This window comes from Triturus cristatus, chromosome 3_1 (assembly GCF_964204655.1).
Source record: "Triturus cristatus chromosome 3_1, aTriCri1.1, whole genome shotgun sequence".
Classification (NCBI taxonomy): Eukaryota; Metazoa; Chordata; class Amphibia; order Caudata; family Salamandridae; genus Triturus; species Triturus cristatus.
Window position 1 is genome coordinate 309,411,469 of NC_140583.1, and position 576,716 is coordinate 309,988,184.

Genomic DNA, 576,716 nt, shown 5'->3' on the forward strand with positions numbered 1-576,716 from the left:
CTAACATCTGTGAGGACAAAGTAAGAAATGTTTTAAGTTCCTTTCGTGGCAGAACCACTGTTCGTATACCGTAACCATCCACAGGTTCTGCATGTGACTGGGTTACCCCATAGGTATTATCGAGCCACTGTCTTTGAGACAGCACTTTATGTCATCCACTGAGACAGGGTTCGCACACTAGAGGGCTGTTTATTAGTACCTAAAAGCTTCAGTTTTATCAGCATTTGCACTAATAATTTGACACTTGATGCCTTCAAGAGTCACATGTGTATCAGCCGCCTTCTGTTAGCTAAGCCACCTTGCCAATAAGTAGTCTATTTTATTGGCATGTTCATAAAATATACCTAGTAAATATAATTTAGAACTTTTGTCACTCTTTGTGTGGCCAATAGGTCGATCAGAACTTTCAGCAGGATGATCTTACGCTGAGCCTTTAGGGAACCTATGTGTATATGTTGTTCAGTTGCCACTTTAAGCTCAGCTTCCAATGAGCTTTTGTAAGACTTTCCTGTCTCACTCTTCTGGGTCCTTTCCACTATACAGTTGCCCCTACAGACAGCTTTACATGTATCCCATAGCATATTGATGAAGACATTGCTCAGGTCATTATTCTCAAAGTACCTAGTAATTGCATCCCACAATGTCTGCCGGCTTAGTCAATCTTTAAGGAAAGTTCTATCAAATTTCCATCTATTCATTCTACATTTCTCTTGCTGACTTTCTCACTCACAAACAATCATTGTGTGGTCTGAGACCACCATGGTACTGTGCACAATTGAGTTTGTGGTGTCGACCAGTCCTTGGGCTGCCTCATTACGTCTATCTATGAATAGGACCTAGGGACACGTGGGAAGACATTATATTCCTTCTCATCTCTTTATTTTAATGTTCCAAAGATCGATGAGGCCTATACATCAACATCTTCTTTGTCTTCTGGGAAAGCACTCCCTAAGTATACCTGTCATGGGTGTGTCTATACAGGGAAGCATATGGCGCAATGTTGAAGTACCCGACCCACAAAAGTTTTTTGTGGTGCCTAGTTTTTGATCTTAGGTATGATGTTGAGCTTGAATTAGGGATATAGAGATTGAGTTTATACACTGGGAGTCTCTGTTGTCTACCCCCAAAAAATTAATCAAGCGACCATCTGCTGAGTCACGTTGAACCCATAGTACTTTATAATGAAGGTGTTTATGTATCCCAATCATTACCCCCACCCCCCCTTTCTTACTAGCCGTAGCCTCATAGTACTGTGTGGGGTATAATCGGCGTTTCATGAATTTAATGTCAGAGGTTTCTCAAATGGGTCTCTTGAAGACACACAACCTCTGGGAGAGTCTCCTGTATTACCCTCCATATTTTGTGTCACTTAACCAGGGAATTTAATCCCTTTAAGTTCGATGTGATTACTTTAACCATGAAAGGATAGAAGGGTTGAGATATCATGTGTCTGTTGCACTTTTCAAATCTAACTGGATGTCACATTTAATACAACACCATATTTCAAAACATGCTTGTTAAAAATGGGGTTTCTGGTTGGCTCGGGTATGCACCTAAGCCAGGCAGAACCCACCACTCTAGTCAGGGTAAGGGAGCTACACACAGAAGATAACCCTGCTCACCCCCGTGGTAGCTTGGCAAAGCAGTCAGGCTTATCGTAGAGGCAATGTGTAAAGAGTTTGCGCAACACACACACACACACACCAGTGAAACACTGAACACACCACAAGAGACTCCACAAAAGGTTATGTAAAAATATCACTTTGCATTATAGATAAAACATGTTAGACCACAACACGTTAGACCACAATCACATAATTCACTGCTCCACGAGGCGCTTGTCATGACATGACATAGATAATTTACATGAACCACAAATCACCTTTCCAACTAGGCAATTGTCATAACAATAAATTTAGTGCAATAAAGCAAATACTTATAAATTGCACATGTCATGGGAATATCATGAAAGCCATAATTACTGTGTACCCTCCAAAGCTACATCATTACATCAGAATATGACGTGTAGCAGTGTTGTAGGGAGAGAAACACGACTCACAAGATATAGCCTTGGGCACCATGAAATTAATGATGACGTCGAGGTTGTGTTCCTATCACAGGCTATGCATTCATTTGGGAGCTTCGTGCAGATCCAGAAGCACTGCATGACCATTCTGGGGACAACAGTAACTTGGGGCCCTGTCAGCAAGTTCCCACTCAGGAGCCTCCGTCGATTCTAGTTACAGATATGGGGCCTGTCCTGCGCTCACCCCGCAATGGGCACACGTGTCAGGATTGGGTGCTCCCCCAGGTGAGTTCAGACATGAAGTGGGGAATAGACCACATCAGCGGGGACACTCAGCCAGGCCCCCCATACTCATGAGGTGCTCCACAGGCAGCTGCCCGCAAGTGCAGTGCAGCTACACAATGCACATAGGCAAATGGGGCTGCCCGCTACCACGTGGTGCAGCCTTTGTCATCCGATGCCCGTTGGCCCGCGGCGCCTATCGCTTCTGGGGTGGTGAAATCGGAGGCCTCCTCAGGTCTTGCTGCGGCCTCAAGACTCCTCCCTTGTTCTTCACCAGCGGCACCACTGCGAAGCTAACTACCCGTTGGCAGCCGCACCGCTCAATCTCCTCAGTGGTACAGGAGCAACTCGGGCAAGCCCCTAGGGACTCCTTGACTTGGTACAGGCAGCAGCAGATTTCTCCTCTGCTGGAGGCAGCACAATCTCCCGCCGGCCGCAGCACAGCTTTCCTGAGGATGGGTTCTCACAAGAGGGGGCGCTGACCGTGTGGCCTGTGCTTCTCAGGCGCAGCGATCCTCAACAGCTCGGGGCCACAAAGGCAGTGCCCCGGCTGTAAACCTTAAGGAAAGATGGCAGGGAGGAGTGCTGGGCCCATGGCAGGATGAACACAGAGGAAAGGGAAGCACTCACCACGTGCTCCTTAAGGCTTGTTTTGTTTTAGCCTTCCTCAGCCTTTAGTGAAAAGCAAAGCGCTCCACATATAGGCAGAAAGCACTTTGGCCAGGTTTCCTTCTCTTTGGCCCAAAATAAACGAGGGGGGAAGCGCTCTTCAGGCAAATTCACAGCACTCTCAATGCACTTTATGATAACAGGGTGAAGAACAATCCACTCCTTCCCCAGCTCCAAAAAGCCAGTGTCTTACTTGAAGCCTTTTGTTTCCCTGAGACTTCCAACAGGAGGCCAGCACACACAAGCCCTTGGAGAGTCTTCACAAGCAGGATACCACAGCAGGGCAAAAAGAGTGAACCCTTTCCATCCACCACAAACAGAAGCAGCAACTGCAGGCCAACCCACCCCTCACTTAGGAAAAGCATGCTCTCCTCACACAGTCTTTCCGCTCTTGTCTTGGCAGAGTCCTCTTGTTCATTGACGTAATCTAAAGTCCTGGGGTTTTAGGTGTAATACTTATACCCCAAAATGTATTTGTCCTCTTTGTATAGGGTAAAAGTGCCTACAAGGGATTTTTTCAAAAAGGAAAAATATTAATGATTTAAAACAAATTCTGAGAACTCAAACTAATGGCCTCTTACAAATGAATTGCAAAATGAATCAAAATAATTCCTTAAGACCTATCAAAAGAAAGAAGAGGGCAAACATTACAAATACAAAAAACAAATACAGAAAGGGTGTATACTTTTTAAATACAAATTTATGTAAAAATTGAAACAGGGCTATCTCTTTGCTTCCTTGCTATCAAAGGTCCTATCAAGGGGACTTTAGCTGCTTCTTGACGGAACCAAGACTTCCTATGCCTCCTCTACAGTGCGGATCATATCGAACTTAGAGTCCAGATGAAACCACAATATAAAGGAAAATATCTACCTATAGCATATTTGCCTTCGAAGCAGCTCTGCAGTCACTGATGGTATCATGCATTGTCTGTTCATGGTCAAGGTCTTGTGGAATATCCTGGAAGAGATCTTAGAAAATTAGCTGATCTAATTTTACTTTACCCTCGCCATTGGTTGACTGTAGAAGAAATGCATCCACTGTCGGAAGCAGGGGCCTATGCATACTCTTTCCAATACTCAATGCAGGTATGTGCACTTCAGAGTGGTGGAGACTTTTGTGAAGTCAAGAGATAGTACAGCTGTGTGATCTCTCAATCTACTCCGGCAGCTGTAGAGGCGTGTGATGTTCAGCGTAGTTCTCCTGTGAGGCATGAAGCCCAACTGGTCAGGATGACCCAGTTTAGAGATTTTTTTTAAACAGAATTTTATTGGTTCTTAACATTTGAACATATATATCAAGGCATACTTTCAATATGTTGGTTTCATTGCTTCCATATCAATAACTCTCCCAGTGCCCAACTTTCTCTCCCTCTACTGTCCCACCCTCGTCCCTAAGCAGCATCATACAATGTCTGTGCCCCTTCAACCACAGCAGATCCTGGTCTGCAAGACTTGTCTCACCTACATTCATAATCCCACCTCGTTAGGCAGCTTATTTTTACATTTTGTGTTAAGCAGTCATAGGATAATCCTTCGATTAGTTCCCATCCCCTTCAATCTTTCTCTTATTCCCCGGTCATGCCACTGTCGATGAAGGGTCCTGTTCCCTTTTACAGTCCACCAAAGCCTCCCATACTCGTGCTACCTCTAGGGAGCTATGGCTTTGTTTGGCCTCTTGAAACATCACTCCACTTTCATATCCTGCCCATCTCTCAAGCTCACTGTGCCAGCCCTCTACTCTTGGCACCCTAGCTAACTTCTACTTTCGGATAATTTCCCACTTTATTAGTGTAGGAGGTTGGCTTAGTATATGGTGCTTACTTATGTAAGTGTAGCACCCTGCACTAATCCAGACAACCCTTAAGGTGATCTTAGTGGTTTTAGCCAACCTCAGAAAGCTCTCTATGTGGTAGCTGTGGAGATCGGCCTTCAGGCTTAGTCCAGAAGGAGGGTAAAGCAGCTTGTTTTACCAGAACAGAATCTTATTGGTATAGATTAAGTGAAAAAGAACCACACAGTGTAGTTATAAAACTATGTATTTATAATAAGACACTCACCAACATATATAGATATATATCCTATCCTGAGATATAACACAATGCACACAAAACTTTGCAAATAAAACAGGTAAGTAGCACAAATACACAGTGATCGCCAGGGGGGGGGGACCAAATCATATACTAAAATAGTGGGATGCTTACCACAACTCAAGTCAAGACTATACCCAGAAGACGTGGAAGTGCATGGGGACACCTGGGTACCTTAATACCATTTACTAAGGACTTACAAGGGTACATCAGTAGCCAATCTGGGGGGTACCTAAGTACTCACCTTGTCCAATTTAGGGAAGAAGGTCCTGATTAGCAGGATCCCAGTCAGGCTAGTCAGTAAACTATAATAACACCAGCAAAAAGTGGGGGTTACCATGAAAGCAGATCCTACTTTCTTACACTGATGGATTCATTGAAAGTAAGGAGGTAACAGTATAAAGGAAACAGTCCCCACAGATCTCCTTATATTATATTATTAGTAATCACACGCTTATTTAGCTGAATACACCTCTGTCGTGTCTAAGGGCAAAAGGTCTACATGATTTCAGCCTCTCATTCAGTTCAGCAATCCCAAAGTAGGCTGCAATATATCAGCAGTCATTATGTGGTTGTGGACGAGTGCCGGGGAGGAAAGGCTGTTCAGCTAGCCACCCCGGTGGTTCAAACTGTACATTGGGTGCTGTCTGAGACATTCAGCCTGCCATGTCTGGTGGGGGCTGCCTCAGGGAGGGTTTCAGTTCCCCTCAGGCAGATCACATGGGGAGCCCAAGTCCGGAGCTCATCCATCACACATCTTTCATGTCCGAGCACAGGCCGCCTGCCTACAGCTTTCGAAGGAATTCTGGTACGATCCTTTAAGGGATATTTTGGAACGTGTAAAATTGTTTCTACAGGGTTATCCTTTTGAACATTTGGGCCTGGCCTAGTATAGCCAGTGCAGGGCCCTCCTATGCCTATCCTCATTCCTGAAGCTGTTCATAAATGGGGTACAGATTTTTTGATAGGGAGACTTCATTTTTATCCATTACATATACCGCTAAATATTTAAATCCCTCCAGAACTATTGATATGGTTTTTATGTACCTTACCTCCCAGGGTCAACCTGTTAATGGATAGACTAGTGATTTTTCCCAGGTGAAAGTAGATCCTGAGTATGTGCTGAAAAATTGTATGAGTCTGGTCATTAGGGCATGACACGTACAAAAGTATATCATCAGTGTATAGAGAGATTCTGTCCTCACAGTCTTCCTCCCCTCCCAGTCCCAGAACCTGCCGGTCTTCCCGGATCCAGTAGGCCAGAGGTTCCAGCGAAAGCGCAAATAGCATTGGGGAAAGGTGCCATACCCTTCTCGTACCCATCTCCAACCCAAATACGGCACTATATAATACCATTTACTTTTACAGTCGCCATTGGTTGACTATAGAAGAGCTTTATACACTGCCGGAAGCAGGGGCCTATGCATACTCTTTCCAATACTCAATGCAGGTATGTGCACTTCAGAGTGGTAGAGACTTTCGTGGAGTCAAGGGATAGTACAGCTGTGTGATCTCTGTCAATCTACTCCAGTGGCTGTAGAGGCGTGTGATGTTCGGCGCAGTTCTCCTATGAGGCATGAAGCCCAACTGGTCAGTGTGACCCAGTTTGGAGATTTTGTTAAACAGAATTTCATTGGTTCTTAACATTCGTACATATTTATCAAGCCATACTTTCAATATGTTGGTTTCATTACTTCCATATCTATAACTCTCAGAGTGCCCAACTTTCTATCAATCAACTGTCCGACCCTCCACCCCAAGCAGCATCATACAATACCAGTTCCCCTTCAACCACAGCAGATTCTGGTCTGCAAGACTTGTCTCACCTACATTCATAGTCCTACATCGGTAGGTAGTTTTTTTTAACATATTGTGTTAAGCAGTCATAAGCGTTATCCTTTGTTTATTTCCCATCCCCTTCCTGCTTTCTCATATTCCCAGGTGATGCCACTGTCGATGGAGGGTCCGGTTCCCTCATACTGTCCACCAAAGCCTCCCATGCTCGCTTACCTCAAGGGATCTATGGCTTCGTTTGGCCTCTCGAAACAGCACTCCACTTTAATATCCTGCCCATCCCTCAAGCTCATTGCGCCAGTCCTCTACTCTGGGCCCTCTAGCTGGCTTCTAATTCTGGGTAATTTCCTGCTTTGTTAGTATAGGAGGCTAGCTTAGTATATGGTGCTCACTTATGTAAGTGTAGCACACTGCACTAATCCAGAAAATCCTTAAGATTTTAGTGGTCTTAGACAACCTTAGAAAGGTCTCTAAGTGGTAGCTGTGAAGAGCAGCCTTCAGGCTCATACAAGAAGGAGTGTAAAGCATCTTGCTTTGCCAGAACATAATCTTATTGGTATAGATTAAGTGAAAAAGTATTATAAGACACTCACTAAGATATATATATATCTCCTATCCGGAGATATAACACAATGCACACAATACTTCGCAAATAAAACAGGTAAGTAGCACAAATACACAGAGGTCGCCAGGGGTAGACCATACCATATACTAAAATAGTGGGATGCGAACCACGACCCAAGTCAACACTATACCCCGAAGACGTAGATGTACATGGGGACCCAAGGAGCCACCTGAAGTAAGTAACCAGGAACTCCACGTAGGCCGTTTGCAGTGTGGGAACATGACCGCGTGCTCAGTTCAAGTCAATGGGTAAATCGCAGTTGCAATTTTAAAGAAGAAAGGTCCATTCCAGTGGATCCTAAAGAAATCCTATGGAAGACAGAAGGTTGGAGAGCCACCCCACGTGTAGATACCCTATGAACTGGCGTATAGTTCTTAGTAATCCCCAGGACTTCCGTGTTTTAGATGGCCTAAACTGAGGGCCAACCACTTCAGGACACCCCCACAGAATATGTCAGCCGTTAGACCAGCTAGCTCTACAGTGCCACTACCAACTCCCTTTATCTTACAGTGGTGTAGGTAGTTTCTGTTAACCACTGAACAGGACAACCCTGATTCCTCAGGGATCGTGCAAAACAGTACAGTACGTTTTGCTCAGTCACTCGTGCTTACTTATTCACAGAAAATAGTCGGGATGACGATTAGGACGTTTCAATAAGTATTTATTGGTCCATCGTCAGTCTTGTGTAAAACATATTTGCTGAGATAATTAGGATACAGAAGCATGCAAAAGAAATCGCAAGTATTCATATGGTACACAGTATATAGATTTCTTCCATAGCGCTAATAAGATGAACATAAGCAGCTCAGATAAAAACAGTAGCATTTGCATATTCCTAAAATGCACACCCTAAGTATTTTGCTTAAATGTACCTAGCCAAGATATGTAGGTGCAGCCTGTATATGTAGCCAAGAATCCCCTAGGGAAGAACTATCCCCCTCACCTGATGGTAAAGAATGAAGGACCACGTCTCTGCTTCGAGGATAACACCCCGCAAGGGATGTCAGACTGCTCGTGTCGAAGATTCAGCATGCAGGACCCCGTGTCAGCTTGGAAGGAATTCTCCTCTAATTTGCAGTGGGGAATTAGGGTCTTATATACTAGAATTATCACTCCAGGGTTTCTTCTAGAATCAATATGTTTTGAAAACAGTCACAACTGTTTTGAAAACTATCATAAATGCTTTTCCAAACAAATGCGACCATGCACAACTGGCTGTTGGCCAAGGATGAAAAAAGTGGTGACCCATATACTGAATAATTATGCGTTGCCGGAAGGCATGTTTATGTACGCCAGGTACAGGGATTATGATAGAATACAAAGAGCCTGGTGTCAAAGAGATAGGAGCAAGCTACTAGGTAAAAGGTCACCTGTTTCAGAACCGTTATAGTCGTGTGGATGGGACAATGTATGTAAAAAGGGATATACATGACAGGGCTAGCCTAAAATACATGACACCCACTCCTCATCAAAAGGTCAACAGGGTCAGCTAAATGATAATAAAGCTAAAGCCATAAAAAGTGTTCATAACTGGGATCCTAAAAAGCAATTCTTTAAAAAGCTGCTAAAAAATATCCATAAGAAAACTATTTTCTCTAAAATGTGTTCAAAAGGTCCTCTAGACCGATATATATGGTTATTATTATACTGAGCACCTTAAAAGCCACTATGCACAGTTAGCGCAGAGAACGAAAATAAAACAAAGCCAATTTCGACCTTCAAATTTGGTGAATGTTTAAAAGTTGCCAAACGGTTACCAGCACAGGCGAGGCCAGATTGTTTTTGAATCGCAAACTAAAGAGTCAACATCGCTGAACATCGTATCCGCAGGTGGCAATCCCTCCAGAACTTCCAATATCATGTTGAGTGAGCAAAGATGGTCATCTCTGCTACCCACAGCAGCCGCCGGGGAAGAATTAGATGTCTGCATGCCTGGAACGATGCCTGTACCTCTGAAGCAGAGCCGATTTCCCTTCCAAAAGGAGCGCATGCATCCCTTAGAGATACGAGAAATGCCGTCATCAACATGGGAATACCCTGTGGGCAACTATACACGTGGGCCTGCAAAGGCTCCAGGAGCACTTCTATGTCTGGCCGCGCAACCGATGGAAGTTTCAGACACAGGTCCAACACACAGCCAAATCCGCAGAAGAGGCAATGGAACACATGCAGGACACAGTCTATCCAGACTGGTCTAAAAGACAGCAACCAATGCTCACTCAGCTCTCGAAGCCAAGGCATACCCTGGTAGAACACCATACACTCATGAAAATGTCGTTCCAGCAGTGTTCCCTCCATGTCTTGAGGGATTGAGAAGTCCATTGCGAATCAATGGAATTAAAATCAGAATGCCCGCTACTGATGGCAGGACCAAAGGAAGCCCTTCAAAAACGCTTCCAAGTAAGGAGTGTATGAAATCTGGAATTACTCCGAAAATGGTATGAAACGTGGTTAAGAAACCTGATCCCCGATGCTTAAATAGGTGTACAATTCCACTCGTATCAGACATGTTAAAGATACGATGAACCATTTTTCCAAAATGAATCGGGAAGTTTGTACGGACCAGGGCCTCTATCTCTGCTGAAGACCTTGCACCCTGGAGTTCAAAAGTCTCTCGAGCTGAAGTTAAGCCACATTTTGTTGAAACAACATGGCTTTAAGTCTGTTCAGCGAATAAAAACTTATACTGGAAACATTCAATGAAGGCCATAGTGGTGCCTTCCTAACTGTGCAAGTCACAGGAAACAATACTTGCTTACAATAAACAACCCTGAAGTTTACTGTGACTAGATATGCGATGCCTGGTGCCATCCCACAACAGCCTTGATCATTCAGCATTAAATAACTCCCATTCGACAGCAACTCGAAAAAACGATGAACCACTGCAGCTGGGGAGACTTTCAGGTAGCAAGATAAGTTTGCTTTGGACGCATTACACGCTCCATGATGCGAGACCTCTTTGCACACTAAAGACCCACTTAAAGCCTTCTCACTGTCTGTACCACTTAAGAAAACTTCAGTGTCCTTACGTCTGCACCTATATCTATATGGTGACTCCCAGGTTTCCTGTATGTACCCTTCACCCAATGCTTCATACCTGCCTGCTTGGATGTGTCTAAGGCAGTATTGGAACTGGAATGTTGTGATTGGCAGTGGGATATAGCAATGAATTAACCATTTTGTAGATGGTGACTCTGCTACTGTAAAAGGTAACTTCTCTAATTTTTCAATGAGCAGCATGGTGTACTTTGCATCTCTGCGTGCCATGGTCAATTGTCTGTCGGTCAGATTATAAGCCAAAAACTGATTTTTGCTGTTAATGTACCCTCATGGCACGTGGACAGAACGCAATGATTGTATCGTCCAGCTTAAAAGCAAAATGGAGCGCAATTGATATTGCCCATGTTGTAGAATAGACAAATCTTGTTCTATTATGTTGATTGCTTTGGACACAATGTTGCCCAGTGAATAAATACGCATAGAAAGTGTGGTCATACTATTATCTACCATAGCCACGGCCTTTTCTAGGTTAAGTCTATCAATCTCACGGAATCTCTCAGCAGCATCCTGTTGGGAGACTTTCCACAGTTCATTGTAGATGGCATATAAGAAGCGTTTTTTACGTGGTTTCTTAGGACCTAGCAAGAAATCCCTACAGTGCAGGTTGTCAGCTAGAAGGGACTAGTGTTGTTCCACCTGTAATAGTGTTGAAGTTTTTAGCCATTCTAGGCACAACTTCCCAACACTATAAGAAGTAACAACCCCTGGGTCTTCTGTTGTGTGTACATAGCGTGGGTCAGACCTATGGATACTAAGCCCTCCGGTGGTACCCCTAAATCTTGACAGAAACCTATTTGTGTCGATAGGCCAAACCAACCATCCCTTCCAATTGGTTTCTGATGAATTGTATGTACCATTCTGTATTATTGCACCAAGCGTCTCCTCACTTATCAGTGTGTCATTTAATCAACCTTCAATAGGTGTGGGTAAGGGGATGCGTGGTGTTTTCAGGTCTTTTATTTTTTCAAACCTGTAGCAGGTAGTCTGTTGCACTGTTCTGTATAGGAATATTATTTGTAATGGTATGAGGCAATAGTCGAAACATTGTATAGACGGTTGGGAGATAAAAGGAGCTTAACATATGAGCTTGGTGTTTGTCAGCATCATTTTCTTTGCAGTTGCATTCGTCTGTACTACCTTATAGTAATATGACATCGGGTCTGATGTACTGAACCCTGAAAAGTATGCAAATTTCTGTCAGGATGTGGCCGAACTACCTTTTGGTGGTGCCGGGCAATATTCCCATTCCCATTGATGGTAAGTGTTAACAGTGCATGGGACACTAGCTCTGTGCGAAAAGTGATGACCATGATGCTGGTAACAAAACATACTGTTGAAGTCAGGTGTATCTTTGTATAATTCCCTGTAAATCTGAGAGCATAGTACTTACAGTCTCATTGTCTCAATCATCAGAGAGTGTACTCGGGGTAATTAAATCATTCAATGAAATTTTAAATACATACGGAATTTTTAAGTGTTCAGTAGGATCAAATACATCATATAAAACTCTATACCAAACTATACCATTCAGCACTGGAACTGCTGTAACGTTCAATTGGGACAGGTCACTCTGCTCACGGTATGATGACATATATGGTATCAAGACCAAGTTCACAGGTTGTACTGCAGAGCATTGTGGGAGGTAACGTCTATTCAGTAGTAGGAAAAAGACAGTCACAATACCATTCCAAATTAACAGGAACAGGATCACTAATGCAAACCAAAGATGCAACCAAGGGGACACAAAGTAAGTTTTTTTCAGCCAGAGATAGATTTTTGGAAATTTCTCTTTTTTGGAAATGGGTGGCATTTGCTCTGGTTCTCTTGGATCTGAAGAGGAGTCATCGAAGTTGATAAAGTAGCCAGACGCAGTTTGAGCAATCTTTGTTAGCTCAGCAGGGTTTGTAGAACTGGCAGTTGCTTCTTGTGAAGGCACATTGATGTAGATGTCATTATTGGGCCGAATTGCACTTTGTGTTTCAGTTGTATTTGGATGTTGTTCTGTTTCAATAGGTGTAATTCATACTGCGTTATTTGCTACTCCTGCATCTTGCGCAGAGGAGTCTTGAAACGTTATTAGTCTTTCCATCTGAACTTCCTGTTTAGTAGCGAGAGGAGATCCGTAGCTACTCAGGATTCTACATGGCCTGCTGTTGAGAATTGGCCACATAGTGTGGTTTGATCAGATCAATGGAGACAAATCTTTTTTCTTTTTCGCCAGCAAGAGGCAGAAGAAGTACGGTTATTGTTCCTTGAAACACCAGGACAGGTACAGGTGTTCTGTAGGATGGCCCAAACTCCTTCTTGTCCACGATCTTTTCTCTGACCAGGTCCCCAATCTTCAGGACCCAGGCAGGTCTTGCCGGAACCGGTTTCACTTCTCCAGTGGCGGTGTGTTTTACTTGGACGTTGCTTTGTAATGCCCGGAATTCTTTGAGTTCCTGTAAAACAGCCCAACGATCATTCAATTCAAATGGTTTTACATCTGCCACTGTGCTGGCACCATCGAGGTCAGGTACCCACATTCTTGTCCCAAACAGGATCTCATAGGGGGTATGTCCTCCCAAGGAACTTCTTGGCATGTTGTTCATTCCCTCTGGACCCCATATAGGTGATTGACCTAAGTACCGCCGGCGCCTAATACCCTTGCTGTTAAGGATTGCTTTAGGTCCCTGTTTTTCCTCTCCAACACCCAATTTCCCTCGGGATGGTAGGGGGAGGAGTACCACAAGGCCACACCCATATTTTCCATGGCTACCTTGTAAGCCCGTGAGCAAAACGCAGGGCCATGGTCCGAATGTAACGTGTGAATTGTGTATGTCTCAATGAAGGCTCGCAAATCCTTTATAACAGTTCAAGCATCAGCTGAGCGCTGAGGCCAAACCCTAGAAACATAGAGCATGAATCTACTGCCACCAAGATGTACTTGTAAGCCCCGTCTGAATTTAGGGGGCCACAGTGATCCAAATAGTTACATGCGAGATGTCTGTCTGAAATGAGTAATGGTGTTTGTGGTGGGCGTGCTACGGTGGAACCTTTCATCTGCTGGCAGATGTCACACTTTAGGACATAACCCTTGGTTTGTTTAGACAAACCCTGGCCACTAGAATCGGCGCTTCAGTAATGAAATTGTAGCTGTGACTCCTGTGTTTGCTGAGCCCAGACCCTCGTGTGCACCTAGTATTAAACCTAATCGGCGATCCATGTTTGGTATAACTCTATACCCCACTTCTGGAATTTGAGCATAGGTTCTGTAGTGCACATCTAATTTACAGGAATATTTTTTAATTTAAAGCCCTTTGGTACGGCAGAGCTGTTTTTTGAGGCATTGACAGCTATCAGTATGTCTCCGTCTATCCTCGTGCTAGAACAAGTGATTACAGCAATGGCAGCAGTTCACACTGTCGCCTTGGCGGCTTCATCAGCCAGTAAATTCCCTTCAACGTGAACACCAGCACGCTGATGGTTTCAGCTTTGCCACTTGTTCCCATAACAATTTATGCTTAATTGTGCAACCCTTGGAATCTCTAAACCCATTCTGGCCCCAGTAATGAAGATATTCATTATAGGATTGCACACAGTAAAACGAATCGCATACTATCAGTGTGGGTAATTCCCGATCCGTATACTGTAGTGCCAGTATCAGGGCTTTTAGTTCTGCCAGCTGCATGGTACAATCTCCTAGAGATTGCGTAGTTGTATTCCTGGGATGGAATTTACCATCCCGCATACGACCCTTCACTATAGCACATGCTGTGCTATACTATTGTTTACTTCCAAAGGCAGGCTGAGCAGAACCATCAGTGTAAATGATGTAGTCATATTTTCCTTGAGACAAAATTTCATTCGGGAGAGGGTTTTCTTGTTCGTACTGCAGGAACGCTTGTGTTTTCAATGTAGAATCATATTTGTAATCTACGTCTCTTGCAGTGAGAGAATTAGCACATTGGATCCATCGTGGATGTAGTGCTTTCGCATTTGGAATGCTTGCTTTGGTATAATCTCCAAAAGTCGGTACCACGGTTACAACGATTATTCGTTTCTCCTGTGCTAGTGCTCTTTTTCGCACTCTGCAGTCTGTGCTGCTGTCAGTATTTTTTCTGTGGCCAGAAATCGCATGTCAGCATTTGTGTATAAATGTGATATATATTGGGACTGTCTCACCTTCGTTGAAAGTGATGTATTTATATCCTGATAAACCCGGGATCAACCGATTCACCAAGTTCGTAGAATTCACACGTGAGTGCAAATGTTTAGATGCTATCATGTCAGCCTGAACTGAACGTAGTATATCTGTATGTTCCTATGTCCACTGATGTGCTGTGAAATCAGGTCTGATTAAGTCGTAGAAAGCTTTTACTTTCTCTGCATAATCCAGAATGTATGTTCTGTAAACATTTTGAAATCTTAAAATGGATTGCAAACTCTTTAGATTCTTTGGAGGTTGGAGCAGCGCACACTTTTCTAAAAAGTTGGCTGTCAGGCTCTTGCCGTCACTTGATAGCTCATATCCCAAAAATAGGACATTGAGATGGGCAATTTTTGCTTTTTCGAAAAAATTGGCGAATCCCACAATTATGTTGTTTACCCTCCTCAAGAGTTCAAGTAATTCATCCTCCATCAGATAGATGTTATCTACATAGGACACTGCCTCATTGTCTCATGTTTGTAATATTTCTGACACTCTTGCAGAGAATAGCCCCGGGCTGTTCTTATACCCCTGGGGCAAATAACAAAAATTGCGCTGACTGCCGAGGGCAGAAAATGCTGTCAAATATCTGCTTTCTGGAGCTATATTTTGGCAGCAGAATCCATTCAAGCTATCTAATGTTGTTTTGTATTTCTTCCGCACAATGTTATTCATTAATATGGCACTGTGTGCGTTCTGTACTGCAATTGTTTGTGTGCATGTTTAAATGTCTGTAATCTAAAACTAGATGATATGAGTTGTCAGGTTTCATTATGGCAAACAAAGTATTGTTCATCGGGGAGGTGCAAGTCTCAATCACACCTTGGTATTCAAGTTGGTCTACGATTTGACATTTTTGCATCATTTTTAATAGGGGTCTGTCTCTGTGGATTTGGAGTAGATTTTAATGGGATTTCGTGGTGGGTAGACTCCACGTCCCACCCTACATGGTTGTGGTATAATGCAGGAGCCAGCGCCCACTCCTGCGTGTATGAATTTTTTTGAAGATTCTGGAACGAGTTCGGAGTAAGCAGGTGAAATGATGCTTTCTCTTTTTGGGCAATCCATCACAAACTCAGGCGGACAATCTTTTTCTGCTAACAGGACGTCATATGCATAAGTTAAGTTCTCCCAAAAGAGACCTTTAACTTTTCTTGAGATGTCCCACTCTATTTGGAGTGTAATTTTGTACAGTCAATGTGGGACACTAACTCTTGTATCAGGTGTTTCCACCGTGATATGCTCATTCAATACACCTATCACCAGAAAATCCTTCAGGTTCTGGCGAGCTATTGTTACTTCTGCCGCGCTGTCTAGCATCTCAGAGCCCATTCCCCGTTCAGAAGCTGAGTCTTCAGTAACCTGGGCATGTCTAAATTTTAAACCAGCTACTTTCTACTTTTTGAATTGAAGTTTCGTTTTAGCTTGTTCTTCCTGTTTGATAATATAATCTGAAGTACGATGTGTTTCCCTTTTTGTCTTTGGTCGATCTTCAGTCTTTTCTTCTGCTTGCCCGTCCCTCTCAGAGTTTTTGATGAACCCTGAAAGGAATGAAAGGAACGTGTATCAGTGTCCTGATACCTATCAGGTATTCTAATGTTAACACGATTCCTAAGGTTATACCTCTTTTCAGAGGCCTTCCATTGGGGGAGACACACCCCTTGATCGTGAATTCTTTCTGTATTGTTATTTTTGGATTGTTTGTTAACCCACTTCTTTTTATAAGAAGCGGGTGTTTGCTTCAAGTTGTCCTTTTCGGGACTACCCGCCATTTGTGGTTTCCCTGCTTTGGTTCCCAAATTATCTCTGCCAAAGGCAGCATAGGTTTCTTCGATAATATTTGGTATTTCTCGCTCTTTATTTATAGGTGCTATTTCCCTTAGGCAGCTGTGTATTGCCACTGCTGCTGCCTCCCCCTTTATGTTGCTCAGCATGGTTACAGAGATTTGGGCAAAATTACCCATCAGTTTTTTTCCCAAGTCCAGGGCTGGTCCTGACCTGGACTCTTTCTGTATCTGTTTCAATGCCTCTGGAATGACTGCTATGGAAGGGGTACCATTTCTTTTTGATGTAAACAGCATCAAAGATTGTTCCCCCAGTGGTACAATCCTCGATGGAGTGAACCATCCCCATTGGTAAGCAAATGGTCAGCATTCTATGTTTTTCCTGTGGACCCGTATGGGAAAATACTGCTTCCAGCTGTGCTATTTTTTGTGCAATCCAGAACGGAATTTGCTCCCGTTTGGACGGTATTGTCCCTATTACTGATTTCAGTGTCTGTGGGTTAATTGTTGGTGTTGCTTGATGTGGACCAGCTAGAGCATTTTTCACAAGTTGGACTGTCAATGTTTGCATGATAAACTGGACAATATGTCTGTATAGCCTGACTATGTCTTTGTATATTGTACGGACTTCATTCACTGGTAGTGTATCCATCTTGGGATGTGGAGTGTATGTCACTAAGACCGGCCAGGTCGCTCCTTCTATGCTGAGTGGACCGACTCTCATGCCAAATGTTGTGTGTGGGAGGGCACCTTTAAACCAGTTACTGTGTTTCTGGTTGGTTAACAGGACTACAATGTCTTCGTATGGATTTTATTCATCTGGGGGTTCAACTACAATGTGTGTGTGGAGCAATTTAGTCTGTGGATCTGCAGGTGGGAACTGAACTCAAGAATAGAATACCTCTGATCCAAACACCTTGTGTGCCTCAATCGGGAGAGGGTTTTCTTGTTCGTACTGCAGGAACGCTTGTGTTTTCAATGTAGAATCATATTTGTAATCTACGTCTCTTGCAGTGAGAGAATTAGCACATTGGATCCATCGTGGATGTAGTGCTTTCGCATTTGGAATGCTTGCTTTGGTATAATCTCCAAAAGTCGGTACCACGGTTACAACGATTATTCGTTTCTCCTGTGCTAGTGCTCTTTTTCGCACTCTGCAATCTGTGCTGCTGTCAGTATTTTTTCTGTGGCCGCAAATCGCATGTCAGCATTTGTGTATAAATGTGATATGTATTGGGACTGTCTCACCTTCGTTGAAAGTGATGTATTTATATCCTGATAAACCCGGGATCAACCGATTCACCAAGTTCGTAGAATTCACACGTGAGTGCAAATGTTTAGATGCTATCATGTCAGCCTGAACTGAACGTAGTATATCTGTATGTTCCTATGTCCACTGATGTGCTGTGAAATCAGGTCTGATTAAGTCGTAGAAAGCTTTTACTTTCTCTGCATAATCCAGAATGTATGTTCTGTAAACATTTTGAAATCTTAAAATGGATTGCAAACTCTTTAGATTCTTTGGAGGTTGGAGCAGCGCACACTTTTCTAAAAAGTTGGCTGTCAGGCTCTTGCCGTCACTTGATAGCTCATATCCCAAAAATAGGACATTGAGATGGGCAATTTTTGCTTTTTCGAAAAAATTGGCGAATCCCACAATTATGTTGTTTACCCTCCTCAAGAGTTCAAGTAATTCATCCTCCATCAGATAGATGTTATCTACATAGGACACTGCCTCATTGTCTCATGTTTGTAATATTTCTGACACTCTTGCAGAGAATAGCCCCGGGCTGTTCTTATACCCCTGGGGCAAATAACAAAAATTGCGCTGACTGCCGAGGGCAGAAAATGCTGTCAAATATCTGCTTTCTGGAGCTATATTTTGGCAGCAGAATCCATTCAAGCTATCTAATGTTGTTTTGTATTTCTTCCGCACAATGTTATTCATTAATATGGCACTGTGTGCGTTCTGTACTGCAATTGTTTGTGTGCATGTTTAAATGTCTGTAATCTAAAACTAGATGATATGAGTTGTCAGGTTTCATTATGGCAAACAAAGTATTGTTCATCGGGGAGGTGCAAGTCTCAATCACACCTTGGTATTCAAGTTGGTCTACGATTTGACATTTTTGCATCATTTTTAATAGGGGTCTGTCTCTGTGGATTTGGAGTAGATTTTAATGGGATTTCGTGGTGGGTAGACTCCACGTCCCACCCTACATGGTTGTGGTATAATGCAGGAGCCAGCGCCCACTCCTGCGTGTATGAATTTTTTTGAAGATTCTGGAACGAGTTCGGAGTAAGCAGGTGAAATGATGCTTTCTCTTTTTGGGCAATCCATCACAAACTCAGGCGGACAATCTTTTTCTGCTAACAGGACGTCATATGCATAAGTTAAGTTCTCCCAAAAGAGACCTTTAACTTTTCTTGAGATGTCCCACTCTATTTGGAGTGTAATTTTGTACAGTCAATGTGGGACACTAACTCTTGTATCAGGTGTTTCCACCGTGATATGCTCATTCAATACACCTATCACCAGAAAATCCTTCAGGTTCTGGCGAGCTATTGTTACTTCTGCCGCGCTGTCTAGCATCTCAGAGCCCATTCCCCGTTCAGAAGCTGAGTCTTCAGTAACCTGGGCATGTCTAAATTTTAAACCAGCTACTTTCTACTTTTTGAATTGAAGTTTCGTTTTAGCTTGTTCTTCCTGTTTGATAATATAATCTGAAGTACGATGTGTTTCCCTTTTTGTCTTTGGTCGATCTTCAGTCTTTTCTTCTGCTTGCCCGTCCCTCTCAGAGTTTTTGATGAACCCTGAAAGGAATGAAAGGAACGTGTATCAGTGTCCTGATACCTATCAGGTATTCTAATGTTAACACGATTCCTAAGGTTATACCTCTTTTCAGAGGCCTTCCATTGGGGGAGACACACCCCTTGATCGTGAATTCTTTCTGTATTGTTATTTTTGGATTGTTTGTTAACCCACTTCTTTTTATAAGAAGCGGGTGTTTGCTTCAAGTTGTCCTTTTCGGGACTACCCGCCATTTGTGGTTTCCCTGCTTTGGTTCCCAAATTATCTCTGCCAAAGGCAGCATAGGTTTCTTCGATAATATTTGGTATTTCTCGCTCTTTATTTATAGGTGCTATTTCCCTTAGGCAGCTGTGTATTGCCACTGCTGCTGCCTCCCCCTTTATGTTGCTCAGCATGGTTACAGAGATTTGGGCAAAATTACCCATCAGTTTTTTTCCCAAGTCCAGGGCTGGTCCTGACCTGGACTCTTTCTGTATCTGTTTCAATGCCTCTGGAATGACTGCTATGGAAGGGGTACCATTTCTTTTTGATGTAAACAGCATCAAAGATTGTTCCCCCAGTGGTACAATCCTCGATGGAGTGAACCATCCCCATTGGTAAGCAAATGGTCAGCATTCTATGTTTTTCCTGTGGACCCGTATGGGAAAATACTGCTTCCAGCTGTGCTATTTTTTGTGCAATCCAGAACGGAATTTGCTCCCGTTTGGACGGTATTGTCCCTATTACTGATTTCAGTGTCTGTGGGTTAATTGTTGGTGTTGCTTGATGTGGACCAGCTAGAGCATTTTTCACAAGTTGGACTGTCAATGTTTGCATGATAAACTGGACAATATGTCTGTATAGCCTGACTATGTCTTTGTATATTGTACGGACTTCATTCACTGGTAGTGTATCCATCTTGGGATGTGGAGTGTATGTCACTAAGACCGGCCAGGTCGCTCCTTCTATGCTGAGTGGACCGACTCTCATGCCAAATGTTGTGTGTGGGAGGGCACCTTTAAACCAGTTACTGTGTTTCTGGTTGGTTAACAGGACTACAATGTCTTCGTATGGATTTTATTCATCTGGGGGTTCAACTACAATGTGTGTGTGGAGCAATTTAGTCTGTGGATCTGCAGGTGGGAACTGAACTCAAGAATAGAATACCTCTGATCCAAACACCTTGTGTGCCTCAATCGGGAGAGGGTTTTCTTGTTCGTACTGCAGGAACGCTTGTGTTTTCAATGTAGAATCATATTTGTAATCTACGTCTCTTGCAGTGAGAGAATTAGCACATTGGATCCATCGTGGATGTAGTGCTTTCGCATTTGGAATGCTTGCTTTGGTATAATCTCCAAAAGTCGGTACCACGGTTACAACGATTATTCGTTTCTCCTGTGCTAGTGCTCTTTTTCGCACTCTGCAATCTGTGCTGCTGTCAGTATTTTTTCTGTGGCCGCAAATCGCATGTCAGCATTTGTGTATAAATGTGATATGTATTGGGACTGTCTCACCTTCGTTGAAAGTGATGTATTTATATCCTGATAAACCCGGGATCAACCGATTCACCAAGTTCGTAGAATTCACACGTGAGTGCAAATGTTTAGATGCTATCATGTCAGCCTGAACTGAATGTAGTATATCTGTATGTTCCTATGTCCACTGATGTGCTGTGAAATCAGGTCTGATTAAGTCGTAGAAAGCTTTTACTTTCTCTGCATAATCCAGAATGTATGTTCTGTAAACATTTTGAAATCTTAAAATGGATTGCAAACTCTTTAGATTCTTTGGAGGTTGGAGCAGCGCACACTTTTCTAAAAAGTTGGCTGTCAGGCTCTTGCCGTCACTTGATAGCTCATATCCCAAAAATAGGACATTGAGATGGGCAATTTTTGCTTTTTCGAAAAAATTGGCGAATCCCACAATTATGTTGTTTACCCTCCTCAAGAGTTCAAGTAATTCATCCTCCATCAGATAGATGTTATCTACATAGGACACTGCCTCATTGTCTCATGTTTGTAATATTTCTGACACTCTTGCAGAGAATAGCCCCGGGCTGTTCTTATACCCCTGGGGCAAATAACAAAAATTGCGCTGACTGCCGAGGGCAGAAAATGCTGTCAAATATCTGCTTTCTGGAGCTATATTTTGGCAGCAGAATCCATTCAAGCTATCTAATGTTGTTTTGTATTTCTTCCGCACAATGTTATTCATTAATACGGCACTGTGTGCGTTCTGTACTGCAATTGTTTGTGTGCATGTTTAAATGTCTGTAATCTAAAAGTAGATGATATGAGTTGTCAGGTTTCATTATGGCAAACAAAGTATTGTTCATCGGGGAGGTGCAAGTCTCAATCACACCTTGGTATTCAAGTTGGTCTACGATTTCGTTGACATTTTTGCATCATTTTTAATAGGGGTCTGTCTCTGTGGATTTGGAGTAGATTTTAATGGGATTTCGTGGTGGGTAGACTCCACGTCCCACCCTACATGGTTGCGGTATAATGCCGGAGCCAGCGCCCACTCCTGCGTGTATGAATTTTTTTGAAGATTCTGGAACGAGTTCGGAGTAAGCAGGTGAAATGATGCTTTCTCCTTTTGGGCAATCCATCACAAACTCAGGCGGACAATCTTTTTCTGCTAACAGGACGTCATATGCATAAGTTAAGTTCTCCCAAAAGAGACCTTTAACTTTTCTTGAGATGTCCCACTCTATTTGGAGTGTAATTTTGTACAGTCAATGTGGGACACTAACTCTTGTATCAGGTGTTTCCACCGTGATATGCTCATTCAATACACCTATCACCAGAAAATCCTTCAGGTTCTGGCGAGCTATTGTTACTTCTGCCGCGTTGTCTAGCATCTCAGAGCCCATTCCCCGTTCAGAAGCTGAGTCTTCAGTAACCTGGGCATGTCTAAATTTTAAACCAGCTACTTTCTACTTTTTGAATTGAAGTTTCGTTTTAGCTTGTTCTTCCTGTTTGATAATATAATCTGAAGTACGATGTGTTTCCCTTTTTGTCTTTGGTCGATCTTCAGTCTTTTCTTCTGCTTGCCCGTCCCTCTCAGAGTTTTTGATGAACCCTGAAAGGAATGAAAGGAACGTGTATCAGTGTCCTGATACCTATCAGGTATTCTAATGTTAACACGATTCCTAAGGTTATACCTCTTTTCAGAGGCCTTCCATTGGGGGAGACACACCCCTTGATCGTGAATTCTTTCTGTATTGTTATTTTTGGATTGTTTGTTAACCCACTTCTTTTTATAAGAAGCGGGTGTTTGCTTCAAGTTGTCCTTTTCGGGACTACCCGCCATTTGTGGTTTCCCTGCTTTGGTTCCCAAATTATCTCTGCCAAAGGCAGCATAGGTTTCTTCGATAATATTTGGTATTTCTCGCTCTTTATTTATAGGTGCTATTTCCCTTAGGCAGCTGTGTATTGCCACTGCTGCTGCCTCCCCCTTTATGTTGCTCAGCATGGTTACAGAGATTTGGGCAAAATTACCCATCAGTTTCTTTCCCAAGTCCAGGGCTGGTCCTGACCTGGACTCTTTCTGTATCTGTTTCAATGCCTCTGGAATGACTGCTATGGAAGGGGTACCATTTCTTTTTGATGTAAACAGCATCAAAGATTGTTCCCCCAGTGGTACAATCCTCGATGGAGTGAACCATCCCCATTGGTAAGCAAATAGTCAGCATTCTTTGTTTTTCCTGTGGACCCGTATGGGAAAATATTGCTTCCAGCTGTGCTATTTTTTGTGCAATCCAGAACGGAATTTGCTCCCGTTTGGACGGTATTGTCCCTATTACTGATTTCAGTGTCTGTGGGTTAATTGTTGGTGTTGCTTGATGTGGACCAGCTAGAGCATTTTTCACAAGTTGGACTGTCAATGTTTGCATGATAAACTGGACAATATGTCTGTATAGCCTGACTATGTCTTTGTATATTGTACGGACTTCATTCACTGGTAGTGTATCCATCTTGGGATGTGGAGTGTATGTCACTAAGACCGGCCAGGTCGCTCCTTCTATGCTGAGTGGACCGACTCTCATGCCAAATGTTGTGTGTGGGAGGGCACCTTTAAACCAGTTACTGTGTTTCTGGTTGGTTAACAGGACTACAAGGTCTTCGTATGGATTTTATTCATCTGGGGGTTCAACTACAATGTGTGTGTGGAGCAACTTAGTCTGTGGATCTGCAGGTGGGAACTGAACTCAAGAATAGAATACCTCTGATCCAAACACCTTGTGTGCCTCAATCACGAAGGTAACACTGCCACCTGTTGCGGGTACGCCGTGTTCTAACAAATTTATAGTTACTGCATATCTGCAGTTCTCTGTGATGTTAAAAGTATTTGCATATTCGTCTTCCCCGAATTACTAGCAGGGTCAGTAATTTTTTAAAAGAACCTTTTATCCTTATAAGCTTGTTTAAACCTTTAGCCAATACACAGGGTATATCTGCTCAGCTGAGGCGAATTTACCTTCCCACTTCAGACGTCTCTGTGAAGTGTGAGCAGTGCTTTTTGAGAAAGCACGACTGAACTACTCAGATTTTAACTATTAATATAAGAACCAAACCAACGTTGGCGGCGCCATTTCATGTAGTTCCTAGGAATCCCCAGTGTCTGCGCTTTTTGGATGACCTGAGCTGAGGGCTTGGTGTCCCAACTGCTTCAGGACACCCCCACAGGATATATCAACCGTTAGACCAGCTAGCTCTACAGTGCCACTACCAATTACAGTGGTGTAGGTAGTTTCTGGCAACCACTGAACATGACAACCCTGATTTCTCGGGGATCGTGGAAAATAGTACAGTACTTTTTGCTCAGTCACTCGGGCTTACTTATTCTCAGAAAATACACAGGATGGCGATTAGGACATTTCAAAAGTATTTATTGATCCAGTGTCAGTCTTGTGTAAAACATATTTGCTGCGTTAATCAGGAGACAGATGCATATGAAAGAAATCGCAAGTACTAATATGGTAAACACTAGATACATTTCTACCATAGTGGTAATAAGATGAACATAATTAGTTCAGATAAAAACAGTTGCATTAGCATATTCCTAAAATTCACGCCCCAAGTATATTGCCTATATGTACCTACCCTAGATATGTTGGTGCAGCCGGTATATGTGTATGTAGCCAAGAATTCCCTAGGGGAGAACCATCCCCCTCACCTGATGGTAAAGAATGAAGGACCCCCGTCTATGCTTCGAGGATGATACCCCACATGGCATGTCAGACCGTTGCATGTCGAAGATTCAGCATGGAGGACCCCGTGTCAGCTTGGAAGAACTTCTCCTCTAATTTGCAGGGGAGAATAAGGGTCTTTTATACTTGAGTGGTCACTCCAGGGTTTCTTATAGAATCTATATGTTTTGAAAACAGTTACAACTGTTTTGAAAACAATCATAGATGTTTTTCCAAACAAATGCAATCATGCACAGCTGGCTGTTGGCCAAGGATGAAAAAAGTTGTGACCCTTGTACAGAATAATTAAGCGTTGCCTGAGGGCATGTTTATGTACGTCAGGTACAGGGATTATGATAGAAGAGCCTGGTGTCAAAGAGACAGGAGCAAGCTACTACGTAAAAGGTCACCTGTTTCAGAACCGTTATAGTCATGTGGATGGAAAAATGTATGTAAAAAGGGGTACACTTGACAGGACTAGCCTAAAAGACATGACAGAACCAGAGTACCTACACCAGGGAAGCTGGGTGCATAGGTGCGAAGTGGCGTCAGAAACCGCTCTCTGACTCAATGGAGGATTTCAGGAAGATGCTGCTGGCGAAGAAGGTAAAAGTGTCCGGTGGAACCCAAAGGCGTATTCACAATAAGAAGTACCTGCAAGCAGAGGGGACAGAGTCTATTCCACTCAGGAGTGACCAGGAGGCACGGAAGATGAACGCCAACCAATGTCTGGTATTGCAGGAGAATTGAAGGTGACCTTGGTGCTGAAGCTGTGTGGACCAGGTGATGCTGTAGTAGACCAGGAGCTGGTCACAAGCTGTCCCACGTCAGATGTTGAGACTTGAGGGGTCGTTGTCTGCCGGCAGCACCAACAAGCCTTGGCAACTGCAAACAATGTGGCAAATAAAAAAGGTGCAGTGTTGGGACCAGGAAGGTCCAAGTGACTCACCGCAAGTAGGAGTGTCAGAGTCGGCCTCAAGCAATCAGAGTCAAAAAAGACCCTCAAGAGGATCCACAGGTTCGGAGGCACAGGAGTCGCAAAAGGACCTCGAGTAGCTCAACAAAGATGCAGGCCCAAAGTGTAAGTCTTGCGGTGAGGACACAAATCTTGGCTGCAAGAGATGCTTGAGGATGGAGCTTCTTGAAGCCCATAGATCCCTGAGGAAGAGATCCAACAAATATTTGCAAAGACAATTTGATGCGATGCACAGGGGTTCGGTTCTAGGGCTCACGACGAGGGATACTGGCCTCAAACTCGGTGAGAAGACAGTGCAGGCCTAGAGGGAGTTGCAGAACCACCACCTGTGTTGCTGAGCCTTTCGGAGTCCGTGGGAGACCAGGACCAGCAGACCGGTCAGCTGCATTGCGGTGCCTGCAGATGCAGGGAAGTGACTCCTTCACTTCAAGGGAGATTCCTTCAGGTTCCTGGATGTCCACAGACCTTGCTAGAAGCCTATATGGAGCACAGGCACGGATGTTGCAGTAGACGTGCATGATGACGAGACCAGGAGCAGCAGGAGTCTTCCCAGTTGCAGTCTCGCTGCCCAGAGCAAAGTCCAGCTTACTCCAGAGTGCCCAGACATTCAAAGATGAAGTGGTGTCTTGATCTGAATCTTCTCCCACCATGAATCTAGGGACCCACTCACAGGTAAACGCTTAAGTACCCTAAGGGAAGTGTCGGGATGATTCAGGGGTCCATCCCAGAGGAGGGGCTGGACAGTGGGGACGTTACTCTCATGTCCTTTGTCCAGTTTAGAGCCTGAGTGGGAGCCAACGGTTCCCTGGACTGGTCTGAACTGGCGTATGCAAGGAGGGTACCAAGTGTGCCCTTCATACAGTCTAAGTGGCGCTGGCAAGTGCGCCCACCCTGCCCCAATACACTAAACCCTGTCTGGGAGGTGGTCACAGCTCGCTGTGACAGGATATCTATTGTTCTGCCTTCCCCTGCTCAAGCTTGGCTCAGCAGAAGGGCAGAAACATGTCTCTGGTATGCAGCAGCCCTAGCTTGCCATCCGGTTCTGGAAGACTGGTACCGGGAGCACTGAGGGCCTCCCAGAGGAGCTTTACAGTGCATGGAATCATACTACACACACTGTTTACGGTGTGGGGGTATGATTCCAACATGTTTGATACCAAACATGACAGGGTTCGTTACAGCCAGTTTAGAGATGATCATTGCGTAATGACGCATGGCCACTCTATGTACCATAATGGTTGATGCGGTACAACCCGGAAGAATGGATTCTTGGATTATAGGGGTGTCCTTCTCATGCAGTGGCACCCTCACACATTTATAACCGAGCACCCTGCCTTCAGGATTGAAAGGCCTGTCTTCTGTGTGACTTATAGGTTTTAAGTGCAGCGCCCTCAGATATAAGGAAGCTTATATCTGTCATAAGTGGTGCTAGCACTAGTTCACACAGGCTGCAATGGCAGGCCTGTAGTCTCAATTTGAATGATCTCCCATGGGTGGCTCAATACATGCTTCAGCCCATGGGCGACCACTGTACCCATGCCCTGGGTACCTTAGTACCATATACTAGGGACTTACAAGGGTACATCAGTAGCCAATCTGGGGGGTACCTAAGTACTCACCATGTCCAATTTAGGGAAGATGCACAGAGACTTGGGTCCTGATTAACAGGATCCCAGTCAGACCAGTCAGTAAACTGCAATGACACCAGCAAAAAGTTGGGATTATCATGAAAGCAGATCCTACTTTCCTACACTGATGGTGCCATCCCTGCCTTGCTCCCCTCTCCAACCCAAAGAGGGCACTATATAATACCGTTTACTTTTACCCTCACGATTTGTTGACTGTAGAAGTGCTTTGTCCACTGCCGGAAGCAGAGGCCTATGCATAAACTTTCCAATACTCAATGCCGGTATGTGCACTTCAGAGTGGTGGAGAATTACGTGGAGTCAAGGGATAGTACAGCTGTGTGATCTCTGTCAATCACCTCCGGCAGCTGTAGAGGCGTGTAATGTTCAGCGTAGTTCTCCTATGAGGCATGAAGCCAATCTGGTCAGGATGACCCAGTTTAGAGATTGTTTTCAACAGACTTGTATTGGTTCTTAACCTTCATACATATATATCAAGCCATACTTTCAATATGTTGGTTTCATTACTTCCATACTGATAACTCTCCCAGTGCCGAACTTTCTCTGCCTCAACTGTCCCACCCTGCTCCCTGAGCAGCATCTTACAGTACCAGTGCCCCTTCAACCACAGCAGATCATAGTCTGCAAGACTTGACTCACCTACGTTCATGGTCCCCGATCCTTAGGTAGCTTATTTTTACATTTTGTGTTAAGCAGTCATAAGCGTAATCCTTAATTTAGTTCCCATCCCCTTCCTGCGTTCTCATATTCACCCATGATGCCACTGTCGATGGAGGGTCCGGTCCCCTCATACAGTCCACCAAAGCCCCCAATGCTTGTGCAACCTCGATGGAGCTATGGCTTCCTTTGGCCTCTCGAAACAGCACTCCACTTTCACATCTTGTCCATCTCTCAAGCTCAGTGCACCAGTCCTCTACTCTGGGCCCCCTAGCTGGCTTCTAATTCCGGGTAATATCCCACTGTGTTAGTGTAGTATATGATGCTCACTTATGTAAGTGTAGCACCCTGCACTAATCCAGATAACTGATAATGTGATTTTAGTGGTCTTAGACAACCTTAGAAAGCTCTCTAAGTGGTAGATGTGGAGAGCAGCCTTCAGGCTTAGTCCTGAAGGAGAGTAAAGCATCATCTTTTACCAGAACGTGATCATATTGGTATAGATTAAGTGAAAAAAAAACACACAATGTATTTAGAAAAATATGTATTTATTATAAGACACTCACTAACAAATATACATATATATCTCCTATCGGAGATATAACACAAAGAACACAATGCTTTGCAAAAAAAACAGGTAAGTAGCACAAATACACAGTGGCCGCCACGGTGATATCAAACCATTTACTAAAATAGTTTATACCCAGAAAACAGAGAAGTGCATGGGGACCGAAGGAACGACCCGAGGTAAGTACCCAAGAACCCCATGGAAGCAGTTTGCACAGTGGGGAAATGACTGTGTGCTCAATTCAAGTCAAGGAGTAAGTTGCAGTTACAATTTTAAAGAAGGAAGACCCTTCCCAGTGTACCCTGAAGAAATCCTATGGAAGACAGAAGGTTGGAGAGCCGCCACAACTATGGATATTTTAGGAGCCAGGATACCTACACCAGAGAATTCTAGGTAATTTCCCACTGTGTTAGTGTAGGAAGCTGGCTAAGTATGTGGTGCTCACTTATGTAAGTGTAGCACCCTACACTGATCCAAACAACAATTAAGGTGATTTTAGTGGTCTTAGACAACCTTAGAAAGCTCTCTAAGTGGTAACTGTGGAGAGCAGCCTTCAGGTTTAGTCCAGCAGGAGTGTAAATCAGCTTGTTTTACCAGAACAAAATCTTATTGGTATAGTGAAAAAGAACCACACAGTGTATTTATCAAAATATTTATTTATTATAAGACACTCACTAACGCATATGTATAGCTCCTAAACGAAGATAAAACACAATGCACACAATACTTTGCAAATAAAACAGGTAAGTAGCAGAAATACACAGTGGTTGCTAGGGGGGAGACCAAACCATATACTAAAATAGTGGGATGCGAACCACAACTCAAGTCAAAACTATACCCAGAAGACGTAGAAGTGCATGGGTTTAAGGAGGAACCACCCTAGGTAAGTAGCCAGGAACCCCACAGAAGCCGTTTGCAGAGTGGGAACACGACCTTGTGCTCAATTTAAGTCAATGGGTAAGTCGCAGTTGCAATTATAAGGACGAAATACCCTTTTCAGTGGACCCTGAAGAAATCCTGTGGAAGACAAAAGGTTGGAGAGCCACCCCACCTGTGTATAGCCAAGGAACCAGGATACCTAGACCAGGAAATTACGGGTAATTTCCTGCTTTTTTAGTGTAGGAGTCTGGCTCAGTATATGCTCCTCACTTATGTAAGTGTAGCATCCTGCACTAATCCAGACAACTGTTAATGTGATTTAAGTGGTCTTAGACAACCTTAGAAATCTCTCTAAGTGGTAGCTGTGGAGAGCAGACTTCAGGCTTAGTCCTGATGGAATGTACAGCAGCTTGTTTTACCAGAACGTGATCTTATTGGTACATAGATTAAGTGAAAAAGAACCACACAATGTATTTATAAAAATATGTATTTATTATAAGACAATCACTAACATATATATATTTTTTATAGAAATGTGGCATCAAGAGTGTAATTATTACTGAATGGATTACATTTGCCCATACAGGGCTTGATGAAGGCTTGATGCCTACCAATCAATTTTATTAGCATAACATTAAGAGTTTGATTCTCTTTGAATGTTTGGTATCATTCCGTTGCCTCAAACTCGTCATCTGCTAATGTCAATGTTAATTTGAAATGTATCATAATGTTGGCATATTTATGCTATTGCGCGAGATCAGCGCTTTTTCATTTATAATAATGTTTTATTTATGTAAGTCTTTCGTTCATGTTGATCACAAATGAACCAGAAATGCAATCAGTGAACCGGATATAATTGCACCTAACGAACTGCATTCTGTAAACACAGTCGAAAAAGGCGCGAATGCCGAAACGCGTCCTGGCGTTTATCTCGGAATAATAAACAGATAAATCCGAGAACCTTGTGAGTGTGCGGTCCCCTTCATTCTACGAGTGGAGTTTTGGAGCTGAATTTATATATATATATTATATATAAGAACCGGAATGAAGTTTGAGTGAAAATAAACCAAGCAATCTATTTGTACCAGCATACCTGTCTCCGTGTCTTGCAGCAACACCGGCTGGTGTTGCGGAAGGAGGAATTGATATATATATATATATATATATACATATGCACAAAACCAAAGTGTCCCCACTAAGGAAATCACACATGAAGGGGTTGACAGCACTACCACCCCTGGTCGTGGCAGTAAGCAAAGTTCTCAGCTTCCAACTTGCACCAGACGCGTTTCAAGCCGTAGCCCTTCTTCGGTGGCATGCAAGAAAGGGAACAGAGGCATCAGAGCATTTTTGGAGCGTTTTATTAAATTACTCAGTCCCGCCCCAATGGGCGTATGCAGGCTTGGCATTATGGGTGTTGTAGTCCGTATGCCTGCTCCTGACGTTCCATCTACCCAAGTGGGTCTCGATGCCTCAGCAGTACTAAACCCAGTGGTCATATACTTTTAAAATTTAAATCCAAATGGATGAAAGTTGCAGAACAGTGCTGGCCGCTCACTTTGTAACATCCAAAGGCGAGGCCCCCTCCACTCCGAAAGTGCTCGCGGTTGCAAACACACAGATCCGCTAAATAAGCGGCGGGACTTCCTTGCGGCTGGACAAGCCGCTATACAAACAAAACCAAAGTGTCCCCACTAAGGAAATCACACATGAAGGGGTTGACAGCACTACCACCCCTGGTCGTGGCAGTAAGCAAAGTTCTCAGCTTCCAACTTGCACCAGACGTGTTTCAAGCCGTAGCCCTTCTTCGGTGGCATGCAAGAAAGGGAACAGAGGCATCAGAGCATTTTTGGAGCGTTTTATTAAATTACTCAGTCCCGCCCAAATTGGCGTATGCAGGCTTGGCATTATGGGTGTTGTAGTCCGTATGCCTGCTCCTGACGTTCCATCTACCCAAGTGGGTCTCGATGCCTCAGCAGTACTAAACCCAGTGGTCATATACTTTTAAAATTTAAATCCAAATGGATGAAAGTTGCAGAACAGTGCTGGCCGCTCACTTTGTAACATCCAAAGGCGAGGCCCCCTCCACTCCGAAAGTGCTCGCGGTTGTAAACACACAGATCCGCTGAATAAGCAGCGGGACTTCCTTGCGGCTGGACAAGCCGCTATACAAACAAAACCAAAGTGTCCCCACTAAGGAAATCACACATGAAGGGGTTGACAGCACTACCACCCCTGGTCGTGGCAGTAAGCAAAGTTCTCAGCTTCCAACTTGTACCAGACGCGTTTCAAGCCGTAGCCCTTCTTCGGTGGCATGCAAGAAAGGGAACAGAGGCATCAGAGCATTTTTGGAGCGTTTTATTAAATTACTCAGTCCCGCCCCAATGGACGTATGCAGGCTTGGCATTATGGGTGTTGTAGTCCGTATGCCTGCTCCTGACGTTCCGTCTACCCAAGTGGGTCTCGATGCCTCAGCAGTACTAAACCCAGTGGTCATATACTTTTAAAATTTAAATCCAAATGGATGAAAGTTGCAGAACAGTGCTGGCCGCTCACTTTGTAACATCCAAAGGCGAGGCCCCCTCCACTCCGAAAGTGCTCGCGGTTGCAAACACACAGATCCGCTGAATAAGCGGCGGGACTTCCTTGCGGCTGGACAAGCCGCTATACAAACAAAACCAAAGTGTCCCCACTAAGGAAATCACACATGAAGGGGTTGACAGCACTACCACCCCTGGTCGTGGCAGTAAGCAAAGTTCTCAGCTTCCAACTTGCACCAGACGCGTTTCAAGCCGTAGCCCTTCTTCGGTGGCATGCAAGAAAGGGAACAGAGGCATCAGAGCATTTTTGGAGCGTTTTATTAAATTACTCAGTCCCGCCCCAATGGGCGTATGCAGGCTTGGCATTATGGGTGTTGTAGTCCGTATGCCTGCTCCTGACGTTCCATCTACCCAAGTGGGTCTCGATGCCTCAGCAGTACTAAACCCAGTGGTCATATACTTTTAAAATCCAAATGGATGAAAGTTGCAGAACAGTGCTGGCCGCTCACTTAGTAACATCCAAAGGCGAGGCCCCCTCCACTCCGAAAGTGCTCGCGGTTGTAAACACACAGATCCGCTGAATAAGCAGCGGGACTTCCTTGCGGCTGGACAAGCCGCTATACAAACAAAACCAAAGTGTCCCCACTAAGGAAATCACACATGAAGGGGTTGACAGCACTACCACCCCTGGTCGTGGCAGTAAGCAAAGTTCTCAGCTTCCAACTTGTACCAGACGCGTTTCAAGCCGTAGCCCTTCTTCGGTGGCATGCAAGAAAGGGAACAGAGGCATCAGAGCATTTTTGGAGCGTTTTATTAAATTACTCAGTCCCGCCCCAATGGACGTATGCAGGCTTGGCATTATGGGTGTTGTAGTCCGTATGCCTGCTCCTGACGTTCCATCTACCCAAGTGGGTCTCGATGCCTCAGCAGTACTAAACCCAGTGGTCATATACTTTTAAAATTTACATCCAAATGGATGAAAGTTGCAGAACAGTGCTGGCCGCTCACTTTGTAACATCCAAAGGCGAGGCCCCCTCCACTCCGAAAGTGCTCGCGGTTGCAAACACACAGATCCGCTGAATAAGCGGCGGGACTTCCTTGCGGCTGGACAAGCCGCTATACAAACAAAACCAAAGTGTCCCCACTAAGGAAATCACACATGAAGGGGTTGACAGCACTACCACCCCTGGTCGTGGCAGTAAGCAAAGTTCTCAGCTTCCAACTTGCACCAGACGCGTTTCAAGCCGTAGCCCTTCTTCGGTGGCATGCAAGAAAGGGAACAGAGGCATCAGAGCATTTTTGGAGCGTTTTATTAAATTACTCAGTCCCGCCCCAATGGGCGTATGCAGGCTTGGCATTATGGGTGTTGTAGTCCGTATGCCTGCTCCTGACGTTCCATCTACCCAAGTGGGTCTCGATGCCTCAGCAGTACTAAACCCAGTGGTCATATACTTTTAAAATCCAAATGGATGAAAGTTGCAGAACAGTGCTGGCCGCTCACTTTGTAACATCCAAAGGCGAGGCCCCCTCCACTCCGAAAGTGCTCGCGGTTGCAAACACACAGATCCGCTGAATAAGCAGCGGGACTTCCTTGCGGCTGGACAAGCCGCTATACAAACAAAACCAAAGTGTCCCCACTAAGGAAATCACACATGAAGGGGTTGACAGCACTACCACCCCTGGTCGTGGCAGTAAGCAAAGTTCTCAGCTTCCAACTTGCACCAGACGCGTTTCAAGGCGTAGCCCTTCTTCGGTGGCATGCAAGAAAGGGAACAGAGGCATCAGAGCATTTTTGGAGCGTTTTATTAAATTACTCAGTCCCGCCCCAATGGGCGTATGCAGGCTTGGCATTATGGGTGTTGTAGTCCGTATGCCTGCTCCTGACGTTCCATCTACCCAAGTGGGTCTCGATGCCTCAGCAGTACTAAACCCAGTGGTCATATACTTTTAAAATTTAAATCCAAATGGATGAAAGTTGCAGAACAGTGCTGGCCGCTCACTTTGTAACATCCAAAGGCGAGGCCCCCTCCACTCCGAAAGTGCTCGCGGTTGCAAACACACAGATCCGCTGAATAAGCGGCGGGACTTCCTTGCGGCTGGACAAGCCGCTATACAAACAAAACCAAAGTGTCCCCACTAAGGAAATCACACATGAAGGGGTTGACAGCACTACCACCCCTGGTCGTGGCAGTAAGCAAAGTTCTCAGCTTCCAACTTGCACCAGACGCGTTTCAAGCCGTAGCCCTTCTTCGGTGGCATGCAAGAAAGGGAACAGAGGCATCAGAGCATTTTTGGAGCGTTTTATTAAATTTCTCAGTCCCGCCCCAATGGGGCATGCAGGCTTGGCATTATGGGTGTTGTAGTCCGTATGCCTGCTCCTGACGTTCCATCTACCCAAGTGGGTCTCGATGCCTCAGCAGTACTAAACCCAGTGGTCATATACTTTTAAAATTTAAATCCAAATGGATGAAAGTTGCAGAACAGTGCTGGCCGCTCACTTTGTAACATCCAAAGGCGAGGCCCCCTCCACTCCGAAAGTGCTCGCGGTTGCAAACACACAGATCCGCTGAATAAGCAGCGGGACTTCCTTGCGGCTGGACAAGCCGCTATACAAACAAAACCAAAGTGTCCCCACTAAAGAAATCACACATGAAGGGGTTGACAGCACTACCACCCCTGGTCGTGGCAGTAAGCAAAGTTCTCAGCTTCCAACTTGCACCAGACACGTTTCAAGCCGTAGCCCTTCTTCGGTGGCATGCAAGAAAGGGAACAGAGGCATCAGAGCATTTTTGGAGCGTTTTATTAAATTACTCAGTCCCGCCCCAATGGGCGTATGCAGGCTTGGCATTATGGGTGTTGTAGTCCGTATGCCTGCTCCTGACGTTCCATCTACCCAAGTGGGTCTCGATGCCTCAGCAGTACTAAACCCAGTGGTCATATACTTTTAAAATTTAAATCCAAATGGATGAAAGTTGCAGAACAGTGCTGGCCGCTCACTTTGTAACATCCAACGGCGAGGCCCCCTCCACTCCGAAAGTGCTCGCGGTTGCAAACACACAGATCTGCTGAATAAGCGGCGGGACTTCCTTGCGGCTGGACAAGCCGCTATACAAACAAAACCAAAGTGTCCCCACTAAGGAAATCACACATGAAGGGGTTGACAGCACTACCACCCCTGGTCGTGGCAGTAAGCAAAGTTCTCAGCTTCCAACTTGCACCAGACGCGTTTCAAGCCGTAGCCCTTCTTCGGTGGCATGCAAGAAAGGGAACAGAGGCATCAGAGCATTTTTGGAGCGTTTTATTAAATTACTCAGTCCCGCCCCAATGGGCGTATGCAGGCTTGGCATTATGGGTGTTGTAGTCCGTATGCCTGCTCCTGAAGTTCCATCTACCCAAGTGGGTCTCGATGCCTCAGCAGTACTAAACCCAGTGGTCATATACTTTTAAAATTTAAATCCAAATGGATGAAAGTTGCAGAACAGTGCTGGCCGCTCACTTTGTAACATCCAAAGGCGAGGCCCCCTCCACTCCGAAATACAAACAAAACCAAAGTGTCCCCACTAAGGAAATCACACACATATATATATATATATATATATATATATATATCCTATCCAGAGATATAAAACAATGCACAAAATACTTTGCAAATTAAACAGGTAAGTAGCACAAATACACAATAGTCGCCAGGCGGAGACCAAACCATTTACTAAAATAGTGGGATGCGAACCACAACTCAAGTCAAGACTATATTCATAAGACGTAGAAGTGCATGGGGACCAAAAGAACCACCCCAGGTAAGTACCCAGGAACCCCACGGATGCCGTTTACAGAGTGGGAACACGACCACATGCTCAATTCAAGTCAATGAGTAAGTCGCAGTTGCAATTTTAAGGAAGAAAAACCCTTTCCAGTGGACCCTGAAGAAATCCTGTGGAAGACAAAAGGTTAGAAAGCCAGCCCACCTGTGTATACCCTAGGAAACAGGATACCTACACCGAGGAATTCTGGGTAATTTCCCGCGTCGTTAGTATAGGAGGGTGGCTTAGTATATGCTGCTCACTTATGTAAGTGTAGCACCCTGCACTAATCCAGAGAACCGTTAATGTGATTTTAGTTGTCTTAGACAACCTTAGAAAGCTCTCTAAGTGGCAGCTATGGAGAGCATCCTTCAGGCTTATTCTTGAAGGTGACTAAAGCAGGTTGATTTGCCAGCACGTGATTTTATTGGTATAAATCAAGTGAAAAAGAACCACACAATGTATTTATAAAAATATGTATTTATTATAAGACACTCACTAACACATATATATATATATCTTCTATCCAGAGATATAACACACTGCACACAATACTTTGCAAATAAAACAGGTAAGTAGCACAAATACACAGGGGTCGCCTGGGGGAGACCAAACCACATAATAAAATAGTGGGATGCAAGCCACAACTCCAGTCAAAACTATACCCAGAAGATGTAGAAGTGCTTAGGGACCGAAGGAACCACCCTAGGTAAGTACCCAGGAACCCCATGGATGCCGTTTGCAGAATGGGAACACGACTGCGTGCTCAATTCAAGTCAATAGGTAAGTCGCAGTTGCAATTCTAAGGAAGAAAGACCCTTCTCAGTGGACCCTGAAGAAATCCTGTGGAAGACAAAAGGTTGGCGAGCCATCCCACCTGTGTATACTTTAGGAACCAGGATACCTACACTATGGAATTCTGGGTAATTTCACGCTTTGTTAGTGTAGGAGTCTGGCTTAGTATATGCTCCTAACTTATGTAAGTGTAGCACCCTGCACCAATCCAGAGAACCGTTAATGTGATTTTAGTGGTCTTAGACAACCTTAGCAATCTCTCTAAGTTGTAGCTGTGGAGAGCAGCCTTCAGGATTAGTCCAGAAGGAGTGGAAATCAGCTTGTTTTACCAGAATGGAATCTTATTGGTATACATTAAATAAAAAAGAACCACACAGTGTATTTATAAAAATATGTATTTATTATAAGACACTCACTAGCACATATATATAGAGCTCCTATCCGGAGATAGAACACAATGCACACAATACTTTGCATATAAAACAGGTAAGTAGCACAAATACACAGTGGTCACCAGGGGAGACCAAACCATATACTAAAATAGTGGGATGCGAACCACAACTCAAGTCAAGACTATGTACACAAAACGTAGAAGTGCATGGGAACCGAAGGAACCACCCTAGGTAAGTACTGAGGAACCCCACGGATGCCATTTGCAGAGTGGGAACACAACAGCATGCTCAATTCAAGTCAATGGGTAAGTCGCAGTTACAATTTTAAAGAAGAAAGACCCTTCCAAGTGGACCCTGAAGAAATCCCGTGGAAGGCAGGAGGTTAGAGAGCCACCCCACCTAAGGATACCCTAGGAACCAGTATACTTACACCAGAGAATTCCATGTAATTTTCCGCTTTGTTAGTGTAGGAGGCTGGCTTAGTATATGGTGCTCACTTATGTAAGTGTAGCACACTGCACTGATCCAGACAACTGTTAATGGGATTTTAGTGGTCTTACAAAACCTTGGAAAGCTCGCTAAGTGGCAGCTGTGGAGACAGGCCTTCAGGTTTAGTCCTGAAGGTGAGTAAAGTGGATTGATTTACCAGAACGTTTTTAGATTTAGTGAAAAAGAACCACACTATGTATTTATAAATATATGTATTTATATATGACACTCACTAAGATATATATATATCTCCTGTTCGGAGATATAACACGATGCGCAAAATAGTTTTCAAATAAAACAGGTAAGTAGCACAAATACACAGTGGTCGCCAGGGGGAGACCAAACCATTTACTAAAATAGTGGGATGCGAACCACAACTCAAGTCAAGACTATATTCATAAGACGTAGAAGTGCATGGGGACCAAAAGAACCACCCCAGGTAAGTACCCAGGAACTCCACGGATGCCGTTTACAGAGTGGGAACACGACCACATGCTCAATTCAAGTCAATGAGTAAGTCGCAGTTGCAATTTTAAGGAAGAAAAACCCTTTCCAGTGGACCCTGAAGAAATCCTGTGGAAGACAAAGGGTTAGAAAGCCAGCCCACCTGTGTATACCCTAGGAAACAGGATACCTACACCGAGGAATTCTGGGTAATTTCCCGCTTCGTTAGTATAGGAGGGTGGCTTAGTATATGCTGCTCACTTATGTAAGTGTAGCACCCTGCACTAATCCAGAGAACCGTTAATGTGATTTTAGTTGTCTTAGACAACCTTAGAAAGCTCTCTAAGTGGCAGCTATGGATAGCATCCTTCAGGCTTATTCTTGAAGGTGACTAAAGCAGGTTGATTTGCCAGCACGTGATTTTATTGGTATAAATCAAGTGAAAAAGAACCACACAATGTATTTATAAAAATATGTATTTATTATAAGACACTCACTAACATATATATATATATATATATATATATATATATTCACTTAAAAAACCATAGGTTTCACACATGTTATAGTTAGCTGGACATTTCACTCGTAAAAAACCAATGAAATTCCCCCGTTATAGTTAGTTCAGATAACTATAACTCGCGCGCCCGCAATCCACTGCTCATGACGTCACATATTACATCACTCATGACATGGTCAGTGGCATCACTCATGACATCACTGATGACATCATCCTAGTGATAGAGTGGCGGTAGTTATCTGAACTAACTATAACGGGGGAATTTCATTGTTTTTTTACGAGTGAAATGTCCAGCTAAGTATAACATGTGTGAAACCTATGGTTTTTTAAGTGAATTTGCAAGGTTTTTTAAATGCTAATTCCTAACTATAACGTGTGTGAAACCTATGGTTTTTTAAGTGAATTTGTAAGGTTTTTTAAATGCTAAGTTATGTATGTATTATTATATTTTTTATATATTTATTTTACAATAAACTACCTATGTATATAGTTATAGATTGACTGTATCCTGTAATATGGAATGGCTCGTTTAAAATGTTTTTTTGAAAAAAAAAAATGTTTTTTTCACCCTTCGGGGTCCTTCAGGGACCCCCTGACAAAGGCTAAGGGGTCAGGAACTCTCTACCCTGCCCCCTTTTCACGTTCTCCACCTTTCTTTTTCACTGTCACACACCAAACACACAAAATGGCGGCCGACACTTCCTGATTTCGACCGATTCGAATGTTGACTGACATGTAACCACCAATCAGAATTGCGCTCGCGCTCGATAGGGTGCGCGCTTATAGATATTTATGTACTTTTAAATGCAATTTTCTCAGGAACTACTGAACAGATTGACACCATATATGCAAAAGGCACATGCCTGACCTGAGGACTAACTCTTTGCCAAATTTCAAGTAATTCTGTTCAGCCGTTCGGGCTGTACCTTCGACTAAAGGTCCTATGGGAAAATGTATGGGGAAAACGCGTTTAGGGACCCCCCTTTTTTCTCAGCCCCCGCTTGACGAATCACCCCGAGACTTTCAGGGTAGGAGCTGAGCGGAGCGCCCCATTAGTTTTGAAAATTGCGAGAGGATTCGTCAACCGGCGCCAAAGGTATTCAAAATAGAATTTTCAGATTTCCTATGGAAACACGGTCCTAACTATAACTATCTACTGGCGACCGCCAGTAGATATATATATATATATATATATATATTCACTTAAAAAACCATAGGTTTCACACAAGTTATAGTTAGCTGTACATTTCACTCGTAAAAAACCAATGAAATTCCACGTTATAGTTAGATCAGGTAACTATAACTTGCGCGACCGCAATCCACTGCTGATGACGTCACATATTACATCACTCATGACATGGTCAGTGACATCACTCATCACATCAATGATGACATCTCAAATGACACATTGTGGATTGCGGTCGCGCAATTTATAGTTACCTGATCTAACTAAAACGTGGAATTTCATTGTTTTTTTACGAGTGAAATGTACAGCTAACTATAACTTGTGTGAAACCTATGGTTTTTTAAGTGAATTTGCAAGGTTTTTTAAATGCTAATTCCTAACTATAACGTGTGTGAAACCTATGGTTTTTTCAGTGAATTTGTACGGTTTTTTAAATGCTAAGTTATCTATTTATTGTTAATTTTTGCGCGCGCGGTGCGCTTCGCGCACCGTGCGCACGCTGTGGGCACTCGGTGCGCTTCGCGCTCCGAGCGCCCACCTTGCGCATTTCGTACCGTGCACGCCACGCCATTTTTTACAAATTATCAATTGTTTTTTTCTCCCTTGGGGGTCCTTAGATTTATATATTAAATGTGATTATTAATTTTTTTTTTCTTTTTTTTTTACCGTACGCGTACGGTAAGCTTACCGTACGCGCACTCCGCGATTTTTTTTAAAAATTATTAAATTTATTTTTCATACTTTTTGGTCCTTTGTGAACCCCCTGACGAACGCTAGGGGGTCTGCAACTCTCTTCGTTGCCCCCTTTTCATGTTATCAACCTTTGTTTTTCAGTGCGAGAGACAGAAAATGGCGGCCGATACTTCCTGGTTTCGACCGATTCGAATGTTTACTTTGATCTAACAACCAATCAGAATCGCGCTCGCGCACGTCACCGTATGCGTACGGTAAGCTTACCATAAGCGCACGGAGCGTGCTTACAGATATATATATTGATTTAAATGCTATTTTCTCAGAAACTACTGAACAGATTTACACCAGACCTACAAAAGGCACTTCCTTGACCTACGGACTACCTCTCTGCCAAATTACAAGTAATTCTGTTCAGCCGTTCGGGCTGTAGCTGTGTCTAAAGGTCCTATGGAAAAATGCATGGGGAAAACGCGTTTTGGGACCCCCCATTTTTCTCAGCCCCCGCTTGACGAATCACCCCGAGACTTTCAGGGTAGGAGCGGAGCATAGCGCCCCATTCGTTTTGAGAATTTCGCGAGGATTCGTCGACCGGTGCCAAAGTTATTCCAAATAGAATGTTGCGGATTTCCTATGGAAACAGGGTCCTAACTATAACTATCTACTGGCGACCGCCAGTAGATAATATATATATATATATATATATATATATATATATCTTCTATCCAGAGATATAACACACTGCACACAATACTTTGCAAATAAAACAGGTAAGTAGCACAAATACACAGGGGTCGCCTGGGGGAGACCAAACCACATAATAAAATAGTGGGATGCAAGCCACAACTCCAGTCAAAACTATACCCAGAAGATGTAGAAGTGCTTAGGGACCGAAGGAACCACCCTAGGTAAGTACCCAGGAACCCCATGGATGCCGTTTGCAGAATGGGAACACGACTGCGTGCTCAATTCAAGTCAATAGGTAAGTCGCAGTTGCAATTCTAAGGAAGAAAGACCCTTCTCAGTGGACCCTGAAGAAATCCTGTGGAAGACAAAAGGTTGGCGAGACATCCCACCTGTGTATACTCTAGGAACCAGGATACCTACACTATGGAATTCTGGGTAATTTCACGCTTTGTTAGTGTAGGAGTCTGGCTTAGTATATGCTCCTAACTTATGTAAGTGTAGCACCCTGCACCAATCCAGAGAACTGTTAATGTGATTTTAGTGGTCTTAGACAACCTTAGCAATCTCTCTAAGTTGTAGCTGTGGAGAGCAGCCTTCAGGATTAGTCCAGAAGGAGTGGAAATCAGCTTGTTTTACCAGAATGGAATCTTATTGGTATACATTAAATAAAAAAGAACCACACAGTGTATTTATAAAAATATGTATTTATTATAAGACACTCACTAACATATATATATATATATATATATATATATATATATATATATATATATATATATATATATATATTCACTTAAAAAACCATAGGTTTCACACATGTTATAGTTAGCTGGACATTTCACTCGTAAAAAACCAATGAAATTCCCCCGTTATAGTTAGTTCAGATAACTATAACTCGCGCGCCCGCAATCCACTGCTCATGACGTCACATATTACATCACTCATGACATGGTCAGTGGCATCACTCATGACATCACTGATGACATCATCCTAGTGATAGAGTGGCGGTAGTTATCTGAACTAACTATAACGGGGGAATTTCATTGTTTTTTTACGAGTGAAATGTCCAGCTAAGTATAACATGTGTGAAACCTATGGTTTTTTAAGTGAATTTGCAAGGTTTTTTAAATGCTAATTCCTAACTATAACGTGTGTGAAACCTATGGTTTTTTAAGTGAATTTGTAAGGTTTTTTAAATGCTAAGTTATGTATGTATTATTATATTTTTTATATATTTATTTTACAATAAACTACCTATGTATATAGTTATAGATTGACTGTATCCTGTAATATGGAATGGCTCGTTTAAAATGTTTTTTTGAAAAAAAAAATGTTTTTTTCACCCTTCGGGGTCCTTCAGGGACCCCCTGACAAAGGCTAAGGGGTCAGGAACTCTCTACCCTGCCCCCTTTTCACGTTCTCCACCTTTCTTTTTCACTGTCACACACCAAACACACAAAATGGCGGCCGACACTTCCTGATTTCGACCGATTCGAATGTTGACTGACATGTAACCACCAATCAGAATTGCGCTCGCGCTCGATAGGGTGCGCGCTTATAGATATTTATGTACTTTTAAATGCAATTTTCTCAGGAACTACTGAACAGATTGACACCATATATGCAAAAGGCACATGCCTGACCTGAGGACTAACTCTTTGCCAAATTTCAAGTAATTCTGTTCAGCCGTTCGGGCTGTACCTTCGACTAAAGGTCCTATGGGAAAATGTATGGGGAAAACGCGTTTAGGGACCCCCCTTTTTTCTCAGCCCCCGCTTGACGAATCACCCCGAGACTTTCAGGGTAGGAGCTGAGCGGAGCGCCCCATTAGTTTTGAAAATTGCGCGAGGATTCGTCAACCGGCGCCAAAGGTATTCAAAATAGAATTTTCAGATTTCCTATGGAAACACGGTCCTAACTATAACTATCTACTGGCGACCGCCAGTAGATATATATATATATATATTCACTTAAAAAACCATAGGTTTCACACAAGTTATAGTTAGCTGTACATTTCACTCGTAAAAAACCAATGAAATTCCACGTTATAGTTAGATCAGGTAACTATAACTTGCGCGACCGCAATCCACTGCTGATGACGTCACATATTACATCACTCATGACATGGTCAGTGACATCACTCATCACATCAATGATGACATCTCAAATGACACATTGTGTGGATTGCGGTCGCGCAAGTTATAGTTACCTGATCTAACTATAACGTGGAATTTCATTGGTTTTTTACGAGTGAAATGTACAGCTAACTATAACTTGTGTGAAACCTATGGTTTTTTAAGTGAATTTGCAAGGTTTTTTAAATGCTAATTCCTAACTATAACGTGTGTGAAACCTATGGTTTTTTCAGTGAATTTGTACGGTTTTTTAAATGCTAAGTTATCTATTTATTGTTAATTTTTGCGCGCGCGGTGCGCTTCGCGCACCGTGCGCACGCTGTGGGCACTCGGTGTGCTTCGCGCTCCGAGCGCCCACCTTGCGCATTTCGTACCGTGCACGCCACGCCATTTTTTACAAATTATCAATTGTTTTTTTCTCCCTTGGGGGTCCTTAGATTTATATATTAAATGTGATTATTAATTATTTTTTTTTTTTTTTTTTACCGTACGCGTACGGTAAGCTTACCGTACGCGCACTCCGCGATTTTTTTAAAAAATTATGAAATTTATTTTTCATACTTTTTGGTCCTATGTGAACCCCCTGACGAACGCTAGGGGGTCTGCAACTCTCTTCGTTGCCCCCTTTTCATGTTATCAACCTTTGTTTTTCAGTGCGAGAGACAGAAAATGGCGGCCGATACTTCCTGGTTTCGACCGATTCGAATGTTTACTTTGATCTAACAACCAATCAGAATCGCGCTCGCGCACGTCACCGTACGCGTACGGTAAGCTTACCATAAGCGCACGGAGCGCGCTTACAGATATATATATTGATTTAAATGCTATTTTCTCAGAAACTACTGAACAGATTTACACCAGACCTACAAAAGGCACTTCCTTGACCTACGGACTACCTCTCTGCCAAATTACAAGTAATTCTGTTCAGCCGTTCGGGCTGTAGCTGTGTCTAGAGGTCCTATGGAAAAATGCATGGGGAAAACGCGTTTTGGGACCCCCCTTTTTTCTCAGCCCCCGCTTGACGAATCACCCCGAGACTTTCAGGGTAGGAGCGGAGCATAGCGCCCTATTCGTTTTGAAAATTTCGCGAGGATTCGTCGACCGGTGCCAAAGTTATTCCAAATAGAATGTTGCGGATTTCCTATGGAAACAGGGTCCTAACTATAACTATCTACTGGCGACCGCCAGTAGATAATATATATATATATATATATATATCTTCTATCCAGAGATATAACACACTGCACACAATACTTTGCAAATAAAACAGGTAAGTAGCACAAATACACAGGGGTCGCCTGGGGGAGACCAAACCACATAATAAAATAGTGGGATGCAAGCCACAACTCCAGTCAAAACTATACCCAGAAGATGTAGAAGTGCTTAGGGACCGAAGGAACCACCCTACGTAAGTACCCAGGAACCCCATGGATGCCGTTTGCAGAATGGGAACACGACTGCGTGCTCAATTCAAGTCAATAGGTAAGTCGCAGTTGCAATTCTAAGGAAGAAAGACCCTTCTCAGTGGACCCTGAAGAAATCCTGTGGAAGACAAAAGGTTGGCGAGCCATCCCACCTGTGTATACTCTAGGAACCAGGATACCTACACTATGGAATTCTGGGTAATTTCACGCTTTGTTAGTGTAGGAGTCTGGCTTAGTATATGCTCCTAACATATGTAAGTGTAGCACCCTGCACCAATCCAGAGAACTGTTAATGTGATTTTAGTGGTCTTAGACAACCTTAGCAATCTCTCTAAGTTGTAGCTGTGGAGAGCAGCCTTCAGGATTAGTCCAGAAGGAGTGGAAATCAGCTTGTTTTACCAGAATGGAATCTTATTGGTATACATTAAATAAAAAAGAACCACACAGTGTATTTATAAAAATATGTATTTATTATAAGACACTCACTAGCACATATATATAGAGCTCCTATCCGGAGATAGAACACAATGCACACAATACTTTGCATATAAAACAGGTAAGTAGCACAAATACACAGTGGTCACCCGGGGAGACCAAACCATATTCTAAAATAGTGGGATGCGAACCACAACTCAAGTCAAGACTATGTACACAAAACGTAGAAGTGCATGGTAACCGAAGGAACCACCCTTGGTAAGTACTGAGGAACCCCACGGATGCCATTTGCAGAGTGGGAACACAACAGCATGCTCAATTCAAGTCAATGGGTAAGTCGCAGTTACAATTTTAAAGAAGAAAGACCCTTCCAAGTGGACCCTGAAGAAATCCCGTGGAAGGCAGGAGGTTAGAGAGCCACCCCACCTAAGGATACCCTAGGAACCAGTATACTTACACCAGAGAATTCCATGTAATTTTCCGCTTTGTTAGTGTAGGAGGCTGGCTTAGTATATGGTGCTCACTTATGTAAGTGTAGCACACTGCACTGATCCAGACAACTGTTAATGGGATTTTAGTGGTCTTACAAAACCTTGGAAAGCTCGCTAAGTGGCAGCTGTGGAGACAGGCCTTCAGGTTTAGTCCTGAAGGTGAGTAAAGTAGATTGATTTACCAGAACGTTTTTAGATTTCGTGAAAAAGAACCACACTATGTATTTATAAATATATGTATTTATATATGACACTCACTCCGAACAGAAGATATATATATATCTCCTGTTCGGAGATATAACACGATGCGCAAAATAGTTTGCAAATAAAACAGGTAAGTAGCACAAATACACAGTGGTCGCCAGGGGGAGACCAAACCATTTACTAGAATAGTGGCATGCGATCCACAACTCAAGTCAAGACTGTATTCAGAAGACGTAGACGTGCATGGGAACCAAAAGAACCACCCCTGGTAAGTACCCAGTAACCCCACGGATGCCGTTTACAGAGTGGGAACAGGACCACATGCTCAATTCAAGTCAATGAGTAAGTCGCAGTTGCAATTTTAAGGAAGCAAAACCCTTTCCAGTGGACCCTGAAGAAATCCTGTCGAAGACAAAAGGTTAGAAAGCCACCCCACCTCTGTATACCCTAGAAAACAGGATACCTACACCGAGGAATTCCAGGTAATTTCCTGCTTCGTTAGTGTAGGAGCGTGGCTTAGTATATGCTGCTCACTTATGTAAGTGTAGCACCCTGCACTAATCCAGACACCTTTTAATGTGATTTTAGTGGTCTTAGAGAACCTTAGAAAGCTCTCTAAGTGGCAGGTGTAAAGAGCAGCCTTCAGGCTTAGTCCTCAAGGAGAGTGAAGCAGCTTGTTTTACCAGAACATGATCTTATTGGTATAGATTAAGTGAAAAACACAATGTATTTATAAAAATATGTATTTATTATAAGAAACTCACTAACATATATATATATACATATATATATATATATTCACTGAAAAAACCATGGGTTTCACACACGTTATAGTTAGGAATTAGCATTTAAAAAACCTTAGAAATTCAGTGAAAAAACCATAGGTTTCACACAGGTTATAGTTAGCTGGACATTTTACTCGTAAAAAACCAATGAAATTGCCCCGTTATAGTTAGTTCAGCTAACTATAACTCGCGCGTCCGCAATGCACTGCTGATGACGTCACATATTACATCACTCATGACATGGTCAGTGACATCACTCATGACATCACTGATGACATCTCAAATGACATCACTGATGACATCACTGATGACATCATCCAGTGAATGTGTGTTTTTCTGAAAATTAAATATGTTTTATATATGTATATCTCAAGGTCGATGGAAGAATAAATGGGTATATAAGTGTCTAAATGGATGATTTGTTTTTGAAAAATTGATTGTTTAACTGACTGATTAAGTGTATCTTAGTGAATACATGGCTTAGTGAGTAATGTTTAAATATGTATATATCTGTATCAGTCTCTCACTTTGTGTATAAGTGGCTGCATGGGTTGGTGAGTAGCTACATGGGTGACTATATAGGTTATTAGTTGGTTTTTTGAGTATCAGTCTGAGTGTCTGCATGGTTCGGTGGGGGGTATTATGTAGTGCATAGGTGCATGAATGAGTGACTCACTGTTTGTGTGTGTTGAAGACAGCATGTGTGCAGGACTGCATGGGTGGATGAGTGTGTGTATGGGTGTGTTAGTGAGTGAATGACTGTCTCAATAGTGTCTTTATGAGTAACTACATATGTTTAAAACTAGTATATGTGACTATTGGTGTATATATGTGAGTATATGCAAGGGTGAGAGATTGGAAGAGTTCCTGTATGAATAAGTATGTGTTTCTATAAGTGATTGTTTAAAAGACTAAGTATGTGTAAGTTTCCGTAGAAGTAAGTATGGTGGTGTGTGTATAACTGTATATGCAAGTAAATGTATGTTTGATTCTTTATTAGCACGAGTGACTATGTGTGTGAGTAACTCTATGCATGAGTGGCATTGTGTAACAGGATGTATAGGTGTATGAGTACATATGATGAGTGAGTACATGTATGAGTGACTGTATTGGACTGTTGGTGAATGAGTGGATGTGTATGTGGATCTTAGAATTACTGAAGAGGTTGTTGTAACTGGTATTGGTATGTCCATTGTTTTGAAAATTTTAGTCTCTATTTTTGAATGTGTGTGTCAAAGGTTATATTAGGGTGAGAGGAGGTCTACCACTCTATCACAAGGATGATGTCATCAGTGATGTCATCAGTGATGTCATTTGAGATGTCATCAGTGATGTCATGAGTGATGTCACTGACCATGTCATGAGTGATGTAATATGTGACGTCATCAGCAGTGCATTGCGGGCGCGCGAGTTATAGTTAGCTGAACTAACTATAACGGGGCAATTTCATTGGTTTTTTGCGAGTAAAATGTCCAGCTAACTATAACATGTGTGAAACCTATGGTTTTTTCACTGAATTTCTAAGGTTTTTTAAATGCTAATTCCTAACTATAACGTGTGTGAAACCCATGGTTTTTTCAGTGAATTTGCAAACTTTTTTAAATGCTAATTTTTATTTTTTTATTTTTTTTAGTACGCGTACCGTAAGCTCACGGTAAGCGTACGGTTTACGCAACGTCCGTAATTTTCCTACGCTGCTTGCGTATAGTTACGCAATTTGCGTAGCCGCGCGTACTCCGCGTGGGACGCGTACGCGTGTACGCTACACGCGCACGTTACGCGGAAGTGCCGGGAGTGACTGTTATGCGCATGCGCGCAAGCGCGTGTCTTTTTTACGCGCATGCGCACTTTTGCCGTAAGCGTACCGTAAGCGTACGGTAGGTCATGTGATCATGAAACACAACTTTTGATTGGTTGAAACTACTTTCAGTTCTAGAACTCTCCTACACCACACCCATTCCCCTCATTTCTGCTTGTGATCCCTTGGGAGAAGGAGCTGGTTTGTCTTTGGGATATGATGGCAGAACAGCAGAGCTCTTCTGAGAGTGAGGCTAGCACTAGCAGCACTGTCTTGAGGCAGAGATCGAGGAAACAAAAGCCCTCTTATGTATGGGATTATTTTACTTTTCCAGAAGGCCAGCAAAAGGTAAATGCACCCTTAGTGACTTGTAAGCTGTGTAAGCGTGTACTTTCTAGAGGTAATCCTAACAGGAAGTATTCCTTTGGGAATCACACCATGAAGAGACACCTCCAGGATGTACACAGAAGGACACATGGTCATCTTTTTGGAGGTAACTCTTCAGAAAGACAAGCCAGTACATCCACAGCAGCTCAGCCTGGACCATCATCTGCAGGGCTGACTCCTTCTTCTGCAGGTCAGGTGAGCCCTTCATCTGTGGGGGGAGAATCTCCTTTTGCTGGCCCTCTGGAAATCAACCCTCGATTTCGGAAGGTTGATATTCGATGCACATTTTGTCAAGATCTAATTTGCTATAGGGAGACCAGTGTTTCCCTAGTGAACAACAAAATAGATCAGCACATTTGTCGCTTTGAATAATTTTCCCATGCTTCCTTTCCTCTGTCCCTGCATGAACACAACGGTTCTTAAGAGCCAACCTTATCTTTCATCTTTTTTTTACATATGTTTTTAAAAACTTTTTTTTTTTTTTTTACCGTACGCGTACGGTGCGCGTACCTTTTTTTTATTTTTAAAAAAAACCACTAAAAATCAATTATCACATTACAAGGTCCTTGAGAGACTACAATTATTATTATTGACTTACCATACTCACTCAAAAAAATATTTATTCATTTGTTTTTAAAAAAAATAGTTTAAAAAATGGTTCTAGTTTTCGAAAATTTTCTATATCAATCTGAAAAAAAAGAAAAAAGTATTAATATTTTAAAAACAATTTATAATACAGTACACATATTTACATTTTTTTCCAAAAAATATTTTACAGACTGAAACCTGAAAACCCCACTCGCTTGTAAATACTGTGCATGATTATACATGGCAAGCACATGGGTGTGTGCTAAGAGTCTGCTTCTTCCCCCAAAAATTCGCTCCCCCTTTCCATCTAATGCAACTGTGAAATCACCAGAGCAATACGCAATAAATCTCTGCCTATAATTCCTCTCTGCACACAGAGTCATGTTTTCACATTAGTCCCAAAACGAAATTTCTTTGCCAATTTGAAAGCACACTTACTGCTCTTTTTTTTTCGGGGCAAGTGAAAATCACTTTTACAGACTGACACATTATGAAACCACTTTTTTTGATTTTCTTAAATGCACATGTCCAAACTTCTTTTTCAGACCACCTCCATGTGTAACCTGGGTGGCTGCCTACACTCTAGCAAGGGCAACCAGCCTTAGTGATGCTGAATGTATTTGCATTACAGACTGAAACCTGAAAACCCCACTTGCTTGTAAATACTGTGCATGATTATACATGGCAAGCACATGGGTGTGTGCTAAGAGTCTGCTTCTTCCCCCAAAAATTCGCTCCCCCTTTCCATCTAATGCAACTGTGAAATCACCAGAGCAATACGCAATAAATCTCTGCCTATAATTCCTCTCTGCACACAGAGTCATGTTTTCACATTAGTCCCAAAACGAAATTTCTTTGCCAATTTGAAAGCACACTTACTGCTCTTTTTTTTTCGGGGCAAGTGAAAATCACTTTTACAGACTGACACATTATGAAACCACTTTTTTTTTATTTATTTAAATGCACATGTCCAAACTGCTTTTTCAGACCACCACCATGTGTATTCTCGGTGACTGCCTACACTCCAGCAAGGGCAACCAGCCTTAGTGATGCTGAATGTATTTGCATTACAGACTGAAACCTGAAAACCCCACTCGCTTGTAAATACTGTGCATGACTATACATGGCAAGCACATGGGTGTGTGCTAAGACTCTGCTTCTTCCCCCAAAAATTCGCTCCCCCTTTCCATCTAATGCAACTGTGAAATCGCCAGAGCAAGACGCAATAAATCTCTGCCTATAATTCCTCTCTGCACACAGAGTCATGTTTTCACATTAGTCCCAAAACGAAATTTCTTTGCCAATTTGAAAGCACACTTACTGCTCTTTTTTTTTTCGGGGCAAGTGAAAATCACTTTTACAGACTGACACATTATGAAACCACCATGTGTAACTACAACAAAAACAATTTCCATTTCTATTATTCTTTTCTTAAGTTACCACATACATCCCCTCTCAAACTGTAAACTCACCTTTAAAATTAGTTAGTTGTGAAAGAAATGTGACACTCAAACAGCAGATTATCAGAGCCAGGATCTCTGTTGTGTTCACCTCTCTCCTCTCAGCAGAACCAGATAATGGCAAACTTTCCCTCTATTTTTCCACACATATACTTGTAAGTTTCAAATCTCAGTGCTTCCCCCTTTTTTTCAAATGAAATCACACATTTCTATTGGTTGAAAACCAACCCTTTTCCAAAAGTACCCTTCCCCCAACTTGACTTCTGCCTAGTACCCTTCCCCCAACTTGACTTCTGCCTGCTACCATAGCAACAGCTCATGGAACACTGCTGTGTTGAGTTAGGTCAGAAGTTCGCCAAACAATGTTTCAATTCCACAGAGCAAGAGTGCTTGACTTTTCAAACCTAACAGCAAATCCATAGTACTGTTCTTTGGTTACACATTTTTTTTTACCAATACAAAACATGCTTCTATTAATTTACACATACAGCCTAGTTTTTATTCTAGAATGGTATGAAACAGCCAATCAGTTCTTTTTGTTTTGAAAAAAATATGTATGCCTCCATTTCCAAACTGTCTTTCTTTTCATATTGCCATTCTACTGAAAGACACCTCCTGAGTGCATCCAGTTCTCCTTTGAAGATGTTCACAGTGTGGATTGTAGGGCACAGCTATGTCTTCTGGAGTGAAAAGTTTGCAGAGAAAACAGGTATGGTGAGAGACCTTGCTTTGCCAAATGTAGACATTAAATGGATTGGTCAGAGAGGGTTAAAGTGGCACCAATTGATGCCATTGGTGAAATCCTTCATTCAAATCCAACACCCTGACCTCATAATAGTGCACTGTGGTGGCAATGACCTAGGCACTTTGACTGGGGTAGGTCTGGAAATGCTTATGAAGGACACCTTTGCACAACTGTTTACACTTTTCCCTAAAACTGCCTTTGTGTTTTCCAACATATGCCAAAGGCAAAAATGGAACTGGTCCAATCATTTCTGTCCACAGATTGACAAAGCAAGAAAGCACGTCAACAAATCTGTTTCTGCTTTCCTCCGTGACTATGGTATGGGTGCCATTTTCCACAACAACTTGCGTTATGACATGCAAGACATTTATAGAGGAGATGGTGTGCACTTCAATGATGAAGGGAACAGAGTCTTCCTCTTGAACCTTAGACTCTGCATCGGTACTTACTTGTAGGTACCACTTAAAAAATGACTTCATAAACACAACAGCTCTTTTTAGAGCTCCCTAATATCTAAACTCTTAAATCTGCTTTTCATTTATTTATTTTTTTTTTTTTTTACCGTACGCTTACCGTAAGCTTACCGTACGCGTACCCCGTGATTTTTTTTAAAATCAATAAATGGTTTTTTTGTACTTTTCTGTCCTTCTTTGACCCCCTTACAAATGTTTGGGGGTCTGTAACTCTCCTCATTGCCCCCTTTCCTTGTTTTCACTCTTTTTTTTCAGAGTGAAATACACAAAATGGCGGCCGCCGCTTCCTGGTTTCGACCGATTCGAATGTTTACTAAGATCTAAGAGCCAATCAGAATCGCGCTCGCGCACGCCACCGTACGCTTACCGTAAGCGTACGGTAAGCGTACCGTAAGCGGGCTCAGATATATATATTGATTTAAAGGCTATTTTCTCAGAATCTACTGAACAGATTTACACCAAACCTACAAAAGGCACTTCCTTGACCTAGGGACTACCTCTCTGCCAAATTTTGAGTAATTCTGTTCAGCCGTTCGGGCTGTAGCTCGTTCTAAAGGTCCTATGGAAAAATGCATGGGAAAAACGCGTTTTGGGACCCCCCTTTTATCTCAGCCCCCGCTTGACGGATCCCCCCGAGACTTTCAGGGTAGGAGCGGAGCGTAGCGCCCCACCTATTTTGAGAAATTCGCGAGGATTCGTCAACCGGCGCCAAAGTTATTCAAAATAGAATGTTGAGGTTTTCCTATGGAAACGTGGTCCTAACTATAACTACCTACTGGCGACTGCCAGTAGGTAATATATATATATATATATATATATATATATATATATATATATATATATATCTTCTATCCAGAGATATAACACACTGCACACAATACTTTGCAAATAAAACAGGTAAGTAGCACAAATACACAGAGGTCGCCAGGGGGAGACCAAACCATATATTAAAATAGTGGAATGCGAACCACCACGAAAGTCAAGACTATACCCAGAAGACATAGAAGGGCATGGGGACTCAAGGAACCACACAAGGTAAGTAACCAGGAACCACCCGGAGGCCGTTTGCAGTGTGGGAACACGACTGCGTGCTCAATTGAAGTCAATGGGTAAGTTGCAGTTGCAATTTTAAAGAAGAGAGAACCTTCCCAGGGGACGCTGAAGAAATCCCATGAGAGACAGAAGGTTGGAGAGCCACCCCACCTGAGGATACACTAGGATCCAGGGAAGCCGGGTGCATAGGTGCGAAGTGGCATCAGAAACCGCTGCCTGACTCAATGGGGGACTTCAGGAAGATGCTGCTGGTGAATAAGGTGAAAGTGTCCAGTGGAACCAAAAGGTGGATACAAGATGAGAAAAACCTGCAAGCAGAGGGGACAGAGTCTATACCACTCAGGAGTGACCAGGAGGCATGGAAGGCGAATGCCAACCAATGTTGAGTGTTGCAAGAGAATTGAAGGTGAACTTGGAGCTGCAGCTGTGTGGACTAGGCGAAGCTGTGGCAGACCAGGAGCCGTTCAAGAGCTGTCCCACGCCGGATTTCGATAGTTGAGGGGTCGTTTTCCGCCGGGAGCACCAACAAGCCTTGGCAACTTTTAGCAAGCGAAAAAGGTGCAGTTTCTGGACCAGCAAGGTCTAAGAGACTCACCACAAGCAGGGGAGTCAGAGTAGGCCCCAAGCAATCAGGAATCCCACTGGAGTCAAAGAAGACCCTCGAGAGGACCCAACAGCTGGAGGCATATGAGTCGCAAAAGGACATTGAGCAGCTCAACAAAGATGCAGGCCCACGGTGTAAGGTTTGCGGTGAGGATAAAGATAATGGCTGCCAGAGATGCTTGAGATTGGAGCGTCTTGAAACCTGAAGATCTCTGAGGGAGAGAGCCAACAAGCCTTTGCAAAGACAACTTGATGCAGTGCATTGGGGCTCTGTTCCAGGGGTTACGGCAAGGGATACTGGCCTCAATCTCAGGAATAAGACAGTGCAGGCCTCGAGGGAATTGCAGAACCACCACCTGTGTTGTTGAGTATTTTGGAGTCCTTGGGAGCCCAGGATCGGCAGATCTTTCAGAAGCACTGCAGTGCCTGCAAAGGCAGGGAAGTGACTACCTCACTTCAAAGGAGATTTCTTCAGGTATCTTGGATGTCAACAGGACTTGTTAGGCTCCTGTATGGAGCAAATTCACATACTTTGCAGCAGACTTGCAGGACAATGAGACCAGGATCATCAGGAGTCTTCCCTGTTGCCGTCTCGGTGCCCAGAGCAAATTCCAGAGAATTCCAGTGTGCCCAGACGGTTGAAGATGAAGTGGTGTCTGGTTCTGAATCTTGTCCCATGACGATTCTAGGGACCCTCCCACAGGTAAGCACTTATGTACCCTAAGGAAAGGGTTGGGACGATTCAGGGGTCCCTCCAAGTAGAGGAGATGGACAGTGGGGAGGTTACTCTCAGGTCCTTTGTCCAGTTGCGAGCCAGAGCAGTACCCAATGGCTCCCTTTCCTGAACTGGAGTATGCAAGGAGGGCAACAAGTGTGCCCTTCATGCAGTCTAAATTGCGCTGGCAAGCACCCCCACCCTGCTTCAATACACTAAACCCTGTCCGGGAGGTGGTCACACCTCGCTGTGACAGGATATCTATTGTTCTGCCTTTCCCTGCTAATCCTTGGCTCAGCAGGGGAAGGCAGAAACATGTCTCTGGTCATCAGCAACCCTAGCGTGCTGTCCCGTTCTGGAAGACTCGTACCCGGAGCACTGAGTGCCTCCCGGAGGAGATTAACAGTGCATGGAATCATGCCTCCCACACCGTTTATGCTGTGGGAGGTATGATTCCAACATATTTGATACCAATTATGACAGGGTTCATTACAGCCAGTGTAGAAATGGTTATCGCATAATGCTGCCTGGCCACTCTATGTATCGTAATGGCTGATCCAGTTACAACCTGGGAGAATGGACTCCATGGATTGTAGGGGTGCCCTGCTCATGGGGAAACCTCACACATTTATAACCGAGCACCCTGCCTTCTGGATTGAAAGGCGTGCCTTAGGTGTGACTTATAGGTTTTACGTGCCGCAACCTCAGATATAAGGAAACGTATATCTGTCATAAGTGGTGCTAGCACCAGCTTACACAGGCTGCAATGGCAGACCTCTAGTCTCAATTTGAATGGTCTCCCATGGATGGCACAATACATGCTTCATCCCAGAGGGGACCACTGGTGTACCGATGCCCTGGGTACCTCAGTACCATATACTAGGGGCTTACAAGGGTACATCAGTAGCCAATCTGGGGGGTACCTAAGTACTCACCATGTCCGATTTATGGATGAAGTACAGAAACCGGGATCCTGATTAGCAGGATCCCAGTCAGACTAGTTAGTAAACCACAATGACACCAGCAAAAAGTGGGTGTTACCATGAAAGCAAATCCTACTTTCGTACACACATGGATTGGTTGAAAGTTAGGCGGTAACAGTATAAAGGAAACAGTCCCCACAGATCTCCTTATATTATGAGTCTTAGCAGTCATGCCGCTTATTTAGCTGAATACACCTCTGTTGTGTCCAAGGGCAAAAGGTCTGCATGATGTCAGTCTCATGTTCAATTCAGCAATCCCAAAGTAGGCTGCAATATGGCGGCATGTGCTTGGGGAACGAGCGCTGGGGAGGAAAGGCTGTTCAGGAAGCCACTTCGGTGGGTCACATTGTACATTGGGTGCTGTCTGAGACATTCAACCTGCCATGTCTGGCCGATGCTGCCTCAGGGAGTGTTTCAAATCCCCTTAGGCAGATCACATGGGGAGGCCAAGTCCGGAGCTCATCGTTCAGACATCTTTCATGTCCGAGCGCAGGTTGCCTACCTAAAGCTTTCGAAGGAATTTTGTTTGGATCCTATAAGGGATATTTTGGAATGCGTAAAAGAGTGTGGACAGGGTGATCCTTTTGAACATTTCGGCCTGGCCTAGTATAGCCAGTGCAGGGCCCTCCAATGCCTAGACTCACTCCTGAAGCTGTTCATAAATGGGGTACAGATTTTTAATAGTAAGACTTCATTTGTATCCATTATATGTTTCTCTTAATATCTAAATCCCTAAAAAAATATTGATATGGTTTTTCTGTATGTTATCTCCCAGGGTCAACCTGTTAATGGATAGAATAGCCATTTTTCCCAGTTTGAATTTGAATTTGAATTGGGATTTGTAAAGCGCGTAGCTACCCTGGGGTGTCCCAGCGCTGGCCTAGCCTACCGTTCTAGAGGGGGGGGGGAATGGGAGGTGATGGTTTATGGAAAGAGCCAAGTTTTTAGTTGCCTACGGAAGGCCAGAAGATTGTGTTCTCTCCGCATGACAAGTGGAAGGGCGTTCCATAGTTTAGGGGCGTTGTAGGAGAACAAGCGCCCCCCGGATCGGGATTTTTTTATTCTGGGAACGCTGGCAAGGGAGAGGGAGTCTGATCTGAGTTGTTTGCTAGAGATATGGGGTTTGATGAAGGATCTCAGGATCTGGGGGCCTTTACCGTGCATTATCTTGTGAGAGATGCAAAGGGATTTAAAGGTAATCCTTTCTTTGACTGGAAGCCAGTGCAAACTTTTGAGTGCTGGTTTTGCAGAGCATCTCGCTTTGATTCCGGTTAGAAGTCTGGCCGCGGCGTTCTGAGCGCATTGCAGTTTATGAATGACTGATGCTGGTGCCCCCAGGTACAGGACGTTGCCGTAATCCAGTCTGGAGTTCACCAACCCTTGCAGCAGCAATTTCCTCGATTGGAAAGGGACCAGATGGAGGATCTTTCGCGCCGTTCGAATAAGACCAAAACAGGTGCCCGTGGTTTTTCTGGCCTGAGTTTTGAAGTTGAGGTCTTGGTCCAACCAGATCCCAAGGCTTTTGACTTCAGGTTTGGGAGGAGGAGGCGTTCCCATACATGGCGGCCAGGAGAGGGATGGCGGGAGTTTGTGAGGGTTGCCCAGGAGAAGTATCTCGGATTTTTCTCCGTTTAGTTTTAATCGGGAATCACACATCCAGTGGAAAATACTCTCGAGACATCTTGCCAAATTGTCTAGGCTTTTACTCGTCTGGTTGACCGAGACCACCAGCTGGGTGTCATCGGCATACATGACTGTTTTTATGCCAAATGGGGTAATAACATCTTCTAGAGGGGACATGTAGACGTTAAAAAGTGTGGGGCTCAGGGAAGAGCCCTGGGGGACCCCGCACTGAAGGGGCTAGGCTGTAGATACTGTTGAGCCATCCGACACTTGAAAGGTTCTTTCTTCCAAGAAGGATTTGATCCAAGACAGGGCGGATCCAGAGAGTCCTATCGAACGTAGTCGGTGGATAAGGATGGCATGATCCACCGTGTCGAAGGCAGCACTCAGGTCGAGGAGGATCACTGCCACTGATCCTCCTGCGTCTATGATGGTTCTAGCCTCTTCGACCACGGCTAGCAGCGCGGTGTCAGTTCCCTGACCAGGTCTAAACCCTGTCTGAGATTTGCGAAGGAGATTGTTGGTTTCCAGAAAGTTGGAGCCCTAACAGTGGCTTTCTTCCAGTTGGCTGGAACCGAGCCCAGTGAGAGAGAGGCATTAATGAGGTGGGCAAAAGGAGGGGCAACAGTGGGGGCGACTAACTTTAATTTGCTCATGGGGGCTGGGTCTGAAGGAGCACCACTTTTTACGGTTTGTAGAGTGGATAGAAATAGCTCCGTGGTAATCTGGGGAAAACTTTGAAGGCGTGGAGCTTCGAGGCGTTGGGGGGAGATGTCTGGAATTTGAGGGGAGTTAGGGGCTGGAAGTGAAGTCAGAATTTTGTCGATTTTTGAGGAGAAGAACTCAGCAAGCTGGTTACATCTAATGCCCGATGGATCTGGTATGGGTGAGGGGTCTGGAATTTTGGTGAGTGAACGTACAATGCGATAGGTTTCTTTCGCAGAGTTGGAAGCCGCTGCTATTTTTTCCTCAAAGTAGGTTTCTTGGGTGTTTTTTACGCAATTTTTGGAGTGTTTGATGGCGTCCCTGTACTCATTTTTGCTTTCCGTTGTCCAGATCTTTCTCCAAAGTCGCTCTAGTCTTTTGCAGTTTTTCCTGAGGATGCGTAGTTCTTGGGTGTACCACGGTGATTTGGCTGATTTTTTTTTACTGGGAAGGGGTCTGACTGGCAAGGTAATGTCGAGGGATTGGGTGATCCAATCATGTAGTTGGGCGTCTGCTTTGGAGGGGTCTGGGTGCAGTGCTGGTATGGTGGAAGTGAGTGCTTGTGTCCAGGCGTTTATGTCCAGATTTTTCCAAGGGCGGGAGGGTGCTTGAGGTGGGGGGTCTCTGGTGTCGCAGCCGAGAATTGTAGCTTAAAGGAGACTAGGAAGTGGTCTGACCATGGGATGGGGACGGGGGTATTAACAATTATTCTCGTTATGGGTGGGCTGGTTGCTTTGTAGATGGAGATTCAGGGAGGCTAGATCTGCTTTGAGATCGGCAGCTGTTTTGATTGAGGGATCATCGTAGTGGATATTCAAGTCTCCCAATACCGTAAAGTTTGGGGATAGGCAGGCGAGGGAGGAGGTGATATCCATTAGGGAGTCACAAATCGTTGTTGTGGGCCTGGCGGGCGATAGATTAAAATCCCTGAGATGGTAGTGGATGGGGGCTGGTGGATAGAGAAATGTACGTTTTCACAATCCAAAATGGGGCTTTCTTTAAACTGACAAGACAGGTGATCTCGGTAGATAATCGCTATTCCACCTCCAATACCGGACGGTCTGTTTTGGTGCTTTATAAGGTAACCAGGGGGGAGTGATTGGATGACATCTGGCTCCGAGTCTGGAGTCAGCCAGGTCTCTGTGAGGAAGAGGGCCTCGATTTCCGAGTCCTGCAGGAGTATATTGATTTCTACCTGGTGCTTTGGGAGGGATCTGCAGTTCAGCAGAGCTAGCCTGAGCCAACTTTGTTTAGGGGGGGGGTGTGGGGTTAGCCTGTATGCACAGCTTAAACATCGGGAGTGTCCATCCGCTACAATAATGCTACCACGACAGATCGCGGGACGAAGGTCCCTTAGCCCGAGTAGGGTTTCCTGGGTGTATCTTAGTGGGCATGGGATCGGTGTAGCATGGGGCATGGGCTCTGGGCTTGGCCTGGCGCGGACGGGCGCAGACGGGCTTGCCTTTGGCGCGCAGACGGCGCTCCCGCTGCGCTCGTCCGCTGCGCTTCCGGCCGAGGCACATGTTATATGCGGTGGCGAGAGGGGGGGCAATGGGCGTGGCCTGAAATGGGCGTGTCCCGCTTCCTCGCGGTGCTGGCGGCGGGAGGAGAGATCAGGTGAGCTGAAATCCGCTACCCGTGCCAGGTCGTGAATTATCAAGTGCCCTGCTGCGTGGTGAGTTAAAAGCACGCACACAGACAAATGACAGTGATATTTTGTTAAAAAATGCTTAGCTCTGTTTTGCTCTCCCGGCTTCCGCCTCAGGAGGTAGGTTCGGTTGTGAAAGGGGCGCTTATTAGTAGCGTTTTATACTTGTTGTGGTGGGCGTGGCCTAAGATGGGCGTGTCCCGCTTCCTCGCGGTGCTGGCGGCCGGAGGAGAGATCAGGTGAGCTGAAATCCGCTACCCGTGCCAGGTCGTGAATTATCAAGTGCCCTGCTGCCAATGTAGATCCTGTGTATGTGCTGAAAATCTGTCTGAGTCTGGTCATCAGGGCATGACACGTACAAAAGGATATCATCAGTGTATAGAGAGATTCTGTCCTCATAGTCTTCCTCTCCTCCCAGTCCCAGAACCTGCCGATCTTCCTGGATCCAGGAGGCCAGGGGTTCCAGCGAAAGCCCAAACAGCATTGGGGATAGGTGCCATCTCTACCTTGTGCCCCACTCCAACCCAAAGAGGGCACAATATATTACCACTTACTTTTATAGTCGCCATTGGTTGACTATAGAAGAGCTTTATCCACACCTGGAAGCAGGGGACTATGCATACTCTTTCCAATACTCAATGCAGGTGTGTGCACTTCAGAGTGGTGGAGAGTTTCGTGGAGTCAAGGGATAGTACAGCTGTGTGATCTCTCAATCTACTTTCGGTAGCTGTAAGGGCGTTTGATTTTCAGCGTAGTTCTCCTATGAGGAATGTAGCTCACCTGGTCAGGATGACCCAGTTTAGAGATTGTTTTAAACAGACTTTTATTGGTTCTTAACCTTCATACATATATATCAAGCCATACTTTCTATATGTTGGTTTCATTAATTCCATATCAATAACTCTCCCAGTGAGCACCTTTCTCTCCCTCAAATGCCCCACCCTCCACCGCAAGCAGCATCATACAATATCTGTGTCGCTTCAACCACAGCAGATCCTGGTCTGCAAGACTTGTCTCACCTACATTCATAGTCCCACATCGTTAGATAGCTTATTTTTACTTTTTGTGTTAAGCAGTCATAGGCTTCATTTTTCATTTAGTTCCCATGCAATTCCTGCTTTCTCATATTCCCCGGTGATGCCACTGTCGATGGAGGGTCCAGTTCCTTCATACTGTCCACCAAAGTCTCCCATGCTCATGCTACCTCTGGGGAGCTATGGCTTTGTTTGGCCTCTCAAAACACCACTCAATTTTCATATCCTTCCCATCTCTCAAGCTCACTGCTCCAGCCCTCTACTCTGGGCCCCCTCGATGGCTTCTAATTCCGGGTAATTTCCCGCTTTGTTAGTGTAGGAGGCTGGTTTAGTATATGGTGCTCACTTATGTAAGTGTAAAAACAACATTTGATGGACAGAATGCAGAACAATGTCATACATTCACCCCAGTACAGAGATCTGGGCCTAAATCCATCGTTTTTTTGCTCACCATGCCATTCCAGTTTGAACCCAGCCATATGCAAATCAGTCTTGACCCTGTGCCCCATGGGAACAGTCCAGCCCGAACTGCCAAGCCAGGTCCTCCCTGGACTGGAAACAAGCATCCTAGGACCGGTTTCGGGCTTTCAGCCCTCGTCAGCCAGGATAGCTTGATTCCAGTGGCATGGAGAGCAAGGGACTCACGTCTGAGCATACCCTTCCCACTCGGGGTGACAAATGCAAAAACAACATTTGATGGACAGAATGCAGAACAATGTCATACATTCACCCCAGTACAGAGATCTGGGCCTAAATCCATCGTTTTTTTGCTCACCATGCCATTCCAGTTTGAACCCAGCCATATGCAAATCAGTCTTGACCCTGTGCCCCATGGGAACAGTCCAGCCCGAACTGCCAAGCCAGGTCCTCCCTGGACTGGAAACAAGCATCCTAGGACCGGTTTCGGGCTTTCAGCCCTCGTCAGCCAGGATAGCTTGATTCCAGTGGCATGGAGAGCAAGGGACTCACGTCTGAGCATACCCTTCCCACTCGGGGTGACAAATGCAAAAACAACATTTGATGGACAGAATGCAGAACAATGTCATACATTCACCCCAGTACAGAGATCTGGGCCTAAATCCATCGTTTTTTTGCTCACCATGCCATTCCAGTTTGAACCCAGCCATATGCAAATCAGTCTTGACCCTGTGCCCCATGGGAACAGTCCAGCCCGAACTGCCAAGCCAGGTCCTCCCTGGACTGGAAACAAGCATCCTAGGACCGGTTTCGGGCTTTCAGCCCTCGTCAGCCAGGATAGCTTGATTCCAGTGGCATGGAGAGCAAGGGACTCACGTCTGAGCATACCCTTCCCACTCGGGGTGACAAATGCAAAAACAACATTTGATGGACAGAATGCAGAACAATGTCATACATTCACCCCAGTACAGAGATCTGGGCCTAAATCCATCGTTTTTTTGCTCACCATGCCATTCCAGTTTGAACCCAGCCATATGCAAATCAGTCTTGACCCTGTGCCCCATGGGAACAGTCCAGCCCGAACTGCCAAGCCAGGTCCTCCCTGGACTGGAAACAAGCATCCTAGGACCGGTTTCGGGCTTTCAGCCCTCGTCAGCCAGGATAGCTTGATTCCAGTGGCATGGAGAGCAAGGGACTCACGTCTGAGCATACCCTTCCCACTAAGTGGGATGGGTATTCCCAGACGTGGGACCCGTGCTCACTACGCCACTGGAGTCAAGCTATCCTGGCTGATGACGGCTGATAGCCAGAAACCGGTCCTAGGATGCTTGATTCCGGTCCAGGGAAGACATGGCTTGGCAGTTCGGGCTGGACTGTTCCCATGAGGCACAGGGTCAAGACTGATTTGCATATGGCCATGTCTAAACTGGGGTGGCGTAGTGGGCAAAAGAACGATGGATTTAACCCAGATCTCTTGACTGGGGGAGAATGTCTGCATTGTCAGCATTCCGTCCATCATTTGTTTGTTGTAACGCTTTTTGCCCTAAGTGGGATGGGTATTCCCAGACGTGGGACCCGTGCTCACTACGCCACTGGAGTCAAGCTATCCTGGCTGATGACGGCTGATAGCCAGAAACCGGTCCTAGGATGCTTGATTCCGGTCCAGGGAAGACATGGCTTGGCAGTTCGGGCTGGACTGTTCCCATGAGGCACAGGGTCAAGACTGATTTGCATATGGCCATGTCTAAACTGGGGTGGCGTAGTGGGCAAAAGAACGATGGATTTAACCCAGATCTCTTGACTGGGGGAGAATGTCTGCATTGTCAGCATTCCGTCCATCATTTGTTTGTTGTAACGCTTTTTGCCCTAAGTGGGATGGGTATTCCCAGACGTGGGACCCGTGCTCACTACGCCACTGGAGTCAAGCTATCCTGGCTGATGACGGCTGATAGCCAGAAACCGGTCCTAGGATGCTTGATTCCGGTCCAGGGAAGACATGGCTTGGCAGTTCGGGCTGGACTGTTCCCATGAGGCACAGGGTCAAGACTGATTTGCATATGGCCATGTCTAAACTGGGGTGGCGTAGTGGGCAAAAGAACGATGGATTTAACCCAGATCTCTTGACTGGGGGAGAATGTCTGCATTGTCAGCATTCCGTCCATCATTTGTTTGTTGTAACGCTTTTTGCCCTAAGTGGGATGGGTATTCCCAGACGTGGGACCCGTGCTCACTACGCCACTGGAGTCAAGCTATCCTGGCTGATGACGGCTGATAGCCAGAAACCGGTCCTAGGATGCTTGATTCCGGTCCAGGGAAGACATGGCTTGGCAGTTCGGGCTGGACTGTTCCCATGAGGCACAGGGTCAAGACTGATTTGCATATGGCCATGTCTAAACTGGGGTGGCGTAGTGGGCAAAAGAACGATGGATTTAACCCAGATCTCTTGACTGGGGGAGAATGTCTGCATTGTCAGCATTCCGTCCATCATTTGTTTGTTGTAACACTTATGTAAGTGTAGCACCCTGCACTGATCCAGACTACCCTTAAGGTGATTTTAGTGGCTTTAGACAACCTTAGAAAGCTCTCAAAGTTGTAGCTGTGGAAATCAGCCTTCAGGCTTAGTCCAGAAGGCGTGTAAAGCAGCTTGTTTTCCCAGAACGGAATGTTATTGGTATAGATTAAGTGAAAAAGAAACCCACGTATTTATAAAAATATGTATTTTATTATAAGACACTCACTAACACATATATCCGGAGATATAACACAAAGCACACAATACTTTGCAAATAAAACCCAGTAAGGGATGCGAACCACAACTCAAGTCAAAAGTATACCCAGAAGACGTAGAAGCGCTGGCGGCCCAAGAAAACACTCAAGGTATGTAACCAGGTACCCCGCGGAGGCCGTTTGCAGTGTGGGAACAAGACCGTGTGCTCAATTCAACTCAATAGGTAAGTCACAGTAGAAATTTTAAAGAAGAGAGAACCTTCCCAGTGGACCCTGAAGAAATCCCATGGAAGACAGAAGGTTGGAGAGCCACCCCACCTGTGGATACACGAGGAACCAGGATACCTACACCAGGGAAGCCGGGTGCATAGGTGTTAAGTAGTGTAAGAAACCGCTGTCAGACTAAATGGAGGACTTCAGTAAGATGCTGCTGGCGAAGAAGTAAGATGCTGCTGGCGAAGAAGGTGAAAGTGTCCAGTAGAACCTAAAGGTGGATTCAAGATGAGAAAAACCTGCAAGCAGAGGGTAGAGAGTCAATGCCACTCAGGAGTGACCAGGAGGCATGGATGGTGAATGCCAACCAATCTCGAGTGTTGCAGGAGAATTGAAGGTGATCTTAGAGCTGCAGCTGTGTGGACCAGGCGATGCTGTGGAAGACAAGGAGCCATTCACAAGTGGTCCCACATCGAATGTCAAGAGCTGAGGGGTCGGTGTCCGCCGGGAGAACCAACAACCATTGGCAGCTGCAAACAATATGGCAAGCAAAAAAGGTGCAGTGCGGGACCAGCAAGGTCCAAGTGACTCACCACAAGCAGGGGAGTTAAAGTCGGCCACAAGCAATCAGGGAAGTCCACTGGAGTCAACAGAAGACCCTCGAGAGGATCCACAGGCCGGAGGCACAGGAGTCGCTAAAGGACCTCAAGCAGCTCATAAAAGATGCAGGCCCACATTGCAAAGGTTGCTGTGAGGACAAAGATCTTGCTGCAGAGATGCTTGAGGTTGTAGCTTCTTGGAGCCTGAAGATCTCTGACGAAAGGAGCTAACAAGCCTTTGCAACGATATTTCGATGTGGTGCATAGGGGTTCTGTTCCACCAGTTCCGACGAGAGATACTGGCCTCAAACTCGGTGAGAAGATAGTGCAGCCCAGGATCAGCAGATCAGTCATCTGCATTGCAGTGCATACAGATGCAGGGAAGTGACTCCTTGACTTCAAGGGAGATTCCTTCAGGTGTCTTGGATGTCCACAGGCCTTGTGAGGATCCTGTATGGAGGAGAGGCACAGACGTTTCAGCAGACTTGCATGACGACGAGACCAGGAGCAGCAGGAGTCTTCCCAGTTGCAGTCTCGGTGTCCAAAGCAAAGTCCAGAGTGCTCAGACGGTTGAAGATAAGGTGGTGCCTTGATATGAATCTTGTTTCACGACAAATCTAGGGACACACCCACAGGTAAGCCCTTTCGTACCCTAAGGAAAGTGTTGCGACGATTCAGGAGTCCCTCCCAGAGGAGGGGCTGGACGGTGGGGAGGTTACTCCCATGTCCTTTGTCCAATTTCGAGCCTGAGCTGGAGCCAACCGCTTCCTGGACTGGTTTGAACTGGAGTATGCAAGGAGGGGACCAAGTGTGCCCTAAATGCAGTTTAAGTGGCGCTGGCAAGTGCCCCCACCCTGCCCCAATACACTAAACCCTGTCCGGGAGGTGGTCACACCTCCCTGTCACAGGATATCTATTGTTCTGCCTTCTCCTGCTCAAGCTTGGCTCAGCAGGAGGGCAGAAACATGTCTCTGGTCAGCAGCAGCCCTAGCTTGCTGTCCGGATCTGGAAGACTGGTACCGGGAGCATTGAGGGCCACCCGGAGGAGCTTAACAGTGCATGGAATCATACCTCTCACACTGTTTATGGTGTGGGGGTATGATCCAAACTGTTTGATACCAAACATTACAGGGTTCGTTACAACCAGTTTAAAGATGTTCATCGCGTAATGACGAATGGTCACTCTATATATCGTAATGGCGGATGCACTTACAACCTGGGAGAATGACCTCCGAAGGTTGAAGGGGTGTCCCGCTCAAGCAGGGACACACTCACACTTAGAACCGAGCACTATGCCTTCAGGATTGAAAGGTCTGCCTGAGGGGTGACTTTAAGTGCAGTGACCTCAGATATAAGGAAACGTATATCTGTCATAAGTGGTGGTAGCACCAGCTTTCACATGCTGCAATGGCAGGCCTGTGGTCACAGTTTGAGTGGTCTCCCATGGGTGGTATAATACATACATGCTTCAGCCCATGGAGGGCCCCTGGTGCATCTATGCCCTGTGTACTCTGTGTACACTAGTAGCCTATCTGGGATGTACCTAAGTACTCACTATCCAATTTAGGGGAGAAAGCACTGGGATCTTGATTAGCAGGATCCCAGTCAGAGTAGTCACTAAAAGCGTAGCACCAGGCAAAAAATGGGGGTTGCCATAAAAGCAGATCCTATTTCTCTACAGTTAGTATTAAAGCCAGGTCTAGAAACCTACTCGTAACCTTAGTTTCAGATGTATGAGAAAACCATCTTAAAAAGCAGACACCTGGTGAACAAGGGACCTTCATCTGTGTAATATCTGCCACATTAGTCATAACCTCTATCCAGTATTCCTTTAGGGCCAGACAGGGCCACACCATATGATATATCTTTGCTCCCACTGTTCCACATCTGGGGCATGTGGCTCCTACTGCCTGAAAGCATCTGTTCATCTAGCCTGGGGTAAGTATGTCCTGTGTAGGACATAGTAGTTTAAATCAGGCATTGTTGTACACTTTCAGGATTAGCTCTAGTATGTTTTGCCCAGCTGCCCTCAGGGGAGAGGATGTGGCCTAATGGCTAGGGCTGTCCACCTCGAAGCTGGAGAACCGGGTTCCAGTCTTGGTAGAGATGCTCAACATTCTGTGATTCTCAGCAAATCACTTAATCTCCAATGCCGACAAAAAGTGAATGTGTCCGTCGGTAACGCAACTGGTGCTCAAGTAAAGCATTCTGATACCTTCGGGTCTAGTTTGTGCTATATAAAACTCTCCCCCCCCCCCCCAAACAATAAGTGTTTGATAATCCCTCCCCCCCCCCCCAGGACGACCACCTGTCATTCCTGGAGGCAATCCAGGGATTTCAACATATCTGCCCTGATTGTACCATAAAAGCCAAAGGGCATCCATCTCCGATTTGTTGGAGGCTCTGCCATCCCCTCCCCCTAAATTTTCGTTAATCATTGCGGACATGGCTCTATGGAGCAAAAAGTGCCCCTTCAGGAGGTCACATTCTAGTCTCAAGTCTTAGAATGGGAGTAACTCATCTACACAAAATAAATTACTTATTCAAGCAATGGCAACAGCTGTCCCCTGTAACAATTACCGCCAGTATACCCCTTGGGGTAGTTCATCTAGTATGTGTAAGTGTATATCAGGTGAGTACTGGAACTGTGTGTGTGCTTTTTGTAAGCATTTTAGCCAACGGTTCATTACCTGGAGCTCGGCAGAGTCCCCCTTGAGTGGTCATCGCACTGCAAGAAGCAGCCGGAATAGCTGCTGGAGACCGAGAAACAATGGGCACATTTCTCACCCAGGAGTCATTCTGCTGTACAGCCATTGTGTCAACGACTGCATCTGCATGGCATGTAGTAGGTTTTATTGGTTTTCACAAGAAGGCCCCAGGTCAATTCCTCCATTGCCAAAAACATCTAGAGTTTTCCCACCTGCGCTTGCATTATCGGAATAAGATGAGATTTCCATTTATGTTCTAGGAGTTACTTGGCTGTCAGAGTAATGGTCAAAATCAGCCACCGGTCCTATATCCAGTAGTCAGATAATGTTGTACTATTATCGTTGGGTTAGGTTGCAAGAGATATCCAGTCACTCCTGTAATATGACCAAGGACTTCCTTCCAAAAGAGGCTAAGCCTAGGGTAAACCCAACACACATTAAGCATATCCCCCACCTTCCGACATCCCTGCTAGCAGAGCCAATCAGCATTATCATACTTATGTTTCAATTTCACCAGTGTGAGATCGCATCCCATTAGTATCCTTTGCAATATTTCTGTATTCTGCATGCTCTTGAATAATGACGGGATATCCACCCACTGTTTTTGCCATTGAAATGAGGAGATTTGCATTCCCAAGGTCTTGTACCAGGGAGCTTCATATGCAACCACTTTGGTGCTTCACCTACATCTACCAAAATAGCATATATATTAGAAATGAGTCCCATAAGATCATCTCACGTAGTGAAAGCTTTTCTCAGGCACACCCTTCTATCCAGTGTTCAAAGTCTCCCTCAACAGGACCTGGAGTAAAATATTCGTTAACCACCAATGGTGTATAGGGAGATGGAAAGGAATTCAGACTGAAGTTCGGAGTAATAGCAGACTTGTGATCTCACTTTCTTGGGCACCCATGGAACGGCTAATTGAGCACGATTCATCACTGTTGGGTCCACATGGGGTCCACATGAATTCAGTGGTGTTTAATTTAGTAAAGAGGCCACTCAAAAGAAATTCATAGCTGAGGGGAATCATAGTATTTCTCATAGGCCCAATCCACCTGAATGTTTGTGCGCTTTAAATTTGTACTCGAAATGCTTGCTATTTTCCATGCCCATATAACGCCATTGATTGCTCATCGTCTATTCCCTGTATCAGATTCGGGGAGAGTCAGTGGGAGTGCTCGAAAGTCGTAAAGCAATCTCCCAAAAATATTTTGTTTTATTACTGCCACCCTGCCCATCCACAAGATAAAAATATTGTTATACTTGTGTAAATCATTAGTGATAGCATTAAGCAGGTGAGAGTAGTGCACCACATACAATAGGTGGTGTGTTGGAGTAATATAGACCCCTAGGTGAGAGTAGTGCACCACATACAATAGGTGGTGTGTTGGAGTAATATAGACCCCTAGAAATTTAATTTTTTTGCAGTCCACTTCAATGGCGCGAGTTCAAGAAGTCTAATTATTGACCTCTGGCGAAATACTTACAATGAGCATTTTAGATATGCCTAGATTGACCTTGAATCCTCGTTGTTTCGCCTTGGATTCCAAAACTTCCATAACTTTATGGATTGAGCATTCAGGCTCTACCAGTGGTAGTAGGACATAATCCGTGAACAAGTGTGTTTTATTTTTGTCATCTCTAATGGGCATCCCCAAGATGTCCTGATGCTGCTGAACAATGGCAGCTAAGATCTCCATTTCCTATACAAATAAATGAGATAAGAGGGCATCCCTGTCTTGCCCGACTTGAAAGGGGAATGGACCAACATGTCTCATTAAACAGGACATTTGCTGTAGATTTATTATAGCTGCCCCATATCCAGGTGGCCATATTGGGGCCAAACCATATAACGTCTAGCACCTACAAAAGTAATATCTAGCTGACCCCATCAAACGCTTTTTCATTTTCTAAAGAGAGGATTGCTAGGGGGATCTTCCTGAACTTAGCCTTTTCAATCAGTTGAAGAACCCAGCAAATATTATCAGCCGCTTGTCTCCATGGGACAAGACCAGACTGATCAAAGACCATAAGGTAGGGCCAATGAGGCATTAAGGTACCGGACAGCATGTTTGCGAAAATCTTGATATCCGAATTCAAAAGAGCTATTGGCTTGTATTTAGCAGCTGGTTTGCGAGGCCTAGGAATAAGAGTGATAATTGCTATCGACATTAAGGGTGTAACCATTCGCGATCACAGAAACAATGGAATAGTATTACTGAGTAGGGATCAGTTTGGGTGCAAAATGTTTGCTAAAGTGATTGGTGAGACCATTTTCGGCGGACGGGTTACTCCATCACTCAGTGACAGATATCCCGTTCGCCAAAATATAAATCCAATAGGATATAATGTGATTTATATTTCGGCGGATGGATATCCTTCACCATTGTGACAGAGTAATCCATCCTTGAGATCAAAATCGGCCCTTTGTTCATAAATACTTCAGTTTCTTCAGCATTTGCACTAAGAATTTGACCTTCTTTTCACACTGGAGACAGAATTGTGCCAGCCTCCTTCCGCTGTTTAAGCCGCGTTGTCTGTCTTGTTGTTTAGTCGCGGTTTTAAGCTCTGACCCCAATGAGCTTTTGTAAGAGTTTTCTATCTCATGCTGCTGTTGCCTTATCCACTAAGCAGTTGTCCCTAAAGACTGCCATAGCATGTTAGGGGAGGCATTGTTGAGGTAATTCTCCTCAAACTACCTCTTAATTGCTTCCCTCAAAGCCTGCTGGATCAGTCGATCCTTGAGGGGTTTTATCAAATTTTCAACTATTCGTTCTACATTTTTCTTGCTGAATATCCCCCCTCACAAATTATCATTCTGAGGTCCAAGATCACTTTGCTACCATGCTCAATGGAGGTTGTGGTGCCGACCATTCCTATTTAGATTTAGATCATATGGGGTTCATATTTCAGCAGATGGAATATCCGTCCAGTGACAGAGCAACCCGTTTGCCAATATCTAAATCAGGCCCTAAGGCTATTTGTGAATAGGACCTATAGACATATGAGAAGAAAGTGTATTTCTGAACATCTGGAAGTTTAGCTGCCCAAAGATGAACCCGGCCAATGTCTGTCAGTATCTCCTTTGTCTCCTGGGACAGCACTCCCTGAGTATACCTGTCATGGGGGTGTCTATTCAGTAAAGCATCTGGCGCAATGATAAAGTTCCCCACTCACAAAACGTTTTCTGGTGCCAGGTTTTGATCTTAGTTACATGGTTAAGAATATATTGTTCTTGACCTTGATTTGGAATATACACATTGAGTATATCCAGTTCCGGCCCCTGGAGTCTACCCGCCAAATAAATATAGCTACCTTCTGTAGAGTCACGCTAGACCTGTAGTGTTTCATAATGAAAGTGTAAATGTATCCGAATCATTACCCTCCACTTTCTTACAAGCCGTAGCCGCATATGAATGTGTGTGGCATAAGAGGCATTTCATAAGGTGAGTGGCAGACATTCTCAACTGGGACTCTTGAAGACATACCACCTTCAAGAAAACCTTCGGTATTTCCCTCCAAATTTTCTGTTGCAGGCCCAGCTCAGCCTCGTCCGGCCGTAGAAAATAAGCAAAATCAGCACATAAACGAAGTCTCAAATGGTCAACAAATCAATAGAATATGGGAAAACTTCCCTCGAGGTTCAGGAAAAAGTTGGACTCGCCCCCAATTTCAAAGGTAGACGTTATCAAATGGGACACTTGAAGACATACTACCTCTAGGAGAACCTCCTGTATTTCCCTCCAAATTTTCTGTTGCTTAACCAGGGAATTTAATCTCTTTACATTTTAACCAGGGAATTTAATCTCTTCACATTTTATGTGACTTCTTTAACCATTAAATGATAGAAAGGTTGAGATCCCTTTAACTTCTGGGACACTCAGTGCTCTGGACTATGGAAACTTCCTTTATTTGGGAAGTTTCAAGATTGTCACCAAAAGATTACAGGTGATCCAAAATTCCGCCACCAGCATACCTTTTAAAATCCTCAAATTTCACTCTGCCACTGCGGCCCTGGCAAGCCTACACTGGCTACCTGTGACTAAAAGAATACAGTTCAAGGCTCTATGCCCACTGAGCCATTTATAAAAAGGGCCCAATGTTAATCCAGAGGCTCCTCACTCCTTACAACATCGCAAGAAGTCTGCGCTCCACCAACCGGCAGCAATTTGCTGTGCATAGAGTAAAAAGAACCAGAAGTAGAGGAAGCTCTTTTGCATTTATAGCCCCCTAGCCTTGGAACTCACTCCCCCAGCATATTAGGAAAATGGAGTCTGAACTCTAATTCAAGAAATTGCTGCAAACCCATCTTTTCAACTAACTCTATTCATTCAGCCTTATCATCTGTTGCTAGTCTCAGCACCCTTCTGGGTAGCTATGTGCTTTACAATACCTTATGAATAGAATAGAGTAGATAATGTGTGCCTGTTGTGATATTCAAATCTAATTAAAAGGGGCACTGGGCCAGACCTGGTGTCACCTGTGATACAATACCATATTTCAAAACTTGGACTCCCTTCCCTCCCCTTAACCCCAACTCCCCAACACTTTCTTCTCCCTCAAAAGCTCCTGGCTAGATAGGAAGAGTAGCCAGCATATCCCTCTTGCGCAATGTAGCCTGCCATCTCCCATCCCAGGACGCCCCCGGCTGCCTCCAGCCAGAGCTAAACCTACATCTCTCATATTCATACAGTAGCACACCGGGCTGGATGGGACGGGCTCAACAGTTTGGTCCACCGCACTCGGACTGTCCCTCAGATAGAAGCACGTAGAATTGAGGGCTTGGGCTTTGTGCCTCTGCAGTTGGATCATGACATAGATCGTTAGTCTGGTGAGCCTTTCTTGGTCCAGAGGTTGGAGGAAGAATAGTGCATGCCCAGTGAGAGGCAGTTCTGCTCTCTATACACCCGTAACACACCTGTGGCCCTCCTCAAAGTCCCTTTCCTTGTATGTCCAATTTTCGAGCGGTCTGGTGGGTAGCATAAATATTCTTCAACCTGACTTACAATTTCCAGGGGCGATTCACTCCCCCCTTCATACAGGATTGTGGGCTCTCTCTTTGTTCCCTTGGTGGGCTATCATTGGTCCTTTCAATGGTACTTATGCTGCTTCTAGATAGACCCAGCAATTTTTGTACCTCCTCTACTGTGCAGATCATATGGCATTTAGAGTGTAGCTCAAACCACAATGCAAAGGTAAACATCTGCATATCGTATATTTCCCTTCTATGAAGCTCAGGAGTCACTAAGGATAGCATGCATAATTTATTCATGGTCACATGTGAAACATCCTAGGAAAGGTCAAGAGTATATTCTCGAAAAATTAGCAGATCTATTTTTTGACTTCTCACATTAACAATGTCCTTTAGGTGGGAGGACCCTTGCTTAACTATAATGTTGCAGGGGAAGACACCAGGTGCTTCCTGTGGTGCTCTTACTCGATGTGCCTGGATTATGGGAATCTCATGTGGTTGGCCCTCTTTTAGTACAATTTGGAAAAGAGACTTATAGTACAGGATGAGGTCATCACATTCCTCTGTTCCGAAACATTCCGGATCAGCACATTATCTCACTGTGATCCGTCTTCCAAATCTGTACAATTTTCTCAGAGCGCCGTGATTTCTTCAACCTCATTAGCTTGGGAATCCAGTATGTTCTTGACCTCTTTGCTCATAGCAATTATGTCACCGTCGCTGTTTGCCACCAGGTCACCCATGCCTCTATTTCTTTAGCCACTCACAAGAGATCAAAGCCGTCCTTTAGGACTTATGCATTTGTGTCATCATGTTGGAAAGTTTATCATGCAGGTGTCCTAGGCAAATGTTTAGATTCTTCTTTGTTATGGGGGTTCCCAACTCTCCCTTCTTGCTAGCCATCATGGGGCCTTAGTTTAATGCAGCTGAATTGCAATTGTGGGAGGCTGGGCTGCCGCAGGGCCAGAGGATCCTCAGTACTCACCAAGCCACTTCTGTCTCCCGGACTTACTTGGCATTCAACAGATCAGTAGTCTTGCCTTGAAGGGATCATCCAGGTCGAACCCCAAAATGATCTAGCCAAATCTCAGGGGCAGTAGCAGTCAAAGGTATGAAGCCCACAGGACGTCATAGGCAAGCACAAGGAGGCATCCGTGCTATACAGGCCCAATTTAGGGCAAATGCACCTGAGTAAATGCTCACATCTAGTTCGCTAAGTCCTTTAGTTGTGGGAGGTAAGAATATAAAGAAACAAGTTCCCACAGATCTTCTTGTATTCTGTGTGTTAGGGATTGCAAGGCTAATTTAGCTGTATACACCTTTGTCGCGTCTTCGGACAAAAGGTCTACTCGATGCTCTCTCTTTCAGTTAAGCAATCACTCAGTAGGCTGTAAGATGGCCGTTGTCATCATGTGTTCAGGGAATGAGGAGGAAAAGGCAGTAAGGAGGCCTCCCCTGTGGGTTCAACTACACATCGGGTGCTGTATGTGGCTGGGTGCTGCCTCAGGGATGGTTTCAATTCACCTCTGCCAGGCCGCATGGGGAACCTGGGGCTCATTAATCAGACATTTTTCCCATCTGAGTGCAGACTTCTTGTCTGCAGCTTTCTAAAGAATTATGGCAGAATCCTGTCCAGAGGATTTTGGATCGCATTACGAAGTTTGGACAGGATGACCATTTTGAACATTGTGGCCCGGCCTAGTATAAATGTTACACATATCCCTAAATATTTAAATCCCTCCAGAACCAATAGTTTCTCTGGACCTCATCTCCCAGGGACAACCTGTTAATGGATAGAATAGGGATTTCTCCCAGTTTATGGTATATTCTGAGTATGTGTGGAAAATGTGTAGGAGCCTGGGGATGATGTCATTAGCGTAGAGTGAGATTCTCTCCTCCCAGTCCCCAATCCAGCAGGTCTTCCCAGATTGAGCAGGCTAGAGGGTACAGCGATAGCCCGAATAGCAATGGGGATAGCAGACATCTGTGCCTCATACCCCTCTCCAGTCCGGTACAATATAGTAACATTTACTTTTCCCCTTGCCATTGCTTGACGATAGAGGAGCTTTATCCCCTGCCAGAAGATTGACCTTTTACCCACTCTGTACAACACTTCAGGTAGGTATGTCCTCTCCAGAGTGTTGAAGACTTTCGTGGTGTAAAGGTATAGCACGGCTGAGTCTTCTCGGTGATCCCTCAATCTAGTAAGGTTTCTATATAGGTGTTTGAGGTTCAGCCTGGTGCCCCTATGAGGCATGAAGCCCAACTGGTTTGGATGCACCAGTTCAAAGATGACCTGCCTTAGTCGAGTGGCCAGTACTTTCGCTAGGATTAAGCAGTGATATAGGCCTATAGAAAGGCACAACTATCTGCTGGTTTCCTGTCTTTCAGGACTGCCATTATCATGGATAACTACTGGTCATAGGGTATCTGGCTTATTTCATTGGCTTCAAGGAACATCTGTCTTTTGTGTGGCACTAAGCCATGCTTTTATATAGTTCTACTGGAAATATGTTCAGCGCTGGAGTTTTCCCAGATGAATGTCTTTGATGGTCCTAACTATCTCACATTTTACTATGTCATTATCCAGTTAATTTGTTTCCTCTGACATGAGGACTAGGAAGCATATATGTTTGAGGAATCCTCCTGTGTCACTTGATAACTTGCTCATGATTGACTGATATAGGCCTTGATAGTAACTTGCGATTTCTGCCACTATTTCTGTTTGCCCCTTGACGGGTGGCTCCTTCTCCCTCTGTATTTCCTATACCAAATTTCTATCCCTCTCTTGCTCAGCCATACAGGAACCTCCCTGGTTTATTGCCAGCCTTGTTTAGTTGATACTGCGAGGCCACGGCGGTGGTTCTCTCTTTATTATCAGCCAGGTCCCCTTACTCTTGCTGTCGTAGCCTCAGTAATGGTCTACTTTCTTATTTACATACTTTTGAGACCCCTGTTTGAGTAGGATCCCACACCCTATTTTGACAGCTTGTTTCCTCTTCCATTTCCTCAACCCGCGTAATAGGCAGATAGCCTGCCCCTCAGGACCACCATGTAGACTTCCCAATGTTATGAGCTCTGAGGTCACGGTATCCAAGTTTTCTTCAAAGTAGTGGACAGTGCCTTTTGTCAACTCCGAAGTGATGCTTCTATCTTTGAGGTACCATAGGTCTTGAGTCCAGGCCCTGTCTCTATCAACATATGGGTCCTGCAGCTTGGCCCACATCTGTGAGTGATTTGAGATCCCGTTAGCAATCAGTCTAGTGTAGTGAATCTCCCAATATAATAATCGATATTTGATAAACTATTGCATGCTCTGGAGAGAAAAGTCTTTTGTCATGCCCTGGGGTGCTGGTTGTCTAGATGTCAGATAGACCTATGGCCCAAAGGAATCCCACCAAAGAAATCTCCCCTGCCCTTCCCTGTCATTGTGGGTATCTATCCTCCCCATCACTCAATTGATGTTGCCTAAAAATAGTACCCAGTCAGGTAGGCGCAATAGGAGGGTGCCCAGTGTCTTCAAGGTCTATGCAAGGAGTTTAAGTGGGACGTATAGGGAGCAAAGGTTGATTTGCATGCTGTCCTAGCAGCCTGAGTCTTCAACTTATTACCCTTGAACGTCGACACACGTATGATGAGCGTTGACTTCTTAATCAGCAGTCCTACTCCCTTTGAGTCAGATGTGTGTCCCAAATGCGCCAGCACTTTCTATCCTCTTTTTCAGTGCTTCACAGTTGTTTCCCTTCAGGTGTGTTTCATGTAACATTGCCACTTGATGTCACTAGTGTTTTAGATACTGAGCCACTATGCATCTCTTTGTTTTGTTCCCAAGTCCATTCATATTCCAGGACAACTTGTTAATTTGCCCCCTCCGCTGCATGCTTTGTGTAGATACATAGTGAGAAGCTTTGCTTTGCTCTTTGCTCTTGATCTGCCCAGTTGTCTGGCTTCTCATGTCTCCTGGAGTCTCTGAGACACTGGAGTGGACGCTGTCAGTTGAGATCAATGACAGCAGCTATGTGAATAACTCCCCTCTGAACCACCCCATCTCCTTGTCCCTCCCTGCTACCTTGCTGTCTGTGCTTAAAACTACTTTGCCTCCCCAGCTCGCCTGTTGTGTCCTCTCTGGCCACAGAAGCTGTACTGGGAACCTTCTCAGCTTTGTCCTCCCTCCCCCATTCCCTGCAGTCACCATTTGTCCCTCCATCATTTCACTCAGCAGTGCAGATGCAGGTATCTAACCGATAGGCCTCATCGTGTTCAGGTGCATTTACCATAATGATAAAGTCTCAACAAACTATGCCAACACTGTCCTCAGTCCTCACCAGTCCATCAAATAACACTAGCTAAATCTGTGGAAGAGCCGTCTCTTCATATCCCGCACATGGATGTGCCTGACTTGTACATCTCCGAGCTCTCTTGAGATAGGGAGTATCCCAAACCACCAGCAAGATTATCACACTGATAGCACATGACAGGGAAGGTATCTGTGCGAGCACTCAGGCCAAGGAACACCCAATAGGTAGAATAGGAGAATAATCAAAACCATTTCAGCACGTCCACCAGCTGTAACCCAGAGCTTGAGTCTTTTTTTTATTCTATTACAACCACAATACAACTTTAGAGGGAACATGATTACTTGAACAAAGAAATATTTTGAAACTCCTGACATATCACCAGAATGTCCCAATTTGTTTTCTGAAGAATCAATTAAAAAATAGCATTTCTTTCTGCATAGAAAGTAGAAAGTAGAAAAACCAAAACAATGGTAATAAAATACAAGAATGAGTTTGAGTGCATTACAATACAAAAACCAACATTTGCCAAGTGGGGCATTCTAATTTCGCACCTAAAGCCTGATTGCTCTTTAACAATATGCCTACAGTGCATCTAAAAAAAATATATATATATATATATATATATATCGAAACTCTATGAAAATGCCTGGCTTTTAGGGGAAGATTCATCACCCACCTCAACAATGGACTTAATGCCTTTGGCAAATGAATCTGCAAACACAACGACAAAAAAGCAACAATACACAGACAAAAGAAGATGTGGATTTTGCTGCAGCAGAAAATCAAGGAAAGCTGCTGCACAATTATATATAACAAAAAGAAGAACTTAAGCCTTGCATTTAAAAAAAGAACAGCATAAGAGATAAATGACTCAAAAGCAAAGAAATACAAGTTTTATATGAAATCAAACTGCACCCAATTTTAAGTCAAAAACAAAATGTTATTCCCTCCTTTTCATAGGAGATAAAACATTAGAAACTGAACCACAACCCCCTTCATATACTAATCACATTGAAAGCTGTGATCTAACAACTTCAGAAGAGCAGGATATTGAACGGACACATTCCTCATCCAAACTCCAACAGCATCTACGGGTTGATTTTTAAAAAATAAAAAAAGTACTGACATTTGAATAAGACTTTCCACATGAACGCAAGTAACAAGATACAAAATAGGAAGGAACAGACAAATCAACCTTAAAAACAAAGAGTCAATTGGACCTCCTATAACTATGTCCATCGGAAACTATGAGGCTCCGAAGGGCATCCCTATTATAAAGCACAAGAACATTACAGAAATGAGTGCAAAAAACCTTCATCAAAATATTCCATCACAGTCCTCAGTCCTCAACAGTCCATCAAATAAGGCTGGCTGCATCTGGAGAAGAGCCCTCTCTTCATGACCCGCACATGGATACCCGTAACTTGTACAAGTCTCCGCGTTCTTTGAGGGAAGGAGCTCCACAAATCTCCAGCAAGATTAGGACACTGACAGCACAAGACTTGGGTAGCAATCTGTGCGAGCACTTAGGCTCAGAAGCACCCAGTAAAATGGAAGAAAAATCAACACCCTTTCAGCAATTCCACCAGGTGTAACCCTGAGCTTGAGACTTTTGTTATTCTACTAGAACCGCAGTACAGCTTTAGAGGGCACATGATTACTTGAACCAAGGCAAGATTCTGTTAACTCTTGAAGTATCTCTTGAATGCCCAAAAAATGTTTTCTGAGCAATGAATAAACATGTGTCTTTTTTCTGCTCAGAAAAGAGAGAGTAGAAAAATCAAAACAATGGTACTAAAATACAAGGTTGAGATTGGCGGCATTATGAAATCAACATTTGCCATGAAGGGCATTCTAATTTTGCGCCTTGAGCCTCTTCACTATCCAACAATATGCCTACAGAGCACCACAAAAATAAATCCATAAATTAAACCCCCCTGAAAATGCCTGGACCTGTAGGGGTAGATTAATCCCCCACCTCAACAACAGACTTTGGCAAATGAGTCTTCAAATACAAAGAGACAATAGAAGATGGGGATTTTGCTGGAGCAGAAAATTAAGAGAAGCAGCCCCACAATGATAAATTAAAAAAAGATTTAAAGCCCTGAATTAAAAAAAAATTGCAATGACTCAATATCAAAGAAATGCATTTTTATCTGAAATCCAACCACACTCAGCTTTAAGCCTAAAACCAATTGTTATTCCCTCCCGTCAATAGGAACTGAGCCACAACCCCCTTCATTGTCACATTGATAGCTGTGATCTAACAATTTCAGAGAAGCATGATATTGAACTGACACATTCCTCATCCAATCTCCACCAGCCTCTTCAGGATGATTTGGAAAAGGTAAGAAAGTATTGACACTTGAACAAGACTTTGCACATGAGCACAAGCAACAAGATCCCAAAATAGGAAGGACGAGACAACTCAACCATTAAACAAAAGAGTCAAGTGGACCTCCTGTAACTAAGTCCATCACAAACTATAAGGCTCCGCAGGGTATCCCTATTATAAAGCAAAAGGACACCAAAGAAATTACTGCGAAAAACCTTCATCAAAACACACCAGCACTACCTCAGTCCTTATCAGTCCATCCAAAATTCTAGCTAAAGCTGGAGAAGAGCTCTCTCGTCATTCCACGCACATGGAGAGTCTCCGAGCTCCTTGATAGAAAGAGGATTCCAAACTGCCAGCAAGATTAGCACACTGACTGCACAAGACAGGGAAGCAATCTGTGGAAGCACTCAGGCCTTGGAGCACCCAGTAGATGAAATGGAAGAAGAATCAACACCCTTTCAACAAGTCCACCAGCTGAAAGCCCAGAGCTTGAGACTTTTGTTACACTATTAGAACCGTAATAGAACTTTAGAAGTCACATGATTACTTGAACTAAAGCAACATTCTCAGTCTCCTGACGTATCGCCCGAATGTCCAAAAAATGTTTTCTTAAGAATCAATAAAATATAGTTTTTTTCTGCACAGAAATGTAGAAAAATCAAAAAATGTGTATTAAAATACAAACATGAGTTTGACTACATTATGTTACGAAAATCACCATTTGCCAAGTGGGACATTCTAATTTCGTGCCTGGAGCCTGATCGCTATCCAACAGTATGCCTACAGTGCACACCAAAGAGAAAAAAAAAACACAACCTAACCCCCATGAAAGTGCCTGGACCTTTGAGGGACAATCCATAAACCACCTATCCAAAGGACTTTATTGCCTTTGGCAAATTATTCTGCATATATAACAACAACAAGCAGCTATGAACAGACTAACAGGCTAAATACGATGTGGATTTTGCTGCAGTAGAGAATCAAGGAAGTCAGTCACACAATGCTACACTAAAAAGAGGAGTATAAGCCCTGAATTTAAAAAGTAATTGCATAAGACACAATTGAAGATGGATATATGCTGGGTAAATTGGCTTTAAGTATTTAACTATTTTTAAGGCACATATATCTAGAGTATGGTGTGCTAATATGTACATTGATGCTGTAGGTAATACAGTTATGCCTTAAGCCCATGGATAATTACTGCTATCTGAATTCTTCTACACGGATTGAGCTCCGTCACAATGTTGCACATAGAAGTACATGAGGACCTTTGGACTTTTAAAAAGTAAAGTCTGATGTCTCCATTGGTGTGGTGAGGTCTTACAATATTCTCCAGAAATCAGTCGTAAAATGGTGTCAACATGTGCAATTCTACACAAGTAGTGACTTGGAAAGAATTGGAAGTTTGGATGTCTGAGTCAGAGTCTGAAGAAGAGGGCAAAGAGCCATCAGCACCTCAACAAGATGATGACTCAAGAACAGCCCAAGGCCGCATACACCTCACTAATGTAACAAATAATTATTTTACAGGGTAAGTTATAAATGTACCAAATCATTTTAGCATAATAATACAAATGCTTTGTAGTTGGTAAATCCTAGTCTCGCTTTACTTTCAGACATGGTAACATATGTAAGCAAAGTAATGTAACATTATTCAATGACACAAAATGTAAATGATAAGGTACAAAAGGTATAATAGTATAATATGTGTGTTATATAATAATATAAAATAAAAGGTATAACATGTGTTGTTTCCCTAAACACACCAAAAATAACAAATGACAAATAAAATGTCTAGCTTTTCCTTCATGGAAATCTAGGTTCAAGCATGAGTATGTTGAATTTTTTGAAAACCAAATGTAATGATTTTCTTCATGTTTGGCTTTTTATTCCAGGTACTGAACCTTAAGCATTGACGCCTTCAAACCTCCAAAGAGTTACACATTTTCGTCACTATCAGCAGTTCCCAGAATGTGTTAGGATTGTGTGTTGACAACATGGAGAGTGCGAGCACCACATCGACTGGAATTGTCTTAACCTCTCTACAGTTTCCTGGATGACATTCTGTATGTCTCTTCCACACACTTCTTGCACTAAATGTGTATGCTCTGTGGCTCTGTCATTTATATATTCCGCTTAGAGTGCTGTGCCCTGGCTATGAAGATTAATTGGTCCGTTAGATTTCACATGTCCCTCTGCTTCTGACACATCACGTCCATGAGCCTGGATATCTGTTAGAAAATGGAATCGTGATTAATAAATTTGTTGTACTCAAGCTAATGTTTTAATGTGTTTTCACTACATTTATCATGATACACTATGAACAATCACTGCTTTTTTAATGTACACTAATATGCTGATTCCATTCCCTATTTATATATACACAAGAATTAAAAAGATTGTATAATGTATAAGTGTTTTGACACTGCCTAACCACATGTATTTTTGTATGCAACAATGCTATCTTATACTTCCCTAGAGAAGCTCCTGGAATGTCAGGTGCATCAATTTTACTGAATCCATTGACTAATTCTGATTTCAGAGTAGTTTTTACCAGTTCGTCTATTGCAGTTGGTTTGGGGCAGTGGTGGACCTCCTCCAGTAGCTCTAGCCTCAATTAGACAGTTTGCAACCTTCTCGTTTGTCCATGATATGAGATCTTGCCATCGTTTTCTGACTTCCCTCAATGAATCTCTGCATAACACCAACAGAGTTAATTTATTTCTATATTGCTTTCCATATTTAATTCTTTTGTGATTTAGGCACTGTGAGGGATGATTTCCCAAAAGGTTTGTCATGGTGCCCAGCACACTGCTCTGTCAATATTTCCAGTTCTTTTCTTGAATATTTTATTTTGCGTTTCCAGGACCCAGCCTCTTTCACTGTCCTTTCTTGACATTTGATGTCTTTATGGGTGGATGCAACACACACAAAGGTCAATGTTGTTTGGATACTGTCCACAATCTACAGCATGCCCACTCTGCTATTTCCAATTGAGCAGCACTTTTCGGTTGTGTGGTCATCAGGCTATGCCAAAATACGACGACCACTAATTCTGACAGGATTCCCAATTTAGAAAATTGAAGAATGCGATTACCTAAGTAGCGCACCAAACAAATACTGATTCACAAATTGTTGATGCACCTACTATCGTGCATTCCGAATAGCGATTTCCTAATTGCGAGGTGCTATTTATTGCATTTAGGAAATCACTAATCAGATGTTTCATACATCTGTCCCAATATTTATAGAACCCTCACACGCAAAGCTAAACCCTCTGGAGGTGCAAACCTAAAGAAAAATGTAATACACCTCAGGCCCCCATGATACACAGTGACATGGAGCCACTCAAAAGGTCATGATAAATTGAAAGCCACTAGGACTAACAGGTAAATAGATCTCTATACTCACTTTTTAGTATTATTAGCTTATACAGATGATACAAGGCAATGGCTTCCCTTACATGGTCCATTAACAACCAGGATGCCCAGCCCTCGGGATATCAGAGTTGGCGACCAACAAAACCACCCAAACTGTAAATGAAAATGAGTAACGGTCCAAGTAGACTTAAATACTATGGTGCTAACGAAACATCCCCTGTCACTCAACCAGACCACAGAGCCAATCGCTTATCAAATAACAGATGAAGATCTGCTTGAATCAAGTGCATTCAATTTTGTACAAATCTCAGAGGAAATCATCTTCCCAGAAGTAGACCAAATTTAAAATAACCCAACAAATTGGTAAGAACTATCAGCTGTATTGAACATGATGATCCCAGCTCAATTGCGACAAACACACATTGCTGTATAAACGGCCGAACGTTCTTTGGCAATGATCAATACTAAACTGAAAAATCTGAGCTTCTTAATAATCAGGCCTACAAGTGCTCACAAGCATGTCCCTCCTGCCTCCCAGTAATTAATAAATGTTAGCGGCTATTTACCAGGCCTTCAGGTAAATAGTGATTTGTTTCTGCTATTTACTCAACCACTGGCTAAATAGTAGAAATTATTTACTATTTGGCTGGCAACCTTGAAAATAGAAAAGAAACTTCACGATTTACCCGGCCACTGGCTAACTAATAGTCTGACTGTTTTGCAGACGACTGTGCAAATAGCAGAGACACTTCACCATTTACCCAGCCACATGCTAAACAGTTGAGATTATCAACTGTTCGGCACACAGCCATGTAAATAGCAGAAAAAATTCACAATTTAACAGGCAACTGGTTAAAGATTAGAGACTACACTATCTTGCTGGTACAAATAGCATGAAGCCTAAATATTTACATAACTGCTGACTAAATTGTGAAGATTTTGCTCTGTCCCGCTGGCACCATGCAAACAGCTGAAAACTTCACTATTTACTCACCCGCTAGATAAACAGTAGAGATTCTGCACTGTGTGGCTGGCGGCCTTGCACATTGCTGAAAAACATCAGTTCTTACCCTGCAGCTGGTTAAATAGTAGATATTCTGCACTGGGCATTTGGCGGCTGTGCGAAAGGCAGGAAAACTTAAATATTTACCTGCTGCTGGCTGAAAAGTAGAGCTTCTACCTGTTTGTCCAGCACCTGTAAAATAAATAGTAGATATACTGCACAATTGGCCGGCAGTTTTTGGAAAAGCTCTCCATCCATGAGGCATCCTTCCTAAAGGGACGCCTTTCCCTTTGCAAATTAGTTGCCACCCCAACTAGGGGCTATTAGCTCATCAATGGTTTGCAACATTTGCAGTCACAAATTATCAATCAATTCCTTTCTGAATTGAAAAAGGGAGGGAGGAAACCCCTTTCATGAACCCTCGTATTTGCTATTCAGAAACGATCGCAAGCGTCATTTTACTAGTCTAAAAAACATCTCCAACTCATAAAAAAGAGTTTTGAGCATAATGATAAGTATTTGTGCGGTCACAAACCGTGTGATTTTGCAACATGAGCCCCTTAGTGCTAAAACTGACTGAGATGCAGGCACTAACCTTTAAGTTTAAAAGTCTAAAGTTATTTTTGACATGGCAACTTGGGGGGCCCTTCATAGAGCTGTCTAGTGTTCCAAAAATGTTCTTACTTCTTTACATTTACTTTCAGATGCGACTAAAAATGAAGATGATCAGAACCTTTGCAAGACTAGTTAAAACTGTTTACTCTTCTGAAGCTATATACTCGCTTCTACTCACAAAGCCTTAGGAATGTACAGGAGCCAGATATAGGTTTAACAAAAGACATTGTGTTATGAGAACATCTCTTTTTCTGCAGCAAATCTGTGCATTTTGGAATTATTCATTCTGGTTCAGTTCAAGTAAGCACATTAGACTAAAACACTCGAAAACAATGATTTTTAAAAGTAAAAACCAGAAATGGAAAAGTGCTATCGCAGCAACATAGGGGCATCTAATATTTAAGATGATTTTTATCCAAATGTAAACAATTGCATAGGGCTCCTTATGAAGTGACCTACATAGTACATTTAAGAGGCTTCATTCCAATCTCATGACAGAAGTAAAAAAAAACCTATGGGCTTGATTCAGAGTTTCAAAGATGGAGTAAACCCAGTCAGGATGGATGAGGACAATACCACTGACATCCTGAGAGACCTCCACCCACAAAAAATGTAGAGTTGTCCGCTGGCCTGTGGACAGCTCTCTAGATTGACAGGAACTGCTATCATGGCAGTTCCCCCATAAGCACAAATTATTTGAAGGACAGTAGAGTCAGATATGATGGCTGGGTACAAACTTTTAAAAAACATTTTGTTTTTGTTGGAAAGGGGTTTATTAGTAGTGGCAAGTAGTGACTTACCACTAGTAATAAGGCCACAAACAAAATAACAGGTTCAGATAGGGTCTCAATAAATGAATCTCTTGCTGAACCCTTGGTAGCTTGCAACGAGCAGGCAGGATACAGGTGTGTAATACATTTAAAAACATCAATACATTGAACAAATAAGGCACGACATACAATAAAAATTTATAAAAAATAGTTTGTATTTTTATGAAGGAATTGACACCAAAACGACAAAAATCCAATGTAGGGAACTGGAGATATGAATTTTTAAAGAATAAACACTTTTTAGTGCACAAAAACAATAGCGCCAAATTAGGACATCTGCTCGCTCTTGGACGGGAAAAAGTCAAAGTTTGAGACAGACCACAATGGATCCTCGGTCGTATGCACTAAGCGGGAGGCCTCAGCCAAACTATTACCTTCTCACCTAGTCATTTTTCTGGAACTTTTTCTCTCAATGCCAAGCAAGGCTCCTCTTCAGGCCAGATTTGTGTCAATGTCATCGTCTAAGTGTTCTGTGATATCCCTGTGAAATCCTGGAAGTCTCCATCTCCGGAGCTTTCAGCAGAACAAATCTGAAATTCAGGCCTGGTCGCCGGCGTTGAGTTGGTCAACTTATTGAGCTTTACAAAAAGGCTCCCAAACTTCACCAAACTTCTGGATCTTCTTCCAGAAGTTCCCCATGAGAGTTCAAAGTGTCCACAACACCGTTCCAGTGGTATGGAATCTCTGAGATGGTCCTTGGCATGTTGGTACTACAAATCCCACATTGCACCTGGCCAAATCCTTAAAAGTCACTGGACGCATTCCAGGCTAGGGACATCTTGGTGGAGAGGATGCAGGTGGGCTCAGTTAACCTGTAGCTTGCAGAGGGTCCACTCCTTAATCCTTCTTGAAGGAAGGCATAGTACCTAGAGTGCAGACCTAATTTCTTTTCCTTGTAGTTTCAGGAAGCAGATTGGAGTTGTCATGCAGCTTTTCTATATTTATGCAGTGGTCCTGAGTGTCTAGCAGGGAGACCCCTGAACAATAGGATGCACTTCATCCAATGTGTGGCATATTCTTGTCTCAGAAGGCACCAATATTCCAAAATCCAAAATGGAGAAAATCTCTCCATGGAGGTTAGACCAGGCTAAGCCAACCCACTGGTGTGGCTCAGATTTCTTAACACCCCTCTTCCATCCCATTCCCTAATCTAATTAAAGGGGCTCCTGTGTGGCTGGGGTTGCAGGATGTGGGGTTGAGCCTGTGCTGACCTAAAGTATCATTCTCCCTTTGAAGACCAGTCTGGTTACTCCACCCAGTCGTCTCTGTTGCTTCTGCAAGATAGCTTCGCTCAGCCTGGCAAGGCTAGCCAATCAGGCGAAGTGAGCTGGAAGGCTGGATTTTGGCTTAGAGAAAAGAAAATGTAATAACTTATGTTCTGTGATAGTTATCATAAATCTAACAGGGGCAAGTTAGTGGATGTATCATAACTATCATTGTAAGTCCTTGAATGACATCTTGAGCTCCTTCGTATCAATATTTATGCTGAAATAAAATATTCCAATGTTAGCCTATGGAGCTAGTTCTCTACAATGGGGAAAAACAAATTTGGCACTATTTCTCTCCCCAGGACTTGTAAAACACCTTTTATAATGTCCCTGCTTATAGTTACATGGCACCCTACCCCTGCGGCACCTAAACCGTAGGGGTGACTTACATGTATGAATAAGGTAGATCACTCTTTAAGAAGTACCTTTAATTCCAAAGTCGAAGTTGCATATAAATTACTTTTAAAGACAGTCTGCAAAGCAGGGATGCTTTTAAAATAACAGCAGGCAACACAGCAGTGCACACTCTAGTGTGGGAAATCTACTGGTCCTCTAAACCTCATTGCTCCATTATATACTAGTGACTAGGGACTTGTAGGTAGTTTGAATCCTAATTATATACTAGGGACTTACAGAAGTCTCTCATTGCCAATTCTAGTTATACGGAATTACAATATACTTTTAATCAAAGTAGAGGCCCTGGGTCTGGTTAGCAGAGCCCATGGAGCAGTAAGAGTCAGAAAACCAGAATCTAGTAGACAAAATGGGGGCTAAAAGTGGGGGGACGCTGCAAACAGGTCCAGATTTTTCACAGTGCACAATTACTATGTATTTGCCTCTTTACTGCATCTGTAATACAGGGTGGATGCAATGGCAAAAGGTTGCCTCATTTCCATGGTCTTTTACTTGAACCGGACGCCACACTGGTAAACAGATGGAGCAATTGCACTCTAAACTTTTATATACAACAACCAACTTCAATACTCATCGAACTAAGAAGTATAAATGATAACAACATGTGTACTGAGCCCTGAAGAAGTTCTTGGCAGACGAAACACGTTGGCTACTGTTCGATTGATGTGATTTTAAGAAAAAAGAGTTGAATAAAGATTTACTGAAAGAAGAAATTATCTTCACATCTGTTTATTGAGACTAGATGGTGACATTGCTTGAAGTTACAAATTGTGTAAAATAGACTCAAGTTTCACTATATACATTTAACAATTTTGGAATTGAGTGCTGAACCACTGTTTTGTATGCCTGTGCAGGGATGTTGTGACTACTGCTGAAGACCTTAATTTCTACAAATACAGGATACTTGCTGGTAGACTGGGAAAATATCAAAATTAGAAGCTGGCACCCTAGCTGCTCTTCCAGAGAGGGGGTAAAACCATGGAAATTCTGCGTGGGCAACATCCCCGCTTCACCAGTGGTGCAGGATCATAGGCTGGGACCTGCAGGCAGTGTTTATCATTATCCTCTTGGGGGGATAAATAATCTCTCTTAACCACCCTGCTTCATATATGACTACATGGGTTTGCCATGGTCAATAAGACTAGAATTAGGGGCAGTTGCCACTTCCCTGCCACAGGGACTGCTCCTGTTCGCCTCATTGCCATTATAAAATTCATATTCCTGCACGTGCAAAGTTATGTTATATCATGTTGTTATGGTGTGCTTTGTTATGTTATATTGTGCTGTGCTATGTTATGTTATGCTGTGCTGTGCCATGCATAACAGAATGTTATGTTGTTATGTTATGTTGTGTTGTGCTGTGCTGTATTGTGTTATGTTGTGTTGTGCCGTGCATAACTGAATGTTATGTTACGTTGTATTGTGTTAGGTTGTGTTATGCCATGTTATGTTAGTTATGTTATTTGTATTTCTACAGCACGCAAGCAACCATGGAGGGTATCCTGCCACTGAAGATGGAGTTATATGGGTCGAGCCAGGGTCGGGGCTAAGTGAAGAGGCGGGTCTTCAGTTTCTTGGGGAATTCAAGAACTGAGGAGGAGGCTCTGTTGTACAAGGGCACATTGTTCTAGGCTTTATCAGTGAGATAGGAGAAGGCGCAAACTCTGGATCTGGTTCTGTGTATGAAGGAGGAGGGGTGCAATTAGGAGTCTGGCTTAACAGAGATGTCTGGTAGGTGTGTGGAAGTTCATGCTGTTGTTGAGGTACATGAGGCTAATGCTTATTTGCAGATCGGGAGTCAGTGGAGCTCTTTGTGGTGTAACGTGCCATGCATGCAGGCTGGTAGGTTGAGGATGAGACTGGTGGCTGAATTTTGTAAGGTCTGAATTCTTCTGGTCAGTTGAGCGTTGATTCCACCATAGAGTGCATTGCTGTAGGACTGCTTGCTGGTGATGAGGGCTTGGGTGACAGTTCTATGATTGTTGGTGGGGAGCCATTTGAAGATTTTTTTCCCCATTTTTGAATGTGTTGAATTAGGAGATGGAATAGCATTCACTTGGCCGGTCATGGTCAGTTAGCTGTCGATGATGATTGCCGGGAGGGGTGTGCGTCCGAGTTCGGCAGGGCACCAGGTGGAGTTCCAGAGTGAGTTGTCTTTGCTGAAGATTACTATTTGCTGCCAACTTGCCATTATTATTCCTGCACATGCAGAGTCCCAATGTCACATATTCAATAATACTGCAATGGTAGAACCCAGTTGAATCATGTCACTTATTATTCCTGCAGCACTGAATCTTGCTATCACTGCTCCTACCCATCCGTGCATATTCCTACATGTGAGAGCCCTGCTCCTACCTGTCCATGCATATATGTGAGGGCCCTGCTCTTACATATCCGTGCATATTCCTGCATGTGAGAGCCCTACTCCTACCTATCTGTTTATATTCCTGCATACGTGAGCCCTGCTACTACATATCCATGCATATTCCTGCATGCGGGAGTCCTGCTGCTCCCTATACATGCATATTCCTGCATGCGAGAACCCTGCTGCTTCTTGCATGCATGCACATTCCTGCATGCGAGAGCCCTGCTATTACCTATCCATTCACACTACTACACATAGAAGCTTTCTGCTACCTATTAAGTGATATTCTTGCATGTAAGATGCACTGCTGCCACATATCCATTAATATTCAAGTATGCAAGGCCCTGCTGCTACCTAGCCATGCATATTCCTACATACGAGAGTCCTGCTGCCATCTATCTATCCATATTACTGCATGCGAGAGCCCTGCAGACACCTATTCATTCATATTCAAGCATGTGAACCCTGCTGCAACCTATTCATTCATATTGCTGAATGCAAGAGCCCTGCTGCCACGTTTTGTGCTGGAAAAAGTAACCTTTTGTCACGCATAAACCTTACTTTTTAATACTTACAAGTCAAACCTGAGGTAGGTCATAAAAGCTAATAGATTGGTTTGCATGGTATTTAACAAGCATGACAAGTGTATTTATGTTTTACATGTCCTGACAATGAAAAACTCCTAAAATAGTTTTTTACTGTTCTAAGGCTGATCTCTCCCATAGGCTAACACAGGGTTACCTTATTTCAATTAAAGAGAGCTAACTTCAGATTGGGGAGCAGATTGATAAATACTGTTTGCACACAAATGAACTGTAATATAAAATCCCCTTTAATGGTTAAGTCGGTTCTCCCATCAAGAATGTGTATTGGGCACAGACAGTGAGCAATAGGACCTGGGAGAGGATCTTACTAGCAGGATGGCTGGAGGGGAGCTGTGCCCCCCCCCCCCCATTACATTTCAAGGACCGTGCCCACAGCACGCACAGTTTCGGGGACAGGCCAGTTAATTCCCACACAGACTGCCACCATGTATAACAAGCATTGGCAATAGGTCTCGCCTTTGAGACCTTATAAGTATTCTGCCATGTAGCATGCATATATAATTAATATATGAATACTATATATAAATGAAAAAATTAGGGAGCAGAGATTGGAACACGAGCAGGAAATCTAAATAAACATGTGTACTGAGAAACCCACTGCTGCATTTGTGCTTGGAGGTGGGGGGGGGGGGGGGGGGGGGACTGTCACACTTCAAATCCCTCCTCCATGTGTCATATACACCCAAGCAGCATAGACTGTAGTCTTTTAAAATTGCCATTACTTAATTGATGGGCGCCACCAATGCTAAAGCCGACCCTGGACAAGTGCAACGTTTCCAGCCAGTTTAGACTTTTTACCCAGCAGTTGAATGTATTGCTCTTTTGGGGCTGCAAATGAGACGCTGGTAGCCAAACTACAGGTAGTTCAAAATACTGCAGCCAGGCTTGTTCTAAATTTTCCTCTGGGCACCTCTTTGGCCCCGCTGCTGAAGGAATTGCACTGTTTTAAGATCTGCTGTCTTACTTACAATGCCCAAAAAGGCAAAGGGCCGTTATATCTGCAACTAAAAATTAAACTGTACACACCTAATCGAAGTCTAAGATCGCACGATAAAGCCTTATTGTGTGTCCCCCGCATTCGTCTGACACGTTGCGTTCTCTTACCTTGCCCCCTGTTACTGGAACAAGCTTCCACTTCACGTTCGTACTTGTATGAACTATTGTAAATTCAGGAAATTATTGAAAGCCTATCTATTTTAAATTCTTTTCCTTTCCACTGATACTGGTTATCCATTACCCACCGAGATGCCCCTGTGTGAGTCGTACACTATATTAAATTTAAATAACATAACATTCTTTTTCTTGCTCACCCTTTCTATTGACGGCAAACTCTCATAGTGAATAGTTTTTATTTCACTCACTGGTTAATATTTGGGGTCACCTTCGCTGATGTCCTTGCTAATTTGTAAAATGTTCAATAAAAACCATTTTAAAAATAAAAAAAAACTACACTCTCTGCGCCACTCTCTTCTACGCCGCTCTACTGCACACTATGCCAATGCACTGTATGCCACTACACTCTATGCCACTTTAGTCTGCATCGCTCCACCCTACGCCACTGCACTCTACGCCAATCCACGCTACACCACTGCACTCTACGCCAACGCACCCTATACCACTTTACTCAAATCCAATACACTCTATGCCAATCCACTCTACACCACTATACTCCATGCCACTATGCCACTGCACTCCACGCCACTTCACTCTACGTCATTGAACTCTATGCCTCTCTACGCACACTACTCTTCAACACTGCACTCTCCACCACTGAAGTCTACTCCACTCTGCTCTGCCCCACTGCACTCTGTTCTGTACCACTCTACTCTATGCCACTCTACTGCACTCTATGTTAAAACACTCTATGTTAAAACACTCTACGCCACTACACTCCATGCCTCTCTAATCTACTGTTCACCACTGCACTCTACGCCACTTCACTCTACTTTGAAACAATATTTTCTATGCCACTGCACTCTATGCCACTCTACTCTACACCACTTCGCTCTACACCACTTTGCTAAAAACCAATGCACACTACACCACTGCACTCTATGCCAATTACTCTGCACTATTGCTCTCTATGCCACTATACTCTAATATGCAACACTCTATGCCCCTGCTGTCTGTGCCACTGCATGCTATGCCACTCTAAATCATTGTGCGCTGTCACTGCACCCTACACCACTCTATTCTATTCTGCACCGCTGTACCATACGCCACTGCTCTATACAGCAATCTACTCTGCAACACTCTACTCTACCCCACTGCACTCCAAGCCACCACACTCTTCGTCAATGCACTTTATGCCACTACAATCTTCAAGAGTGCTCTCTCCGCCACTGAACTCTATGCTACTCTACATCACTGCAGTATATGCCACTGCACACAATTCTGCACAACTCAACTCTATGCCACTTCAATGCACTCTACGTCACTACACTCTGCGCAATTCTACTGTACATCACTCCGTTCTACGCCACTCTAATCTACTGTGCACCACTCCACTCCATGCCACTGCACTCTACGCCATTGCAATCTACAACACTCTACTCTATATCTCTGCACTCTATCTTGCACCACTCCATTTTACCCTTCATCACTTCACTGTACTCTGAAACAATCTACTCTATGCCTCTCTACTCCACACAGCACCACTCCATTCTGCACCACTCCACTCTATGCTTTTGCACTCTATGCTGCCCCACTCCACTCTACACCGCTCTTTCTTCATCCATTCACTCTAAATCACTTTACTCAAAACCAATGCACTCTACGCCCGTCTACTCTGCACCACTGTACTTTACGCCACTCATCTCCCCTTTACGATACTATACTTCACAATACTCCACTCCATGACACTTCACTTCATTAAACTCCACTTCACTCTGACACTCTACTCCGCTCGATGACACTACACTCTACAATACTTTACTCCACTCTATGCCACTCTAAAGCACTACTACACTCCAAGATGTTCTACGTAACCCCCTATACGCCACTCCATCTGACTTTACTCCACTCAATTCTAAGACAAGCAAATTCACTCTACTCCATGCCACTCTATGCACTCCATAGCACCCTACTCCACTCTATAACACTCCACTCTATGAAAATCGACTCCACTCTATGCCACTCTACTCTACACTCCTCCACTCTGCTCTACACCACTCCACGACACATTATACCACTTCACTCTGCTCCACTGACACTCTACTCCAATCTATGCCACTCCAACTCTATTGCACTCTTTGACACGCTACTCCCTCCACATCATTCTATTCCACTCCACTTTACTTCACTCCACTCCAAGCCTCTGTAGGCCACTCCATTATACTCCATTGTACTCCGCAACACTACTTTACAACACTCCACTCCACCCTACTCTCCTTTACGCCAATAACATTTAGCCATGCTGAACAGTAGCCACACTGGTGTACAACATGGCTTAAACATATTAGCAAAGCCAATAGCTCTTGCATTGGCGTGACCTATTGGCTTTACCAATACTCGTTAATTACTTTATATCAATTTATTCACATTTGCCATGTTTTCTCATATTTCTGCCTTTTTCTTTGAATGTTTCAGCCCTGTCTTCTGTCCTATCTCTCTTGTATCTTCTCTCCAGGCTTTTTTTTTACTTTTTAGTCATCTCGCTCTCTATCATCACACCACTGATCCTATTCAGTCTGCCTCTCTCAAGCACTTGATCCCCTTGCTATGGATATTTATTTATCTGCATCTTTTCCTGTCTGCCTCCTGATATCTCATATTGTTGCTCTTTTGTGCTCTTTCTCCCATTCACTCCTCTTGCTTAATGTGTTCTTGGGTTCTAGTCCCCTCCATCTCTTTACCTTTTATCTGTTTTATTTCTTTTCCTGCCCCTTTTTCCTTTTGTTTGTTCTTTCACTTATGTCTTACAGTTTTTGTTCTCCCTCACCTAATCTGGCTTTCGAACCTCCCTCTCTTTCTAATGCTCTCTTGTTATAGCTCTGTCTCATTACTTTTCCCTCTTTGACTTTAAACCAGTTTCTCTTTATTTATTTCTTTTTTCTATCGTGGTGTCTCTTTCTATTCACCTTCCTATCCTTTACTCTAATTTTTGTTTGCTGTTTTTATTTTTTCTTTCTTGTTCTAGTTCAGTGTAGAATGAGTTTCTCTTTATTCTTTCTCTGTCCCAATTATTTTCTCGATCTCGTTATTCATTACTTCTTTTCCTCTTTACTTATCCTACTGTATCCCTTCCCCCTTTTTACCTTACTGTCCTTCTCGGTCTCTACACCTGTCTTGGTTTTATCGTTTTCAACATCACTGGATGGTATACTCTCCCTAATGTATCTAATGATGGATTAAAGGAAATTGTATAGTGTATTGTTTTCAGCAGGAAACAAAAAAACACAATATAGTGGAGGGTATGAAAGTATTTAACTAGAGAGAATATTAGGTTATTAAGTAACCAGATACAAAAAACTATGGGCCATATGTAGAAAGCAAAATTGCGATCGCAAACGCCGAAATTCGCCGAATTTCGGCGTTTGCGATCGCAATTTTGCTAAGTGGTATGTAGGAAGGCAAATCTGCGTGCAAAATAAGGCATCGCTAAATTTGCGATTCCTTATTTTGCTATTGCATTTAAGGAATCGCAAATTTTGCGATTCCTTAAATGCAATGTAAGAAGCACCAAAAAAGTGCAATTTGGCCTTAAGGAATCGCAAATTACCACCAACTACAGGCTGGTGGTAATTTGCGATTTCTTTCACAAATGCATATTTTTGCATTTGTCAAAGTGGCATGTGGTGCACACACATGTCCTTAGGGCATGTATGTGTGCCACATGTGCACGCATGCTCATTTCAGGGGTGCAACAGGGTGTCCTTTTGACACCCTGGCACACTTGAAATTGCATTCTCAATTTGCGATTCTCTAATTGAGAATCGCAAATTGAGAATGTCTTCCCATTCATTCCTATGGGCCTCTAGGCCCATAGGAATGAATGGGGAGGTATTCCTTAATTGCGAATTGCAATTTGCAATTAAGGAATATGTAGGATTCGCAAAATTATTTGCTAATCCTACCTACATTCCGTTTTGCAATTCTCTAATTGCGATTCCCTAAAAATTGCAATTAGAGAATCGCAAAACACGTTCTACCTACATATGGCCCTATGCCATTAAGTGAAAATACAGTCCTACCTGGGTTTCTACTCGAGGTTGTGAACAAATGTAATTGGTATTTAATTTTTACATAATTTTTACGCTGAACATTTAAAAGTGGTGTTTCACTGTTAAAGGTAACTAATGTTCACATCACCGTGTATACAAGAGGGAACATCAACTGAGAAGAACCCCAAACAATTTGCACTTGTTTATAAGTCATCAATTTTCAAGTAAATTTTGGAAAGGAAGGTGCATACAAATATGTAACTGATAAATTGGCTTTTGATATGAACTTTCTTCCTTATGGAAAATAGTGCTTGCTGCAGCCCTACAATGTGAAAAGAACAAAAGTCCAAACTGAGTTTCAGAAGACACAGCTAAATGGTTGGGACAAAAACAGCAAGTTACTGTAAGAAATTTTCGGACATAATATACTATCTGATGAATGTGAATCTATTTAATTCTTTTAAAAAAACATGTTTTCAAAACCATTGGCAGATGTACATATGTGTGATAAAATGTTGTTGTAGCCGACGCAATCAAACCTGCGATGTAAATGTACTTTCTTTGTACATTATTCCACATAATTAGCCGTTTCACGCCTCAGAACTCCGCCAAGTGCCTAGCCTTATTTGGTATTGGAATTCCAAGTGCACTTCTTGCTTGAAGGCGTCTCTAGAGAATAACTAAATCTTCTTAAAATGTGACACAGTAAGTAGACGGCTTCTCACTGCCTTTTAAACTAACTGGGAGTGTTGGACACGGCACCTGAAATAGAAGTTTCCTAACTGTACGAATCTAGAATTCTTGCTCCTTGTGAATCTGCTTTTCCAGCTAAGCCCGCACCGCACAAATACTGTAAGTAATAAAATAATTAATACGTGTATATGAGCATTTTATAGTATGGATTTAAGACTTGTTGAATTATAAGACGACTGCCTCCACAAATCACAGAGATCCAACAATGTCTTAATTACAGGAAACAAACGTTTGGTCCTTTTTGTTTTCTTTATTTACACCTTAATAAAACATTAAAAAATAAATGTTTTCAAACATAGTTTAATAATGTTACACAGCCACAAATGAATAGCTTTTGTCAATTACTGTCATTTTCTAGCATTAGTGAAAGTGCTGGGGAGGTCACTATCTCACTTTCTGACGAATATTGTGGACAATTTGGAAGCCATAGGATTGTAAGATTCATAACAGATTGGTGTCTTCGGTGGGAGTTAATAACTCAAAAAACAAAAACTGATGAAATGTTGTCTGATTTTACAAACATTATTTACAAACTGTTATCAGCATTAATTTCGGGCTTGAACGCCAGTAGGGTAATTGAAAGAGGAAATAATTTATGTGCGTCTCAGATTTAGAAAAGGGATTGAATCAGTAAGTCTCAGCCAGCAGACAAACTATGAAATGTGAAGAAGTTGATGTTGTCATGTTTAGACGTGGTCAGGTGAGGTAGAATTAAAAGTTTAATTTCAACAGCACATCCCACACCCTCTTCTATACACAAGCATCCGAGCAGGAAGAGAAATACATCTGAATCTTGACAGCAGAAGCATGAGATTGGTTTCAGACACCCTCTTAAGATATACCTTTTTCTGTAAATGTTTTAAATGCCAACATTAGAACTTTTTGCTCTCGTGGGCGGGGGTTGGAGGCAATCCACGAAGAAAGCAGTATATTTCCACCCATAAAGGAACACCTACATATGGGTCCAAATTTACTATTTTTTTCTATTCACATACATTCTCAGCAGTAAGCTAAGAAAGCTTTGCCTTTATTCAGGTTCTCATATGTACTACTAGGAATGCCATGTGACATCTGCCCAGGGATCCTATTCCTGCTGTGCATAAAGCAACATGGCATACTTTAACACTAGGATGGAATGCATCCTGCTCTCTAATGCACACTTTTGTCTTTTATTTCTTCCACATAGATTTTTTTATTTTTTGTTTAGCCCTTGTTCTACACCCACCTCAAATTTGGGGGTGATCCGATTCTTTTCCCATCCTGAAGTAATAGTAATAATAGCCTTTATTGCATGATTACTTAAAACCATTGCAACCCTAAAATCAATGTATCGAAAGAAAAAACAGTTTCAAATGTACAAATATGTTTAAAATGTATGTGGGGTGTTGTGGTAAAATGGGCACAGCCGGGTGATCAAAGGTCAGGGCTTAGTTTGTGGAATAGCATGTGTTATTTCATAAGCCCCCAGGTTTAAAAAGCAATCTGCTAAAACAAAATAAAACAGAAGAGTTCAAAGTTTTGCGTTTATATGATTTCTGATAATGCTGGTTTTCCATGGTTTCTTGCCAAAAGGCAGTGAGTCTTAGGTAAAGCATAAAATGTCTTCGTCTGATTACTCCATACTAGAGTTCAGCTTTTTTCCTGCTTTATCTAGAAATTTGACAGAGTGACAGGCTAGTTAGATATTATTGCCGTAGAAGCATGCTTTAACCACCTGCCTGCATGTTCTTATTCCCATTTCCTTTATGGCAGGTTAATTAATAGGGATCTGCGCTCCTTGTCCAGTTCCTTGCAGATGAAGAATATCCTCTTTTGTATCCCCATATAGGTGACAGTTAGATATTGTTTGAGGGCGTTTCCACGGGGGCAGATGATATAATGATGGAAGGATGCCCAGCCGTAGTCGTAGGAACTTCTTTATAATCCGAGTGAAGCCGTCACCTAGATAGGTTTGGTGGGAGCCACTGGTGTAGCTTTGAATGACAGTCCAGCCATGGGCCCTGTTGGTTAGTGTTGCTTTATCCTCTACTTGCAAGATGATCCTTACTGTTTTGTTTATCAGCTGTTTAAATGTGTTGTGCGATCCAGTGCTTTCCCAAAGATCTCGTAGATCCAGGGTGTCTATTGAATGCTGAAAGTAGATTGTTGCTGCGCTCCCTTTTTTTCTTTCTAACTCCTTCCAGAGATAGTGGTCCATTGTTGTTACTTCGGCTCCCTGTATTTTATGCCAGCATTTGGCGTAGGCTCCCATTTGTGCTATTCTTTGGTTCCTCAGGCCAAATTCAAGCCTTATTTGTGCCTGAAATGTATACTTAAGGAGGTTAAATATCATTCACATTGCCCTGGCTACTGTATTATCCAAGGTCTGCGCATCACCGCCTCGTAAGCATTCACTTCCATTGGTGATGGTCGGTAGGAGTTTAGCTTGGATCACCTGTAGCAGAGGGGTGAAGCTGCGGGCAGCAGTTTTCAATTTGAGATTTTTCAATGCAACCGCTGTTGCGATCCCTCTCCTTGCTGCTGCTTCTTTCTGTAGCTGGAATGTCCCTTTACTATCAACTATTACACCCATATATCTGTATTCGTCCACAATTCCCAGTGATAATCCTCCCAGTAGCCAGAGGAACCTGGTCATAGACCTCTTAAAGTTTATTCCCATCACTTTGGTTTTGGAGTGAATTATTGCAGAGTACTTATATGCTGTATCAATTAGATGTTGTAACCCGATCGGCGTACGGCTTATTAAAACAATGTCATCCGCATACATTAAGTTTGAGAGGTTGAGACCTCCTAGCTTGGGGGCATGAGAGTTGCAGTCGTCTAATTCGGGTGAGAGGTCGGACATGAAGATGTTGAAAAGAGTTGGGGCTAAAACGCACCCTTGTTTAAGGCCCTTGGTAGTCTGTATTCTCCTTGACAAGTAGTCGCCTGATCCGAGCTTGATTTGCACCCTTGTGTCCGTATGTAGTGGCATCAGTTGCGATAGTAAGGCAGATGGAATTTTTCTGTTGGACAGCTTCTCCCATAGTGTATTCCTGTTGATATTATCAAAGGCAGAGGTGAAATCAATAATGCATTCATAGAGTGGATGGTTGGCAGATTTGGCGGCATCTATTAGGAGTGATAAGGCCACGATATTTGTTATTGTTCCCGTATGTTTGCGGAAACCTGTCTGTTTGATGGGGATGACTGCATTTTGCTCTGTTGACATGCCGTGGCCTTTCGCGCTATGAGTTTCGGGTGAAGGGCCTTTTTGCTGTTGAGCTTCAGTTGTTGTTTGGCTCTTTTTTCTTTTTGTATGTGCAGCCCCAAGGTTGTTGGTGAATAGCTCCCAGCGTTTTAAGTTATCAATTTGAATCGCTGTGCTTTTTTTTACATAGGATTTTTGCTTCCTTCTCAAAGCCTTCTAAGTTGCGCGTGTTGCATTTTATTCTTTTATGTATGACTGAGATCGAAGATCGCAGATTTGCTACTGGCAAAGTTGACACTGCCCCTTGAATATTTAACATGATACTTGCGGTAGATGATCGCTGGCGTCCATTGTTCCTATTCGGAAGTCAGAGATTTTACTGAACAGTGAAAATGATGTAAATGTATAGTCTATGGTTGTACTTGCTGTTCAGTTGTGAAAGGTGGCTGCCGGTGGACTATTGTTTGGAAAGCGGCCGTTTAGTGCTGCTCGATTAAGATGTTCTAGGTCCTTTAAGCTTTCCCTCGCTAGTCTACATTGTTTACCCCATTTGCTCGCCTCCTGTTGTCGGATGCCCCATGCTAAAAACCGCTCTTCCAGAAGTGGATCCCTTGTCAGGGCCCCTGCGAGGTGCATATTAAAGTCCCCTGTTATGATGATATTAGATGTTGACTCCTTTGACAGTATTTTTGACAATTCGGCGATCAAGAGTTTCATCCCTGCTTTTTTCTCTCTAGGGTGCAGGTATATATTTAGCATCCTGAAGTAACTCACCAACCATTGTCATAGTGGGAAAGTATCGACATTAGATAATGAGAATGCCCATAAATGTACGAGTTTGTGGGTGTTCCCAAACTTACACGGTTAACCATGGCTTGTTACATCCACTCACACCTCTTGAGTGGGACTTATTTCTCTAGATTTCTTCACACTTATAGTGGAAAAATCCACAGTTATAAACCTTTTTATGTCGGTCAGGAATTCTTTTGTGAATTTCTGTCAGGAAAAGACTTAAGTATTTTCAGCGTTAAACATATGTATACAGCCACCAATACCATAATGAAATGGCACTAATGTACCCTTTTTTAAAGAAGATTCAAAATGAAACTAAAAGGAGTGTGGCTGCCTTTTGTTTTACTTTGAAGTTCTAATGGGAACAAATATAATGTATTTCACAATGAAGGGTGATTTAGAAAGCGAGGTGATGCAATGTCTTATACAGAAGTCAGAATTATACCAGGAAGGTATGGAAAGTCTAACATAGGAAGCTGAGCTTGGATAGGAAGTGATGCAAAATCTTACACAAGTAGCTGGGAGTGAATAGTAAGTGAACAAATGCCTCACACAAGAAGCAAATTTAGAATAGGAGCCCTATATTGCCCACAACCTGTATGAATAAACTGGGATACGATGCAATGTCTTCCTTTGTAAAAATGTCTTAAAATATAAGGTGAGCCTGGGTCTTTCATTTTGGAAGTGTATTTCGTGAATGTAGGAAAGTAGGATCTGCTTCTATGTTTACCCCCACTTTTTGCCTGGTGATCAGCTGTCATTGACTAGTCTGACTGGGATCCTGATAATCAGGACCCCAGTCTATCTGCTTTCTCCCTAAATTGTTATATTCAGTACTTGGGTATATCCCCGATTGGATACTGAGGTACCCTTTTAAGTCCCTAGTATATGATACTAAGGTACCCACGGCATAGGTATCCCAGGGCTGCCCCCATGGGCTGAAGCATGTATTATGCCACCCATGGGAGACCATTCAAAATGGAACTACACGCCTGCCATTGCAGCCTATGTAAGCTGGTGCTAGCACCACTTACCAAAGATATAGGTTTCCTATATCTTGGGTCACTGCACTTTAAACCTATAAGTCACCCCTATAGCAGGCCTTTGCAATCCTGAAGGCAGGGTGCTTGGTTCTAAGTGAGAGGGTGCCCCTGAATGAGCAGGACACCCCTACAGCCTACGGAGTCCATTCTTCCGGGTTGTCAGTAAAGCAGTCACATACCATACAGAGGGCCACTGTGTAATTATGCGATTACCATCTCGAAAACAGCTGCAACAAATCCTTATCATGTGTGGTATCAAACATGTTGGAATCATACCCCCACACCATAAACGGGGTGGGGTTATGATTCAAAGCACTGAAAGAGCCCTCCGTTAGGCTCTCAGTGATCCCGGTGCCAACCTTCTAGACCCGGACAGCACAAAATGGTTGCTGCTGACCAGAGAAACAGTTCTGCCCTCCTGCTGCTGAGCCCAGCTCGAGTGGGGGGAAGGCAGGCATAATGTCGAAAGGGAGGTGTGACCACCTCCCAGACAGGATTTAGTGTAGTGGGACCGGTGGGTGCGCTTCAAAGACACCTGAAGGAATCTCCCTTGAAGTGAAGGAGTCCCTTCTCTACATTCGCAGGCACCGTAACTAAGTAGACCGTTCTGCGGATCCTGAGCTCCTCCGGACTCCAAAAGGTTCTGCAACACAGGTAGTAGTTTTCCCCAGCTCTCAAGGCCTGCCCTGCCCTCTTACCAGGTTTGAGGCCAGTGTTCCTCTTGGGGGCTGCAATAACCGAGCCCCTGTGCACCGCATCAACTTGCAGTTACAAAGGTTTGATGGCTTCCTTCCTCCAAGATCTTCGAGCTCCAAGTAGCCCCAACCTCCAGTGACCAAAGTCTTTGTCCACATCACAACGACTGCACCATGGCCTGCATCTTTTGGTGAGCTGCTCGAGGTCCTCTTGCAACTCCAGTGCCTCCAGCCTGTGGGTCTTGTTGAGTGTCATATTTGTTTCTTTTAGGCTCCCCTGACTTCTCGAGGCCTGCCCTGACTGCCCTGCTAGTGGCGAGTCCCTTGGACCTTGTTGGTCCCGACGTTGCTCCTTCTTCAACTCCTACATTGCTTGTATTTGCGAAGGCTTGTTGGTGCTCCCGCCCGACTCCGACCCGTCTTCCTCAGCATCGCCTGGTACTCACAGCTGCAGAGTTAAGATCACCATCATCGCTCTTGCAACACCTAACATCGGAGGGCATTCGTCTTCCAAGTCTCCTGGTTACTGCTAAGTGACATAGACTCTGTCCCCTCTGCTTGCAGATACCTCTCAACTAGAATCCACCTTCGGATTCCACCGGACACTTTTCTCCTTCTTCATCAGCGGCACTTTCCTGAAGTCCTCCATTGGGTTTGACGGTGGTTTCCGACAGGTAACGTGGGTGCTAGGGTATCCACGGGTGGGGTAGCTCCCCAACCTTCTGTCTTCCACAGGGTTTCTTCAGGGTCCACTGGGAAGGTTCCTTAATCTTTTGAAATCTAACTGCGACATACACGTAGACATGTACGGAGAACGCGGTCATGTTCCCACACTGCACATGAACCCCGCGGCGCTCCTAGTCTCTCACCTTGGGTGGTTCCCTGGGTCCCCGACACTTCTAGGTCCTCTCGACATTGTGCTGACTCAAGTCATGATTCTTATACCACTTTCTTAGTATATGGTTTTGTCCCCGCTTGGGCCACTGTGTATTCTGTGCTATTTACTGCATTTCTTCGCAAAGTATTGTGTGCATTGTGCATATCTCTGGGTAGGAGATATTTGTATGTGTTAGAGAGTAATATACAATAAATACATATTTTTATAAATACCTTGTGTGGTTCTTTTTCACTTAATCTATACATATATTATTGCATTCTGGTAAAACAAGCTGCTTTACACTCCTTCTGGGCTAAGACTGACGGCTGCTCTCCACAGCTACCACTTAGAGAGCTTTCTAAGGTTGTCTAAGACCTCTTAAATCACCATAAGGGTTGACTGGACTGGTGCAAGGTGCCCACTTACATAAGTGGACATCATATACCAGGCCAGCTTATCACAATGATTGAATGAATAAATATGCATTTACAAAGCACATAAATACTCAACAGATGACCTGGTGTGACAGAAGGCTAAAGCAAACTCACAAGAATTGCAAACAGAAACATATGTGAAAGTAGTAAATAACCGAGTTTCAAGCTGTTATTAGCTAACAGATGACTCTAAGTTCACCAAAAGATAACCAGCAGGAAGTTCCACAGTTTTACTCGAACAACAGACGAAGGCCTCCTGTCAATGTGGGAGGTTCAAAATTAAGGGGGTAGAGCAATCCAAACAACAGCTGCACTTTAGGGCCAGAGAACATAATTTTGAAGAGGACTAGGTAATTGTTGGGCCAGGAGAAGGGGGAAAAGAGTGGAAGTAACTGTTAGGAAAGGGGCTGCTAAAAAGAGGTCGAGCAAGTAACCTGCAGAATGGGTGGGGACAATGATTAGCTACTCCAGTCCAAAAACAGCATATGAAAGGTGCATCTGAGAGGGTAGAGCAGTGTCCCCGAAAGTTGAAATCTTCAAGGACAAATGCCCTAGATGCACCGTGCACCAGGAGGACACTGGTGGAGGATTCAACAAAGAAATAGACAGCACCTAGGAGTACAAGACCACAATGCTGAGAATATAGCCACGCTCACCTCCTCAGCATTATCATTCCTATCTAGGTGAAGCTCAGTCAGCTGAAATCAATCACGAGTCACAATTTCCTGCCTTTCATGGGTGGCAAAATAAAATTATTGACATAGGATGGATAACCTGAGGTAATGATTGTTTACAGGTGACTAGTAAAGATATAGTTATCTTACTAGGGCGGGGGGGGGGGCGAGCAATCAATATTTTGGAGGTCCCGCAGCTCATTCGTGAGTTGTCAAGTCCAAGGATGATCTCCTCAAGTGCAGTTGGGTGGCGGGTGATTTGAATAACGCCGACCCTCAATTAAGAATAATGAGCAATTGAGGTAGCACAGGGTGAGGGGGAGGCTACTTTTGTCATGGAACCGAGCGAAGCTGGGAAACGATGAGATAAAACTAAATTTTTTCAAGTTTTTCAATCCTCTAATTGTATGTTTATATGAACATAGTGTATATTTGCGGGCTACTTTGTATTGTCTTGTAACGCAAGGCATTCTGAAAGGCGTCATGTCATTTGGGGGGGAGATGGTGTCAATTTTACTTAAGAACACGGTTAATTAGAACCATGACGTTTTCGTTCACCCCTCGAATTTGTGTCTTTGGTTGAAACTGGCTTCCCAAAATGTGAGAGGCTGTCCACCCTTTTTCCTGCCAGTAAATATGTATATCTCTCCTGGAACACCATCAAATTACCTGGTGAGCTCATTCGTTCATGACATTAGTATTACAGAAGATTGCCCTTTGGTAATAATCATGGGTGATCTAAATACAAAAGTGTTCAATTCTGCCTTCCTGACCGTTGCTATTGCTGAAAAAGAAGACGTATGGTCTATTCCGGAGATTTTGCTCCCAGAATAAATTAGAACAGATACGCGTGGTTTCCAATTACTTGAAACTCTGGGAAAATCGGATTTGGACATTTCAGTCAACTTCCGCACTGAGTCTACTTGATTATGGGCTAGTATCCTTTTCTAAGGTTTAGTGCCTGTGAGAAACTTACTGTATTTTCAACTGAAAGGAGTTATCACAGCTTAGTTGGTACAACTGTGTTCTTTAATCTCCAAGAATTTGTTCCTGGGATCCATCCCTGGGCATGATCGACTTTAGTAAGTCAAATGGTCATACCTCTTAGATAGCTAAGTATATTGCAACCTTAAGTGTGATGGTGAAATTATGGCTAAAGCGGTCTTTTATCTATATTCCTGCAAAGCCTACAATCAGGTTCACAATCAATAATAACATTGTGATTCTCAGCAGTGCTTAACAATTGAGCAAGTATTAGCAAGGGAGCAACATGGCCATCAGAGACTGGGTGAGGGCAGAGAGTAATCCTTTTACCTTGAGCTGTACCCTCATGGAAACACTTTGAACATCACAAAGTTATCACTTTTTAACCTTTTCTTAAAACACTTGAGGAATTTTGTTGTAACTTTCCCCAAAATATTTCAGGATTGGAGTTAGAATATTAAATATGGGGCTGATGTACGATAGGGTTTTAACCATGCGTTGACACATCAGGCCATTAGACTCCTGGACTATGGTAGTTAAAGCTGCACTTTCCCCAAATATTGTAGAAATAGAGTTAGAATAGTAAATTTAACCTCCCTGCTGCCCTGTTGGCACAACTCAAGGCAAGGAACACAGAGGTTGGAGGATGAAAAGGAGGAAGAAGCAGTGGCCACCTGTGTAGTGGCAGGAACTGTAACAGTAAAGGATATGATGGAATATCTTTATGACACAATGTTTAAACTCGAGGAACCAAGCTGTTTCCAGCCTGGAAAGGGGAGTTGGTATGGCAGGTTCTGCAGCATTTCAGCTCGGAAGGTGAATTACAAAGGCACACTGAGTTAAGTACAAGGATGATTTGGATAGTCAGGCAAGTGAAGTGTTACACATAGAAAACTGTTCTGAGCGTAAGACTGCAAATAATGCAGCCTTTCTCACCTGGTAAGTAAGGTAGGTTGCATATGCACACAGATCTGGAAGAGAATGTTAGATTCTGTCTCTCTGTGCTGGAAGGCAAACTTGGAATAGGAAGGGAAGAGATGCCAGCTAGTGTTTGTTGTTTTCTCTATACATCCCTCTCATTTTAGTCCCTTTTATATAATTTGAGTCCTGAAATGAAGATTAAATCTGGAACCAAATTAAGTAAGTAGAACTTTTTTGGGTGCATTATTTATGAGAACACTGCTTTCAATTGGTACTGCTCCACTTCGTAAGGAATGGTCCCACCGGAAGCCTGGTTTCAGAAAATCGAGGGACAGCTGCTCGTCAAGTTCTTTCTGGGCCATGTCCACCATACCTAGGTAAAAAAACACATTCAGTTAACTTTAGAAGCAATGAGCTATTTTTTTGCATCACAGCCTGCTTTACCTAAAATAAACTGTGGGATTTGTCACAGTGCTCATGTGAGAAAGTGATTGGGTTTCCAGTTCTAAAGTTCAATGAGAAATTTTAAGTTGAATACTTATATTGGGCTCTGGATTTGAAGAAATAAGTACAGTCAAATTGATTGACTCAATCTACTTCTTTACTTGATGTCTACCTGTCCTTATCAGTAGTTTTAGCACCAGGAACAACAAATGGCATCCGCTGATTTCATTCACATTTGTCCATTACTCCTATGAGTCTCTGACTCTAGATAAATCCACCCAGAACACATAGATTTTATACATCAAAATTTTTTATTTCGAACTGGGTCACCAAGAGCTTTTTCTCGATACCTTGGGTATTGCAAAAAAAGGATTTAATCTGGGTGAAGCAGGCCTTTGCCAAAAGAGTGGCTGCTGAGAGAGAGAATTCTGCCTTAGCAAAAAGTAGTTTTGAACCTAAGTTCTGGTGAAATCAGTTTCAGATATGAAGCCCTACCTTCTTCTGGATATGTCCAATTATCATTGGCGTCTTAAAATTTCTGAGACTAAATATCTTTCGCCACTTGTTATTTCCAAAGGGTGTTTGGCTTTCACAACCTACTTTGCCCCCTTTTACCTATTTGTACCTCCATGCATATAGTTTTGCCTCGTCCAAAGTTCTCTGCCCTGCGACATACATTTCTAAAACCCATACTAGCCAAGCAGGGTTTTAGGCAAATCAGACCGGCTTATTTATACTCATAGTGTTGTGTAGTTCCTAGCAATCCCAAAGATGTGCCACTACCACCCCCTGTATCTTACAGTGGTGTAGGTAGTTTCTGATAACCACTGACCACAACAACCCCGATTCCTCAAGGATCGTGGAAAACAGTACAGTACATTTGTTCAGTCATTCGTGCTTACTTATTCTCAGAAAATACACAGGATGGCGATTAGGACATTTTCAATAAGTATTTATTGGTCCATCAAGAGTCTTGTGTAAAACATATTTGCTGCGACAATAAGGATACAGTAGCATATGAAAGAAATCGCAAGCACCAATCTGGTGAATAGTAGATACATGTCTACCATAGTGCTAAGAAAAGGAACATATACAGTTCAGATAAGATAGTCTGCTCTGAGGATGACACGCCGCAAGGGATGTCGTACCGCTGCGTGTCAAAGATTCCGCATGTAAGACCCCGTGTCTGCGTAGAAGGAATTCTCCTTTACTTTGTAGGGGGAATGAGGGTCTGATATACAAGAGGGGACACTCCAGGGTTTCTTCTAGAATCGATATATTTTGAAAACAATCATAAATGTTTTGAAAACAATTATAAATGTTTTTCAAAACAAATGTGATCATGCACAGTGGGCTCTTGGCCAAGGAAAAAAAAAGTGGTGACCCTTATACAGAATAATTATGTCGTGCCTGGGGCCATGTTTATGTACGTCAGCTACAGGGATTATGGTAGAATACTAAGAGCCTGGAGTCGAAGAGACAGGAGCAAGCTACTAGGTAAAAGGTCACCTGTTTAGAACCGTTATTGTTGTGTGGATGGGACAACGTATGTAAAAAGGGGGCATACATGGCAGAACTATCCTAAAGGACATGACACCCACTCCTCATCAAAAGGTCAACTGGGTCAGCTAGATAATAATAAAGCTAAGACCATTAAAAAGCATAAGAATCATTTAAAACTAAAATACTAAAAGCACTTTAAAAGCCTGAAATAATGTTCATAAAAGAAAAGCCATTTTCCCTAAAAGCATTCAAAAGATCCTCTAAACTCGTATAAGTGGTTATTATTGTATTGAGCACCTTGAAAGCCACTATGCGCGGTTAGAGCAGAGAAGGAGAAAAATAAAACCAAGTCAGTTTCGACCTTCAATTTGGTAAATGTTTAAAAAATGCCGAATAGTTCCCATCACAAGAAATGCCAGTTTTTTAAGAATCCTGTGCGGAAGACTCAACATCGCTGAACATTGCATCCGCAGGTGGCAATCCCTCCAGTACGTCCAATATAATGTCGAGTGAGATGGTCACCTCGGATTCCCATAGCAGCTGCTGGGGAAGAATTAGATGCATGCATGCCTGGAACCGATGCCTGTACCTCTGAAGCAGAGCCGATTTCCCTTCCAACAGGAGCGGAAGCATCCCTTGGAGGCTCTAGAAATGCCTTCATCAACATTGGAATAGGTTGTGGTCAGCTGTACACGTGGGCCTGCAAAGGCTCCAGGAGCACGTCTATGTCTGGTGACGCAACCGATGGAAGTCTTAGACACAGGTCCAACACGCATCCAAATTCGCAGAAGAGGCAGTGGAACACAGGCAGAAAACAGTCTAGCCAGACTGGTCTGAAAGATTGGAACCAATACTCAATCAGCTCTCAAAGCAGAGGCATACCCAGGTAGAACACCATACGCTCACAACAACGTCATTCCAACAGTGTTCTCGCCATGTCTTGAGGGATTGAGACGTCCATTGCGAATCAACAGTATTAAAATCTGGATACCCGCAACTGATAGCAGGACTAGAGGAAGCCCTCCAAAGACACTTCCAAGTACGGAGTGTATGAAAGCTGGAAATACTCCGAAGATGATCTGCAATGTTGTTAAGAGACCTGATCCAAGATGCTTAAATAAGTGTACGATCCAACTCATATCAGACATGTTAAAGATAACGATTAACCATTTCTCTGAAATGGAACGGGAAGTTCGTACAGACCAGGGCCTGGATCCCTGCAGAAGACCTTGCAACTTGGAGATCAAAAGTCTCTCGGGCTGAAGTTAAGGTCACATTTTGTTGAAACAACATGGCTTTCAGTCTGCTCAGCGAAACAAACCTTATACTAGAAACACTTAATGAAGTCCACAGTGGTGCTTCCCTAACTGTAAGAGCCGGGGGAAACAATACTTGCTTACAACAAACAACTCTGAAGTTTACTGTGACTAGATATGCGATGCCTGGCGCCATCCTACAACAGCCTCGATCATTCAGCAGTAAAGAACTCCCATTTGAGAGCAACTCAAAAATTGGATGAATCACTGCAGTTGGGGAGCCTTTCAGGTAGCAAGGTAGCAAGATAAGTTTGCTATTGAAGCATTACACGCTTCATGAAGTGAGACCTCCTTACATACTAAAGATCCACTTAAAGCCTTCTCAGAGTCGTGATTGGCAGCGTGATAGAGCCATGAAGGAACCATTCCATAGATGGTGTGTCATCTACTGTAAAAGGTAACTTCTCTAATTTTTCAATGAGCAACATGGTGAACTTTGCATCTCTGTGTGCCATGATCAATTGTCTGTCGGTCAGATTATAAGCCGAAAACAAATTTGAGCCGTTAATATACTGCCATGGCACGTGCTAGAACGCAGTAATTGGAGTTTCCAGCTTAAAAGCAAAATGGAGCGCAATTGCGATAGCCCATGTTATAAAATAGACAAATCTTGTTCCATTATGTCAATTGCTGAGGACACAATGTTGCTCAGTGAATAAATACGTGAGTAAAGTGTGGTCATACCATTGTCTACGACAGTAAAAGCTTTTTCTAGGTTAATTCTATCAATCTCACGTAATCTCTCAGCAGCATCCTGTTGGGAGATGGCATATAAGAAGCGTTTTTTACGCGGTTTCTTGGGACCTAGCAAGAAATCCCTAAGATCCATGTTGTCAGAGAGAAGGGACAAGTGTTGTTTCACCTGTAATAGCATTAAGGTTTTTAGTCATTTTAGGCACAACTTCCCAACACTGTAAGAAGTCACTACCCCTGGGTCGTCTGTGCGTATATAGTGTGGATCCGGCCTAAAGGGTACTAAACACTCTTGTGGTACCCTTGAATCTGGACTGACACCTATTCATGTCAATAGGCCAAACCAACCAACCCTTCCAATTGGGAGTTGATGAATTGTATGTACCATTCTGTATCATTGCACCCAGCATCTCCTCACTTATAAGTGTGTCATTTAATATACCTTCAATAGGTGTGGCAAGGGGATGCGTGGTGTTTTCAGTTCTTTTATTTTTGCGAACCCGGAGCAGGTAGTCTGTTGCACTGTTCTGTTCAAGAAGATTATTTGTAATGCATGAGGCAAGCTCTAAATAAAGCCTCCGATCCCTGAACCTGTCATTCTTTTGTCCCCCAGATCTAATTTGTGTCTATCATGTCCCTCCAATAGTCAAAACTTTGTATAGACAGTTCGGAGATAAAGGGTGCTGAATATATAAGCTTGGTGTTTGTCAGCATCGTTTTCTACTCAGTTGCGTTAGTCTGTACTAGCTTATATTAGTACGACGTTGGGTTGGATGTATTGAAAAGTATGCACATTTCTGTGCGAATGTGGCAAAACTACCTTTCAGTGGTGCCGGGCAATGTTCCCATTGATGGTAGGTGTTTACAGTGTGGGAACGCTTGCTTAGTACAAAAAATGATAACCATAATGCTGGTAACAATATGTACTGTCGAGATCAGGTGTGTCGTCATACAATTCCCTGTAAGAAAATGCAGCAGATAGTTCTAAATCTGAGAGCATAGTATTTACAGTCTCAACGTCCCAATCATCAGAGAGTGTACTCGAGGTAATGAAATTATTCAATGAAATTTTAAATACATATAGAGTTTTCTTTTTTTTTTTTTTTTAAAACCTTTATTTTCAAAAGTCTGGACACAGCTATTCAGCCGACAACCCGGAGGTTCGGCAGCTTCGGTAAAGAGGAACAGAGACGCGTCCACAGTACAGTAAAGGAGGAGTGCAAAGATTCCATTTTTTAAATAAACACAAAACACACAACAACCCCCAGCAAGGCAAGAACACTGAATGCCCATGGTGATAGCCCCCCAGGGGAGGCAGGACCCCAATCATCTACCATTTACAGTACCGTGAAAAGAGGAAGAAGGGGGACAGCAGAGGCCAAAGAAGTTCATTAACCATACTGAGCTGGAAAGAAGGCTAGGAGGAAAGCTGTTCCTCGGGGGGATCCAGATCAGGGGCAAGACAAATTCCCCCCCTGTATTGGTTCCACCGCCCCCAGATGGCGTGCCACTTCCGAGGGCGGCCTCTAGCGCAATATACCGTCTTCTCCCTTAGCATACTCCAGTCCATATTTTCTTTCCACGCGGTCAATGTGGGGGGGCCCACGGATCCCCACAATCGCGCTATATCTCTCTTAGCGACCATGTTGCCCAGAGTCACCCATTGGGTCTGCGCCGCATTGTGATCAGTGGGCCCCCAGACATTCAGGAGACAACACCGCGCTTCCGGCTGCATAGCAATGCCCGTCACCTCCCCCATCACTGCATGGACTCTCCGCCAGAATTCCGTGATGACACCACATTCCCAAATGATATGCAGGAAAGTACCCACCATACCACATCCCCTCCTGCATAGGCCGTCCTCCGAGAATCCCATGTGAACCAGCCTTGGCCCCGTCACGTACACTCGATGCAGTATTTTAAGCTGCACCAGCCTCAGACGCGACGGGATCGCAACCTCCTTAGGAGAGGAAACAGCAGACTGCCAATCCTCGTCATCCAACTCGAGGCCATCCCTAGACCACTGGTCGCTCAACCCCAGAAGCATATCCGCCCGGACGTTTATCAGTTTCTTATAGATGAGCGAGATCGTGCTCTCGGGCATATGACCATCAAGGACCCGGTCCTCCAAAGGAGAGGACTCAGGCACCTTCTCACCCTCTATGAGGACTGATCGGAGGGCGTGACGCACCTGAATATAGCGGAAAAACTCAGATGGCCCCAGCTCATACTCCTTCTGCAACTCTTCAAAGGACTTCACCCTCCCCTTAATCAGGACGTCTCCGACCCTGGAGATGCCGATCAAGTCCCATTTGTCAAAGCCTTTTGTGTGCCAAAGCCTACCCAATCTCTCAGATTCAAACAGCGGGGTAGCGAGGGTGAGCCTATCCTTCCAGCCCAGCGAGTCAGTTGCCATCTTCCACACACGCACCGCCACACCAGTGGGCCCCGTGAGGGACGAGTCCAGGGACCGCGAATACAACGCCCTGTAATAGTTTCCACCACGCAGCAACCACCTGTCCATGGCATACCCAGGGCTGAGGGCCGGGCCATAAAACCCATGATTAATCGCACTCAGCTGGGTGGCCCAATAGTACAGTCGGATGTCTGGAAGCGCAATACCCCCGTCGTACCATGGGAGCGGCAACTTTGCAATAGCTATTCGCGGCCGCCCGTCCCACAGCAACGCTCGTTGGAGGCCTTCGACCTCCCGAAAGTAGTTGGCCGGTACCCAATCCAAAGTATTCTGCAGCGCGTAGAGGAACCGGGGAAGAGACATCATTTTGAACAGGGCCGCACGCCCAACGAGAGAGAGCGGCAGCCTCCGCCAGCCCTCCACATCCCGCCTCAGGCGCGCTAGGGGGGGGAGCAGGTTCCTCTCATATCGCACGGCAGAATCCATGGAGATAAAGATCCCCAGATACACGAAGCCCTGCTGAGCAACCTGGATCGAACAAGTTCGAGGGATCGGTGGAACCTCGCCACTAAGAACATATAAATACGATTTACTCCAGTTGATAACGAGACCCGAGTTCCTACCGAAAGATGTGAGTACGTCACAGACCACTATAAGTGATTTCTTGGGTGAGGCAAGATACAACAGGATGTCATCAGCATAGAGCGATATACGGTCCTCGTGCTCAGACGACCATCGAAGTCCCCGTATATCCGGGTGCCAGCGTATCCACGCAGCCAGCGGCTCAAGGGCGAGGGCGAACAGCAATGGCGACAGGGGACAACCTTGCCGAGTACCCCTCCCAAGCTGAAACGGAGTCGACGCCCGGCCATTTACCACCACACTCGCAAGAGGGCCCTCATACAGCAACCTCACCCAGCTCACAAAACCGTGGCCAAAGCCGAACTTGGTCAACACGGCCCACAAATATGCCCATTCCACCGTGTCAAAGGCCATCGTGGCATCGAGAGACGCCACAATAGCTGGTTCACGCAGCGTGCCCGCCCTGGCGATTACACCATGAAGGCGCCGAAGATTTAACGCTGTGTTACGGTGCGGGATGAATCCGGATTGATCCGGATGGACCAAGTCACCGAGTACCCTGATCAACCGGGCCGCCAGGATTTTAGCCAGAATTTTCGGCTCTGCGTTAAGGAGTGAGATAGGCCTATATGAGGCGCACTTATCTCGGGGTTTGCCCTCTTTGTGTATAACCACAATCGTCGCCAGTCGCTGATCCAACGGGAGGGCCCCACTCCCCCGCGCCTCCACGAACATGGCGCGCAGGTGAGGGGCAACCCTATCCGGAAATAGCTTGTACAGGTCGACCGGCAAGCCGTTCGGACCCGAGGCCTTGCCCGAGTTCAACGCGCGGATAGCCCCCGCCACCTCATCGATCGTTATGTCACCATCTAGATCGTCCCTATCTATATCAGAGAGACAGGGCAATGCAATATCACGCAGGAGGTCCTGCGAGTCCTCGGGCGGCTTGTCCGACACTGAGGCATAAACCATACGGAAATAGTCCGAGAAACACTGCACAATCCTCTCAGGTTCCACAATCACCTCTCCCCCCTCTCCCGTCAACTCTGGCACTACTCTATTGACCCGTTCTTTTTTGTCCAGCCAAGCCAGGAGTTTCCCGGCCTTGTCACCAACATCATACAGACGGCCCTGCTGTTCCCTACCGAGGGTCTTAGCGGCATTCGTCACCAGGTCCTTATACTCGGATTGCTTCAAGCACAGCTCATGCAGTGAGGCCTCTGTAACCTCCTCCTCCAGCGCTCCCTCCAAAGCCGCGATCTCCTCCTCAACCAGCAAAACCTCGCCATCTCTCCGCCGCTTGGCAGCCACTACAAGGGAGAGGGCTTCCCCTCGCAGCACGGTCTTAAATGCTTCCCACAGCGACACTGCCGAGTCCACGGATCCCTGATTGTCCTTGAAAAAATTATCTACTGTCTTTACCAGCGCGCTGCGTGTCTTGGGGTCTCGGAAATACCAAGGGTTGATAGGGGCCACCCTTCCCCCTCCCTCTCGACCCAGATCCAGCCTGACCCACACCGGCGAATGGTCAGATATGCCACGCGCCATGTGCCTGGCCTCAGACACCAATGAGGCATGCGCAGCCAGAGTGAGTAAGTAATCAATCCTAGAAAGGCTACCATGCGCCCCGGAGTGGAAAGTGTATTGGCTCTGTGTGGGGTGCCGGAGCCTCCAGCAGTCTATCAGGCCAAGCGTATCTAGAAAGTCTGGAAGCCACTTCTGAGCCCCCCCCCGTGTCTCTGGGCGGGTATCTATCCAGCAGGCCGGAGCCAACAGCGTTGAAATCACCTCCCACTACAAGCATACCCCCCGGGAGATCCAGCAGGGCCCTACCCAGATCTGTGAAAGTGGAGGCCTGCAGGGCCGGCGGGACATAAACCGAAACTAAAACCAAAGTTCTTCCTTCCCACCGCCCCGCCACCGCCACAAACCTCCCCCTATCATCAACAATGGTGGAGTCCACCTCAAATGGTAGAGAGGCTCTGACTAGGATGCCCACACCCCTGGACCCAGAGGAGAATCCCGAATGAGCTATGAATTTATAACCCTTCCTATTCAGGGCATAGCACGTATTACCTATAAGATGCGTCTCCTGCAGCAGGGCGACATCCGGCAATGACTGTTTCAAGAATTGCAAAACAATCCCACGCTTAATGCGATCCCCCAAACCATTCACATTCCAGCTTATAACACTTAAACCCCTACCCCCCATCCCCAAACGTAAAGAGGCCCACCCCACACCCGAAGAGCCCCCATGGAACAGTCCTGGAAATAATCACTATGCCTTGCTGAAACAAACCCCCCAACAACAACCCCAAAATCCCGGAAACCCCCCCCACCCTGCACCCCTGCTGCAGCTTACAAAGCCCCCCCAACTTGCAGTGTGCCTGTCGCCCTACCAAACCCAAAATCTACAAAAAGTACCCTAAGGGAGGAAAGAGCTCCCCTCGTCCTCCCACAACCTCCGTGTTTACTGCAAGTCATTATCTAAAGTCAGTCCGAGTCAGTCCGGTTCCGAATACATCAACCTTGTTCATCCCGGCCACTGTCCCCGTCTACGGCAGTGTCCTCGTCCGTGCGTCGTCGAGGCAGAGCGTCCAGCCATTCATCCGCCATGGCAGGTGACTCAAAGAAGAATGTTCGGTCTTCAAACACCACACGTAGTCTGGCAGGGAAGAGCATGGCGTATTTCAGATCCCTCTCCCGAAGCCTCCTCTTCACCCCCAGGAAGCCCTGCCGCTGCCTCTGTACCTGCTGGGTGAAGTCAGGATAGAAATTCACCGACGCGTTCTGGAAGGGGACCGGGCCCGTTACCCTCGAGGCCTGCAAGATAGCGTCCCGGTCTCGAAAATGAAAGAGCCGGGCGACGATCGGCCTCGGTGTGGCTCCCACCTTGGGCCGCCCACCAGGCACTCTATGGGCCCAATCAACTGCGAAGAACTTCCCTAGACCCTTAGGCTGCAGATGATTGAGCACCAAGTCCTCCACGAGCAGGTCCACTGAAATCTCGTCCGAGGACTCCGGGACCCCGATAATGCGCACGTTGTTGCGCCTGGCCCGGCTCTCGAAGTCCTCCAGCCGACGGGCTGCAAGATCATGCTCGGTCCGCAACTTACGGACCTCGGTCTGCAGGTCCGAGACATCATCGGCGAGGCCCATGGTCTTGATGTCCAGGGATTTGACCCTTTCATTTGTTTTGCCCAAATCCGCGCGGATCAGATTAACATCCACCAAGATGGTATCCACTTTGTGCGCCAGGGCATCAAACTGTCTCCCAATCGAAGTCTGCAGCCCGTCAAGTGCACCCATGACATCCTGCAGTGAGAGCTCCGGGGCCAAGGGTGAAACAGTCTTCCGTGTATCCGGGGACTGGCTCGGTGCACCCGGTGACCCCTTCTGCTGGGCATAGCGGTCCATGTTATTGGCTTGAGTGTAGGCTCCCCGCCTGGTGGCCTTGGGCTTCGGCCGATCCACCTCTGCTTTGCCCGACATGGTGGGCTCGAGCAGGTCGGGTCAAACAGGACTGCCCTCTCTCAGCGAGAGAGAGCAGGAGTGCTCCGTCTTACGATGGGTCGCCAGTGTGGCATGCAGAGCGTCCAAATGATAATAAAGCAGACGCGAGCACTCCCTGGGCTGGGCAGACAAAGGGCGAGAAAGTGAAAGTGAAAGGATAGGGACCTCCGTCCGGCAGTTCACACCTCGCCTGGCCGTTGTTGTTCAATTAGAGATCGGGCATCCTGCCAACTCGAGCCCCTGGCATCCCTTGGAGATGGGCCTCAAACTTCCGCCATGCATAACTCCGGTTCCCGGTGGGCGATTCGACCTCGGGTGGCATCGATCGCCTCCCTGACAAGTCATCTACACGATGCCATGCATACAAACAGGATTATATACAGGATAGACGACGGAGGGCACGAGGGTCTCGGGAGCTCAAAGCTCACGCGGCCATCTTGGTCAAGCGCTAGGCTCCTCCTCCACATATAGAGTTTTCAATTGTTCTGTAGGACCAAATAAATCATCTTAAACCCTATCCCAAACAGTATCCTTCGGTACTGAAACTGCTGTAATGTTCACTAAGGACAGGTCTCTCTGTTCACGATGTAATGAAGTCTGAGGTTTCAGGACCAAGTGCACAGGTAGTATTGCAGAGGGAGGTAATGTCCATTCAGTAGTAGGAGAAAGACAGTTACTATACCAATCCAAACTAAAAAGAACAGGATCCCTAATGCAAACAAAAGATGCAACCACGCGTGCACAAAGTAAGTCTTTTTCAGCCAGAGATATAATTGTCAGAGGTTTTCTGTTTTAGAAATGGGTGCTGTTTGCTCAGGTTCACTTGGATCCGAAGAAAAGTCATTGAAGTTGATGAAGTAGCAAGACGCAGTTAGATCTATTTTTGGTAGCTCAGCTGCATTTGTTGAACTGTCTGTTGCTTCTTGTGAAGGCACGTTGATGTAGATTTCATTGCTGGGCCGAATTACAATTTGTGTTTCAGGTACATTTGGATGTTGTTCAATTTAAACAGTGGTAATTTGTATTCCGCTATTTGTTACTCCTGAATTTTGCGCAGGGGAGTCTTAAAATGTTATAAGTCTTTCCAGCTGACCTTCCTGTAAAGTAGCTAGAGGAGATATGCTGCTACTTAGGATTCCACGTGGCCTACTGTTGAGAATCTGCCACAAAGTGTGGTTTGATCAGATCAATGGAGACAAATCCTCTTTCTTTCTTGCCGGAAAGAGGCGGAAGAAGTACTGTTCTTGTTCCTTGAACCGCCAGGACAGGCACAGGTGTTCTGTAGAACTCCTTCTTGTCCATGATCTTTTCCCTGACAAGGTCCCCAATCTTTGGGATCCAGGCAGGTCTTGCCGGAACCGGTTTCACGTCCCCTGTGGCAGTGCGTTTGATTTGAACGTTGCTTTGTAGTGCCAGTAATTTGTTGAGTTCCTGTAATACAACCAAACGATCATTCAATTCAATTTGTTTTACATCCGCCACTGTGCTGGCACAATCAAGGTCAGGTACCCACATTCTTGTCCCAAAAAGGATCTCATAAGGGGTACAAGGATTTTCTTGGCATGTTGTTTAGTGCCCTCTGGACCCCATTTGCTGATTGACACAACTACCGCCCGCACTTTTCTGTTAAGGATTGCTTTAGGTCCTGGTTTTTCCTCTCCACCACTGAATTTCCCTCTGGATTGTAGGGGGAGGAGTACTGCAAGGCCACGCCTATACTTTCCATGGCTTCCTTGTAAGCCCGCGAGCTAAACATAGGGCCACGGTTGGAATGTAACGTGCCAATTGCATATGTCCCGATGAAGCCTCGCAAATCCTTTATAACAGTTTGGGCGTCAGTTGAGGCCAAACCCACAGGAATCTAGAGCATGAATCCACTGCCACCAAGATGTACTTGTAGGCCCTATCTGAATTTAGGGGGCCGCAGTGGTCCAAATATACACATGCCAGAGGTCTGTCTGAAATTAGTAGTGATGTTTGTGGTGGCCTTTCATCTGCTGTCAGGTGTCGTACTTTAGGACATAACCCTTGGTTTGTTTAGACAAACCTGGCCGCCAGAATCGCCGCTTCAGTAATAAAATTGTAGCAGTGACTCCTGTGTGTGCTGAGCCCAGACCCTTGTGTGCAGCCAGAATCAAACCTAATCTGCGATCCATGTTTGGTATAACTCTATCCCTCACTCCTGGAATTTGAGCATAAGGCGTCTTTTGCGCATCTTATTTATAGGAATACTTGAGTGGAAAGCCCTTTGGCACGGCAGAGCTGTTCTTCATGGCGTTGACAGCTAACAGTATGTCTCTGTCTATCCTCGTGCTAGAACAAGTGATTGCAGCAACACCAGCAGTTTGCACTGTCACCTTAGCAGCTTCATCAGCCAGTGAATTCCCTTCAACGTGTACGCGAACACGCTGATGACTTAATGTGTGAATAACTTGAGCCTGTGGCGTGCATGCTTTCAGTTTTGCCACTTGTTCCCATAACAATTTATGTTTAATTGTGCAACCCTTGGACTCTCTAAACCCATACTGGCCCCAGTAATGAAGATATTCATTATAGGACTGCACACAGTAAAACTAATCGCACACCATTAGTGTGGGGAATTCCCGATCCGTATATTGTAATGCTAGTATCAGGACTTTCAGTTCTGCCAACTGCGCTGTGCAATCTCCTAAAGATTGTATTGTTGTATTGCGGGATGGAACTTACCATTCTGAATACGTCCCTTTACTATAGTACATGATGCGCTATACTGTTGTTTACTTCCAATGGTAGTCTGAGCAGAACCATTAGTGTAAATGATGTATTCATATTTTTCTAGAGGCAAGATTTCATTTGGAAGAGGGTATTCTTGTTCGTAATGCTGGAACGCTTGTGTTTTTAATGTAGGTTCGTATTTGTAATCTACATATGTTGCAGTGAGAGAATCAGCCCATTGTACCCATCGTGTATGAAGTGCTTTCGCATTTGGAATGCTGGCTTTGGTAACAGCTTCTAAAGTTGGTACCGGGGTGACAACGATTATGCGTTGCCCCTGTGCTAATGCTCTTTCTCTCACTACAGCAGTCTGTACTGCTGTCAGTATTTTTTCTGTGGCCACGAATGGCATTTCAGCATTTGTATATAAATGAGATTTGTATGCAATTTGCACCTTTATTAAAAGTGATTTATGTATATCCTGATAAACCTGGGACCCCCCAGATCACCAAGTTGGAAGAATTCAAGTGTGTGTGCATATGTTTTGATACCATAATTTCAGCCTGAACTGAACTGAGAGGATCTGTGTGCTTCTGTGTTCACTGATATGCTGTGAAATTAAGTCTGATTAATTCGTAGAAAGGTTTTACTCTTTCAGCGTAATACAGAATGTATGTTCTGCCAAAATGTAGGAATCCTTAAATGGATTGCAAACCCTTCAGGGTCTTTGGAGGTTGAAGCAGCACACACTTTTCTAAAAACGTTGGCTGCCAGTCTCTTAAAAAAAAAATGTTTTATTGCCATTTTTATGTTACTTTGAGTACAAATCAACATACAGGCATAGCGATTAATTGAAACAATACAATTATACATTGCATTTCATTGGTTCATACACAGGTGCAGAAGTAACTGCCGGGAAGATGCGTTTGGCCTGTGCTTGTCGGGCCTCAAACGTATGATGCCATATTGGGTCTCAATGCTTGCTTACTAGGATGCTATGTTAAGGGGCATAGATCCGGTCCTTTTAACCAACCAGTGTGTGTGCTTAACTGAAAAAGAAACTTGGAATGAGTTTGTTCGGGCGGGCTGGAGCTGCCTCTGCTAGCATTTGGGAATAGGGGTAGATGTGCCGCTGTACGTCTTTATGAACGGTGGGGCGGGGGCATCGCCACAAGCACGGAGTTTGCCGGGAATGTGACTCAGAGTATGGTACGTTGTATATAATTCTATATTTATGGGGAGATTGCGGGATCATGACTCTTGATGCGTCTCATGTATTCTGACATTAGCGCTGGAGGGGAGCTCGGGTTGTGTATTGCAGTTCCGGCAGTCAGGTGCAGTTGATTTCAGGGCTGGCTGTTGAGCGTTAGTTACGTGGTGATGGAATTGGTGTAGCAACATGGCCCATTCTATTGAGATATGTCTTTTGCGTATCCCTTGGCTGCCAGTCTCTTGCCTTCACTTGATAGCTCGTATCCCAAAAACAGGACATTGAGATGGGCTATTTTAGATTTCTTGAAATTAAATTTGTAGCCCAAAATGGCAAATCTCACACTTATGTTCACCCTGCACAAGTGTTCAAGTAATTAATCGTCCGTCAGATAGATGTCAGCTACATAGGAAACCGCCTCCTCGTTGCATGCTTGTAATAATTCTGATGCTCTTGCTGAGAATAGCACTGAGCTGTTCTTATACCCTTGGGGCAAACAACAAAATTGACACTGAGTGCCGAGAACAGAAAATATCTGATATCTGCTTTCTGGAGCTATATTTAGGCAGAAGAATCCATTTGAGGTATCTAATGTCATTTTGTATTTCTTCTGTACAATGTTATTCATTAATGCGGTACTATGTGCGTTTTGAACTGTAAATGCTCGTGTGCTTCAAATGTCGGTAGTCTAAAACTAGACAATATGAATTGTCAGGTTTATTACGGGAAACAAAGGATTGTTCATTGGGGAGGGGCACGTCTCAATCACACCTTGGTATTCAAGTTGATCTAAGATTTCTTTGACCTGCCTTTTGCATAGTTTTTAATAGGGTACTGTCTGTGGATTTGGAGTAGATTTTAACAGGATTTCGTGGTGAGTAGACTCCACATCCCACCCTACATAGTTGCGGTATAAAGCTGGAGCTAACGCTATATGAATGTTTTAAAGACTCTGGAACGAGGTCAGAGAAGGCAGGCAAAATGACGCTTTCCCCTTTTGGGAAATCACAAATTCTGGAAGACAATCTTTTTCTGCTAACAGGATGTCATATCCAAATGTTAAGTTCTCCCAAAAGAGACCTTTACCTTTTCTTGAGATGTCCCCTTCCATTTGGAGTGTAATTTTGTATAGTCAATGTGGGACACTCACTCTTGTATCTGGTGTTTCCACAGTGATGTGTTCATTCAATACTGCTGTCACCAGAAAATCCTTCAGGTTCTGGCGAGCTATTGTTACTTGTGCCACGCTGTCTAGCATCATCAGAGCCCATTACCCATTCAGAAGCAGAGTCCTCAATAACCTGGGCATTTCTAATTTTTAAGCCAGGTACTTTCTTCTTTTTGAATTGAGGTTTTGATTGTTTGATAATGTCATCTGAAATACGATGTGTTTCCCTTTTTGTCTTTAGTCGATCTTATTGCTTTTGTTCTGATCACCCGTCCCTCTCCGAGTTTTTGATGAACCCTGAAAGGAACGAAAGGAATGTGTATCAGTGTCCTGATACCTGTCAGGTTTCCTAATGCTAATGTTATCACAATTTCTAAAGTTATACCTCTTTTCAGAGGACTCCCATTGGGGAGACCCACCCCTTGATCGGGAATTATTTTCTGTATTGTTATTTTTAGATTGTTTTTTTATCCCATTTCTTTTCAGAAGAAAAAGGTGCTTGCTTCGAGTTGTCCGACTACCCGCCACTTGTGGCTTCCTTGGTTTGGCTCCCAAACTATCTATACCTAAAGCGGCAATCTTTTTTGGTAATTCCCACTCCTTGTTTATAGCAGCTAATTTGCTTAGGCAGTGGTGTATGGCCACTGTTACCACCTCCCTTTCTATATTGCTCAGCATGATTGCACAGACTTGGGCAAAAATACCCATCAGTTTCATCCCCAAGTCCAGGGCAGGTCCTGCCCCGTATTCAAACTCTATCTGTTTCAAAACCTGTGGAATAACTGCTATGGAAGGGGTACCGTGTATTCTGATGTATATGACAGCAAAGATTGTCCCCCAAGTGGTACAATCCTCAATCGAGGGAACCATCTGCATCAGTGAGCACATGGTTAGCATTCTATGTTTTTCCTGCGGACCCTCATGGGTTAATACTGCTTCCAGCTGTGCAATTTTTAGTGCTATCTAAAACGGAATTTTCCCCTGTTTTGAGGGGATTGTCCCCATCTCTGATTTTTGTGTCTGTGGGTAATTGTAAGTGTGGTCTGATGTAGACCGCCTGGAGCATGTCTCGCAGGTTAGACTTCTAATGTTCGCATGACGAACTGAACAATGTGTTTGTATAGCCTTTGTATATTGTACGTACTTCATCTACTGGTAGTATATGTATCTCAGGATGTGGAGTACATGTCGCTAAGACCGGCCAGGTCGCTCCTTCTATGCTGAGTGGACCGAGTCTTACGACAGATGTTGTGTGGGAGAGCGCCTTTAAACCAGTTTCTGTGTTGCTGGTAGGTTAACGGGACTTCGATGTCTACGTATGGAATTTATTCATCTGATGGTTCAACTACAATGTATGTGTGGAACAATTTAGTCGGTGGATCTGCAGGTGGGAACTGAACCCAAGAATAGAATACCTTTGATCCGAACACCTCGTGTGCCTCAATCACGAAAGTAACACAGCCACCTTTTGGGGGCACGCCGTGTTCTAACAATTTTATAGTTACTGCATGTCTGCAGTTCTCTGTAATATTGAAAGAGTTTGCTAATTCGTCTTCCCCCAAGCTACTTGTGAGGTCAGTCATTTTTAAAGGAGAAGAAAATATTTTAAGAGCTAGGGTTTTTCACAATGTCGGAACTTTTAACATTACAAGTTTGTTTAAACCTTAAGCCAATAAACAGGGTATATCTGCTCAGCTGAGGCAGATTTCCCTTACCACTGCAGACGTTTCTGAAAAGTGTGAGTAGGGCTTTCTGAGAAAGCATGACTGAACTACTCAGATTGTAACTGTTAATATAAGAATTAGACCAAGGTTGGTGGCACCATGTGATGTAGTTCTTAGAAATCTCCATGACCTGCGTGTTTTGGATGACCTAAACTGAGGGCTTGGTGTCCAAACCAACTACAGACACCCCCACAGGTTATATCAGCTGTTAGACCAGCTAGTTCAACAGTGCCACTACCACCCACTGTATATTACAGTCGTGTAGGTAGTTTCTGGCAACCACTGAACATGACAACCATAATTCCTCAGGGATCATGGAAAACAATACAGTACTTTTTGCTCAGTCACTCATGCTTACTTATTCTCAGAAAATACACAGGATGGCGATTAGGACGTTTTCAATAAGTATTTATTGGTCCAGCGACAGTCTTGTGTAAAACATATTTGCTGCGACAATCAGGAGATAGAAGCATATGAAAGAAATCGCAAGCATCAATATGGTAAATAGTAGAACATTTCGATCATAGTTCTAAGAAGATGAACATTTACAGTTCAGATAAGATAGTAGTACTTGCATACTCCTATAATCTGCGCCCTACATACTTTGCCTAAATGTACCTAGCCTAGATATGTAGGTGTAGCATGTATATGTACATATGTGTGTGTAGCCAAGAATCCCCTAGAGAAGCTCTAACCCCCTTATCAGATGGTAGAGAACAAAGGACCCCGTCTCTGCTCTGAGAATGACACCCTGCAAGGGATGTCAGACTGCTACGTGTCAAAGTTCAGCATGCAGGACCTCATGTCAGCGTGGAAGGAATTCTCCTCTAATTTGTAGTAGGGAATGAAGGTCTTATATACTAGAGTGGACACTCCAGGGTTTCTTCTAGAATTGATAAGTTTTTAAAACAATCATAAATGTTTTGAAAACAATCATAGATGTTTTTCCAAACAAATGCAATCATGCACAGCGGGCTGTTTGCTAAGGATAAAGTAAGTGATGACCCTTATACAGAATAATTATGCCGTGCCTGGGGATATGTTTATGTACCTCAGGTACAGGGATTATTATTGAATACTAGAAGCATGGTGTTGAAGAGACAGGAGCAAGCTACTAGGTAAAAGGTCACCTGTTCAGAACCATTATTGTCCTGTGGATGAGACAATGTATGTAAAAAGGGGGCATACATGACAGGACTATCCTAAAGGACATGACAATAGCTTCTGGCCACTCCCAAATTGTGCTTTTTTGTTTCCCATTTTCTATCTGGGGCTGTATGTGCATCCTGCTAGTACTGTATTCTGTTTAAGGATTTTATGTAGATTTTTGATGCTTGTAAATATTCAGTGTTTGAACATGATTTATGTCTGGACATATTTTATGTGTCGATTTGGCAGCTTATTATCTTAAGCCGGTTTCTTTTAAAATGAACATATTAATTGTACACGTTGCTTTGGAAATCAAATAAAAGTTTATTGAATTGAATTGACATCCTACTTTTAGCCTACCACATATATTTCACTAATATATTATTTTTTCGCAGCATCACAGCTGTGAGTACGGAGAAGCAATTTCTTCTGCCAACAAACTAAGGAGGGAGACAGTCTTGCCAGAAAGCCTTCACGGTCCCCATTCCTCATGCGTACCCTTTTCCAGCTCTGAACTATTCACCATCCATGGTATGCATGGTGTCAAACTCACACTAAGGGCAACAACAGGCCTATACCAGTATCAATGAACTATCCAAGTCACTGAATCCCAAATTCAGCACAATAGTCATGTCTAGATAATATGATGTCCATATGCATTTGATAATGAGATCAGTGGTCTTCCTTTTCTGATGTGGGTGTCTACCTTAAAGTGAAGGCTAAAAAGGTGCTAGGACGGCTTAACATGTACATGTCTCCTACATGCCACAGCTAATATGGCTTCTTGATGACCAAGATGTTGTTTTCTTCCTAGGTATTAAAGATAAAGTGTTTGTCTCTCAGCGCTGTCGTATCCAAATAGTAATGGCTGATGTGTTTATGACCACTAACATGCAGTTTACTCCTATAAAGGAGGCTGGAGTGATTGCCTCCTCCCAGCAATGAGGCACCTTTCTGCACACGATACTGTAACGCTTAACTATGAGTGAGCCGGTTCACCTCTCTAGTCTGTTGGAAGAGGTTCTGGTGTCTGTCTCTTCCAGTTACTGAGATAGCCTACTGATAATGAGGATGTAAGGTGTTTGTCCCATGCTTGAAAGCTAAAGTTGTTGTCTCCTTCAAGCACTGTTGTACAGTCTTACAAGTGAGAAGTAATATTGTTTAGTACTCTGGGTAATTCACTGTAAAGGAAAGGTTTGGAGGCTTTCTAAATCAGAGAGTAGGAGAGATTGTGTGCTCCTAACGCGGTTTGGGGTTTTCTTCATGATAAGTTGTGGGGATCTTCTTTCAATAGAACTGTACTTTTCCATAAATCCTAGCTAATATGGTTAGCACCTTTGAGCACACTAGTTTGAGGAAACAGGCCATTAGTTGTGTGGTCTGCACAAGCAATGGATCCACATCACCCTCCACTGGGAACCAAACCCCCCCTACAGTGCTTGACTCTCTCAGGGTAGCGAAGCAGTGCAGTCCAGGGCCTACTCAAGGGAAGTGGAGTGGGCTAGTAATCACCATTCGCTATTAATAAACGTCCAGTTTGCTTTTCTTTAGAAAAGTAGTAGTACATTTATTACAGATACACTAGTCAATAATTTACAAATATACATAAGGCTTGTGTGAATACCTTTGGCCACATTGCCGTTGACCCCTAAAATGTCATGACCCCAAAATTCATAGTACCTAGTTAGATACGCCCACAGCTGTCGTGCACTGCTTGCAGGCTGGGAACATGACCTGGAAGTTGGGCCTAATTAATAGCCGTTCCCTCTGGAAACATAAAATTGAAATCTGTCTATTGCTGGAGGAGGCCGATCTGGATGTTTTATTTATTACTGAAAGCTGGATTAAAGATAGCTCTTTTCCAGATATGTTAATGGACCTTCCCCCCTGGGTTTCAAATTCTTAAACAGGAACGTATAGGAAAGGTGGGGGGCGGACTTGTCGTTCTGTTAAAAAATTAATATAAGGGTGTCAACAACCCTCTCCCCATCGGAAAGCTCCCATTTTTCTGCCACCCTTTCACCAACATACACTTTCTCAGGGCTAATAATCTATAGACCCCCCCTGGGTCCATATGGAGAATTCTTCGATAATCTGAGTGACATCCTTGCCATCCTCCCGATGAAGAAAGAACATATCACTATCTTAAGAGATCTAAATTTTCATCTCGAGGACCAGAACTGTCCGAATGTTAAGAGGTTGCTGCATTGCTGCATGATCTGGAGGAGTTACAACTAACCCAGGTAGTATTGTCCCCCACACATATTAAGGGTCACATACTTGATACAGTAATTTCTAATGACCCCAAAATTACAGCATCCTCCCCAATTCCTATGCCGTGGTTGGACCATTTCTTTATCCCGGTTTCACTTGGCACAAGGGGAGCCGGAAAGAAATCTTCAATCCTCTGAGTCCACACAGATGAGGAATTGGTCAAAGCTTAACCCATAGGTTTGGGGGGCAAGCTTTAGCCTCCTCAACTCCTAAGATACAGGGAAAGGCTGAAGCAGCATATTCCAGCTGGGAAAGCTGGGTCACTCGTACTGGATCTAAACCAAAAATGCTACCCAAAAAGGCACCATGGTTCAACGCCCAACTTGCATCCATAAGGAAAAATTGTAAAAAACTGGAAAGAGAGTGGATGAAGAACTACGACACCTAACTCAAAACGGCATATAAGGCAGCCATTAGGCTTTATCATAATAAAATTAAAGATGCCCAGACAAAGATTTTTTAGCAAAAAATTAACCAAGCCCAGAATTCATCTAAGGGACTCTTTAAAGTAGTCAAATCTCTAACCTCCCTATCGCATGACAACCACTATATACAGGCATCGGAAGAGAAACAATCTAACCTCTTATTTCTCTAAAAAGGTCATGGATATCTACAGCTCTTTTCAGCAAGGGAATGGAAATACCATAAGCCAGGAATGGGACCTGAGGCAGAGGCCCCCTCTGTTGGCCCTCACTTGCTTCCCAGAAACCAACATAAACGCGGTGAGATCCCTGATGGAGAACACTAATTCAGGCTCGCCTCTAGACCCAGCCCGTCCACATGTGCTTGGTAAGGTCACTGAGACTTTGCTTCCATCTTTGGTTGAAATCATCAATCTTTCAGTAAAGGCAGGCGAGGCCTCAAAAGCCTGGAAACACGCGATAATCAAACCTCTATTGATAAAAAAGATAATCTACATCCAACTCAATTAGGGAACTATCATCCTATATCTCTCTTACCAATAATTGGTAAATTAACAGAGAAACACGTTAAGGCAGTGTTAACAGAGTTCCTGGAAACTAATTGTTGCTTTCACCCCACCCAGGTGGGCTTCCATGCTCAGCACTGTATGGAATCAGCACTGCTGGCAGCATAAGAAGAATTAAAAATGACCCTGGACCGAGGTAGCTCAAAAGCATTGCCAACTTGTCATGTAGAACACTTTTCAATAAATGATTGATCAAACCCTCATGACAACCATGTTTAAATAAAGCATTTTTCACTACATCATGTCTCTAAGTTTTTTTAACTCTCTTTGGGCCACAGAACCTGCAGCCATAAAATCAGCCCCAGGAGGGCGCTGCACTCCCAGCTGTAGAGCACATTCTCCAGCCTTGGGGGTGCTGGAAATAATAAACAAGTTTAGAGGGGTCCTCATTCTGTAGGTCCTCCTGTTTTAGGGTCAGTACCTTTTGTAAATGCTGTTAGGCCTCCTTGGGGGGAGGGAGCTGCGGCGCTCCTGCAGCTTCCACGATCCTTGGCCCACCACAAGCAGGGGAAAAGTGTTTTATCAGTTTCTTAGTCCTGCAAGGCATTATGGGGCGCTCCCTCAGGAGCTTGTGCAGATTCAATTAGCGGCTTGGGCACTTATTGTATTGAGCCGCGTGGCCTCGCACCACATGGTAAGTCCTTTTCCTTTCTGTTTTTTTCATCTCGGAGTGCCTGGTCCCACTCAGACACCCCCACGTCCTCCCAATGCTGGGTGCGGCACAGGGAGTCCACCCCTTGCTGCCCCACTGTCTTCTTGTGTGACAGCGGGAGTCGTCAGGGTTCTGTTTAGAGCGGTGTCCGCCCGCTCACCCAGACACGAGAAGTGGGGCAGGTCCACCTCAGAAGGGGGGAGTACGGTAGCACTCCCTGTCCTCTTCTTTCTCGTTCGAGCCTGGTGTTGGGATTCCAGGCTCCGCCTCCCTCTCTCTCCTTCTTGCGGGCATGACAGTGCACCTCCATTTATTTTGACATTGGGGTCCATAATTGGGGTCCCAGGCCCCTCAAATACATGAACTGGCCTAGGGGTTAGGATTCTCAGAGCTCTAGGGAGGGGCTACATACACGCACCCTCACAGAATTAAAAAGGGAAGATAGTCTTCGCGACGACCACCAGGCCCTGGCCCACACAAGAAGTGTATCCAAGACTTTGCAGCGGAGCTCCATGCTCTTTGTGTCCTCACTTGGGGGGGGGGGGCAAAGGTGAAATCCTTCTCCTGCTCATATCCCAGGCTCCAGGGGCCGTTTCGGTCCATCTTGGGCTCATTTTGCTCCTGGTGGCGAGCCCTAGCCACCTAGAGCACTTTCCATAGGCCTCCTGGCCTCCAATGTGACAAACATTGCAGGAGGCTGGTTCCACTGGCTCCCTGCACTAGCCTCTCCTTCTCTTTTGGTGCTTCTCTCCGCCTTGGCGCAGAAGTCCAGTTCTTTAGTCACCTATTCCTTAGGGGGTGTAAGGGGACCAGCTTACCTGGTCCTGGGGAGAGCCCCACTGGTCCTGGGGTCAACTGTGGTCAGAGTCCTTAGTCCAGATGGATATCAGAAGGTTCCTTTCAGTTGTCCATGGCTTCCCCCTCCAGTCTCAACGTCCAAAAGAAAAACCCAACCAAGAGTGAGCTCCACCCCTTGTGCAAGACTTTTTAAGTGGGTTTAAAAGGTTCTAAAAGCGAGGCACCTCTGGCCTATCCTGGGACCCCACACCACCACTGTCCTAACCCTCCTGCACAGCATGCTGGGACAATTCAAAATGGCATCACCCAGGCGTTAACAGTCACATTTCCTGTGGGGGACATCAGCTTTGCCCCTCACTGACATCACTGCCAGGACCTTTCCCACCAAATCTTCAAAGGGTAGCTCCATTTTGTGTTGGCTCCATAGAGGTCTGGGCTCCCTCCTTTGTTCAGTGGGCTTGGGCTGGCTCATCCCTGGTAAAGTGTGACAGCTGACTGATTGATGCAGAGCCTTTATCCACACCCCTTTCCTCCTCAGGAGCTGAGTTGAGCCCTGTTAACTTCACCCTTTGTGAGAGGAGGCCTTTGTCCCTGCTGTTGGAGAGAAATGTAATTAACTTGGCACAGCAGGGTGACAAAGGCCTGGGCTCTGATCCTGAGGTGAGCCAGAGAAATAAGACAATCCTGGACAACCCATAGGTTGGACTCATATCGTCAAGTTGGGCAACGGAAGAAATTCACCGGAAAATTCTACGTTAAGGTATAAAGTTGGAAGAATGGAGGATAATCATCTAGCAGACAGTACCAATGAAATATCCATATTTCTTAAAAAACTCCCCAAATCAACAAGAGGAACATACAAGACAAACATCTGGAAGTCTTCTAAGAACCAGGTACAACCTCCTTAAATGAAGCCTGCAACCTGGAGGTTACTATTGCAAAGAACCCTCAAAACTCAAGACAGGTTACCCTATCAGGCCAGCCAAATGCAGAAGACAGTCAATCACAATATTCCTGACGACGAAGGGGATTACAAGTTGGCCAGTGAAATCCCCCTGGCAATCTGCTCCTCAAACATTGCAGGATAGGATAGCCAGTGCAATTAAGCAATGAGAACCTGGTCTCTTTCTTTAATGATTATCCAATAATCGGTCTACAGGAAACCTGAAATTACGCAAACATATGTGCCCAATATAGATGCTCCGGCAACTAAAAGTGCAAATGGGAGACTTGGTGGAGGCCTTACAAAACTCATAAAAACAGAAATGGATTAATTAGCTATCCAGTCATTATAAATGGAAGCGATGTACTGAACATCAGGGTAATATACAACATGGGTATACGGATATGTATGATCAATGTTTGCATCCCTCGCCCTTAAACAGAGAGGAACAAGTTAGATGCCTTGTAGTATCAGGTGGGAACCATAATCCATTTAAATAAGAAATTCACACTGTTATTAACAGGTGACTTCAACAATTCACTATTACAGCATGAAGAGGATACAGTAGAAGACCCTACCCCTGACCACATCTTTAAAATTCCAGCTGCAATCTTTGAGAAGAGAAAAAAGAAGCAGTGAGCAAACCTAATCTGTGCTACCATCGCAGATCTAGGGCTGCGACAAACGAACACGACAATCGTTAAGGGTCAACTGGCTCAGGTCACCTTTGACAAGGGGGAGGTAAAATTAATCAACAATTGATGTTACATTGGTAACGTTAGCTGACTTCCAGAAAATAAAAGCCTTCAACATAAAACAGAGACCAGAAAGTCACCATAACCCTCAGCACATATCATTATGCAATCATATAGAAGAGTTCACCTGAATCGTGGGAGAGTTAACAGCAACAAAAGCCAGAAAAAAGATTATATGGCCCTGCTTGCAGGATAAAAATCAACAAGAATTACGGACTTAACCGTTCTTTACTGATCACGTCAAAGAAGCACTTGAGTCGTGCCAGGTATGAGATCTTTAAAAGTGCACTGATCTAATTAGAAACATATTTGACTTTCTATCATCAAAAGCTCAAAATCCTTCCTCCCTAAAGAACCAGCTAAGTCCACTCCTGATGAAAATTTGGAAAGTAAAAAAAAATGGCAAGAAGACAACTAAGAGTCCCATATCAGATGGCGTTGTTGCCGGATAACTCCCAAGCTATAAATCAAGTAAAAAAATGTCAGAAACAAGAAATCTATACTACCAATTTTTGTGTGGGTTGAACTGCACAACGCAATCCACATGTAAAATGAAAATACCTTTTGGGAGGTAGTCGGGTTAGGAACTAAGTCTAGTAGATCAGAGGAAGACTATCATATCCCATAAGCAGTATGGGAAGAACATCTGGCAGGGTTTTGCAGGGGTCCTCCACTGAATACTTTCACGGATAACAACATCACAGGTCAAGATAGATTTGTCATATCGCCTCAGGAGGCTAAACGGCTTATAGCTGCATGCAACAGATTGAGAGTCCCGTGTCTAAACGGCCTCTCCAGGGCAACAAAGAAAGACTCGGCTGCCTGAAGTTTGCTGGTTGCCACAATATTCAATTCAATGCTGCATTTTGCCATCATGGGAGGGTTCCATCATGCATCCACTTTACAAGCGGGGCTCCACACATTTGCAGAAGAGCTACAGACTCGATGTGGAAGGGAACATTTTCACAAAACGTTTATTAACTTTCCTTAAAAAATGAGCCAAGACAGCCAGCAGCCTAACATTTCACGAAGCCGGATTCCAAAGAGATTGCTCTACCATCGACAACATTATGGCATTAGCCATTATTGACAAGAGGGCACAAAGAGACAAAAGGAAAACATATTTGCATGTTCTTTTTTACTTTTCAACAGCTTTTGACAGAGTAACAGGGCCAAATTATGGGCAAAACTGAAGGCTTGGGGAATTGAGAATAGCCAGCTAGAACTTATAATGCATTTACATATGGGTACGTGGGTGAGAGTGAAACTTTCCCATTGTAAAGGCATGACCCCAAAAATCAACACCACCAATGGGCTAAAAGAAGGTTTCATCCAAGCCCCTCTCCTGTTCAATTTATATATCTCTGATCTTATGGAGGTGCTGCCGGATGTCAAGGGAGGTTTACCCAAAGTAGGAAACACCAAAATAGAATATCTGGCTTACGCTAAGGATATTATTATGTTATCAACTACACTGATTCGACTCTAAAACCAGCTGACCAGTTTACATGCATACAATTTAGATCACAATTTAGAGATCAATATAAGCAAAAAAAAATTATAGCATTCTGCTGCAAAATCCATTTACACCTGGTTCAGAGGGCCAGAAAATATTGAGCAGGCGCCCAACTACTCATATTTGGGAATTAAAATTGTTAACAAATTAACCTGGAAAGCCCACATGGAATACATACAACAGAAATTGGTCATTAGATCCGGTTCCATCATATCAGTCGGTATTTGTACAGTGCAGCTTATCACCCCCGGGGGTATCCAAGCGCTGTGGTCTTAGTGAGCCTTAGGTGAAGAGCTAGGTCTTGAGCCCCTTCTGGAGGTCGGCGATTGAAGGGAAGGTGGAGTGGGAGGTCGTTCCAGGACTTGGCGGCGAGGTAGGAGAAGGAGCAACCTCCAATGCGGCGCCGCTGGATGCGTGGGACATGTGCGAGGTATGCAGATCAGAGTCATCTGGTGGGCTGGCGGAACGTCAGGCGGGTCTGGTGTTGTGGAGGGCTTTGTAGGAGTGGGTCAGCAGCTCTTCTAGACAGGGAGCCAGTGTAGGCTTCTGAGGTAGGGTGTGATGCTGGTCCTTATAGGTATGTCAAGGATGAGTCTGGCTGCAGCGCTCTGTATGGTCTGGAAACCTTTGAATAGATGGGTGGTCGCTCCGGCATAGAGCCCAATCGACTGGAGACAAGGGCTAGAGTCACTCTTTCCTTGGTGCTTACTGGGATTCAGCTGAAGACCTTGTGAAGCATGAGGAGGGTGTGGAAGCAGGCGGAGGCTACTGCATTGACCTGGCGTTTCATGGAGAGATCGCTGGCTGAGGTTGCGGGCATGGTTGGTGGGGGTAGGTGAGGGTTTGAGTGTGGTAGGGCCACCATTTGAGGGCGCTTCCTCTGATGCCGATGTGGTGGAGTATTGTGATGAGGATATGGTGGGATACCACCGAAGGCTGCTGAGAGGTCAAGGAGGATCAGGGCTGCTGTTTCGCCACAGTCGAGGATGGAACTGATGTCGTCAGTTGCAGCTATCAGGGCGGCCTCGGTGGTGTGGTTTGAGCAGAAGCCAGACTGCGAACCATCAAGTAGGTTGTTTCCTTCCAGGTGGTCTGTGAGTTGGTGGTTGATGGCTTTCTCCAGGACCTTGACCGAGAAGGGGAGCAGAAAGATGGGGCGGTAGTTCTTGAGCTCGCTGGGGTTGGCGGAGGGCTTCTTCAGATGGGGTTTGACATCTTTGTGTTTCCATGCATCAGAGATGGTGGTGGTGGAAATGGAAGCATCGAGGATGTTGGAGAGGGCACTGCTCCTCTCCAGGTTGATGGGGAGGTGGGGGCAGGGGCAGTCGGTGCTCTGGAGTAAATAGAGCTCATGATGGCTGTGGTGTTTGGCGTGGTGAGCAGTGTCCAATCAGTGACAGTTGTCGGTGTGTGTCAAGAGGTGGTCAAAGTTGGTTGGCTGTGGTTTGAAGTTGCTGTAGGTGTCTGCTATCTTGTTGTTTAAATAGTTTGCCAGGGAGTCGCAGAGGACTTCGGAAGGGCAGATCATGGTCTCGGTGGCAGATGGGAAGGAGAATTCTCTGACGATGCTCAAGAGTTCTTTTGTGTGGTTTGCGCTTGCCTCAAATCGGTGGTTAAGGCGTCCTTTTTGGTTTCTTTGAGGCAGGGGTGGTATTTGCGGAGGGTGGGTTTGAAGGTGGTGAGCTCTGAGGGGTTCCTACTGGAGCGCCATTGTCTCTCTAGTTTCTTACACTCGCATTTGCAGGAACCGGAGTTCGGGAGTGAACCAGCTGGCATGTTTGCTGGCTCTGGTGGTGCTGGTCATTTTCATGAGATTTTCAACTGGTAGCTGAAGGTTGCTGAAGGTGTTGGGTCTGGTGGTGTTGAGGGCGGCCAACCATTGTGTCTCGTTGATTTTTTTCCAAGTGCGGTGTGTAGGGGGGGTGTAGTGGTGAGACATGGTGATCCAGCAATGGTGATGGGGATGATGCTGTGGTCTGTCCAGATGACTGTGAAGATTGGGTCCAGGGTGTGTCCTGCACAGTGAGTGGGGCTGGTGGGGCTGGTGACCAGTTGCGCGAGTTTGATGTTTGCTTATAGTTTTCAGGAAGTTGATGGAGTGGGTGTCATTGGGGTGGTTGAAATGGAAGTTGAGGTCACCGAGGTGAATGTTGTGCTTGGATTTGATTGCCAGGGGGGAGAGAAGTGTGGAAATGGCACAGCAGAAGCCGAGGCAGGGGTCAGGGGGTCTGTATGCAAGGGTTCCTCTGATGCTTGTGTCAGTGTCGATTCGGATTTGGAATTTTAGGTGTTGCATGATTGCTGACATGTTGTTTTCGGTGGTGGTGCATTCAAGGGTATCCTTGTGGATGATGGTGATGCCTCCTCCATGTTTATTGGCATGGTCTCCGTGTATCATCATCTTGTAGCCATGAGGTGTTGCGGTCGCAATGTCAGGGGTTGAGGACGGTGTCAGCCAGATCTCGGTGATGAGCACCACGTCAGGGGTGGAAGTGGTGATGGTGTCCCAGATTTCTGTGATGAGCTTACAGAGGCATCGGATGTTGAGCAGCATGCACTAGAGCTGTGCGGAGGCATTGAAGGTCAGTTGTGTGGGTGCGGAAAAGGTTCTGGTGTTGCAGGTGAGCTGTCAGCTGTGGCAGGTGAAGGGTCCTTCCGTGGATCTCAGTAAGGAGTTGCAGATGTTGTTGTGGTGGTCTCTGGGGGACATGTTAAGTAGCTCAGAGGTAGAGTAGCGGTGGATGGTAGGAGAGCCAAGGGTCCTGGTTCTGGGCACAGTCCAGGCGCAGACGGGCTTGCCTTTGGCGCGTCTGCAGTAATAGCTGCACTGCAGCCTCCATTAAGTAGGTCCTGGGGAGGGAAGGGCCCTGGGGAGGGAAGGGCACTGGGCGGCAGGAGGCTGGGTCATCGAGGGTGCTGAGAAAATGGCAGGAGGGCGCAAGGGGCTAGCTTGTTCCAGGAATTGAAAAGGCTGACTGTCTGATTGGCGCAAAATGTACAAGATAAATTACAACTATTACACAAAATAAATAAAGCCTAGTCTAATACAGGAAATGAAGGCTGACAATGCCAAGCAAAAGGTTAAGGGGCAACCAGTGCCGCAAAAAGCAGACCTTGGTAGTCAGAGGGTGGATCCTGGAGGTGAGAATAGGCTCAGGAGTGGCCCTCAATAGGAGTGGAGTGAGGTGAAAGCAGAGGATAGTGTTGGCAGGCTCAGGCAGCGAAGTTGACGAAGCCTGGCCAAGGCTGTGAGAACTGATGAGAGGCCCTACTCCCATAAAACTCTGTAAGTTGCGCAGATTATGGCGGAAATGCTATTGGGTCCACTGTGACTGTTGTTAATGCCAAACTGGCTCCGGTCTGTACTTATGGAGCAATATACGGGACTACAGAAAATACCAGGAGAACTGAAACAGCATTTATGGGTAGGAAAAGGAAAATACTTAACCTACGGAAAGTGACTGCCCACAGTCTAATCAGGTTAGAATTGGACCTGCTATCAATCATGGCCCGAAGAAATATCATCTGTATTAATTGTTGCATAGACTGTAAAGAGGCATTCAAGAACACAATAAGGTATGTATTAAACAAAGAACTGGCAAACTCAAAAAATTATTCTCCAGTGGCAGATTCCTGTGTTAAGGATCTCCTGGTAAAATGTAATCTGCCACTTCTAAGTGAACTAGCCAAAATGACCAGAGCTGCTCGGAAGATGCTGGTAAAGCAAGAAATTAAAATGGCCAGTGTAGTGTCTTGAGAGTTAGCAATGACGGAACCCTTTTGGCTCCTGATGAACTCCATAGAGCTGTGACATACGTGTTATAGCAGAATGCAATGAAGGCTGATTTCAAATGTGGAGTTCCTAGGTACGTGCAGGAGAAAAAAGACGTGTAATACTAAGCTCAGTGTATGGCGTAATAATTGGTGGGTACCTAGGCTCAGGAAGATGCTACAATTGGCGACAAGATAGGGGATAAGTAACCCAAAGATCGACAGTGCTTTCCCAGAGAGTTTGCTGTGGTCCAAGCAAACTGCTCGTACATGCCATGTGTGCCGTTGTTGAAGTACGGAATCGACCCTTAATGCATGTGGAGTCAAAGTGCTTTTCCATGTGCTGTAAAGCAGTTGAAGACAACAAAAGCATTGCAGAGAATCTACACGTTGTTGGCTGAGAATCTGCTGGTCAAGCCATACATTAAGGTACCGCATTGCAACACACGATAAAGTCATGCGTTATACAGAGCATTAATGTCAAACGCAGATACGCACAGATACAGAACAGAAGCGCTAAAGACTGCAGTAGTCAAATATGAATAAAACACATAAGGCACTGGGTGACAAACCAATTAACAAAAACGTATATGGTCATTGCACTTACCAGAGCTTCTTTTTTTTTCTTTATTGAGCAGAGCATTAAGAGCATGATATACATATTATGATCTAAATCATAAAAACCATACAATACAATAGCTTCATCTTTCCATGACAAATTCTTAAAAGATATGGCTATAGCAGATAATTGATATAAAAAAATCAATAGTAATTAAGAGATAACAATGTGCAAAACGTGTAATAAAGTGCAGTGGCAAGAAAAGTGCTAATGCTTTTTATAACAAACTACATATATTTCTAAATCAGTAACGAGTGATATTATCCCTCCTTTAAGATTTCTAGGTTACTAAAAAACTTCCAATTTTTGTTAAATTTCCTGGTGGCTCCCACCCGTCTTGCATATGCTTCTTCAAAATCTTGTGTCCTTTTCATTTTATTAAACCATTTCAAATGGAAGGGAACATCCCTAGATTTCCAATTCTGAAGAATTAAATAACGGGTTACAGTACAAGAAATAAATAGAAAAACTCATTCGACCTCTGTTAAAAACGTTCTATCACTACATAGTCCGAACAGGGCAGCCTCAGCCTCGAGCGCAACTTTCTTCCCGATTGCCTGATCTAAGTCTGAAACAATTGTCTCCCAGAAGGGTCTCAACCGGGGCATGTAAAAAAAATATATGGTGCCAGCCCCCCTCTCCATCCGCCCAACAGCGGAAGCACCTATTTTCAGCATCCGGATATCTTTTTTCAAGTGCTTCCGGAGTTAAATAAGCCAGCCATCGTGATAGGAAGGCCATCCTTTTGAAGTTAGCTGCACGCAGAGATTTACTTCCTAGGTGGCATAAGGCTTCCCATTCGTTAAAAGAAAGAATGCATTGTGTCTCACGGACTATTCTTTCCAAATGATTCTCTATCAAGGGTAATTGACCCTGGTCATGTAGCAAACGATACCAATTACCTACGCCATTTACCTTGGCCCCATAGAGAGCTACCACAAGTTTATTAGGAGTGTCTAGAATCCGTTCGTGTTTTTTTAAAAATGAACAATTTGTAAATATTCAAAAAAAAGGCAGGTTTCCTTAGACTCCCAATCCTTGCCATTACCTCCTGCCAGGAGATCACCTTATTTTGAATTAAAAAATGTCTTAACTCCCCTAGCCCACAACCTTCCCAATTTTTCATATGGCTTACTCGGATCTGGAGGCCGAGACTAGTACATAAAGCACTGGCTGACAAACCAATTAACAAAAAAGTATACGGTCATTGCACTTACCAGATCCTCGATAAGTTGAGCTTTATGACCTCAGCACCGGGTGAGCAGACCAAAGGAGTAGCACGTGGGTTGTGCTTACTGAGATGTCCAATAACTGAAGTCGCACACCACCAAAGCTGCCAGATGGTGGCTCAGAACAACTCCAGAGGTCTCCAGAAACTGTAGGACTATGATGGAGACCAAGAAGAAGGTCACCGTACCACAGACTGCCCATGACGGTCCAGAAACCAATCCATTGTCAGGCCGCCGGGATGGTGCAGATGATGCTGGCCCTGGTGGAAAGCTGACAATCTCTGAAAGAGCTCCACCCTCAATGTCAGCCACTCCCATAAATAGTTACAAAGCTGCTGCCTTCCTGAAACCACCACAATCTTTCAGTAGCACCAAAAAGCTAAATATTGGTGAAAGATGGATTGTGTGGATAGAGATATTTGAAGATTTCATTGATACACTTTAAGAGACTGACAACAAAAAGATGATCAAATACCTCATAAATGATGGTGTAAAAGAAGTCAGTCAATGCCCAATGTAGATTACAAAAGAAACATTTTCAGTCCAGAATGACAGAAAGTTGGTGAAACCACTGATATATTTGCGTAAAGAACCAAAAACACTCATCGAACACTGTAAGTTCAATTAATTTAATGTCGAATAAAGCTATAGGTCTTAGAGTTATAGATGGATGCTTGTCAGATTCATTCAGACGACAAATGCTGAAAGACACTCTTAGTCTGGCGTGAACGCTAATGTTGCCAGAGCTAAAGAACTTGTTGATACACAAGCTGCTGACATGGCCAAAGTAGGTGACCAGAATGAATCATGATTGTGAAAAGTAAGCCAAAGCAAAAGACTGAAGGACCCAAGGGGATGTCTAAATGTAAAAAGAAGTTGTGTTTTAGATGTAGATTTTGGGTTCCTCACGAAGGCAAATGTCCGCCGTTGGACAGATATGTATAGGCTGTGGGAAGGAGACCCATTTTGCGATAGTTTGCAAAGCTAAGGAAAAATCAAGTGAATCAAGGCACAAAGACAAAATGGCAACCAGAACCTCCAGTAACAACGTTCAACGTGCACCCACAAGGTCAAGCGCAACATCCTTTAAAACAAACAGACACTGAACTAGGTTGGTTGTCATCTAAATCATCGTCAAACAGTTTTTTTTATATAGGCTGCTCTTGGGTTTGCCTAAATTTCAATACATGTCCCCGGAAATCTACAAGTTCCACTGCTTGCCAGTCAGAAGCCGTATTAAATTTAAGGCCCTTTGTATAGCCCACAAGGCTCTACACAATACAAGTCCTGAGTTTCTTAGGCATTTATTTGACTGGAACAAATCCAGTAGACTCCTGCGCTCATTTGGGGCTAAGAAGATGCTTTTTCTAAGATTTCGCAGGATGAACTGGGGTGATAGGAGTTTTTTCACAGAAACAACCAAGTTTTGGAATGACCTTCACACATATATTAGGGCTTTACCCTCCCTGACTCATTTAGAAAGGAGCTTAAGACTTGGCTTTTTAATAACTAAAGAGTCCTTACAGTCTTGTTAGAGTAAGTTTAGAGCCAAGACACATTTGGGTATTTGAGTGCTCTACAAATCCCTTTAACATAACATATCAGTATCAAGTGAAAGTGAAGAAGATGGTTGTGCCATGCCGATGTTTACCTCAGAAAAAAGCATGTGCATGTTGGATTGGCCGCATGTGAAAATAAATGTCAGTAAAGAAAAGTTAACATGCCAAAGCACCAAAGTCATTCAAACACTGTCCGAAGATTACACTGAAAGTAAATGGTTGTTCAATACCTTTCATCATAGACAGTGATGGGTCAATAAACATTATGTCTGAGGAAAAATATGATGAATTGTCTCTATTACCACAACTTACACCATCGAAAACCAAAATGTATACCTGGCTGCATCGATACCCTTAAAAAGTCAAGGTTCATTTGTAGCAATGACTAAACACAAGAAAACAAAGGTGCAAGCAGCCATTTAAATGCTTCAAGGTACAGCGTCAAGTGCATGTCTACTCAGTTTCAGTACAGCTCCTGATACAGGACTGATTTCCGTAAACTACAACATGAATGCTCACCACGAAATAGTAAGTCATTTCCCTTCATGGTTTCATGGTTTAGCAAAGCTTAAGACTATGATAGCAAAACTTCAAATTAATGAGGACATCCTTCCTGTTGCCCAAAGACATAGACAAACTGCTTTTCATTTCCAAGTTGCTGTTAAAAAAGAACTTGAATCATTACTTACGCATCATATTATTGAGCATTCCACTGGTTCCATGCCATGGGTTTCTCCCATCGTGGTAGTGCCCAAAAAGAACAGTGAAGGAGTGGTACACATATGCACTGACATGCGTCAGACAAACAAGGAAATTGAACAAGAACGACATGCATATCCACACATTGCTGACATAATAATGCAATTAAATGGTGCAAAGGTCTTCCCTCGCCTTGATCTGAATAAAGCCTATCATCAGTTGGAACTCGAAGAAAATTGCAGGTACATTACAACTTTTCAACACATGTTGGTCTGTTTCGATACAAAAGACTACATTTTGCTCTGTAATCGGCTGCACAACATTTTCAAGACGTCATTCGATGTATCATACTGCCTGCCGTGAATGCGTTCAATTATAGTGATGACATATTGCTTTTCGGAGCTACACAAAAAGAGCACGATAACGCTCTCACACAAGTATGTCGTTTACTCACTGATGCAGATATAGTTGAGTTCCACAAGACAAAGCCTAAAGTCTTTAGTTGTATCTTTTCTCATAGGGTATGACACCCGATCCTGCTAAAGTACAAGCACTGTCAAATGTTGATCTCCCACAAGATGTTTCAATGGTGTGTTCCTTTCTTGGCATGGAATGCTACTGTTCCAGACATTTGCAAGACTTTGCCACTGTAAGGGCTCCATTGAGAGATTTGACGAAAAACAATGTTTTATTTCATTGGTCACATGAATGTGTGAAAAAGTTTAGGAAAAGCAAACAAGTCATTAAGAATGCTACTGAAATGGCTTCTTTTAATCCGAAGCGTCATACAGAGGTTGCTGTCAACACTAGCCCATTCGGGTTAGGCGCTATCCTTGCACAGCACAGCAGACACTCAAATGTTCAAAGGCATTTAGGGGCATTTTCAAGTAGAAGTTTGTCCCGAACAGAACGTGCTTATTCACAACCTGAAAAAGAAAGTCTAGCTGTGGTATGGGCTTGTGAACATTTCCATGTATTCCTGTATGGTAAGCATTTTACTCTGGTAACTGATCATCAACTTCTTCTAACTATATTTGGCAATCCAAAGGCCAACATGCCTCCTAGCATTAACCATGGGGACTACGATTACAAGAGTACAATTATGACATTGTACATTGTCCAAGGAGGGATCAGAATCCTGCTGACTATATTTACAGAGTGCCTATAGAAGGTCATGGTATTGATATTGGCTGAGCGTAGGAAGCTGGGTTTCTGTTGCAGTTACCCTCCCATATTTTGCCAGACTACTGCTGCACTTTGACTTGATGTACCCTGGGTCCCTGCCAATCAGGTTCCTAGGGCCTGTGTTCTTCCCAAAGGTACCATGGGCATCAAGGACACAATGGCCAGGAAAGGCCTCTAAGGGCTGCCACACTTATTGTGTCACCCTCAGAGGTCCTGTACCTTTACACACACACACTGTCATTGCAGGTGCATGAGCCCTGTACCCCTACAGTGTCTAAGCCAAATCTTAGACATTGTAAGTGTAGTAATTCCATTAAGAGTATATGGTGCTGGGAGTTTCCCATTACGAACTCTACAGCACCATAATGGCTTTCCTGAAAACTGGGAAGTTTGGCATCAAACTGCTCAGCATATTCAACCCACACTGATGCCAGTGTGGGATTTAATGAAAAATGCGCTCAGAGGGCATCTTAGAGATGCCCCCTATAGACCGACCAGCCTCTGGTGGGTTCCTTGACTGATACAAGCCAGCCTGCCACCACGAGACATGTTTCTGGACCCCTGGGGTGGGAGCCTTCGCTCTCTTAGACCAGAAACAAAGCCTTTCCTGGGTAGAGGTGTACACTCCTCCCCAGGCCAGGAAGAGCCATCTGTGGCAGGGTAGCTTCATAGGCCTTGCAGCCTTTGTAATGCGACCCCTAGCCTCTCCTGATATCAGGAGCAGGCCCCCTTCCCGTCTCCCCTTCTTTTCGGCAGGAAGACAGGCTGGAAAAATTAGCCAGCCCAGAAGGTGTGCCCACTTCTGCCAACCCCACCCCTCAGGTGGGGGAGGCGAGGTGAAGCCCACTCTTCAGTGCTAGCCATCTTGCAGATGGCAGGAACTCCCAATCAGGATTAGGGATTGTGCTCACTCCCAAAATGGGGTGAGCACACCAAGGGTGTAGTCATCCTAAGGTCAGTAGCCCATTGGCTACTGACCTCAAGACCCCTAAAACGCCCCATAAATACAGTATTTAGGGGGCAGCCCTGAACCAAGAAGACAGATTTCCGCAATCTACGAAGAAGGAGGATGAAAGAAGATGCCCAGCAGAGGATACTGCAGAGAAAAACTGACTTATCCCCAGCCCTACTAGCCCGTCTGCAGTTTTCAGAGATTCTGCGCCAAAAGGCACCTTGTCCTGCAGCCAGCGACCTCCAGAACCCCTGGGTGAACTGACTGCCTTCAACAAAGACAGGATCGCCAATGAACAGCAGCTCTGTTAAAATAAAATCTCCAAAGCAAGACTTGGAGTCTGCTGAGGACAAAGAAACCAGACGTTTGGAAGTACCACTGCACCCGTCTCCTACAGCCCGAGTTTGAGTGGCCCATCGGTCCCCTAGCACTCCAGAGTCTGAGTCCACAGTGAATTGACCCCTCCAGGACTCCCCGACATCGCCTCTGCACAGAGACCCCTCCCAACCGCGAGTGGCCTAGTAAGGTGAAATCTGACCTGAAAAGACACCCCTCCATCCAGCCGCCCTGTGCCCTGGAGAAAAGAACCTGGGGTGCATCTACGTCCCCGAGTCCTCCAATTTACCTGTCCAGTTGTTGGTTCCTCCCAGAGTTCTTCCTGGACTGAGCCTGCAGCTAAAAACCCCAAACGAAATTCCCTGTTGAAAACAACAGGGCACCAGATGTCAAAACAGCACCCTGCACCCAGCCGACCCCGGAGCGGCTGCACTTTGTGTGCGACACCAGATCCCCCTTTGCCCAGAGCCTAACACCAGGAGATTTGCTCCCACAACCCAGTGGCCTGCTCGTAAGCAGCCACCAACCAGAGGCCCCCTAGCCCCCATTGGATAACATTGGGCCTCAGCACTCTGCATCTGGACTCCCTAGTGCCACTGAGGGTGTTTTGAGAGTGCATCCTCGACCCTAGGGGGAATCCTTGTTCTAACCCCAGAAACTCAACCCCAAAGGCCAAGAACTCACCTGGTAACCGACCGCTTAATTTCTCTCCATAGGAATCCATTGACTGTTTTTCTCTGAAAAATGTTCTAAATATGGAGTTGATTTGTATGGAAACCTGAAACATTACAATTGTGCAAAACTGATTTTACTTCTATTTCTATAGGAAATGTTCCAGTGTGATATCTAGGCATATCACACTGAGTAAAAAACGTAACTTAAAAAGTAATCTGTACAGTAATTTCAATACCTTGATTTACCTGTATTTCAAACAACTGCATTTGAACTTGCAGTAACTTGTAAACACTGCATAATATTTTGCAAAGCATTTATTTAACCCACCTGTGTCAGGCTTAGCTTGGTTCTATAAATAAAATAGCTAAACAATATTCTCTTAAAAAACAAAATTGGTCTGAGTTCAGTCTTTGAGTGTGTGACATCATTTGCTGATTGAGTGTGTACAACCAATGATTAACACTTCCCTTTGATAAAGCCTTACTGCTCACCCACACTACCACAAATAGAGAGTGCAGTGCTCTCTACTTTTACCTCTGCCTACCTTTGGGGTTCCACTGGACTCTGTGCACACTATACCTCATTTTGGTACAGTATATACAGAGCCAGCTTCCTACACTGAGTGCCTGTAGAAGGTCATGGTATTGATATTGGCTGAAGCCTAAATCAATTTCATTGTAAAATAAAACACACCAGCTGCCATTTAATTACCACAGATTATCACTGGGACGAGCCATAATAGTGATATGCTAAAGCTGAAATATATAACTGTCAGTCGTGGAACCAGCACCCTCGACCTCTCACCAGTGATGGTGAATATCAAAAACACAAAAATGTCAAAGATGAACTGTCCATAACTAAGGAGGGAGTTATACTGTGAGGGTCAAATGACAAAATATGTATCTCTAACAATAAGAAGAGGGTAAGGATATTTGCGTTCTATTTAATTTGTAGAACAATAAGTCTTTTTTTCTTTGTGAGGTAAGGTCTTAATTTTCCACGTATTGTATATAGTTTTAAATTACTGAAACAATAAACCTCTCTTACTAAGTACTTAGATAATGTCTTGGAACTCTCAGATTTTAGTTTGGCATACAGGCTCCACCCCATTTTGAGGTCACTGGTTTCCGTAAGCAAAAGAGAAGTGAAACTGCACTCTCTGGCAGTCTTCCCCATAGGTGTCCAATGGAGGGTCACTGCAGACTAGACAGAAAACCACACTGACTTTCTCTATTAGTGTACACTGATATGTTGAGGTCCATGTCAATATCCAAACCTGCAGAGTCCTCTCTATGCCAGGCTACCCCTTCTCAGTTACCGGGCCTCGCACAATAGGCATCTCACACGTGTGCACACATGTTAATGTGTAACCAGCCAAGTGCCCCTTTCCCATGCTGCGTCGGAGTGGCCTTATCTTAAAAGGCAGACAATGGCAGTAAACATGCACAACGAATTTACCATGTGTTTACCCTGGGGAGTCACCAGTTTGGACACTCACCCACAGTAAAAGGGTAAAAAAGCAGGTGATCAAAAAGCGAAAAATACAGGCGGATTTGATGAGCAGAACCCATTGCCTAACAGGTATTTACTTTCATGCAACTGACGGGTGGTGTATGTAGTTCTGCAGAGCTACGGGATATCTTCAGATCAGTAAGAGCATAGAATGACACTGAGGAGTGAGGAGAGAGGACTGATGAGACTGTACTGTGAGTGACAGAATGTACTTCTAAGTGGCGGGCTGGGGTACTTGTCTCCCTGGGTGATGTGATATCCCCAGAGACGTGGTTTCAACATGTTTATTCTCTATGTGCATGGGATCACCTCAGCTTTATAATGGATCCATAAAAGGTGAGTGGAAAGTGACCAAACTGTTCACTTAAGGAAGAGCGAGTCAGGATTGTGTGGTTTTTTAGGTCTCGCCTAGCTATTGCGTAGCAATCGCGATGCGAGACTCTAGTAAGGGGCTCCCAAAAGTGGATTGCATGGCGAGCACGCGCACAATCACGTGCATCGTGCCGCCATGCAATCCACTTTTGGGGAAGCGCTTCAGCCCACTGGCGCGTGCACTGGCGACGGGCGTGCGGTTACGCGCACAATGACGAGCAGAGGCGCCATATGGCTTTCCTCTCTCGTCATGGTGCGCGCACATCGCACACCACTCGCCAGCCAGCCTGCTTTCACTTTTGCGCCTCAGTCTTGTTTATTTAACTAGTACGGAGTTTGAGCCACCCACGGAAACAGGTTGTAAGGATCAATGGTTTTGTTCCGCAGGAGCGCCAGGAATCCTGAAGAGAAGTCCTCTGTCGTCCCTCACGCCCCTTCCGCTCTATCAGACTCTAGAGCCAGGAGGGACGCTAGGGAAAACAGGGAAACAAAACAAGGGTAGGCGGGGGGAAAAAGGCCGATCGTGCAGCACCCAACTTCTAGGTAACAGGCAGAACTTCACAGCTGTAAGACAAAGACACTTCGTTAATGTGCATTGATTTCCCCTCTTTCAGTCTAACCTTGTGTGAGTGAAAATACACATACCATGCTGTTTTTGACTTTGGGGATTCTCAGCATGTATCCTATTGTAGACGTCAAGACCCCTATGTGAATACACAAAGATTACAACCAATGTTCACCACTTTCCTGGACCAACAATCTATAACTGTAATGGTGGCTCTTACCCCTATCTTCTAATGAGTGTGAATCGGCGGAATGCTAGTCTCCTTGTGTGTTCACTGATAATTGGAGATGAATATGACAACGAAGAGCTGCAGGGAATATGGGTGGAAAAGAATGTAAGGGATATGCGTGAACAACTTTCTCCCAAATATACTCATGCAATGACCAATGGTTACCGTGTTTAATGATGAAGTACCACTGTAACCTATGATACACCCCAAGGGTCCACGCCAGTTTCTCCTGCCTAATGGGGAGGGTAATGAAATACGAATGGAACTAAAGAGAAAACAATATTGCTCTGGCCAGAAGAGTCAGAGAGAATCCTTAACCGCAGGATTCGTGTAAAACAAGCACAAGAAGTCCACAACAGCGAAGAGAACCGCCCCGTGAGTAGCACCACGCTACTAACACCGAGGCCTTACTTGACAGAGGCTTCTGGACCGTGGGCGACCTCAGCAGGGCAATTGGACCAGCGTGCGACTACCGTTGATGTCCCCCAACAACTCCGGGAAATACAACCACTGCCGCACAAGGAACAGCGCGGAGCTCGTACGGTCCGCGACACAACGACCTCTGAACCGGAAACAGGAAACGCTACTAAACAGGAAGTCAGGCAACACAATGAAGGGACGGAAACGGGCTAACAGCTAGAACGCTAAGCAGCGTTAGAAGCCCTCGATGCTCCTTAAATACCTTCCGCATCTCCAGGCTTGTCCGCGGGGCATGACACAGGTTGCTTTTTTTTGACAAGTCACTCTGCCTGCGTAATTATCCTTCCGATGATTAAATGGAAAAATAAATTATCTTCAATTTGAAATTTGTAGTCATGACATTTTGCTCTGTATTCTTCGGATTATCAAGGAAATATTACAAGAGGGTTGGAGCGCTGCTTGCACTCTGTCCTGGTATATTAGAGAAAATAGTGGCTGACCGTAGCTGCCTTGCACCAAACACCGATGTTGTATTTCAGTCATGGCCTCACCCGTTTTACAGTTTGCTCAGCAATCGCGGCTGAAGTGCAGGCTTCTGCATTCTTGCAGCCCCGCCTCACTCCGTAGTCTAGTCTACACCCAGTACTCGGGAGTCGCTCACCTCGGAGCAGCGATGCTCCGTTTTCTGCCGTCCTCCAACTGCCTCTATCGGTCCTCCTGCCTTCGGTGCTGGCTCTCTCCCTGTCACGCTGTAATCTGCTGTGCGAGGGCTGACAGGCTGCTTTCTGCTTCATTTCCAGTACAGCTGTGCCAGTCGACCCCTGATCGTGGGTGGTGCCTCTCAATGTGTCTCGCCGCTGACGCCAAACATTTCCTCAGAACCGCCAAAGAATTTACAAAGGTAGGGCACTCAATGCTTCAAAGATTTTATTGTTCGGGTGGGCTTACAACAACGGTCGCTCGGGATGCGTTTCGGCTTCCGCCTTTTTCAACATAAATGTCGCCATTTTGGAAAGATGTATTTATATCCCCATACATGTTCCTGGGCATGACTTCATCATAACAAGCATTTGCAATGCAATAGGTCTCGCATTATTAAAGTTGAGCTATTGGTGTTGCATTATTATTAGCAATGCCAATAGCTCAAACTTTAATAATGCGAGACCTATTGCATTGTAAATGCTTGTTTCATTTGTCATCGTCATTTGTGGTTTTCATTGTCCAACCGCTGTCAGACTAATATTGGAGACTGAACAATACATATAAATGTCTGACATATTTCACAAGCGTTTGGAGCATGTGGAAATAATTAGCGGGTTGAGAAAGGCGCTTTGTAAAATATTCTAAGCAGGGTGTGCACCAGGATACCAAGAGAAGTTTAGATTTACATCCCGCTTACATACATGCACTTTGTGCACACAATAACGAACGGAATAAAAGCAGTAACTTGATGTGGCGTCATTGAGGTAAACAACCGCGGTGGTTCTGGCGCAGAAAAGCAGCGAAAACATAAGGCTAGAATCTGATATGCCAGATGGGAACAAAGAACAAGCATTTGCAATGCAATAGGTTTCGCATTTACGCGAGTTTGAGCTATTGGTATTGTAAATAACAATGCCTTTTATTTTCGTTTTAAAAACATAAATAAAAGGCATTGTCATTTACAATGCCAATAGCTTAAACTCGTGTAAATGCGAGACCTATTGTGTGTGATTTTATGTACCAGTTTGTCTGCCAATATTTGCTAATACATGTGCAAACTGATTGTGTCTTTATGTTTGCCTGTGATCTTTGATCGATGTGTCTGTTCATTATTGCGAGTGCCTACTTCACAGAGTTTTGTGTTTGCCAGTGTTCAACGGCATCTTTGATTGTGCTGTGGAATGGCGTGTCTATCTGTGCCTTCCCATGCACATCAGTCAGTCTGTGTACGCGTCTGCCTCTGGTATGTGATGGTGAACCTAAGTGCCCACTGGATTTAACCATTTCATTAGGGAATATCGAATCCCTTGTTTACACTGGCATGGTACCACTGAGAGCAGTGTTTTAAATGGACAGGTACTGTCCTGAGTACTGGTACTTCCCAGGAGTAAACGGGCACTCTAAATAGCGAGTTCCTGTACGTCTTTATTTCCAGTTAAAGAACTGTCTGACAGGACACCTCTCTAGGGCAACCAACTGGCATGGGTGCGAATTCAGGACAGTGAGTGTAAAAATTCAGGACAGAGGGTCAAAATTCAGGACAAAAAATCAGGACAGAAGTTCAAAATTCAGGACAAAACTTCGGGACAAAAGGTAAGTTTTACAGATAGAGGAAGAGGCGTGATAGTATAAAAGTAAGTAAATAGACAACTACCTACATACAAGTCAAATAAGTTTTGGATTAGGTTGAGACAATCATTTTTCGGTATGTGTGCAGCTGTGAGCAACTGTGCAGGTCTTTTTGTGGTATTTCATTTGATAATATTCTATTTATATGGTTACTGCACTGGGTTGTCCAGACTGATGTTTTGTTTACAACTCATGGTCCTGGCAGGCATGTTTGGTGAGAGATGTGGTCAGGAAGATCTGCTCGGATAGACTTTGTTACTAGCATCTCATATCGGAGTGCCATTGTGAGATATAAAGCGACACTCGTAGGTGAACTAAATGGAGGATTACTGTGATGAACCCATTAAAGGGAACGCATTATGGGTGTTTCAGCAAGTGGAACTTAAAATATGGAATCTTGCTTTGCCAATGGGGGCTTCGTAGAGAGTTGCACTAGCTGATGGAAGTCACAAAGATGCTTTTCCCTGCAGCTTTCTTAAATAATCTACTGTTAATACACTATTACATAGTTTATTTTTGACGCCATGCCTATTGCTACAATTACTATAGACATGTCAAGCACAGCTCATGGCACTATGAGGCTCTCCCTAAAACCTTACACCTAAAACAAAACATGCAAAAATTTACAATTACTAGTGTAACATTCAAGTAGCAGTTGGGTGTCACTCAAAATGCCATATGCATGATGTATAGATCCCGCACGTAAGCACACATCAAATACAGAATAGTAACATATAGGCAAGGGAGTAGTCAGAAAATGTAAACACCTCCCACTTTGAACTAAAGCTCTTATAGCACCAAGAAAGCAAAGTAAGTCATCACAACCCTCCCCAGAAGAGTTCTCTTGTCCAAGGATCTAGCCATTCATCCTTCCATCAAACCCCTGACATCCACCATTTCAAATTTACATTCTGTCATCTATTAATTCTTTCATCCATCATTCAGTCTTTCACAATTCATTCTGGCCTTCCATCTGTGTGCCCATCTATATCCAAACCTTTTCAACCATTTGAAAACATATCCATTGTCTATCCTTCCAGCCATCATTTCACTCATCCATCCCTTCATCCATCGATTCACTCATCCATCCTACCATTTCACCCAATCATCCTTTCACTCAACCATCCATCCACTCACCCATCCATCCAACCATTTACCCATCTGTGAAATGTGCATAATGGGTGCGCGTGTGAACTAGGACGACCCCAGTACATCATTCACTGAAAAAAACATAAACGACATAAAGCGCACATTCATTCCGAAAGGTTAGTTGGCGCTGTATACCAGATGTGTTCTGCTAGACTCTTTACACAAATTAATTATCATAATTGTATCGATCTAGTGAAGATAGAAGGCTGATACAGCAAACATGAGATTAGGGCACCTAACACTTTTACACACGTTCCCTGAAAAACGATTGCATCCTGGTATGTTGAATAAACCAAAGTGCACAAACATGCGTAACACTTCAGACACAAATGAAACATCCGGGGTGTTTGTGGATTCTTACGCAAGAGCTAGGAATCCCAAAAGTTACAGTGGAGTGGGGCATGCTTCTTTACCTTTCCAGGGATGAAGAGGGTGGTTCTTGCCTTTTATGCACAGCCAGTTGCGGAGTGTTTGCCCCTGTGATTTGAGCGAGCAGGCTGGAGAGAAGGGACAGCCTGCAGCCCTTCAACACTAGCGTGCCTCTTTGGGAACTCGACTCACTGATAAACAGCCCTTCAGGAGCCTTCGCTGCTCAGCTTTTTTTATTTTAGACAAAACTGTGTGATAAACCAGCCTTAAAATGATTGAACTTTCATTCGAAACACGTTAAAGCCTCTGTTAATTTTAAAATGTTGCACATGTGTTAGCTTTCAACATGTGCCAAAAGAAGAGAGAGACGGCCTCCGACCCTGTGGCCAGCAACATACTTCTGGTGAGATGTTTTGGGAATCGCTCCCCACTAGCTGTTAATGTTGCCGGCCGCTACTGCGCAGGAGGAGGGCACCACATGCTGTAACACCCCAAGCTACCCATTGTCATTCTGTATGTGGCAATCAGCCGCATACAGAATGACAATGGGCGGTGGGCTGCTGCTGTGCTTCGAGGAATAGTGCCAGGCCGCCAGGGCCGGACTGGGAACCAAAACCGGCCCTGGCAAAGTGCTCGGATGGCCCCCGGGGCTTGGGGGTGCCGCCGAGCTCTTTGCGAGGGCTGGTTTTCGGCCAATTTTGTTACAGGGCCGATTTTGCGGCTATGTTGCAAAAACGGCCCTGTAACAAAAACGGCCCCCAGGGGCCCAAAACCGGCCCCCACCCGTGCGGCGCACTGGGGGATTGCCCGGTGCCCACTACGGCCAGTCCGGCCCTGCAGGCCGCTCCACCTTGGAACTGAGGCCTCGCGCAGGGGAACAGCTCTGCTCCCTGCTAGGGCCGAAATTACGGACAAAAGGCGTCCGTAAAAAGGATCCTCACGGACAACGGACGTGAGGTCCAAATTACGGACAGTCCATGAAATTTACAGACGGTTGGTCACCCTACAGCCCTCCACCCCGTTCCGGGAGAGGGGGCAGCCAACGAATGCAATTAGTGCCCTTTTCCAGACTTGTGTTAGGAGTCGTTGCACCATTTCTGCGCCACTCTCCCGATCATAGTCGTACCCCTTGTGACTGCGCAGAGACGAGCGGCGGGGGCGAGTGTGCTGTGTGTGTTTTAGAGGATGGTATTGTGTGTGTTAGGGCTAGCAGGAAGAAGAATTACATGACAACTAAGAGTCTGGCACTTGGTCATGTTCGTAAAGTGAGAAACTGGCAGGTGCTGTTTTTTTCTGAGGCGCTGACACACTAAAACAAACAGGTCGCCTTTCTGGGGATGGATACCGTGGGCTGTAAATCTAACTGGTGCCGCATTTACTCATATCGAGGACTGTGGGCAAGACGTTGCCCTGTGCTGCTCTCATGCGTGGGCAGACGAATGGCCTCATTCTGTCGCTGGGGGATTTTCACAGTTTTCCATGCAGGGCACGTGCTTTCTAGAAACTCAACCGCCCCTTTCTGGTGCGAGAAAGCACATCTTTGCTGCACTTTATTTAATATTTGCAATTTTACATTGCGGGAAGGTATTGGAGATCTTTACAAGAGAACTGGTTTTACCACACAAGGACACATTCATTTTTGCTGAGGCACAAGGATATAGCAGAGGCCGCCCCCGAAGGGGGCTCGAGGGCCGGCGCCATAATGGCCGCCAGAGCCCGACAAGGAACGGAACTGGTTCTCGCCAGCGGGAAGCGCCGCAGGGCGAAACGCCCTGAGGCCCCCGCCCCCGCCTTCCAAGAACAATAGGAGAAGAGGAAGGGGAGATATAAGACGACGCTCCCCCTGTGGCAGCCATCATGGGAGCTGGGGGAGCGGCGCCAACGATTTTCGACGATTTCAAATCGGCCGTGGGGTCTTAGGAGTAGCTGCGGCCTACACCGTCATGACCCAGGCGATGAAGGATCCAAGCCAGCAGTAGAGAACAGGGAACCCTGCTACCACATGAGGTGCTAGATGTCGGAGGACTACATGCCCGAAGCGTCCCCACCCCCGCCGGGGCACGGAAGGTTGAGATGGAATGGACCGAGGCCGAGACACGCAGGCACGGCCCCCAGCTCCCCAGGCATTATGACGAGTCTTGCAGCGCCGGAAGCAGTGGCAGGGTAAGGGCTCGAGGAGTGGCGGCATCTCTGCCGGTCACCATTGCAATGTTATAATAACTTGCCTGCCCTGCCTTTCTTAGCGCAAGGGCGATGTGCGAGCCATGTAAGAGTAAGCAAATGTAGCGCCAATCGTTAATATGGGCTGGAGGCGCAGCGGGCGGAGGGCTGTTCTGCGCTTCACAACGCCGCCACCGCAGCGGGTGCCCCTTCCTTGCTTTGCTCCTTAGCAGAAATGCCAGAGGTTGGAGTTTGGGCGGCAGATAGCCTTGAAGTGAAGCGTGCAATACATTCCTGCTTTGCCACCCCTTCCCCCTTACCCACCGCTGGCAGGGATCAGTGCAGAGGACACGCTGCTAGGCGCATTCCCACTGCATAGCGGGAGTGGGGCTGGAGTGGGGTCAAAGTGAGGAGAGTTTGTGGCCCGCCGGCAGTGCTGCCGCCGCTAGGAAGGCAGGATCCGAGCCTCGAGGTCGCGTCCTCGCCCTGTGATTCTCGGCAAATCACTTAGTCTCCCCGTGCCTGAATGTGTAACGGGGATGCGGTGCTATGTAAAGCGCTCCAAGGCCTTCAGGTCGAGTTCGTGCTATGTAAATGTGCAAAAATAAAAAGCAGTAACAAGTTACTCGTACTCCAAGAAAATGAACTTGGCGAGTCAGGCCCAACGTATTAATGTCCCGCCGACTCTCCGGCCTTAGGCACTATGTGGAAAAGTCCCGGTTAAACCGCAGTCAGTCCCACATGCAACCCGATCAGGCCCCAAGGCTGGTGCATCCGACCCCCGATCATACTGCAGAGTTCTCAGACTGTCATAGTTGGGGTAGATCACTTAGCCCCCGTGCCTGAGTGTGTAGCGTTGAGTGTGTGGCGTAGCCGGTGCGCATGTAAAGCGCTCCGGTGCCTTCGGGTCGAGTTTGCGCTATATATAAAAAAAAAAGGAAAAGAAAGTTGGGCAGGGTGCTTTGCCACTCCTGGCTCCTCTTGTTCCTTGGAAAGTTCATCGGCATCTCCCCGTTTCGGGTGCACCGAGTGTGGATGTGTCTCGCCCCGAGCGGAGTGCTGTGTGGGGCGCCATTGGTGCGGAGGGCGCTGGAGTCGGGGGGAACGGATGCGGAGAGTCTCTGGGCTGTGGCTTCGACTTTCGGGCCCCTGGGGGGGATTTGCCATGGCCCCCAGGGGGAGCTGCGCACCTTTGCCCATCGGAGCCGTGGTGTATGCGGCTTGCCTTTTAAAATGTGAAAACTCATATTTACATTGTCTAGGTAGGCGAAGATTTGTGGATAAACGGGCCTCCACGAGCGAATTAAAAAGTCATAACCTTAAAAAAAAAAAAAAAAAAAAAACGAACTTGCAATTTAGTCTTTCAGAACCGGTTTATGGAAATCTCTCCTCCCGTTAAACGTCTAGCAGATGGACGTTTGGTACATACATCAACCCACAAGCTCGTTTATATAATAAATCCAGAGTTCAGCCCCTGCCTAGTTAGAAATGTGCGACTCCGTGGTTCCTCGTGTTACGCCACATCAAAGGTGATACGAACTCTGAAGCGGATATAGACCGCTCTGTGCATCAGCTATAAAAAACCGGAGCACAACCCCCACGCCCTTTCCCGGCGCTATCTGTGCAATAAATACATTATTAAACAGGTTAGTGGCGTGAACTAGTCCACAAGTCACTGACTCCACAGGAAGGAGGAGGCAGAATTCCGCTGCTTTATTAAGCAGGCGCGCATTCGGGGGCAGTCTACAGCACCTTTGGGTGAGGATGTTTTGGAATCCCTGCGATGGGCAATGCCGCCAGACCTGTGAAAAGGCACCTCTGGCATGCCGGCACTTTCTGCTAGACCGGTTTTATATTTAAAAATAACAGCAGAGTGTGCCGGTTTTGATATTAAAGGGAGTTAATATGCGGCGCTGGCATTCAGCGCTGATGGAGGTATGCAACGAGTTCCTCTGCGTTGAAGTTGTCACATCTGGGCATGTAAAGTCTGCAGGGCACAGCCTCGGCTGTAACCAGGCTGGCGCCGTGGAATGAGGAACCGGGTTTCAATCTCGACATCCTGTGATTCTGGGCAAATCACTTAACCTCCCCGTGCCGAAATGAATGTGTCCTTAGGTAATGTAACTGGTGCCCATGTAGGCGCGCCAATGCTATATAAAACTGAAAGCAAATGAATTGACATCCTTATAAAAGGGCTCAATCATTAATCCAGTACTGTTCTCCTCAAAACTAGTCTGTCAGAATCAGCGTGCAGAGTAAGGCTAATATCACAGGTGTACATAAAAAAACAAAAAAAAAAAAACATTGAGTTGGGTGACAATGGACACCGGTTATTCAGTGCCTGGGTTGGGTGAACATGCGCTTTACAAATAGGAGGTCATGTTCCATGCGAACCCAGTTGTGCCAACGCGTGATCTCATCCTTTCCAAAGTAAGAAATATGTACAGCCTAGTTGGGTGGTATGTAAACGAGAATGTCCAACAGGGTAGTACTATAAGGTAATGCGCAAAAAAAAAAAAAAAATGGTATACTGGAAACTAAAAGAAACCCGTGCATTTCCAAGCTGTTAACAGATGGAAACAATTTATTGTAATCCACTAGAGAATGGCTAGGACAGCTTTCGGGTAGTGCCGCCCCGTGGACAGGGATAAGAGTGCAAAGTGACATGTCCATAATATCAGAGGGACTTGCTGCCGGGACACTTGCTCCAAGGCGCAGGACGGAAGAGAAAGTGATAATTCGCACCGTCTTGCCAAATGCTCACACTGTAGTTTCACTTGGCACTTGGGAAAAGCGGACATTAATTCCGAGATCTAATGCTGTCCCGCCCTCGAACCCCTAGAATACTGAAGCAATCGGGTCAAACGCCCATGAGGGGTGCCCATCCAGAGGGGCAGGAATAAAGTGACAAGCTGTACATACGCACAGGCATGCGCCCTAAGCAGCGCAATCCCCGGTTTCCCCCCCACCCCCCGAGCGAGAAATAAGGGCTGTGGAGTGGGTACTCCAGCCAGGCGGATACTAATAGAGAGGAAGGTCAAAGTCAGTCTCCCGGGGACAAGGGCTGAGAACGCCCCCTGGGGAGTCCAGGTTACTAGAGGGGCCAGGGCCCGCGACAACTGTGGTATCATGCATACTGTTCAGAGGGCAGGAACAGATCCATCATCGTTACATATACACGGGCATGTGCCCCGCGCCCCCGGCAGCGCTAACCCGGGTTTTCAACCCCCCGGAGCATGAAATAGTACGGCCTGGCAGATACAAAGCAGGGTTACTGGTTGCACGGTGGTACTCACCGGGGGGAGCCTTCCAGGGGCACAGGGGCAGTGGCGAAGTAGAGGATGTTATTTAATGAAGGCATGCTGTATCACGCCTCCACAGGAGGTATCTGACTGTCTCTCAATTTTTGATTGCATGTATAACCATGGCGAGAGGAGACAGTACTGTAAGACACCGAAGAAGGACACAGGTGTGCCAGGGCATGAAGGGCAAAGATGGAGCAGAGCGCATCAATGCGTTTGTGGGAAGATTGCCGTCGGAGCTGACCAGATGTGGGGGGGAGCCGCAGGAAGACGTAAGCCTCCCTGGCGGCGTGGCGGAAACAAAAGTGTATTGGTATTGTATGGAAGCACACCGACAGGACGGTGTGTACAAGGAGGGCCACTCACTTTGGGATGCCGCACGGCAGGGTGAGTGCGCCTAACAAAATCGGGGTAGCAAACGGAGACGGCGCTCGCAGCCCAGCCCCCGCCAGAAGGTGGGGCACAAAAGAGACTAACAAGGTAGCGAGTTGGGGCCTAACTCCAGGGAAAAGGCTACCCCCCACACGCAAAGGGGCGTGGTAAACAACAAAGAACAATCTACGAGCTGTCAGGGTGATTTATGACCCTAGGAGTTGCAAATGAGCAAAAAGACAAACCAGTGATTTATGGCCAGCCGATGATTTATGGCTGATGATTTATGATGCTCATGCAAAATGATTTATGACAACGAAATTATGATGGCTTGTGACAGAATGATTTATGACATACTGATGCTTTATGACCCATGATTTATGGCTGCTGATTTATGGTGATCAGGCAGAGTGATTTATGGCAAAAATGTATGGGCCAATTGCGGCAGAATGGTTTATGACGCACAAGGATTTATGGCCCATGATTTATGATGTCCAGCTGACAATGCGTGACATCACATTTGTAATAATGTGTGACAATGATTTATGACCCCGGCCTCCAAGGCGGTGTCCAGGGGAGTTGTATAAGTATAACTATGTAATAAGTAATAAAAACTGCGGCCAACAATTACCACCACATACGACGATTGTTGGCTGTGTTTAGTAATGCAGATGCACAAGTATGGTACGGTTCCTGGAATGGGCGCACTGCGGCCGTTATTACGCGATTTGCCCAGAATCACAGGATGTTGAACCGACGCCAAGATTTGGTTCCTTCGGTCAAAAGCCGGCATGTCTAGCCCCATCCTCTCCCTCGCAACAAAGCGAGAAAGAAAGTGATTTGCGAAGGGATGTTTCCCCTTCCTGCGGAATCAGCTGTAGGAGGTCAAAGTTAAGCTTCAGAGCAGGACTGCATATATGTGTGGGGGGGAATGTCTGCTGAGTTGAACGTCTAAGGCGTGTCTTTATGGTGTGGTCAATTTGAGCGTTCATGGCTTGTGTGAGTGTTGGTGTCTGCACGTGTGTACGTTTGAACTGTGTTGCATTTGCTATTTACGCATGCAAGTGTGGGGACTCGTTTTCAATTCTGCTTTCCCCGGCTACGAAGAATATGCGACCGCCGGAGCATCACAGCGCCGTTTTGTATAACGCGGGTATTTTATGCAGCGCCTCGTTTCGCAGCTATGCACAAACCCCCTGAAGTTTCCGACCTTTAGCTACCAATGCCAACCACTTAATGAGAATTAGTGGCGAGAGGGCGCGGGATATTCTGCAGCCTTTAGCTGCAAACGTGGGAAGATTCGCGCCACCACATGCCCTAATTGAGCCATTTGGGAGGCACCGTGAGTTATTCTTTTTTATAAAGCGGCTACGACTGCTTCCCATTAAAGAAGCCACCGGAGGAGGCATTGTTTCTGTTCTTGATAGCTAATGGCGCCATAATTACAGGTCTGCCCATCTTCTTATGCTTATGTCCCATGACAGTGTTTTAAATACATATAGCACACAGTAGCACTTTCCTCATAACTAGAGTTAATTTTCCCGATTAAGCAGTGGTCCTGCTCTGTAGGGCTTCATAATTGCTTCCCTAAAAAACTACATTTAGGATTCGGGTGAACAGGAAGTTAAGATGCGGCCCCCTCTCCTCTCAGCCCCCAACTGTCACACTCCACCTACCAGCCATCTCCACCCCATACATGCACATGCGCGTGCTGCCTTACGTACCGAGGAAGATCTGCCGAGGCCGGGAGGGGCTGGGGGATCCAGGGGAAAGCTACAGAGAGAGAGGAGGCAGCAGCGGCAGGGAGATGGGGAGCCGAGGAGGGAGAGATGTATGTGAGAGGGGCTCGAGGCAGCGATGGGTGAGGGCCCCCAGGCACACCAGGGAGAGCAATGAGAAATAGGAATAGAAAGTCTATGCGAGCGGGAGAGTCCGGTAGACTGAAGGAGACTGGACAGGAGTGAGGGGGGTTAGATAAGAGAAAAACAAAGAGAGAGACTGAGACAGATGTGAAAGAGAGAGAGGCGAAAGAAAGAATGAGGAGAGGGAGGGGGAGAAACACAGAGAAAGAGCTGGAGAGATAGTCGTGCAGAGAGAAAGAAGTTAAGTAGAAAGAGCACGAGCAAGATGGACCCATGGGCAAGAGGGAAGGCAGGTGGATCTAATGTTACAAGAAGAGAGAAGGGTAATGGAGAGAAAGCTTGAAAATGTGGTAGAGAGATGAAACAGGAATGACACCACTCAACGTGACAGATGTTCGTATCCCCAGTGAGTTCCAGTTGCCTCCAATGTCGTGACAATGGATGTGCACAGGGCTACGCTCTGAATAGGATGAAGAGTTTCCCACCAAGGAATGTGCTGGCTAGGGGAGGAGTGCGAAGATGGGAGGCGCGGGCGGTTCCCACGCAGAGGTGATCGGTTCTTAGACGTGTGGTTAATGGGCATATTCCGTGTATCGCAACCAAGCCGCGGGTCTCTCTCTCCACTCACTAAGTTTCAGAATGAGCTTTTAATCTGGATTCAAACAATATTTTATAGACTTTTAATTTTGGTTTAAAGCTGTAATCTAATTTCTGAGCTGCTGGTGCTATTACACAATATAGTTTTGTTGCTGAGTTCCATTTTTACGGAATGCCCTTACGAGAATGTGGGACTTTGTACCTAATTTATAGCTCGGATGCAATAAAATGGCTTTTTGTGTCTGCTTCTTAGAGCCCAGATCTGAAAGCCCGATATCCGGGACGGTGACTTCATAAAACAAGCATTTGCAAAGTAATCGGTCCGATTGCATTGCAAATGCTTAAGTTTAAAACTGAGCGCGGCACCGCTTCACGGACACCGCGCTCGGTTTCTTTATAGATTTCTTAACTTTAACACTGAGCGCGGTGTCCTTGAAGCGGGCTCTACGCTCAGTGCTAAAGTTAAGAAATATTTAAATAAACCGAGCACGGTGTCCGTGAAGCGACACCGCGCTCAGTTTCAAAGTTAAAAACAAGCGTTCGCCAGGCCGCCGCGGTTTATTTTTGCATCGCGCTTTCACTTTAAAGTGAAAGCGCGATGCAAAAATAAACACGCGGCGCCATGTCTCCTTTTTTCTCCAGCCCATCTGGACTGGATTGCACGGCTTGTTTACATAACACGCCTCCTTGCGATAACTGCTTCACAACAGCCGTGAAGCAGGTGATCCAGCCCGGATGGGCCGGACAAAAAAGCCAAAAGGAGGCACCCCAGAAAGCTTATTTCCAATGGCAGGCCAACATTTAGCATAGACGGTGACTCCAGCCAATGGAAAAAAGGGGCGAGCCCTTTTCTAAAACTCCTCATTAGCAATAAATCTCGCCTAGCGTTGCTGCGCATGTGCGCAGCAACGCTAGGTGAGACCTAAAAACAAGAAGGAACGCAAACATGCAATGCCAGCTTGGGCCCAGCATTCGAGAAAATAAAGCATTGATCGATTAGGTCATTCATTCTGCTTTGTGGCATCCTTCTGCCTGCACTATAATGTTCTTGTGGTACGGTATCCTGAGTCAGCCAGAGAGCATCTCAAAACACAACATGCCATCGATCAATGCCAGATATGACGGATGCTGTTACTAACTTGAGGCAGGAGCCGACATTCTGGCTTGCGCGAAGCAGGCATTGCGTAGGGACTCTACAGGGGTTCAGGGATGGCACACACACATCTCTAGGGTACACTGCCACTCATCCTGCCCCCATTTGCGTGCAGCATCACAGTTCCCATACTTTTTTTCAATGCACTTCGACCACTGATCAAGGCTTACCATGTCTGGCCACTGGTCACGGCACCTCTCGGTTATTAATGTTGACTGGAGCCACACGCCGAACAGGAAGGAAATTTCTCAAAGAGGGGGCCGCCCCCGAAGTCCTCAATTTGAAACCATTGGAGTATTCAAGGGGATGTGAGATTACACTGTAAAATAATTACAATAGACATTTGTTAACGTGAAGAAAAAATATGTTATCCTCTTATGAACGGTTATTATAAACACACAATTGATTTATTTATTCAGCATGGCAAGAAAGATGACATTTTTTAACAGAGTGGCACTGACGGGTCTCAAATCTGCAACGCATAAGTAATTTGATGGTTCATGCAGTCGCTCATAGCCGTGGGTTTCGGAGAAATTAATGGGCGAGGTGGAGTGCGTTCACAGTGTAGCACGCATTCTGGCAATATGCAAGTAAAGATGAGTTGGACAGAAGATTCTAGAAAGACCAGAAAATTCCATCTGTCAGGCTTGTGGTTTCAAAATCCGCTGGAGAGCCTAGCCTAGGGCCTGCGTTCAGGAGAGACTAACGCAACGCCAAGGACCCAGCAGATGGAATGAGTGCCAGTAAAACTGGCACAGGAGAGTTCTAGGCGCTGTGAGAAGGTGGAGCAGTGTGTAAAGGCGGATGACATTATTAGCAAATACAGACTTTGAAGAACAGTCCCCACTCCCAAGGATCTCCAAGATGTTTCTAACAAATGCACCGGATTTCAATATTTGGGCAGTGGTTTCTGCAACCCTGCCTGGAGACTAGATGGAGACAATTGGGAAATTCTGGTCAGGTTTGGATTCCATAGGAGGTGCAAGAGTGCGGAAGGGGATCATTTGTCACATGAGCTTCCTTGCTCTCTCTTCGTGCCTCACTCTGGAGTAGGCAGCAGCCAGCTAGTGGTGGAGTTGCTGGGTGATCCTAGCTCCTGAGCCACCAGAGGTCTAATGCCTAAACCCAGGGGAGGGAGGCATCACTTCTTTGACCCTGTAGAGGGAGAATGGTGGTGTCCTCTGTATGAATCAAAATGTCTTCTGCCTTGAACCAGCTACACAGATACCCTGCACAGGCGTGGAAAGAAAGTGGCTAAAAATATCTTGATGAGTAAATAGAGCCATAGGTCTGTGTGAGATGTCACAGGGTTTGTTGAAAGCGAATGAGATGATAACAATGGGCATTGATGGAATTCTACATTTTTGAACAAAGGAAGAGGCTAATGAAGAGAAATAAAATGTTAATGGTCTTGCCTGACTAGAATGTGGCATTTCTTACTTAGGACTAAATGTTCTCATACAAGTGAAAGGCTTACTCTTGGTACATGGCATCAATTCACCTACCTCACCCGGCACTCATCAAACAGGTAACGGTTTACATCCATCTCCAGTAGCTTCGGCGTGACAACCATGGCACTGGGCAACGCCTGCTTAACATCTGCTGACCCGTAATCTCTGGTTGCAGATGGTTTGCCGCTCCTGAACATCTTGGTTGCTCCTCTGGCAGGAAAACTGGTGGGCAATGAAATGCCCTGGAGAGTGATACCACAGGAGGTCTTGCCGTTGGCAGGAAGAGGTGGAGGTTCCTAGAAACAAAAATTCAGGGTGGTGAGTTAACTATCTCCCCCATGTGATTTGCAAGTCTAGATTGTATAGCTGCTCCAGCTAACGTATCTTAAAGCTCTGCACACAAATCATAACATTTTCTTTTTGATGTCAGTCTTTCTTAAGTCACCCTTTATTTTGGCAACTTGTTGCGGGGTACAAAGGTATTCTTTGTTATGCCATAGTCACCCCAAGGGGAACTCTAGCAGACTTACACTTTTGAAAGATAATTTTAGTTATGTTTCGCTTGTTGCCATTTTTAAATAACATGTTTATCCCAATTGGACAGACTCATTTTGAGCCTTTTGAATTTTCCATAGTGCAACATTCTCGCTGTAAAAAGCAACGGTAGAGATCAGTACAGACTTCATATTACTTTGATGAGGTGCTCAGGTCTCCCAGGTTTCAAGGATTTCAACTCTGTTTGCTGCACAGAGCCCTAACAGATCTTGGGACAAGCCAAGTGGGGAGTACTCTGGCCCTGTGTTTTTCCAAAACAATTTATAATCCCTTCTCTCAGGCCAGATCAGATCCATTAGTTTGCATACAACACCTTACACTCAAAACCTCCTATTGGGTACTCTCTAGTTTACTCATGATGGCAAGACTTTCAGTTATGTAATGGAAATATGACTATCTCGCTGTACACAGACTAGACGCAGCTGCTGAAGGTAGCACTAATTTGAGGCGTCCTCTACATGTTTTGTAATGACTGATCCATATACAAATTCTTTATGGATTCCTACAATATCGAGCAGAAGTTCTGGTACCCAAGCATGTAGCAGAACTACAAATTCAACATAACATACAAACTCACAAAGTTGCCTACAGCATTCTCAGCCCATGGAATTAAAATAACTTTTTATTACTTTTCTAGTACATTTTTATTTTATTTTCCAACCTTGAATTCTTCCCAGATTGTCTGATGTGGTACCAAAATGGTAAATGGTAAAAACTTTGGACTGACAGAGCATCTTGTTTGTGTTATGTGTTTGTATATGTAAAGCGCCCTATTATCCGCGAGGACAGCATAGTGCTTTTTATCAGAAAAAGATTTAGACATAAAATCAGGATGATTCAATTTTACCATTGACTTGCTTTACAGTGAAAGATTTTCAAGACAAGGAAAAGATAAAATAAATCTGGAATTTTGGGTTCACTGACAGAATATCGATAGTAAAGATATCAAACTCCCTATACTTAAACAGGTACATACAAAAATATTGAATCAAAAATATCAAAGTTAAAAATATAGATGTTAAAAATATAAATAAAGTAAAATAATATATATTAAATATATAAAATATTATTATCTTTAACAAAAATTAAATCCAATATATATTTTAACTAAATATAAAAAATAAACGTAATTAAAAAAATATAAACACACAAACATAATGTTTTACACATATACATATATTTACTTTAAAATCATTTATCACCTATTATCTTTATTTAATTTTTGAACTTTTAATTTATATAAAAATAAAATATATACATATATCAATAATTTAAAATACAAAAATATTCTATAATTATTTAAAATATTAAACTATTAAAACAAAAATAAAACGTACATTTCACAACACAATAAATACAACAGTAGGGAAAGTGTTGGAAAGCGGAGGGGTGAAAATTACTATTCCCACTCCAGTGAGTGCAACGGTAGGGAAAGTATTGGATAGCGGCGGGGTAAAAATAACTATTCCCACTCCAGTGAGTGCAACAGTAAGGAAAGTGCTGGATAGCGAAGGGGTACATTTACTATTCTCACTCCAGTTAGTGCAATAGTAGGGAAAGTGCTGGATAGCGAAGGAGTAAAAATTACTATTCCCACTCCAGTGAGCGCAACAGTAGGGAAAGTGCTGGATAGCGAAGGAGTAAAAATGACTATTCTCACTCCAGTTGGTGCAACAGTAGGGAAAGTATTGGATAGCGGAAGGGTAGACATCACTATTCCCTCTCCAGTGAGTGCAACAGTAGGGAAAGTGCTGGATAGCGGAAGGGTAAAAATTACTATTCCCACTCCAGTCAGTGCAACAGTAGGGAAAGTGCTGGATAGCAGAAAGGTAAAAATTACGATTCCCACTTCAAAGAGTGCAACAGTAGGAAAAGTATTTGAAAGCGGAGGGGTATAACTTATTATTCCCACTCCAGTGAGGGTAACAGTAGGAAAGGTATTGGATTGCAGAGGGGTACAAAATTATAAACTTAAATGTATTAATTTTATTTCCTACCCTGTAACACCAAGCCAATAAAAAAAGACATCAACATTTTTATTAAAATGTATTTCCATAATTAACATAAATAATATTAAATTAAAAATATATTATTATTAAAAAAAGATAATAAACATTCATTGATTACAAATTCTTTAACTCTATAATAGCCACAACACACCTAAAATTAATTACACAATTACAATTAATAATTAATAATTTCATTCATTTAAATTAATTAACAAATAATTAATAATTCATCAATAAAAAATAATTTACTTCACACCCTTCCCACAATTTACACCTATAAACACAACACATACCTAAAACTTATTACACAATTGCCATAATTAATAACCTTGTCCGTCCGACATCGGTCAGGAACCGTGACCGACCGACCGACCCACCGACCCACTGTCGTCGGCCACGGCCATGCAAGTACGATGCGACCGAACCCTGTTCGGTCACAATCGTATCCCACACAATGGAAGCATGCATTCCGGGCAGAATGCATGCCCGCATTGTGCAATGGAGGGGTGCAGTCCAGCCCTGCACACTGTGGCAGGCACCCCAGGGTGCCTGCCACCAGGTGCAGGGATCTACACAGGGGCGCCATAGGTGCCCCCAGGCCGTCATTCGGCGGCCTCGCTCCCATGGGGGCCCTACTGGGGGCCCCCAAAGACAGTTTCCAACTGCCTTTTCGTGCCAGAAAGACCGGCACGAAAAGGCAGTGAGAAACTGCTATTGTACTCCCTCGGTCATAAAGAGGCAGCTGGGGGAGTACTAATGGATTTCCGGATGGCGGACGGGCTCTCCGAGCCTGTCGTCAGCCATCCGGAAATCTGAGTCGGATTCCTTTCTGACCGAGCCCATCGGAATTGCTCGGTCGAAAATGAATGCGGACGGCACATTCCGATCGGAATCAGCCCCTAAGTTTGAAAACTTGAAAACAAAATGCTTCTCGAACAATGTGGACAGACTGAGATGTGTTCAACTCTGGAAACAAAAGTCATTTAAGCATTGACTACAGCCTTCTCAGAAACATTTACTGAACCCCTTCAGATTGGGAAAAAGTGATATTGCAGACAGGTTGTGGTGATGGTACCCCCAGAAGCTGGCACCGTAGGAAACCACCTGTGGTTATAAAGAACCTTGTAAAGTGAAACAACAGGTTTCAAAAACATTTCTAACAATTTATAAACAATTCACTGAAACTTGAGCTAATTTGATCACAATATAAAGAACTATTCTAGATACAGATGAGAGCCCCTGCATGAAATAGCAGCCACTGGAGATGAAAAGGGGACTAATTTGGTGAGGAAAGTGTTGAAGTACATGGGTAGCTTACTTTATCCGGCTTATTTTAAATATCTTTATTTGCATTTTCAATTTTTGCTGAGTTACAGGATAGCAGCAAGTATATTTGTAATGAACGATAATAAAGTACATTATTTATGACAAAATGGAAATGGAAACATATCTACTGAGTAGTATATCTATTCTCTTCCACCATCCGATATTATACGTAAACATCCACGCCTAAGCATAGCAGCAACTCAAGAGGGGGATGAAAAACATTGATATACTTTTATAATATAACAAACTAACAAAATCATTGTCTACTTGTTTCTTCTGGGTCGGTGTGTGTATAGAGCATACTTTTCAAGCACAGTATATCCATACCTCTTTCATCATCTTAGTTGGGTCTCACGGATCTGTCCCGGACTATATCTGTGCCTTCCCACTAGTACCATTGATGTGTTTTATGTCTATGGCCCTTTTCCCCTGGGTAGTCTAGTGCATCATCCTGAACCCATATCAGTGTGTGCCTGTGGTCCCGACCTGTTGTTGAGTATTGAGAACACTGTTTTTCATGTGATTTGTGTAGTAAACTTGGCTCTTGTAATCCGATTATTGCCTCAGATTTTAGATCATTTTAGCAAATTTCCTGTTTGAAAATTGGTGTCAAATAAGAAGATTGAAGCACCAAACAAGTGGAGAGCGACAGAGTGGATAAGATACTTAGCAGAAGCTAAGGTTTACCACTAACTTAAGAGCTCTGGAAATACCCCTGGAGAGGAAGAATGGAGGCCCCATCACCCCAGCATCAGTGAGGCATTCACAGTGTGAAAGCTGTACCAATGATCACACATTCCAGCCATAGGATATGGAAACAATTCATAGGATAGTACTGGTGTACATTGGGGTGCAAGGAAGACCATATAAGAGTGAAGGAACGTATGCCACTTGAATAGAGAACCGGGTAGAATTTAGAGGTTGTGCTGAATATCAGGGTCATATCTAAGGCTGTAATTGTGATCCAGCAGTGCAGTAAATGATCTCTGGTGTTTGTAATCCGAAACTTGATGTTTGAAGTATAAAGCAATGAAGTTAACAGCTACAGCAGGATTCTATCCGTCGCAAGGTTCCTAGGTTTCCACATTATCATTGGTAGGTCGAAATTTTTACACGTTTTGGATCCACTCCCCCCTCACCAGGAGTTAGCTCAGCTGATTGAAATAGCGACATGTCTTATAGGCCATTTAAAGGTGTATAAGCAGCCAAGAGCTACTGAAAGTATAACATTTAGTGCTGAGTGCCAGCATACAGAACCAACCCCTAAAACAGATCACAAACACTAGGCCACCACTGGCAAATACCTGACTTCAAACACGAATCAGCAAAGAAAACCGCACAGAGCAGAATCCTGAAAGTGACAAATAGCACCACTGTAGGTAACAACAACCTTAATCACAGCAAAGCGGGACCAAGACATTGTTGCGGTCTTTTTAACATCAGTGGGGAGAACATTACATCTGTGCCTTCCCAAGCTGTCTCATCTTATTTGTTAACCGGCTTGTCAGTGATGCTGCTACCTCAGTTGTTAGCTTGGGGTTGTCACTTTTAAAGAGCACCATATATATAACACAATGCACTGTATACTAATTCAGTTGTCGATGTAGAACTGAGTACAAAGGTTGTTCTCAATGTTTATTGCACATACTTAGAAATATTGGGAGTTTCACACATGGCCATCTTAAAGGATGCGTCATGATGTTGCCATGGAAACAAGATGCGATATAATCATACAGTTATTTTCAGGATGTGGGAAACGTTGGCCATAGACCAGCTTGACTATCTGCGGGATTTCTTCTGGGGTTTTTGATTTTGCGCAACACTGGACTCCTGTTTCTAGGTGTAGTATAACTTATTAGTGCTGCGCTCTTGGTGACTTTCAAAGGAAGGGTCTTCAGTGGCCACGGTAATCCAACCTTAATTGGTATGGAGTGTTAGCGTTGTTCTTGGGAGCCCTGCACACAGGATAAATAGTAACACTGCCCACTGCCCTACTTGGCTAACCTGGCCGACATAAATTCTGACACAGAACTAAAGCTTTGCTGAAAAACACTACATCCCATGTCTACTGCTGCCTGCAGTCACAGATCAGATGGATCAGGGAGGGAAGCATCCTGCTCTCTTGCAGACCTGGCTCTTTTGCCAGGGATAGTCCCCTGTTGGTCTTGATCCCTACCGGATTTCCGCGCTGTGCCGGGACACCTCGGATTGAGGTAGCTGTCGCGCTTTACAAATGTCACTATTAATATTGCTGCTCACCATGAGGAAGCCTGGACTGCAGCTGCATATGGAGCAGTGGAGGTCTGGCCTTATCATTCAATGTTTCCAATCAAACCTCACCACAGACAATGAAGTGTAGTCACCCATGTATGCATTCTCTTCCTGCCCAATGCTGATAACTCCCCATCTTACAGACCGGGAATCAATTTGAAGAGAAGGGGGATGAATGTTACATCAGGCAGATGGCCCTGTGCAAAAGAAAGCAGGACCCAAATGTGCAAAATGCTGCTCTTCTTTATTCGATCCAAGTTAGATTGATTGCATGAACGCCTCACTAGGAACAAGGACCTTTCTAATGCTGCCTCTTTCAACTACGACCTGCCGCCCACTTTCTCCCTCTCAGTGTATTCCAAGATGCATCACAATATTTCAAGGCTCAGCAGGGAACTCACTGGGACACAGGACACACTATAACACTCCCCACTCCTTACTACACAACAGAGCGACAGCAACAAAACAAAATATGGGAGATCAATAAATAAGAAAATTCCACATCTACCGAAGTGATCCATAGGTTTTGCTCTGCCACAGCACTTGCACGTTTGGAGAATTTCCCACAGAGTTCAGATATTTTGAAATTGTATCACTGATGTAGAAGCAGATGCGAAGCGCTCACATCTGCCATGCACAAGGACATGCATGGATCCGTTGTGGCTTATGAGAAGCAGGCACACATGGACATATATATCCAGCAAATCCAAACACTTGCCAGTTTGAGATTATTTTCACACAAATGGTGAAATGGTTCCTATCTGTGTGAAAAAAGCAGCTTGGTTGAACTTGGGCATATATTTGCCCTGTGTGTAACGTTTTTTGTGTACGGTGCCACCCGCCCCATGATATCCTTCACGCTCCATCGTTACCATGCCACCCTCTTTCTGCTGACCGGCTTTGGGCCGCCCATGGTAACAGAGCTGTCAATCGTGCATAGCATGTAAAAGCATTACCTTGTAGGCTTCCCAGTGTAACAGGGATGCAAATCATGGATCGCTTACAAAAGCAGTGGGAAATGTCCTTTCGGGCGAAGCCGAATCATGCTGTGCCAGCACAGCGCCGGCAATAGAACGAATACGGCATTAGCATGCATTTGCACAGCATGTAAGTCGTAACAATGACTTGCTTTTAGGTGGGCGCATTGGTGGAATGGTGTTGGATTTAAAGTCCAACACCTTCCCTACTGTTGAGCAGCCTGGAGTTGGAATAGTAAATGAAACTATTTCAACATCCAGCACCCCTAAAGCAAGAAGTTAAAACGACTAGCATGCTGAACAAATGCGTCCTAAGACGGAAGTCCATTTGAAGTTTGGTGGGAACAAACCAGTTTGGCAGTGGCAGTTAGTGACAGAGCTTGGAGTTCTCAGAGCAGGTTGTATGATGGAACCGCAAATGCTTTTACAACGCGGGCAATACAACGAACACGTCATTACCCTGCGTTACTTTAGCACGCAAGTCAGAACAAAGACTTGCCTTAGGGAAGCGCTGGACTTTTGAACAGTATTATTTATTATTCCAACTCAAGTCTGTATAACAGTAGGGATTTCAACACCACTCCAACAACACGTTCCCTAAAGCAAGTTGTTGTAACGACTTGCGTGCTTAAGGAACGTGTAATAACCACGCGTTTGTTATAGTGTTCACATTGTACAGGCACTGCGTTGTTGTTGAGTGGCAAAGGGTATTTCCCCTCAGAGCACTATGATCAGTGACCACTTTAGTTTGCCATTTGGAGAAGTCCCAAGATTTTGTGCAGGAGAGAGGGAACAGGGGTGGAGTGGTGATGTGTCAACTGTACTTACCTTTTGTAGCTTCCCACACACATTTAAAATTCCTACACATGAGAGAGACTTTGAGAAGCACTAGACTTTGCAGGTCCTCAAGGACAGATGGACACCTCGTGGATGGACCTCAGTGTGGAGCGGAGAGACACTCTGTAATTGTATAGACGTGGACTCTGTCTCTTCAGGGCCAGTGACCCTGGTTTCCCCATTCTCTCTGGGAGACAGTAGAGGGGGGACCTGCTGGGAGACCCTCGAGGATTAGACTGGTCTTCTAGATGGGTGACTCCCTAAGGGGAGGCACCTGCCCCCTGCTGGCAACACAGGTGCACCATGATTAACGAGGAGGATGAAGTGTGGCTTGGGGAGTGCAGGCAGCGTGGGTAATCTGCCTCGATGACACAGGAGCTTACAGTACAAGTCCTGGGTGTGAGGGTGTAAAAGGCAGGCCTTCAGCTCTTCATCATCAGAGAAAGAGCAGTGAAAATCACTCCCTGGAAATGTGAGAAAAGTTAGTACTAGGAGGCCTAAAGGAACACTCGCAGTGGCTAGAGTGTGCCTACAGGAACAAAATGCAAAACCCTTCAAATGTGGCCCAAAAGGATCACATAAAAACACATTTGTGCTTCTCCCTTTGGTGTAAATGTGCCCAGGGTGCCTTTAGTGCCTCCTGGCTCGCAAATCCGCATGGCCATGAGCAGCGGCAAGCGTGACTCCCACTCCCAGCACTACTAAATATTCCCAAGGAGGACCAAGACTGTGCAGGCAGTTGCAGTCCCAGGTGCCTACTGCTCCTCTCAGCCATCAATCTATCGTGGATTATAAATTGTTTGTAATTCTATACCAATTATGGCCCTCTGCAAGTACAAGCTAAATGCCAATTTACCAGCAAGCCAGGAAATCTGGTGTACTGTAGCCCAGTAGCCACGTAAGCATTACATGAGGATGGTGTGGTCTGGGCAACAATCAGTTATTTGTTGTTATGAGGCTCCAAAACTCTCTTCATCATGAATAGACCCAGTCAAGAGAGCACAGTAAGGATCTGTTTTATGTTGTTGCGATTGGCTACTTGGGCTAAAGGATTGGGTTTATATAAGTAACCTGGTACAGTCTTTTGTGACCTTTATGAGCAAATTAGACTTAGTAACCCATTTTGGAAAGTCTCACATCATGGCATGCGGGCCAGGAAGGAGAAATGCCCTCAAATGTTTGGTTGTCAGTCAATCTTTGAGTTGTGTTAATAGTTTCCCTTATTTGGGAGTTGTTTTTAAATCCACAGGGTCTTGGCAACCGCAGGTCAGAAGCTCTTGCCTAAACCTTAGCAAGTCGGCAGGCTCAATATTTAATCTCCCACAGACTGTAGGAAGAGCGGCCCTCTCACCTCTGTTGACCATGTACAAATCTCAGTGCGTTCAAGCTGTTCGGTATCGAATGGGGGTTTGGGGTATTCTAATGTTTTTCCTCTGCAGTTAGAGGAAAAACTGATTTGTTAAACGGCTCCCTCCAACCAGTTCTCCCTACGTTGCTCACTCAGAGCTAAGTTTACAATTGATCTCAGTCAATCAATCAATCAATCAATCAAAGCATTTATATAGCGCACTACTCACCCAGAGGGTCTCAAGGCTCTGGGGGAGGGGGGTCCGCTACTGCTCGAACAGCCAGGTCTTGAGTTGCTTCCTGAAGGCGAGGCGGTCCTGGGTCAGGCGGAGGTGGGTCGGGAGGGAGTTCCATGTCTTGGCGGCGAGGTAGGAGAAGGACCGTCCCCCTGTGGTGGCTCTTCGGATGCGGGGGACGGCGGCGAGGGCGTGGCCGGTCGATCGAAGCTGGCGTTTGGGAGCGTAGAAGTTGAGGCGGCTGTTGAGGTATCCTGGGCCTTGGTTGTGTAGGGCTTTGTGTGCGTGGGTGAGGAGTCGGAAGGTGATTCTCTTGTTGACCGGGAGCCAGTGCAGGTCTCTCAGGTGTCCGGAGATGTGGCTGCGACGGGGGATGTCCAGGATGAGTCGTGCTGAGGCGTTCTGGATTCGCTGGAGTCAAGTGCAGTGCAAGTGAAACTGGCTCCTCTTTTATTGTGGGTGACCACCTGGGCCAATAAGGAGACTAGTTTGAACAGGAACTTTTTACGTGACCGTCTCATCCTAGAGAAGGGGATAAAGATCCCCTGGTTGAGTTATGTTCAAAATGCCTTTTAAGAACTAGGTCACCTCCACATGTTTGAATCACCCGCCTCCTTAACGAAGGATGATAAGCAGATGGTCAAGCTCTGCTTCTCAGAACTTAGCCAGGCACAAAGACTACACGTAGAATCTAGTAAAAGCTCTAATAGAGATTATGCCGGTTATCAGCCTTGGATGATCCTGTGTTCTACTTAACTCTAGGTTTGACACACTGGGAAAGGTCACTTCTGTTCCGTTTTAGAGGCGGAACGGTGTAGCGCTTTCTGTGTTTCTGAAAAGGTTGCGGTGCCTTTGGTAGCACTGCACTGGCCTATCCATGCGATAGGCTGTCCAATCAAACTCTGATGCATTTATGTGTTTTTTGTAATTTCTATAGTACTTTTTTTATTACCTTTTTAAATCTATTTTAAAGTATTTAAAGTTGCAAAAGTACAGGGAAGCACTTTTCTACTTGCAGCTCTTCGGCAACCCTGATGTTAGTCTTAGAGTGCGCTCCTTCTTAAAAGCGGCAGTGAGGTTGCAGAAAACAATGAGAGGTTGATTTCTAAGCCTCACTAATTGTCTACTCTATTTCACATATCTTTTTCTTTCTAACCCAAAATGTCGTTAAAGTGGTCCTGGTTAAGCTCCAAGGTGCGGTGTACATGCGTGAATTTACGGATTTCTTTGGTTTCTAACTTCTAGAACCATAATGGACCTCAGGAGGTTTTTGATTTCTGTATAGCATGAATCCCTAGGATCTCCTAAGTAAGAACCAATTGCTGTTCTTGAACATGTATTACGCACATTATGTCTGGGAGTGTTGGTTTTTGATATTTGTACTGCTGCTTGTAATGATTGTATGTATTTTATCTTGATAATCTGTTCTTGTGCTGCCATAGATTTTAAAGCAGGTATAATTAGGTGATGTATTGCTCTCCTCTTTTCTGTAGACTCTCCTAAGAACGAACGGATTGTTGTAATGGTTTGGAACATGAATTGTGCACCCTATGTTCAGGAGTGTTGATTTTGCGATCTGAATTGCTGCTTATAAAGCTTGTATGCACTTTATTTTGATATCCGTTCTTGTGCTGCTATGGGTATAGATTTTAAAGCAATTCTATTTATGTGATGTATTGATTGCCTCTTTTATGAATGTATTTAAAATGTTTTATGATTTCATTAAAATCGATTTCCTCTCCTACGTCATAAAATATGTATAGTTGTAAATATAAAAATAAACAAAACAGTGGCAATACATATTATTAATAAAGCAGCATATTAAAAAGAATTTCAACCATATAAGAGCAGTACAATATTCAGAATTCTCTTGCATGAACAGAGAGTCCACCTGTCTCCTCCAATATCTCCATTCATGCCTCTAGCTAAGCTGTCTTAGCACCAAAAGTGAAATGGGCAAGTTTCCAAGTTGGCCTCTGCATATCTTACTGGAATAATAGAAGTGTGATTCTACGTGAAGAAGGTCGTTGTCTATGTGCTTGGTAGCTATGGCGTCCCAGTGAGCCCATAAGGTCAGGCTGGCTCCGAGACGCCCGCATGTGGCCTTCACAAGAAGTATTTACAGTTTCTGCTCACTCCTCCTCAAAGGAAGTTGAAGATTTCCTTTCTGCCTTCTACTTATTTCCACACAAGAATTTACAAATTAATATTGTTGCACCTTATCAAAAAATAATAACGGAAATATTATATGCTATGCATGCGCCAACAATTATAAATGCAAATATACACTCAAATAAAAGAATATATGAAATATAATTGGGGGGTGTAGAAAATGTGAAGTTTATCCCAGGAAAAAGCAGCGCTAAGGGATACGTGAACTGCTGCTGCCCTACAGCTTCATGAGCTCCCACGATGCCCAGATCCCTTGGAGAAGCTACCCGAAGAGGCTCCCTGCTTTGCACTCTTCAGCACAGGAGTGGAAGTGCAGGATACTTAGTGCTATAAAGGGTGTGAGTAGGAGGAGGAGGATGTCAGCTCCACAGAGGTCCACAGAAGCTGTACTGGTCAGCGGGAGCTGACTAGGGCATGCAGACATCACCCGAGAGCTCCATAGGACGGCCAGGGCGCTCCTGTGCGCTATTACAAGAAATAAGAAAAAAATAAAGAAGAAACCAGGTGTCTGGGACAGTGCGTACCTCATATGACTTTGAGGCTGCCTTGGAAACATTCCCATATCTGTTGCGGTGTCGCAGAAAGGGCAGGGGTACCAGAGGGTGTTAAGATTGCTTTTGGACACCAACTGGGATGTACACTGAGCCCACGGATGACCCTGAATGCCATAAGTAAAAGCTTTGGAGGTCACCCGAAGTCTTCCAGGCACAGCAGGGAGTGACCTAGGGAGGCTTTTTCTAATTTTGCAAGCCTCCTAAGGACTTATGGTGTAGGGGTGCAGCAACCTTTTTTTCTAGGTTCTGAGACTGATGTGCATACTCTGCTCAGTACTCACTCAGTATTAACAGCGAATCTTTACTCAATGTAACTGAAACATCATAGCATCCTGCAATTCTTTATTACTGATAGTCTTGTGTTTTGACCTTATCATTCTTCTTTTGATTGTTTTGGTGACACCTCACAAAGTAAGCAGGCCCGTGTATTATTGATTGCCTTTACTATATTGAGTACACGGGGGTGTATTGTGTATGGGGGTACAAGTAACAATTAAGTGAATACATTACCTCTGGGACTGTCTTCACTGTGCCACCCCTGTGTTTCGGAGGCCCTCCGAAGGTGTCAACATAGGTATGTCGACCTGCCATTCTGTAAATATGTGTTTCCTTTTGAAAGAAAAAGCACTGACTCTACAGTGATTTATTAAGTGCTGCTTGTTGCTTTTCTCAGGGATGCCTCTCTAGCTGACAGCAGCTCCCCTCAGTATCATTTATTATTTATTATTATTATTATTTAGCATTTGTGGAGCGCGTAGCTACCCGGAGGCATGCTAGTGATAGCTGCCAAAAAAGTGGAGGGGTTTACAGTGTCAAGGAGGGTACTGGGTTATAGGCAAGGGTGTTGAAAAAGCCATGTCTGGAGGAGTTTTCGGAAGGGCAAAAGGTGGGGTTCCATCCGGAGGTGTAAGGGCATTGTGTTCCAGAGTCTGGCCAAATAGTAAGTAAAGGATCTTCCTCCGCTTCTTGAAAGAACTAAAAACATGCAGTCACAATAGAATAAAATAGAATACAGAAAAAAAACCTCCTGGCCTACACTAATTGTAATACGATAACAGTCAGCGCTCAGGCATTTAATTGTAACTCATACAGGCTGCAAAGTAATTTCCTTATACTGCTCATCACTTCTGCACTCACATAAGATAAAACTGCCATGGGTCATGTCCATCAATTGCCCATTAGATCATCAGCAATACCACATTGAGCGACCTGCCGAGCTGCTCCAATCTTCCATCTTACTAAAAACCATAATCTGTGCGCCGGTTTCTCACAATTCTTCATCCATCACACAGCTAAGTGCTGCGTCCCACAACATGACAACTGCAACTCGGTGAGCATCACGCATGACATGGAAACACTTCCCACACAGGGTAAGAACAAAGACAACATACTTCAAACCATACCTCGCTGCCCTGAGACTCGAGTGCTACAAAGGGCTAACTTGGTTCCCAATAAAGGGCTCCAAGGTTAGTGGATTCAGGAGCACCAGTGGCAAAAGACCCCAGTTGTCACAATTGTGGTCTAGTACCCTGTATCTGCCCTGTGACATTCCTGACAAAGATAAAATCAGATTCTTGAAAGATGAGCTTCATAGTCCAGCTAAAGGGTTACATTTGAGGGCTAAAGAAGAGCAAAAGTCCCATGCTAACCGATGAATGCAAACTGTTTCGATATAATCGAAGTCTAAAAAAAACTTCATGTCTCATTCTGGGACAGCTCCTCCGTGGAGCCACTCAATTTCCAAAACGTGCAAGAACTATCAACAATCAATGTGAAGGTGGTTGGAAGTTGTCATCTGTTTAACCTGAAGGAAAGTGCATTTGATTCCATTCAGAAAACCAGGAGATGTACAAAGGTGTTCTGTCAGGCCAAAGGACCCAAAACCTTTACCAGTCCAGTAAGAATAAGAAAATCCAGCACCTGATTCCAGACAGAGAAATATCCTTATCACCAACATTCTCAAAGAATCAAGGAAATAACCATAGGATGAACATCTTAGCTTGGCTCAGAGAGAGAGTAGCTGGTTGGTGAGATCCTGTAGCCCATGCTTCTGAGCTAATATTTGGGAAAATAGTGAATCTTTGTAGGACTACTGTAACAACACAAAAAGGAAACCATGCTCTGACTTCCTGCTAGAAAGGCTTTGTGCACATGATACCATATTATGGATACATCTGGAAGGTCCTCAGATTGCTACTGTGAATCCCCCTGGTATTAAACACTGAACCATGGTATTTCTCTCTACATCGCAATACGTGAAAGATGTGAGTATATAGATTTGGGGCCGGTCCTGAAACTATGTGTTCCTGATGACTCTGTAAAGGAGTAAGCAGAGAAACATGTTGACATTTAGAAATTAATTTTGTGCGTCTTTTTTACCCACAAATACTTTGCGTACTAAAGTGTACAGCCATACAGCTAATCAAGTTAAACAGGGAATGATCTCAGCAACAATTCTATCATTATAGAGAATGTATCTCTTTAGAGCAGGACCTAGTGTTCACCTCATATACAACAGTGAAAAGCGCAGCTAAGGGCGCTATATAGTAAAAGGTGACAAAACCATTCAGCACAGGTTAGGTAGAGAAAGGTGCCGGAGTCGGGGTGGAGATAAAGGATGGCAATACTTCAGGGCAGATAGGATTGCATCTGTCCTCCACCGGTTTCCTTTCTCACTACACTATACCATGTGGTTTTGCCCAAAAGTGAACAGTGATGATGAGAAACTAGATAGTGGTCAAGATTCACGACCAAAGCCACTTGGTACTGCTCCCGAGAGGTGATCCCTTTTTCGTCACATACATTCTTACAGTATTTTATATTTCATTTGGACCCCTCAGTTAGATTAGTTGGGCAGTCAAACACTACAGATATAAAAAAAAAAAATTGATAACGCTTTCCAGATCTACATGGAGGCGAGATTCCCTTGATGTTCTGTGTATTTACAATAGTGCTGCTATCATTCGTATGGGCTTTGTTATATTATTGAGAGGGGGGATAGGCCATGAGACCTTGAGGCAGCAGGATATCAAAACTTTGAAACGGCCATGATTGGAAATTACAGTGGAAACTGTGAATTGCATTATTGTAGGTAACAGGAAGAACAATCTTCCAAGAACACTGTGGTCCCTTTGGAACAGGATGGGCTTTTACCAGAAATCTTTACTTTTTTATTTTTAGACAGGCACAGGAATAAAGATATGTACTATATCGAGCTCAAAGGGCACTCCTGGACTGGGGACAATCAACTGCCCAACTAACAAACTCAATATGACAGAATAAAATGTACTATAGGCTCTCTGGCTATATTTTGGTCCAACTATAGTACAAACCCTACTATATGCAAAATGAATGGTTTGGTAAACTCTTATTTTCATTCAGGTCATGGCTACAAGTAATTCAGAGCTGAATTTCCATGTGGAATTTTCCTCTGCACTATTGTGAGTGGCACATCCCAGGACACCTATGAAAACGAGCATTTCTAAAACCTGCTTTGGATGTATGAACTACAAAATACAGAATTCTTGAAGGGATAAGATAACTGAAAATCCCAGAATATCTAAATGGGATACACAGAACAACGTTCTAGATATCTCAAATGATCGAACATCCCAGAAAAGTTAAATGTGTAGACAGAAATGAATATCCAAATCCTTCAATGGAGAGTAGAAGGGTAAATCCCAATTACTTCAGAGAACAAAAGAACTGCTTTACAATACTTCCATAGATAACAGAAGCAGAAATCTGAGAAGACTTCAATGGAGTGTAGAGTATCGCCTCTCACAACATGGTAATGGCAGAGCAGACTCTTCTCCCCGAATGCTTGGAGAGAGATAAACACGATACGATTCAGTCAAATAATTTTAGCTATATTACAAATATAGAAAACTGTCAAGGGCAATCAAGGTGGGGGAAGATAATATTTCTGTACAATTTCAAAGCACACAATTATTAAAAAAGTTTTGAATGTTTTTCTGTAAGTTTAGCCCTAAATTTAGGGCGGATTTGGAATTCGCAAAGGATTGGTGAATTTGAGACCCCTACATTCCACATTTTTCTAGGCTGGCATATTCTTACCTGCCCTGCAGCTGCATTTGGTGAAACTATGATGTTCTTCGGCACCACTTTCAAGTAGGCATTGATGCGTGAAGAGGACTTTAATAAAGTTGATCTGAAAAATAAAAAAAAGCACATTTATGTGGAAAAGTCTGCTTAAATCACGCAGATGTTTCCTCTGCCAACCAGAAATTAAAAGTATTCTGATCTAGACCCAGAAAATATGGGACATCAACTCAAATGCAGCTCTATAGATGTGATGGGCCAGCTAGCTTAGGTAGGCCCCTGGTGTCTGCTGGAAAAGCAGGTACTTTGCTATGAACATCAGTGTATTTCCAGGGATCTTGCCATGATCACTATCATTACATTGATAATGCATTCACAGCTGGCCACAAATGAAAGGTACTAACCGCTATGAAAAAGTACAGTGGCATTCAGAGAGCAGGGAGAAGTGTAAATACCATGTGGTAAGGTCATATTGTCCCCTTCTGTTGGAATAATAAACAGACACCATCATTGATTGACTAGAAGACTGCGGCCCACAAAGACTTCATGGTTTCAGTTCTGAGAGCATTCTCAGGATTATAGACTTTATTGATTTGATTTGACTGCAAATACCGGTCTACACTGCTGCTCAAAAGGAAAGACCAGAACTGGAAGCAAAGTGTCCTAGTACAATAGAGCCTTCTGAGCATCCACAGAAGATGCAGAGTAAAGTCAAAGGCAGGCATGTCAGCAAGGGAAGGAACGACAATGGGCCTCAATGTAAAGTTCTACCTCTCCTTTAAAAAATATGTAAAGATGAAATCCAGATTGCTTGGTACCTGCAAAATCTTTGAAGCAGGATCATACTTATACTTCCTTCTTCTCGCCAGTGACAGCATTTGCCTCTTCCTACAACCTCTGGAATAAACCTCTCTTCACTGGATACTCCATCACTATCTGTCTGCCAGGAAATAACTCAGACCCCTGCTAGGATTCCCTCCTCCACTCACCGTATGAGTTACTGATCTTGGGTTGAATGCCACTTTCTCCCCGATCAGTGAATACATAAGTTTGTTTCCGCCTGCACCTATGGGATCTTCTTTAATTTTTATATAATACCAGTTCATGCTCCTGTATCAGGAACCACTTAGGGTATTTTTATGTCCTATGTGGAGTAGCGTGCACAATAATAATACCATCATATTCCAATAAAATAACTAAATTATTATGCTATGTAGATACGGAGTATAAAAATAGCTATTTAAGTTTCCATATTGACTGGAGTCAAGATGGTGGTGCCCATCTTCCCATGATCAGACGCCAGAGGATTGTGCAGGTGAGAGCACACAACCCTCAGTACTGAGCGGAGAGAGAGCTGTAGTTGTGATTTGTGCCTCACTGTGGAACTGGAAGTGTTAAATGGCATGGGCACCAGCGGGGAGCTTCCACTTCCCCTTACAAAGGCTCTCACATCTAGAAACGTGATAACTGGTTAGGTTCCGTTGGAGCACCACGGTAAGCCCAACAGAATGGGTAATGGTGGACAATGGTGCATCAGCCGAAAGAAAAGTGCAGCAGCGTCTAAAGGTTCTTGACTAGGTCTCATACCCCCTTAAGAGAAGTGTCATAACTGACCTTCGTACTCTGGCACTAGGAGGATTGTGAGTGCCTGCACTATACGCAAAACTCACTCAGAGATACAGTCTGGCCATTTGGTCCCTCATCCAAACGAGCTGTGTGCTTTTCAATGGTGCTTGCTGTGGGTGAAGAGGACCTAGCCAGAAGCTCGGAGGGAAGAGGCTCCTGAAAGCCTCCATTGTACACAGTAACCATATATTATAGAGAAAATGATGGATTTTGGGTGACGGATGCTCAGAGGAAGATCGCCTGATTATTAGGGAATATATGAACTACACGGATGGTGTCCTGCCTCATAAACCTGCTTCAAATGAAGAGGCATGCGCCCGAGCCAGCTGAGTCCACCATACAATAAGGCAATAAGGACAACAACAAAGGGCCTACTGATGGCATGAAGGCTAGGGGTATGATTTTGACATTTCTTCAGGAACAACATGCAGGAAATTGCTCAGAGAGCAATGGCTTGGATAGTAAAGAGTTTCTACCAGGCCAGGAGAAGACATCTATTTCAGGACTTTGACGCTATGAAGAAGATGAGGTAGCTAGTGGTAGGACGAGGGCAAAGTCCTCTGTCCTCTGCCCTGCCGGGTTTAGAGTTAAAGTTTCGTGTTCGTCCAGGCAGCAGGTGACTATGTGAAGAGCCTCAGCTAAGAGGGTGAGGATGGAGGATTGGAATAAGTTGCTGCTGTTGGCCCTTCATTCCTTGTTGTTTGCTAGCCTTGTTGTGCACTCTTGCTGTTTGTCCTGATCATCAGTCCCTTATTTTAGGAGTCGATTCTTGAGTTTCCATCAAGGCTATTTTCTTGGTTCCCTGCCTGGCTGCTGGTGTAGGGACAGGAATGGGGGGTGGCGGGGGGAGGTGTTAACCAAGCACACTGCAGGTCCCACAGACAGGAGGTGACGTCACGTCTGGTACCAAGATTCAGCTGTCATGTCAACAGCGTCATAATGGCAAGCTCAAAATAAGACAAAATGAATTTGTGACAGTCCTACATCTTTGAAAGATGTCTGCATTAGTCACATTAGGCCACTCACTCACGTGGAAGACAGCCCGCTGCCAGTCATAATCCTATTAATTGTTTATGAGCCTCTTAAATGTCCTGCCGTGTCAGGGTCCTATCAGGAGATAAGGTATTCCTGTCAGGTCCAAGCAGGGACTAAATCCCCGTGGGTACATTTCACTCTATTTTTAGAAAGGACTGGGATTCGGAGTGCCCCATATATGGTAGCCACATGTTCAGAATTTAATGACATTACAGTTTTCTTTATGACAAGGCTGATTTAAATATTAGAAGTATGATCAAACTGGTATTTTTCCACACTTGAGATGTAAACTTACAGCAATGAACAGAGGACAAATCAATTCAAACGTATTAGAAAAGCATCTAAATTGCTGCCATCTATCTGGGAGGAAGGGTGCCAAATAGCCATGTAATGAACGGGCATATAAGATTTTGTACACATTCATATTCAAGTAGTAGCTCTAGGCACCTTAAAAACATTACTAAATGACACGCATTAGTCCCTGAAAAAAGTGGCAAGCTACTCTCGGCAAGTCAGGGTGGTCTGTGTGTGGCTCAGACTCAAGGCCTCCCTTTGAGACCTGGGCTGTGCCCGGTGGAGCGACAGCCATCAGATGTAAGTGCTAGAACCTGCTGCTGAGATGGCACAGAGTTTCAGCTGACTGCGCTACCTTCATACTTACGGCAGTTTCCCCGTCGGAGTGCAGCAGCGCTCTCTCAGTAGGGTGCTTGCGCTGCGTGCTCCAGTATTTATGTTCATGGGAGATGGTGCTGAGAGCTCTTTAGAGTTTTGGGTCTCTGTTCGGTGCCACTCCCCCTCCTCCAGTTCAAAAGGAGACTGTTGGGATGGAAATGTTCCTTACATGGTGTGCAGGTGTTTCCCTCTGCCTTGAGGGCCAGACTAGGTGTATCTGGAATCCTGACTTGATTTTTGTTGTTGGGTCACACTAATCTAGTCCCTGACAAGAGCATCTCCTGGACTTGCCCTGTTACCAAGAATGCCCTCTTTCACTGGCAGTGGACTATTCTCCCTGTCACAGGTTTAGTACATAGAGGGGTGGTATTGTATGAATCCATATTGTGATCAGGCCTTTTAGTTCTCACCTACCAGACAGCACAGAGGGATTAGAGCTTGCCCATTGCTTACTATTGGTTAGTTTTTTTCTCATTCTCATTTCCTTGCTTCTTCTTCAATGGTTTGTCCTGCTCTTCCTGTGTCATTCCCTCCCTTGCAGCATACCCTCTTTATGATTCATTTGATTGTCTGACCTGTATCCTTCAACTGCTCAAACGTTTTTCTTTCAAATCTAGCTAATAATGTTGCCTTTTCGTGAAGTACCTCCTTTTGAGTAATTTGAATCATAACTAAGCTAGTGGGGCTGGTTGAGGAGGAAGGTGCTGGGCTGCAGATCCCTAACACTGATTGTTTTAATTACAATTGCAAAAGGGGGTGTACTTGGCCAGTTTATGGTAATAGTAGGGTGTACCCCAATGGTTGAGGCCCTGTAACCACTACTTGCCCCTGGTCCCGGAAAGGGGTCTGACAGAGGCAGAGATAAAAGTTCACTAAATATAAATGTAGTATTGTAAGTTTGTAATGCACAACACAGACAAGCAATTCATGAATATATTTACCGGATGACTCCATGTCATTGGGACATCTCATTTCCATTCTGGGAAGTTAAAGCATCAGTGCATTCTGGGACATGCAGTCTTGGTTGACTTTCATTGAATCATTAATTAATCTACGAGAGCAAAGGTTGGAAAAGGTGTGCTCTTATGACATGGAGTCATCTGATAATCCTATCCATGATCATAAACATGAGTTATATCTGCTCTGTGGAATTCTATAGGTCTGGGCCGGAGTGTACAAAAGAGATATGTGCTTTATCTTCGCATTTGATATTCCTGCCTCTGTTGTATCCCTATAGATGGATTATCCGGCCTGGTGTCTGTCATTTCCGATGGAATGCTGTGTGTACCAGTAGGAAAGGGGTTGAGCAGAGTTTCTGCTCTTGGTGGGCAATTCCCTTTCCACAGCGCATTTGCATGTGCAATCAACCTGCCTCTGTACCAGCCTGAGTTTGATCTGGTCACCCTTCTGTATTGCAGAACCCTTAGTTTGAGAACATCCAGAAATCCAAGGTAGTACCACTGAGCTCACCAAATACTTTGCAGAAATCATGAACTGATCAGGAGTGAGCATCCCTTCTTTAATTAATTCCTTAAAGTCCTCTGTGTTCTCTTGAAGTAAAGCTACACTAATTTCTCCGTTTTAATCCCTCAGGGATCTGTTCTATCTTTCCAGGAGACTGGAATTGGCCCCTCTCATGGATGTGGCTGCAGTTGGCACGCTTCCCTGCCCAGGGATTCCATTATACTGCTCTTTTTCTGGTCAAGCATTGCAGAGTTTCTTTGCCAAGAATACCAAGTAGTGTTGTAGCTTTGTGTCCGAGAAAAAGGGTCAGATTCCGTGGCCTTGTACTTTCCCTCTGGTCTTCTTTCCACTGCTTTGATGGAAAAAAGGAGTGAGGATGGTGCGTGTTGTTTACTCCGGCGAACTACCAATGGTCATGTCTCAAAAATTATTAAGGTTTGAACCAGGGAACAATCTCGGCAATGCTACCACCAGAATATCTATTTCTTCATGTCTTGTGTTTGCTCAGTACCCACACTCGGCGCACTGCATTCCCAGGCCCATTTCTTAAGGATCCGTCTCTTCCACATCAGATTCCCGTGCACTGTTTCAGACCCTTTGGGAGACCCCACCCCTTCCATTCCCCTTGTCGGTTCTCCCCTCTCCTTTGGATTGACCTGTGTGAGTCTCTTGTCAGTTGCCGCAGTAACTGTCTTACCCGTGTCTTCCGACTGACTTGCCACCACCTCCTCCCAGGTTCTTGACATAGTCTGTTGTCAGTTTTCTTCACTCCATGTCCCCCCATCTGTTAATCTTCCATTCTACTCCCAGGATTGCCTCAACGCTCCTTGACTCTTTGATTCTTGCTTTTCCTCGTCTGACTCAGAAGGCTTCCATCAGACTCGGTGGATTAAGTCAACCTGTAGGCATGGCAGGGTTGGATTCCTGACTATGTCTGTAGAGTAGTTGACACTCAGGTTCAAAGATTTGACTAGGTCTCAATAGGCCTCCCTGAGTCACAGGGATAGTACAATGGACATGGAAAGGGACTGGCACACAACCCTTGCAGGAAAGGAAAGGAAGATCGTACAGTGACATAGCCGTGACGGCAGAGGGTGCTCTATGGTGCTAACATTACATCCATTTGTTATAGGTTGAGAGAGACACTCTGCTGAGGCAAGTCAATGGCCTTTCTGAAGGGAGATGTGCTTGGAGATTGGTGATGGCTCTAAGGTGAATTCACCTCTATCTTAATCTAAAATAGTATGTTTTTTATACCAGTGTATTAAAAATCCAATTGCTTTTAACTATATGTTACCTGTCAAACGGCTAATTTACTTTTGTTGATGTTGGACTTTTTTTATATGAACAATGATCATTTTAATATGATCGGAACATTTGTGATGTACATAATATTTGATGCATTATCACTGGTTCCTTTTGAGATTAACCACGCTTTTTAAGTCTCAGCTACACAGCGCATGCTCTTGTTCTTCGAGAGATGCTGTGTACTCTTAGTGGGCTTGGAGGCCGCCCGTTCTTACCATTGGATGGCTTCAAAGCCACTCTCAACTGCTTTATTAAGGCTGGTCAGTTCTGCGATGGTCACTTCCCTATTCCTGCATCTGACCCTTTCCCAGAGCATGCACCTAAGTACGTGTGTCCTTACACTGCTCGTGCTTTTAGGAACTATTTTTTTCTTTTTGTTGAGCCACTCTACAGAGTGCATCTTTTGTAGCTGGCTCTGGCTTCTGCTCCCTCCCGTTGTCTGTGTTTGTTTGTTACCCTTCCCTTCCATTGCCTTGCCGCCACACAGCACAATAAATGAGCCCAGATGCCTTTGTACCGTCCTCTGACTTTTGTTTCTGTTAATGCTTTTACATAGCACAAACTTGACCTGAAGGTGTTGAAGCGCTCTATACAAGCACACATTCATTTTCTGTAGGCACAGGAAGATTAAGTGGCGTGCCCAGAATCACAGGATGTTGAGCTGGCGCTGAGACTCAAACCTGGTTCCCTAGTTCCACAGTCTAAAGCACTAACCGTTAGGCCACTGCCTCTACCCATGTCAACTACACGTTTGTTTGGATCATTTCAATCGTCTTTTTACTTGATTTTTATTAAGCTGTGTTTCCTGTGCACTTCTAGAAACACCGGACAATTTGACTGGAAGTACATTTAAGCATACCAATATTGGAATGAAGGTATGAAAGTGTCCCAGGTCTGCCATCCTTTCAGTGATACCAGTCCAACTTGTGACTGACTTTTCCCAATTCTACCAGAATTTCAATAGCTTGTCTGACAAATTAAACATGGCCCATCCAGGAAGTATTTCATAGTCAGCAGTCTGCGATTAAACAATAGTTTCCACTACCAATCTCTCCAGAGAGATCAAGGAGGCGGTGTGGTTACAGAGGGGACATGCATGATGCACAGGGCATCTCAGATTTGCTCTATTCTGTCTGTCCCTCAACAAACCCAGAATTAGACTTGGATGGAGGGAGACAGCTCGGAGGGGCTATGACTCTGCAAAGCTGACGCAGAAGGGCTGGGGCGCAGTAGGGCGCACATCTTACGAAGGGGTGCAGTAAAGGTGTGGGAGGGGCAGAGGCATTGCTGAATTTATCTATTTTTGCACTGGGCAGCTTGCATTTAATTCCATCCCCTCCTGCCCATCCCTCTTTCTTTATCTACCACCCGCCACCCTGACCCTATCCACTCCACACAATGACACTCCACATAATTCAATCCCACTGCATGCCACATAATTACATCCCACATAATTCAACTCCACATAATCCAAGACAATGCCACACAATTCTATACCACATAACCCACTCCACATCATTCCACTCCATGCCACATAATTACAATCCGTTGTAAATAAACCCAAAGGTCAGTAGGGTCCAAGGGTGTAAAACAGTTACTAGAACAATGGGCCCTAAGGGAAAAATAACAAAAAATTCTCTAAAAAAGGGAAAGGTGGAGGTATTGCCATCATTCCTAATGATTCTGTTAAATGGCGTGTTGAGCCCGATCCCATACCAAACTGCGAAAACGTCTTCGCAATTACATTCTCTGCCACTCATACCTTTTTGGGTATCCTAATATTTCATCCTTGGGAGCTTATGGACATTTTTTTTAAATCACTACTCGAAACTGCCGCCAATTTGGCTAGCTCCTACTCTAACTTCACTCTCTTAGGGGATTTTAATTTGCATTTGAATGACTCTTCAAATTCCATAGCCTCTTAGCTTGTTCAAGACCCACTAGCTATTCAGATAATTCAAAAAGTCAACAGCCCTACTCATAGCAAAGGACATCTATTAGACCCTATTTTTACTAACAATGAGCTTCTATTGGGCGATCCGATTCCAGTGCCCTGGTCAGATCATTTTTTGATTCCTTTTTTCTTGGAACACACTTAGACAATCCTCCTCTATTCGAACCACCAGTAGCTGGGAACGTGCCTGGGCTAAATTACCTATAGAACCTTGGATCTCCGCTCTTAAAGATACTAAGCTTATGCTAGACTCTAATCCTACGTCACCCAACGAAAATTTTAATTAGTGGATAGAGTCTTCTTTGGATCTAGTTATTGCTGAGAAACTCAGCTTTGAAAGAGTTAGAGAGAAAACACCTCGTTGGTATTAACCTAAGCTTCGCGAATATAAACAAACGTGCAAAAGATTGGAAAGGAAATGGAGACAGGATTATAATGAATGAAGTAAACCGAAATACAGGGATTCCATAAAACTCTAACAAACGGAAGTAAAAAAAAGCACAAGCACTTTATTATGAAGAAAAAATTAATCTATCTTCTAATTCTCCTCTGGAGATTTTTTGTATTGCGAAGAATCTTCTGGAGCCTCCGCCTCCAGATACACCACTGGATGTCACATCAGCTCACTGCAATGAACTTGCAGAATTCTTTTACAAAAAAATCCAGGATGTATACAATACATTTTCTCACTCTTCTTGCCCCAGTAATCATCTTTCTAGGGACAATTCCCCTCTTCATACTGAGCACTTATTGGAGAAAATTCCAGTCATGAATATGGACATTTTACAAGAAATTTTCTCCCAAGTAAAATTGGGTTCTCCCCTTGAGCCGGCATCTCCTCATTTTTTAAGCAAGGCTGCGGAAGTAGTTCTCCCGGCCATACTCGAGTTGATAAATGTATCTATCTCCACCGGCCAAGTCCAGCCACCCTGGAAACGTGCCATGGTCAAGGCACTGCTACAGAAGCTTAATTTAAACTCTGACATTCTGGGTAATTATTGTCCCATTTCCCTTCTTCCTGGTATAAGCAAGATTCTAGAAAAATATATCAATGTGATTTGTTCAAAGTTTTTAGAATGCCGCAACCTACTGCACTCCTCCCAAACCATATTTCTACCACAATATGGCACAGACACTGCTCTTCTTGCCATGGTCGAAGAGTCTAAGAAAATCCTCGGCCAAGGAGGAACAGTTGCTATTATCCTTCTCGTTCTGAGCTCCATATTCAATACTGTAAACTAGGACATCCTTATGAACAGACTTAGAAATGTTGGAGTCTCAGGTGCTGTCATCACCTGGTTGCAAATGCAAAAAGAACAATTGATGGACAGAATGAAGAACAATGTCATACATTCACTCCAGTACAGAGATCCGGGCCTAAATCCATTGTTTTTTTGCTCACCATGCCATTCCAGTTTGGATCCAGCCATATGCAAATCAGTTTTGACCCTGCGCCCAATGGAAACAGTCCAGTCCGAACTGCCAGGCCAAGTGCTCCCTGGACTGTAAACAAGCATCCTAGGACCGGTTTCGGGCTTTCAGCCCTCATCAGCCAGGATAGCTTGACCCAAGTGTCATGGAGAGCACAGGACCTACCTCTGGGCATACCCGTCCCACTCGCGTTGACAAATGCAAAAAGAACAATTGATGGACAGAATGCAGAACAATGTCATACATTCACCCCAGTACAGAGATCTGAGCCTAAATCTATCGTTTTTTGCTCACCATGCCATTCCTGTTTGGACCCAACCATATGCAAATCAGTCTTGACCCTGCGCCCAATGGGAATAGTCCAGCCCGAACTGCCAGGCCAGGTCCTCCCTGGACTTGAAATAAGCATTGTAGGAATGTTTTCAGGCTTTCAGCCCTCATCAGCCAGGATAGTTTGACTCCAGTGGCATGGAGAGCACGGGACCCACGTCTGGGCATACCCGTCCCACTCGAGGTGACAAATCCCTTGCTCACTGTGCCACTGGATTCAAGCTAGTCTGGCTGATGAAGGGTAATACCCAGAAACCGGTCCCAGAATCCTTGTTTCTGATCCTGGGAGGACCTGGCTTGGCAGTTCGGTCTGGAGTGTTCCGATGAGGCAAAGGGTCAAGACTGATTTGCATATGGCTGGGTCTAAACTGGGGTGGCATGGTAAGCAAAAGAAAAATGGATTTAACCCAGATCTTTTGACTCAGGGTGAATGTATGATTTATTCAGCATTTCGTCCATCATCTGTTTACATAGCGCTTTTCACCCTAAGTGGGATGGGTATGCCCAGACGTGGGCCCCTTGCTCACTGTGCCACTGGATTCAAGCTAGCCTGGCTGATGAAGGGAAATTCCCAGAAACCGGTCCCAGGATGCTTGTTTCCGGTCCAGGGAGAACCTGGCTTGGCAGTTTGGTCTGGAGTGTTCCCATGAGGCAGAGGGTCAAGACTGATTTGCATATGGCTAGGTCTAAACTGGGGTAGCATGGTGAGAAAAGGACGATGGATTTAACCCAGAGCTTTTGACTCGGGGTGCATGTATGATTTATTTAGCATTCCGTCCATCATTTGTTTGCATAGCACTTATCACCTGATTGCAGTCCTTCTTAGAAGGCAGAACTTTCCAGGATTTTGAAGTAGGCAACACCTCCAAGAACTTGTCACTTAGCTGCGGAGTACCTCACGGCTCGTCACTGAGCCCTAAAATTGTTTAATGTAGATATAAGACCCCTTACAGATATTGTTATGCCATATGGAATTAATATAGTCACATATGACTGTGATACTCAACTGGTTGTCGCTCTGAATCACTCACAGAACTCGCCATCCTGCCTGGAATCCTGCCTAGAAAAAGTGGCTAATTGGATGTAATACTCCTGTCTTCTGCTCAATGAAGAGAAAACAAAGCTTATGCTCCTGGGCGATCCTTCAATCTCTGATCTTGGACTGGCATGGCCAAATTGTCTGGTCCCTGCCCCTGTCCCTCAAACTAAGATACGAAGTCTAGGTATGTGGCTGGATAGGTCTTTTAAATTCGACCACAAGAAGTGAAACTGGCAGCAACCTGCTATGGCATTCTCAGGATGGCAGGGAGACTTATGGTCCAGGCTATAATTCTCTCCCGCCTGGACTATAGAAATGCCCTTTGTCTAGGGGCCCTAAGTCAACCACAAGGAAACTACAAGTCATACAGAACTGTGCAGCTTGAATGCTGCTTAAAATCCCTTATATCCACTCTGCCATGCCTGCATTGAATACCTTACATTGGCTGCCAATTACTGAGAGAATAAAGTTTAAATCTCTCTGGGGGAAAGGGCCCCCAATCAATCGTTCTCTCATCTATTTTTATCGTCCTAGTAAATGCCTGCGATCTACCAACCTTTGCCTAGCCTCAGTACCCAGAATAAAAAAGGTAAGATGTGGAAGCTGTTCCTTTTCATACAATATTGCTAGACTGTGAAACGCCGTTCCTACAAATCTTTGCTCAGTGACTCATTGTTTTTCTTTCCGGAAGCTCCTCAAAACCTGGTTGTTTCAAAATCTCTCAAACCAACTAGTATGACTGTCTGTTGATGCTGCGAGCGCTGGGATGCCTTCGGGTAGGTATACGCTCCATAAAAAAAAAACAACAAAAACTAAACTCTGGGAACAAAATAAATAGTGCCCAGGAGTTGTTACAATTAACATAAATGCCATTTTATTTTTAATTTAAACAAGTGAAATAAGGAAAATGACCTCCTGCGGGGTACTCCTCACAAGTGTTAAAACCAAAGAAAACAGGCATATAACAACGAGTTACCAATAATAATATACAATATCTTTGTCACAGATTCATAGGATAAAATACTACTGTACCCATTCAACATACCCAACATTGTCAACGTGTTGGAGTGTCATAGGGTCGATGACGTTTCGATCCATTAAAAATAAAGGGTCATTATCAGGACAACAACAGAATATGCCACATTACATAATGAAGTGGTAATACAAATAGTCAACACCTCTGGGGTTAAAGGGAAACAAAAAAGAGAAAAGAGGGTAGGATCAGAACAGGTCTCGACAGAAAACGAGTTACAGATGAAGGTGGGAATTCAATGGTTAATTCTGAGGCATCTAGTCACGCTCGTGGTGTCTAAACCAGAGTGAGGATGGAGTCTCACAGTAAAAGTACCTGGAGAATTGAAGCCAACTGATTAAGAACAGCGGCGATGTAACCAGATGTAATATCACTACCTAGTTGTGCTACTGAGACGCGGGTGTATTTCACGAACGTAACATTTAGATTCCTGTATCACTACTAGGTAGTGATATTTTTAGTTTCCCTTTACCCCCACAGGTGTTGACTAGTTGTGTTACTTCTTCATTATGTAAGCAGGTATATTCTGTTGCTGTCCTGATGATGATCCTTTATTTCTAATGGATCGAAACATCGTCAACCCTATGACACTCTTACCCGTTGACAATGTTGCGTATGTTCTATGGGTACAGTAGCGTTTTGTCCTATGAATCAGTGACCTTGACATTGTATATTATTATTGGTCACTCGTTGTTATGTTCCTTTTTTCTATGATTTCTTTGGTTTTAACACTTGTGATGATTACCCCAGAGGGGGTAATTTTCCTTATTGTACTTGTTTAAATTGAAAATAAAATACCGTTTACATATTCACTGTAGTAACTCCTGGGCAATAGTTATTTTGCTCCCAGAGTATTGTTTTGTTATTTTTCCCTTAGGGACCATTGTTCTAGTAACATAATTACAATCCAGCAAATTCCACTCCGCATATTTCCACTACACTCCATGTCACATAATTCCACTTCATATAAGACCATTCCACACAACATAATTGCACTCTACTCCAGTCCACATAATTACACAACATGTAACACAATTCAACTCTAGATAATTCCACTACATGCAGGACAATCCCACTACACATAATTCCACTCCGCTCCACATAATTAGACACCACATATATCCATTCAGTTCCAAAACACATTTCCACTCCGCACCATCCCACATAGTTACACTACACATAATTCAACTCCACACCACATACATCCACTATACTCCATAACACATAATTCAGATCCACGAAATTCCACTTCGCTCCATGTCTATAAACCCTAGGCACATAATTACACCCTACAATATTCAACTCCGCCCCATGCCACATAATTCCACTCAACATATTTGCACTGAATACCACACAATTCCATGCGACACAATTCAAATACATACAATTCCACACAACATAATTTCACTCCACAAAATTCCACACGCCACACAAACCTATGCTGCACAATTTCATGCCACATAATCCCACACCACATAATTCCACTACACAACACATTTTCACCCCACAGAAGTCCAGTTTACAACACATAACTTAACCCCACAACACATAATTCAAATCCATGACACTCTACGCCATAATGTCACTCCCCATAATTCCTCTCCATGCACATAATTACAGTCCACATAATTTTAATCCACACCATAAAACATATTTACACTGAACATAATTCCATTCTGCTCCATGCAACACAATTCCACACCACACATTACCATACTACACAGTTACACGAAACACAATTCTACCACACCACTTAATTCGACCCCACACCACATAATTCCACAACACATAATTTCACTCCTCTGGAACATAAGGAAAAGCCAGAGGCAATAGTCACGAAAGCGCGACCTATTAGGTTAGCCAATGCTGGTTTATACTTCTTATTATCATGTTATTCTTTTGTTTTTATCTTTGTCAGAGCCTGTTATAAACAATATTATGTTCTGATTCTGAACGCATCCAGCTAGCCCCTTCGTTCCAGGGGATTGCAGTGATGTTGAGTAACGTGCTGCCCTCTGTGACTGGCTGCAGACCCATCTTCAGGGACCTGCAGCCATCCTCTGCTGGCGGGAGGCCTGGTTGCTGCCAGATGAACTTTAGTGTCACTGTTGCCACCGGAGGGAATTTATCGCACCTTATTCGTTGATCAACAAGTCACAACCATCGCCACAGAAAACACCCTCAGCTCTTAATCATCAATTTGCGCGGAGTAGAGCTGCCTGACAAGGACCCGCGTCTCGGCGCTTTACGTAAACCCCCTCGAAGATTCTGTGGGGCCAAATGCCTGGATCCTACTGTGCCTAGGGAAGTCTCTATTCCTAGCATAACTTGCGTTACAGGTGCTCGTCATAAATGTCTACAATGTATTGACATTGATTTTGCAGGTGTAGTTCCTTTACCTTGCCGGTTTATTTACCGGTTTAGTAATATTTTCCGAGGGCCATGTGTGTGATAACGCTTCTTTCAATTATTAAACGGGCGAAGCTGTGATTATTTCCTTAGCACCAATTTAAAACAGACAATATAAGTGATTCATTTATTTACTTTGGTATTTCTTTCTGGAACTTCAAAACTTAGTACATTTTATTGAATCTTCTGTCTTTTTTTAAAAGATTTATTCTGTGTCTAGATAAAGATGGACGCTAAGTTCCACCGACAGAGAGTACGGTTTCTGAATAATAATCACGATAGGCTATTTTAGTTCATATCAGAAACACAAGTAGGCTGATATCACTCCAGACCATCATCTGGGGTGCTGAGTGCTTCGTCAAAGATGGACGACGAGCCACACGCCATTCCGCCTTGAGGGACTTTGAAACCCAGATGGGTTGTGTCGGATTTTGAAGTTGCGAGACCACCCCTTCCTCATAGTCTTGTGTTGAATTTCTCGATTCGTATTCAACAAAAACAGAAAAGTATTGAAGCAAGTATCACTTACAAATTAAAACACTCTTATATGCTTCAAGAGCAAAGTTGGAAAAGAGCACAAAAGGAGAGAAGACACTTGTGCACCCAGTAAAAAGGGAAGGGAAAAATCCGACATGCAGGTCTTGCGAAGGAAAAAAAGCAAAACGTGAATACCTGCTCCAAAGCATGACAGTCCCCTCTCCTCGTCCAATGACAACCATTTTGCAGGACTGATTAGGGAATTCCCTTGCAATTCAAGTCTGAGAAGAGGAGGAAGACCCCTCCAGGAGAACACCTCCATGGGGCATCCGTACTGTTCCATTAGTTCAGCCAACCCCTAGTCGCTAAGGAGCACCTCTACATCAACCAAGAGACTGCGGAGGTAAAGAAGAAAGGAGTCCAGGAGAACACCTCCGTGGGACATCAGTACGGTTCCATTAGTCTATCCACGCCCTGGTCGCTAAGGAACCAGGGAGCACCTCTCCACCAACCAAGAGACTGCCAATGTAAAGAAGAAAGGGGTCCAGGACAACACCTCCGTGGGACATCAGTACGGTTCCATTAGTCTACCCACGCCCTGGTCGCTAAGGAGCACCTCTACATCAACCAAGAGACTGCGGAGGTAAAGAAGAAAGGGGTCCAGGACAACACCTCCGTGGGACATCAGTAGGTTCCATTAGTCTATCCACGCCCTGGTCGCCAAGGAACCAGGGAGCACCTCTCCACCAACCAAGAGACTGCCAATGTAAAGAAGAAAGGGGTCCAGGACAACACCTCCGTGGGACATCAGTACGGTTCCATTAGTCTATCCATGCCCTAGTCGCTGCGGAACCAGGGAGCACCTCTCCACCAAAAAAGGAGTGCGGAGGTAAAGAAGAAAGGGGTCCAGGACAACACCTCCGTGGGACATCAGTACGGTTCCATTAGTCTATCCACGCCCTATTCGCTGCGGAACCAGGGAGCACCTCTCCACCAAAAAAGGAGTGCGGATGTAAAGAAGAAAGGGGTCCAGGAGAACACCTCTGTGGTGTATCAGTACTGTTCCATTAGTCTAGCCAACCCCGAGTCACTAGGGAGCCAGGGAGCACCTCTACACCAACCAAGAGAGGGTGGTTGTAAAGGAGGAAGGGTGTTCATAATAGCCTTAATGCCAGCAATGGTTCAAGGGTGCATGCAGACCTAGATAAAGTGACATTAGGACTTTGCAGGCCCTATTCCCCAGATGGAAGGCAACATTTGCTGTTTTAGGGGGATCTGGCCCTCCTCTTCCAATGGTGTAATAGATGGCTGCCTTGTATGGCCTTGTTATGGAAAACAAATGTACCAGGCAATTCAATAATCCCTGGAGTGCTGGGGTAACAGTATCAACTGAGGTAAAATGCCTCCCTTCATCCCCTTGTTGGCCCTTTATCTCAGTTGATCTTGCTATAGAATAAGCCCTACTCAACTACATGAGAGTCCATCAATAATGGTATATGTTTTCCTGCTGTCTCCATCTTCCAACTACCTTCCCCACTGCCAAGGCCATGAAAGAGGACTTCTCACTACTGCAGTCTATTTGAGCAATGATGACAGTGGAGCAACCTATCAGAAGGACTGGTTTCTCTCATAGCCCCAGCATACATAGCGTTCACACCTGGAGGTCATAGATACCAATTCACTAAGCTAGTTGCAGATGTAAGTTTGACTTGCATACACAAAAGGCTTCTTTTACTTGTGCATTACGACTTTTCCTATTAAAAAACAAGGATGTACTTGGGTTCACTAAATGTGCCTGTGAGTAAGTCACTGTTGGTAGGTAGAAGTTGGTGTTTGAGGGTGGGAAGGCACACAAACGTTCACCAACTCTCTCCCTTCCTGCTCTAGAAATAGGCAGGAGTAAGGAAGGGCAAGGGCCTCACCCACCCCCAAAATTCATGTACAGTACAAAGATCATTTCAGACCCTTCTCATTAGTTGTAATCTTGAACTTACCCTCCGGCCCATGACATGATGGGCTTAATCAGAAATATCCCAGACTGCACCTCAGCGTTTCGAAGGATTTCATTCAAGGATTCGGACAGCAGGCGTCGACTCTCGGAGCTGTGGCGCCGGTCTTCTCTCCAGTGATGAAGTGACTGTCACAAACAAGGAAAGAACATCATGGACTCCAGATGATGACGATGAACTGGACTTGCCAACTAGCCTTTAAATCTGGGCCTTGTTTCACAAAAAAATTATCAAGAAATGTATGCTAGATTGTAAAAGTGATTTCTCATGATTGTGTTCCACCTTGGTTTGGGTATTTGATGTCCAATACACCCCAACACTACTGTGTGCTGTGAAGACCCATCCATGACAGTTAAAGTGTCCACTCTTGATATCACTTGCCCTCTCACGTGGTTACCCGCTGCCACAGGCACCTTACGATTGTATTGTGGTGATCTACTATACTGCAATTCCCATATTTACAACATTGTGCCCCCTCACTCTGGTGCGAGACTGGGGCCTCTCCCCCAAACAAGTCCCAGTCCAACAGGGTTCCTTCCACAACTTCACTGCTCATTCTTTTTTGACTCCCCAGTCACTGCTGTTGCCTTCACACTCTCAAGTTGCCTGCACCTTTCATCCATATCATACTATCCACTACCATTGATCAGTTTCACTCTTACAAGCCCATGTTGCCCACACACACTAGGCAGCTCCCCACGACTTCACTACATCAGCTGCTGTTCAATCAAGCTGTCTTCTCTGGCTTTCCTCAATCATCGTGCTTAGGGGTGGTGACAATGTCATCATAAACAAATTTTGCCAACCATACACCTAACCTTCTCCGACTCTCACCATCCGCTATAGAATATGAAGGAGTCACACCACCATTCAGAATACATAATGTCAACATCTACCTCTCTCTTTCCTAATCTTCAACAACAATACTACCTTAAACCAATGATATCCCTCTTCTCCCTCCATCATGCTTATAGACATGATTCTGAAACTAAAACATCACACTCAAAATATTCTCTTATACATCAAATTCTTATTTGCATGGAAACCCACTTTAACCTTATTCTCATCTAAAACCAATTCAATCACTCCAAACCAAGGGCCTCATTACAATGACGGGCGGACCACCACCAACAGGCCATTGATTACTGCTTTCAACACATACTGTTGGTGGTGGTCCGCCCGACATCCAGGCCATGGTTCCGACCGCCGGATTATAATACCGGCGGTCAGAGCGCAGAGGTTGAAGGAAAAAGACCATCACCTCCAAAAGGATCCAAGATCCCGTTGGAGATGTGGTTGGACTCCTATCCCTACAATGGAGGCGGTATCTGCACAGGCACCACCATAGGGTACACACAGGTAGTGAAGAATTGTGTGACTTGTACCTACTTCTGCCCAGCTTCTGCTGTTACTGGCTAGGCCATTCAACTTCAGGACATGCCGGTGAACCCATACAAAAATTTGGGCCCATCTCAGCTGAATTGGTTCACCATTAGCCCTGTGATGGGACATCGTAAGAAGCATCAGCCCGGTCACCAAGGCAAACAATGAACAATGCGATGGGTACACTTAAAAAAATTGTGAAGGGACTTCTATGCTAAGGCCTGTCAAAGGTGGACATAGCTAAGTCACTAGAGTAGTATGGATGGCCAATGACAGCACCTTTGAGGTTCCACAATGGCATTTAGATGCCTACGGATGGTACAAAATAAGCCATCTATCATTAGGAAAAAAAAGAGAAGTTAGCCTATTGTAGGTACAAAAAAATGGAGAAATATGATAGTGTTTTTGTCGTTGGTTAGATAAACATTAAAAATGCCGTTTTTATAAGGGGCACTACTGATTTGTGGGGAGAAAGTATGCCCTCTTTGATACGTCATTCCATCAGAACTGCATAATGATTCGGGTTTCAACCAGTCGCCTTCTGTGGACCACAGGATATTTCTCCCACACCTATCTTCAAAAGGGGCCCTTATGCAGAGCTTGCATAGGCATGTATGAGGTAGGTGGGCTCTTCAGAAACACTATTTCAAAATACTGAAATTATTGGGTAAAAATAAAGTATGTGTTGAAAGCAGTAATCAATAGTACATCTCTGTATAAACAAATTCAGTCTTCGAGTGCATTGTGTGAAATCTGTAAAGGTAGCTAGGGGACAGTGACAGACTGATCAGATTAGTCAGCAGTGTGGTTGACTGAGGTGGCAACATCTTGTGGCCTGCTGCGACTACTGATTATCTGAAGAGTGGAAGCTGTGAGGCTTAAAAGGCCTAAACCTAACCAGAAAGTCAATAGTCTAAAATGGAGTGAGAAAGCATGCCTGCACGCCAGAGTTACTGTAGGCGGTCTAATAAATGCACTGTAGATCAATTTCTGGATATCAAGTGCTAACTGGCCAATCCTAAGATTTAATAGGGTTACATAGGCTCACTGACAAAGGGCCTTATTTAGATCTCGGTGGACGGGTTACTCCGTCACAACGGTGACGCATATCCTGTCCGCCGAATTATAAATCCTATTATATCCAATGGGATTTATATTTTAACGGATGGGATATCTGTCACCATTGTGATGGAGTAACCCGTCCACTGAGATCTAAATCATGCTCATAATTCCTAGATAGGAATAATGAACAATCGTTTGCAGCCGAATCATTTATCTATGCTTCTGTCGCGTCATTATTACCTTGGTGGATAGGGACAGTAAATTGAGTATAGTTGTGTGCATGATGTTTGCCTTCCAGTTCTGGTGGCATGGTGGAGCATGTGTCAGTTCACCAAATCACAAATACCTGCTGCTCGAAGTCTCGCAGTAGTTTTAGCGATTTCCCTGATTCCGTCCGGCTGTGGACTTCTCTTTTGATCTTCTTCACCGCCTCTTTCAAACTGCTGCTTCGAATGTAACCATTCACCAGGGTGACCAACCTTTCACGTCGAATCTGGCCATAAGAATCCATGGCAAGGATTGCACTCTGTCAAAAAACTCAAATTAATGGGGTGGGGAGTGTTCTGCAGGTACAGTGAGCAAGAAAACATGCTTCATAAAAGGTCACCTCTGGTTTCTAGAAAACTGCATGTCATCAGGGATACAATACTCCAGGTGAGGCCTAGTTTTCTTGGCAGTGATAACAATTAATGGTCCCAAAGTTTTTCTTTTTCAGAAATAAACTCCTACTTTGAAAAAGAAAAACAAATGCATAATGGGCTGAAAAAACATACAGGGCTCTTGGCATTATCAGTCACAAAAGCGCATCTGCCATACAAGTGCATGATCTTTCATCAAACACATCCCTGCCGGGAATATTGTGTTTCACAAAATTTGGCTAGTAACCCTCTACCAGGGGAACAGACATCAGAGTCTCTGCTGACCTGACGGGCTTCCAGACCACCCGCCAAAGTATAAAGGTTCCCCTAAGCCTTTTGAACAGCAGACCATTGTCTGTTTTTCAGAGTTTGATACTGGGCTAGTATCAGAATGCCCCTTCCTCCATTGATCTTGGCCATATAGGAGCTGTTACTGCAGGACTGGGGGAGTGGAGAGAAAGGCTGCCACCCAAAAACCAGTGGCAAAGTAAACTGGGGAGTGAGCTATGGGAACATATGAGCCAGAACATATGCCTCAGCTAGGTCTGCTACAGGGAGGTAATGCCTGTGCAAATGTATACCATATCTGTACTAAACTCTTGTCTAGGTGCATGAACAGGACAGAGGGACAGCTAGCAAATTTTGGGTGGCTGTGTACAAGAATTTTGGATGGGATTTTTGACCGCCTGATGATTTGTACCTCCTGAGCCCTGACGAAGGAACTGTTGGTCTTTAAGTCCACTCCGAAATGCGCGGCAGCGCTTTTTGTCTGCCATTTCCAGTTTGACATTTTTGAAAATATTGATTTTGTGATATTTTTAATAATGGTTCATCAGATGTATTGTTCTTTTTTCTTTATTTAGGTATGTCTGGTATGCATGATGTGTCTGTGAATAGTGAGGTTGTTATTTTTGTGTCAATTGTGTTTTATGTTCTGGTGCCGCTGTTCTTGTGATTTTATGTAGAGAAATCATTGGATTTGTTATAATTGAATGTCTATAGATATAACTTTTCCCAAAAATTATTTTGATAAAATAAATTAAGATGAAAATATTGTCTGTGGGACAATGATGTTTTATATTATCCTTGGATGTATTTCCTATTAATTAATGAATAGGGGGAGGTCTGTTGTTATTGTCAAGAGGCACTCATACCCATGTATTCTGGTAATGCCTGTAGTTGGAAGAATACTAGGGATCATAAATGGAATTTATGGAATTTCTCTGCCTCAGATCCTACACGATCCTCTTTGGTTGCAAGTTCCAGATTACTTTACACAGAAGTAAAGAAGCTGAAAACTACCCAAGCTCAGCCTGCCCACAGGAGATAAGTAACAACCCATCTGGTTTAGAATGGATCCACAAATTGTGGGAGTTGCTGCGGATAGAGAAACTGAGTATTGCAATTAAAAAGGCGATTCGTCCTTGCAAAGTGAGTAGCGTCAGCCACTGGAGTTCCTAGCCAAAGAATGCTGAAAAATTGCGTGCACCCATTTCTTGAAGTTTCTGAAAATAATTCTCAACAGTAATCTTAACCTCTCTGTTTAAGTTCCCCACAATCACAGAAGTGCTTGTCATGTGGAGGATGTCTTGGGCCATAAATGAATACTGCTGATTCGAATTAACGGGGTTGGTCCTCCCTCGCACCTTTGGGACCGGACCGAAATAATACCGTTTGCACCATGTACAAAGAGTGGCACTGGGTTCGCGATCGAGGAAGGAGTTGGTGGTTAAAATGATTATTTATGCTTTTTGACTTGTACTTGAGTTGTTTGCCAATCTGTTGGGAGTGTTTCAGAGATCTCCTTCCAAAAACCTAAAATCAAAAATGTAAACCTAGATATCTGAAAAAAAATCTGAAATACGCCCAACTACAATACAACAGAAGATGGTCCATCAAGTTCAGATTTCTTCTATTAGCCAGAATCTAGGCTGTTGGTCAGGGCCCAGAATAGATGCCTAGTCCTCCTAACGAGATCAGGTTAGTTAACTAACTTGTGGATGTTGGAAGGGAATGCATAGTGAGCATTTGCCTGTGGTTGACGTCCTCCACACCCAGACCTACCAGCTCATACGGTGCTACCATCCTCATCTGAACTCTTCTTCCAGTCATCCTGTGATTGAACAGCCGATCTTGCACACTGAGCACAGGGTGAGCGGAAAATTCCTACATATAATACATTTGCAGCTCAATTGTGGAAAGTCTCTGTGTGATTGCAGGCCATTACAGGTTTTCCAATCACACCTTAGCACGGGAATTGCCGCCAGAAACCATTAATTGTGTTTTGGGGAATGTACGAGTGGCTGTTGAGACAGTACCTTGCTGACTGGCACAGCCCTTCCAAATCTCCTCCATAGTTCCTAAGGGAACGACAGTCTCAAAGTCCCAGTCCCTGACCATGAGTCACCCTCCTATAAGGCCTCTTCATAGGGAGGTGCAGTCTCAAAGCCTCACCCATGTCGCCAAGACCCTCTCCATCAAAAAACACTGCCTCCTCTCTCCATAGAATCACACAGCGAACATGTTTTTAAGGTTAGTAGGTTGGCACCCAACCTACCTATGGAATTAATAATGTACTTACAAATTTAGACATATGCAGCGGTGTCAGTTATGTCACGCATTGAGGATGGAGGTCCCAAAATAATAGAAATAGCCCTAAAGACTTCATGAATAACAATAAAATGTGGGGTGCATCCAAGTCATTTATGCCACACATGGAGGATGGGGGACCGGGTTGAATCATTGCGACTATTTTCTGTTTGTTACCTGGATGACTTCCTGACGTTCAGCTCATCCAAACCTGCCAATTCGCCCAGTGATACTTTTGGAAATACTTATAAGGTTTTCCACAGAGTGTAATTCTAGTTTAAAGCTGTGAAGGCACTATCACAGCATGTTCATCCTTTATATAAAATCACGCAATCTAAAAACATTTAATGAAATGTAAATTGGCTATACCAAAAATTGCTTTTTTCTGAGGAATTCTTTCTCCACAGAATTGCAGAAAACTTTAAACCTTGGTGCTATAGGGCAGGAGGTATGGAATAGGGTATCTAACACAATTCTAACAGTAGGCTGTTGATGAGTCTTTACGTCACCAGGACCTGCATGGCACTGGGTAACTAACTTCCTAAATAGTAGGGGAACTTGCATCACCCAGATTGGCATGCCAACAATGTAAATTCAAGGTGTGCGGATAAATAAGGATCCATTTGCAATATCGGGTCTTCCACCTCCTGGGTATTTATGAGTCATACCCTTAACGATTTGTTAATTACTTCATTTTTCCCCAGCTATAAAAATAAATCCAAAACATCAAACCTTAATATGTATACAATGTACATGAATTTAGGGATCAGACAGGCAGTCATGCATAAAAATGGCAATAAAAAAAAGAATTAAAAAAAAGACAAAGGATCTCAGTAGAGGAGACGCAGGGCTCCCAAATCGGTACTCCAGCACTGGGACAAACGGATTTATTGGTGGAGTGTGGGGGAAGGGGTGGGGTTGGGACAGAGATCGATACTTACAGAAGGTGTTATTACTGGATCATTGAAACTTCAAGATTAAAAAAATCGGGAATTACCTCAGGAATTGGCGTTCTAGGTAGATTACCTAAGGGGTTTCCTAATAGCGGACCGCTTCCCGAACAAAGATTTCACAAGGTTTTTCAGGGTGAATGGGGAAAGAAAAGGTGAGATTTAAACACACATCTTATAATTCCGATACTTGTGAAAACCTCTGTTTCTACCGACATCAGAATTACAATTGAGCCCGTTGAGGGCTTAAATAGTTATGTTGCTCCTAGTAGAGAGTAGAACATGAAGCCCAATTTACTCACAATTAAACCCCAAGAGCAATAACTACTGCAGATCTTGTTGGTAAGCAAACCCATAACAAGGCATCTTGTCTTACTTGAAGCTATTAATATATGCCTAGATTTAAGACACCCTATCCTGCACGCATGTGTTAGGCAAATGGTTCGTTGTTTCTTGACACACTTTGGAAGAAGTTGCGGAAGGAGACCCCTTTATCTGCCGACCTAACATACCCATCCTCTTCCCCATATTTCCTGGTCTTCTTCTTGGGAGTGTTAGAGTTTTTTTTAACTGAACATAAATATGTCATAGTTACTCACCTGGTACAGGTCTTTAGGAAGCCTTCCACTACTGACCCCTCGATCCAGGGCCCGGCGATTGTGTGCCTCATCAAGATGAGTGAAAAGAACCCCTCCTTGAGTGGTAGGCCTAGAGCTACCAGTCTCAACAGGGTCTTTAAATGTCCCATCCATCCTTATGTCCAGTACTGGGGCTGTCTGGGAAGCAGAGAAAAAGGAAACATTATAGTTTGATGAATAAATTAGTAGGAGACTAATGCAATTGTTCCGTAGAAGTACAGATTGGATGGAAAAGTAGCATCTACCTGACATTACACCAGGTGTCAGGTAGTGGATCCGGGCGATCCATCATATTCAGACCAGTCTTTGATTTACGCAAAGATCTTAATGTATTCTTAGAAATCACACAGGATTAAGCTCATTCGTGGAACCTCCTTTTTAGGTCGAGGACGTCCGGTCTGCCGAAAGGCAGAACCGGAAGTCGGAGATTTAATGACTTGGAGAAGAGGGGCTTGAACCCGCCCCTCTTCTCCCCTGTTCTCCATTGGCTGGCCTCTTGAATGCTGGCCAGCCATTGGAGAAGAGGTCAGTCATTCAAATCATGCCCGTCCTTTTCGGATCGGGGGGCGTGTTTTTTGCAAGAAGTCTCAAGGAGGAGACAACAGCAAAGCACGCCCCCGAATCCGAAAAGGACGCTGCGTTTCTCCGAGGCATTTCTGCTCTGCCTCGGAGAAAGGCGGTGGTGTCTTCTGGTGCCCTCGGCTTGTCTAATGAAATCCGCCGAGTGGGAGATTGTGTTGTAACTTAATGTATACAGCGCTTACTAATCTGACGAGGCCTTTGTGTTTGTGAAAGATTCTGGAAGGGCTCACTACTTTACCACGAATCGGTGCAAATTTTACGTAAGTGCTTGCATTGGCCATTCTGGCTTCTTTCTGTTGTGTTCGGGTACTTTCTTCGCGTTTTCCGCCTTTTCAATATTATGTTTAAAATAGAGGACATTGTTATTTGACCCCATATTACCAACCTTGGCCTAGAAAATCGATGGTTCACCACCATCAATAAAAGCGCAGCAATGTTGTTGTGTTTTTTGTATGGTGCTGCAAGCCGCCAGGCGGGTTCAGTAATTTAGCTACAGCGCTTAGTGGTGTTTAACAAACAGACCGTCAGGTTGTTTTTGAATGGTGGAGGAATAGAAGACAGATCGGTCATTTAAAATAAGCCAAAGTAACAATGAAGGTTCTTGAAAGTGTCGTTTACTGCTATCGAACTTTAAAATTTGCCAAATACTCTTTACCTTGTACATTTATACAGTATTTACATAGCCAGTGGAATTAAGCAGAAATGGACGACGAAATTCTGCGGCAAGAAAAAGCAAATTATGTGGCATACAATGGCGCCACTATTTCGCAATTTTTTCGCTGTCAAGGGACAAGATTCACCTACCATGTTAACGCATGAATGGGGCAACTAACGATGCGTTGCTATGTTTTTAGTCACTTTTGATCTGTTTGAAATTAAACTCGATGTTATTTTTTGTTGTAATCTGCAAATTATGCTGCGGATGGTGGTAACCCCTCTAATTGTGCAGAAAATGTTGCGGCTGTAGAGTAGATCAGGTCCATGTCTCTGAGAGCAGATAGCACAGTCTTATTTCTTGGACACCATCGTGGGAGCCGGTTGGCAACAAGCCGCCTATGCCCCCTCCAGCTGAGGCTGTCATAAGCACATGTACGGCTGTAGGTACATCACAAAAAAGTTTGCCTAAACAAGCTGTCCCTGAATATCATCGAAAACTTAAAGGATTATTTGACACTATTTTACAGGACTGCTTGTATCTGAAGATAGGCAGGCGTGGGACTTTATCTGCAAACCAAGCAAGGTTCAGGCTGAATGACTGGCTCGGGCTTGGCCCTAGTCCCATGGGCACTTGCGAGTCACAATAGAGCTACTTTTGCCCCCTCCCTATTGCAATATTAAAGGATAAAAAGAAAGTTTTAACCACTTGACGGTTGATGGTTCAAAATCTAAAAAGGTGTGTATTTGCTGTGTGAGCTGCAGTTCACAAGCGTCTCGTTGAAGACCTGTGGGGACTGAGAGCCGGTCCTGTTGCTTTGATGATCAGTGTAAATGCTGTCATTGAGGCGGTGACCCTCTTCACTTTTCGTGCAGTGAAGGGAGAGGCGTGCCATTAACTTAAAAATAGCCTCCTCCCTTCTCTTACATTGAGGAAGAAAGTAGTTTTGACATTTTTTACGTGTTTTGAAGCGAATATTAATTGAACACACGTGTGCAAGGACCTTTCTGCCAGTCGACTGACTTGTCTTCCTCCCAGCCTCAAGAAGGAACGCTGCGCTCTGACCCAGGGTCCTTTCAACATTAGGTTTATTGTAACTAGGTGCGATGCTAGGAGTTCATTTCAATGCAATCCAATCCTTTATTCGATTTTTAAAAGAAAAGAAAATCTTTAAACGTCACATAAAAAATACATAATTTATATATATAAAAAACGACAGATCTTTACTGAATACAAGGAAAAAGAGGTAACGGTGCAATATAGTGAGATAGCCATGTTTGCTGCTTACACAACCACATCCTCCAACAGTAAACTCAGTGAGTCCGCCAGGTAACAAAATATGATAATGTACCTTGTACGAATAATAAAACAATGTATTGGAGTACAAAAATAAAAAAAATGCTGTTTTCCCTTTTAGCCTTGAAAAAAGTCTCTCAGATTCATTGTCCAAAAGATCAGTATATAAAATCAACATACAATATTAACAAAAAGAGTCATGAACAAAAATGACCACTTTCATGGGGCATGTGTAGAACGTAGACGTATCACTCGTTGTATAAACATTGCAATCGAGTAACATAACCTCTCAGTAGATAACTTATGCAAAACCTCAATTACAATCCTGCACTGCCTTAAATCTGCCTGCCTCAAACGTGGTAAAATATAAGCAGACCTCAGTGTTGAATAAAATTTGCAGAAGAGGATAAAGTGCAAGGTGCTTTGTGCAGACAGTCCATCGCCGGGACAAACCGGAAGATTCACAGAGAATGTACCCTGACTCACGTAAGCGACAAGAAAGTGAACAACCCTGTTAAGACACAGTCTTCTTAGCAACAAGCATTTACAATGCAATGGTCTCGGCATTGGTAAAGTTAGAGCTATTGGCATTGCTCATGACATTATTTTTGTTTATGTTTTTGTTTTTAAAACATTTAAAGAAACGGCATTGTCATGAGCACTGCCAATAGCTCTAACTTTAACAATGCCGAGACCGTTGCATTGTAAATGCTTGTTCAATAAGTCTATTGTGCAAAACCCTTTACTCTCAAATAAGTGTGATTCATCTTTACTCTTCAGGACATTTAGGGTGCACTTAACTTTTGACCATTTTCGGAATGTTAGATAATAAAACATTAAGTATAACAGAAAACTAAAATACAAGTGTGCAACAATAAGCATATTTATAACAAAATAAACAATGGCTTCGAAAAGTATTAAAACTTAAGAAATTCAGTACGAGAACAAATGTACACTTGCCTTCTATCTGCGCCTGTGCCTCCCACTTTTCATAATAATACTACCACCTCCCTGATAGACCTGCACGTAAAAACAGTCAGATATATTTCCTTGAAAATGCAAAAATGTTTCCAAAATAGTTTTTTTAATATAGCCTTTGCTATTGATAGAGCGTCATGAGATTCAAGTTATCATAAATGTATTCATGTCATGTTCCCTAGCGCCTCTCGCCAGCAGCCTGGAAGCAGGGCAGTCATCCCTCGCAACGAGACTCCTCCCATTTGTTACCCCTGGCAGGTTACAGTCTAGTCTTTCGACGGCGCGTAGCTGACGCCGCCGGCCGGCCGGCCGTCACTTCCGGCTGTATTGGCTTATCACGGCAGAGAACATCAGTCTCGGCCCTTCGGATTCCGCAACAGAGCTTCGCCGGCACGCAGGAGCGTAGCGAAGGCTCTACCAGCGACAGGACAGTCAGTCCGGACCGCGCAAGGGCGCCTAAAGATTCCTCCCGACGACTCGTGCGAATGCACGGAGCCGCCATTACCTTGCTCATTCCCCGCAGCGCAGGAGCGCTTTATCTTTGCTTGGGCAGTTCGTGCGACGGCACGGAGCTGCCATTACTTTGTTTCCTTCGAGTAGCGCAGTGGCGCTTTATCTTTGCCTTGACGGCTCGTGCGATGGCACGAAGTCGCCATTACTTTGTTTCCTTCTCATAGCGCTAGAGCGCCTTATCATTACTTTGACAACTCCTGCGACGGCACGAAGTCGCCGTTACTTTGTTTCCTCCTCATCGCGCTATTGCGCGTTATCCTTGCTTCGACGACTCGTGCGACGGCACGAAGTCGCCATTACTGGTTTCCTTCACGCAGCGCAGGAGCGCTTTATATACTTGTCTTTCCTTTGGTGATCCGCACGACGGCACGGACATCGCGGACGTCCTCTCCAGCGTTTCCACAACACAAGAACACCGTACTAGCAGGTAACCAAGTAGGGATTCCTGCTTCCCAAATCTCTGTATCTATCCCCGGTGATCATTGGATGTGTATGTTCCCGCTAAACCCCAGCGCTTTAGTTACCCCTGTCTCCTCTCTTGCCTTTAGGTAGCGTGGACTTCCACACAACCTCAGGAGCCACGAAGGGTGCCCCATCACGCCATCCACTATCCCGCTTTCACCTCCCTTCCTGGCAACCTCCCCCGGTCCCCTCCTTGCCCTGGCTAGTATATTTGGTCCTTCCAGTAGCAGAAGGGCACAGGCGGGGGTTGCCCATGCCGTCCCTGTGGGATCCCTCCACAAACACGAGGTAAGAATTGTGGGGATCTGACAATTCAGAAAAACGCATAATGATTCGTTTTGTGTTATGCAATGTATTAGGTTAAACGCGTGCCATGTTAAAGTTACACGTGTAGGTTGCTTATTCACGCATATGAGAATAATGAACTAATGCTTAGAGTGTGATTTAATAGTGTGTTTAACTTTGTAGAGGCCTGATCACATATACGTTAGAGGATAAGGGCCTGTTCATTTTCTTATGTTAGCTAATGTGTAGGCCGAAAATGATTCCCTTGGTAAAGGCTTTGGGTTGCAGGGAAATGTGAAATCTTAAAAACGTGAAATAGTTTTCTCGTTCCCATGTTTCTGTTGCAGGTGCAAGGACATTTAGCTTGTTAGTGAGAATAGGTCTTTGTTTTATGAGTTAGGATGCTGTGAGAAGCCAACAGGGGAGTGCATTGGAATGTGGAGAAGATACTTTCAGCGAGGAAGGTGCCTGGGACCCAAGATCAAGCTAACGGACGTTGGACATCATACAAACTCTGATGGAAAACTACCGAAAGAAGACCTGGCCGAAGAGGTGTGCCGAAGGGCGTGTTTTACAATTTGGGGGTTTTGTATTAGGGACAGTGCCCCGTGGGTTGAGCAGATGAGGTTTAGGCGGGAAGCTAGAAGGAGCATCTTAGATCGAGCTCTGAATGTACTTCTTAGGAAGTCTTCACTTCTGACACCTTTTTCTTGATTCTCTTGCCTGGGATGGGAATGCTAAGTAGGGATGTCACCTTAGAGACAGTGTAGGGATAGAAATGTTTTTCCTTTGACTAATGATTCCTAAAATAGACATTAGCTTAACTATCGTTTTTGTGATGATTTTGTAATCTGTAATGCTTTTTGTTTTGAGTCGAATGAGAATCCTGCGTAGGCTTGCCTTTGTCTTAGTGCCCATTTACCTTTTACACCTTGTATTGAGGTGTTTGTATGTTCAGCTGTTTTTGATTGTAATAAAATCTTACAAATTTTAGATTCGGAGTCAGTGGTCCTTTCCAAATGCAGTCTAATTTCGGTAAATATATTTTGATAATTGTTTTCATCCCCTCTACGCTATTTGGCAGATAAAAAGATCCTGGTGACCTGTGAGGATTCTTGGAGATAACCAGGTAGGCAAGAATCCGGTCCCATCAGTTGGTAGCAGAGTAGGATGGTTATCTCCGATAGTGAGGGGAGATCTAGATTAGGATAAGAAATTCTTGAGGCCCATAGAAGTCAAGTGATGGTGACTCATCGGATGGCGAGCAGCGGACGACGGCGGCTGATGGAGATTGATGGAGAGTAGCAGTGCGGCGGAAAGCAGCAGTTCGTGGAGGAGTGAGTATGAATAGGGTGAGATGTTGTAGATTGCGGTGTTGATTTGTTGTGTGATGTCTTGCGGAGTTGGAGTGAGTGTTGAGTGATTGTGAGATCAGGCTGTGAGCGCGCGCAGCCCGGGAAAGTCTTAGTGTCGACGAGTAGCTTAAGCGATTGTGGTGTAGAAGACACCCGAGGTAGATTTTGTTGACCACTGAAAGGAGATCGTGAGACGTCATCGATCACCTGGACCGAGATAGGGGGAACGAATGTGTGAGTGCGTGGGTAACCAACGCTGGACGTGGGTTGTTGTACGTGGAATTTGAGTATTTGTAACCTGTCAGAGGTGATTGTCTGGTCGGTCGTGGACAGACAGTTGCCAACCGAGGTCGACAATTTCGAGAGACTGTGGATGGACAGTCAGAGACGTAACTTGTTTGGGACAAACGGGTATTTCAGCGTATGAATGGGACGAATGCAAGGGTGAGACATGAGTTGTGAAGGAGGGAAACTGCTGCAGGCGGAGGAAGAGTGACGTCAGTAGGTGCCGCGCTGCGATAGGTCGGTTGGTGTGAGTCGCGCTGCTATCGGTGGGTTTAACATCAGGAAGTAGACGAAAACATTGTGTACGATCGAAATTTGTTCATCATGAAATGTTTTAAAGTTTTCAGAGAATTATATAGAGGTGACAAACATGTAGTTACTCGTGGAGGAGAAGAGGCCCCTCCGGAGGATACTCCGGCACATTACATGGCAAGAAATGTGGGGTTGCATACCATAATTTGGCTTGAAAATTGGCAGAAGATGACCCAGAGTGAAGGAGAATTAGCTTTCCCACAATATGGTTCATTCAGGTTGGAAGTGTTGTATCAGTTGAAATCTGTGATGGCGACCTTTGCCGAGACCAACACAGTTTGAGGCGGTGCATGCGTGGATTAGAGCAGCGCATGATAGGAAAAAGAGATCGAAATCAGGAAAGGGTGAAAAAGTCGATTAAGGCATTTCAGGATGCGAGATGGGATGCAGAAGAGAAAAGATGGAGAGTACAAACAATAGAAGGAGACAGGTTGTATCCATTATTGGTAAAGACTGATGGCTCAAAGGTAAAGAGTGCGGATGATGATGACAGCGATACAGATGATAGCCTATTAGAGAGGTTGTTGTCTGAGAGACCACCTCCATACAATCCCGATCCCTATGAAGGAAGGTCGGCTCAGGCAGAAGGGACTAGTGGAGTACCGACTCAGTCAGAAGTGAGAGTAGAAGGGAAGATCTTGGCAGGAGCTGAGAGTACTAGAAATCAGCCTGTAGCTAGCGCAGACGTTGGGAGAGGTGTGAGGTTACCGGATGCACTAAAGGTACCGGTTACCATTGGACCCATTGTTTCTGTTTACGACCCAGATCAAGAGAAGGTTGGGAGTTCAGTGCAGTCAGTTGTAGGAGCGAGGAGTGTGGTCGAGGGAAATGGATCAGTGAGTGGAATGGAGCAAACTCCAAAGCCTATAGAATGGAGTACGCCATTGCCAGCTACAGCAGACTCCTCTAGGGGACAGGGAGAGTCGAGACCAATGAGGCCGAAGTCTTAGGCTGAGTCAAGATCAGATTTGCGGATGTGGGCACCGCCAGTAAGGAATCAGAATCAGAGTGTGAGAACAGCAGAAAGTGAACGAGGTACAATAGTGAATCGTTCCGTTCCTAGGAGTATGTCAGAAGAGAGCAGGTCTCAGGAACGGGAGTGTGACTATGATGAAAGGGATGGTGCAGCTTGTCGGGAAGTACTGAAGGGAGCCCTAAAAGGGAGAATTTTAGATGTTGTAAGGTTAAAATCAGAGGTGGATGAGATAATAAGTGGAAACTTGCCTCTTGAGAGGACATACATGTACAGACAAGATGAGTTACTCTTTGTAGCGAAGGATGTGACTCGCAAAGCACGAACTGCACATGAGAAGTTGTCAGAATTGGCCAAAAAGTATGATGTGGATTTGTCTAAAACAAAATCATTGCAAGGAAGTCATAGATTGCAGTATAGCGATCAGGAATTGGAAGAGAAAAGGGTCATGGGATTGAGAACCCATATCAAAGACTTGATCATAGCAATGCATTCATGGATCATGCTTGATAAGTGGGAAGAAAGATGGTCCAAAAAGAAAAGTTCTAGGAGAACAATAGGAGAGACGCCACCTCCAGGTGGTGGGATGACGGAGGCAGGGAATTTCCCTTTACGAGAGGTACAGAATGGAGGATACGTGCATGTGCCTTGGAGTAGGGGTGACTTGGCTGCATTCACAAATGATTTCCCCCGGTTAAGGAAAAAGCATGTGGAGTGGTACAAGCAAGTTGATCGCTTTGTCAAAATCTCGAAAGTGTTGTGGGTTGATTTGAACACATTGTTTGACATTGTGGTTCTGAGTAACTTGTGGTCGGCATGTAAAATTGCTGTTGAGTGGCCAACCTCAGAGCCTGATAGGGACCCAGTTTCGAATGGTCCGCCGCCCATAGTGATGAAAAAGTTTGAACAGGTGATTATGTGGTTGAAGTCAAAAATCTCACCTCAGGACATTGTTTGGGTGAAGATAGATCGGACAGTGCAAGAGCCAAAGGAGACAGTGCACAAGTTTTATGAGAGACTTTTGCAGGCCTTTAAGCAGTACAGTGGACTAGATGTGTTAGATACAAAAGACATGGGACAGTTTGTTTCGAAGTTCGTGCTGGTATTGAGGCCAGAGGTTAGTCTCGTGATACAGCAGCATTTGATTTGTTGGCAGAACAAGCCTGTGGATGAGATCTTACGGTATGCTAGGTACTGTAGTGATGAGATAGAATCAAAGCACAGGAAGTTGAAAGACAAATTGATGCTTGTTCCGATGCAAACAGCTCAGGGACAGCCTAATGGAGGGACGTTAGGAAAAAACCAGGGAAATAACCAAGGAGGAAATCAGAATACCCAAGGTAAGGGAAGACCAAAATCAATTGATCCTAAGACAGGGATGGATGTGGCGACATTGAAAAAGACCACAGCATGTTATCTTTGTCACCAGGTTGGACACTGGAAACGCGAGTGTCCTTTGAACCCGTTGAATCAGATACAGCAGGAAGGAGAGATAGTTCAGGTTCCTGTGTCTGAAAAGGTTCCTACAGTGACTCGACCTAAGATGGTCAAAGGGGGCCCTAGGGGGGCCTAGTGTTCCGCAGGTGCAGGTTCCTCAACCACCTAGGATACAGAATATGCAACAGGGAGTCCGAACTTACCTACAGATGCCCATGCTTGAAGAGAGTGAGGAATTCAACCCAGATCCGTTGGCAGCACCGTGTCTGAGAGGGGAAGAGGACTGCACGCTTGGAGCAGTCTTAGAGGTAAACCAGAGGGGACCAATTGTGTAAGCAGACATTGATGGTCACCCTACCACCTTTTTGGTTGACACTGGTGCTACCCGGTTTACTGTACGATCTGCAGTAGTCCCTGATATAACCCCTCTCGGGACAATCAATCCAAGTTTTTGGTGTAGCGAATAAGAAACTGACTAGCCCATTGACGGAGCCAATTCCGGTGAGAATAGGAAATTTCAGAGATCGGCACCAGTTTGTGGTGTGCGACTCAAGTCCAGTTTGCCTGTTAGGTAGAGATCTGTTGTGCAAGCTGAACTGCACCATTTATTGTACCCCGAAGGGAGTGGAAGTACAGACGAGGGATGATGACGCGACCTTTAAGGTTGCGAATCAGCGTGTGTGCATAGAGATGTATCCAGCACTGAGAGTGGAGGAACTTCCACTCAATTTGAGGGATTCCGTGTCAATTGACGTGTGGGACCTCAGTGGAGAGGAGATCGGATTGGTCAAAGGTATAGACCCAGGTCAAGCCGAATGTAGAATTTCCTAGGACGCCCCAGTATAATTTGTCACCTGAAACGATTGCAGGGATCAAGCCTGTAATCGAGTCTATGATCAAGCAGGGAATTCTGAAGGAGATTATGGGTAGCCCATGTAATTCACCTATCATGGGACTACAGAAACCAAGTGGGAAATTCAGGATTGTACAAGATCTGCGAAAAATTAATGAGATAGTCGTTCCATGTTGTCCAGTGGTACCGAATCTGCCTGTGATTCTGTTTCAGATCCCTTGTGAAGCCGAGTGGTTCACGGTGATTGACTTGTGTCAAGCATTCTTCTCAATTCCTCTACATGAGGAAAGCCAATTTATTTTTGCTTACCGGCTGGATAATCGTGTGATAACGTGGTGTCGTATCCCACAGGGGTATACGGAGAGCCCGTCTATCTTCAATCAGATCTTGAAGAAGAATCTTGAAGGTCTTGTGTTGCCACAGAACTCTGTTCTGGTGCAATACATTGACGATTTGCTCGTCGCGTCAGTACTGAAGACGCTTGCAGGGTCGATACCATTGCCTTGCTGAATTATCTGGCAGAGAATGGACACAACGTATCACCGAGTAAACTGCAGTACTGTTTGAGCGAGGTGCAGTATTTGGGTCACAGAATTGAGAAGGTCAGGAGAAAGGTGTCACCAGATCGCATTGAGGCTATTATGAATATGCCTGTGCCTACCACTCAAAGAGAAGTCAGAATGTTCTTGGGAATGGTTGGTTACTGTCGCCAATGGATCCCGAACTTCTCCTTTGAAGCGACTGACGCGTAAGGATGTGAGTGATCCGGTACCATGGGACGATCACTGTTTGAGGTCATTTTTGAGGCTGAGAGAAGCCTTGTGTTGCGCTCCGGCCTTGGGAATGCCTGATTACAACAACATTCGCAATATTCTTCTGCAAAAGGGAAGGTTGCACATTGGCAGTCTTGACTCAAAGTCATGGAGGTGTCCGTAGACCAGTTGCCTACTTCTCAGCTACTTTATATCCAGTAGCTTCTGCGTTGCCCGGATGTCTCAAGTCCGTTGCTGCAACAGGTGTCAGTATTGAAATATGTGAGAGCATTGTAATGGGACATCCGCTTACAGTTTATGTACCGCATTCTGTTGAATTGTTGATGACAAGGACTAAAACACAGCACCTCACAAACAACAGGTTGACGCGTTATGAGCAAGTCATTCTTGCTGCAGAGAATGTGTTAAATGGTAGAGGCAGTTTCAATCGATAACCTTTCAAGTATTTGCCCGGCGGTAATCGCCTCTCATACCACTCGATAATTTACCAATGAAAGAGGCAGGCGCCGGAGACTGGAAGGCAGGAAACAAAGTTTTATTCCGTCGGAGCAGAACACATCAGATCAGACAGCAAGGTATCGTCACAAGGTGCTCTAACTGCATCTCTGAGACCTGGTCTCTTATACACAGGTTTATTGCTTTATTACATATGGTACATTCTTGTTGAGGCTTTGATGTTCGGAAAGACATTCCCTGGAACCCCCACTTCAAGCTCGTTCCCACACATATCTACAGTAGAAGTCCCCACCCCACCCACAGTAGGAGATGGCTATCACGCAGCTGGATATTCCGCCAATTCCCGGGGGTGTGTGCAACCGGCCGGGTCTCAGGGGGTAGGGGCTTTGATCCACCGTAATCCCTTTGATGTGGGGTGTTTCCCTTACAGTAGGAGCAATAAACTGCATCCGCAGGGCTAGGTGATGGCCTGGGATCGGTTCGGACAATGGGGCGCAGAGGAAGGGGGTTTATCAAAGAGGGGCATGACCATGTATGGGATGTCGGTCAGGTGTGGGATGTGGTTCCATGGCAGGGTCGCGCTGAATGAGAGGGTTTATGGCCCGTGTATGAGAGAGCGTGGGCGGCCGGCGCGCGGGGGATGCTCGCAGCGCCAGGGGAAAGCGCTGGCGATCGAGAATGAGCGGGGAGAGAGTGGGGTGCCTAAAATGGCGGCCGTGCATTCGCTGTGCGTGGCGCTGGGGAGAGGCAAGATGGCGCAGATAATGTTCAGTTTGCAAGCTAAATTTCCACAATGTGACTTTGAAGAGGTGTACGGTTTTAAATCCTGCCACTTTGCTGCCTATTCCAAATGTAGATGATGAAGATTGTGAGGATCATGACTGTCTCGATATGACTGAATTGTGCACCAAACCGAGACCAGACATTGTTGATGAGCCGCTCCTTGACCCTGATGAAATCTTTTTTGTGGACGGTTCATGTTTAAGTGACAGTGCTGGTCGATTGAGAGCAGCGTTTGCTGTATGTACCATCACAGGAGTGGTTGAAGCTGCTTGTTTAGAAGGAGTACACTCCGCACAGGTGGCTGAAATCATTGCCTTGACCTGTGTCTGTTTGGCTGCTGACCAGATTCGGATAACGATTTATACCGATAGTCAGTACGGGTTTGGTGTCGTTCACGACTTTGGACAGATATGGTCACAGAGAGGGTTCATTACATCTTCTGGTTCACCCATCAGAAATGGGGAATATGCGAGACAGTTGTTGGAAGCATTACAATGTCCAGAGGAAATCGCAGTTGTCAAATGTTCTGCACACAGCAAGGGGAATGATTTTGTGTCGCTGGGAAACAGCTACGCGGATGAAGTTGCCCGGTTTTGTGCAGAACAAGGATGCATATTTACTGAAGGGCATACAAGAGAAAGCCAAGAAAGAACCGATCTCAGCATGATGTTAGCCATGGCCGATACATGGGCGGAACGGAAGCGATTGTAGGATGAAGTCTCTGATCAGGAACAGGATAGTTGGATACGAGCTGGATGTGAGAAGGGAGATTTCTAATGATGGACGAGCTGCGCTGCCAAAATGTCTGTTGAGCCCAATGGCAAGGTTGATACATGGTGCAGTACATCTTGGTAAAGATGCGATGATGCGAGTGTTTCGACAGACATGGTACAATCCGAAGTTTCGTGCAGTAGCTGAAGCTGTATGTCAGAGGTGTGTTACATGTCAGCAGATTAATGCATGGAAGAGAACTGCTGTGACTTTGAGCCACATTGGAAGGTCAGGAGGGCCTTTCAATAGGATGCAGTTGAATTTTATTGAGATGCCAAAGTGCAATGGGTTGAGGTACATCTTAGTTGTGGTATGTGTCTTTTCAAGATGGGTGGAGGCTTACCCAACACGTAGATGTGACACACTCACTGTACCTAAACTGTTACTGAGAGAGCTTATCCCGAGGTTCGGTTTCTCGACCTCTTTGGGGTCGGATAGAGGGACACACTTCCGTAGTGAGATCATGAAATTGCTCTGTGCTGCCTTAAATGTGGATCAGAGGTGGCATTGCAGTTATCGACCAGAGGCTTCTGGGATTGTGGAACAGATTAATGGGACTTTGAAAGCACGAATGGCAAAAGTGTGTTCTTCGACATCCCTGAAATGTCCCGACGCACTACCCTTAGTTCTCATGAGCCTCTGTAGTGTTCCCGATAGGAGAACTGGGTTGTCACCGCATGAGATACTCATGGGAAGAGCGATGCGATTGCCAGCGAGATAACTGCCACTGCTTTGATTAACATCACTGATGACTTGATTCTCGACTACTGTAAGGGCCTGGCTGACGTAGTCCGTTCTGTGTCTCAGCAGGCGCAAGCAGCAGCTGTTCCAGCCACAAGTGACCTGTGCCACGACTTGTGCCCAAGGGATTGGGTACTTGTGCGTAAACACGTGAGGAAGAGTTGCCTGGATGTTCGTTGGCGTGGTCCGTACCAAGTAATACTGGTCACGAACACGGCAGTGAAGTGTGGGGGACTGCCAAACTGGGTGCATGCCTCCCATACCCGCAGAGTTCCAGCACCCTTGGAAGATACAGCCCCTCTCATGAATGAAAATCCAGCTAAGGTGGCAGAGCCATCTGAGAGGGCAAGCCAAGCTGTGAGGGTTGCTGATGCAGTTGGTTGAGCACTAGATCGAGCTGAAAGGGGATGTGCAAATCGAAGCCCCGAATTTGCCTCAGACGGAGAAAATGTTGCTGTCGGTGGAGTAGAGTCAAATTCTGCAGAAGAAGGAAGTAGTGCACAGGGTGTTCGAAGGGAGAGCAGAAGTGCCACGGAAGCAGAAAGAGTTTGGCCTGTAAATCAGAGACGGGTAAACTTGAGATTGGCACCTGGAAGAGACCGTGCCCCAGTTTCTGAAACGTCTGAATCCGAGCAGAGTGACGAAGAGCAAGCTTGAGTCAATCTGAGAAGGTCAAGGAGAGCAAGAGTGCCGTGTCAAAGGTACGCCTCACCAGAGTGGACATACACTGTGACTGATGCCAGGCTTACCGAGCACGGGGAGGCTGAGATCCTTGACACTGGTCAGCAATTCTCCGAACTTGAAAATAGAAGTGTTGCTGAGAGTTCCAGGATTGGAAATCGAAGGAATACTGACCCTCAATATTCTGAATCCACCGCTTCTGAGTAAAGTTTGTGAGTTGATTCTGGAGACGCTGGTTTTTCCGACTTTTGTTGGTGATACTTTGTCTTGAAATTTTGCAAGGGGTCTTAGAGCTTTTGGGAGCGAACATTGTTCTGGACTTGTACATAAAAGTCTAAAGAAGAAGATAACCTACGCCCTGTTAGGGAATAGAAGAATAAAATTAGGGGATTTCCGTCAAGATGATGGAGGGCTAGGGAAGTCTTGTGTAGACTGTGTAAATAAGGAACTGAAAATTGCTAGGGGATTTCCAGATTCAAGGCTTTGTTTGAACTGGTTTGACAAGCAATACCCGGAGGAGAAATAGACTCTTATATGTTGCTGTTGAACTAAATTTTGAGAACGTTACAAAATGGCAGATGCTGGAAATATTCACCATAGGGCTAAATTAGTGATAGGTACACTTTTAGGGGTAGTGATAGTTGCTATAGTTGCGATAGTTGTAGCCTCATATATCGTTTCACATGAGCAGGAGGGGGAGGTACAGGGGACACCTACACCTACCACCTCTAGCCAAAAAGGGGTTACTATAGGAGCTCAAAGAGCTTTGATACTTGAAGAGAGTCGTAGATTTCACATAGATCTGTCTAGAAGTGACTTTAAGCTTACTGCTTATGCAAAGCTGTTGTATGAGTATGTTGATGCAATGGATGCGAAGGATTGTTATGTGTGCATGCAGCTACCTTCTTCCGTAGATGAGGGTATTAGATACCATCATCTTCCACTAACCTATGGGATTTCTTGCAGCTTATTGCTTAGCATCTTTTATGAGAGGAGACAGTTTGAGTATTTCTTTTCCAATTACGATGCAGTACTTCCTGAAGTTCCAGCCTATAAGCATTTAAATAAGTATGACTATTATAAGTCGGAGGATAGACTTCGGAAGTATTTCATACCGACTTTGGAATTGGATACGGCTTATGCTCATCGACATAATTTGACATGTTCATTGTCGGAGACAGAGAAGAAGTTTATAGGTCAAGTAGAGGATAGATATAGAAAACTAACCCAGACACTAAACACAGGGGAGAGTCCAGTAGATTGGACTGATGAGGAGAGATTGCATAGATCTAAGGGAAGTTATGGACCCATAGCGTTAGATCAGACGCAGAAGGGAAGGTTGTGTGTGAGACGACCTCATACCTATTTTGAAAAGGTTTCGGTAGGACAGAGTACGTGTGACCATATCTTTACTATGGAGGACTCTGCTAAGAACTTTTTGCAAGGTCCGGTGCAAGTGATTCCAACTGTGTATAATGTGTGCGGAAGGAATGCCTATGTGAGGTTGCCTGCGAATTGGTATGGTACGTATTACTTGGCTATTATCTTTCCGAAAAGCTATCATGCAGAAGATTTGAATCTTTTGGTGATTGGACATCATTCTAAAGTACGGAGAGCTGCAAGTGCAGGAGCAGTGATTGGTGATATCTTTGGAGCGATGATACCGAGTTTGGGTGTGATTTTGAATGATGTGAAGATAAGAAGGTTGGCGACTGTGGTTGATGAGCGGTCGATGAATACCACGAGATCATTGTTGTTGGTGGATGGAGAGATATTGTCGATAAGTACAATGGTTTTGCAAAATCGTCTTGCTTTAGACGTATTATTGGCAAAGGAGGGCTGAGTCTGTAAATTGTTGAAAGTTCAGGAATGTTGTACGTATATTCCAGATAACAGTAAAGATCTGGAGAAATATATAGACATCATTACCACGATCATCAGGAGATTGAGGATTTGACTGAATAGGGTGTGTGGGAAAAGATTGGTAAAGGACTTGGTCGTGTGGGAAATTGGTTTGCGAATTTGGGAAAGGGATTCCTTGGATTTGTGTTGAAGCCTCTCATCATTGTTGTGGTTTGTGTGATCTGCTTGTGGGGTCTCATTAGAGCCTATAAGTGATACAGAGGGAACAGGATTGAAAGAGCTCTCAGAGCGAGTGAGAGGCAAATGGCTAGACTGCAGGACAGTCAATATCAGAATCTTCAGAGAATGGAGAGGTTCCGACAGGGGAGAATGGCAACAAGCACTGTTTAGGTCGGTTCTTTCTCCAAGGGAGGAAATTGTGTGATGGTGTGATGACATTTGTCATCAAAGGGGGGAACTGATAGAGCGTCATGAGATTCTGAAATTCGCAGGGGTGCATTATATTCACCGTTAGTCAGCACCCGCATATTAATCGATGTAGGTTTAGAAGTGCCATAGAAATGTATTGCTGTAACCGATTAACATAGAAGTGATAGAAATTTAATAATGCTTTGTGAAGATCAATGTTGCAAGTTATCATAAATGTATTCAGTAAAACGCATAATGATTAGTTTTGTGTAATGCAATGTATTAGGTTAAACCCATGCCATGTTAAAGTTACACGTGTAGGTTGCTTATTCACGCATATGAGAATAATGAACTAATGCTTAGAGTGTGATTTAATAGTGTGTTTAATTTTGTAGAGGCCTGATCACATATACGTTAGAGGATAAGGGCCTGTTCATTTTCTTATGTTAGCTAATGTGTAGGCCGAAAATGATTCCCTTGGTAAAGGCTTTGGGTTGCAGGGAAATGTGAAATCTTAAAAACGTGAAATAGTTTTCTCGTTCCCATGTTTCTGTTGCAGGTGCAAGGACATTTAGCTCGTTAGTGAGAATAGGTCTTTGTTTTAGGAGTTAGGATGCTGTGAGAAGCCAACAGGGGAGTGCATTGGAATGTGGAGAAGATACTTTCAGCGAGGAAGGTGCCTGGGGCCCAAGGTCAAGCTAACGGACGTTGGACGCCATACAAACTCTGATGGAAAACTACCGAAAGAAGACCTGGCCGAAGAGGTGTGCCAAAGGGCGTATTTTACGATTTTGGGGTTTTGTATTAGGGACTGTGCCCCGCGGGTTGAGCAGATGAGGTTTAGGCGGGAAGCTAGAAGGAGCATCTTAGATCGAGCTCTGACCAAGTGAATGTACTTCTTAGGAAGTCTTCACTTCTGACACCTTTTTCTTGATTCTCTTGCCTGGGATGGGAATGCTAAGTAGGGATGTCACCTTACAGACAGTGTAGGGATAGAAATGTTTTTCCTTTGACTAATGATTCCTAAAATAGACATTAGCTTAACTATCGTTTTCTTGATGATTTTGGAATCGGTAATTCTTTTTGTTTTGAGTCGAATGAGAATCCTGCGTAGGTTTGCCTTTGTCTTAGTGCCCATTTACCTTTTTACACCTTGTATTGAGGTGTTTGTATGTTCAGCTGTTTTTGATTGTAATAAAATCTTACACATTTTAGATTCAGTGGTCCTTTCCAAATGCAGTCTAATTTCGATAAATATATTTTGATAATTGTTTTCATCCCCTCTAAACTATTTGGCAGATAAAAAGATCCTGGCGACCTGTGAGGATTCTTGGAGATAACCAGGTAGGCAAGAATCCGGCCTTATCACTATTTTTATGGCTATTTGCTTGTACGATGGTGCATGAAGCATGAAAAAGCAGGTTCCACAGGGCGAGGTGACAGATTCCCATCAAAGAAGAGGGTTAATGCGAAAAAAAGGACTTCCGGGTATTTGCCCCCATTAAATAGGCAGGATATTCAACAAGAAAAAGGTGGAGTGCAATGGGAAAGAGATTCCCCACTCACCAAAGCAATTATCTGTTTGTATAGTGGAGAGTTTAAAATAAAGTATTACTTTTTCTGCTTCTAAATTTGTGCATCTAACAGTATTTAAATTGGTATATTTTTTAATATAACTCTGCTCATCTCTCCCTTTTTTTATATTCACCATCCTTCCTGCACAGAACAATCGTCCTGTCTCCAGATTTGCTTATCTCTTCCTCTTCTTGGACTCTCACCAGTATAGATAGCTTGCTGCTCCTCCCTGAGGTGCTGGTCCTTTCTGATGCCATTGACCTGCAATAAAGAAAATGTAAGTTCAGTAAGTCTTTAAAATGTTCTCCCCAGGAGAGAACGCCATCAGAAGCTCAGGTTTAAAAGGTCTTTGGGTGGCGATCTTAGTTCGAAGGATCTAAGCTGAAGATTTACTGTAATCAAAACCTTCAGACTTTAGTTGTCACCTTAAATTAGATATCATTGGTGGGATCTTCGCTTGCGCAATCTACTGGGTTTGGAGCTTGAAAAACGTTGCTGAGTTCATGGCTTGTTGGAATGATAGATAAGGAAAGTTTGTGGGGCTTTTTAATTGGACTCACATTTTCCTCATGATGCCACGGTTCTGTAAATTTTTAAAAGCTTCAGGACTGAGGATAGAGCAACAGATGACCAGGCATGGCCAGGACAGTTAGCACCAAGGAGGGAGCATGAGAATGCCTGACGAGGTCAGGCACTAGTTTCTGAATAGATTGTGTCAGATTTTCAGAATGGGGTTGGGACATTAAGGTATATTTAGAAAGTATGAAATGGAAAGATCCACATGACAATATATCGGGCTCTCGCATGGTTCCTATACCCAGTTTACTACGCTGATGCTCTTTAGACCCTGTTTAGAAAGTGTTTTATTTACGAAAGTCAGTGCTGCTTCTTTGTAAAGAGTTAGTTTTGAAATCAACCTGTGTCTCTCTTTATATTCAGTGTTATACTAGACCTCAAGTCTTACAGCCGTCAAACCAAATACTGTTCAGGAATTAATATTCAATGTTTTCTAAAGGTTACCGGTGTAGGTGCAAGTTCTACTCTCCGAAATAGCCCCTCAGGCAGCTCACAACAGAATATTTCAGAAGGAGTTGAAAAGCAGACTGAATAAATTGGCAAGAAGAGCAGCATATGCAGCAATTTTGCTAAAGCAATATTTTATGTCAACTGAAAAGAGCCTTTTGTGCTCATGCAGGCCCAGCCCATCTTCAAAACCAGCTGCATCATTTACAAAGCCATCACTCATGCCCTAGTCACCAGAAAGTTGGACTATGTAAACAGCCTCTATGCCGGGATCACCAAGAACACTACAAACTATTTAGAACCTTGGCAGCCAGACTCCTCCTCAATCTCCCACACAGAACTCACATCCCACCACACCTCCGGGGACTACACCGGCTCCAGATATACAAAGAAACACGCTCAATTCAAACTCCTCACATATGCATTCAAGGCACCACACAACTCAGGTTCCACCTACCGGAGCAGTCCTATCTCCTTCCACCAACCACCCACACATCTCTGCTCCACAGTACCCCTACTTGAACACACCCCTCGCATACATAGAACCAGATTAGAAGCCCGAGCTTTCTTTTACATCACTCCTAAAACATTGATCGATCTTCCAATCCACATAAGAGTCTCGTCTTCTCTTCTTGAATTCCTCAAGAAGATGGATTTCTGTTTTTTCAATTAACCAACCGACTGCAGGCAGGGCTAGGCGCACACACACACACACACCTGCTCAGTGCCAGGATACCCTCGCGGGTGATAGTGCGCTTAACATTACATAACACGTCCAGCACTCTCAATTATCTCGCAGGCAAACTCACCATCTCTGGTGATTCTCGGCACACCCACAGCCAGGACACCATCAAACTGCATACTAAGAAGCATAAAAAAGAAAAGCAAGGCTGTCAATATTTTCCATTTATGCACCCAGGGTCTGCAATAACATCCTTGTATCCATCAGGACCGCCCCAACGGTGCTCCACTTTAGGAAAGAGTTGAAGACGCACCACTTTAAAGAACACTACATAACAATACATTAACAGTCCGCAAACCAGCTACCTCTCCTAGCACCAGCTGACTTTATGTTTATCTTTAATTCTGTACTGCACTAGGCTGCCTTTTGGCTCGGTTCTTGCTATAAAAATACCACACACAAACATGTTACTGGGCATAGAGGGGCATATGTAGAAATTGTTGCTTATTTAGATTTTGAAACCAGGATGTGACTGATGCTCAAATATATACATTATTCCAATATCAATTGTTTGCAATATCCATATTTTAAAGGTAATCATGATGTGTTCGCTGTACCACCTTTGTTAATGAAAGTTATATTTTGGGTCACAAATGCTTGGAAGTCACTACTAGACTCTGACGGAGCATAGGTCAAAAGAGTAGTGCGCAAATCCTGGGCAGGTCTCGATTTAGACGTGTAATTTTTAGTACATCATATAAATATGCAATAGTATAATTCATTTTTCTTCGAAATTTTATAGTTGATGAATGTGAATTAATTTAACATGAATGTAATTTATTTATATGGTTTCATATATGAAGCGTAACTAAATGGAATAACATTTTTAAAACGAATTACAGAGTATGGCTCTCTGTGATTTAAGTATTCTGATGCTTAGTGAAAAAATCACATTGCCTGAGAAATGTATCACATTGCATGATGAAGATATTGGATTGTCTGATCAAAGTATCAATTTGTTGATTAAGGCCTTCTACAGTCTGATGAATGTATTAAATTGCCCACAGAAGATATGTCATGGCCTGCAGATATCTCTTTGGTTGATGAAGAAAGAACTATTGGGAAGTGAGTGTGAATGTCAAATTACCCAGCAGGCCAGGACAGTAAAATAAGGGCCAAGCAACTGAAGAGTGGAGAAGGTGTAGCACACACAACACCAACCACAAAGAAACATGCACTAACCCCATCTCAGATATTTCGTCATCCTCTTCTTTCACTTCCTGCTCTTCACTTCCTGTGGCCACTTCCTCCTGCATCGAAGGCCCTCCACAGTGATAGCTAATAGTTTCAAGCAAACTGTGGAAGACTGTGGAAAGTAAAGATGAAAACACATGTAACATTATTTTCATTTTTGGCGTGTGACTTCATGTCCTTCAATTAGCAACAGTATAACACACATAAATAGTTCACTATACGAGTGCATAACTGAAACAACGTATTGTAAGAAACCACCAGGAGCTACATAACAAGAATAACATCACAAAGAGAGTAGGCACACAATGCAGGTCAGGTAGAATTGACTGTGCTCAGCTCATTGTGTGATTGCACTGTTTTGGGTCGGAGGTTCTTATCAGCAACATTGAGAGAGTCAGGCTATGTCTATTGCTGTTAAACTTCTATTTTACACAACTCAAAAGTCTTCTAGATTCAGATCAGAGTGGATGCCCTCACAGTACCAACCAAACACCCCGACCAAACCTTCACTGCCCAAACCACTCCAGAGAAGCAAATTCCAAAATATAGGTCACGAAATCCGTCAGAAGGCAACTACTAAACCACAAATTAATTACATTGATCTAACGCTTCCTTAAAAAAACCTCAAACCACTTATACTGTAATTGACTTATAATACTGAACAATCAATAATGGAGTTTAAGCCCTACTCTAAGCCACTTGGTCACAAGCATATTGATTAAATTACTCGGTAAAAAGTTCCTTCTCTGCTGGTGGGGTCTCGTACTGTCCCAGACCGAGGGCAGGGCCAAGGCTCGAAATGACCCAGGTGTCCACAATGAAATAATCCAATGAGCAGATAATGTCCCAGCAGAAATATCGACCGGCAGATATAGCGTGACCATAACATGGACTCCAAAATACTGTTATCGTGGAGGTGATATTAAATCCGCGCCTACCCTGATCCTATTCTGGAAGCTGATATTATAGTGGAGATGCAAATGCACTTCTATATTTCGACCACAATATTGTAACACACAACCAATGCAGCATTACTGCACACGAGTCAGTGGGACACAGGCCCCTCCACTGACTACCCACCCTTTAAAGGTAGAGCGCCAGGTCATTGGAACTGTGCATATTTTTGTTTAAATCTTTTTTATAAACACTTCATTTACCTGAACTCCAAAACAAATGAGGAGCGTTGTGATTTGTACCCGTTGTGTTGCTCATATATTTACAAATCAAAAAATATGCCAAGACTTAAAAAAAAAAAAAAGTAATATGAGGTAGATGGGCAAAAAATAAACATTGTGACTTGAAGTTTGGACACCACTGCCATAGATGCTGTGTGGGACTTTATATTCTTCTATCAACACCTGCTTTCACTAGATTTCAAAGGTTATCTAGGGCTCAAAACAGAACATGAACTATACTTTTATTTATAGCCTGCCCAGGATGCATGCTTAGACTGTCCTCAAATCTGTACCTTCTGTAGCATTCTGCAACAGCTCCAGGCTTTTGGCGAGTTGTGCCTTGTGAGCTTCACCTGGTACATTTATTTCTCCATCCTTCTTGAGGATCCAGCTACCCTCCAGGAGCTGAGCGAGAGAGTGGAGGTCTGCAGCACACACAGGGTATAGAGGGAACAGCAGTCAGATAGTCACACACCTGATCTCACAGGTTAGCCCAGGTCGCCTGCACTCAGTAACTACGACAACATAGTAATAGGTACATCAACACACAGCATAGATGATAAAGGAAACGCAAAAGCGCCGGGCTTGGACTCCAAGGAGACCACAAGAATTGGATAATATGTGCTAATTCAAATAATGTATTCATTCCCCTTCTATTCAACATATAGTTTGTGGCTACCGAGAAGAGCTTATTGGGTTCATACTTCTTAAGACTGCATTGGTAGAGAGGCCACTACAACAAATGGAGCCTTTTATTGTGCCTCTGCCTTCCGACATCCTTTTTTCTGAGCTACGGGAGTGACTGCCAGACCTCCATCTGTGGGGCGCTGTATGGGGGAACGATAGAAGAGGTGCACCGTCATGTGCAAGCCAGCTGCAAACTGACAATTCCACAGCCACCTGTGGCTAGCAGTGGCTGCCATGTCTGTACACTGGGCTAATGAGTGGTTGAAATAAGACCCCATGTAAAGCAAAGACATCTGGGGGGCTCAAGCACCCAGTAGACGCAACCTAACATATTATACACAGAGGAATGACTCTAGAGTCAAGGAAAGGTAACAGATAATGGAGAGTATGCGGTGCTAGAGCAGGCACACAAAAGGGTCCGAAATATGGGACTGTCAGAACCCCTTTCAGAGGGCCACGAGGCACACAGAGGTTACTGGGCCCAACTACAGTGGTTGCAGCCTTTTACTCCTGGATGTCCGGGGCCCGACCTACTATCGATCCTGAGCAACTGGGCCAAGTACCTCTTCTGCACTTGGCTCTCAGTGGTAGCTATGGATGAGCAGTCAAAGGCTCCCTTGGTGGAGGGGGATAGAAGGGTGAGTGTAAATACAGGTTAGTGAACATTGACTCATAACTCAAAGCGCACTCAGTAATGTCAATAAATCAATGTCCAGGCAAATACCTCCTTTTATAATAAAAAAGGACTTTATTTCTAACTGTACACTTTCAAAGAAGTATCATGACATTCATAAACAATAACACAATGCCCTTGAGGGCAGGGCTCTAGTGTTTATCTGGCAAATCCAGTCTCACCCTCTTCCTCGTCTGGGTAATGCCCAATTCACTGGTAACAGCATCCAGGGAATGTTACCCAAGTGTCCACTCTGACTCTTAGGAAATAATCAAAATTGCCTATGATTCATCAGCATCGTAAGCAGCGAGTTCACCGGGGCCCATATCAAGACTTACCTTTTACATGCCCAGCAGCACGGAAGCGGTCAACATTTCAGCAGGTGCCCTGACTGCGGGAACTTGCAATGCTCCAGTCCTGCTAGGTCGAGTCAGGCTGCACACTGGACACATGGTAGCACCCGGCCGGCTGGCTCTCTTCTGAGTGGCATGGCCGGCTTCAACAACAATTGGAGGTGCTCCAGGCTTCCGTTGGCCTGGAAGTTCAGCTTTTCCCCACAGAGGGGAAAGAATTGATCTTTGCACACCTGACCGGGGCCCAGTAATGGAGCCCCGGAAGTCCTCTAAACATCCTCCGGAGTCCATGGGGCAGGTCAGTGGCAGGTCTCGGTGCTCAATTCCGACCCACAGGTTGCAGCTTCAGTTTTCCTGGGCAAAGGCCCAAACTAGGCAATACTTGGTACCAGCAGCGCCTCTTGACATATGGGGTTGCTGCTGTACAGACTAGCAAGGCATCAACCTCTCCTGTACAGCCACATAAACCACAGGGGCGCCTCCTGGCATACGGGGTCACCGCCAAGGTGCACACAGGCCTTGGTGCCTTGTCGGCACAGCCACTTCTACGGTGGCTCTTTCTGGCATATTGGATCATAGTAATGAGGCTGTACTGGCTTCACGCTCCCCACACAGCAATCGATCCATGGCTTAGTCCTAGGCAGCCCTCTCCCGGCATATGGGGTAGGGGGCACTGATTCAATTCTGCACATGGGAACAACCAGTTCAGTGCACAGCCATTTCCTAACACCTCACAACGGGAGTCCTTTCAGCAGGGTTCCCCACTGGGCCTCATTCACCCAAACAATCTTCTCTTCCTCACAGGACACACTGGTCTTGACAAGCATGCAGTCACTGGTGTTCCAAGCTCCAGGGCAGGTGGTCTTGGTTTCCCTGGATGATGCCCCCTAACCAAACAGGGAGACTAGCAGGCCTTGGCCCCCAATGCTGGTAACAGACTAAAGTCTTGCAGCACTTCCTCTCCTCACACAGCCCATGTGGCTGCTTGGCATATGGCAAATTTTGGGGTCTTAACCTCACCCTTCTCATTGTCTATTTCCAGACACCAAACGCAATTTCAGGTTTGGGTCTTCGAAGTTTAATTTTGGGGTTCAGCTTCTTTTGAAGGGTACACTTTTCTCTCTCTTCTTTCTCTTGAAAGATTGTCTGTCACAGCAGGACTCATTCCTGGCACACATGCATCCATGGTAGAATCACCATTCCTGAGCTGTGCTGCACTTTACAACTAATTGCTGTAGGCCAAGGGTGAGTTATGCACACAGCAGCAGAACTTTAAACAAGTGAGTGAGCCTGTAGGCCTCACTCCAGTGACACAGGGTGAAAAGGACCTGTTCACTCCTACTTATCTCTACATGGTATGCTACCATCACTGCGCTCATGCTGCGTAGCTCCTGGTAATGGCAGTAGCCTTCCACCACTATGAGAGTACTGCCTTGGACGCCCCTCATGGACCAACAAGACTGCAATCCGTGAGACAGGCCTATGTCTTGAAGCATATGTGCGATTCATGTTTGCCTATGACATAAAAAAATCATCATTAGGGATCCAGACAACAGTACAGTTTGGCACTCAGGGCACAAGCCCTTTAATATGCAGAGGACTTTTCTGTCCCAACAGTCACCATCTCTGCTAGACAGGATGCGCTACATGGGGCTATCTGGAGTTTGAGACGCCCACAAATAAATACATTCCTTGGTAGTTGGGGCTACGAAGCCTGAGTCGAGTTTGCTATGACTCTGTTGGTTTTTCTTGCCGTCCTCATTTTATTAAGAGAAGGTTTTAACTTGTACATTTTTGAATCAGGAACTTTAAAATATATAGTGACTGATACACAACGAAAGTAGTAAAACTGAACCCTTAGAAGCACTCCTATGAATGGATGCATATTTACTACGTTTTGGAATTCACAAACATTGGCAGTAGTGCGTTTGGAAACATGCGCCACTCTCAGCTTTCCAGGCATATTACTGGCAATGTCATGTAGCATTTTGGTTGTGTGAGATTTTTTCATTTTTCTATTTCCGAAATGCAAATTGTACAAATCACACATTTTGCCATTGTGAAATGTTGATTTACAGTTGTATCTGTTCTTCTTTTCAGGGAAAATATTTTTCTGCATGGAGAAATCTCTTCCTCTGCACCCTACAACCCACCTAAGACGCAGAGTTACTCCAGCACTTTGCTGGAGCAAACCTCTAATAATGTCTAAGGTGGGAAAGGGTGAGAAAGAAATTTGAGAATGCACACAAGCTTACAATTTGGTGGGCAGTCACAAACTCTCAAGTCAAATCATGGTTAATCCTTCCATTCTACACTCCTTGCACAGGGTATTGTACTGCATAAATACATGTAGTTGTGATACACAATTGTGCAGTCGTAAACACTGGGTATCTTTGGTGGATACTTGATGGAAATCCACTTTCAGTCACTCGCTTTATCCCCTGTGCCTGTAGGACGCTAGCGCGGGGACACTTCCGTTGGAAGTAGCTGTCGCGCTTTATAAATATTAATAATAATAATAATAATAATAAGTATGTCTTTTGGAATTGGGGCCACAATGTCAATATATTTTGAGCTGTAGGATCACAATGTAAATATAAATGGCTCTCTTTTCTGTTTTTTTGGGGGGGGGGGAAGGTGGAGAGTTAAATAGAACAACATGTCAAAGTAACACATCAACTCAACTGATATTGTCTTACTTAATATTGCAGAGGTCTAAACGCAGACCTGAAAAATGTTTTACTCCTAGTTATTTATTGCTCTAAGTGCAGGGCACTAGTCTGACCCTCTCCTTGAAGGATTGGGTTATCCCACCAACAAAATCTGAAACAAATTTGGGAGTGAACTATTCATTTAAAGGCAGAATTTCCAGAAATACTTATTGGATACAAAACATGTGTCTATAACAAAAAAATCTGAAAACTTCACCTACAGGTTTTCCGACATCTCATGAGTGTTGTACCCCTTGATCATCTCAGTGATCTCACCACTCCACTCTGCCACCTACTTTTCTTTTAGTTGGTGAGATTGGAGATTCACACCCTTTGAATTTCACTCATTTAGCTACTCCCTTCTAGGTCACCATACACCTAGCATCTCTGGGTATGTACTCCTAAATTAATGGTGTTTTAAATGTCTCAAAAATGTAAACTTAAGGGAAAACACCCCAAAATTAGGTAAAACTTTCAAAGAATCTCATGCACGCCAAGGTTTACACCCATTAATACATAGCAAGGCCTGCTAAGGACTTAGAAGGTGAGCGTGGCCTCCATAGGCATATGACACGCCTACTTTGCGTGGCTTGGGCATGGTCTATCCCTATTTGTCAGTAACTTTATGGGTCTAGAGGACTGCTTAACTACTCTGGATTACATTTTATCTTTATTATTATTTGTCATAGTTCAGTGGCTCTGTGGAGCATTTTGAATACCTTCATTGCGAAGTACAGTCTTTTCCTTCTTGTACACTGGGATCTAGTGGGCTCTTACCTTGGGCCAGCAGGCCCTTCTTGACACTTTCGACCAAGGTCCTGATGCCGTGGTGTAGCCTGTGGATATCATCATCCAATGCAGTGTCCGCTCTCCCAGCTCCTGGAGTGAGTTGTGGGCTCATTGGAGATCCTGCAAATATTAGAGACCCAGAACAAATTTTCCCTCTATACACATGCACAAGAAACATACATTCCAATAACATTCGAAAGGATCTTACAAGCTTAAGGTACTTCATTGCTGATTTCCACTGTGCAGGCCGGGTTAAAGTTTAAGCATGTTTAGATACATTACATCTAATGAACCAACTCAGCATTATTTTTCAGGGCTGTAATGCAGCTGCTGGTTAAATTACAGGGTTGGTGTTGTCTGTATATTACCAGAGGAAAGCGTTTCAGACCTAGCATCAGCTGCATAGATTCTGCCTTGCAGCAACCTATTATTAAAACTGTTATGATAATATGCTTGTCCTTTGCACGGAGTATTGTAAACCAACATGTTTTTATTGCTGACGGTGGATTACTAGGACGCTGATGTGTTGAACTAGAAGGCATACACTTTTCTGTCCAAGGCACAGCCACTGTATGTACATCTTCAATCAGCATAGGCAAGCACCTACTGTAAATGAAAGATTTACAGAGGTATGTGCTCAGTCTACCGAATAGACAACCCCGTCTCAAACCAGATTCTTCCAGAACATGTGGCAATGCCTAGGTACACTCAAAGTTCATTATAAAGTCTTACGCAAGACTTTGGCCAAACGCCCATACCAACAACGCACATTACTTACACTGCCAGGGGATTGGAAATCTTGTAACGATCTGCAAAGGGCATGGAAGAACACCACGAACAGAAATTACACTACGGTGAAAAGTATATGCCAAGTGTGGAACTGGGCACCAAGCACAAGGTCTGTGCCTGCTCCCTTCGGGGAATGACAGAGTTTAGAAGTGGAGTCTAATATTTGCTGCTATTTGACATGTAAAATGCACTACACTTCCCATGATTTTAGATTCTGGGATGCTGGAAAAATTGATGATAACCTATCTGTGCTTTTAGTAGATATCACCTCTTTCCAATCACGCCCTGACCCATTGTCTTCCCAAACCAACACAACCGTTGGTGGTCATTTATTCTGTGCAAGTGCAGGTTCAAATTCTGACCCCTTTGTTTTATGTCCATTATTGTGACTGATCCCCCCCCCCCCCACCCCATTGTGGCTTGCAATTTCCTAAACAATATTGGTGATCTTTCTTTTTGTCTCATTCTAGATCCATGCATTGGAATCTGGTGCCTGGGCCTCTTGTACTCTTTCTGTGCAGTGTCCGCCGCCAGAGGCTGTGCAGTTTTCATCTTCCGTATTGCAGAATCTGTACAGCAAGTTTAAAGGTGTCTTCCTCATGGTTAAATCTTAGAAGAACCCCGGTGGCCATATGGGATTTAATTTCAGAACCTGCCTGCATTTTCCCACTGTCTGCTTTGCAGTTTCAAAGACAGCCCCTTTTCCTTAAATCCACTTTCAGCTCTCGGGTTGAAGGGTGTTTTAATGTTCCTCATACTTATATAATATAATTTATGTAGCACCTTTATTCCAGTAAAGGCTACCTAAGCCATACAATGCCTGAAGTCTTATGCTCACCTTCAGCATCTCAATAAATATTTACTTTTCTTAATTATTAACTTACTGCCTGCATGAAAGACACAGATGATAGCCATGGGATCTCTCAGGCCATAAAGTTATAAATGCATTGCCTTAATGTAGGGTTCCTGTAGTTCAGGACCATAGTATGGTAGACAGTAATGAGGTCACTGAGTGGGCCAAATAAATCAACTATAAGTACTACCACACTTTGTAATACTAAAATTTGAGGTAGCACAAAACTTTTACATTAAAATAATGAGTTTACATCAGTGAACTGTAGCTGTCTTATGTTGAAAGTGCTTGGGATTAGCCAGTAGCCTATTGAGCAAACCATGGGAGGAAGACTTGAGTTTTGGGGTCTTCATTGAGTAAGACGGGTGGTAGGTTATGCATGCAGGCTGTCTAGTACACTCACTTGCTCATTTTTGCACTAACTGGAACACTCAAAATACACCTCATATCCAAACCAATCTCGACATACACGTGCTACAGTAACTTTGATACCACACACCCCATAATTCACTCATCATAATCACATAATTATAACAACTTAGGTAATAATACGTAATTCTTATAGAAAGAGTCCACTAAAACCCAAAAGGAGTCCAAGCAGTTCAGTTTTTATTGTAGTACTCGTTGACGAATTCTGAAGGATATTTCAATACTTCCTGGAGTAGTTTTACTTGCTCGTTTTTCCAAGCATTTATCTTCAATTTTTATTCAATCAGATTTTCTATCAGATTCCTTAATACTATGTCCTTCGTAATCTCTTCGAACAAAGCACATTTTTCATCAGCCACAATATGATTAGATACAGTGATCCTCTTCTGATGACATACCTTATCATTGGCAATAACACTCAGACACTGGGAGGGGAAATGTAGAAACTTTGTTTCGAGAGCCTTCCTCGAGTTAAAACGTCACATTTGCAGTAGACACTCTCCTAGTATGGCCTGCTCAGACACAATCTTGTTTTGGATTTCTTTTGTAGTCTGTGCATGAAATATGTGACCATTACATTAAGTGCGATGTCCTGTGTGTGATGTCACTGGGAATTGTGGCGACAGTTCAAGGAGTGCTGAGACGTGGACAGGATACTGATAACATTTCTTTACTCTCATAGGTTCCTCAATGTTAAACAACTTTATGGTTGTAGGTGGATCTTCATGGTCAACTACAACACATTTGGTTGACACCACTGTCCAATCTTGCCCTCCTCTAACCTCCAAATCGTGTCCCTCCATAACTATCCCATTTGTCCTTTCAAAATGCCCATTTTTTATATGATGATATTATGAAGATGCCATAGTTACAATCCAATTAAAACCAGATTATTTCTTTTAAATGTAATTGTCCCCAACATCAGAGTGTAATATGATGGGATAGCCCTGCCATTGGAACATGTTCTTCCTGAATTTGAATATCTGAGCGTAGTTCTATCCTCAGTTACACATGCCTGAAACTATTTGGAGTAATGATACACTATCACCACCAGAACATATTACAGTTTGCTATCTGAAATGTGGAAAGGTCAACAAATATTTAATCCCACATATCCCCATGGCAAATACGGCTTTGCAGGCAGGTCATGGATGGTGCTGTGATCATTTGTACCTCATCGCTCGTAACACACTCTATGCTGTTTCTGATCTTTCTCACTACAACCCTGTCAAAGCCATCAAAAGTCTGCCCAAATAATCTACTTAGTCATTGACATGCCAAGTTGACACTCATTGCAATAATTATCAAAAGGAGCAATTAACCAGTTGTTTCACTACTTCAGTGTTTATAGACATATCCCCCTCACTATACCAACGATGGCATGTCTGTCCATTCACCCAAGAGAGTAACATAGGGTAGATGTGGGATTCTTGACTAATTCCGAGCTTGATTATGGGAATTATTTATACCTTGGAGACTCTGGGCCTGATTTAGATTTCGGCGGATAGGTTACTCCGTCACAACAGTGACGATATCCTGTCCGCCAAAATATAAATTCTATACAATATAATGGGAATTATATTACGGTGGATGAGATATCTTGCACCATTGTGATGGAGTAACCCACCCGCTGAAATTCAAATCAGGCCCTCTGTCTACTAAATCTAGAGATTGGAGAGCATGGAAAAACAGGCATCACAACATTTCCCATATAGAAAATTTATAACAACCCTCCTTTCTTAAAATAATTGAACTGACTACCAGATAGGATTAATGTTTTTTAAAACATCAATTCTGAATTTCAAATGTGTTCAAGGAATTGTTCCCTTGTATGTGAAAGCATATATTCCAAACACTTTGGTATTTCCTGAGGCCTACTAACTGAGGCTTCCAAAGGAAAATAGGTTAAAGGGTTTCAGTTCAGGTACCCTCCCTCCAAAACAATGGAGCAATAATAGACGTGGATGCTTTCAAATTCAGGAACACTTTCAAATTCCTACCTCTTTACCTAAATACACCGGTTTTTAAGACACTTTATCAGAATGAGTACTAATTTTTTATAAACCAATATAATTTTATTTTGGAATATTCCTTCTTTCTTAGGTGTTGATGTCAAGAGTCAATTTAGCTCACAGTGAACTTCTCAAACATTCTTAAATTCAAATATCGTCCAGAACAACTACTTCCCCCTTGATCACACAGAAACTGTTTGAATGTACAAATTCTTCTTACTCTGGCAATTCTTTCCTAATCTAATTCAATTATCACTTTCCTCTACTCACTTCAGCATGAAATAATGCACCATCATCAACCACCAAGACTTAGGCAGATAGCAATTATACAGAGCTTAGTTATTTTTTATATTTTGCCATTATGTTCATTCTCAACCTTGGCAGTCAATTGTCCTATTATTTGCACTAGGCACAATATTGAACAGAAGAATGAACTTGCAACTTATTGCCTTTTCCTTCAGACACAAATGTATACTGTGTTTGATATGTCATTATGAAATATATGGTATCCAACACAAAAATCCACCACAATTCCTTTCTTTAACATCAGATTCATTCAAATCTTCCTTCTTCAACCCACACAGTTCTTTGCATACTTTTTTCAGGTATGTGGTCATTTATTTAAAGCAGGAACACACAAAAGATATCAACAGCAAGAGTTACCTTTTATTGAACGAACCCTATATAATGCACAGTTGCACCTTTGTGTCCCCTTTGAGAGTCCACTATTAACTTCACGATAGAAAAACTGTAAGTAATACCGGATACATTCATCTGTAGAGGCAATGCCTGTGATAAAAAACATGAATGCAACACCACCAACAGTAAGCTTGTCGTCTGAACCCATCATGTTCCTGTTTGAGATTACGCGTCCCAAACCAAGCTCTCGGTTCCTCTTCCATTATTAAAGTTAATACTTTTAGACTAAGCCACAAAATCAGCACATTTATGTTTGCAAATCTAAAATCCAACCTTCAACACTTCCATCTTCTGTTAACCCTTTCACTGTGTTGGTACATTTCTTTCCAAATTCCTTCCGTAGTTTCACACTATACAGTTTTTTGTCTACAGCTCCTGCAAGCTGCTTTGACCCGCAAAACATTGGTTGGAGTTAGATAGCTGAGACCCACTACCACGGCATTGGCATAAAAACCAAACCATGGGTTCCGGAGCAGCATGCTACTTGCCATAAAGTGCTTCAATGCATCATCATGGGTAAGCACTGTAAACATACAGAAACAATAGAATAAAATAGAATACAATACAATACAAAAAATAAACCTCCTGGCCTACACTAAGTGTAATACGATAACAGTTGGCGCTCAGGCATTTAATTGTAACTCATACAGGCTGCAAAATCATTTCCTTATACCGCTCAACACTTTTGCACTCATATAAGATAAAACTGGCATGGGTCATGTCCATCAATTGCCCAGTAGATCATAAGCAATACCACATTGAGCGACCTGCCGAGCTGCTCCAATCTTCTTCTTACTAAAAAACATAATCTGTACGCCGGTTTCTCACAACATGATAGCTGCAACTCTGTGGTCATCACGCACGACATGGAAACACTTCCAACACATGGTAAGAACAAAGACAAAATACTTCAAACCATATACCTTAAATGGTGTACCATGCAACCCATGTAGGCAAGCGTTCCAGTGCCCCACAGAGGGGTAGTAAGAACTGTATAAATATTACAATTCGATACAGTTCGATACAATATGCTTTCTTCATTCTTCTCTTCCTTTTTGTCAGCTAGAGGCAGACCATACCCAAGTTGTCTATGTGATAGGTCTCATTTACTTCCTGGTTCTCTTTATCATTAACTCGAGACTGTTTGACCACACAAATGATTATGCTACAAGTTATTACAGCTTGGATCCACATACTGCTCTCACATTATAGTTATAATGTCCTACCACTGTCTCAGTTTCATTGTGGGTCCTCCGGGGCAAGCTGAAACAAGGAAGGAAGTTGTGAAATGGTGTGTACATAGGGCTTGTGACATTCAATAGTGACCAGTACTTCCCAAGTACAGATAATGTGTACACGTCAGGTTCTGACACAGGTGATCTTCAACAGAACAGACAGGACAGGTAGCAGGAGTGACAAACACACACACACACCTACCCCTGACACTTCATGCCATGCATGCAAGTATAGTTGTGCATTGGGTAGTAACAGTACATGTTTCTCCCAGTGAATGGGGCAGAAGGCACAAAGAGACAAGGCACAGCCTGCAAAAGAGCAGTGCAAGCGCCCACACAGAACAGGTACAACATGGGGAACCTCAGTGAAACTCCCCTCACACACAGAGCAGGTACAGCATGTGCTGCAGCAGGTCAAGCCACCTTCACACACCACTGTAGGATTAGCCCTCCCTATGCTTCCACCCTGTCGCCACAGGGGCATACTCCGAGTACTCACTCGCCACATGCATACATTGCAGTGATCCGAAGCTGCTGTGCCGAATCAGACTTCTTTGAGTAAGTAGCATGGTCTGTGATGGGGAAAGTCTACCTCCCGCCAATTTCCTGCCCCTGCTCAGCCCTGGTACTAAGAGTGTAGACTGACTCAATCAACAATCTGCTCTGCTCATCACCTGTGCCTGGAACTACAGGTAAGTGCCAACCTCCCGACAGCATGTCTGCCAATACCAGTCCACCTCGCATCATCAGTTCCCCGGTCAACCCATCACTGCAGTGACACGCTAGTGATCCATCTGAAGCGGTACACTTTCATCCTTCTTGGAGCAAGTAAAACAGATTATTTCCCCATAAAGAGCGTGTGTAGTTAATCTTAGGCGTCAGATCTGCAGCTAAGCAGGGAGGCAGCAGGAGTGATATTGGGGTGAGGCTAAGCCGGAGGGAATAGGAGCAGGAAGGCAGTAGATGTCAGGGTAGTGGAAAGGGAGAGAGGGGTAACAGTTAGGGGAGGTCCCATAAGTGCTTGAGGATGGCTCTTTTCCCTATCAACTGTCTCTATAAATTAGACATCACGCGCAGCCGCCCCCTAATCGATGCAGCTACCTGGGTTTGCACGCGCTGCAAGAGAGTAAAATAGAGGGAGGGAGTGCCAGTGCCTCCTAAGGATTGTGGGAGCACATGGGAACCAGGGATAGAACAGTAGCCCTCCACAAGATGCACTAGGCTTTGCCGCTTGCACATATCCAGTGCTCTAGCACTTGCCTAGCGAAGTGTGTCGTGCACTGGCCTTTCAATTCTCAAGACCCCATAAGTGCTTTATGAGCCCCCCAGCAGCTTTGGCCCAGGTTGGAATGTGTTCTCTTTCTCTTTCGTATTCTTAAATTGGATTTAGAGTTGTGGATTCTGGTATTCCAGCTGCAATGATTTATCCTACTTACATGCAAACTAACCATCTCTTTTGCTTGTATTAAAAACACAATTATTCATATGAAGAGTAGTCGGTAAGACTCAAACAAACCTGATCTTGATGGTCCGCCGATGCTCTGACTCTGAGATGTTGGAGATTCCTTAATGGAGACGTCAGGTGCAGGTGACTGAAATGTTAGATTTTATTTTACTATCTCATTCATATTTTATACTAGCTGTTGGCAGAATGTTTTTTCATTTCCATTTCAAAATTGCAAACATTTAAGAATACCTCTGTATAATGCAGTTTTATTAAGTCTTTTTTTTTTTACTATTCAATAAGATTGTTGTCACTCTTTGCTCAACAAGCCCCAGTTCTCTAAAGTACCCCAGAAAGTACTCCACAATGTAGCCCATAAACCTCAGAGAGCGAGATCTGCTCTGGGGAATGAGGTACATCAGTAACTTGCTATGGAGATTCGCCACTGCCATACTGAAAAGACCAGTAGTGACAACACCGCTGGCTTCTCTGTGCAAATGACTGTCGGGAATTTAAAACGTGCAGGTGTCCTCCGGTGATTTGTGGAAATTATGTACCTTCTGGAGATTAAAAAACCCACAAAAAACAGTTACAAATCTAAGGAATTGATAGATTTTAATGCATATTCCTAATGCTAAACTAGCAGATTTTCCACCGTTGGAATGCCTGCTGGTTTACGGCTGCAAATGCGCCTTAACTATTTTTAATTTATTTCAGGAATTGTTTTTCACTGAGGAGAAACCCACTCTCTTGAAGCCCTTGAAAGATGAGTAGTTTGGTTCTAAATAGCAACCATGTAAACACTTAGCCCAGCATTTTCTGGCACTAACTTTAGGTGTTAAAACAATAAGGAGGTTTGTGAATAACTATGGCTGTTCAATGTATTTTTCAATGGCCAACTAGTAGGATCTTAGTGGGCAAAGCCCATCTTTCCGACCCTGTCCCTCATCCTAGTATTGCAGATAATCTGCTGCACTGGCCAGCTGATCGCATATACGTCCGCAGATCCCAACTGTGAATCAGGATCCTGGAATTTGTGGTCATACATTTTTGCACACCTACTTTCAACTTAATTTCTTCAAAACGTTTGTTAATCGGGTCCAGCAAGATAAGTCGCTCCCAAGCTTGAAGGCTCTTTTGTGTAATGTGAAAATGCCCTACAGGAGTCAGATGTTAGAATAGTGCCGTGTAGGCTTTCTTCATCAGGAAGGTAATTGTAATGAAGCTCTACTCATGGTGCGATCACCTACTATTACAAGAGTAAAGCATCTTTACTGATTGCTTTCTTCTGTAATTCTGGATATCAGCCACATATGGCACCTGGTGGAGTTGCTGCCAATAAGTTGATCTTTCAGCACTAAGAAGTGTTCATTCCTACGAGAAAGGCTTAAATTGGTGGAAACTAATATAGCAAAAGCAAAGGAGCAGTATGTATATCAAGCAGATGTCAAGAGGTGAACAGTAGCATTTCCAAGAGGAAGGCTGGTTTCTTTATTCTAAACAGAAATACCATTACGATGGGCTATAAAAGGTCATTGTAGTAGTTCGGTCCATTCCCAGTACATTGCATGATCAAGCCAGAAGCATTTCCAAGCAATCTTGCTTCTTCAATGCAGATCTATCCTTAGTCCTTTTAATCAGCATAGGTGCCACCTACGTTAGAACCCCAACCCTTAACGTCGCATCAGTAAGAAGTAGATAAACCCTTGTCTCTGCAAGCCTTTACATTTTCCTGTAGCTCTTTAATCCTTACCCTCAACTTGGAGTTTGCATATCAGATCCTGGGTGATAAGCAATGCCCAATCCGAAACTAGGGCTTGCAAAAAGGGCTGTGGGTAAGGGCTGGATTGTGCTGTTGTGGGCATAGGAAGATACGATCAGATCCATTCCTATTGCACCTGTGAGCTTTGGATTTCTTGGTCCATTTTAAGATGCTCCTTAAATTAAGTACCAAGAACATGCCCAAAGGTGATGACTGCTTCTGAAAATGGGAAATCAGGAGTGTGGGAATTCCTGGTCTTTGAGCAACTGACAGAAAAAATAGATGTGAATGAACCAAAAGACGTTTATCGTTGTTATACCAACAATGAGAAAAGGGCTAGTGGCAAACGTCCCTTTTGTCGCATAGTGCCAAGATAGGAACAGATAAAACAGGAAGTGAAAAGAAACCACAATCCTAATTGGAAGTCTTTAGTCCTGGGTGTTAAGTTTACAGTGGGAGCCTCAATTGGACCCGGGAGCTATACGTTGGCGGAATACATCGACCTAGAAGGACATCTTCTTTACAACATATGAGGTCTGTCAAGAGAACTCACCACTTCAAAACTAATTCTCAGTTGAAATGGCCGCCTTGTGGGTTTTGTCTAAATATTGATATTCAAGTCTGTCTCTCTAATATGGAAAAAATAAAGGGCCAGAATGCAACACATCAGAAACATGCATGTATCCGAGAAGTAATAGTGGTTTACATCCATGTTCGATAAGGTATGATGTGAGGAGGACCTGGGAGGACTACAGAATGGGAGCTTTTTTCTCGTGAATGCCAAATTACAATTCATTTTTGTTTTTAAGCGTTCCTGTGGGTCTAGAAGGGCAATCCAGGAACGGGTACATAATTACTTAAATGAATGAACAATTAATGAAATAATGAAATGTTGATTTCCACTGAAAGGTGTGGTTGTCAACTGATTACGTCTATGAGGCAAACAGAACTAAACTTACAAAGGATTGGGTGGTACCTAAAGTGTCAGGAAGGATGGCACAAATTACAGACAATGTTGCAGTTGGATTTGTTAATACTCTTAAAACACTAGCGTAAATCGACGTGGGTACACTTCAACACTCAGGCACCAATTCTGAGAAAGATTGATGCTTTTATTTATTGTGCAACAAAGGAAAATCTCGACAAGAAATGCTGTTTAAAGCAAAAGAACAACAGTATATAGGACGTTCAGGTAGTAGATAAAGGGTATTTTTTTAGAGAAGATGTTTGTGAGTGGACAATAAACAGACTAAGCAAATACCAATAATCAAATTAAACAAAATGGTAAATATATATATATGCGCAAACAACAAATGAAGTTTCCGCACTTCCCCAAACTGACAGGCGAACAGAGACGACACGAATCCTCCAGGTATAGGCACTGATGTAATTTATTTAAAGAGCTGAAATCTGACGCGCTTCGGACGGGAATGTATATCACAGATATATAAAAATTTTACATTAAAGGATATTAGGGAGCCAAAAAAATGTAGGGGTTAGTGAATGAGAATTAGTTAAAGCCAGTTTCATGGTTTAGGGGGTGAGATGCTAAGTCCCTTTTGAGCGTAGTTTGGCTGGGCGTCTATTCCATAGGTAAGGTCTGAGCTGGGATGAGCAGAATCACAAGGAACGCTAAGGGGGTTTTGGTCAATTGGGTGAAGGTTCCACAAGGATGCATGTATGTTGCCATCATGCATGAGAGGCAGGTGGCTTTAAATACGAGATAAAGTCGTTTGAATTAAGACATTTTTGCTGATAAGCAGCTACTTTGGTAATGATAGTATGATGCATGAGTGTGCCTCAGAATGCGCACAAATTTGAAATTTCTCATGTAAGGAACAAGTAGTAAGGGAGGCTAACAAGGAGGCTATTGTTGCAGTCTAACTTGCTCTAGAGAAATGTGGCGAGTAGCACTTCAAACTCTTGGAAGTGTATATAAGGATGGGTTTTGAAGACAATGAGAATCACACAGCCGCTGGGTTATCTTTGATGGTGTGCTACATCTATACATGGATGCAAGAGGTTTGAGAGCTGGTATTAACCACCAAAGCCTCCATTTGTAGAGTTAACATTTATTTTCTATGAACCCTGTTGTGTATGGTTCTTTATGCGCTGAGATGCCTAGGGCAGACTATGAAAAATGAGGGATTCATTTAGAGCCTGGTGGGTGATCTGCTGGTTTGCCAGGGGTACGGAGGCCACAGTCTATTTAGAGATGCCCTCTTGCCTGAATAGGATCTTTGTGCTTTATATGGAGCCATGATGGTATTGCAAGTTTGTTAAGCAGGTTCCAATGTTTAAAGTTCCAACAAACTCCTGGACTACATGTTTTTTCTAAGCCAAGATCAAATGGTCCTGCGGTGCAGGGAGTTTTCTACCTGTGCCACCAATCATATTTTCTCTGCCTGTACCTGTCATCTCATGGTCGATATGGTCAGGGTAAATGAAAAGCTTCAGCCACAATAGGTCACGGCAACCTAGCAGCCCTTTGGGGGACTGGCTGTCAGGTCAGTGATTTACAGTGATGGATGCAGTGGAGACTCCACTGGTGTAAACCTAGAGCTTCTCCAACTTTAAGTAGAGTAGGGGAGCCACAGGTTTGGCGTGCCAAAGACACCATCAAATAGACCCTGGTAAGTGCTCCGCAGGTCTACCAGGGGGTGGAGGCAGCAGAGAACCGTCTGTCCTATTTAGAGATGCTCCTGCCTTGCAGAGATCTCATCACTGTGAGGAGTACTGTTCATAAATATTAATAAATTGACACATGTAACGCGACATGAATTGTACACAACATGACATATGGGAGCGTCCAATAGTGGTAGGTAGTACAAGGGTTATCAGGCTTCAGATGTTTCTTTCCACTGAGAGATGTTGAATGGAACATACTTTCTACAAACATTTATAAGACATTTACCCTCTCGTGTTTTAGGAACACATAAAAACCATTTTTGTATTGGATTTGTTTTGAGCTTTTCAGATGCTGTACCTTTGATAATGAACACTACCCTCTCACATCCACCTGAAATTTCATAAGTGAATCAAAAAAGGGTTTTTCTCATTTTGCTACTGATGTTACTGTTTTTTAATTATTCAGACAATGTAGGTAACCAAGTATGTTTTACTGTTCTCTGTCTTTGCATTCGTGAGTGTGATACCCACCCCTGTGTCACACTGATAAATAACTGAAACATATAAAGTACAACACTCAAAGGGTTCTTTGGTAATGGAGCAAAAAACCTTGTGCCCAAATATTACCATTTGTTGGCGTTCACTGGTCAGTCTCTGCAGCTCAGTCAGAGCGAAGGCCGCCTTCCTCTCGGACACCGCCTGGTCCTTTGCCGCCTGCTGGATCTGCAGGAGCATCTCCCGCCTCTCCTAAAATTAAAACAATGGACTTAAGACTTTGGGACAGTAGTGGGGTGACAAAAGAAGCATGAGAAATTGCCATTGTACTCTAGCAAGTCTTTAGCAAGCAAATGAATTGACAACTCTGGAAGAATTAAGCCAGGCTTTGCTGTGTGATCGAGGGTGGAGGACAAGGAAAGCCTTGTCCAAAACATTTCTGTTTTTTAAGGTGTAGTTTTCCCCTGCTGTTACATTCAACTAAAATGAATACCTTCCAGTGTAGTGGACAAAGTACATATTCAGAATGTTATTGGTCATAACTAACATTGAACAAGAATTTGGATGTCTTTCTTTTCCATTGGCCACCCATAGCCTCTCTGTGGAACAACTGACATAGAATTGGCACCAACATGAACACCACTGGACTTGGCCTGCAGGGGGATCTTGACAGAAGACATGAAGGTTAAGATGTTTTCTTGCCTCTTGAGCCTCGCACCTTTCCTTTCAGCATTCTCATAGTAATGAAATACTGCTGATGGCTGGAGGTGCTTGAATCCTCTGAGGTTGGAACTGCCCACTCGCTCACTGGTGAATGCTGAAATGGGCATCTTCTCTGGAAGATAAGGTGTTACTGGAAAGGGATGAAGAAATAATGTCACCTCAATGATATATGTCCCCGCCTAGTGATTCAGTGTTAAAATATTGATAACGCATGGTGTTCATCCTTCTCCATGAGATGAGGTTTCCTACTTGTGGCTTCCGTTTCAGAGTGCAGGTGGAAGCCGTTTCTTTGGGTATTCTTTCTATGCCACACTCTAGCGCTCCTCTTTCTGACTTCCGTATGTTAAGAAGCATCCCTGCCCTATACATATACTTTTGTGCAGGCAGGGCCAGTATCTGCATTTATGCTTCTGCACTGGCACTCAGCCGGCACGCTTGTGTCTTTTTCATGAAGGCTCAGTGGCATGTGTCATTAAGGGCATTAGGATTTTGGCTACTGGCATCTGTGGCAGCGATGGGGATGTGAATGCCCTAACTCAAGATGGTGACCATTTCCTGGGTGTAATTCTTTGTCCCACAGGATGCTGCATTTTGTCCATTTTAACACAGAAGTGCATCTTGCTTTTCCTATCACGTGTACCCCCGGCTCTCCATTAGGGGGCAGCCTTGGAGTTGTAGCTCATAGCATTGCAGTGTCCAGGTTGCTCATCTTTCCTCCAGTGTCTTCATCGCAATCTGTTTTTTTGTAGTCCAGTCCTATTTCTCTATGCTAGACGATCCAGCTCCAATTCATGTACTCTAGTGACCAGCCTGAAAAGCAAGTTCCGTTTACAAGGCTTAAGCCTTATCCATACAAGACTAAAACGAATTTTCCAATTTTGCTATTCCTTTGAAGCTTGAAGTCCACACTTGTATTGAGATTCCATTCCAGAAATCACAAGCTTGAAGATGCAAAGGGACTACACAGGTCACTCCTACGCCCAGGAAAGAACAGGATTGGCTCTTCTGAGTGCGAGACACACATTTGTTTTTTCACTGGGCCTAGTTTTGAAACATTCTGCAATATCCTATGTACTATTTTGCGTTTTGAGGAGGGGTCTTCCCTTCACAATATACTTCTTCTAGTCTCGTTCCAAAAGATAACATTATGTTTTTTGAACATATAACATGATATCATGGCACTAAAACACCTTAAGAGTGAGGAGTGCTGCCATACGCTGGAGATAATTCTATAAAACATGTATTAAAACAACGGTCTGCGGTACAATTCTTTTGCTCTAAATTGTACTGCAGCATTTTAAACACAAGGAAACATGTACCTCTTGTGTACACACTATGCATGAATTTGACTAAGTATATAGATGAATTAGGTTGAATTCATAGTGGCTTCCTTGCTGAATCCTCCTAGCACCCATGCTGAACTAGAAACAGGGCAACTCATCATCTGTAGCTCTCAAATGCCGGGGCGAGCAACCTGTGGCTCACTAGATGAAGCAGGTGGTAAAAGCAGACGTTAAAGTGGGGCAAAGAGGAGAACACAAGTCGTATCTTTCTTTTATGTTTCTCTGTCCCTTTAATCATTTAGATGTGAATGCCATTAGAAGCTGGTCTTGGTCTAACACATGTAATTGCCAATCATTCTTTGCCAATAAGGATCAGAAAGAATGCTGTGCCTAGCAATGTCATCCCTCCTGGCAGAAAGTAGAAACATAACTCACTGTCTCTGCCAATGAGACAGAAACGTCTCACCCTAGACTCCTAAGTTAGATTTTCTCCTTGATCTGTCAGGCCCCAAAGAGATAGTATCACACTGAAAACTCGCTTACATCTCCTCCACTGAGTTCCGTTTGTTTTCCTTCTAGGCAATCATTGGCCTTAGTCCTCGGGAAAACTGCTATAGGTCATAAGAAGTATGGCACAGAAAGTTTGCATCTGCAAGTGTAGCAGGTAGATTTAATGTGTGGAATGTGGGCTTGAATACAGACTGGGTCCAACTGCGCCAAGACATCTCCTTGTATATATTGCATATCACAACAACCTGATGTGTTTAAACGAGTTTCACTGTAGACTCATCAGGATCATCTCGTAAGTGCCACAGGTGTCAATGCACTTACAGTAGATCTTCTCGGTGGAGTGGGCGCCACATGAGATTCTAGAGGAAGCCCTGGTATTTGAAAATAGTGTGTCCGATGGTTCATGAGTAAAATCTCCAGAATGAAGCATTTGTCTCTCTCTGGAGGTGCACAAGATGACCTCCTGAGTGGACATGGTCTGTCTTGAGAAGCAGGGGAATGCTCTTCAGTGTGAAGATTGTGTGTCATGATAGGTCTAAGATCTCTACAGTGCACAGGAGACGCATGAGGAAGATCTCAATAGTGCATGTGCATCAGTTGAACGAGAAAGGCTTGTGGGTGGAGAAGGCATCTGAGCACAGATATTCATAAGGCAGCATGTATCACAGTTTAAGTATGAGGAAACCACTTGTGGAGAGATGGCATCTGAGCACAGTCATTCACTAGGCTACATGTATCTCAGAAGATGTACAAAGAGATCACTTGTGTAGCGATGGCATCTCGGCATAGATATTCACTAGTTCTCAGTATATGTATCATAAAACCACTAGTGCGGAGGTGGCACCTGGGCATAGATATTTACCAGACCAATATATCTCAGTTTATGTATCATAAAACCACTAGTGTGGAAATAGCAATTCAGCATAGATATTCAGTAGACCGCATGTATCTCAGGAGATGCATGAAGAGATCACTTGTGATGAGATGGCACCTCATCAGGTTACTAAGCGTAGCTGGAATCAGATGGAGTGAAAGACCTGTGCTAAATCCCTCTGATCTAGTCTTAAAAACAGATAGAAAGCACATGTGGGGAATTAGGTATGTAAAGCAGATGCATCTGCTGTATGTATTTTGACTGCATATATTTTAATTGATTATGGTCATATCGAATGTGTTATTTGAATTCTGTATTTTTAGTTCAGAGTATGCACTTGATGCTTTAATTCTCTTAAGTACAGTAATACAATGAAATAAACAAGATATGTGCTACAATGCATGTGTTTTAGGAGTCTGAGGAAGGCCATCCGTGTGGAGATTTTATCTCATCACAGGCATGAACCAGAGAGTATTTGTCTCGGAAGATGCATGAGGAAGTTCACGTGTGTAGGTTTCATCTCAGGAGTTGGGAGCTGTATCAGGAAGACGTCCTGCATGAAGATGGCATCTCTGCATAGATATTTACTAGACCACATGCATCTTAGGAGATATATAAGGAACTCCTGTGTAGAGATGGCACCTCAGGCTAGATATCCGCTATTGTGCATGTGTCTCAGATGTAGAAGGAAGATCTCTCCAGAGCTTGCGTGAAGATGTATGAGTAAGGTCTGCTTGTGTCCTTGGAAGATAAGTATTACGAACCAGGTCTCTGGAGATGCATGATTGGGATCTCTTACAGGGAGCATGCATCTTTAAATTCTGAAAGGGATGGAACACTCGTATCTTCCCATGCATCTCTGAGGATGAGTGGTAAGATCTCCAGCTGGGTTTCTTTTCCCTAGTGATACACACCCACCTCTTCCCATTGAGCAGTCAGTTCCTGGAAGCTGGCCTTCAGCTTGGCAGTGGTCTCTTCATGCTGCTTGTTGACTTTGGCTAGTTCTGCTGCCAACTGAAATAAAGATATATTTTAGTAAACAGAACTGGTAAGAAAAGTTATTTCCATATACATTTAAACTGTTACTCCATATTTCACTTGCTTTTCCATGTCTTGTATACAGCAACAGCTCCTCTGCCGTGGCGGAGGAGCGTCGCCCCACTGGCTAAGAGCCAGCCGCTGAAAAATAAAACAATATATTATTATTGTTTTATCTTTCCGCGGCTGGCTCAGCCAGCATGTGTAGAGAGGGGTGGGGCTCGGCCATGGGAGGGAGAAGGAATGATGTGCATGTGCTCTTCTGTGCATGTCTGTTTGTTTGGCTTGCCGTCTTGCACAGCCAGGTTAGAGAAACAGCAGAGGCTCCCTATGCCTGAGCAAGAGTGAAACCAGCCCACTCAGGTTAATCCCGGCGCTGCTCTCAAAGCATTCGTGATTCAACTCACAGGAGACTTATTTCAAGAGGGAACATTAATCTCATGTGATACACTGGTAGAGCAACACAACTTGCACACAGGGCACTTCTTTATTCAGAGGAAGGTTATCACAGCACTTCACTCTCCCTGAAGCACACCCACCTCTCAGCCGCACACTCATCCCCTGATTGAGCCATTCTACACCATTGGCAATAGTATTCTTGCGGCTCGGGCAATTAATTTAGTCTCAAACTGATACTCTGGGACAGCTGAGGATAAGTGGCAGATAGATATGTACAGGGTGGGCCCTGACTCTGAAAGAGTGGGAGAAAGTCGTATCAGATCCCCATAAGTTGTCTCCCAAGCACTGATTCCAGTATATTCAGTGCAACATATTACACGGTGCGTACCTGGCCAGCGAGCAGCTAAGCAGAATACATCCAGGAGCTATGCCATGCTTGCAGGGCAGAGATCAAGTACATGTTTTGGCACTATAAAAATGTGACAGTTCTTAATTTGAGCCGGTAGAGTGCACCGGCACCCATTTTTGGGGACATGTACCTATTTTTCCTCATCAGACATTGGCCACGAGCAAGAGAGATAAAAACATACAAAGGAAGAAAAAGATGGAAAACCGTCAGAAAGGGAGAAAATAGCCATTTGCATGGCTGGCATAGAGGGGTAGAGAGTGTCTGATAGTGAATGGAAGAGCCATTAGGTTGAGCCTAGACTATGCAGTCTTGACAGTCAGTTCGCCGACATTTAAAAGCACTGCCCGCGGGTTTCTGGGCAGACACCGGCACTCATTCTATTACAAAATAAGCACTGGTTTGTTGTACATTACTTGAGGGAAATCGGCATGAGATTAGCATCCATAGCTTGTCGTACTGACCTGTACAGCCTGGAGAGTTGCATACTTGGACTCTTTAGGTGCCCTAGGACAGATCTAGCCCTCTTACAAGCCAGAAGATCCAGTAAAATGACCTGGAAAGCGACATCTCTCTCCAGGATAAACCTATGGTGGTAATACAGCCTTTTTCACCAACCCCACTGCTCGCACAAAACCCCACAACACTATAGTTAAAGTGCTGCATCTACAACAGGCACTGCACAGTCCTAGGGATCGAGTATACCCATGCACAATATGGCCTATTCTATGGGCCGAGTATGTCACAGTTGAACTGTTGGTGCTGTGTTCCTTAAGTTTCGGTTCCACCCACAGATTTGTTGCATGCACATGTGTGTAGTTCTCCCAGCTCGGTGCTGGGCAGATGCTGTGAACAACTGGAGAATGATTCCAACCAGCCAGTCTATTCACAATAATCACTAACAGTTAATTGCTTCTAATGGCCATAGAGTACTGAGAAATAGGACTGTAACTGCTTGAAACCCTATAAAAATCATTAAAAGAAAACAGAAGGCTTCCAACCATTTGAACGGAATGTAATAGATAAATTACACCAAGCCTGGCATGACTTGGGGAAAGCCTTCAAGGTGTGCTTTCACGAAGAGCGGCAATGATGCTGAAGTCAGGCAGAGAGGCCGAGCTGTCTTCAGAAGGGAAGCCCCTGCGAAGAGTTGAAGTGAAGAATATTCTCCTGATAGGTGCTTCTGAAAGCACTCACCATTATGTACAAAGAGAACCTCGCCAATAAATATGCCTGAACTCTCTAAATGTATAGTCGAAATTGGAGCCAAAACAAATAAAAACATGAGGGTTTATCTGGCTTCTGGGTGTCAACGAGTAATCTACATATTAAAAGTTATTTAGTGTTTAATTTGTAAAAAAAAAAAATAAGTAACTGGAGAAGATCAACGTTTTCTTATCTTCCTTCCTTCCCCATTTTCTGCCTTTTTTTCTCTCTGGATTTGGATCAAAGTCTGATGTCCAAAAATTAAAGCAGACACACCACCAGCAATCACCGGCGCAAATGAATCAGGGAAGGAGAACATGTTTCACGCACAAGAGACACTTCAGATCTCACGGGAGCTCCTTGGGGCTGTGATGAACCTCAAGTGCGTCTAATGAGTTTTCCTTCTCAATGCAACCTTGATGGCTTAGAAAAGTTGCCTGTGAAGTGACCGGACTGTTACTCTTTCCATGGACGTGATTGGAGTTGAGTACCTTGGTAGCAGTTGTATCTCTTGAGCTTTACAATGGTAACACCCTGGTACTCTTTTCTTGATTACGCAGGGATGCGTTCAAGAAATATACAGAAGAGGAGTGTGGAGATGTGGAGATGGTTTGGGGTCCAGCACACATTCTGCTGACCCTCAGCCTCTGCAACACCGATGTGCCATGCACCCAGATCAGAACACATTTCTGGAAAATGCACCGTACATGTCACAGGAACCAAAGTCTAAACTTTGATGGTTGAGCGGACATCTAAGTTGCCACTCCTTGGGACAAAATCGTCACTATGCAATCCACTGGTAATTCAAGAGACGTCCCACAGAACTTCTCCTCTTTTGGTCCGCCTGCAACATTTGATTGAGTAGCAACACACTGCCAGGTAATAGCCTTTTCAGTATTTCATATTTTACACTCATTACTTTCCTGTAGAGGAAAAGGTAGGGATCTGCCCATCAGTGCTTACGTCTGCAGTTCCATGCTTCACATACCTGCCTACATACACTTGGCCCTGAATTACCTCATGTGCGGTATAGGCTAGACTGTAGCAGCATGTCATTAGCTGGCAGTTAAGCCCATCTTAAAGGCTTCACACATAGTCCGAAAGCAATTGGTTTTAGATACTATCTTCATCAAGAAGAAGAATCTCTGGTTTGAGATTCTAATGAATCAAAAAAAAAATAAAGAGGTACTGAGAGCGCCCCTATGGTCCAGCATACATGCTCCCTGATAAATGTATAACCTATGCATACTTACTGTTTACTCAGATCCTTACGGGCATATCCCTCACAATGTGTGTACGCCATTGCTGCTATAATCTGCTAGAAAAATATCTGGGCTCCACCTTCTATTAGATTTACTTTGCCAATTATTGAATCAAAGAACTCTCTGCCACAGCAGTATTCAAAAGTCATGAGGGTCTTCTTTGAAGTTTTGATTCCATGACACAATCAGCAGATGTGATCTTGGCTCAAGCTCTTCATTGCTTTAATCTCAGTTTTAACAAAGGTAAATCAGCCCAAGTCCGAATTTGTCCATAATTATCACTGACACGGTTTCACCAGTAAAGAGATGACACGTACGTTTAACCATTGCAAACTCATTCCAATAGTTTTGTGCAAGTCATAACATTTGAGTAGTTTATCATAGTCATCGACAGCCATGTTAGCTACCATAAAGGGGTAGTCTTGTTGGAAAGCAAGCTGAAACCTCAAGAGATATCCCCGCTCTGCCACTTGCAAGGAATTGAAATGCTTCGATCCTCTTGGTATTACCTTATCACTGATATCCTCAGTGGAGATTCCATGGAGATCAGAGTATTGGATTCCAGGCACTGGTGTCCTCTTGACTGAGATGGTTATCTGTTCTGTGGAGTTTGAATCCCCAAATGCACCTGGGCTACTCGGATTGCCTAAAATTAACAAACACAGAAATAGAAAGCTCGAAAATATCCAGGGTTGATGCGACTGAATAAATAAGGGATGGTGTAAGGTTTGTAAACATTAGCTAGCCTCAGCAAGAAAGGAAGGACTCAGGACCCCCAATCTGTGCCTTTCTCAATCAACCCAGGGCAGAATCGTGTGCTTATTAGAGTATTCCTCTATATGTGGAAGAAGCCTGGGTAACTCACAGGTATGATTGTAAGTTTTAAAGTGTTTTAAAGTGTCCATAGCCATATGTGGATCAGTTTATCCTGCCAGAAAAAATGCAGTTAGCCCTTTTTTATCATACAATGTGCAACACTGAGTTTTTTTGTAGTAAACACAGCTTTAAAAAAGTTGCACATTGAACAAAAACAATTTTCATTTGGAGCACTTCTGATAGTGAGCGGCAGCAGAAGCTTTTCAAATCTGGGTTCACACTGTGGATATCCACCTTTTGGTCATCCCGTCTTATATTTTACCAGAATGTTTTTTGTTCATGCAAAGGAAATCAAAAATTGTAATGTATTACTGCCTCCATCCTGGAAGAGCTACTGAAATACCAAGAAAAAATAGCTGAATGACCATCTCTAATGACCTGCCCCAATGTTATACCCAGTAAAAAAAAAAAATCAGTTCTCATCACCTCATCACAATCATATAAACCCTAGGGCATCAAATGGTTTGACATATGGCTGATGATGTAATAAGGTAGTGCATAGCATAAGTGAGTAACTCTCCTTAACATTGCTTTGACTTGACAGAAGACCACAGAATATCTTGCTCTCTTATGCCTGTTGAGATTGATAGTCTTGGGGCAGTAGTGACAAATTGTTTCTCCTATGAGGAAGACTGAAATAACTAAAGGGTTTTGCTCATGTATCCAAAATAACCCCTTTAGATGTAAATGTGAGGTATTATGATGCCCTACTGATTGTTCTTGTTTGAGTTTCGGGGGTACTGTGTAGTATGTTCTGGTACATGGAGCGTCTAAGCACATCAGTGCCCATCAGGCTTCTCTGTAATGGAGAGGAAAGTCTATTGAAACCATGTGACTAGTGAGGGTACAACCTGACTGAGCATCCTTGGATACATTTTAAACTTCAGTCTTGTGAGATGGAGCATCGTGAGAGAAGCTGTGGTTGGGCAACAAACTCCCTATACACAGGTAAAGGCCCTAGGACAGATGTTGTGTTCCTGTATGGATAAGCTAACCTTGTATTTTGGATTGGGGTTGGCTTGTCTGGATACATGTGGAAGCTTGACTTTGTAAGCACTACTGAAAGAATGACAGGACTGCTGAGCATCCAAAAATATGGAGATGCTGGCTATTGAACCCCTCTCCTGGGCATAGCTATCTTAAATCAAACATTTTGAACAGGTCTGAAAGCAGACATATCAGTCACTGGAGTATACACAGTAAAATGTACTCCCAAGTAATTATCTACCATACTTCACAAGGGAAAAAAAGGATTATCAAACTGAACCTCAAATTCTCTGCATCAGGCAAGTTCAACCCATTTACAACCAACTAAGTCTTTGGAATCATCATAAAGAGCCATGATGTCTATGTTTCCTGAAGCAACATTTTGGCATTTTTGATTAAAAAAAATGAGAAAATGGTAAAAAAGTTTAGATTGTGATATGATTTATATTGTACGTTCACTGCACCGGTTTGGCTCCAAAGTACTGTCCACGAATTGTTGGTTGTGCATTAGCCTTGTCTGGAGAGAGTGTAAATTTGTAGTGCGACTTCTGTAGTAAACAATGGGGTGTTGTCCATGGGGAACAGAGGGGTACTCTAGTCGTGCCACTATCCATTTGCGACTGTGTGTAGCCAGTGAGCCAGTAATGCAGAAGAAGCGAGGTTCTGGATTGATCTTGTTGGCATCATGCCTAGTATGCCTCATTGGTAGAGTGAGTGTTCACAGTGTGGTCTATGTGGAAAGCGATGAGTCGTGCCTCAGGTTGGGACAAACGCCCTAGTGATTCAGCTGTAAACTTACAAAACCGTGATGTAGATGAGTTTGAGATAAGTAGAATTACTCGTGTGTACGTTTCACCTCCAGCTAGGCTCTAAATTGGTGCATTAAGTGTCAGATATTGGAAGAATGTATTGCAAGGTCTTCCTGATTGGGTTGGGAGGGAGCTGGGAACAGCCAAGTCTTCACAGTTCTTCATTATTTTATACAGTGGTTCTGACATTTAAAGCTCACATTGTCAAAAGAGTTCTTATTGCTGGATAGCGCAGTCTACTATATCTCTCTAACGGATACCCAGAGGAACCAGTATTTTTGGTTGAAGATTTTGGCGGGATCAAAGTGGTTAGCCAAGAGTGTTCTACAAGTATGAATCTTGTAGTAGAAATATAAAAGGCATTTTTGTGCACCTGAAAGCAGAAGGCACGTGGGCTTACAGGTTTTTAACAAAAATGGTGTCCTGGAAGCAGACTTTTACTTGCAATGGTGTATACACTAAATGTACTTGTAACACATGTGACTCATAGAATGAATAGATGATGCTCATATCCCTAACTTACAATATTTATTCAAGCAGAAATCTAAGAAGACCACTGTCACGGGGCGGGAGTTCTCAGGGAAAGAAGGGGTCAAACAAAAGACTGGTGGGAAGCCTCGGATGTCATCACACCTCTTCTTTTTCCAAGACAGGATGAATTGAGTGACCCGAGCCCCGTAGCTACCACCGAAAGAAGCTCGTGTCTCTTTAACTGGGACCCAGTCATCGAGGGCTCCAGCCCCTTGACGGACGTCACACACCTCGGGCCAACAAGAGACGACGAGACCCGGAAGAAGGGGTGCATCATTACCAGCGGAGAGGATCGAGGAGAGGTGCAGAGCGGAGTACGGAGGACTGCGGAGGAAACATCGAGCCAAGCGAAGGACCGGAGGAATACGGAGGGAGTATCAACCCGAGGGGAAAACCGTAGGAGCACGGAGGACGCACCACGCCAAGGAGAAGCGGAGGAGAGTCGAGAAACAGCGGGAAAGCCAGGAGGCCACCGAGGACACGCTTCGCTTAGCCACGTTCCTGAAGGAGCGTGGCTCAGCCAGGTACGAGCGCGATTTGCGGGCCGGGCAGGGAGGCGGGAGAAGCCTGAGGGGTAGAGACGCCAGCCCTCTTGTGCACTCGTCAAAACGCGGCCCCAAACCCAAGACCGTCACCCCCTTTGTGCCCGGCAGTGACTCACTGGTTTTGGTTGGTGCTCCTTCACCCCCTTCCCCAACACTAATACAGCGAGGCTGTACCACTGACACCCTGTTTCCGTCTTCCTTTTCTTTTTGAGCCCACGAGTTTGGCGTCATCACCGGCTCGCTTCTGGGACGAGCAGAGAAGAGAGGGAGAGAACCAGGGAGAAAGAGAAGAAGACCTAGAGAGCGGGTGAAACACCAAAAGGACATATAGACTATATCATTCTTTTGCCGGTATATACTGGCTGCAAGGAGAAGACGTGTACCTTTCGAAATAAAACCCGCTTTGACCCGCCCTAGAGTCCCTGTCATTACTTCAGAACCGCTACAACCACACAGTTTGTAGAAAATACATTCATGCGCTGGATACGATACAGGAGCTGTTCAACCAGATAGTTAGGCATGATCTCCAAGTAGATTGTGATAACATGAGTTCAAGTCATGAATGTAAACACTTTCCACAAGGTTCTATGTGGAAAATACAGCTGGTAAAGGGCTTAAATGACATTTTTCCAAAGAATGGAGAACACATTTTACATTTTCATTAATATAATAATTTACAAAATCATTAATCATGTTCCTCTAGGTTAGCGGCCTATAGTGGGCAATAATACATTAACAAGGGTAATGCTTGTTTACCAATAACTGTGTATTTTGGAATCTATTGTGAAAAGGAAGACAGAACAAGTAAAAGAATTAAAAATACTTGTTCGTTCAGACTGTTCGCTGTTGTCAAGAGTGGCGGCAGCATATGTGCAAGGCCAGCTTTGACTGGACCTGTACATAGACTTGCCTGACACTCTTCAAACCTCTACAGAGGAAGGTACGTACGCATTTGTACTACACTGTAGGGGAGTGCAGCCTACGACTTGCTAAGTCACTGGAAAGTGGCTAAGTTAATGGAGAAGGAAGTTGTCAACTGTAAGGAAATTGTCAGCTGAATCCGCATCAGGCTTTCGCCATGTTTTCTCCTCACCTGTCTCCTCTCGGTCACACTGTGGGTGCTCCAGCAGTTCTGGGGGCGTCACCGGGCTGCTCCTCTCCTGGATGTCGACCTCCTCTAGAACCTGCGATCCTTCATCTGGAGAGTTTCCTCCAGAGTGAGAGGCGGGAGGCGGAGCAGAGAAGGGGGAGAAAGGTGGAGGAGTAGGGCTGGCAAATATAGTTGGGGACTAAGTGGAGGCACAGAAATGGGGACTCATAGAATTGGGAATGAGGATAGTGGTGGAAAGGAATGAGGAGGCAAGTAGGAAGTAATGGCAGAATGAGACATAAAATACATTACATATCGTTTATAAATTTACAGTTCAATTCAGATTGAAGGCAGACGTTGTGCGTTTCGCTGAGAAGCACTGTAATAGCTAAACTCTAATTGGTTACAGGTGATACCTATAGTTATGTTATGCAGGTTTTTTGTATAGCGTACGGCTACTCGAAAGAGTGTCCCGACGCTTTGAATTGCACACTAATCGCAGACACACAACAGGGAAAATGAACAGAAACAGAAGAAGAGGAAACCTGATAGGACCTGGAACTAAGAAGTGAAAAGCCAAGTTTTAAGCCCCTTCCTAAAGGCCAACAAGTTAGGGGTGCTGCGCAGGGACACAGGCAATTTATTCCACAGCTGAGGCGCTAAACATTTAAAGGAGCGGCCACCGATGCGAGCTCTCTTCGCGCGGGGCACTACAGCAAAAAACAAGGCTTCAGACCTGAGCGATCTGGCAGGACGGTAGAAGGACAGCCTTTCCTGGAGATATTTTGCTCCAGATCTGTACAAGGCTTTGTGTGCCAGGGTGAGAGATTTAAAAACTATCCGCTTCCGGACAGGAAGCCAGTGCAGAGCCTCCAAAAGGCCCGAGGCTCTGGCACGGCGAGGTAGTCCAAAAATAGCACGTGCTGCCGAATTCTGAACGACCTGTAGTCGTTGAAGCAGGTATTCTGGCAGGCCGAGATAGAGAACGTTGGAATAGTCTATTCTCGAGCCTATCATCGCCTGCACCGTGATCTTCCTATGTTCCTCCGATAGCAAGGGAAGGAACTTGCGAAGCATCCGGAGTAAGCCAAAGCAGGTCCCTGTGAGACCGATTACCTGCGAACGTAGTGTGAGGCCATTGTCGATCTTAATCCCAAGGTTTTTCGCTACCTGGGACGAACTTGCTGGTGGAAACATGTTCTCTGGCCACCACACTTTCCAGTCCGGGTCCGAGCTGCACCCAAAGAAGAGGACCTCGGATTTATCCGAGTTGCACTTGAGGCTATTATGATGGAACCACTGAAACACAGCCTCAAGGCAACCCTGGATCCTACCTCCATCGAAGTCCGCACCCCTCTCACGGGTGTCATCGGCATAAGAAACGATCTGGGCCCCGAAAGACTCCGCCAGGGCCGCCAGAGGGGTCATGAAGATGTTAAATAGAGTCGGGCTCAGGACAGAGCCCTGAGGAACTCCGACACCCAATGGCGACATCTCGGCGGAGCAAGCAGAAGCCCAGACCGATTGTCAACGACCTGCCAGGAAAGATCGAAACCACTGGAGCACCGTCCCACGAAGACCAATCTCTGAGAGTCTAGCAAGCAGACCCTCATGGGGGACGGTGTCAAAGGCCGCCGACAGGTCTAACATCACCAGCATCGCTCTCCCACCCGAATCCAGCACCTCCTTTATCGCCTCCGAGACTTCCAGGAGGGCTGTTTCGGTGCTATGATTGGTGCGAAAACCCGACTGGGTAGGGTGCAGTAGATCGTGGGCCTCCAAGTAATCGGCAAGCACCCTATGCACGTGCTTTTCAATGTGACATAGTGACACTGACAGGGAGCTGACATGTCTGGGGTTACATTGTATGTAATTTAAAGGTCAACAAGATTAGGGTGGCTAAAATAGGACATAAGGTCCATGGAGTTTACCATTCCTAAAATGGCCACGATGTGGCCATTCCGTTGAAGCCATCTCTAGAAAGAGCGACATTACGCTCCTTTTGGTCTCAAGTGCCATCACATGAAGGTATATCACACAGCCTATGACCTCAATGATCAGACGTTCTGTGTGTATACCAGTCCAGAGGTTGCAGCATGTGCCCCATATAGGAGCTGTAAACAGGACATAGTATATAACTAGCTGCCACTAAATGACGCCTTAGCATAGTAAGTAAAACAAATAATCAGCAGGCAGAAGGATACTCCGGCAGGACCTCTTCTTGAGCCAATCCACTGTTAAGTAGACCCAAAGTAAGAAATAAGAAATATGCTAAAATCATGCAAGGCCGGTGGACCTCACATTAGGCAACTTTCTCCAATCACCTTCCAGCAGCAGCTAATATAAATTCTTTCTTTTCTGGCACCAACCAACCAGCGCAAGATAGCTTAAATGGTTCACAAGCAATCCTACCTTGAGTTCACATACCAAATCCAACTCTGGTTGATACCTTTGCCAACCAATCACAGCACAGCCACTACCCCACCTCTTAACCAATCACAGCATTTTAGTCAATATCTCAACTACAAGGCTGCCACAGAAACCTAACAACATTCACAGCTGAGTTTCTACTCCCACAGATCTTCCTGATTGCACTTACTAAACAAGCGCCTACGCAAGTTAAATACACCACGAGCAAGACATTTTTTGTGTTAAGATGTGAACCTAATCCTAATTACTTACTTATTTAGCATTTGACAATTTAAACAAATGCAGTTCCTCTTACACTGGTATCTTCATTGTGCTTTGACATTGTAATTCTCATCCCTCCATACACCAGAATCCTACCCCAATCACAGCCACCCCTTTCAATGCATTCCCTCATTTCCTTGTGATGTTAGTGCGCTGTTGTACTTCCTCAGATCCACCCATGTCCTCCATGCCCCCTCGTTTTGACACCCAAAATAGTCTCTCTTTTCCATCATAATTCAACTTGTGCAATTTCAGACAGCAGGCAGAAAACTAATAAATCCTAAATAATACACATTAAGTGTAGTGAACTAAGTAATAGAAAGAACATACATTTCTACAAATACATAAATTGAATGAAGCAAGATAAAAAGAGATGTCCCTCTAATCAATAAACAAGGTAGGCCAGTAGAAACTGTCTGAGGCAGGAAACAGAATCAATATAATTTTCCGTTCCTCATGCAAGTATGCCGGGCATGACAAATTGCTCTAAACTATTACAGAAAGGCGTTGGAGAATTTATAAGGTGTGCACAGATTATATGTCAAAAAAGCATAAGCGGAGATTTGCAGGAAATGGGTTAGTGTTACATAAAAATCAATAAACACATGAAAAGAAAGTAGGTTTAGCCTAAGAATTGGAAAAAAGAAGGTGTGTTGCCCATAATCGAAAAAGATTAAAACGATTGGCTCCAGAAATTAAAGATAAGGTACCGATTCTACCTGTGAGAGTTTCCCATGCAGCTGATCAAGGATCCCTGGCGCTAACTGGAGGCAAAGGCTCATATCTCCCTGTAAGAAAATACTGACAGCCACGAGCATTGGCGGAACAACAACAGGGGTAGACTGTCACAAAAGAGAAGACAGCATCTCCAGCAAGTGGAGCTTAGGTGAGAAAAACAAAAGAACGAAATTCCTGGGAGCGTATCCATGTTCCACTAACATTAGCCCCGTAACCAGGTCTGGAGAAAAGAGGTGAACTGAAGCCATGGAAGAACTATGGACAGGCAGAGGTCCTGCAAACCCTAGAAAGGTCCAATGGATTGCTTGAGTGTGAGGGAAATCAGTGTGAGGAGGAGATGACAGACCAAGGTCCCACAAAAGGTGGAAGATATATAGTGGATGAAGGAAGGTTTTGGAGAATTTGAAATTGTTGAACAACAATTAATAAAGTAAGCATCCAGGGTGTTATGTTTGATGAAATGAAAATGTATGAACTTAAGAGTTACAGCAGAGGCAGACTATTTGGATTCTGTGAATGTATACAAACCATCGGTATCAAGCACTACCCGATAGTAATGCTCAACTGACTGCAAGCAACACTTTATACCCACAAGCTCAAGGACAGGCCTACACTTTAGAGTTGGCTTTCGTATTGGCAAGGTAAGCCTATTCCTCATCGGCCTTCTAGTATTTTTTTTTAATTTATTTTGATGGCTCAGTCTCCTCTCCACTATTTCCAGCAGAGGACTTCCCTATTGGTTACACAACCCAAGTCTGGTGGCTCAGTTGATTGTTGCATCGATTCCGGGAATCTGTGTTTGATCTCATGATCATGGGTTCAAATGCTACCAACCATTTACACTCCTGTGGTAGATAAAATCAGTACCATTGAGCTGGGTATCATTAAACATATGATATTCAGCTCCAAGATCCCTCAAGGGTGCACCCGCACTTTACAAATACACATTATCTTATTCTCCTAGAGCTAGGTCATCCTATTACCAACAAATTCCTTAATATCCCACCACTGTATAGTACCAATTTTCATACCCATATTGCCCATGCACTCTCACTTGTGCCCTTTGCCCTTTAACAGTTCCCTCTGATCAGGTAATTGGTTTGCCACTACCATACCAGAGTATGGTCCTTTAATTAGGTAACATACCTCTGAAATAATCTGTAATTTCATATATTTGGTATTTATTTGGATTATGTACAGCATTGCACACCATTGATATCCACCTCAAAGAGCTCTGGATGTGGGTCGATACATAGGAATTCAGCAGTCACAGCAGGAAATATATTGGATTTAGGTGTCATCAACATGGTGTTGTCCTCCTATGATTGATGTCCCACAGTATTTAACACTTTGGCTAGCTCTTTCCTCACCCCACCCCAAATATTTGGAGGGATTCAGAGATGCATTGTTAGCCCTGTCTGATGATACCCAATTTTAAGTGAATGATTCCGACGAAGACCTGGACTTTGGCTCTTACAGAATTGTATCAAAGCAGTAGATTCTATCTATTTTCACCATATTCTAGTCTATCCCTTCCCTTTGAAATTTAATTGAGTCGGGGGGCAAAAGAGCAAGTGACATGAAATATAATGTTATACAATTCAAAGAAAGAAGTCATCTTGTTTAGCACTAATGGAAGAACTCTGTTTCAAACCGTCTCTTTCCTGTCCCTCAGACTTAAAGCTTCCAACTTTTTAGTTCTCCTTGAAGCCAAGAGTCCCTTCTTCCTCAGACCCGTGCAGAAGACAACAGCTGTTTCATTTAGCTTTGTTGTCTGCAAAAAACCATTCACTTTGTTCCCTTAGACCATTTAGCCATTATTATTGAGACTACTTAAACCATGTTAGACAATGCTAATGAGCACTATATTGGTCTCCATTAGGTCACTATTCACAGGCTGGCATTATGTTAGCTGTCTGATTGGTTGGCTCTGTAGAGATGTGACACAGGAAAGAGAATTGTGTGTAGAAGGAGGATGGAGAATTAAAATAGCTGATTAGCTTCTTGGTGGCAGGTCTTTTGGAAAAGATGGATTTTCAAGCCCTTGGAGAATGTTATGAAACCACATCTTGCCTCAAGTGTAGGAGGCAGCACATTTTAAAGTGATGAATCATGTGCATGTTAAGGTCCCCACACTCAGCATATTTATATTACTCCCAAATATCTGTATGTTCCACTACCTTCTAAACCTGCATTTTCACTCCACCACTAGACCTTGCATACTACACTTCCTCTAAAATCAACCTAAATTCGAACCTATTCCCCAAATTGCCATTTTCCTGTTTTATTCAACAAATTAAATACCTCCACTGATAAATCACGACAGACACCTTCACTAATTTTGCCTGTTGATTCTTGGATATGTTTTAAGACATTTTCTGATGGCGGGTGAGTAAGGTAAGACTCCAATGTGAATGACTAGCAGGGCTGGACTTTTAGGTCAAGAGGTCCCTATTTTTCTTCCAGGTACCTGAATTGACCCAAGATGGCAGGGATACTATTTGTACAGAGATTGAGAACACAACGGGAAAGCCATGGGCTCGCTTAGTATTATAGCTCAAGAGGAGCAACAGCATGTTAAAAGTCATCCTACATAAAGGGCTATCCATCCCATTTGAAATTTAATTGGAGCAGGGGACACAAGAGGAGGTGACATGAGCATACCAGGTAAAAAGTCAACCAAGATCACCATACCGGGTGTATTTAAGTGATCTACCAGCATGACTTCAGAGGGAAAGCTCACCTGATAGAAGATATTGAGGTGATTGCTTAATCTTCTATAGTGTTAATTGTACCAAACAGGTCATGTGATAATAGGAGTAAAAGTGATGAGGTAGGGAGAGGTTAAGTGACCTACTGGCATTGACCTAAAGACTGTAAATGCAGTGTCCATTGTACGAAAAATACTGTAAAAGTGAGGAGACTGAAAAGGAAATTTGATTCCAGGGACAGGAGATTTTCAATCTTGTCAGAGAAAAAAAGAAGAGCAGAAGCAGTGACATGACAATATTGTGTAGAAGAAAGAAGATGAACCTCAGCACAATACACAGTGAGAAACAAGTAGGCTGTTGCAGGGAGGAATAGTCATTGAGGCTACACTGGAGTAGTTTAATATGAGACTGGAGGAATGGTAAGTGCCCGCGACAACTGTCACATCTGATCTAGAAGACCAGAATACAGCAAAAGAACTTAGGGTCTCATACTCAGCTGCGCTTTAAGTCACTGTCTAGTCAGAGGTGTGCTCACATAAAAAGAAGAGAGGAGAGATAAGAAATTGAAAAATAATTAAGGAAAAAATTATTGAATTTCACCTAATGGGACTGTAAAAATCCTCAAAGCTGTTCTTTGATTTTCACTGTTGTCAATTTGAAGGTGAACTTATTTGGGATTACGAATACCCAGCAAATAAAGCTACAGTTTCACATGTTATATGTATATGTCTTATTTTAATAATGTGCACTGTTCCACTAAACATTCAAGTAACGTTTACCATTTCATTCCTACATTGAAAGGAACAGGCTGATTAGGCACACAATTCCACATCAAATATTGTTAATGCAAGACAAAAATGATAATTTCAAGCACAAAAAAGAAATGTCTTTATCAATGCGGCCGCAGTGCTGGCCCGGTTCTAGAGGGTGGGCAATGTGGGCCAGGCAGAGCACAAGCCCAAGATGGCGCCGCCGATCCTTCCTGCGAGGCACCCGGAGTGCATCTAAGTCTCAGCCGCCACTGCGAGACCAGAGACCAGGCGGAGGGGAAGGAATCCGAGCAGCGGGTCCGGTACGAGGAGAATGGTGACTCCGCCGAGAGGCTCCCCCACTGCGATGCAGTGCACAGGCGGCTGAGGGGGCGCACGGCCCCGGGGCAGAGCTTCACGATGTTGTAGCACCTCGCCTGACTCAATGCGCCAAGGAGGTGAGCGGGGCCCGGGAAATGAGGCGGAGCGGACTCCCTGCTCTAAGCAACACCACACCGGGAGCATATGAGTCCTAAGCTGGGTGGAAGGCTGGTAGTGGCGCCTGACCTCAAGATGGCGTCCAGGCGGAGGTCTCGCTCACGATAGGGGAACAACTAAATACATTGGCTACTAGTCTGGGGGACAGACATAGAAAGCCATAGATCTGAAGCATCTTATCCATTAGTGCAAGGTGAAAAGGCTGATGCACACCGCGCTGCCAGAAACAAAGCTATACCACACGCCTGACCCTAAGATGGCCGCCTCAGGCTGAACTTGGCAAGACCACCATTGACTCGGCTCCCGATCGACAGCCAATACTCAGCATCCGCCTACACGAAGGGGCCGCAAAGCGGAGGGGAGCTGCCCGCCCTAGAGAGGAAGGTCTGCAACACAGCCCTTATGCCACCGAAGAAAGTGGCATAAATGGAGTGGTGCCCAAGTGTGGGACTCCTGAGGGCGCAATAGCTCAGTGGCCTGACCTGAACACACACTACTACTTCTGGCTCGGGTGCTTCCAGCCTGGAGACGCGGTGGGGCTCCGCCACGTACTGACCTTGATCCTAGATCTATAGACTAGAGGCCTGAAGGCAAGATTGATGTGTTGTCCCACAATCTACAGACTTAGGCTAGTGGGAGGACGAAGCGAAGGGTGTTTCCCAATTCCACCGGGACCGATGCCTTCGATTAAACTATGATGATGCCCTATGAGCAAAAAACTGAATCTGTTTGTAATTACCGCTGAACTTGAGTACCATCGGCCGTTACCCGGTGGAGCTGTCCCATGCAGTTATAGAGGAGTCTGGCCATGGTTCACCGCCTCGGCCTTCACCTACCCAGCCGGACATCGGACATTGTTTTTAACGGTGCTTCACACTCTTGTCTATCTTTCACTTTGACTGTTTGTTTCCCCTGAAGTCCCTTCCCCCCCTCTGGTCTGCCTGACGCTATCTGCATTCCTTTTCCCCGGTTTACCTTTCCCCCTCTAACTTCCATTCCACATAAGGCGTTTCTGTCTTTGCTATGTAACTCAAAAATAAACTATGTTATCATGTAATCTCATGTTTTTCTACTATCTGTTCTCACCGCGGAGTCCGAACAACCTTGGCCGATGCCCGGTGGAGCTGTCCTATGCAGCTATAGAGGAGTCTGGCTGGGGTTCACTCCCTCAGCCGTCACCTACCCAGCCGGACATCGGACATTGTTCTTAACAGTGTTTCACGGTCTTGTTTATCTTTCACTTTGACTGCTTGTTTCCCCTGAAGTCCCTTCCCCCCTCTGGTCTGCCTGACGCTATCTGCATTCCTTTTTCCCCTGTTTACCTTTCCCACTCTACCTTCCATTCCACATAAGACGTTTTGTCTTTGCTACGTAACGCGTAAATAACGTATGTTATCATGTAATAGCATGTTTTTCGACTGTCTGTTCTCACCGCGGAGTCCGAACAACCTTGGCCGATTCCCAGTGGAGATGTCCTATGCAGCTATAGAGGAGTTTGGCCCTCGGCCGTCACCTACCCAGCCGGACATCTGACATTGTTTTTCCTCGCCTCTACCTTTCTCTTATGTCTATACTTGGAATCTGTAACTGAAGTAATTATGTAATCTTTAACTTGCTGATCCTCATGTAAAGCGCTATACCTACGGGTCTAGCCAGCGCTATATAAAACTTTGCAAATAAATAAAATAAATAAATAATGCTTTGTTTATGCTGCCTTTCGGTACTATTTGGCTGGTGGACAGCGGGGAGCTTGAATTTTTTGGTCTGTTTCTGCGTGCCCAGTTTCTAAAAGTATAACATAAGTCAATATTATTTGGCATCACAGGCGATTGAATTAGCTGAAAATGGGTAAATTCAAAGTTGCTCTATATTGGGCGACCCCAAAATATGTCTTTCCCCAGAGCTCCAGAAATCCTTAAGATAGCACTGTCCAACAACACTCTCCTACCCTTCCAAATTCCGCAAAGTTTTACTGTTAATTGTATCTAAAAGCTTAATCACTTGACTCACTCTTTCCCTCTTCTGCATTAGCTACATTGGCTTCCTATTTTTTAAGGAATAAGTTTAAAATGACTTTGAATAACTTTCAAATCTACCTACGTTCTTGCTTGATACCATCCCTCATGCCCCACCCTCTTAAAATCCCTGCTCCGACTCTCAGTTTCAGGGCCGGCTCTAGGGCGGTGCGACTGGTGCCACCACACCGGGTGCTGACTTCGTGGGGGTGCCGTGTTTGCAAGTTTATTATGTTTTCAAAGCTCCTGTTGCGACGTCCCTTTCCTTCAGCAATTACCAGGCATCACAACAATGTCAAGTTAACTCCTGTGATAAATGATCTTCCTGGAGAGAGATTCGGTTTTGTATAGTTGATGTTTTGACTTATGTAAGGGTAGTGCAGAGGGATAATATGCCTGCTGCAAAGAAGGTGTACCATACAGATTACAGAGTGCATATACTGTAATTAAATCAGCAGGTTCCTGGTTTTAAAAGAGACATACCTTTGTTACTTGCAACTTATAACTTAAAGTCTTAATATAGAATAGTGAGCTATTAACTTTCATCATAGAACTGCATACACACTGCAAAGTATACATACGAGCATAGATTAATGTTGCAAATGGGTTAATTTGGGTAGAAATCAATTTATGTTATTAAAGAAAACTCCCAACTATGCTGTTTCTTTTTCTGCTCCGAGTTTGTGTTTCTCCACACCAAGCACTCCTAAACTATATGCCCACCAGTATGGATGACATGTGACTCCTTACCTTTAGTCCTTTGGCTTATGTAAAATTTCCTATACACTGATTTACACAGGTATGTTTGATTGTCTCTGTGTAATGTGTGTGTGATGCAAAGTGCTCGGACATCCTTTACTGGTCTGAGTGGCGCTATATAACCATTTCAATGCATCTGAGAGAGACTGGTTATGGAGACTTGGTCACTGTTAAAGGGTGCTAGTGAGAGAATCCGTGGTGGAGGTGGTCATTGGGGGCGCCAACTAACATTGTCGCACTGGGCGCCACCAGTGCTAAAGCCGGCCCAGCTCAGTTTCTTCTTTCTCATTCCTCCCCTTGCGTCTCTTTCGTGTCCTACTCCTTTCATCTTCTCAATCCACCAATTAGAAAGCCCCCGCCCTCAACACTCAGTCTTTGCTGAAAACTGAAAACACATCTTTCCTTCTTTCCCATACATCTTGACTCATCCAGGCTCAACATCCAACAACAATATGTAATTTTCCATAATGCGTCGTTGCCCAACCTGCTGTTGTCTTTGTATTTCTGGTGTGTATGGTGCCTTAAATTAAAAGTGCCATAAAACGAATGAATCAGTAAGCAAAATTAAACTTGTGTGTAAATATGGCTCTTGTTGGTGTCACAAGAGGTAACTAGAGTACTCCAGGTTTGTTTGGACAAAAGGTTTTCACATTTCAGTTCCAGTCATTGCTCCCAAACTTCCAATGTCTTCAGCTAGCATAATGACACCTCCCTCCAATATCTACACCCCCCATCGTCAAACCACCTTAAAAGCCAAGAGACCAGGAAACCTACCTTCAAGGTGCCTGAGAACTCTGTTCCATCCAGCTCGTCATGGATCTCGAGTTCCTTGTCTAGTTCTACGTCCCATTCAGAGGCACTCATGCTGGAAGTAGCACGGTCACTCCACTGAGTCAGGAGGGAATAGAGAAGCCTGGGTGATCATCGAATAGAGGCAAGCGTGTGAGTATAACTTTACAAAGATAACAACTTCAAGATTCCTGGATCTGAACAACAGTTGGTGGATAGTTCCAGATTACTGCTCTGGCTCCAAATCAACTTTATCAACAGTGCACTATTCTGCCCACTCAAGATGTGTCCTTACCCCTTTACATGAATTACTAGCTGTGGTACTGTGATGATCCTATCACTTGACCTTGTTTTCAATCAAATGAAATGAATATAAGAGAAATATATATAGAAACCTTTCTGGGTGCTTGCAGAAGCATATATAAAATGATTTAAAAACTAATTGCAGATCACTATTTGATTATATGCTTGTTTGTAAAAATATTCCTTAGGTGCGAGGAAAGGAAATGGATTTGATACATGTGAATTTGGAGACCGGGAATCATTCCAATCGTTTTTTGGCAGCAGAGATGCTGCTGAGTTCCTGAAGATTTATAAATCTGATTTGCTGAAATTTATATCTGTCTCAGCATTTCTTCCACTGTTTTCTGCTGACTTCCACCATTCGTGCACATAAAGGGAGTGCTATGCTCTACTGAAACAGCAGGGAACGTGCCAAGCCTAGGCAGCGGCCATCTTGCCTACTCCATTCCTTGTTTTCTGAACCTATGCATCAAGCAGAAGCTGGCAAAAGTGCATGCTTTGGGAGCGGTGATTTCAGCTTCTAAATAGATACAGCCAATTTTGTTTGTGCTCAATAAACCCTTGACATAGAATTGCATATATAGAAGCACTTGTGCGGCTATATGGATACTAAGGGCCATGATGAAAAGTAAAAATTCCAGTGTGGTCTTTCACCATCCTCAGATTGCCCAAAGGGTAAAAACGGTTGTATGATACAACCAGGCATGCATAAAGCAAGCATGCCTCAACAACGCGGTCTGAACCACGGCCGCGTCTTTACCACGCATGCCTTTACATCAAATTTTGTTGTAAAGGCATAACTGCTAAAGGGATATGTGTGAGAAATTGTACACCCCAGCCCCCTCGCCCTGTGCCCTAACAGCCAAAACCCCAGCCAGTGCTTAATTTGTAAACAAAATAGGTGCCAGGGCTCTAGTCAGGAGGTCTCTGCAGCTTGCGCCATCCATTGCCACTGCCGTTGTTGCCAATGGCAGGGCCTACACAACTACTACTAGCCAGCACACGACAAGTGTAACAATGCAGCCTATTCCAGGCCCCCAAAGCTATGGCAATAGCTTGGGCGGCAGGTGTTAGTTGTTTTTAATGCATACTGAATTAATTATCAATTGCTTTTCTGCTGTCATAAAGTGCCAGGGTAGACAATTGAATACCCATGTCGACAACTAAGTGCTGGTGCCGAGCACCGGAAACCACTAGCTCAAATTAAGCACTGACCCCAGCTCTGCAATCCAACCCACCCCAGCCCTTAAAACTACCCCAACTCCACACCCTGAGCCCTATATCCCCGCCCCCTGATCAAAAAACTACCCCGACCCCTAGCCCCCCCGTCCTGAGACCTACAGCTGACCCCCAGCCCTTAAAATTACCTAATCTCCCCGGCCCGAGCCCTAAAACCTGGCTCCAGCCCTAAAAAGTACCCCATCCACCCCCTCCTCGGGCCCTAAAACCCTGCCCCTGCCAAAAAACGTCCCTGATCGCAGCCCCCCTGCCCCGAGCCCTAAAATTACAACCACTCCTGGAACCTGGCACTTCTCCCCCACACCCAGCACTAAAGCCACCCTGGCCTCAGCTCTATAAACTACCCCGACACCCCCCCCACCCTGAGCCCTAAAACAGGCCCCCAACCCTAAAAACTACTCCCCCCTCCCCACCCCCCGAAAGACTCGGCCCCTACATCACTTACCAGGCCGCCTCCCATCGCTTTCTCATCCGACCCTTCCTGTTCTGCACATCAAGACCGCTGACTGCCTTATCCATGCAAATGCGTGGTTAAGGCATATAGGTGGTTCAGGCAAGCGTTGTTCCACTTGAGCTGAAACAGGATGTGTGGCCCAGCCCCCATTGCAAAGGCGTTTCCTGGTAAAAACCTGACACTTTCAAATTAGGAAATTTACACGTGTTTTTCCCTTTTATTAGTGGCCCGAAGTACACATATTGCTGAGAGTTTTAACATGGAATTGACATATCTACTTAGAATAGCACAAAGTGTTCATTTAAGTTCATTAGTTGATATTTAATCTACCAAACATTCCACTTAGTCTTTGGAGACCACAGTAACTCCAAGCATTGGCAAAGGAAATAAGGCCGGGGTTAGCCGTCAGCCTTGTGGCTTCTTTTTTGTCTTCGCTTTTGTACAGCTTGATGGTTCAGGAATTTGCAAGACATTCACCTATATAAGTAAAACATTGGCTAAATTCAAAAATATTTTTTTAATCTCACAAAGCACACATTTTCAAAGCAACCCAACAACAAACCAATGGATGAAGAGGGCTGGCTGAAAGGTCCTATAAGTAAGTACATCATATTTATAATTTTAGTAAAATCAAAAGGTCTTGGCTAATGTCAGACCACAAAAGCAGTTGCTTAGTGGATATAATGAGCTTCCCACTGTTTTACTCCAATACTCTGCACATAGACCATTCCAGAAAAGAAAGCTTCTACACTGCAATTGGTGTAAAATCCCTCAATTCACAAAGCCAGAAAGGAGGGCATCTCAAGAGTTAGGCTCACTTTTTGGGACACGTGTTGCTATTGATAGTATAAATTTGGTGATTGAGCAGTGCTGGGGGTTACCTTAACATTTATCCTCAATACTTGGGACATTTTCGGCTATTAGTGTTATGTGCTTCGGGGACTGTGAAAGGGTCAGAATGTCTCAAGGTATATACTCTATTTTGGGGTTTGTTGTTTGCTGTTAGTACTGGGAGTCTCAGGAATGTAGAAAGTGTGCCTCAAAATATATCATCCATATTTGGGGCATTTAATCTTTAGTTTGTAGTATAGTTGTGGACCACTTGAAATTTGGTAGAGTCTTTGGCACTATATTGGACTTTAGTACAATTTTTGCTATTGGTGTTACATATCTGTGGGGTAGGGCATAGATAAGTTGGCCCAAAGATTTATCCTTAATTTTTGGATCTTTGCTTGCTGTTTGTAGCATCTTCTGCAGCCCACAGAGCAGGCAGATGAATTACGCCACTCGGGAGCTGTAGTCAAGGTCAAGCATTACTTTATTCTTCAACATACACATCATACTTTCCGTTAACCATGCCCTAACACCTCCTGAAATGAATCGTTCAATTACACCATTGGCTTGGAGCCAGAAGGGTGTACTCTTTTGGTGTTTGACGTTGAGTCAGACAAATTATTTGAACACTTTGCTGTTGAAGGACGGGCCTTGTCAGATTTGAGGATTTGGCGACACCCCACACTGCAAAGATGTAACCAAGACGTTCTATGAGTATGTCATGGGTTGTTGAAGATACGTCTTCCACCAAAGGAAACTGTGAATATTTGTCATTGACTACCATGAGATGGTGTTCATTTCCTAAAGGCCCAAAGATGTAAAATGCAACCCTCTCCAAAGCATGAACAGAAAGGTCAGACATTGTCACTGGGTGCTGCGTTTCGTTGAGGGACAAACAATTGCAAATGTGGCACGCCTTCACTTCCTTCTTGACTCACTCATCTAGCCAAGGGAGCCACACTCGATCTCTTAAGGCTCTTTTGGTGGCTATGATAGCACAGTGTCCTTCATGGGCCAGCTCGATGACCTGCTGTTTTAGGCCCTCAGGTTTGACGATTCTCGAGCCTTGCAGTATTACACCTTCTTGGATCACTGCTAACTCTTCCAGTACATTTTTGAACTTTGGAATTCAACATCATCTCCTCCATTGTGCATGGTAATCAGTTATTTGATTATGGCCATGTCCTTCTCTGCATAGGTGGCAGCAGTGATTTGTTCCACAGACAGAGCCACTAGTGTTCTGGATCTCATAATAAAGTTGAGACATCCTTCAGTCTACAATGTTGGGTGTAATGATGTGCTGACACCTGCTAAAAGTAATCTGCTGGGGTTTGATCCTTCCAAGGTTGATCCACAATCTCATAGTCATACTCTTGTAGTCTTAACCCCCACCTCTCGATGGGTGGGGCATCTTAGCCTTCGGGTTTCCGAAAATTGTAAGTAATGCCTGGTGATCCATGATGACAGTGAATCATTTTCCGTAGAGGCATACATGAAAATGTTCGCAGGCCCACATCAGAGCCAGACCCTCTTTCTCCTGCTGAAAGTAGGTCCATTCTGTTTCAGACAGGTTTCGACTTGCATAGGTCACAATGTGTCCCCGGGCATTCTGATTGCCATTGTGTTGAGCAAAGATTGCCTCTAGCCCTCGTTGGCTTGCATCAACGGTTATTTTGGTAGGTAACTTTAGGTTGAAATAAGCCATTTAAGTTGCATCTTCAATCGCATGTTTAATGACTTTGAAAATCCAGAGACCACTGAAACAGTACATTTCACTTAGTCAAGTCTCTCAATGGGGCTCTCACTATGGCAAAGATGCAAATGTTTCTTGATCAATAACTGGTCATGCCTAGAAAGGATCGCAGCTTGGTAACATCATGCGGGGGGAAAGTGGATGACAGTGCTTGCACCTTGTCTGGGTCTGGACTCATTCTCCCTTCAGGGAATATGTACCCACAAAACTTGAGTTTAGTCTTGTGAAACACACTTTGCAGCGTTCGGACTGAGACCTGCATAAGCAAATTACTGGAACACTTGAGTAAGGGCTTTGTCATGTCTTATATGTGTTCTCCCAAAAACCAGTATGTCATCACTGTAATTGAAAGCATGAGTAACAGGTTGGATTAACCTGCGAATCACATCCTGAAATGTACTCCAAAAACTCATTCTCTTATATCTGAAAAAAACAACATGAGTCACAAATGTAGTAATGTACCTGCACTTTTCCTCCTTCCTGAGTTGATGGTATCTTTATTCAGGTCAAGATGCGAAAACATTTTGGCTCGGCTTATTTGCATGATCATGTCCGCTATATGTTGACTAGGGTGTCTCTCCCTCTCAATGGTTTGGCTTGTCACTAATGTCCTTTTTTGGCACTTGTGGGAAGTTGGCCTGATATATGCTGTCCACTAGTTATAGTCGGCACCTTGTATCAGTCCAAACAACCCCTTATGGCGATAGGTTAAAGACAACCTTTATTCAAAGCTATCCTAGTGGTAGCTATGGTAGCAGCCTTCAGGCCAAGTCTTGAAGGAATGTAAAGCAGCTTGATTTACCAGCCTATAATCTCTTGAATGACCAAATGAAAGGACAACCACACCAGGTATATATTTAAAATATATGTATTTAAGATAAAACACACCCCTCTAGTCTCTTTATGAGGCTGGAGTTCGAAGTACTTAAGTTACAAGTCAGTATTCAACAGTAAAAGCACAAATACACGTTTGGGCCCTAGGGGTGTACTAAACCATATACCAATAAAGTGGTATAAGAACCACGACTGAACTAGACACAAGGCCTAGAGCCTGTAGAAGTGCTTGGACCACAAAGCACTACCCAAGGTAGTGACACAAGGGACCCACGGGGGACGCGTGCAGTGTTAGAACACAGCCGCGAATCGCCGTTAACTTCTATGAGGAAAGTCGCGGTTGGAAATTAAGAGTTTAAGGACACTTAGAGGATGACTACGAGCGAACCCTTTTGGACTTAGAGGTGTCTAGGGCCAACACCCATGGGAGCACCGGAGTACTCTAGTTACCTCACCCAGAAAAGCCAGGTGCATAGGTGTCAAATGGTGTCGGGTCGCGTCGCTGTTTTCAATGGAAGCTGCTCAGGAAGTACTGCTGCCGTGAAGAGAAGTGTCCAGAGAGATACAAGCCTGGATCTAGGATGGAAGGAACCTGAAAGCAGAGGGGACAGAGTCTGGGTCACTTACCAGTGACCAAGGGCACGATAGTCCAATGCCCACAGATGTTGGGTGCTTCAGGTGAGTTGACAGGTGTCTTGACTCTTCCGCCACGAGGTCCAAGAGGCATTGACAATGACCAGGAGCTGGATTCGAGCTGTCCCACAAAGTCTGTCAAGTGCTGCAGTGTCGGTGATCAGGATGGTCCCAACAAGCCTTGGCAACGGCAAGTCACGGAAATAGAAAAAGTACGTCGGTGCAGACCAGCAAGGTCTGGGGGACTCACCCAGCGAAGGTAAGTCGGGGCCTGTCTGGAGCAGCCAGGAAAGCCCAATCAGAAGAGGAGTTGCCTTTGTGGGGACCCACTAGCCAACGGGCTAGCGATCGCGAAGGAGCTTCAAGCGGTCGCACTTAAAACTGGCCCACGGGTCACTCGTGGAGTGGAGGCCAGAGATCTTCAGTGCAGGAAGTGCTCAAGGCTGGGGCTACTGGGAGCATAAAGCACAACTTCGAGGAAGACCAGGAAGATGATGGATCAGCAAAAGATTATGGTGTCCAGGGGTCACGGTTCCACGGCACCCACGATAGCCACGGACCTCAGCTTTGCTGTGGACTCAGGGTAGCCTTGGGGAAGTCTGGAAATCTACCTCTGGGGATGCAGAGACTTCGGCGTCTGGCGGGAGCTTCAGAATTGCAGTCCAGACAGTTGCTTCTTTGGTGCCTGCCAAGCAGGGGAGTCACTCCTTGACCCCAAGGGAGATTTCTTCAGTCTTCTAGTCGAAATAGAACATCGAAGGTCCAGGATATATGTTGCAGAGTTTCGTCCAGGGTAATCCAAAGTCTCAAGGACTGGGTTCCCATACTTATACAAAGTTTGGGGGTTGGACATACTCTAGGGACCCACCTATGGGACGGTTTGGAAAGAGGGGTGGTTACACCCATTTCCTTTGTCCAGTTTCGCACCAGAGATGGGGCAGTGTGCCTCCAGTGTAGGACTTCAAAGCACCAGAGAGTGCTCCCGCCCAGCCCCAATACACATCTGCCTATCTGGGGAGGTGGTCACACCTCCCTGGGACAGGAAACCTATTGTCCAGGCCTCCCCTGCCGGAGTTTCGGTCATCATCAGGAGGCCAGACCCGTGTCTGTGGCAGTGGCATCCATTTTGTGATGCCAGGGCTTTAGAAAGTCTTTACCGGGTAGACCAGTGTGAACAGGTCTCTCCCTCTAGAAGGGTGGAATGCTACACCCGCCGCCAGATCTGGTGGGGTGGTAGTATTCCAAAGCGTTGGACACCAAACACGACATGTTTCCGTGCAGCCAGTCCAAAGTTAGCATTTACCGCGAGGTTATAATGCACTTAAGAGTATATGGACAGGCTGCACCACAAATGGCATCAGAGGAGATACTCCGAATGCTGCAGAGAGGCTCTGCTCATGCAGGGGCCCCCTCTCATATAAAAACCAAGCACTCTGCCTTCAGGATTGTTAAGGCCTGCCATTGGAGTGACTTATAGGTTTTATATATGTGTGCAATGGTAGTGATATAGGTAGCCTACACCACAGTAAGGGTGGCGAGCAACGCCTTACCCAGGCTGCAGTAGCAGACCTGTGGTGTCATTTTGGAGTGCTTCCTAGGGGTGGCATAATACATGCTTCAGCCCCTGGTAGGCCTCTGAGGTACCTATGCCCTAGGTACATAGTATACCATATACTCGGGGCTTATAAGGCACTCCAGAATCCAATTAGAAATGTACCTAATGTACATGGAAACCATTTTAGAGAGGAAGCAGCTAGGCTGGGGTCCTGATTAGCAGGGCCACAGCCAGACTAAGGTAAAAAAAAACAGCGAAACACCAGCAAAAAGTGGGGTTACCCATGTGAAGCAGATCCTACTCTCCTACAGCACTACTACTATGTGGGAAATCAATGGGGTGGGGCCTGTGGAGGGTTCAATGATGGCATGTTGTAGAAGTGCTTCCAACTCAGCTTCTTGTAGATAAACAGCAACTCTGTAGTGCAGCTGAGCAACAGGGCGAATTGATTTGAAGCTGTGCATTCATTTTCTTGAGTTTTCCCAGGCCATGGAATAACAACGGAAATTGGCTTGGGATCTCAGACTGAGCACAGAGGTTGTATTTGAAGCATTGCAACCCCATGTTAGCAGGGATGGCAAAACTGAGCAAATGGGCACCGGACAAAGTCCCTTGAAGAACATGAATAGAGGCTAGCACCAATGTCATTTTGTGTCACATTGTCACTGTAAACGACCCATGGTGTTGCAATGGCTCAGAAGTGGCCCAGGTATATACCGTTGTGGCTGATGGAGTGAGGTGAGGCACAGGGAAGCGGCTGTTAAAATTTTCAACTGGCTTGATATTAATCAATGCACCACTGTCTATGATGAAATTTATTGGGTGATTGTTCACTTTCAATTTGAATTTGGAACAGTGTCCTAATAAAGTTTGTCATTTGTTTAGTGAGCTTTCTTTCAACTGTGTTCTTCTTTACAGGCAGCTAACCCTACATGATGTACCCTGTATGATGAACTTGATGATGATTTTTGTTTGGTTTCTACTCGTCATAGCGGATGTTGCTTTTTAGAGGTGTGGTGAGAATGCTTCTGAAACATTCTTGCGTCCATCTTTTCTTGCCGTTGTGGCACACTTGATTTTCGGCACACAGATATAAAATGGCTCTCTTTCCCACAACCTTTGAAAACTTGTCCTACGGCTGGAAATTGACCTTTATGGGGAAATGAAAATCCACATCAGAAGCATAGGAAGACGTTGACTTACGTGCATCTTGTTTACGCTTGTGCTTACTTTTTAAGGTCAATGCAGATTCAATCACTGTTCCTGCTTCCATGCTCGTTCTTCTGCTCTCACAGCCATCAGAATTTTCTCTGGACTGTTTGTTTCTCTCAGCAAGTGCGTTTAAACAAATCTGAAAGGCAGCTATCTGTCATATTGAAGCAGGGGCGGCTCCTCTACTAGGGCAGAGGAGCATCGCCCAAACTGCTTTCTCGCAGCGTTGTGATTGGCTTAGCGGTTGGGTGCCTGGCTGCCTGCTTCCTGAGGCAGGAGAGCAGGAGCGGAGACGACGCGGGACCCAGCCGGCGGGAAGGTAAGTTTAATTTGTTTATTATTATTAAGTTAAACTCCCTCCCCGCGAGACCTCCCTCTCTGCGTGACCCACCCTCCCCCCACCTGCGAGTCAAGCAAGCGGCGACTGTACTGCTAGGAAGCACATGGCTTGTTCATCAGTGAAGTCATAGAACTTGCAATGTTTAATGTGTGCATCAAGTCTTTCAACAAACTCGCCCATTGTTCCACCAACCTGTTGCCGTGCTTGGTTGAATAAATACCTTTCATAGTCAACATTCTGCACTGAATTGAACTTGGTCTTCAACTCTTCTTTTCCCTTTTGGTCAGGGTCGGTGCGTCCATAGGAGCGCCAGGGCGTGGCCCCCCTTCTGGTCAGCAGTCACACTGGTGCATATAAACTATATATTTCGTTTTTTGCTATTTTAAAGTGAATTTACAAAGGGCCGGCCGTGACTTCTTTAACCGCATCTGGCCCGATGATGTACCGTGGGCTGGCTGGTCCAAGTATAATGATTGGCAGCCCCACCCTGCCCATCGCAATGATTGCAGTGAAATAAAGTACGCATGTCAGTTTGGCCACATCATTTCTGTGGCCAACCTGACATGCGTACTTCAGCTCTTCACCAGTAGAAGAGAGCCGAGGGAACAGTCTCAGATGCAGCCTCCTGGTCTCTAGAGGAGCGTTGTGTCTGCCTGCCCTTTCCAATCCGGGTGCTGCGGTCATGCTACTACAAACATGAAAGCAGCAACCGGATTGGTGTAGTTGGGTGCGACACACCTCTGCGAGACCACATCGCGACGACGTGCGTTCAGCAGGCAGCAGTGGGGCATGACGCCAGATCCTTAGCACTCAGGTCTCCCTGACTATGACTAGTAGGCCAAGACCCAACAGAGAAATAATTAGAGAGTCTCACCAAATATAGACCCTTCTAAAGCTATGTCTCTGACAAGACTGGAAACATAGTTGTCGTGTGGCTTTCCATGAATTGCAGCTCCACTACCTGGGACGTGTGCCACCATAAGAGGAAGACTGAGCCACTGGCAAAACTGACTGCCGCTACACCAGCCCTGGGACCCCAAAACTACAGTAGACTTTGCATGGCCTACGCACGCTGACATGCAAAGCCGCAGATGGCTCCAGCATTCTGTCCTTTGCAGCCTTAAGGAGGACTGCGGTGACAACAGAGACAGCGTTAGCAAGTGAGTACAATCACCCAGAGCACTGGGTGCATACCACCTTCGAGGGCAGAAGCGGGTGCAATCTAGGAAGATGCTCTTGGGCTAGATTGATACTGTTAAAGAGCAACAGCATAGCGCTATATTGCCATAATGCGCCTTATGGTATGGTTGGAGTTCAGCTCCCTTCGCATTCTTGTCTTCGGGACTCCATCATAGGAGTGTGGTGGTAGATTAGGGTCATCAGTGGTGTGCGCGTGGTTAATATGCTTCATTGGCGTGTATGTTTGCTTGTATGTGTGTGTGAATGTGATTGTTCATGTCAGTGTTTCTTCGGAGGTCGGTACCAGTCGGGGTGTGCCATCTGGGAGGATTTGCTTACTTTTCTTTTTTTTGTTTGTTTATTGGTATTTTCATTTGTATACAACAAGCGGCACATGACATGTACAGTGAATCATGATATTTTACAGTTCTTTCAATTGGTACTCATCTTTGGAGGATTTGCTTACTTGTGTCTAAGTGATCAGCGTGGGCCTGGAAGAAACACAATCCTTTTCCAGGCCTTTTTGTTACTGTGTAAAAAGAGCCAAGTGCCACATTTGTCGCTGCGGACTAGTCTGACAGCTTCTGCAAGTTCCATTTCAGAGAGCTGCTGCATGGTCAGTGTGTGCCCAAGCAGGCAGCTTTTGACCACGTAATCAGCAAAATACAAAACATTTAAATTTGCATGTTTGATTTAAGATGCATTCTTATTAGGTCAATTAATGTTGTGTCCTATTTACTGCAATGAATGATTGACTGGTTTAACAAATACCCATTTTACACCCTGTGGCACTACTGCGCAAAAGTGTACTGAGCACAGGATGGATGTTTTTCCATCTCTATGCGGTCGCATTACAGATAGAGACATGTAAGTGAGCAGCAGGTATCAGGATACATTACTCGAGTATGGTTAGGAACAGTTTTAACTTTTTTTACGTTAGTTGGCAGCGGAGGCTCTCTCTTTCAAGGTTGCAAAGAAAATCTCAGCCCTGCCAACCACACTCTCCACCTCGGAGAGTTGATGCAGTTTCAAGGGTGGCAGACACAGAGGCGGCGCGTTCACAGCACTTGTAAATACATGTAAATATGTGTTAGCAGCTTTTCAATCTACATCTGCTACCTTCCTATCCCATTTCTGTGTTTCTGTGCAGTGGCTCACAATGTAAAGGTCTGATTTACTTTAATTCCTGTCGCTCTTATTATTATTTTTTAACCCCTGGGCACTGGGCATTTCCTGGCACCAGCTTACATTGCCACTTGATGAGTGGTATAAGGATTGACAGGTAGTGAAAACTTAGGTTTGGCGGAAGCACAACAGCACTGTTGAGTGCACTAATGATAAAGCGCTTCTTACAATGGGTACTGAATGCTCAGCCACGCTCCATCACATGATGAACACATTTACTCTATATAATATGCCATGCTTTATGTCTTAGATGTGGGAAGCATGGTAGCACAAGAGGTTGTGTAAATAACCAGGGGGGAGTGAACTGTGGTCATCCTAAATAGGCAACTACCTACGTCATTATTATATGAAATCTCATTATTGATGGCATAACTACACTTTCACAATTGCCTTATAAACCTTCTTGCTTTCTCGAATTTGCACCATTTGCCCACTCTTTTTTTCAAACTTTTCTGGGGGGGGGGGGGGGGGAGAACCCCACTGAGCTCCTATTATAGGATTTGGGTTCCCTCACTACCCTCGCTCGCCATAGTTTCAAGTTTATTTTATTTAGCACAGTTACTTAAAACCATTGCTACAAAATGTCTCATTAAATATCATCAATTTTTAAAATATTAAAACCAGTTAAAAATCAATAAAACTAATTGATGTTTGCAATACATTGAAGAAATATGCAGTTATTTAGCAGCGTCCGACCTTTCCTTGTCAGTTGTATTGCTGTTCTGTCTAGGCATTTTCTTCTCCACTTGTTTCAAATATTTTACAAAGCGGCAGTTAAGCTGCGTATACTCGGGTGCAAAACACGCCAGCACAGCCTGTCTCCGTGTGCAAATACCTCTCTGATTAAAAAGTGGTTTTAAAAGCGGTTTCCTTTCCTTTGTTAGTTCTTTGCATGTACAGAGAAGGTGCTGCATATCTTCTTGCGATATACCGCATAAGCGACAGGTGGGATCAGATTGGTTTTTCAGCCAATATGGAAAGTGCTTTGGGCATGGCAGCAAGCTCTAATCTGTATTTTTAAATTTTTATTTTTGTATATTTGGCGAACCCCAAAGCTAGATACTTTTGTGCAGCCAAGGAGGAATAGGAGCTCAAGATCATCCAGCCATGCAACCTTCTTGTTAGGGCTGCCTTGTCTTCAATCCAAGACTGATTCTTTACTATTTTCTTTGTTGATTTTTTAAGGAGGCAATGACTTATAGGAGTTGCCCAAAGTTCGGTAAGACCCAAAGTGGACAGACTAGTTGCTAGGTATTTTGCCGCTGGTGATGCTTCTTTTTGTTGTAACTCAGACCACAAGTGCCAATTTAGGGTACTTGGTTTGGATTTCCTTACTTTATCCCAGAAAATGACTATCGCACCTTTTCTTGCAATGGTCTGTTTTTGAACACCAAACTCGAGCCTGATTTGTGCTGGGGAGACTCGTGTTGGTAAACCAAAAATTATTCTATGCACTTTTGTGACCACAACATTCAAGAGCTTCGAGTCCCTTCCCCTCTGTGCCTCGCTCCCATAGTTTACTGTAGGTAGAAGTTGTGCTCTGATAACTTCAACCAATGGGGCAAGTGAGGGGCCCGTCATTTTGGAATTGAGGTTTCTCATTGAGGCAGCTAGGGCTATATCTTTCCTTTTAATTGTATCTCTTTGGGTTACAAAGTGCCCACCTTTATCGATAATCACCCCCAAATATTTGTACTCTGTAACTGAGTCTATACGAATCTTGTCCCAAAACCAGACAGGTGTTTTCTTAAAGTTCTTTTTTATTGTCATGGTTTTGGTTTTTCCCAGATTAATATTTAAATTGTTAGCCTCAAAGTACTCAAACGTGATATTAAGAAGACGCTGTAGACCCACTTTCGTTTGGATGATCAAAACGAAGTCATCAGCGTAAAGTAAGCATGGTGGTACTAGGTTCCCAATCTTTAGAGAGTGTGAATTACTAGCATTTAATAGCGGAATCAGATCTGCAAGAAACAGATTAAATAGCGTCAGGGCCAATACGCAGCCTTGCTTGAGGCCTTTCGTTGGGATTTTCCTCGATAGAGTTGACCCGTCACCCAGCTTTACTTGAACCCAGGTCTTAGTATGCAGATCAATTAACAGGTTCAGTAAAGCCTGGGGAATGCCCCAGCCTGCCAGTTTCAACCAAAGTCTATGATGATTTACAAGATCAAAAGCTGCCCGATAATCGATGAAGCACAACTATAGTGGCGTTCTTGTAATCTCGGCCTTATCAATTAACAGAGTCATAGTTGTTATGTTTGTTATGGTCCCAACAGATTTGGAGAAGCCAGTTTGATTTAGGGGGATGATCAAGTTGTCTTCCGCCCAGAGTTGCAGTACTTCCAGCAAAGTGCCGGCAAAGTATTTTACCTCATTGTCCAAGAGGGCAACTAACCGATAGCTCTTAGGCTGAGTCTCGTCACCTGATTTGAAGATTGGCGAAATTATCGAAGTCCGCCAGGATGGAGGGAGTAGGCCTGTCGTTCTTATTTCCATAAACAGAGGACTGAGGGCTTTCGCCCAATATTCTGTATCTTGTTTGTAAAGCACAGGTGGAATTCCATTGGGTCCCGGTGCCCCTTCTTGCCTTCCCTTCTTGATGTAACTGTTGATTGATTTCATGTAATCAATTAGAGGTGTGATTTCCGGTAAGTCTCCTTCAAACCATTCCTCTGACATTGAATTTCCCTCGTTGGGTTGATGTTTCAAGGTGATAGGCCTCCTTGTTGAATCATTCTAGTTTTTGTGTGCAATAAAGTTTTTTCTTGGTGAAAATGATTACCAAGATAAGTGGCCCAATCTTCCTTGGATATATTTGAAGACAGACCTTTGTGCATTGGATGGGTGAATCTTTTTATGGTTTCCCAGAATCTCGCACTGTTTTTCAACTTAGAGTCCACATGCAGTTTCGACCATAGAGCCCTCATCAGGAAACTTTACGCCCTACCACTTTCAAATGTCACCAACCGCCACTGCTTTTGGTACTATTTTACATCAGTCTGTAAAATTTTCTTTTACACTTCTTTCACTCCATCACCTGCAAAGTTTTTTGAATATTTGATGATCTTCTTGTCATCTTCTTCCTCTAGCGCATCTATGAAGTCTTCAAATGTTTCTATCCACGCAGCCCACCTGGTACTAATATTCTGCTTCTTAGAAGTGTCGAAAGGTGGTGGCGGCCTTAAGAACACGGTTGTATTGAATTTTGCGTTCCCCTCACCTGCCATTGTGTTGGGATGTGCCGTTCAGGCAATTGCACCTACCGACAACTTCTGCTATGAGAAGGTGCCTGAGAAGCATGTGTTACAGTATGCTTTAATTGAACTTGACAGTGAGTAAGTTCTCTGTTTCTCGCACCTTGTTGACGTTATCATTATTTCTTGCTTTGTATGACAAATGGCTCCGTTTTCGGAGTGCAGAATCTCTGTTGACCACCTCACCGGTGGTTTTGATGGCTGTTCTGAATATGTTCCTATGCAGGGCCTTCGATTGCTTCTGCAGACATGTATGGGCTGGAGCAGGGCTTTGATTTCAAACGTGCCAGTGCAAACTCTCAGGGAGATAAGTCTTGTCTTTTTGGGCCGCATCCGCTACTCGTCGCCAGTTGTAGCATCTTCCCAAGCCCAGAAACATGCCGATAAATTGTGCCACATGGGAGCTGTGGTCAAGCATTCCTTTATTCTTCAGCATACACTCACACACTGTGAATTAGATCATACTTTCCATTAACCACACCCTAACACCCCCGCATATGATGTACTTCCTGTTCAGAGTCCGCGTAGAACTACGAGGGTCCTAGTACACATAATCTCAATATGCAACACTGTTGATGATGCGTGTCTCATGGTACTGGAGAGATCAGTGGTGGCCTAAAATGTATTTTTGGGCGTGTATTGCTATTAGTCATATGTGAGGGGAGAGTAAATGAAGAGAGGGGAAGAAAGTCAAAGAGTTGAGAGTGAGGGAGAGAGGGGTGAGAGAGAGAGAGGGGTGAGAGAGAGGGGTGAGAGAGAGAAACCCGAATAAGTGCCTCTGGTATGCGTTTCACCGTAGTACCTCGCGCTGGGTGAAGGCTGGCCCAAGACTTATTCATAATTTTTAGAACATTTTTTGCTGTGGTATGTGTCAGGGAAGTGGAAGAGTTGGTATTGCTGTAAAATAGAACTTAGATTTCAAGACAATTTTTTCCCCCAAAATATTGACTGTTGGCAACCTCACAATTAGGGCAGATTTGTCAACAGTGTATGTCAGGGAAAACAATATATATATATATATATATATATATATATATATATATATATATATATATATATATATCCTCTCGCTTCTCTCGAGTATTTCTTTGCCACTCCTTAACAAGAGCTGCGTCGCCACAAAGGACCTCTCGGGAGCAGGTCCTGATACTTCAACCCAAGGAAGACGACGCCGTGTGCGGTTTAAAGCTTTATTAAACTGCCGTTATCAAACGCGTTTCAACTGCCAAGTAGCCTTGTTCACTGATAGCGAAATTCAAAACGCCCGGCCATTTTAAAGTGCATACGTGCCTGAAAGCTAATCACATGGTGAACTACAATCGTGACAAACGTGAAAACAGACTCGTAGTTTTTTCAAGTGTTGCACATCAATAGTCAAATACTTTTTCCGAATGAAACTTTCCTATCATGTATAACTGTTTCCATGATTAAATTCATGCTAAATGATTCAATAATTAGACTAAATTAAATAGCACATTCAATTATGGTGCCATCTTATATATATATATATATGGCTTCCACGTTTTCCCACCATGTGCCACTGCCGAACTCCGTAACGGGTGACTCCTTTGCGCGAGGGTAGGACTCGCGTGTTTCTAAAACAACTCCGCCACAATTAAGGAGCACTCACGGGGTGTCCGAAAGTTCATTTTATTTCAAATAAAACCATGAACAGCAAATGCATTTCGGCGCTTCTCGCCTTCCTCAGTGCTCTCGTTCAGGCTCGTGAAATGCAACACAGTCACTCATTCGTTGAAAAATAGTCACCTTCATTCTGATTGGTGAATAGGTGGCCAATGGGAGGGCTGCAATTTCGATGTAATTGGCTCAGCAGTAATGGATGTTTTTTCAGGTGTCGGTTTGAATGTCGTTTTTTCCGCATCCATTTGGAGCTCTGTTAATACAACCCCAGCCGCATTCCATCGTTTCCCAGGTGGGCCTGCCACTTAGAAGATCCTGTGTTGTCGGGCACCCCTCGTTGCAGCCGTAATTCATATTCTCGTAGGCGCCGCATAAATAAACGGGAACCACAAACTTGTATAGTTTGCCACCTCCATAGGTGGACGAAAGAATTCTCAGCTGCGGTTCAGGCAGTATAGGCGACTTTTACAGCTTCCACGTTTTCCCACCATGTGCCACTGCCGAACTCCGTAACGGGTGACTCCTTTGCGCGAGGGTAGGACTCGAGGGTAGGACTCGTGTGTTTCTAAAACAACTCCGCCATATTACATATTATATATATATATATATATATATATATATATATATATATATATATATATATCCCACAAAATGCTCCTTAAACAAAGAGGCACACCGACTCTGGCTGAAAGCTGCATTTCATTTATTCATGGAAAACACGAAGGCAATAGGCATCCTTTTCCCAACGTTTCTGCTTCTGCAAGCCTTGATCACGGGAGGAGTCTCTGACATTTGAATGACCCACGTGGTTCCTTTAAATCACTGCAGGCCGTATTCTTTTGCAGAGCACGCAAGGGGAAAGTTATTTGTCAAAGCGCTTCGTTTAAAATTGACAAATAACTTTCCCCCTGCGTGCTCTGCAAAAGAATACGGCCTGCAGTGATTTAAAGGAACCACGTGGGTCATTCAAATGTCAGAGACTCCTCCCGTGATCAAGGCTTGCAGAAGCAGAAACGTTGGGAAAAGGATGCCTATTGCCTTCGTGTTTTCCATGAATAAATGAAATGCAGCTTTCAGCCAGAGTCGGTGTGCCTCTTTGTTTAAGGAGCATTTTGTGGTATTTAACACTGGAAGCCTCGTACCAGCTACACTGGCCGCCCTTCAAGGTCTGAGTTCATTTTGCGAGGCAATTTATTGTGGGACAATTATTGTTAGAACCGGACCTGCTTGCCCTGCGTGGAAATGTTTTTCAGTTTGTGGCAAGTTGGGAGCTTAAGGAATAATTCCCTGAGGCTGCGAGCTGATGCTGTGTTCAGAGTTAATGGAAACTTTAAAACGAATTGTGCATTTTGGCTGACTGTAATTAGCGCTGGGGGTTTGACAAACAAAGAAGAACACGCATATCAAAGCGCTTCGTTTAAAATTGACAAATAACTTTCCCCCTGCGTGCTCTGCAAAAGAATACGGCCTGCAGTGATTTAAAGGAACCACGTGGGTCATTCAAATGTCAGAGACTCCTCCCGTGATCAAGGCTTGCAGAAGCAGAAACGTTGGGAAAAGGATGCCTATTGCCTTCGTGTTTTCCATGAATAAATGAAATGCAGCTTTCAGCCAGAGTCGGTGTGCCTCTTTGTTTAAGGAGCATTTTGTGGTATTTAACACTGGAAGCCTCGTACCAGCTACACTGGCCGCCCTTCAAGGTCTGAGTTCATTTTGCGAGGCAATTTATTGTGGGACGATATATATATATATATATATATATATATTCATTCAACACAAAAATACATAAAGGTGGTAAATTACCACCAGGACGGCCAATTATATCTGGTATTGGCAGTAGGACAGAACATATATCAGAATATATAGATATGTTCCTAGCACCATTTGTTATAACTCGTGTCGTATATCAAAGACACTAAAGATTTTTTGCGACAAATGAGAAATATTACTTGGGAAAATGGAATGATTCTAGTAACTATGGATGTTAACAGTCTTTATACTAGTATCAAACATGACAAAGGGATTGAAACTGTTAAATACTTTCTGTATACCAAATCAGCAAGCTATCTTCAACACTCTAATATGATACTAGAGCTTCTACACTTGGTTCTTACAAACAACTTCTTTTTTTATAGAGGTGATTTGTTTCATCAAATAACAGGTACAGCAATGGGTGCGTAATTCACACCTTCATATGCTAATTTATTTATGGGACATTATGAAAGAGAACATGCTTGGAGGCGAAGTGAATTTGAGGAAAATATTATCTACTGGGGTAGATTTATAGATGATGTGTTTATGATTTGGAAAGGGCTTTACTGTGATACTTGTATGTAAATCTGAACATAAAGGAAAAAGAAGGCATTACTGTGATTCTTATATGTAAATCTCTACAAAGAAAATAAGAATAAACATCAGAAGATGAATACATAAGAAGACTCCTATATTGTTTCTTTGCTTGTAATATGAAGCTATCTCAGATTCGTTTGTGTTGAATATATAATTGCACTGGTGGGGACCAGTGTCTGAGATTGGTGGCGCCGGGCAATGTTACCTGTAACCCAAGTTGTATTAGAATAGATAGATAGATAGATAGATAGATAGATAGATAGATAGATATAGATATATATACACATAACTATTTGTTCATCTAGAAAGATTAATGAGAAAAGAAATTAACAAAGGTTGGGAAGTAATCACTAAGGAGAAATATACTGAAGTAGATTGAGTGCCCAGAGGCCTAAGAATTTTACATTACTGAACTACCCTAATACAAAACCGGAAATGCTGGAAGAGTGGGGCAGAAACAACATGCAGTGTTCCAGAACAATGATGCAAATCATCTTCAAATTTGCAAAGATAGATCTGGATGCTATACATAAAGTGATAAACAACATAGAAACACCGATCCATTCCCTAGAAGATAATGAAGAAAAAAGAAAATACAGAAAAGAGATGGAAACCAGACTTAACAAGTATGAAAAAGAAATTGAGGAAAGAAGACAACGAAAATTTAGACCGGATAAAGGGGATTATGAATTTGGTAAAATATTCACCTTTGCCAAAAGATTTGCAACTTTAAAACAACAATTGCAAAAAGGAATGAATCTGATTCCACTACCAGCGAATCAGATGCTGATCTAAGTGAGGGAGAAGGCACTGCAACAGCCATGAAGAAAACCACTTTTTTAGAGGAGAGGATACTCCTCTATATAGACCAATGACCAGGGAATGCAGGAGGGCAAGGGAGAGGGCATGGACGAGGATGGGGCAAGGAAAATCAGTCAGCCGGGGAACAAGAAAACACAAGCAAATACCCCCTACGCAACAGACAGAAGAAATAGAATCAGAAGCTGACTCGGACATAGAAAAAGATTTGATAATTAATCTATCACAATACACACTGACTGAAAATCAACAAAAAGTCTCAAACAAAGGATTAACATTCTGTCCGGAAAAGCATTACGACTATGTGGAAAAACGAATTGACCCATATAAATATATATGGAAACTACAATTAGCAAAGTTTTTGGCAAAAGAAAGGTATACAACCGCCCCCTGATCCGAATATAAGAACTCCCAATGTTAAACTATCCATCGATCAAATACATGATTTAAAGAATGTGTATGATCTTGTTTTGAATCCAGATGATGAGGTGATGCCCAATACACAGATACTAAAGGAATTAGAAATAAATACCATAGGACATGAACACACAGACCATAGATCACAATCCAAGTTTTGTCCAATACTAAATACAGGTGACAGAATTCATCTGTATCAAGAATTGGTCATAGCTGACTTGGAAATGCTGAATAATAACATACATCCAAATTGGAAGGAGAATCTAACAAAAGCAGAGAGACAAGCCCTACAAAAATTGATAAATAACCAAGAAATCGAAATTAAACCAGCAGATAAGGGTGGAAACTTTGTAATAATGGACAAAGCTCAGTACAAAAGAGAGGCACTGAGACAATTGAATGTGTCCAGCAACTATAAAAGATTGAAACAAAACCCAATTAATTAACTAATATTAGCTCTAAACAAGAAATCAAATCATGGCAGAAGAAGGGTCTGTTGAAGGAAGAGGAAGCGACATTTTTGAAAAACAAAAGTCCAATCAGTCCCAAAATGTACTTCCTTCCCAAAGTCCACAAGACATTAAATAATCCTCCTGGAAGACCAATAATATCATGTTGTGGAGGATTATATGAATCCATCTCAAAGTATGTAGATCATGTTCTGGCTCCAATGGTAACATCATTAAATTCATACATTAAAGCAACTGGAGACTTTTTATGAATTTTGGAAGATATCCAGTGGCAAGATGGATATCTTTTAGTTACAGTGGACGTAGTATCATTAAACACGTCCATAAGCTATGAAATCGGACTCAATGCTATCAAATATTTTATGTGCCAAAAAGACATAAGATACTTGGAACAGTCAAGAATGATAATGGAAATGGTGGAAATATGTTTGAGGAATGATATATTCCTATTTGATTGTCAAATATAATGTCAAATATGGAACTGCAATGGGAGTTTCCTTCTCTCCAGGCTACGCAAATCTCACAATGGGCTGGTGGGAGAAAACTGTAGCTTGGGGAGAGGGAAAGGATCAGTACATGGAAAAAATCATGCAGTGGTTGAGGTTTATCGATGACCTTTTTAAAATATGGAATGGTACGATAGACGAGTTCATGGAATACTTCAACCTGTTAAATAATAATGATAGAGGTGTGTAGTTCACATGCAATAGTAGCACCAAAATGGTCCAATTCTTAGATGTACAAGTGTACATAGAGCAACATAAGAACTACGGTCTATCGGAAACCAACTGCAACAAATAGCATACTGCATGGATCAAGCTTCCATCCAAAAACTCTAAAAAGAAGTATACAGTATGTAACCCTGGGCCAGTAACTCCTCTCAGCGAGTGGAGTTTGCAGAGATTTGCCTACTCCGCGCTCCATTGCAAATGCGGAGGTAGGCAAAACTCCGCCTCCGTGGTGGAGCGGAGTTAGCCGATCCCTACCCCCTCCCAAATTCTTTAAAAATTAAAAAAGAAGGCACTTACCTGTGTGTCTGCCGCCTCCCCTGCCTGACTGCTCACCTTCCTGCTCCTCTCATGTCCTTCATTTAAAAAAACGCTACTACGTACACCATAGTGTTTTTTTCCAATGAAAAGGACGCGAGGAGCAGGAAAGCGAGCGGCCAGGCAGGGAAGATGGCAGACACGCAGGTAAGTGCCTTTTTTAATTGTTTTTAAAGAATTTGGGAGGGAGCTTAGCAAAGTGTAGCTCCATCGAGTTTTTTTCAAACTACGTGGAGCTACGCGTAGAGGCACTACGCCAGCTCCGCCCACCCTTAACCGTATGGTGAATCTTTAATGATAAAAAGAAATTGCTCAGATGAAAAAAGAACAGATAAGAAATAAGGAGACTGAAAGTAAATTCTTGAAACAAGGATATAAAGGATATTAGCGATCTGATATCGAGGAGGGCAAGAAAAGACCGAAGAGCATCACTCAAGCACAAACCTTAGTAAAGACAAAGAGAAATAAAGCGCAGACAGAAAAAGATATTCAAAAGATCAGGCTAATATTGAGATACAGTAAGGAGAATCAACAAATAATGAAAAATATGAATAAACATTGGGACATTTTAAAAAAAGATCCAGATATTGGATACAAACTAGGAGACAGACTGCATGTGACATACAGAAGAGCCCCCTCTTTGAATGATAAACTGGTACATACTCACTTCACAATGCCGAAAATTGCATCATGGCTACAACACCACCAAGATGGATTTACCAAATGTAAGGAATGTAAAGCGTGCCAAAAAGGTAAAAATGTTAAGGAAATCAAGGATTTTAAAGGAAGAACATTTGGGATTGATGGGAAAATCAATTATGACACAACATATTTGGTTTACATGCTAGAATGTAAATGAGTCCTGAGATATTTAGGCAGCACAATCTGCCCACTTAAAAAAAGAATTTTAGAGCATAATATCGACATGAACTATGCAATGAGGAAATACGTTGACACATCATGGATACCACTGGCAACAAATGACCTATTGGGGGATGGCCACAATACTACCGAATGAAAGAGGTGGAGACAGAACATTAAAATTGAGACAATTGGAATCTAGCTTCATCTAGTTCAGAACCAAACAACCTTCCGGGTTGAATGGGGATGAGGAACTGTATGTGCATCTTTAATCTGAGGTATTGGACATAACAAAATCATATTATCAACATACTATGTAAGGAGCTCTTAAAATAAAAATTAATATGTGGTAATAACAGGTTGAATTATGTCATCAAGAACTAAGTTAATGAGTTTCCATTAACCACTTAGAATATTTGTTATGATACAGTGGGCACTTAGCCGGAAACATGAATTCAGAAGTAAAACACGTCTCGCAATCAATATATCGCGGAGGAGCTTATTACTAGGGTAATAAGGCACTACTAATGATCAAATGATTCAGTTTTTACTGTCCACTAAGGAATTAGAATGTGTGTCTTGTGATAGTGAGTAGAAAATTATGGCACTTAGCCGGGATTGTGAATGAATTGTGGAGACAACAGCAGCACACACCAGTACTTATCTGGGAATGTGTAAAGCAAATAATAGTGCGATAATGGATATATGCACCCATGTATAAAAATTACCTGTCATTCATATACAAATGCATGCTACCATCTAAAATGGAAAATAAGGAATAATTTGAAGAATAAATTCCTCACTATTGTTACTCATGGGAGATGAATCGCCTGTCAACAGTGGGAATGAGTGTACAAATGGAATCTTTTCATAAATCAACGTGTTTGCTGCCAGCAAAGGAGGTGACCTTTTAACATCAGTATCAATAAAGACTGCTGATTCAAAAACGAAATAACTTTATTATACTGCATTTCTACAAGCGTTTGCTGATAACGAGGAATATGCCTTTAATGACAAAACTTACGTAGTGCAAAGCAACACCTGTGGGCAGTATTTAAAAGTTCAAGAGTGCAAATTTAAAATGAGCTTATTCAGGTTGATAAAGGCTGCCAAGACAGCCGAGACGCAAAGAGCATGCGTGGGGCGCTCCTGTCCGCTCCTATCCTGAAGGTTTTGGGGTGATTCGGCAAGCGGGGGCCGAGAAAAAAGGGGGGTCCCAAAACGTGTTTTCCCCATGCAATTTTCCATAGGAAACTTTAGCCACGGCTACAGCCCGAACTGCTGAACGGAATTACCCCAAATTTGGCAAAGAGGTAGCCCTTCTTGTTAAATGGTGTAAATCCGTTCAGTAGTTCATGAGAAATTATAAAAAGAAAAAATATCGATATCTGGATGACACGTCTCATCGTGAGATCTGATTGGCTGTCAGCACTTCATCCTGGAATTGCTGACAGCCATCTAAGGACCAATATACAAGATAGCACCCTATTGAACTGAATTGTAGTGAGTAGAAGGTTTTGAGGGTCACCAAAAGGAGAACTATAAAAAGGTAATTACAGACTTTAGTTACATTAGAATTCATTTGTTCATTGTACCATAATAATTTTAGGAATTGTGGTGTGTTCTACGTTGAATTTACCTTGTGAAAAACCTTCTGCTGGGATATCATGAATCATGTTTGAGAGAAAACTATTTTCTCATGCTTGTCCCATAGAGGTTTGGTAGGTGCTCCAGAAGCTAAAATGAGAGCATATTTTCTGTAAATTCACATTATCTTTCTCAGTCATGTGAGAATGAAGTCTGACATTCTCAGTAAAACATGTACATCCAACAAGGGCAGAGACTGTCAGTTGATTCCTTTGTGTTCTACTGCAGCTTCCCAGAGTGGTCTAAAGAACAACTAGAGTGCTAACAGTCTTACTTATGACAAAATTATGGCACACCTGAAGCCATCTTGATTGGAATAAACTGGTAACACTTAAAACATTTAATTAAAAAAGGAACAAAATGATGGGGTTCATTTTGTCATAGAAATTATGGTTAGTGCTGTAGAAAGAAAAATTAGGACATGTTTTAAGTGAGATCTCAAATATCTTCCTGCTATATTTCAACAGGAGCAGCCTGTCAGTTGATTCCTTTGTGTTCTATTACAGCTTCCCAGAGTGCTCTAAAGAACAACTAGAGCGCTAACAGTCTTACTATGACAAACTTATGGCACACCTGAAGCCATCTTGATTGGAATAAATTGGTAACACTTAAAACTTTTAATTTAAAAAGGAAAAAAATGAGGGGGTAGAAATTATGGTTAGTGCTGTAGAAAGAAAAATTAGGGCATGTTATAAGAGAGATCTCAAATCCTCTTCTATTTAATTAGAAAATTCTGACATGCAGACTGAACAATCCCTTTCAATACAAGCAGTAGACTTCCAGTTAACTCCCTGGCGAGCACTACCCCCTACACTACCCAAACACCACTGCACTACCCTAAACCCTAAAACACTACCCCAGCACGACCCCCACACTACACAACCACCACTGCACTACCCTAAACCCTAAAACACTACCCCCTACAGAACAGAAACACCACTGCGCTTCCCTTAACCCTAAAGCACTATCCCCAGCATGACCCCCTACACTACCCAAACACCACTGCGCTACCCTAAACACTAAAACACTACCTCAGCACGACCCCCTACACTACCCAAACACCACTGTACTAGCCTAAACCCTAGATCTACCCCCAGCACGACCACTACACTACCCAAACACCACTGCACTACCCTAAACCACTACCCCAGCACGACCCCCTACACTACACAAACACCACTGCACTACCCTAAACCCTAAATCTACCCCCAGCACGACCCCCTACACTACCCAAACACCACTGCACCACCCTAAACCCTAAAACACTACCCCCAGCACGACCCCTACACTACCCAAACACCACTGCACTAGCCAAAACCCTAAAACACTACCCCCAGCACGACCCCCTACACTACCCAAACACCACTGCACTACCCTAAACCCTAAAACACTACCCCCAGCACGATCCCCTACACTACATAAACACCAGTGCACTGCCCTAAACCCTAAAACACTACCCCCAGCACTACCCCTACACTACACAAACACCATTGCACTACCCTAAACCCTAATACACTACCCCCGGCACGACCCCCTACACTACCCAAACATCACTGCGCTACCCTAAACCCTAAAACACTACCTCCGGCATGACCCCCTACACTACCCAAACACCACTGCGCTACCCTAAACCCTAAAACACTACCCCCAGCATGACCCCCTACACTACCCAAACACCATTGCTCTACCCTAAACCCTAAAACACTACCCCAGCACGACCCCCTACACTACACAAACACCACTGCACTACCCTAAACCCTAAAACACTAGCCCCAGCACGACCCCTACACTACACAAACACCACTGCACTACCCTAAAACACTACCCCCAGCACGACCCCTACACTACCCAAACACCACTGTGCTACACTAAACCCTAAAACACTACCCCAGCATGACCCCCTATACTACACAAACACCACTGCACTACCCTAAACCCTATATCTACCCCCAGCACGACTCCCTACACTACACAAACACCACTGCACTACCCTAAACCCTAAAACACTAGCCCCAGCACGACCCCTACACTAGAAAAACACCACTGTGCTACACTAAACCCTAAAACACTACCCCAGCACGACCCCCTACACTACACAAACACCACTGCGCTTCCCTAAACCCTAAAACACTACCCCCAGCACGACCCCCTACACTACCCAAACACCACTGCGCTACCCTAAAACACTACCCCCAGCACGACCCCCTACACTACCCAAACACCTCTGTGCTACCCTAAACCCTAAAACACTACCTCAGCATGACCCCCTACACTACCCAAAAACCTCTGCACTACCCTAAACCCTAAAACACTACCCCAGCATGACCCCCTACAGTACCCAAACATCACTGCACTACCCTAAACCCTAAATCTACTCCCAGCACGACCCCCTACACTACACAAACACCACTGCACTACCCTTTACCCTAAAATACTACCCCCAGCATGACCCCCTACACTACACAAACACCACTGCACTACCGTAAACCCTAAAACACTACCCCGTACACTAACCACTGCACTACCCTAAACCCTAAAACACTACCCCAGCATGACCCCCTACACTACAAATATATATATATCCAATCGCGCAGTGCTTTAAATGGGAAAAAAGAAGTGCAGGTACTCATTAAAATGAGCTAGAGGTGTAGTGAGTGGGCGGGGCCAGAGGCGGGGCTAAGGGCAAGACAAAATGATACTCAACGACTTCTATAATAGTTGCAGCACACAACAAAACACATAATTGTGTGTATATATAAACAAAGCAGGTTAACTCATTACACAAAATGAAAGAGAAATGCGATATGTTAACATTTCCTTTTTTTGCAATAGTTGCACCTTCTTAATGCCATACTGTTAAATGCTGTTGTTTGGCACAATACTATATTTTTTTGGGCATGTGAGTAGGAAGAAACTGAAAATAACCCCACTTCGAACCAAAGCTCTTATGGCACCAAGCAAATGAAGCAAATCATCATGACCCTCCCCAGAAGATATCTCTTGTCTCTTCCATCGATCTATCCCTTCATCCTACCATTTACCTGCTGATGTCCACCATTTACTCTTTACATTCTGTTGTCTATTCAGTTTTTCATCCATCATTCAGTTTTTCACCATTCCGTATGTCCAACCTTCATATCCAAATCTATCCATCCATCTTTAGACCTATCCATTCATCATTTCACTCATACATCTCTTTAGCCACCCTTTCGCTCATCCATCAATCCTTTCTCTCATCTATTCATCAACCCTTTCACTCCTTTATACCATCCACCCTTTCATTCCATCCACCCTTTCACCTAATCCATCCTTTCACTCATCCATCATCCACCTTTTCATCCATCCCCCCTCCCTTTCATTCATCCATCCATCCATCCAATCTTTCACTTATCCACCCATATCCGCCCTTTTATCCAATCATCCACCCTCTTTCACCCATCCATCCATTCACTCACTCATCCATCCACTCATCCATCCATTCATACATCCACCCTTGCTTACTCATCTATCCACTCACTCACTCACCCACTAACCCTCTCTACTATGTTATTTATTAACCTTAGTCACCGAGCAGACATGTACACACAAAGTGCCACCCATTTTTCTTACAAAAAACAGGCATACAAATGTAGGCAAATACACAAACATAAGCAGACACACAAAAGACTCCGGTATGTTAAAAGCCATGTTATACTCTTCACCATGGCTTTTTTAATTGCCACTGCCAGGGGACTGCCTTGATTGCTGTGTTTGTGCAAATGCAGAGGATAGTGTGAATGTGGTTGACAGCACAGGGCCTGAATGGACCCAATAGCTGCCAAGGTTTCAGTCTGCTTTGTGACATTTTCATATTTTCATTGTAATTATGAGTGACATTTCAACGACTATGCGTGACACTTTCTCACTAGCAAAATTAAGCAATGAAGGCGAGGGAATCATATAAATACCAGAAAAGACATCCATTTGAGTATAGCTGCTAATGTTTCAGATTGCTTATGTGTGACATTTTCATAGATTCAGTGGATTTACGAGAGTCAGGCAACAACTAGATGTGTAACACTTAAAGTGGCACTTTCTTGCGAGCATAATCATGGTATGAAGTCAATGGAAATAGACAAATATCAGAAATCACACTCATTTAAGCGACAAGGAAGTCAAACTCTGTAGTAGGTTCTTTTGAAGCTATTATTCAATTTCTAAAAAAATCAGCACCCTCCACCCCAACCTTAGCTTCAGGTGCGGCTGAACCACATGTAACGAAGGGCTCTCTGTGACAAAAGCAGCAACCCACTGAGCTATCCACATACAATACAGTACAATACAATATGCTTTTTTGAAGGAGGCATATTAACTCTCTACACTACTTAATGGTCAGAGTGAAAACTGTCAGTAGAGAAGACTCTGACCTCTCTCCAGCTGGAACAATAATCACATGACATCTCTGACTTAGCAAGTCCAACTATGCTGAAAAAAAGGGTGCTGCTTCGTAGTGTCACTGTCAAGCAGGGATGTTAAACACTTGGCACTACTAATAAATCGGCAAAACTGCTAGTTTAGACAAAAGGTAGTGCTGGCGTGGTGAGTCTGGGGCAGAAGTTGGGCTCTGCTAGGCACAGCAATAGCACAGTCCAGGTCAGGAGAAGGTGAGCAGGTGATGGATTCTGGAACAGCGGGCAGGGGAATTCCTGGGTGCCCTGGGCCCCGGCTGGCAGGCAGGAAATGCAACATCCTGCCACAGCCTAGGCGCCGACCCGGACATGGCTCCTCCACAACAGTGTGACAGAGCAAGAAGGGAGCCAGGCGCATCTAAAGGAAAGTGCTAGGAATGTGTGGAAAACACAGGGTTGGCGGCGCTAGTTTTCAGCTTCTTTGGCATAATAAAGCCTTCTATGCACAGACCCGGTAATTGAGGCATGTGGCGTTAGGAAGGTAGGTGCCTCACTGCAGAAAGCTCAGGGCCTCTTCGATCGCATTGTCTGCGCATGAACCCTCTGATCCAGAGAAAGTACGGGAAGTGTGAGAATCCGCCCTTGCCCCTGATAAAATGTTTATGTTTAAAGTATTATCCTGCAGGGACTTTACCCTACCTGAAGTGCTGTGCTTTGAAAATCACACGTGCACGCTAGCAGGTAAAATGAATCTCGACCCTGCTTTGTCAAGCACAGCGTGATGGTGAGCACCGAACATTATGCAACTGCGCCCTGCTGAATAGCTCAGCTGGGGCTCAGATCGGGGACGGGAGACAGAACCGGCGCCTTTGCTGCCAGAGACAAGTTCCACTCCTGCTCACCAGCACTCACAGCCACTAAACCTACCTTGTCATGAGTACCGGTACTCTCCAAGGCAGCAGAGAAGTGCCGGTACTCACAGTGATAAATTTAAGACGTGCCGGTACTCAGTACCGGTGAGTACCGGTCCATTTAAAGCACTGGCGGCAACCGTCCAACAAACGCCAGCTCTGACTCTAACTTCCAGGTCAGTTTTAAAAATGCATATTTATTTGGCTTAAAGAATTGGCATTATAAAGTCCCTCTGTTTACAATCTCGGGCCTACGCATTTCGGCAAATTGCCTTCCACTGGGTCACTGTGGTTCGACATTGCATACCTTTTATTGCCTGTCCCTCTTCCGTGTCAATAACCCTTGGTGGCCACTAGAGCGATACATTTCTTTGTTTTCTTTTGACCAAAATTCCCCGCCATTAGTGATTCACTTCATCACATTGAAAGGAAATCTTATTGCATTTATGTTTTTATATTTCTAAACAACGTAACATTTTTTCTCTTCCTTCTTTTTTCATTTTTTTTCCATTTGTTTCCGTTTTCATTTTTAACATTTTATATACTTCTAGTCTGTTTTCCAAATATATATCTATATATATATATATCTATATAGAATATATATATATATATATATATATATATATATATATATATATATATATATATATATATATATATATATTTTTTCTTTTTAAATAGTAGGAGAACAATTCGAAATAAAGTTTAATTTAATCATTAAAGTAGAAGTTTCCCACTGTCAAGCAACTGTCTTGCAAAGGTGACATTTTATATCATACACTTCTCTTTCTGCTTCACTCGTACTTAGCTATGATACTTTTGAGTCATTTTCACGGTCCTCTCTTTTGCCGACACATTTGTTTTGTATACTTTAGCGTTTTTCTATCTCCAACAGCTGTATAAAAATAGTGAGCTGGATGTGATTTTAGATACACAAATCCAACCACGGTTTTGGTAAAGTGACTGTGGCATGCACAGTCCTAGGAGCGTTATTTTCACAGCACGCATATGGAAAGGTGAGATACGTTTTGACTAATACAGTCTGAGCGCCAGCAGCTTGGTGGAGGCTGCCTACTGGAGATGCTCTCACCCAAGGGAGCTCAGATATAGTTAACATTTACATGAAAAGCTGTTTACCGTCAAGTAAAGCTCCACAGAGACTCCCGGCCCCCAAGTACTTTTACGAGCCCTAAAGGTGCATTTTGCCTCCTCTAATGACATTCGGGAATGCGCCCCTTACTTTCGATGCATAACCCCCCTCTCTCGGAAGAGGTGCGGAAATGAAGGTGCCCTAGAGGACATTCTGGTTTATGTGGAGAATCTTATTGAATGTAATCACACGGCGTCAACAGTGCTGAGCATTCTGAGTGCGTGCATGGAGTTAGGAAAGGTGTACTGTATTCTGAAAGACAGAGTGAGTGCATGGAGTTAGGTAAGGTGTATTCTGAAAGACAGTGAGTGCATGGAGTTGGGAAAGGTGTATTCTGAAAGACAGTGAGTGCATGGAGTTGGGAAAGGTGTATTCTGAAAGACAGAGTGAGTGCATGGAGTTGGGAAAGGTGTATTCTGAAAGACAGAGTGAGTGCATGGAGTTGGGAAAGGTGTATTCTGAAAGACAGAGTGAGTGCATGGAGTTAGGTAAGGTGTATTCTGAAAGACAGAGTGAGTGCATGGAGTTGGGAAAGGTGTATTCTGAAAGACAGTGAGTGCATGGAGTTGGGAAAGGTGTATTCTGAAAGACAGAGTGAGTGCATGGAGTTGGGAAAGGTGTATTCTGAAAGACAGAGTGAGTGCATGGAGTTGGGAAAGGTGTATTCTGAAAGACAGTGAGTGCATGGAGTTGGGAAAGGTGTATTCTGAAAGACAGAGTGAGTGCATGGAGTTGGGAAAGGTGTATTCTGAAAGACAGAGTGAGTGCATGGAGTTAGGTAAGGTGTATTCTGAAAGACAGTGAGTGCATGGAGTTGGGAAAGGTGTATTCTGAAAGACAGAGTGAGTGCATGGAGTTGGGAAAGGTGTATTCTGAAAGACCGACAGAGTGCATTTAGTTTGGAACAGTGAATTCTGCAAGACAGAGTGGGTGCAATAAGTTGGGCAGGGTGTATTGTGATAGAGGGTGCATATGTCACGAAAGGGATATTGTTTAATGAAATAGTTGAGTACTTGGCTCATGTAATAGCTGAGAAAATTGTTAAACCTAAGTCCAGTCTGGTCTCTGCTGTAAGTGATACATCACAAGCCATAGGCAGGTGAGCTTCATTTAAGAGGGCGCTTTGAAAGCTAAGCTAACATTATACCTGAATTTAACACCACATTATGACTTTGGCAGTGTGGGAGCGGGCCGCTACACCAGCGCCCTGTTCCACCAAAGCCATAATTAGATCTGCCGGATTCCTACTGGAATCCAGGTCAAGTGGCCCACAGTGGTGCCTGTTTAAAGGCTCGTAGGAGAGCCGTATCAGACACCACCATGGGAACGCCATTGCACGTTCCTGCAGGGCATGGACTGTCGAGTCCATGCCCTGCGGGTACTGGGGGTGCATGCAGACAGGGGGGCACACCATGTGTTCCACTGCATTAATCCCCTCATGCAGAAGTAACAGGGGGCCCTTTACTTTATTTCCTCTCTGCCACACTTTACATGGCCTGCTCCCCCCCCCCCATGAAAACCGTGGTGGAGAGGAAACTCACAATAAGCTTTGCCGGTCCGCAAGGATATTGCGCCTTCAAGACTGCTGCAAAACCACCAGGGATCTCTCATCCCTGGCAGTTGCGGTGGTGCCAATGTGGTGTGATCGCCCAAGTCGTAATGGGGCAGTCGGCTGCCGGTGCCCGCACTGCCACTGTGGCCTACCATGGTCATAATAAGGCTCTTATCCCTCAGAGAAGTGCTTAACTAGGGAGTGGAGTTTACAAGGTATGAGCAGCAATAAGATAGTTTTGAAAGTGTGCAACAAAAGATTTTTTCAGCTCCATCTCTACAACCATTTAATTCTTCCTTGCCATGCCTTATAACTATAGATGCACGAGCCTGTGGCCTTAGAGATGTTGGAAGACAAATGGTTGGCATGAACAGGCACACCATTGCTTTTGGGTCAGTCTCATCTGAACGGAACTTCTTCATACATGGGCAACAGAGCATTATCATTGTAGACCGCAAACCTCTGCTAGCCATATTGGCATAAGTAGAACGATAAACACATTATATACTTGGAATCTCTAAACTCTTGAATATCGGTTGAAGGCTAATATGAAAAAAAGTTTGTTTATGGATTTTGGAAAGCAAGAAAAGATTTGTCTATTGAGTGTGCTATATTACACAGGAGTGACAAGTTGGTCCTGCCTGGTAACTTCTGTTCAGTATTGACAGCGAGAAAGGTTCTGGTGGCTGGGAATGGATGCAGAAATGGAAATGGTGGTGAGCCATGTGTCTTTGTCACCTGATAGACAAGACTTTAAGTATGAATGTAGAACCACAAACTTCTGTACATCCTCCTGAAGTGCCATGGAATGCATTTGCTAGAGATTTTGTGGCTTCTTCCACATTACTTCGCTAGCCAATGTTCTGCAATTACCATGACTAGTAATTTTCCCAATGGTTGGAAATCTGGTTATATGAAAAACTAAATACAAAAGAGGTGATAACATTTCTAAGAAATGTTCTTAGCTGGAAAAGCTGTTCCTCAAAAATGGTTAGTAACTACTATGAGTCTTCAAATAAGACAAATTCTCAAGATAGCAGGCATCAGACCCTGTCGCACAGAATTGATGATCAACATCACCAGAGATGCTCCTGCTCGTATAACCCATAGCCCCAGCCCTCGAAGCCAGAGAAAATGAGGAGGTTCGACTATTTCTGTGTTTATTTGCACAGCTGGCTGGAGATGAAAAGTATTTAAAAATCTGAAGCGCTTAACTTTACTATTGGAAGTGCTGCATTGATTGATTTGCAACACTGACCCTCTTCACTAACTTTAAAAAACCTATCCTGACGCACGCTTCACTGCATCAAGGTTTATTATTGTACAGTGGTGACCCCCAAACCCTTATTCACAAGGATTCACCATCCCCAGCTAGCAATATGTATTCATCACTGTGCCTTACTATTTTTGCAACACAAGGCACACTTAGGTGGTTCATCACGTCAATCACCGCTTAAGTGAAGCCAATACAGCCACACCACCTCCCACACCTTCAAAAACCTAGACTTTCAACCTCCACTGGTCTGTTGCAGCCCAGAGACACTCATGGTGCCTGGAAAATAAGAGTATAGAGTGCATTTCCTTGTTGAGATCATAACCTCCCATCTGTCAGACCAGCACTGGCCCTACCTATCACACAATTATATATGTGTAATATGAGGGAAAATAAAATGCATTTCTCCTAAACTAGAGGTATTAAGGTTGACAGCTATTACTGCCCAAAAGGGGAAAATAAACACACACTTTCTATTCTACACCATGGATGTTGCATCAAGGATCCAGACTTCCAAAAAGGCTAACTCGACCACCCCTCTGAGCATGATCACCTGTTGTACCAAGCTAGTATCTATTTCACAACGTATATTACAATTCACAAACATCTATAAGAATGGAAAGACAAATGACCCGATGATATATACCTCCAAAGTCAGTATGGCGATTAACCCTACAACATGCTGTAGGCTATGTTAAAGGGTGCAACATCCTAAGACTAATGTCAAACTACTGGAGAGTAGCTTGCTCCAAGCAATTACACAAGCCCAAGCAGAACTGAAAAACAGAGCTTAAACCACCACTAACGTCAACCCAGAGCTTCCAACGACCTAAAATAATAAGATTCTAACCCATCTACACATCAATGAGAGAAAAATAACTTGACCCACCCTCAGGCGCTTTCAAACTCAGCCAGGTCAAAAAGACCAGCCTGCCTTGCAGAAGTCAACCTGCATGCATCCCTTTGACTTCTCACTACCCATCACCTCTTACTGACCAGAGAGCCATGTTTTGAAGGTGTGAATGACTCTGCCTCATCAATTACAGAGATGATGACTGGGATTGAAGTTGATGTCTCCCAATTTCCACGTCTAGATTCTATCATAGGCAAAGTAATCAATGGTTTATCCTTAAAAAGGCAACTAGTATTTCTGACTTAATTATAGACAACTCCACCCATAGGATGACGGTTAAAGCAGTGCTCGCAGCACTGTTATAAGTCTCAAGCAGAAACAGACTGTACTCCACCAGCAGACTGAATACAGGAGTCTGATTGCTGTCTTAAGGTCATCTGATACACAAACATTCTGATCCTCCCATCATCACAACATCCCATAAACCAGCATCCACAACCCACACACCTTCAGCAAGTTTGTTCTAGTCCAAGAATCTAGAATTATCATATTATTGTTTAAGTAATTCTTCCCACCATACAACATGTGTCACACACAAGGCCTAACCTGACCACCCTACTTTTATCACCATGAACACATCACTTCCCACGAATTAAGTCCCTCACAAACACGAATATGCTATCATAATTCTTTTCCTCCAAAAACACTGAACGCTGACTGTAATATTGAGCCTAAATCTGATCTATACATTGGAAATGCAGCTAGAGTTTTCATAGCACAGCAGACTATCCATTTCGAGAAATGTCTTCCAGTCAGTCTTTGGCCTTGTCTGGGGGATAAAATTCATGATTCGGATGGCAGAAGACAGACATCATGCTCATGAGATGAGTTTACCCATCACCTCTTCTTTTCATGTGGCTTATTCCATGGGCCTACCACCATTACCAATCCCAAAAATATAAAACATAGGTGTTCTGTTTTACAATGCCCGCTCCTTCATCCCTTAAGTGAATACATTCACCAAGAACGTTTTCTCAGTTACACTTCACGCAGCTGGTAAATACTATCCTCCTCCTTCCAGTTGTCTCTCCAGAATTGCTTTGGTTCTTGTTGGGGTGCGATCCTTTCTGGACTAATGTTTCAGCATTTACATGGAGCTCCCGAGAAGTCAAATGGCAAATTTCAAAGAATCCAGAACCAGGCGTCCAACTATATGAGATGTGCACAACACTATTTGATCTAAGGTGGAAAGATCATATTACCCCCAACCTATTGGCCAATCCAGCAGCTCATATTTAAAGAGATCTCCCTGGCCATGCGCAAAAGGCTTCTATCACTACCATCAAACAATGAGCATAACGTTGGTATCCATTAACCTATTTGACATCCACTTGCCTAGGCTCAATAGATTCCATGTACAAGGAACAATACTCTGGAATTGCAGCTCAAGGAGCATTTCTTAAAGTTCTGTGAAGGTGTGTGTCATTAAGCTAGGCTAATCAACCTCAGTACCCTTGCATCCTTTATTCCCTTCCACTGTTTTGACCAATGGCTGAAAAAAGCCTGTAGCTGACCCTGGATATTCTGGGCTCCCACACTCAAGACTTTTCCAGCACCAACGAGGCATCCCAGTATTCAGAGTTCAGACAGCAAATCCGTGGGTGGGCAAAATGACAGAAAATTTGTATCTTTAGTTGCCAATTTCATTATTCTTCCCAGCCCCACTTTTGTAACGCCCTGATAAAGGAGATATATGGTATAGAGCACTTAAAAAAATAATGTTCCATTATTTTGCTGGGAAGTATTAGACGTTTCATCATTCAATGCTAAATACACAAAGGAAACAGGAAAGTTCCTAACCAGGTTTATTTACTCTGTTGGAAGAAAGATGAGATTAAAACTGAATGATAGCTGCCCCCGCCTTGTAGTTGGGTCAGTTAGGTGTGGCTCTCAAAGTTTCCAAGGGTTAGCATCTTGCAAGTAGTTTTCCCTGATAACTTACCTGTGATGCAGTCTCCCTCCTGAGCTCCACTTTGGCCCTCAGTTGCTCTTCCAGGTGAGTTACGCTGGCCACCTGCCTCCTCACCTCTGCTTCTAGCAGGGCCTTCTGCATCATGTAGTCCTCTTGGAAATGCTCCAGGTGTATCTGTAATAAAGCGTAAGAAATCTAGGTGAATGGACTGGATTGGGCGTAGCTTGGTCAGTAAGGCTCGGGGGAGTGGGCGTCAGATTTTCATATCATGTTAAGTATTATATCGGAAGCAGTACATGAGGGGGTCTTAAGAGCCAGTGGAAAGAGCAGGGAGTGCAGATTGTGATGGGTACATAAAACACAGTATTCTGTAAGATAACCATGTTTTAACCCCTTCGGTGCTCATGACGGAATGGTTCCGTCATGACCCACGGTTGAGCTGTGCTCATGACGGAACCATTCCGTCATGACCCCGCCCGCGCAAGATTCCGCCAGCACAGCGGCGGAATCTGCGCAGCATCGAAGGGGTTAAGACCTTCAAAACAGAGATGAGCGAGTGTGTGTGTTTTTGTCGGAGTATTTAAAAATCCCATGTGAAATCGAACAGACATCTTAACATACCCAACTGAAACCTCCTGTGCCCAACTATGTATTAAATAATACATTTGATAGGGGGGTGTAACACCCCAAACATCCATCCAGTGGGCGGGTTGGCAGGCTATGGGACTTCAATTCAAATGTCCAGGTTCGAACTTAGCCTCACAGTGCTGACTATGAAGGGACAGAATTGTGAAGATCGTAAGAGGGCTAGTGGAGCTAGAAGCCCTTACCTATGTGAAGCATGCATCATGCAGCTCTCACCACAATATTACATGATGTAAATAACATGGGGCTCTCAGCACAAGGATATATATATCACCTACTGGCTGTCGCCAGTAGGTAGTTATAGTTAGGACCTTGTTTCCATTCAAAAAGCGTTTTTTCTTTTCCCAATAACTTTGGCGCCGGTTGTGACATTTTCAAAACTAGTGGGGTGCTCTGGTCTGCTCCTGTCTTGAAAGTTTTGGGGTGCTTCGTCAAGCGGTGGCTGAAAAAAAGGGGGTCCCAAAAAGCGTTTTCCCCATGTAAATTTCCATAGGAAACTTTAGACAAAGCTACAGCCCGAACTGCTGAACGGAATTACACCAAATTTGGCAAAAATGTAGGTCTTGGTTCAGAAAGAGCCCTTTGTGTTAAATGGTATGAATCCGTTCAGTAGTTCTTGAGATATTAGCAAAAAGAAAAATATTGATATCTGAGCACCGAGGAGGGTTCGCGAACCCTCCTGGGCACGAGCCATCTTGTGACTCACTAGAGGGGGCGCGGCCTGACATAACAAGTGTGCAAATGTGCCCCCTGGCGCGTTGTAAATTGGGGGATTAAGTCCCCTTCAATCCTGAGGGTAAATATACTGGTGCTCACAGCATATAAATAACATACAGCAATGAAGTTCTCATCACAAGGGTAGACAATGTACAAACTGGTGCTCTGAGAACAAGGATATATTATGGACACACGGTAGTGTTATAAGCCAATATTATAAGATGCACACACTCTGAAGCATTTAGTACACGGCTATGAGGTGTACACAATATAGATCTCTCCGCCTTATGGTCAGTGGCGGCTTCTAGCATTTGTTAGTGATGGGATGGGGGAATACAACCAAAATGGAACATAATTAAAATAAATAAAATTGCACTTACCTGCCTCTCCGACGGACGCCGCCTCGCTCCTCTATGATGATCGGCCGACTCCAGCTGCACACTGTGCAGGCTCCCAGATGCCAATACCAGCGCTTCTCTTATGCTGGGAATAGTATTCCCAGCATGAGAGAAGCACTAGGATTAGTCCGAGTGGCCTGATTTGCTGCTCGGACAGTAACTGGGAGTCTGTGGTGTTTCTACAACCCTGCTGTGCAAATCAGCCGGGTTGGAGAAACCTAAGTGAGCATGACTGTTTTGCTGGCCAAACTGACATGCACACTTGTAAGTGCCCACCACCACTACCTCTGCCATGCCTGTCATAGGGGATTGCCTGGTTACACCCACCTCTAACCACTCGCGTCGGCGATCAGGTAGGCAAATAAAATGATAACAAAGGGCTTGTATTATCATTTTATTTGTTATTTTTAGCAGGGGGCGGTGCTCCTCCGCCATTATGGAGGAGCCGCCCCTGCTTACGATGCCCAACATAGACGTCTCTCCCATGATGGTCTACAATAGAATGCAATTTACACACTCTGGTGCTCTCAGCAAATGGATAAGAGATACACACACCATAGAGTGCTTGGCATATGGTTATGGGATAGAAACCTCAATGGGTGGTCTGAAAAAGAGTGTATGATGTGTACTCCTTGGAAATCTCTGAACTTGAGATTGAGATGAATACATTGTACAGCTTTCGGCACAGAGTCAGGTTAGTTGCCACTGTGTACCTCTTAACACATGAGAATGTCAGGTGCACAGCACATACATGAAGGATATATAATGGAGTTCCCTGCACTTGGGTAATACACACACCATTCTGCGATTGGCAAATTAGATGTACACACTGCAGTGTTCTGTGTACAATAGTGCACCCTACAAACACCATGGAGATTGCAGTACATGAATATGAGATGTGCACAACACTGTGGCATAAAATGCATATAGACATAGAGCTCTCATCACATGCATATAAGTGGAGCACATTGTAGAGCTTTCAGTCTCCCTATAAACATGTGAACAACTGCTACCATCTACGCTTGTCAAGGATCTTAACTAAGTTACACCTGGCGAGACGGCTGCTAAAGGACTGAGGTTGATTTTTGTTCTATTGTTTTCTTGCTAGTGGGTCTGACAATGTCAGCTTATTTGGAATTTGTTTGCAGATTTAGTCTGACACTCCTGATGACCATCTCATTAAAGTAACCAGTCAACAAACTTTCAAGAGATTTAAATTGATGACAAGCTTTGCAGATATGAAGAGGGTCTTAAATTCACTAATTCAGTTAGGAGCCAGAAATGTCTCATTTGTGGCGGCAACTTCGTAATGCACCATTTCTGGTCCATGGATTTGTGCACAGTCTCTGCTCACCATCTAGGTTTAGCTTTCTCTGAGCTTTGTTCCTAGGGACTAAGACTGTCATCAAGCCAGCCAATGTAAAGGGGGCTTTAAAATGACCAGCCTGGACCATGAAACATCTCTCTCGTGGTCTGAACCTTACACTGCTCCGGACCAGGGCATTGGGCACGGCCTCTACTCATCATCTGAAATGTGCCATCTCAGTAACCTTGTTTTGGAGTTTGCACAGAGACAAATCTACTCCATCAAGGTGTTTATTCTGCCAGCGCTATACCAGATCCAATCAATGGACCCAACAAGGGCTCAAGTTAGGGCATGGATTAAGTGTTCAGGAGTTCAAAATGCAGCGAATCTACTTTTAAAATATCCCTTCGACCGGTTGCACATCGCACACCAGGTTAAAAATCTACAATGCATCTGTCACCGCCTTTCAAGACTCAAAGGTCAACCCTCAAAGGTGCAGTCCTTTCTCGCTGGGCGATATATAGGGGCATCGACCTACCCTCTATACCACACTCAGACTTGCATGACCCCAAGGGATGACTCACAAGCCCCATTCCGATACCACAGTCTTGTTCTTCTTTTCTTTTTAACAGCCTGCATGTATGTATATTTAGATGGGTTCGGTGTCGTTTGTTGCTCATTCAGCCTGGTGTTCTGAAGGCCAACTTGTTATGGAATGATAACACCGAGCACTGTATTATTCCTGCATCATTTGTAATGTATTTACCAGGCCTAGCCCACTTTGTACCTTCGAAAATGAATACAATTGTTGTGAAAAAAGGTGCAGTCCTTTGTTGGGTCTCCAAATTATTTACCAATTGAAAGCATCTGGCTGGATTAGGCTCTGCTTCTGACCTCATCTCCATCCCCGGTGTGTCCCACGCGGTTCCATTTTAGCCCAGTCTTATAACTTATTTTCAAGGCGGCGGATGCTATTCTCCAATGGGCAGCTGATATCTAGCTACACTTACAAATCTTATCATTTCAAGACATCTGAACACTGAACACCTGCCCACCAAAACCCTAGAAGCAGATGTGCCATCATTTTCGGACAGTGAATCCAGAAAAAAACAGAAGAACATTTCCAGCACAGTTTGAATGACATCCAATGTCATATCTGAATTTCAGTCAATTAGATTCTCACTTTCACCTGCACAGGCTTTTGGCTGAGCACTCACTGAACGAGGTCTTCCCATATTGAACAGATAGTAACTGCTGTCAGATCGATACTGCAGTGAATGACAAGATTAAAGCTCTCCTTGCCATCGGGCTTGCTGTCAGGTGCTTGTTGTATATTGCGGCGAGTAGAGAATGCTACTTTGATTGGAACAAACAAGGCCAACCTTGGGCCCCTGATAACAGTTCTTCAGTCCATGGTCAGGCAAGTCTCTGATGCAAGAAAACTCGAACATATCACCCTAGTGTTCAAGACTTTGGAGGCTACTATCAAGTTTAAACAAAAATGTATTGCGGATTGTTTATGCTCTGGCAGTCGACACATAGGTCCGATGGGAGCAAAGAGTCCCCTCTCTAGAGGACCACCCACTCTGAGTGGACGTACCCGCCTACCTGTGCTGTGAATGGAGCCGCGGTCGCTGCCACCGCGCTGAAGGAAGGTTTGCGGCGCAAGGTCCATGTTTAAAGTGCATAATATGCTAACTTATTCGAATTGAGAAAAGTAACTCCCAAGCTGGGAGTTTTTCTCAATAAATAAAAATGGACCAACACAGAGTTTTCTCTCCATGCCTGGTGCCCTTTGTACATCTTCTCTAGCCATGCCTGCCATGAGTCATTGTAACCTGGTGTGCCGGCAGACCAGAGAAGGCGAAGCCAGTGTACACTCAGAGCTTCCACTGACTGCAAATAAACTGGCGGAACCAAAACTTTGGTGGGGCGGAAGCACTGCCAATTTTTAGAACTTGTCCCCACTCTCATAAACTATAAATAAAGTCCATAGTCTTCAAGGCCCACCACTGACGACAATCAAACTATCTCCACAACTCCCTGAAAAATGTTGGTGGACTCAAAGATGTGAGAACCAAAGGTCCGGGTCTCATTCAGAGTTCGCCAGATGGTATGTACGGTCCACATGGTGGAGTACTTTACTTCCGCTATGCCAAGTGTACACCGCCAGCCAAATTTAGAGATGTCTGCCGGCCGTTGATATCTCTTGCTTTTGCTTTAGCAGGAACAATTGTCACGGCAGTTCCTGTCAATGTATTAAAAGTCTTTTTTTTCAATGTTTTTTAATCTTCTAAAATGAAATCCCAAAGCAGGATTTTGTTTTTGAAATTATAAAAGCAATGACCCAGTCATCATGAGAGTTTATCCCATGGCGTGGGAGGCATTTTCCAGTTTTTACTGCTCCTTACCGCCAGGTTGTACCTAGTGGGGATGGAGAGTGAAAACCTGTTAGTTTGATCGCTCTAAAAATGGCGAGCGGACAAATGGCGAAACCTTTGATGGCCCATACTCTGTTGGACCATGGGATGTGCATTTCGGCAGTCATCCACATACTGAAGGTGCGTCAGTCTGACTCTCAGTGAGGAAGGCGGACCTTCAGTTTGGCAGAGAGGGTACTCCGTTGCCATTTCGACACAGTAACTTCTACTCCAAATTGTAAATTAGGCCCTCTGTCTTGAGTCAACAATATTTAATCAGCTCTGGGCTGCTATTCAGGAAATTTCTGATGCTGCCTCAGCCTTGGCCCTCGGGAACTTGATCGTCTCAGATGTATCGAAAATGTGTTCCAGTTCCGAAAGAAACTCAAAACTTTTCTTATCCAACTTTAACTGGAGGCTAAGGTTTACATGCTTGTGCACTACATTTCCTTCCTCCTGTCATTCACTTTGCCGTTCCTCTTTTTTCCACTGCTCTATGAAATACAGCATCTCTTTCCTTCATCTTTCCTGCTTCTTTTTCCTCTACGTACTCCTGCTCTCCTCCTTGCATTAATCAATGAACCCATTCAGTTACTTCATTCATGGTACATATCTACTGATTACTGCCTTGTTATTTCCCCTCAGTATTATTCAGCTTTTTCTTTCACACAATTTTCTTTCCCTCGTCCCTTCTCATACTCTATCAGCCTTTCACGAAAGCTTTATGTCTCCCGCTCCCCTCTCTACTTTGATACTGCTTACCCTCACGCATCCCCATCCATACTATCGCCTATGTTTGTTACTATCCAGCTCTCTTCGGATTGCCACCCTGTACTACCCTCTCAAGGTCACCCAGTAGAGCTATACCAAGAATTGACTTTGTTCCACTTCTAGATGAGCAGTGGGTTTTGATTAATTTACCAGCTGTTCTCACTATTTCATTAGAATATACATCTATCTCTCAGCTAGTTATCAGTGCAGTGTACTGACACTCTTAATAAAGCTGTGTTATATGAAATAGAAAATAAATAAGTAGATCAAATAAATAATTTACAAGATTGAAGTCTCTAGGTACTTGAGTAGATGATAGGTACACATATGTTAGAGTTCTTATTACATGAAAATCCCAGCATTTGGAAATGAATTATGCACATCAAGGAGCTCTCAGTACAGGATAAGAATATGTATACACTGTGGAGTTATTACCACACAGGTATGAGAGGTATGCACCATCGCCGGGACAAGTTAACACTGCCATAGGTGGCAATGGTTAGCTAGAGGATCCAAATACTTGAAAACCAATAGCATTATTCTTGCTCACGCATGTTAGAATGGAGGATAGTAAGATCCATCTTGTCCCATCCACAGTACCATAGAGAAAAAGCTCATCCTGAAAACAATATCAGCCTCACTTACAGGGGCTAAGGCGAGGTACTATTGCCCAGCTGAGACCTCCTGGCAAGCAAACCTTCAAACACAGATAGGAAGAACACTAGGATTTTCTATAATCCAGACACAATAGTACTTTGTGACACTCCCTAGTATGCCGTGCTTAATTTGAGCCGGTGGTTTCCGGTGCTCAGCACTGGCACTTAATTGCCAACACTGGCAATTATGGCAGTCTGTCTCATGGTGGCGCTGTTTGTTTTATTTAGAGATGAGCACAACAGTTAAAATGACTAATACCTGCCACCCAAGCCATTCTGATAGCTTTGGCGGCCTGGAATGGCCTGAAGCGCCACACTTGATGTTCAAATATGCGTTTGTACTGTCATTGGCAGCGCTGGCCAGGCCAATGGTTGGTGCAAGCTGCAAAAGTCAACTGACGACAGTCCTGGCACTTTTTATTTTATATTTTTTTAAACAAATTATGCACTGCTGGTATGCAACAAGAAAGGATAGGGGTGACTCTGTTAGGCTGCTCGCCTTATGGAAGTGCTGGCCCTGATCATAAATGCCAGACTGCCAATGAGAAACGATAGCGTCAAAAGGACATGGATATGATGAACGTAAGATAGTTTTTTAAATGTGTGACATAACCATATGTGCTCAGTTCGTAAAGGATATCTAGACGGGAACATGATGCACACAAAATGCAGCTCCTATGACACAAGTATGTGGTCTCTCTGGTGCTTTAGAAACATGCTTTTCCTGCTTTGCGAGAAATACACACCTTGGTGCTTTCCAGCTGGGCCTTGAACTGTTGGCACTCCAGTCCTTTCAGCTCATTCTGCTTCAGCAGCTCTTTCAGGCGCGTGTCTTTAGACTGGACGTCTGAGGAGAAACAACAGTGGGTGTCAGCGAGAGAAGTACAGCGTGGGTCCCCCAAATCCACCATCAGTGGGGAAGAGCACTGAGTACAACAAACAACACCAGGGTCTATGCCTGAGCACAACAAATAAACTAAGGGCTATTATTAAATTCACAAAGCTTTGTTCCATGCAAAAGCATGCCTTGGTCCTCGTAAGTAAGGCACACCTAATCAGGAGTAAGACACTTTGTAAATAGGATCCATGTGTTTACATCTTACAGTAGAACAAATCAGTGCATTCTGTTTTACCTCCATTTATTTATTTTTTCAGAAAACACTTACTCCTAAGATAGCGGTGTGGCCAACTTTAATGCCGCAACTAATATCAGTGGTGGTTGGTTATGCACAAAAATGGTGAGTTGACATAAATACAATTAAGAAATATACATACAAATAAACATGAACATTTAAGTATGAAAAAAGAGTTTCAACTCCCTTAGCTACAGCACATCCTCGGTGTTCTCCAGTCCCCGGCTCCACACTCCTCTGGGCATGAGGGGCCACAGCTCCCACAGATCCGCATTCAATCCAGACGCTGCTCTCATGCTGCATGAGTGAAGTGTCTGGAGTGGCTGGAGCAGCTGGAGCAGCAGTGCTTAATTTGAGCCGGTGCTTTCCGGTGCTAAGCACCGGCACTTAATTGGTTCCCGGTGCTCGGCTCCGGCACCTAATTGTCAACACCATACACAGAACAGTCTATCACATGGTGGCGCTGCTCATGTAATTTAGAGATGAGCAGATCAACGGTTATTTAGGAATACAATATACATTATATTTAATAATTACCTGCCTCCCCAGCCATTCCTTTAGCTTTCAGGACCTGGAATAATCTGAACTGTCACATTTACATGTTAGAGAGATGGTTAGTAGTTGTTTGGCAGCGATGACAAGGGTGATGGGTGGTGCAAGCTGCAATGGCCTCCTTTTCAGAGCCCTGGCACTTAATATTTTACAAATTAAGCACTGTGGAGCAGGCTGCCTCAGGCCCTGAAGAGCACTGAAGGCCTGTGCCTGCTCTCCAACCCGGCTGTATAAGACAGGGATAGCAAGGGATCCGGCCAAAACGACATGCGCACTTCAAAATGAAGAGGTTAGCAGTGGCGGCTCCTCGAGGGAGTGCTGTGAGGCGGGGAGGGGCAGGGTGGGGGGTAGTAAACTCCGGCATACGGCCCAACGGAGGTAAGTATGTAAATGAATAAATAAAATGAATTATATTGTGCACGCTGCCTTGCTACTACCCCCCACCCTGCCCCTCCCCCGCCTCGCCGCCCGCAGCACTCCCCCCAGGAGCCGCCACTGCTCGTCATTGCTGCCAATCAGCAGCAATGATTGCACTGGCCCCGCCCTGCCATCTCCGTTCGGCAAAAATAAAATGATAATAAAATCCTTTTATTACCATTTTATTTTTCCAGCTTTCTACGCATCAGCGGGTGTGGGGGGAGGGGAGATGGCGCTCCCCTGCTGACTAATATCGAAACAGGGCCGGAATCTCATGTATAATAACACAGAAGTCAAATAAAGACGCCTCAGAGCCAACCAAGGCTGCCGGCATGTCTATCCCTCACTCGACACTCTCACTTCACTGCTAAACGCTGCGTCCCACAACCTGAGTAACCCACCTCAGTGGTCATCATGTAAAACAGGAACACACTTCTCTTATTAGGTCAGAACTACAGATATCCCAAAATATTCCTGAAGAAAAAGTGTGGCGAATGAACTAAGAGATCTCTTGGATCAAACACCAAAAGGTCAAATAAACACGGGTATTTTTAGCTTTTTCAATGAAAATAAAACTGAAGATATCTCCCCTGAAACTCTTTGGGATGCGATGAAAGCAACAATTAAGGGCGTGCGCACCAGAAACTAGAATACAAACAAAAGGCTGAGTGATCTGGACAGCAAAATGAAACAGCTAGACAATAAACTAATTCGCTCAAGAGATCCTGAGTATTTATTCAAAATGAAGCCAATGAAATACGAAGATAATAAGATAATATGAATCCAAGCCCACACCTGGGTTCAAAAAATATTCCGAAGAAAAAAACTACGGAACAAGCCAAAGCAGGGATAACAATAGCCAAATATCTTAAATACAATGCCACCAACAAGCTCACCACTGCAATTAAAAGCAAATATAGAGACATCGTTTTTGACCCCATTGAGGTTGCCAAAGCATTTCAAGAATACTACTCTAAATTATATAACCCCCAACCAACCATCCCTTTGACTAAATGGCAAAGTTAAATGGACAAAATACGATTACCACAACTTAATGATTGCAGCAACAACGTTTTTAAACAAGGCATTAATTCATCAGAAATCCGGCAAGCGATTAACTCCTTAAAGTCCAGAAAAGCCCCAGGCCTTGATTCTAGATTCAGTCTCACTTAACAATTTAAAAATGAATACATCTGAAGGTGGAGTCAGTCTACTAAACTTCTTTAAATATCAGATAGTTATTTTAAGGAGACAGGCCATATGATGGACCCTCACCAAAGATGATGACAAATCCTTATGGACACACATAGAAGTGCATCTTGTAAAACCAGTTTTCTTATCATCTACACAAACAATGAAAATACTTAAAGATTAACACTCCTATTATATCATCATGGATACATCTCGGCCCTAAAAGCTCTAGGCAAGAATTGTACCAGCTCAGCTGACTGAGTTGCGACTAAGCATGAACGTGTGGGATCGCCTGCCAGAACAGACGGGGGAGGGGGTCACACCTGGATCCTACATGATGAGCTCACACAGGCCCGGCTGGAATGGGGGAAGACGGGTATGGTTTGGGTGTTTTTTGTGTTAATTTGGTGACTGGTTTCGGTATAATCGGATGGTTTGTACTCCCCGACTAGGAACTGCATTGAAGTTTGTAGATCATTTCTTCGTAAGAAATATTGTTGCAAAACGGGGCTCAGCAACAAAATGCAAGGCTTGGATTTTGCTTTCTCTGGGGAATACAAAAATTAAGATAGAAGGTAAATTCCAGTCGCGGTCGAATTGGCTGAATAAAGGCATTTTATATTTTACTAGTTGTCTGACCTCAATCCATACTTTTCGTGTCTAACAATACTAAGCTCATTATCTGAACATCTACTGTTGTGTTAAGTTCTCACTCCCAAAATAAGTAATTATGCCAATTCATTCTGCCATATGTAGGTGTACTCCAAAGACGGTTGTTTTAACGGCTTTGACTCCCAAGACCTTTGCTGAGTTACAAGCACTCACAACTTAAACAACATTCATTTCAAGAGCTCCTTCAAGCTCAAAGTGGCACTGAGCAAACACAAAACAACACACTGCTCGGACCTGATCAATCTGCTAACAAAGCAATCCACACAACCACATCCTGCAGCTAGAATATATAAAATACTAAATTCCCACAATTTTAATGATTTTAACAAAAGGTTAACCCTAATAATCCAAAATAATTAGCAGTTTCTTCCCCTAATGAATCTTCTCAAGTAATATCTGAAAATTTATGGAATTATATTTGAAACATTTACTTGAAAAACAAAATATCTCCCATCTTATCTCACTGCCAACTATGGGCACCTGATAAACTGGTCTCGTTGAAACCAACTTATGTTGCGACTGTCACAACTCTCCAGGTTCCATTGAAAATATGTTATTCAACTGTAAGATAGTGACACCATTCTGGAGAGAAACTGAGAAGACTATAACAAAAGGTTTTCATATGAATAGCTCCTGCAATTCTCATACCGTATCACTAAGACTGTGGTCCTGCTCACCTACCCCCTGATCTAAACACTAGCGACCTCCATCTTCTCGATTCAGTGCTGATTATAGGGATGAAAAGGATATTGTGCGAATGGAAATCATAGCAGAATGTATCTTATCATACCTGGTGGGCTTGGGTCTGCTTAGCTAGAAGTGCAGACAACTCAGCGTTCAACAAGATCTTCCACCCCCACTCATTGTAGTGAGCCACCCGGCCACGTCTATACATTGTATCTACCAGAAACCCTCTGGGCAGGACTCGGGCCAGGGATATAAATAAAGGTGACATCAGCGCTCAGGCTGTCATCATGGAGGGAGCAAATGGTGTAGCTTGTGATTATGTGACTACGCTACAGCACTAGGCCCCAACGAGTCCCCCAATTCCCCTGCAATACCCCCCCAGTCTACAATGCCGATGAGGCGGAGTGGATCTGCAACGTGTCTGAGGCCGTGACACCTACCGGTGGGTCACGAGGTGGAGTGCGATCGAGGCGACCGTGGGAGGCATAAGACCTAGGACTAGAGGATCACGGTAAGGTGACGTCATCTGACTGTGCCACAGCGCTGAGGAGAGCTGGCGTGTGGCTGCTCCACATAGCAAAGACACCCGTGAGGAGTGGGCGAGCACGTGCGGCCGCATGCGAGCAAAGGGGGCGTGGCTGGCTGGAGCAGCAGGCCAGACTGAAGACCAGGCTGCACGGGTCGAAGTGAGGGAGAGCAGCAAGGAGGCCTGCTAATTAGACGCGTGGGAGGCGCGTGCACCTAGAAAGAGGAGCTGGCGGTGTACAGGATTTAAGCAGGTGGCAAGTGAGCGTGGCAGCAGACACCAGGGCCCAGTGAGAGGGTTGGAAGCTCACAAAAAAATAATAATAATAAAGGAAATAAAGAGGAAAAGGAAGTCCTGTGTTAATAGCAGAAGGAAGGAAAGAACTGAGGGGCTGGAGGCAGAGTCAAGGAAAAGTCAGCCACCAAGGGATACTCAGAGAGGAGGACTAGGACCAAGGAACAGGGAAAACAGACTGCGGTGATCAAAGCAAGGCGAACAGGAGAATAGCCTTGTAGCTGGGATACGTCCGAGAAAATGTCAAGGGAGGCAGAAGGAGGAGGAGAAGGGGCTGCAGAGCAAGGTGCTTGCACCACACTAGCGGCACTGCCGCCTTTCAGTCAGCTTGCGGACCCGGCCACAGTGGCCCTAAGATGGGCCAAATAGATCGGCCAACTCTGAAATTATTTTGTGGCATTGCGTGAAACGAATGGGGCAGTCAAGCGATCGACCATTCTACACATGGGAGGAGACGAGCTCCATGAGCTGTTCCAAGATTTTCCAGACACTGGGGATAAGAACGATTAGGAGAAAGCGGTGAGAGCATTGGACCGCTATTTTGACATGCAGGTAAACCCTGATTTTGAACACTTTAAGCTGAGGCAGGTGATCGGATCTGAGGAAGCTAATTTTGCAACAGCCAGGCATTTCGCTGGATGACATCTTGGTGCTGGCAAGATCGCACAAGCTAGCAGATGCACGAGCAGGAGAAATGGAGTCCGAATTAGCAAGAAGGGAGACGGGCACACTGCAGGTGCAACCCTTCACGGTCAAGAAAGAAAGGGTGGAACCCATTCAGACGGGATCTGGCAGAGAAGGTGCGGTAGGAGGTGCACGATCTGGAGGAAGAGGTTGTGGTAGTTGTGGACAAGACAGTCATCAACCGAGGGGTTGCCCCGCCCAAGGAAAGCCGTGCTTGAGGTGCGGCAAGATAGGACATTTTGTCAAAGTGCACAGGAGCGCAGTCAAGACTCCCATCACAAAAGGAACGATGAGGAAGCCGGGACACGATAGACAAATGGTCAAGGCAGCAGAGGATGAAGAAGAGGTGGACAGTCTATGCAGGAAGATGAGGGTCACAAATGAGGAGCATGAGGTGTTTGTGGTAACTTACACTGGAAAAATGAACCACAAGAAACGTCTGCCTCCCATGTGTCAGATAAACATTGGGGAAAGCACAATGACGGTGCTCATAGACACCGGAGCGTCGGTGAACATACTGGATGCTGCACACTACTAGCAACTTAAGCCCTGACCACCTTTGTTAATGACAAAAGCGAGAATCTTCATGTATGACGGAGACACTCCAATCCCTCTTCAAGGAGTCATTGAGGTCAAGGTAACACATGGAGAAATATCGGCGAAGACGAGGTTCCACGTAATGAAAGACAGTGCTGGAACGCTGCTGGGATGTCACTCAGCCAAAGATCTAGGGCTAGTGATATTCGCAAAGCAGGTGCATCAGTAACACACAGATGATATAATGGCTGAATTCCCCACGCTGTTTGAGGGCCTGGGCTGTCTGAAGGGTGTGAAGGTTAAGCTACACATCGATAGAACATTCAAGCCCGTGGAGCTCCGCCACAGGAGGGTGCTGTTCCATCTGAGGCCACTGGTTGAGGCCGAGTTGGAGAAGCTCGAGAAAGCGGGGGTGATAGAGAAGGTGTTGAGACCCACCCTGTGGGTGTCCCCATTAGTAATCGCCCCAAAACCCAAACAGCCTGGGGCGATCTGCCTGTGTGTGGATTTGCGTTTACCCAACAAAGTGATAAGAAGGGAGCATCACATAAGGCCCACGATCAATGAGATAGCCAACATTAATGGAGTGCAATGGTTCTCAAAACTTGATCTGAACTGTGGTTACCACCAACTATTGCTAGATGAGACCAGTCATTACAGAACTACGTTTTCCACTCACGTACGGTTGCGACGGTTCAAGAGGCTCAGTTTCGGCATATCCTCAGCGGCTGAGGTTTTTCAGGATGCACTCCGTGAGGCATTGTCAGGACTAGAAGGCGTAATCAATTTAAGTGACGACGTGCTTATCTTCTCAAAGTCGTTGGAGGAACATCATGACCGTTTAAGAGCAACGTTGAAAAGGCTGGTGGATCAAGGTTTGACACTGCACAAGGAGAAGTGTGCGTTCTACATGAAAGAGGTGGAGTTCTTCGGATACCGATTTTCCAAGACCGATCTGGCTGAGGTAGAGGCGATCAGAGCTGCAACGGTGCCCAGGAACCAAATAGAGATGCAGAGCTTCCTAGGCATGGCAAATTATTGCGGCCGCTTCATTCCTCATCAGGCAACAATTTTGGAGCCATTGAGAATGCTCACTAAGAAGGATGTGAAGGGGCAGTGGACGAGCGTGGAGGTGAAAGTGTTTCAGGAGGTGAAAGGGGCGATTTTGCAAGGGGCGACAGTCTCCTATTTCAAGCCAGGACACGCAACAGAGCTGGTGTTGGATGCTAGCCCGGTGGGGCTAGGAGCGGTGCTCCTTCAGAAAGATGCAAGCGAGGAATGGGTACCCATAGCATACAAAAAAACAATAGAGAGAGTGAGGGTAATGAGGATCCCGAACCCCCGGTCTGGATATGAGTATAAAACAAAGGAGGGAGAGAGATGCAGTCGAAAAAGATTCAATCGAAAAGAAGGGGGAGAGATAGAGAAAGGAATAATTCAAGGTAAAAGAATTTCCTATTTGGAAAAAGACCCATCACTCACCAACCTGGTTGGTGACATGCTTCATCATCTGGGTCCCACCCTGACCGCCGAATGCCGTCAGGGTGTGCTTCGACGCCTGCAATTCCAGCGGAGCGGGTTTTCGTGTGTGTAGGTGAGTGAAAACGTGAATGATGAAAAATAAAAGTGATATATTAAAAGTGTCAGCGGTGTGCTTCCTAATAATTTAATATGAAGCCACTTGACACGATTAAAACCTGTGAATAGATATCGTAACTGGTATTAATGGCCAGTGATATCAGTGTTGGTATGTGTGTATGGTCAACATGTTTCAACCTATCTAGTAATTCTTAGGTTTTCGTCAGGACCAGGAATTTGAGGAACGGGGGGTCTGCACTCGCTAAGGTGCACCCACACCCTGAACCTCTGTGTACTACACCTTTATTAGAGAGTAGTTTGTTGTGCCTTCAAGCGGTTCTTGAAGGATGATTCGGATCTGTAAACGTAAAATCCGAAAAAAGAATCTTTCTATTGGAATTATTCCCATTAACTCTCCACGCTCACTTATTATGGTATGCGACATGCAATGTGAGTTGTTGCATGCAATCTATTGTGGGTTGTTGAGGGTGGTTTTTGCATGTCTCAATCCATGTATAGGGCATGCATTGTTGATTTGGCGAAAAGAATTATTATTAATATTCTCGCATCACGTGCATTAGTTGTGCCTGTCTGTTGGCAATACAAGAAGGGCATACGTGATGATTCACACTGCTATCAAACATTTCTAGTGCAGTGCGCGTATATTTGTAAAAGTTTGGACAGAGACAAACAAATAAAGAGTGCTCAAGGACTCACGTTAAAAAGGCTAAATATAAAGCCTCATTGTTCCCGTGGGGAGCGTGGGCTCTGAACCATTGCTGTGATAGAAAAGGAAACAACATTTTCAGCTTGATTTGTCTTACCTTGATCTTGTGAGGCCCTTCTATAGTTGGAGTAGGGATACACTTACGTTCTCTCACCGGTACGCCCGTTTACACACCTACTTCGGGGTCCCACAGTTACCGAATGCTGGCGCCGTGTCTATCACGGTCGGTATTTAAGAGAAAATGCTTCCGCCCTTGTGACTTGGGGTGTGGTTTAATTGGGTCATAGGGATCAAGGTAAAATTATTTACACGGGTTACTGAATTTTAAGCTGAGCCCTATGACTCAGCAAACATCTGCAAATAAACACCTCTTTAATGCAGAACCCTTATCACTTTTCACAAAATACAGAACCCCGAAGTAGGTGTGTAAACGGGCGTACAGGTGAGAGAACGTAAGTGTATCCCTACACCAACTATAGAAGGGCCTCACAAGATCAAGGTAAGACAAATCAAGCTGAAAATGCTGTTTCCTTTTCTATCACAGCAATGGTTCAGAGCCCACGCTCCCCACGGGAACCATGAGGCTTTATATTTAGCCTTTTTAACGTGAGTCCTTGAGCGCTCTTTATTTGTTTGTCTCTGTCTAAACTTTTACAAATATACGCGCACTGCACTAGAAATGTTTGATAGCAGTGTGAATCATCACGTATGCCCTTCTTGTATTGCCAACAGACAGGCACAACTAATGCACGTGATGCGAGAATATTAATAATAATTCTTTTCGCCAAATCAACAATGCATGCCCTATACATGGATTGAGACATGCAAAAACCACCCTCAACAACCCACAATAGACTGCATGCAACAACTCACATTGCATGTCGCATACCATAATAAGTGAGCGTGGAGAGTTAATGGGAATAATTCCAATAGAAAGTTTCTTTTTTCGGATTTTACTTTTACAGATCCGAATCATCCTTCAAGAACGGCTTGAAGGCACAACAAACTACTCTCTAATAAAGGTGTAGTACACAGAGGTTCAGGGTGTGGGTGCACCTTAGCGAGTGCAGACCCCCCGTTCCTCAAATTCCTGGTCCTGACGAAAACCTAAGAATTACTAGAAAGGTTGAAACATGTTGACCACACACACATACCAACACTGATATCACTGGCCATTAATACCAGTTACGATATCTATTCACAGGTTTTAATCGTGCCAAGTGGCTTCATATTAAATTATTAGGAAGCATACTGCTGACACTTTTAATATATCACTTTTATTTTTCATCATTCACGTTTTCACTCACCTACACACACGAAAACCCGCTCCGCTGGAATTCCAGGCGTCGAAGCACACCCTGACGGCATTCGGCGGTCAGGGTGGGACCCAGATGATGAAGCATGTCACCAACCAGGTTGGTGAGTGATGGGTCTTTTTCCAAATAGTAAATTCTTTTGCCCTGAATTATTCCTTTCTCTATCTCTCCCCCTTCTTTTCGATTGCATCTTTTTCGACTGCATCTCTCTCCCTCCTTTGTTTTATGCCCATAGCATACACCATTAGACCACTGACTGCAGTTGAATCAAGATGTGCTCAGATCAAAAGGGAGGGGGTGGCCATCAGGTGGCCGTGCCAGCACTTTGACATCTATTTCTCTGGGCACAAGTTCCGAGTGATCACAGACCAAAAAAACACTGGTGCCATTGTTTGGAGGATCTGCAAGTAGTGGCTCACCTTGCATTGAGAGGTGGGCAGTACAGCTTCAATACTACAACTTTGACATTGTGTACAGACCTGGGGCCAATAATACGGCTGATTAATTGTCTTGTTATCCTCTAGCAGTGGATCCAAGTCAACAACGAGAGGTGGACATGGGGGCAGAGGTGTTTGTCAAGCAACTCTACGAGGCAGTATGTCCTCGTGCACTGTCGCTGGCAGAGATCGCGGAGGCCACCGGCGCGAACGCATGCCTCACAGCTGTCAGGACGGCACTGAGGGACCACAAGTGGAAGAGTTTTGTGGAAGGGGTGAGTGGAGTAATGGACCAGGAGAAAGAGGCCAGAATGGGCGTCTGGGGATGTTGGGACGAGCAAAGTGAGAGTGGGCAAGGAGTAATCCTAAGAGGTGTGCGGATCATGAAGCCATCGGAGCTGTGGCAGAGGACAGTGGAACTCGCCCACCAAGGTCATCAAGGGATTGAGAAAACAAAGGCAAGATTGAGGGCAAAGTATGGTGCCCGGGAGTGGACAGGATGGTCGAGGAGAAAGTCAGGGGCTGTCATGTCTGCATCATAACCGGAAGTGACATGCCTGCAACGCCTGTGATAACTGAACCACCCAGCAGGAAGCCATGGGTGAATGTAAGCATGGACTCTGGAAGCTTCCCGGATGGGAAGTTTACCTTGGTAATGGTGGACAGCTACTCGAAGTTCCCTGTGATATAAGTGGTGAAGTCTACAGCATTTGAGTCCATCAAGGCAGCCATGGAAAATATATTTGCGCTGCTGGGGACACCGGAGGAAATACGCACTGACAATGGGACCCCTTTCAAGGAGTTTATGCAGCACTACAACATCCGACACCGGAAGGTGACTCCCCAGTGGCTCCTGGCCAATGTGGAATAGCAAGATTTATGAGGACAATCAACAAGGCAGTAAGGATTGGAAAGGATATGAAGGAAGATCTGGAGATGTGTTTACATTGGTTCCTGAGGGCCTATCGGCAAATGCCGCACAGCACAACAGGGTGCTCCCCTATTGGGCTAATAATGAAAAGAGAAGTAAGGGATGTGGTGCCGGCTAGTGAGCAATGGGTTGCCAGCGCATTGGACAGTGACACGGCACAGATAATACGAAAGAAGAACAATAACAAGGCCAGTCAGATGAGAAGAGCGAAGGTGGTGCAACTGTGCCCCGGAGACAGAGTGGTGGTGAAAGATTGACACCCGGGTGGATGTTTTGGACTCCCTTCGAGCATGCGACGTGGGAGGTCGTCGAGGTACAGGGCACCATGGTCACAGTGAGGCAAGGTGATAGGACACTGGCAAGGAATATGTCATGGTTCAAGAGGCTAACAAGAAATGGAGCGAAATTTCATTCCAAGCCGGACGCACTGCACAATCCATATTTCTTAATGAGAATGCCATAATTTTATCCATGTTTATATCCAGTTTATTGAACTTATTTCAAACTATTATAATGCTTATTTCCTTTTGTCATGTTACATGTGAGGCGCTTATGTATCATAAGCTTCAAATGTGGCAGATAAGCCCATCCAGGCCTTTTTCCACAGCATGGCACATACATAATACATCCTTTGTGATTGATCTTGTTTACCCAATGCATTTCGGCTTTTCCATAAGCCTTCGTCAGGGGTTCACTACAAGTTTGAAAAAACCAACGTTAAATTGTGAATTCAAACTTCTACATATACACAATGTACAACAGGTCATCGAAGAAAATCATCAAAAACAGGAAATATGCTGTGTTTTTACAATACATTCCATACCCAACGTTTTCCCTCTAAGTGCGTAAATGCACACTGTCAACAGGTGCCCTAGGTAACCTCTATCGGAAACTTAACCCTTCAGTATTTTACCACATTCTAATCAGGAACTCACCAAAACCATAACCCTTATCCTCATGTTAGACCATATCGCCTGTTAAACGTTCCCCATCAACCAAACGATGTAAACTGTCCCCCATACCTTCATTCTCTTTTAGTATGATCTCCTTCACAGCGCGATACTTCTGCGTTTAAAGCAGTGCTACACCCAATAATGTCATCAGCGTTATTAGCTCATGTGACTGAAACTCCTCCCATCCTGATCGGCCTATCATCTTCATCTAACCATTTGGTTCCGCCTTCATTACTACAAGTCCCATAAGGCGCTATTTCTGTTAACTCGATTTCCTTAATTAAAAGTAACAACTTTAATTCGAGTACAATCACCTGTTCCCCGTTATCGTTAAATTACCTTGAACACCTCAACTGAACACCCCGCCCGCCCGTGAATGATAATTACATACGTCGGTAATGAAAAAATCCATATCAACTTTTACAATTTTCAGCACATTGTGTGTATTAAAAATATACTCGGTTTAAACACTCAGTGTTAATGTATAGTCCAAACTCAACAATCATCCGTATGTTGTCTTCAAAAATGTTTCATAAACTTCCACTTTAAAGGATCGGATGTTGTTGTCGTCGTCTCACATGTAACTTTTTTTGGTTTGTTCACCATTTTTATCTTCATCATCCATGGGTGCAACTTATCCAAGAGCAGACAGTATTCAGAATGGATTCAAGAATGGATTCAAGAGGCTGCCACATCAGGAAGAAGAGGGCAGCCAAAGAGGGGGCCTAGAGAGCGTGCCAATGCGAGCACCAGAAGAAGGAGAGCAGAAGTCGACAAGAGTGGAAGAAGAAAAGGCAGGCTCTGAGATGAAACCAAGGGAAGCGGCGGTCCAGGGCAAAGGATATGCCAAAGTGCCTGAAAGGGGGCATCCATATTGGCTGAGAGCCAATCCGCAACCGAGCCAGAGTTGAGAGACTTTATGTGCTGAGTGCCAGAGGGCACGAAGAGATGGTTGTACAACCTAAGAACTCTATTCTATATTACTTGTTTTAGTTTGTTTTATTTGTTTGTTATTTTAGTTTGTTGTGTTCCTCTTGGTTGGTTGGGAGGGATGTAGTGAGCCACCCGGCCACGTCTACATTGTATCTGCCAGCAACCCTCTCCGCCGGGCGCGGTCCAGGGGTATACACAAAGGTGCCGTCAGTGCTCGGGCTGTCGTCACGGAGAGAGCAAACGGTGTGGCTCGTGATTGTGTGATTACGCTGCAGCACTAGGCCACAACTAGCCCCCAAACCCCCCCAAGTCTACACTCCTCACACACGCTCTGGAACAAGCTAGACCCATACATTCAATAGGTGAAACCCCCATATTGCCATGCTGCTCACATTGCTCAGTCACAAAGCACAAGCATTTCTTCAGCACACCTTCTCTTACATGCATTTAGACTGAGCTTAAATCTTAAACTGAATATTACAAATGTGCACCTAAAACCAACCTAAGGTCAGCCTTGCTTTGCCTCTCCTCCTCTCTCCCTATTGGTGCAATCATCAACAGCGCTTCAGATGTAACCGTGAGGTAGACGTGTTCTAACTATGCTTAAAAAGCCTACACAACTCCTGTTGCAATGTCTGTATGATGAGTTTATGTATTTTCTTTGGAAAATTCATGAAAACATTTGAAATATAAAAAAAATACCAATACAACGATAGAAGAACACGGGCGGCTGCTGCAGAGCAGCGCCCACGTGCACGAGCAGCGGCAGAAATGCAGAATGCATTATCAATTATTGTTGTGGCAAGTAACTGTTTTATTGTTTATTGTTTAGTTGAGTAAGTCTTTGGTAACACTAAAGGCACAGTAATTTGCATCACTGAAACAAACATATAATCAGGTGCGTGCATTTAAAAGTAGAAGTGCTTCCTTCTTGTTATTTTGTCTTATGTAAAGCGGGACAGAAGAATGTGCTTCGGGCCTGTAGTTGGCTTCGCTGTTGCACGTGTCCCAAGGATTCTTCCTACAAATGTTGTGTGAAAACGCTGACACCTAGTGGGCATTAACAGAAAGTGCCTAACAAATGTATTTCAATTTTTGCATTGGGTTTCAAAAGGGAAAATAATCGTCACGACCTCGTTATGTGATGGTCCCACTGATCGTTGCTGCTCCTGCGGGTTTAACAAACAAGCATTAGCAATGCAATAAGACTCGCATTACCGCGAGTTTAAGCTATTCGCATTGTAAATGACAATGCATTTTATGTTTTAAAAACGAAAATAAAAGGCATTGTTATTTTCAATGTCAGTAGCTGAAACTCGCGTAAATGCGAGACCTTTTGCATGCAAATGCGTGTTAGATTAGTGAGTAGAAACGCTCCATTTGGCCCGCACGGCAAATAAATTGAATAAACCAGCACGGCTGCTAAAGTGAAAGTGGACCGCGCTGCAAATAAAAAACAAGCATTTACAATGCAATGGGTCTCGCATTTACGCGAGTTTGAGCTATTCACATTGCAAATAACAATGCCTTTTATTTGTGTTTTCGTTTTTCAATCATAAATAAAAGGCATCGTCATTTACAATGCCAATAGCTTAAACTCGCGTAAAATATGGGGGGTGGGGGGTTGTTTAGAAGCAGAGCAGTAGATAAGGAGGCAAGGCCCTGCGTACTGGTGGAAAGTGAGCGTGTGGCCCAATGGCGGGCAGTGTTGGGACGTGTGCTTTACGTGCAGCCGAGTCCTTTTCCCTGGGCTTGCGGATGCGGTGTTGCTGAGCGTTTGATACACTTGTGCCGTTAATTAGTGCGGCGGCTCGGACTGCGTGAATGAGTTGGAAAACAACAAGAGTTTGCCGGCAGATGGAAGGCACAGTGAGGGAGTAGGCTAGGCTACCAGTGTTTTAGAGGGAGGGGGCTACTTGTTGCAGTGAAGGTTCGCAGTGGATTTCCATGTGCAGGCCTGTCTTATAGCGATATGGAGCATCCTGCAGCTTCAGAGGCAGAAGTGCGGCGAACCGTAGTTGGGGAAATATTGTAAGTATGAGATGTACGTTTTTTAATAGTTTTCAGTAACATATTTAGTGCTTATGGCGCTGTGCATAGGCAGCTGCGGGGTAAAATTATGCAATTATATGGGTGTACGGTAGAGTGGAGAAAAGGGTGGTAAGGGCAAACAGTGGGAAACTTGGATAAATAAGCTGTGATATGAAAGCGTAAAGTAATGGACAATATTTTTTTTATATGTAGTGCGTTTGTGCTGTATGTAAGTTGCTAGCGTACAGTTTCCCTATGTTGAGTCTAGGGTGAGGCGCATGGATAATGGGGCGCGAGGGGGGTATGCAGCCAGGGCTAGGGAGTAAGGAGGAGATGCTGTTAGACCATTGGAGAGGCTCTGCAGGGGTTGATCAGGTTATCGGCAGCGGGTAGCAGGGAGCCTCGGGGGGGTGAGTGGTGGCCCGGGAGTTAGCCTATTGAAGATTTTTTAGAGCCAACATATTCCCGGGGGAGTTGGGTGGTATCTGGCACATCTGATCCACCCGGTGAACTTTGTGGGGCGGCGGTGGACTGAGAGCATTTGGGGGTACACATGTGATATGGCGGTTAGCCTGCACTTTTATAACCGGGGGTGAGGTGAGGAGGGTTGGCGCCTGGAGGAGAGTTAATCTACAGCGGAGCAATAGGTAAGGAGGCAATGCCCAGCGTACTGGTGGAAAATAAGTGGTGCCCCGTGGTGGGTAGAGTTTTAGGAGTTACGCTTAATGTGCAGCCGAGACGTTTTTCTTGTGCTTGCGGAAGTGGTGTTGCTGAGGGTTGGATATACTTGTACTTTTGGTAGGTGCGGTGACTTGGACTGCATAAGTAACTTGCAAAGTAGCAAGAGTTTGCCGGCAGATGGGAGGCCGGTGAAGGAATCAGCTAGGCTACCGCTGTTTGAGAGTGGGTGTGTACGTCTTGCGGCAAAGGTTCACGGCAATTTGCTAGGGGCAGGGCAGTTAACAGTGATACAGAGCATCTTGCAGCCTATGAGGCAGAAGTGTGGCGGACCGGAGTCGGGTAAATATCGTAAGTAAAGATGTACGTATGGTAATACTTATTGCCAACATATTTAGTGCTTATGGCGCTTTGCATAGATAGCTGTGGGGTAAAAGTATGCTATTATATGGGTGCAGGGTAGAGTGGGAGAAGGGGGATAAGGGCAAACAGTGGGAAACTTTCATAAACAAGACAAGCCCGGTGGAGCGTGGCGCGCGCGCGCTTGGGGGCGGGGGAGCGCATTCCAGGCGGGGGAGCGGACCCTTTGAAGTGCTCCTAAAAGGCGGATTGCATGGCGGCACGATGCGCGTGATTGTGCGCGTGCTAGCCATGCAATCCGCTTTTTGGGAGCACTTTTCAAACCCGCTTTCTATAGTCTCGACCTTGCGATCGCTTACGCGATAGCAAGGTCGAGACCTAAAAATAGTGCTTACTGACTTATGAAGGAGGCCGTGTAACGCCACAAGTAAAAGATCCAGTCCTCATGAGAGGTAACAAATGGCGACAGGGCAGTAACAAGAAGGAACTAACGCCTCATTATCAATCAGAAACCAGCATTTACCAAGGACAATGAAACCAGCAAATTTAAAATATGGCCGGGAGAAGGGGAGGCTTCCACAGCATACTATACTACTGCGTGCCTCTCAGAGCGAGCAGCGCATTCGGGCTGCCACTAGGCTCGACCTAAAAAATAAAAAACGCAGATGAATTGTACAAAGGAGTTCGGCAGTGAGAGCTGATAATCACGCTAACCAAAAACAGACTGGCTATGCACAAATGCAGTGTTTGCCAGTGAAGTAACTGGTAAACAACAAAGGGCAGTGGAAGGGGAGACCGCCTCTAGCACCCGCCCATGCAGGCCTAATGGGGGTTCCACAGTCATGAGGGACAATAGTAATAAAAGCTAGAGCATGACGGGCGGAGTTACTCCTACCCGAGCCGGGTGCGCCCAGCGAGTAACCCGTTCTCCATGTGCCGTCTCATCATTTGCTCCCGGGCGCTGCTTTCCACGTGAGCCGAGGGCCCAAAGTCTCTCAGTACTCACTGCCCTAAGAGCCGCCATCACAGCGGCGATAAAGTGGGGGGTGGCCCATATCAGACTCCACTGATATGCAGCAGGCAGTGTGGCCGTGGAAGCCATGCTTGTTGTTCTCCTCATGAATTGTGGCAGCTGACAGGCCTGAAGTATTGCTGGTGGTGCTTGTGCCATGTGCACAGCTGCAGCCCGTGTGTACAGCAACAATGATACGCACCAGATGACGAGGTCAGTGCTCAAGAATTCAATAAAGACAGAACAGCGTAAGACGACTAAAGCGGTATACTGCTCTGTGGGGAAGAGAATGCCTTCATTATAACCGCTCCCCACACCAAAGCAGGCGCACTGGGCACTACAGGTTGTTGTAAACAAGTAAAGGCTGGCCCTCGACCCATGGCAGAGGAGTGCTTCATCCCACACCATAGATTGCTTCATCATTGACGCAGAATGCCTAGAACTGCCAATGAGACACCTGAAGAACGGCAGCGGGCACTCCTCCTCCACCCAGAAGGGAAAGGCATTCACAAACTCTTCAAAACAATCAAAGAGGTGACTCCAGAGACATACGTCACACTTGAGCCGCCCTCATTGCTCATTTTGAATGCATGGCCAACCAAGATTATGAAAACTTCATTTTCAGACAAGCCAGACAAGGCCGAGGAGTCACTAGACACATTTATGCCAGACTAAAAGAGCTCGCCAGCACATGCACATTTGCTGATGAGAGAGACTAAATCTATGGGAAAACATCCTGCAGAAGCCAGGTAAACTGTTAAGAGACATTCTGACTTTAGGACGATTCTAACAGCTATCGAAGGCCCCTACCTCCCACACAGAGGCAGTGCTACAACAGGTAGTAAAAGTAGAGCCTGTCAACACAGTCGCACCCAGACGAGGGCCAGAGAATCCCAAGAAGACACCTTAAACCCCAAGGACATGCAGGTATTGTGAAGGAGTCACCGAATCAAGGATCGCCCGGCAAAAGGGAAAAAATGTGCCGCATGCAGGAAATACAACTACTTTGTGAGGGCCTGCCAGCCAGGCAAGAACCCAAAACCCAATCCGACAGTGAACACCTTACCGGAGACAACGAATCACATGAATTATGACTAGGTCACAGAGCATACACTACACTCCAGGGGATTGGCAAGACGAAAGCTGGTTTCTCCTGATGGACGAGTTAGTAGAAATAACTGTGAGATCCTGTCCTTGGTGCTAAGCGGCTGTGGCCCCAGACCCACTGGCACCTGTCATCACAGAGAGTGGGCACCGGCAACCATGGGTCTGTGTGAGTCTGGATTTTGGGTGTCCAGAAGGCCGATATACCTTTGACGACTACGCAAAGTAACCTGAGGTCGAGATCGTTAATATCCAAGGAGCCAGTGATGTACTTCCCAAACTGGAAAAAATTATGGCCAACCACGGACTCCTCCAAGAACTCTAGAGGGACAATTGCTCGCCATTTCAGAATCAGAAAGTAGTGACACTTAACCTTTGATCACTGAACATTAAACATAAGGTGGTCACCTCAATATGGCCCCAAGCTAAGGGGGACGTTGAGAGATTCATGAGGACGTGAGCAAAGTAATTCAAATAGCCCATGCCAACAAGCAGCCTCTAGAATGGGCTATTTACTCCTTCGTGAGGGAGTAGTAGTAGACTCTCGACACAACAATGTGGCAAGCTCTGGGTCACCTTATTATGGGATGTGTTGTCAATGACTACCCCACACTACCCTCAGTGAAAAGTCCCACAGATGGATGACTGGCAAACCCTACAGCGGTGGAAACAACTAATGTCAGAGCCAGCACATGGAGATGTGCCAAAGCATCAGACATAAAAGTAGGGGACTATGCACTGATCAGAGATAGATTTCTGGGGGGCAAGTTCAGGCTCCTGTTTGAACAACACCAATGGGTGGTCACTCAGAGGTACGGCACCAAGATCACTGCCAGGAGGGGCAATGAAGAGGCTACCTTTAACATATTACATTTTGAGGAACTCCACAGAATGCCAACTCCAGAGGCAGGAGTCGAGGAGCAGGCTGACGAAGAGACGAGGGACAAGAGGAGGAATCGACAGGCCTCGATCCAAGGAGAAGTCAAAGAGAGACATCACCAGCACCCGAGATGACTGTCGGACCAGGGATCAGCCCCATTTCAGACTAACTCACCACACAACCCGAGGTGAGGGTTCTGTGCTCCACCGATAGCTCGAGTAGTTAAGAAGAATGGAGCAGGTATCACCTCCGGTGAAACCCAGCACCGCCAACGTGACAGAGACCATGTCATGTGACTGCATACCTGTGGCAGCTCACAATGAGACAGTCTTGTACCCTATACGACATGAACATTACAACTACCTGTGGGGTAGCCCCGCACAAGGTTTGTTTTTATCCCTCCTATGTCCAGTTGTTAGTTGGTTACGTGTTTTGGTTTGGGTTTTTCTTTTGTAGTGGGTGAGGAATGTAGTGGTTGTCATTGAGGTAACTGGTAAACACCAAAAGATAGTGGGAGAGGAGGTCGCAAATGTCACCCGCCCATGTGGGCATAATGGAGGGTCCAAAAGTGGGAGAAATATAATAAAAGCTAGAGCATGACGTGCTGAGTTAGTCCTACCCAGTTGCGCCCAGCATGTAACAAGTCTCCATCTCCTGTCTCATCATTAAGTCCCGCCTGCTGCCTGCCACAAAGACCAAGGGACCAGAGCCTCATACCTCTCAGTGCTCCTGAGCCACCATCACAACATACATACCAACATTTTAAATGTTTAAAGTGGAGATTTTCAAAAAACATGTTGAGAGAATGTATTTCCCCCATTGACACACTTTGAATCAGAGGCAATTTTAGGTGGGCCAGCTAGCCTAAGGCTATTTTTGGCTAAAAAAAAATCTGGAGTCTCCGCCTGAATGGAGTTTGTTGTCATTTATGTTTGTATGGCCCCCCGCCTATGCATCGCTAGGTCGGGCTCCATAGAGGTAGCTGTTTCGGCCTCAGAGATGAGAGATGAGACCAACTGCCACACTTGCCAACATTCTGTCACCAAAAATAAAATTCAAAACCACAAATGATCTTTCTGCAGACATCATCAGGACTAACGTCATAACCGTTGACCATTGATGAAATCATTGGAAATGTGTGTGAAAAAGAGCTGGAAAGGACGTGCCAGTTTAATGTGTAGGAAGGGGTAAAACTGTGTGCCTGCGTCATCAGGGGCACACCCGAGCCATCTCAGAGGTTTTGTAATTTAAAATGTAGGCAACATTATTGGCTTTCCCAGCTATAGTTTTTCAAATGAATGTATCATGCCTGGTAGAAATGTGTGTTTGTTGCCAAAATAATGTTTCTACAGTTGTTCGTTTTCATAATTATTAACTGAAGTGAAAGTAAGGAGATTCCTTGCAAAATATATGAAAAAGTTCTGATATAGTTTCAAAACAACAATAAAAGGGCCATTTAAAAGGGCAATGGGCGTTAGGAAATTGGCTATTGGCGTATTTGCAGAAAAAGTAGTATAGTCCCAAGCCAGCTTACGTCTTGTGGCTTCATAGAAGGGATTCAGCAGGGTACGGTAATTAATTAATGCTTTGAGACAGTTCCAGATTTCCCTTTGCCCTTTTAGCCTTGCCCCACTGTTGCTGCAGAATAGGATGTTACAATATTTGACATTCAGACAATGTAAGTTGGGTGTGTAAATGTAAGAAATGGGCAATGAGCGCGCAACAAAGGTGATTTCGAGACTTACCTTCGGTTACACAAAAATCAAAACTTTAGCCATTTGAAGGTTGCAAGAGTGCTACTTACTTGGCTTGATTTTGTACAACAGGAGCTGATCAGCTACTACACCTCACCCCCTGCCCGAATTATTTTCATTTTTTTCTTGCTCTTTGCGTGCACAGTTGTGAGCGTGCTGTACCCCTAAAATCTTACATCTGAATAACACTCCCACCGGTTGGGTGGGTCGGGGACAGTGTTAACCTCAATTTCACAATGGCAAAGCGGGGGGGGGGGGAGGGGGAGCAGGTGGAACAGTCTGCTTTGGGTGGCACAAGTTTGGGAGGTGGTGGCCCCCTCACGCTCTCATGTACGGCCGTCACGGGAGAGATCGGTAGCCCCCCACTCTTACATTCGGCCGCTGCGGGCATCAAACGCAGGAGCCTCCACAGGCGGCAAAAGGCCTAGCTACGCCACTGCTATTTCATGAGGCAATGTGTCCCAAGATTAGGTACAAAGCTGCATTAAAAAAAATATAATCGAATAACAAAAGACCGACTCAATAAGTGAGTTCTAGGGCGTACTTAATTTTTTTAAAACTTTATTACAAAAATGTTAAAGGTACAATACAGAAATATTTAAGCATAGATGCAGCAAATCTCATTTAAATGCATAAAGTCTTTGCCATGAAGGCTCTCAGTAATAGGGCAATACCGAATTCTAATCGAAATTTGGCTAGGTCCCAAATATGCAGCAAAACCAGTAAGAAATCATCCACTTTAACATAGGAAAGGTGTCTGACCCACTCCCAAAATAAAGGGTTTATATCGGAAATTTCCTCAAGGAATATCAGAGAAACTGTAGAACCATTGAGGCTTTTGCAAAGAAATACATTTTGTATAAATCAGAATAAGAATGTTAAAATTATCATACAGCCCTACCACCTAAGCACTGACCCAGTAAATTAATACCGAGTCAGCCATTCAGTCCTAATGTCATCCGGAAGTGCCGGAACAAACTACTTATATATACTGCCCCGTCTGGGGCCAGAACCCCTGCCCCTTTCTAGCAAACCCCCAGAACTTACTCCCCTCTGGCCAGACCAACACCCAAGGCCCGATGCCAGGTCTTTGATCCTACTACCTGCCCTATGTACTGCACTAGCTGCCAGTTTGATAGCTCCTCTAGCTCCCAGCAGCGGGCAGGCTCTGACCATCTTACCTGCGCAGAGGCACCATGCCCCCCTGCATATGCCGAAGCTGATTTTCAAATACCGAATGAATTTTGCTGTTTCAGCCTCAACTGCCGCCCCCTTCCCAAACACCAGCTGCATCTATTAAACTTTCCTGCTAATACTGATCCTGATGTGGTTTTCTTTACCGAAACCTGGCTTCATGATGGGTCCATGCCTGCTGTGATCGCTGCACTCCCGGACAACTTTGCGGTGTTCGGTATTAATAGACCCCATTAAATAGGCGGCGGCGGTATCGCCATTGTCTTTAAGAAACTCAACAATTGTCAAATCGAGGAACTCCTGATTCCTAACTGTGAAGTCATACTCTTCTCTATCCCTTTCTCCCTCAAATTCACCTTTTCGGGTGCTCTTATTTTTCGCCCTCAGGACCTTCTAACAATTGAGGTGCATCTCTTGCTGACTCACTGGCCCCCCCATATTCTCCGGGTGGCAAATTTCTCAGTGCATGGTGAGCTCAACTTTCATCTTGAGGACTCCAATAATAAATCGCCATTAGTTCTCATAGAAGACTTGAAGACTCTTAACCTCCAGCTTAATAACTCTTCACCTACTCACTCAGTAGGACACCTCTTGGACCCAATGTTTTCCAATCTGTCTACCTTCTCTGCTGCACTTCCTATTCAACTCAGCTGGTCTGACCACTTTGCTTTTCTTTTTATCATCACCTCTGTCCTGGTCCTTTTTACTCGACCTACTTTAACGCCAAAATCCAGGAATTTGTTCAAATTTGATATGCCAGTGTTAAATGAGCACTCTTAAACACAATCCCTTGCCTTGTATCCCAACCCGACCCTGATCAAATTTCTGTGCATCACTGGCTTTTAGAGGCTATTAAATCTACCTTTCCCCTGTCAGCCAAACCTCAACTAAGAGTACATCCTCCCGCCCCTGGTTCACAGACTCCCTCAAACAAGATAAAAAACATTGCAAAGTTTTAGAAAGGCAATGGAGGGAGCACTACGCGCCAGAGGCTAAGCTAGTTTACCCGACAGCACTGAAAAAATGCATTGCTCTGTGTAGATCAGACTGCGCTACTTTCTTTACGGAACAGATTACGAATTCTCAACACTGGCAAAAATCCCCATTTAAGGTTGTGAAACAACTTTCAGCAGCTAGTATTTCTCTGCCTTCTCCTTCACTCTCACTACATCAGTGCAACAAGCTTGCGTACTTTTTTCTTAATAAAGTAGAGTCTATTCACCGCCAGCTTGATTCCGACTCTTCCCATCAAGGTAACTTTATCTTTCATGCTGCTTCTCATGCTGATCAGGCTGATATACTCCCTAAGGCTACCTCTTCTGACGAGACTCGACAAACCGGGGCCTGGCTCCCTCTAGACTTGGTCACTCTTCAATCTTCGCTGGGAACTATCAAGTCCAGCTCCCCACTTGACCCTCTTCCCCATCCAAGCTCAGACTCCTGGACGAGTCAGTCCTTAATGTGATTCTTAATCTTCTCAACACCGCCTTAAGCTCTGGTCTAGTTCTACAGAACTGGAAAAATGCTTTAGTTGTCGCCCTACTGAAAAAGACCCGTTTTGATCCTCGCTGCTACTTATCATCCTATTTCCCTCCTTTCTGTCTTCTCTAAAGTCCTGGAAAGGCAAATCAACTCCCAACACTCCTCTCACGTGGCTACTCACAATCTATTTCATCCGTCACAATCTGACTTTCGATCTGGTAACAGCACCGAATCAGCTTTGCTTGGGGTCACTGAATATCTCAGACAACAGCTTGATTGTGGTTGCACGGCAGCTCTCATTTTACTGGATCTGAGCGCGGCATTTGAAAAGGAGTCACATTCCATCTTGATTGATTGTCTTGAAGCCTCAGGCATTGTGGGTGTGGCCTTGTGGTGGCTGATCTCTTTTTAAAAGATCGCTCGTTCTAAGTCTTCTCACAAACCACTAAATCAAATCTAGTAGCTCTAACTTCAGGAGTGACGCAGGGCTCGATTTTAAGCCCTCTTCTTTTTAATCTCTACGTTTGCCCTCTGGCAGACATTGCGGAGAAGTCGGGACGGACTAGTTTTTCCTACTCAGATGATACCCAGATCATCTTCTCTCTTTCAGCTGCTCAGCATCAGGACTCTTCCTTGCTCCAGCTCCCACTGAGCAATATCTCTTTGTGGATGTCCAGAAACGCCGTGAAGCTGAACGGTACTAAAACTGAGGTCCTCATTTTGGGAAACAACCCCGAACTTTCTTTGGGAATTACCCATTAGCCTGACACTCTAGGACATTTACCGTCTCCGGTCTCTAAAGTGAAGAACCTCGGTTTTATTATTGACAACAATCTCTCCCTCAGAGCCCAGGTGTCTGTGTCACCGCGACCTGCTTTGTGGTTCTCAAGTGGCTAAAAAAAATCCTCTGAGTAATTCCACCTGCCGCCCAGAGAACAGTAATGCAGGCGTTGGTGATTTCCAGACATGACAATGGCAATGTGTGGTGATGCCTCGGTGTGAGGTCATATAGAGTGTTCATCAGGGCCTTTGGCTATGAGTGTTCTCGGTGCGGCAGTTGCTCCTGGTGCCTTGGGACGCTGCTGACCAAGGCGGCTCTCTGTACCTGTCCAACTTCAAATAAATTGTAGATGGAACTGAACTTTGAGCAATCGAAGTTACAGGTCATTCTAAAAATGCAGCCGCCTGCCTTCTTTTCCAGGTGCCTCGATATGCCTCAGTCTCACCGCTGCTCCATCAAATCCATTGGCTCAAGGTAAACAAATGCGTTGAGTTTAAGGCCGTATGCTACATGTTCTGGGCCAAACATGGACTGGCGCCCCCCTACATACAAAGTCTGGTCAAACCCTACTTGCCCACTTGACAGCTGAGATCAGCAAGCTTCTCTCTATTTTCTGTTTCCAGAGTCTGTCTCACTCGTATGAGAGGCCGCTCTCTCGCCTATCTTTGCCCCAAACTGTGGAACTCTCTTCCGTTGCAATTTAGGTTATCTAATTCGCTTTTAGCCTTCCGTAAGAAATTAAAGACCTTCCTTTACAACTAACCATAACCCGTTCTGTGCTCCTTCTGCAATGTGTGGCTTGCGTATGGCCCTGCTCTGCACCAGAAAACCTTGTTGTGTAGCTGTGCGCCTTATAAATCTATGAATAAATAAATAAATAACAATGAACCCTTGTCAATAAATATAATATTGCATACAAGCGGAAGATTCTTGAAAAAATATTACATTAGTGAGCCCAAGCTAGTGAGAATAGTGTCATTCACAAATAAACAATCATCATTTACTTGACTATGTACTGCAGAAATAAATAACAGTTAATATGACATTCATTTGAAAAAGATAGTGTTGAGATCTAATTGAGGCCTACTTAGCATAAGCCAGGAAAATACACTGTACCAATTCATAATAAAATAGTTTCAAAGGCAATAGTATCATGTCAGTGCACATGTGTGTATTCAAGTGTAGATTACTATTCTGTATATACTATACACTGTTAATAATTACATCTTTTGATTAATACACAAAAGCTTCCTCACAGTAATGGTTCTTTCAGGGCCTAAAAAGTAGTGGACAGTCATTTAATCAGGTATGCTGTAGGGCTGCCTGAAATGTAGTAGCCTACTTCCTAAATTAGTAAGTTTGGCAAGTATGTATTGCATGAATGTCGCATCGGAGGCAGGTAACATGAGTAACTGGTATTTATTGAACAAAGTTACTAAGCAATAGGCAGCTGTCACAGGTAAACATAGCTCCTCCCAACCACCTTGTAATACATTTCTCCCTCTCGCTCTCTTGAGAAGGTTGACATCGCTGAGCCTCAACATCCTACTACCGAACAGAGAAAGTAAGGCTACCCAGGCAGGACACGTATGGCCACACAAGGCACCTCCCCCTTTGCCAACAATAAAGTAAACATAAGAAATGAGAAAAAACAAAAAAAAGTGCAAAACTATGAAAATAAAACACTTAAAAACAATTCACTCTTAATCTCTTCTTAGAGTATGGTAGTGCTATACAATTTCATCTGTAAATAAATCAAACTAGATACATGAAAAGCAGCAACAAGAAATCAACCTACAATGTAATCACTGAATTTGGACGGTACTTTAGAATTTAGTTTTTCACGTTGAATGGTTAACTTAGACTGGTCGATACCCTGATGAGGAGCATGATTTCCAGGGACCGCTACTTCATTATCAACAGTATGAGGGATTGTGTTTCCCAAATCTACACGTACATAGTTCCACCACTGTCCATTAGACAACTTTACAGCAAATAGGGAAATAGCTTGTACAGGGCAGCTGTCCTACTGATTCTGCTTTGATATCTAGTCTAATTGGGTTGATCTTTTCAATAAAAAATGTGGAAAGCTGTTCGCGTAACAGTAAGCGGAGGGTAGTCTCCCCATATGGCAAGATTTTACTATACGTATTAGGAGCGCGTGTAAGTGAAATCAAAAGATATTTTGTTTAGCAAACTTAATTATTTTATAATATTCTGTGGCTTGTATAGTACATTTTTATTTTACTTCCTTTTTAGAAGTTATAGGCCATTGTAGTTCACTTTTCAAAGTTCTAATTTACTTTTTGTGAGTGCCTCAGTGAACCAAAGATTTATTATCCTTCGCATAGATTTGGACACATCTTCATTGGCAGAGTATCAAAAAAGAACTTCAAAATACGGTTGTAAAATGTATCGAGTTATTTGTTAGGGTTGAGGGCATCATTCGCTTGAGGCTGATTATTAATTTTTAGGCAAGCTTTGCTTCCTATATCATGAGGTGGAAATCCTTTCCAGGAATGTGTGCACTTTCGAAGAAGCGACATGAAGGCAAAAAGGCAGGGCAAAACGATCTGTGCAAGACATGGGAATTAAATCCGGACACTAATGTTTCTCAAAATTAGGAAACATAGGGTCAATTAAAAGACCAGCAGAATGAGTGGGGAGTACAGAGGTAAGTTTAAAGTTAGACATTTTATGTGTACTTTAAAATGGAATACATATCCAATTGATGCTTCTAGCCACACATTTAAGTCTCCTAGGACAATTAACCTATACTCGTGAAGACAAAGTGAGCCTAGCTGTTCACAGAACTGGTAAAAATGAAACAGCCATGACTGGCGCAGTCTGTAAATCAAGAGAAAAGTTGCTTGCAACTTGTTGACATCATATATTAGAATAAGACCATTGCTGATCTGTGAAATTGAATTTTCTATTATTGAAAGTCAATCTAGTTTGACTTAAGTGTATGCAAACAATGTTTACATCCTTTTAATAAATTAACATATCTCCACTAAGCAGTAGAGAGGGAGGTGAGGCAGGCATGCTGATGTGCATGCGGACCGGAAAGAAAGTTCTACCACTACCCTCATCTCCCCCCTCCCCCCACCCCCAGCTACCTCCCTGGTGAAAATTATGAAAAAGTTTGCTCCAGTTATTAGTCCAGTTCTCTAAGCTTTGTAATCTTTTTTAGCAATAGTGGAGAAGTGTGGCTCAATGATTAGAGCGGCAGACCCTGATGCAGAGGTCTAGCCCGGTACCAGGGTTCAATTCCCCGCCTCGGTGGGTCTTGGGCCAAAAATTCCATGGACCTGATAATTCTCGCCTCGGTGCCATTCCAATCATGGAGTCCCACTCTGCAACTCTGGGCCATAGCTTGCTTAATCTCCACAACGGCCCCCACAACGCTAAGGATGCCTGGCCTCCACTTTGGGGGTGCCCAGGAGTGGACGCCTCACAGGGAAAGCCAGGATGGGTTCCACAGTGGTATTCGTACAAGCGCCTTGAGACCCTTGCGGGTGAGTAGTGCGCTATACAAGTATCAATTTACATTTAATAGTGATTGAGATTTAGAAGAAATCTCTAGTTATACCACTGCTAAAAAAATCCTGTACTCGCCAATAATAGGGGTATTTCCTTGCTGCCTTCTCTTGCTAAGGTCCTTGAAAGTTTAGTTAAATCACAACTTTCCACTTCCCTGGAGCTTAACTGTTGCCTGGATCTGGAACAATCGATTTTCACCCTTCCTTTGTAAAGGAAACAGTTCGATCTGGAATTTCTAATGAACTATGCATGTAAAAGGGGAGGCTGCCATTATTTTGTTGCCCCTTTCAGCAGCATTGGATATGGTTTCCCCACCCATCCTCCTACATTGATTTTGAGGGACTGGGCTGGGTAGCTTTGACCTCAAGTGACTTGACTCCTGTTTCAAAGATCTGTTCCAAACAGTGTAACTTTCTACATTGCAATCAGATTTTAAAACCATCACTTGTGGGGTTCCTCGGGTCCTTGCCTTGAGTCACACTCTTTTCAAACATGATACAGCCCCATTCGTTTCTCTGATGCAATTCTTCGATCTCAGACGTTTTCCTACGGTGACGATACCAAACTCAATCTGAATCTTTATGTAGATACATTTTCTTTTCAAACTCATTTCAGAGACTGCATACTTGCCATTGCCCTTTGGATGGATGCTGTACCTTTCTTCTGTTTTGGTCTCACCTGTTTGGGGTCCAGATTGGCAGCCTAAAGAGCTGGGCTCTGCCCTTCCTCCTCAGTCAATTGCCCACAACTTATCATTTCCGATTCCCATCCAACCTTCAAGGAACATATTAATATGTTGATATCCACCTACTTTCTTCTCTTAAATGTTCTGAGAAAAGTATTAATTTCCTTCCATCCAATTACCAGAACCTGGTGGTCCAGGCCTTCATTTTTTTTTATATCTGAGACGGACTACTGAAACTCTTTTTTGGAGCGGTTCTGGGATATCTTGCATCATCTCTAGATTGTCTAAGCCTCTGCAGCCAACCTTAGAATGAAATTGAAAAAGCGTGTACACATATATAATTATTTCAAGGCACTTACAATGTCTACCAATTCGGAAACGCAACCTTTTAACATCTTTGAGTACATGTCATCGCCTGTTTAAATCTTTGTGCATGTGTTATCGAGCTGATCCTCAGTAGGTTTTTTACGGCTATTTTGCAAAATCTCTCCATTTAAAGCTCCCCAAGTTCCTAAGTTCAGACGAGCTAAGTGGTGGAACAGTCGACTCTTTTTCACTCCACTCGACAACTTCCCTTCATTATTCTCGCGAGCTACTGAACATATTTCTCTTCTCACTGGCTTAAACACTGGAATGCCTTAAGTCCATTACCATTAGGACCAGGATACCTGGTTCCTGGATAATTGAGATCTCTAGAATTAAAAAATGAATCATCAACCAGAACACATCATGTACTCAGTTTATGGCTCCATCGCTGTCATTAAAGCCAATTTTTCAATTCCTCCTTTTACATATATTTCTAACAGAATTATAATATGTTAGAGCATCCCCAGCCAGACACAAATGAGGGCTGGGAGCACAGGGCCTGCGGCACCTGTCCCTCGTAAGCCCTCTCATGCGTTTGTATGGGCTGCTCATTGGGGACTGCAGGATTTACTAACCCAATCCCAAACTCACTTGCAGGGCCTGTGCCTTTAACGAGGACTCTGGAGGGGTGGAGGGGGCTCATCTCTCTAGTAAGGGCCTTGTTCTCACACTGCCTCTCAAGTCCTAAAACTGAAAAAAGAGCCTGGGTTTGACCTTCTCCTACTAATGACCAATTAGCTAAGATCTTAACTGGCAAATTCTGCAGCAGTGCATTTCTAGAATAACCTTGCCAGGCTTTCACGTGGTTTGTTTGGAAAATCAAACAAAATCATTTATTCCCAAAAAGCGTTTATTAAATATTTTATTTATAGAATCTTTTTACTTTAGAAACGAAGCAACAAAATACAGATAGGGAAATTCAAGGGCAGGGAAACAAATTCATGAAGAGAGGAGTCTACAAGTACTTCACTTCATGGATCCATTGCAGTGCAGCTCCCCCAGAGCACCATCATTGTAGAGACAGTGATAAATGAGCCCTTATGTGTCCACCAATCTCTGAAGTTCTCTGTCCCACATACCTTCCTGCGCCTGCAAGAGTTTGTTGGTCAACCGCATGATGTCATCCCTGGCCTGCTCCATTGATTTCTCCAATTTCTTGCGGCTCCTGTAAGGCAAAGCCCAGAGGTCATTCACTGTACAGCCTCCACATGGATATACTGTGGATCTAAACAGAAGGCGCAGGATGGCCACACTAAAGGAAACAAACAGACATGTGAGTCTTAGGGAGCTAATGTGCTTTATTAGGACCAAATTATCAACCGTGGAACCAGGAGACTTTCACACTGGTATAAAAACATGGGAACATTTAAAAAGCATAAAATGATATGTGCCTTTTAATTTGAAATTTGCATTGTGAGCCTATAACCGTCATGTTTAGGCAGCAGTAGGTTTCTTTTTTTTTCTTTTTATTTTCGCAGCATGTGCTTTAATGGAAAAAAATTAACCGCAGCACCAGCCTGCCAAGGCCAGACCTACTCGCTTTACCAATGCATGATTCTGTCTAGCATTCACCGCAATATCATATGGAGGGTGTTCCAGTAGATGAAATAATATACTCCATGCACATGCATGGAGCTCCATTAGGGGAATGGAGGGGCGGACAAATGGGTGGTGGGTAAAAAAACAACAAAAAAAACTTATCTGCCCGACCCCTTCCTCGCTGTACGTCTTCATCCTGCAGCGTGAGCCTTTGATAAGTGCCTTACCCAATTCTGTCGCTGCTCGCGTGCTGTGAGAGCAGCACCCTGATTGGAGGGAATGGCCTCCCTCGCTGCTCCCAAGGACACTGGAGCCCTGCACTTTTCGAAGTGTGCATGTCTGGCTGGCTATAGCAAGACGGACGGCCAAAAAGACATGTACACTTTGAAAAGTGCCCAGGCAGCCCTCCCTCCTCCCTGCTGCAACTCAGAGTGGCCCGCCCCTGTACTGACAAGAGCATAAGAACGGGGTTATATTGAAAAATAAACTGGTAATAAACCAACTTCATTACCATTTTATTTTTCAATTCCGGGGCATGGAGGGGCATTTCAACCAGTGGGGAGACGCTTCTCCACTCAAACGAAGGACCGCCCCTGCATTATTGCCTGGTCCACCATTAAGCTAAAGAAAAGACCGAAAGCACACAAAGAGGCTTACTACTACAAGAGAAAGGTGAAATACAAAAATGGAATGGCTAGGAAAATTCCACTAGCCAAAATGGACATATTTTAGTCTTCCACTTAGAATCGGTTTGTGGTAAATCTTTTTTGACGCAGGGATGGGAATGGAAACTATGTCTGGTGAACTCAAGACAGCTGATGTGAGCAATAAAGCAGTGGTATTGCTAGCCTTATCCTTCAAGTGATTACCAACCAAAACCACCCACCAAAAAATAATAGAAACACTCATCTCACAACTCTGCACAAGGTATTCTGTGTTTAGTAAGTGGTGTAGAATTCAGGCATGTACTCGGCTATGTAAATTGGGGTTTAAGGATGCTGTGACCTTCGTAAACTCCGGGGGAGTCTGAGAGAAAGCAAACACGGGGGATGGAAAGGTTGTGGATTGAGACACCAGATGCTTCTTGTGCATTGCATTGCACATTCAGGGAGAATGGCATGGTGAGCAAAAAACACGATGGATTTAGGCCCAGATCTCTGTACTGGGGTGAATGTATGACATTGTTCTGCATTCTGTCCATCAACTGTTGTTTTTGCATTTGTCACCCCAAGTGGGACGGGTATGCCCAGACGTGGGTCCGTGCTCTCCATGCCACTGGAATCAAGCTATCCTGGCTGAAGAGGGGTGAAACCCCCAAACTGGTCCTAGGATGCTTGTTTCCAGTTCAGGAAGGACCTGACTTGGCAGTTCGGGCTGGACTGTTCTCATGAGGCACAGGGTCAAGACTGATTTGCATATGGCTGAGTTCAAACTGGAATGGCATGGTGAGCAAAAAAAACAATGAATTTAGGCCCAGATCTCTGTACTGGGGTGAATGTATGACATTGTTCTGCATTCTGTCCATCAACTGTTGTTTTTACATTCAGGGAGAAGCCATTCTTGAGTACTCACATGCATTACTTACTTGTCATCTGCAGACTTCTTGCTGAAAGAAAGCAGAAAAACATGTCATCAGTATCCTCCCATCTGGGGCTTCACTCTGAACAAGACTGTGGGAAATCAGGAGTAAACCATGGCTCGATAGTGGTTGGAGAATTTGATGCTAACAAATTAGGATCCAGCCAAAGTGCTGTGCAATCACTCGTTCAACCTGGCATAGTGGTGAGTATTGTGGGCACAAAAGACCCACCCTCTATTTACAAAAAGAAATGCATGACAGATATTGACAATGTTTCTGTGAGTAGAGTTCTAGATCAATATCTCAGGAAATGACCAGGCCCATTCAGTCATGTGCCTTTATCTGGAACGGTTGTCTTCAGGGTGAGATCAGTTTAAAAGGCGAGGCAAAGCTGATTGAAGGGATCACTTCTAAGAGTGAGAAGACAAGGAAGTCCTAATGTATAGAATAGACCTTTTTCCAGGTGCATCAACTCTAGGGCTGGGATATAATTTACTATCAAATCATCCACATTTCATCTTGACCCTTCATTTGGGTATACAGGCAGGAAAGTGAGATTAGGTTTAATATACATTTCACCAGTGGAGACTGCTACTTAATGGGGGTGGCAGGTCGTTGACTCATAATTGCAGGAAGCAAGAAGCACACAAGCTCCCCTAACCAATCACAAAGCTGCTGTTTCCAGCATGACAGCAGCACTGTGATTGGTCTGAGCACCGCAGTTTGGCGCTCAGACAGGTACTGGAAGCCTGTGCATGTTCTCCACCATGGCTGTGCAATTCAGCCGGGTGGGGAACATGCTAAGTGTGCATGACTGTTTGGCTAGCCCAAGACAGTCATGCACACTTAGAGAGAGCCCACCACTCCTTCCCCTGCTGTGGCCATCCCAGCCCACCTGCACCTACGTCAGTACGGATAAATAAAATGATAATAACAGTGCATTATTAGCATTTTATCTTTCCTTTTTGAATTGCTCACAGAGTAGTGGGATGACGCTCCTCCGCCTGAGCAGAGGAACCGCTGCTGCACATCACCTAAGACCACTTGTCAACAAGGGCCAGCCCTTAGGGCGATATGGGTGCTCACTTGCAATGTTTTCTCTGCAGAGGCATCACTTCTCAGGGTGTGAGGGGAACTCAGCTCATGACCAGTGATTACTTCAGCTCTTTGGGGCAACCTCTAAGAGAGATCTCTCTGAAACCACACTGTGCAAATATACGGTTTGTGATTATATGGCCCTTATTAATAGGTGTCCTCCCTCCTCGTAAACAACATTACTCTGGGTAGAGGTGTTTAACAGGTGTGGCAAATGCCTCTTATTCTGAGTTTTCTACTTGAAATGAGGCAAACATACAGAATACCATACCAAATTTTGCATGTTTTGCATTTTGTCTTGGCCTTTGCTCCTGATGGATGCGAAAGGTCTGACCTGCCAAAGTTTATCAGGGGAAAACTTCAAGGGTGTTATAATTATCACACAACTCGTACTTCCAATCCGTGTGCAAACTTATGTTTGTATAAGGTATACAATATTGCCCTGAACTTGTGATCACAGTCTATGAAGTAATCAGAAGGAAATTGTCAGGAGGTGGTAAACTCAATTCTCTGTTGATATCCCAGGGTTGACAGTTTGATACATAGATTTAATGCACTCTTTTGTAACAATGGAATTTTCAAAGGGCAAAGTAAGTGAAAGCATTTTCTCTCCAGTCGCTTGAGTATAGAACTAGAGTCCCATGTCTTCATTTTGTAAGATTACTTTTATTTAGTTATGCTACATTAAGGGCTGACCTTTTTGGGATGACAGTCGCTGGACGGGATTTGTTCACATAGTCTACCATCTGTTTGTTCAGATCAGCAAGTCGGGCCATGGCCATCTCGGAAGAAGATAACGCCGCCTTCACCTGTTGGGGTAGAGCAGAAGTGATATGACGATGCAATGATCCTCAATAGAAAGCACAGGCAACTATGTGGGTCCCACACATGATCCTTCAATGTGCCAAACCAATGCAACGCCATGTCATATGATCGTTATATAACAGAACATATGCAAAGCCATGTGCATGACCCTACACAACTCAAATCAATTAATTGCCCAAACATTAAGGTAAGCGACCAAAGTCCCCGACCTGGGAGTATTGCTCAAGGTTATCTGTAATCTGCATATGGACCAGATGACCACTGTTTTTATTGCCCACCTTTGGTTAGAAGCCCATGGCTTTCTATAAATTCGATAACAGAACTGACTTTGATGCACAACATCTGCTACATAAATCGTCCCCAGCTTCATGCTTGCTATCTCAGCACTATTTATGTCTTGTGTTTATTCTTCACTTTTAGGGCCAGACTGGGAACCGAAACCGGCCCTGGCAAACTGCTCGGCTTGCACCCCCTGGGTGAGAGAGGTACAGCCGAGCAGTTTGCGAGGGCCGGTTTCAGCCGATTTTGTAACAGGGGGCCGATATTTCCGACCCCTGGTAACAACAAGCATTTACAATGCAATGGTCTCGGCATTGTTAAAGTTAGAGCTATTGGCATTGCTCATGACATTATTTTTGTTTTTAAAACATCTCTGTCTCTCTCTCACAAAAATAAGTCTTATTTTTGTGTGAGAGAGAGAGATGTTTTACAGAAAAATAATGTCATGAGCAATGCCAATAGCTCTAACTTTAACAATGCCGAGACCATTGCATTGTAAATGCTTGTTATATTTAGTTCACGGTTGTGTTTATCTGCGAACCAGGCCCGGTTATTAAACAAATAAGCCAGGCACGACAGTAGCCAATTGATGGAATCACGGATCAGGCACTTCTAGATTTCAAAGACACTTGACCGCAGAGCTTCCGTAATTCAATGGGGCTTCTGGTTAAGGCTTCTATGCGTAAACAGGGGGCAGCACTGCCCTTTGCAGCAGCGTTACTGTACTCAGAACAGGGCAGTGGTGGAATGTTACTGCGGAGCTGATGAGCTTTTGGGACAGTGTCATTCATTCTTAGCAGAGGGGTTGTTGACCTTTTACAATTGCAGTACAGCCTATCTGCAAAGCTGCAGTGCCGCTTTTATTGATTTTCGAGACCCCAAGGCAAGTTATATTTGTGTTGCCCCTGTTCGGCACAACTTTTTGTTTTATTATCAACTCTCTGCCAATACAAGTCCACTAATAGCAAACACTCGTGCATGACAGGTTAAAGGTAGAGCAAGAGAGATAGACAGAGAGATGAACTTCACTTTCCCAGGTCCCCTTGGAAGGTGGGGCTCTGGGCAATTGGACACTTTGTCGTGTCTTATAACGTCTCTGCAAACCGCTGACTTGCTAATGGATCGATATTGCCACTGGTCAGCAGAGCTGATGTTTTATGTTAGTTCAGTACTGACACTTCTCAGTGGGGCTCTTGCACTTTCCATGGGACACTGGTGTCACTTCTTAGCAGCACCGGCACTTCCCAGCGAAATTACAGCACTATTGATGTGCAATAGTGGTACGTCTTATTCACACTTCTGCATCTTCATGGCGTGGCGCCTCAGCACATCCTTGAGTTTCTATGAAAGCAGTTACATTCTTCTTGGCGCTGTTCAGCACAGCTGTAGTAGTACTTTCAGTGGGTGGGACAGCGGTGGTATTTCTCAACAAATGGGGTATTTTAAACAGACCTAAGTAGCAATTCTCGACAATGTTGTAAGGGTAACACGAATGTTGCTTGCTAGCGAGGATGCTACACACGTAATGCTCAAGTTAGCACTTCTCAGTTGAGAGCTATACTTTCATTGGTACAGGACATGCACCTGGCCACCTTTGGCACTTCTCGACTGAGGAGCTCTGCTTGCATCGGTACAGTAGATGTATCTGACCAACTTCGGCACTTTTCCAAGCAGGAGCTATACTTCCAGTGTTACTTTAATAAGCACCTAGTAAACCTCGGCACTTCTCTATTGAGGAGCTATACTTCCTCTGGCACAGTACATACAGCTGGCCATCTTTAGTACTTCTTGACTGAGGAGCTCTGCTTCCAGTGGTACAGTACGTGCACCTGACCAACTTCGGCACTTCTCTGTGACGAGCTATACTTTCAGAGGTACAGTACGTACACCTGATGTTCTTTAAAAAGAGAAGGACTCGCAAACCTGCTAAACATGACGCAGGAAGGGCACATCTACCAGAGCTCCTTTAGTGCAAAATAAGATAGCCGAGCCGGGCACTTCTCGGACATGTACCTACCTTTAATGAGAAGGGCAGCACTGGCTCGGTTCAGTAGGGTAGCTGTACATTTCATGACAGCGGTGCCACTTCTCAATCAACGTCAGTACTTCTGGTGGGATCCTTCCCAGCACTTTAAAACTGCCCTTTAACTATCCCACTTTAGGATGGTGGCGGCTACCACACAGAGCACGGCTACCACACAGAGCACGGCTGCCCCAGCGCTTGTGTTTTTCACACTTTGTAAAAATTCCGGGCTGAGAGAAGGGGGCTGCAGCTCCGGGCACGCTCGGGACAACAGTAGCCGGCACTTCTTAACGAGGTGCTTCGGTGGCTCCTAAGGGTTAAGCCAACAACTTTGGAGGGCGTTAAAGCCGCCGCCGCTGCTGCCTGCCACGCCACACTCTGCAGCGGCCCTGAATTAGCATATCCGACCTCCTGAGAGAGAAGTCAAGTGATATGTGAGTCTGGGGCCGCGCGCGCCCAGGGAGCGAGGGGGAGGCCCCTGAGGCCGCCATTGGTCAGCGGCGGTGGCAGCTCCTTGGCGGAGGGGCCGGAGCTGCCCGTGCACCAGCCTTCCGCTGGAGCTGCGGCTTGCACAGCGCGAGGGGCGGGAGGCAGGGGGACAGGCCGGCAGCAGCAGCAGGAGGAGGAGGCGGTGGCGAGGGGGAGGGAAGAACAGACACTGGGCAAAAGAAACAGGGAGGGCCTTTGACGCGGGGCGCCCGGGGGCAGAGAGAAGCTGCCTGGGCGTTATTCTGTTCATGGCAAGTGCGGGGCGCGCTGCTCGCCGCAGGCTGCTGCCGCTCGCCGCGCCTCCCGCTCCTCCTCCTCGCTCTCCTCCATTGTACGATGCTGCGCGCAGCCCTGCCCAGGGGCGCCGGGGAGGCTTGAGCGGCAGCCGGTGGGCAGCGGCCCCCGAGTCCCATGGAGCTGCCACCCAAGGCGTGAGGGGCCGCCTGTCCGTCTGTCCCTCCCCATGCTCTAGCGCTCAGGTGCAGGCTGCATGCGGTAACTGGGGGGAGATGTCAACATGTTTTATGTCTGTGCGCTCCTGTGCTGCTTGTGACCGACCTGTCTGTAGGCAGCAGGGATCGCGATCCACCGAGCTGTGGAGATACACTGACCCAGGGAGGTAACCCGTTATATTGCGATAACTCAGTCGATCCATTGGGGTTGATCGGTCAGGGTGCTGCAGGTTGGATTGGGGACTTTGGCAGAATCGCCCGAACTTGGTCCTCTTTTATATAGAATCGTCCCCTCTCCTGCAGGACGCTATCACAGGGGCGAGTTAGTCTGCTTCTGGGAAACTTCAGTTTAAAGTGAAATCCTCGGGCGCCAGCGGCCGTGCCTCGCTCTATCACCATGACTTTTTTTTTCTTGAATAGCGCGATACTGTCTGGTGCTGAAGGCGAGGAAACGCAGCGTCCTTTTCGGATTCGGGGGCGTGTTTTGCTGTTGTCTCCTCCTTGAGACTTCTCGCAAAAAACACGCCCCCCGATCCGAAAAGGAAGGGGCCTAATCGGAGTGACTGACCTCTTCTCCAGTGGCTGGCCAGCATTTAAGAGGCCAGCCAATGGAGAACAGGGGAGAAGAGGGGCGGGTTCAAGCCCCTCTTCTCCAAGTCATTAAATCTCCGACTTCCGGTTCTGCCTTTCGGCAGACCGGTAGTCCTCGACCTAAAAATGGCTCCCAGGGACCCCAAACCAGCCCCCACCCTAGCGGCCCACCGGGGAAACACCCGGTGCCCGCTACGGCCAGTCCAGCCCTGTTCACTTTTCTTAAAGAATTTGCTGATTCATTCTTCACTAATTTGGTTGGTAGGTGGTAACAATCGCTCCCATAATATGAGTGTGTATATTACATCTTAAAATTATTACTCCTAATCCTCCCATTTAGCAATTTCAGTATCTCTTTATTAGTCCTTACATACCCTTTCATCTAGCATTTTTAACTTAGTCCGAAATGGATTCTGCTTTAAGTTATGTACATTTAGGGAGCATTTTGTCCCTTAAAGGAAGGATGTGGAACCCGCCCCTCCTCCCCCGATAGTGGACTTGCATTCACCAGCAGCACCAGGAGTGGAGTTACCACCGATAAAAAAGGTGTCTAGATTCCAGTGACTAATCCTAAAAGGACAGCCATGTTGTGTTGCATTGCATTATGTTATTTTTCTCTATTGCCCTTTCCCTTTAAATCCTCCTGTGTACTTTTAACTCTGGCACCTGCCATGCCGTTTGATCTGATTCCATTTGGAATTAGAATCCTTGTTATTCTGCTGCTGGACTTTGACTGAGCAGTACTGTGTCTCATGAAATAAACTTCTTTAACCTTCACTTGGACTTCTTACTTCAATTTTTAAGGATTTTACATGTTGGCTGCCACATCATTTTTCGCTCCTGTCCAGCCCATCTCAGGGATAGTAACCCACCCCTGTTCAAAGGGTAACATTTCAAACTATGAACTAGTTCTAAACCAGGGCCTGATTCACAAAAGTACCTTTCATTTTTGAGTAAGTTTACACATGTTTAGCTATCCACCAAATTAAAGGACCTATGGGCTATACAACTTTGAGTAATTTGCACTCTAGAGCCTTTAATCCGAATGTATCTTAACTTAAATTTTGGGGAGTAAATTTACACTTGGATTTTGTGAATAGCCAGAATGAAGTAAACATACTCAAAGTGTATAGCCCCACGCTCTTCAGTGTGGTGGAGACATGCAAGTTACAGTTTCGGAGTAAATTTACACTCAGATTTTGTGAACAGCCAAAAAGTAGTTAACTTACTCAAAAATGTAAGTTACTCAAAAGTGCAATTTTACCTTTGTGAACCAGGTAAGCATTCTCCAGACCAGCTCCAATCAGTTTCTTCTGGAGATGGGGTACTGAGTGAGGGACAAAAGGCGGGTGTTCGATACTCTGCAGTGATGTATGCAGTGGTAACACAGCTTCGGTTTCTGCAACTTGTAATCTTCCTCCAACGCACCAAACATTCCACCAGCTTTTCCCATTGTACTGGTACACTGATCATCAGATATCCCCTTGGGATCCACATTCTTGTAGGCGGTCTTTAAAACCTCGCTTTCTATCTTGTACTGGTCTTGTAGGTCCATACTTCCTAACTACATGAGGTTGCATTTAGTTCCACTAGGCATCATTTGATCACACTGAGGCTATTCTCTAACTTTTATAAATCATTTTGCTCCCCAAGTTATCACCCTGATTGTATGTCTTCGTTCCACCTGCAAAGATGCACTCATTTCCTTTTCAATGTTACCATGCACTGAAGAACAACAGACTTTGGATGGTCTACTCATGCAAAGATGCACCCATTTCCTTTCATTTCCTCTCTAATGACAGATATGCATTCACTAAAGAACAATAGAGTGATAAATGATCCATAAGATACCCCATAAGATATCCCACTTGTCCCCTACATGTCCTCAGCTCTATTTTCTGCATGTCACACAGCCATATCATATCCACGCTAGCTACAATTGTCCCACACTCCCCCCACGCCAGGATGTCTGATATTACCCAGGCCCCACGCAGTTCCATATTGAATTTTAAATTAAATCTAAATAGACGCCTTCTATCAGCCCCCAATTATGTATTTCCATAAGCGTCCAGTCACAGTGGCATTCTGCCATAAATTTCAGCGTATAAAAATTATGCTCCTGTGGGCATTGTACCATGTGTGTACACTGAGCTCATCAATGTCAGCCACACCTTTGAAAGAGCAGGGCTTTATATTGGGTACTGGGACCTTCACAAATTTGTCTTCAAATATTTCTAGCTCCCTTTATTGCCAGAGACACATCTTACCCATATTTCAATATATATTTTGCAGCTCATAAAACACGCCTCCAGATGTTTGGCTTAGCAATTAGAAAGTATTTGCTGCTGACCTCCTTTTCCCATTTGTTTTTTAATGTGAGGTGATGTCCCCTTATCAGGGGTGACATTTTTAACAATTAACACAGTGATTACAAACACCTAAAGGATGAATGGTAAGTTTATATTATTACGTGAAGCAAATAGTCCTTTTTAGGTCTCGCATGGCGTAGACTGTGCAGACATGCGCAGTCTCGCTGGCGAGATTTAATGATTTAGAGGAGATTTCTCTAGTGGGCTTTAAGCCCCGCCCCTCTTTTCCATTGGCTGGCATCACCGTTTATGCTAAACGGTGGCCAGCCATTGGAAAAGAGCGTTTAGTGACGTACACTTTTCTCTTTTAGAGCCGTCCCAGTTGGACTGGCTCGGTTCCTTTACGTTTGTGGTAAAAGCTTTTCTTATCTTTATGGGGCCATGTGTTTCAAACATATGGCCCCATAAAGACAAGAAAGCTTTCATAAAGGACGAAAGTGAAAGCGGACTGGGGAGCAGTGGGGGCTCTGCAGGCGCCTTTGCGGGAGGGAGGGCGGGTCATCAGAGGGGCAGATCACTTGTTTTCGTCAGTGGGTGGTCTATCTTCTTGTTGAAATATCTTCTGGTTCCCTAACCAGCACAAAGACAACGGAACTCGTACCCATATGACGCTCTGATGTAAAAGACAACCCGGTGACAGAAAATAGGGACACATTGACACTAAAAATGTACTCGTGAAATAGTCGTCCATGACAAAAGCTATTTATTCCTTCTTCATCCTTCGCTGGTTCTCGCGCATAAAAGGGAACAAATGGAAAAGAAGCTTCGCGCCTGTGAGAGGAAGCGCAGGGACGCTGCTGACGCACGCGCCAGGTGGGCTGTCCATCCTCGCCTGCCTCGGTCCTGGATTTGCCTCGTGGGTGTAAAGTGACGCACCGTGTATTTATAGCTCAATGCCAATATTCCAGCTGCGGCCTTTGTGAAACGTGCTTTACTTAGGGGAAATAGTCGCTTCTCTGAATTTTGTTTAAAATGGAGCTTGCTCCCCGGAACACTCGCGTCTACCGTACCTACTCGCAGATTCGCCAAGTAGAAATGCAATAAAAAAATTCCCTTATGAAAGCAATCATTAACAGCAAAGAAAGCATTCACATCATTGAGCACCATGCTAAATCCCAGCCATCGTGGAGTAATTAGCGGACCGGCTTTGACAACGGATGCGTTGGTTTCCATGGAAATAACGAAACCTAGCAGAGGTAAACGTTAATGAAAACAGAAGTGTTTTTCTACAATGAAAAGCAAAGTGAGTTCTGTTGCTCTGATATTACAAGTAAACTGTAAATCAAATGATGATTTGGAACCGGTGCTTAATTTGTGCTCAAAAGGGAGAAAGAAGGGGAAGAAAAAAGTGAAAACTGAAGAAAGAATGGTCAAAAAAGAACCTGCAAGAGGAATGAGATAAAAAGGTAGGAATAGATGGGTGGTAGAATAGAACAAGCATTGGCATAGCCAATAGGTCTCACCTTTGGGAACTTATAAGTGTTTAGCCATGCAACAGTTGATGTTGTTGCACCAAGGGTATTGTGCTGGATAACTAAACACTTATAAGGTCCCAAAGGCGAGATCTATTGGCTATGCCAATGCTTGTTAAGTTTAGACGTGGTTAACCTACCACGATCTTACAGGAGGCTTACATCCCACCCATTGCTTACCATAAGTTACCTTTATTTTCACTCATTTGCTTGCTGCTTTTTCGATGGCTAATCCATTTTGCATTTGTCCCTCCCCTGGAGCACAGCCTCTTTACTTGTGTGCTTCCACTGCTGGGAAACTATTATTTTCTTTTTGCTTAAGCACCCCACGAGAGTGCATGTGTTTTCTTGTGGTGTCCTTCTCTCCCCCTTACCGTGTTGCTCTCTCTCGTCCATCTGTTTTTCACCACCCACACGGCTGTGTCTTGTGCCTCCATGCATGAGCCCTCCAGCGGTGCATGTGTTTTCCAGTGGTGTCTATCATGTGCTTCTCTCCTCCTTCCCGTCCCGTGTTGCGCTCTCTCTCTCTCTCGTCCATTTGTTTTTCACCACCCCACAGTGCCCTGTCTTGTGCCTCCATGCTTGAGCCCTCCATGAGTGCATGCGTTTTACAGATGTATCCCTTTAATCCACACTTTGCAAATCACCAATGGGGTGTTCTGATTTTTTTACAGTATTCTTTTGCTCCAAGTTCTGCACTATGAGTGTCCAGAAATTTTTTTACTGTGCCCATCAGAATTATATGTTCTGTATATTTCACATAACGATTTCAGCTCCTGCAATCAACTGAAATCACGGACACATTCAGAAGTAACCATATGAGAATCAGTGAGGAAACACCGATTCCTGTGTATTATTATGTGTATTATTTCCCCAAATCTGGTTATTCCCTGCCCCAGCATGGACAGGACCCCTGATAACGGAAAGTCTGGGGTACAGAAATAATAGGGATTATAAAGGGTCACTCATTATGGGAGCCCATGTGTAAGACTAAATAATCACTGGAAATCTATTGATCTATGATGAGAAGCATAGTCATGTTTGCTTTAATCTGACTCCTGTGCATATTCCTTGCAGGAACTTTTTAAGTGTTTGTATCAAAACACTCCTGCCCTTCCTTCTGGGTTGGAGCATGGATAGTTATGAATAAAGTGTGGCCTTATTGCCACACTGTTTCATATTGGACATGTTACTGCTACCTTTCTCAGCAGAACCAGTGTCCTAGACATAGTCTTGTATAGTATATGAATGCAGGTACATAACATGCTACAGTACCTCGTCTGCCACGTCGTCCAACTCTGGGTGAAGCTCTTCCGTCACAATGGAGACGTCTTCTTCTGCAAGCTTCGCATAAAAGCTGAAAAACTACATTAACAAAGCAACAGAAGAACAAAGGGGGTTAAAGTGTTTTCATTTTGATCATTTAAAAAGATCCACTAATTGGTCACTTTAGAATACCTAGAGTTTGGTTGTCGTTGACATTTGATGCTTACATGTATGTAAGTCTCTCTGCGAAGACACCAGCTCACTAATGACACTAGCATTGTAGAAGAATAGATGAGACAGCAAAAAGTAAAATAATACAAGAGGAAAAGGGACAGGTAACAAAAAGGATATTATGAGGGACCACTCAAGGGCCACTATTTTTTTCAAACGAAATTGCCCTGTGTGTTGCCTTGAGCTCTGTTGACTGTTCCAGAGTCAGGATGCAGCCTCTTCAAGATGAACTAGTTATAGAGTCCCATGGTTATGCTGTAAAGGATTAATTAAACTCCATGTTCATCAGCGACCAGTACCCCCAAGTACAGTGACTAGATGATGAGAGGCAGTGGGGTGGGTCTACATACTGCTCCAGTAGAAGTACCATGGTCCTATGTATGGTTTAAAGATATGAGCAAATCTGCTGATGGGTGAGACGTTGGACAGAACAGATAGGTGCAAACAATTTATATTTATGACAGCAATTTAGGCCTTCTTGGAACCAGTGGGGAAATATCTGCTCAGGGGATCTCGAAGGGTAGAAGCAAAAACCTGGTGTGAAATAATCTATGCAGAAGCTGTAGGACCAAAATGTATAGCGTGGAATCACCTATGTAGGAGTGGATATAGCAAAAACCATTGGTTTGGGAAAATCTATGTTGGGATCTCGAAGGGTAGAAGCAAAAACCTGGTGTGAAATAATCTATGCAGAAGCTGTAGGACCAAAATGTATAGCGTGGAATCACCTATGTAGGAGTGGATATAGCAAAAACCATTGGTTTGGGAAAATCTATGTTGGGATCTCGAAGGGTAGAAGCAAAAACCTGGTGTGAAATAATCTATGCAGAAGCTGTAGGACCAAAATGTATAGCGTGGAATCACCTATGTAGGAGTGGATATAGCAAAAACCATTGGTTTGGGAAAATCTATGTTGGAGCTGTAGGAGTAAAACTATGGGTGTGGGATTTAGCTAAGCAGGAGCTGTGAGGGTAAAATGATGGGCATGAATAGGGTGAGATGTTTGTAGATTGCGGTGTTGAATTTGTTGTGTGATGTCTTGCGGTGTTGGAGTGTTGAGTGATTGTGAGATCAGGCTGTGAGCGCGCGCAGCCCGGGAAAATCTTAGACTCGTCGAGTAGCTTAAGTGATTCTGGTGTAGAAGACACCCAAGGTAGATTTTTTTGACCACCGAAAGGGGATCGTGAGAAGTCATCGATTACCCGGACCGAGATAGGGAGCGAATGTGTGAGTGCGTGAGGAACCAACGCTGGTCGTGGGTTGTTGTACGTGGAATTTGAGCATTTGAAACCTATCAGAGGCAATTGTCCGGTCGTTCGCGGACAGACAGTTGCCAGTTGAGGTCGACAATTTCGAGAGTCTGTGGACGGACAGTCAGAGAAATAACTTGTTTGGGACAAACGGTTATTTCAGCGTGTGAATGGGACGAATGCAAGCGTGAGACGTGAAGTGTGAAGGAGGGGGAACTGCTGCGAGCGGAAGAAAAGTGACGTCAGAAGGTGCCGCGCTGCGATAGGTCGGTTGGTGTGAGTCGCGTTGCTATTGGTGGATTTCACATCAGGAAGTGAACGAAAACATTGTGCGCAAGCAAAAATCTGTTCATCGTGAAATGTTTTAAGGTTTTCCGAGCATTATGTAGAGGTGACAAACATGTGGTTACTCGTGGGTGAGAAAAAGCCCCTCCCGAGGATACTCCGGCGTATTATATGGCAAGAAATGTGGGGTTGCATACCATAATTTGGCTTGAAAATTGGCATAAAATGACCCAAGGTGAGGGAGAATTGGCTTTCCCACGATATGGTTCCTTCAGGTTGGAAGTGTTGTATCAGTTGAAATCTGTAATGGCGGCACTACAACCTTTGCCGAGACCAACTCAGTTTGAGGCATTGCATGCATGGATTAGAGCAGCACACGACATGCAGAGAGACCGCAGTCAGGGAAGGGTGAAGAAGTCAATTAAGGCATTCCAAGAAGTGAGGTGGGATGCACAAGAGAAGAGGTGGAGAGTACAAACTATAGAAGGGGACAGGTTGTACCCACTACTGGAGAAGATAGACAGTGCTAAGTCAAAGAGTGCGGATGACGATTACAGCGATACAGATGACAGTCTAGTAGAGAGGTTGTTGTCTGAGAGACCACCTCCATACAATCCAGACTCTTATGAAGGGAAGTCGGCTCCAGCAGAAGGGACTAGTGAATTACAGACTCAGTCAGAGGCTAGAGTAGAAGGGAAAATCTCGACAGGAACTGAGGGCATGAAAAATCAGTCTGTATTAAGCACTGAGGTTGGGAGAGGTGTGAGGTTACCGGATGCTCTAAAGGTACCGGTTACCATTGGGCCTATTGTTTCAGTTTACGACCCAGATCAAGAGAAAGTTGGGAGTCTAGCACAGTCAGCTGTAGGAGCGAGGAGTGGGATCGAGGGAAATGAATCAGTGAGTGGAATGGAGCAGACTCCGAAACCCATAGAATGGAGTACGCCATTGCCAGCTACATCAGATTCTTCGAGGGGACAGGCGGATGCGAGATCAGTGAGGCCGAGGTCTTTGGTCGAGTCAAGATCAGATTTGCGGATGTGGGCACCGCCAGTGAGAAATCAGAGTCAGAGTGAGAGAACTGTAGAAAGTGAACGAGGCACTGTAGCAAATCGTTCTGTTCCTATGAGCATGTCAGAAGAGAATAGATCTCAGGAACGGGAATGCGATTATGATGAACGGAATGAAGCAGCTTGTCGAGAAATATTGAATGGAGCTCTGAAAGGAAGAATGTTAGATGTTATAAGGTTGAAAGAAGAAGTAGATGAGATAATAAGTGGAAATTTGCCTCTTGAAAGAATGTACATGTAGGAGCAAGACGAGTTACTGTTTGTAGCGAAGGATGTGAATCGCAAGGCAAGAACTGCACAAGTGAAGTTGTCAGATCTGGCTAAGAAGTATGATGTGGACCGGTCTAAAACGAAATCATTGCAGGGAAGCCATAGATTGCAGTATAGCGACCAAGAATTGGAAGAGAAGAGGGTCATGGGATTGAAGACCCATATCAAAGATTTGATTGTAGCAATGCGTACATGGATTATGCTTGACAAGTGGGAAGAAAGGTGGTCCAAGAAGAAGAGTTCTAGAAGGACGATAGGAGAGACGCCACCTCCATGTGTGGGAATGATGGATGTAGGAAATTTTCCTTTACGAGAGGTACAGAATGGAGGGTATGTGCATGTGCCTAGGAGTAGGGGTGATTTGGCTGCATTTACGAACGATTTTCCCCATTTGAGGGAACAGCCTGTCGAGTGGTACAAGCAGGTTGACCGGTTTGTCAAAATCTCGAAGATGTTGTGGATTGATTTGAGCACATTGTTTGACATTGTGGTTCCGAGTGATTTATGGTCGGCATGTAAGATCGCTGTTGAGTGGCCAACTTCAGAGCCTGACAGGGATCCCATCTCAAATGGTCCGTCACCCATAGTCATTAAGAAGTTTGAACAGGTGATTACGTGGCTGAAGTCGAAAATTTCACCTCAGGATATTGATTGGGTCAAGATAGATCGGATGGTGCAAGAGCCAAAGGAGACGGTACATGAGTTTTATGAAAGACTCTTGCAGGCCTTCAAGCAGTACAGTGGATTAGATGTATTGGATACAAAAGACATGGGACAGTTTGTTTCGAAGTTTGTGTTGGGATTGAGACCAGAGGTTAGTCTCATGATACAGCAGCATTTGATTTGTTGGCAGAATAAGCCGGTGGATGAGATTTTGGGGTATGCTAGGTATTGTAGTGATGAGATAGAATCGAAGCACAGGAAGTTGCAGGACAAATTGATGCTTGTTCAGATGCAAACGGCTCAGGAACAGCCTAATGGAGGAACGTTAGGAAGGAAGCAGGGGAATAACCAAGGAGGAAATCAGAATGTCCAACGTCAGGGAAGACCAAAGTCAGTTTCAAATTTCAAATTTCAAATAATCTTTATTCGGTTATTAAAAATAGCCATAAAAGATACATATTATACAATCGGGCCTTATAAAACACAGTATTCCATACATTAATAAATAATTCATGTTAAAACAAGCAACTTAAAAAGCAGACATTCCCTGTCATCCTTAAGCGGGAGAGCTATACACTTATACTCTACTCCTTTCTTAATTTTAGTTCCTTTATTAATGCTCATTTATAGTGCCGTCGACCCCATTACTCCTCTCCCCTAGTTTTCCTCAGCTTGACTGCCAGGCGCAGAAAATGTACCATGCTAAACAGTGTGAAAGTATCAGCAGCGAGCTTAAGAAATAGGAGGGCCACTTTGGCCTGTTCAATATTTGCACGTTTAAGTAATGTTTTTAAAAACAATGAACGTGGATAAGAATAGTAGGGGCACAATAAAACAAAATGCAGGGTGTCTTGCGGAGATCTAAGATCGCAGCCGCAACACCCTTTTGTGCTTATATCATGTACAAAACCTGCCGGGACAGCCAAAATATGGTGTAGCAAGTCTAATCTAAATCTAGACATTAAATATCTATCATGTCTATTATACATGTTTGCTAAATAAAATTCCATGCCCGGCTGAGTTTTGATGAGCTGGTGTGATCTCACTGTGCTTTTAGACCCCTCTTTTACTTCTCTAGTCCTAGGCAAGTACTGCCTGCAGGCTTTCTTTATGCTGCCCTTATCTTTATTGGCCAGCGTGCTTGGCTCATTAAAGGACTTTTCATAACCCAGCCTGGTCAGAACATCCCTTACATATCTTAGCCATGGTATTTTAGTCCACTTATCCCCTTTCATGCAATCCTGTATAATTAATCTACTCAGGGTGGCCTCTGGATTAGTCCATATTTTTACCCAACAGGAAATTGGGTTAGAGGCAGCATGATCCGTAAGGTAATCCATACCCAGTTCCTCATGGGCAACATACGAGGAGACGCTTATAGGGACCTGCAGAAGCCTTTTTAGGAATGTATCTTCTTCTTTTTGAATGTTCCCCATATCACGAAAGCCCCAGGCCTCGCTTCCATAGAGGATCTTTGAGCAGCAAACAGAACTATATAACTGGGTAATTTCGTGCGGGGACCAGCGACCCAATCTTGTTGCGAAATTCATAATGGATCCCACAGCACTCGGAAATTGACTACATTTCAAGCTTACTAGGGGTTTGAAGCTAAGTTCTTGGTCAAAGACAATCCCCAAGTAATTAAAAGTTTTTACTTTTTCCAATGTATGGGTGTCTATTGAGAAGCTATAGTTCTTAACCGGTTTTTTGCCTACTTCCATAACATACGACTTGGATAAATTGGGCACTAAATCTAGGTCCGCCATAAACCTGACGAACCCATTTATAAGCAACTGCAGACTCCTTCCTGTGCGGGCCAAAAGTACCGCATCATCTGCATAAAGGAGGACTGGTATGCTTCTCCTTCCTATACAAGGGCAGTCTGCGTCCAGCCCCCCCAGTGCTTTATCTAGCCCATTTACATATAATGTGAATAAAAAAGGGGCCAGGATGCAGCCTTGCCGCACCCCTCCCCGGCAGTGGAACTCCTCAGTCAGGTCGCGCTCATCTGTAAATCTCACCTGTGCCGTAGTTTCAAAGTGGAGTGATTGAAGTATTCGTAGCAGACCCTGATCTATGCCCATCTCAGCCAGCATCTCCCACAGCTTCCTTCTGCTAACGCAGTCAAAAGCTGCTGAGAGGTCCATAAATGCTAAGTACACAGTGCCTTCCCTAGCCAGGGTGTATTTGGCCACTAGATGGTAGAGGTTAAGGCACTGGTCTGATGTTGAACGCCCACTCCTGAACCCATACTGGAGATCGGTAATGATGTTATATTCTTTAGCCCATTCCAAAAGACGATTAAGAATGACTCTCCCCATGATTTTCGCCGTGACATCTATGAGGGATATTGGGCGATAACATTGGGGGTCATTTCTATTCCCCTTTTTAAAAATTGGGACGATGACTGCCGTGGACCATGATCTCGGCATGCCCTCCTGACAGGCAGCATTTAATACCCTAACCAGTATTGGTGCCCACAGTTCCACCTGGCTTTTGAACAGGTCTGGTGGGATCCCATCAGGGCCAGGCGCTTTTCTTAACGTCAGGCCTTCTATACCAAGTTTCACTTCTTCCACCGTAAATGGTATACACTCACCCTCGGGTAATTCCAGAGTTTGGGATTGCAACGTCTCTGGATTACCCCGATTGTATAATTTAGAGAAGTGTGCTACCCATTCTTCCGGTAGGATATGGGATACTACCTGGGGCTTATTTGAATCTTGGAAACAAGGGTCATTTATTGTTTTCCAAAAGCTTGTCATGTCACGATGCTCCGCTGCTTCTTTTAGTGACTCCCAAGCTTGAGATTGAAGGCAATGCTTCCTTCTACTAATTGCCTTTTTATATTGGTTCCTGCATTCCATGATTGTGCCTCTGTCCCTTGGGGCTGTCTTGAGCGCCTGCTTCAGATTCCTATGTGCCTTCGAGCATTCTTTATCGAACCATCTTGGGCAAGGGTCTGTCTGCTTATTCATCTTACGCCTTAAGAGGCTATTAATCTGTTGGGCAGTGCCCTCAAATGCTGTAATCAGATCGCTCCCCTCAATGTTACTATCTAGGCATTTCCACATATAACTGTCATTCTCTACCAGGAGCGCTCTATGTAATGCCAGTCCATCAATCTTACACCATTTAATCCTCCTGCCCTGGTCCATTGCCTTGTATTGTCCCCCAGGAAACCTTTTATCTATTTTGGCACACTGATCTAGGGTCTCTATTGTTAATTCCAGAGGATTATGGTCGCTAAAAATGCTAGGGACTATCCCAAAGTGACTGACCCTGCCAGCTAAAGCATGGGAAACAAAAATATAGTCGATGATGGAATCGCAACCCCGCCCCTTAAATGATGGCGTCATTGAAACTGATGCACCATTCATGACTAGGTCCATTGTGTGTGTTAATGCAAATTTACCTAAAATCATGCCTAGTGCCATGCCTTCTCTAGAGTGCTCAACATGCCAGCCTTTTATGGAAGGACAGGCGTCCCATGAACCTCCTTCCTTCCCATTTCAAGTGTGGGCATGGGTGAGTATTAAAATCCCCCACTAAAATTATCCTGACGCTGGGATCTCCCGCATCATTTAGTCCAGAAATTCTCTGCTCTAATTCCGCCAAGTTGGACATAGATTGTCCTGCATTATAAAAATGTATAAAAATAACCTTAAGGCCCTTTGCAATGTATCTTATGCCCTGGAGGAATTCAGAATCCCACCCTAGGTCTTGCCAGCTCCCTTGCAGCGTCAATGCCGCATACAGAATTAGACCTCCCTTGGCTCGACCCATGGGTGATTTGCGTGCCGGGGTATAAAACAGTTTATAGCCCTCCAGGAACAGGCCACTGCAATCCGTTTCCCAAGCTTCCTGTAGGAAAATAATATTATATCCCTTGATAAAACTTTGCCATTCCTGGTTTGCCACTTTGGATGCAAGACCCGCAATGTTCCAAGACAGCAACCTTAACTCAGAGGTTGTGCGAGCCCTACCATCTGTGTCGTCTCTGGTCATCCTTTGTGTTATATTCGTCTCCAGGCTTATTTCTTGCGGGGCTGTATCTCCCACCACCCTTGCCTGCCCGGAAAGTATATCAATGTTAGCATCCTGGTTATTAGGTCCTATTTTACTTATGGTTCCTTGATTTCTTACTGCATCATATACTCTCTCCCCCACTGTATTTCCAACGCTCCCCAGTCAGTCCTGTTCGTCCAGGGCGGAATAATCAGTGAGGGCGGCAAATCTATTTGGGGCTAAGTACATATTGTCCCATCTGTTTTTCATAGGTAGTCTTGGCCCTTGCCGGGTCTGCCCAGGATCACGGGCACTATCCCTATAGAAGTAATGCAAAGGGAGCATCCTTACACACGACCCTCTCTCACTCTCCCCGTGCCGATTATCTAGGAGTTCTCTTACTAATCCCGGTGATCTATAGTTTACAATTATACAGTCGCCGGGGAACTTTTTCTCTCCTCGGCCAATCCAGGCTATCCTCCTGGCCATGAGGATGTGGTCATGTTGGAAACAATTAACTGGTATATTATTTTTAATCCAGTGTGCTGCTTTATTTATCAAGGTGCTAGTCGATTCCTCGGCTCCCTTGCTCAGTCCCGGGAATCCTACTAGCACCACTGCATATGGACTGGAGGCTGGGGGTAAGTCTAACATAGGAAGCCCAGGGGTGGCCTGCATGCAATCTATGCGGTCTGTCCCGCTATGCTTCGTGTGTTCCCTATGTTTCAGGCCAATAACTCTAGTCTCAAGTTGAGTATCTGAGTCATCCCGGGTTTCCCCATTCCAATTCTTGTTCCCCATATTACCAATGTTAGCTCCCTGTGATGCTTTACTACACCCTGCTTGTTCGTCTCCCCTTTTAGTTGGCTCCTTGTTTTTACAGTTCAACACTGTACTACCCTCCTCCCTCTCCTGCCCAGAGTCTCTAGCATGTTGTGGCTGAATTCGGGACGCAAGTTTGTTTATAGTCCCTTCCATATTCGTTATTTTCGCCATTACTGGCTCTAGCAAACGCTGTATGAGCTGTACCATTTTATTTTCTAGCTCTATTATAATTTGTTGGGTCCCACATGGCCCATTTTCATGGCAGCATCTAAGGCACCCTATTTTCTCCAAGTTTTTGATACTGCCTTTAATTGGTTTGGCAGCTCCCTTCCGGCTAGCTGTGTTGGAGCGCGTGCAACATTTTAAGCCACCCACCGCTGAGGGCCCCGTTCCGATTTTTTGAGTTTTAGTGCGTGTAGTTACGTCTTCCCCCAAGCTCTGTTCCAGATCAATCTCAACTTCTACTTGGTGATTGATGGACTCCTCCCTTATGGCTCCCCCATTCGTCGCTCCCTGTGATATAATTAACTGTAGGCTTTCTCTATCCTGTGGGCTGAGTGCGGCGCCTTGGTTGTCATTTGATGGCCCTATCCTGCCTGGACTTGTTATATCACCCTGCGGGTTATGGACTGTGATTAATGGTAAATTGGTAATATCAGCTTGAGTATACTGCTCCAAGGTAGACTCATTTGAATCTGCCGGAGCACCAGGCGTTACACAAGATGCTATATTGCCCAACGAGGATCTTTTTGTTGCTAATTGGGGGTCCAGGGACAATCTGCGCTCAGCCAATTGGATTTCATGTATTAATACGGATTCAGCTCTAGTAATGAAGGCATCCAGTGTCCCTTTAACCCCTCCCCCTACCCTCGTTTTAGCAATCTTATTTTTGACCATGATATCCCGGTCTTATATATCTTCTTCAGTCCCCCTAGTCGTAGGGTTAAACTATAAATCAGGCAAATATTGTGGCTGTAGAGCGCTGAAACCTTCTACATTGGTGTCAGCGTGTAGTCCGGCCGGGTGCTCAATGAACAACAGGCCACAAGTTCAATATATGCCAGAGTTTCTCCCCAGTACCAGTGTCCACTGTCAGATAACAAAATACAAATGTCACAATACACAGGTGGTGCAAAATACCTCTGTAGCAGGCTCAGCCCCCGGTGCTTACTTCGAGATGTATAGGACGTGGCCCAGCCCGGCCTCCGTCGGCCCCGGACGGCCACAGACGGCCCGCACTCTGCCCGGGCTCAGCCCGGCGCCGACCGCGCGCGTCCCGCGACGCGGGGAGAGCCTGGCTTGAAGTAGCGCCTCCGGGCGCGCTTTCCGCCGGATGTGGGCGGGTCGAAGATTGGTTGCTGGGGGCTGTAGTCCACCTCTACAGCGGCCTCGGAGTGACAAGAGGCGGCGAGGGAGACTACCGGCGGCAATGCAAGCAGGTAAGAGGAACTCTGCCCCCGAGCCAGAAGCCAGATAGAAACTGCTGCGTGGCGTGGCGCTGTGTGGCAGATTAGGCTGTGGTGCGATCCCCCCGCTCCACCGGGGGAGCCTGGCTTGAAGTAGCGCCTCCGGGCGCGCTTTCCGCCGGATGTGGGCGGGTCGAAGATTGGATGCTGGGGGCTGTAGTCCACCTCTACAGCGGCCTCGGAGTGACAAGAGGCGGCGAGGGAGACTACCGGCGGCAATACAAGCAGGTAAGAGGAACTCTGCCCCCGAGCCAGAAGCCAGATAGAAACTGCTGCGTGGCGTGGCGCTGTGTGGCAGATTAGGCTGTGGTGCGATCCCCCCGCTCCACCGGGGGAGCCTGGCTTGAAGTAGCGCCTCCGGGCGCGCTTTCCGCCGGATGTGGGCGGGTCGAAGATTGGCTGCTGGGGGCTGTAGTCCACCTCTACAGCGGCCTCGGAGTGACAAGAGGCGGCGAGGGAGACTACCGGCGGCAATACAAGCAGGTAAGAGGAACTCTGCCCCCGAGCCAGAAGCCAGATAGAAACTGCTGCGTGGCGTGGCGCTGTGTGGCAGATTAGGCTGTGGTGCGATCCCCCAAAGTCAGTTGATCCTAGGACAGGAATGGATGTGACGACATTGAAAAAGACCACTGCGTGTCATCTTTGTCACCAGGTGGGACACTGGAAACGCGAGTGCCCCCTGAATCCGATGAATCAGGTGCAGCAGGAAGTAGAGATAGTTCAAGTTCCTGTACCTGACATGGTTCCCACTGTGACTAGACCCAGGATGGTGAAAGGGGGGACTAGTAGTCCGCAGGTACAAGTTCCTCAGCCACCTAGGGTCCAAAATGTTCAGCAAGGAGTTCCAACTTACCAACAAATGCCCTTGTACGAAGGGTGCGAGGAGTTTGGTCCGGACCCGTTGGCATGACGGTGCCTGAGGGGGGGAGGTAGACTGCACGCTTGGAGCAGTCTTGGAGGTAGACCAGAGGGGACCATTTGTAGAAGCAGACATCGATGGTTACCCTATCACCTTTTTGGTTGACACTGGCGCTACCCGGTCTACTGTAAGATCAGCAGTATTCCCTAACCTACCCCTCTCGGGACAAGCTGAATTGCACCATCTATTGCACACCAAAGGGAGTTGAAGTACAGACAAAGGATGATGATGCGACCTTTAAGGTTGCAAATCAGCGCGTGTGTATAGAAATGTTCCGGCGCTGACAGTGGAGGAGCTTCCACTTGATTTGAGGGATTCTGTGTCAATTGACGTGTGGGACCTGAGTGGAGAAGAGATCGGATTGGTCAAAGGTGTAGATCCAGTGAAGATACAGGTCAAGCCGAATGTAGAATTCCCTAGGACGCCCCAGTTCAATTTGTCACCTGAGACAATTGCAGGGATCAAACCTGTAATTGAGTCTATGATCAAGCAGGGAATTCTGAAAGAGATCATGGGTAGCCCATGTAATTCACCTATCATGGGACTACAGAAACTGAGTGGGAAATTCAGGATTGTGCAAGACCTGTGAAAAATCAATGATATAGTTGCTCCCTGTTGTCCGGTGGTACCGAATCCGTCTGTTAACCCGTTTCAAATCCCATGTGAAGCTGAGTGGTTCACAGTGATTGACTTGTGTCAAGCGTTCTTCTCGATCCCACTCCATGAGGAAAGCCAATTCCTTTTTGCTTTCCGGCTGGAGAACGGTGTGTTAACGTGGTGTCGTATCCCACAGGGGTACACAGAGAGTCCATCGATCTTTAATCAGATCCTGAAGAAGAATCTTGAAAGTCTTGTGTTGCCGCAGAACTCTGTTCTGGTGCAATACATTGACGACTTGCTCGTAGCTTCAGAAACTGAAGACGCTTGCAGGATTGATACCATTGCTCTATTGAATCATTTGGCAGAGAATGGACACAAGGTGTCTCCGAATAAATTGCAGTACTGTCTGAGTGAAGTACAGTATTTGGGTCACAGAATTGAGAAGGGCAAGAGAAAGGTGTCACCAGATCGCATTGAGGCAATTATGAACATGCCTGTGCCCACCACTCAAAGAGAAGTCAGAATGTTCTTGGGAATGGTTGGTTACTGTCGCCAATGGATTCCCAACTTCTCCTTTGAAGCGAAGCCTTTGCAACGGCTGACGCACAAGGATGTGAGTGATCCGATACCATGGGACAACGACTGTTTGATGTCATTTTTGAGGCCGAGAGAAGCCCTGTGTCACGCTCCAGCTTTGGGGATGCCTGATTACAACAAGGCATTCACATTGTTCTGTTGCGAGAGAGAAGGTTGTGCATTGTCAGTCCTGACTCATAATCATGGAGGTGTCTGTAGACCAGTTGCCTACTTTTCAGCTACTTTAGATCCAGTAGCTTCTGCGTTGTCCGGATGTCTTAAATCCGTTGCTGCAACAGGTGTCAGTATCGAAAGATGTGAGAGCATTGTAATGGGACATCCACTTACAGTTTATGTGCCACACTCTGTTGGACTGTTGATGACTAGGACTAAAACACAGCACCTCATAAACAGGTTGACACGTTACACTTGCTGCAGAAAATGTAACATTGAAGAGGTGTACTGTTTTAAATCCGGCAACATTGATGCCTATTCCAAATGTGGATGATGAAGATTGTGAGGATCATGATTGTCTCGACGTGACTGAACTATGCACCAAACCGAGACGAGACATTGTTGATGAACCGCTCCTTGACCCTGATGAAATTTTCTTTGTGGACGGTTCATGTCTAAGAGACAATGTTGGTCGATTGAGAGCAGCGTTTGCTGTATGTACCATCACAGGGGTGGTTGAAGCTGCTTGTTTAGAGGGAGTACACTCCGCATAGGTAGCTGAAATCATTGCTTTGACCTGTGCCTGTTTGGCTGCTGATCAGATTCGGATAACGATTTATACCGATAGTCAGCACGGGTTTGGTGTTGTTTATGATTTCGGACAGTTATGGTCACAGAGAGGGTTTATGACATCTTCAGGTTCGCTCATCAGGAATGGGGAATGTGTGAGACAGTTGATGGAAGCATTACAATGCTCGAAAGAGATTGCTGTTGTCAAATGTTCTGCCCATTCCAAGGGAAGTGACTTTGTGTCTATGGGGAACAACTACGCCGACGAAGTTGCCCGATTCTGTGCAGAACAAGGATGCATTTACTGGAGGGTACACTGGAGAAAGTCAAGAAAGAACTGATCTCAGCATGATGTTAGCCATGGCCGATACATGGGAGGAGCTAAAACTATTGCAGGATGAGTTTCCTGATCAAGAAAGGGATGGCTGGATAAGATTGGGATGTGAGAAGGGAGATGTGGATGTGTGGGTTTCGAGTGATGGACGAGCTGTGCTACCGGAATGTCTGTTGAGTCCAATGGCAAGATTGATAAATGGTGCAGTACATCTTGGCAGAGATGCGATGGTGCGAGTTTTCAGACAGACATGGTACAATCCGAAGTTTCGTGGAGGTCAGGAGGGCCTTTCAATAGGATGCAGTTGGACTTTATTGAGATGCCGAAGTGTAATGGGTTGAGGTACATATTAGTTGTGGTATGTGTCTTTTCAAGATGGGTGGAGGCTTACCCAACACGTAGATGTAACACGCTCACTGTAGCTAAGCTGTTGTCGAGAGAGCTTATCCGGAGGTTCGGTTTTACGACCTCTTTGGAGTCAGACAGAGGGACACACTTCCATAGCGGAATCATGAAATTGCTCTGTGCTGCCTTGAATGTGGATCAGAGATTGCATTGCAGTTATCGACCAGAGGCTTCTGGGATTGTGGAACAAGTTAATGGGACTTTGAAAGCACGGATGGCGAAAGTGTGTTTGTCGACATCCCTGAAATGGCCTGACGCACTGCCCTTGGTCCTCATGAGCCTTCATAGTGTTCCTGATAGGAGGACAGGGTTGTCACCACATGAGATCTTAATGGGGAGGGCAATGCGAGTACCAGTGATACCTGCCACTGCTTTGATTAACATCGACTACTGTAAGGGAATGGCTGATGTAGTCCGTTCTGTGTCCCAGCAGGTGCAAGCAGCAACTGTTCCAGCCGCAAGTGACCTGTGCCACAACTTGTGCCCGGGATACTGGGTGCTTATGCGTAAACACATGAGGAAGAGTTGCCTGGATGTTCGTTAGCGTGGTCCGTACCAGGTGATACTGGTCACGAACACGGCAGTGAAGTGTGGGCGACTGCCGAACTGGGTGCATGCCTCCCATACCCGCAGAGTTCCAGCACCCTTGGAAGATACAGCCCCTCTCGTAAACAAAAATCCAGCTGAGATGGCAGGGCCATCTGAGAGGGCAAGCCAAGCTGTGATGGTTGCTGTGACAGTTGGTTGTGCACTAGATCGAGCTGAAAGGGGTTGTTCAAATCGAAGGCCCGAATTTGACTCAGATGGAGAAAGTGTTGCTGTGGGTGGAGTAGAGTCAAATTCAGCTGAAGAAGGAAGAAGTGCACAGGGTACCCGAAGGGAGAGCCGAAGTGCCACAGAAGCAGAAAGAGTTTGGCCCGTGAGTCAGAGGCGGCTGAACTTGAGATTGGCACCTGAAAGAGATCTTGCCCCAGTTTCTGAAACGTCTGAATCTGAACAAAGTGACGAAGAGCAAGCTCGAGCTAATCTGAGAAGGTCAAGGAGAACAAGAGTGCTGTGTCAAAGGTACGCCTCATCAGAGTGGACATACGCTGTGACTGATGCCAGGTGTATTGAGCACGGGGAGGGTTAGGTCCTTGACGCTGGTCAGCAATTCTCCGAACCTGAAAATAGACGTGCTATTACTGGTTCCAGGGGTGGAAATCAAAGGAATATTGACTCTCAATGTTCCGAATACACCACTTCTGAGCAAGATTCGTGAATTGATCTTGGAGACACTGGTTTTTCCGACTTTTGGTATTGTACCACCGCATCAAGAATTAGTGGTACTTCGTCTTGAAATTTTGCAGGGTGTCTTGGAGATTTTGGGAGCTGACCTTATTCTGGACTGAAGGTAAAAACTTTGTTGTACATAAAAGTCCAAAGAAGAAGATAACCTAGGCCCGAGTGGAAGAAGAATGAAGTTAGGGACTTTCTGTCAAGGCGATGAAAGAGGGCTAGGGAAATCTTTTTGTGGACTGTGTAAATAAGGAACTGAAAGTTGCAAGGGGATTTCCAGCTTTTGAAGTGTTGTCTGAACTGGTTAACAAGCAATATCTGGAGGAGAAAGAGACTCTTACTTGTTGCTGTCGAGCCAAGAACTTGGAGAACTTTGCAAAGATGGCAGATTCTGGAAATACTCACCGTAGGGCTAAATTAGTGATACGTACACTCTTAGGGTTGGTGATAGTTTCTATAGTTGTAATAGTTGTAGCCTCATATCGTTTCACATGAGCAGGAGGGGGAAGTACAGGGGACAGCTACACCTACCACCTCTAGCCAGAAGTAGGTTACTATAAGAGCTAAAAGAGCTTTGCCACTTGAAGAGTCGTGGATTTCACATAGATATATCTAGAAGTGATTTTAAGCTTAATGCGTATGCAAAATTGTTGTATGAATATGTGGATGCGAAAGATTGCTATGTGTGCATGCAGTTACCTTCCTCTGTAGATGAGGGTAGTAGATACCATCACCTTCCACTAACATAAGAAATTTCTTGTAGTTTGATGCTTAGTATCTTTTATGAGAGAAAACAGTTTGAGCATTTCTTTTCCAACTACGATGCAGTACTTCCTAAAGTTCCAGGTTATAAGCATTTGAATAAATACGATTATTACAAGTCAGAGGAAAGACTCCGGAAGTATTTCATAACGTCTTTGGAACTGGATACGGCTTATGGTCACCGACATAATTTGACATGTTCATTGTCAGATACAGAGAAGAAGTTTGTAGGTCAGGTAGAGGATAGATATAGAAAACTAACACAGACACGAAACACAGGAGATAGTCCAGTAGATTGGACAGACGAGGAGAGATTACACAGATCTAAGGGGAGTTATGGTCCCATAGCATTGGACCAGGTGTAAAAGGGGAAGTTGTGTGTGAAACATACTCAGACCTACTATGAAAAGGTCTCAGTAGGACAAAGTACGTGTGACCATATCTTTACAAGGGAAGATTCTGCTAAGAACTTTTTGCAAGGTTCGGTGCAAGTGATTCCGACTGTTTATTATGTGTGTGGAAGGAATGCCTATGTGAGGTTGCCTGTGAATTGGTATGGTACGTGTTACTTGGCTATTATTTTTCCGAAAATCTATCATGCGGAAGATCTGGAGCTTTTGGAGACTGGACATCATTCTAAAGTACGGAGAGCTGTGAGTGCGGGAGCAGTGATTGGTGATGTTTTTGGAGCTATGATACCAAGTTTGGGTGTGGTTCTGAATTATGTTAAGATAAGAAGGTTGGCAACTGTGGTTGATGAGTTGTCAATGAACACCGCAAGGTCATTGATACTGGTGGATGGAGAGATGTTATCGATAAGGACGATGGTTTTGCAGAATCGCCTTGCTTTAGACGTACTTTTGGCAAAAGAGGGTAGAGTCTGCAAATTATTGAAAGTTCAGGAATGTTGTACGTATATTCCAGACAATAGCAAGGATCTGGAGAGATATATGGATAACATTACCACGATCCATCAAGAGATTGAGGATCTGACTGAAGAAGGTGTGTGGGAAAAGGTTGGTAAAGGACTTGGTCGTATGGGAAGATGGTTTGCGAATTTGGGAAAAGGTTTCCTTGGATTTGTGCTCAAGCCTCTCATCATTGTCGTGGTTTGTGTGATCTGCTTGTGGGGTCTTATCAGAGCTTACAAGTGGTACAGAGGAAACAGAATTGAAAGAGCTCCAGGAGCGAGTGAAGTGCGAATGGCTAGACTGCAGGACAGTCAATATCAGTCAATATCAGAATATCAAGAATATGGAGAGGTTCCAACGGGGGAGGATGGCAACAAGTACTGTTTAGGTAGGTTCTTTCTCCAAGGAAGTTAATTGTGTGATGGTGTGATGACATTTGTCATCAAAGGGGGGAACTGATAGAGCATCATTTTATTCTGAAATTTGTAGGGGTGCATCATATTCACTGTTAGTCACCACCCGCATATTAATCGATGTAGGCTAAGAGTGTTATAGAAATGTATTATTAGAATCGTTTAACATAGAGGTGATTAGAAATGTAATAATGCTTTTCGTGAAGAGTGACACTGCAGATTACCGTGAATGTACTTTAGTGAATGCATACGGATTAGTTTTATGTAATGCAATATGTTAGGTTAACGTGTGCTATGTTAAAAGTTACACTTGCAAGTTGCTTATTCACGTATACAAGAATAATGAACTAATGCTTAGAGTGTGATTTAGTAATGTGTTTAACAGTGTAAGGGCCCGATCGCATATATGTTTACAGAGAAAGGCCTGTTCATTTTCTTATGTTAGCTAAACGTTGTAGGCCAAAAATGATTTCCCTTGGTAAAGGCTTTGGGTTGTAGGACGAAGAAAATCTTAGAGAAGAGAAAAAGTTTTCGTACCCATGTTTCTGTTGCAGGTGGAAGGACATTTAGCTCGTTAGTGAGACTAGGTCTTTGTTTTAGGATGCTACGAGAAGCCAACAGGGGAGTACGTTGGAATGTGAGGATGATACTTTCAGCGGAGAAGGTGCCTGGGACCCAAGGTCAAGCTAACCGTCGTTGGATGCAAGACAAGCTTCTTTGGAAAAGTACTGGTAGAAGACCTGGCTGAAGAGATGTGCCGAAGGGCGTGTTCTATGTTTTTGGGATTTTGTATTAGGGACAGTGCCCCGAGGGTTGGGCAGTTGAGGTTTAGACAGGGAGCTAGAAAGAGCTTCTTAGAATGAGCTCTGACTAAGTGAATGTACTTCTTAGGAAGTCTTCACTTCTGACACCTTTTATTCTCTTGCCTGGGAAGGTAAATGTTAAGTAGGGATGTCACCTTAGAGGTAGAGTAGGGAAAGACTAACTGATTTTCTTTTAGGCTAATGATTCCTAATATAGATATTGGATTGACCATTGCATTTCTTATGCTTCTTGAGCTTGTTATTCTTTTTGTTGTGAGTCGTATGAGACTCGTGCGCAGACTTGCGTTTGTGTAAGTGCCCATTTATCTTCTACACCTTGTGCTAAGGTGTTTGTATGTGCAGTTATTTTTAGTTGTAATAAAATCTTAAAGATTTGGAGTCAGTGGTTCTTTCTAAATGAGATCTGATTTTGGCGATTATGTTTTAATAATTAGATTTCCTCCCCTCTACACTATTTAGCAGATAAAACGATCCTGGCGACCTGAGAGGATTCTTGGAGAGAAGCAGGTAAACAAGAATCCGGTCCTATCAGTTATAATCTATGCGCGAGACTTGTCCCAGTGGTAATCAGCGACAAGACCCTGAATATGCTCTTCACATACTTGTTAGAGCTGAAAGGGAGGGCAGATAGCACTGGTGGGGAGAGGAGCAGACATGGATTTGGTTCAAAAGCAGTAGCATTGAATGGGGGTCCTGTTTTCTCAGCCATACATTTTTTTTGGTCTTGTATTAGGTTTAGAAATGAAAAACCTGTTTAGCTATTCCCAGAGCTAATTGGGGTGTGAATGCTGGTGGTGGCGAAGGAAAGCAATTGAAAAACAAATCTGGCTTGTCTGTTAGACTCATGCATACTTTCCCTAAGAAGACTTGTTTGCTCTTGTATAGGATGAGAATAGCTTTTAAGGGTATGTTTAAGAATTTCTTTCCATATAGCCTCCACAATGCCTTTTTACTGTTTCGTCATTTTGTGAGACGAAGCATGGAACATGACAGTTTTTTTATTTGTAAATTCTGTTTGTCAGATTTTTGTTGTCTGTTCTATATTTAATAAACTGAGGACCCATGTCCCTGTGATAAGAACTACAGATTGAGACCATTATCCACATTAAAACATGACAGTTGTTTGCTCTAGATCTGTGCATAGGGCCAACAAGAGGCAGAGACAATGGCTTCCAATCTGTGATTGGAGTCTACCAGATAGTGACTGATTTGGTTAGAGAGTATCAAAGCATTTGTGAGATACTGACCATAGTTCATAATTGTGAGTGTTAAATGTTAGGAGTTCTGGGCAGATGATGTGAAACAGTAACGTTATGTGATCCAACCAAATGATAAGTAACGTGCTGATTACAAATTGATGTGTTTTTGTGAAAAGGTAGTTGAGATTTAGAATTCATGAGCTGAAACTGTACCCAATTTTTTGGAAAGGCTTGACACATATTGAAAATCAGAAATCATGGTCTATTTGATCTGCAGGTGGGTAAATCAGAAATGAAGTCTCTAATGAATTATTAAGGCCAGGTGCGGTATTGATAATGAGCATACCACTTAAGACAAATTATCCTTTTAGGTGGAGGAGGTTTGAGGGGATACATTGATAGTGGCTACCATGACCACCCAATAAAGTCTAAGCTCAGAGTTAAAGCAGCATTTGCCTCAATATGTTAGGTGACAAGGAGGTGATCCTGTTCTGCAAGTATTTTCCACTAGGATAAAATAGAACTACTTGATTCTGTTCCCATTATATACTTCAATTAATTTGAAACAAATCAAACTGCCTTTAGCAATTGTGAATAATGAAGGCATCTAGTTTTCACTACACAAGATAAAGCCCAATAAACCTTATTGTTTGCTTCCTCCTTGTGACACTGCAGCAACTCATACAGGATAACAAATCAGTATTTCTGCACTTTCATACATATAAGCAGATCAGATTTTTAGGGGCACATATCCCATCTGTATCCACATCCCTATTCATCCCCATTCTATCCATCTTGGATTTTGTTTTAATCTTCAGCAGTCATTCTGCTTTAAATGTGCTCCTGGCTTTAACAGCAAAGTAACTCCATCATATTAATGATAAATCTAGGAGAAATTCAAACAAGAAGCATCGCCTGTTATGCGGCGATAGAAGCACTTGTTTATCAATCACAACACTTGATTAAGGCCTGATTATAAAGCACAGGTGATGTGTTAGAGGTAGGGCTCAAAGATATTGTGTGAGGACTAGAGACGTCAATACAGGGCACCTTGGTTAGATCCCCAGATTTACCTAATGCATATAAACTGAGGTGCCTTAAGACCATAACTGTAGGAAAGTGGAGTATTATGTGGTATGGCTGGGTAGCCTTACCATGTAATATTATCACAATACCCCAAAGATGGTCCTTGAATTCACACTAATAAATCCTTAGCTCAGTCCTTGTAGAGTGGCAAAGAGCAGTCAGGCTTTACTAGAGGAACATGTGTTAAGCATTTCAGAGTACCAAAGTGGACAATAAGTAATTTACAAAACTCAAGAGAAATCCGACACCAATTTATAAATATAGAATGTATTTTTATCTTAATTTAGACACCAAAATGAACAGAATAGTATACATATAACCATAGTTATAGATTTTTTTAATAAACCAGTGCAGTAAATTGCATAGACAAAATACAATTGCGGTCAATGGCAAAAACCAAAAGTGACAATCGATCATTTTTAGGTCGAGTTATATGGAACCCTTATAGGGTTATGGTCATGCAGGCCCCAGGACCAGGCAACAACAGTCAGATCAATTTTACTTAGCCAGTGGAGTCCAGGTGAAGAGTTTCCCTGGTGCTGAACAGGAGCCATGGGTGGTGCTGTTTTTACCGCTTACATGGTACTGCAAGAAACAAAATGCAAATACACAACAGGTACACAGCTGCTGATGTCAGATGATGATTGCACAGTGTTCTCTGTAGATGCAGAGTTGAATGTGGGGTTTGGTGACCGGATTGGTGACCAACAAGCCTTAGCAGCGGTAAGCACAGTAAAAAGCTTCTGGAACTTCACTGGGTCTGAGGGAGGGATGTAATGGCCGGAAACCTCAGGGCAGGCAAGACTACAACTCCCACAATGCACTGTGCCACCTGGATTTGGGCGATCCTTCGAAGGGCCTGATGACCAGCGGATCTTTGGATACAGCAAGTGTTTTACCTGCAGTTTGCAGGGGACTAGTGCCACTAGTCCAGGGGAGACTGAGGCTGCTTTTGGGGTCCCTCTCTTTGAGATTATCGAGTTTTAGCCAAGGATGAGGGTAGTTCACTCAGTTCCAAGTCTTTTGCCTCTTTTGCTTTGTGCTGTGTGCAAAATTCCTGTTGTCGGCAACACAGGTTTCTTCTTGGGCCTGTGAAGTAAGTTGTTCAGCTCTTAGGTTCTAGTGTCAGGGAGGGTCCTTTAAAACCTTGATTTAAGAGAGTTAGAGGTGTAGGAGCTAGTAGCCAATGGGCTGTTAGTCCATGCAGCTAATCCACCCTTGAGGTGACCATATCCGGTGGTGTAGGTCATCTGTTCTACCCAGAATACAATATATCTGCCCTCCTAAAGATGGCAGAATTTTATTTTAGGTGCACAGAGCAGGCTGCCCACCCTAGAGTTGTGGCCAGCCTTCCTCGAGGTGTACACTTCCTCCATATCTAATTTTCCACCTTGCCTGGTTGCAAGCGTGCTTGGGGTAAGGGGAGGGCTGTGTCCTCCTGAGGGGGACAGCCCAGATGCATATCAGAGGCAGTGCATCCTTTGAAGTTCACCGCCTTAATGTGCCAATTCATGCTTGGGTGGTGTGACCTCCTTCCTTCCCAAGCCTTTCTTCCCGACTCCTGTGAGTGATCACACTGCCTGGCAGGAGGTAAAAATCCTGTCTTGGCTGCCGCAGGCATGGAAAAGCGTGCCCTGATCAGCCAGAGCACAGTGAAGCTGGTACAACTAGGTGGGCAACCTCTATGGTGCCACCTGGGTGCATGCTACGTCACCCAGGGCGCGAATATTGTGTCAGGGGTGAAAAGTCACCTTGTTTGGTACCAAACATGACATATTTTAGTGGTACCGTAATGGAGCTGCCATATTTTAGTGGTACCATAATGGAGCTGCCAAACTCGAGAGTGTCCAGTTGGAAGCCCATGTTGTCTTAGTGTCCACTAATACTTATAGTAGTTTCCAATGGGGAACACCACTATATACGGACACACAGACTTGCATTTATATGTCCACACCTTTAATATAATGCACCCTGCATCCTGAGATGGGGAGGCCTTCCTTAGGGGTGCCTGACATATATTAAAGTGCATTGACTGTGCCATTCATGGTGAGGGCACAGTTGAGTTCAAGCAGTTTGCACTGCTCCTGCAGTCTGCAATGACAGGCCTGCTTTCAGTAGTTTGTTTGGGTCACCCAGGGTGGCACAAAACTATGCTGCAGCCCTGGGGACCCCTTTACTACCTATGCCCTCGGTACCCCTGGTAATATATACTAGAGACTTATAAGGGTGTAAAGTCTTTACCAATTTTGGATTACCAAGTCGAACATAACAGGTTTGGGAGAGAGCACAGGCACTGGGTTTTGGGCAGCAGAATGCAGTCACTATCAGAATCTTAAACATTAGCATTTGGAGCAAAACCTGGGGGGTAACCATACAAAAAGGGCTCTTTCCCACAGTCACATATGTACGTGCCACTTTGAAGTAAAGTCCCTAAGGTCTCGCTCCATCTTGTGTAGGTCCTAATTCCATCTTAGTCCATGGAGGTTGCCATCTTCCTTAACTTAGACAATGGACGTCACCATATTCTCTGATTTATGCAGAATCATTATCATGTCTACCTTTTGATGGATATGCCTCCAGACTTTATCTTTCTAGGACTTGTGATAGCGTTAAGCTCTTCGATTAATGGCATAGATGCCCCATCTAATGAGACATTCACCTGGGTCAAAAGTCTACCCTTCACCATGTCAAGGTTAAATAAGAACACGTATAGACATATAGCCAAAATAATGTAGTCTGAATTGACGTCCTTGTGCCTTATCTGTTCATAAGGAAACTGTTGTACTTGCTGCTCAGCCAGTGTGAATGTGGTGTGGAATGTTGGAGCGTGATGATGCAGTGGAATGTTGGATGAGTGAGGTTGGCAGTTGGTGTATGGGTTGAGCAGCAGGAAGACTACTCCTGGTGGGGCTCCCTGTACTTCTTCTCTTGATCTTACCATCATAATAAATACTACCTAAACTATCCTGGAGTTGATTTGAGTAAGTCACCCTGTTGTTGTAGTGTATGAGATGACTTTTGGTTGTGGGGGTAAGCGAATCCCTCACCGTTGGTGGTGTATGCATGAGAAGACTTTTTGGTGCTAAGCCTCTTTGGTCTACCACTATTTTTGTGGGTGTGGGTTGATTTAGGCAGATCACCCTTTTGGCATTGTGTTAGAGGTGACTGGATAGGAGTCACTCGCGTCTGCTACCTTTTAGTGGTTGGTTGTCGACTTTGGGTATCACTCTTTTGTATTGTAGTTTTTTGTTGAGTGCTGTTTGTGTACCTGTTCATGTATTACTTCCACTTGGGTGGTTTTGGGATGGTCTCACGTTGGTGTACTTGTTTTGCTTTGGGCTGATCTCTACTGCACCATTGAGGTTTGCTTCCCTGCATGTTCACGCTCATTTCAGTCTGGCCAGCTGGTATGTTTGTGGCACAAGAGGTTTGGTTGGTTACGTTTGGGGTAGTAGGATGTGGGCTTGTTTGTTTTTGTGTGGAAAGGGAGAAGATGTGGGTAAGTGTAGTCTTTAAGAAAGCAGAAAGACTGTTTTTATCTTACCCAGTTTGTTGTTTACATTATTGTGAGTACATGGGTGGGCATTGTTTTCCATCATTTTATATCTTTTGTTTACTTTCAAGTAAATTGTTACATTCTTCTGTGCTTGCTTTGCATTTTGGACGTTAACTTGCATGCCCATTGTACTGTGTTTTTTTTGTTTTTGATCTTAACTTGTATGCTCTTTAGCCACCTTCAGGTCTTTGCAATGGGTGCTCATGTCATTACCATTCATGTATATTTTACCAATGTATACTTTTCCTTGGACCATTGCATTGTGTTCTTCTTCACCGTAAAGAAAGGAGATGTGTTGTACTTGCTGCTCAGGCAGTGTGAATGTGATGTGGACTGGTGGAGCGTGATGATGCTGTGAAATGTTGGATGAGTGAAGCTGGCAGTTGGTGTATGGGCTGCAGGAAGGCTGCTCCTGGTGGGGCTCTCAGTACTTCAACTTCTACTCTTGATCTTACCATCATAATAAATACTACCTAAGCTATCCTGTAGTTGGATCTTCGTTTAATTTACAACAAAAACTTCTGGGATGCATACCTTGATGTACATACTCTATGTCAGACATTCCAAAACTTATGTCAGAAATTCCAATTTCTGATAAGATTTAGTATATAAGGAGCGCCACTCGACCACTTGTCAGGAGAGGTCCTTCACCCAGATTATTGCCTGAGATTCTGCTACAGACGGTCTCACCTGCTACTGGCAAACTTTGTACTTCACAGATGCCACATCGTACCTGAAGCCTCAAGCTGATAAAATAAAGCAGAGTCCGGAGGAAGACCGGCCACAGCATGTTTTTGCCCCCACTGATAAAGACAGCTTTGCAAGGTATGCTGTGCGCTTCTTCTCCCTAAGGAACTCTAGACTGCAAGTTGTTTTGGATTCCAAGCTCTCTTAGTATAGCGCATAGTAGTAGACGTTAGGGTGTTAGGTTTTAGATAACTTTTTAACAATGTTAGGAATATATATTTTGTTGTCATTATTAATAACAATTTGGCTTGGGGTTTTTATAATATTCTGTGTAGTTGTTTTAGATGTACTAAGAAACAGATTGTTTCTGTAGTAATAGATACTTTTAACTAAAAGTGTGCATTCTTCTTAGTGCAGTGTGTGATATTGTGAATAATGAAATAGCTCTGTTACCATGGAGCCCCTAATCTCTTTATGGGATTGTTAGTACCCCAAAAACAACACTTCAATGTCAATTACAAATTTAATAGGATACTACGGGGCTACATTTTCCTGTGTTTCACATTCACTATGGTGCATAAACCAAGTTCACCTATGTCACCCGTGGGTGGAAAGCAGCCCTTGTGCAGTTATGCCAGAATCATAACTTACGCAACAACCTAAGACGCTTCCCATGTCTACCCCAATTTACCCCTAACATGATTAAATGTACAAGATTCTAACCTCCTGCAGTTGCGAGAGGAGGTATTTCCGTTGTCCACAGGTCTCCTCGTAGCCCACAATGAAGACTGTGAGCTGCTGCTGGTACTTCTTCTTCAGGACATGGTCCCCCAGGATTGACTCCAGCTTATCCTATAGGGAAGAAAAATATTGAGCTATGAGGAAGAAAAACCATCACATGGGGTATGTTTTATGGCATAAACAGCCTGAATGTGAGAAGTTCCTGTACCTGTACCCCAGGGTTAGAGTGAGTGTTAAAGGATTGTGTTGCCTTCAGGCGAGGAGAAGAGGGACTCCGTGGGGGTTACAGGTGCTTAAAATTAATTTTCAATATTTTCATTACTGACAATTGATCTGCCTGGAGAGTTGCAGGTGATAGACTGTGAGAATACTAGGTTCCTGCTTCACATGAAAGGGAATATGTGGGTCATCAGGGTTTTTCTAATTCAATTGCTGTTACGACGTGACCATGAAGGTGAGATTTCACAGAGAGAAAAACAGTGACATGCAACAACCTACTGTAGACTCCAAATCACTGTGCCTATCTGCTGTGCTTAACAGACATTACATACAGCACTTACCACATCCTCTGCAACCTTCATGCCAATCTGCTCCTATTAGCTTACTGTGTATTCCAAACCCTCCAGGCCTTTTTTCCTGGTCTTCTTTAACCACGTCTTCTCCAGTCTCCATATCATTCTCCTGTCCTTAGCATACCATGTCTCCCCCATCCTTCATGCCACTCTCCTATTGTTATCTTACCACATCGTCCCCAGCCTCCTTACCACTCTCCTATCCATAACTTAGCATGTCTTCTCCAGCCTCCATGCCACTCTCCTATCCTTAGCGTACCGCGTCTTCTCCAGACTCCATGCCAGTCTCCTATACTTCGCTTACCACGTCTTCCCCAGACTCCATGCCACTCTCCTGTCCTTAGCTTAACATGTCTTCTCCAGCTTCCATGCCACTCTCCTGTCCTTAGCTGAACATGTCTTCTCCAGCCTCCATGCCACTCTCCTGTCCTTAGATTACCACGTCTTTTCCAGCCTTCATGCCAGTCTGTCATTAGCTTACCATGTCTTCTACAGCCTCCATTCCAGTCTGTCCTTGGCTTACCACGTCTTCCCCAGCCTCCATGCTACTCTTCTATCCTCAGCTTATCATGTCTCCTCCAGCCCCCGAACGCCTATCCTTAGCATACCTTGTCTTCCCAGCCTCCCTGTCTCCTGTTAGCTTACCATATCTTCTACAGCCTCCATACCTCTATCCTCTCTGTAATTTACCACATCTCTGCAGCCTCTATGCACATCTGCTATCTGTAACTTACCATGTCCTCCACAATCTTCAAACAGGTGTCTTGTCCTTAGCTTATCACATCTTCCCAGTCTCTACATGATCTGTAACTTACCACATCTTCCACAACTTCCATGGTTGTCTGTGGTCCCACGTCTGCCAGGTTACTACGCTCAAAGGATTGGACCATCTAAGAAACACAAAACCAGAAGCAGTGACAATGTCTCCACATTTAGCCCTAAACACAGATTTTTAGGTCTGCTCAACTATGCTTTCTCATCTGATCTGCAAACCCAAGGTGGCTAAACTGAAGACTAAACAGGGGCACACCTTGGGTTCCCCCACTGCACGTTGATACAAATGGGCCATTCTGTTACACTGACTACCCAAAGAGTCATATTGTGCTCTTTGCAAACCATGCAAATCTTATGTGGTCTGTTAATATATTTATGTTCATGATTTATTATTTATATATTGAGAGTTTTATATAGAGCGAACAAGACCCTTTCGGGTAACCGAGCGCTTTACACGAAAACCTACAGAAGGTAAGTTACAAAACAATAGGCAATTTACAAAAGTACTATATAAGTTATGGTTTGTAAACTTTGTAAGTATTACTTAAATAAATGAAAGCCTTAAAGTATATGAAAAGTACAAAACAAAGAGCTTCTACCCTCAGTATGAGATAGATGAGTGAACAGTGACTGCACAAATGGTAAACTAGCATATTTTGCACGCTTCGTGGGCTCTCCGGAGGGTACCGAGGGCCTAACTCTGGAGGCCTTCCTTAAGGATGGATTACCTCCTGGGTGCCCACACTTCAACTCTCTAGCTGCTTCGTGGTGGCAGCAGCACTCAGATGCTTGATGCAAACTCAGGGATCCCCCTCAACCGATTATTGCAAAACTCCCGAACTACAAAGATCATGACAAAATCATTCAGGAAGCCCAGAAAAAAGGGGAAATAACTACCTATCCCAGCATATAATGACATTTCATGACTACACCTGCCATTTTTCATGAGCCCGGAATTCATATGACAGAGTTAAAACGAAACTTTGGGCAATAAAACTACAATAGATACTGATATTCCCGGCAACACTCAAAGTCATTAACAAATCTATGGCCATTTCCTTTGATACTCATCGAGTCGGCATGGGAGTAGACAATGTAACAATGACCCTTACAATGCATTTCAACTTCTGCTTGGGAGTCGTCCTCGGTGCAGGGCTACCTCTGGTACCATACTGAGCCCCTTGTCAGACAATGGAAATTGTGGAGATGTCACTGCTGGGCGTAGGCGGCCGGCTCATACTCGGACTCTGATGACCCACTTTCAGAACCTCTTAGAGGACTTTTCCATCCCAACTCCCCTGCTCAGATCCAATGCCCCTCAATCCATAGGTGCGGCTGGGGCGGCATCACCAACCCAGAACCTGGACCAGGAATCCTCCCTGGACATAACAGACGTAAGTCTCCCGGGACTCCGACAGATACTTATGGACCCTGTATGCTTCGTATATTGAGTGTCACTACGGACCTAAGTTTGGAACACTTCTTATGACTTACAACTACGTTTGTTCTAGTATGCTTTTTAGGGGGTGACCAGATGCTTCTGGGGGAAGCTTGGGGTTGGAGAGATATTGGGGGAAGGGGGGGGAAACTTTCATTCATTAAGTTAGCCCGTTCTGGCTTTATTGGTTTACCATTATTGATGTTTGTCTATTTTGCACACCACAAGACTAAGCACTACACCTACAGAGCTTGCACTTTACTCCTATGGAATTCAATTTCATTGTTAGCTAACCCCAAGTGTGGGACACGCTGTCCACTCAAGACTTTCCTTCCCTACCCGATATGGGCTCCTTCACTTTCATGACATAAAATGTCAACGCCCTTAGAGCCTCCGCCTCCCCATGGGATCACCTTTATTTGGAGAAATTTCAACGATAATATGACCTCCACAGTAGACGCCATGGGCCTTGGAACCCCCTGGTGCAGGGTGTATGGAAAATTGTGGGGCTGGGTTAAGGGTCTGAAGAGATTAAGACACGTATTTGTGGGAAGTTAAACCAATATTCAATTTTATTAGTAGATAAGATACAGAATCACTGAGCCTAGAAGACGACATCCAGTACCCCAACCAACTTCTCTCAGTGTGCCTCCAGTGTTATTTTATAGAGCCTTAGCATGTCATTACAGAACCTTAACATACTACTGGCTACTATTGGATGATGACATATCCATGACATAGACATATAATAAATAGACCTATAACTATACCATAGGATTTGGACCTCTGTGAAGCCTGAAGAGAATGGAACCCCGTGTCGAGGCATGCACCCTCCACTCTGCAGCACGTAAATCACTATCTTGAATTGATCTGATACTACTCCTGCCTCCGATTTTCCATACACAGTGGGCTCCCACATATTGCCCCGTTTATTTCTGATCACACCCCAGTCACTCTGGTCTTTGGTTGTTGGAGGGAGGAACCCCGTCCAATGTGGTAGAACAATGACTGGTCTTAGTCTGCACCAACGTGACTTTAGAGAATTCCTTGCTCAAACAAATAGGGAGCATTTATGAATTTAATCAAGACACTGTAGACTTCCCTGGCATGCTGTAGGTGGTGGGTAAGACCACCTTTTGAGGAATGGCACGATCCCACCTAAAAGGGAAGGAGCGGGCCACACATCAACAAATGACAGTCTGCTACTCAACATCTTAACATTAAAACAAATCGGCTATGCCAATATGACTGATACCGAGTGCAACCTTCTACCACCAGAGAAAGCATCCATTCGACAGCTGGCTCTAGACAAGGCCCACAAATGCTGGTTGGCATCGACGAAAAGGGCTTATGAGTAGGGGAATAAATCAGGCATGCTTCTCTACTGGCTGGCGATGAAGGAAGCGCCTCTTAGATCATCTCGTCAATTACAACTGAGAATGGTACAGCAACATTCACAGCTTACTATGGTGGGCTTTACACACCATGTGAATGACCGTCGAGAAAGTCTTCATCCCCACTAGTGACTGACATCCAGATGGCGAGAGTTAGTGGAAGCGACAGGGTGATCTGGAACTACCCCTCACAACAGAGGAAGTCGCAATGACACTTTGCGACATGAATTTAGGAAAAACACCAGGCCAAGATAGTTTCCCTATGGGGTACTACTAATGCTTTCAAGCCCAGTTTGGCCCTTTCCTCCTCTATATCAGCAATTGATTAGTAAATCATATTAACACTGTTTAATCATTATGATGTAGTAATCTTTATTTTGTCTCTTTAATTAAAGATGGTCTATTGTGGCCTATGGAGGCCTTTGTGAAATGACTGAGAATAATTTGAAGCCTGGCTGAGCTGTGGTGCCGGCAAAATCTGTGATGTGACAAGGGAGACCCCTGCTGGAGTTCAGTTAACAGAAAAACTGACGGTAGTCCTTATATGGAAATTTCCGGGAGGACATCAGCAAGCTTGGAGGTTCTCCAAAAGAAATGATGTGTCCTTGGTGAACAATGAGCCTCAGAAAAACATTGTGCTAAAGCCGGTTTGCCGAGGGAAATGAGCGAGATGGATACTTTAATAGTTTCTAGTTCTTGGTTCCTGTTCCGTGATTTGCGTATTATGACTTTTCCTGAGCGGAGATTTCAAGATGTTGCAAAGTTACATCCCTTCCTTCTCGTTCTGCTCAGTGATACAGTTTTACTTGTCAAATTCATGTGTGTTTTCATTGTATTTTGCATTATAAAATGATAGCTTAGGGAGGGCTCTCCCCATACTTTCTTTCGTCGCCTTGCTGCGTGAACTTGCGTTGCTGAGGACTGATGCTAAGGACCTTATCCTGAAAAGACTTTTCTAAGAGACTGGTCCTGACCCGTTCTGACACTAGTTAGAATAGGTAACTATGAGAAATGATTTATTCTGATTTATTCTGACTAATTTTAGATAAAGCAATATAACTTTTAAACATGGTGTTGGTTGTTTCTTTCCTTGTTGTTTATTGAATACTTTATGATTATTGTTTATAGATTGTTTATATTATGTTAGGCAACCACTAAACTGGTCCTATCGCCTAGATATAGATGCAGGGTGCTTTAGGAGTTTCTTCCCACAGGTTTGCTGCTGGTAGAGTATTGGAGCGTATGTTAGTGAAATGGGCCCTAGCGTATGATGAATGTATGTGCGTGTAACTGTGAAATTACTCTATCTGTGGTAGTGGGCATATTTTAGGTACCCTGATCTGTAACAATTTCTCTGGTAGCAGAGGATGGTTTAGATGGTTGTCTTGATCTGATAAGATAAGATTGCTTGTAAATTAGCTTATTGATTATTGATTTATTTTGATGTTTTTGGTATATGTACTAATACTAAATGTTGGAGTCGTTATGTTGAGTTAAACGTAGTGCTTCTGGAACTTGGAAGCTGTGGAAGCAATTCCGTAGTAGGGCAGAGGAAGGTGTATATGCTGCTCTCGGGAAAGGCGGGATTGTAAGGAATTACGTGTGACAATTGAAGTTGCGCGTTCACATTGTCTGGGTTCGGAATCGGTGACATTGTCGTATGTTACTATTAGACATTTCTAGTATATAAGGAGTGTGAATCGTAGTGAAGGTTATCTGTGAAACTCTGGTCTTAAGTCCCAGGGATCCGTAAGGATTGCCGTTAAAGCTTATTGCGGGAGGAGTAATAGGTATTCTCTGAGCTTGTTTGCAGAACTGGGCGGAGATAAGCTGCTTAGTTGTTGTGAGTTATAATTCTGTACAAAGGCAGATTGTGCGCTGTTCTCAAGAAGCAGGATTCTGTGTGCATGTACTATATTTTTCTCGTATGAATGTGCGTGAATGCATATACATTTATTGATTGTAAGACTCTTTTGGATACGTCCTAGAGGAAACAGTTATGAGATGTATGTAAAATTGTGGACTCTTGAGAAATAGACTCTCTTTTTACTATTCTGTGGTTAGCGAAGCAGACAATGGAGATGTTTTCATGTTGTAACTAATAGATTTTGTAGAAATTTTGACACACGAAGTCTACTGAGAATTTTGTAAAGGAGGGGTAGACGAGTGACAGAGACAGGAGACAGAGACTGCAGCGGTTACTGACGTCAGAAGGTTCGCGCACTGATTGGATAGTGACTCAGAATAGGGTTCGCGCTAGGATTGGTGCGTTAGTGTGAGTCGCGCAGGGATTGGAAGAGTTGCTTAGTGACGTAGACGCTCCAGGACTGGTGCGTTAGCGAGAATTGAGTTTTCAACCTAAAAAAAGTAGAGAGTTTAATAAGTATTAGCTAAGATGTATTATCAGGAAGAGAAAAAGAAAAAGACGTTCTTTGGAAAGGTTAAGAAATGGTTTAGTAAGGATAAAGAGGTTAAGACAAGAGAGGGTGAGTTGCTACCTCCAGCGAAAACACCTGCATCCTTTATGGTTGCGAAATATGGATTACATACCTGTATATGGTTGCAGAATTGGGTTGGCTATACTAAAGAAGATGGTGTTTTAGCATTCCCAGAACATGGTTCATTTAATCTGGCTGTGTTAAGAAATTTACGGGAAAAGATGGCACATCTGGACCCGAAGCCGAGACCTACACAGTTCGAGGCTTTAGTGGAATGGGAAGAAGAAGTATTAAATCGAGAGAGACAGAGAACTGGAGGTCAGTACAGGTACATGTTTGGGAGGAGACATGATCGTGAGACACATCAAGATAGAATGAAAAGATGGCGTGATGCTACCATGTCAGATGGATTATATCCTATGAGAACAGTTGAACCTTCAGCTCCTTCAGAAGAAGGGGTTTCTGAGACAGATAGGAGAAGATATGGAGAGTTTGAAGATGAGGTCTTGAATGATATGATGTACAAGAGACCACCTCCATATAGATCAGAATCGGAAGAGAGTACACCAGTTGTTTCTCCGATAAGAGATACAGTTGAGAAAGAAAAAATGACATCTGAATCAAGAAATAATAGTTCTTTCAGAGAGGAAAATGCCAGGAATGCCAGACAATTAGCAAAGACGACAACAGAACTGACTGAGAAAATTAGAGAGTTAACGATGAATATGGAAGCTGTTACAGTGCCTGTTACTATAGGTCCGGTAATTCCTATGTTTGATGGACAGAGAGTAAGTGAAAATGGGCTGGTAGTTCCATATATTGCAAATAATTCAGCTGGTCCTTCAGGAGATTCAGGTAAAGGAACAGGGAGAAATGACCTGAGACAAACAAGACATGACACAGGTAATGAATTCATGAATGTTAGTGATTCTAGTAGTTTAGGGATGCCAATTTTAGAACCGCAGAGGAAAATAGTTTCAGCGAGGAAAACTGCGGAAATAACAGTTGATGACCTAAATGACTGGATGAAGGTTCTTCAGAGAAAGGATAAAGATTCACAAGTTGTTGATGTGGTTAAATTACGTATAGAATTAGAGGAGCTTGTGACAGGAACGGTTCCGACAGAAATCCTGAAAAGTCATCATGATGGTGAATTATTGTTCATGTGTAAGAGCATAACATGGAGGGCAAGAAGTACACATGATAGACTGAGAGCAATAGCAAATGAGCAAGGAGTTGACATTGATAAAGTAAAGGCTTTACAGAAAACGTACAGGATGGATTTCACAGAGAAGGACATAGAGAATTTGAATAATTCTGGTAGAACAGGACAAATTAAAGAAATGGTGGCATTATTGCGTAGATGGGGTGATGTGGAAAAGTGGAAGGATAGGTGGTATAAGAAAAGGGATGAACCCGAAGATAGAACAACTTACTCAGCATTTCCAGTGAGAGAAAAAGAGAAACCAGTGGAGCAGTTTCCCATGAGAGAAATACCTGGAGGAGGATATGTACATGTTCCATGGACCAGACAGGATATTTTATCATTTACGAATGATTTCCCTCGATTGAGAGAAAAGCCCGTCGAGTGGTATAGGCAGGTAGACAGGTTTGTGAAATTGTCAAAAGTGCTGTGGGTTGACCTGAATAGTCTGTTTGATATAATTGTTCCAGCAGACTTGTGGACTGAGTGTAAAATAGTTGTGAGTTGGCCTAGTGAGGAATATCCAAGAGATCCGAGAACAGGGGCACCAGATCAAGAAGTGATGAGGAAGTACGATCAGGTGATGGTATACCTGAAGAGTAAAGTTCCTCCAAAAGAGACAGACTGGGTTAAAATAGATCGAACACAACAGGAAGCAAAGGAATCAGTTCATGCTTTTTACGAAAGGCTGATACTGGCTTTTAAACAATTCAGTGGAGATGAACACCTGGGTGACAAGGATTTGAGTCATTTTGTATACAGATTTGTATATGGTCTTAGACCTGAAATCGGTGAGAGAATTCGTGAACACACAGTGGATTGGCAGAGTAAGAAAGTAGATGAGATTCTGAGACATGCAAAATATTTCAGTGATGAAATTGAAGCAAAACAAAGAAAGCTGAAGGAAAAAGCAATGTGGGCACAGGTGAAAGTTGCAGAAAGACAGGAAGCACAGTTAGTGGAACAGGCAAATAATCTAGGAAATAATACAGGAAATAGACCAAGATTTGCAGGTAAAGGAAGAGGAAGTCTTGAGGAAGCAAAGAAAAAGTTCCCGTGTCACAACTGTGGCCAACTGGGACACTGGAGATCAGAATGTCCTAATGCACCATTAAATGAGGGTAAATCCTTAAATCAACAGGTGCAGAATGAAGGGAATAACCAACAGCAACAGCAACAACAGCAGAAAGTTGTGAGACAGCAGCAGAGTCAAGAGCCAAAACCACCTTTACCGCAGAATAGAGGGGTACAAAAGTACAGTAAGGATTCGGGATTCTTCAATGATGAGCAGGTAAACAAACCAAGACGTACTAACAAGGTACAACAGTACTTGTTAAAGAGTGAAGGGAGTGAGTCTGAAAGTGATTATTGACGGTGCCGAGGAGAGGAAGAAGAGTGCATACTTGGTGCAACTCTAGAAATAGACCAGGCAGGACCATTTGTGGATGGGAAAATAAATGAAGAGAGTGTTACTTTTTTAGTAGACACAGGTGCGACAAGATCAACTGTCAGGTCAACAGATGTTAGAAATCTTCCTCTCTCGGATGAAGCAATCCAAGTAGTTGGGGTAGCCAATACACAAATCAGAACACGTCTTACTGAACCAGTGAAAGTACAGATAGGGAAATTTTCAGACATGCACAGATTTATTGTCTGTGACACAAGCCCAGTGAACCTGTTAGGTAGGGACTTATTATGCAAGATGAACTGCACAATTTTCTGTACACCAGATGGAATAGCTTTTGAGACACAAGATGATTGATGTTTTCTACCGCATGACTCTAGAAAATAGAGAAAATGAATTAATTGGTACATTTCCAGTGTTCAATCCGGAGGATCTGCCTCAAGTACTGAGAGACACAGTGAAAGGAGCAGTTTGGGATTTTACAGGAGAGGATGTGGGATTGATGAATAATGTAGATCCAGTGAAAATTGCAGTGAAAGAGGGAATTGCATATCCTAACATTCCTCAGTACAAAATGACACCAGAGATAATTGAAGGGATAACTCCTATAATTGAGAAAATGATTCAGCAAGGAGTCCTGAGAGAACTATTGAGTAGTCCGTGTAATTCACCGATAATGGGACTGAAAAAGCCTAATGGCAAGTTCAGGATTGTACAGGATCTGAGAAAAGTTAATCAGATTGTGGTGGCATGTTGTCCCATCGTGCCAAATCCATCAGTGATTCTGTATCAAATTCCACATGATGCTGAATGGTATACAGTGATTGATTTGTGTCATGCATTCTTTTCAATTCCATTGCATCATGACAGCCAGCCAATTTTTGCATTTAGGTTTGGCCAGCGTATTTTAGCATGGTGTCGTATCCCACAGGGGTATACGGAGAGTCCTTCGATATTCAATCAGTTATTGAAAAGATCGTTGGAAAGTCTGATCATGCCTGAAAGCTCAGTGCTAGTGCAATACATTGATGATCTGCTTGTGGCATCAAAGACACGTGAAGCTTGTGAAGTGGATACCATAGCTTTACTGAATCATCTGGCAGATGGAGGGTTAAAGGTATCCCCAGCCAAATTGCAGTTTTGTAAGAAAGAGGTGCATTATCTTGGACATAATATTGAGAAGGGTCTGAGAAAAGTGACTACTGACAGGATCAAAATAATAAGAGAAATGAAAGCTCCAAAAACTCAGAGAGAAGTGAGAATGTTCCTGGGTATGGTGGGATATTGTCGTCAGTGGATAATTAATTTTTCCCTGATAGCAAAGCCATTGATTAAATTGACAAAAAGTGACATGACAGATCCATTGGATCTAGATGCAGAACAATTGGCAGCATTTGAAGAGCTCAAAACAAAAATGTGTGAAGCTCCAGCTTTGGGTATGCCAGACTATGAAAAAGAATTTGAACTATACTGCAGTGAGAGAAATGGATGTGCACTTTCAGTGTTAATCCAGAAACATGGACAATTGAGAAGGCCTATTGCGTACTTCTCATCGACACTTGACCCTGTAGCTGTGGGTTTACCAGGTTGTCTAAAATCTGTGGCTGCAACATGCAGAAGCCTGGAACAGAGTGAGGGGATCATAATGGGGTATCCTGTAAGGGTATTCGTACCTCACAATGTGGCAATTCTTTTGACAAGAAGCAGAACTCAGCATATGTCAAATAGTCGGTTGACTAAGTATGAGAAAGTGATTTTGGGAGCATCAAATGTGACTCTTGAAAGATGTACGAATGTGAATCCAGCGACACTTTTGCCGGATATTGAGAATGTAGGTATAAAGATGGAAGATGATCATGATTGTTTGGATGTGCTTGAGTACTGTACGAAACCAAGACCAGATATCAAGGATGTTCCCTTGCCTGAGAATGATCATGTGCTGTTTGTGGATGGATCATGCCTGAGAGATGATAATGGTGTGCTTTGTGCAGCATATGCAGTGTGCAAAGTTTCAGAGGTTATGGAAGCATCGCCATTGAAAGGAGTAAGATCTGCGCAAGTTGCTGAATTAGTGGCATTGACAAGAGCTTGTGAGATTGGGAAAGATTTGAGAACAACTGTGTTGACTGATAGTCAGTATGGGTTTGGAGTGGTGCATGATTTTGGCCAACTGTGGCTACAAAGGGGTTTCTTGACATCGGGTGGAACTCCGATAAAGAATGCTGAGCTGATTGGAAAATTGCTTGAGGCGATACAGCTGCCTAAGGAGTTAGCAGTTGTAAAATGTGCAGCACATGTTTCAGGAGAAGATTTTATCACTGTTGGCAACAGGTATGCTAACGATGTGGCACAGTATTGTGCAAAACTGAATCAATCAATTTAACAGGGAGAGAGAAAAGAAAGAAATGTCTTTCCCTTCTGTGATGTTTACTAATGTCCTAGAAACGTGGGATGAAGTGAAACAGTTACAGGATGAGGCAGGAGAAGAAGAGAAACGAGATTGGGTTAAGGCAGGATGTGCTCCAAGAGAAACAGACCATGTTTGGGTCTACAGAGATGGCAGACCAGTGATGCCAAACTCAATTTTGTCGTCAATGGCAAGGATGTATCATGGCCAGGGACATCTGGGGAGGGACGCGATGATTAGGTCCTTTAAACAGACCTGGTACAATGCAAAGTTTAGGACAATTGCGGAAAGCATCTGTCAAAGGTGTTTAATTTGTCAGCAGTTTAACACTGGGAAAAAGACAGTGGTGAGTTTAGGGACAATTGGCAGAGAAGGAGGTCCTTTCACAAGGATGCAAATTGATTTCATTGAAATGCCCCAAGTGAACAGACTGAGGTATGTCCTGGTGGTAGTCTGTTTGTTTTCAAGGTGGGTGGAAGCTTACCCGACAAGGAGGAATGATGGATTAACAGTGGCAAAGTTACTGTTGAGGGAGTTGATTCCTAGGTTTGGGTTTCCAGTCACAGTTGAATCTGACAGAGGTAGACACTTTCAAAATGAACTCATTGGTTTGATTTGTGAAGCATTAAAAATACAGCAGAAGCTACATTGTGCATACCGACCAGAGGCTTCTGGTGTGGTTGAGCAGATTAATGGCACAATCAAAAACAGAATTGGAAAAATGTGCTTAGCCACTGGCATGAAATGGCCAGATGTTTTGCCTCTAGTCTTGATGACTATGAGATCTACTCCAGACAGAACTACAGGATTAAGTCCGCATGAAATCATTATGGGACGTGCAATGCGTCATGCATTCGTGCCTGTGAATAAGTTGATGACAATAACTGATGACATGATTTTGGATTACTGTAAAGGCCTGGCTGACGCAGTTCATTCTGTGTTTCACCAGGTTGGAGAAGAAGCTACCACACTTGAGAAGAAGCAAGCCCATGATCTAAGTCCAGGAGATTGGGTGAGGATTAAGGTGCACAGAAGAAGAAATTGCTTGATTCCAAGGTGGGGAAGGCCAAGACAAGTTATTCTGACTACAACGACTGCAGTAAAGTGTGCTGGAGTGAGACACTGGGTACATGCAAGTCATACTCTGAGAATTCCAAGTCCGAGAGAAGGAACTGGTGAAGAGTATTATGAAGAGTCAGATTCCAGTGATGGTGAAGATCCTGAAGATACAGAATCAGTGAGAAAAGAAGCAGAGAAAGCTTCAAGAGATTCACTGCGAGTATCAGAAGGAAGATCAGATTCTGATTCTGTGAAAGAGCCTGAAGTTTCGAGTAGCAGTGGAGGAAAAAGAAAAGAAAAGAGAAAACACATTGAGACTACTCCTGAATCAGAAGAGGAGGAGATTGAAGAGCCACTTGAGATTATTCTTGAAGAAACAGGGTCAGAAGAAGATAGAGAGGGACAGATTGCGGAAGACCCCCGAGGAGGTGTAGGGAACATTGATGAGGAGCTAGGTAAAGGGACAAATAGACAGCAAGAAGATTGCGTGTTGGAGACCCGAGGAGGGACAGAAGTAGGGAAGTCTCAAATAGTGGTGAAAGAATCTGTGAAAGAAAAGAAAACTGCTAAGAAACGAAAGCAAAAGGCAATTGAAACAGAATCGGATGATGAGAATGAACAAACAGAAGGTCGAGTTCTGAGAAAGAGAACTTTGATTGGAGAAAGGAGTGTTAAAGAAAAGCCGAAAAAGGTTGTGAAAGGAGATCGTTGGCCTAACAACAGAGTGAAAAGACTGAGATACAGGATAATAAAAGCAAATACATCGGAAGCTGAACAAGTGAATGAGGTATCCAGTCAAACTTCAAAGGCTGAAGAAGAAGAATCAAAGAGAACAAAAGAACCAGTAGAAATAAAAAGAGTTAAGAGACCCAACCAAAAGTACAGATCACCGGAATGGTCTTATGTGACATTGTCTGAAGAAGGAAAAGAAGAAACAGTGACTCAAGATAATCCGGAAGTGGTCTTGAGAAAAGTGGTTGAGGAAGATACTGGTGAAATTCTGAAAGTACTCTTGACTGACATTGGAGAAGAGTCAAGTACTGAGGATTCCGACGTTGGAGATCTGATACAATTTGATGTTGAAGAAATTGGAGTGAAAAATGATGAGTATCCAAACTGAGTAAAAGAAGGATTCACTTGGACTGAGTGAACAGAAGGATCTTTGAAGAAGCTGAAGAGTTTGGAACAAACGTTGGAGATTTGAAAAGTTCTAATTACTGTAGTGGAGTAGAAGTTAAAGCAGAATGGCTAACATAGAGAATAACCCAAATAGATGTGCCTTCTTTAGAAGGTGGTGCAAGATGTGCTGCTGTTGTACTGGAATATTAATGCTTCTATGGGGTGTTTTAGTTTTATTAGTTACATTTAAGGTTGAATTTGGGATGGACGCAGAAAATATGACTAATATAGAGAAGAATTCACAAAAAGTAGTTCCAATTAAAAATAGTTACATACACAAGGATAGGTCAATTAATAATTTTTCTAGTAATGTTTTTTCTAAACTGTTATATGAATATGTGAAGACAATGGAAGTAAGGGATTGCTATGTCTGCATGCAGTTACCTGCATCCGTTTCAGAGGGTGTTACTTATCATCATTTACCAGCTACATATGGTATTTCTTGTAGTATTTTAAGTATTGTTTTTTATTTGTTAGGGAAAATAGATTATAAGATGTCTAACAGAGATAGTATTTTTGGGCACTTGCCAATGAACAAAGAGCTGAATCCAGCTAAAGAAGCTAACACTTTTGGTGAGATTTTTATTGAAGAAAAAGGACTAACATTAGAGTACATTTTTAAGAATAATTTAACTTGCAGTTTGAAAGAAGAGGAGAAAGCTTTCCTGGATATGGTAGAGGAAAGGAGAGTGAACATGCATGAGAAAGCAGGGAAATATGAAGTGAGTGAGACAATTTGGGACATTGAAATGGGAAAAGAGTTGAGAAATGGGGCTAGTCCAACTTTAGCTCTAGATGCACCGCAGAAGGGTAAACTATGCATTACCAGAAGGAAATCCCAATATGATACATACTTTGTAGGGACTAGTGAGTGCCATGATACATACTTCGTTGCGACTGGTTGGGGTTTCAGAGGTGGAGAAGATACTATTTTTCCAGGAGTGTACTATGTGTGTGGGAACAAGGCTTATTACAGGTTGCCTGACCATTGGTATGGCACATGTTATGTGGGTTTGGTTTTTCCTAAGATTTTTCATACAGATAAAATAAGTGATGTAGAAGATATTAACCTATTAAAACGTTTTAGGAGAGAAACTTGGTCTGAAATTGTGGGTGATATTTTTGGGGTTTTGATTCCAGCAGTGGGAATTTCTTTAAATGCTTATGGAATTCGGAAATTGTCCACAGTGGTTGATCGTTTATCGACAAATACCGCAGGAGGATTTCTTTTGGTAAATACGGAGTTAAGTGCCGTACGTGCCATGTCTATGCAAAATCGACTTGCCCTTGATATTCTTTTGGCTAAGGAGGGTGGAGTTTGTGGAATTTTGAAAGTTCAACATTGTTGCACTTATATTCCTGATGAAAGCAGAGACCTGAAGGTCTATATCAAAAATATTACTGATTTGCATGAAGATTTAGTACCACTTGAAACTGGGAGTTTATGGACTAAACTAGCTAATAAGATGATAGCTGTTAAGGATTTTATTGCAAAAATAGGTAGTACTATCGTAGGTAGAATATTGTTTCCCTTGTCTTGTATAATTGTTGCTTTGCTGATACTGAGATTAGTGTGTGTGTGTTATAAAAACAGGAGAGGGAAAGAGAAAATTTCAAAAAATAAGAATTCGAAAAATTCGAAAAGGGAACCAGAAGAGATTGAATTAGAAGAATTGAGGGAGAGTGTTTATTTAGAGACTAAGAGAGATGATGAAAGAGTGACTGGTGTTTAATGTTGTGTTAGGGGAAAGACATTTCTGATTTCTCCTAAAATGGGACTAAATTTTCACTAATTTTTTTTTTGGGTTTATTTGGTGATAAAATCACCAAAGGGGGGATTGCTGGAGCAGAGTTTTCTGTTAGAAAATTCTGGGGCTTTTGAAGCTCTGGCATGTCTATGCGTTTATTAATTAATTAATAATTGACAACTAATTATTTGTCTTGTGCAAGTGAGTCTTATTAACCAACCTGTTTGTCTTAACATAAGAGAAGGTTACACAAGGGTTAGCTTATTTGTGCTGTATTCGTATTTACAATAACGTGCAAGTTTTTCATGTTTAAACGTTGCTGTGTGCTATTTATTTTGAACACAAAACGCTGTCTGAATTAATGCTTTATATGTCGCAAAGCTAGATAAATGCATACACATAAGGGTGTTAGTGGGGTTAACACTGTTTAATCATTATGATGTAGTAATCTTTATTTTGTCTCTTTAATTAAAGATGGTCTATTGTGGCCTATGGAGGCCTTTGTGAAATGACTGAGAATAATTTGAAGCCTGGCTGAGCTGTGGTGCCGGCAAAATCTGTGATGTGACAAGGGAGACCCCTGCTGGAGTTCAGTTAACAGAAAAACTGACGGTAGTCCTTATATGGAAATTTCCGGGAGGACATCAGCAAGCTTGGAGGTTCTCCAAAAGAAATGATGTGTCCTTGGTGAACAATGAGCCTCAGAAAAACATTGTGCTAAAGCCGGTTTGCCGAGGGAAATGAGCGAGATGGATACTTTAATAGTTTCTAGTTCTTGGTTCCTGTTCCGTGATTTGCGTATTATGACTTTTCCTGAGCGGAGATTTCAAGATGTTGCAAAGTTACATCCCTTCCTTCTCGTTCTGCTCAGTGATACAGTTTTACTTGTCAAATTCATGTGTGTTTTCATTGTATTTTGCATTATAAAATGATAGCTTAGGGAGGGCTCTCCCCATACTTTCTTTCGTCGCCTTGCTGCGTGAACTTGCGTTGCTGAGGACTGATGCTAAGGACCTTATCCTGAAAAGACTTTTCTAAGAGACTGGTCCTGACCCGTTCTGACACTAGTTAGAATAGGTAACTATGAGAAATGATTTATTCTGATTTATTCTGACTAATTTTAGATAAAGCAATATAACTTTTAAACATGGTGTTGGTTGTTTCTTTCCTTGTTGTTTATTGAATACTTTATGATTATTGTTTATAGATTGTTTATATTATGTTAGGCAACCACTAAACTGGTCCTATCGCCTAGATATAGATGCAGGGTGCTTTAGGAGTTTCTTCCCACAGGTTTGCTGCTGGTAGAGTATTGGAGCGTATGTTAGTGAAATGGGCCCTAGCGTATGATGAATGTATGTGCGTGTAACTGTGAAATTACTCTATCTGTGGTAGTGGGCATATTTTAGGTACCCTGATCTGTAACACTTTCAAGCCCAGTTTGGCCCTTTCCTCCTCTATATCAGCAATTGATTAGTAAATCATATTTCCCTCCCGAACATGACTTGGCCACCATAGTGGTGCTGCAGAAATTGGGCAAGCCACTGGATCATTGTGCATCTTATTGCACAATCTCCCTTATCAACTCCTAAAACAAAAATAGATGCCTAAGTACTGGCTAACCAGCCACTTAAAATACTACCACATGTGATTCACCCGATCATTTTTGGTTTATGCCCAACAGGAGTATCAGTCCCCAAGTCTGTGTCAAAGGCACCCTCTCCGCCCCATTCGTAATAAGCCAAGGTACCCATCAGGGCTGTCTTCTATACCCTTTTCTCTTTGTCCTAGCCAAAGAGCCTCTGGCGGCCAGGATTTGCTGCAACACGCAGATATGAGGATTTAACTGGGGATATCAATGGAGGATCGCTTCACCCTATATGCAAATGATGTCTTTCTCTTTATGTCCCAACCTTCCCTTGTGGTCCCACAATTTCTCCAGATGCCCACCCTGTTTGGAGAGGTATCTGGACTGAGTTTTATCTGGCCCAAAATCGGTCCTGGTCTCTCTGAGGACAGATGAGCAAGTGACGACCTGGCAACACACCTCACAATACGTAGCCTGAGCTTTCGCTATTTAGGGATACACATAGTGCTCGAACCTAGCCTAACCTGGAGCCATAACCTGAAGCCCCTCGTGGCTTGGTTCATGGCGGACATAGGCAGGTGGGCATGACTGCCTCTTAATATCTAAGGCTGCATAGCCCTGTTCAAAATGATTGTGCCACTTTACAAAGATACCACATACCTGATTCCGCACTGGCCAAGATACAGGACTTCTTGTGGTTTAACCACCCCTCCTGATGGAGGAATGCGCATGGCAGAATTCTGCCTCGTTTATTGGGCGGCCCACCTGTTGGTGGTCAATGACTGGTTGAATGAAGAATAGAGTGATACAAAGTTCCGACTAGAGGTGGCAACTGTTGGATTGCACAATAGTATATGCATGCTTTATGGGAACCCCATAATCCCCCACCCCCCTGAGCCGACCCAGTTAGTCCTTCTAACATAGCGTTCAAAACTGAAATGGATTGGCTGGGATGAAAGGATCACCCTTGAGACCCCGTTGTGGATGGGATGATGGCTATGTCCTTCGTCCTCCCTCGCTGGGTTTAGAGGATGGGATAAAATCAGGATCTCCTTGGTTGGAGATGTATGGCAGTGATCCCACATTAAATCCTTCCACTCTCTTCAAACAGATTACTTCCTGCACAGATCCCAATTCTTCAGATACCTACAGCTACGCCATACCCTTGAACAACACCATGATTCCCTAGGTGTGGGACAGGAAGTTAGACCCACAGAATCCCAAATCCTCATGGGTCCTATCGAACGGAAGGGCATCTCGTGGATTCACAAAGCCCTCATACTAAACTCCCTAGACCGGTTTACACGATTGCTATCCTGTTGGGAAGGATGACTGGGCCCATTAGACGACTCCGATTAGAGGGATGCATGCATGTCACCTAAGGTGTTGGTCATATCCTCGAGGCTCAGGCTCATTCAACCTAATTTCCTGCACATGACGTACCAAACACCACTGAGACTATGGCACTCAAGCTCACTGCCAGCACCAAAATGCTCGGTCTGCTCAAATCCATGAGCGCAGTTTATTCTGCTTGATATGGTAATGCCCCAAGATCACAGAATACTGGCAGACAATATTTACCACCCCCTTTAGAGTGCTGGGGAGGCTGGTTGACCTATCTGCCAAGGTAGGCCTCGAAGTCCAGGACGAGGTAAGCAACATGACTGAGGACAGAACCCTGGAGGGGATGGGAACCATGTTAGCCAAGAGATACACAGCAAAATTGTGCAAGTCTACTTTTCCTCCCCCTTTGGTCTGCTGGGCACGTGGTGATGAACTGGTATGCCAAACAGAAAGAAACACTTTATATATCACTGGGATGCCCCAGGAAACAGGGAATATGGGAGAAATGGCTGGAATATCGGGCAAAGTTACTGTGAATAGTTTTGTGTGAGGTCTTTGTATTCGTTTCATCATCTATATGTACATATCTAAGTAACATCATGGCATTTGTTCCAAAGCAATAAAATGCAGTTTATTAAATACAACTTCCCAAGTGAATAAATTAGTACCATTGAGTTGGGTAATAATAACACCCATTGCATAAACCCACTTTAATGTGGCTGCAGATGCCAAATGTAGATACATTGGCTGTTATTATGAAAACCTCAAAGAAATAAAAACTGTTGTACTGCACTCTTTGGTATGGGTATGCAACTCTTTGCAGCACTCCTATGCATCACATTCACATGGTCTGATGGCTTCTTCTTCTTCTCTAATAGAGTAATCATGGCGAAGGGTCTATATGTGGATTTTGTGATCCCTCACCTGGTCAACTCTCCTTTGTATCCTCAGCAGCTCTTCCTTGGTCTGCTCAGCTTTCCGTGCCATTCGTGCCATCCTATTGGCTGAGAGTACTGCCTGGGCTGGCCCATCGCCCAAATGGTCTACTTCAGTGGCGAGCTCCATGCCTGACTGCCTAGATGGAAACAAAAATGAAAGAAGAGACAAAGATTGAACAGAAAGTGGCAATACAATGTGTTCTTCTGACTTGTGATAACACAGTATGTTGGTAAGCTACAAATGTATATTCATTAAATATCAATTTATACTGGAGGGCTAGTGCCTAATATGAGCATTCAAGTGTTAAATACATGACATGCAAAGAAATAAAGAAACAATGACCCCTTAAAAAGAGTGATGATTTCATTTTTATGCTATACAACTCAAAAATTGGTTACCAATGTATTGCTCCACAATATTCAGTGTATAGTCAGATAACTGTTTTAACTCCCTTACGATTACAATCAGCTTATCAGTCAACCTATAAAATACCACTGTGGATAACCCAATAAACTTCCTTCCCAAAGCCCTGCTCTCCATGTCATACTTCCTTGCTACCCCATCTCTGTGGTCCTTTGCTACCCACCTCAGGATCAGTATTCCTTTCACTCCCCTCTCTGGGCCCTCTCGCCTCAGCATCTCTGCATCTACCAAGTGTGAGTGCTGGTCCCAGGTTTGTAGCAGTCCAGGTCCAATCAGCCATGGCAAACTCCCCCAGCATTCATTAACGTAGGCTAGTTTTAATGGCCTTTTTGAATACCAACAAGGTACTTCAAACACACAAAAGGTGATGGGATGAATGCTCCCAATAAATCTAACCACTGGCCATTGCTCTGGGTGGCTTTCCAATCTATCTTTCTTTAGCCCATCATGCACCTCAGATTAGACCCAGCCATATGCAAATCAGTCTTGACCCTACTTCTGTAGGAACAGTTCAGCCAGCACTGCCAAGCCAACCCTACGCTGAACTGGAAGACCAGCAACCCAAGACCAGTTTTGCACTGATTGAGGTTCTTTAGTCAGGTGTAGCTTGAGGAAGATGAAGACAAACAACCCAAGACCAGTTTTACACTGATTGAGGCTCTTCAGTCAGGTGTAGCTTGAAGAACCTGAAGACAAACAACCCAAGACCAGTTTTGCACTGATTGAGGATCTTTAGTCGAGTGTAGCTTGAGGAAGATGAAGACAAACAACCCAGGACCAGTTTTGCACTTATTGAGGCTCTTCAGTCGGGTGTATCTTGGTTCCAGTGGCACAGTGAGTACTGGACCCATATCTGAGCATGCCCTTGGCCACTTAGGGTGGTACATCAAACGCAGAAAAGGTGATGGTGGGCACAAGAACGATGGACTGGAATACTACCCTGAGCAATTGTCAGTGGTTAGAGTTATTGATAGCATCCTCCTATCACATTTTGTGTGTTTTTTGTCCCAACAAGTTACACCTGTTAGTTTCTTGGTAAGCAAAAGCTCTACCTCTTGCTCTTCACCTTGGGACAAGTTGTAGTTGATCATTACTGGTTCTCAGCTGTTGTTCTTGGGCATACTTTTATGTTGGTGCAACAGAGATGAGAGTATGCGCTGCTGAGCATCACCGGCACCAGACCTCATTCATGATCATCCACCAAAGCACTGCTGGCAAAGGGACAGAAAAAGCAACCTCCCCATATCAGAGAATTCTCCCCTATGTTTGGTCAACGATAAACAATCTCAGAAAGACAACTGAAACTGGAGAAGGTTAACACGAGGAGGCGGAGAGGAGATGGCAAAACCGAAACATCCATATAATAGCTTGAAGAGAAGATGAACAATAGGAAAGGTCAATCTCAGGGGGAATTATCCCAAAGGAAATGAAAGATCAGGCACTGACAAGAGTAGACAGGAAAAGATAAACTAAGAACTATAATAAAATACAAACGCACTCCCAATTCTAATAAATCCTGTCTCTATTTCGAAATAGAGCTAAACCGACTTTCAAATGTCTTTACAGGCACTCTCACTCTAGCACCTTCTCGTAACCTTGCTCAAGATGTTCAAATTCATCCCAAATCTCTCCCCATGAAAGTTATGAACTGCTTTCAATGTTATCTGATCTGCAGCAATCACGTCTTCTCTTACATTAGTTTGCTTTGTTCGGAGTCTCAGGTAGTTTGATCTGTTTATCCATGGTCAAACTATGACCTCACTGTTATTATGCAGACATGACCACACTAGCCCTAGAAGAATGTGTTCACGGTGTTTACAGTATGTATTGTGACTTGGGCGTCGCTGATCTGTTGTATTTACTCCCTCATTAATGCTTTTGTATTTGCTGCAGCACCGCCAAGCATATTACTAGTTTCTTCACTGCCTGAGTTTTCTTTGCGGTGCGACTGCCATGAAAAGTGTGGCGGTGAGGAAACAAAAAGGGCCCTACGGTGCCCCCTGTTGCCTGTGGGCCAGGGGATGCATGCAGGGGGGCATATTGTGTGCCCCCCTGTCTGCATGCACCCCCAGTTCCTGCAGGGCATTGACTTGACAGTCCATGTTAGGAAAGTACAATGGCGTTCTGTAAAGATTAGATGACAGATGGCTTAGTCTTCAAAGTATTTTATTCATCAGCATCATCCCAGCTGAGCTCCCAGCTCAACAGCCTCTTCAGTTCATCTGTCAACATTCCTTATCAAGCTGACATCATACATTCCATGATGTCAGCTTAGCATATTCTCACATTCCCATTACGGTGCCTTGCTAAGGCTCACATTTGAACCTTAGCACTGCGCCGCCGTGGGCCAGCTGCCACAGGACCGCCCTACCTGGATTCCATGCAAAAACAACAATTGATGGACTTAATGCAGAACAATGTCATACATTCACCCCAGTACAGAGATCTGGGCCTAAATCCATCTTTTTTTGCTCACCATGCCATTCCAGTTTGACCCCAGCCATATGCAAATCAGTCTTGACCCTGTGCCTCATGGGAACAGTCCAGCCCGAACTGCCAAACCAGGTCCTACCTGGACTGGAAACAAGCATCCTCGGACCGGTTTCGGGGTTTCACCCCTCTTCAGCCAGGATAGCTTGATTCCAGTGGCATGGAGAGCACGGGACTCACGTCTGAGCATACCCGTCCCACTCAGGGTGACAAATGCAAAAACAACAATTGATGGACAGAATGCAGAACAATGTCATACATTCACCCCAGTACAGAGATCTGGGCCTAAATCCATCGTTTTTTTGCTCACCATGCCATTCCAGTTTGAACTCAGCCATATGCAAATCAGTCTTGACCCTGTGCCTCATGGGAACAGTCCAGCCCGAACTGCCAAGCCAGGTCCTCCCTGGACTGGAAACAAGCATCCTAGGACCGGTTTCGGGGTTTCACCCCTCTTTAGCCAGGATAGCTTGATTCCAGTGGCATGGAGAGCACGGGACTCACGTCTGAGCATACCCGTCCCACTCAGGGTGACAAATGCAAAAGCAACAATTGATGGACAGAATGCAGAACAATGTCATACATTCACACCCCAGTACAGAGATCTGGGCCTAATATGGCCATGTCTGAACTGGGGTGGCAGAGTGTACTAAAGAACGGTGATGGATCAAACCCAGATCTGTTGACTGGGTGTGAGTGTTTGATCGGTTCTGATGCTCCGTCCATCACCACCCTCTTTTGTACCGCTTTGTTCGCCATAAGTTGGCAGGGTATGCTAAGACGTGAGTCCCTTGCTCACTTTGCCACTGGATTCAAGCAAGCCTGGCTGAAGACGGCTGAAATGCCAGAAACCGGTCCTAGGAAGCTTGTTTCCGGTCCAGGGAAGGCATGGCTTGGCAGTTCGGGCTGGACTGTTCCCATGAGGCACAGGGTCAGACTGATTTGCATATGGCCATGTCTGAACTGGGGTGGCAGAGTGGGCTAAAGAACGGTGATGGATCAAACCCAGATCTGTTGACTGGGTGTGAGTGTTTGATTGGTTCTGATGCTCCGTCCATCACCACCCCCTTTTGTACTACCTGGATTCCAGTCAGAATAAACCACCCGGCTCCCTTGTAATGTTGCTGAATGAAAGGAGATGTACCAAGTAATGTGATTTATGAAATTACTTGAAAGCTTGTTATCTGTATCATTTTTACACAGTTTATGATGAAATAACATCCCAGCCGTTTAGGCGTTTCGTTTGTATGGTCTTTTTAGGATTTATCTGCTATATGTCTTATAAATATGATATATTATATAATAATTTGGTGTTATCCAAAAAAAGAATTATTAAGAATAGGTATAGAAGTCATCAATGACCTGTCTCAATAAAGATATATCTTTAAAAAAGTTGCTTTATCTATGTGTTTAACAGTAAAACTATAATTTTACAACGAAGATATATTTCAAACTTGTAACAACATCCCTAAAAATCATGGCTTTATCCAAAAATCGACAGTACTGTGATGGATTGAGAACAAATTTAGGATATTCCCTTCAGATCTGGGCTTCAAGATTCATTTAAAGGCCCAATAATGTCAAATGCTTTACAGGAATTCTTGGGGGTGGAAAAAGCTGCTCAAAACATGTTATGATGTATCAAATTGCTTGATCATTTTAAAGTGATAACCTCTTGTGGTGTATCCTGTATATAGATCCCTGGTACATTATGTGCCGTTGCGAAATAATCGTCTCTAATCTGCTGTACATTTGCTTCAGCCACCCCAAGAGAAGGAGACCAGCGCTGATGCTAAGGTTGAAGAATGTGTAGCTGCCAACTGTACCAACACAAATGTCTTGATTGGCACTCTACTGTTTGAGGCATCAGTGGGTGCAAGTTTGTTGTGCAAGATCTATGAAAGTCAAGTCATCAGGTAATACTATCATTAAGAAACTGAAGCCTGCTGGTGAATAGAACCTTACAAGTAGGTCCTGGTAATGGTACAGGTTGTGCTTTTATGTGGCTTGTGCAGAAAGGTTTTACTATAAAAGGCATGTTGTAACCTGCAGAAAAAGAAAACGTCTTGGCACTGCATGTTGGTAGTTTGTATTGGGTGTGCGAAGTTACAGAGTTTGGGAATACCGGGGCACTTTTCATAAAAACTACAGAAAAATACATAAAAGTCATGAAGTTCCATCCAAATAAGGCTTTCTAGGTAAAACTGGATCCCCACTGGTATATTGAATGCCTGTGTAATTTGTGGTGAGATACTCGAAAGCAAAAGCTAAGAACATGATGCACTTGTATACAAATGTTTTCCAAGTTAGGTTAGTGACACAATTTGAGCACTTACGAGAAAAAGATAAGCAAGGTATGCACCTATACATAAAATGCTTGTGAACTGCCAGTGTGACGTTGGAACAGTACTGCTGAGAAATCACTGAGCAAGATATGCACTGGGCCACACTGTTTGTGAGTTACCAACCCTAACTATCACTTGCAAGCAAAACCTAAGTGATGGAATGTGGGAAACTGTAAACTACGGGTAGTTCAATAACCAGAACGTCCATGAGACTAAGCTTGTGTAATAAAAACTTTGCACTCTTCATCTGTTGGCACATTCAAAACCAACTTCTTGTCTAGAGCTTACCCATTACTCTCTGTTCTACTTAAGTCGTAGTTTATTATTTGTTTCCATTCCATTCAGGGCCAGCACAAGAACTTTACGCGTATTAGGCCAAGCAACATTTGGCCTCCACCTCCACCAATTAAGTGAAAGGCAATTATAGAACCTTTTGGGGTTTCCCCTTCTGGGGGGGCTTTGGTCTCCCATAATACTGGTTTACTGTAGAGCCATAGAGAATAATTAATTTAACTCAACCTTGAATTCTGCCACTACATAATGGGGTAACCAAGGCTTTAAACTCTCTTTCCCTTTTCAATATCTACCGGACGACTCTGCCATCCAATTTCTGGAAGCCAATTTTCATCCAGCTTGTTATGAAACTGCAGAGGGATCCTGTATGTTCTGTTTGCCTCTGTTTACATATCATCCTGTCCCAGATGAAGGACAGCCAGTTTCCTCTGAATAATTATAAGATTGACATCATTTTTGGGATTCACTTCCTTCCGGTCAACTCCTGTCTACCTTACCCCAAGCCAAGAGCATCCAGCATGATGAGGTATTTGAACAGGGATACTTATGCCGTCATCAACCCAATAAAAGCCATAATTCCCTCCTCTGCCACACCAGGACCAGCACATTTAGCCCCATGAATTACACCACATTATTCAAATGTAGGCTATCCTGTTTTTATGGCTTAAACCTATAATAACTGATAAAAACTCCCTCCAAAAGGCAAACAGCCCTTGTCAGTGTTAACATACAAACACTGATCAACACCTGCACAACCACAAACTAAAATAAATTGTAAAGAAAGGGAAGTGACAGTGACATTGTTATTTTTTCCTGAAGGGGCCAACAAAATGTAACTTGGTTATAAAAGGTAGCAGCAGGAAAGACTGATCTGGCCTGCTTGAGTTTTGTTGTTTAGGGATGTCACTAAAATATTGTTTCTTCTTCCTTTGGTTTCCTCCAGTTTTGTGTGCTTGAAATAAAAGGTGCAAAATACAGAAGCATGTTTAGGTCTGAACAAATTTGTTTATACATGGCAAGAATCTGGAAATATTAAAAGATTTGATCTTTAGACAGTGCTTAATTCTTTCACTGATTGGTACAATGGCTGGCTCATAAGCATCTTGGCCAATACGTGATATCACATTTACCCACAGACACACAATGGGGAAACTCTGTGATACATCAGCCCCTTATTCTAATAAGTTAGTATTGATAGCAAATCAAATGCCAAACACCCCAGGCTTTAAACATCCAATGCAAGGTGTAGTGACAGGTACCTGTGAAAAGGAGTGCTGTCACAATGCACATAAGATGGTAGTAAACACATGACACGACTTTCCACATACCAACAAAATTAACATCTGTTTGTTGTCCTGTATTATTGGTTATTTGTCATACCTTCAACTTATCATAGCTATTTACCCAACTGCATTTTTAAAGCTGGGGATTTTGAGCCCATAGTTACAACGTTAACAGCAACATTTTAAGCCCCAGAAAAAAATGTGATGTCTGTTAAATGGCCAGGTATGACTTAAAGTGAGACATTTGCCAATGGGACATTTGACAGCTATGTATGTCGATACAACACCACCTTAGACGGTTGGTCCTCATACTATAAAGATGGAAGCTCGGATTAAGGCCTCTCACCCACCCGAAAAATAAATCTGTTTTACCTCAAATTAAAGGGTGTTGGAAGGTGGTGATCCAAATGTAGAATCACTGCCGGTTCGATCAGAAACCCCCGGGTCACCAGAGCTGACAGCAGTCAAAATGGCATCAGTGGGGTCATCCAAGTAGGGTAGGCTCCTCCAATACTTTTAACACCAGCATCCTCTCTGTCAGGGGTTGTCATGTAAACCAGGGTTCTCCATTGTCGGTCCTGGAGGGCCGGATCCATGCCAGAATTTTAAGAGAACTACATTTATCTAAATGTGGATATGCTAAAACTCTGGCATGGATCTGGATCTCCCGGACCGACTTTGGAGAACACGTATGTAAACCAAGAAAGTCCAGGAAGAAAGATCCTTCAAATGTTCTGCACAAGCTGGTAGAAAACATATCACATATGGTGCACAATAAATGAGCAGTCTGATTTTGGGGAGGTTTCGTCAAGAATCCTAGGTAACAGAATGTCTGCCTGCCAGCGTACAATCGTAGGATTGCTGACGTGGATCAATCTCCTCCCCTATGCACGAGAGCTTCTGCAGTGGAAAAGGTCTCTAGGATATTTATCTTTTCAGATTTGGCCATCCAGCAGCTACTTCCATTGCAGAGACACACATGTTCTGTAATCTAAATGTGCTTTGTATCCTCATCTATGCTTGCCAAAAAGGTGCTCCAACACCCATCAAACTCTTCCAGATTCCCTATCAATTGCACCAGTTTTCTGGTGTCAGACTTTGTGGTTCCAAAGGCATGACATTAAGTTTGATCCTTATAAATAGAAGGCAAGGCAGTTTCCTAACTTTCTTGAAATAATACATGAGCCAGGCCTATGTTGCCGTGCACACGCATGATCCGTGTTTGCCCAGGACAACAAAAATCAGCTCCAGAGATCCAGATATCACTGCAGCTGAAACACTCAGTGCAGGGGTACACGTCTATCACCATGTGAGGGACATCTCCGTCCCAACAGTATGCAAACCCGTTATTTCCAATGCATAAAATATACTAAGAGTGGGCTTTAAGTCAGCTGACTAGCACACCTGTCTGCTCTTGATTTGATGGCTTTTTCCCTGTTCTTGTCTGGGTCTTTTCCAGGAGCATTTCAGTCTCACACTGCTCTGACTGAATGAGTGATAGCCTTCCACTGCATGCCTTAGCTGACTAATGTTTTATTTAATACTCACCACTTCATGAGAGTGAATTAGTTTCCTTGGTCTGTCCCACTGCTTGTTTGCATCCAACCCCCGTGCCTCCCCGTGTATACACTTTCTCAAAAAGCATTGGCAAATACAATAGATCAGCAATTGAAGCTGAGGCCTATTGGCTTTGCTAGTGCCCGTTTTGATGAACTGATATCCAGATCCCACTGCATGTTGCAAATTGCACAACACATGACTGTTTCGTGCTATCAATACTTTTTTTTTTGTATGTTTTTATTGAGGTCAATGGCAAGTATACACTTGTTATTCAACATCAGATTTTCAAGTTACTCACATCATTGCACTTTCTGTAGGTTACATTGTCAGATATACATCAATCGGCCCCATCTCGGTCCGCATTTCTGCGCAGTTCTAATTCTACCATTGGGGACACACAGATATCTCCACGATACACATTCCATTTGGACCATTTCCTATCCCATTTTCTAGGGCAATCCCTGGCTACAAACTCCTCCGTCTCCGCCACCATGCATCTGTCTAATTCTTTGGCCCATTCGATAGTAGAGGGCGGAGCGGCCCTTCCCCAACCTCTGGCCAGTTCCCGCTTAGCCAGTGTAAATCCTAGTGTCGCTAACTGTTGTTCAATGTCAGTTAGGTCAGTTGCAGCCCAGATATTAAGTAGCCCTAGTTGTGGTGTCAGGACCAGTTCCTTCCCCAAAGATGTCTGCGTGTGGTGCGTGGCTTCGCCCAAAAGGTACGGATGACTGGGCAACTCCAGATAGTATGGTAGAATGTGGCCGGTTGTTGGCATCCTCTCAAGCAAAGATCGTCAGGTCTAAATCCTATTTTTGCCAATAGTGTTCCGGTCATGTATGATCGTGTAAAATCCTCAGTTGTATCAGTCTAAATCTAAGTGTGATGGCTGCTTCCCTAGGGGCCATAAGAGCCAATTGCCAATCTTCGTCGTCAATCGGACCCAGGTCTCTCTGCCACTTCTCCCTAAGTTTGTTAAATGTATCTGGCAGATTATTGCTGAGTTTTTTATATGTCAGGGATATGGCTTTGGAGTGTAGTGGCCCATCCAGCAAGCGGTCTTCCAGTGGTGATGATTCCGGTATGTCTGCGAGGTTCGAAAAGGCCGCTTGTAGTGCTTGTCGTATTTGCAGGTACCTATATGCTTCCCCTTGATTTAGTTGGTATTGAGTCCGGAGATCTCCGAATGCAAGAATAGCACCCTTTTTAACCATGTACTTTACCACTGAAATACCAATTAGGTCCCATTTGTCAAACCCAGGCTGGTAACACAACATGCCCAGCTTCTGTGCATACCACAATGGCATCGCTTTAGTGAGGACACCTGCCCATCCCAATCGAGAGTTCGCTTTGTGTCATATTACCAGTGTGTGTGTGAAGTGGGCCCAACGTAGTTCTTCCCCTTTTTCCTATCCGTGTATCCGTGAGTACAAGGCCCCTAAATAACCCGAGCAGTCTGTTTGGTACCTGTCTAGGGCGTAGGCCGGGTCAGTAGGGGGACGATACAACCAGTGATTAACAGTCACCAGCTGTGCTGCCCAATAATAGAGTTGTAGGTCCGGCAATGCTATGCCTCCATCGTACCAGCCACCCTAGGGTCCCCACCGTCCCATAGTAGTGTTCGTACCTCATTCTCCACTGCTTTGAAATAGGAACCCGGAACTCGATATGGACAGTTATACAGGATATATAGGAAGCGCTGGAGGGCCAGCATTTTAAAAAGGGCAGCCCATCCCACTAGGGACAGAGGCAGAGACCTCCAGTGTTTCACATGCGTTCTTAGCCTATTCAGCGGGGGAACCAGATTGGAGTTCTAGAAAAGATCCTCATCCGGTGTAACGAAGACCCCCAGGTATCGGAAACCTTCCTTTGCCACCGCTATCGTACAGTTTGCTGGAAGACGAGGCATCTGGCCTCGGAGCACAAATAGCACTGACTTATCCCAGTTTATCGCATAGCCCGAATATTTCCCGAAGTTTGTGAATATATTAAGCACTGCGTGGATGGACTTATAGGGGGAGGCAAGGTACAATAGTATATCGTCGGCATACAAGGGTATTCGATCTTCCACATCTGCAGCCCATCGTAGCCCTCTCACCATCACATCTCGTCGCATCCATGCTGCTAGGGGCTCCAGCATGAGGGAGAATAGCAGCGGGGACAAAGGACACCCCTGTCTGGTACCCCGTTTCAACATGAACGCACGGGACGTGTAGTTATTTACTCTTACTTGTCCCTGTATATCGGTATATAATAGTTTTACCCAACCTATAAATTTGGGGCCCAATCCCACCTTTTCAAGGACTGAAAACAAATATGGCCATTCTATCGAATCAAATGCCATAGAGGCATCCAAAGACAACACCACTGCATCCTCCTCCATGAAGTCCCTGCATGCCAGTACATTGTGCAGACGACGTATATTCAGGGCTGTATTTCTCCCCGGCATAAATCCCGATTGGTACGGATGAACCAGGGAGGAAATGACTGCAACAAGCCGATTGGCAAGAATTTGCGCTAGGATTTTAGCTTCCGCGTTAATCAGCAAAATAGGCCTGTATGAGCCACAACTGTGTGCAGGTTTCCCAGGCTTACGGATTACTACAATAGTAGCCAGATGTTGGTCTGCCGGCAGCCGGCCCTCCTCGTAGCTTTCTTCATACATGGCCCGTAAATGTGGCACTATCCAAGAGGCCATGACCTTTAAAAACTCAATGGGGATTCCATTGGGCCCCATCGCTTTCCCGGATTTGATCTGACACATGGTCTTACTGATCTCCTCATCCGAGAGATCTACCTCAAGGGAGTCTCTATCGGAGTCTGAGAGGACCGGCACATCGCTATCTAGAAGGAGCTGGCGCGAGTCTTTTGCCGTGTACAAGGTAGAAGGGGTGTATATCTCTTCTAGGTGACTTGCGAATGCTTCCGCTATGTCCCTAGGGTGGGTAACAGTCACGCCTCCTGGCAGTGTCAGATTGGTCACCCATCTCGCCCCTCGATCTCCCCTTTCCAACCACGCCAATGTTCTTCCTGCCCTATCACCCAATTTGTATATTCTGTGTTGGGTACTACGATACTTGGTTAGGATATGCTCCCTTGTCTTAATTCGGTACTCATCTTGTTTTAGGGTAAGCCTATGGTTGATGTCTTCCAAGGGATTTTGTGCATGCTCCCGTTCTAACCCCTGGAGATCCTCCTCTACCTGGACCAGCAATCTACGCTTCCTCTGAATGTACCCAGTTTTTAAGGACAGAGCCTGCCCTTTCAGGACTACTTTGTATGCTTCCCAAATAGTTTGTGCGGAGTCGACCAAACCCAAATTTTCTGTAAAGTATTGTTCCGATTGCGTACAGAGTTCCTCTCTGATGTCGGGTATGATTAGGAGCCACGGGCCAACGACAATGTTGGTGCGCGTCTGTCTCTCCCAATGAGTAAAATCAACCTTAACCGGGGAATGAATACTTTTAAAAAAAAATATTTGTACAGTTTTGAAGCTAACGGGCAAGATCTCTCTCGTTGACAGCTCGGGCCTGGTTTGATATCACGCTACCCTTCGGTCTTCTCACAGTTCACTTTAGTTAAGTCAAGCATGCAGAATGGTGTACACAGAGCCCCTCACAGAAAGTTTAGTTCCTCCGCTTACATTTTATCCTTTTCTGCTCTTGTTCCCAATCTTGCCTTTACTAGTTTGCAGTTTTAGTTTCTGCCTTCCCTTCCCCTTAGTAGTTCTCCTTCTTACTGTCCTTGTGCTTGGGCAGCTCTTGTGTCTCTGGCAATCTTTGCACACATCACCTGCAAATTAAGAAATATCAAAGCACCTGCGGATGTGCTCCGACAGGCCCATTACCACGCTCCTTACTTCTTTGATATTTGAAGTCTGCATTAGTGATGCCCTATTTTCAAAGGCCTTTTTAGGTCTCGCGCCTAGCGTTGCAGTGCGTAGCACTGCTCGCGCAGCAAGAGACTGCTTGTACGGGGTTTGAAAACGGAGTCAGGAATCGCACACGCTTGTGCGTGTGCTTTTCCTTTTGGCTTCCGCTATTGGGATTTGCGTGCGTGTTTTTAACAAACAGAGCATGCAATAGGCCAAAGGCGAGCGCATTGGTTCACCCATGGCCTATTGGTGTCTGTTACGCGCACCACTGCCATATGGTTTCAATTATCGTGCCCAGACACGGGCGCTATAATTGAAACCACATGGCTCGCTGTAGCGCGTGCGCACCACTCGCGGGTTTCAGTGTACAACACCAGGAAGCTGTCCCTCATCAACATTGGCGCTTTCCCTCCCTGGAGGTGCTGCTGCTCCGCTGCATGTAGACCTGGCCCCATTGTCTACAGAGAAGCGTCGCTTGTGCCCTGGAAGGGTCTTCAGCCCCCGGAAGTAAGGTGGCACACAGCACCAATGATGCCCCAGCCACAGACTGCAAGAGAACGCCCTCCCGGGGCACCCCTTGTAGGTGGAGGTGCTGGATAGAAACCTATTGTCCCCGAGGGAGCTCTGCTCAAATCCCCGCTCGTTCATTAGCGGTGGAGCCCGCGGGGTATCGGGCTGGAAATGAATTCGCTGCGCCCCAGTTGCCTTTTGGAACTGGTTCCTCACTCTCACCATTCATTTGTCTCATCTAGGCTCTTAGCGGTGCACGCTGGATGGGTGGGGGGGGGGTGTCTTCGCCTCTAGAATGCCCCTTGTTTTGGCTTGGCCGCTTGCGATGCCCGAAAACACGCTCGCGCTGCAGCTGGCTCCAGGGGCTCAACTGGTCAAAATGGATTTCTGCTTGGGATAAAACCCCATCGCATGTCCATTACTGAAAGAGGCCTGCGGCTAATGAGGAGTAATCTCCAGCGTCACTCTCTGTTTATTATTCACTGCCATTTTATCTTATTCTCATCTCCGTTGCCAAGCCTTGTGGAAATTCCACTTGGCCAGTAATTCGATGCGTTGACAGGATCCGTTGGGAAATAATGGGTTTCCATACAGACCTCGGCTGCATTGGTACAAGCAAAGGTGGCCAGGGGAGTTCTGCTGGTTAATTAAAAACACAGGCACCGTTAGAGACAAATTATTGGCATCAGGAAGCAGGTAAAAGATGCACCTGAATTCCATTAGACTTTTCATGGGGCTGCCCACGATGAGCCCTGTAGATGATTACGTTGCAATGACATTTCGAATTTACTATTTATAGTGGGAATACCATCATGTTTCTGTACTAAATGTATCTATTTAGTGTATTCTTCTTATTGTAATATAGTCTTTTTGAGAGGTTGATACAATTTTTTTTAAAGAACAGGCTGAATAAACATTCTGTATGGCTAATGGTGGTTTTTAATATCCCTTAAAGCCCATTGTTCCGAGGGGGGCTTGAACGAATGGCCCCGGTGCCCATGCGATGGTGGCAATGAGACCTTATTTGAAAGGAATGAAAATCGGGGCCTCGGAAAACCCTATTGTTATTGCTGGGTTCGGACAATAGGCTTTGCACGCCCAGGTAGTCCTGTGACAGTAACTCGGTGGTTCAGTGGCAGTGCACTTGCTGCGTCGGACCTGCAGGTCAAAGCCAAGGTTCAAGTCGTAGCCTGGTTTCTTTATTGTCAACAAAACGAGGAGCGTAGAGTTCGGTGATAACGACACCTGTTATTTACTGCATTGAGAGACGATTTGTGTCGGTGTGCGCTCACTATAAAATTCTGGCTTTTAATGTACTCCTATAAAAGGTAGGGTAAACGCTTTTGTTGTGCTGAATCACAGCACAGTGGCAGTGAACATGCGCCTGGCCTTGGCGTGGCGTTGTTTCCACATGCCTAGCTGCCTCTGGTGAGGGCAGGCCAACAGTCCTAGCGAGGAATGGTTATTTAATGCGAATATTATTCACGGGGCTCGCCGTCGTTTCTCGAAAGGTGTCTCCCAGAGTCGCTCATATCTGTCCGCCCCTCCCCATTCCGGACAGACATTTGCTGGTATGGTGGACCATCTGTCATTCATGAGGGGGTGAGAAAGCAAAAGACACACAATTGATGGACAGAATGCAGAACAAATCAAAACATTCACCCCCAGTCAAGAGATCTGGGTTAAATCCATCATTCTTTTGCTCACCATGCCACCCCAGTTTAAACCTGGTCATATGCAAATCAGTCTTGACCCTGTGCCTCATGGGAACAGTCCAGCCCGAACTGCCAAGCCAGGTCCTCTCTGGACCGGAAACAAGCATCCTAGGACTGGTTTTGGGGTTTTACCCCTCTTCAGCCAGGATAGCTTGATTCCGGTGGCACAGTGAGCCCAGGACCCACGTCTGGGCATACCTGGTTCACTTAGGGCGAGAAAGCAAAAGAGACACAATTGATGGACGGAATGCAGAACAAATCAAAACATTCACCCCCAGTCAAGAGATCTGGGTTAAATCCATCATTCTTTTGCTCACCATGCCACCCCAGTTTAGACCTGGCCATATGCAAATCAGTCTTGACCCTGTGCCTCATGGGAACAGTCCAGCCCGAACTGCCAAGTCAGGTCCTCCCTGGACCGAAAACAAGCATCCTAGGACCGGTTCCGGGGTTTCACCCCTCTTCAGCCAGGATAGCTTGATTCCAGTGGCTTGAGGGGGTGTCTGTCATTCGGAAGGGGTTCTTCTTCGGGGTATGCTCATCGGCGTTGTTCCGGTGCTTGTGACGTTTCGCTCCCCCTTTCATCAGGGAAGGGTGAGCCTCTGTTGTGAGATGCGAGGCGGTGCTAGGAAGCATACATGCAATGTTGAGTTTAAGGTGTAGTCGCTACTCTTGGGTTTTGAGGCCTGTTTAATTGTATCTTTAGTCCTATGTTTAATGCAACACCAATAGCTCAAACTTTAATAATGCGAGACCTATTGCATTGCAAATGCTTGTTCTATTTTAGGTTCAGTTTAATGCTGTGTGTTCTAAATACCAGGCGCTGCCCATCAACAAGTGCACGAAGACCCCTCGCAGACCATGCAAGAATGGTATTATCTGATCCTGATAAGGTGACCCAACTGATCTCACACAAGACAACAGCCCAGCTAACATCATATTATACATGAGTTGCTGACGTATGCCCATTAATGTAGGGTACTTGAAGATAGGCCACTAGTAATCCTCTGGAGTTGCTGCCACTTCCAAGCACACACATTAGTAGTCTGCAAACTCCTCATGCACATATAGAAAGCCTTACACAACATTGGTCCCACGTACTTGAAAAACTACATAAACTTCCACAAACATATCAGACACCTCCGCTCATCCGGACCCCTACTCGCACCCCATGTACAGAGAACCAGATCCATCAGCAGTACCGTCTCTTACTTCACACCTAAAGCTTGGAATGACCCAACACCGCATATCAGAGCCTCCCCCTCAGTTCTTGAATTTCACAAGAAACTGAGGACACGGCCCTTCATCTAGCCCCAGCGCTGGTTCAAGCCATACAGCTCTTGCTGAAACCACGATACCTGCCCTGGTGAGTTGTGCACTCTACAAATACACATAATATAACATAACAACTCACAGGATATCTGTTTGAGGGAGTTCTTGACCAGAGACCTTTCAGTCTCACATACAATGGCAAAGCTGCCACATGGCCAGCATGAACCAAGCACAGGGTTCTCCCACAGCAACAGCATTCTTATCTAGTACTCAAATTCTGCGTGAATCAAACCCTCTGACTACTTCTTCCTTCCCTGAGCCCAAACACTAAGGTTGCCTGTACGATAGCTGCAATGTGGCAGGGATAATAAGTTTCCTAAATCGACAGTTATTTCCTCGGGTGCTAATGGAATCACAAAATCTGAAAGTATCTACAAGATTTAGGTGGACAGCGCTATTCCTCACCCTTCCAAGAACTGATTGGCTCATTTTGTGCATCACTCAAGGTTCAACCACTGAAAGCCCTCCCTGTTGGCCATAGGACGGGGGCGTGGACCATCTCAAAAGCCCACCCAAGACAATAATCTACATCATGTTGAGCATTCAAATGAATATCCTGTCACAGAAGATACAAAGCAATTCTCTTGACACACTTGTGTTCGTTCGACAAGCACTGTCAAAGGTCCTACGCATGTCTGATGACAGCGTTAATACCCAGAGACCATTCGTGGAGAAACAACACTAAAAGTCCATGAACACTGCACACGGCTGCCAAACCTCCCAAGTCCAGTTTCAAACTCGAACGCTTGATCCTGTTACACAACTAGTTCCAAACTCCAAAACTCTAATACCCGCAACCCTACACCATAATTGGTTGGTCAGTCTACAAAACACTGCTTTGTTCTTCAGGAGAGCTTAAAAACATGCCTCCCGTGGTAATCACGCTTCTAAAGTATTTGTTGTAATGGAAGATATTTTGGCTCAGATCTTTTCAGTGTTAGTTCTAGATTTCATTTGTCTCATTATATAGGCGGCTTAGTTAAACAAGAGAGCGAGAATGTGGCATTAGCAGGCCCTCTGTCTTTTGACTGGTATAGATGTCATTGTTTGTTGCATGGTATTAGCAATGCCATGGCAGGGTGAGGAGCTTAGAGGCACCATCTGTCCAGGGGGCTCTCTACTTTGGGCAGGTTGCTGGAGGAACGTCGGTTGCCTTGGAATACAACATATGGTGTGCATTAATACAAGTGAACTGGTTGGGCTAATGAACAGTATAGAGTTCCAACCCTCCTCCCATTAATCCTATTGTTTGAAGTGGAAGCTGCTAATGTGATATTTCAGGAGTTGAGTATTGCGAACCCCGCCTCAACCACTCAATTCAATGTGAATTTATAAGTTTTGTGCATTTCTTGTGGAGTTCTATTTTTCCTTTTCATAATTTGACGCCTTCTTTACTCATAAGTTTCAAACTGGAAATATAGCATGGATTTGTAAGGCAGTGGGGGGGAGGAGAGGAGAAACACCACAGGCTGGGAATTGCTTGTTGGTGCTCGGTTTAGAATTAAAGACTCAATGGCAGACCACGCTGATGCTCTTGGGAAATGGCATCCATATGAGCATTTCAGGATACATGAGCTACTCTTCATTAAAATAGGGAAGTTAAAATAACATTGCAGGCACACACAGTGTTGGACGTTGTGTGGCTTACCATCCCTTTTTAGGTCTCGCCTGCGCAGCGTGAATGCGCTGCATAGGAGGGGACCTTTTGGAATCGATCAGCATTTTGGCCAAAAACGTGCACGTTGTGCATTGCTTTCTATTGCAACACGTGTGCGTTTCGCGTTTCCCTTGTGGGAGCGAGCAGCAGCGCCATGTGTTAGCAATTATTGCGCTTGCTCCCGCAAGGTAAACGCTGCGTGTCCCTGCTCTCGGCCGCACACACCCCACCCCCCACTGTTTTCTGTACAAGAGAGGGTCTCTTGGGATTCCAGAATCTGGCAGTGGTGCCGTGCGGATATTAAGCAGTCAGCAGAATTCCTCCTGACCACCTGCTGGCAGTAGTACATTGCCAGTCACTATTTGGTTTTTGAAACCATTCTTTAACATGTGCCCTGCATTCCCGCTAATCAGTCTGCAAACATTTTTTACTTGGGTTCGATTCCCCTTATGGGAATTTGCATTGTTCTATTGTCGGTTCTTTGATTTGAAGCCGCGCATCTGCCTTTATGTAATTACATACTTTTTAATGTTGATCAAGGAGGTAGCGAGGCCGCTTTCTTGACCGGGGCAGCGGCAGGAAGCAGAGCGGATTGGCTGGTTGCCAAGCTATAAAGCGGGCGTGCCTCGGTGTACAGTACTATTTATTTTAGCGGGTTTCTATTCCTTTCACACTGCGTTGCAGCTGCTTATAAACAGCAAAGAAAGGATAGTAAACAATGTGCAGTGAAGCCGAAATGTTTGCTATACCCTCGGTTCTAAAAATGTCCTCGTGACTCTAGGTGCCAGCAGGGTAAAAGGATGATGTGAACAAGTAGATTACAGCGTTCCTGGAAAGCTCAATAATTTGTCTTCAAGTCTGCGATCCGGAGGAAGGACGTGCCAATATTTTTTTAGGTGTGACTTTCTGAGGGCTGGTCGTGGCACTGAAGTACATTTTATATCTGCAGAGAAATCATAACTTATTGTTAAGTACGAGAACCAAGTAGAATAAAAATTGTTCTTCTTTGAAAGCAGAAAAATGCAAATTATTTAAACTGTCAACTTTGTGACCAACAAATGTATGTTTTGTGTCTACACCATCATCCTCTTTTTCAGCAATTGTGAACGCGATATTAACTTAAGGTGCACAAATGTTGCCACAAGTCACGATCTCTTGTTTTGAGACAAGTGAGGCAGTTGTGCAGTAGCGCAAGGATTAAGTCTGCTGGCTTTGGAGTCTGCTTTTTTTGGAGTTCGATTCCTCCAACTATGAAGGGGTGCGTGCCTCGGTGTGCACGTCCATGGGGGCTTCGTTTTTATGGTGCAGTTCTTTCTTTTAGCGCATATCAAGTTAGGGCAGCCGGGTCCGTGGCGAGAGACGGTTTGGATTTGGGGGATACTGCGTTATGGTGGAAGCGTGCCCGTCGGTGGTGGGGGCTTGGCTCCAGTGACGGAGCGTCGTCTTCGGCCCGGTCTGGGGGTTAACTGACGTCTGTATGTGACGTGTGTATGAGGATGTACACCCCAACACATAACATGACTGTCTTTTGTTTTAAAACAGAGGAGGCAGTTGTGCAATGGCAATAGCAACAGTCATAGGGTTCAGATTCGTCCACGCTAAGAAGGGGTGTATGCCTCAGTGTGCACATCCACGGGGGCTTTGTTTTCATGGTGCAGTTGATTTTTTTAGCGCACATCAAGTTAGGGCAACCCGGGTCCGTGGCGAGAAGCGGCTTGGATCTGGAGGTTGCCGCGATATGGGGAAAGCGCATAAGTTACAGACTGCAGCAGGGGAGCGGTTTCCCATCGGAACGGGGTTTATAGCCCCTTACGGGAAAGAGCACAGTGGTGTTTACAGGCTCAGGCAGCAGAGCTATCCCTTGTATTACACAGATTGCACAGGCTCCTGCAGCAGATAGATCCCTCGCATTACATGGATTGCACATAACAGGACTGCGGACCTATCCCTCGCATTACATGGATTGCAAAGGCTAAGGCAACAGAGCTATCCGCTCGATTCTAGGGATTGTACAAACTCCGGCAGCAGAGCTATCCCCCGAGTTAGATGGATTGCAAAGGTTTATGCAGCAGAGCTATCCCTCGAATTACATGGATTGCACAGGTTTAGGTAGAACTATCCCTCGCATTACACAGATAGCTCAGGCCGCAGTGCTATCCCTCGCAATTTTTCCATTCTCTGTCGCAATCTCTTTAATTAAAGCCCTTTTTAGGTCGATGTGCTTGCGTATGTAATTATTTGATTTTTTTTTTCAACTGCATATTATATCTCCCGCCATTGATTTACCACAAACTTTGATAGATAATGTAATAGGTAATGTACTGCATAGCTAAACACTTAAAAGGGCTCAAAAGCTAGACCTATTGGCTATGCCAATGCTTGTTCTCATTAGTGGGTGTCTCAAATGGACATTAATTTATCAAAGAGATTCAATTACCTAGTCCGTTATCCCTACAACCCGGTTTGGGTCATCACATGTGCGTTGAGGTATGCACGACTTGAGGACCGAGTGAATGTGGACATGCATGCTCAATGACAAAATGCGTAACATGCTAAGCTAACACCTACCAACACTCCACAGCTAGTCCTGTTTAACAGGCAGACTCTGGCTCCCTACAAGATGTCACCCTTTCAATGACCTCAGACACATACTAAGGACTCAATGCACAAACCGTTCTTCATAGAGGGCACATTCTGAAATCGGTAAAGACCTCAGGCTATACCCACCAAAGAACAATAACCAGTGCTTAATTTGAGCCACTGTTGGCCAGTGGGGACCACAGGCACTCATTTTTAGGGACAGGTACTTATTTTTCCTCATCCGACATTTCCCAAGAGCAAGAAAGGGAAAAGAAAACAAGGGGAAAGAAGGAGAAAGATGGAATACCATCACAAAGGGAGAAAGCAGGAACCAGCAAGAGAGAGATAAAGGGCAGGGAGTGTCTGAGGCACGAGGTTGATTCAAGACTACGCAGCCTTGGTACTGGGCGGGTCAACATGTAATAGGGCCGGCTACGGGCTTCTGAGCAGAGCTTCGGGCACTGGTACTCCTTCTTTTACAAATTAAGCACTGACACGGACCATTGCAATACAGACACCCCGAAAATCCCCACAACCAAATTCACATGAATGATGAGCCAACTTAATCACAAAACATACTCGGGTCTGTAATAGAAACATCACGACCAGAGCAATAAGGTACCTCAACTCAAACTGTGCTCAAACTAATAGCAGTATGTTGTACTGCAGTGCAGATATTAATACCAGTTGCAGTAACAAAAAAACACTGTGTGTAGGTATCTATGTTTGTCTACGAAAAGACACATGGATGGTTTGGCGCACAAACTGCCTGTTGACACCCTCCTCAGGGGTGGAACGGTGTATGTATAATTGTTGGTCCAGACAGTGCAAAAATGATTATGGGGTTACCAAGAACTTACAGGGGCTCAGAGCCCACCCGATGCTTACCACTGGTCACTCATTTGCTTACTTCTTATTTGCAGGCTATGCTAGTCCCTCCCCATGTGCTATCATCAGCACATGGAGGTAACCTTAGGGTGACCAGGTGCCCCGGTGTTCCACCAGCTGTCCCCGGAAGATGTTGGGAAATGTAGCTCATGCCCCAGCTTTTAGAGACGGTCGAATGAAAATTGTTTGAGGTGCGTTTTTATGTTTTCCAAAGCAGGAATAGTTACCAGCTGTGATAAGAAAGCAATTGAATTAACAGGAATGATATTGCTTGTAACATTGCAGTTTGTTTATTTTCTTACTGCCACTTCTCGAATTCCCTGCTGAAGAGCGCTCTCATTCTCTATGGTCGGTTGATGTAAAATTGTAGTGCTTTTATTTTTGCTAAATGTCCCGGTTTTTGGTCTTAAAGATCTGGTCACCCTGGGTAACATCAGCAGCACAGCCCTCCCTAAACAGCACATCCATCACTCAGTGGGGTGTTCCTGAATGAGGCCGATATGTTGGCCCTTCTAGGCTAACCGTGATTCTCATTCACTGATTTCATGCATCATTCTCCCCCCATTCTATGCACCTCTGGCGTTATTGTAACACCCCGTTCACCGGCAGTATCCTTGCTGCCCAACCTCAATCCAAAAGCACACGGGTTATTTGTATTACCGGGCACTTCCACTTCTCCCATGTTTTCAGCATAGCCAAGCCAGGGATCAGCAGGAAGTTCACTCCCAAAACTGCCATCAATTCAGTTTTCACTTTAACCCAGAACATTCCCATCTCAGGGCAACCCTAGACAGTGGGGAAAGATGGTCTATCTTCCCTTTTGGTAACATACGCACGTAGGGAGTCTCAACCCAACCCACGGTGCACAATCCTGATCTATGACACTAAATCCAAATTTTAAACTGGAAAACCCTTAAACTGGATTGTATGATCATCTTCCCGGTGTGGGAAAGAGCTGTGTGCCAGTCTCTGTCCTCAGTCTGACTTACGTGGCTCGTCCACCTCTCTCTCACACCTCTAAGGAGGTCCGACACATTACAGGCGAGCATGGAGGTTGTCATAGGACTTGATCTGCATTACCTCGAACAGCTTGGCCAATTTAGAAATACCAATAACATTTACGCCCAATATCCTGTCACAGCAGAATCTTCCAAAAGTCTGGTTCCAGCCCATAAGGGTGCTTCTTTCATAATTGTATCTTTCCTCCCCTCTAGTTTCATGGTGGTGCGCCACGCCCTATTTACTGAAGGCTTCATATGGGGGTCACTTAACACCATGAAGAAAGCGCATATATGTACGGCTAGCCAGCCTAATCAGACTGATGGTTTGTCTTGTAAAGAAGTGTCCCCAATAACTTCAACCACCAAATGGGCTAGATTTTCTAGAATATGTGGTACACTGATGCACCCATTGGTTAGAGCAAGCAGTCAACTTCTTGGGGTCTTTGATTCATAGAGTTAAGTCCCAATCATAGTATTAGTTTTCTTAAAATATTGACTCTAGGACCCGGTATGAAATATTATGTATCACGTGCAAACACCATTGGAGTGATATCATCTAGAATAGAGCAGTTCTACCAGTTGGGGATGATGAGACGTTATCCCACTATAAAACGTCCTGGTAGAACTTATCCAGAAATGCATTAACATGGCATTCCATCAACTGATTTTTATCTCCATATATAAGTAACAAAACCATTCCTCATTAATATAATAATTATAGTGCCCAAGAGGACAATAGATTGACCAGTTGCATACCAAGAACAGGGTACTCTGCGGCCAGTATGTATTGAATCCGAAGTGTAATTGAACAAATGAAACCGAACGGTAGCCTAGATACTGTCACCATGGATGCACGATAAACAAAAGAATATCCTCAGCACATAGCGATAAGCAATCTTCAATGTCATCCTTCCACTAGACTCATTCAACGAGGGCTCTCCCATTACCCAACAAGCCCAGGCTTTTAGCGTCCAGGCAAGCGGAATCAGGGAACGGGAGCAGCCCTGCTTGTTCTCCACGAGTGAGTCAAAGCTACCATACCGGGTTTTGGTTAACCTAAACACTGCAATAGATGTCATATAAAGAAGAGCGATCAGTGAGATATACTCCGGGCCAAAGACCATCTTTCATTTGACTCCAAAGGGGAATGTCGATTTGATGGATTTGGACACTTGTTCAATGCAGAGGGGACCATTTTGCAAAGGAGCCGTCCACATCCTAGGCCTTGTATTAACACCTCATGACAGCTCATGTTTAGGAACATAGACCTGGGTGGCATTGAGCCTGATTGATTGAGATGTATTAAAGAGCTATTTGGTGGAACAAGTTCATTAGCCAGAACCTCTGCTAGGATCTTGTGTAAATCAGTGTGTGAACTCCGATATTTAAGAAGGAGCCTGCAGCTTTTCCATTACCTCATTCTGTGAGCTTTGCTTAAGTGTGGGTCATTTTTTGGGGGCAACCAAGCATGTCTTACGTTTGTGATTCTGGGCACAAGCTTTGCATTGGTTAGCTTGTATGTTGAAGCACCTGTGGAAACATCTCTGTTTTCAATAAGGAGTCATTTTCAGGCAAAATTACAATATAACATTTCTTATATAACATGGGTAAATGTCAGTGTACCTTATAAACGTAAAAAAAATTAAAGAGCTTGCGGCATACCTTTTACAATAAATTAAAGACCACTTGACTTTTATTAGTGTAATATCCCATATCCAACAGTTGCCCTTCATCTGCAAAGTGGTAGGGATGGGTTCCAAATCCAGGGGGGGAGAAGAGTCCAGCTGAGCTGGTGCTCCCCATAAACACTGGCGATATGTAGACCGAAAAAGTGCTGGAATAAATGTGGGTGGTGATCTGCCTTTGAACAGCCAACAAAATATTATCAAATTGGCATTCGAAAGAAGCCACAGAAGGGGACTAAATGTTACATTTGTTCAAGGCACACCGCCATACAATACGTTCCGTACATCCAGCGCATTGTTATTCATCTGATGAAATAATGTTGTAGATTTATAAATAACATGCAAAAGTATTAGAATCACACCTTGTAATTCGATTTAACTTTCCTATTTGAAAGATTTATATACAACCCTTATATACACTTTGGTGAAAGAATGAAGACTCCTCAGGAAATCAGGTAAAATAGGGGTTCTTAAGAACAATAGTATAAAGACACCACAACACTCTTAGTTATGAGGCATACCGTCAATATCAGATGTTGCACAGCGTCACATTGGAAACAATGTATTTGTAGTTAGTCCCAAGCAACACTGCATCCTATGGAACATACAAGACGGTGTACGCAGTCCTATGGGGTGGGGGATTAGGAATTTGCCAGAGTTTGGTATGAATGGAGGACTGTGGTGAGGCAGTTGGACAATGAAGGTCACGGGTTATGAAAGTAGTAAGAGAAAGTGCGTACGAGTCCGACAGGTCTATGTACCAAACTCGTGTGGATTCTCCGGTTTGAACCATCCAATAAATTGGCCACATACATTTACCAGTGTAGCTGCCAGAAAACCTGTTGCTTAACCAGTGACCCAAACCGTATGGCCTATGTAGGAAGAACCGCTTTTCAAGTAGAGTGGCTAAAGCGAGAGCAATAGCATAGTAACAGAACAAGAAAAGAGGCCAAGAAAGAGAGTGAAACTGTAGCATCTATCTAGGTAGCGCATTCCAAGATGGACGCCAGTATCCTCTGGCATCTATTTATCAAGCAACTAAAACATGGCTGACAAAGGCATCAGCAGCAATGCATTTTGTTGGATTGTTGATGCAGTCCAGTCACATCCTTTTTGACTCAGGAATAAGAAACGTCAATTTACCCATGACAAACAGTTGGCGGAAGACTAGTCTGATCCCCAGAAGAACGTATCTGCACGAAGAAGGAAGACCCACATTCTCTGGTGCGGGACTTGTGCCAGAATTTACCAGGACAACACAAGTAAAAGAACCCCAGATGTAGGTGTGTGCCTTGTAGCAAAGGCAGGGACCAAAACCGGTGAAACGGTTGAGAGGAGCGTGAAGGCTTTGTAGTGTAGGCAGAGACCAAAACCCGTGTAAGGCCCAAGAAAGGGGTGCGGACCAAGACGTGACACTGAGGGTTGACGTCACAAAGAGAGCTAAGAATTGTGACGTTAGATATAGCTATTCGTCATTGCAGTATACTCTGCATGACTGATCTTTTAATGAGTTGTGAAATATTGACATTTTAACGTATTGATCTGTTGAATCCAGTGGGATTTAATGCATAAATTCTAGGTTATGGATTTGGGACAAAAGTGTTCAATAAAACATGTTTTAGGGCATTGTTTATTTAGAGAAACTTTGTGTTCTATATATTAGTAAACAAATCACACCAGAGCTCAATTGTACATAGAAAGCACAGCGTGAATAGACACTGACAGTGTTCCTAAAAAAATGGATCCACAATTTCAATATTCTAGCCACAAAAACAATCCCCCCCCCCCCCCCCGGGGAGTTCTGGTAAGAATTCCCCAAAACACAGCACGGAGGGTCCACTGCATAACATGCAGCAGTCAATAAAGTTTTTGTTTGTGTCAAGACACACAGATCATCCCTCAGACTCCTCTAGGCTTCTCAGAAGGTTCTGAGTGGAGTCAAACAGGCAAAACGCTTGTCTGGCTTTGGCATACTGCTTTTAATTTGACCACTAAACCCATGAAATCTTGCCACCTGCTAGCATCAAAGCTTTTTTTTACACCCACGAGCGTTATTTTTCCAATGAGCAGGTCTGAAACAGAAATGGAAAAAGGAGGAGACGATCAAGGTCTCACATCATCATCTTCCTTCAGAATAGTAATTGCAACGTTTTCTCCTGTCAATCAGATGCCCTCAAAACATCCATTTCCGTGCTCCAAAGAGGGGAATCTTAACATTTAGTATTTGAGGCTAGACGGAAACCTTACATACTGAGCAGTAACTCATTCCTTCCTGCAAATTGAGTTGGTCAAGTAACATCTGTTGCATTATTGACCTGAGGGATTCCACATGAGTTGGTGAAGGAAATCTCAATACGGACAAGTAATACTACCATGAAAATTGTCCACAGTTTTAATCATCCAGTCAAATTTCACCACACTCTGTACCACAGATGTCTTGAAAGAACATAGACCATCCATTGTGTCCCTGACATTCCTTCCCTCAACCTCCAAATTCTATACCCTAGGGGTCAAGCTCTGTTTGGAAAATGTTAGTAGACAAACCTTACATAACATTTAAAGAAGGAAGAAAAACATGTAGGTCCGAGCCACTCGGTTAATGTGTGACCTGCTTGTATTTTGTGGCAAACTGCCTGTGCTAAATGCTAATTTGATAATTGAGAATCCTTTGTATATATCAATAACGATTCCTTATTTGTAGTTCAAAAATTGCTATCTGGAGATTTCTTAATAGGGATTCAGCATTTTAACAAATCAATATTTAAACACTCTTAATAGGCTTTTGTACTTACCAAAAGTCCATTTTAGCTGCCAGTAAAAGTTGCAACTGGTTCAACAGATGTACGAATCTAATCATTCGAACATCTTGGCCCCAGATCCCTAATCCTATCAAAATATGCTTCAATAGGAAATATTCTAAACTGTCGCTGGGTATTAAAATCCTCATCATGTTCACGCTGTATTCTATTTTTCTATTGAGAAGAGCTTTGGTGAGGGATTACATTTCAAATTCTTCCTTTTCAAATGGCTTACCTCCGTAAAAGCAAACAACCTGTTGATTGGGACGTGTCTGGGCAAAGTTTGCATGAAAAGTAAGAGGCTCACTCTTAAATAACAATATAGGATGCAATATTCCAACTAGAAGTAACACACCGGTTTCAAATTCACTTAAACCATATCCTCATCTAGACACATTTTTTTTAACCAGCATGTATGTACAGCAATAAATGTAGTCTTGCTTCATCATGTATGAAAATAGTAATTTATTCTTTCAAAGAAGAGACTGTCCAACAATCCCTCAGTTTTATTTTAGATAGCACAGCAAAGGGCAAGTATGTTTTTGTAGGCCCTTAAACACATTTTAAAAATCCTACATCTTCTTGTATTAAAGTAGCAATTTTATGTTCAGGGGAGACAGTGTATATGCCATAAGGCCTTAGCTCCTAACTCCACACCCCAATATTCAGAACCAATGGAAAGGAGATCTGGACTACTAAAGGTAAGATACCATTGTCTGCATAAAAGAGGAAGTGCTTTGCAACATTACCCTTAAAATTATTGCTTGTTCTGAAACATTAAATAACATTGTAATAAAAATATGTCTACCCATAGACCGAGACAATGACGAAGGACGAAGATCAACTACCCAAGACGCCAGCCAAACACATGTTTTGATGGAACAAAAGTGGCAGAGGAAAGAGTATGCAGAAATTATATTACAAAACAATCTCTTTTAAGGTCAAAATCAGGTACTAATAAATTGCTATTTCAATAGTAAGCATACATTGTTGACAGGATGAGGGACACAAGTAAAGAAGTAGTAAAAAGAAAAATGTTTAACTATCCCGATTTTTCATATATTTTGAAAAAAATTGGAATTTGCTTTCATTTTGTGAAAATAAATGTAGAAAGTATAACTTTTGTTTGTTTCTCGATTTTCTCCTTCTAAAGTTTCCCATTTCTTCTCCACATTACATAGGTTGTTTCAGAGATGCTGCTCATACTTGATGTGCCTTCCCTTTGCGTTGGTTATTTTTGCTTTAGAATTCATAGGAACTGTAGTTGAATAGTAGAAATGTTAGTGTATTCCTTTACTGCTGATGAGTAATAATGATTGGAGAAAGCATAATAGGCCCTTCCGTATATAGCCATAGAATCCATGCCCCTACCCCGCATCATCCACTGACCAAGAGAAGGACATCACCAACCAAAGGAAGGTAAGCATGACCAAACAGAGATTCCATAGACCTCAGCCTGCAAACTTGCTGGGCCAGCCGACATTCATGTAGCTGAAAAGAGGTTGCGGAATGCTGGGAAGAACAAAGCCGCTGCTCGTCCAATACACTGTTCATAGACTGTGCCAGTGACATCATCAGCGGGCTGTTGGGGGAAGAACACGAGCAGAGGCAGATCCCTGGGCACCGTGTTGCAGGCACGAGGAGTTTCAAGACCACCCATATTGCAACATGAGTGGGTTGATCAACTTATTCATAAACCCTAGTTATGCAGCTCTTTTATAATGATGCGGCATATGTGTATGCAGGTTCTATAGGATGTTGGGGGCATAAGTGGTGATCAACACAGGTGTGGTTCCTTGACCTTCTTGGTTGTCAGTGCGTTCACTTGTGTTACTGCGTCACAGTCTGTCAAGCCTGATATATCCAGCAAGGGAAATCAATTCCCTGGTAGAGGAAGGCCTCGAAAATGAATGATCTCGTGGATGTCAGAAATAGATGTGGCATCAGAGCTTTTAGAAAACGCTGCTGTGCTCATGAAGGATTCCTCAGCCCCAGGTCCACTGAGAGCTATAAGACAACTTGAAGTAGATGGTCTGTTTGGAGGTGTTTGGAGTGGGGACTGCATTCTTCTTCAGCACTGAAAGCCTAAGTTCAAAATTTCCTATCCGAACTGGTATAACAAGGTAAGGCCCACAAGATAGAAAATTAGTATAGATCTGTGATTTTGGCAGGACATTCTTATGATGATGGCTGTCCAGTTGAAGTGCACCATTTAATATGAGTACTGTGCAAGGGTGTAAGAGTACAATCTCCTGCACAATCCTGGTAGGATTAATTGTGGCATGTGAACATGATATAGCGCATATTTATTGTTTGGTCAACGACTTACAAGGTAAGCTGGTGATGAAATTAAATTAAATTAAATTAAATGAGGGATTTGTAAAGCGCTACACAGACCCGAGGTTATCTAGGCGCTGGATAGACACGCAGGCAGTGAGGTTGATTAATAAGGTAAAATTAGTAAAGCGAGGTCTTTAAGCGCTTCCTGAACTGTAACAGGTTAGTTTAATTTTTTAAGAGAAGTATGCAGGGAGTTCCAGAGTTTGGCAGTGGTATATGCAAAGCTTTTGCCTCCCCACTTTTAGTTTAATCATCTTGGGAACAATCAGATTGCCACTATCTGAGGATCTCGGTGATCTGGCCGAGGTGTAAGGCTTGAAGAGTTACGACCATTGCATGGGGGTCCTTGCCGCGTGAAGCCTTAAATGCAATACATAAAGCTTTGAACTGAATGCGTTTGCCGATAGGTAACCAGTGAAGCTTAGCAAGAGCCTTAGAAGCAGAGTCAAAGCGGGTAAGCCCAAGCAGGACTCTGGCAGAGGCATTCTGCGTCACCTGAAGTTTATGTATACTGCGCTTGCTCGCACTAGTGAGAAGGGCGTTGCAGTAGTCCAGCCTGGAGCCAATTAGGGCCATGACCACTGTTTTCCTTAGTTCAAATGGGATGAACGGGAGTACTTTTTTTTGGATTTTGAGGATAAAAAACATGCAGCTGTAGTCTGATTGATCTGGGATTCAAAGGAGAGCTTGGAGTCGAAGAAAACACCTAGGTTTTTAACCTTGCTGGCTGGTATTGGAGGAGAACCCATGTCACTTGGCCAACGGCTGTCTGACCATCATCATCATAGGCTTTATTTCGATATAAAAAATATCTTAAAAAGCAGTACATTTAGCACAAAACAATGAGACAATAAAAATAGTCAGTACATTAACATACAATTCATTATACAAAAGACCCCAATAAATTAGATAAAATCATTTAAAAACAAATTAAACAAGATAAGAACGCCTAGATGATCTAATACGCCAGGCCCAACCCAGGAACTTGGCTATGCCGCAGGCATAAAGTGGGCGTGGATCATTTTTTAAGACACGCATAGCCTCCTTAAAATGCCTTGTCCCAAGTTCTCTTCATAGTGGTTTTAACCATCTACTGCGGGGAAGGGCATAGGCCGAACATTCGAAAAACAGGTGCGGGATTGACTCAATCCTGTGTTCACAAAATGGGCACATAGAGGTGGTTTGGGTCGAGTGCTTCCACCTAGAGGTAAGTTCCCCAACGGGAAGAAGGCCTATCCTAAACTGAAAAAACAATGCCCTATCACAGCGCTTAGTGACAATGTCCAAATACGGTTCACAAAGGGGCAAATCTTTTATTAATAGGAAGTCCAAGGAAGTTCTACACAATTTAGAATTACTGGATCTGCTATCAGCTACCCAATTCCAATATAATTTCTTTAGCAGAGATATTGGGGGAGCAGTTCTATTAGCCCAGGCATTGCCAAGACCCATGTTGAGAAGAAGACGCTTGACTTCTCTCAACCAATGGATCTTGGACCAGCCCGGCGACTCCAGCACATCAGTTAAGCCGTCCGCGAAGCAAGACAACTCTGGAACTCTCCAGATTCTTGCCCATAGAAGTAGAGGGCGGAGCCTAACCTGGTCGCTAATTGATCTTAGCCCCATGTCTAATAACAGTGGGAGGGTTGGGGTGCTATAAGGAAGCCCCATTAAATCTTTCAAAAACTTGCTTTCCGAGCGAGACAACTGATCCACCTTGTGTGTCCCCCAAAGTTCGGCCCCATATAAGATTGCACTGACGCCCCTTGCCCTATAAATGTCAAGGATTGGTGCGATAGGTTTTAGGGTTGAGGCACGTTGTTCTTTAAGAAGGACACCCAATACCCTTTTATGAGTCAGCAACATCTTGTGTAAGTGACATTCCCAACTCATCGAATCACAGAGGCGGATACCAAGATAGTCGAACTCAGTAACCCTCTCTAAAGAAACAGCATCTAAAATTGGCGGTTTAATTGTCTTTTTCGGAGGGTTAAGAACTAGATACTTCGTTTTCCCAGTGTTAATGACTAGCCCCCTTTCATCACAAAAAGATTTAAAACTAGATAGCAGGCTCTGCAGGCCTACCGGGGTTTTGGAGATCAGGAGGGTATCATCTGCAAATAGGAGAGTGGGTATTCTTCTGCCGGCCAGGGATGGTGTATCTGATGGAACTTCCGATAGATAGTCCACCACTCCATTCACATACAAAGAAAACAGAGTGGGTGCTAGAACACACCCCTGGCGTACTCCTCTATTTACAGGTATTCGATTTGTTTTTTGGCCCTGGTTACCCCACCAGATACTGACCAGATACTTGGCGAGATGCCGAACAGCATGACTGTTGTTTTTGACGTATTTAGTTTCAAACAGTTGGCCTGTATCCAGTTCCCTATATGACCTATGAAGTCTTGAAACCAAGAGCCATATCTGTGGCCGGGCTGTTGATGGTCACAACAATCTGTGTGTTGTCAGCGTAGGACACCAGCGAGAAACCAAAGCTTATCAGCTTGGCCAAGGGGGTGACGTACAAGTTAGAAAGAGTAGGGCTCAGTGTTGAGGTGCTACTGATTGTGTCCTGTTGGACAGAAAAGATCTGAGTAGTAGGAGTGCTTTATCCCGGATTCCTAGTGAGGCAAGGCGCTCAACCAACACGTCGTGATTGACCGTGTCGAATGTCGCAGAGAGAACTAAAAGGTTAAGGGCAGCACTACCCCTTCTGTCAAGAGTTTGACTAAGTTCCTTGTTGTGATGTTACTGTGTATTGTTTTATGTCGGAGAGTATCATACGTGAAGGCCTTAGGTGCAGTGGGGTGAGCTTCTCTGGAAAGAGTACCCTTTGTGATGTCAAGGAGGACAAAGACTAATTTTATGCAGCATTTCTGGCTCTGCCGCAGTTTTGCATTGTCCGGTCTTTAAAGAGTATGAGGAGAGATTAGAAGTGAGATAAGTCTTGATTGCCATGAAACCCCATTATTGAGCACTGGCTTCTCTTGCCCTCCCATATTGGGTGAAGTGGGTTATGTAGGAGTCAGGAATATATGTGTCAGCTTTTGGAGCACATTCGGTTAGAGGCACGACGGACTCAATGGCGTTCCAAGTAGGTACACGTCTTGAAGATAGCTTGAGAACAAGGGCCTGGCGACTGACTTCGAGGAATTTTATTTTAAGTCGATTAAAGGGGTGGCTGTTAAGGTAATGACTAAGCTTTGAAATAGCATACTTGGAGCCTGAACAACATTGAAGAAAGTAAGGATTCTACTAACGACACAGAGGAGAGTATTATCGCTCCAAACAGAAAAGGAGAGGAGAGAGGAGAAAAGAAGAGGTGTTTTTCTTTGCTGTATTCGATAGGGAAGAGCGACATGTGAGCACATCATGTTTTTCATGATAGGTTGTTATTGATATGATGTATGTAAGCTTTTGAATTTTTATGTTACTGGACCCAATTGTAATGATCTGCTTTGATTTGTTAGGTTAGGGCAAAATACAGAATAAAGGGTGCTATGATTGGTCTATTCTACTAGAACGGTTGGCCAGAAATTTCGATTCATACACAATAGAAATTCATCCATACACAACATTAGTAGTTGAATTACCTTTGGCTTGTCTTCCCCATGTACTGCAAAACATGGATTGTAAGCACTCCAAAATAGGGACTTTGCCACTACCTATGCTAACATAAGTGGATGACACAAACCAATTGGCAAATGTGCCTTTTGCATTATAGTGCGCAGTTAATAGACTGAGAGCAAACAAACTGGAAATTGATTACGACAGGAGAAAGGTCATTACAATTTGACCTTGTGATAGATGTGTTGTTTGGTATGTTGATGGTTGTTAAGTAGAACATGTGAACAATTATATATATTTAGTGCTGTTTTTTAACTCCGGTTGATGTGTAGGGAACAAATTGAGGTGATGTCAGTGGCACGTGAAGTTGAGCTTTTTAAAAATGGAGGATATAGATGGAAACTATTCCTCTCGGCAACTGGAACAAAACCTTATCCTTTGTGGACTTATGAAAGTGAGGAGCAGAGTGGTGTCCTCCCAGTGAGCTGTGTAGAATAAAAAATAAGGCATCAAAAGGCCCTTGATTAGAGGACGTATTTCATCTTCTGCATCAGACTTTTGTTTAGAATTGGGGTTCAAAGCCCGCATAGACTTCCATATAAACTGATTTGGAAACACCCTCTGGAAAAGTCTTGGAAGACTAAATTAACAACTTTTTGATATAATCTACTAAAATAGGTTTCTTATAAGCAGATTTGTCTAGTAAAAACCTAAAAGTAGCATTGAAAATGTACCATTTAAGAAGTTGGAATATTTCAAACCGGAAAATAGTCAAGCTGCTGATGAAGGTGCTTCTCAAAAATATCTAGTTGAATTTCAAAATCCTTAATATATGTCCCGGTTTCAAAATTTTTGTTTTTTTCCATGTATGATTTTCTTTGCAATTGAAGAAGTATGGCAAAAGATTCTTTGCCATTTTCAAAACTGTATTTTTTGCATACACCTGTAGTATACATCCATATACCCCATTTTGCAGATATGAAGATGTTTGTATACACTGCCATGAAATGGTCCACCTATTTCATGCATGACATCTTCAGCCCTCCCTAACTCTCAGACAACAGCACCCTCTATGTTGCCATTTTGAGCTCTTACTTGCTATGTCAAAAATCTAAATTTCAAGTACCAAAATGCAAAGTGTTCTTGGCGAAAAAACACAGGACTGGCAAATGGCGTCACACTTGATGTCGACCATCTGTCAGTTATATTGTAATTTAGTTTTTTAACTTAAGACATCTACAATCAGTCAAGAACTTGCAGTTTTAACCTGTTCCATACTTCGGTCGCCCCAAAGCCGTCCAACGTCATGGTGGGCGTGTGCGTAGGATGGCCAGGGGCCGTCTGATTTGCGCATGCGTGGAATTCGCCCACACAGCGGGGGAATGTGTGCCGCGGCAAAGCGGTTAAGGGAGGGAAAGAAAGATTAAATCTGTTGTGATATCATTTTTTAGGTACTAAGAACTAAAACTTATTTTGAGCAAATTAATTTTGACATAATAGTCTAAAAGTGTGACATTGTATAATTTATAAAGCCAATATTTAACCAAGTGAATTACTAAACAGTTTATAAATAAACAAAAATGTATTCCTTTTTGTAAGAAATTGGATTATTAGTTGAAGGGGGTTGAGACCCCACTTGAAATACTAATCAAACTACTTCTTAGGGTGAACAACAAAAGTCATTAAATAAGCCTGCACTTAACCCACTGGAAGCTTGGCACACAGCACTCGGGCTTAACTTAGAGGTAGTGTGAAAAGTGTTTATTCAGTACTCAAACAGCAATAAAGTGAAAACAAAACACAGGAATAATGGACAAGGTTCGTCCCGCTGGGAGTTTTATTTTCTCACTTTGATGCAAGTACTCTGTGATGCAGCTCTGCGTTGGTTCTGGTGAAGCTTTTAGTTGTGGGCTGCGTAGCTTGGTGGGGCTCTGCATTGCTCAACCCCAGAGCCGGGGAAGATTTCACCGAGGAGATATGTGGTGTAGCTCTGCATTGGATTCGGTGAGGCTTCATGCCAGGAGCTGTCCTACTTTTTTTAGCTCTGCATCCGATTTGGTGAAACCTTCGGTCAACTAGGGAAAAGTACACTCTAACTCCAGCTAGGGGTCCATGAACTTGAGGATAGAACTTTGGGAATCAAGACTTACTCCAACAAAAGACAGTAGAGGGGGACCAAGAAAAGTCCTATTGGGCCTGGGAAGCAGGAAGGGCCTCTGGAAGCTTCTTGTGTCCCTGTATCTCAAACAGGACGACGGCCAACTGACCCTTAGAGTCACTTCTGATGTCCTGGGTTCCAGGCAAGCAGGTCCAATCTTCCCTCTTCAGACAGCAGGGCAGTCCTTCTTCTGAATCTTCTCAGGTCCAGGAGTGTTCTGATGAATTGTTCTGGGGTTGCCATGTATATGCCTTAAACTGGTTTTGGTCAGTTCTTCCCTGTCACATGAGATCGGCTCCATGTTGGCTAACACAATAAAAAGCAGGCAGGTAGGAGCTGTATCTACCAGTGACAGGGTGAAGCTTCTTCTGAATTCAGGATGGACTGCGTACAGTCCCCCGGTTAGTCTTTGAAGTGAAGGGGCCCATCTCCTTCCCAGTAATCCTGTCAGGAAGACCCTCGCCTCTCCACATCGAGGCCCGTTGTCTACTGTCTGGAAGGAATAAACATCGCACCACAGGAGGGGTATGAACAGTAAGGTGACCCTGAACACTGGCAGAAAGGCACATTTGGCCCAGGCAGTAAAATGTTAACTTTCTAAAAGTGACATTACCAAAATAGTCATTTAAAATCTGACCTTACAGCGAAAGAGGATTTTAAATTACAATTAAAATTAGTGAAAGTAGTATTTTTCTAGCTGCTGCCAAACTGAATCTAGTCTTAAGTGTATTATGGTAAACTAGTGTTGTCTATGAGAGGCCAGCCTTGCCACAGTAAAAAGCAACTTGAGGTTGGTTCTCACTGCCAGGACATGTAACACATAAAATGTACGTGTCCTGCTTTTTAAATGTTACGTGCACCCTGCCCTATGGGCATTTAGTGCCTATGTTAGGTGTGACTTAGAAGTATTCAAAGGAAGGTTTTGGCCTGGCAAATAGCGGCGGTTTCTTCATTTGGGTAGAGGAGGGTTGGCCCACTGCGCGCCTTGGAGGAAAAATAAAAAGGCAATGAAAATATTTCACACACAAAATATGATCATTCCCAACACTTGTATAGTTTTAATGGACAGTTACTCTGTGTATATATATACACCGAATTGTAACCGTGTGCACGATGTATTAGTGTAAAGCTACAGTTGAACTCTTAATTTAACTTTTAATTTTACAAAAGAACTAGTCATCCTCTCTATCATGACAGTGCAATGTTTTTGTTCCTCCTTGTACTTTATACAAATATTATCATGTTTTGATGCTCAAATGCTATAGTTAGTGCTTGGTAGTTCCCTACAGATATAAAAAAATAAAAATAAAAAAAAATCCGCGTGGGTAGCCTTCAGACAGAACTGGTGCTCCAGAGGGAGGTTTTAAATAGTGCCCTCTGCGAGGCCACCCTGGCACTGCACGCAATAGTATAGATTGATTACACATGCTAATGCCAGGGGGTGGTTGGGGGAACCCTCACAGTAAAGGAGGCAGCGTTACCTCTCCACTTCACCTCAAGCTGAAATTGGTGCACGGCTACCAACAGGTCAAATGTTATGTGTGACATCAGTCGGTCCTGGCTTTTTAAACAAAAGCAAGCCCAGTTCGTTTTTTTTTTTAAATCATTTTAGCTCTACTATAGTTTGCATCCAGAGTCCCCGCAGGTGCAACTTACTGTTGGTTAAATAACAACAGGATAAGTGTCTCATGGGACATTTAGCAGTTGTGGGGATGGCTTCTTCTCTGCTTTTTAGGTCTCGCCTGGCGAACGCAGCGCGAAGCGCTGCTGTCGCCAGCGAGATCTATTGTTGCTGACTTGCCTCGGAAGGGGGACAGGAGATGTGCACGCGCAGGCTTTTGGCGGATTTGAGTTGGTGTACGCGCCTACAGCCACGCGGCGTGCACATCTCCTGTCCCTCTTCCCTCGCAAGCCAGCATTTAGTTTCACTTTCGACATATGGAGAACTCACCCGGTCTGCGGGGGGAATCCTTCTGAACGGCGGCTTCCGGAGCACTCCAGCTCCACTACTGCCAGCACGACGCGGGGCTCTCTCCTTATGCATGGGAGCCCCGCACTGCTATCTGCCGCTCTTCACCCGGGCCCCCTCCTGGGACCCGGGACTTCAGCTCCCACACCGGCTGCACGCGAAAGTGACAGGTACTGCGCATGCGCGGGCAGCCCTCCCAGGTCTCCTCCCCAGCCCGGAGCTGCTTTCTGTTTTGCTTGTTATGGATTTGTTAGTGGCCTTCAGAGCAGCACACCCGAAGTTGCGAGCCGGGGAGAGAGTCCGGTTCAATTAGCAGCCTGCGGTTCGCCAGGATTTGAAGATTGGTAATTAGAGTCTTAATTGATGCGTGGATATGCGCGAGTGGCCGATAAGGTTCTTAATTCGAACAATCATGTTTTGACGATGTACATATTGCCTCAAAAAATTTAACTTGCCAGGATAGGACAGTTTTTTTCTTCGGTTGCCAGCATACATTAACTACGGATATCCTTCAAACTGTACACCTAAAAGCTTACTTCAGCAGTGTGATGGGGGAAGTTAAATGCCAATCGGGCCTAGCCATCACCACACTCATAGCGACCTAGAAGGTTCTACATGTACTAACTTTATTCCGAGCACGCTGAAGGCTGTAGCTATGTGGCTAAAGCGATCGACCTCGTAGCGGGGTGAGCGGGTTCGAGTCTCGGCAGGGACGCTCAACATCCTGGGGTTCTGGGCATATCACTTAATCTCCTCGTACCCGCAAAAAAGTATGTGTCCCTCCGTAACGAAACTGGTGCTCATGTAAAGCGCTCTGATATCCTCCGGTCGAGGTCGCGCTATATAAAACTATTTAAAAAACAGAACCGAGGTCCCGTGCGTACAGGAGCAGTTTTACATCAACCATGGGTCTATCGACAATCTTAATAAATAAGCTCAATCTATGTTTCTAGATAAACTGGGATTAACGCAAGCTCCTGTGGCACAGTGAGACCCACAACCCTTGAGGGGCCCCCATTCAGCTGAAGATTGATGAATATGTGCCCCTCATCACATTCTGCAGGCCCTTCCACCATTTTGCGTCACGCCACGGTTGGTCAGATGAGTTTGGGGTATTATTCGCGGGCCTCGGAAGAGGTTACAGAGTGTCTTCGCTTACAGTGTGGTTGAAAACATTGCATGTTTTCAAAATGCATGCACAAACAAGACATAGCTAACTAACCATGTCTGAAAATGGCTGATTTGCTTCAGAGCTCTAAGCTGCCCTTACACCAACTCTCACGACAAAATGGAGTAGCAAGAACATATTTGAGTGGGCTTGTTGGTGGCTGCGGAGGCTGTAGCCTCTCTAGTGCAATCACAGGAGAACTGGAATGACCCAACCAGCTGTGTGATCCTGTCAAGTATGAAAAGGTAAATGTAATGCCAAACTGAGAGAGTGGAAATCTGAGGTGCATTGATGGAGTGGAGAATGAGCTGCACAGTTCAATGTGAGTGGCAGCCCAGTTAAGTCTTGAACATTGGAAGTCATGCTCTAAATTGGAGCAGCAAGTTGGAGAAGAGGGAGAGAGGGAGACTCAAAGTTCCCCCAGGGGCGACTCCTCCGTAATGGTGGAGGAGCGTTGCCTCACTTGTCAGATTGAGTGACAGAAAAATAAAATGATAATAAAACATCATTTTTTGTTTCTGTGACTGGTTTGGGCATGTGTGTAGTATTGGGCGGGGCCGGGAGGAGTGGTGGGCACTTAGAAGTGTGCATATAAGTTTGGCTGCAGTGTTAGGCTGACCAAACAGACATGCGCATTTCTATTTCTCTAACAGCCGGGTTGGAGAAAAGCCGCAGGCACCCAGGGACTGTCTGAGCGGCAGACCAGGGTACTCAGACCAATCTTGGCGCAGCTCTAACAGCATGAAAGCAGCGTCTGGATTTAGTAGGAAGTCTGCTTCCCCAGAGACTGCTGGGAGAGCACAGAGGCAGATTTTGGAGGCAGCGGCAACAAAAGGAAAGTTGATTTAAAAAAAAAAAACATTATTTTCCCCATTCCTCCTCCCCCTTGCACCCTCTCGTCCGTCCATCCCCTGCCCCCCCACTTTTCTTTTATGGCGGCCGCCACTGGGTGCCCCACTGATGCTGAACGTCATTTTGCCCTGAAGTTCTCAGGGTGTACAGGGGACTGATGGTCAGTGTAAGGGTAGTCTTCCAACAATTAACATGGGGGTCTGATGTATTAAGAGACGGATGACAAAAGGGGGTCACAAATGAGACATTAACTTTTTGTGACCAGTCTCTGATTACTGTAATACTGAATATCGAGGATATAAAGATCGTGGTGCAAGACTATTATATACAAAATATCGAAGACCAAAATATTGAAAGGTAAATGCATGTAGAGGAAGAATAGATTCGCTGTTCCCAACTCCACATCCACGTACCATGAAGATAAATATATCGTCAAGGTGCATATATGTGGAGTTTGAAATAGAAAATCCATACTTACATTACGATATTTTGGTCTTGATATTCTTGTACCTTGCTGTTCCATCTTTGATATTCAGGGCACATACGGTCTCTGATTTTACAATATGTCCTGTGTATTAATAGGACTCTTCACAAAATATCCACTTGCAGGGAGTTGCAGGATAGTTTTGTTGGTCTGGCACTGGGGCTTGAATGAGGATGTGAACAACAAACTCATAATCCTGAAGTGACAATTAAGATCTTCTGCAACCTTGTCATGTTATGACATCGCGTCGATGAAAGTGTATTGTGTTCCAGCATGCCCTGGGTGCTAGGCTGTCTGGTGAAAGAGGACACTGGTGGGGCTAGAGGGCATACTGTCTTTCTCTGCAGTTCTAAGTTGCATAAGTTTCCTTTAAACTTCTTCAGCTTCCTCAGGTTTGTTTTATATAGATTTAGTTTCAATAGTTTCTTCTCTCTCTCAGTTGACACACACAGGTTCCTCTTTAAAATCGTCGCCAATAAATGTTGTAATACAAGGATGTCGAGTAGTCCAGGGTAGATTAAGTAGATGTTTATTTAAGTAGATAACAGGAAGAGCCCCACCAGGAGCCGCATTCCTGCTGCTCAGCCCATTCTCCAACTGACTCTCACTCACCCAACATTCCACTGCATCACCACACACCAACATTCCACAACCCCAGTCACACTGGCGGAGCAGCAGTATAACAAATATCTAGACAAATTCAGGATCTTTCTATAAGAATGATCACTCTCATGAGCTCAGGGTAATGCAGAGGCCAGATTGGGGCCAAATTAGGCTACTGGGCTTTCCACTCAAATAACAGAGACTTCCAACAATGCACAGTCAGCAAGTATCATAACAAGCATTTACAATGCAATAGGTCTCGCATTTACGCGAGTTTGAGCTATTCACATTGCAAATAACAATGCCTTTTTTTTGTGTTTTCGTTTTTCAAACATAAATGAAAGGCATCGTCATTTACAATGCCAATAGCTTAAACTTGCGTAAATGCGAGACCTATTGCATTGCAAATGCTTGTTTATTGTTTTGCCGATTATACGTTACACAAGGACACATTCAGGCACGGGGAGATTAAGTGATTTGCCCAGAATCACGGGATGTGGAGTCGACCCCTAGGCTCGGACCCTGGTTTCCCAGCTCCCAAAGTCGGCAGTCTAGACCACATTCTCTCTCCTGTGCCCTGATTTCTGTACTTCAGAATGAGGGATGGTGTGTTTCGTACCTAGTCGCGGACGGTAAATAGCTCTTATTCCGAGTTTTGGGGGTTAAGATGAAACCTGCCCGCAAGCAAGACAAAAAACAGCGCCCGATTCCTTCTACTAGGAGCTTCTCTGATTAACGCCATGCCGGCAAGCAGACGTGTGTATCCAGTCCCCGGTGCCTATTTCATAAAGCACCCTCACCTGGCGCGTGAGTCCAATTAAAGCACAGAAAGACTACATCTCCCAGAACGCTTGGTTAAGTAAAAGGATGCAGATTGAAGTCGCCGACATAAACACACCTGTCAAATCTCCTTAAAAGCCATCATCAGAACGCGGAGGCAAACGCAATTAAAAAGCTCGGGGGAGCGGGGATTCTTACCTGTGCCCGGTCTCGCGAGCCGGCTCCCGCTCCATCAACAGGTGAGCCTGAACCCCAGCACGGCTCGCGGGCCGACGCCGTTACCATAAACAGGTGATTAGTTACTGGCTCCTGCATTGTACGTCTGCGGAACACGCCTCGCGCTCACACGGGAGGACAAGGTGTGCCCTGCCCTGGACGTCATCCATCAAAATAAGGGCCTTACGGCTAACTCTCGGGGTATCGGGTGTCGCGTGTGAGTAAAGCCGTCAGGTCACTCGTGTCACGAGGGCACCCTGCTCCCAGTCCTAGCCTATTCTTTTGCAAAGCAGTGTTCTGGTGTGTTAGTCCTCCTCAAACGAACAAATACTACAATTCCCAGAATGCATATTTATAGTGAATGTTCAGGAATTAGTGTGTGTGGCTTCCGACCATCTGTGTGAGACGTGCAGCGTATTTTGATTTTTTTTTTGTAAAATCTTTTTATTGGCATTTCATTATCTTACAAGGTCCACATTTTATGAGATCAACATTGCAGATGGTTAGCTACATTAATCACAAGTTTTTTGTTCTAGGGTTGTATAGTATTAATTAGAAACATGAGTCATAACTCAACATTCTTCTTTGTATCTAATTTGTTCTTTAGTTTTTGCACTTACGAGTATAGAGCTGCAAATGGAGGCAGGGCTTAAAGGCCGGGGCGCAGCGTTCCTTAGATAGCGCTATACTCGGCTTAATTTGTTGTTCACTTGCACTATGCACCCCTCTACAAAAAGAGTACTTGGGCTACAAAGGCATGTAATGGAACTATCTGTCACTCTAGCACAGCAGGTTGTAACAGTGTGGTTGTGTAAGCACCTGCTGTGGGGCAAAATGCAAAGCACTGATTGGAAGTCCACTGGTTTCACTCAGGTTGAACCCTCCACAGATGATGAAGGAAGTAACATAGAGAGGGGCCCGCTGGTTCTCCGGGTAAGTATGGGCCTGCATGTACAAGAGTTATAGGGTGGCTGGCTGAGAAGTCAGGACGTATGAAGGTCACTTAGCATCCATAACCGCCCCTCAGTGCAGCCCCTTGATTGGCTGTGGAGGGATCCAGAGGAGCAGTTTACATGCTGTGTTGAGACTTTTTGGTAAGTGTGAATGGCCTCTGGAGCAGTGCTACCTAAACTTTTCAGAATCTCCACTCAATTTTTAAAACCACAAACTTTAGCGACCCACCTAGCTATAATGGACTAAGGGGCAATTTTTTTTTTAATTAAATGTAACTAATGCTTTGTGTGGTAGTGCACTGACATTTACAGGCACCAAATTTTCCATTGGAACGACCACTAAATTTGCAGTCATACTGATAAAACTATATTGCACACAAATGATAATGTGTGGAAATAAGGGTTCAGTGAACGTTTATCATTTGTGCAACACCAAGTAAAGTGTCTTCATTTGTTTTGATGCTATTAAATGTTTGGTTTCCATCACACTTAAGAATTAAATAAAATGTGCTTAATTTTGCTTTCCTAGCTGTTGAATTTGTAGCATTCATTTACAGATATTTACATTTTGTTGTGTATTACAAAACATGTAATTCCTCAATCTTTCTGTTTATACTTCCTTTCCCCCAGCAAGACTGTCACATAGTTCACTTTACTTATTTTTTCTGGCTGCAAAGTGGGCGGAGTTTGTAAACACCAATCCCCAGGTTAAAAAGAAAACAGCAATAAGTCAGAAGACATGGCCTGACATTTGACCTCTGTCTTTCAAATGTAGCAAATTTGGCAAGCTAAATAGATCCAGGTGTATATGGTAGGTGCCTGCAGTACAGAGACACTTAATATTAGATGGGATGGGGACACTTGACCCTTGACTAGTCTAAATGAAATTTAAGGAGTCCCTTACCAAAGTTTTCTTGGGAGCCACATCATTTTGTTTTGCCTTTCCCGTAAGCCATGGGACAGGACCATACCAGCTACAGTGGAGGGGGTGGAGGGGAAACCTGGCTCTGGCATAAGCGCTTAAAGTGCAACAGGTCTCAACGGCAAACCAACTCCCAGAGATCAGGAAAGGTGGTATGTGGTCATATCGGATGTGCTGCTGCTTGTTCTATGGGGTCCATGGGATGCATTGTTGGGGAGGCCAGAGAATAAAACACTTTAGGATCAACGACTGGAGGGGGCAGAGCCTGCTTATCCCCACCCCTTCCCCTGGCACCATCGAACAGAAAGGCTGTGCAGCCTGTATTTCCATGTTCTTTCTCTCATTTTCCTGTCCTATGACTCCAAGGCGGTGTAGGTAAGTGCCTCTTTTTGACATGGTCACCCCCACATTTTGACTGGTACATGATATGATTTCAACTGGAAGTGCACTGGGTTCCTGCTAACCAGATCCCAGTGCCAGATCTCTTTCCCCAAAACTGTACAATTGTTTCCCGAATTGGCAATCCCTTTAGTAACACTTGTAAGTCCCTTTTAAATGGTACCCCTGGTGCCTGGGGTACCAAAGAGGCTCCCCCAAGGGCTGCAGCACAAATTATGCCACCCCAAGGGACGCCTCACCAAACACATGCAAGACTGCTACTACAGGCTGCCTGTTTTGGTGCAGACAAAATTGAAAACACAACATGACACCTCCCTGTGTGCCATGTTCCCTAACACTGCATGAGGTATTTGTAAGTCACCTCTACAGCAGGTCTTCCAGCCCAAAGGCAGGGTGTTTAATACTACATGTGAGGACATACCTTCATGAGCAGATATGCCCCTGTGCAGGTCAGTTCCATTACTGCCAGTGTAAGTAAACAGGGAAGCCATTTTAGAACATGTGCTGGACACTGGAGAAAATGAGTGTCCCAGCTACATGATGGCTTCACTGAGGATAGGGATGCTTGGTATCAAACATATCATATTATTAAACCCACACTGATTCCAGAGTTGGATGTATTAATAAATGCATCCAGAGGGCAGCTTAGAGGTGCCCCTTGAAAACCCACCAGCCTCTAGTGTGTTGGCTGACTATTCTCTGCCACGCTGCCACCAGAGGCATCTTTCTGACCTATCAGGGTGAGGGCCTTTGCTCTCAGGAGGCCAGAAACAAAACCTGCACTGGAAAAGGGTGTTCATATCCCCTCCCTTAGGATTACCTACTGATTAGCACTCCTTGGCGGCAAGCTTCAAAGAAGCTCTTGCCTTTGAAATGCGAATCTAGCTCCCCTCACAGGAGAGGAGGCCAACTTCCCCTTTGCCCAAAGCCCTTTGGCACCTGGACGGGTAGAAAATTTGCTAGCCAGGTAGGTGTGCAACCCCCAGGCTAGTACCACCCCAAAGGTGGTATAACCTGATGTGGGTATGACTTTTTAGAAGTGGCCATCTTTGTGTTGGCACACTTAGGAACTCTGGGTTAGCCCACTTTTCACAGGAAGTAGTCATATAGGGGGCGTAGTGACCCCAGGGGTCAGTAGCTGATTGGCTACCACCCTACACTCCCCTAACACTACAACATTTAGTATTCAGGGGAGCCCCTGGCACCAGGAAATCAGATCTGCCTACCTGAAAAACAAAGAAGGACATGAAGAGTCGCATCCTGCGAGAACAGAAGATCCAGCAACTGACATGGCGCCAAACCTGCCAGCCTGCCTGCTATCTTCACTAATTGCGCCAAACGTTGACTTGTCCTACAGCTGCTGAGTCCCCAAAGCTCACAAGACCTTCACCGAGGAACCAAGACCTCCTGAGAAGTAGAGGACCTGCATCACTTTATCCTGCAGGCATTCAAAGACTCCTGTGAGGACTCCGTGACCGCAGAGACCAGACAGCCAAAGAAACCGCTGCACCTGTCACTCCAAGCCCAAGTTGAAGTGAGCCAACAGTGTCTTCATGGTCCTCCAGAGACTGAGCCCACTGCGGTTTTGCCCACGGTGAACTCTCCAAAGTGACCTGCATCCTTTGGACGCAGGCCCCCAATACCGCAACTGCTCCCGGTAACAAAAACCCAACGCCTAAGGAACCTATGCACCCGTCGCCCCTGGGCAGTGGAGAAGAGGACCAAAGGTGTTTCTATGTCCCAGAGCATCGTGAGGCCTGAGCCCCTCTGTTGGTTCAGCCTGACTGGCCTCCCAATCCAATACCATATGGTATCTTGGAACATGACGGTTTTCCTTCCTTTGAGGTTAGCTGAAACACTTGCACCACTACATCCGTTTCAAAAGGTTAGCTATCTTCAAAACTAATACCACCCTGAGGTTTTCAAAGCAGTTAAGTTTGCATTTTCCAGGAAAACTACTCTGAAAATAACCAGATTCCATATCAAACTTAGTAGAAAAAAAATTGGTTTCAAAAGCAGGATATTTTCTCCATTAGTCGGAGGCAGAAGGCTTTCTAAGAGCTGCAGCCCTTCTTCCCTCTCTTCGGGCACACGCCCGGTTGTGTCTTACTGGTGCTGATCTCTGGCGTGTGCTTGAGTGTTTAGAGTGTATATTTCATTATAATATAATACCATATGCTAAACATGGTGCATTCATCGGATTCACCAGGTCGAGGAAACCACATACCTGGATGAGGGAATAAAAACACTTAATAGATTGTGGCACACTATTTTTATCATAGGCTGGCTACAGGAAGACAGCCCATCCTATTATGAATCTACAGTAGTACTGGTACCACGAACATCCGGATAGTCCAGTCCACCCAAACCTGACAGTCAATACTTGGGCCTCAGCCATCCATCTCCCTCGCTACTGGCCCTAGTGACAGTTTCACTTGGACACAGTCTTACAGGGAAGTGTTTACAAAGCCCACTGAAGCACCTAACCCAATCTCTGACTGATGCCAAGAAGCTTGCTCATTTTTTGTACGGTGAGGAGAATGAGTCACTGATGCAAGACACGAGTCCCATGGGTCTGTGTAAGGGGCTAATCCCCTCACGGAGTGGCATGCCCAGGGGAAAGGTACCCTTCCTACTGCCTCGGGTGGGTAGATCTATATGGCCTTTTCAGCAGCTCCAAAAAAATCAGCAGAGATGGAAGGAAATACCTCTAGAGAAGATGCTAACTTGTGGCTCATCAACATAATGAAAGCCTCTGGATCCTAGAGGGGCATGTGTATAGGAACTGGGAGGAGGGGGTGCTGGGGGTGCTGCAGCACCCCCAGAAAAAAATCATGCTGGAATTCAGAAGGGGAATGAGCAATAAAGATGCCTTTAAATTAAGTGTGTATCTTGTTACATTTGCTGCCTGTTCAAAGACGAAGATCAAATAGGCTAGATATTCTGACAAATTGCGGCCTAATCAGAAACTGGGGTGTACTTTTATTACTTTGAGAAGTGATTGGATTTTGTGAAAGTGATCTAGGTGACAATCCTGGTGAGGTACCGGAAACTAAAGGAAAGGCTGTAGCATGTCAGTTTTTTTCTTGCACATATTTAAATATCAGGAAATTAACTGTATACATATTTCAAATGATAGCAGCAATTAGGAAAGCACAAATGCACTTATTTGTAATTCTGAAATCTGATAGAAACAAAGATTTTAATAAGTTTAAAACAAATCAAGACACTTTATTTGATGCACAAACGATAAATATTTACTGAAACTAGATTTCCACAAATATTTGTTTATGCGCTACAACGAGTAAAACTGCATGTCTATGTATATTTAGTGGCCATTTCAACCGTAAAGGCGCTGCCTCTAAATGACAGCGCACTATCTCACTAGTGCTCCAAAATGCACCACTAGCTACATACCACACCCTTACCACTCTCCTGTTGGATGCCACATTTGCTACACTTTTTTTTGTATGACACTAGGATCTTTCACAATCCCTAGGACTTCAGTGATGTAACATTAGTGGCAGCACCACTGAGCATGTGTCATCTAAGCCTGGGCAAAGCACTACGCTACGCTCGCGTAGTTTGCGCTACTTTGCACTACGCGAATTGCATGTAGCACAGTGTAAACACGCGTAGCGGTCATTTTTTGCTTGCTCGCGGTCCTCAACGTCAAGTTGGCGACCGCGAGCAAGCAAAATGACATCCCGGCGAGACTTTTTCCTCGTTCACGATCAGCAACATCAAGTTGGCGAACGCGAGCGTGGAATATAAACCTCCCGGCGAGATTCTCAACGCGGGGAGGTCAGGTTTCTCATTGCGAGTGGTCGCATATGCTCGCGACCGCTCGTGATGAGAAACTACCAGTCCGCGTTGAGAAAGCTGCCGCTCGAGTAAAAATCTACTCGAGCGGCAGAAAACTACAGCTCGCACTGTGCAAGATGCCGTTTTCAATGATTGCACAGTGCCGGATGCTTGTCCGCACTGTGCAATCATTGAAAACGGTATCTTGCACAGTGCGAACAGGGTACTACGCAGTTCGCGAAGTGCTACGCGTAGCTCGTGTAGTGTGAAGTGCACTTTGCGTAGCTACGCGTAGCGCTACTTCGTGAACTACGCCCAGGGTTAGTGTCATCTCCAGATATGGCTGCTTCTTAGTTTGAGGTGCAGGAAACTATTGAGCATCGAAGCAAATCTGCCCTCTGATCTAACTAGTCAGCTTTTGCTAGAACAGTCCCTTTTCTGCTCCCTCACACGGCCAACCAACCACATACTGGCGCTGTCAGTCAGGACAGATGAGACACATACATAAAGCAGACACTCTGTGCCATTACAGACAGGGGAAGCAGTAAGCAAATCAGCATTGGTCCTGTTCCAACAGGAACTGCCCACAATTAACTTAAATGCCACCAACCCAACAATCCAAGACTGGTCCGAGGTTTCTTGCGTTCCCATTCAGAGAGGCAGTTGCGTAGCCCTTTGGGCTGGACGGTCCCTGTTAGACACTGGAATGATTGATTATGGTTGAAGAATTGGTTAAAAATATGCTGCACTCAGTGCTACAGCCAAGGCTTGCTGCTTATTAAACACTGAGCTGGAAGTGTGTCTAGATAACCATCCAATGTCAATAGATACGTCTTGCAAGTGGCCTGTCCCAATCTTCTTCACCCAACACAAGGAGTGGGGGAATGAAACCTTTTCTATATGCAACATTAATTTACACCAGCTCCTGATTGTGATGAATGACTGCCATCCACAACTCCAATAAGTCCCATAGCATAATACTCACCAAAATAATATTTATTTTCCTGTATACATATTTTGGAAGCTTATTGCAAAATAAATTAGGAATATCAGTGGGAAGATGCTGCTGTTTTGCAAGCGGTCAAACTGCCAATTAACTTTAAAAACCAGTGAGAAAGCACAATAAACACTAATTTTCTTAAACAAAGTTTCCTAGACACCGATTAACAAGGCATCTGCCAAATGCAATGGCGCCTACATAACTGTCTAAATCTTAAGTGGATGTAGTAATGTTACAAAGAGGAACATTTCCTTTTACTTTATTGGAGGCAATGATTCGAATTTGGACGTCAGTGGTGGGTCTTCCCGAACCAGTGTGCTCAAATGGAAGATCCTTTTCATTGATCGCGGATTCAAATGGAGAATTCCATTAAGATGAATATATATTTAAAGTATTGCCTCTCACTCAGGTTTTTTATGGCACAGAGTTGGACCTAGCCTGATAAATATTGTGGTTTCAACAGGTCTGCATTGGATGACATTTATTAAAGTGATGTTGCTAATGCCACTTAACATTGTTTTACTCCCCTGGTCTCAGTTTACGTCCCCCCGGGCCTCCAGAACTCCACCTTCACGGACCTGGGTCGAATGCTGCTTGAACTTCCGGATAGTCTTTTGCTTATGGGCGGGGACTTTAATTCGGTGGTTTCGGGTGACCTGGATCGTCACCCACCCAGGGCCCTCCCCGCTGCCCAGGCATGGCTTGGTGGACTGTTGGAGACCTTCGGCCTGGTAGATAGTTGGAGATTAATGCATCCGACCCAATGTCAGTACACCTTTCACTCTGGGGCACATGGGAGTCTTTCTAGGTTGGACTATTTCCTTATGCCCGCGGCGCAGACTGGTCGGATTCGAGAGGTTAGGCACCTGGCGCGGGGTATCTCTGATCATTCCCCGCTGTGGCTGCTCTTTGACACTGAGTCGCGGTCTGCAGGGCGGATCGCTCCCATTAACCCGTGGTACCTGCGAGACCCTACGACTCGCGACAGCCTGGTCAAGGCTATGGACCAATACTTCCTTGAAAACGAGGGGTCGGTGTCGTCCGCAAGGTCCCTGTGGGAAGCCTTTAAAACCGTAATCCGCGGACACGCCCTCTCCCAGATAGTGGTGGCTAAGAAGCTCAAGAGTGAGGCAGTGGTGAAGCTGGAGACTGACATCTCGGGGCTGGAGTCGGCCTTGGAGACTGGTGTCACTCCGGACGGGCTACATGCCCTCAGCCTGAAACAGTTTGAGTACAGGTCTCTTGTCACTGACGCGGCCAAAACGATGTATAGGGAGCAGCAGGGTCGACTGTATGATGCCGGGGACAAGGCGGGAAAGTTGATTGCGTGGCTGGATAAGAAGGAGAGAGTTAATTGTGTGGTCCCGGAGCTGCGTGTCTCGGATGGAGTGTGTGTGACTGAGCCTGGTGAGATTGTGGAATGTTTCGCTGACCACCTCCGGGCCGTGTACTCCCCGGTGACTGATAGGGATGAAGAAGACTCTCGCCTTCTGCTTAGGGATATTGCTTTGCCTTGCCTGTCAGTCGACGACCGTGAGCAGCTGGATGCTCCCTTGTCTGTAGATGAAATAGCAACTGCGATTCGGTCCCTTCGTTCGGGCAAGGCGATGGGTCCCAACGGTCTGCCTATTGAATTATATAAGTTGCGCCCGGATAAACTCGCGCCCTTCCTCCGTCGTATGTTTCAAGAGTCCCTTGAGGCAGGTTCCCTTCCTGACGACCAGCGTCTGGCTACGATAGTCGTGATCCCCAAGGACGGTAAGCCACGAGACCGCTGTGCCTCATACAGGCCTATTTCACTGCTAAACGCAGAGCCTAAAATCCTGGCCAAAGTCCTTGCCAATCGTTTGTTGAGCGTCATCTGCGATCTGATTCATCCTGATCAATGCGGCTTCATCCCTCATCGTAACACCGCTCTTAACTTGCGGCTTCTTCACGGCGCCCTCGCCAGGGCCGAGTACCTCTCCGAACCAGCCGTGCTGGTTTCTTTAGACGCCACGATGGCCTTTGACACCATCGAGTGGCCATTCCTTTGGGCTGTCTTGACCAAATTCGGCTTTGAGGAAGGATTTCTTGGCTGGGTGAAGCTTCTTTACACGGGACCCATGGCTCAGGTGGTGGTTAATGGGCGGGTCTCTCAGCCCTTCGCTCTCGGTAGGGGTACGAGGCAGGGGTGCCCGTTGTCTCCTCTGCTCTTTGCTCTTGCCCTGGAGCCGCTCGCTGCTTGGCTCCGCTGGGAGCCCTCGATCAGAGGGATCCGGTGGGCCCCGGGCTTCGAGGATCGGGTCTCGTTGTATGCGGACGATATTCTCCTGTATCTCACCTCGCCGCGGCGGTCGCTTAATGTTCTCTTTGATGTTCTGACTTCCTTTGGGAGAAATTCGGGTCTAACGATCAACTGGTCTAAATCCTGTGTCTATCCTATCTCCGGTGACCCTCCTCTCTTGCCGCCGCGGCTCCCGATCCAATTATCTCTGTCCGGCTTCAAATACCTGGGGATATACGTCTCGTTGGACCCGGTGGCTCGCTATGAGCAGAATCTCCTGCTTCCACTTCGGCGTTTGAGGGAGGACACGGCTCGGTGGTGTAAGCTGCCCTTGTCCCCGCTGGGTCGGGCAGCACTGTTTAAAATGCTGTCCCTTCCCAGATTCCTCTATGCACTTCAGAACTCCTTCGATGTCATTCCTGTGTCCTACTTTCGGGAGGTGGAGAGCCTGCAGAGGAGACTGGTGTGGGACGGACGGGCGCGTATCGCACTGGCGAAGCTTACTCTCCCCTGGTACGACGGGGGCATCGCGCTTCCCGACATTCGCAGGTATTATTGGGCCTCACAGCTATCGGCCATTAACCATGCCACGTATGCGCCTGGCTTGAATCCGGCGTATGGGATGGATAAATTCCTGCTTCCCGGCGGAAACTATAACAGGGCACTTTACTCCAGATCGGCTGGACGGACCCTTACGGGCCCTACTAAGATTGCGGTGCGGATCTGGAAGGCGGCCAATGTAGCCATGGGCTGGAGCGAGCGATTAACGTGTGCTACTCCTCTGTTTGCCTCCGACCGACTGGGAAGCCTCTGGACAACGAAGGGGTTTGACCGTTGGGACACGATCGGTATTAGTAGAGTGGGAGACTTATGGATTAAGGGTGCGGTTAAAACATTCGCGGCGCTCCAGAGCGAATACGAACTTACGGGAACGGAGTTCTTTCGCTACGCACAGGTTCGGCATGCCCTGCTCTCGGTTTTTGGGGCGGGGACCAAGATCCCGGCTTCTTCGCCTCTCGAGGACCGCATACTCGATGGTCATGTCCCCGACAGTACTATCTCTTTAATTTATAAAAAACTTATCAATAATCGGGTGGACCTCTTGGTGCGCCTTCGGGAGGCGTGGACAGGGGATGGGGTGGAACTGGACGACGAGGACTGGCAGTCCGCACTGTCGTCCCCCAAGGAAGTGGCCATTCCAGCCCGTCTCCGCCTGGTCCAGCTAAAGATTCTCCACCGGGTGTATGTGACGGGTCCCCGTTTGGTCTCGATGGGATTTTCTGAAGACGGGCTCTGTAAGCGGGGATGTGGGCTCAGTGCCACCTTTCTCCATATCCTTTGGGAGTGCCGCGAGGTGGCGGAATACTGGCGCCGGGTACATGTGGTCATGGGCCGGAGGTGCGTCGCTGTGTCCTGAATGTGTGGGAGCCCAATGATTATAACGCGGCTCAGACTCGGTGGGCGGCCCTGGGGAACATGATTGCCAAGAGAGATATAGCGCAGCTTTGGGGTTCCCAGCGGCCTCCCACCGTGTCTGTATGGAAGGAGAACATGGACTGGTGCATGTTCAGGGAGAAGACTGTGTATGTGGCTCGTGGTAAACCGGGGGCATGGGGTAGGATCTGGGGGCAATTAACGCGTATCGTGGGGGTATCTGTACTCCCCCCCCTAGAGGACACAGATATTGCTTTGTCCCCCTGACCCTTGATGGTTCCTTGCGATTTTTGGAACAACCGAATATAGACGTTCCTCTCCCGTGACCCCCCCCCCGACCTATCAGTACTCCTTCTTCTTGATAGCTACTTGAAGGTCTGAAGTAGAGTCCCCCGGAGGTAGCCTGACCCACACTTTTTGCCCTTATGCCTCGCCTTTTGTTTTTATTTGTTATTTACGTTAATCTTAGGTATCCTGCTTCCCTAGGACTATCCGGAGCCACGTACGGGGCTAGGCCCCGGGAGCCGACTATTGCCTCAACAACTGTATAATCCTTTCTGAATCTAGCGGCCGGCCCTGGTGGTTGTAGGCCCATGCTTGTAATTGATTTATTGTTCAATAAAATTTTATAAAAAAAAAAAAAAAAAAAAAACATTGTTTTACTCTTGTATGAGACGTTTGGTCCATCTATTTAAAAAGCAACTGCCTGTAGCACTATAAAAAATGATGAAAAAATATTAAGAGAACATGCAACATTAAAAGCAGGAAGAAATAGCAATAACAAAATGTGTAAAACTTAATGAAATAATGTAGTTGATGGACACATGCTTTCCCTGGAAGATGATGGATTTGTAAATTATAAACCATGAACCAAAAGTGTTTTCAGTAACCCACACGTTACAGAAAAGTTAAGAAACAGGGGTTAAGATGCTTGCGCTCCCGCGCTTTCTATATGCACTGCAGAACACCCCTAATGCTATCCCTGATTCCTATTTCTCTAGAATTGACAGCGCTGTGCGGAGACTACTATGGGAAAATCATACGCCGCATATAGCCATGAATAAACTCACTATGGGATGGTATGACGGGGGCATTGCACTACCAGATCTGCAACTCTATTACCAGGATTCACACCTGACCGCAATAAATAGGTGGGTGTCTGGGGAGCATGATGATCCAAATTTCTGTACAGATCGCTGGCTCCTGGGGCGGGGAGGCTACAATAGGGCACTCTACACCAATCCCCGTAAGCTTAAATTGACGGGCCTTACAGCCCGCACTGTGGAGGTCTGGCATGGAGTCACGAAGAAATGAGGCTGGCACAACCGATTGACTAAAGCTACGCCACTGTGGGAGCCCGACATGTTGGGTCAGTTCAGTAAATGTCCTGGCTTTGATAGATGGGACACAATAGGTATATCCGCAGTTGGGGACTTGTGGGTGAAGGGGAAACTAGCCACATTCGCTGAACTCCAGGCTAAATACCCATTGCCACACACTGAAAGCTTCAGATAAGCCACGCCATCTCTGCGGCCATGCCCAAGGAGCTCCCCCTACCTGCGTCGTCCTCCCTGGAGGACAGGTTGATTCTTCACCCAATGCCCCAAAAAGCAATATCCCTCACTTATAAAAAGTTGGTAAACAATCATCCTGACCCTATGCAACGACTGCGTGAGAGCTGGGAGTCAGACCTGGGGAGCATCGATGATGAAGACTGGTGCGATGCGCTGGCCTCCCCTAAAGAGGTGGCCATCCCCATGAGCCTACGTCTCGTCCAACTAAAAATCCTCCACCAGGTTTACTTTGACGCTAAACTTCTCTTCAGACTGGGTAGATGTCCTGACCCACTTTGTTTACGACATTGCAATCAGACTGGCACCTTCTTTCATAACCTATGGGCCTGCCCACAAACTAAGCATTACTGTGATAAAGTCACGAAACAAATGGAAAGGACATGCGGCAAATCCTTAAAGCCTTCTCCCCAGCTCTGTCATCTCAATATATAGGATGCTACTGACCTCTCTCAAGCAGAGCAAAAGTGTGCATTGATGGTTTGGGCCATTACGAAACGAAATATCACACAAAAATGGGGGGTGGATACGGTCCTAAACGTGTGTGACTGGGCCAAAGACATGGATAGGGCAATAATTGCCGAGAAGGCTGTGTTCAAAAGTAGAGGGTGCCCCAGGAAATGGGGCCGCAAATGGGGGAAATGGAACAACTATTGGGGGGATATCTGCCTCTCCTTCTATAGAACTGCAGCGTGAAAGACACTCTTTATTAGCTCTACTAACTGACGATGCTGAGCCCTCTCCCCTGCATCCCTAATGTTGGTATATTCATGTGACCTCATTTGCTTTGTATCTTACTGATGTATATAGATCTCATAGCTGAATGATTTGTCGCCTGGATGGTGGGACAACACCCTGACTGGGCGAGTTGACAAAACTTGTGCTCACTGTCATTTTATTGCAATGAATGTGGTGCCAAATAATATGGCCCCGGGTATTGCTTCACCATTGCTTTGTGCCGATATCAATTTGTTGATAAATAATAAAAAGTGTACAGAAAAAAAAAGAGACGGGGTTACAATAGATCAATACTAGAGAAAAAAAATCTATTTCTCTACACATAGGACTAACATACACTGGTTTGGAATGAGCTTTGTTCCTAAAGAGGTCAGAGTGCACATCTGTTATGTATGTGCCAGTATCTTCTCGCTGGTTATGTAGTTGTAATTGCAGATTGACCCCCTTTCTTGAGAGATACTGATTAATTAAATTTTACATCCAAAATCATATCTGTTCTCAGATACTCTAGGTGAACGGTTTGATACTACAACTTAGACTTATTAGGTCTTCTGATTTCAGACTGTGTCACTGGTCCCAATTTTATTTTTTCAAGCGTACTACATCTAAAGAATATGGCAAGATTCTATTCTGAAAGTTATTTTGGTGCTACCGCCCTAGAGTTATTTGTTATAACTTAGCTCCTGCTGCAGTTGAGCTAAATGCAAACAGCTTCACTAATGAAACAGGAGGGGTACGCCTGGAGGCGAGCTTCTTTCTTGCTGTACCAAAAGGTTCAATCTGACCCTAAGCGAGGAGGATCGACAAGGCATTTACCAATTTTGGGTTGCTTGCAATCAAAGGAGATATGACCTAATAGGGAGGGCTGCACAATACCTGTTGGGGCATGGCCAAGTCTGATTTGAATATGTTTGGTCTCAAAGGGTAAATGACAGACAAGGTTAAAATTAAAAAAAACAATTAAAAGAAAGAATAATAGACTGTAGTGAAACCCACAGAGAAGCAATTGTTGAGAAACATTCCATACATCACTCTTTTGCACTGTCCGAACAAAAAAACCTGGTCTCAATGTACACTTGTACACAGTCAAAAGGAAGACAATGTAATTATTTAATCTGCATTAAAATGTTTTGGGGTAGAGCAAATACATGCTTCTCCTGGGGTCATATTATGCAAAGTTCCCCAGGAGTTCAACAGTTAGGTGCTTCCGCTTTCTGTGCCACCAAGCCATTTTAAAAAAAATCCAAATATATCTTTATTGCTTGATTAACGAACATCATTGCAATTAAAACATCTTAGAAACAGCACAGTATATAAAAACATTATCACATTCCTGTGAATAATAAACAACAGTATTAGACAAATCTTTAGGTACAAACCATACCATTTAAAAAAAAACATTTGTAAGCTTCTATTTAAAACAGCCACACAAGTATCCTTATCAATTTATGTTACATTTATAGTCATACATTAAAATCCAATTAACCTTATAAATTATTGTACAAGTAAACTATAAAATTCATTAAGACAGACTGGACCATTACATAATGGAGTGCAAAATTGGGGTAAACAATTATTCCATTGTGCAAACAGGCTATAAAAGAGCATCAGTATCTTCGTTATTTAGATTTCTAATAAATTACCGTGGCAGCATAGACACTAAATCTTCCAGGAGGCCGTAATGTGCAAATAAGCAGTATAATGCATCTGTATTCAAAATTTCTCTTAGAACCATTTAATTTGATTATATCATACCTTAAACAATCGATACCAAACTTTTTTTAACAGCAGCAAAAAACATTATCAATTGACATAGCAGCGGAATCGACTCGCAAGATAAACATAAAATAAGAGCCTGACGAGCAGATCTTACCCCAAACTTACAAAATAAAACGTTGTAAAAATATGCAACATATTTTAAGCAAATTAGGACATACACAAACTATCTACAATAGAGATTCATGTGACCACCCACAGAATCTACAAATGGCACTAGGCCACTGCTGAATCCAAGCCAGTGTGCCCTTCTTAGTTGGGTTAATCTCAATCTAATTTAAAAAAATGTTTTTTTAATTGAAGCTGAAAAGTGGGCATTGAGGTATGGCTGGATACGCAAAGACTCGTGTGAATTAATCACAGTCCTTGCATACGTTTTTGCTGCTAAAGCATCAAAGGAATTAACTTTAGATTAAAAAAAATAATTTATAATTGGGCATTATCAGTTTGTTAATCACAATCTGCATTTGCAAGCCATTTTGGTATTGGAGAAAGGGCTCAAGAAACTTATGTTGCCCCTTCTGTAACAGTCGTACCGGCACTACATGTAGCACTGACAAGATCGAAAAGCAGCATACCCTCTTTGGAAGGGGTGGGTTGCTATGTAAATAAGGGAACACTTTACCTCTGTGCCTGCACCATATTACTGGCATTGCTGCAGAAGCAACGACTGTCAGGAGGCACATTGACGTATCTGACAGTCGGTGAACCTCTGCCCCCCCCAGCCCCCCTTATACGGTGAAGAAAAGGGCCTCAAGGTCTTAACCCCTTCTCCCCAATCCCCTTATATTCTTCTGAGGGCAGGGGCAGTAGCTTTCTGTACCTGCCAGCCTGGGGATCTGAGCCCCACTTTTAAAAGTAGTCCATATTGCCAACTGCACAAGCCTTCAAACAGCTGATACGCCATTAACTAACGTGCTGCTCCCAGGGCGAATGAGAGTTTGAAACTGGTCGGCGGCAGTATATTCATTGGCAAGGTGCACTTACCGAGTCTGCACCTGGTAAACACTGTTAAAGATGCCCCACTTCGTAGATCTCCTTGGTGCACCCCATCCTGTGGTCCGCCAGTGCTTAGACAACTAAATAATATTAACAGATTGTGTATTAAAAAGAAAGCAACATTTGAAACTGAAAATGTTAAAACGTTCTGCAAGTGTGAATGATTGATTCGTGAAAGCAGTGCAGGTGCATCAAACAGAGTATAGGATAGAGAGCGGATGGCCTTAATTGAATTTTGGAAAGCTCTAACCTTTCTATTTAAATGAAAATGCTGCTTTTTTTTTTAATGTCCTTCAGAATCAAAATATTTCATAGTGTGTGTGTGTGTGTATATATATATATATTCCAGAAGAGAATAAGCAGAGGTCCAAAGAAATAAAAAGATTTAGAACCAAGGCTCTACATTTTTCACTGTACATGTAATTTCTCAACTTTGTCTCACTGGGATAGATCCATGTATTGCATGGGCACAACATCGACACTTGCAAAGAACTCTGCCATTCTTCCATTAAGTGGACTACCAGGACACAATGATGAAAATTAAATGCATATATGGACGTGACAGGGTATCCTGAGGCAATTGAGGTGCCCACTGCTCAAGACGCTACCACAAGCAGATACGAAACACCAAGCGAACAGCTCTTGCAGATCATATCGACGCCAGCAATAACAGCAGCAACAACATCTTCACCTAAGATTTCATTGCGCCTGCTGCTGCCTCCCGCAACATCACCCCCTCAGAAGTCCTTTGTAACAATCTCTCAAAATTCTTCTGTAACAAAATCACCTCCATATACAGCAACTTTGACCCTCAACCAGGCCCCGTTACCGTTGCAATTCAACTTCCCATCACAGCAGATGAACAAACCCCGACCTCATACCCTGCCATCATCAGTCTGAACTGCTGCTACCATGAAGACCCTCCACCTGGGGGCTCCATCTGACCCTTGACCCCATCACACCTTCACCAATCAGTGAAGCACAACACAACTTCAATGCCTCCATCGACTCACAGACACCAGGAAACATGCCAGCATCATGCCCCTGCACAAGAATCCATCCAACTCAGCCACACTTTCCAACTACAAACCCATCTACCTACCGTATCTGGCAATGGTCTTCGAGAGACTAATCAGCCCACGACTCACAGACCACCTCCACAACCACCAGCTCCTCGATGCCACGCAGTCATGCAGGCTTAAACACAGTACAGAAACCCCACTCTACTGCTACAGACTACATCCACATGATGTTCGACAGAGAAGACGTGGCAGCCCTCATTCTCCTGGACCTCTCACAGCATTTGACATGGACGCACAGCCCATCTGCATGAAATTGGCATCCAAAGATCCACTCTCAACTGGATCTTCTCTTCCTTAACAGATAGAACATAAGTGGTCCACCTTACTACTCGGAAGCCAGCAAACTCATCTGCAGAGTCATTCAAGGGTAATCACTCAACCCCACCCTCTTCAATGCATACATGATCCCTCTAGCTAATATCATGTGTGCACAAATCAACATCCTGTCCTATGCAGACAAGCAACTCATACTCTCTCTCTTGGACAAGACCCTCAACACAAGAAACAAGTTCACCGCCTGCATGTCCAAAGACGCTAACTGGATGATAGACAACAGTCTCAAACTCAACAAGGACAAAAAAATCTTCAGCAAGAACAACTCACCATGGTGTTGAAGATTGCATTAATCTCTTAGCATGAGCTGAAAGCCATTTTGTACTTGGCAGCCATTTTAGTTAGCTATGTGCTGGACATTTGCTGTTTCCCTCTCCCAGAGTCTTGCACATGCGCAGATGTGCTTAGCTAGTAGAGTGCACCTGTTCCTAGTATAGAACTGTCAGGCTGTTCTAACTGATGTCAGCAGCTTATTACTCCTCCTACTTGTTGACTGTGCAGTTTCTGTATGACCATCTATGTGCATAACTCTTCTCATGTGTACTTGTACAGCCTTTTTCAGCCCCTGTGTGGGTATAAAAGGACCATGCTTCTTCTGTTCAGTGTGCTACTTCACTCAACACCGAAGGGTGCTGTGTGAATGTGTAGTTCCACCTCATGAGGTTTATTAAACTTTGTATTTTCCACTCCAGTTTCTGTGCCAACTTCTTCCTATTGGTCTGAGGACTCTGTGCAGAGAAGGGCGAACCCCTTGCACTGGTAGGCCTAGCTGAGGTCACCATCAACAAATTGGCGCCCAACTACTGGGGCTCATCGGTGACTCGGATGCCCAAAGGATTGGTCGCGACGAAGGATTGGAATCTCGCTCTGGACGCAATCGCTGCCCGATGAGACCAGAGTCTTAGCAACCACGGCGTTTTTCCTTTCTTTCTGATCTGACCATCCTTGTGGTGCCGGTCCTCGACTGAGATCTCTTCTGTTGATTCGCCGTGCAGTGACCATTTGGTCAATTTTAGAACTTGGCAGTTGGAACCTGGACACCAAGTGATTGGTAAGTGTCCTTCTGTGGCGCTTGCTGTTGGATTTGATGCCTGGCATTGGTAAGGTAGTTTAGTAACACTTACTGTGGCTTTTGGATTTTGGAATTGGTGTTGGCCAACTTGGTTTGTTATGAGATTTATATATGGATTGCAATCTATATAGGCAGGTAATGAGAAGAATTTTCTCTATTTGAATTGATTTGAATGGCACATCGTACTAAAGGTACCTTAAGTGCTACTTTGATTATAATACTGCATATTCTGCACTATTTTTGGCATGCCTGTTTTTAGCACACTTCATAGGATGTGTTGCTTTTGTAGTGGTACCAATTTGTGACTAGATGAAGCACAACCGCCCCCCCGGAGGGGACGCCTAATAGGGATATGTATATTAAGTATGGTCTTTCTTCTATAATGTACAGCGCATTATGGAATAAATACACTCATAAGGATCCTGAGTTGCGTTGGCCTATGTATGGGTCATTTGATTTACGAAAGATTGAGTATGTGGAACAATGCATGTTTAAGCGAAAGACTAGGCAAAAGATGTTTGATTGTGTACGAATGTGGGAGAAAGAAGTGCGTGAACGAATGGAGCGTGAGCAAGCCTTGATTGAAAAAGAACAGCGAAAGAACATTTATGTGAAAGCATTAGAGCTGAAGAACAAAGCAATTAATTGTAAGCAAATGCGTGATGGTCTTTTTGTTTTCCCCCAGGTGAATTTATGAATGTGTTGCTTTCTTGGATGTACCATTTTTAAACTTGTATATAATTAGGGGATACTTAACTAGGTTTAGGTATAAAAAAGTATTTCTTCTTTGGTGACTAGTACCCCGAGGAACTAAATATGTACATAGAAAGGATCCTGGTCTGTGCACTTAGTAACATTCAAAAGTGGTGATATGCAGAGCGTTTTTTTTCTTGGTGTTCTGCCAGCCAAATCTAGTGAATATGACTTACAACTAGTATTTACAAATGGTTTGGTTTAAGTACAGTCTGTGGGCTGTCTTTTGTTTCTGTCCTAAGTGTTGATCTGTGGGTTAAATGTGTGTTTAAATGTCTGTGGTTTGTCATTAGTGGTACTTGTAAGTAGCGATTGCGCTCTTGGTGCAAGAATGGCTAGCCTTAAGTGCCCTGTATTATGTGTATGACACCGTTTTGAAAATGTCTGGAATGAGCTCAATGTTTTTTTTTGTCATCATTCTGTTATGCCAAATATCATTAAAATAAAATACATTTTAAAAGAATCCAGCAATGAATTATATAATATATGCTAAATAGCTGCACGCTATCATTAATTGACAGAGTAAGACACTATACATGTGTGCAAATTGCCACAATGTCAAAGATAAAATTAGAATCCACATTTAATAGGAATAAAAAAAGCTTCAAAAAATGAAATTGTGTGTTTTGCAATAGATAAATTAAGATACAAAATGTCACATCATTTATCCTTCTGTATTAGGTATTAACAGGCATTCACATTATCTGAGTGAGTTGGTTGTTGCAGACCTGAATACATTACAGAACGACAGATTTGTGGAAAGGCTGACTTGAAAGGCGTGTGAATTCGACGCCTTTACGCGTCAAGCAGCTGTGTCAGTACGTGGGTATTTCTGACTCCGGCCACAGAGAACAGCTGAAGTCAAACACGGTGTAAAATCCTGCATTTCAGACTGCTGTTTTAAAAGTTAGAAATATAGTTTCATTATTTTTGATAAACAGAGGACAGATTGACAGTAGGGATTTATTTTCTTAATGCCTTTTTAAATAAGGATAAGAGTGGTTTTTGATGTTAAATAATAATGACTGTCCTTCACTTAAAAGTGGCGCAGACTTTCAAGTTCGGTTTCTGTTCTTAGGGCTATGAATGAATGCGTTTAAATATGATAGGCAAGGGATGCAGCTTGCTTTTCATATGTGGACTCATCAAAATGATTGGATTTAAGTAAAAAAAAAAATATATATATTTTGATTATATAAAAAATGTTATTTAATATAGGTGCATTACATTCGTTTTTTAATATTTATAATTCCTAATAAGGATGCTGTGACCTCCTAGCATCCAAATTGAATTTAAGCCATGCTATACAGCAAAAGGGGATCACTTACATGTGAAATTTCACTTTACCCAGGCGTACAAAACTAATTTTTATAAGGGTATACATTATACATTTCTGATGCCACATCTCTGAGATATGTAGGGGACATTCTGGGGATGACTATTATGCAAAAACATTGTAGGATATTCATTTTTAAGTGCCCCAAACATCAAAGTCGAAATTGAGTAAAATTCACTATTTAAATGAGGTTATTCCAATCAGAGCAGCTTTTAAACTGCCTCAGGCTACAGTAAATGCACATATATAAGCATAGAATGAATAGCTGACATCTATACTGCTAGACAAGCACTCGGCACACTGCTTACAAATATAAATATGTACAAAAAACCCAGCAGAAGTTATTAAGCTTACCTCTGAATTGCTGGTAGACAAGAATGGAGTGGGTTGTGCGCTCTCAGTCTCCTGGGTCACTTTGAATTGGTAAAAGTAAAACTGCATGAAAACCTTGCACTCAAGATGGAACAGCTGCGAATAGGTTAAAGGTCGAAGTTCTACATTTAGAAGCAGGGCTCAGCGCAACATTTGCTTTGACATTTCGACATTTGAAAGACGAAAGGGCAGGGACAGAAAGAGGTTTTGCTTGCTTTTTTTTGCTAAAGCAAGTTTTTGTTCACTCATATGAACAGATTGAATTATAATGGTATAGGTCAGCTTTTATTAAGACAATGGCTCTGTCATATGTATAGCACTAATGCTTTCAGGGCTGAATTAAGGAAGCAATGGGATTTAGTTTGAATTCATGTGCCCTCGTGTCACACTTATACATTTGCTAAAGGAATATGTTCTTTAGCTAGCTCAATGTGCTATTTAGCTCCTCAGAGTTTGTTTATGCCCAGTTGCTACAAATTGGGGTTGATAGTGTTGACAGAATGAAACCTGTTACAGGTTTCCTACTGTCAAAAAATGGGGGGAGGAGGCTAGCTCCTCTACAAATTAAGGGTAGGCAAATTTATGTTTTCTCTCTTTTTCCTAATTTCTTTTGAGCCTGTCTAAACTGTCTGTGAAATAGCCATGAGACATTTAATTGGCTATTCAGTAATACTGTTTTAAACATTATTAGCATTAATAAAATGAATAAATATATTTGCTATGTTACTGCCCATCCTGTCTAATGAAATCATGAAAGAATGAGTAGTCTAGATTGTGGTTTCCTTATTTGATCTTTAAGGGGAACTAGCTGTGGGTAGTTTTTGTTCTAAAATTCTCAGGTGATAACACCATTATTGTTTGTTATTCTCATGCTACATACCGTTTTTCAAGGACATTGCTAGTTTTTATTAGCTAGTCTGTGTAAATAAACTGACAGTCCTTACTAGAGCTGATGTTGCATAGTTTGGATTGTGAAAAATAGAATGCAGAGAAGATGCCCATGTGATCCTTAGCAAACATTTTTGAGGAAAATATTGTTTTATAGGAGTCTGTTTGTCACAAGATGTTCTGCTGGAGAAAATGTACCCATTATGTTGAAGTTTTTTAGTTCTTTATGTAATAGGAATCCCTGATAAAGTAGCAGTTTTAGATTTTCCTGTTGCTCCTATAACATGAGCATGGTCCTAAGCATACAATGTAGGTGCTTTTATTAAGAGAAATCATTTTAGAAGTGTCTGCAGTCCTGTACAAGTAATGCAAAGTCTATGAGTAAAAGTGTAGAACATTTCCTTTTTTCTTGAGGGTCTTTAGATGATTAAGATAGGAATATACAGATGTAAGGATTTGGAGTATGTCTGTATTGTTTTTCTCTTTTCCTCAGAATTTAGTAAATGAACACAGACTTCCTTGGCTGCTTGGGATTGGGTGACGTATTACTCTTGTCAGTTCACCAAAGAGTTCCTTTTATACTTGCCAATAGGTCGAGGCTGTTGTTTTTTTTTTTGTCTCACATAGATGAAAGTGGTTCTTGGGTGCCTTGCTAATATATGGGGCGTCCCTAGACTAGGAAGTATTCTGAGACTATCCACTCTGTTGATAGATTATTTCTGTGCCTTGTCTAAAGACCTTTTGTTCTGTCCACCAATAGATATTTGCTGCCTTATAACCATTGCCAGAGGGGCGCGGACATCAGATCCAGCTTGAAGTCAAAGTGAAGGTAACCAGCACAGGCATTGCTGGCAACCAGGACCTCAGTGAAGGTAGAAGGTCGGAAGCACTGGGATGTGAAGTGTGTACCCCTGCCACTGTCTTGGGCGAAAGACGGGGTCACAAATCAGAAAGGAGAAATCGTGGATCAAGTTTTTGATGCCCGGCCGAGAGTCACAGACCGACCAGGAAGGCGAGAAAGTTTTTGAACCCCCTTTGAAACAAGGGTTGCTTCAGAGATCCTAGCATCAGGCCTCTGAATCCTGGTCCCAAAGTGGCTGTAAAGTTTTCACCTTTGTTGGTCAAGAGATACATGGGCACACTGAATGCAATCTATGGCCCCAACGAAAGAGCAGTTTGCCAGCAGAGCAATACAGGAGTTAGGGAAGGACTTGAGTTCAGGGTACAGGTGCTGTGTCTCTGGTGCCTGTTAGATTGAAATGAAGAAAACTGGTCCACTGCCTGAGACACTGGACAGGATCGCTGAGAGCATTTGCCCTGGTGGGTGATTGCCCTATCCTGAAAGAAGAAACTTTTCCCTTGAAACTGGGCCGTGATTCCTGAGTTGCGACTTGTGCAGCTCCACCGTGAGAACAACAAGAGCCTGCCTGTGAGGCTCTAACGGACACAGGGAGAATACTCCCCTCTGGTTGGTTGTACAGCGGCTTTAATTTCCCAAGGACTTCTTTTTCTTTTTTGTTGAAAATGTACCCCATTGGTCGTCCCATTTTTGAGGAGGAGCAACCCTTTGCAGCTCTTCGTCCTAATTCTCATGGTCCTGTGTAGTCCTCCTGGTCCTCTGGATCCAGGATCCTTTTTGTAATAATATGTCTGACTGCTTTCATAATTGTATTAGGAATAATGTTTATTCTGCGAGAGAAAAGTTCATCTGAAGCAATTGACAACTGTTACTTTACCCTTTCCTTGATGGTTACTCTAGCCCTCATAAAGGAAACACTGGAAAAGTCTAGTGAAAATGTTTTTATTAGATATGTGCTTTTGGCTATTTTGAAGTTGAAATTGATGGTCACTGAAACGCATAAGAGTCTTGAAAATGTTTTTACTGGATGGTTCTAGGATTTGCTTAGGACTAGAAAGCTAATAGTTCTGTTTCTGATAATAGTAATTACTCTCTCCTGCTATCTGTTTGACCCAATGCTCTGTTCCCTTTGTACTCCTGCTTATACCTTATACATACCAGCTTAACAATATTTACAATGAGAAATGCCCACCAAGCAATGAATTAGGATATTGATAAATGTATGGAAAAAAATTAATATGCATATTTCCTACTGGATTATGGGAATGTCTTTAGCTCATACTAAAAGGACCATCTGTTGAAGATTGCATTAATCTCTTAGCATGAGCTGAAAGCCATTTTGTACTTGGCAGCCATTTTAGTTAGCTATGTGCTGGACATTTGCTGTTTCCCTCTCCCAGAGTCTTGCACATGCGCAGATGTGCTTAGCTAGTAGAGTGCACCTGTTCCTAGTATAGAACTGTCAGGCTGTTCTAACTGATGTCAGCAACTTATTACTCCTCCTACTTGTTGACTGTGCAGTTTCTGTATGACCATCTATGTGCATAACTCTTCTCATGTGTACTTGTACTGCCTTTTTCAGCCCCTGTGTGGATATAAAAGGACCGTGCTTCTTCTGTTCAGTGTGCTACTTCACTCAACACCGAAGGGTGCTGTGTGAATGTAGTTCCACCTCATGAGGTTTATTAAACTTTGTATTTTCTATTCCAGTTTCTGTGCCAACTTCTTCCTATTGGTCTGAGGACTCTGTGCAGAGAAGGGCGAACCCCTTGCACTGGTAGGCCTAGCTGAGGTCACCATCAACAATGGGACGCCAACTGGTGGCTGAATGAACTCTGACCCTGTGCCCACACTAGGAACCTCGGAAAAATAAACAGCAAACTGGACATGACTGCATAAGTCAACACATCCACAGCCTGAAGATGTGGAGGAAGATCTTCAAACTGCTACCAAGAAACGTAAGAAAAACGGTCACTCACATCCTAGTCGCCTGCAAGTTGAACTATGGGAACGCGCTCTACGCCGGGATCTCCAAGCAACTCACTAGAAGACTACAGACCATCCAGAACTCAGCAGCCAGACTCATCCTCAAGCTCCCACACATAACTTGCAATACACCTCAGGGAACTACACTGGCTTCCAATAAACAAACTCCTCACACACATTCAAGCCACTCCGCAACTTCGGCCCCTCCTACCTGAACAGACGCATCTCCTTCCACGAGCAATCCAGACACCTCTGCTTCGCAGGAAACCTACTCACCAACGCATAGACAGAATGAAAACAGGAGGACAAGCGTTCTCCTACAGCGCTCCTAAAGCATGGAACGGCTTTTACTCTCCAAATCAGAGCCTACTCCTCTCTTCTTGAATTCCACAAGAAGCTGAAAACCTGGCTTTCAGTTGACCAAACTATCATAGGTAGAGTAAGGCACACACAACTATTAGGTGTCAAGATACCCTCATGGGTGAAAGTGCGCTTTGCAAATATATCTATTAACTGCATATACAAAGGCTTGGTAAATTTGGCTGACCGTGCAAACATAGGCGTCATTTCAAATTAGCAAATTGAACTTGGTTTTAAAACAAAAATGCGTGCTCTCACTGCTATTGCGGAGGCTTGCTGCAAACTTAACAGTGAATTGGAACTAACTAGCCCCAACACCGCTGAAAACTCCTAACACAATACCATAAAAAGTTTTCCTGTGTCGTAGAAAAATAACAAGGCACATCATGGCAGCTGCTGAAAGTATTTATCAGAAAGTGTATCTCCTCCCCCCCTTACATAGCGCAAACTTGACCCGAAGGTATCAGAGCGCTCTACATGAGCACCAGTTGCATTAGGGACGAACACATTTATTTTTTGTTAGGCATGGGGAGATTAAGTGATTTGCCCAGAATCACAGGATGTTGAGCGTCCCTGCCGAGACTCGAACCCGGGTGTCTAATTTATATTTTTCAAATAACAGCTTGGAACCCACATAAATGCAAGGATTTGAAGAATATCTACGCGTCCTTAATCCGTAGGTGCAGGCATGCAGCAGGTCGTGTATTACCTGGCATACCCGGGCACCACAGCTTCGTTAAGGGTGGCAACAGTAAGCCTGAAAAAGGGATAATACGACAATATTTAGCAAACCAGACGAGCCGATTACCCAAAGCGTTGTGCTCCTAGATGCACTTACCTAGCAATTTGGAGTGCATTGTGAATAAGAGACGTGCGCCAGTGTGGAGAGTGCAGACGCCTACTAAAGCGTAGAATGCGCACAGCAGGGTGAGGAGCGGTGGAGAGAAGAAAGAAACAATGAGGGAACCACACTGCAGCTGTTGTAGAGTGGTGCCATACATATCCAAGGAGTGCGAAAGTTCATTGTGAGCAGCGAAGTATTCACTAAAAGGTGATAGACAGAGGAAATGTTAATCCAATACCCTTACAATTACTCACAACAATGAAATTACAAAGTTACAAAATGTAAATAACAGAGAGGAGTGTTTCGGAGAAAGACCAGGATGAATACATGCCAATTCTTGTAGTAAGGCAGACTAATGCAAAGTACACGAAGAAAAAAGCATTGGCATAGCCAATAGGTCTCGCCTTTGGGACCTTATAAGTGTTTAGCCATGCAACAGTTGATGTTGTTGCACTAAGGATATTGTGCTGCATAACAATTCTTTTAAGGTCCCAAAAGCGAGACCTATTGGCTATGCCAATAGGTTTTTTTGCTAACAATGTAAAGGCATGACGCACCTAGCCATTCTCAAGGACAAAACACGAGCACTGGCTCGTTGTCAAAAGCATGTTCTGTGCAATAATTTGCTGAGTGTCATAAGCTATCGCTGAGTAGACCTTATTAATTTATCTTTTTCCTTGGAGGTTTTGTAAAGTTTTAAAGAGAAGCCTATGATTTTAATCTGCTGTTGTACTGTATATCTAATCCCTCACACACTTATTCAGTTTGATCAGATTGTCCATTAGCTCTAGTTTTACTGATTGGCAATATGTAAGAGACAGAGGTATTACACTCACAATTCCTTGGTATCAGAATGTTTGGCTTTTTGAGAAAAAAAAGAAACCCCACATAAATAGCGTATGATACAAGCTAGTGTGAGTTGAATTGGTTTCCTTCATTTCACTAGGAGATGGGTCTCATATGGCATGAGTCTAGAGCTCTGAATATTAGCTTGTGATGTCCATCTCCACCTGTTAACATAATGCACCTCTATCCGCATTGGACCCCAAGCACTTTTGGAAGGATAAGCTGGTTTCAACACCGTGCCTTTTAGATCATGCATCTGTGGGGTGGCATTGTTACTGCTCCAGAATATGCTGCTTCCGTATTAGAGTTGAGACTGGAGGTCAGTATGATGTTTTAAGTGACCTCTTTCAGGCCTGGTAACCTTTTGAAATGCCAAATATTCCTCTCATCATTAGCGAGGACCCTGACTGAAGTGGAATGTTCTAAGGGTTGGAATGTGAGGTTACCTCTGCCAGTGTGTACAGAGATAAGCAGTTTTGCCTAACACCAGAAGCCATGTCAGTAAACGCAAAGCCTGGTCAGCATACCAGATGAAAATACCTCGCGTTAACGACCAGCTTAGAACTATAAGGAAGTAAGTGGGACAGCCGGGACGTTTGTACGTGATTTGCTTCACCCTTGCCTGCCCGGAGTGCTTGCAAGAGGTAATAATAAAAGCACGATTTAATTCAGATAGTGTGATCAGGTTCATCCACCATGTCCTTGTCAGCAAGCAGTCTTCGCAACTCGTTTTACTACAAGCTGGATTTATTCAAATTGAAAATTGCTTTCTATGCGTTGGGGGGGGGGGGGGGGGAAGAAAAAGCAAGTACCCCTCTATAAATGATCCCTTAAATTGTATACTGCTTATGTAAACTGCTGCCAGTTATAACCAGCACTTTATCCTATAATGGGTAGTAGTAATGTAATGTAATAGAATCTTATAAAGCGCACTGCAACTCGACGAGCATCCTGGCGCTAAAAGAGGGAAAAGCAGGGAATTGGAGACAAATATAGAGATATTAAATTTTAGGAGAGAGCCAAGTTTTAAAAGTAAACGAGAGACCCTAAGGTCATTCAGCTGGCGCAGCCCCAGGGGGAAGAATAAAGGACTCAGATGGAACAATATTAAATTTTTGGAAAAAGCCAGGTTTTAAGTTGTTTACGAAAGACCAGAAGGTTTTTTTATCTGGCGCAACTCCAGGGGCAAAGCATTCCATAGTCTTGCAGCTGGGACACTAAAAGCTTGTCGCCCAAACCTAGCTCTTCTAATTCGAGGTACTCCCATCCGGCAGGCCGTGGAGGATCGAAGGCAACGAGAGGGTGTATATACCAGCGAAATTTAATCTGCAAAGGTACGGGACCCATACCATGCAGTGCCTTGAACACAACACAGAGTGACTTAAAATAAATCCTCTGTGTTATGGGGAGCCAATGTAGCTCCGCAAGGGCCAGAGTGGAGGAAGAATGACGGGGGCGCATCAGAGCCAGCTTAGCTGCCATATTCTCAACTCGCTGCAATTTCCCAATCAAAAATCGAGGGGATTCCAACAGCAATGAGTTACAGTAGTCCAATCTGCTCAGGATCACACTCCTGACTATCAGGGGACGCACATGAACTGGTAGCAGGGGGAGAATTTTCCTCAAAGATCTTGCAAGAGAGAAACAAGTCCCCAGAGTCTTATTAACATGTGACTCCAAGGACAGCTTTTCATTAAATATAACTCCCAAGTTGCGGATTACCCCAACAGGTTGTAGTGGGTGATCTGCGGGAAGAGGCCAGAAATTGACCGGGAGGGAGGGGGAGACTTTCCCGCCCAAAGTACAGAGAATTTCAGTTTTGTCTGCATTGAATTGCAGTGAGTTAGATCTTAACCAACAAGCCACATTCTGCATACATGCGTGAAAATTCTCCAGGGAGGACGACTGCTCACCCTCCAGTGATAAAATCAACTGGGTGTCGTCTGCATAGTTTACTAAACCTATGCCATAGGATTTTATAATATCCACCAGAGGACGCATGTAAACATTGAACAGGATGGGGCTTATTGCAGACCCCTGCGGTACACCATGCTGACTTTTGGTGAATTTGGACTGAGGGGGGGGGGCGGGGGGGAGGGGGGGGGGGGAAGAGCTACGGCCTGGCTTCTATCCGAAAGATATGACTGGAACCATTTAGTAGTAGCCCAGACACTGAAAAGCACATCCAATGTTTACTTTTATACCGATTCGGGTCACAGAAAAAACGCTGACAGTTTTACTGAAATGTGCGTGAATGCAGGACATATTGCTCAAGAGGGCAGTTTAAGTTATGTAACGTAACCCAAGAGAAAACGTATACTACTTAAAACTTTTCTGTTATTAACTTTAAAACGCTGACATAGAAAAATAGCTCATTGTTTATTGCATCAATCTTGACTTTATGGGTACTTCTGAAGGGTATGCAACCTGAAACAAGTGAGCTTCAACTTGGTCTTGAAGCAGAGGCACCCCATAACACGTACATTGCCCAAGTGGCAAGTTTACGTGACAGGAATAGTTTACGGGGAACTTTTGTCATTACTGACGTCGGGGTTGGGTACTTGTTTCCCTTTCAGTGACGAGTGAAGCAAGCCAAAAGCGGACAGTTCCCATGCTACCGCCACTAATGCTGCTGGAGACCGGGCAGGGTGCGGCAGTAGCACAACGTAACAATTTAAATTTAAAAAGCACCTCACTGCCCTCCAGGTTCTCTAGGGCCATCTTCTGCCAGGGATCAGCAAGCTGCGCCAGCGGCATCTTCTAAACCAAACAGGATGCTGCACGTCAAAGCTTTTGATATCAATAGTACAATTCGACAAAGGAAGGGGATAATGCACGCGCTGCTGTGAACAAGTCGGAAGATCAGTTCAGTGGCTGTAACAACATCCCAAGGGAGGAGGGCGGAAAAAAAGCAACGAAAGCTGTAAAGTCATTCGTAACAGGATACTGGATGCCTGTAGATGTGGCCGGAAGTCCATGTACAGCGTTTACCTTGCGGGAGTGCGAGCTGGGCAGACACGATAATTGTAAACAGATGGCACTGCTGCTCGCTCGTGCAAGGTAAACGCTGTACATGCACGAGTACTCATTGGAAACAGTGCACTACATGCACGAGTTTCCAAGAAAGTACGGAGTGACTGCAAGAGGTCACTCCAAAGCAGCGCTTGTGCGCTGCGTAGGCGAGACCTAAAAATGACAAACGTCAACTAGCCCACATGACAACTACCTGCCAGTCCGAACTGCTAAATGCATCACAGCACAGATGAAACAGCCGCCGAGGGATGGCTCTCCATCGTTCCAGCTGTTCACACAACAGAAGAGCTCAGCTGACCCAAGAAATATTCACGGTAGTACCTCAAATTCAAATGTACATCCTCTACACATACACTTAAACCTCCAAGCTACCAAGGCCACGCTGTGGTCATGATTAAGCTGGCCTGTTCACAGAGAAAAACAATTTATGGAATGCTTAGAACTTCAGGCCATTTGAAAAATTTGCACCAAATGTTTCCATAAAGTGTACGTGCAAAAACGTTTGGTCTTAGAAATTGCATTTGCCATTCAAATTCCTTCAGAGAAAATGTAGACACAAATGCATTAAAAACTGCTGAACAAATCAACACCAAATTTAGCACGGAAAAAAAAGGAGCATTTATTATGACCCTGTGCTGAGCCTTGTGCTCTGAACATAAAAATCTATTTGGTCGCAGAGGTTCGGTTTGTCATACATAACCTCTACCTTGTACAGATGCTGATTGTATGAATCTTTGTGAAAGTATGGATGTGTTTGAATGGTTTGGTTGCTTTTATTGAAGTCAATCCAGGGTCTACTTTCTATGGAATAGATTTGTTTATATAATATTGTATTCAATGATTGTGTCAATTTTGTCTTTTGTATGAATTTTTATAATCAGTTTTGTCATTTCGAATGAAGAAAAGATGTACATAAATAAGTTGAAATGTTGTGAAATACATAAAGCAATGAAATAATTCTTCTCAAATTATCTCATACATTTACTCACAACAGTGACACTTAACACTGAATTTTTCACTATTTTTATTAAGTCGATGTAAAGAACAGATAGGCTACGAGGGAGTATATTCAGTTGTTTGCATTTATTATGTGAGCCTTTTCAAGTTGGTGAAAATTCATATTGAGTTTCTTAAAACTTCCACTCCAAAATATAAAACTATGTTTAAAAGGAAATAAATATATTTTGACGATTCTGTCTGCCGACCATTGTATGGATCCAAAGTCTGAATCTCAGCTGCTCTTCTGATTGGCTTTCAAGTCAGAGCTGATGATTGTTGCTCTGGCAGCCATTTTTAAGGTCCGCAAATCCGAACCAATGTCTGTGGACCCTGTTTCACAAAGAACATTAGTAATGTTTGTGAACACGCCACGACCTGGGGGTGAGGGGGTATTGGGACACCCCAAAAGAGCAGAGAATGATCCCAACAAAAAGCAATAAATGGCATGAAATAAATGAGCACGATAAATGCTACAACCAGATGCGGCAATAATTGGGACAGATGTAAAGGTGCCTGGAAAAGCTACGAAAAGAAAAGGGTTATTTGGTTAAACATGAAAAATGGGAAGTGTGGTGGAGAACTTCAAATGTGCTTTTTGGATCAGAAGGTATGAGGGGAGGGTGGAGATGTCTGGGCCATACCGATTTGAGAACCAGAACAAATAGCTCTAGAGGGAACGCAAAGCTTCAGAAGAGAAGACTGCAACAGCAAGGCCGTGAATGTTTTTAAAAATAAGGCAGAAAAAAGATAAGGTGATGGCAAAAGTGAAGAGGAAGGAGAGGAAATATCAGATAAGGTGCGAGATGTGAAGTCATCGGGAAATTTAAAAACAGACCGTCAATGAAGTAGATCATAAGGGAGTAGTGGGGTAAAATAGGTAAGGAGGTGGAGCCATTAGTATGCTGATACTGGCGTGTGATGTTTTAGAGCATCGTGTCTTTGGATGCACTTTATTCATTGACCCTGTGGTTTTAATTCTGCAATTTAACTACGAGCTGCATTGCCAAAGTACATGTGACCCGTGGTGACACTGACAAAGTTGTGAGAAAAACTGATATTTTAATCTCCCATGACTAAAACAGACTCTGACCATGGTTATAAAGTAGTGTGGCATTGTTGGCTTACGATAAACGTCATTCACAAGCCACACTGGCTCCATCTCTGGTCAGCTCCACGAATTTTAAAGTTAGATTTTTCCGAGGTGCTTTTCTAGACCCAACCACAGGATGGTGAAGCCATGCACGAGGTGCAAATCTAGATTCCGTTTGGGCCACAGAAACTCACAAAGCAAAGCCGACGGACCACACTGCGGGTGCTGCAAAATAAGTGCCATTAGCCGACTTGATATTGAAGGAGTGGTACATTAGGTAAGATGGCATCAGAGGCTTGGAACGCGCGAGCTCTTCGGACTCATCCGTAGCTCCTCCGTGGAATTGTCTGGCCGCTAATGAGCCGCGTGCAGCAGAAGGACGCAGCAGTCTCTGAAGTAAAGGAGACGAGCAACCAGCATTTGTTCTCGATAATAAATTGTGCAAGTCGCCCCTTATCCTCGCCAGCCTCAAGGATGCAGGGCAGGCAGTTTACACAAACCCGGAAGTGGTGCGGGTGCGAGCACACTTGTGCCCGTCGTGGCAAAAGTGAAAGTGAAAGCCCCTCGTTTGCCCATCTGTTTCCAATTAACGCCACCGCGAGACGCGGCGCGATAATTGGAAACATATGGCGCTCATGCTCGCTCCCGCAGACCCTAGGCCACAGAACAAAGGCGGCGGGACATGCACCCCCCCCTTGTGCCAATTGCGTGCTGTCTTTCTTAGAACGACAGCACGCAAAGCCCAATAGCAAGTGATAAATTCCAAAAACACGCTTTTGTGCTTGGAATTTAAATGCCCTTACAAAATGCCTCGCAGAGCAGCGCATATACGCTGGCTCAGGCGAGACCTAAAAAGGGAAATGAAATAAATTCATTTGCAGCCATGATTTGCAAGAAACCTGTCTCAAGATAGAGTGGATATGACTAGACACAGTTATACGTCAGCCTCACAAGGAACTTAAGATTGTGCAGAAAGAGACAGAAGTAGTCTTCATTTTAGAAAAGATGATTACTACAGGGAAACGTTTAAACACTAGTCCACAGTTGTGGTTACAACCAGATAAATGTCAGAAAATCATAAGTATCACTATGAGAGGATCATACAAGAGCAGTCCAGTACTCCATCTTGTTGAGGCCAGTATGCAAGCTATTAGTGCGTAGTATCCATTTAAGTTCCTCTTGGAGTAATGAAGCCATCCCCCCAGCACCTTGTTACCCTCATGGGAGAGTAGTTGCACTGTCCAAAACCGGATTGATTTATCATTGTTCCAGATTTTTCATCATGGCCGTACGCAGGTCATGGGTGCGCACTGTGACTTTGGTTAACAAGACTGCAATCAGTGAGATAAAACTAAGAGTTAGCCTGATAGTTGTAAAGGCCTACTGCCCTTACCCAGAGTTACGCACAAGTGCTGAGGAGGCGCTTACAGTTTGTGACATTGAAGAGGGCCTTTTAACCAGTCACTGGAGTGAGGCCTACCAACCTACTCATGTACAGTTTTACTGCAGTGTACCTAACTCGCCATTGGCCTACATCATGTTAGTAAATGGCTTTGTGCAAGGCATGCAACTGCGTGCCTATATAGGTTACAGTGCATTAAGGCCTGTGGGTTCCATAATTGAAGCCCAAGGCTTTGGAGACCCATTTGAAGTTGGAGGGGCCAACACAGAGAGATTTGTGAATTGCATGCATTCCTGAGAGCTGGGTGGGACACATGCTGGAGAAACGGCTTGCCAGGCACTTCTGTGTACTTTAAAATGGATTTTTGATTCAGAAAAGTCAGACATGTGGGGCCTGGGCACATCTCAGGAATGAGATGAGGCTGATAACGGAACCATAAAGAAAAGGGTTAGGGGCCTTCAATCTTTTGATACAGTGAAGCAGACATCAAGGTGTGATCCTCTAGCCACTTCATCCACTGTGTGTGTGGCTATTACGTTTGGAGTTGCTCCTGTGACAGACTAATTTCTGGACAGAGGAGCGGGCATTTCAAATGGGGCAACCCCCAAATCATGAACTTCAAGAGAATCACATCTGTGAAATACAGAGACTGGGAGAGGCATTGTTATGAGAACACAAGTTCGTAGGGTTCAAATCCCACAAATAATGCACGAAAACTATGACAAATGCAGTCTTTCACTTTTTGGTTTTGTAGATCCTTTTATTCTTTATTGAACATGCAACAGCAAACGCGTTTCACCCTTGTGGGATTCTTCAGGGCAAAGAAATAATCCACACAATCAATGAACTGTAGTCCATATGATGCTAGCTCGAGTCGAACTGCACTTTCTCAAATGCTTTAAACTTAACTGCAGAGTCTGCAAAAACGTATTTGTTCCATATGCAATGGTCCTATATCACGGTCCCATTCCGGGAACAGACTGTATAGGGTATTACACGCTCAATCGCCGGCCTCTTTTCACGGCCATTGGGTGAAATCGTGTCACTTCGAATGTTTCAGGAAAAGAATCACATCTGTGTCTGGATTATAAAAAGAGGAACTTGAGCCTCCCATAATTGTCAAGTTTAAGTAGTACATCAGCAATGGACTGGTGAATAAGGCCCGCTAGTCTCCCTACTGAGTAAGGTGATATCATCCAGAAGAATAAAGACTCCTCACGTTGGTGCAGTGCTGTGACAAGAAGCGGCCCGTCACCTATGCAGTGATGACTCCAAGCGTCCACTCCCTTATGTGTGCTGTTCAGAGCCCTCATATGCCAAGTGGGGGACTAAGTAAAGATAAGAGCTGTCGCACTGGCGTAGCACTGTGACAAAAAGCAGTCTTGTGTGTAGTATTGTGATCTAAAGGGGTAGCCATTTGGAGTGCGCTGGTTCCAACACCTGTATGTCGTGGAGAAGCTCAAAGCCAGGGCCCGCAGCAGCGGACAGAAGAATTGTGACCAATCGGACAAAAGTATAGATTCCACCACCCAGACTAGGAAGACTTACAGCACAATCTGAGGAGCATCCTGGACACTTTCTGCCTTGCTCACAGCACCCAAAGTTCTGCGCACCATAGGGCCGCAGATGCGAGTCTAGACCTGCTGAACCGCAGCTTTAGAAGGTAAGAGCGATTACTGGGTTAGGTAACCTCTGGAGGAAACGTGTTCTGACAAAGTGCTGGGAAACTGACTTTTAAAAAGCCATAGTGGACCTGTTGGACTTGGGCCTTTTTGGCTAAAGTGCCTTAAACTTTTTACCTTCCTCCTAGACCTTTTTCTGACATGTTGCCGACTTAGATGCTTTGGGCACTTTGCCACTGCTGATCAGTGTCAAAGTGCAAGTGCTCCCTGTATAAAGTGTTATGGTAATTGGTTGTCCATAATTGGTGTGTTTGCCTTACTAGTGAAGTCCCTAGTAAAGTTCACGATGTGTGCCAGGGCTGGTAATGCAAATTATACTAGTGGTGCCACCCACACAAGTAGCCCTAAGAAGAGATCTCAGGCCTGCCACTGCAGTGCCTGCCCGCAGTTTAACTGCCCTGTTGTCCTGACAAGTGCACCCACTTGCCAGGCCTTACCTTCCCTTTCTATGCACATCGACACCCCTATAGTAGGCCCAAGGTACCCCCCTGGGTAGGGTGCAGTGTATGTGAAAGGTATGACATGTACTGAGATGTGTACCATGTCCTGACATTGAAATACATCCAAATTCATTTTTCACTGTTGCAAGGCCATCTTGCCCATAGGACAGAATGGAGAATGCTGTGTCCAATGTTTTCAGCATATCTGCCCATAGCCGTAAGATGAAGCGATGGAGTTTAGTGTTCCTGAACTCAGAATTTAATAACATCTTTTTGTGAAGATGGTTTTGAATTGTGTGTTTAGAAGCCACACTTTTACAAGTGGCTGGTTTCTTGTCTTAAACCATCCTGTGTGCCTCTGCCAGGTTGTATATTGCCTGCCTGGGTTTAGATGTGACAGGTTCTGGGAAGTGTCCTGACCCCAGGGAGGGGAAGGTGAGACAGCAACAGGCTGGCCTGCATTTGATGTGGGGAAGGGGAGGGAGTAGCCCCCTGGATGTGAAGAGGGCTGTGTTGCTGCCCCAAAAGGATGGCTCTACCTACTGCTGAGCATCTGGGCCCCAGACCCTGACTATCAAAGGAGGAGGGTGTGCACTGGCAGGTCTGGTTTGGTAGGAGCCCGCTGAACACAAAGACTTCAAAGGCATTTAGGGGTATAAATGTGAGCTGAAACCCCTGAACTCAAGACTGAAAATGGATTGAACCTACTTTGTGATGAAGAGGAACCTCTGCCAAAGAAGAACAACTGAAGAGAAGGACTACCCTTGCTGTGTTCTGGGGCTGGCCTGCAGTTTGCAGATTTGACTAAGGAGAGGACAAGGGACTTTGCTGTGTCCCCCTGCTTGTGAGGACTTTGCTGTGTCCTGAAGTTGCGTGTCTCCAAGGGCCCGAAGAGAGCTGGTCCCCTGTTGTGGAAGCTCAAGAACATAAAAGATTCCAACTGTGTCTCGCCAACGCTGTGTGCATGGTGCTTTTGCACGCCTGAGACTGCCGTGTGGTCCGTGGTACTGTTTACGAGGTGCCCCGTGATCGCATTGCCCCCGCAACGTGAAACATCGTTCACGCTGCTGCATCGCTGTTTGTGGTCTGAGCCATCATCGTACCTGAGGCTGTGCGTAAGGATCACCGCCGCCGGCCCGAGCCGCAACGTGCTGAAGGCTTAATTGAAACTAAGGACTGTGTCTCAGAGACTGTGTGCGTGGTGCTTTTGCACGCCTGTGACTGCCGTGTGGTCTGTGGTACGGTTTACGAGGTGCCCCGGGTTCGCATTAACCCCGCAGCGTGAATCATCATCCACGCTGCTGTATTGCGGTTTGTGGGCCGAGCTGTCATCGTAACAGGCTGTGAGTAAGGATCACCGCCGCCGGCCCGAGCTGCAACGTGCTAAATGATTTCTTGAAGCTAAGAAAGCTACAAGGTGAAAGGGATCGTTATCGTTGTTAGTCAAAAGAAATCTGCCCAAGATCATCAACGAAGGAGAAGGCAGCACCGTTATCCGTCCGGCTACAGCGTCGCCTAGCAACAGAGCCGCAACGTGATCGGGATCACCCAGCAGGGCATCTGACGAGCAAGGAGAGAGCGCGAGACAGCGCACCCCCCAGGTAAGGCTTGGACTTCGGTCAGGAGCGGCAAGCGTGTGTGGCCTGGGGAGGCGTGCAGGATTAGGATTAAGGTGTATAGAGCGCTCGAATGCTGAGGCGTCTTGGCGCTAAGTGAGAAAAGAGAGGGAATGCAAACTGCTTTACCAGCGGTTTTATGCCCTGGGGGAACAGCCACGTTTTTTTCAACTTCCCGAACATTAACCTGTTTGGTTGGAGTCTCATGGTGGTAGGCAGTTGGTTCCATAGCCTAACTGCACAGTGCGATAGACTCTTCCCTCCCCATCTATCTATACAGACTTTGGTGGCACAGATGAGACCCGTGTTTGAGGATCTGAGGCTTCTCGTGGGAATGTACCAGTGGAAAAATGTGCGGCGGTCGACTGCCCCTCCCCCATATAGTGTCTTGTGAACCAAGCATAATTCCTTGAATTCCAAACGCTGCTGTATTGGGAGCCAGTGCATAATTTAATGGCCATGGAGGTAGAGGGACCTTTCGGGATGTTCAGTAATATCCGTGCAGCAGCATTTTGTATAGGCTGCAATTTGGCCTTCTGCGCCTTGTCCATGTCTAAAAATAGTGCATTTCAGTAATCTAGGCTTGATGGGACTAGGGCCACTACCACCATTTTCCTTAGCTCCTGCGGAACGAACGGAAACACCTTCCGAAGAAGCTTCAGTATGAAAAAACAAATGGAGGTTACACTGTTTATCTGGGCCAAAAAGCCAAGTTGGTCATCAAAAGTGATTCCCAAATTCTTAACTTTGGTAGATGGTATTGGACAAGCGCCTGCATCTGTAAGCCACCAAGTGTGGTTCCACAGGGATGGTCCGTTACCAATCTCCATCACCTTCGTCGTATCCGTGTTGATTTTAAGATAATTATTGCTCATCCAGCTCATGATGCTAGTCAGACAAGCATGGAAACTCAGCAACAGGCTCAGACTGTTTAGATGCAGAGATGATAATCTGCGAGTCGTCCGCTTAAGACGCAAACGAGAAACCATGCTGTCTGAGGAGACTGGCGAGTGGGGTGACAAATGTTAAACAGTTGGACAGTGCCGATCCCTGTAGCACTCCACAAGGGAGAAGGAAGGGTTCAGATTGTAGATTATCCCAATGTAATGTCTGTTCCCTATCGTCTAAAAATGAGGAGAGGAGGGACAGAGCCGGATCCCCAATCCCCACCGCCTTCAGCTGCCGCACTAACACCGTGTGAGTCACGGTGTCAAATGCTGTTGATAGGTCCAGGAGGATGAGGATAGCTCTCTCCCCCCCATCCACCGGTCTCTGAATCTCCTCTGTTGCAATGACAAGCGCAATCTCTGCCGAATGACACGGCCGAAAGCCACGCCGACTTGAATCCAACAGCTTGTTAGCATCCAGGTATGACATGAGCTCCTGGTTTATCGACCTTTCAAGAATTTTGGCTGCAATCGGCAGACACGAGATAGGTCGTTAGTTCTTGACCTCCAATGGATCAATAGTCGGCTTTTTCAAGATAGGTCTGATGCATGCTTTTTTTCAGACCGACGGATAGCTCCCCGATTCAATTACTTGATTTAGAATGGGGGTTAAATGCCTGCTAATAGACCCAGACACCACATGCACAACAGTCTGGGGGCATGGATCGTTCGGCGACCCTGACTTGTGGATAGCAGGATTTTATTAAATTCGTTAGGAGTAAGCGTTCTGAAATTTTTAAAATAACAGTGCAGCGTCTTGTCCTCAATTGTAGTAATCGGACCGTTTTAGTTTACCTGCCTATTGTTCCGAAGACCGTTTGGACCTTGGTCTGAATAAAATTCACCAGTTTATTACAAAATTTAGAGTCTTCGCTGAATAGAGTGTTGTGTTGTGGTTTTAACAACACTTGGATATTTTTAAAGAGCTCCTTTGCGGAGTTATTAGCCTCCTTTACTTTTGCAGTATAGTAGGTAGTTTTTGCTTGAATGATAGCTTTATATTGTTGTAGCACTATATAATAGGATGTCTTGAGCTCTCTACTATACTCAGTTCTCCATACATGTACAGATTTCTTACATATAGCTTTGTCTTTTCAGCTCAGGGCCATACCATGGCGAATTCGCCTGCGCTCTTCTTACTTTGAAGACTTTCTCGGGTGCCACCTTATTTACTGCCATAGCTATCCAGTAGTTAAACTGGCTGGTCACCTCATTGTTGTCAGGGACTTGTAGTGAAGGACAGCTGTTTAGGGCCTGCTCTAACTCAGTTCCTTGGATTTTATTCCAGCATCTAGTTTTAATGCTAGCTAGTTTGTGACGGGCTGAGCCGACTGTGTAAACTTAATGTTAAAGTAAATGGTCGGTCCATGGGAGAGGGGCCGTTTTGATCACCAGGACATCAGTATTATTGGTAAAAATGCCATCAAGTGTGTGGCCCGCAAAATGTGTGGGTCCCACCACTTTTTGAAGAAAGCCATAACCTGCTAGATGATCAAGTAGCCGGATAGTGTCAGTTGTTATTGAGTTCCAGTCGATAGTTAAAATCTCCCAAAATAATGAGTGAATTAGAATCTGTTCAGGATTCAAGCAGAGTCTGTAGGGCTGGTGTGAAGGGTGCTCTGGGACCAGGCGGCCTGTAGCGAACTATTTCATGTAAAGTGGAAGTATTGTTCATTTTCAGCACAAAGTGCATTGTCTCCGCAGGTAACTGCATTATAGACTCTACGTGCTAGTCAGGGTCTGAAGCCTGGTTGGTCCATGTCTGTCAGGAATAATAAGTCCAGCGCAGAGAACTGGATCAAGCATTCTAGATGATACTTGTTTGCCCATGGATCTTGTGTTGAGCAGTATGCATCTTAGCTGCGGTTCATGCCTCATCCCCCTTTTACAGCCTGGATAATTAGTGCTGTCAGTTGCATTAATCCGAACTAAAATAGGAAATACCGCACTTGCCCTCTATCCGCCACCCCCCCCCCCCCCCCTTTCCCCTCTGCCTGGACGTCCTCCTTGGCAGTGTTAGCGTCTGGGTTTTTGGAGAACTGAAAGCCACAGCCAATACACTAACTTATCAAAATACTCCTCTACGAGGCATGCTTATGGCGAGCAGCACTCACCTCTCCCGAGTGCCATTATCTGTGCCCTATTATGAATTTGAGGCCGAAAACGACCAGGGGTTCTGGCGCAGGGCGTGCTCCAGGCGCCAACAGGTGTGCCTTTGGCACGCTGGCAGCACGCCCGCACCAGCATGCTTTTTATGCCCTGGCTGGAGAAACTAGAATGCTGACCTAGAAACACTGTGGCCCCGCTCTTACAGACAGGGACCACGAGGTCAACAGAACTTAGTGGTGTGGCAAAGCGTGTCCTACTAACAGCCTGTCAGCAAATGCAGAAGTACAGAAGTGCTCAGAGCTCTCCCGCTGCACTGCGCTAGACACGCGGAGTCCCAGAGCGGCCCGTACCTGCTGAGCAGTACCGGGGCCGCCCCTTTAAGCCTAGGAACATTGTCTCTGGTGTTGGAGCCTAGTGGTGTCCAAGTTGACCACGCAGATTGGCTTACCGCATTATTATTGCATTACGAACTGCCTGATTCTTGCATTACGAACCGCATTATTATTGCATTACGGACCGCATTATTGCATTACGAACTGCCTGATTCTTGCATTACGAATCGCATTATTATTGCATTACGAATCGCATTGTTCTTGCATTACGAACTGCCCGATTCTTGCATTAAGGACTGTCTTATTACATTACGAACTGCCTAGCATTGCATGAAGACTGGAGTAGAGATCGTGAATGGCTCATTAATACCGCAAGAACCTACAAGTGATTGCTGGCCTAATAACCGGCCAAGTGAATTATTACGAATACGCAGATGTTAGTTTTCTATCGTTTGGTCTCATCGTATTCCTTTTTTAAAAATACCGCTATTTTTTATGAAACCAGTGTGGTGTCCATTTGTGGTGTTATCAATGTGTTACTGGGAGTGCGGTTGCAAATATTTTACACATTTCCTTGGAGATAAGCCAGGCTGCTTGTGCCAAGCTATCAGGGGGTGTCCCTCCTTACCCACACTAGAAACAAGGGTCCTTATTTGGACTAAGGTACCTACCTCAGCAAACTTGAGACCCCCAGTTCTAACAGGACCGTATAAGATGTTCACTTTCTAGCAGAGCCTAACCTGTATGATCACCTCACATGAATAGGGAAATATTAACTTTCCTTAGACACAAAAGTGTGAATCAGGAACCTGCCTGGACAAGGCTAGAGTGCTGGTGTTACAAAGACTGTGTATTATTTGTTGAGTGCCATATTACATGTATAGATACTACTTCCCTATAAAAGCAAGTATCTGTATAGGCATTCTGTTATTAGGTTTACCGAGCCTGTTTTGAGGCTATGTACACCTTGCATATACCTGCCTCAATGGAAGCCATGGACTGCTCGACCCACAAAATCACTGAGAGTCCAGTACTGATAGGTAGTACTTAGCCCAGTTACTCGGGATTCTTAGTAAGTCGGCCCAAGGACAGGACTATATGGCCTCACCCAGCACAGTTGGGCCTAGTAACTCGTGCTTGCCCGTAGGCTACTGAAATGGGTACCAACAATGTGGGAGGGGCAATAATACCTTCAGCATGTTTCCTTATTGTAATCTTATCCAGTCTTTAGAAAAGAAGGCATTTGAGTGAAGCGTTATGCAATGGCTCAAAAAGTGGCTTATCCCTGCTATCATCAAGTTATGGTTCCACTGACGCACATGGCAAGTATGCGAGGGGAAGAGTCTTTTAGCTCCCTCTAAAAATTTAAAAGCTGGAATAGAAACTGTTCAACCCGATGGACAAAGTATCAAATTATTACTGGCATGAGACGTTCCTGGAAACTTTTTTACATTATGTGTCTTTTCCACTTCAGGGCAGAGCACTTTGCAATTGTTGCCCTATGTCCTTTTAATGGTGTGGTGTTCTACATTAAGTGGCTAAATTCAGCCATCACAGGAACCAGTCAGGTGTAACAGCTGTGTTTGGATGAAACACCTTTCCTTCATGGATTTAGAGTGTCCTTGTGTATTGCTACTTTGACAGAGGCATCTTTTTATATTTGTGTACGGTGGGAAAGCCACGCTTGACATCACCTGTGAGCTATCTATGTAATATTGGATGAAATCAACCTCTCCAAGACTAAGGCCACCAGGGAACCTGGAAGAAGTAGAAGCAAAAATCCCATACCATTTTAGTGGCAATGCATTCCCTAGTGACCGAGGAGGACAGTACAAGGATAAGGACAGGGCATCCTGTGTTTTCAGCTGTTGCATACAGGTCTACCGGTGGTATTCCCCAGTGACAGAATAATGTACAAGGGTCTGTTTTAAACCCCATTTGCAAGAGTAGTTTGCTCAGTCCGGTTGTTTTCTACCCCCTAGTTAAGGTCCTGGGTCGGGTACTTTTATCTAGACTTTGTGGTCTACAGATAACCATATCTTATCGAAAGTCCAATATGGTTTTCGTGAAGGCTTATCAACATCGGATCAATGCCTCAATCTCTACCTTCTGATTTCCAAATATACTGTGGCCCAACTGGGCGCCATGTACTTGGCCTTCTTGGACCTTACGTCCGCATTTGACCGGGTAAACCGGTCTAAGTTGTGGGACATTAACCTCATTGGGAGTAGATCCTTGTATTTTTCATCTACTTGTATCACTCCATGCCCACACATCGGCGGCAGTGAGCGTCTCACACGAGGGAGAACTTTCCAATCATTTTACTTGTATACAAGGGGTGCGCCAAGGGTGCATTTTAGCTCCTTTTTTATTTTCGGTCTATATTAACGGCCTTGAGGCGGCACTCTTGGCCCTCCAGTCCGACTCCCCTAGAGTAAGTAGAAGAGTTTTACCAGGCCTACTCTATGCGGACAAAGCGGTGCTCATGGCCCGGGCCCTGTAGGTCTAACAGACGGTTTTGTGGCATTTATGGACAGGCTGGACCTGTTGGTGAAGTACACCAAGTCCTATGAACTAGTGGTGGGCCCATGGGGGCTCCGGACAAAAAGTTTTAAAACCAGAAATCATTCTTGGAAAGGTCCCGGTCTCTCCCTATTTGGGAGTGCTATTTGATGACAAACTACAGTGGGAAGCCCTCTTAGAAGGGAAGCTGAACAAGTTGAATAAATCCCTGGGAGCCATTACTAGTTTTGCAAGCAGATTGGGTTCATGGGCCCCGGAGGTAATTTTAAAACTGTACACGTTCAAAGGCATCTCAAGAGAAGTATACAGTAGCAAAATCTGGGAGTATGTGCCCCCCACACAGGTTACAGGTGGCGGAAAATTAACTCCTGCGTCAGATCCTACGATTCCCCAAGGTACGCCAGTTTGGTCGGTGCATGAAGAGCTTGGGGTTGGTTTACTGGCGAACCAAGTGGCAATTAAACCCTTAGTGTGCTGGATTAAGATATGGACTTCTGTTCATAAGAATTTAAATTGCACGATTGTATCAGATACCCTGAAATTGTAGCATGGTAACAAAATACCTTGGATTCATTATGTAAAGTAGTCTTTTTTCAGGCTATAGGCAGGCCAGATATCTTTTTTGCACACAACACTAAGTAAGGTGGACATTAAAACCATAAAAGACCTACACCACACATTTTTAACTGCAAACCGTGAAAATCTTGAGCTTAGTAAACCCTCAGTAAGGGCATATGTAATGATAAAATCGGTTCCGGGCATTGAACCATACTTATTGGCCGTAACTCGCGTTTTAGATTTAACCAGCTCCATCATATTTTAGCATCCCCGGTGTGTTTCTTTCACCAGATAGAGGTCCCTGTGGCTGCGATCTTCGATCTTCTCAGGACACGTAACATTTTGTACTATTGTGTAAATATTTTCAATTCCCCCAGAAAACGTTTCCTTGTTCAAAAGTCTGACGTTTAGGCATGCCAAAGTGGCTCTCATGCATTTACAGTTACTACCCAACCCTCTTACACTCTGTGTAGTGTTAAGTTTCTTGTGGGCCGCTTATAGATCTAGACTATTCAGAATTGATTGATTTTGTATAGCTGGTTTTCACTCATTTGTATTGTTTCAAATTTTTATTGCGTATCAGTATGAATGGACTGCTTATTTATTATATAATGTACTGTATCTTTTATGGTTGCCTTGCATCCGAATAAATACAGACACATAAATCCCCAAGATGCAGCTTACAGTTTGTGATGGCTAACCTGCAGATGCTCTATACCTCAAGAGTGGGTCAGAAACGTTTTGTCCTGTCTCTTTAAAGGAAAACATCACAGTTGTGTGGCATGTTAGGTTCAGTATCTGAATTCAGAAGACCTTAAGGGCTAGGTAGACCATATTCAGTGATATTTGGCCACCACCTGGGTAGGCACAGCCCACTTGCGCTCAAATGACTCCTGTGCCCCCACTAACCCACACCCATTATGATGGTCTGTGGTAATGGTGTATTGAATGGCCTACCCTTTAATCTGCTTTAAGAAAGTGGCTCTGTATATACTGCACCAAAGTAAGGTACAGTGTGCACAGAGTCCAACAGTCCCCAGTGGTTTGGCAGAAGTTAAAGTTAGATAGAACCTTACTCTAAAGTGGTAGCTTGGTCAAGCAGTATCAAGAGGACAGTGTAAAGCATTTGATGTACACAGTCAGCAAATGGTCTCACACTCAAGAACTGAACTCTAGGCCAATTGTTTTGTATATTAAAATATACTGTTTTATTTCTAGAACCAAGCAAGCCTGGTACAGGTAAGCATATAAATACTTTGCAGAAGAAATTGTCTTGTTTGAACACAGTTAAGAATTGCAGTATAACTGGTACTGGTTTTGATTATAGGTTTAAGAAAGCAGTTTGCAACACACTGCAGGTATAGTACATTCAATTGAATGGGCTTTTTAATTAAAATGCAGTTAATTACTTTTCAGATTAATTTTCTAACCACAGGACTGGATCTTAGATTCAGCCCTGGGACATTTCCTGAAAATAGGTGAGTAAGGAATATTATTGGATTTCAAACGTTGACACTTAAGACACTTTTCCACATAGAAATCACCAATGTTATTCTATGGGAGGAAAATTCACTTAGCAGATAAGTTACTTTTGTGATCCAGTGCTGGACTCCTAGATTCAGCACTGGGACATCTACTTAAAACAGGTAAGTAATTACGTTTTTGTAGTTTGTACGATTTTTAAAGAATATTCTTGTATTTCAAAAGAGGACACAAACTTTTTTCACACAGATTCACCAATGTTATCCTATGGGAGGAAATTCACTTAACAGGTAAATTATGTTATCGTTATTTTTTCTTACTCCGTGCTGGATCCTGGATTCAGCACTGGGACATTTCTTGAAAACAGAGGAGAAAACGCATTTTGGGTAATCGGCTGATTTTTAAGGAATATTTGCAGTTTTCAAAAGTCGACACTTGGAAACTTTGAGAGAAAAAGTGTCAATGTTATCCTGAGGAAAAACAAATTATCGGTTTCAAGGTAAGTAATTGGTCATTTGAGTTAGGGTTCTGGGGTTAGACTCAGGGGTCTCCTAGGGTCAGTGATGCACTGTTGCACCTCCAGTGGCACTCAGGCGGCCGGGTGCAGAGTGTTGAGGCCCAATGTTATCCTATGGGGGGGGGGGGGGGGGGGGGAGACAGGGAGACTCCGGTTGGTGGCTGCTGGCATGCAGGCCACAGGGTTGTGGGAGCAAAGCTCCAAGGGTTAAGTTCAGGGCACGTTGTGGACCAACTTAGCACCAAAGGGGAACCCTCATCGGCGCTAGGGCAGCCGGGTGCAGTTTTGAGGTCAGATGCCCTGTTGAATTCAATGGCGGGACAAAGAAAAACTGCAGGCTCGGGGCCGAAGATCTTCCAGGAGTGACCACCACTTCGAGGGGTAAGTTGGGATGTAGAGGGATGATTAGGCACCACTGGGTTGGGCACACAAGACCGTGGGGTGTTAGGACGTCGGATTTTCTTACGCGCTCTGGTAGGGGGGGGGGGGGGGGGGGGTCTCGTGGACTGAGGCTGCAGGCGTCGTTTGGAGGCTTGAGGCAGGTCAGGAGTCACCGGATCTCGGGTCAGGATCGCCAGGAGGACCTCCTTGTGGTGTTTGTTCACTCAAACAAAAGCCAGGCTCGGCGGGTGCAGAGTGTGCTGGATTCGCGGTTCCTGGCTGGCACCAGAAGCTGCAGTTAAAACATCTGGTGTTCACGGGAGAAACAGCTTGGAAAGTGAATGTAGGCAGTTCGCCTGGGGGTTTTAAGGTTGCTGGCCGCTGGACACGCCAGGATTTTGCAGGAGCAGGTTCGAGGGTAGACAGGCCTGTAGGGCTGGGGCCAAGTCAGTGGGCATCGTCCTCTTGTTAGCTCTGCACGGCTTCTCGATCTTTTCTTGTGGTTGCTGGATCTGAGGAAGGTAGGTTCCGGGTACCCCTAAAGGCTAAATTTAGGGGTGTTCCAGGTAGGTAAAGGGCAGGGACAAATGGGTCCCCTCCCTGGGGTGGGTACACCCCCCTATTCTGCCACTCTCCAGACCATTGGGTCCCCGTCGCTGGTTGGCTGGGTCCCCCCCATTCTCAAGATGGCGGGGACTCGAGGTTGTGCTTCACCTCGCCTCCCCCCACCTTAGGGGTGGAGTTGGCAGAGGTGGGCACACCTCTCTTCCTCACTTGTTCTTCCCGCCGGTTCTCTCGCCCAAACTGGGTGGTAGAACCAGTGGGGACCAGTTGCTGAAAGCAGCAAATTGTCTGGAGAGGCTCACAAAAGAGACCATGGCTTTAAAGCTTCTGATCCGTGAACCCTGCCCATCCTGGGGGAGGAGGCTTGGCACCTCGTCCCAGGATGTGCATGGTTTCAGGCCCCAGAGAACAGCAGGCTCTCGACCCAGGGGTCCAGTAACAGGTCTGGTGGTGGTAGCCTGTGCAGTCACTCAGTCAGGTCAATGGTAGTTGGTCATTTTTCAGGGGGCATCTCTAAGATGCCCTCTGTGGTGCATTTTACATTAAATCCCACACTGACATCAGTGTGGGTTTAATGTGCTGAGAAGATGGATGATAAACTTCCCAGTCTTCAGTGCAGCCATTATGGTGCTGTGGAGTTCGTAATGATAACCTCCCAGCACCATATACTGTTAACTCTTAATGGCAGCACTGCACTTACAGGGCCCAGGAATGGACCTGGGCACTGTAGGGGTACAGGGCACATGCACCTGTACCCACACAACTGGCATAGGACACCCAGCTAGAGGGGTGACTGATGTATGCCAGGGCAGTGGTTTGTGGGCATGGCACAGGGATGTGTGCCATGTAGTCTGTTTTGTTCTGCACCCAGACACTCAGCCTGCAAAGGCAGTGTGCGCGTGCGGTACAGGGACTCTAAGGGTGGGACAATTGGTGCTGCACCCTTTATGGGGCCTTCTCTGGTCAGTGTCCTGGGTACATGGGGTACCATATAACAGGGACCGACCTGTGGCCAGAGCTGTCAATTGAGCTTTGTTTTGGGGAAACAACAGGCCCTGGTGTCCTGATTGGCAGGGCCCCAGAGCACATCAAGTCAAAGAGCATCAGTAGCCTGGCAACAAAAAAAAAAAGCATTGGCATAGCCAATGAGTCTCGCCTTTGGAACCTTATAAGTATTTAGTTATGCAGTACAATATCCTTGGTGCAACAACATCAACTGTTGCATGGCTAAACACTTATAAGGTCCCAAAGGCGAGACCTATTGGCTATGCCAATGCTTGTTCATGATAGTCTTGTTCTGTTATTAATGGGAAGCTGGAGCTTCAGCAAGGGCTGCTTTTTTGGGCCAGAAACACAGCTTGTGCATTTATGTTTGCGATACTCTTGCGTTTTATCGAGTTTGGTTATGTTAGGTAGTTTTGTTAAGCATTCGAATGCCCATGGGCGTCTTGGCGTTAGCTGTATAGACCGCAAAAGAAATTAAGCCAAATAAATGTTTTTAGCAGTACATGAAAAGCCTGGTTTTTAATGGTTTACTGAATGCCAGCAGATTTGGCATGGATTTAATATGAAGGGGAAGATTGTGCCAGGCTTTTGAGGCTTATATGTTTGGGCAACTGTGTTCTTTGAGGTTTTAGTCAGCTGCCGGGATGCATAGTCTTTTGATAGTACTTAGATTTTATTTTGGAGCATTGCAGGCTTAGGGTCCATCTATGCTCTGGACCTTTAACCTTCAGAATAATCCATAATTTCCAGCTCAGAGAGCCAGCCCAATGGTAGTGTAAAACCCTGCCACTGTGTTCTAAAGTACTGGGCTTGAACAGCGACCAGGAGTAGCAATCTCCAGCTTCAATTATTTTCAGACTAGGTCTTAACACTACCCCGAAAATATTCCCCAAAACCTCAATCCAACATTAGTCTCGGATGCTTTCAACGGCTTCTGTTCTCTTGCTGAACTTTGAGCACCTTCTCTGGGAGATCTTTGTGCACCACCTAACTCAACAGCAGATAAATGCTATCCAAAATGGTGAACACCAAGGGAGAACTATGAGCTTAATTAGACATCATACTCTGGCTCCACCCATCAAGAGCAGGAAGTTTTGCATACAAACATTTCCTGACTCAACCACTGAATGGCAGAATCATACAGCATGACAATCAAGAAGAGATTTCTTGTAACAAAATCACTTACGCAGAGCCCATGGATTCAAATTCAGTCTAGCCACAGGAATTAAGACAGCACCAGAATTTGAGTTTTGCACCCAATTTTATTTGAAACACTGATACAAAGACTGTTAAATAGCTCCCCTGGGCTGTTTAAAGTTCATCCCCACAGTTGGCTGTGTGACTTGCAGATTGGACAGACCACCATAATCCTGAAAAAAGAGAAGAGCATGGATTAGATCACAGAATAACTCGATTGAGAAAAGCAGTTTAAAAAAAAAAAAAAAAAAAAAAAAAAAAAAAAAAGGACAGAGGTTCTGTAATTTCTTTTTAACAGTTCAAACAACGTTTAAAATGTACTGTATTTGAAATATCGCCATCGTGCTAAGAAACTCATCCTGATTTTATTGCGTCTATTCTATTGCAATAACTTAATCAGGATGATTACAAAAAGTACTAGGGGTATGTAAAAAGATAGGATACTTATGAGTGGCAGAAGATTCATATTGAAGACTGGGTTCTAATTCGTATGATGGTAAAGGCTAGTGACTTATGGTGCGTTTTACTGAGAACACCAGAAAAGGTCAAATTATGTACACAACAACTTGACGTGATCTGCTGTGCATTAACCTATAGTAATTGTATGCAACACATATTTGACTCAAACGGGGACAAACCCTTATCCAACCACCAGATGACAGGATACTGCCAAGAAAACTGACACTAATGATTAAAAACATTTATTACCAGGACAGGCTATCTAAGAGACACTTGCCAGATGCTGCACTGCTCCAGGAGACACATCTAATCGGTAACTCCTGTAAAGCGCTTAATAGATGGGGTTACGTAATGGCGGCACACGCCGGCTTCACATCAGGGTCCCGAGGGGTGGGTATCCTTCTCAGGCGCACCTTTCCCTTCAGTGTACAACACACGTGGGCCGATACGTTGGGCCGCTTGGCAGCGGTCTTGGGGAGGTGCGCACACTCGCATTAGTGGCGGCTTACATCCCCGCAGGTCTCCAGGTACAATCATATAAGGATTTTGGTACACTTCTTCTCTCCCTGCCTGAGGGGCATCTCGTGATTGGGGGAGATTTTAACTCTGTTGCAACCGGGGTGTTGGACAGACAACCACCGCGGAACATCGGCACAGGGCAACAATGGCTCCCCAACTTTGAGGCGTTTGGCCTAATGGACGTTTGGAGGCGGCGCCACCCGAGGCGGCGCCACCCCACTTTGCGGGAATACACGTTTTTTTCGGGATCGCACCATACCCTCTTGAGGATTGACTACGTGCTCGCGCCCCTTCAAGATGACGTAACCACGCATGAAATCAAGCATTTAGCGAGGGGTGTCTCGGACCACTCCCCCACATGGGTTCACCTCACTATAGGAGAGAAGAAAGTTGGCTGTGTCGTGCCGATAAATCCCTGGTACCTAAACGATCAAGATACCAAATCCACGCTGGTGCGTGCAATTGATCAATATTTCTTAGACAAAGATACAGTGAACTCCCCCACTACTCTGTGGGAAGCGTTTAAGACGGTCCTACGGGGACACGCCATATCAGCCATGGCGGGAAGGCGCAAAGACAAAGAAAAGCAACTGGTTGAGATCGAACGCGACCTCCGCCTGGAGGAGAGGGCGGGGCACGACGTGGACCCAGCCATATCTCACCAACTGCAAATAAAAGCGGCAGAGTATAAAGCAATTGCGACTGATGCTGCGAAAACCCTTGCGAGAGACAGACGGGTGGCTATATGACCAGGGAGACAAAGCGGGTAAAACGATAGCCTGGTTGGACAAAAAAGAGAGGGCGCAAAGAGTGGTATCGGAACTAAAAAGTAGTGCGGGGGGGCTCTCACTGAAACTCACGATATAGCCAGAGAGTTCACAACGCACTTCGAGAAAGTGTATCTTAGGGCCTCGGCACTCACGGAAGAAGACTTTTGACTTCTTAGCAGATATCCATCTACCGGTCCTCTCTGGGCACGATTGTGAAGCCTTGGAGAATGCTCTCACAAATGACGAATTAGCTAAAGCGATAAGAGATCTCCGCACAGGCAAGGCGCTGGGCCCCAATGGCCTTCCCCTTGAATTATACAAGCTTAAGCCAGATAGAATGGCGCCCTACCTGAAAAGTATGTACGAGGACAGCAGGAAAAAGGGGAAACTGCCAAGAGACCAATGTATAGCTACGCTGGTTACCATTCCCAAGGAAGGGAGGCCAAAAGATGAATGCACCTCGTACAGACCGATTTCCCTGTTAAACGCAGAACCCAAGATACTCACCAAGCTTCTGGCCAATAGACTTCGGCTGGTTATATCCAAGCTGGTACATCCAGACCAATCGGGCTTAATGCCTCACCGAAATACGGACCTTAATCTGCAGCGTCTCCATGGGGTGCTGGGGCGCTGCTCCAGCATCCAGCAAGACGCGATAGTGGTCTCATTGGATGCAACTATGGCGTTCGATACTTTGGAATGGGCATACCTAATTGCAGTCCTTAAAAAGATGGGCTTCGGCCCTAATTTTATAGGGTGGGTGCAGCTTCTATATGTGGAGCCGCTGGCCCAAGTGGCGGTCAACAACAAAATCTGACGTGTTCACACTGGGAAGGGGGACCAGACAGGGGTGTCCACTCTCGCCACTTTTATTCGCACTCTCCCTTGAATCACTCGCAGCCTGGACACGAAGGGATGCTTCAGTCCGGGGACTTCGATGGACCGATGGATGGGAGGACCAGATCTCACTATATGCCGACGACATCCTTCTCCATCTTGCCTCCCCTTCGCGATCACGGAGGGTGGTGTTAGACATCTTTGCCAGTTTTGGAAGAAACTTGGGCTTTCAAATTAACTGGAGCAAGTCATTGCTGTATGTCCTCCATGGGAAGGCCCCTTCCTTGACCGGGAACTGCCCAATCCAGATAGCGGCCGAGGGATTCAAATACCTCGGCGTATTCGTCACCACAGATGCCAGGATACGGTATGAGAGGAACCTCCTCCCGCCCATGCAGCGGTTTAGACAGGACACCAGCACATGGAAAAAACACTACCCCCGTCTCTCCTTGGGCGGGCAGCGCTTTTCAAAATGATGGCATTGCCCCGCTTTCTATACGCCCTTCAGAATTACCCTGACCCAGTCCCACACGTTTTCTTTAAAGATGTCGAAGCCCTGCAAAGGGACTTACTATGGGACGGGAAACCGCACATAGCACTCCGGAAGTTAATTCTTGGATGGTATGACGGGGGTATTGCCCTTCCTGACATCAAAAAGTACTATTGGGCAGCGCAACTATCCGTCATAAACCAATGTATGTACAGAAGCGGGGACGATCCAGCCTACTGTACGGATAGATGGCTGCTACCGGGAGGAGACTTTACAAGAGCACTTTACTCTAGGCTGGCTAAATTTCCGCTTACTGGACCCACCAGACACACGGTGCAACTATGGCATGTGGTTAACCGGAACCTGGGATGGGCCAACAGACTCACGCTCGCGACTCCCCTCTGGGACTCTGAACACTAGGGCGTACTAAAGGGTTCGACAAGTGGGACCTCATAGGTATCTCATATCAGGGACCTCTGGGGGCACAATGGGGTGGTGTCCTTCACCTCGCAACAACAAACGCACGAGATGGCCGACGTGGAATATTTTAGGTACGCGCAAATCAGACACTCCCTCCAGGCTAACCTTCCAGCTGGAACGAAACTACCAGAATCTTCTCTCGAGGATAGATTGCTTGACGGACACTTCCCAGACAGAAGCATATCCCTCACATACAAAAAAACTCTTCCATCATACTCCAGACCCTTTGCGGGCACTTAGGGAGAGATGGGGGAGGGACGGTCTGGAAATTGATGACGAGGAGTGGCAAGAAGCACTCTCCTCCCCTAGAGAAGTCGCCATTTCGGCGAAATTGAGGTCGATACAACAAAAAAATTGTACACAGGGTCTACCTCTCGGGCGGCAGCAAATGCTCATGGGTAGAAGTGAAGATGGAATGTGTAAGACGGTGCGGACTGGAGGGTACCTTCCTGCATGTAATCTGGGAGTGTCCGCTGATACAGAAATACGGGAGAAAAATACTCGAATGCATGAGTGTGGTCTGGGGGGTTTACCCTTCGGCTGGATGTTAAAAGATGCCTTTTGAATATCTGGAAGCCCACAGACTTGAATTTAAAAGGGAGGCTCTGGGTGACACTTGGGCAGATGGCCGCCAAGCGAAATATAGCGCGACTCTGGGGGGCTGCAGCACCACCGACGGTAAAAGGATGGAAGAGAATATGGATTGGTGTATGGCAAGGGAGAAAACTGTGTACGTTGCCCGTTGATGCCCCCGGAAGTGGATAGCAATCTGGACTAAGTGGAATGTGTATCGGGGAGTGTGCGAACCCCCCAATGTTCCTTTCCTTGACGAACAATTGATTATTTGAAACCAACTACATGTTACATTGTTGTAAATTTCGAAAACATGATAAGCAATACCACTGCTTGTAAATGACACGGTACCCTGTAATGTGAAACCGATTTGTACGACATGACCTTTTTTGATGTTCAATAAAAAGAATTAACAAAAAAAAAAAAAAAATCCGACCACACACTTGTGTGGCCTAAAGCATGCGGTTACGCGCACAGAAGCCATCTGGCTTTCCTCTCGCACAGGCGCCATCTGGCTTTCCTCTCTTGTTCTCTTTATCTTGGTTTCAATCGCGGCACTTGTGCTTTAACTGTAAAGATCTTAAGCTAAAGCGCGGTGCCACGACAGCTCAAAAAGTAAAGTAATAGAAAAAACATTTGTTTCAATATCTTTACTTTTGGACCATTCGCAGCAACCACTTTAGCTTAAGATCTTTACAGTTGAAGCGCAAGTGCGGCGATAAAACCAAAGTATATAAATAGAAGGAAAAAAAAAGTGGGTCTGCCATTTTTCACTTTATTTATTTTGCTTTCAATCGCGGCACTTGGCCTTTGGCTGTAAACATCTCAAGCTAAAGCGCGGGTGCCACGATTGCTTCAAAAGTAAAGAAATAGGGAAAAAAAATTGTTTTCTATTCCTTTACTTTTGAAGCAATCAGGGCTCCCGCGCTTTTGCTTAAGATGTTTACAGTTCAAGCACGATTCTTCGATTGCACCCGGACAGCAACTTGTGAACTTAGTCACCTTTGCTTACCGGTGGCCTCGCACAGTACTATCAACTTTTAACTCCTCAGCATTGCCTATCAGCAGCACTTTGACTAGTATGTGCACTTATCATTCAAGACTTGTGCTTTCTGGATGGATTGTAATGGGGTAGGGGTACGGCGCAAATGAAGTGCAAGGCACCATAAATCCCTCAGACTGTCTGTAACCAGCCATCCTGTCTCCCTTCAAGTACATAATACCTGGCACTGACACAGCGAAACAACCTTACAACATAACCAGGTTGGCGTGGATAAAAAACACCATTAATGCACTTTGTAGGGGAGGGTTTGTGGAGGTGACAACAAAACATGCAATGGTGCGTTATTGCAAGGCAACAAGGCCTGCAGTGGTTGAGAACAAGAGTTTGCACGCCGCACTTGCTACAAAATTTTTAATTTACCCCCACGCCTTCGCCAGACCACCAGTTTGCAGAATTCTTGAAAGTTTCATGTATAATCCGGGGTCACAGGAATTGTGCGCTTCTGTGGCCGCGGCATTTTAGGTATAATTGTGGGCTTGCCGCATATTCCACATAATCCATTATTTTCTACATATTCTTCAGAATTTACCCCAAAAATGTTTCTAGCCCAAACTGATCAAAAGTTGCTAAAATTGCAAGGACTCATGTTTCCATGCAATGGAAGGCTCTTGGCAGAGGTTGATTGGTCACCTTTCAGTTGCCAATTGTTTTATGTGGGTGTTAAAATCGGTGAAACATTTTGGCAGAGACCGCTACTGTGTAAAATAAAGTAATACTGTCACAAAGTGTGGCGCATTACGCCGCATAATTTAGTCCACCCTGACACAATTTGATCATGCCACAAGCCGCATAATTCTAGTGCACGGATCATACCCAAAACGAATTTTCGGCATTGGGGGCAATGTCCTATCGAACACGCACAACCCTTGAGGTATTCGTACACTTTAGGACCAATGTCAGTGGTCCAATGAACACGCGCACTGAGTGCAATAAAAATGTGGGCGCTAAAATGAGAACTTAAACGATCTCAGGATGAAACACTGATCCAATTTACCAGAGTCCCGCTGGTTGTGCTAAGGGGTGTACACTGGCCGTGCACCTCAGAGGTTCCAAACCCGTGGGATACATTTAAGACTTCAGCGCCACGGAGCACAACGGAATATCAATCCGTCAACGGACTTAAATTATTTTAATGACAATGGCTTGGCGCTGCCTTGCTAAAGGCTTTAAATAGCAGGCGCGACTATTACTAGGTTTAATTATACACGTGAGAACTGTGGAAAGGTACCTGCAGGTTTAATTGGGGCGCAAACAGTTTGCAGATTCGAACCGCAACAATAAAATGGCCCTAGGCGATTTTGGGTCCTGAATCTAGGTTTACATCCCCTTCGGGCCAGTATCGGTTACCTATCGGGGTAGACTCAGAGGGAGGATTGTCATTTATAAGTGCTCGCAAAATTATCTCTGCCCACGTTGTCTAAAATACATTTTATTACACTTTGTTACATGCCCAAAATCCGGGGAGCTCGGTTAATTAATTCCCCATGCGTTGTTGGACAAGTTACAATAGACAGCACAGAGGCTTCATCTTTTAAATGCATCAAATGCCACCGGGGTAGACGTGATGCACTCATACACCAAAAACACTTCTTTAGTTGGCCCTTTTCGTGTTATATTTAAGACATTTGAATATTTCTTAGTATTTTCTATTGGGTTTCGTCTTCGGTATTAGTTGTATCCCTTTGGGTAATTGAATATGTGAACTAGCAATGCTCTTCTTAATAAAATGCAGTAAATTATCCAACAATCCTCTATATAGCGTTTGTCAGTAGTTCCAGAAAAACCTAAAACATGTAAAAGAGCGAGGACTGGTCTGCATGGAGGAATTAAATATATATATATATATCTATATATCTATATATATCTATATATATCTATATATATCTATATATATCTATATATATCTATATATATCTATATATATCTATATATATCTATATATATCTATATATATATATTTTTTTTTTTCTTCAAAGATGCCCATGCAATGAGAGGCGCACTCCTCCAGCTGTTGGTTAACAAACCCTTTATTTAAATGAAACAGCGCTGCAAATTCGAATTTTGTATCCATGTGGCCTGACGCGTTTCAAAGCAGTCGTGCTTCTTCCTCAGAGGCCGTTTGTCAGCACATCAAGTTCAGGGTCCCACAACTCCTAGCGTTTCTGCATGCATTTATTGGCCTCAGGTGTGCCTCTTCTAGTAGTTTTCGCCATGCACGCTGGGACTTGTGGTCTCAATACCCCCATTAAACACCTCCAGTGGCTGTGTGCTTGGCAAACCAGTAATGGATTACTCATCGCCCTCCAGTTAGCGTCGGATTTGAAGTTCTGTTCCTTGCTCTAGTAACAGCTGCGCCGTCGCTGAACCAGACAATGCCGGTAAGACGATCCCCAGCACAGTGTAGGGGGCGGTGCGATCTCTCCGCGGCTGGACTTGCCGCGTAGAATTTTCTTCAAAGATGCCCATGCAATGAGAGGGGCACTCCTCCAGCTGTTGGTTAACAAACCCTTTATTTAAATGAAACAGCGCTGCAAATTCGAATTTTGTATCCATGTGGCCTGACGCGTTTCAAAGCAGTCGTGCTTCTTCCTCAGAGGCCGTTTGTCAGCACATCAAGTTCAGGGTCCCACAACTCCTAGCGTTTCTGCATGCATTTATTGGCCTCAGGTGTGCCTCTTCTAGTAGTTTTCGCCATGCACGCTGGGACTTGTGGTCTCAATACCCCCATTAAACACCTCCAGTGGCTGTGTGCTTGGCAAACCAGTAATGGATTACTCATCGCCCTCCAGTTAGCGTCGGATTTGAAGTTCTGTTCCTTGCTCTAGTAACAGCTGCGCCGTCGCTGAACCAGACAATGCCGGTAAGACGATCCCCAGCACAGTGTAGGGGGCGGTGCGATCTCTCCGCGGCTGGACTTGCCGCGTAGAATTTTCTTCAAAGATGCCCATGCAATGAGAGGCGCACTCCTCCAGCTGTTGGTTAACAAACCCTTTATTTAAATGAAACAGCGCTGCAAATTCGAATTTTGTATCCATGTGGCCTGACGCGTTTCAAAGCAGTCGTGCTTCTTCCTCAGAGGCCGTTTGTCAGCACATCAAGTTCAGGGTCCCACAACTCCTAGCGTTTCTGCATGCATTTATTGGCCTCAGGTGTGCCTCTTCTAGTAGTTTTCGCCATGCACGCTGGGACTTGTGGTCTCAATACCCCCATTAAACACCTCCAGTGGCTGTGTGCTTGGCAAACCAGTAATGGATTACTCATCGCCCTCCAGTTAGCGTCGGATTTGAAGTTCTGTTCCTTGCTCTAGTAACAGCTGCGCCGTCGCTGAACCAGACAATGCCGGTAAGACGATCCCCAGCACAGTGTAGGGGGCGGTGCGATCTCTCCGCGGCTGGACTTGCCGCGTAGAATTTTCTTCAAAGATGCCCATGCAATGAGAGGCGCACTCCTCCAGCTGTTGGTTAACAAACCCTTTATTTAAATGAAACAGCGCTGCAAATTCGAATTTTGTATCCATGTGGCCTGACGCGTTTCAAAGCAGTCGTGCTTCTTCCTCAGAGGCCGTTTGTCAGCACATCAAGTTCAGGGTCCCACAACTCCTAGCGTTTCTGCATGCATTTATTGGCCTCAGGTGTGCCTCTTCTAGTAGTTTTCGCCATGCACGCTGGGACTTGTGGTCTCAATACCCCCATTAAACACCTCCAGTGGCTGTGTGCTTGTTAGTCCACAAATTAATTGTGAAGCACAAAAGCCACTGGAGGCTAACAAGCGGGTACCGTACCACAAGTCCCAGCGTGCACCTCAAAAAAATTGGACACACCGGAGGTCGATATAAATGGTGCAGTGACGTAAGGAACTGTGGAAACCCAAAATGGTGTGCTGACAATATGCCTCTGAGGAAGGAGCACGATGGCTCCGAAATGCATTAGGCAAGTGGACACGATCAGTCGGATTTGCACTCCTGTTTTTTGAAAATAAAGGGTATGAAACCTACAGCTGGTGGAGTGCGTTTCTTGATGCAGGGCGACTTTGAAAGGAATATATATATATATATATATATATATATATATATATATATATATATATATATATATAATCATTTACGTGAGTGACACTCATTTCGTTTTATACATGGCGTTCATGTGTCATTGCATTGAATATAATGTTGGATATTTAAATTTTTTTTTATTACCACATTTAATTACCACAACCTGTATCAAAAAGAACATGCCTCCAAATGCCCATCCTGGGAACAAACACCCGGGTAATCTCAGTAGTCGCAGGAGAAGGCCATGGCTTGGGGTACAAATGCAGATGTGCCGTGTCTGCCTCCCAGAGATCTTCAGCAGAGGAATATCCTGGGTGTCGGGTGCCCCAATGCAAGAAAGGAAAGTGGTCCCCAGGTGGGTATTAAAATACATATGTGGCACCGGCTGCCCATTCTACCTGGCTTTTACTCCTTTTCTCCATCCATCTCTCCCCTCTTTCATAACCCCCCCCCCCATTTCTCTTTCGTGTTTCTCACTTGGTTTCATTTCCTTTTTTGTGCCCCTCCAGACACCCCTGTTTCTGGCCAATTAAGTTTCCTCCTTATATCATTTGTTTCTTGCTTATTCTTACCTCCATCTCACTTTGTCACTTCTTCTCGTATTTGCTTTTCATCCTCTCATTTTTAGGTCTCGCCTTGGCAGCGCACGCGCTGCATGCGCTGTCTCAGCGAGACCTAAAGTAATCTCTATGTTGGCAAGCAGCCAGTAGTTTCTCCAGCTGCTTGCCATAGACTTAGTGTTTTCACTTTTCTTACATTTGTTTTCATTGGCCCACCTGACTTCCGTGTAGTCCAGAAGCAGCGGCCACCAACTACAGTTTTAGGAAGCACTGTTCGGACTTTGTCTTGCGCATCGCTGCCTGACCTAAACATAGCAGCGGCGCATGCAGCCGGTGAGCGCAAGGGGTGGGCAGCGCATGCGGCTTGTCCTTTATTTCTCCCTCGATTGTTTTTTAGCAAAAGGCGCGGTGCACGTGTTCGGACATCTAGATTTCAAGATTGTGGTAGAAGCCGCTGACGTGCCTCCATTCACCGTGGTGCTCCTGGCGCCATCTCGGCAGTAAAAGGCAGCATGGACCAGCAACATAAGCCAGGTAAGGGACTCCAACAGCTGTGCTATAGACAGATACATTGGCAACTGCTCAATGTGTTTTAGTGTAGGGCAGTGGCAGGCATGAACGGAAATGTGCCAGTGCTTTAGGTATTCTCTCACTCCACTCTGCTGCTTGGTCTTGACCCTTTGCTCAGAGGCCGCACTCCAAGACAGCAGAGGCGGCGCAGTGTTTCCTTCTTACACCGCCGAACACACATTGTAGAGCCACCAGAAGTCCTCTGCCCTCGTTGCCTCGAGCCGGGATAAGCATAGAACTCGACATTTAATGCGCAGCTCATGCAGACCAAGATCTTAAGTTATTTTATAAAATGTACAGAGCACGTAGCTGTCCCAGAAACGGGGCTTCCCAGCGCTAGTCCAGAAAGAAAAACATGCATTTGCAATGCAATAGGTCTCGCATTTACACGAGTTTGAGCTATTCACATCGCAAATAACTGCCTTTTATTTTTGTTTTAGTTTTTAAAACTAAACTAAAAAAGTCATTGTCATTTACAATGCCAATAGCATACTCGTGTAAATGCGAGACCTATTGCATTGCAAATGCTTGTCTTTCACTTCTTTCCTCTCAGTTTCACACTTATTCTTGTAGCACGCCCGCCCCTCAAGAGTTAACACGAAGCAGACCCCAAACATGCATGGAGTCTATACGATTCTGCCAGGCAGCTTTTAAAATAACTGAAACAGCCGGCTGACCCGGTACCACTGCACCAGATGCCCCGATGGCAGTGTCTCTCCTACTAGTGAGCAGAGCCGACCCTCTCTTCAGGCATGTGCAGCACCGAGAGCCACTTGTTGGCAGCCCGTGCAGAGCGCCGACTGATACACCGTCGTTTGCAGAGAAGGCAGGACTGGTGTCGTTGAACTGTTCTATCTCCTAGGATCCACGGCTCGCAACACTGGCCTTTTCTGACCCTTGACACGGGCACTTGTCCCGAGTCAGCACTGCTTCAGCAACAACTACAACGAGCTGAAGACCAAAATGCAGAGAGCGGTTAGTGGATCTTTCAGTGTTTACTGACCCGGACCCAGGGGGCCAAATCAACACAGACCAGTGTACCGGGTGAAAAAAGCCACATTTAAGTCTCCACAGATGCATTGATCACAGCTATAACATTACAGTAAGAAAAACTAAACAAGCATTGGCATAGCCAATAGGTCTCGCTTTTGGGACCTTATAAGTATTTCGTTATGCAGCACAATATCCTTGGTGAAACATCAACTGTTGCATGACTAAACACTTATAAGGTACTAAAGGCGAGAACTATTCGCTATGCCAATGCTTGTTTGTTCTGTTTTCATCTAGTACTGTTTCGGTCTTAAATGAAGTTTCCATTTGAAGACTTTTAATAGATAGCAAAGACGGTATGTGTCCTTATGACTTTGCCATGGAACTTCATGTTTAGCTGAGGGTGCAGAGGACTTGCAGATTGATACCGATCCATTCTACGATACATTGTTAGACTCTCCTTTTGTGCTCAAACATGATGCTAATAATTATTTTGTGATTTTCGGTCTGCAAGTAGTATTCATGAATTTGAAACCCCAACGAGAATAAATATAAATCTGAAAGATCAAGCAAATGGAGGCTGTGAAATAACATGTTATGGTGCAAATTAAAGCTGGTTATATCACGATACAGTGACTATGGATATGGCCAACAGTGATTGCATTGCGCCTACTAGCACGAGAGAGATATACATACATATATACACACACATACATTTGTCCCTCACTTGTTCTGTCACTAGTTTTGTGCAACTTTTTGATCTTCATGCGTTTAGTAGAATTGTTTTTTCCGTTGAAAAATTATTTTCAAATGTTATCCCCTTTTCCTTTGCATATTTGTTTTAATGTCATCCGTTTATCCCAAAAAAGTTGGAATTTTCAAATGAAACTTATTTGGTTAGAAAACGGAAGTGTATATTTGACTCCACAGTCCGCCTTTCCCGCATAAACATTGCAATATTATTTGAGTTCTCACTCTAGTAATCTTCACTCTTAAATACGGAAGTGGAATGGTAGGTTCCTGTTCCGCGGTCCGTATTTCCGTTTTAAGCGCTCTAGTCTCTTTTCGGCTGATTATTTAAAGATGTATGAGATTAAGTGCCCGTGCTGACGTTTTTTACGAATCAAATTTGCGGCGTCGAGATGAAGGAAAAAGATACGTGGGGTGCAATTGCATTCTATTTGGAAAGCGGCTTGCATATACTGCCTTATTAGTTACCTTGAAATGTTATACTGTTGCTAGTCAGATTGGGTAAACCACGAAGTAGTTTAAATATTTTTGTAACAGATTTGCGTGTTAAGTCAATAGGTACTTTTTGTTCTATTCAGTGGCTCGGTACACGAGTTGCTGAGCAGTTTAACCCCTTCAGTGCCACGCCCTTTCCCCCTCCTGTGCCGGGCGTTGCATTAGTGGGTGGGGTCCATGACGAGAGTCTCGTCATGGGCACAGCGCAACCGTGCTCCATGACGAGACTATCTCGTCATGGGCACTGAAGAGGTTAAACTTTTATACACCCTCGTGTTTTAGGAGGTTACATAACCCTTTTTTGCTTAGGGCAATATCTTACAGTTTGACGCAATGCTGATGGTTTAAGTACTTCACGGAAACTGTAGTATGTGCCATTTTTGTCAACGGTATATAAACCTATTTGACATGAATTCTTTGCAACTAAATGAGGAACATTTAGTGTTTAACAGGGGTCACAGTTCTGGCTGTTGCTTAAGCTTTTTTCTCTTTTCTTATCGTTACGTTAGTGTTTCGAGCCCTGTTCGGCGATTGTAGTACTTTTCATTCTCTGTGTAAGTTGCTCTCTCACTTAAGTAATTTGGATGACCTCATCGTGCTAAATCTTAGAATTATGAAGTGATGAACTATTTTACCAATTGAACGCTCAACTTTTACATCTACTTTTCAACATGGCTTACGCGTAGTTTCTCTACATATGTCTGGTGTTCAAATTTCTTTTTCCTTCCCCCTTTCTTAATTGAGTAAAATCTGAATTTGTGGAAACAAAACCACTTTCTTACCTCCTGTGTTCATGCAAGGTACAAATAATTGGCCTCTTTTTAGCTCATTGATTGCTATGTTGCGCTACCACAATGAAACGAACTGTGGATTGTTGGTAGCAAATTAAATTTTAGTTAAGACAACGGGTAGATTGATGATTCTTGGCTGTTTTTTCTTGCATTCTTTTTAGGTACATTCTAAGATGTGGGGGACGGTTCCACACCTTTAATGCCGTTTGGGCTTTACTCTTGCCAAAACTGGTATTGTGTGATCTTTTCGCGGAAAATTATTTTTCTGAAATCTGTTTCGGATTCTTTTTCATGTTTATTCTGAATACATTTCAGGGCGATTTGCTTTTGGGGATCTTTTCACACTAGTGCCATTGGCTACTAGCACATTGGCGTCTATGCATTTATACATTTATTTTCTCTCCTTGGCTATTGGTGTAGCATTTTATTTAGGCTCTCTGTGAGGAATCTTACTTTGCTGCACCACATTGAGGCTCTTCATTGGAGGAATATCACGCTCTAAAATGGTTTGCCAATATTGGACTACACTAAAGACTTTTTTGGCACATACAGGTATGGGGCAAAGTTGATGCAGCCTGTGATTTTTGTTAGTCAGAGGATGCGGACTAAACTATTTACGATTCATGTCAAAGTAGGTTTGATTTAGAATTTTTGCCTTCTCTTCCCTTTTCTCTGTTCTTTTTATATATCTAGTGGGTTGTTAGTCTCCCTTCACTACTTGTGCTGAAACTGAAAAAATATCTCCAGAGGAGCTTCTCTCCTTCTTGCATAGTAAGTGGAGGGTTCCTGTATGTAGGATAAGTTGGGCCATGACGAACTTTAGAAAAATGTTTTGTTTAAATAATGGAACCCCACATTTTGTCAATTAAACTGGATATGGTTTGTTCATATTGACTAACATTTCTGTCATTTTTACACTATTGTGATTATTTCTCCCTCCCATTTAACCTGAATGTTGAGCTGTCAAGTTGTCCAACTCGAACAGATTGTATTGGTTGATAATTAATATTTGATTGTGTATTATTGTCTATTTAATGTATGGTTTTGTTTTAACCTGAGTCGCCCGTTGATAGTGGATTGTTTCTTTTTTATTATTATATCTGTTGGTAGTTCCTTTTGTGTAATGTATGTTGTATTTCTATATATTGCAGCCCTGAAGAAGCCCGCCACGGGTGAAACTGGTTGGCTGTATAGGTTTTTTTTTATTCATCTCAAACATCAGAAATAAAGGACCAAAATCTGAAATTCTCTCGTCTCATGTGCATCTGTGCCTCCAATATTTTAAAGTTTGTTTATGTTGCCTCTCAGAGCTTTCGTTTGATGCCTAAATATTTGTGGTTGTACGGTGGCAAACCATAATTTGAGGTGGGCAATTACAAACTAGTCTGTGCGATTGCAAGTTCCCCTGGCCATCATTGTTCGTTTGATTTTCCTAAGTTGATTAGGACTTGGGATGCCAGGACACCGTTGGTTGGGCCACCCAAGGCCATAAGACGTCTGGTGCAGGGGTGTCTTGGCGTCGGGATTTTCTTACTGGTGCCAGTCGCGGGATCCTACAGAAAGGGGTTGCAGACGTCGGTTGGAGACATGAGGTAGGTCAGTGATCACCAGATCAGAGGTCAGGATCGGAGACCTCCTCGGGGTGTTGCGCCAATCGAACTCTGGCGTCTGGGGCGGACTCACGGATTTGCCTGTGGGTGAGCAAATCCGGTGCTCACAGGAGACCATCTGGTTTGGGAAGGAAGGGCTGGTCCTCCGGGTTCTTTGGGGGCTGCTGGCTGCAGGACACCAGGATTTTACTGTAGCAGGTCTGTCGGGCTGTGGTCAAGTCAGTTGGTGTACTCTTCTCCAGCACAGCTCTTCGGTCCTTGTTTCTTGTCTAAGGCGGCAAGGTTCAGGGTTTCTCATAACGATAGATTTAGGGGCGTTACAGGTTGGGACCAATGGGTCCCTTCCATGGGGTGGATACACCCCCTATTATGCCACCCTTCAGTGAGAATGGGGCATAAGCCTCACTCTGGTAGGCTGCCCCAGCGCCCCCACCCCCCCCCCCCCCCAAGATGGCAGGGACAGAGTTGCGCTTCACCTCGCCTCCCCCACCTGAGAGGGGGGCACACCTCTCCTCCCAACTTGGTTTTTCCGCAGATTCTTCCACCCAAAGTGGGGGTCAGAACCAGTGGTGGCCATTTGCTGGGAGCAGCAAATGGCTGGGGTAGCTCACAAAGGCAGCGGGCCTGTGAAGCTTCTCCTTTGTGGACAGATCCACCCAATCCCAGGGGAGGCTGCTTGGCACCTCGCCCCAGCATGTGCTTTGTTTCGGGACCCAGAGAGCGGCAGGCTCTCGACCCAGGAGTCCAGAAACATGTATGGTGGTGGCAGCTGGCGAATAACCACTCAGCCAGGACAAGCTAGGTCGTTTTTCAGGAGGCATCTCCAAGATGTCCTCGGTGTGCATTTTTCATTAAATCAGACACTGGCATCGGTGTGGGTTTAATGTGCTGACGAGTTTGATATAAAACTTTCCAGTTTTCAATAGAGTCATTGTGGAGCTAGTTATGACAAACCCCCAGGCCATATACTCTTTTTGCCATTACTGCACTTACAATGTCTAAGAATTGGCTTAGGCACTGTAGGGGTACAAGGCTCATGCACCTGTACCCTCACCACTGGTACAGTGCACCCAGCTAGAGGGGTGGCTTACCTATGTCAGGGCAGTGGATTGCAGGAATGGCACACAGGGATGTGTGCCATTTAGACTTACTTTGTTCGGCACCAAAATACGCAGCCTGCAGAGGCAGTGTGTGTGTGTGTGCGCGTGTATAAAGGGACAGGGCCTCCAAGGGCGGTACAATAAGTGCTGCAGCCCTTAGAGGCCTTCCCTGGTTACAGTGCCCTTAGTACCCATGGTACCTTTTACAAGGGACTTCCATGTAGCAAGAAGGTTGCCAATTGGGTTTTGAAACAGTACAGTTTAGGGAAAGAACATAAGCCCTGGGTACCTGGTTGGCAGGAACCCTGGGCACACTCAAAGTGCATCAACATTAGGCAAAAAGGGGCTCTTTCCTACAGTAGGTGGATCCCAACACAAGTTTTGATTTCACAGAAGAGGAAAGGGCATGTCTATGGGGTTAGAATTCATTTGAATGGAAAGTTTGTAAAGTTTCAAATACTGGGTCACAAGTCACCCTGCCCTTTTTAGGTCCAGCGTGGGATGGGGCATGCGCTGCTCTGCGAGGCATGCTGTATTCAGGTAAGGACTTGAAGCTGCGCCCATCTTTTCAATTGCCTCCTGTTACTGCCCTTTCTAAATGGTTGCTTTTGATTCATGAATAGGCTTAGTAGTCCCTCCTTAGTACTGTCTTGTCTACATTTGTAACATCCCAAGAAGACTGGCCTTTTTACTTGTGTTACTCGGTATGTTTTATTTAAACTGTGAGCACTATTTCTTGAAGGATTTCCCCTATTCTACCACCGACATGCATTCCTGTAATGCGGCACGGCGCCCGCTTTTCTCTCTCTCTTTTTTTTTTTAGTAATGGCGGACGCGTCATTTAAAACCCAGCTTGCACCTTTTAATCTATATTTAAATGTCTTGCAAGCGCGGCCCACTTTAACTAGGAGGCTGACACTTTTCTTAATTTTTTTTAAAATCAGAGTGCGAGACAATGGTGGCCGCACGCCTGGAGTCGGGCGGCACACAAAGGCGTGAGCCCACCATTGGCTCTAGTACTCTGCACTCCCGGATCTCCCGCGCCCAACAACATCTCATCTCATCTCCCCCCCCCCTTCCCCCCCCCCCACCCCTCCCAGGTCGAGAGTTTAAGCTATTGGTATTAAAAATGACAATGCCTTTTATTTGTGTGTTAGTTTTTGAATCAGATGAATAAAAGGCATTGTCATTTACAATGCCAATATCTTTAACTCTTGCAAATTAGAGACCTATTGCAATGCAAAAAAAAAATAATAATAATTTGCATCTACATGTAAGATGCAGGTTCATTTTATGCAGGGTTCTCCAAAGTCGGTCCTGTAGGGCAGGATCCATGGCAGATTTTTAAGATAACGACATTTATCTAAATGGAGATAGGCTAAAAATTTGGCACTGGTGCAGCCCGCCAGGACGGACTTTGAAGAATCCTGCTTTCAGAGATAGTAACTGTCTCTAGTTTAGTCAGATGCTCACATTTTTCCCTGCATCATTTGATAGTGTTAAAGGGGCAGTGTTGCCAAGATACAACATACTGCATGCAGACGTTAAAAGGTAGCACCATGCCTGGAGACTGTGCGTGTGTGGGTGGCATAATCACCAACAACTAATTTGTCCGAAAGTCACAGGGTTTGGTAGGGATAGATGTTCATACCCTGCAAACACGGGAAAATCTTTCAAACGTTTCTCTGCCTGCATTATCTATGACCAGGTCACCGAATACCAAGATCACTTTCGATGCAGGTTCGCGGAGTGCGACAAATAGTGGCAATAAAACCTGCTGCGTCTCATTAGAACACAGTGCAGAGACCTAGAAACTTACATCCCCAATCATCTTACCAAAAGGCAATAACCCAGCACCTGAAAGTAATCAGTCTTATATCAATGAGAACGGAAGCCTACCCCGCTCCAACATGTAGAGGTACAGGTCTGCAGGCAGCAGACACTCAATATTGTAACTAATTTCTTAACCCCTTCGACGCTTATGACGGAACGGTTCCGTCATGCACGTCGGTTGGGCTGTGCTTATGACGGAACCGTTCCGTCATGGCCCCGCCCGCGCTCAGAACCTTCAGCACCGCGCGGGAATCCGCGCAGCGCTGAAGGGGTTAAAAATAGTAGGAATATACTGAATTAAAAAAAAATCTGTAAAACTATATGGACTACTCAGAGTAAGCTATTCCTAGAAACAGACCCCAAAGTAAACAACTGTCAAACAGTTTTAAAGTTTATCTATAGGCAACCAGTGTCAAAGCTCAATTGCAATGAAGGTCAGGCACAAGACTACTAAACACTGCCAAACAATTGATATTTAACATTAGTTTAGTTCTTGATAAAGTCAGGCAGTACTGTCAGGTCTACCAACACTCTCCACACTCGGCGTACAATACCTACCATCAGCCTCAGCATTTCCTTGGTGTCAGGGTCGACTTCAATGATTTCCTGGTCGAGGGCAGAGACCTATAAATATATAAAGGCAGTGATCACACTTCAAATCAAGAGCAGTGCACGTGGCTCATGCCAACAGGTGCAACCAGTTTTAATTGAATAGCATTGCTTTGCCACCCAAAGGAACAGACCCTCGATATAGCTTTGTGCAATCACTGTGGAGTCTCAGCAAACAATCAGGACCATCAACTTACAGTCCATGCAGAGGAGAGACAAGAGGTAGCTAGATCCCACCAAAACAGCTGGCCTTTCCTTCACTTACTTTCAGCAATTGAATCAGTGCTTACTAATAGGAATACACAAACTGAAAAACTGAGGGAAATTTCCTACTGTACATGAAGCCCTTATGATTTACAGGTTTTAGCTGCAAAACTGTAGTTGCATAGTGACCCCCCGTGTCACTTATTTGTAACTTGGAAGGAAAGGAGTACCAACGTTTCATGACTTACTGTAGCATTTAACAGCAAGAACTACAGCAAACACTTTAAGGTGACAGTCAAAGGTTGAATGAGGTATGCTGGCCTTCAGCAGCACAAGCCATTAGGAGGGAAAGTCCCGATTTAGTGTGCACACGTGTAGTTTCATAAATTACAGGAGGAACGGTGTATGAAAGTTACAGGGATCGATAGGAATCCGGATCAGATTCTCCAAACACCAGACAATATTTCAGTGTCTTTTCCTGCACTATCAATGACCAAGCCATAAAGTACGTTGGTCACTTCCAATTCAGGTTCTTAAGTCTACTGATTAGAACAAAGCTCCTATATACAGATTTACATTAAATGACCAGAACCGCTCCCAGTACATTAAACAATCTTATTTGGAAAGCGGGGAGATGAGATAGATATCTGTAGTTTCCAAAAACAAGATAATAAGCTGAAGCTCCATTTGAGCAGCATGTTTTGCTAGAGATAATCACCAGTGGTGTTTGTATGTTGTAAACTGGGAGTACTTCGCTGCAGAGACTTAACTGCCCATAAATCAATCCTCTTCGGAAAGAAGAGGTTAGGGAGCACAAATGTATAGACCTTTTTTTAAGGTGCAATGTCTAACCTGGTGACAATTTCGAAGAAACAGGGATAGTAACACAAAGGTTCCTGCTATTACAAAAAGCCATAGGTGTCGGAATAGACGGTCTTTCATCTTACTAATGCAATAGCTGGGTTGGGTAGTCTGGGCGGGCGCGACTAGATTCGTTGCCAAGGGAAAACCAGTAATCCCAAGAGTGCCTTGGTTTGCCATGCGACTGACCTCAGACTTGGATTCCCAAAAGGCTTCCTTGAAAGGGGGGGGGGGGGGGGTTTATACTGCTGTTCCATGAACTCGCTGCAGTTTTTAGATTTCAGCTAGGTCAACAGCAGTCCAAAGATAGGATTTAAAGACTTGAGAATTCTTCGTCAGTAGACTACACCACAACTTGTAGCGTATCTATCCAATTTTAGATCTGGATGGTTCTTTGGCGGGAAGTGGGGTGAGATCAGAGGCAAACCGCGAAATTCCAGAAAGTCAGGGGTATTGAGCACAGAACTTTAAACTAAGTCGTTGTATGTATCAGAAGCCAGTGAGTCAACATCAACTCGCAGGTAATGTAGTTCAACCTAAGTTTAGCTGCAAACAGAAGACTCCTCTGCAATTACTCCAATAAAGTGACTAACTTAAAACTGTTACAGGCCACAATCTGTGCATGACTAATGCAAAACTTTCAATATCACTTCACAATTGTTTATTATTGCTCCAAGGTCTACCTTCTACGTTTTGGGGTTTCATTTTTTGTGCGGGGACAAGCCTAGTCCATTCAAAACTTATATGGGTCTTTTGTGCTTTGGGAAGGCTAACATGGATGATATTGCAATAGTCCAAACATAAAACCACTGATCAAACTAAAGTGAGATCAATTATCATAGCTTATTGGTTGAATGCAGATTGTGAACTGGCGGATGGATGTTGAGTCTCCCAGCTGGATACTCGAATCCTCATGAGACTACGAATACAGTGTTTCAATGACAAAGAATTAGGGTAGCACAATAAAAGCAGAAAACTTCAGGCATGTACCTTCATTGAAAACGGGATTGTAGTAAATGCTTTAATTAAAGAATAAATATTTTACTGCTAAATGAAGACTGAAAAAAGGAATGAAAATTGCAACCACTAGCATGTGAATACAGAAAAGATTCACACTGCAAAACCACTTTATCTACCACAATAATACTGCCTAAACTTATATACAGCCATACAGAAGGCACACATCTGTAAAACTGTGTGTTAATTTGATTGCTAGCACAATCAAGGTTTTTGTTTCTAGTACTGTTGGCATTGAAAAATAGTAATACAAAGCCTAGACCTTAGCACTGCTAATTTTCACATGCAAGGGAAAATGCAAATCCGTAGTCTACCCCTTTCAACTTGAATCTCAGTAAGCTTGGTGCGGTTTAAAAAAAATTATATTTCAACACATTTTAGCAACCATTTATTTTAATTACACACTGCTTAATTTGCTGGGCTTGTATTATGGGTATAATAGCCACCAAAAAATTCCTTGCACTCAAACAGATAAAGTTACATGCTTCATACAAAGACTCCAGAAAAAGTACGGTAAATGCAGAAATTACTGTCAGTGGAGCAACTTGCACAAACTACGTTAAGGCAAAATTGGAAAATTTTACATGGTAAATGCTACTGTACAGATAGAAGTATTTTGCGGGTGTTAGAGGAAAACATACCTCAGGGACATAGTTATCCCTTCTTTCTCTTTCCTCCTCCTGCAGTTTGATGGAGATGCCTCTGACCGGGCCCCTTTGGATACGCTTCATCAAATGCGTGACATACCTGCACCAAGAGTACACAACAGTTTTAATCAACAGGAATTACCAAGTTCTAGCTAAAGCTTCCTTTGCCCATTACAGGATCAGTGTTCAACGGCCTGGTTAAGAGCCCACATACCTAGCAAGAGTACCACTCAACATACCCAACTGTATGGTTTTACCAACATTATACAAAGAGGTCACGTATCTTGGAGCAAAGATTCTATAGCCAGGATTTAAAAAGGGGGCCCTAAACATGTAACAAAAAAAACGCAACAAAGAATACCATCTACACACACACCCAACCAATCTAGAGATTGCCGGAAAGGTTTCAGTTGCAGAATTCAGTGAAGTTACATAAAACTTTATTTTTTAAACCAGCAAATTTCCGCAGAGCTCCACGAGTAGGCGGAATCCAGCACATGTGCTGCTTGTGCTGATTAGTGCCAAAATCAGCGCAAAACTGCACCACACAGCACACCGGTTGGTGCTGCCGCCGCTAGAGTAGATGTTCTACATACGTGACAGCTATCAGTGAATGAGCGATACCGCCCGAAGTGAGGCAATCACGCCAAGTGCCGTCGTAGTGCCTGAACATCATGCTAGGATATGCAGGTTCTCACTCAAGCCCCCCCCCCAACTTACTGTTGGCGAGCCACGCATGAGGGGAAAAAACTGCCACGCAGCATTTGGTACAGTTTTGCCAGAACTCTACTGTACAAGAGTACAGTGGCATGGGCAAAACTCTGAGAACTCAGTCAGCGGAACAGAATTTATTGTCCACCACTAGCAGTGACACAAATTAAACAAGCCTTCACTGAATAGAGCATATAAAAGTCCTCAATGAGCCTGGGCATGATCAGTTTAATTGTCTGAAAGTCACAGGGTTTGTTAGGGATAGTCAAGAGACCCTTCAAACACGGGAAATGCTTACAAAGTTTCTCTCCCTGCAGTATCAATGACCAGGTCACCGAATACCATGACCACTTTCGATGCAGGTTAAAATCACAAAGAAACAAACAGTTGCTTTAAAGAAAACCAAGCATTAACTTAAGCATTCATTTAGTAATATCAAATGAAAATCAGATTCTGCAGTCTAGATACAGCAGTACTTAACCCTAGGGATACAAAAAGTACAACAGAACATTTTAAAATCTGTAAACGTGACGTAATTTGAAATTGGGAGACTAAAAATAAAAGTTGGCATCCTCAACTTGATTTGTAGGAGCAGAGAAAGTACAAAAAAGTAAACCCAGTAGGGATGACTGGTAGCCTCAAGTAATACACTGGTATGTATTGACAAAATAAATGCATTAGGGAGAGGGCGAAGTGATTTGCCAGAATTTAGCACACTGTTCTATCTTTATGAAATACAACCAAATTTTGAAATGCTCCAAACGTCATGAAAATTTCGATATATTTGCACTTGTATCATGAATGCATCATTTATACTGTCTTGGGATAAGATTACCTAGAACGGTTAAATTTCGATGGTTTTCTGCAGGTAACATCTTGCCCCTCTAACCTTTGTTTTTTTTCCCCTGTGAATTTCTATGTTTTTTTTTTTAAACGCCATTTCCAAACTAAAACGTCAGTGCAACTTCACTGTTAGGGGTGAGTGAGTAATTGTAAGTGAGAGCATGAGTGTTGGGGGTATGCATGCTTGTATGACTGACTGTGTGGGTGCTTTTGAAGGTCAGAGTGTGAGAGTGGCAGTGGCATGTGACCCTATGATTGTGAGAGTAGCCTTATGGGTGTTTGTCTGGGTCTGCGAGTGGTTGTGCAAGTGGTTATGCGAGTGTGTGGGGGGTCTATGAGTAATTTTGTTTTTGTGTTCTGGAACCGCCCAAATCCAGGATTCGCAGGTCACTTTTCAACTTTACTGTCCCCGCTGGGAACAGAGTCCCGATGAACAAAATGGCAGCTGCAACTTGCCTCTCAGGTTGCCGCCAGCCAATCGTAACATTGCTGCGTGCACATGGATTCATGAATCCTACAAGGATAAGCGCCCCTAGGGGAACATTATATGATTTTCAATTAATATATCGAAAACTACAGAGCCGATCTACACTAAACATAAACGGGTCTTTCTGGACCAAGAGCTACCTTTCTGTTCAATTTGGTGTAATTCTGTCATGCGATTCAGGCTGTAGTAGTGTCTAAAATGTCCATGGATATTAACGCGGGGAAAACTTGTTTCCGACTCCCCCCACCCTTTTCTCGGACCCAAATCTTTCTATGCACTACATGCATCACCTGGGGACTTTTTTGGGAACAGTTGGTGAAGCTGTGTCAAGCAGCGCCAAAGAGAATTTTATAATATACACACATCTGAGGGGGGGGGGGGGGGGGGGGTATGTTCACTCAAAAAACAGGATTAGTTACCTTTACAACAGTTTTCATGGCAAGTAGTATTGAAGACTACACGCAGTTATAAATACCACTTTCAATATAAGATGGTATGCAAAGGTAGATTTGTTAATTATAGTGTGGTAATACATAGGTATAGGCTATCAAAGCAATTTACTATGGATCAACTACCAGCAATACAACAACTGCTATTCACAAGATGACAGCCACAAGCACCACAACAGATGCAAGTCAACTATGAAGTGGTAAAGCTTAACTTCTGGTGGTGGTGGCTTACAATGTAACCCATGGTTAGTACTCAATGTGAGCAACAACAAAAAAAGAATTTAATGCATGTACAAGTCTATAAATCTGTGCATAAAGATTACGCAAGCATTGAGCAGACACTAAATGGACTGATTTATTTATTTTTAAAAAACGTTTTTATTGCAGAACAATATAATAAGCATCGCACATTCTTGTTTTTTCTGCACCGCTACTGCCGGTGCCATATTTCACATGGTCATTTAGGCAGTCGTACACAGCTTGTAAGCCCACATCCCGGAGGCCGGGCAGCGACATCAAGGGTACCATTATACTGAACCATAATTCGATCTGTATTTTTGCCGCGAACATAGTAGGGTGTCTGCGTTCCGCTTTAGAGTTTCCTCCCCCGCCCTTCCCCCCACCCCAACACTGCCCCTCCCCCATCCCTATTCCCTAACCCCCTCCCTCCCTCCCCACCGTCCAGTGCCCACGACTAAATGGACTGATGTTGAAAACACAAACCCCCCACACTACCAAAGAGGATGCCACAGGAAACCCCAAAACAGAGGCTCACTTCTAGCCAGGTTATTCACAGCGTCCAGAGAGGAGCTGTAACAAGCAGGCACACTATTCCCTCACCAGCCTTGTGGAGAAATCTGTAGCATGATCTTCTAAAACACCGATCCAGTGGAGACGATCCATGCTACACTATCAGGATACACAATCACATGGAAAGTCCAGGTCCACATGTGTGCAATCTCATCTTACTTTGGTTATCTACAAATCTGCTTCTGCAGGACCCAGCATGTTGATCAACCCTGTTCTAAATACCAATAAGTAAACTGTATGTTGTACAAAGAAACCTGCCCTGTGCCATACAATTACAATCCTGTCGTTGCTGTCATCTTCCATACAGTTCACATCTCCATGCTATGATTGTTTGTGCTACACACTTTATAAGCACTTAAACCGCAATAGTAAGAAGGAAATGGTCCCATATTTGTAAGGAATTGGAGGGAATCACAAACAGATTTAGAATCTGGCTTGTGGTGCAGACAATTTAACAATGTGTCAGACCTTTCTTCACCTGCACCAGTGTTGTATGCCACCTTAAGAAATAATATCAATTTCCTTAAAAGCATGCTCAACAAAGCGGCAGAACACCTTCTTAATATGTATATGGGAGCCAGGGAGGAGGGTGTGCTCCCTCATGACCAGAGAACGGCTGTAACTGTTGTAATCCCCAAGGAGGGCAAGTCCCCCTGGAATGCAGGTCGTACAGACCAATATCGCTACTCAACTATAAGGTCAAAGTATTGGTAAAAGCCCTCTATACGTCTGTGTAAAGTAATTACCTCTCTCATACATATATGCGGAGGATATCCTGTTATATGTCAGGAGATCAAACCAATCCATTGATAACAGTATTACAGATTTTACACATATACGGAGACTATTAGGGATACTGCATCAACTGGCACAAATCTCTGAAGTATCCACTGGTGGGAGGTACACCCAACTACAATCTAGATGCAGGGTGCCAATTGAGACTCAGGGCTTTAAATATCCAAGTATAAACATAACAAGAAGTCCTCAGGAGTTCTACCATCAGAACACAGAGGTGCAGCTGAACAGATTTATAAGGGACGCCAATCGCTGGTGGTTTCTTATCCTCACTTTAATGGGCCATGCAGCCCCATTCAAGATGATGTCGCTCTGACGCCTACTATATACACTACAAAACATACCGTATGAAATCCACAACTCCTTTCAAAAAGCTGATGCCGAACTTGGATCACTGCTCTGGGGCGAAAGTGCCCCACGAATAGCTCCGAATAAACTACAAAAGGGAGTATACAAGAGTGGGTTGGCAGTCCCCGACATCAAAGCTTACTACTGGTCGGCTCAATTGGTGAGCGTGAATGACGGTTTTTAGCGACAGAGTGGAACCAGCCTGGAGAGGACAAGCATACATCACGTTTGTCACTCTACAAAAGGAATATGAAATCGGACATGGGGAGTGGTTGAAATATCTCCAATTAGGACACACCCTTAAAAACTATATTCGTTAAGGAGTGATCCTAGAGGAAGCACCCCTTCCCTTGAAGACCGGCTATTGACAGATCCCGACTCAAAAAGGTAATTCCATTAATATACAAGAAAGTACTAAACTGCCCTGACACACTGGGAGCACTGAAGGCAATGGACTGAAACCATACAGTTCCCAAGGGAAGCAGCGATACGTTCCAGGTTCTACACCTCCCTCGGGTCTCGAAATCAGATCTGGTGTCAACAGGCAGAACACAACATATCTGGGTAGAGGGTGCCCCAGGAAAAGGGAGAACATTTGGGGGTTCTGGCAGGTGTACCGAGGTCTGTAAAGGGAGTGTTGGGGGCCTTAGAGAAGTAGAACCATTTACGATAAAGATCTTTCCTTTGCTCCCTCCTGTAACGAACAAAATGTACGGTATCATTCAAAAATCCATATAAATTCTGTATTGGTTGATTTGTTCGCTGAGCACAAAGCAAGAAAAAGAGTTTTTAAAAAATGCATATCAATTTCCTAGTCTAACCCCAGAATAGTAGGAAGTTCACACATTTTCCATAAAAGGGAGTAAGAAAGGTGATCTGCCTCTACCCAAAGTGAAAGGCTGTTCGCCGTTTTTCTGCATTTAGAATCTCATATAAGCCTCAAGCGGCAGACACAAAGGGTGTACACAGACTTCCAATCTAGTTGCAGCAGTAATGAGTCAACGTCCTAAACCCAGGGAAAATGGAATAATGCGGTAAGAGGGCCAAATTAGGAGGCAGGGTTGACCATATTATGCTGCAAGAAAAGCCAAAATATTCAGCATAGTGTTGTTGATTTTCCAACAGTTATTAGTTTATTATTGTGTTTTCACTTGTTAACCTGTCTGGGTACAGGTGGTACATCACTAGCACCAGTTTAACACTCAAACTTAGCAATAAGCAACAGAAATGTGACCAGCCAGCCATTACAAAGGACCTTCCACTGAACGGCAACACCTGTTGCTGCGTTTTCATAACTTTAGAACTGTTTGAGCAAGACACTACATGGGGGGAGAGAGGGGGGGGGGGGGGGGGGTGAGGGGCCGTACACCTGCAGATCATGTGGCAAATGCACGATATCCAGAATTATGCGGCAAAACGCCGCTGTTGCACAATTGCAGTGACCCAGCCTATACCATATCATGTAGCAAAATGGTTTCCAGTGGAGAAAAAAAAAAAAGTACTGATTGGGAATGAGCAGTGGCTGATCACCCTCACACTTTTCCATACCCCATCCCTTACCTGCATCAACTGTGATCCTCACCCCATCTTGCATCCATCAATCCCTATCCCTGCCTCCGACCCCCATCCATTATTCCAGCCACAAGACCTTTCCCTGCTAACATTTTTGGTTCATATTGTATTTAAACTCCTTTGCCACCACTATCCTCTTTCCATCCAATCGCCTAGGTGCAGGTCATTAACACTTGAGTCAGTCTATAGAGTGAAACTAGCCATAGAAACTATCAGCGATAGATAGATATAAGAAGTCAGTTTACATCTTCTTACAATTACATTTTTTGCCCTACGAGTGCAGAATTCCAGGATTTTGTAAAGTGAACCGTCATAAGCTGTACAAAAAGTGTGAAATGAAAGGCTGAAGGGCACCAGTTTTTTTTTTAATGGCTAATAAATGAACTGCACAAATGTTTCAAAACATATTTCAGTGGTTATGAAAGCCCATTTAGTAATCGTGAGAAAAATATTTTAATAAGCTCAAAACAAATCTCGCCCACCTAGTGATGTGCAAATGATAAATGTTTGCAGAAAACCAAATTCACAGATTGTTTATACACTATATAATTTTATCTGTAAAACTCCATGTTAATGGAAACGTTTCTGGCTATTTCAATGGGAAATTTACTGTCTGTATATGACAGTGCGCTATTGCATCATGCTTTAGTGATATATTTATTAAAATTGAGTTTTTAAACATGAACGAGAAACACTCCAACCCTGATGGCAATGCGGTTAGGGAAGTAAGAGGCAAAGTCAGAAATCAAGAGGTTAGATTTGAATTATACATGGAGCAAACTAATCAAACAAAAAAGGTTTTTTTGTACAGCAGAAATGATCTCACCTATTTGAAGGTGCTCTCCAATGTGATAATGAAAAAAGGCAGCTCTATAAAATATTTCCCTAGGATCCCAAAATCTGGAACAGTTTAGGGCGCAAGTACATTACAGTTAGGTTGAGTAGATCAATTACTAGACCTGCAGGTCCAGTAACATTTTTATGATTTTTTTAGGCTTTCACAGTAATGGAGAATTGTATCCTAAAAGCCTACCACTATCGCCCAAACCAGATTGCCTTGTCCTCCCAACATTTGAATGCTTGTAGAAATCTAAAAAAAAGTCCCCATATCCCTCAACACTATTCACCTCTGAGCAATTTGCTCATTAGCAAGTGGGAGTAGACCTGGTCTACCACCGCGGAAACCTTCCTGGGCAGTTCTGTCACCTCCGTGCATCAGGCAGGGTTGCCAGAAGTAATGTTTAATATAGAAGACTATCAATTTGGAACGCCTGTACATGGGTAATGCATGAAACAAAAGATGGAAGGCTGCTTGCAATAAGTCCAATCACTGGCAATAGCTCGGGTAGCACTCCAACTCAGAACACAAGCAACCCAGGAACTTGGGCAACCGGTCTTGGGTTGCTTGGGTTCCGGCTTAGGCAGGACCTTCCTTGACAGTTTGTCTGGATTGTTCTCATTGGATCAGGGTCAAGACTGATTTGCATATAGCTGGGTCAAACTGAGGTGGTATAGTGAGCAAAAGAACGATTGGCTGAAGTGCTACCCCAAGCTATTGCTAGTGGTTAGACTTATTGAAAGCAGTATCTTATCAGCTTTTCTGTTTTATGGATAATAAATAACCGCTATAGCGACAGTTCCCCGGTACTAAGTTAATAAGTCTCCCCTGCACTTCCCGATTTATTGCTCAAATATTAGCTTTAATATATTTTGGAAATTATGAGGTCTGAAAATACACATCTGGAGTACACACTTGCATTTTGGTCAACATATTAATTCAACCAAGCAAAATCTTCTAACTAAATAGGCTGGACTGAACAAAGGGGAGGTACTTAGAAGTGGAGAGGTACCAGAAGCTCATGCACCTTTCATTGGAGAAACCTGCACTAAAAGACATCAGGCAAAGGGGAAAAATGGATAGAACAGTGAGCCAACAGATTACACAACCACTTGCAGTCAAGAAATCAGAGCACAAAAAACATGGTAGACTTATAGGGGACAACTGCTTGCAAGTCCAGCTAGTTCAAGTAAACAGATAAAAACAGCTGCGGAAACCTCCAAATGTGGTCAATTAATTACCAGGCTTAAAACTTCAAGACAGCAACTTGAATTGGTGAATAAGATGCCATATACAAATCATAACATTAGTACGGGGAGTGGGAAGAAACAAAGCAGGTATTTCCTATTCTTTGTAGTATTTAGAATTAACACCGACATAAGGATTAGGCTATCAGCAGGACATGGACAGACCTGAATGAGGAAACTGATTAAAGTGCAAATTTGAACAGGGCCGACAGTCATTAGGTGGTTAGCGCGGCGTTGTACCGTTTTCAGTAACCTGACTGGCGCAGTTGCGCTATTACTCCTGTACCTGACTGAGCCTGCAAATTGATGTGGAAGTTGTCCTATCTGAGCACCTCCGCATTAGGAGCCAACATGACTAATGACTACTTTAATCTGCCACGAACATTTATATGGGGTCTTGATCTTACAGACCTCCAAGTTCTTACGCACAAGAGTAGATACAATAAAAGCAAGATCATTCTATTGGTCTTGTTTTAGCACAGAAGTAGCGAACTATACATGCTTACTAGTGAACATATAATCAAGGAATCCGCACTCATGGTCCTATGAATTGCTGTTAATTTCTATACTTTTTTGCCTTGTAGTTGGGCGTTTCTGGATGTATCCAGTGGCACGAAGGTGGACCATAGCATCCACTTTATTAGGTAAGACAAAGTATGCCATTAAAATATAACTATCTTGCTAGGACACACAAATGAATCTGTGTCCTTAAAATGAATGCAGCATAACAGTTGTGTTTGAAATGTGACACCACTTGTATATTTTTCCTTTGTTTGCTATTACTTTCAGAATGACGGTGGACCCCGAATACACATGGGCCATCGCACGTCTGGCCGCCTTGAAGGGCCAGTATAACATTTGATTTATTTGTTCAGGTATTTTTTTTTTTCACACTACACTGAGTAAATACAAAGACATAAGTGTGTGGTCCTGATTAATGCCTAGGATCCCTGTTTGTAGACGACTCAAGGCAGAAAAATGTCGACCTAAGACCTATTTTCCCGCCGTTTCCCCCCCCGCTGGTGAGCCCCTGTGACCCCGCCCCCTTCTCTCCCACTGGCCACCCCGCTCCCACCTCCCAGCTGCTCGTCTCTCTGCCCTCATATGGAGGCCGCGCAGCTGGCGTGCCCAAGGCAAGCCCGTCTGCGCCTGGACCGCACCCAGCGCCAGAACCCCTGGATCCCGCAACGCCAGACTTCAGTACGACGCAAGCACCCTCCACGCACTCAACACCGAACGAGACCACCCCTGCTACCGGGCCACCCCGAAGCGCACCCAGGGGCCCTTCACCTGCCGGAACTGCAGATTCACCAGCACCCAACCCTCCACACCACCAGCCAGAGCACCCAACCACCTCCGCTGCATCCTCCTCAACACCCGCTCCGCTCGCAAGCACGCCATCGAACTCTGGGACCTCCTAGACTCCACCGCCCCCGACGTCGCCTTCCTGACGGAGACCTGGCTGAACGCCACCTCAGCACCAGACATCGCCATAGCCATCCCACAGGGCTACAAGATCTCCCGCAGAGACCGCACCAACGGAGTGGGAATCGCCATCATCCACAAAGACTTCAACAAAATCTCAACGAACACCGACGACTCCCTCACCACCGCGCACATGCACTTCCAGATCCACACCGACCCTAACACGACCCTCAGAGGAACACTCATCTACAGACCCCCCCGGACCCCACCCACAGTTCAGCGACACCATCTCCGACCTCATCAGCACGCATGCCCTCACTTCCACTGACTACATCCTCCTCGGGGACCTGAACTTCCACCTCGAGAACAACAACGACGCCAACTCCACCGCTCTGATAGACCACCTCGCCAACCTCGGAACAGCTCGTAACGACACCTACTCACGCCGCTGAACACACGCTCGACCCCATCTTCTCCGCAAGCCCCCACGTCTCCTTCAACCACACCACCGAACCCCATTGGACCGACCACTGATGCGTCCACTTCACCTTCAGGAAACCCACCACTGCACCCAACAGCTACCACGCCGCTGCTGGAGCAAGGTCACCGAGGACCAACTGACTACCGCCCTCGCCCTGAGACCACCCACCGACCCAGACACCGCCGCGACCAACCTCACACAGTGGATCAACGACTGCGCCAACACCCTCGCCCCTCTCAAGACCTCCACAACCAACCACACCAACAAGAAAGCCGCCTGGTTCACAGAGGACCTCCGGATCTCCAAGCATACCTGCCGGAAGCTGGAGAAGAAATGGCTCCACGACCGAACACCAGACAACCACACAGCCCTCAAGAGCGCCACCCGCAGACACCACCAACTCATCAGGACCGCCAATAAGACCGCCTAGACAACAACGCACACAACACCAAAGAGCTCTTCAGCATTGTGAAAGAACTCTCCAACCTCAGCTCCAACACCAACACCAACGACATCCCGCCATCTCAAGACCTGTGCGACTCCCTGGCCACCTTCTTCCACCGCAAGATCACCGACATCCACGACAGCTTTAACTCCGACCCCCCCCACCACCGAGTCCACCACCCCTGCGACTACCACCCACACCAGTCACCTGACCGTCTGGTCCAGCGTCAGCAACGAAGACACCATCAAAACCATGAACTCCATCCACTCCGGATCCCCATCTGACCCCTGCCCTCACCAAGTCTTCAACAAAGCCAGCACAACCATCGCGCCCCACCTCCAGAAAACAATCAACTGTTCCTTCGAGACAGCAACCTTCCCAGAAAGCTGGAAGCACGCCGAGATCAACGCCCTTCTGAAGAAGCCCAAGGCGGACCCCAAGGACCTCAAAAACTTCCGGCCCATCTCCCTGCTCCCATTCCCGGCAAAAGTGACTGAGAAGATTGTCAACAAGCAGCTGACCCGCTACCTCAAAGAAAACAACATCCTGGCCCATCCCCAATCCGGTTTTCGCAGAAACCACAGCACCGAGACCACCCTCATCGCCGCCACGGACGACATCAGGACCCTGATGGACAAAGGAGAAACAGCCGCCCTCATCCTCCTGGACCTATCAGCAGCCTTTGACACGGTCTGCCACCGCACCCGATCAGTACGCCTCCATGACGCCGGGATCCAATAGAAGGCCCTGGCCTGGACCACATCCTTCCTCTCCAGCAGAACCCAGAGCATCCGCCTCTCACCATTTCGCTCCAAAACCACCGAGATCTGTGGCATCCCACAGGGATCCTCCCTCAGCCAGACGCTGTTCAATATCTACATGGCACCTCTCGCCCACGTAATTATGCGGCAAAACACCGCTGTTGCAAAATTGCAGTGACCCAGCCTATACCATATCATGTAGCAAAATGGTTTCCAGTGGAGAAAAAAAAAAAGTACTGATTGGGAATGAGCAGTGGCTGATCACCCTCACACTTTTCCATACCCCATCCCTTACCTGCATCAACTGTGATCCTCACCCCATCTTGCATCCATCAATCCCTATCCCTGCCTCCGACCCCCATCCATTATTCCAGCCACAAGACCTTTCCCTGCTAACATTTTTGGTTCATATTGTATTTAAACTCCTTTGCCACCACTATCCTCTTTCCATCCAATCGCCTAGGTGCAGGTCATTAACACTTGAGTCAGTCTATAGAGTGAAACTTTAGCCATAGAAACTATCAGCGATAGATATCAGAAGTCAGTTTACATCTTCTTATAATTACTTTTTTTGCCCTAAGAGTGCAGAATTCCAGGATTATGTTAAGTGAACCGTCATAAGCTGCACAAAAAATGTGAAATGAAAGGCTGCAGGGCACCAGTTTTTTTTTTTTTTAAATGGCTAATAAATGAACTGCACAAATGTTTCAAAACATATTTCAGTGGTTATGAAAGCCCATTTAGTAATCGTGAGAAAAATATTTTAATAAGCTTAAAACAAATCTCGCCCACCTAGTGATGTGCAAATGATAAATGTTTGCAGAAAACCAAATTCACAGATTGTTTATACACTATATAATTATCTGTAAAACTCCATGTTAATGGAAACGTTTCTGGCTATTTCAATGGGAAATTTACTGTCTGTATATGACAGTGCGCTATTGCATCATGCTTTAGTGATATATTTATTAAAATTGAGTTTTTAAACATGAACAAGAGAAACACTCCAACCCTGATGGCAATGCGGTTAGGGAAGTAAAAGGCAAAGTCGGAAATCAAGAGGTTAGATTTGAATTATACATGGAGCAAACTAATCAAACAAAAAAGGTTTTTTTGTACAGCAGAAATGATCTCACCTATTTGAAGGTGCTCTCCAATGTGATAATGAAAAAAGGCAGCTCTATAAAATATTTCCCTAGGATCCCAAAATCTGGAACAGTTTAGGGCTCAAGTACATTACAGTTAGGTTGAGTAGATCAAATTACTAGACCTGCAGGTCCAGTAACATTTAAGATTTTTAGGCTTGCACAGTAATGGAGAATTGCATCCTAAAAGCCTACCACCATCGCCCAAACCAGATTGCCTTGTTCTCCCAACATTTGAACGCTTGTAGAAATCTAAAAAGTCCCCAAATCCCTAAACACTATTTACCTCTGAGCACCTCTCGCCCACGTCGCACGACAACATAACCTCAACATCATCTCCTACGCCGACGACACCCAGCTGATCATATCCCTCACCGAAGACCGCCAAAGCCAACCTCCACAGAGGAATGTAGGCCGTAGCCGACTGGATGAAGGACAGCAGACTGAAGCTGAACTCAGACAAGACGGAGGTCCTCATTCTCGGACCCACCCCATCAGCCTGGGACGACTCTTGGTGTCCCACATCGCTAGGCACAGCCCCGGAACCCACGGACCACGCACGCAACCTGGGGGTCCTCGACTCCACTCTCTCCATGACCAGGCAAGTCAACGCCGTCTCCGCGTCCTGCTTCCACACCCTCCGTATGCTCCACAGGATCTTCAAATGGATCCCCCTCGACACGTGAAAAACAGTCACCCAGGCCCTCATCACCAACAGACTCGACTACGGGAACGCCCTCTACTCAGGAACAACAAACAAGCTCCTGAGACTACTCCCAACGTATCCAGAACGCCAAGGCCAGACTCATCCCCGACGTCCCCCGCCGCAGCCACATCACACCCCACCTGAGAGGCCTGCACTGGCTCCCCGTCAACAAAAGGATCACCTTCAAACTACTCATCCACGCACACAAAGCACTACACAACACCGGACCCACTTACCTCAACAACCGACTCAGCTTCCACACCCCCACACAAAGCCTCCGCTCAGCCAACCTCGCCACAGCCCCCGCATCCGGAAAACCACCGCCGGCGGCAGATCCTTCTCCTACCTCGCCGTCAAGATCTGGAACACTCTCCCCGCCATCCTACGACAGACCCAGGACCTGCTGACCTTCAGAAGACTCCTCAAGACCTGGCTCTTCGATCAGTAGCCCCCCCCCCCTCCCCAGCGCCTTGAGACCCTCTCGGGTATGTAGCACGCTTTACAAATGCAGTGATCGATTATATATATATATATATATACATATATACACACACACACACACACACACACACATACTTCCCATAAGCCCGGTCCTCTTTTTAACCCCATCCCCAGTGGACCACAGATTAAAGTTTAGTAGGTACACTGGAGGTAGTTTTAATCACTTTTGTATGATTTTTTTTGCACTCTGTCCCTCACAACTCAAATACTATCGCTGATCCTAAAACACCTCGGCTCCGCTCGGAGAGTTGTAGTCAACACCATGGACCTTGCAGTCAGGGTGTGAGGGAACCTAATGATTAAGCATGTCACCCCTGGGTGAGTGAGGGTTCATGTCCTGAAAGGATCTCTTCCCCGAGTCCGGTCACATTTCCACCTTTAGACACACACCTGTCTTCTGTTTGTCAATATACCCGAAGTACTTCTTTGTGAGTGGTTTAGTTATTAGGTGTGCACACTAATTGGGAGTGACAGCCACAGGGAGCTGTACACTGGGCACACAGACATTAAGATGAAACTACATCGCTGTAAAGCAAAATCCATTGATCACACTAAAAGGGGTTAATGAATGATAACAAGGTCCAATCTTACCCCACAAAGTCACCATAACAAGAAACCCCAGAACCTAAAGCAAACAGTCTGCATGCATACTGCAACATGACTAGATTTGCAAATGTAGGTCTTTATAAACATATGTACCAAATAAAAGGTGCCCTCTTGAAGCAATGCCCTTTCTATTGTGGTCAATTGATCGTGCCTCCAAAGTTGAGAATAGTACAACACAGGTAAATAGGTCTACATTACTAAGTTCGGCTTCGACAGCTCTACAGGGACAGACTAGACTGGTTAGGGGTTAACTAGTATCACTTTCAGAGAAACAATTTAGACAATTAAGTCCAGTCTCTCGGAACAAAATCTGGAACAGAAAAGGTCTAGGTTTGGAGGAATACTTTTTAGTTGGAATCAAACAGTTTCGTCACAACATGAAAATAAATGTTATGTGCAGCGCTACCAGCAATACATACCGAAGTGGCGACCTGCCTAAACCCCGCAGTCATGACTGTTTTACGGTCACACATACGTATTTGCAAACCGATACATCTGGGTGGAGCTAGACTGCTTCACCAAAGCCATGTTACTTTCTACGTGCGTTCAAATTCCAGTACGCCTCTTGTATTAGTCCAGTGTAGCCACACCAGATATAACTACACTCTAGGCGACACATGATGTCCATTCCAACAACGTACTCCATCCAAGATCAAGCACACAGATACCCTGCAGCGCAGCGTGGTCAAAGGTTCCTTACCCTGCAATTTTGTTGCGGAGCTTCTTGCTGGGGATGATGGCGATTTCCTCGCACACGCGCTTGTTGGTGTGGAAGTCATTGCCCAGCCGGGTGTAGTACTTCTCGATGATGACCCGGGCGGCCTTTTTCACGGTCTTAGTCCTCACGCGTCCCTGGAAATAGGCACAAGTCATTATGCATAAAAAAATATGTTCAAACGTCAATGCAGCCCATAGTGAAATAAACAAATCTCAGACTGCAGAGTGTAAGTATAACAGCCCAAGTAGTGTCTGAAAGTCACAGGGTTTGATAAGGATGTAAAACCCCTCAAACACGGGAAAAGCTTCCAACATTTCTCTCCCTGCAGTATCAATGACCAGGTCACTAATAGGGCCATGATCACTTTCGATGCAGGCTCGCATGAGTGCGAGGTGACCTATCCTCCTGATGCCAAATGGTGAGTGGGAGCACACCATTGTTATTTACATGCTCTCCATAAAAAAAATACTTACACGCGACCTAGAAAGTCATACTTCTGTTCAGACGGGTCATGGTTCTAAATTCCCAAGAAACATCTTCACAAAAGGGGCATTTTGGGAAACCAACTCACTGCTCCGTGATTTTAGACATTACCCAATAAACCCCACAAGTGAGAACCTCAAAGATACAAAGTGGCTCTATTTGCAGTTTAGCTTCGAGCGCTGCAAGGCCATGCTAATAAAACGAAGCTATACTCATTTTAACGTGCTGAAAGCAACTTAAACTCGTGGAAATTCAAGTGAAAGTATTGAGATGTGGCCATCTGTGCAACCGAGCTGCCCCGATACCCTTACTGGGGCAGGCACGTATTACGGACATTACTAGGATATCACTCACGTGTGGTTTTAGAAAATAAGAACTCAACATATTATCAAGCAAAATAGCCCTGTTTTAATGTAAGAGTGCACAAGAAAAGATCACACTGTCCAAGTCAAACATTCGCAAGAGGTTTAATTTAAACATTAAAAATATCCCCAAATAAACCATATATTGCAGTACATGGCGCTGAAGAGGAGGGGCATGGAACATCCGTCACACAACCACTAAACGGAACAGTCATTTAGCACAGGCAAAAGCCCACACACCCCGTACTTATTTTTATTATCAATGTAACCACCGGGGCTAAGGGATACATTGCAAAACAAATCAATGTAATGACAACCAAATCAACATACACGAAAAAATAAAGCCCCGATTGTACTTCTCACAATAAATAGGACGAACGGCACCGTAAAAAATAAATATTGACCAATACTCACTGTCCCAACTTGAGTGTAGATGATTTCACTCACAGAACGACAACGAAACTGGAAAAACACTGCAACACACCCATTTGAAAACAAACCGGAGCACATAGAAAAAAAGACCGGACATCAGACCGCTCACTTCCGCACGGGTACCGAAGGCAGAGAAAGGGTCACAGCCTATAGGTATCAAACTCACCAACCACTCGATCAAATCATATCACGGTCAGGTGTACTCCAACTCAACGTGCTGTCAAGAGTAACTGAACACATCGGTCACAAACGTGCAGTATTTGACTAGAACTAATCTCTAGCATATTATTCAGCCACCATCATACATATTTTGGACTGCACTACTCAATAAAACAAGATAAATGCAAAAGAGAAGACTTCTAACACTACGAAAGAGGAAACATGACACGGTCAATTAACAGCGATGTAGACCTGACAGACAAGACCGCTCGCCTCCTTAAAGCGTGGAACGCAACTGTCTGTTCAGCAAACTCGAAGGGTGGCATAAACGCAACACAACCCATTACCATGAGCGGTAATCAAAGATTCGTGGGGATCAACAATCTACGAATTAGAAACGTTACAATTCTATACTTCTCAAAATCAAGAATAAGTATTAAGCACAGTATAAATGAACTGATTATGTTGTACATGGATCGCCACTGTCACGAACGACTGTGTCGTCCCACAGATTGAAAACCAACAACACACACATACGCTCTTTCTGAACCTCTACTCCGGATCAACTGCAACCTCTGCCATGCACCGGCAGACCCACTGAGACTGTTTCCTCCCTCCGACAATAGCGGCCTCCAGCTCAGGTCTTTTCCCAACCACACATCGACCCATCCTCCGCTGACTATCCAGCCCAAACCGAGGCAGTGAATCGTTAGCACCGTAGACTAGACTCTTCGCCGCTTCTCGGGCCACAGCCTCGCTCGCCCGCGTTGGATGGAAGCGGATTATAGACCGGAGAGGTATCAGAATAAGACCCACCATGTTGGACGAGGCTGGTAGAAGAGGGCAAAGGATGCCGGGAGAAAAAATATAAAGCTGCGGAAAGAGCGTCGCTAGTTCAAGACGAGCAAACGAAAGAGAGATGAGAATTAGACGGCGCCGTCCAGTGGCCAAATTTACTAATGCAACCTGTTTGCCACTGAAAACCATAGTCAAATTCGGCAGCGCCAAAGCTGCGACCATCTTAAAATATACACACCTCTGTTTAAATGCCCGAAAAACCTTTATCTGAAACAAAAAATGTCGACTCGTTCTTGTCAAAATATGTGAATATATTAATACGATTTAAAAAAAATTACTCTTGTTTTGATATATGCCCTTTTAAACAATTTCACGTTTTGAAGTATGTTTGTGTTGATAAATGTTTATTTCATTTTTATTGAAAATAGCTAAAACTTGGTGGGCTGCCAAAGGAACTATAAAGGAAGTATGTGTTTTGCTCTTTTATATTGAGAACGAACGTCCTCTGTTGTTCACCAGACATAATCAAAGGCTTTAGCTCTACTCGACCCTTGTGAAAGCGACTTCTTCATGGAACGGGGTATTTACTATGAACGTAATGGAAGTGTAACCAGGAAGTGGTCTGAGCGGGTTGTTTTGAATAAGTATAAACATTCATATATATATGTTTGTATCTATGCCGTTTTTTAATAGTGGGAACTTGCCCAGGGGCGTTACAGTGTTGTACAGAAGAACCCACTAAGAAACACAATCGTTGAATGCAAGGGAATAAACAATGCAAAATAATGCGTTAGTCAAACCAATGACGTGAAACGAAATGAACGGGTTACAAATTGTGGCGAACGAAGACCGAGAACGCTTTAAGAGAAAACTAAAAACAGCGGGATGTCTGGGGGCCAGAAAGTTGCCAATTGTGAGACGGAATGACATCTTATGTCCCCAGGGGTCACTCAGATACGTTCAAAATGTGTATTGAGGTAGAGGAGTTCGAGATCCTTTTCGAAAGTTGTAAATCGCAGCTGGCAGGTTTTCTGATTGCTTATATGTGCCATTTCCAGAATTTCAGTGTAAGTATAAATGGCATTCAATTGCCAGGTGAGTGGTACCACGAATGGCACTTTTTCGTGTGTAAAAGCAAGCAATGAAGTCCGTATAAAGAACTAAACAACAGAAATGAAACAGTGCTTAATTTATTAGGCCCTCGTCAGGAGGCTACCACAGCTTACACCACCCATTGCCACTGCCAGCGCTGCCAATGTATTTATTTATTAATGCATTTTTATAAAGCGCACATTTTACCCAGAGATGTCAGAGCATTTTACAATAGAGCGAAGTAAATTACATAAGGACTGAGAGTAGCATGGAAGTAGGTAAAACTACTTATAAGTGCTTGTTATACAGATTAACAAGTTACAGATACTTTCAAGATTGCATAATAAGAAAAGGTGGAGCAATTAGGGTTATACAAGTACAGAATACATATTTACAAAATTGGGCCCCCGTGAGTGTGGTGTGGCAATCAGGGACATGACCTGGGACGAGGCGAATTATTCATAGAAGTGTCTTTGGAAGAAAAGAGTTTTAATATCAAGTTTTGAAAATCCAGAAAAAGCGGTGGTCTGAAGGTTTGGAGGTAGCGAGTTCCAAATTCTAGTCGCATTACCTGATTGCGCCATAACAGTACCTTCATGACTACTAACCATAACATTGCTACAATTGTGACATTTCAGACCGTTCGAGGCCCCCAAAGCTTTAAGAATGGCTTGGGCCGACCATGGATACCTGGAAAAAGAACTTAGATTGGTGTATGTTCAGGGAGAAAACAGTCTACGTGGCACGGGGATAACCTAAGAAGTGGTCCTCTGTATGGTGTAAGTGGAATGCCTACATGGGAGATATATGTGCGGCCCCTGTGGTCCCCTCAGATGATGAACCTCTGTCTCCTTGAAGCCCTTTCCTGTATTCGCAGTGTGTCCCAGTTCGCTCTGACGTCCAAATGTCTGGGCCATATGAATCAATGTCATGTGCATGTAAACTGCTTTGCCAAATTGTCGATGTTTATGTTCAATAAAAAGATAAAAAAAAGAAAGAATGGCTTGGGTGGCTGGTATTAGTTGCTTTTAATGTAAATTGAATTATTGAACAAATGTTGTTCTGCTCATCTTTTAATTGCACAAACAGCGCAGCCATGTGGCAGGTTTCATAAGTACCTATGTTGACAATTAGGTCCCGGTGCCGATGACAAGCACCGGAAACCACCTGCTCAAATCAAGCACTAATTCTTAATAATGAGATGCTCTAAAAATGCCCAGAAACCGCTGTGAACCCCGAAACGAGACTACTAGCCTACAAGCTACAGCTACTGATCAATTTTTAATTAGGCATTGTTATAAATTAATTATAATGGTAGTAGGACATTAGATTCAAATAGGTATATTTACAGGGTGACAGGAGTGTCTGATGTGCTGTAGGTCTGACGGAAACATGCTACCATACAATATCTTACAGAGTGCATATTCTTAATTGCACACATGCTACACTAGAACAGACACCAGAAAATGTCTGGTCTAGCTGAGGAGGCCCTCTTGCACAGGTTACAAGGCCCAGAGCAAAAGGATTTCATAGCTCCTTATTTCCATGAGACTAAATAATTTGTATTACAGAAGTTATAAAGCCATTCAGTACAAACCTAAAACCATACTATATAGCTTTACCTTCGAAGAAGTGTGAAAAGGTGACAATTAAGAGACTTAGGTTCTTAGCAGAATACAAAACGCTTACTTTCATCAAAAGGCGAATGCTCAGACAGCTCAAACCTGCAAACACCTGTCCCCCTACATTCGGAAAGCACGTTGGCTAAATGAAAATAAATAGGAATATTTAAAGATCGTTTATTAGTTGGCATGACACCCCAATGTTGGATTGAAGCGTGCCAGTTTTAGTTGTATGTTAGCACTGAATTTGTCCCACTTTACACGTCCTCACTGCTGCTACTTTCTTCATTTGTGTTTTTCCATGTGAGGAGAAGAGGGTTTGCTTTGTCTGGACAGCAACTCATTGTTACTATGTAGCTGGCAGTTTCATTACAGTAAACAACTTTGCCGGGTCTAGGCTGAGATGGTCTCAATGGCAATCCACCTCTCATTGACCAAGGCACGGCTCACACTGAGTGAACTGACTGGCTACAGAGACCCACCACTATGACTTAATAAGCTGTAACACCTCGTAAAGCATAATTGAAGGTAGAATGGCAATGTGTGACGGAGCATTTTAGAATGGTGACGCAGACACCAGGACTTTACATTAGATATTTTAACCTCTCATGCGTGGTACTTGGCAGGGCTGGTAAAGCATGGGGAGGTATGTTGTTCTGGAGGTAGTGAGCTCCACATTATCGTGGCCCTGCTTGATCGTTTCTCCCAGAGTTCTAGTTTGAATGCAGTAGATTAAAGGACAAGGGATTATTTCCTGAATCTTATAAATCTGCCAATTTAAATATGTTGGGTATCACAAAGCTAATCGTTTCTGAGCCACAGTAAATACATCTAACTTTTCTTTTCCACCAAAGTTATCTATTGCTGTTCATACTTTTAAGCAGTTTTACCCATTGTTCAGCCAGTAACGTCATTTACCTCATGGGAAAAACTGAAGATGAGCGAGCTAGGAGCCTTTTCGTTGCAGCTGAAGTAACACTCCAGCCTGTTCTATTACTAAAATAACATATTTTCAGTAATTTGAAATATGAGTAAATGCAGCATATGAGTAATATACATGTCTTACTTTTCCATTTCTTTACAAACCTAACATGTATGAAGAATTGCTCAAATATGTAATGTGCACCAGAAATACCCAATAAAGTTTATCTTAAAAAAAATACATTTCTTACTTTTCAGTCAGGCTAACAAGCTTCTTTGGGTTTTGAGCTTGCCGGGGTGATTTTGATTGGACCCTGTCTTTTCATTTTCTTACATTTTTGATATAAACAATGAGTTTTTTGTTTAATCAAAAGAAAACCTCAAAAACGGTCAAATAAAATAACACGTTTTTGAACTGATGTCGTCATGCATTGAGTTGCAGCATAAATCTGGCCCTGATTTTAGAGACTTTTTAAAGCATTGGACAAAGTGGGCAATTGCCCAGAGCCACCGCCTTTCAAAGGGGCCCTCTGGGAAAGTGAATTGTCTCTCTTTGACCTCTGTCTATTCTATTTCTCTGTCTAAAGTTCTCTCCCTTTCTGCCTACGGCTACCTCTGTCTGTCTACCTTGTGTCTTCTTAAGGATTTCTGGGGTCTCAGGTAATACATTCTAAACTGTTTTTGTGTTACCCGGTTAAAATTCAGCATATAATTTAGTATTTTTTTTGGCATGATGCAGGCTTGAGGTTGCAGAAAATGGGTAATATAATTAAAACGTTGTTCCGTACAGGGGCCCCCAAAATGTGTTGCTAAGGCCTTTGAAATTCTTAAGATGACTCTGCATGATTTTGATTAGCTCCATAAGCTGAACAAGGCTAGTGACAGCCACGGCAATCTGACTGTGCGCAGGGGTGTTTGTATACTGTATTGTGATGTTACTGTTCTTGCTCCTGCAGCATTAGGAAGAGAATAAGGTGGAGTAATACCTGTTTTCAGGTTACAGCTACTTACAGCGATAACAGGAGGCATGTGGTTGGAATTGGAGTGCATTTTTAGGTCTCGCCTACGAGCAGCCCGTAGTTGTTAGCTTTGTTATCAAAAGCTCTGGTCCTCATTATAAATGGCCCATTGAAATTATAAGTTTTTATTCTCCACATTGAGATTTCGGCTCTTAAAAGCAGACATATTCTCCATGTGAAATTCTAAGAGAAACATGCAGGCATTGGTGCAGAAACTCTGATTCCTGTAGTGTAGTCTCCAAAAGCATGTAATCCCCATTCTTCCACACTCCAGGAATTACCATGACTGTAGTAACAGCAATTAATTGTCAGGGAAATAGCTGGAGTCTTAACGGTCCACTCATAATAAGGGCGATATTGTCACAAATACAATCAAACATGTACATGTACTTTGCTTTGGGTCAGCCCCTTGATCTTTATTGGATGACTTTTTAGGTCTCGCTTAGGCAGCGCGCATGCGCTGCTCTAGGAGGGCCATAAGCCATCAGTCTGCTCCTTTTCAAGCACACTTGTGCTTGTGCTGGCATCCACCTTGCGGGAGCGAGCAGAGGCGTGCGTCGTAATTGAAAACATATGGCTCTCGCGCCGCCGTTGTTCGCTCCCGCAAGGCGGAGGCCAGCACAAGCACGAGTGTGCTTGAAAACAGCTGCTGCTCCAGCATTAGTCATTCACAGTCATTAAACACAGCGCGGGCTGCGCTTTGTTTTTCATTCCCCCCACTCACTCTCTCTTTTGCTCGCACTCTCTCTCTTGCTCTCTCTTTTTCTTGTTTTAGTTGGTGTACATAGGCGTTTCGGGTTGTAAGTGAGGCACAAGACCCCCAAGAGACCACCTCGTTTCTTTATTTTTGAAGACCATGGCCAAAATCAGAAAGGGCCTGTTGATGCACTCAGCGTGCATATGAAGATTTCAACAGCACTCGTTTCACGCTGTACCTCAGATTTGACTAAAAGGATATCCATGCTGTGGTAAGGATGTGCAAGTGTGCACAAATACGCTGCATGCCGTCGTTCCATGTTTAACTAAGCATTTGTGCAGAGTTGATAGTTAAGCACGACCTCCCATCCCACTTCTGGGGCGAGGATGATCTCCTGCCACTTGATTGGTGTCAGTGCTTCGATCTCTGATGGCCATTGAGAAGAAATATACACTTTTGTGAAGAAGTATACCCAGTTACGATTCTATGTGTTAGACATATATATGTGACCCTCTTATATTCCTCAAAGATTCTTAGCAATAAGTAAATCTAGCCTTGTATGACAATTTAACACCTACAAATTTCACCTTGCCACTATATTTTAAACCAAAACAACATTCCGAAACTTAGTTGTACGATGTCAGGTAAGAAGGGGATGATTACTTTATTATGTATTTGATTATATACTACCTGCATATACAATCGGAAATAGATTGGCTTCTCTGGAATACTCAGACTACGTCATTTTGTAGGCTCACATGCCTGTTCAAAGCATTCAGGTGCTTACAGATTGACTCCGTTTTGCAATTGAAAACTGACATGTGAAGGCAGGAGACAATAAAACATTATGAAGATCTTTCCCTGTCTTTATTGAAATATGCATACTCGAACGATCATGTGAATATTCTGCTCCCGCTGTGTAACATAAAGTTTCCCTGTTTGCATTTTGCGTGATAATCCTTGATATCGTTCGTTTTTCCGAAACACTTGAGAATCCACTCCAGCTGCGTAGAAAGAATACACCACATGGTGGCGTGTGATTAAGCTCCACATTCAAAGGCCTTACTTTTATCGGATGAACTGTGTTGAGCAGGAACCTATGATAAGCGTTTAGTATTCCAAAACATTTAAAGTGCGGGATAAAAATGAATGTAAACTTTCAAGGGTATATGAAGCTTCATTGGTTCAGCACGCTCATAAATACCTATGACTTCGTATTACTTGTGAGGTGCACTGAGCAATCGCCAAGTGAGTAATGTACTGTGTTTATTGAAGGTGGGCGTCCTGCATGATTTAGATGTGTTTTGAAGTTACCCCGCACGTTTTTAACAATGAAGTGGCAGTTAGCGTGCTCGTCTCCCTGAGGTGCAGAATGCTGATAGGCTGACGTGTTCAAAGGGTTCTTGTTGAAATGCGTGTGTCTGAGCAATTTAGTTTCTACACAACATTTTCTTTCAGGATCTTGAACAGCTTCTCATAAAGTCGCCTCTCCTGACCAGCCGGAGGCACGCTCTCATCAATTTTTATTCTGTGCACCCTGTTGTGTCTCACTCAAGCCGGGACAACATCAGTCACATCATGGCAGACGGGCACCGAGCCGAATGAACCAACGCAATGAGCATTCTCTCAACCAATCATTCACAGGCGGCTGGAGTTGCGAGGAAGAAAATAATGCTATGAGCAGATGATACACTGTAGTTTGAACAAGGATTGGCATAGCCAATAGGTCTCGCCTTTGGGACCTTATAAGTGTTAAGTTATCCAGCATAATATCCTTGGTGCAACAACATCAACTGTTGCATGGCTAAACACTTATAAGGACCCAAAGGCGAGACCTATTGGCTATGCCAATGCTTGTTTGTCTATCTCATCTCTCTGCTTCTTATTTGATGCCCCCCGTATTATTTGTTTGTACTGCTGGGAATTTTTTTTTTTTTATTCTGCTATGATTCTGAATTCCATTTTTCTACTGCTTTCATTCAGGGACCTACTTCTTTAGGTCTCGCCTACGCAGCGTGCATGCGCTGGGTATGAGTGGACCTCTTGGAATCGATCAGCTTTTTTGACAAAAACCTGCACGCTTTGCATTGCTTTCAATTGCAACGCGTGCACGTTTGGCATTTCCCTTGTGGGAGCGAGCGGCACCATCTGTTAGCAATTATCGCGCTCGCTCCCCCAAGGTAAACATTGTGCGTCCCTGCTCTCGGCCGCACTTCCCCCACCCCTCCCACTTGTTTACAGAGTGTCAGTTAACCCGCGGGCGACACCGAGAGTGAGACGCATTTGTACTTGTTTTACAGTTCAGTTTGTCAGAAGGGAGGCAGCGGATTCTTGTTGTGCTCACTGTGTTGTTATTTTCTTCACGGCTCGCTGGCCGTCCTCGCGTCACGCCACCGGAAGGTGCATTGTGACCCATTTCCAAAACTCACAGCAGTGCCTGGAAAGAGTGCATGAACACTTTCTCAAGGGTTAGGACTTTAGTACGCACAAAGAGCCAGACATGTTGACACCAGCGCACCTAGGTGCTTCCTACACAGTCGAAAGTCCTTAATGCATATTTCAGAAATCCCACGGGGGCAGGAGTTTTCCCCACCCTGATGCACAGCCCTCGAAACATTAAACCCAACATGCTTCACAGACCGAGCAGGGCAACTCCAGTTCCCAGCACACTCTGTAAACGTGCTTATAATCTTGTAAAGTGGCCCAAAATGGACGTGGAAAATTGCATTAGCAAGCAATGCAATTTAATTCCTTCATCCCTTCTATACACGTCTGTTCAGCACAATTCAAACACTACAGTACGAAAGAAAATAGATTTTTAGAGCGGACAGCAAGGTCTTGAGGGCTGGCTGGATAAAGCCCGCAACACAGCAGCTTAAACACATCTGAGAACATTGCAAATGCTTTTTACAGAGCCCGCTCAAGACATGCAGGATAGAAGCCAGCCCAAACATGCTATCTATTTAGTGTGAACTTGAGGTACACATTTAACATCCATTTAGCACTTACCATGAAACGACCACAATGTTAAGACTTCTTCAACAAGATGTTACCCGGTCCTCTACCTTCATTAATGGTGGTTGAGGGCACACTAGTATATATTCTGAAAGCACACTACCCTGAGGTGGTGCAATGCCATTTTAATGGCAGGTTGCGTGCTATACAAGTTGTAGTTAACAATACAATTATTTAAATGCCTGAGTACAATCAGACAAACAGACCTGTAATAAGCATTGGTAAAGACAACTGGTCTGACGTTGTTTGCAGGGCTTTTGACTTTGTCAATGCTTATTTTCTTTTGTCATTGTTTTCATAAAACGTAATTGTTGGGGGAGCAGCCGTGCCCTTTCCGATTAAAAAAAATACTGGCTAAAAACAGAATTTTTGTTGTTGTTGATTTTTTTTGTTGATCCAGCACACATATCCATGGTAGTCCCTAGCACTGAAGGAAAATCCTTGTGTGCACATACGCTCCACAGTCAAGTTAACCAGTGGCTGAATTGGACTGAACCAGGTCACTTACTATATGCTGGAGTGAGTGGTAGAAAAAGGTGACTGACAACTGAAACGGATAAAGGGGCTGACCGAAAGCCCCTTTAGGTATATTATATATACTGTTTGACTTTTTTTTTTTTAGTTAAACAGCAGGTAGCCCCCCGGGCACATTAAAGCACGGATTCCTGCACTCCTCACCATGCATGAAAAACACATTTTGAAAATGTCTGCCCTATCTACGCAAGAATTCTTCTGCAAAGTCACCATTCGATTTTCTTATTTGCTGCCCTTTTTAGGTCTCGCCTGACTCAGCGCATGCGCTGGTCTGGCGAGATATTTTGTGAGGGCTCCAAAAAATGCTACCAGGCCAGCCTAGAGCTACAGTGCATGTTTGCGGGCGCGCGCACCGCGCTTGATTACTTTCACTTTCGCGGCCGCTTTGATGTTCTCCATGAGGCTTCAATAGATTGCAGCAGTTCAAACAAGCATTGGCATAGCCAATAGGTCTCGCTTTTGGGACTTTATAAGTATTTAGTTATGCAACTGTTGCATGGCTAAACACTTATAAGGTCCCAAACGCGAGACCTATTGGCTATGCCAATGCTTGTTCCTCTTTGTTCATTTGTCCTTCCATGATGTTTTTGTTTAACTGCCAATAATGTTCCCTATGCAAAACTGGCTCAGCTTCAAAGAGTGGCTAACTACTTGTCTAGCACATTAATTGAAGGAAAAAACATTTAAACAAAGAAAACAAACAATCCTTCCATGGTGTCGAGACATGAAACAGCAGGTAAGGGAATGTGGACTCAAACAGACGTCATTTAAACTCGAAATCCAATAGCCAGCCTCTTTCTATATGGAAAGGTTTTGTGACGTGGCGAAGTAGTGTTAGGTCGTTCCACTCCACCAGCTTCTAATTTGCATTCTGGTCAGAATGACGCAGTCATCTTGTTAAAAGGGATGCTCTTGTGAGAACACTTTGGTCCTACACCTGTCTGCCAACCCTACTAGGGTTCTCAAGGCTGTTCACACTTTAATTGTCCTCAATATACAGCCCCTTTAAATGTATGCTTCACTCACATGTATCCCTCCTTCCCAATCCTATACAATACTGTTCCCAAGGAACTCTCACTATATCACTTCAGATTTCTAAATCTATTGGACAAACCTCGGATGTGGGAGGGCCCTTTACTGACTGTGAACCAAGCACCATCTACATAACTTTACTCCTTGCAGCTGCTTGTGAGACGACACTCCTCCAGTCTAAACGTCGCATGCATTTTATTTAACATCCATTTGAGGTAACTTAAAACTAAACCAATAAAACAACTGGAGGAATTAGAGGCTTCTTTTTCACAGGCTACCAAACCAATTTGGAAAATATACAATTCAACCAAAAACTCTGCTAGATTTTGATCTACGCCCGTCTCTTTCAGAGCTGTATTGTATAGGTCTCGCTTTTGGGACCTTATAAGTATTTAGTTATGCAGCACAATATGCTTGGTGCAACAACATCAATTGTTGCATGGCTAAACACTTATAAGGTCCGAAAGGCGAGACCTATTAGCTATGCCAATGCTTGTTTCTTTTTTCTTTCAGCATATCATGGGAGTGCATAAGTTTCTTGCTCCCTCCATACTACTTCCCTCCGATGAGTCCCTCTTACGCAATCTGTGTTGTTTTTTAAATTTTTCTCCTCTTTCCCTGCCTCAATCCCCTCCATTGCTCTCCCTCCTCACTCCCCGTTACTTTGCACTGTGTTGACTCCTCCCCACCCACTCATCCATTGCTTCCTAGCCCCTCCTGCCACATTCTTTTTTCCCCTCAAAAAGCATTTTAAAATCATTTTTAGATATCACCACAGCTGCAGCTTGCTGATGTGCCACTTCTTTTTCAAAATGCGCTTTCGCGCACATGTACATACATACATACATACAATGCAATGCGTAATACAACAATCAGGTAGTTCGTAATGCAGAAATAATGCAATGCGTAATACACTAATCAGGTAGTTCGTACTGCAGGAATAATGCAATGCGTAATACACTCCAGCACCGATCACGGTACTTTAGACGGTCTCTCCGACACTCGTACTGGACTCGTGGTCAGCTTCCGCCAACAGATGCCCCCAACACAGGTATTGTGTAAACCAAAGTGCAGCTCCGTACACCGGCCCCAGTACTGCCGCTCCTCGGCAAGTACGGGCCGCAATACGAGCTGAAGCAGAGGCTTGTGCTGTAAGAATGGGAGAGGCTGAAAGCGTCCCTCTCCGAACCCGCACCCCTTCATAGGCGGAGACACACGTTACCTGGGGGGTGCAACCTCACTCTACCCTCCTCTTCTCGCGACTTGGGCCTTTGATGCGACTTTGTGGATTGCAGACCGTTTGCGATAACGAAGATCTCAGGGTGCAACAGGGCACATGCACACAGTGTCGCTGAGATTCACTTGATCTTCAGGTGTGCACAAGCACAGGTCAATCTTCACGAAGGTCTCAGGTTGCAAGAAGCACACGCACACAGCGTCTCTGAGACTCACTTGAGTTCTGGGGTGCACACGATCACAGGGCAATCCTCACGAGCGTCTCAGGCTGCAAGAAGCACACGCACACAGCGTCGCTGAGACTCACTTGAATTCCGGGTGCACATGATCACAGGGCAATCCGCACGAAGGTCCCAGGCTGCAAGAAGCACACGCACACAGCGTTGCTGAGACTCACTTGCACTCCGGGTGTGCACGATAACAGGGCAATCTGCACGTAGGTCTCAGGATGCACAAAGCACATGCACACAGCGTCGCTGAGACTCACTTGGACTCCAGGTGCACACGATCACAGGACAATCCTCACAAAGGGCTCAGGCTGCAAAAAGCACAAGCACACAGCGTCTCTGAGACTCGCTTGGACTTCAGGTGCCCACGATCATAGGGCAATTGTTACGAGGGTCTCAGGCTGCAAAAAGCACATGCACACAGCATTGCTGAGACTCTCCTGGAAACGTTTGCGTTCCTAAGTTTCCACAACAGGGAGCCAGCTCTCCTCGGGCCCTTGGGGTTCAGTTACTTCAGGACACAGCACACACCAAAGTCCTTTCAAGCAGGAGGACACAGCAAAGTCCCTTTAGCCTCTCCTTGGTTAAATCAGCAAACTGCAGGCCAGCCCCAGAACACACAGCAAGGGTCAGTCCTTTCCTCCAGTCTCTTCAGCTGGTTCTTCCTTGGCAGAGGTTCCTCTTGACCACGAAGTAGTTCCAATCCTTTTCAGTCTTGAGCAATCCAACATTCAGGGGTTTCAGCTCTTATAGTTATACCGCTAAATGTCTTTGAAGGCTTGTGTTCAGGGGGGCACTGACCCCTGTCAAAAACCAGTTCTGGGTGTCTCCCTGCCTGTGACACCTTCTTCCTTTGATAGTGGGGGTCTGGATCCTTATTCACTCAGCAGGAGGTTGAGCCATTGTTTTATGGCAGCAACCCAGGCCTCTTCACCTCCAGGGGCTACTCCTCCCCCCTACACTCCAGATGCAGGTCAGCCTGTTGCTGTCTCACCTCCTCCCCTGGGTCAAGACATTCCCCAGTTCCTATCACTTTCAGATCCAGACAGGCAATCCACAACCAGGCAGAGACACACACAAATTTTAGAGCACAAAAACACAGCCGCTTCTAAAAGAGTGGTTTCTAAACACACAAGATGTGATATTGAATTGTGAGTTCAGGCACAAACACTTCACCTTTCCATCTTAAGGCTTTGGGAAGATAGGCTGGAAACATATTACACAGCCTCCCCATTCTGTCCTAAGGGCAAGATGGCCTTTCAACAATGAAAACGAAATGGAGATTATTTCACTGCCAGGACATGGTACACACCTCAGTACATGTCCTACCTTTCACATGCGCAGCACCCTGTCCGGGGGGGGGACCTACCATAGGGGTGTCTGATGTGCATAAAAAAGGGAAGGGTAAAGCCTGGCAAGTGAATTCCTCCAGCCCACTCAGCACCTGGTTAACCAGTCTCTGGAATGTGGCAGGGGCTTTCTTCAACCCAAAGGGCATAACCGTGAACTGGTAGTGCCACTCTGGCGTTGAGAACGCTGTCCTCCCTTTGGCTCCCTCGATCAAGGCAATCTGCCAGTACCCAGACGTCAAGTCAAATGTGCTGAGGTACCGATCCAAAAGCTCATCAGCTCTGGGGATCGGGTGAGCATCAGTCTTGGTGACCGCATTGAGCCCACGGTAATCCACACAGAACCGGAGTTCTGGGGTAGCACCAGGTGCAGCAGCTTTTGGCACAAGGACCACTAGGCTAGCCCAGGGGCTACTTGATGGCTCAATCACTCCTAGCGCCAGCATCTTGGAAACCTCCACCTTGATGCTGGCCCTGACCTTATCAGCTACTCTGTAAAATGTTTGTTTTACAGGCAGACTGTCTCCAGTGTCCACATCATGGACGCACCAATGGGTGACTCCTGGGGTCAGGGAGAACAGGGAGGCGAACTGACTTAATACCTGGTGACAGTCCCTCTGCTGTTCCGGGGTCAGGGTAGGCGAGAGGTTCACCCCATCCACTGACCCATCCTTCTTCTTGGCTGACAGGAGGTCAGGGAGAGTTTCAATCTCCTCTTCCGCCTCGTCATATGTAGCCAAGAGCATGGTCACCTCAGACTTTTCAAAGTGGGGTTTGAGGCGGTTCACATGGAGGACCCTCAAAGGGTTCCTAGGAGACCGTAAGTCAACCAGGTAGGTCACTTCGCTCCTGCGCTCCACCACCTCATAAGGCCCAGTCCACTTGTCCAGGAGCGCGCAAGGCTCCACTGGCGCCATCACCCACACTTTTTGCCCAAGTTGAAACTCGAACAGAGTGGCATTCTGGTCGTACCACCATTTCATTTCTTCCTGGCTGGCTTCCAGTGAGTTGCCTGAAATGCCTAGTTTGGTTCCTGAAGGCCAGCATGTAGCTATATACATCCTGGGGGTTTACTAGGAGCCTTCTCCCAGCCCTCCTTCACCAAACTCAAGGGTCCTCTTACAGGGTGTCCACACAGGCGCTCAAAGGGACTGAACCCTAAGGACTTCTGTGGCACCTCTCTCTAAGCAAACAGCAGATATGGTAGGAGGACGTTCCACTTATGCCTCATGGGTTCCTAAAGACCCATAATCATGCCCTTCAGGGTCCGGTTAAATCTCTCAACCAGACCGTTACCCTGGGGGTGGTAAATCGTGGTGAACTTGTAGGTTACACTGCACTCCTTCCACAGAGACTTCATATACCTAGATATGAAATTAGTACCCCTGTCGGACACCACCTCTCTGGAGAACCCCACGCAGGAGAAAATCCTCATCAGTGCACGGCCCACTACGGGGGCTGTCACCATCCAGAGAGGGATGGCTTCCGGGTACCGGTTGGCATGGTCCACCAAGACCAGGATGAACCTGTTAACCATAGCTGTCTTGGGATCCAGAGACCCCATGATGTCAATACCCACCCTTTCAAAAGGGGGTGCTGACTACAGGGAAAGGTTGGAGGGGAGCCTTGCACATCCTTCCACTCTTACTACTCGCCTGGCAAGTCTGACAGGTCCTGCACTGAGTATCAGAACTCTTGTGCATTTAAGGCCAGTATAAATGGGTGACAAGCCTCTGAAAGGTCTTGTCCTGCCCCAAATGCCCTGCTAAAGGTACATCATGAGCCAACCCCAGTAGGAAGGCTCTGGTGCTGGGGTACCACCAGCGTACGGGCTAACCCAGGCTCAGCAACCTTAGGCTCACTATATAGGAGATCATTCTCCCAGTATATCAAGTGTGACCCGGACGGGTCACCTGCTGCCTGGTTTGCAGCCTGTTGCCGCAAACCTACAAGAGAAGGGCACTTTTTCTGCTCCTCACAGAATTCCTCCCTGGAGGGCCCTCCCTCCTGCTGCCATTCGGTCAGCTCAGGTAGGACCCCCGCAGGCTCCAGGGCCTCCCCTTAAGGTTTTCCTGCTCCCAGACCATTGGAACCTTGGGGGCCGGTTTCCCGCGCCCCCTTCCTCTTCTCTTTAAGGCAGGCACCTGGGCCACTGTTTCAGGCTCCAGGTCCTCTTGAACACCTTTACTGGCTGCCATAGACCGAGTGGTCACACAAGCCCACTCAGGCAGACCCAACATCTCCAAATGCGCCTGGCGCTCCACCTCCTTCCAGGGGGAACTCTCCAGGTCATTCTCCAGCAGACTACAGGCATGGATGGACTTACAATGACCTTCAAGGAACCTGAGAACCCCCCCCATACAAAGGGAACTAGCGCCACCTTGCAGAGGCGCACGGAGTTGTCTGCTGCCACTACAGGGTGAAGTACATTGGGAATCACCTGTTCCTCAGACACCCACTGACACCTAACAGATGTCAAACTGGCTCCTGTGTCTCTCAGAGTCTCCACCCTCCTTCCATTGATGGTCACCCACTGCCGGTACTTCTTAGTATTCTCAGGCAGAGAGATTTCTTGGACCATCTCTCGATCTCCTAATGATACTAGGGTCATAACTGCTTGCTCCTCCCCATTCCAAGGACTCAATTCCTCCCCCAACGCTACACTCACTAAACCCAGTGTTGGAGCACCAGAGGGTGCAGATGACTTCTTGGAGCATTTAGGGGCAATGTGACCCACTTCCTTACAGAAGTAACAAGTAGGAGGATCTCTGTTGTCCTGCTTGCCCTTATGGAGCCAGGACCTCTTAGCCTTGGGGGACTAGGGCCCTTTTACCTGGGAACTACTTTGGGGCCCCTTAGAGAACCCTTTGTGGTTACCCTTGTCCTCCCCCACCTTCTCCTTGGGACCCTGTACACCTTTGGTAGTGGTACCTCCAATCCCCTTGTGGACCCTGGTGCTAGTCCAGTGGTCTGCCTCCTCAGCAAGCTTACGGGGATCAGTCAGCTTACTGTCTAAAAGATGCTTGCGCAGCTCTGGAACACACAGACTACTCAAGGGCTCCCAACTAATTAAATCGCATAAGCCCTTAAAATCAGTTACCTTGCTGCCTTTCATCCAACCATCCAGTGCACGCGTGTACGCATTCACACACTCAACCCAAGTACTGGATTCCAGTTTCTTGAAGGTCCTGAATTTCTGCCTGTACTGTTCAGGAGTGAGCCCATATCTGAGGCATAAAGCCTCTTTCATATTGGCGTAGGTCAGGGTACCCATCCTTTCTAAAGGGGCTAAAACATCCCTCCCAGAAGCCTCAAAGTGTTTCCATAGGCCCGCCCCCAATGCTTCTCAGGCACCTCATTCATCCTCAGTGCAATCTCATATGCCGTGAACCATGCATAAATATCATCACCCCTTTGGTAATCTCGCACTAGGTCTTTGGGAATGTACACCTTACCCACCGGCAATGGTTGTGCGCTGCCACCATTTGAACTGGACTCAGCCTGTTTAACCTTCATGTCCATTTCCCTCATGCTTAACTCATGAGCTAAGAGAATCCTCTTCTCTTCCAAGGCGAGAGCGTTCCTGCTCTGCTCTGCTCGCTTTTCACTTTCAATGAGCAGCTTTTTTTCTTCTGCTTGAGTTTTAAGTTTTAAAATCTCCAGCTCATGCTCTCTGACCCCTTGGTTTTCCTCCAGCTCCTCTGGTGAAAAACTCCTCCCTGAATGGTTACTACCAGCCCCTGAGGCTGGTCCTTCCACTGGCAAATCCTGTGGACCAAATCCATTCCCTGGGTCATCCTCATCCACCTTAGCATCACCTGTCTCCGGAGCCCCTTTGGCTTCCCACCAGGCCCTCAAGGCCATATGCAGCTCCTCCTTCTTGGCGGGCGCTACTTTTCATGGGACATCCCAAAGATCTGCAGAATTGCCTCAATTGATCAACTTTGTAGGTAAGCAATGCCTCAATGTCAAACTCTAATTCTGCAGCCTCACTGGCTAATTGACTCCTCTGAGACAAGATGTGTGGCTTAAAGGTCGCTCAAAAATACAACCAAAAATCAAAAACAAAATATGTGGTTGCGTCGTGGTCTGCGCTAAAACTAGTGATATACACCAGTTACTGTGAGTGAATTTGCAAATACACGTTCAAATCCCAAACCGCTGACCACCAATGTTAGACCTGGGGGTCGCAAGTTGGCTGAGGTAGGTACCTTAAGCCAAATAGGGACCCTTGCTTCCACATCAGGGAAATCAAGAACACCTTCTCAGATAACCCCTGCTCACTCCCTCGGTAGCTTGGCACGAGCAGCCAGGCTTATCTTCAAGGCAAGTGTGTAAAGTATTTGCAACCACGCTCTCAGTAACCCAATGATGACACCAGAAATGGACTCCACACGAGTTTCATAAAAACAAGTATATATTTATATAAAAAGATATACGATGAGACCACACAATATGAATCCAACATATGCATATTAGTAATATTCCTCCTGGCCAGTTATTAGGCTAGCCAGCCCTTGCAGGTTGTGGCGATATTAATGAGCAGTTCTAGATGATCAACTGCAGTCCTAATGCAATGCTATGCAGTTCGTAATGCAAGAATCAGGCACTTCGCAATGTAAAAATAATGCAGTTTATTATGCAACAATCAAGCAGTTCGTAATGCCAAAATAATGCAATGCATAACGCAACAATCAGGCAGTTCGTTATGCAAACTAACGCGATGCGTAATGCAACAATCATGTAGTTCGTTATGCAAAAGTAGTGCAATGCATAATGCAACAATCAGGCAGTTCGTAATGCAGAAATAATGCAATGAGTAATGCAACAATAAGGTAGTTCGTAATGCAGAAATAATGCAATGCGTAATGCAACAATCAGATAGTTCGTAATGCAGAAATAATGCAATGCGTAATACACTAATCAGGTAGTTCGTAATACAGGAATAATGCAATGCATAATACACTCCAGCACCGATCACGGTGCTTTAGACGGTCTCTCCGCCACTCGTACTGACTCGCAGTCAGCTTCTGCCAACAGATGCCCCCAACACGGGTATGGTGTTAACCAAAGTGCAGCTCCGTACTCCGGCCCCGGTACTGCCGCTCCTCGGCAAGTACAGGCCGCGATACGAGCTGAAGCAGAGGCTCACGCTGCAAGAATAGGAGAGGCCGAGAGCGTCCCTCTCCGAGCCCGCACCCCGCCGCAGGCGGCGACACACGTTACCTGGGGAGTGCGACCTCGCTCTCCTCTCCTCTTCTCACGGCTTGGGCCTCCGATGTGACTTTGTGGATTCCAGGCCATTGGCGATAACGAAGATCTCAGGCTGCAACAATGCATACGCACACAGCGTTGCTGAGATTCTCTTGAGCTTCGGGTGTGCACGATCACAGGGCAATCCTGGCGAAGGTCTCAGGCTGCAAGAAGCACATGCACACAGCGTTGCTGCGACTCACTTGAGTTCTGGGTGCACACGATCACAGGGCAATCCTCACGAAGATCCCAGGCTGCAAGAAAAACACGCACACAGCGTCACTGAGACTCACTTGGACTCCGGGTAAGCACGATAACAGGGCAATCCACACGAAGGTCTCAGGCTGCACAAAGCACACGCACTAAGCGTCGCTGAGACTCACTTGGACTCCGGGTATGCACAATAACAGGGCAATCCGCACGAAGGTCTCAGGCTGCACAAAGCACACGCACACAGCTTTGCTGAGACTCACTTGGACTCCAGGTGCACATGATCACAGGACAATCCTCACGAAGGGCTCAGGCTGCAAAAAGCACATGCACACAGGATCGCTGAGACTCACTTGGACTCCGGGTGCACACGAGCACAGGACAATCCTCACGAAGGGCTCAGGCTGCAAAAAGCACACGCACACAACGTTGCTGAGACTCGCTTGGACTCCAGGTGCTCACGATCACAGGGCAATTCTGACGAAGGTCTCAGGCTGCAAAAAGCACACGCATACAGTGTAGCTGAGACTCTCCTGGAAACCTTTGTGTTCCTGAGTTTCCACAACAGGAAGCCAGCTCTCCTCGGGCCCTTGTGGTTCAGTTACTTCAGGACACAGCACACACCAAAGTCCTTTCAAGCAGGAGGACACAGCAAAGTCCCTTTAGCCTCTCCTTGGTTAAATCAGCAAACTGCAGGCCAGCCCCAGAACAAACAGCAAGGGTCAGTCCTTTCCTCCAGTCTCTTCAGCTAGTTCTTCCTTGGCAGAGGTTCCTCTTGACCACGAAGTAGTTTCAATCCTTATCAGTCTTGAGCAATCCAACGTTCAGGGGTTTCAGCTCTCATAGTTATACCCCTAAATGTCTTTGAAGTCTTTGTGTTCAGGGGGGCAATGACCCCTGTCCAAACCAGTTCTGGGTGTCTCCCTGCCTGTGACACATTCTTCCTTTTATAGTGGGGGTCTGGATCCTTAGTCACTCAGCAGGAGATGGAGCCATTCTTTTATGGCAGCAGCCCAGGCCTTTTCACATCCAGGGGCTACTCCTCCCCCCTACACTCCAGATGCAGATGAGCCAGTTGCTGTCTCACCTCCTCCCCTGGGACAAGACATTCCCCAGATCCTATCACTTTCAGATCCAGACAGTCAATACACAACCAGGCAGAGACACACAGGAATGTTAGAGCACAAAAACCCAGCCACTTCTAAAAGAGTAGTTTCTAAACACACAATGCAAAAACTACCTTCACCAAAAGATGTGATATTGAATTGTGAGTTCAGGCACACTAAGCTTCACCTTTCCATCTGAAGCCTTTGGGAAGATAGGCTGGAAACATATTACACAGCCTCCTCATTCTGTCCTAAGGGCAAGATGGCCTTTCAACAGTGAAAACAAAATGGAGATTATTTCACTGTCAGGACATGGTACACACCTCAGTATATATCCCACCTTTCACATGCACAACACCCTGCCCAGGGGGGTACCTTGGACCTAGCATAGGGGTGTCTGATGTGCAGAAAAAGGGAAGGGTAAGGCGTGGCAAGTGGGTGCATTTGTCGGGACAACATGGCAGTTTAACAAACTACGCACAGGCACTGCAGTGGCAGGCCTGTGTTCTCTCTGTTAAGGCTACTTGTGTGGGTGGCACAATTAGTCCTGCAGGCCCACTGGTAGCATTTGCATTATCAGCCCTGGCACACATTGTGCACTTTACTAGGTATTTTACTTGAAAGGCAAACATACCAATCATGGCCAACCAATTACCATTACACTTTATACAGGGAGCACTTGCACTTTGACACTGATCAGCAGTGGCAAAGTGCCCAAAGCACCTAAGCCAGTAAAACAAAATCCAACACAGCATCAAAAAATAGAGGCGGTAGAGGCATAAAGTCAGGGGTAATCACTCCAAGAAATGCCAGGTCTAACATATATTATTTTGTTTTCTATTAGGTAGTTGGTGTTCTTATGTGCTAAATTCATGGTATTTACGTTTTCAAAGGGTTGAGAGTTTATTAGTTGTCTCCATGTCATTAGATTTTCCTTCAGTTTTCGGTGTGTATGAATCACATTTATTACTCAATTTTTCTACAGTTGACCATTCAAGTTTGTCCTTGATCCATACTGTGTATTTAGGCCGCCTTCTGTTTCCAGTGCTGTAATGTGTCTGCTTGCTAGTACCAGTCCCAATGCTACTAGTTAGTGATGCATCCATTTTAACTTGGGTTACTGCTGTTGTCGTTGGGCCCGATTCACGAAGGGACTTATGCGTAGTAAAGTTACGAGTGAGAACTCTACGCGCTTGGGGCGGACTCTCCGCACTGCAGTTCTCAGTGCGGACATTCTTCCCTGAGTGTAGAGATTCTTCCCCGAGTGCAAAGGCTCTACCACGAGTGCGGAGATTCCACATTCAAACTTTACTACACGTAAGTCCCTTCATGAATTGAGCTCCTAGTGTGCATTGTTTAGGTTCTAATGTTATTATGGACCCCACTGTTCTCTTTAGTGTGTCAGTGATTCTTTCGCAAAAGCTAATGACCACTAGCACATGAGTATAACAGAACATATATGTATGTAGTCCTCCCCATCTGCACTGCATCTAGGGCACTCAAATTCATTCCTTGGTATATTATTCTGAGTAGTGTCACACGGTTCCTACTAAGACTGTGCGTTTGGACAACATATTCTTCAAAATAAGGGGACTGAGTCTATGTTGGCCCAATTCATAGCTAGCTCAAAGTGTGACATCTGGAACACTAAACCTGACATAGTAACAGATGGTGTCTGCAACCTCAGAACGTGACCACTCTGACTTCCCCAAGGAAATCAGAGAAACAGATTTATCCTTTTGTGGTTACCTTAACATGCCCAACAGGAGACAGAAGAAATACTCAGATTGGCATTTCAAACATTTGTTGATGTAGTTGGATTCTTGTGTAATACATGAGTTCCAATTATTAGAAGAAGAAAACAAAGCATTGTTACCAGCATTTAAAGAATGGTGAAGAAGATGAATAATTTAACCATTATAATGTTGCAGTGATGATATGAATATATATCATAATGATAACCCTACCTAAGACTAACTATAATACAGAGAGCATAGTAAGAAGTGCATTCTGCCAGATCTCTTGGAGCAGCCTAACTCCCCATTTGACTGCATGCGTGCTGTATCTGGAAGCCAGCCTGGTGTAGAACAGGCCGCCATCCTTTGCGGGATATCGTTGGAAATCGGCAGGGCTCGCAATCAGTCAAGGATAATCCATGCTCACAAGCAGTTTATATAATGAAAAAACGGTTCCATTTGCACTGTGTCTGAGGTCCTTTGTTAATGTTATTATTTGTCTTTTCGATTCAGAGCTGTCTCCAGGGGTCAAGTATCGCTTCAGCACTTAATTCTCAGTGATAGAGTGGGTCGAGCAGTCCAAGGCTTCTCAGGGGGAAGTAGACACATGGGAAGGGAATGAACACAGGCTCACAACTCAAAATAAGCACAACAATAAATGATTGTATAGTCAAATACTTGCTTTTATGAAAAAAGGAGTATTTATAAACCAACACAAGGTAAGATACGACCACTGTTCCCAATAACGTGCGCACCTCCGTTACAAGAAGCGCGCAGTGCTGTGTGTGGAGCACGCACACACACAGCACATCAACGAAGAACATTCGCGCCACTGCTTTTAAAAAGCGAGCGGCGCGAAAACCGGGTGTTTCTTTCATGTGGCTGCGGTGCATACTGTGTGCTTTTGTTTAAGTATTTATGTTAATTGCAGCTCCGTCACGCGCTGCAATTAACATGAATACTTTAACAAAAGCACACAATCTGCCCATCACCCTGCAGCTGCGCTCTATTATGAAAAGAAATTCAGCAAGTCTACAAACACGTTGTGAAAAGCACACGTCGTGTTTGTAGACTTGCTGAATTTCTCATCTTAACCAGCTGGGCTGCAGGGTGATTGTGTGACTTTGTTAAAGTTTTCAGGTTAATTGCAGCTCCAGACGGGCGCTGTGATTAACCTTAAATCTTTATCAAAGGCCCACAATCACCCCGCAGCCCAGCGCTGTTACGAAAAAAATGCAGCAACTCTACAAACATGGCGTGAAAAGCACACGTCGTGTTGGTAGACTTGCTGAATTTCTCTTAATAGAGCGCAGCTGTGGGGTGATTTACACTTACTTTTCTGTGCTTGGCATAGTGTGCCACCCTACTTGTATTTTCCTGTTTCTGTCATTGCATTCAGCTATATGATACAACAAGCAGTGGTCGAAGTGGGCAGGGAAGGCAGGGCACAGCGTGGCCCTACTTCTACAATTTCATGAAGTCCGTTCCCCTACTTTCTTATTTCAAATATGCATCCCGGACGGCAGAAATCGCCAAGGCCGATTGTTAAGGCTCGGCTTTTGGGGACGGGCGGAACGGGCAGAGAAGGAAAAGGACTCTGTCTTTTCCTTCGTGCCCAGAGAAGACAAGGACCATGGTCAGTTCTCCTGCCGCTGGCAGTGGCAGCTGCCCCTCCTCCCCCCTTTTGTTCCCCCTCTTCCCTCTCTTTCTGTCTTGCTCCTCCTCATTTAGTGAAAACCGAGACTTCAAGAAACAGGTATTACCTTCTCTTTCCTCCTTTTGTTTATTTGCTCCCCTGTGAAATGGATCCAAAAAAGAAACACTTTTGCTGGAATCTCTTCTGCCATTTTTCAATTTCTAAGTGCACTCTCGGGGTGGGTGGATAGAAATAAAACATTAAAAATATGAAAGATAAGTAACTAAAGCAAAACAGGGCCAGATGGATTTCTTCACACCTAAACACATTAGCGCCACTTTACAGTGTTTGCCAGTGAAGCGCTACTTTTGTTTTCTTGTCGCTCTTTGAACAACATTGTTTTCCCTGGGTGGGAAAGTGCACTATTTCCTGGAGGTACTGAAATACCAGCTTGATGGGTGAATTGGAAAACAAAATGTGTACAGCTGCTCTGTATTCACAAACGTGGTAATTTTAAACCATACTGTTTATGTTTTGTAAGGATATAAGCAATAGGCATTGAAACGGGTCCCTTCTGGGCCTTGTAGTCTGGCCTTAACTTTTCAGGCAAACGCACTCACTAATTTCTGAATAATGAGTGTAAAAAGAAAAAGGTAACCATGTTGTTCTTGCTTACATTTCACATGCTTTAATTAATCTTGCATTCCCTGTGCGTGTTTGCTTTTTTTAGGATGTTAATTGTTTTTTAGGCAGCATATTGCTCTTGTCTAGTGCGTCATTTGAATTGAGTCATAACCAGGTGTTTATAGCTGGTCATTGCAGTGCAAGTTTCTCTCAGTGGAGCAGTATGGTGTTTAGTGGGGGAGAGGATGTGGCACTATGGTCAGAGCTGCTGAATTTGAAACTGGGGAACCATGTTCAGCCTTCCTGACCAGTCCACCAGATCACTCCCCCTGAGGGAGCACATTCCTATGCTAGACCTTAGAAGGCCCGCAAGATCTTAAAATACCTGGTGTCATAGCACCAGCAGGTGGACCCTAGCAGTGGCAAGTGTGGGTTAACCTTGAAGGTCTGTCCGCCACAATTTATTCTGAAGTTCACCTCCAGTCTTGCAGGCAGGCCTATGGAGCAGCACACCATAGAGTGACTGTCACTCTGTCACTGAGGTCACAGGACCCTTGAGCAGGGTGGCTCTAGGGCAGTGCGACCGCACCAGGCGCTGACCAGCCGAGGTCCGCGCAGCTAAAGGCGGTGGGGCAGAGGGACCAGGTAAAGGGGAATTGTGAGGGACGACGCCGAGGTGAAAATTAAATAAATAATTCATTTTCCCTTGGCATCGTCCCTCGAAATCCCCTCTTACCTGGCCCCACCGCTGTTACCTGCACAGACCGCAGCTGGCGCTGACTTCAGGTGGATGCATCATGTTTGCAAGTGTAATATGGTTTTAAAAGCACTTGCTGTCTCCTTCTTGGCCTCCAACAATTTTCGGCAACAATACAAATGGAATGATAACTCAGCCGTCTCCTTCTCTTCTTTTTCTTCTTCCTCATATCAGTCCCACTCCACATTTACCCACTTTCCCCATCTCCCCATCCCATTCTTGACTCCTTTTCCCTCTCACTGCCTGTTCTTTGCTTTTTCTCTTACCGGTTTTCCATTCTCCTTTCTCCCTCCCAGTTCTCCAAAGCCTCTGGCTGCCTTTCTCTTTCTGTCCCTCTCTTACCAATTTCTCCATTACCACTTCCCCATTTCTTGCCTTTGCGCCCTGACTTTTTTCTACTTTGTTCCTCTCGCCCCCTTTCTCCGCCACTAAATCTTATTTCTCACTATTCTCCTCTCCTTTTCCTTCAGGCTATGTTACAATTTTGAAAACACATACCACTATCCCTGAATATTATATGGAAGCACATTTAGAATTTGGACCAGTGTGCCTCTGCAGTGTGGGTGACCTGGCCAAAAAGGACATGAAAAAGCTGAAATTGAATCATAAATCCAAAGCTGTTCTAATCAGGGCCCCCGGAAATAAGTTTGGCCGTGGCACTCAAAATCCTTAAGATGTCCCTGTGCATTTGGTAAAGTTTTCATGTTAATCGCAGCACCCATCATGAGCTGCAATTAACACGAAAACCTTAACAAATGCACACAATCCCCCCGCAGCCCAACCGTATTAGGAAAAGAAATGCAGCAACATAGCTGCCAAGGTTTTAAATTGCAATGTGGGATGTTTTCATAATTTCACTGTAATTATTAGTGCCATTTGAACAGGGCTGGCTTTAGTGCTGGTGGCGCCTGGTGTGACAATGTTTGTCGGCGCCTCAATGACCACCTCCGCCACGGATACTCTCATTACCAACATTTAACAGTGACCCTAAAGTCTCCATAGCCCTTCTCTCTTTCATATTTATTTTGTTTAATAGCGCCACTCATACCAGTGTAAGGTGTTAAGCACTTTACATCGAATACACATTACACAGAGACAGTGAATCATAGTGTGTAAATCAATGTATAGGAAATGTTACATCAGACAGAGGAATAAAATGTCTCTTAACAGTGCTGGGCTGCTAGGGTTTTAAGCAAACGTTTGTAGTGATATTTGGCTCTGCACACACACGCGGTGTGGTTCGTGGCGCACATAGCCATGACTGCAGCACACACAGACCCTACACTGCCGCACACAGAGGAAAATAATTAGAGGGAACATTGGATACGACATTCACAAACAATACACAGTCCTCCGAGTTCAGGGATTTAGTGTTTCATAGCCAAGTTCCTGAGTCTTATCAACCTCTAGGTAGCAGTAGAGGTTATTCCCTAGTCTCTGTAGGTGACATTCATGTTTAGCCCCACCAGTAGTCCGAGTCTCAGGAGTCCCACTCCGACTCTCTATTAAAGTCAAAAGTGTTCCAAGTAAGCTCCCCTGGTGCCACCTGGCCCCTAAATCAGTCTTGCACCAGCAGGATTCAGCTGCCTCCAGTAAGTCTTTTACATGTCACCCAGGAGGGCTGTGGCCAGGTGTCCTTGAGTTCCTCACATGGAATCCTGCAGTGGCCGGGAGGTTCTCTGTGCTCCTCAGTTGCTTAGTAAGATTCTCAGGATCCTTTTACTGGTGGAGGCAGGCCATCCAACGATCATACAGGGTCACCGTTCCTCCTCTGTGCATGGGCGGTAGCCCCCCAAGCATAAGGGGTTGCTGACTTGGTACAGCAAACCGGCTACAGCCCCATCTGCACAGTAGCAATCTTCATGGTGTCCCAATCTGGCATACGGGGTTGCCAACTTAGTATCGCACACGGGCTACGGCCCAATCAGCACAGCAGTAATCTTCACGATGGTCCAACTTGACATATGGGGTTTCAGACTTGGTACCGCCCATGGACGATTGACCGTTTGATGCAGTGATGGCCACTGCTCACTTCACGGGTGGTTCTCTTTTGGCATAAGGGGGTCTCCGAAGTTTCCCTGTACACAAGCAACAACACGATTGGTGAAGCAGCCGTCTCCTCCCACATCACTACGGGGATCTCCAGGATCCCCCCAACTAGACCTTGATATCTCCAACACTCTCCATTTCCTCACAGGGCACACTAGTCTTGGCAAGCAGGCAGGCGCTGGTGCTCCAGGTTCCAAGGGACAGTTGGTCTTAGATTCCCTGGGTGATGTTCCCTCGCCCAGCAGGGAGACTAGAAGGCCTTGACGCCCAGTGCTGGTCACAGGCAGAAGTCTTACAGAGCTTGTCCTCCTCGCACAGCCCGATTGGCTGCTTTACAGTTCGCAATTGTTAGGGTCTCAAGCTCCCATATGTATAGTCAGTCCAGTTCCAATTTCCAGAAACCAAATGTGATTTAGGGTCTGAGGGCCTGGTTTTGATCTCAGCGGATGGGTTACTCCATCACAACGGTGACGAATATCCCATCCACTGAAATATAAATCCCATACAATATAATGGGATTTATAGATATCCGTCACCATTGTGTTTGAGTAACCTGAGATCCAAATCAGGTCCCGAGTCTTAGACATTTATGGTCAGGTCTGCTTCCTCTTGAAGTACCCTCTCCTCCAATCTATCTTCCTCCAGAAAGCAGTCTGTCCCAGCAGAGGCAACCCCAAGCCCCACAACTCAGGCCATGGGAGTGACTAGAGGTTCACACCTGGATGTCAGCCACAGTGATATGTGTATCTAAAAGTTACCCCAGTGTCTCAGCCCAACTCTTCATGATTCTCTTATCAGGCCCATCTGAGATGCACCCAGACCCTTCCCAGTGACCTATCTCAGAATCAAATATCACCCTTTGAAGTCTACTGAAGAGCCTGTCTGTCCCTTACTCCAGTGTGCCCCACCCAGCTTACAGGAATGCAGCAAAACACAAATCAGTCTGGGGGGATTCCTTTACCTCCTCTATTATTATTATTATTATTAGCGCAACGCTACCCACACTGGGTTTCCTGGCGCTTTGAGACAGATATGAGCATCCAGAGCATACTAACTCAAAACATCCAGAAGTTCAACTGTTTCCAAAAAGTGGTCAGAATGGTACAACTTCTCAAGAATAGTGGAAGGTCATTCCTCAACTTAGGACACTGGTCAGCAAAAGACCGGCTATCCATATGGGTCAGTTTAACTCTCTGGAATGCGCATAGGGTGAGGTCACTGGAACGTAGGGTGCGAGATGGCTGAGGAGATAACAAGGGCCAGCTTCAGAACTAGCTCTGCACACAAAGCACAGGGCCTTGAATTGGATCCTTTTCTCCATCCTGAGCCAGTGCAACTCCCACAGAAACGAGGAGACAGATGCACCTTTTGGGGGCCTGTAGACCAGCCTTGCTGCTGAGTTTTGGACCACTTGCATGCTTCTCATGGAGGCTTTGTCCACTCACAAATAGAGGACGTTGCAGTAGTTCAATCTAGAAAGGATGAGTGCCTGAATGATTGTCCTTTGGGCTGGAAATGGAAGAATCCAAAGGATTTTCCACAGCCATCTCAGGAGAGCAAAACAGGTATCAGCCATGTTCGCAACCTGGGGCTTCATGGACAGCTTTTTGTCTAACGAGGAGCCCAGGTTTTTCACTTTTTGGGCCGGAGCAGGAGGACATTCAGGTTTTCAGGCCAGTCCGGAGGGTCCCATAGGGACGGGTTCTTTCCCAGCACCAGTACCACAGTTTTTTCGCCATTAAGTTTCAGGGAGATTGTGTTCATCAATGCAGCAACCTGGTTCAGACAAGAATTCAGAGCTTCAGAGTTATGGACATGAACGGATGACAAAGAAAGATGATCGGAGTGTAATCAGCGTAGGAAAATAAAGTCAGGCCAAAGTTTTCCACCAGATCAGCCAAAGGGCGGACATGCATATTAAATAAGCCCAGACGTAGGGCTGAGCCTTGAGGAACCCCTGAGGTAAGAGGGAGTTGTGTGGAGGAGGTGTTTACTGAGGAGACCTGGAAGGTTCGGTCACTCAGGAATTATGCCATCTAAGATAAGACCGAATCTTGTAACCCTACGCAGGCCAGTCTCTCCAGCAGCGGGGCATGCGACAAAGTATCGAAAGAAGTGCTGAAATCAAGTAAAATCAGAGCTGCCATCTTGCCATCATTCAGGAGTCATCTGATATGTTCTGTGGCTCCTTAAGGGCGGATTCCGTACTGTTGCCAGCTCTGAACCCTGACTGTGCAGGGTGGAGCCATTTGTGGGTCTCCAAAAAGGTGGCTAGTTGCCTATTGACATGCTTTTCCACGATTTTGGGAAGCATGGAGATTGTTCTGTAGTTGGAGCAATTAGAGAAATCCAAATTGGGGTTCTTCAGGAGGGGGAGAACCATGGCATGTGTCCACAGCTGAGGAATATGCCCTGCCTGTAAGGAGGAGTCCCACCAACAACCTCAAAATGTCAGGGTCAAGGATATTAAGCTTCGCAGGGTGAAGGGGATCTGAGGGGATCACGATCTCATGGTCTGAACTAATGATCGAAGTACCGGTAGGTCTATCATGTCCAAAACATTACGCTTCTGAGTAGCTGTTTAGGGTCAGAAAGTTCTTGCACTACCCTAAAAAGTGTTTGGGGACAGAGATGATTTGTTTTGAGTAGAAAGTGGCTTGAGTGGCTCTACAGAGCCCATGGTAGATTTGTAATGCCTGTTTATATTTGAATTTAGAAACTTTATCATACATGAGCCTCTAGACTCTCTCTAGACCCTTATTTGCTGTTTTCACAGCACCAAATACCTCAGTAAATCAATAGGGCGGGAGCATGAGTCCTGTCTGGACGGGTTGGTTTAAAAGTCAGGACAGAGACCATTGAGTCCTGAAGCCAGGATTCAATCCAAAGTTGATCAACCTTAGCCAATTGAGCTAAGATGGACATTGTATACCTCAATAGTGGTTGATGGCTGAGGAATCCAGCCGTGACCAGTCTCTGGTCTTGAGCTGTAGTCTGCCCTTCTCTCTTAATGAAGCCAGGCTAGTCCCTACTCAGAAGGGTATAGCATGTTGATCCTACCACAACAGAGGCACTGTGGGGTCAGAAGTTTGAAAAGATCTGATCCAAGAGATGGCCTGCTTTATGGGTTGGAGTAGAATTGATAAGGTTCAGGTTCAGAGCTCTGAGGTTCTCAATCAAGGTCTGACCAAATCTGCAATGACTGTCCTCTAGGTGGATATTCAAGTCGCTCAAAAGAGTAAAATTGGCAGACTTAACAATAAGGAGGCGCCGGTAGATTGGCAGCAATGTACACCAGTTACCAGCATATCCCGGAGGAGGGTATATTAGGATGCCGTAAATAATAAGTTTGAGGGTGAGTTCCAGAAAAAGGGAGACAGCTCAACAGTCTGTTATATATAGTTCGTGGATTATGCATTTATATATGTTTTTAAATAAAATGGTGATCCCCCCTCCAGGTTTGTTGGGCTTATCCCTCCTCAACATGAAGTAGTCTTGAGGTAGGACCGCTATCACATCAGGTGTAGAAGCCTTGTGGAGCCATGTTTCTGCAAGAAATATGGCATCCGGGGCATGATCTGTCACATGTTCCTCCAGTCAGCCCTGTGTCTCCAAAATGGAATCCAGAGTCTTCAATGTATTGTACCATCACAGGCACACGTAACACCCAGCATATGAGGTGCACTCGCACTGTACAGCACTGCTTTATCCATGTATTGACCATTCACAGGCACACATATACTCAGCACATGTGTAATACACATTAACTGAGCAGTACTACACACCAAACAGAGGCCGGGGGTGAGTTAAGGAGAGAGCAGCGGAACTTTAAATGAGTGAGCCTGTCGGCTTCACTCCAATCACACAAGTAACAAGCATTTGCAATGCAATAGGTCTCGCATTTACGTGAGTTTGAGCTATTGACATTGCAAATAACAAAGCCTTTTATTTTTGTTTTAGTTTTTGAAACAGAAATAAAAGGCATTGTCATTTACAATGCTAATTGCTTAAACTTGCGTAAATGCGAGACCTATTGCATTGCAAATGCTTGTTTATATAGTAGGTTGGGGTAATACAGCTTGTTGCCACGTGTAAAGATACACTTTGAGACTTGAGTTGATATGTGATACCTTTATTTATACCTCAATCAGGAGCACACAGAGAGAAACCTCCTTCTAGGACTACTCCTTGTGCCGTTTATCGTTCTTTCCAACCGTCTTTCTCCCGAACTCGTGAGAGTTCTACATGACGGGTTAGAACGACAACAATGACAACATTCCTACATTCTGTCAATAACATTCCTAAATTTCATCAATACCACAGCTTGATTGACCCACAGCATCTGCTGTTCCTCAGGGGCGGGGCAAGGCTGTGGACCCTTACAGCCCTGCCAAGTACCACCACCTATCAGGGGTTAGGCTAACGCATTTTGGTGCTGGTGTACGCATCACTGTACTCATTGCCGGCCCTAAATAGGACTGTTCTGGACAGCGACCTGAGCAGTAAGAACATTTGGAGTTTGTTGCAGGGGTGGACGAAGTCGTTGTGGTGTGAGGAAGTTGGGAGGGGGCAGGGAGTTGACAGGGTGCTAACAATAAGGCTGGAATACATTAAGGGCTGATTAAAGAGTCTTTAATGGGACCGATTGAGACGAAGTGGAAAATACCAGCTTATGATGGTATATCATTAAGTCTGGTAGCTCCCTGCTGCGCCCCTCGGAATATTGGCGTCCCGGGCCTAGGGCCAGCTCGCCCCGGACCGAACGAAAGTGCATTAGCCGCGCCAATTATAGCGCTCCCTTAACCTCCTTAGGTGTGCTAGGAGCTCAGGCTGCATAGCATTAGCAATTGCGCTGACGTGCAGCACTGTGCTTGAAAAGTGGCGCTGATCACTTTTGTTTTAATAAATGACTTACAACCTAATGGATAAATGGAAGTCTGCTCTAGCTGCTCGGCGGGTAAATATCAGAAACTGAATTTGAACACAAGTGTGCCAGTGTCATTCAGTGTTTTTGTTCTCAAGTAAAATAAACAATATCCAGACCCAGCAGACATTCCGTGCTCTCATCCCCGGGCAGTTCCGAAGGGTGTCGCCTTGCCCGTTGATGTCTTTTCAACAGGGTACCTGCACTAACGTGATCACGCAAGCTCTGATTGGCATGAGGAGAATTGACACTGGCAGGCTGAGGCAGTTTTGGTTTTGATTGCCTCTCAGCAGACGTCGCATTTTAATGGCTTGGCACCTTTTATCCACAACTGCCCTGGCTGGCCGATCTCAAGATTGTCGGAAATTAGCCAAGACAAGAATGTTGTATCAGTGGCAATTTATCCTGCGCATGCCATTATTATCATGATCCCACATAACAATGCCAAATATCATGTGGCTATTAACACTCACATGTTATCACCCCTGTTTCAGATTCACTCTCGTTTGGGTGTCAGTGCCGCTTATATGCTGCCAGAGTCTAGAGCACGCATTGTAATTTGTTCTAAATCCAAGACAGCATGTTTTGGGAACTCTGAATACCTGTCTGAAGTAGGCTGTTTAGGCACATGCTTAACAGGGCAGTCCATTTTACGCCGGCCTGCAGCCCCCTGCTGGAATCCGGTCATGCCGTGTGACTGGCAGGGTCTGTTCTAGTCCTGCAGCCCTCGACCCCGATCGGAATAAACAGCACCTGCACTCCGCATGTGTTACTCCCACCACTTCAATGTTAATGGGAAATTAAATGTATCCCCAGTTTTCCAAAATCGTCATCGTTTAAGGGTCTGTGTGTATTAGTGACCGCACACAAACGTCGCAGCTGTGTTATACTATGAAGGTACACAAAAGGGCAATTCTTTTTTGTTAAATGTGTCGCAATACCTGGCACACATTAACGGTGAAATATCATGCATACTCGCCCTGAAAACAAGCAAAACAGAAAGCAGCTCCACACCCGGGCCAGGGAGAAGACCTGGGAGGGCGAGGGCTGCCCGCGCATGCGCGGTACCTGTAACTTTTGCGTGCCCAGTGGCAGCGCGTGCAGCCGGTGCAGGCAGCTCCTGTCCCCTTCCGGGGCTCCCGTGGTGAAGAGGGAGCCCCAGCGCCAGAGAGGAAGAGCGGGAGCTGAGGTCCCGGGTCCCAGGAGGGGGCCCGGGTGAAGAGCAGCAGATAGCAGTGCTGGGCTTCCATGCCTAAGGAGAGAGCCCCTCGTCGTGCTGGCAGAAGTATAGAGAAGGTGGAGTGCTCCACAAGTGCGCCGCAGCCAGCCGCCGTTCAGGAGGATTCCCCCCGCAGATCGGGTGAGTAGGGGATTCTCCATTTGTCCAGTGGTTGTGTCGATGAAGGCACAGTGTCAATGTTTATTTCCTGAGCGGACCCGCCGTTGCGGGCCGCTCCAACGATGGGGCGAGTTTTAAACAAGCGCTCGCCATGACATTTTCGTTTGGCTTTTTCTGCCGTGGCCTCGCCTGCTAAAAGGTTTCTTATCTTTATGGGGCCATGTGTTTGGCCCCATAAAGATAAGAAACCTTTTACTTTAGAAGGAAAGCAGGCGAGGCCGTCCAAGTGGGACGGCAGAAAAAGCCGAGCGAAAATGTCACCAACAGCTCTTTCCCAATGGCTGGCCGCCGTTTAGCATAAATGGTGACGCTGGCCAATGGGAAAGAGGGGCGGGGCTTAAAGCCCTTTACTGAAAAATCCCCAAAACGTTAAATCTCGCCAGCGAGACTGCGCATGTGCGCAGCCTACGCTAGCGAGACCTAAAAAGGAATTGTTCACTCCCATTGATCACTACATGGTAATCTGCCACCACCGCGCTTGTGCTGCTTAACTCCTGGCAAAGGCAGTAGCCTTTCACCACTATGAGAGTAGCGCTTTGGCCACTCTTCTCTGTCAAAAAAGACCGCAATCTGTGAGACAGGCCTATGTCATGGCACACACGCATAATCCATGTTCGCCCATGACAAAAAAAAATCAGCATTGGGGATCCAGACATCATAACAGTTGTGCTCGTCCATCACCATGTGAGGGACGTTTCCATCCCAACACCAGGCCACTAATTTCTTCACAATGCTGGAGTTTGTTTCACAGCACACTTGCATGCATATTTGTCCTGGAGATTCTCAGGCATTAGGAAAGAAAATGCTTCCAATATTGCTTTCTCTCCATGAGGTATGTCCCTTACAAAGAATGGAGACCCGTCATCCTCAGCCAGAATGATGTCACAGGCTTTCGACAAGCGTGAGCACAAATTTCCTTCATAGTGCATTATATGTCATCCTCAATTTGTATTTCTACATTAAAAACTCCATCAGGTGTGTTTACATGTCCTCTGGCCTTTCAACTTGAATGTATTCCATAGTAGGAGCCGTGGATAGATGCCCTTTGAAAGCCTGATGACCTATTCTTACTTCTGATCTGTTGTCCAGAAGCACTACTGCCTATATCCCTTAATCCCGAAGGACACCCAGTTACTATAGTGTGTTTATTCTTTTTAGTAGTCAAGCCTTTCACTTTCTTCTTTGTACAGTAATCATTTGAATCCAAACCCTTCTTTCTACACACTGCTCAGTATCTCGAGAATGCTCGTTCTTAGCCTTCCTGTCTCTCCCACATGGATCTTCCCACAGACCCACTGTTTTTAAAATAATTATGGCCTCGCTGGAGGCATTCATCACTGAGCATGGCTTTGAGATACTGTCCTATACAGACGATACTCAGCTGATATCTATTGCTGAAAAGTAAGAGCCTACTAAAATGGATTCTGTGAGTGCATGATATCCGTGGGCCTCTAGATGCAACAGAATTGCCTCAATATGAATGGGCAGAAGACTAAGATTGTCCTGTTTGGCAAGGCAAATGGTATATGATCATATGACTGGTGCCGCTCAAACTTGGAGAGGGCCAGAAATCTGGGCATTCTTAAAGACACCACACTTAGCATATGTTGGCCTCCATAGCAAGAACCATAGACTGCAGAAATCTGTGCCTTCATGCTAAGGAAATTATTTAGATGGATACCTCGGCACTGTAGGAAGCTTATCACTCAAGCCCTAATTACTAGTTGATTTGATTATGGCAATGCACTGTATTTGTGCATTAATCACTCATTTATCATGCCTCCAAGTCGTTCAGAATGCGGCAGCCAGACTAAATTGTCTCCTGTCACCAAGAGCAGCTTCAAGGCACCGTCTTAAATCTCTTGACTGGCTGTCCATTCGGAAGCAAATTATTTCAAGCTTCTCTGCCATGTTTACAGACCACTTTATACTAGCAGCCCTCATTATCTCTGCACTTGAGTCCGTTTTTACTCTCCCAGCAGGGCCCTCAAGTAATACACCTTGCTCTGGCTTGTCCTTGCCGCACCCACCGTGTTAAAAGCGGCGGCTGCTCCTTTTCGTACTTGGCTTCCTAGCATTGGAACAAGCTACTGCTCGCCAGTAGTCCATGCCAGAAATGAGACTCTTAAAATTGGCTTAAAACCTGGCTTTACTAAATAGTGGTCTGAATGGGTTATGGCAGGTAGCTCAATCTGTATAGCCTCTGCGCCGGTATACTTCCTTGGGCGCTATATAAAAAAAACTTTAACATAACTACCCACCACCAATCTTCACCTGAGAGGGACAGAAAGACTGCTGGGCTCATTCTGGGGAGAGGATGTGGTCTGACGGCTAGACTGCCAACTTTGGAGCTGGGAAACCAAGGTTCTAGCCTCGGGGTCGACTCCACATCCTGTGATTCTGGGCAAATCACTTAATCTCCCCGTGCCTATTAAAAAAACTTTAAAAAAATGAATGTGTCCTTGTGCAACATAACTGGCGCTCATGTAAAGCGCTCCAATACTTTCGGGTTGAGATAGCGCTATATAAATCTGTAAAGAAAAAAAAAGACACGGCCCAATGCCTGGGTGGGCCACCCCCCCCTCCAAATCCATCCTCACCCCCACCCCTTTTATACAATTTCTCCCTGGTGTCTAGTGAGCTTTCTGCCTCCTGGGGAGTGGATGGGAGGTAACCTCCCACCAATCTGGGGGGGGTGGGGGGTGCATGGCCTGTAGTCAGATTGGGTCACCACCACCTTGACACTGTATTGGGCTTTCTGGCCTCCCAATCAGGAAGATTGGGCATAAAACCCCCAAATCTGTCCCCCGGGGCGGGGGGGGGGGGGCGAAAGACTTTTGGGGTGGTGGCACAGCACATGGCCAGGCAAGATTGTGTTGTGCCTTTTGAGGTTGGGCGGTGGCCCTTTGCCAGGGTGGGTTGCCCTATCCATTTTTTTTAACAAACGTGATCCCTGATAGCACCAATCAGAGTAAAACCTGATGGCGCCAAATGGCGTCATCTTATTTCACTTTATTTACTGTGTCGTCAGTGTGTTTTGTATGCTGTATGTGCTGCCTATCACAGGAAACAAAAAAACAACTCAGGTCTTGAGGGAAGCTCTTTCCTTGCATCCCGATTTTCGTTTTTAAAAAAAAATGCTTCTGGAGCTTACAGCAGAAGCATTTCACCTTTAATGTGGTGGACCACCACACTGCGGGGTTGATGCAGTGGACATCAATGGGTCATCCAATACATTTAAGAGGTTAACTGAAATCAATCCTCGACAGACAGATTATCCTATTTCCCCAAGTTATCTCTGATCTCATAATGTGAAATACTCATATCTTCCTGCAGACTACTTATCTTGGTCTAATTCCGATTTCTAAAAGATTTCTTTCACGCAATGCAAATACTCACCAAGGGGCTTATTTATGGAGCCCTGCAGCACTTTGCACCAAGGAAAGTGGTACATGTGGGACTCAGGGATCTCATTCCTATTTATGAAGCAACGCAAAGCCATCCTGCGTGGCTTTGAGTGGCCTCATAAATCATGAGTAAGGAGACGCAGTGCAAATCACTACGTTGCCTTACTTGGCACCCGGAAGGCATTCCATGGGTGTTGCGGCGGTTTTTCCCCATGCAACATCTGTGGAACGTGACGCTGTCCCAGATTTACAAAAGTGAATTCAACCTGGAGAAGCACCAAATCTGTACACCTTCCTAGGTGAGGTGTAAGGAGGAGCAATATTTATTTCTCCTTATTTTTTCCCGTTGCTATGTGTGCTGCTTGGTGCAGCACACATAGAAAGAGGAAAAAGCCTCCTAGGATCATAAAAACAATCTTGCATGAAATGGAGGCACCGTTGTGCAAGGATGCCCACGTTGTCACTAGGCTGCCGAAATGGTGCCAGCGCAGGGAGAAAAGACAGGAATGCACCGTATTGCTTAATTACAGTGCATTCCTGTCCTTCCACTGTGGTGTAGGGCAGCACAGCAAGGTGTGATGCCCTATGACAAGATCCCATAAATAAGTCCCCAAATGTTTTGCCAGTATTTTTAAATCATATATTTAAATTACCCCAGTTCTCAAGTCCACCTCTTTTGACCACGTCACTGACACTCTTAAAATACATTTGACTTACACTATCCTCTGAATTAGCCTTGTAACCACTTGCTCACATCCTGCAATAAACTCCAAACATACAAGCAGTGAAATCTAAAATGTATTCACTTGTTCGTAAATAGAGAAAAAACACAACTATGGAGCAACTGAAAGCCTACAAACATGCTCTGATTGTCCACGCATCTACCCTCACGATTGCCAAATCATCCTGCTACCAGGATCTAAACTGACTTTTCTCCCACCCTCAAAGATTTACCTACACCATAAATATTTTTATTTCCCCTCCACGTGCACGTCAGCCATTCCTTCCTGTCAGATGAAGACGTTCCCTCCTCTGCCTCCTGTAAGATCTCAAGCATTCGAACTAATTTCGCAGCACTTCACTTCAGCCCACCCACTTCCACTTCTCGAACACTTCTTACTCATCTTAAAATCTCTGTAATATGCACTGGAGCTCTCCAATGTGAACTGGAAGGTTGTCTGCTTGTTTGTGTTGAATCTGTGAAAAAAGTAAATGATGTACTTTCCCGCCTCTGTGGCAATCGTCTCCCTCCCTCTCCCACTCTGTCCATTTCCCGCCACACGTTGCTGATTGAATAATACTCATCCAGAAGCCTTGGTCTACTGCTTAACTCTCTCTCAAGCCTGGAAATATTCATAAGGGGGACTTGAGGGGAGGGTAGCCGACCGCAGGGAGGTCCCCCCCCACCCCCGGGCAGTTTGGGAGGGGCAGGGGGAGGGCTTCATGCCAGCCATTTTATTTTGGGCTATATATTTTTATAGCCCAATTGTAGCCCAATTATAAAGGCTTTGGGCTCCTGCTCCCGGCCACCATTTTAGGTTTGGTGACCTGGTGGCTGGGAGCTTTAGTGCAGATTAGTTTTTGTGAAGTATTTTAGTGTTTTTTGGTGGGCTTTTGGTAGGCAGATTAGTTGTAGGTTAGTTTAGTGGGTTTGTAATTCAGGGCGATATTGAAGTATGTGGCGCCCTTACCTTCGCAATGGAAGATTATTGTGTGCTGGAGGCTCTCCGGTTGCTGAGTGAGGCGGGCAGGATGGATATGGTTGTGGGCACAGTGCCGGCACACCCTGCGCGGCAGGCTTCCGCGGGTGTTGCGGCGGCGGTGGCCGCCTGCACTTCGCCTAAACGATGTCGCATCTCCCCGGTGAGTGAGCTGGTCTGCCCACGTGGCAAGAAGGCGGCCCTGGCGTATGCTGGGCGGATCGGGGGCGGGGAGGGCGCCGGGTCGATGGAGGATGTGGTGCCAGGGGACGGGGAATCTCTGGCAAGGTGCGCGGCTCCGGTGGCGGAGCCGCGGGAGGCGCTGCGGGCCACGGCACCTGTTGAAAGGGCTGTCTCCGCGCCCGCTGTGATTGGGAAGCGTGGCGGGAGGCGGGGCGGCAGGAGGCGCGCGACTTCTCTGTCGGCCGCTTGAGTGTCAACTGATGCCGGAGCTGGCGGCCTGCTTCTGGGACCGTGCGCCGCCCAATTAGCTGCGAGGGTGGGGCGAGGCAGCTGGGAGGTGGGCGGGGAGCCAAGGGATTCCCCCGCAGGAGGGCCGAGTGGGTATGAGCAGGGTAGCTGGGAGGGGAAAACCCCTGTTCACCCTCGCCTATCTCTGGTGTGGGGGAGGCGAGAGGTTCCAATGCACAAGAACGAGGCAATGAGAGAGAGCCTTTTTCTGCTGGGGAGTTGGAGTTAGGCGTTGAGGGGAATTTAGGTAGTCCTCTCCTTTTTTCGCCTCCATGCTCTGTGAGGGGTGGGACCTGGTCGGTTGGGGGGAGTTCCAGGGGGATGGGGAATGGGTCCAGGTGGGAGGGTGGAGGGGCACCAGAGGGTATCTTTCAGTCGGGGAGCAGTGGCTGAATGGGCAGGCCCCTCATATAATCGGGGTGATTCTGGGGCTTCCATATTGGGGGCTTGAGACGTGGGGGAAGTGTCCGGGGGCAGCGTTTTGGGCCCGGATGCTGAGGTGGCGGGCGAGCTGGATCCGGCAGGGGGATGCCCGGCTTGGGGGGGTCTGGACATCTTTCCTTCCTGGTCGGAAGGGGTGCAGGGTCGCACCAGTGGGGAGCAGCTGGACCTTCAGTTGCCTGTGGGGGGGGGTGTGTTGGAGGGGTGCAGGCCGGTGGGGCTACAGGCGAGGGTTGGGGCCAGGGGAGGTTCCCGGGTGGGGTTAGGAAGCAAAGGAGCGGGGGGGAGGGGTCAGGAGTTGGAGTCCGCTTCTGCTGTGGTTGAGCCTATGTTGGAGTGTATTGGAGAGGAGGAAGGGGGGGATTCCCCCCCCTTGGTATGGGCCAGAAGGTCTGAGCAGACAGGTCACGATAATGGGAGGAATGCCGGGGTATTGGCCCCGGCCTTGCAGAGTGCAGGCGCAGCGCTTAGACATGAGGGACCCAGCACATCAGTCCAAACTTTTTCTTTACAGGGCACAGAGCGTCGCAGCACAGCAGACTCGGTAGGTCGGGGAGCGGCCCAATTACACTGAGGTGAAGGAAGGGTGGAGCCTCACGCGGCGCAACCCATACCAGCGGGGGATCCCGTCGCGGCCAGCGCACAAAAGTCCAGTATGACCTCGCTGGCCCCAACGACAAGCAGGTCAAGGTGGTCTGCCATGCCAGCGGAGAAGGAATCACAGAGAGGTCAACGCATGGGGGAGTATCGGCATGTACAGTCGGCTCCCCCGCAAGGAGTGCATGCTGGGTCCGGTAGGGCCCGTGGTGTTGAGTTTGCTAATGATGAGCTCCAGGTGGAGGAGCCTCTTGTGTTGGATTATGACGAGGACAGCCCCGAAAAAGTGGAATTGCGGGAGAATGAGGAGGGGGGTCCCACTCACGTCTTTCCTAGTATTTTGCAGGCAGTGGCACCGCACAGAAGGGCACTGGTGTTGGAAATAAGGAGAGAACACGGCCCCTCGGTGAGGGCTCCTCGGACAGTGGATCGGACAGAGCCAGTGGCAAGACGGGCAGTGCCTGTCCGTGCATCCTCCTTAGAGCCAGGTGAGACCAGTAGAACACAGGCTAAACCTATAATGGTGTCTGTGGGGACCGGGGAGGAGGGGGTGGGGGTGAGAGGGAAAGGAGATTACAAAGGGAAGTATATCAAGGATACGGGGGTAGGAACAGGGGACGGGGGAGTAGCACAGGGCGCCAAAGTAGAGCGGGACGAACACAGACGGGGGTAAGGAACCTTTGGAGAGTAAGGAGTTGAAAATCAAAAACTGCCCTATATGGGAGTGACAAAGCCTTTGGGGCGCACTTAATGCTGGCAACCAAGGAGCGTATTTGAAAAGGGGAATACGTCGAAATGCTGAAGCTTCTGCACAGGGAAGTACGGTCTAAGGAGGGCTCTCAGGAGGAGGAATATGAGATAGCCAAGAGGCCTAAGGTGCCGTTGACCATAGAGAATTGGATGGCAGCGTTTTTGATTTATGCCAGCGTTTACTGCGAGAAGTTTCCCGAGTGCTGTGTAGCCATTTTTGCGTACATGGACGTAATTCGAAAGGCACAGATCACGGGGGTGGCTACGCTTGGGCACAATATGATGAGGAGTTTTGGGCCCGTATGACTTGGGACCCGGAGGCAAAGTGAGGGGAGCTGGACACAGATTTGTGGCAGCACACGATGGGGGCTGCGGCAGGGCGAAAAACCATCTTTACGGCTAGCGGTTTGCCTTTAGTGTACCGGCCCTTTCAGGGGAAGCGCACCCAGAGAGGGGTGGGAGGCGCAGCCACGACACAAAATGAGGCAGGAGGTGCTTGCTGGGACTTTAATAAGGGCCTGTGCGCAAGAGAGTACTGCAGGTTTAGGCATGAGTGCTCAAAGTGTAGCGGTCGCCATGTTGGGGCGGCAAGACCCAGGGAGGCCAACAATGGCAGCAGCCAGGCGCAGGCACATCAGGACAATCTCAGCAACACCAGAATTATAGGGGGGGCAAAGGATCTCAGGGTGCTGGGCCCAAAGGCTCCTACGCCTGTTAGGTTAGTAAAGCTGGAGGAGGGCCTTCGGGGGTACGGGAATCTGAGGGCAAAGCGGGTGCTGCTAGTGGGGTTCACAGAGGGGTTTCATCTGGGTTACCAAGGGCCACGTCAGAGGCAGTGGGCGGATAACCTAAAATCGGCTTCAGAACACAAACAGTTGGTGCAAGACAAACTGAACAAAGAGGTGGGTGAAGGGAGAATGGCAGGCCCCTTTGATGACTGGCCATTGGAGAATTTGATTATTTCGCCAATCGGAGTTGTGCCTAACAAAGAGGAGGGTCAATACAGATTGATTCAGCATCTCTCATGGCCAGAGGGGTTTTCTGTTAATGATTTTATTGATGAGGAGGCGGCATCAGTTTCGTATTCCTCAGTTGACGTGGCCATGTGATGATTGGGATCTTCTGGGTATCCATTTCAAAGGTAAATGGTACGTGGACAAAGCTTTACCGATGGGTTGCTCTATGTCGTGTGCTTTATTTGAATGTTTTAGCACCTTCTTGCAGTGGTACTTCACGCAGCACACAGGTCATACTTTGGTAACGCACTACTTGGACGATTTCTTTTTTGTAGGTTCACCGGGCTCCACAGAGTGCCAGACAGCTCTGGACACTTTCCATGAGCTCATGGAAGAATTAGGGGTGACGTTGGCACCAGAGAAGACAATGGGTCCCTGTACGGCTCTGTCTTTTTTGGGGATTGAAATTGATTCTGTGGCAATACGGGCTTGCTTGCCAGCTGACAAAAAAGTTAAAATGTTGGAACTGTTGGACAGAATGCTGTCAAAGCAGAAAGTGACAGTGAAGGACATACAGGTGCTCCTTGGTCATCTCAACTTTGCATGGAGGGTGGTCAGGGTGGGGAGGACCTTTGGTAGGCGGCTAGGGCGGGCACTGGCAGGACATCACTTACCTCACCACCATGTTTGCCTGTCGGCAGGGGTGAAGGAGGATTTGCGCATGTGGGCAGTTTTTCTACAATCTTTTAATGGAGTGCCATTGGCCAGGGTGGAGGACGTCCAGTGGGATGTGCAGATCTTTTCTGATGCGGCGGGCAGCGACAGCATTGGCCTATAATGGCAGGGCAGGTGGTGTGCTGAGCAGTGGCCACGACAGTGGAAGGACTGTGGGAGGAGCATAGCTTTCCTAGAGCTTTTCCCATTACTGGTAGCGCTCACGCTATTGGGTGAAGAGTTGGCACACAAGAAAGTATTATTTCGAGTTGACAACATGGCAGTGGTAGAGATCATCAAAAGGCAGCCCGCAAGAGATAAGCAAATTCTGAAGTTGCTGCGGGTTTTTGTGCTAGGTTACCTTAGACATGACATTGCTTTCAGGGCATTGCACATTCCAGGTGTGGACAATGACATAGCCCATGCTTTGTCTCGTTCACAGTGGGGGAGGTTCTGTGGGCTGGCCAAGGAGGCGGACAGGACACCGACCCCAATGCAGGATCATCTTCGGTACGTAGGCAATGTCGGGTGCTACAACTGGTGGTAGGCTCTTTGTCGGCATCTACATGAGCAGCATATAATCTGGCCTGGAGGGATTTCGTGGCATCTGGTGCCTGTAAGCGTTCTGAGGTCTGGCGGCGGTCTGAGGACGTGATTCAGTTTATTCTGGACCTCATTGAGAGGGGCCTTTCTAAGGTTACCATCGCTGGGAAATGGGCGGGCATTGCTTTCATGGGAAAATTTCTGTGGGGTTATACCCCGTCAGCGGGGGAAGTGAGGAGGATGTTAGAAGGTTGGGCTAGGGAGAGGGGGGAAGAGTATGGCACGTAGCCACCTTTCTTGGCAGACGCTAGCCCGGATATTGGAGGCTTTACCAACAGTCTGTAGGGACGGTTTTGAGGCTTGTTTGTTCTCAACCCTTATGGTATGGACGTTTTTTGGGGCTTTTAGAGTTTCCGACCTCTTGGGCAGCAATGTTAAAAAGGGTGTTCTTTGGAAAGATGTGTCCATGGAGGACGGGGGGATACATATTTAGCTGGCAAGTTCCAAAACGGACCAGAGGGGAGTAGAGAAAGGCGTTAGGTTGGAAGTGGCTGTACCAATCTCTATGTGCCCACTACATTGGTCCTGCCGTTGGCAAGCTTTGTCAGGAGGCTCGGGGGAGGAGGTGGTTTTCAAACACTACAATGAGAAGAGGGTGACAGATTACCAGCTGCGCATGGTGTTGCGGAAGGCTTTGCAGAGTATTGGGATGGATGGGGCCAGTTATGGGACGCATTCTTTCAAGATCGGGGCAGCAACAGAGGCACACAATAGGGGCTGGACACGGGGGGATATAATGCGGCTGGGGTGCTGGTCTTCAGACTGTTTTCAACGCTATGTAAGAAGGAATGCAGTGGAGGCGCATGCGTCATCCTCCTTTGTATGAGTCTCATTCTATTTTCTCTCATTACAGGTTCGGTGGCGGGGCCCCAATCTAAGGAATTGACCATATGGATAGTGGGGCACTCATTTATCAAATGGGCGCTTGTCCAAGCGTGCGGGTTTTATTTAGGTGCAATGTTGGGTTTTAATGCAAGTCTGTTTATAATTGTCTGGAAGGGTAAGGGAGGGATGCTTTGGAAGGAATTGATACCGTGTCTGAACAATTTGATGGAAAGGGGACAGTGCCCGGATGTTTTGTTGATTCACCTTGGCGAGAACGACTTGTGCGGAGTGAAGGGTGTGGTCTTGATTAGGGCTATGAAGAGGGATTTGGCACGTTTAAAGGAGCAATGGTCTGGGTGCCACGTTTTGTGGACGGAGCAGGTTCCGCGCAGAGTTTGGAGGGGCGCTTTAAACCCTAGGGCCATTAATAGGGCGCGTCGGAATGTGAACTCGGAAATGTCCAGATTTTGTCACCATCTTGGTTATGGACGAGTGACACACAAGGAGCTACACTTTGAGGCAGTGGAATCTTTCAGAGATGATGGAGTGCATCTTTCGACGCTTGGCATGGATCTTTATTTACTGGAGCTCAGGGAGGTGTTGTCAAGATGTTTGATTGTCCAATCGCATTCCTCGTAGAGGGTCAGCAGCTAGCCTACTTGGGGGCGCAGAAAGGGGGGGTTGTTTCTCTCCCACCCCCTTCTTTCTGGGTGGCGGGGGTTATTGGAAGTTTGTCAGGGTTGGCAGAGGTTTTTGGTTATTGTTGGAGTTGGGTTATCGACAGGGAAAGGGTAGGCAGGTTAATTTATAGTTCGGTTACACATGTTCAGTGATTGACAGTTGTAAAGAGGCAGGCAGGGGAGATTGTTTAACGGATGGGTTGAATTGATGGGGTTACACTTTGATACTTTGATGCATTGCTTTGTATTGTTTGTAATGTTGTAATGTACGGGTGGGGGCGGGTTCAAGGAAATTTTAGGGTCGGGTCGGGGCGGGGTCAAGGGTCAGGTATATGGTTGATTAGTGAGGTTTAGTTTTGTAAGGAGATTGCCGAGGAATTATTAATGTTATGTGCACCTGTTTCAATAAAGCGTCCTTTTACACACAATTCTGAGTTTGTGGTCTGCTCTCCCCCCTCCCCCCTCACTCCTCCCTCCCAATAAAGCCACAGTGGCTAGATTTCCATTTTAAACACATGAAAAAGAAGACCAAACAGTGTTCTACACACAAACAACACTGAAAACTGGCCTACCATAACAAGCTACTATTAGGTCTCACCCTACAGTCCACCCCCCATGGAAATGACCTACGCTGTGCTAAAGGACCAACTAAAATCCTCTAGAAACACTCATACCTCACGCTATCCTTACCAAGTCGGATGTTAGCTAAAAATAGAGTTCTTTAGTAGATATGAACTGAATACTACAGGGATTTTGAAAGACAGCTAGGAGTTCCATGGCTTACGGCTGACGGCCGAGTCGAGCGCTTTGTAAGGGCATGGAACTATGAAGAGCTGCCTATACCGAAGGTACCCAGTTGCGATTATTTTATTCAATATACTCAATGGGCTAAAGCAAATGTATTACATCAAACCACCCGTCGCTGATACGTAATGCTTGATGTGGTTATATAAGTGGATGGCGACTGCCACCTGCAGGCCAAAAGTAGAACTGCCGATTCTGGAAGTTCACAGCGTAATTTGGGGTTATTATTATAGGATATTAGTGACCTTATGTTTTTTGTCACATGAATATTCAGACATTGGGGCGCCTCAGCAATAAGAACCTTATGTACGCCATATTATAGGCCTAAAATGTCAAAGCGCTCCCTGTCACTCCAAAGGGAGCATCCTGGTACTCGGCGGTATAAAGGTCAAAGGAAATACTAACGAGTAAGGCAGAGTCTAAAACTCCGGATCCGAGAAGTGGCCTTTCAGGGTTCTTCAGATGAGAGAATGATAGACAGGATCAGAGGCCGTAAAAAGTCTTCAGATGTTTCCAGAAAAGGGGTTCCAATGCAATATGTCGCAGCTCCGTGGGGAACGGATTCCATGCCTTGGTCCCTCGAAACATAAAAGATCTGCCTTCTTTAGTCTTAAGCCTGAATTGATGAGGTTTAAGGAGATTCACGGCTGAAGATCTCAAAGCCCGAAAAGGAGTGTAATGGGTAATTCTAGCTGTGAGATACTTAGGACCCATGGCTCTGTAAGCTCTAAAAGTAGACAGGATGATTTTAACAAGCATTTGCAATGCAATAGGTCTCGCATTTACGCAAGTTTGAGCTATTGACATTGTAAATGACAATGCCTTTTACTTTTGTTTTTTGAACATAAATAAAAGGCATTGTCATTTACAATGCCAATAGCTTAAACTCGTGTAAATGCGAGACCTATTGCATTGCAAATACTTGTTACACAAACGCTCTGGTTAAAACACTCCGGCTGGTGGCTAGTTCTATGTCTAGTAGAGCGACTACAACATGTGAATTACATACCACCTGTATGCGTTTAGGAAAAATCATGAGCATGTTTAACGTAATTTGTGGTCTTCAGCTAAATTTGCAACATAATTCACAATAGAAAACACTGCGCGATATGCAAATGCAATTGCATGCTGGGAAAAAGAAAGGTGTGGCGGCCTGTTGCATCCGGGTGCACCTACCCTGGTTTGTTCCATCTTTGGTACTATATTTGACATTTGATGTTTACGGAGGATCTCACAGTAACAATTCCAGGGTTAAATCATTTTCAAACAAATGTTGGGTCACTCTTTTCTGTGTAGAAATAACTGGGTAGCAATATGGTTGTTGTCCTTTTGTGAAATGTACCCAGGAAACGGTTCAGTGACCCATGCATCATGGGACTTGTAGTCCTTGTTTTTTTAACAGGGTTAACCGGATAGTATGCTACAAAGGACAAATCACAAGTCTCTATATATTGGAAATTACTCTTTACGGGAAGTCTTCGAGTCCGCTGCAGTCTTAATTTTGGTAGCTGCTTGGTTGTCATCAGCCATCCCACAACACCTGCCTGCCCACTGTTTAGTAACAGAAACAATCTACGTGTTGTGGTGCACCAGCAGAGAGCAAGCGCCATGATAGGATGGGACAGAGAGGCACAAAACATACGGACGACGGCGGCCACGTTATGGGGCAGAGCGATTGACATAGCGGGCTGGCGGCCGTTTTAGATTGGGCCACAGTAACACTGCCATCATAGATTGGGCAACCATTTTAGATTGAACCACAGAAGTTGAGCATCGGCCAGGAGCAGGCGGCCATGTTGGGTTGTAACGTTGGAACCTTTCCTGGTGCCGTGTGCACTGAGGTTGCAGGGGACGTAAGAGTAATTGAGCAATTCATTAAACTACTCTCCGTCACAGCTGAATGAGCTGAATGTGTTCTCAGATTTCCAGTTGAATTTACCATTTCAAACATTTTATTATAGCCTTTGCGTGATACTTTTTAATTGCAGCGTTGCTCTATGTTTAAAGAGTAAAGATTTCTGTTTGGGGCTTCACAGTCGCTGCATAAGAGTGGCGACTCAATAGCATAAACAGCCTTTATAATAATTATGCATACGATACGCATTTGCGGTTGGCTAGCACACTACCCCGTGGGTGTGCATGGATAGAAGTGTGTGGATGTGTGTGCGAGGGCTTGAGTTGTGCTTTTTATGTGACTTAGCGCTGCATGTATGGTGTGCAGTGAAGCGAAAGAAATGATTGATAAGACGCTACTGCATGGATGGAGAAGTGTGTGAATGCATACGGCTGGCATATGGTGAGCACTTTCGCGGCCGCTTTGATGTTTGCAGTGGCCGCGCGGCGCACTGAGAACATCAAAGCGCCCGCGAAATGTACACGCAGGCTGCCAAATGGTGCGCGCGCCCAGCGCACATGCACTGTAGTTGGGGGCCTGAAAAGCACTCGTTTGCACTTCCAAATCCCCGTTTTCTATAGCTCTCGCCAGAGCAGCACTAAAGCGCTGGCTCAGGCAAGACCTAAAAAGGACTCTCTTGTGAATTGGCAGCCAATGGTGGGCTTTTAAGGCTGCTGAGGCAGAAGAGCCACATGATTCTTTAAGTACTAGTCTGACAGCTGCATGTTGGACAACTTGCAGTTTGTGAAGGGTTTGTTTAGAGATTCCTGCATATAGACTATTATAATAGTCTAGTCTGGGTGTGATCAATGCGACTGCTACCGTTTTTCTAATAGAAAGGGGTAGGTAGTCAAGATTTTTTTGTGTTATTTAATTACATTGAAGCATGTAACTGCAACTGCCACCACTTGAGGGCGGAAGGATAGTTATGAGTAAATTTTCACGCCCGCATTTTTCACTACCTCTACACTGTTGGGTGGGGGTGGCGGCAGAATAGGGCCACCATGTCATAGAGTCAAATGAGTTGTGTTTGCCTAAATGCATGATCTCCGTTTTGTCGGAGTTGCACTTCAGTTGGTTAGTTTGCATCCACCGAATAACCTCTGTAAGACATCTTTTGAAATTAATTTCTAGTTCAATAGACATTTTATCCAGAGAAAGGATAAGCTGTGTATCATCGGCATATGAAGTGGTTTCAATGCCAGAAGAGGAAATCAATGAGAAAAGGGGGGGTCATATATATGTTGAACAATGGAGGGCTAAACGATGAGCCCTGCGGAACTCCAAAGGTAAGAGTTATTTCAGGGGACAAATATGGTCCTAGTACTACTGTTTGCCTACGGTCAAGTAAGGAAAGATTCCAGCCAAGCTAAGGCCAAAAGAGAGATGCCACATTTTTTTATCCGCTCTAGTAGCATCTCGTGGGAGATGGTATTAAAAGTGGCTGATAGGTCTAAAAGAATAAGCATACCATTCTTTCCGGTGTCTAATGTTAACTTTAGTGTGTCTGCCACCTCATGCAGGACTGACTCTGTTGAGTGTTATGGGACAGAAGCCAGACTGCCGTGGATGCAGGGTATTGGACTCCTCCAAGAATTACATTAGCTGGACATTTACCAATTTTTCCATAATTTTACCCAAAGCAGGAAGTAGTGAAATGGGTCGGAGGTTAGAGAGATTTGATGGATCTGCTAGTTGTTTTTTCTGAAGAGGTTTAACCATAGCAAGTTTCCAGTCTGCCAGGACTTTTGCAGTGGATAATGAGGTGTTTAAAATCTCACTGATCACTGGATTTACAATGTCTATCATTGAATGAAGAATGTGAGGTGGGCAGAGATCAGAGGGAGACTTATAGGATAAAATAGCTTTTGGGGACTCTGCGAGGCTAAAACTCTGAAATGCTTTAAGAGAGGGTCCTTTCGGGTAAGATTTCTCTTCTAGATCAGCATTGGCCAGGGAAGGAGAGCTACATTCACATTGTATCTTCATAATCTTTCTCTTTAAGCATGATTTTTGGTTGAAGAAAAGATTTAGCGATGGCAAAAATATATTTTGATCATGATGGGCTGTATTTAACTGCTGTAAAAAAAATCCTTTTTGGCTTGCTTAATCTGGCCATAATAACTTTTTTGCGCTTTTTTGCATTGGGTTAAGTCATGAGGTTTATAAGCTTTCCTCCACTTATGCTCTAGTTGTTTGCGGGAAACAGCGTTTACAACGCTGTTCTTACCCCGCAGGTAGGTAACAACGCAGTCGTCACAATGACCACGTTGTTACCACGCGTGCCTTTACAATGCAAGTTGTTTCTACGACTTGTGCTAGGTGGCGTGCAACAACAGAGATTGTGTTGGATTTTAAATCCAACACATTCCCTGCTGTTGCGCTAACTGGAGTAGGAATAGTAATTTATACTATTTCTAAGTCCAGCGCACCATCTAGTGCAAGTCGTAGAAACGATTTGCGTTATAAAGGCACGCGTGGTAACAACACGGTCGTTGTAACGACTGCGTTGTTACCTACCGTGATGTAATATATGGCGTTGTACCGTCACATATTCGTTGTTTGCAGTGAAGATAATAGCCACTAAGGGCCTGGGTATACCAGGGAGCTGAGGGCTGGGTGTTCTGCTTCCTCTTTTAAACTGTTTCTGGTGCTTATTTATTGCTGACCTGGACAATCCAGGACTTGAATGCACAGGTATCCTCTATTACCTGTCCTGACAAGGTTTCATAACTGATGCACAGCTAGCTAGATGTGGATCGGACGCTAGTTTGGACCATTTATGAGCTTTAATAGATGTTGAAATCGATGAGATGGAAAACTGCTTAGGCATCTGCAAGTTAATACTAAAAGGAATTAACAAATGATCGAACCAGGCCTGTTGTATAGGGGGTTCCACTATGACATTTTAGGGTTTAGAATAGATTCCATCTAGGGTGTTCCACCAGAGTGCGTAGGTAGTGTCACTAACGGGTGGAGCCCAAGAGTATTTAAGGTATCTGTAAAGTTGACAACATGAGGGTTGTTTTTACATTCCAAATGGAGATTAAAATCTCCAAGTATAGTGACGTTGGTGTACTGTAGGACCAGGAGGCTTAAAGTTTCTCCTAGGGATGCTAAAAACCTGGTGTTTGACCCGTGAGCCTCTTAGATAAGCCCTCCTGCTATGGATAGGGAGGAGCTAAGTTCAAAACGGAATCCAAGGCTTTCTGCCCCTTTCAAGTAGTTTAAGTCAAATGATTGGCAGTGAAGGGAATCCCATAAGATAATTGCCAGCACACCACCCCACGAGAACATCCTATCCTGTCTGAAAATGGAGTATCCTGCCGGTAAAACCTGAGCAATATGTGGATTGCACCAGTCCTTTAGCCATGTTTCTGTAATAAAGAGGAAATCCAGGACATAATCAAGTAGCAGGACATGGATTTCTTGCACATGTTTACGCAAGGAACGGGCATTAACCAGGCCACCGCATAATGATTTCCCATTTAAATTATTTGCTGGGATATATGTGGAGTCAAGACCGTTTCCCATAGGGACTTTACATTTAAGACATGCCAAGGGACCATACATTTTGTTGGGGGATATCCTTTGGTCACATCCCCCGGCAGAGTTGGAGTTATTTAAATGATTTAGTAGTGCAGAGGTCATTTTTTTTCCTGGCTGTAAACATGCAGCGTGGCTGGCGCTGGACGCGTTCCAGACGTGAACGGGTGCAGACGAGCTTGCCTTTGGCACCTATTAGCAAAGTTACCTCCTCTGTAATTTAAAACTAGTAAAAGAATAAAGCTGTTTTAATTCACCATTTTGTACTACTAACTAACCACTGCACGTCTGCGGTGTATGTCCCATTACGTACCTTCGGGGAAAGAGCCACTAGAGCGCCAAAAACTAGAAAAATAGCTGCTCTAGGAGGTACACCGGAAGAGAGTGTCGGGAAGAGTGCGAAGTGCAAGCAGGTGTAAGAGGAATATTGGGAGGCAGATGAGACAAAAAATTAAGCACCTTGCAATTAGCACACCAATCTGGTGCAGTCTATCTATACTTTTTTGGGGGGAAATTTCATAAAGGTTTGTCAAACGGCACCTAAGTTATTAGCAAATATAAAAATGCTTCGTCTATGGGAATTAGGTCCTAACTGTAACTACCTACTGGCTAGAAATATATATATATATATATATATATTCACTGAAAAAACCATAGGTTTCAGGGGTGTTATAGTTAGCTGGACTTTTCACTTGTACAAAACCATTGAAATTCCCCCGTTATAGTTAGTTCAGCTAACTATAACTCGCGCGCCCGCAATGCACTGCTGATGACGTCACATATTACATCACTCATGACATGGTCAGTGACATCACTCATGACATCACTGATGACATCTCAAATGACATCACTGATGACATCACTGATGACATCATCCAGTGAATGTGTGTGTTTCTGAAAATTAAATATGTTTTATATATGTATATCTCAAGGTCGATGGAAGAATAAATGGGTATATAAGTGTCTAAATGGATGATTTGTTTTTGAAAAATTGATTGTGTAACTGACTGATTAAGTGTTTCATAGTGAATACATGGCTTAGTGAGTAATGTTTAAATATGTAAATATCTGTATCAGTCTCTCACTTTGTGTATAAGTGGCTGCATGGGTTGGTGAGTAGCTACATGGGTGTTTATATAGGTTATTAGTTGGTTTTATGAGTATCAGTCTGAGTGTCTGCATGGTTCGGTGGGGGTATTACGTAGTGCATAGGTGCATGAATGAATGACCCACTCTTTGTATGTGTTGAAGACAGCATGTGTGCAGGACTCTATGGGTGGATGAGTGAGTGTATGGGTGTGTTAGTGAGTGAATGACTGTCTCAATAGTGTCTTTATGAGTAACTACATATGTTTTAAACTAGTATATGTGACTATTGGTGTATATAAGCGAGTATATGTGACAGTGAGAGATTGAAAGAGTTCCTATATGAATAAGTATGTGTTTCTATAAGTGATTGTTTAAAAGACTAAGTATGTGTAAGTTTCCGTAGAAGTAAGTGTGGTGGTGTGTGTATAACTGTATATGCAAGTAAATGTATGTTTGATTCTTTATTAGCATGAGTGACTATGTGTGTGAGTACCTCTATGGATGAGTGGCATTGTGTAACAGGATGTATAGGTGTACGAGTACATATGATGAGTGAGTACATGTATGAGTGACTGTATAGGACTGTTGGTGAATGAGTGGATGTGTATGTGGATCTTAGAATTACTGTATAGGTTGTTGTAACTGGTATTGGTATGTCCATTGTTTTTAAAATTTTAATTTCTATTTTTGAATGTGTGTATCAAAGGTTATATTAGGGGAAGAGGAGGTCTGCCACTCTATCACAAGGATGATGTCATCAGTGATGTCATCAGTGATGTCATTTGAGATGTCATCAGTGATGTCATGAGTGATGTCACTGACCATGTCATGAGTGATGTAATATGTGACGTCATCAGCAGTGCATTGCGGGCGCGCGAGTTATAGTTAGCTGAACTAACTATAACGGGGGAATTTCAATGGTTTTGTACAAGTGAAAAGTCCAGCTAACTATAACACCCCTGAAACCTATGGTTTTTTCAGTGAATTTCTGAGGTTTTTTAAATGCTAATTCCTAACTATAACGTGCCTGAAACCTATGGTTTTTTCTGTGAATTTCAAAGGTTTTTTAAATGCTAATTTCTAACTATGCCTACAGAGATAGGACATGTGCAGAAAGAAGAAAAAATGCACAGAAAGAAACAAAAGAAGTGCAGAAAGAAGCAACAGAAGTCCTCAAATACGAAGATAAGTGCAGGAAGAAGGATAACGTGCAGAAAGAACAAAAAGAAGAGCAGAAAGAAGCCTTGTTGCAAAATCATCCTGTACCCTCAACTTTTTCAGACGGATACTGGTGGTAACTGAGTCTGACTAACCAGTCCTAGAGCCAGTGCTATGTTAAAAGACACTTAGAATACAGTGAAAACACCTACATACACTAGGGAACATTATGCGTTGGGGTCCCCCTGTGATTAGCATGACCTCCTCTGTAAGCCCCTAGTGTATAATAGGGCATGGGGATTAAAACTACCTCTTAAAACAGGCCACAGGGCGTTTTTGCACACGTTAACTCAGGCCTCGTCCCCTCCCTTCACCACTGTGTAAACACGCCCTGTGTCCATTTTTAGTTGGGAGATTAAGTTCATTTGAATCCTGAGGGTCACTAGGGTCCAACTAGCCCACTAGGTACCTCCAGTAAGTGCCACAGAGCTGCGTTGCAGAGAGGTGTAAAAAGTGGCACGGCCTGGACCACCTCTCTGCAATGCAGCTCAGTGGCGCTTACTGGAAGCACTTGGTGGGCTAGTTAGCCCCCAGGGGCCCTCAGTATTGAAGGGAAATTATATCCCCAATTTAAAACGTGCCATAGTGCGTGTTTGCACACGTCACCTCAGGCCCCGTCCCCTCCCTTCACCACTGTGTAAACGCGCCCTGTGGCTGTTCTAAGTTGAGAGATTAAGTCCCCCTGAATCCTAAGGGTCCCTAGGGTCAAACTAGACCACTAGGTACCTCCAGTAAGCGCCACAGAGCTGCGTTGCAGAGAGGTGTAAAAAGGGGCTTGGCCTCAGAACACCTGGCTGCAGCGCAGCTCCCTGGCGCATACTGGAGATGCCTGTTGGGGGCGCGTTTGCAGAGTGCTGCACGGAGGGGGCATGGCCTCCGGCACGATGCCAGTCTTTTATTTATTTTAGTTTTTTAAGAAGGGGGGCTGTTTGGTTCCCCTTCTTATTCTAATTTATTGGCCCTGATGACCCCATCCCCCAGGGCCAGTCTCCTAATTATATTTTTTTGACCCCAATCCCCAGGACCGGCCACTGTTTTTTATTATTTTAAAAAAATATATATTTATAGACACACCTAGGACATGCTGGACAAACCGTACGTACCTATCACCATGACGATTTGCGTGATATTCATTAAAAGGCGACTATGCATGCAATGAATCCACGTGGAATGTATTTACACCACTAGTGAAGCTCTGACATGTCTGATGCCCTACCGTGCCTAATCCTGGTAGACACCCTTGTCGTTTATTTATACAAACATGGGTAGCTATTGACGGGCACATTTAATACACATGCACACCAAGCCATTCAAAGGGGATTCGACAAAAATTCGACCAAAACTATGCAAGAAACCCCCCTCACGGTTAATAAAACACACATCCACTGCCGGATGTGTAATACTTTTTATTTTACTCTCTGGAAAGGAGACGAACATCACTTGAGAGTCACAGCGTGCTCCTGACAGAGCCCAATGCTGTGTTACACCCACCATTGCCTGCCGAGTGCCACACACCTCTGTGTTGTATTCCACTAGCTAGTGCATATGCTATGACACTCTCTAGCCCATGTGCACTGTAACACCACCCCGTGAATATGTCATGCCACACTTGTCTTCGCACGGGTTATATTGCCCCATCTAACGTGCCTTTCTCGATGCCTATGTTATAACGCACAGTGCTATGCCATACATATTACAATCTGGGATCCATATCTTTGTCACAGTGCATATGCAACGTTACACTCCCCAGCACATATTTTATATTACAACTTTAGAGACTAGTTAGGTTACACAACACTGCCCTGTGCATATTACACTCCAAGGCGCATATCGCATAGCACGCGCTAGTGCCTGTGCTATCTCGCGCTCTCCCATGAATCTGTCATTGCGCACAATGTATTGCATATTATATTTCACGCCCGGTTCATCTTATATCACACTTTTTGGTGCATAGTTTATACCATACACTATATCTAGTTTTCATTTTCAATCGTGCTCTCAGGACTATGTTCTATATAACACTGTGTTCACCTACCCTTTTCACGGGCATTACATTTTGCGATAGGGGGTGGAGGGTCAGGGGGTGTTTCTGCCAAGTGAGCCCGGAGTCACAGTCACAAACGTCCTCTTCTTCCTGAATAAAAGTGAGATTATGCTGCATACTTGTTCATATTTTAAGTAGTTCGCACAGACACAATGTTTTAAAAACAATAAAGTTCCTAATACCCGCCTTCTCTGAACAGTTAGCTTGCTGCCCCATCCCCTTCCTCCCTATCCTCTGTTGTGTGAATCCATGGACTAGCCTCCTCCCTCCTGCCATGCATGGTCTGATGTGCTGCCACTGCCCTCAATTTAGTATGATGTACCAGTCCACTCCTCCTGCCCTCCATTGCCCAATTCTATGCCCCATCATTGACCTCCTGCTTAAACTCTGTGCTTAACTTGCTGCCCGTATTCTCCTTCCCCCTGCCCTCCGATGTCTTTGTGCATGCCCCTGCTCCATCCTTTTTGCCCACCATGTCCCATGGACCTGCCACTCCTATCTACTCTGAGTGTTCTGTTGAGCTGCCACTCCCCTCCCACCTGCCTAGCATTGTCAGATGACTGTAACCTGTCCCTGCCACCTCCACCCTGCCTGTCCACATGCCATGCCCCTATCCTCTTCCTCCTGTCCTACATGGTCCATTGTACTACCACACCCTTCTGCCCTCCCTGGTCTGTTGTGCTGCAACTGCTCCTCCTGCCTGCCCCGTGTGGTCTGTTGTGAGGTCCCTTCCCCTGAACTTTCTTGTCTGTGCACAGGTCCTGACCCTTCCTTCTATCCTCCATCGTCCTTTGTGCATGCCCCTCCACCCTCCTTCTTGCCCATCATAGCCATTGTGCTGCCACTAACCCTCCCACTTGCCATGCATGGTCTTCTGTGCTGCCATGGCC

The 576,716-nt window shown here is 44.6% G+C and overlaps 2 protein-coding genes and 3 non-coding genes across 5 annotated transcripts; all 5 read right to left on the minus strand.

Annotated features, from left to right (window-relative positions):
- Positions 1-104,581: 104,581 nt before the first annotated feature.
- On the minus strand, positions 104,582-434,827 carry LOC146860159 (uncharacterized). Its single transcript, XM_085646318.1, has 27 exons — positions 434,764-434,827; positions 394,195-394,345; positions 376,108-376,182; positions 374,703-374,831; positions 349,627-349,716; positions 340,548-340,660; positions 338,763-338,783; positions 336,718-336,803; positions 306,947-307,047; positions 299,318-299,461; positions 263,146-263,259; positions 252,214-252,409; positions 247,882-248,018; positions 243,980-244,075; positions 239,804-239,923; positions 234,859-234,934; positions 227,314-227,445; positions 222,406-222,537; positions 220,926-221,049; positions 218,182-218,239; positions 199,903-200,079; positions 195,473-195,652; positions 192,667-192,809; positions 175,910-176,003; positions 159,603-159,844; positions 158,268-158,416; positions 104,582-104,714 (listed from the first exon to the last, which is right to left on the minus strand). The coding sequence occupies exons 1-26, from the start codon at positions 434,796-434,798 to the stop codon at positions 158,284-158,286; spliced, it is 3,099 nt and encodes a 1,032-aa protein (XP_085502444.1). The 5' UTR covers positions 434,799-434,827; the 3' UTR covers positions 104,582-104,714; positions 158,268-158,283.
- A 48,469-nt stretch (positions 434,828-483,296) lies between these two features.
- On the minus strand, positions 483,297-521,794 carry RPS17 (ribosomal protein S17). The gene is made up of 5 exons (XM_085643998.1): positions 521,668-521,794; positions 519,398-519,549; positions 504,522-504,627; positions 501,748-501,813; positions 483,297-483,424 (listed from the first exon to the last, which is right to left on the minus strand). Exons 1-5 carry the CDS (start codon positions 521,668-521,670, stop codon positions 483,344-483,346), a joined length of 408 nt encoding a protein of 135 aa, XP_085500124.1. The 5' UTR covers positions 521,671-521,794; the 3' UTR covers positions 483,297-483,343.
- Positions 500,966-501,098, minus strand: LOC146860161 (small nucleolar RNA SNORA71). The gene has a single exon (XR_014979382.1). It is a non-coding gene; the product is annotated as a small nucleolar RNA SNORA71 (small nucleolar RNA).
- On the minus strand, positions 505,472-505,602 carry LOC146860162 (small nucleolar RNA SNORA71). Its single transcript, XR_014979383.1, has one exon. It is a non-coding gene; the product is annotated as a small nucleolar RNA SNORA71 (small nucleolar RNA).
- On the minus strand, positions 519,664-519,792 carry LOC146860163 (small nucleolar RNA SNORA71). The gene has a single exon (XR_014979384.1). It is a non-coding gene; the product is annotated as a small nucleolar RNA SNORA71 (small nucleolar RNA).
- Positions 521,795-576,716: the final 54,922 nt, after the last annotated feature.

Excerpts from the sequence above, each read along its gene's own strand:
- RPS17 (XM_085643998.1), bottom strand. Across the intron at positions 504,628-519,397 it reads CTCCGCAACAAAATTGCAGG|GTATGTCACGCATTTGATGA; the intron begins GTAAGGAACCTT and ends CTCTTGGTGCAG. Across the intron at positions 501,814-504,521 it reads GGGATAACTATGTCCCTGAG|GTCTCTGCCCTCGACCAGGA; the intron begins GTATGTTTTCCT and ends ATATATTTATAG.
- LOC146860159 (XM_085646318.1), bottom strand. The coding sequence starts at position 434,798 with ATGGAGCGGGAGCCGGCTCGCGAGACCGGGCACAG. Across the intron at positions 234,935-239,803 it reads CCAGTGAACGCCAACAAATG|TCACCTGCACCTGACGTCTC; the intron begins GTAATATTTGGG and ends CTAACATTTCAG. Across the intron at positions 159,845-175,909 it reads CAAATGCAGCTGCAGGGCAG|GAACCTCCACCTCTTCCTGC; the intron begins GTAAGAATATGC and ends TTTTGTTTCTAG.